The 503,475-nt window shown below is 36.3% G+C and overlaps 3 protein-coding genes and 1 long non-coding RNA gene across 5 annotated transcripts; 2 read left to right on the top strand and 2 right to left on the bottom strand.

Moving 5' to 3' along the window:
- Positions 1 to 37,793: 37,793 nt before the first annotated feature.
- On the top strand, positions 37,794 to 39,671 carry LOC121729150 (protein LSM14 homolog B-B-like). Of its 2 annotated transcripts, XM_042117558.1 has the most exons (2): positions 37,794 to 38,282; positions 38,382 to 39,671. In XM_042117558.1, exons 1-2 carry the CDS (start codon positions 37,856 to 37,858, stop codon positions 39,311 to 39,313), a joined length of 1,359 nt encoding a protein of 452 aa, XP_041973492.1. In that variant the 5' UTR covers positions 37,794 to 37,855; the 3' UTR covers positions 39,314 to 39,671. The 2 variants fall into 2 exon arrangements, with proteins under 2 accessions (XP_041973492.1, XP_041973491.1); XM_042117557.1 differs by having other exon boundaries at positions 37,794 to 39,671.
- A 107,521-nt stretch (positions 39,672 to 147,192) lies between these two features.
- LOC121728600 (nephrin-like) lies at positions 147,193 to 413,166 on the bottom strand. Its single transcript, XM_042116774.1, has 17 exons — positions 413,002 to 413,166; positions 316,373 to 316,518; positions 252,229 to 252,388; positions 236,067 to 236,263; positions 214,406 to 214,516; positions 212,731 to 212,937; positions 203,252 to 203,406; positions 198,135 to 198,279; positions 197,075 to 197,205; positions 192,805 to 192,964; positions 175,957 to 176,108; positions 172,907 to 173,126; positions 172,092 to 172,307; positions 168,646 to 168,780; positions 148,847 to 148,951; positions 148,312 to 148,466; positions 147,193 to 147,796 (listed from the first exon to the last, which is right to left on the bottom strand). The coding sequence occupies exons 2-17, from the start codon at positions 316,449 to 316,451 to the stop codon at positions 147,677 to 147,679; spliced, it is 2,448 nt and encodes an 815-aa protein (XP_041972708.1). The 5' UTR covers positions 316,452 to 316,518; positions 413,002 to 413,166; the 3' UTR covers positions 147,193 to 147,676.
- Positions 193,367 to 199,345, top strand: LOC121728601. Its single transcript, XR_006035845.1, has 3 exons — positions 193,367 to 193,418; positions 193,717 to 193,724; positions 199,335 to 199,345. It is a non-coding gene; the product is annotated as an uncharacterized LOC121728601 (long non-coding RNA).
- Positions 395,584 to 399,297, bottom strand: LOC121728997. The gene is made up of 3 exons (XM_042117364.1): positions 399,102 to 399,297; positions 397,440 to 398,406; positions 395,584 to 395,634 (listed from the first exon to the last, which is right to left on the bottom strand). The coding sequence occupies exons 1-2, from the start codon at positions 399,295 to 399,297 to the stop codon at positions 397,445 to 397,447; spliced, it is 1,158 nt and encodes a 385-aa protein (XP_041973298.1). The 3' UTR covers positions 395,584 to 395,634; positions 397,440 to 397,444.
- Positions 413,167 to 503,475: the final 90,309 nt, after the last annotated feature.

Raw genomic sequence — 503,475 nt, 5'->3', positions numbered from 1 at the left:
ACCTTTTATAATATTTTAGCTTTGTAAAATTTTATTACATGGGTAATTATTTTGCGAAATTAAAACGAACACAATGTTTTGTGTAGGGTAAGTGTGAACATCAAGAAATGTTTAATACAGACTTATTGTTGTTAAGTTAAAATTGTATATATTATATAATTGTATCTCGAAGCTAGCATAAGTAAAAATATTATAAACGATTCTGTTAAATTTACACTATAAATTTATGCATTATAATTTATACATCAATGCTAAATTTTATAATTATATAATTAGGTTGAATGTTGAAATTTATATTTTTTGTGAATTGAATACTGAGTTTTATAAAATCCAATATTCATTGTCTTTTGTAAAAATTAAATAAAGCGATAGTTTTAAAAACTTCACAAAATATTATATGTCGCAGTTTCCAAAACATGTTTAGTTACATTTTCTATATAATAACCCATAGAAACTCGTCCATTTTAATGACTAAGTATTAAATTATTGGTTGACTAGAAATTGTTTTATTTTTTTCTCTAAATTTGTTTTTTATTTTTTTATTTTAAAGATTGTTTTGTATCAATGATGATTAATTATATCAATAAATGTTTGTAACTTGTTATGTTGGTTATTAAACAATTTTTACGTAACTGCCAGTCCATCGAAATATTAAACTGACTAGCTGTACATGGTGTCGACTTTCACAATATAATGTTATGTAAAATCAATACTAATATTATAAATGTGAAAGTGTGTCTGTCTGTCGATCTATCTGTCTGTTACCTCTTCACGCCCAAACTCGTTTGGAGATTCTTTGTGTCCCGGGAAAGGACATAGGATACTTTTTATCCCGGAAAAATCTACGATTCCGGCGCGGTTAACTAACGGGCGTCCGCGGTATCTAGTGATCTGTAAAGGCGTTTATGCCCTTAACATAAACATACAATCAAATTGAATGAGCTCAACTTTTATATTACATAGCAGCTGATCGGCTCTTCCTAATTGATTTCAAATAATGTCCATACTCAACTGACACCTGGGACTGAGGGTCAGTACACACATAATGCGTATAAAAGCACTCCGAAATGAACTTGAACTTTATTAGAATATTTTAAAAATTAGTTTTGGAGTGCTGCTATAAAATCCTTTCCGCTGCTATACTTTGTGTCTGTTCTGACCCGATTGATAGCTAATCGTTGGAATATTTGTTTGTTCACATAGATGGGGGAAATTAGTAAATATATTAAATTTATATTCACAGATAGGTAGATATATCTTAAATAAGTAAAATAATATTTGAGTTTTGTACTGAAATGTTTTTAGTGTTTCAAAATATAACGAAATTAGTATAATGTGTATAAAGTAGTTAGAAAAAAACGTCAACTGTCATTTTTTATTTAATAAACTAATATTATTTAGTAAAACCTTATGCGGGAGATGGTTTTAGTAAGAACATAATATGTGTTGAAGCTGTTATTGAAATTATTTGGACATTGTTTGCATATATTTGAATTGTATTTATTTTATGTAATATGTGTAACGAAAGAATCAACGGGACATTTCTATTAAAATTAATAAACTAATTAAATACATGCTGTGTTTCCTTGCTCTCTCCTCTGTATAATAATATGTTCCATCGAGGAAATTGATTCCTAGGCAGTTGACTGAACTGTGTAAGAGCTGGCGCGCACTACGACTTTTTGCCGCGCAATTACTTTACCGACCGAAAAAAATTCAAATAAAATATTGTCACTTTATGACATAGGCTATAGTTTTCATTTTCTACCGACATTGGCCTAGCGATTCCTGCCGCCGCGGCTTTGTATTAGCGTAGAGCAAAATGAAATCTATAGCTTAAGACATAAAGTGGCGTTTTATTTGAATTTTTATAGGTCGGTTAGTCGGTAAAATAATCGCGCGGCAAAAAGTCGTAGTGCGCGTCAGCTCTTACGTCGGCTTATGTCAATTCAATGTTAGCTTCACAGCTCACGTGTTATAAAGTGCTGAACAAATTTAGGACCTAATATAATATTTTTATTCTTTCAACGTAAAAATGGACATGTACGACTTAACCATTTTTACGCTGACAATTCAAGACTGCCTGAGTCTTAAATTTTCAGCGCAAAAACGGTCATCTTGTAATTTTGGCGAAAATATTTAAAATATTTAAAATTGTGTTATTTGTCTTTAATTGTGTCATTGTGTTAATGTTTTATGATAATCTACAGTAACAGTTTGAATCTTAAAACGCTCTCCTGAAAACCATTTTATAAAGTGATGACATGTCGCTTTATACGGTCCCTACGTATAAAGCGACATGTCAAAAGTAGTTTTGACATGTCGCTTTATACGTAGGGACCGTCGAAATAATAAAATAATATGGGTGAAATAATTAATATGGCAAAACAACGTTTGCCGGGACAGCTAATATATAATAAATGTAAAATTGTCTATTATGTATAAAGTTACGTATAAACCCTAATAATGAATATTGAAGATTAATTCGCTACTAGATCGCCCAATGGTCGAAATTTGACCTTAAATTTAATTATCTTCTTCTTTTTCTCCCTGATTCAATAGTTGAGATTTAAAACAACAGTCCATTTTTTATTTTACAACAGATTTCAACCATAAACAAAGGAATATAATCTGTATGTATATTGTATAGGCTTGTCTAGGGTATGTTATTCGAATATTCGAATACTCGTTTTATTCGAATATTCGACGATTTTATTATTCGAATAGTAAAAATATTTTTTATTTTAGTTTAAAATGCTATCAAACATAAAATTTACATAGAATAAGAACATAATTAAGTTTATTTCAGAAAAATAATATTATTTATGAATATTCTACATCTTTAATGATATAATAATATATAAATCTGTCTATGTAGTCTAACTAATGAGTATACGACCATTCATCGTCGCCGTTGACTATGTTTCAGACGGTATTTTGCCTAAAGACATGCAAATGAAGATATAAACTCCTTTCAGTCATGGATTTCAGTATCGTCAGTAATGGTCGCTCACGATCTGTATCCATTGACTTCTTTCAAGCTTTCTTAAATTTTTTGTCTACCGTGATAACTATATATCGCGGGCTTTAACCCATCAATCCCTAAGCGGCACCCGGTTGTCGCATAACGATTGAACTGCGATTCCCACGTTCGAGGTATTACGCCAGAAGGGTGTACCTATATAAAACAAACTCGATTTTTAAGAAGGGAATAGATGTAAGTGCAATATTGAGAGTTTTAAAATATCTAGTTAAAATACAAAAGATCATTTTTTATACGCCCTTCTGGCTTGAAGCTCGCGATATGTGATCTATGATTCGACAAGTTGATGAAAATTTGCTATTCAATAGCTTTACCGCGGCAGTCCTCGACTGATAATTGAAACATTTAGTACAGTATCAAAAAATGTCGATGACTCCTTAATATCATGTTCTTGGCGTTATCAAACTTCTAGGATTGTTTCACCCTCCCCCTTGCATTTTTTTTCTTTGTTGTGCGCCATTAGTTTTTTTACGCCCTGTAGATATTAATATGACAAATATTGTAAGTTTGCACGATTCATATAAAATATCTAATTAGATTAAAAATTCTATGAAGGAAACTTTTATATTACGAAACCTGGCACGACTACCGACGTGTTAAACTCAGCGCAATAAGATATGAATGGAAACGGCTGACGCGTCCATGTATTAAAACTTTTGAGAAGGGTCAGAGAAAAATTTGAGTCGATAAATAAGAAGGTGGGCGATATCTGAAGGCATTGTGCTGGCTGATGGAGGTGCGAGCGCGTCGCGAGAAAGCGCCAGTTTAGGCCATTTGTTAGCCGTTCAATGCCCATTCATCCCGGCTGACCAGGGACTCCTTTGTCCGCTTCTTCCATCTATCACGTCATAATTAGATATGTCGTCGATGGTTTTTCATACTGCAAGGATAGTTTTGTGATTGGACCTACAAACTCTGGGCCCGTACCACGAAACGGTTTTATGACTCAAACAATCGGACGACAATGCCACGTCCTGCTCTAACAACGTCATTTCACGTTTGTTACAGTAGGACGTAACATTCTAGTACGATTGTTTGAGTCTCAAAACCGTTTCGTGGTACGGGGCCTGGAACGAACTGTCGCTGCAGTTTTTTGGACCAATATGACTTGCAGGCTTAAATAAAAACTATAAACTTATGTACTCGTAGCTGTCGTTTACAGTGAAAAATAAGAACATTACGCACCTAGGATAGGAAAATAAGAAATGTCTGATCTGATCACATGTTTGTTGACCTCGGCTTCGCCTCGGCCAACAATTATATATGATCTGAGGCTTTCTTATTTACTGCCCATGGTACATATACTATTTTCCTCATCGACGGAGGCGGAAAACGGCAACAAATTTGACGTTTTCCGCCCGGAGATTAGAAAAATTTCTTTATAATTTACGGGTTTAATATATTTATCATATCTTAATTTTCTCTTTAATTCACTTTCTAAAAAAATATTCTTAGCTTCCTTTTAAGAAAGTTGCAGCCTTTATCTCTTCGAATATATACCACAATTGTAAGATCTTGTAGGCAAATTTTTTACTGACTTCCAAAAAGGAGGAGGATATATCTTACTTTTTAAAACATGTTTGGGAATTTCGGCGTTGTATCAAAAACAATTATATAAACAACATCATCATTATATTTTATGCCATGCATCCATTACTTTATGACCATATTAATGGTAATTTTCATGGTCTTTATACTACTTAAACATAGTTTTGTTATGACTAAGTATTAGTAATATAAAGACTATGAAAATATGATTATGTAACGAGCTTTTGCCCGCGGCCTCGCCCTTGCACCCCTTGGGGTTGGAATTTATCAAAATCCTTTCTTAGCGGATGCCTACGTCATAACATCTACCTGCATGCCAAATTTCAGCCCGATCCGTCCAGTGGTTTGGGCTGTGCGTTGAAAGATCACTATGTCAATCAGTCAGTCAGTTACCTTTGAGTTTTATATATACAGATATTGTAACAATAAAAAATTATTTACTAATTTACATCTCATCATCAGTTAATAATTATTATGACAAATTATATTTAAGAATGTATCCTAAATTAACATTTGGACGTCGAGAAAATTGACAAAATATGTGAAACACTGTTAGAATAGTAACACCTTATTGTACCATATTTAAGCAAATAAAGAATATTATTATATTATTATTATATTATATTTAGTATATAATTAATAATAAATGTTCTTAGTAACTAAACGAGGATTTACGGACGAGGAGGACTAAACGCGGATCGCCTGATGATAGTGTGTTTTATTATCTACTTAAACTTGAACCATTTAAAAAGTTTTACGTGCGTTGCCGGGCTTTTAAAATCCAGCAAAGTGCGAGTCAGCCTAACACATCATTTAAGTACCTAAAACAATATTACTTTTGACTATGCAACCTATGTATATTATTATAAACCTGAAAGTTTATTTGTTACTCTTTCACGTAAAACATACTGAATGGAACACTAATAATACACAATTTTTCATGCACTTTTCCACTATATTAAGATATTATTATAACTTTTAACAAATTACACCTGATGATGATTTGTTTCGAAGCAGGTCGTGTAATTTGTTAAAAGTTATAATAATAATTATTATCTTAATATAGTGGAAAAAGTGCACGAATATTAGTGTTCAACACGAATTTCTACCAAGAACCGACAGTAAAAATAATTACATACTGAATGGATTTTTGTGAAACTTTACAATTATATTATAGTTTATCATAATAATTACGTCCAAAATATCAAGAAAGTAGGAAAAGCTATCAATCTGGCGTGCGCTGCCCACGGGAAAATTTATGTGTGACAGGAAACGAAAAATATAATACACATGATAACTCGGGAAAATTATTCGTTGGCAGTGGGTTTTATTAACATTTTGCACATTGTAGAGTCAGGAAGATGTATGATTGGCAGTGGGTTTTATGAACAGCTAGCTGTCCCGGCAAACGTTGTTTTGCCATATAAAGTATTTCACCCATATTATGTTATTGAAGTGACTAAATAAGTATGTCACCATGGCAACGTCCATCGGTATCCCGTCGCACAAACAATGGTCGCCGTCAGTCTCGAGTTGTAATAATTTACTATTATTTAATCAACAAATGCACTTATCAATAAAAAAAGTAGCCAGTAGCCGATTCTCAGATCTACTGAATCTGCATATAAAATTTGGTAAAAATCAGTAAAGCCGTTTCGGAGGAGTACGGTAACTAACATTGTGACACGAGAATTTTATACATTGTAGAGGCAGGAAACTACTTGGTTTTATAAACATTTTATATATTGTAGAGTCGGGGAAATTAAACATGTTTGGCAGTGGGTTTTATAAAAATTTCACACATTATACAGTCGGAGAAATGAATGTCTGGCAGTGCAAAATTATACTGTTTTTTGTTGAAACGCGCTAAAAGGAGCTTTTTTTGATATTATTTCTGTACCACAGTATGGATACACAGGGTGTTACAAAACTGAGTGATACTTTAGGGAGTGTAAGTGTTCCTTCTAGAGTTCACTGTGAAAGTAGAAGCGCTGAAAGACGAAAATGGTTTTTTAACTTTTGTTTGGGGAATCTCGTGACGCTGGGGCACTTGCCCATACAAAAGTGAAAAAAAATGGTATTTCAGCGCTGTTACTTTTACAGTGAACTCTCTACAAGGAACACGTACACACCCTGAAATATTATCACTTAGTTTTGTTACTTCCTGTACAACGCTATAGTCATCTCTGGCGCTAGTATATGAGGATTGTTCATAACTTTGTACCAGGCAATTACTTTCGGTTTACTTTGGGAACATCGTGTGACGTACGTCACGTGCGGTCCCACTATTGGAAAACCGCTTAGTGATCATATTAGACAAGTTGCCGCATGTGGGGACTTATTGCCAACTGTCGTTACCTCCCGGTCTTTGTTCGCTGCAACAGGAGTTTCAGCCATATCTCCCACATAAATCTCGGTCGGAACTTTAAACATCATCGTTCGGCCTGTTTTGGTAACTAGATAGAAATTTTGTATATAACAAATATAGAAAGATACTTACGATGGTTATTCAATAGAAAAATCATAATATTTTATTTACTTAGATAAAACTTGAGAGGTGTCAAGGGACACCTGGATGGAACGAAATTATATCTTATATATGTCGTAGGATTTATTTATTATTTTATTTTATTTTATTCAGAAAACTTACAGCTTTTCAAAAATTTCACTATGAGTACAATTATTATAGAAACATAAAGCCATTTATAAAGTTTTCACATATAAGTAACAAAAAAAAGAAAAAATAAGCATTAATATTATGTAACATGCAACAGTTGTAACTCGAAAATGAGAATAAGCAAAATAAGCAACAACACTCAATAGTCATTAACAACAAATAACATAGCTAAATTTACATACAAAGATCACTCACTCACTGATGATTGATATTTCCGGATTTTCACTCACGGATGATTTGATAAATCCGTGTTTTCGCGAAATCCCTAGAATTTTCGCGAAAATTCTAGGGATTTGATAAATCCGTGTTTTCGCGAAATCCCTAGAATTTTAGCGAAAATTCGATTTATCAAATCATCCTACGACATCGTAGGATGATTTGATAAATCGAATTTTCGCGAAAATTCTAGGGATTTCGCGAAAACACGGATTTATCAAATCATCCTACGACATATACAAAAAACCTGTATAAGTACAATAAAAAAAATCGTCGCTACATCACACTGTTCGAAGAGAGAAATAAGCGACAAACAACGTTTTTGTGTCGTTACCACTTTTCGTCCCTTTAGCAACGCGTGATAAGGAACTTCGTTCCAATATACCTTGCCTTGCCTTTATACCTCGCTAATATAACCTGCAAAAATACCGTATGATTTTTAAAGGAAGCTGGGCCTGTAGACAAGTGGCAAAGCACTAACGCTAACGCTAGCGCTACAAAATGTATGCGATTTGACATAAGTCATCGCTTCGCTAGCGAATACTAATGTCAAATCCATACATTTTGTAGCGCTAGCGTTAGCGTTAGCGTTAGCGTTTTGCCACTCGTCTACGGGGACGGAACAGCTTTTTATTAGGTAGCGGTATGCTGCGGTTAAGCGAAATTAGAATTCAAGTAAATGTTTCGAAGTATTGCACCTACGGTCGTTCAAGAGTAACGCAGAGACGAATCATCTTAATTACTTAACTGTAATTAAATGACTACTTTAACATTAGCCCCTTACATTATCTTAACCTTTCAAACAAACAATTTCCGATATTCACAGCTATTAGTGGAACATTCGAGGCACCTATTAGGTACAGGATATTTAGCACCGATTCATTTCTCGGAACACGTTTCCCATTTATATCCGAAGCAAATGGAACGGTCTGGTTAAGGGCGCCGCCCATCGATTTTAGGAAGCCTCCACCAAATATACTTCCTTGGTAGTTACCCAATAACTCGTGTAGTTTGGATAAAGACGGCTTGAAGAAGAGCGTTTATTCTTCTATAACTCAATATGCAAGTGCATCACGTTTAAATTTTATGCATTTATCATCTAGTAAAAACTTTGTCAGTATTAAGAGATTTTATAGACAGACTAGATGTCCCACGCGGCTTCGCCCGCGTAAATTAAGAATTTTACGAAACCGTAAATTTTCCTGCAATGTGCGGCTTAGGGGAGCCTAAATCCCATAAAAATAGCTATGTCCCTACTCCCTTCACTTGGTCTACTCTATACAGGGTTACCTCGTAAGTCGACCTAGATCCTTTAAGGGGCTATAGTTAAGATAATTTCTGACTGATTTGACTATGAAACACCCTATCCTAAATCCAATGGTTTTCGAGATAATCTAATTTTAAGTATTTTTCATAAACAGTCTATTTTTTGCCTTTTGTTGTATCTCCTTTTTTTATTCTGAGGCTCTGGTATGTTTGTTTATACGTTTTATTTTAGAAAATGAATTGCTCTATCCATAACAATAAAAAAAAATACAATTTCAGAATAAAATGAGTCGTAAAAGATGGTGAAAATTGAAAAATCAAACAAAAATAAAACCTAAGATGTGTCTTTCTTTAAGCGATACTTAAAAAAAATCTATGGAAGTCTGTTTGCAGATAAGCTTAAAAACATCTCCATTTTGTCAGCTATCCAAAAAGGTATAACATTATAGGGTAACATCAAAACCTCATAAAAAAAACTTTGTTAAAAGGCCCACAGGTAGCAAAAATTCCGGTCTTTTGTTAAGTATCCTTGTTTGAAATAGGATACGTGCGAGCGAGATGAGATACGTTTTGTGTATGTGGGAGTGAGAAAAAAGATAGTTTGAGTTACTTTGGAGTTTGGATGACTAAACAAAAGATTTAGCTTAGTCTGCTCATGCGATTCGTCCGTGGTAGATGCGATTCTTGCTCTGTTCTCTCTCTGTTTTTTGACTCGGCTTGTATTTCTGGACTGATCCCGTTTTATCTTCGTGACTACCTGTGCTTGCTTTGTGGACTTTGTTTTGTGCTTCTGATTTGGAACTGTTGAAAATGGCGGCCTATACGAACGAGGAATATGCTGACATGTTATTGTGTTACGGATATTGCGATGGTGTATCATCAAGAGCTCGTGCCGAATACACACGACGGTTTCCTAACCGCCGCGCCCCAGATGTCAGTGTGTTTGATGGAGTTTACCGACGAATTAGAGAGACTGGTTCAGTTTCAAGACGACGGTCTCACCTGGGTCGTCCACGTGTATGATGACGACGAACAAGATAACGATATAGTACAACGATTTAGATCAGATCCAACTACAACAACGAGTGTTGTTGCCCGAGATCTTGGATGCTCGCAGTGGAAAGTGTGGTCCACCGTCCATACAGCTGGCTTATACCCATACCATTACACGCCCGTACAAGTCATCGAAGAAGGCGATCCTGTGAGGAGATTGGATTTCTGCAGATTTATGCTGCATGCCGATTTAGAAGACCCAAATTTTTTAAACGCATTTTGTAGACTGATGAGTCCAAATTTGACAAAGATGGTATAACAAATTACCACAATGCTCACTATTGGGCCTCAAAGGCAGACGGAAATCCAAAAAAGAAAAGAGCAAAGGGATCCCAGAGGCGATTTAGTTTGAATGTGTGGATGGGTATAGTTTGTAACCATTTAATTGGCCCATATTTTCTACCCGAAAATTTAAATGGAGAAACATATGAAAACTTTTTGACTGAAGAATTACCACAACTATTGCAGGACTTACCGGCGGAAATCACCCAAAATATGTGGTTTCAACACGACGGTTGTCCTGCACATTACCGAAGATCAGTCCGACAATTGCTAGATACGACGTATCCCAATAAGTGGATTGGGAGAGGTGGACCTACACCATGGCCAGCCAGAAGTCCCGACTTAACCCCCATGGACTATTACGTATGGGGACACATGAAGACTTTGGTGTATGACGACCCCAATCCCATAACGAGTGTAGAAGTTTTACGCCAAAAGATTATTGATGCAGCCGATAAAATGCGAACTACACTAACAACTGGAGTAGTTAAAAGTGCTTTGAGAAAAAGAATGCGAATTTGTGTCCGAAACAGAGGCGGACACGTAGAAAATGAACTGTAAAAACAAAATTTAATAAATATTTACTGTTTACATTTTTTTGTTTAATTTTTAGAACTAACTAATATTTTTATTTCAATGCCCGGGGAGGCTATCATCTGAGTTTTTTGTAATAAAAACTGCTATTACCCTATAATGTTATACCTTTTTGGATAGCTGACAAAACGGAGATGTTTTTAAGCTCATCTGCAAACAGACTTCCATAGATTTTTTTTAAGTATCGCTTAAAGAAAGACACATCTTAGGTTTTTCTCTTGTTTGATTTTTCACTTTTCTCCATCTTTTACGACTCATTTTATTCTGCAATTGTATTTTTTTTTTATTGTAATGGATAAAGCAATTTATCTTCTAAAATAAAACGTATAAACAAACATACCAGAGCCTCAGATTACAAAAAGGAGATACAACAAAAGGCAAAAAATGGACTTTTTATGAAAAATACTTAAAATTAGTTTATCTCGAAAACCATTGGATTTAGGATAGGGTGTTTCATAGTCAAATCAGTCAGAAATGATCTAAATTATAGCCCCTTAAAGGATCTAGGTCGACTTACGAGGTAACCCTGTATATATGTGCCAAATATTTCCATAAAATTGCTTAGAAATAACGAACTAATTTCCAATATTTCCCCCGTTTTCCCCACATTTTCCTGAGTTTCTTCAGTCGTATTAGTTTTAGCGTGATAATAATATATAGCCTTACTCGATAAATGAGCTATCTAACACTGAAATAAGTTTTTAAATCGTACCTGTAGTTCCTGAGATTAACGCGTTCAAGCAAACATACTCTTCAGGTTTATATTACTATTTATTAGGTAGGTATAGATTTTTTTAATTATCGCTTGACAAACTCGAGTCACGATCTAAAAGACTATGAAAAGTACCAATAACAGGGTCATTATGTAGGCTCGTAAGTCATAACCATGGGACGATGCATGGTATAATATTATTGTAGTGATGATGATGATGAATGTAATTTGCATAATAGCATATGCTTTCTGTTCTTAAAACAACGCTGAAACTCCCAAACTTGTATCTATAAAGAATCAGGAGTTCTCTCAGTTCCTTCCGAACCACCGTATACCAGGTATACCTCGGTGCAAAATCTTACTTGTTGGTAGCATATGCTTAGAATACTTCTCACGAAACCGAAGTCACCACATGTTTCCCTATAAATTTTGAGGAGTTCCCTCGATTACTTATGGATCAGATCACCATTTTTGTAAATATAATACCAAATTGGGATGATACCCTATATACCAAAAGAATTTTGAAAATCGGTTATCAAACGGCGGAGTAATCGTTGAACATAAGAAAACGAACATAACACCTCCCCCATATTGAAAGTCGGTTAAAATTGTAGCCTATGTGTTATGCTGATGTATAAGCTATGTTATTGTGAAGTTTCATTAAAATCCGTTCAGTAGCTTTTGCGTGAAAGAGTAACAAACATCCATACATCCACACATCCACACATCCATACATCCAAACAAACTTTCGCCTCTATAATATTAGTAGGAAAACCACTATATTGTTACTAATACACAAAAACGTATTTTATTGGATAATTAAAAAAAAGTAAGATATTAAATTGTCATAAAAAGGTATTACATAGCACCGTTTTAGGTTCCTAGGATTTTATTTTAGGCAGTGCTATGGACATTAGACATATTCTGCGGAGAAACAGCCAGCTTATTATAACTGTTATAAAACTGTAGCAAATATGATATTTGCTAGTTTAATCCAAAGCATCATAACATAATATTTACTAGCAAATGTATAAAGAGGGTAAATTTTAATAAAATAAACCCTGAGGCACTCACTGGACTCTATAAACGGAGTAAGTCTTATTTACTTTTGAAATGTTTTATTTCCTAGAATACTACACGTAGCCGACTTACATCTTGCCTTCATTGGTTCGGGCAACCAAAACATGCAAACTTCATTCAAAAATCAAATTAGTCCAGGTTCTAGACTACAGTCTAGGAATTTAGGTGTCAAGGTTATTCGACTTTATATCACTTATCACTTATGCATACCCTAGGGCCTGGGCATCGTCTAGGCCCTAGGGTATGCATAAGTTACGCAAACATTAATTTGTTTATCGTGAAAATACCTGAATTTTTCTGAGAAATTTTTGACGCGGGAGAGCCATGCTTCGGCACGTATGTGCCGGCTCGACCGGAGAAATGCCACGGGCTCACATAAAACCGGCGTGAAACAGCGCTTGCGCTGTGTTTCGCCGAGTGAGTGAGTTTACCGGAGGCCCAATCCCCTACCCTCTCTTATTTCCTTCCCTACCCTCCCCTATTCCATTCCCTACCCTCCCCTATTACCCTTTTCCCTGACCCGTGGTCCGGCAACGCACCTGCAGCTCTTCTGATGCTGAGAGTGTCCATTGGCGACGGAAGTTGCTTTCCATCAGGTGACCCGTTTGCTCATTTGCCCCCTTATTATATAAAAAAGGGTAAGTATCCTATGTCCCTTCCCGGGACTTAAAGTACCTACCTCCATAGTTCATACTAAATTTCAGCAAAATCGGTTCAGCGGTTTGGGCGTATACAGGTAATAGACAGACACACTTTCGCATTTATAATAATTTTAGTATGGATATAATATTATATTAGTACAGGTTCCCTAGAACATTTCGTTTATTACTGGGTATCAAGCTAATTTTTCGTGAGTCATTTTGATAAGACGAACAACAAAACCTCTGCGAAAATTAAGAATGGATCTACTCGTATGGTGCGCACCAACTATCCGACTGTAATTTGGAACTTTATTGTCCATAAATATTTTAAAGTTTTCATGCATCGGGCGATATGCTAAATAATAATATGCAAAATAGTAATGTAATCTTATTAATATAATTTAGACGTGGAAGAGCCATGCTTCGGCACGAATGGGCCGGCTCGACCGAAGAAATACCACGTTCTCACAGAAAACCGGCGTGAAACAGCGCTTGCGCTGTGTTTCGTCGAGTGAGTGAGTTTACCGGAGGCCCGATCCCCTACCCTACCCGCCCCTATTCCCTTCCCTTCCCTACCCTCCCCTATTACCCTATTCCCCCTTAAAAGGCCGGCAACGCACCTCCAGCTCTTCTGATGCTGCGAGTGTCCATGGGCGACGGAAGTTGCTTTCCATCAGGTGACCCGTTTGCTCGTTTGCCCCCTTTATTTCATTAAAAAAAAAAAAAAAAAAAAAAAACAGCGCTTGCGCTGTGTTTCGCCGAGTGAGTGAGTTTACCGGAGGCCCAACCTCCTATCCTATTCCCTTCCCTACCCTCCCCTATTCCCTTCCCATCCCTACCCACCCCTATTCCCTCTTAAAAGGCCGGCAACGCACCTGCAGCTCTTTTGATGCTGCGAGTGTCCGTGGGCGACGGAAGTTGCTTTCCATCAGGTGACCCGTTTGCTCGTTTGCCTCTTTATTTCATAAAAAAAATTATTTTCGTGTCACGGTGTGCGTAATTGAACTCCTCTGAAACGGCTCGACTGATTTTTGTGAATTTTAGCGAGCATATCGGCTAGGGTTGAGAGTCGGACAACATCTACTTTTTATATTGATAAGTGCATTTGTTGAATAAATAATAGTTAATTATTACAACTCGAGACTGACGGCGACCATAATTGTGCGACGGGATAGCGATGGACGTTGCCATGGTGACATACTTATTTAGTCACTTCAATAAAATAATATGGGCGAAATACTTTATATGGCAAAACAACGTTTGCCGGGACAGCTTGTATGATAATAAAATAGTAGCACGTATGTTGGAAATCTGCGCCATAAGAGGAAGTTGCTAAGATAGTTTGGATTACTTTGTAGGTTTGATCGGTAGTCGCCAAAGTTGGCAACATGCTACCAAAGTAATATGGAGACCATATAAACCACGAACTATATATTTTAACTGCATGTCGCCATAACTTCTATAACTTGGCTAACCAAATTTTCTTTATATTTTCTATATTCTCTAGTATTTAAAACCGTAATATACAGTAACGCCTCCGTGGTCTAGTGGTTAGAGCGTCGCTCTCGACTCCGGAGGTCGTGGGTTCGAATCCCGCGTTGGAAACATGTTATTTCCAAGTTTGGTTAGGACAATGCAGGCTGATCACCTGATTGTCTGACAAGTAAGATGATCCATGCGTCTGATGGGCATGTAAAAAGTCGGTCCTTGATCTCTCGCCAGTCGTGTCGGTCTTCCGTCCCACTGGGTTATGAGAGTAAAAGGAATAGAGAGTGCTCTTGTGTACTGCGCACACACTTGGGCACTATAAAATTACTCCTGCGTATCTGGCCTGGTTTCAATGAAACCGGCCACCGTCACCGAAACCGGTGTGGGGGAGTATTATTAATATACAGTTAATGTATATAGGTTAAATAAACAGTACTTTTATCATAATTATAGTTACCTACTATTGGTTTCACTTATTGAACTAATAGATTTTTTTCTTCACTCGCTGATCTATCTATAGGTTTTTTTTTTTATCTAAGATGAATAAAAAGTATCTAATGTCCTCCCCCGGTTCACAAAGTATCCTCATACTTAATTTTAGCAAAATCGGTTCAGTGGTTTGGGCATGAAGAGCTAAGAGACAGGCAGACAGACAGATAGACAAACTTTCCCATCTATAATATTATAAGTATGGATTACAGTTGATTAACATTATTATATACTTTATAAATTTATAAACGCGCAAGAACTGTACAATTTTCCGGGATAAAAAGTATCCTATGTCCTTTCCCGGGACTCAAAGTATCTCCATACCAAATTTCAGCGAAATCGGTTCAGCGGTTTGAGCGTGAAGAGGTAACAGACAGATAGACAGACAGACACACTTTCGCATTCATAATATTAAGTACGGATATTACAAACGTCAACAATTTTGACGGGGTTACATTTTATCCCGGGTATATTCATATTTTATACGTCAATGGAACAGTCTCGTCTCTTTGCCCAACCTCACTCGAGTATCTTTTCATTCACAACCCCTTAGGGATCAAACATACGTTTTAGTCATCTGAATCCCCACTTAAGTATGAAAATATTCCCGTTTTGTTATCAACTTTCGGAGTGCTCCTAATTTATTTATTCAGTAAGGCGCTTTGTTGTTTAGTGGAATAAAGTTTTGTGTATCAAAAACCCTCGTTGAATAAACTGTGCTAACTTCGTTTCTATCAGGAAAAAAAACGTGCCGCGTAATGCCACGTTTTTTTCCTGATAAGTCGTGTGGCTGAAAATGAATCACTTAGAAATTCCACTAAGTCTTTTGTGACTTAAATAAGTTATATTATAAGTTACAAGAGACCTACAAAGTCTATGTCTACTCTACAGAGTAGACAGAACTAAGGAGTACTTTGACTTCAAACAAACGGGCGAATATACGCGAGCTGACTTGACACCGGCTTCCACTAGGCCATTGATGTGAGGCGCGTAAGCTGGTGAAAAACAAAATTCTAAGCCCTCTTTGGTTGCAAAATCAGATAGAGCATCTACAAAATTCTTTACATTACATTAGAGTCTATAAAATTCTTAATTTCGACTGGCGCGTCTGTCACTTTCGACATGTATCACAATGCTGAGTACCGCATAAGTATGGCGCGCGCCGGCCGATATGACATACTACGCCAAACGTGTAAATTTCGAAATCTCTTCAGTACAGCTCTACCATGAGTTTAAAGCTATAGTATTTATCGATACTCGATACCGGCTACGTAAATATATAATTAGTATGCCAATTTTAGCAAGTAACCGCTAGAGGTGCTGTAAAATTTGGCGTACTAAAATTTACGGAAGTCTGTATCGAAAAATACTATAGCTTTAAACTCATGGTAGAGCTACTGAGTCGGCCTACTCGTTAGTTCTATTTACTCTGCTTATTACATGGGATTGTCAAGTTCACAGTTTAAGTGGTGTAACTATAAATAGCGTGTACCAATTTCACGGGGTGTTCGCCCAATCGCAGCTTGCGAAGGCCTTAATTATGTTTGCAAACGCAAACTCCTGCATAGTCCGCCATGATGAAATAATTACGAAGCATTATGCTGCGGCTACTTGCTATATTGGATTAAATATGAGCCAAAGTTATTTATACTAGGTATAGTGCACTACTATTAGGTACTAGGTCATTAGGTACAACTAGTCACGTCGCCGGCAAAATGTGACAGTGTTAGTTTTTAAGTATATATAAAATATGTATGTTAGTTTTAAGGTATTTATTATATAATTATATGTATGTTAGATTTAAGGTATTTGTTATATGGGCCTCTGATGCCTGAATAAAATGATTTGATTTGATTTAATCACTTTGCAACAAAGTATAATATTTATATTATGTCGGCACGAAGGTAAAACCGCCGATAATTCCTAGCGGGCGGTTTATTACTCTAATTGAGAGTTTGGTTATGTTATGCCGAAGCATACGTGGGAGAGCCATGCTTCGACATGAATGGGCCGGCTCGACCGGAGAAATACCACGTTCTCACAGAAAACCGGCGTGAAACAGCGCTTGCGCTGTGTTTCGCCGAGTGAGTGAGTTTATCGGAGGCCCAATCCCCATCCTTACCCTCCCCTATTACCCTATGCCCTCTTAAAAGGCCGGCAACGCACCTGCAGCTCTTCTAATGCTGCGAGTGTCCATGGGCGATGGAAGTTGCTTTCCATCAGGTGACCCGTTTGCTCGTTTGCCCCCTACTTTCATAAAAAAAAGCAAAGATGTACCGCTATCGATTCTGTGAACAAAGGTGACGTCACTCCTTTGGTGCGTTGCCGAACGTGGCTGCGGGTCGGCTAACAAGAGTCATATAATGTTTTAAATGTTTACATTGACTGGTGTGCCGTTTGACGGTGTTAGTGGTGGAGCGTGCTGCGTGCAGATGATCCCGAGCCGAGGAGAGAGAGCGAACCGCTGACTCGTTATCCGTTCTAAAAATAATTTAATTTTAGTTGTGATGGAACGTGCAAAACTCTTACTTAATTGAGTATTGATGAGTTTAAACAATTATGATCAGTATTTGCAACTCGGACGTTTTACCCAACGCGTACAAAGTGACGGTCTAGTATCTTATTATCTTATGATGGAAATTCACTCTGATGTCGTTCTTGAGCTGCCCGCCACGCTCCAACATACATATTTATTTTATTGTCGAATCAAATGACCTCTCAGGATGTTGTTGGCTTGCAAACAAAATATAATATTGTTACAATCGATTTGTTTCGCAGCTATGATGATACGGTAAAACACACTGACAAAGGTATTTACTGCATTTATTTTTAACTAAATATTATAAAAAATAACCAAATAATATTTTTATAGCTTAATAGCTAATCCCACATTACTGATTTGCTCTAAAAATAAATAATCATAGTTACTAATGGGCAATGGCAAAACCCCGAAAATCCAAGGGTTACATTTCTTTGGGCGTGTAGAACCATTTAGATAATCCAATCAGAATCAGGCGTGACAACTGACACCTATCTAATCAAAATTAGATCGGGCGCTGGCATAGCGGGTAGAAGGGGCTCCAACTCAACGTAATTGCATTGTAGATTACCCTGCAGCGCTTAATGCCTAGATTACCTATGAAATCTAGTTATGAATTGTAGTACACAGCGTTTCAATAAAACAATATTGAAAAATGAGATGAGTTTTTTATGATAATATTATAGCTGTTCTACTATTTAAAGTAATAATAAAACCTAAATTTCTATTTCTTAATTTTGGTTATAGTTATAATTTTTTTTTTATTAAATGAGGGGGCAAACGAGCAAACGGGTCACCTGATGGTAAGCAACTACCGTCGCCAAAGGACACTCGCAACATCAGAAGAACTAAGGTGCGTTGCCGGCCTTTTAAGAGGTAATACGCTCTTTTCTTGAAGGTTTGCAGGTCGTATAGGTCCGGAAATACTGCTGGTGACAGTTCATTCCAGAGTTTTACAGTGCGCGGCAGAAAGTTACGCGAAAAACGCACTGTGGAAGACTGCCACTCATCAAGGTGATGAGGATGGTATGTTTTTCGCGTGGGACGATGGCGAAAAGTTGCAGTACTTATAAGGATACGATATCTATCTATTAGATCATAATAATAATGTTATTATTATAATTGGAGTGTTTGAATCATACTCAAAATCAAAAACCATGCAGAAGCAAAGTACAAAAAAACAACAAAAAAAGTTTAATTAATAGAACTAATAATTCAATTTTCAATAGGGAAGAAAGGAAAAAATCGGATGATAGAAAATATTATAAATAGTGTCCAAGTCGATATTATAATATAATATAACAGCTTACTTTTTACTTCAAAATGTGATATTTTAAATAATCATTTATTCACATTATTTTGTTATATTTATGTATTGTGTATCAATAAAGTTGGAATAAAGACATCAAGAAGAGCAGAGCAGTTTTACTTAGTAGTCACTATTGGAGATTTTTCCATGGAATTTAGATTAATTTTCTAGACTAGATTTTGTCATCTTGCTGTCATGTCACACAAAATTTTTCTCAACAATTTTTTCAAATAAATTAATAAAATCTAAATACGTATAACTAAAAGTGGAAAAACCTACTCTTTCAAGTGTTCTTCTCGGCACCAACAATAATTTATCAGCATCAAGAGTGTAAAATCGCGAGGGTGTAACCGACATAATTTCCATATAAGTACAACCGCCAAGGATTGCCAAATCATAATTTAATATTTTACTTCGAGAAGTATAGCCTACTGTTCCAGAGCCTATTGGAAGGATAGTCCGTGGAAGGGGGAAGAGCTAAAGTTTTGCGGTTTAAGATAATGTCCCGATAAAACTATCATCATGCACTCAAAGAACGTGAGTTTATCAGCGCGTAGGCTGCATTGACAAGGGCAGCGAAACAATGAGTACTCCTCCTCATCCCAGTTCACCAGGGAAGTTCATAGATCGACTACCTAAAGTGAAATTGCTCCCAAGGAAACAGCAAGCCCATTTCTCCCTTTGAACTTACCTTTTATCTATTCTTATTCTATTTCTAGTTTTATTGTTTTTTTACATTTACTTCAAGCTATTTTTAGAAGTTTTTCGTTTTAAGTCCTAGATGTTAAGCAATAGCCAAGATGCAGGGACGTCCACTGTTGATGCGATCGTGCCGCTGGAAAACTTAGTGCAGTGCAACCAATGTCCCCAACATCGATACTTTAGAAGTGAAAGGGGCCTACGTATCCATATAGGTAAGTGCCATAAGCAGTCATTACTCCCTTCTCCTTCAGAGAATCCTGTTCTAATTTCCCAGACCTTTATATGCAGTTAACATTCGTAGTGGTTATTTACGCATAAAGCCTTATCTTGTAGATAACTAAAAAGAGTGAAATTATTATTTTTAACAAAAAATTAAAACCGACTTCCAAGGTAAAAACAATAATAATATAAACTAAAAAGTATTAAATAACTCTTACTCTATAATAGTGCCTTTTTCAGAATTCGTCTAAATCTCAACTGTTTCTATACATACTACAGTCTTCATTACTTTGAAGTCGGTACCAGTCCTAAAAGCTTCAGATATTCTGACATTGACTGAACTCATGATCAAATTAGCTGGCACCGACTTCAAAATAATGAAGACTGTAGTATATACAGAAATAGTTGAGATTTAGACAAATTCTGAAAAAGGCAATATTAAGAGGAGTCCACACCGCCCTTTTTTCCATACAATTGTTGTCCCCTGTTTCCTCCCTGGATAATGCTAGTAGAGTTATAATTTTTTTCCTGAATATCTACGGCCACTAATACAATATCCCTATGTTTTCTTTTTTTTCATAATTTAATTATTAAATAAGATATGATCGTTCAAAAACCCAAAAAAGTGGCCAGATTTTCCGCTGTGTTCAAACGTCCAGAAAACAGATTTGGCTAGATTATACATAAAAAAGCAAAACATAGGAACACCGCTCAAGCCTTTTTTTAATATTTAATGAAAAAAGTACTTAAATCGGTTAAGTTTTGGAGAAGGAATCAGGGGACAACGAATCGTTGATTTTCTGGATTTTCTGCAGTTGTCTCTATCGCGTTCTGCGGTATAGGCTTGAGGTAAGGGAGACAGCTATAGATATTACACCTACTTTTTTTTCATTTCTCTAGCCCCTGGTGTATCCTCTTAAAGAGTAAGAGTTATTTAATACTTTTTAGTTCATACTATTGTTGTTTTTACCTTGGAAGTCGGTTTTAATTTTTTGTTAAAAATAATAATTTCACGATTTTAGTTATCTACAAGATACGGCTTTATGCGTAAATAACCACTACGAATGTTAACTATATAATATTCACATTTTGTTACTGTAATGGGAATTGTGGTAAATGCTTGCCGTTATCTAAGCGATGCTGCAATTTTTTATTATATTATGATACATATAAGTATTTAATATAAATCCATAACCCAGGAACTTTGAAAACTTTTTGTTCCCTTAGCGGGATTCGAACCCGCGACCCCCCCGCGCCGGCTTGAGCTACCAACAGTCCACCAACTGAACCAACGCGCACCGTGGTCGTCAAAGAAGGTCGTCGTAAAAAGCGCAAAGCCGCTCGGATTAGTAGGGAAATTATAATTTTAACGGCCTTATTGTGAAATTTCTTTGAAAAGCATTCAAGCTATTGTATTGACAAATGATTGTTATAGAGAATACAATAAAGTCCTAAGAAAATTTGCTGTTCATTGTAAATTTCTTTGGTGATTTTCCTTCTTTATTAATTAAATGTATTGAGATTTATAATAAAAACCCAATTGTTTAACATTTCATTACATTATATCAATGCAATTTTATGGCTTTTCAACCGAACTTGAAAAACGGAGGAGGTTTTAAATATAATTGCCTCTAAGAATTTTGGTTGTTGATTGAAGTAGGAGGAATTAAATTTGGTCATTTACTTAATTTTGGTGCCAGCGAAATATAATATATTTTTTCAAGAGCCTATGCAGTCCCACTGCTGGGAAAAGGCCTCCCCCAAGTCCTTCCATTCATCCAGATCCATCGCCACCGTCGGCCAACCTGGATTGTATGTGTCAAGTTCATCGCGCCATCTTTAGCGAGGTTAATATACCTAGCGGAATAGAGCAACAATCTCGAGCTGTCAAACGTAACCAAAATTGGTTTCAACTGTGTGTAAAAATATGTCGATGGCCCCAACGAATAAACGTGCAAGAGCTCTTACTCAAAAAAATTTGTTTTTTTGATTTTTCGTTTGCATGGCCTATGATACACCTATGTAAATTTTTTGGATTTTTTTTTACTTAAAATAACGATTTTATAGCAATGTAGACCTTTATTGTACGGAAAAAATAATAACATATATCACATTAATAATAAAACATGCGCTTAATGCAGATTATTTTGTTTATTTGAATTCACCAGAATAAACGAGTTAAAACAATCTGGCACACGTGTCTATCCTTTCCTTTGGGTTATAACTCTTGCACGATTATTCGTGTAAAAATGCAAGCGACTTCTACGAGTAATGCCTCATTGCAGATGGCGAAACTTTGAATATAATAATCACAGCTATTCTATTATCTTTTACTAATTTTTCTTGTCTTTTCTGTTTTCTTAAAGGTTATTGGAAGAGCTATTGTAAAGTTTATCAGAAGAGCTGCTGGTGAGTTGCCGGTCTTTTTAAGAGGGAACACGCTCTCTTCTTGAAGGTTTGCAGGTCGTATAGGTACGGAAATACTGCTGGTGACAGTGCATTCCAAATTTTACAGCGCGCGGCAGAAAATTACGCGAAAAAAGCTTTTGTTATTGCTATATTAAATTGTTATTGTTAAGATATTGTTAATATTGTGCCGCTGTATAATGTTATATGTATTGTATCATATCATGTTAATGTATTACGTAGTGTATTTATGCATTGCATTATGGCAGGATGTAAGGAAATTGGCACTATCAATAATGGAAACCAGTAATTATTGCACAAAGATGTAATTTATAAAAAATTAGAATGTAATAAAATTGCGTCGAGTCGGATACACGCGCTACCACTGTGCTCAATAAGAAGCTGTAGTACAAAACTTGTAAATGAATGTTAATGTGAATATAGAAATAATACACTCGCGACTGCACGGTAAAAGAAGTCTGTTATATATTAAAAGTGTGAAATAATTTTAACCATGAAACAGTGTAATAAGGGAAATAAAAGCAGAAAATTGTCCTGTATTACGTATAGGGGAAACAGGAGGTCCCAAATAGGGGCCATTTAAAAAAAAAAAAATGCTGCGCTCCATCGCTCTTTGACACGCCCCGAGATGGAACCGTTGCGACTCAGTCAATGACCAGGTCTGTGCGCCGTAGGTTAGATCGGGTAGAATACACAATATGTCGACGAGTCTGCGTTTCAGGGAGATCGATAGGTCTCCCTTCATCAGCGTCTTCTTGGACCAGTAGCTCCGCCAGGCATTTTCTATTCGTCGCTCGACTTCCTTACCCTGTCTATTATCAAAAGAGACTAGCTGGCCCAAGTAGACATACTCGTCGACATATTGTATTTCTTTACCGTCTCCTCAACTTCTTTCTTCTTTCTTTCTTTATTTTTTTCTTCTTCATAATCCAGCACTAACACGATCAAACGGCGCGTCAAACACAACGAAAATAAGAAATTTCATCAAACATGCTTCAAACACGTAAATGTTTGACAAACCGTTCAAACATGCTTTGTAAACGATGAAAATGGTTTGAGTCAAAACAAAATTTACGTGTTTGAGTCAAACCGTTTGACCGTCTCGGGGGCCCTTAATATTGTAAGCAAACAAACCGACTTAAATACGATAATACATTTTCAATACTCGTATTAGCAGAAAGTATTTTGTCACAAAAAGTGTCGAGCATCTTCGTCGTCGTTAGGGTGACAATTACTTTCGCTGACATATCGAGTGATCCATCACCCTCGTTCCTCGAAGCGGACACCGCGTCAGCGGCCCGAATGTACAAAACTTCCTTTTTGGAAGTCGGTTAGAAACATACCGCAAATACACAGGTACATATCATCGTGGTGTAGCCACTCAAGTACCTATTGAGGTTTTAAATAATATGTATAACGGTTCACGTTGACTTATTGTTTATTGTTTATTGTTGTAAGGACACCAAACAGTACATACATTAAAAACTTATAGAAATGATCATAAATAGTCAAGAAGAGCTGATGCATGTACCTTAGTAGGTGACACAGCGTTTACAATAGCAAGTTCAGGCAGAATATTATAACATCACAATAATTAATTTAACTAAAACTAACAGTAAAATTAATTTATACTTAATTACAAGAAACAAAAATTATAATAGCAATTCAATAGTAAAAAACACAAAATAAAATAAACAGCAGTCACATAGGATATAATCAAACATATAAATAGTTAAAAGTATACTAATTAATGATTAAAATGAATAAAATCTAAAATGACAATATATAAAATTCATAAATTATTACATTGATATTTAAATTAATAAAACATGTGAAAAATTAAAAAATATTGAAAAACTTCACGAGCTGTATAACTCAACTATTAGGTGTATAGCATGCTGTAATGCTCTTATGTGACCAGCTTATATATAAATTAGCATTTAGTTTGAATATAATTCATTCCTTTACAAAACGGTATGTTTTTGTAAAGGAATGAATTATATTCGAACTCAACGCTAATTTGTATCTAATCTGGTCGCATAAGAGCATTACAGCATGCTATACACCTAATAGTTGAGTTATACAGCCCCCGAGTGCCACACGTATTTTTTTTTACTATGTACATTTAACCAATAGATACATATTATTAGATTTAACGATATCATACGCGATAACGTTTTCTGATTATGCACTATTGAAATAACCATAGATATTGAATTAATGTGAGACCGGCTGCTGATAATGTTCGCACCCACAGAGCACTCGAAAAGAGAGACTTATTAATACTGAGGTAATACAATACGAAATACCTTAAAAGTTTTGCCTCACTAATTCATCCGATATTTTTGTTTTAAAGAAATTAATTTAGACTGTGAAATATTATATTTGAGTCGCTATTTCGAGGAGGCGTAAAAGCTATTACCATTGTAATTAAATAGTTAAAAGCCTCCTTTATTTAGAGGTTTACGGTCTTTTCGAGGTTATGGGTTCAATTTGGCGTTAGAAGAAAAAAAATTGTTTATACGATTTGTTGGAATCACTTGTTTTTGTCATTCTTTTGGCGTGTAACAAGTCATGTCAGTCATTCTACTGGATAACGACTAACGAAAGATTAGCAACAGAGATGAAATGCAGAGAAAGCATGATAATAATTATATTCTGAGTAGCTGGCCCAGGGCCTAGAGACAAGTGTCAAGCGATTATCGTAAACGCCAACAAAATGTATGGGACATTAGTATTCGCTGGTGAAGCGATGACGTATGTCAAATCGCATACATTTTGTTGGCGTTTACGATAATCGCTTGCCACGTTTTTTTTAATGAAAGAAGGGGGCAAACGAGCAAACGGGTCACCTGATGGAAAGCAACTTCCGTCGCCCATGAACACTCGCAGCATCAGAAGAGCTGCAGGTGCGTTGCCGGCCTTTTAGGAGGGAACAGGATAATAGGGCAGGGTAGGCATGGGAAGGGAAAGGAATAGGGGAGGATAGGAAAAGGAATCGGGCCTCCGGTAAACTCATTCACTCGGCGAAACACAGCGCAAGCGCTGCTTCACGCCGGTTTTCTATGAGAACGTGGTATTTCTCCGGTCAAGCCGGCCCATTCGTGCCGAAGCATGGCTCTCCTACGTAAACGTCTTGTCTAGTAAAGCAGACTTTAATGAAATAAGCGTCCGCGCTACCGAAGCCATTGTGGAAACTATTTTATTAAATTGGCCTCCCAAATAGTATAAAGTTATTATTTGTTTCTGACAGTTCATGTTCATGTTAATAAACATTAATGTCTGAAATCTTAAACAATAGGTCGTTTGCTTATTGGTTTCAAACATTTGCTTGTTATAATAATTTAGTAATTTCCGATTACATAACAATAAATTATTCTGTTCTAACCAATACAACTATCGATTTAATGATATTATAGGTTATGACTTATGAATGTAATCAATGATATGTAATATAATATTAAATGATTCACATTTTAGATGACAATAGTAGGTATTATATCAAAAGTGTCTACAAAGTGTGTAATTTTTTTGCTCTACATATAATTTACAGTTAATTTTCTTTAAAATCCTCATAGCGACCTCAATTATGTAGTACTAGTCCGTTAAGCCATGATTCCTTACCGCGCGGGAACCGTACATTTTCCCGGTATAAAAGGTATCCTATGTTCTTTCCCGGAATTCAAAGTATCTCCATACGGCATACCCAGCAAAATCGGTTTAGCGGTTTGGGTGTGAAGAGGTAACAGACATACAGACAGGCACACCTTTGCATTTATAATATTAAGCCATCAATCCCCAAGCGGCAGCCGGCTATCGCATAACAATTGAAAATCTATCGTGTCTGCAATACCCACGATGGAGGTGTTAGTATGGATTGTCCGCAATTTCGCATTCATAACCGCTCCCGCTTCTTATAATATTTGCCCTATTTCTTACCTTCTCTGCAATTTTAATCCAAGTTTATTTCGCCCTTCTTGCAGTATAAATAGTGTACTTCTTCATATTCATATTCAAGATCTATAAGATTTCAAAATAGATATTGCAGGCTTTGAGCGCGGCGAGAGAATAAAAAAATACCGTAAATAAAAAAAACCTAACACTCCAACCGGCACAGCGTTGCGGCTTTGCGCTGGATGGTCGGTTGCCAGACTTCAGCACGGTGTTTGTATGTGTGACTAGACTAGACTTTTTTAACCGACTTCCAAAAAACGAGGAGGTTATATGTTCGGCTGTGGATATTATTATTAGGATAAGATAGTAGTAAGATTTTCTCTACCACATAAGCCTCTATCAGGTAGTGCTCTGCGCTCGAGTGCGGGCGACGAGGGCTCTTGTAAAGGGCTCCTTGACTGCGGTACGTTCCGGGTTAATTCGGCCATCGCTTCGAGAGACTCGTACTGATAGAATATAGCCTTTGCTTTTCCTTCATTTGCGATCAATACCCCGAATCTCACTAATTCAACACCTAACAGACCAACACATTAAAAGTTCTAAGAGACGCTACTTACATTTTATCGCATGGGATCGTACATTTTTTGCGTATAAAAAATATCCTGTATAATAATTTGAGCCCGGGAAAGAACATAATAATGTTCTTTCCCGGGCTCAAATTCTCTCCATACCAATTTCGTATAATATAATATCAAAATAACGATCAAATAGTTTGACACATTGTAGCATGAAACTATCTTAAACTTTGGAATATTCTGATGACAATATAATTTAAACAATATAGTTTAGTTTCTGTTAGTGCTACTAGACTTGAAGAATGTGACCTTAAAATAGTTGTATACTAACAGAATAAACGTCATTAAAATATGTCTTAGCTATTATGTATATTTTATCGCCAGCTTTGACCGCATCAAGAATTTCCAAAACGAAAATAAACGTTACATCCCCACTCCAACGGCGTCTAAGTCGTTTCAGCTCAGCTGACTTCGGCACGGTGTTTCAGTGCGTGCGACAGTGCGACTAGACGTATGCGTGGTAGTCCCCGAGCTGTAGCTGATTTTTTGGCCTTTTTTGCTCTATATCAATGGCAACAGGTAGATACTTGAATTTTTCTCAAAGTCCTTAGTTTTATGTGTTCTTTAATAATTAATTTTAATACTAACATAAAAAAATTAAGGGGGGCTCCCATACAAAAAACACATTTTTTTGGCCTAATTTTGCTCTATAATGGTACGGAACACTTCGTGCGCGAGTCCGATTCGCACTTGGCTGATTATTTATAATAGTATCTGATCCTACAAACGTTGTGAAATATCTTTAGAAACTAGGATTTAGAATCTAAATAACATACCTACAATTGACTGAATACCTACGAATAGGTTTAATAATAACGTCCTGCACTCAACTTCCAAGTTGCTTAACATGAAATAGATACATAAGTCACGGTTAAATAATGTGAAACGTCTACCTTTGAGAAGTCATTTGGAAGGCTAACGGACGTTTGCAATTCAAGAGCCACATTAGATCACTTAATTAAGACTCCTGCATGCAAGGTTTACACTTGCTTAAACATCGAATATTATTTTCAAATTATATTCTCTCAAATGGTATCTCAGTAAATTCTCTAAGGAGTGAAGACTCAAAACTACAGAAGGGCACATTATTGTGATTCAATGGAAATATATGCCAGCCAAGTTAGTTCTAAGTCAGATATAGAATTAATATCATAAAAACTCCCGCACCGGTTTCGGTGATTGTGGCCGGTTTCATTGAAACCTGCAGGCCAGTTACACATAATTTACATTTAATACCTAGATAATATGGTTGGACGACGTCCGTCGGGATTGCTAGTTTTATATAAATAAATGCCCACTTCTACTCATCGTGTCTTAAAATGCTCTGTTTTTTTATGAAATAGGGAGGCAAACGCGCAAACGAGTCACCTGATGGAAATCAACTTCCGTCGCCCATGGACACTCGCAGCATCAAAAGAGCTGCAGGTGCGTTGCCGGCCTTTTAAGAGGGAATAGGATAAAAGGGGAAGGTAGGGAAGGGTATAGGGTAGAGGATGGCCTCCGATAAAAATAAAATAAAATAAAAAATGTTTTATTTCTGAGTAAATTTGAATCAAATTTTTTCAGAATGTCTACCTGATGCCTACCACCGGTTCGGGAACTACCCCGGCGAGAAGAACCGGCGTAAGAAACTCGCACGGATAAGCTCATTCACTCGGCGAAACACAGCGCAAGCGCTGTTTCACGCCGGTTTTCTGTGAGAACATGGTATTTCTCCGGTCGAGCCGGCCCATTCGTGCCGAAGCATGGCTCTCCAATGTCTGTGGTTTTAGGGCTAGTGATTAAACTCCTATTTAACGGCTGGACGTTTTAAAATACAATGTAGGCTTAGCTTGAGCCCAGATAATAGAGCCGGAAAACCATTTACCCTATACTTGACGTACTGTCATGGACAGATCACTTGGAAAATGAATAGTTTCGGTACTACCTAGGGCCTAGGACTACATCTAAGCGCATGTTAGTATTAAACGCTACCTTGTATTAAACGCTACCTTGTATTAAACGCTAAATTAATCTATAAATAACTAGACTTTGCCCGTAATTTGATACAGTCCGTGTCCTATATTATTAGCAGAGATATAAAATAGATCATTGTATTACCATGATCTATTATATTATGTCTACGCAAAAATTCTTCAAAATCGGTGTTCTGTAACGGTACCTTCCGTACCCTTCATGTGTGACTCCGACTCGCACTTGGCTGATTTTTGTTAATCTATACTTCTATAATAATATTATAAATGCGAAAGTATCTCTGTTTGTCTGTCTGTCTCGCTTTCACGCCAAAACTACCGAACCGATTGTAATGAAATTTTGTATACAGATAGTCTACAGCCTGAGAAAGGACATAGGCTACTTTTTTACTGGAAAAAAGGGTTGTAAGGGGGTGAAAATGCGTAAATTTGTTCAAATTAAGTTGGTTCCAAAAATTCATAATAGATGGCGCTGTGCGTCTCCTAAATCTCCTTGCTCAAAAATATTTCCATAAGAGGTGGTATCATCTTACATTCAGGTTTCGATTTTTTTCGATTGTTATATTTCTATTCTACGTTATTAAATAACAGTGACGTAACCTATCAATGATAAATAGTTTATGGGTAAAGTTGTGTAATTGGGGGGCTAAATAAGCTTTAAAATTTGGCATAAAATGTAAAGTTTAATTTTAAAAAATTAAATACTATGTGCACACTGCACAGCTGTTTTGATTTAAGGGGTACCAGGGTTTTTTATAAAAGCTTTTGACACCAATTTAGTTGACATCGCGCGCTATAAACAGAAGTCCACGCGGACGAAGTCGCGGGCAACAGCTAGTAACAAAATAAATGGTGTTATCACGGATAACAAATTTAATTTCTCGCTCGGGACAAATATAACAAAATAATTGAATCTTATATTGTTGCTGGTAGAAATCGTGAAACACTTCCAGCCAAGCTAGCACGGCCACCAGTAGAAATGCGAAAGTATGGACAAACTGTGGACATAAACTTAAGGTCCGTTCTGATCTTTACCGCGGCGATCTAATCGCGACCAACAAAAATTCATTTAAAATGCCACTTTATGACAGACTATAGTATTTGTAATAAAGTAGGATATTATTTGAATTCTTAGGACTATAGTCTGTCATAAAGTGGCATTTTAATTGATTTTTTGTTGGTCGTGATTAGCCGCGGTAAAGATCAGAACGGACCTTAAGTTTGTCTCCACAGTTTGTCTCTACTTTTGCATTTCTACTGGTGGCCATGCTAGGGCTACAGAAATGTAGCAGAGCGCATGTCTACAGGCGTAGCATAGCAGTTTGTAGCTCCCCTTCGTAGCAGCTTGGAGCAGCGTAATATTCCGTAGCTCAGTTCCACGCACGTAGCTGTCTACGGGACTTCTCCAGACGTTGCAGATTGTAGAATACGGAATTTGAAAATTCGTTATACTTCTGCAAAAGTTGCCGCTTCTCACGTTTAACCGTATCCATTACACTTCCGTTATAATACGAAGATTATTACGGAAGTGTAAAATAATTATTATGACGTGGAATTTGTTGCAATTGACACCTTGTCTATTATCATAATATTATTCAGTTTTTTTTTAACGTTGTAATGTGTATCTAAATATAATATTATTATAATTAAAACATATTAGTTTTAATCTACCTTACTTTAAATTTAATTCACAAATATCGTGAATAAAATATGACTAATGAGTTAATAAATAAACAAAATAAATTATAGTAGCAGGAAATTATTGTAAGTTAAATTTACTTACCCGTTTCGTGGTTTGTTTTAAGTTTATCATTGAGACTACAAACTTGTAAGCACGAAATCTTTATTGATTTCATATCGATAGTTTCATTATAATTCACTTTTTATTTATTAAAAGCAGTAAACAAAATATTAAATGAGGAGCTGGCAAACAAAGCCGGACAAGTCCACCACTTCCACCAGCGTGCGAAAGTATATTTTTTTCGAATCGTCTTATCTTGACCCATCTTCGTTAATATTTTCAATCAAAACCGGTTAAACAGGCTTTAAAAAAAAAACATTTTCAAACAAAACTGGATTAGTTCAGTAGAAGTAGATGATACTAGTTTTTTAGCCACTGTGTATTTTTTTTTTCTCGCGGACTAATGCGGTTCTTTTCACCAGCTCCTCATAATATGGAATTATCTCAAAATAGCGCTATGTGTATCATCTATCCGTTAATAAGCACAACTGAATACTACTGTGTACAGGCAATGCTTTGAAGTGGTTCCAACGATTTTAAATAGATGGCGCTTGAATGACTTGTGTGAGCGCCATCTTTAATATTCTTTTTATTTCGAACTAAAGGCTATGTTTTATGAGATTGATGTTGCCTGTAGCTAAGTAGGCCTCGATTGGTAAGTAATTTGTGTATCGTTTGGAAACTGCAATATAAATCTACGGTCTTTCCCAGGTTTTGAGGTACCTATGCATAAGCATTGTAGTAAAAAGACGTAATACCTAGATAGTAAATAATTATTAATAATATTTACATTATTATTGAGTATAATTATTAAATACATATTTTGGCAGTGTGCGTATTAATGTGAACAGAGCAAAGAGAGCTTAATCGGTCTGGAAAAGTATTTAATTAGGTAGGTATCATTAGAATCGTCTTATCGGTAATGGCATGAATCCCGTTAATATATATAGCGCCCTTCACACCCAAACCGCTGAACGGATTTTGCTAGGGATACTTTGAGTCCCTGGAAAGGATATAAGGATAGTTTTTATCCCAAGAATATGTAATATGTACGGTTCCCGCGCGATATATGAATTACGGCGCGACGGAGTTGCGAGCGCCATCTAGTTCATGACTTACGAGTATAATATGACAACAACTCCGTTGCGTCAAAATTTACTTGTCATAATATTATATTCAGTACACTTTCGCGGGATAAATAATCGGTCAAGTGCGAGTCGGCCTCGCGCACGAAGGGTTCCATAGTCCGTACCGTTATAGAGCAAAAATAAACTCTTGAGTCTTTACGCATGAATAAACTATTATTATTATTATTAAAAATATACCAGAAATGGTGTTTTTGTATGGGAGACCCCTTAATTTTTTTTTATTATTTTAATATTATTATTAATACTTAATTGTTGAAGTACACATATAATTAAAGCTTTTGTGAAAATCACAAGTGCTTAGCTGTCTATGTACCTACATATACATATACCTACCATCTATTACTACTGTTACTTTATAGTTTTACAATAAGGGTTGTCTGGAAGAAATCGCTTGTAGCGATAAGGCCGCCTTAAGTACTTTTTACTCTTATAGTTATTAAGGATTGTATGTCATGTTTGTTTTGGTGCAATAAAGTATTTTCATTCATTCATTCATTCATGCTTACCTGTTGCCATTATTGATATCGAGCAAAAAAGGCCAAAAAATCGCGTTTGTTGTATGGGAGCCTCCCTTAAATATATTTTTTTTGTTTTTAGTATTTGTTTCTAAAGCGGCAATAGATACTTATACATAATTTGTGAAAATTTTATAAGTCTAGCTATAGCGATTCTTGAAATATTATAGCCTGGAGACAGACAGACGGACGGGTTAACGGACGATATATAGAATTAAGACCAACCTGTACTTCATTCTGGCAATAAATGAATTATGAATGAATGACGGACGGACAGACGGACAGACGGTCAGATATCGAAGTCTCAGTAATAAGGTCCCGTTTTTACCCTTTGGGTACGGAACCCTAAAAAGGTATCCTGTGAATTATAATATTAATAATATTATAATATGACGTGTCTTTGTATTTACAAAGATACTAAAATACATGCTTGGTCGATTAGTGTAAACTAATATGGGTTATCAAAATATATTATATGAGCTTTTGCCCGCGGCTTCGCTCGCGTTAAGAAGTATTATTATATACAAACTTTCATCCCCTACTTGAACCCCTTGGGGTTGGAATTTATCAAAATCCTTTCTTAGCGGATAAATTTCAACCCGATCCGTCCAATGGTTTGGGCTATGCGTTGATAGATCACTATGTCAATCAGTCAGTCACCCTTGAGTTTTATATATATAGATTTTTAGTATTTTATTTTGGAGTCTTTGTAGTTTAAAGTGCATTCAGTTTTATTTGCACTTCCTATTTCCCAAGCTCAAGTAGCGTAAGTGTTGTTGAACAAGGTACTTAGTAGTTATGAATATTGAAGCGGAGTTTGGTTTACAACAGGCTGGGTTATTTAGATAAAGAATATTATATTAAATTATTTGATATAAGATGTCTTTACCTTCTAAAACCTAAATTTTTATACGTGGGAGAGCCATGCTTCGGCACGAATGGGCCGGCTCGACCGGAGAAATACCACGTTCTCACAGAAAACCGGCGTGAAACAGCACTTGCGCTGTGTTTCGCCGAGTGAGTGAGTTTACCGGAGGCCCAATCCCCTAACCCTATTCCCCTCTCTTCCCTCCCCTATTCCTTTCCCTTCCTTACTATATTAACCTATTCCCTCTTAAAAGGCCGGCAACGCACTTGCAGCTCTTCTGATGCTGCGAGTGTCCATGGGCGACGGAAGTTGTTTTCCATCAGGTGACCCGTTTGCTCGTTTGCCCCCTTATTTCATAAAAAAAATAAAAAATATTTTCACTTAGTTCTTGGTTGCATTTAAAGTTTGCTTGTTGTATGTGCTGGAAAGATATTGTTTTTTTTTTTGGGCTAAATTGTATGTAATTTCATTTCAGACAGATCCTTCAAGCTCCATAAGAGCACCGGCGATCGCGACAACAATAGAATACAATATCATTTCCAAGAATACGCGATCGAAGGATTAAAATAGTTTTGCACTAGTTAGGTTAGATCGAAAAGCTCCAAAATAGAAGAGAAAGGAAGTACTCGTAACGTCTGCAAATAATGTCAAGTAGCCACATAGTCTTATAATTTCCCTAAAGAGTATTTAGCAAAACCTGTCAGTGTGAAAAATTGCAAAACGCTTCGATTCAAAATGCCAGATATGATTTTACTTTAGGGTATATTGTGTGGTTCATTATAATATAGTAGACCGTGAAAGTAGCAGCGCTGGAAGATCAATTTTTTGTGATTTTTATGGTCAAGTCCCGAGTGTCATGGATTTTGCCATAAAAAAATAACAAACCGGCCAAGTGCGAGTTGGACTCGCGCACAATAGCGCAAAAAAACGCTGAAAATTGTGTTTTTTGTATGGGAGCCCCTCTTGATTATTTCATTTATTTAAATATTATTATAAATTATTAAAGTACAAATAAAACTGAGTATTTTGTGAAAATTTCAAGTGCCTATGTATTGCCGTTACTGATATCGAGCAAAAAAGAGCAAAAATATCACATTTGTTGTATGGGAGCCCCTCTTAAATATTTAATTTACTTTGTTTTTAGTATTTGCTGTTATAGCGGCAACAGATATACACAATCTGTGAAAATTTCAGAAGTCTAGCTTTAGCGGTTCTTGAGTTACAGCCTGGAGACACACAGACAGACAGACGGACAGATATCGAAGTCTTAGTAATAGGGTCCCGTTTTAACCCTTTGGGTACGGAACCCTAAAAAAGTGCCCTTTTAGCGCTACTACATTCACAGTCAAAACTCAACTCTATACAAGGGACTCATACACTCCTTAAAGTATTATCACTTAGTTTTCTTACACCCTGTATAAAATATCATTAAAGTCTATAGAAGTTTACTAAATGCTAAATTAATATTAATTGAGAGCCACGCTTCGGCACGAATGGGCCGGCTCGACCGGAGAAATACCACGTTCTCACAGAAAACCGGCGTGAAACAGCGCTTGCGCTGTGTTTCGCCGAGTGAGTGAGTTTACCGGAGGCCCAATCCCCTAACCTATTCCCTTCCCCTCCCTGCCTTCCCCTATTCCCTTCCCTTCCCTCCCCTATTACCCCATTTCCCTCATGAAAGGCCGGCAACGCACTTGCAGCTCTTCTGATGCTGCGAGTGTCCATGGGCGACGGATGTTGCTTTCCATCAGGTGACCCGTTTGCTCGTTTGTCCCCTTATTTCATAAAAAAAAAACCGGCCAAGTGCGAGTCGGACTCGCGCACCGAGGGTTCCGTACAAACCTGCAAGGTTTACAAAGTAACTACTTAAAATTTTAAGCTTTTCGGAATTTTTCTGTTACCTGTGCTGTAAGCTATTGCTTCTTACCAAATTTCGAGATTCTATGTCAACGGGAAGTGGTCTTTAGGTTTTAATTCCCTTGCGTGTAGTTGCGAGTTTCAAAATATGCGGTATCAATGGTTGTACTTTTGCGTTTTGCGTTTTTGCGTTGACTTAGAATTTTTTTTTTTTCACGGGTATAAAGGCAATTAGATCTAAGTATTTGATATGAATTTCAACTTGATAGCTCTACGCGTTCATGAGGAAAAAAGTAATAAGTTTATATTTATTAAAAAATATATATATTGTAATGTAACTAAAAATTTAAGGTTTTCGGAATTTTTCCTTTATGTGTGCTATAAAACGTTGCTTCATGCCAAATTTCAAGATTCTAGGTCGACTGGAAGTACCCTTTAGGTTTTGATTCCCTTGCGAGTACTTGCGAGTTTCAAAATATGCAGCTTAAATTGCTGTTTCTTTTGATTGCGTAGACATAGAAGTTTGATTTTGTTACAGCTTAAAGGTATTATAGACCTGAGTATTTGGTATGAATTTCAATTTAATACCTCTACGCGTTTATGAGGAAATGGGTAGTAAGTTTAAAATTATTAAAAAAAAATATATTATGTGATGTAACTAAAAATTTATGGTTTTCGTAATTTTTCCTTTATCTATGCTATAAGACGTTGCTTCGTACCAAATTTCAAGATTCTGAGTTCACGGGAAGCACCCTGTAGGTTTTGATTCCCTTGCAAGTGTCGAAAATTTGCGGCATAAACGGCTGTATCTTTTGATTGCGTTGGCTTAGAAGTTTGATTTTTTCACAGCTTCAAGGGACAGTAGACCTGAGTAATTGATATAAATTTCAGCTTCATACCTCCACGCGTTCCTGAGAAAAAGGGTCTTGACAGACGGACGGACGGACAGACGGACAACAAAGTGATCCTATAAGGGTTCCGTTTTTTCCTTTTGAGGTACGGAACCCTAAAAAATTGACAAAATATTATCTTTTGTGAAGCGTTCTGTTTTCGAATAAAAATACTTTAGAGTTTAGATTATACCCCAATACATAATATAATTATTCTTAGAAATTATTAAAATATAAAAAAGTGTAGACCGTTTTTATGGCGTCTTGATGTTTAATTAAAATGATTAATTTCCATACGAAGCGTCAAGTCTTGAAGAAACGTTCTTCCTGTTCTTTTGTTATATTATGTTGTCGAAATTTTTTAACACCTAATAATTCTAAAATACCCAACACTCAGGAGTGTAATTTTGTATGTTCTAAAAAAAATAATTTTATTTGTCTCGCCAAAACTCGACAACGCCTGAAATCTGGCTCATTTTAGTCTTAACACTAGAAAGACCGGAATTCTGAACTTCCTAGAAAGACCAAGAGCGGTCAAATGACCCATCGTATGTTTTAACATTTTTTTGTGTGTCTTACTATTTTGCTTTTGCATTTTATTAATCTAGTAATTATTTATAAATGTATCTAAATTAAATTATAGAACAAATATTCAAGAAAATTATTTAAAAAAGCATTTTATAGACCTGCTACTGATATAATGACATTATAATGACTCCACAAGATTTATTGGTTTTGTTCCTGTATTTGAGCATAAAACACCGTTTTTATTCAGATTTAATATTTTCTCATATTAGGAATAGAATGGTAAAGTTACTCTTATGTACAGTTATTCACGTCTAGAAGCCATGAACATCTTGATGAAAATACCCTATTGGAGGACAAAATCATTATTTTTTCGTGTCGTATTTTTGGTCACAATATAAAAATCTTTTATCACTAAAGCTAAAAAAGTACAAAAAATATGCTTTAGAAATTAAATATACTTAAAATTAGCATAAATATAACAATTTTTATCATATTTTCATAGAACTACAATTCGCAACCCTTAGTTTGTTATTTGCTTCGTTTGTGTAGGTAAAACAAAAAATAAAATAAACTTAGAGCAAATATTTTATTGAAATTCGAACTACTAATAAACCCTGGCTGTGTTAGGTCAACTCAGGCAACAATACTATGAAAATTGACACAGATTTTTGTAGTAACGTTGATAATTTTCAAAAAGCAGGTTTTCGTTAGGCAAAAAACTTGAAATACGTTACAATATCAAAACAGGACAGGCAAAAGGTTTTATTTGTGCGCATACTAAATTTGTAAATATATTACTATTATTTTTAAATATAAAAATGTGAAATTTTAGACCATTTATGTAAATAAAAGTATTTATCACACTTTTGTCCTATGAGTCATTGACAAGTCTATTTCAGACGTATTTTTTATACATTTTAAATCAAATTTTAAATACAACACACAAACAAAACATAATAATAATAAAAAATTTGAAAGAAAAATAAAACTTGCAAGAAAAACCCACTTTCTTTAGAAATTTTATTCAAGCGGTCAATTGACCGCTGCGGCCTTTCTAGGTAGGTTGCTATTTAAAACTTATAATTATTGACCAATCATTAAAAACACGTTATCACAATTTAAACAATCGAAAATTATTAAATGTCACGAGAGGAAAACGAGTTTCATGCAACGGTAACAAAAATATCGGAAATTAAAAACGAAAATGCGGTCATTTGACCGCCCCGGTCTTTCTAGTGTTTAAATATTCGTGAAAATCCAGAGAAGGTTTATAACAGGACTTAGAAGGGAATTGATATTATGAAATTCGACGGGTCATATTCTGGTAAACAAAACAAGTATGTTATATACATTTTCATGTATAGATAACCACTCATATATTTTGTGGTTTCCAAAATAAAGGTTTAGATTTAGTATAGACCTATCTATTTTCTGTCATACTAATATTAGGCTAGGCTCGGTCAATGGTCGACAAATCGAAAAATATCTTTGTCATCGGCAGTTTTTTAGAAAAGTGTCATAATGAGTTCTGGAATGCCTGAATTAGGCTCCAAGATAAGCCTAATATCGAAAGCCGATATTTGCTACGAAGGCCGGCTCTTCACAGTTGATCCTCAAGAATGTACCATCGCTTTGGCTAGCGTGCGATCGTTCGGAACTGAGGACAGAGAGACTCAATTCCCTGTGGCTCCTCAGAGTCAGGTGTACGATTACATCTTGTTCCGTGGATCTGATATTAAGGACATCAGAGTCCTCAACAATGTGCCCTCTCTGCCCAACGACCCGGCGATCGTGCAGATGTCCGTGCCCGCTGCGCTCGGGGGCAGCGGAGGTCAGAGCCAGTACTCTGGCCAATTCAATCATCCAGTTGTCGGACAACCCCAATACCCGCAGTACCATCCAATGACGGGTTTCGGGGGCAGTGTGCACCAACAGCTCAACAAGACCAGTGAGTTATCTCCGCAGACGTCTGTGGATCTCCCGCAACCTGTGACGGCTCCCATCGGATCAGGAGTAATACACCACAACAACCAAGTTAAAGACCAAGGCTCGATGCTGGACCTGATTGGAGGTGGTGCTCAGAGTGGTTCGAGGTCTGCTACTCCTGCTGCTTCTCACAGCCCTACGTCTGATCAGGGCACGCAGGCGGGCTCTACTGCGAGCGGTTCAGGGCAGCGCGAGAGCCGTCGGGGCAAAGCGCCCGGGCCGGCGGCGCCGCGCGGTCGGCCTACGTCGCGCACGCGTCAGCGACACCCCAGCGGTGGGCAGCCCCCGCAGCAACCACAGCAGCAGCACCATCAGCAGCAGAACCTCAATAACCACCAGCCCGGAGAGCAGATGCAGAACATTCTGTTCTCAGCGCAATACAACCGCGGTGGCTGGAGAGGTAGGTCGCGCGGGCGCGGCCGCGGATTCGTGCCCCGCAACAAGAATACCCTCAAGTTTGAGAACGACTACGACTTTGAGCAGGCCAACACCGAGTTTGAGGAGCTTAGGAGCCAGCTGGCCAAGACCAAGATTGTTGATGAGGTTGTCAAGCCTGAGGCTGTAGCCGAGGGTGAAGTGGACAAGAAGGATGATTCTGGCAACGAGACCGGCGCCGGCGAGCCTGAGGTAGAAGATGACTCCTACAGCGGATACGATAAGAAGAAGAGCTTCTTCGATAACATCTCGTGCGAGGCTGTTGAGAGGTCAAAGGGCCGCAGCCAGCGGACTGACTGGCGGACGGAGCGCAAGCTCAACTCGGAGACGTTTGGTGTGGCTTCCGCGCGTCGCGGGGCGTGGCGTCCGCACGCGGCGTGGCGGCATAACCCCCACAACCCACACAACCCGCATAACCAGCATAACGGACCGCACCATCCTTGGTGGAGGCCAATGCGCGGCGGGCGCGGGCGGGGCGCGCACAACACGGGCCGGCCGCAGCGCCCGCAGAACGCGCCCGCACCCCCCGCCACCGCTGCCGCCGCCGCCGCTCAGTAGACCTCATGTATATTATGCCAGCCAAGTAGATGTGTGATGCTGAGTGTATGAAGAATCTTAATTTATTATCGCGAGGACTAACAAATGGATAAGTAACGGAAAAGTGTAAGCTGGTAATGAAGTGTTTCATTATGTAATCAATAGTGTGAAGAAGCTGAAGTAACGGGTTGTTGTTATACGGTATGGATTCAAGACGATGGACATTGCTTTGGTGTGATAGTGTTGTATCCAATATATGGAAGCAGACAATGGACACTCCCGTCAGCTCGGAAGAATCAATCTTTGTCCGGCCACTCTCTTATTGTTACACATGATTAGGCTATGTGTTCAAACATTGGGCTACGTTGACTACCTATAATTAGATATATGTCGCATGTCGACCGTTGCGATATTAGGCTAAATTCTGTGATAGAGGTGTCAACGATAATTTTAAAATCGGGAAATAGACTCCTATAGAATAATTTAAACTTATTATTGCCCAAATTGAATATATTTTCCTAGCTTCACACGTACTATGCGCTATTGTGCCTATCGGAGTTGTAACAAGTGTTAGTTAATGTGTTTTATTTTTAAAGTGTCATCGCACTTTGTTTCTTATTTAAAATTAAAGATTGAAAGATGTTAGGCGGTCCCACCCTAGTGTAATGCTAGAGTAGAGCAGCAAGTCTGCATGTGTTGATTATATTGGCTCAAAAATCTCATAAACTTGAAAGTGAGCAAATCAATTGTTGGTATTTAGATAATAAAGGCATGCAAGTGGGACTGCACACCATGGCAGTTTTGGAATGTAATAAATGTGTAGTAAAAGACTTGTTTATATTGTATAGAAGTGCTGCTGCCTGTCTTTGGGATCCGAGCTGCAGCAGGCTACATTGATTTTTTAGTGTTGTCACACAATTTTAGTACTCTTAAAAGGGACAGTTTCGTTTCTTGGATCAATGTGTAATTTTTTTTAAAGTCGAGCCGCAAGCATCATTGTGTAAGTTTGAAATAAATTTTTTGACTAAATACAATATATTTGTAAATCTGTAACTCGACAACTGTACCTGGTGATTGTAATGATGAAAATATACATTTACTTACTACAAATCTTCACGGAAATCATTTTTCAGCGCCAATGCGATGAAGCCAGACAGTCATTACAAAACATAAATCCACTCCCAAACGAACAGATTGGGCCGGATAGCGGTAATTTCCTATCCCAGGCAACTAATTTGGTACAGATTAGCGGATAGTCTAGCTATAAATACGAGTGATTTATCCGTGGACCGGGTGCAGTCGGTTATGATGTTATCTAACGAGGCGTTTGCGGCGGTTTACCTGATAATATCGGGATAAGGCTTAGTGTCGGACACTATTTTGGTTATCGCAGCTGTATTATTTATGATTGTGATGTAGGTTGTCGAAGAGGATATAAACTATGTAACGAGAGGCGGGGCTTGGAAGAAAAAAATACATCTGTTATTAAATTACCTTCGGTTGCCGGAATTCTTCTCGTTAGGCTAGCTCCCGAACCGGTGGTAGGTACCAGTAGTTCCACCGCCAAAGACGTTCAGAAAACGTTTGTAGCGAATTGTGAACAAAAAAGTTTGAGTTTGAGTTAAATATTTCGAAATCCTGATTTATGAATTTCTTATGTTTATTGTGATGTTAACTGAAATAGTTCTTTCGACATCTGGCGGCCCCCATACAGAACCCTCGAGTTGAAAAACTCTGGTATAATTATTAATAGTGTAACTTTACAGCGGACAGTTACTAAGGGTATCCGACAAAAATGATGATTGAATAACTTTTTTTATGAAACAAGGGGGCAAACGAGCAGGTCACTTGATGAAAAGCAAATACTGTCGCCCATGGACACTCGCAACATCAGAAGAGCTGCAGGTGCCTTGCCGGCCTTATAAGAGCGAAAACGCTCTCTTCTCGAAGGTTTGCAGGTCGTATAGGTCCGGAAATACTGCTGGCGACAATTCGTTCCAGAGTTTTACAGTTCGCGGCAGAAAGTTACGCGAAAAACACACGGTGGTAGACTGCCATTCATCAACTTGTCTGGTTTGTAAATATTTTTGCTAGTAAGAAGGATAATGTAGATATCGTATACGAAAATATAATTCAAAGTATAAAAGCTTGTGAACAGAATATTATATTTATCACCGCCTCTACCCGACCAGCCGCACGTCCTGTCACCAGCGCCGTATCTTGTTTTGCAGCAAATTTTAATATTGTCAACTAGACTTAAACGAATTCTCTATATTTTTAAATATATAATATTATGTGCTTCTTGTTAGTAATATGAATATTTAGAGGAATGTTTAATATTTTAACGATTAATGTACTAGTTTTATCCGAATATTTCAGAGGAACCTAACAGGTAACAAACACTGAGACTTGAAAAATAAGTTGTTCAATAAACGTTTACGTGTGTATAACCGTATCCATGCGGATGTCACCGATAGGCATCATGGGTAGCTTTTCTGTATGGCGGGTGACGCCCGAGAGGAGATAAAATGTTTACCTGTAAAAATATGATGAAATTACATTTTTCAGAGGTTTCCCCTCAATGAAAGTGGCTTTATTTGTCACGTATTTTACGTGTACAGTGTTAGTTTTAGGATATTGCATAAAACCTTACACTTCAGGAGTCCTAAACATTTTATAAATATATAACGCCAACACCAGCAAAATCTCACATCAACATAATTTATTCTTATAACTAACTAGCAGCCCGCCCCTGCTTCGCATGGGTATGAAACAAACATTTCTAAAGTTGGTGGTGTTATTAACCCGGCGAAAGTGTGGTAAGATGGTAGTCTTAGTGTCTACCCACTAAAAAATAGTGGGTGCTCCGCTTTCACTCCACTGTCGAGTAAAAGAGTTTTCAATGCGAATTACCCTGCCAAAATGAACCTTTATTCAAATGGATGTATTTGGATAATCCACACATAATAAAAACTAAGGAAACGTAACTCCTATACTTCAACCGTTTTGAATTTGGTTCCTTTTCGCACACTAAAATATGACAATAGCTATGAAACACTAACGCTCAAACAAAATTATGCATGTATTCGGGTCTCTTTTTGCATAAAGTTGGCATGTATTCTGGTTTCTTTTTGAAGCTCGCGGAACAATTTTTTTGACGCAGTTACTCTTTCTTAGTTTTTATTATTCGTAGAATACATCATTTCCTTTTTTGATTTGATTTGTTGAATTCAGATATTTCATTCAAAAACTACCACTTAAACAATGTTTATTTGTTTATAAAATGCTATAAAAAGTAGATACATTTTTTGGCGTAAAATAAATTGATCAATATAGCCAAAGGTTTACAACACCTGATAAAAATAAGTTACTTACTTTCCATTTCTGTTTGTACACGTAAATAATCACTTTTAAATAATTGAAATGAACTATAATTCCGTTCACGTTCGCTTTTGGGTCGCTACTAAAAGAAAAACAATTGGAAACAGACGAAACAGCGATAAATTACAATCCCTGGCGGGTGGCGCCCGAGAGGAGATATCAAAGTTCCTGGCGGTAGGCGCCTCAGAGGAGATACGAAATATTTGTTAGCAGCCAGGCGCGTGAAATTGCCAAAAATGACACCGCACTAAATCGGATAAACTATGCCGGCAATCATGTGGACATTTAAAATCTTATCCAAGGTGCTACAGTATTTGAAGAGTGGTTAATTATTTCGCTCTAAAAATACTGTAAAAATCATCCATAGATGTAAAGGCCTTGTTTTTAGACCAAATAAAGTAAAACCATGATATTGAATGTACTGTAACTTCTTAGTGGAAATCCATGTTCAATTCAATAATTATACACTTTTCTTGCACTTATTTCACTTTTATAATTAGATTTCTTTCAAAAATGTTATTTTACTCGCCCGGTTTTGACACCTACCTACCTTTTTTTTTTTTTTTACGCAGTGAAATGCTGTGTCGCATTCGACGCAGGGGATGGGGACTCCCACTGCGGATATGTGGGGCTCGTCGCGGCGAAGATGGTGAGTGCCGCGGCCCTACCCACTAAAACGACACTGCGATGTTCCTGACTCCTACAGCTGGCGGATGCACGGGTCCTGACGAGCATTTCTCCGTAGTTCCGTCAGCGCAGCGCCTGCTTGGTCTTATGCAGGCCCCTCTTCTTGGTGGGGGTGTTGGCCCCCTAGGCCGAACAGAGGCCCCAAACGGGGGGCTTGTTTAGGCCATCCTGCTCCGATGGTGTCGCGATGCGCAGGAACATGAGGCGCATCACGACCATCTCGGGACTCGGTGCGATGGGCGGCGGCGTCCCCACACCGCCACCCCGAGTACCCCTGTTAAGGCGGGACGTTTCGGCCATTTTGGACGTTCCGTCTACGCCTCGGCCGTCGTCTTCATTGAGGGTCGAGCGCCTCCCTCTCTCTAACTCGCTCGGCTTCCTCTTTGGTAGAGATCACCTCCTCGGCGAATCTCTCCACGTGTCTCCATTGGTGCTCGCTGCTCAGCATGGCTTGCACCAGTGCCGGCAGCGAGAGGTCCGGTCCGATGGCGTCCGTTAAGGCCGCTCTTTGTCTTGTCCATGAGGGACAGGCCAAGACGTCGGGCCGCCACATATGCCTCTCGGAGTTGTGTGAGCTCAGGGCGCCACCAGTAGCTCTGGCACCGAGGCCTAGCCGGACCTACGCGGGAGACACCTACCTACCTAGCATATGCCAACGAGATATCTCACTCGACATGTTTTCTCGATGTTTGATGGTTTGTCTCTTCATCTCTATTCACCCTAGCATGAGAAACATTTTTTCTCGCGTAGATCTATCATCGAAATAACACATTTTTATAGAGTTTGGTCGAGATAATGTCGAGATTATGACATTATGAGACGAGTAACTACTCGTCTCATAATGTCAAAATTTAATTATGTCGAGAGTGAAATATCTCGTTGGCGTATGCTAGGTACGCTGGAGGCGTAGCATGGTCACCATAGAAATACTTTCAGTAGTTTTGAGTAGTCAGACAATGGAAATCCGCCACTTTGTCGATAAAATCTGTCAGTATGTCGATTCCGTGGAAAGAAACTGTTTCTATGGTGACCATGCTACGCCAGCAGATGATGATTTTCTCGAAACCGGTCGTATACAAAATAACTTTCAAAGAAATCTAATAATAATATAATAAAGTGGAATAAGTTCAAGAAAAGTGTATACTTATTGAATTGAAAGTAAAACCACGCAATGAAGACCTGCAAACGCACAAGTTTGTTAATGCGGTGAATGGTGATGGATGCGAGGTGTCGGCGCGATTAGCATGGGAGAGGCGCCTTTCAATTACTACGGCTGGCTTACTGAATTATGTATGGGACAACTTTGATTGAAACGTTCTGGACCCTATGGCGAAGTTGATTTCTGTGTTTAATTTATCCGGCCAAAGCTTGTTAGACTTTTAATTTTTATTAGATACTATCTGTATTAATAAAAATGATTTTTAATATTTGTTAGTCTCGCCAAAACTCGAAAACGGATGAATCGATTTGGCAAGTTTTAGTCTTGAAATATTAGATGAAGTCCTGGGAAGGTTTATATGGGGACATAAGATAGGAGGATATGAAGTTTACCCGGGTTATCTTGTAGCAGCAGAAATGGAAGTTTGTTTGTTTGCATCTAGACTATAAATCAACTAGGCCTATTTATATCTCAGGGACGCTAGAAATAAAAAATAATCACTCACTCGCTACGAATTTATGAGTCGAAGCAATTATTCCAATTTCCATCGAGTAGCACACTAATTGAAGAAAAAGTACCCCGCGACGCTTAAAATACTTTCACCATTCCATATCGTTAGAGAAATTCCACTGCTCTAGTAGCATAATATTGACAGCTCGTGCTCAGAGCCAACAACTATTATCGGCGCCTCGTAAAACGCGCGCTAAAAGTATTTAACATCGAGCGATTGACGCGCGAGCAAACTAATTCCGATACTTTAATTTGATTAAATTCCCGGAAGTTTAACGTGCAAATTTGTACTACGCGAAATAGATTCCGCCAGGCAAAATAATGTGTAATAAATCTCCATTAGTTACCTGAGTAGAATAATTGATAGTGAGGCTGCTCACCCTTGTTAGAGTGGTGGATCCAAATGATGTGATAGAGTACAACATTATTAATTGTACATTCGATATTATCATTGTCACATTTGTTACATAGTTTTACTGGATTGGAATTTGCCTGCAAAATCAGTCATTGGCTGTGGATCATTTGCTTTGTAATTGTAATAAATAATTTACAAGCTGTTAATCACATTCATATGACAATGTTTATAATATATAATAGCGTGCAAAACGAGCGTGTGTAAGTGTTGTTTGCAGGCTCGGATCTAGGAGAGGGGGAGGGGGGGGGGGACCCGGGCGCAAGTTCAGAAAGCCAAATTCAAACTACAGACGTATGGATAACTTTTCATCAACTTAACTTTGCCCACGGACTAAATAAATGGAAAATTACATTCTGAAACTGTAAAAGTTCTTGTTCTCTTTTTCCGTGACCAAAAAACGGCGATCGATGCAATATTTTCGAAAGGCCTATGTAGGCTAGTATATAATGTCAATCAATTAGTGGACTTATTAGTAATTACACAAGTCAACACGATTTCTGAGCCTGGATGTCTTAAAAATGTACGGTTCCCGCGCGATAAACGAATTTTGGCGCAACGGAGTTGCGGGCGTCATCAGCTAGTAATGGCCGATTTACACGGGCGACTAAAGCCGCACGATTTCCGCCGCACGGCGAAAATCGACCGTATAAATAGCAATCCGACTACGCCGCGCCGCATGCGGCTAAAGTCGCAAGCCCCAAAATCGTGCGGCCAAAGACCGCATGCGGCTGGTGACTAAAATCGACCGTGCAAACGCTCAGTCGCAAGCGATCGCTTGCTGCGAATACTACTGTTGACTTGCCGGGTGACTAAAATCGGCCCGTTAGTCACCCGTGTAAATGGGGTGGCGATTCGACTTGGACAGGCGATTCGACTGGTGACTTGCGGGTGACTATAATCGACCCGTTAGTTACCCGTGTAAATGGGGTGGCGATTCGACTTGGACAGGCGATTCGTCTGGTGACTTGCCGGGTGACTAAAATCGGCCCGTTAGTCACCCGTGTAAATGGGGTGGCGATTCGACTTGGACAGGCGATTCGACTGGTGGTGGAGGTGTTCTTGCACCACTTTTATTTATTATTTATATAAACGACATGCCAAAAATCGTAAAACATCCCATGTCATTATTTGCTGACGATAGCACAATAACCATCAATTGCAATGATATAAATCTTTATGAAACTGACATAATTAATTCACTACATTCTATAATTCAATGGCTAAATAATAATAATCTAATAATAAACCTTAAGAAAACAAAAATTATACATTTTAACCAAAAATATCAAAACGCTTCTAATATTAAATTAATTTATGACAACACAACAATAGAAGAATTACTTATATAGCACAAGATTTTTAGGTATAGAAATTTATAAGCAATTAAATTGGAAAAAACATGTGGAAGAAGTGATTAAAAAAAATAAGTAGTTTAACATATGCACTAAACAAGCTATCTTTAACAGTCACTAAAGAGACTCTTATTATTGCCTACTATGGTCTAGTGGAGTCTGTTTTAAGATATGGAATCATATTTTGGGGTAACTCAACTTTAAATAAAATTCTATTTAGAACACAAAAAAGGTGCCTAAGGGCTATGTTTAGAATAAAAATTACTGACAGTTGTAGACCGTTATTTAAACAAAATAAAATTCTAACACTCCCATCTTTATATGTGCTTGAAGTTGCCTTATTCGTAAATAGTAGTAATAATTTATTTTCTAGACTCAGACAATGTAATAAGAAACAGGCGTCACGGTGATAAACTGTGCGTAGAAAAGTGCAAAACAGAAATGATGCTAAAAAGTGTCTATTGTAGGGGACCTAAAATTTACAATAAGATTCCAAAGCATTTGAAAGATCTTAATGTAAACCTGTTTAAAAGAAAACTTAGAAATCTCTTAACGGAAAAATGCTATTATAAAATTGATGAATATCTAAATGACACTTTTTATTAATAATATTATTTTAGTTATAATTACTACGATGACCAAAATCTATAGGTACTTAAATAATTTTAATCAATTGACATGTATACTCACAACGACTATTTTTTTATAATTATAATTATTATTTTATTTAATGAATTGTTTTTTTTATGACTTGCTTATACTAATGAATTGTTATTTATTGTTTTTTATATTAAAATTATTTGATTGACTCTATACTTTATTATTTTTACCTGACAAACTGTTATTTCTATTATTATTAAATTATTCTTATATATTTAGACTTGAAAGCATGTAAATGAGTTAACGTTGAATTAATTACTATTGTTAAAATGTTAAGTCTCACACACCATTTTAATGGTATAATGTAAGCACAAACTAGACATAAGATAACACCTTTATAAACTACATTATGTGAATAAATGATTTGATTTGATTTGAAACATAATAATAGGTTGGGGAAAAAGTTTTTCGCATTATGGTATGTATGAACTTGTCATAAAACCTCTTGGGCTATACCAATTGTATCTGGCTGATTTTGGTATCATTAAAAAGTTTTAATTTTACAGAAGACAATTCCAAATTCAAATTAGGTAAATGTGAGATTTTCATTTGTTTTTCTTATTGTTAAAATGAATGATTCTAATGAAAAAATTCGATACATTTTAAAATTTTATTACAAAAAAGGTAAAAATGCAACACAAGCCGCGAAAAAAATTTATGATGTTTATGTACCTATTGCAGTGGTGGGAATGTGTGGTGGGCCATTTGCCCGTTTAAAAAAACCGGCCAGTTGGACTCGCCCATGAATGGTTCCGCAGCAGCAATAAGGTTTATTTTTATGAAATTAAAAGGTTTTCGATTTATTTTTATATTTCAGTTGATTTAATGAAAGTTAATTTAAGGCTTACTACTTATGACGTACAAAAAAACTACTAGCTAGATCTCGTTCAAACCAATTTTCGTTAGTAGTTTTTATAGTAATATACGTCAAATATGACGTCTATCAGAATCAGTACGCTTTCGGCATCAGTCTTGACAACACGTAAATCCTGTTGCGACGTATTGAGTCAGGTGTTTCCAACCTTTTTGTCAACCGTAAAATCATTCGCTATAATGAAGTGTGATGCATGCAGTTCTTCATTCACTGATGGTGTTTTCTGTAATGGTTGTTTACGGAATTTGGATTTCTCCTGTGCTTCGATCTCCGAGTCTGGATATCGCAAACTTGGAGCTGATAGACGGGCTATGTGGAGATGTCCCCAGTGTAAGGTAGCTACGGGCTCGCGATCACCGACTGTATCCGAATCTGGGGCTGTCACCCTCGAGATGATTATGTCGGAGCTGCGGGAGATGAAGTCTCAATTGAGAAAACTCCCCGAACTCTTTGAAGATGTGAAGACCATTAAAAGGGAAATCTCGGAGTTAAAAGTATCCTGTGAGTTTAATAGTTCTAGACTGGATGACCTAGAAACTAAAGTGCAGAATATAGAAAAACATATTTCAGAGTCGCAGAAAGTAGAGTCTTCTTGTACTAAAGACATTGCACTGCTCAAGAGAGATAGTGTGAGCCGCGAGCAGTGGTCTCGCATAAATAATGTTGAAATTAAAGGTATTCCAGTGAAGCCCAACGAAAATTTATTTTCTCTTATTGATTCGATCGCTAAAGTTGTGAATTATTCTCTTCCGAAGACTCAAATTAACTACATAGCTCGTGTTCCATCACACGGCTCGAAGGAAAAGTCAATCATTATGTGCTTTATAAACCGGTACGTCAAAGAGGAGTTTATTGCCGCTACTCGAGCACGGAAACGAATAAGTCTAAATGATATAGGGATGGGAGGAAACGATCAACTTATATATGTCAATGACCACCTTGTTCCTGACATGAAGAAACTGCTTACTCGAGTTAAAGAGATTTCAAAACTAAAGGGACTGCAGTATGTATGGGTAAAATATTGCAAAATACATGTACGCAAAAATGATAAATCGCCTGTCCTTATAATATCAAACGAGGCTGATTTAAACAAATTAACGTAGTGTGCCTTTTGCTTTGCTTGTATTGCTATGTAGTTATTTTTGCTAAAGTTTATTGTGTACTTTTCTCATTTTCTAAACCATGCTCATACCGCTTTTTCTCATTTAGGTGTATCATAATCAGCTTTTTCATCAACAGTTCATTTGTGTATTGTGCTTTACATTTATGCTATATTGCATTACAAATATTACATCTCGCTTTATTAACTGTAATAATATTGAACCACAGGAAAAGGTTTAGCGCCCCTGGCTTTGCACTCGGCTACTCGTTTCGCAACTGTTCGTATGTCGTCGGTTTGCCAAAACCGGTAATGATCTATAGATCGCTTATACCGCAAGGCTACGAAGAGCCGCAAGGCTAAGTCTTCTCGACCTGGCAAGGACGAGAGCAGGAGGTGCGATGAGGAGGGCTTCATACTGGTGGAGAGAAGGAAGAAGAAGCCCGCCGCCCGCAACCATCGCGGCACCGCGCCATATGTACCTGAGCTGCGTCTGCGGAGCGAGGTCCCCGCGACGCCCCTGTACATATCCCGCCTGCACTGGTCCATGGAGGTCGAAGATGTCGTGGACTACATCAGTAAGAAGACATCCCTCCACTTGAGGGTCGAGCGTCTGCAGTCTCGCCACAAGGTCAGCTTCAGTTCCTTTGTGGTGAGAGTACCGACGCATCTTCTCCCGACCTTTGAAGCGGAGGAATTCTGGCCGACTGATGTGGTTTACCGAAGGTTCCGGGGGAGACTCCGGAATGAAGCGCGCGTCACGTCGCCGTTAATTCGTGATAATGTGTAGTTGTTAAGTTTATATAATTTTTATGTATGTTAGTCATTAAGGTATATATTATATGGGCCTACGTAGCCTGATTTAAATAAATAAATAAAATATTTGTCTCGCTCGCACTCGCTGCCGCTTATGGGCGGCTTAATATGTACAGATTTCTATACCTACCTGCTTTATTTTTTGTCTTATTTATTTTATAATTATCAAAAATTATTACTCATTAACGTTTTAAAAAATAATATATTGTATATCTTAGATAATGTAAGTATTGTAAAATTTATGCATTTCTCACTCGGTGAAAGGTTTAAGGATTTATATTTTGTGAAATTCCTGTTTAGTAACTTTGTGGGTACATCAGCAGTTTTTAAATTGAATTTATATAAAGAATTCTATTTTATTATGTTATACAAAAAGACAATTATTTGCCTTGATGTATATGAATTCCAAAAACTCTGCTGCTACTACTCGATTTATTGGTATTTATCTACTTACTTTGATTATATAAATGTCCTCCTTGCGTTAAATAAGACGTTTAATATGATATATTATTTACTTTACATCCTGTATATTAATTTAATGGGTTCTGTAATAATTATTGCTATAAATGTACTTTTGGACTTATTTTATTCGTTATATGATGTTTCGAAGATTTACGCGATCAATTTTATAATTTCGCCTGTTTATTTCAGAATAGCAATCTTCTGTTATATGTTTATTTTATGGTTTATTCAGGATGTAAGTGTATGTTGTAAAATAATTATTATGTTAATACTATTTTTGCCTCTTAGTGTGCACTTTATTAATATTGCAAATTTTCGCTACTTATATATTCACATAATATATTATAATGTTGGAAGGGATTTAACTATGTGTTTTATAATTCATTATTTATATGTGAATTTAGTTATGTTAATTTTAGTCTTAAATTATATGAGTAAATTTTACTTGGATAACATATTATGCAATAGTTGCTACTGTAATTTATATCATGGAATCTAAACTTAGTATATTTTATCAGAATGCTTGAGGCTTGCGTTCGAAAACAGACACTTTCAAAAGAAATGTTTGCCTCAATTCGTATGATATCATATCTATTGCTGAGACTTGGTTATTAGAAGGTATTATGGACGAGGAATTATTTGATAATAGGTATGTTGTTTGGCGGCGAGACAGGAATTACTCTCTAACTAAGCAATCTCTAGGGGGCGGTGTCCTAATAGCGATACGCCGGGAGTTTGAAGCTATGGGCCGTCCCGAATGGCACACCACTGCTGAGGACCTATGGGTGTCCATAGCTCCGAAGGATAAGTCCACTTTGGCGTTCTTTATCTTTGTAAACAAAATGAGGGAAATAGTTCTACTGTTCAGCTTGAAGCATTTTCAAATAATCTTTTCAATATTGTTAACACGTACCCAAATGATAAATTTATAATTTCTGGTGATTTTAACCTCCCTTTTATTGATTGGAATACTGAGGAAACGCAACCCATGTCAAGTATATCTCTCTTTAGGAGTCACGTAAATTTCCTCGATACCCTGGCGCAGTGTAATCTCACGCAGCGCAGTCAAGTGCGTAATAACAACGACAGGTTACTGGATTTAGTTTTCTCCAATTGTGAGCTGACTGTTACTGCTTGTGACGACCCCTTGGTCCCAGAAGACTTACCGCACCACCGGTCTTTATGTATTGAACTTACACAAGGTGCGGAAAGTAATCTGGAATCCAAAACACGTGTAAAATATTTTTACGGTCGTGGTAAATATCACCTTATTCGTTCATCACTAAACTCAGTGAATTGGCTTGAATGTCTTAATGGCATTAATTTGGATGAGGCGCTTAAGTATTTTTATGATATAATATACGACCTTCGGAACACTCATATACCACATAAGGTCATTTCCCCAAACAGTTACCCGCCATGGTATGACTCTGCCCTAAAGAAAGTCATCAGGGAGAAACACAAATTTCATCGTAAATTTAAAATGTACGGAAATCATAGCGATTACATTACTTTCTCACTGCTTAGGAGTAGAGCCAAATCAATGGAGCACACGTGTTATGAGTCTTATATTCGTAATACAGAGAACTCGATAGTTAATGACCCTGCACTCTTTTGGAATTTTATAAAAAGTAATCGCAAAACTTCTTCTACGTTTCCTTCTTCGATGCGCTTTGAAGGTAAGGTTACAAAAGAAGGTGAGGAAGTTTGCAATTTGTTTGCAACTTACTTCCAGGCAAACTTTCTTGATTCCACTAGTTCGCCTGATGAAACATGTACTGAAGAACATACCGTTCATCAGAACTCCGTGGGAGATATAACGATTGATCCTGATGAGGTACTGAAATTGCTAAAGTTAGTAGATTTGCATAAAGGAGCGGGGCCCGATGATATTTCTCCCCTGTTTATTGTTGAGTGTGCCACTAGCCTAGTTCTCCCACTTACCATTCTTTATTCAAGATCCTTAATGGAAGGATATGTGCCCAGTATGTGGAAGTCAGCATTTATTACACCTATTCACAAGGGAGGGGACAAGGGTAATATTCAAAATTACAGACCAATATCAAAACTCTGTATATTTGCTAAACTCTTTGAGAGAATTGTGCATCAACAAGTTTATACTGCTCTCAAAGGCTGGTTTATACCAGAGCAGCATGGTTTTCTGAAGGGTCGCTCAACAACTTCAAATCTCCTCTTAACTTATGACCATGTAAGTTCGGGGATGGATTCAGGCGCACAAGTGGACTTAATATTTACCGACTTTAGCAAGGCTTTTGATCGTATAGATCATTGTATATTGCTCCGCAAGTTATCCAATGCAGGTATACATGGAAATCTCCTTCGCTGGTTTACATCTTATATTTGCAATAGGTCCCAAGCCGTTACTATAAATGGGTTCATTTCTAGGTGGATGTTTGTACCTTCTGGTGTCCCACAAGGTTCCTTACTGGGGCCCTTGCTATTCGCTATTTTTATAAATGATATTTCTTCCTGCTTCCACCATGTTTATTTCTTTTTATATGCAGATGACACCAAAATATTAAAAAACATAACCTCTTTTGATGACTGCCGCCTTTTGCAAGAGGACTTGAATAGATTTGAAGAATATTGTGTGCGTAATAGGCTAGACCTTAACGTATCTAAATGCTTTGCTATCAACTTTAGTCGTAAGGTAAATTTAATCAAGTATAATTACAAGCTTAAGAATAAGGCTCTTATATTCAAAAAATCTACAAAGGATCTGGGAGTTATTGTAGATTCAAAACTAATTTTTGATGAGCATATAGATTACGTTATTAACAAGGCCTCGAAAGCCTTAGGATTTGTAATTAGATCGTGCAGAAATTTCAAATCTATTAAAGTGGTCAAGATCCTGTATTGTGCCTATGTCCGCAGTATCATGGAGTATTGTTCGGAGCTATGGAACCCTGCTTACAATATATACACAGATAGATTAGAGTCTATCCAAAAACGCTTTCTTAGATATCTCCAGTTTAAATGTAATCAATTTCTTTCTAACTACGATGCCAGATGTAAAAAATTCCATTTTCTTCCACTGTGCCTACGAAGGAACATTAGTGACCTTGCTTACCTAAGTAAAGTACTGAATAGTAAAATAGATGCACCCGAATTACTCAGTAGATTTAATATTAATATCCCCTTTAGAAACGCTCGTCATTTTACGCCTCTATATGTCCCACCCTACAACACCTATTACCGTAGGAATTCGTTTGTGTTAAGATCGAGTGCACGATTTAACAAATTATTGAATACAAATCCGCTTGAAGACATATCCTCCCTTACACCAAATAAAATCAGAAAACTTTTGACTGATGCCTATTTTAATTCTATTCAGTAAACGCCTTTCTATATAAGTAGTTTTATTCACAGCGAGTATAACAATAATATCTATAGACTATATAGACGCATAACGAGTAAGCGCTTGCGAATTCATAATAATATTATATTCCTTTTCTTGTGCTTTAATAAGGTTTAGTTTAGCTTTGTTGCTTATTGTTAGTTAATTTTTTAATTTATTATGTTGCATAATAATTTAGATCATTGTGTTTGTCATGATTTGATGTTGAGTATGTTACATTTAAGTTTTAACCTATTATACACTAGTGGAAACTTTTAATTGGCATATCGCTGTGTAATATGTATCTTATTGGAGTTGTAAACAGCTGTAAGTTTTCCCAAAAAAAAAAAAAAAAAAAAAATTTTTTTAGAATTATTATCATCATTACTTTTGAAGTTAGAGGGGGTGGGGGGGGACACATTTTACCACTTTGGAAGAGTCTCTCTCGCAAACTATTCAGGTTAAGTAAATGATATTAGAAACCTCAATATGATTTTTGAAGACCTATCCATAGACACCCCACACGCATAGGTTAGATGAAAAAAACATTTGATTTTTGAGTTATACATAATTATGGGGTCCCCTAAAATTAAAATGGAAAATTATTAAATGGAAAATTTAATAATTTTCCATTTTTGTACTTACCAAGTTTCAATAGTATACGGTATAGTACTTACGGACGGACAGACAGACAGACAGACAGACATTACGAATCTATAAGGGTTCCATTTTTATGCCATTTGGCTACGGAATCCTAAAAAAGTAGTGTATAAACAGAATCACATTTAAATATACTGCGACACCCGACGCGCAACGTGATTTAATATTTTTGTTAAACAAAATATGATTAAATCTGACCGAGCTTCGTTGGAAACGTATTTCATCAATGTTTTATGACATAAAAATTTTTCTTTCATGTTATACATATTACTTTTTAAGTTTTTAGGTTTCGCCTATATTCAAAATTAATCCGAACGTTACTATGATGACATTATAATTCTTAGAAACGACCAGAACATTTTTAATTACAAAATTTGGTACAATACTAAGCGTTACATTCCAGATGGGTGTAAATTGTGAAACGGGAATTGCTCAAATATTTACCGAGTGCTTCACCGGACTTGCCACCCGGCCCGGTAACAAAACTCGTACGAAATACACGGGCACATAATTTATTCGTTTACGCAGTGATGCCCGGCGGGGCTAAAACGGTCGCTTTGAAGAATCATGATATGAATCATAATATGATTCATTTTTCTAAAATCGCAAAATGCAACTCTGCTTGCAATTCATTTCTGTATTTTTGTACTGATTTGACATTTGTCAATTTGACAGTTTTGACAATTTGCTGCATTGATTGAGAGGAATTTCTAAATGTAACCATTTTAGCCCCGTTGATTATACCTTCCGAGTAGAGTGGGCAGTGGCGCGGGCGAGACAATGAACTCGGCTGAGCATAATAATTATGTATTGATGTGCTCGGCCGAGAGCACTGTCTCGCTACTCTACTCGGTGGATGTAATAAAGGCATAAAGGCGTTTCGGCGCGAGCCTTATTCATCGAATGATTCGAATTCGATTTTTATAATCAAAAGTCGAAAAGCCTTACAGGTACAGTAATTTTACATTATTGATTTGGGCATTGGGATATTGCTGTACTTAGTATTTTTATGTAATGCTCAAAATCTGAAATATTACGACACATATAAATAATATAATATGAGTCGCAGAATAATATAAGAGACATCTTGACTGACTGAACACTACATAATACATTATTATTTTGCTTATATAATATGCCAGAATTTTTGCGATAACAACAGCGACTTTTTCTTATAATTGAAGACGTGAGTGGAAGAATCAAACAAGTAACATTTCGTAACATACGGATAATAACTCATTTTTTCCCTTATTATTTTCATAAAACTTGTAACTTATCTACTTCATAACCTAGCCAATATATCTGGCTATACATATAATCCAGTTTTTCTATTTCAAATATTTTTTCCGGCCCTAAAGCCTCTATTTAAACAAAAAACCGGAAGTTTTTCATGTTACTTACCCTATTCTTCCACTCACATCTTGAATTTTTATTTTAATGAAATAAGGGGACAAACGAGCAAACGGGTCACCTGATGGAAAGCTACTTCCGTCGCCCATGTACACTCGCAGCATCAGAAGAGCTGCAGATAGAGGGTGATAGGTATATAGGGAGGGTAAGGATGGGAAGGGAATAGGAGAGGGTAGGGAAGGGAATAGGTTAGGGGATTGGGCCTCCGGTAAACTCACTCACTCGGCGAAACACAGCGCAAGCGCGGTTTCACGCCGGTTTTCTGTGAGAACGTGGTATTTCTCCGGTCGAGCCGGCCCATTCGTGCAGAAGCATGGCTCTCCCACGTATAAGCATGGCTCTCCCACGTATAGCAATTGTTTAATTGTGCAATTGTTTATTTGTTTAATTGTCTTTGGTAGCATGGAAAAACAAATAAGATTTTTATCTTCTATCATGAATGTCATTAAAAGGACACCGAATTTTCAAGCGTATGTTTTGCCTTGCGAGTATGAACAGAATTTAAATATCTAGGGATATTTTCTGGAATCGTCTTCCTATTTGAAATAGAATTGAATCATTTTAATGTAAATGACTAGATTTTTTTATTTTTTTTTTTCAGTCGCTGATTATTATTCTAGAGCTCATTGCCGAGCCACTATAATAATTATAAAATAAAGAAAACTATTGATAAATTCACTGAATGTTGATTTAAATGACAAAATAAGTTGAAAGCTCGGCTTGAATGTGATCTGAAAACTTTTTACGATTGATATATTGCATGGCTCCTTTTTACATTTAATGTTTTGGTGGGATTACAATTTATAGCTATTTAAAAACCTTATTAAACTACTTATATCAGTTCATACAATTACTAATTATTTTTAATACAAAAACCATTACGTACAATAGATAATCAATCATTATTCATTCATACACAATAATATGAAACCATTAGTACTGCCACAGTATTACAAATTACAATATTCCATAGGGTAAATAATAAATATTGTGGTACTGCCAGTAGGCGGGCATCAGATGGTCGAGCGACTCATACCCGCTGTTACTCTGTATTAGCTTCATGCTTACACCGCACGGCTAGCGCGCTGCGCATGCGCCGCGAGATAACACAACCCGTTTGGTACTGCACCGCACTAGTACAGCCACAAGGGTATTTGGATAGATTTTATTTTTATGATGAATTTTGATTTTTTTTAGCATCTAGTTTAAATTTTGTTTAATAGAATGAAAATATATGTTTTTAGTTTACTTTTAATACTTTTATTATCAATGTTTTGTTTTAGATCTAGAGGTAATGTGTTTAGTAGTGTAGGTATTAAATATTCGATGCGTTGTTTTTCGTATAGGTTGTTAAAGTTTAGGACAATGCATTTTGCATTATTCATACTACGTGTTGTGATATGGTTTCCATTAAATGAGGTACTTTGATATTAAAAGCCTAATCTTTACTTTACTAGATGACCCTGTGAACTTCGTATCACTTTTCTCCTAATATAAACCATGCCTGCACTTCCATGAATATTTCGAGACTAAAATTAGCCAATTCGGTTTAGCCGTTTTCGAGTTTTTGCGAGTGTAGCAAAATTTTAAATTCATTTTTATATAGATTTGTAATAAAGAGGAAAGGTTTTCCTTCTCTAAATCGAAAAGTCTCCAGTGGACTTATTTCTTTGTTAATATGTTAAATTAGCCACGATCAAGTGAATAATCTACTTAATATACCGTGTAAAGTGTAAACACCTAGTGGGCCACGAGTCACGACTCACGAGTAGCCTATTGATCGTTAAAAAAATCACAAATTCACACTTAAGGCGCTGTGGTTGTTGCAACTACGTAAAATGAGTTTTTTAAATAATGTTTTTTGTAAAGAAAATGTCATTATTTAAGTATAAAAAAGTACCGTTTTAAAATTGAGAAATTTTTCTATACGCAAAGGTATACCAGTACACAATTAGAAAAATTCTGCTCGATAAAAAAAAATCTCAAAGATGAGTCTTATAACGCTGTTATTCATAATTAAATATTTTTATGGCTAAATTACAAACTTTCTAGTAAAAACAAAAAATGAAGTACATTTGTCGTAACCTAACCTAAACGATTTGATAAATTTGATTTGTGTAATACTAAAAACGAAAGGTTTTTCTCCTATTTCCTATTATCAAGGAACGCGGCGAGCGCGTAACCGTCACTATACAAGGCGCGCTGATATGAATGTTATTCTAATGTTCTTAACGTCGATATTCGAACTGACAGACATCGACCTGCTTATTTTAGGGACTACTGGCCCTTAAGTCGTACAAAATAAAGACTCGACTTGAATGTCACACGGTGAGTTATAAATAAAACGTGCCATGTTTAGTCGAACCTTACGCCTGTTAAGTCATCATGAAACATTTTAACTACTTAAGGCCGTCCCCCGAGCAAACAACCTTGGCCATACATTTGCCGCATTAACGAGATCTATGGACGCTTCACACCACGGCAGTCTGGCCCCGTGCTAAGTACCTAAAGGACTTGTGTTACAGGTACCAGACAACGGAAATATATTTAATACTTTTATACCATACATATATTTAAGATTTTTATTATATCATACACATATTTAATAGGTACACATCCAGACCCGGGAACATTGAAAACTTTTTTGTTCCGTCGGCGGGAAACGAACCCGCGACCCCTGGCTTGAGCTACCAACGCGCTCACCACTGAGCCACAGAGGTCGTCGCACCAAAACCCTATTTTTTTTTACTTATCTTATGTAAGTACTTCAAAATTGACCTAAAAAAATTAAAACGGGGAATAATATGTAGTTTATGATATTGTCGATCTATTTGCATGTGTTTCAAATAAAAGTAATTTGTAAGTACTGAGGAGATGCTGAATATATGCTTGAATTTTAATAAATTAGATTTACTTTGGAAGCTGATATCATGAGTATAATAAACGAAAATAGAAATTTTAGAACGTGGAAAGGAATGTTAAGATACTGAAGATTATTGCTGTATTTTTGTTATAACTCTGTAGCTTACAAATTATGAGTTTATAAGGCTCTAAATACGGTAAATTACAGATTCTCCGTACGGAACGCCATTAAATTAATTACAGAATCACTTTTATTTATTGATTTACAAATTCCATCAGTAAAATTAATTACAAATCGTTCAATCTATTGCTACAAGACTGTTGTGGGACTTGTGGGCTAAAATATGTAGCATGAGTTTCTAAATTTAAGCCAGCATACTGGCCACCACTCATGAGCTGTACCTACACATGAATGGTGTGCTACTGGTGAGACAAGCGTAACGTATTATAAAGCCTTACGAAGTCATATACAACAATCTGGTCTAGCTGACCTCCCAGAAAGAGAGCTCAATTTTATAGCTCATATTCTTCTTCGTAAGTGGAGGAATCTCGTCTTCCTGTGCCGGACATTTTTGACAGTTTCTTCCCACTGCTAGACACCCTCAAAGTCTAATACTTTAAGAATGTTTAAGGGTCTCTGGGAGTCGTTAAAAATGTCAGGCACTGGAAGACGAGATTCCTTCACTTACCGCAAAGAATATAAAAATACTAGCTGTTGCCCGCGACTTCGTCCGCGCGGACTTCAGTTTATAGCGCATAAGCTTTTTAAAACCCTGGTACCCCTTAAATCAAAATACCCAAAACAGCCGTGTAGTGTGCACAAAATATGTTTTTTTTTTAATTAAACTTTTTTATACCTTTTAAAGCTTATTTAGCGGTACACAACTTAGCTGCATAATGCATTACACAACTTTAGCTTTGCCCAATAGCCAATACCCATAGGCCATAAACTATTTAGTATGTATTATTAGTAGACTGTTGTTTCTGATTTCAATGTTGGTACGTGAGTTATTTAATAACATGTATAACGATCGAAAGAATCGAAATATTAACTGAACATGGTACCACCTCTTATAGAAATACATGATGAGCAAGCGATAGCGCGATCTAGGCGACTCTTGGCGCCGTCTGTTCCAGTTTTTGGAACTAACTTAATTTGAACAAATTTACGCATAAACACCCCCTTACAACCCCGTTTTCCAGTAAGAAGTAGCCTATGTCCTTTCTCAGGCTTTAGACTATCTGTGTACAAAATTTCATTACAATCGGTTCAGTAGTTTTGGCGCTGTTGTTTTTGAATTTGATATCTAATCTAAGTTGGTAGGTGAGTTCTTAGTTAATAACGTGTATAACAATCGAAAGACGTAGTGTAATATGGTACCACCTCTTATAGAAATACGCATGAGCAAGCAATAGCGCGATCTAGGGGACTCTTGGCGCCATCTATTTTGAGTTCTTGGAACTAACTTAATTTGACCAAATTTACGCATTTTCACCCCCTTACAACCCCCTTTTCCAGTTAAAAAGTAGCCTATGTCCTTTCTCAGGCTTTAGACTATCTGTGTACAAAATTTCATTACAATCGGTTCAGTAGTTTTGGCGTGAAAGCGAGACAGACAGACAGACAGACAGAGATACTTTCGCATTTATAATATTAGTATAGAGTATAGATAAGCTATGAAATTACTCTTTCCGGAAGGTCAGGTAGACCTTCAGAATTGGATACCTCCTAAAGTAACCGCCACCGAAACTCCATAGTTGCTGGTCATTGTTACCTCTGTAAAGGCCACAAACAGGTGAACTTTTAGCTTTACGAAACTGAAGAAGTTCTGGCCATCGCAGGCTCTTTCTCTATTAGTTTTGTGATACCCTGTATATAACCCGCCTTTTGTAGAGGTGTGGATTGAAAATAATAATTATTATATTGAGTTTTCTTGATTTCAGAGGTGTAAATACACAAAAATATTGATCAAGAATCAGGATGCATCTTTGCATCATCTCATGCAAAAAAAAAAACATTAAAAAATCCATGGCAACGTTCGAACGCAAAATGAATCGTGGGATAAGATTGACACTTGGCAATGAATCCTGTCAAATCTCATAACATTTTCCAAATTCCCTATTATCAAATACACAGTGGCTAAATTGCTAAGGGACAAAACACGTAATAACTTTTGTGACATTAGTAGAAAATAGCAATTTTAGGGCAAATCCCTAAATCAGCAAATAAGGCAATTTGCCCTTTATAGCACATAAAATGTTGTTCGTTTCCATTGAGACCCTCGGTTGGGTCAACAGATCGTAAGTTTGTAATATTATACTCAAAGCTGCGAATATTTTTATCTGCCGACTAAAAATCTTCAAAGATAAATTATAAGCTGTAAAATTGTATGTTTTGCCACATCCCTACTTATTAATTAAATAAATAAAAATTGTTTTATTTCCGAATAGATTTGTAACAAATACTTTCAGAACGTTGATGCTAATGGTGCCTACCACCGGTTCGGGAACTATCCCGGCGAGAAAAACCGGCGTAAGAAACTCGCACGGGGTCCCACTTTTTACCAAAAAAGGGAGAAAAAAATTAATCTTTTTTAAATAAAATTTACAATTATCTGTCTTGAATACCTACAATCTATATCATAAATAATAGAACCGGCTACAGACAAAGTGACGTGCACTTTTATCCAGTGTCCTAACATACAACGACATAGGGATAGTTCCCGAACCGGTGGTAGGCACCGTAGCTAATATTAACGTTCTGAAAGTATTTTCTTAAAATCTACTCAGACTTAAAATAAAATAATTTTTATTATTTATTTATTTTATTTTATACTAGATAGCGAAGTCAGTATGTCAGTGACGAAATTGGTGTATTTTAGATATTAATAAAATCTAAAGTATTAGAATTAAGAGATATTCGATTGAGACTTACTATGTTTAATAAGTCTATTATTGACATCATAATATTCTGAGAATATGAACTATCTGGTATATGGGGAACCAACTCTATGAGAATTCTAAAAACGAGGAAACACTTCGAGAAAGGTAGGTAGAGGTCTTGCGCTTCGCTTTGCTCGTCTCGGCGGGTGATATATTATGTAGGCATAGACAGCTGTCATGTCATTTCATGTACTTTGTTCTTCTCGGCTAGTTGTAGTGTGAACTGATCCTAACTCCAAGAAAAATAATTCAAATTTAAATTGAGTATGATTTATAATAGTTTTTTCATCTAACCTATGCGTGTGGGATATCTATGGATAGGTCTTCAAAAATCATATTGAGGTTTCTAATATTATTTTTTTCTAACCTGAATAGTTTGCGAGAGAGACTCTTCCAAAGTGGTAAAATGTGTGTCCCCCCCTCTAACTTCCCCCTCATGATAAGTCTAAAAAAATATATGATGTACTTACATCACTATAAAAACTACCAACGAAAATTGATTTGAACGAGATCTAGCAAGTAGTTTTTTTATACGTCCTATTAAATGGTAAACCTTAAATTAACTTTCATTAAATCGACTGAAATATAAAAATAAATCAAAAACCTTTTAATTTCATAAAAATAAACCTTATTGCTGCGGCGGAACCCTTCATGGGCGAGTCAAACTCGCACTTGGCCGGTTTTTTTAATCCTTCGATAGGAATCCTTCCTTAGGAATATAAAATTGACTTAAAAATTGTACGTAAGTAATTGAGAATTAAAATTCCCCATCTCAAAAACTACTGATCCGATTTTGACGAAACTTACAGTTTTCCCTAAGTTGAATAATAGGTACCTAGTAGAACAAAAAAAAGAATTACTTAAATCGGACTTGTAGTTCCGGAGATATGCGAATACAAACATAAAAACATACATACACTTTTGAAATTTGGGACATTTGTTCAAACGCTGATATAGACTAACTATAGGAAAACTGGGCAGTTCTGGAAATATTACATATGTACATACGGGTCGAATTGATAACCTCCTTTTTTGAAGTCGGATAAAAATCCAGCGCAAGTTGTCTCTTCTTAATTTTAATCAATGTAAATATTCAATTAAGTAACTGAATTTAAGGCTTTTAAGTCAAATTGTAGCAATATAATAGTCTTTGTCCGTAGCGAGCATTGTTAGGGAGCCTCAAGTAAATGTTTGCAGCGTTTCCTCCACTCGATGTACGTTAGGAATTTTGAGGCACTCATGTTGCTACACACATTTTAGGCATTTCTGAATTTACCGGCTAGCCTGCACGGGGAAGGAATGCTAACTACTTTTCAGTTCCTGGAATTAAATCCACAGCTTTTCCAGTGACATCAAAGTCTGGTATTTTCCACGTATCTTGGATGTCAATTAAAACTGGATGATGTACTATTTATCCAAAAGGATTTAGAAACTCCAACCAAAAATAGATCTTTGTGTCGACAAACTCTCGTTAAAAATCTGCCCCTAAGTTGAAAGGAAATTGTGCTGCCATTTTACATTAACAATCCATAATTTATTTCTTTTTATATTTTATTAGAGCAGTGAGTAGCAACTAGCAGTATATTTTATAATTAACGATGAGAAATTAACCTTAACTTTACTTTTAATTTAAAGGTATTCCTAGACTTACATGAAAAATTAAATTAAGTACTAATTTAGAAGCTGACAACTACGGACAGACCGACAGATAAACGATGAAAAATTTAGAACCCCTTTGTTTTCGTCGTAGTCGTGTTATGCATATTATCGTAACTATAAAATATCTCTGTCATAAGCCTCATCGGTTAATTATATATCTATTTATTGTTAACTAGCTGTTGCCCGCGACTTCGTCCGCGTGGACTTCAGTTTATAGCGCGCGGTGTCAATAAAATTGGTGTCAAAAGCTTTTTAAAACCCTGGTACCCCTTAAATCAAAATACCCAAAAAAGCCGTGTAGTGTGCACATAATATGTTTTTTTTTAAATTAAACTTTTTTATACCTAAAGCTTATTTAGCGTTACACAACTTAGCTGCATAATGCATTACACATCTTTAGCTTTGCCCAATACCCATAAACTATTTAGTATTTATTATTGGTAGACTGTTGGTTCTGATAGTACGTGAGTTAATTAACAACATGTATAACAATCTAAATATTAACTTAACATGGTACCACTTCTTATAGAAATACATAAATGAGCAAGTGATAGCGCGATCTAGGCGACTCTTGGCGCCATCTGTTTCAGTTTTTGGAACTAACTTAATTTGAACAAATTTACGCATAAACACCACCTTACAACCCATTTTTCCAGTAGGAAGTAGCCTATGTCCTTTCTCAGGCTTTAGACTATCTGTGTACAAAATTTCATTACAATCGGTTCAGTAGTTTTGGCGCTGTTGTTTTTGAATTTGATATCTAAGTTGGTAGGTGAGTTATAAGTTAATATAACTATATAATAACAATCGAAAGAATCGAAAATCAGCTCAACATGGTACCACATCTTATAGAAATACGCATGAGCAAGCAATAGCGCGATCTAGGGGACTCTTGGCGCCATCTGTTTTGAGTTTTTGGAACTAAGTTAATTTGACCAAATTTACGCATTTTCACCCCCTTACAACCCCATTTTCCAGTTAAAAAGTAGCCTATGTCCTTTCTCAGGCTTTAGACTATCTGTGTACAAAATTTCATTACAATCGGTTCAGTAGTTTTGGCGTGAAAGCGAGACAGACAGACTGACAGAGATACTTTCGCATTTACAATATTAGTATAGATTCAAAATACTGACACTGTTTAAATTTAATGACACAGAACAAACGGTATATCAAATCAATGAATTCAAAAGTAAGGACAAGTCCCAAGGAACTAATTTAATTGCACCCTGTATATTTTTATTTTACTATGTGTTCTTTCTGTACCTTTGATCTTATAAAGCACCTTATTGATAAGTTGGGCGCGTTTTAAAATTTTAGGCTCAATATAAGCTATTCTTTATGCTTAGTCAGATTCCCAAAGTTCGCGATTTTAAGGATCACATCACACACAACCGACGACCACGGACGGCAACGCATGACAGGGTTCTTCCAACGGCTTGTGTAGAGCTTTTCATATTATTATCATTAAAAAATCCAAGGATAAAAGAGAACGTGGCACAAATTGAAGAGCGCAGTCCCGCCACAGACAGCCTGCGGGGCTAAAATGGTCGCTATGAAGAATCATGATATGAATCATAATATGATTCATTTTTCTAAAATCGCAAAATGCAACTCTGCTTGCAATTCATTTCTGTATTTTTGTACTGATTTGACATTTGTCAGTTAGACAGTTTTGAAAATTCATTTGCTGAATTGATTGAGAGGAATTGCTATATGTGACGCCGGGATTTGTTTGTGACGTACGAGCCGGTCCGCGTTCGCCTGCGACATCGCGGACAATGGGAAGCTAGCTATGCGAGCCGCACACGACACCTTAAGTTACTCTGTTGTCAGGGCCTGTCCCAACGAAAATAATTTACAAGCAATGATATAAATGTTAATACCCAATTCGATGAGCAATAATCCACTTACGGCCGTTTCCAATATTTGATCTATCTCTGGTTTTGCCGTACTAGAGATAGGAATAGCTCACATTAGACATTAGAGACATATATTTTATGTCAATTGTGAGCTATTCCTATCTCTAGTAGGGCAAAACCAGTCATAGATCAAATATTGGGAATGGCCGTTAGCAACTGTGATCGGCAATACGGGGATTAACTTGGCAATTACGAGATAATCTGTCTATGAATGTCAATAATTGTTTAGCCGCTCGTTCCTTGTGAACACAGAACGTCGCGCAGGATATACAACAACAATAATTATATAATTAAACTGTTAACTTGATTAGTTAACTGTGCGGAACTACAACAACAATAGTTGCTAATATTATATTATATTATCAAATAGTTGTTAATACTACCTAATATAGTACGTTAATTATAGAATTAACGTACTATATTAGGTAGATACCTATTATTATACGTAATTCTTTACACAATAATAATTAATTATTATTGACTATGAAAAACAATGATATTCTATGTTACTAACGTAACTAGATTGGAAGTTTACGGTAGCAACGCGTTGCCACTTCGAAGATGCCTGCAGGCATATCTCACATACATAATGATATAACGAATATATGACTTGACATTGTCTTTTGAACAAAAAAGTGGTTACGCATTTCTGAGAATCTTTTGTAAGACATTGCTACTCTAGTATTTTAGAAACTCATTGATGAAAAATATCATGCATTGGAAATGAAAGTATAAGTTGTAAAGTGAAGTTGTGTAAAGTTCTACGTCAAATCAATCCCTTATTTTATTAACTGAGAAAATTATATTTTAAACGATACTCTACCTACAATAGATAGGTAAATCTATCTAACATAACAATATTAACAATTCTGTCATAAATAATGTATGGCATTACTGATACCGTGTTGTGCTACGGCGGTGCAGTAAAAGTAATTATTTTTGCAAAACCCACCGGGCCTGGGTCGGCGCTGCAAAATAAATTACTTGGAGAATATAGGATGGAGACTGTTCGAAAGTTATTAAAACTTCTCGCAGTTTAAAGGGGATCCGACGCGGTTCAATTGCATTAGTTACGACCGATTTGTGCACTCCCGATGAAAACAATGCGAACGGAACATTTTTAAGCCGTGTTCATTGTGAATATGAATTCTGATAGACAAAAACATTAACAGGGACTATCGGTGAAGATTTCAATCGACCGAGCATGAGTGAATTGACGCGCGAGTAGGGAATGCAATCTCGTTCTCGCGAGATCTCGGCCTTTTTTAGCGAGATTTATCTCGGACGAAAAAATGGCGAGATCTCGCGAGTTTGACGAGATTGCACTTGAGCATGAAACGTCTTATTTGAAGTGCGGACTGACATGGACGGAGTTTCGATCACGGAGTAAAAACAAAGAGTAGCTGACCTAAGCATGTGTGCACTGTGATTTTTAACTAGGTCCTGAATTTTGACTACTCGTTGTTTTGTTAGTTACAAAAGAACTATTTTATTACTAAAAGATTTGCTTGTTTGATAATGTGCGCTTTTATAATTCTGGACGTCACGTTATCGTGGACGCCGGCTTCCACGACAAAACGTTGGGTACGTCAAATGCCCTTTTGAAGTGTAGACGTCGTGATGTCCTCTAACGTGCACGTTAAAAAGCGTTATCGTCAACGGAAAAAAGCGTCTTCATATAATATTTCCATACATTTTACTTCCCTATGTTATCGTTTTACCGCAGACGTCCACGATATTACCGTCACGACCACGTGCAAATTATAAAAGTGCACATTAGAAGAGAAGACTGGTTGTTTCTTTAATTTGTTATTAATTGATAGATAGTATATACGTATGTCAAAGATTACAATAAAAAAATATAGACATACCTATACGTCAAATAATGTTTGATGCATAAAATTCTATTGAAAAATTCGTGAAAATGAATGTTAATCTTATAATATTTATTACTTTTTTTTCGTAATTTATTCAAATATTGTGATTATTTGCAAAAAAAAACCCACCAAACTGCTAATCTCGCGAGATCTCGAAATTGGCGAGATCTCGCGGTATTGTATTCATAAACTCGCGGGATCTCGCTTGAGCTCCAATCTCGCGAGATTTGCATTCCCTACGCGCGAGTCGCTTGCACGCACACATAAAGGGTCAATTCAGACTGCAACTACCGAGGCGAGGCGCAGCCCGGCATAAATTTGTATGGATTTGACAAATTTAAATTGTGTGAGACGTCTTGCGAATCTGTCAAATCCATATAAATTTAGAAAAATGCACCTACGCGTCGCGTTGCGGTCTGAATCAACCCTAAGGCGGGTCGCGACGTGCAGGTTGAAAAACACTGGTTTAAATTATACGGGCTGTTTGCCGTCGACATGCGACTTAATCTCAGTGTACTTTCAGTGATTACCTGTTACGTAGTTGCCTTACTGCAGTTTGTTTTACTGTGAGTAAGGGAGAAGACTGATGCTACTGTTCGACTGTCTTATGTTAGGGAGATCGCAGACGACACACTTTTTGTGTGATCGAGTCTGCGGCGCCCATACATATTCCCTTCCCACTTCCCATTCCTGGCCGCGCCATGCCGACTGTATGGGCGCCGCAGACTGGATCACACAAAAAGTGTGTCGTCTGCGATCTCCCTAACATAAGACAGTCGAACAGTAGCATCAGTCATTTGGAGGTCTGAGCCTGTTCGCCGTCGACATTTATTAAATTGTGGCACTCCAGCCAGTGCAAAGTAAATCTTATGTTTATTTGTGAAAAGCAAAATAATGTACAAAGCTTATAGACGAGAAAGAAATGATAAGTATGTAACTTTATATTATGTCTACCGTAAACGAGTATTGACTTATGTACGGTACTCATTTACGATAATATACATAATATTAAGTCAGTCAATAGTTATATAATATTATGTACCTAGTAATAATAAGTAAAACCAAGATGTAGCTAGTCTCAAACTTTTTTTTATGAAGTAAGGGGGCAAACGAGCAAACAGGTCACCTGATGGAAAGCAACTTCCGTCGCCCATAGACACTCGCAACATCAGAAGAGCTGCAGGTGCGTTGCCGGCCTTTTAAGAGCGAATAGGGTAATAGGGGAGGGTAGGGGTGGGAAATGAAGGGAATAGGAGAGGGTAGGGAAGGGAATAGAGTAGGGGAATGGGCCTCCAGTAAACTCAATCACTCGGCGAAACACAGCGCAAGCGCTGTTTCACGCCGGTTTTCTGTGAGAACGTAGTATTTCTCTGGTTGAGCCAGCCCATTCGTGCCGAAGCATGGCTCTCCCACGTCTAAATTAGTATCATATTCTGCCCTGAGTCGAGGGAACATAAACATCGGGGCCTGTAGACAAGACGTGGCAAAGCGCTAACGCTAACGCTAGCGCTACTAATGTCAAATCCATACATTTTGTAGCGCTAGCGTTAGCGTTAGCGTTAGCGTTAGCGTTAGCGTTTTGCCACTTGTCGACGGGGGCTCATACACTAATGGTATATGAGGTGACGTCATAGACAATGACTAGGATCTAGTTAGCGAATTGAAACACAGAAACCCCAATAATTGGATCAACGTATCAACATTTCGAAAACATGAACCGTTAATAAAAATGGAGCGGCAGCCTAACTCATTTGATTTTTCAATTAAAATCAGAGAGGTTAAAACAAAAGCGCGGAGAACAAAGCCGGATTGCCAGCTTTCTCCGTGGCTTTATAATTTCCTTATTTGCAGATGTTGGTCGGATTTTTTACTTTCGTCACCGCAACAAAGCGTGCTTTAGTGGAAATTATGCTATTAATTCCATATTTTTCAATTTTGTTCTATAGTGAAACGTGAGAAATGGAAATGGTTTAATTAAGTAATAGCATAATAATTCTTAGGGTTTCTAAAGGATAAAAACAGAACTCTATTACTGACCATATTGTGTCTTTTTTTATGAAATAAGGGGGCAAACGAGCAAACGGGTCACCTGAATTCACCTGATGGGAAGCAACTTCCGTTACCCATGGACACTCGCAGCATCAGAAGAACTGCAGGTGCTTTGCCGGCCTTTTAAGAGGGAATAGGGTAATAGGGGAGAGTAGGGATGGGAAGGGAAGGGAATAGGGGAGGGTAGGGAAGGGAATAGGGTAGGGGATTGGGCCTCCGGTAAACTCACTCACTCGGCGAAACACAGCGCAAGCGCTGTTTCAGGCCGGTTTTCTGGGAGAACGTGGTATTTCTCCGGTCGAGCCGGCCCATTCGTGCCTAATCATGGCTCTCCCACGTATGTGTATATCCAGGCTGTATCCCAAGAACTACTTTTATATAGCTACGTTAATATTTGAGGGGGGCATACAAAAAACGTGATTTTTGAAGTATTTACAAAATCCCTAAGTATATTTGTACTTTAATAATTAATATATAATATAATAAATGTTTAAAGGGGGCCACCGCTACCTTTGCTATATAAGGGTACATTGGTGGTAGGCCTCATATAGACGTTCTAAAAGTGTGAACTTTGTTAACCTATTTAGAAATAAATATTTTCATTTAATTTCATTACCCGTTTCAGTTTGCTATCATTGAGAAAATCAGTTAAGTACCTTATAATAAGCCCTAGCGGCTAGCACACAAACATTCTTTTACAACTTTTTTTTAATTTGTGCATTTTTTAGTTCATGCATGTTCAAAAATTATTATGTTCATAATTAAGTTACTTTTTATTGCCATTTTTTTTTCTTCAAATTGTTGCATATTAAGATACTGACTTTGACAATGCAACAAATACATACGGAAAACTTTACAACATTGTTTGTATATAAAAGAAATCCACTCCTTATCTTAAAGGCTATTCCAGAACCAAAATGGACTGGACAAATACGACAACGAACGAAATTGAATTTGGATCGCCGGCGCCGGCGCTCTGCCCCGCGGGAGAGCAGGCACTTCAGAATCATTCTATTTCCAAATGTAAACTATTTAAACGTTTTACTATTATTGAAATATCAGTTTGAATCACGTTCGTGTTAAGCCCAGCCTTGGTTTATTAGGGTCGATCAAAAAGTAATGATAAGCGGGTATTTCTAAAGAAGGTAAAAATCTAAAAAAAATGTTTTTCACTTCTTCAGTCCCTCACGACTTCCCAGCAAAAAAATTGTATAAATTGGACGTCATTTGTAGGAGCTACATTTATTTGAATACCAACAGTCGGAGCGACAACACGAAAATGGAGAAACACGAAGGGAGATGTGTCATCAAGCACCTCTGTTTGAAAAAAAATTCTAGCAAAGAGATACACGCTGATTTGTTGGAGACACTAGGGGACTCTGCTCCTCCATATTCTACGGTGGCACGGTGTTGCAAAGAGTTTAAGCTAGGTAGAACATCCGCAGAAGATGAACATAGGACGCCCAACCTCGTCCCTCACTGAGGAAAACATAAAAAAAGTCGAAGAAATCGTACTAGCAGACCGAAAAGTAACCGTCAGACATTTAGCTGAGGACACAGGGATCTTATATGGCAGCATCCAAATCATTTTGACCACCAAAATGAATATGAAAAAGGTCTCTGCGCGTTGGGTACCGCGAATGTTAACGGACGCACAAGAGCAAAAAGAACAAAGCCGAAGTTGCGATGGCTGCCGTTCGAGAAACAGGCTTCAAACTGATCGAACACCCGCCCTATTCTCCAGATTTAGCCTCCAGCGACTTTAATTTGTTTCCTCGGCTCAAGGAACACCTCAGGGACAAGAAATTTGAGGATTTTAGCGAGGTGATGGCTGCTGTAGAGGCATTTTGGGAGAGCTCTGATAAAGATTTTTTTTAAAGGGTATCTTAGGTTTAGAAAAACGTTGGACTAAATTTATCGACTTGTTAGGAGACTACGTGGAAAAATAAATGAAATCTAAACTAGAATTGTTGTTTTAATATACTCGTTATCATTACTTTTTGATCGCCCCTCGTATAATCTTACAGATTGAATATAAAAATATACCGTCAAGAAAATTGATTCATGTCCATGAACATGGGTACAAGTACCCAAGAGGAAAAATCATAGTTTTTTTTGTTCAGTAATATGAAACAATAAGTCTTTAGCATAATAATATAGTATAGTACACCAACTTTCAATAATTTGAATACCGTGAATATGTGTTTCTGAAAAACTCCCGGTAACAATTATTCTGTTGGAGGCTGGAGCCTTTATGCAACTTCTGTTTAACTACTCGGCCGGGCGAAAGAGACAACTGTTGTCGATCAGAGCTCGACAGTCAATTAACATTTCTCCAACATTTACATGCGCCCGTAAATCAGAGAACACGGGTTTTATTTTAAATCACCCAATATTTTCCCGTCGCGGCGCGGCGGTTTGAATTGTGGCCGAATTTATATCGCACATGTTCTACCGTGTACACATATGTTGTGTGCGGTCGTACACCTGCTTTTTATGGCCCAAATATTGAATGTGTATCGTGATGAAAGCGTATTGTTAACAGCCATCGACACAAGATGGCCAACGCGGCGTTGTATAGTGATACTGAGATATCAATATTCATTCGGTCATCGTAATATACATATTCTGAGTCAGTGCCGTAAATAGGGCGTTGCCACCGGTGCCCAGGCACAGGGCGTAGACTCTGGGGGGGCGCAAAAATCGCCAGACTTGGCGAGATTGGAGATTGATACAAAGTGTGAAAGATAACTTAGTATGTAAAAGTAAATTTTATGACACTTTTTCGATACGAAATGAGCAAAAAACTAATAAAAATTGAACTTGCCCTGCCCTAGGTGATAGCGTTTTAATAATATGGAGCCTGTGTGCTGACCCGACCCCTTAGTAATATTAAAAATTTGAAGTAAATCTTTTTGAGTTTATCTCGGACATAAATACAGACAAAAAGACGAAAATTATGAAAACTACATTTTTGGCTTCCATTATATCGATTCATCTAGAATCGATATAATGGAAGCCAAAAATGTTCTCAGCCAGATCTACTGGTGCCTTACTCCCGAAACTGATATCGATTTCGATTTTCGATTTTAACGGTTTCTTGACACTTTAGACATCTAAAATATGTCTAAAAAATGTTAAAAACCGTTGAAATCGAAAATCGAAATCGATGTCAGTTTCGGGAGTAAGGCACCAGGTCCCAAGTATTATTTTTTTTAAATATTCTATGTGCAGAATTGACTCTCGTATGTTTTTATAGTTATGTTACGTATAGATGAAATTTGGTATAGAGATACTTTGAGTACCTTAAGACTTATGGTTTGTGCGAAAACTATACAATCGATCGATTTTGTAATATAAGATCTTAAAATCGAATAGAATCGATTGTATAGTTTTCACGCAAACCATAAGTCTTGTACTCAAAGTGTCTCCATACCAAATTTCATCAAAATCGATTGAATAGTTTACGCGCTAATCATAAAAGTGTATTGTGCGGGAACCGTATCATTTTTCCGGGGCTAAAAGTATCCCTTGACCTTTCTTATGTCCAAAGTATCTTCATACCAAATTTCATCAAAATCGATTGAATAGCTTACGCGAAAATCATAAAAGTTTATTGTGCGGAAACCGTATATTTTTCTGGGACAAAAAGTATTTTATGTCCTTTCTCGGGACTCAAAGTATATACAAAGTTTGTAATATATACAAAGTATATACAACGTTTGTATATACTTTGAGTCCCGAGAAAGGACATAAAATACTTTTTGTCCCAGAAAAATGTACGGTTTCCGCACAATAAACTTTTATGATTTGCGCGTCAACTATTCAATCGATTTGATGGGTTTGTATACATTTTTTCGGGACAAAAGTATCCTACGTCCTTTCTCGGTACTCAAAGTATCTCCGTACCGAATTTCAGCAAAATCGGTTTAGCGGTTTGGGCGCAAATCATAAAAGTTTATTGAGCGGAAACCGTACATTTTCGGGATGAAAAGTATCCTATGTCCTTTCTCGGTACTCAAAGTATCTCCATACCAAATTTCATTAAAATCAATTAAATAGTTTACGCGTAAATCATAAAAGTTTATTGTGCGGAAACTGTACATTTTTTCTAGACAAAAAGTATCCTATGTCCTTTCTCGATACTCAAAGTATCTTCATACTAAATTTCATCCAAATCTTTTGAATAGTTTACGTGCAAATCATAAAAAAAAAATTGTGCGGGAACCGTACATTTTTCCGGGACAAAAAGTATCCCTTGTCCTTTCTTATATCTTAAAGTATCCCTATACCAAATTTCATCAAAATCGATCGAATAGTTTACGCGCAAATCATAAAAGTTTACTGTGCAGGAACCGTACATTTTTCCGGGACAAAAAGTATCCTATGTCCTTTCTCGGGACTCAAAGTATCTCCATACCAAATTTCAGCGAAATCGGTTCAGCGGTTTGGGCGTGAAGAGGTAACAGACAGACACACTTTCGCATTTATAATATTAGTATGGAAGTATGCATAAGGTGTGGCCATATTCTGTTAAGATATTATTATTATGTAACTTTAATTGCACCTGACAGTTCGTCAATTAGTGAAGTATCACCTACTTCTTTGATCGCCTAGCGTAAATGTTCCGTACTGCAGCTTCATATCACACAGTTTATGATCTCACGTCAACCGAAATCCAACCTGCACTGAGGCCCGTATAAATAGTCAGTACTTAAGATGCATCTCGGTCTCGAGACACGGTTCAGGCTCTGTGATTGGTTGGCTGTCAAAATTTGGACCAATCACAAAGCCGAAACGCGTCTTGAGACCGGGTCCCATCTTAAGTACTGACTATTTATACTAAGTGCAAACATATTAAAAGAATAAGTAATACTATGAAAAAATATATATTATTGCAGACGCAACAGCGAATCGATTCTCATTCTGAGAGTAACATAAAAATGAAAAGTATTATATAATAATTGCAGCAAAATGTTCGAACTTCGATTCCCCCACTTATTTCTGTGCAAATAAAGTGTGTATATATTTCAATTTTTAACCGACTTCAAAAAAGAGGTTATCAATTTGACCTGTATGTATGTAATATTTCCAGCGCTCTCGGAACAAATGTGTCAAATGTCAAATAGTGTACGGTGTATTTAATATTTTGTAAGTTTTTATGTTTGTGTTCGCATATCTCCGAAACCACAAGTCCGATTTAAGTGATTCATTTTTGTTATATGTATTGTTCAACTTAGGGAATACTGTAAGTTTCATCAAATTCGGCTCAGTAGTTTTTGAGAATTATTTTAATTCTTAATTGCGTACAATTCTGAAGTCGGCTTTTTCGTTTTAAAATATTATTACTTATTTTATTTAAAAATAGTATGATATAAAGTTTGATTTTCATTACAAAAATTATCCTTTGTATCTGCGTTGTTTATTAGCACTTCTCTCGTGAGTACGATGTCTTTTTGGACCGTATTTCCATTGCCATAAGATCACAAAGTGTCACACCGGACCCGCGACGCTTATAATCGATAGGCAGATGAAGCATTGCGAGGATCATCATTAAAATTCGATAATTAAGACCCATTTTGTATCAGTAATGATGTCTGCAATTAATTTGTCGATATTCCTTACGTTTTAATTATGTTTTTAATGTAAAATCATTTTTTAATTTGCTAAAAACAAGCAATTTGAGTTAAAAATGGAGATAGGTATATTATTATATATTACGGTTTGTTCCTGAATAGGTCCAGTTTGATTGTATTTATGGTGAAGGATCTCTATTTCACCTGAAACATTATGATTAACAATGGGCTACGTATACGTTATTTAATATATTTTTATATTATAATTATACTAGCGACCCGCCCCGGTGTTGCACGGGTATAATATATAAAAGTATATAGCCTATGATCCTTTACGTGGTCTACTTCTTATCTGTGCCAAATAACATAAAATTCAGTAGTTCGCGAGATAAGCCCTCTCAAATAATTTCCCCCGTTTTTTCCACATTCTCATATTAGTCTTAGCGTGATGAAATGTAGCGTATAGCCTTTCTCAATCAATGGGCTATCTAACACTGAAATATTTTTTCAAATCGGACCTGTAGTTCCTGAGATTAGCGCGTTCAAGTTAGCCCTTTCAAATAATTTTCCCCGTTTTTTCCACATTTTCCTCTATTTCTTCGCTCCTATTAGTCTTAGCGTGATAAAATATAGCCTTCCTCGATAAAAGGGCTATCTAAACCTGAAAGAATCATCAAAATCCGTTGCGTAGTTCTAAAGATTAAAGGCAACAAAGGAACATGAGAGAGTATAAAAGTTCCTCAAAACCTGTGTTTTTGCATCCACGTCAACTAATATATATTCTGTGTCCACGTGTACACGACGTGTACATCGCGAGAAACTTCCGCATTAATATAATGTGAGTAGGAAAACGGCTTTTCCTTTATAATTAGCTAATATAATGTAATTAATTATTAATTATGTACTGTGTACCTTTATAGCCTTAACCCTATTTTCCTGGTACCAATATTATCCTGTATAGACTTATGTTATGTCATACTACAAATAATAAACAGTAGACCATATTGATTTTTTTTTATGAAATAAGGGGGCAAACGAGCAAACGGGTCACCTGATGGAAAGCAACTTCCGTCGCCCATGGACACTCGCAGCATCATAAGAGCTGCAAGTGCGTAGCTGGCCTTTTAAGAGGGAATAGGGTAATCCCCTACCCTATTCCCTTCCCTACCCTCCCCGTAGGGAATAGGGTAGGGGATTGGGCCTCCGGTAAACTCACTCACTCGGCGAAACACAGCGCAAGCGCTGTTTTACGCTGGTTTTCTGTGAGAACGTGGTATTTCTTCGGTCGAGCCGGCCCATTCGTTCCGAAGCATGGCTCTCTCACGTATAAATACCTACAAGACAGAGAGTAGCGGGCGCACGCATTCTAGCATGATTTAAGATGTCTTCAGTTTTTACAAAGCCGACCAACATAGTTTTGTGTGTTTTACAATTTAAAGAACATGACTGCATATTTTTTTGTTTTTAATTACTGTATGGGAAAATTTATGATGTTCGGGCATTTTTCATAGAAACATAGAAGTCAGAAATGACTCTTTCAGCGCTGCAATTTTTACAGCAACTTGTAAAAAAACAAAGTGATAGTACCACTTTAGGGTTTTATGTGTCCCTTAAATAGAGTCCCTTAGATAGAAAGTAGCAGCGATGAAAAAGCAAATAAGTTTGTATAAGGGACACGTAGGACACACATCTAAAAGTATAATAAAAGTAATATTAATTTACTGAACTTAGTTTTGTGACATCCTCTATAAGTACAGTAGAAATTAATTTAACCTTCTCTACCTTTAAGTATATTAAAATAACAACGGAACAAACATCGCAACTCACATAGCAAACGATTTCAAGTTTTAATTGATTTAAAAAGTCGGATTCGGGAAGAGAACGGATATGGAAGTTTTCCTTCTTGTTGTTCTTGTTTCAAACCATACGAACAAACTCTTCAATGTTCTTTCGAATATTATCTTTCATAATATTTTTAGATACGTTGTAAATAATATTAACAACAGTTGTAATAATAATTAAACTGCAATTTAAGGCCCCATCCGCACAGCTAATTTTTTCATCGGCAGTGCAAAAATCCGCGCAGTTAAAATATTTTGTAGTGCGGACCGCCGTGTGCAGGCCCTTAATGCCCAGGTCCAGGCACAAAATAAATTCTACACATTTTCGTTTTTGGATTGAACAAAATCCAAGTATGTTTAGGTCCAGCGATTCTAGGTTTTTTATTGTAAAATAAATAATAACATTTCATTAGTCATAATATTTCATTTACTGTCCATTTAGAACTATCTGACGCCATATTTTTCACTTAATGACATCCCAACAAAGTCATTTATCTGCAGCGTCAATATACTGACGTATAATATTGACGCCGTTCGCGTTATGATTTGCGTTCCAGTTTCCAGTTATATGTACCGATGTATATTATATTTTGGAACTCAAAGACTAGCGTCGATTCTAGATGACATATACATTGGGTGGTATACTGGTTCAAATTTCGGAACATACTTACATTATTAATGCTAAAATGTGTATCCTATCTCTTCACGTCCAGACCGCTGAACCGATTTTGCTGAAATAAGGTATCGAAGTACTAGTCCCACTTCCCAGAAAAGGACATAGGATACATCCTGGAAAAATGTACGGTTCTCGATAAACGAATCGGGGTTGCTAGCGTCATCGAGAACCCCATAAAGCACAAAACTGACATCATTGTTTCGCGCTATAAGTTCGCTAAATCCACACAATTAAGGGTCTTTTATTGCTGTCGTATGGCCGTTTTTATTGCGCGTTTAAATAATTTTACGAGATTGCCGAACCGAAACTGCCCGATTTACATCTCAAATATCCGCACTTTATGTTATGTTTGATTGGACGCGCTGTGTTTTTATTAATAACGTGCTGTACCGACAGTGAAAAAACCATAATATTCAAAAGAATATAGACAATAGCTTTTTTGTTACACAAACATCCAAGAGAGCCGCGAGAGTAAAAGAGAAAGATGTAACATTTTTACCTCTTCGCCTTATTTATCAAGATCGTGAAGAAAATTAACATGAACTAATAAGAATAGCGCTGAGAAGGCTGTAAAGGCTATACTACTCGTATGTCAGAAAATAACTCTGAGAACTATGTCATGATTTCTGAGCGTTGGGGTAAATGAAATGAGGTAATATTATGTGAGGTGATTCTGGTTGAGACCCTCGGCTTTCCCTGCGCTGGTAAAATGTACGGTGTTCATGACTGACTGATTGACATAGTGATCTATCAACGCACAGCCCAAACCACTGGACGGATCGGGCTGAAATTTGGCATGCAGCTAGATGTTATCGCGTAGGCATCCGCTAAGAAAGGATTTTGATAAATTCCAACCCCAAGGGGTTCGAATAGGGGATGAAACTTTGTATATAATAATACTTATTAACGCGAGCGAAGCCGCGGGTAAAAGCTCGTTAAAGTGTATGGTGTAACCAAACTAAGAGATGATACGGTACTTTAAGGTGTATAAGGGTCCCATTAAACTGCTTCATAATCATATTGATCCATTTTTTTTCATTGAAAAAATGTATTCCATGATCCATCCATCCATCCATCCATTCCTTAAATATTTCATTACATTATTACAAATACTAAATAACAAAAATGTAATCAAAATAATTGCTAGCGGAGTCACAACTACTATTTACTATTCATTGACCGACACAAATGTTATTTCGAATAATTTGTTCTAGAATTTTGATCAATCTTGCTGCTAGTTATGTTGAATACTAAAATGCAATTTACGGCGCAGCGGGAGCCAGTCCATTAGAATTTATGATACATGGTCCAGGCCGTAATTAAAAGAGCCCACGGGGGAAAACAACACGGGAATTTCCGACAAACTTGTGCCAACGAACTTAGGTCATTACGTCGTATGTTTTGCATTATTTTTTCACCCCCGGCGAAAATTAGCTGTGATGATAAGCTAGCCACTTCTACTACTCACTCAGTCGAACACATCCAGGCTGCTATATGAGGTTTTTAAATTGAAATTTATGTATTACTAGATGTCCCGCGCGGCTTTGCCCGCGTAAATTAGGAATTTTACGGAAACCGTACATTTACCCATAAAAAATAGCTCTTATGTCCCTACTCCCTTCACTTGGTCTACTCTATATATGTGCCAAATATTGCCATAAAAATTGCTCCTGTAGTTCGTAATTTCTAATATTTCCCCCGTTTTTCCCACATTTTCCTGAGTTTCTTCAGTCGCATTAGTCTTAGCCTATAGTCTTACTCGATATATGAGCTATCTAACACTGAAATAAGTTTTTAAATCGGACCTGTAGTTCCTCCGATTCCGTACAAGCAAACATACTCTTCAGCTTTATAATATTAGGTAGGTATAGAATTTTTTTAATTATCGCTTGACAAACTCGAGTCTGTAATTTGCATAGTAGCATATGCTTTCCGTTCTTAACCCATATAGACCCGCCGTGCCCAAACGAGGACACTATTAAAATTACTTAATTATTTTTTCTTTCAAGTTTATACTTATTTTTATTGTAAGTGACAATTTGCTAAAAGTGTGTTTTTTTATTACTAGAAGGTACAAATAATATAAAAATAATTCACAGTGTTTTATAATGATTTTTCTGAAGCTGTTTCTAACATCCGAAATGACAACAATATTTTTTATTTTTAAGTTTTTCTTTTAGGCATTCATTTTTTTTTTACTTCAAAGAGCTCATTACACTTTAACCTATAAAAAATATACATATAAGTGTGAAAAGCTTTAGTCTTCATAAGATTAGGAGTAGTTTTATACAAGTGTCCCTATTTGGGGCCAATGGGCACATTGGATGTTAATTATTCCAATTTTGGTCCACCGATCAATTTCGTATAATCAATGAACTGAAGGGTATTCAATAGCTATGATAAATACTATGGATTTCAGGAAGTTGCTATTATTGAAGATGATAGTGGAAAGATAAATTTAGTCGTATTTCCTTCGCAACCATGTGTCTCCTTACCAGTTTTTCACTACTCCAAGGTGTAGCTGGCTATTGTGCAACTGATACTGTTGGCCAAGGCAGTACATAAAAGTGTCCTCTCGTATCCGTCAAGGATATGAAAAAAAAAGAAAACGACGAGTTTGACTACCGTTTCGACCAACTGAATTAGAATTTGTTTTATATCGGCTGGATTATAATATCTATGTGATCGGGGGAAGCCATTACAGCGTTTTTCTTCTGGGAAAAGTAAACAGATGTATTACTGTTGAAAGAATGTGGACGTTAGCTTCCTACATTTTTATCAAAGCTATAAAAAGGATATGCGTGGGTTCAAGTCAACTATTCAATCGATTTTCTCGCACTGTTATACGAAACAAAAATTGGCAGTAACTGGTAGATACTGTTTACGCACATGCTGGATGTAGCAGTGGCAAACGCATGGCGGCTGCATCGTCAAAATAATAAAAACAAGAATTAAATCAGCTCCAATTTCGGTGGCATTTGGTCGTCTTTACTTGAGACATACAAGCGGTAGAATCCTGCAACCAGCAATACATATCTGTACTGTCAATTTCCCGAAAAACTGTCGCAACAATCGCGTTGTTCTGATGGGCTAGCATTACGTCATGAAAAAGGTCAAAGGCAATTTGACAAATGTGTGAAAACACGGAACATTCATAAAATATGTATCGAAATTTTCACACCGTATAATCCCATTAGCCCCATTTGAGGACGGCAATTTTTTAAATATAAGAATTAAAAAATATATAAGTTTTTTTGTGTTTTCCTAATAATATTAGTGGTTTCTATAAATTAATAAAGAAATTTCATATTTTCCATGGCTCAGTTTCATTTGAGTCTAAATGGGTTAAAACAACGCCGAAACTCCCAAATTTGTATCTATAAAGAATCCTGGAGTTCTCTCAGCACCTTCCTAACCACTGTATACCAGGTATACCTCGGTGCAAAATCTTACTTGTTGGTAGCATATATATTATGCTTAGAATACTTCTCACGAAACCGAAGTCACCACATGTTTCCCTATAAATTTTGAGGAGTTCCCTCGATTACTTATGGATCAGATCACCATTTTTGTAAATATAATACCAAATTGGGATGATACCCTATATACCAAAAGAATTTTGAAAATCGGTTAACAAACGGCGGAGTAATCGTTGAACATAACAAAACGAACATAACACCTCCCCCATTTTGAAAGACGGTTAAAATTGTAGCCCATGTGTTATTCTGATGTATAAGCTATATTATTGTAAAGTTTCATTAAAATCCGTTTAGTAGTTTTTGCGTGAAAGAGTAACAAACATCCATACATCTATACATCCAAACAAACTTTCGCCTTTATAATATTAGTAGGACTAGCGCTATAGCTTGGTTAATCTAAAATTAATAATAACCAACAAATGACTCTAAAAAGTGACTCGTATGTCGGGCAAGTGACTGACAGACGAACGGTTGGCCGTCCCAGGTATCGCTGGAGGGATGAAGTAGAAAAGGACTGAAGGCGTTACGGACTGAATCATGGCAAGATGTCGCACAGGATCGGAAGACATGGTGTGCACTTGTGTCAGAGGCCAATTGGGTCGCTGCACCGCAGTAAATAAGTAATAAATAACTCTATTGAAGTATTACCTTCTGGGAAAAACGTCAAAAACAGCTTGGCTTTACAAATATTTAATTTTAACCCTGTTCATTGAATTAACAATGTAAGTAAAGAAATAATTAATTAAAACTGAGTGCGGCCTTATGTGTTTGTTCGTAGATTTTGGTACTTAAACTTTATTTTATTTACATAATATAAAGATGACTGTTTAAATATTAATGAATTGATATAAATAAAAATTTTATACGTGGGAGAGCCATGCTTCGGCACGAATGGGCCGGCTCGACCGGATAAATACCACGTTCTCACAGAAAACCGGTGTGAAACAGCGCTTGCGCTGTGTTTCGCCGAGTGAGTGAGTTTACCGGAGGCCCAATCCCCTACCCTATTCCCTTTCCTACCCTCCCCTATTCCCTTCCCTTCCCTACCATTCCCTATTACCCTATTCCTCTTAAAAGGCCGGCAACGCACATGCAGCTCTTCTGATGCTGCGAGTGTCCATGGGCGACGGAAGTTGCTTTCCATCAGGTGACCCGTTTGCTCGTTTGCCCCCTTATTTCATAAAAAAAAAAAAACAATCTGGGTAAAAGTGCACGTACACTTCATCACCTTAATGAGTGGCAGTCTTACACCGTGCGTTTTTCGCGTAGTTTTCTGCCGCGCATAGTAAACCTCTAAAACGAACTGTCACCTGCATTCCAGGACCAATACGGACTGCAAACCTTGAATAGGAGAGCGCTCTTAAAAGGCCTGCAACGCACCTGCAGCTCTTTTAATGTTGCAAGTGTCCATGGGCGACGGTAAATGCTCCAAATCAGGTGACCCGTTTGCCCCAATTTTTTTAACCTATCAAGCTCCAAGCAGCCACCGGCGGCAGCCACGTAACAGTTGAATATCTAGTGGGTCTCGATTTCCTACGATCGAGGTATTAAATTAACCTATGCTGTTCCACTGCTATCATATAGATGTTTCCTCCAGGAATCTCTACTTGTCTCGCTCCCGTGCCATCTTTGGCCAGGAGAAAAAAAAACACATATTATATTAATGTTGAGTATACCTAAACAGCCGAAGTCACTACTCCTTTCTTTTGTTTTTGTTGGATTTATAACTAAGCACTGTTTGCGAATAAATCTGCATAGAGGCGTAGCGCTGAGTTATTAGTTCAGGAAGCCGCGACTTCCCCCAGACCGCACGGGCGGTTTGTAATAATGTTCATCATTAAAAGACACTTTATAACTGTCACGATTTTTGATATACTATGTTTTTTATTACTATCAAGCAATTTTTTTGTGAGTACAAAAATTCTGCTGGTTAGAGTTCCGTTTTAGGGTTCTGTATTCAACAAAACTTGGTTTACTACGGAACCCTAAATCGGAACCATAACCAGCAGATTTTTTGTACTCACAAATTTGCTTGAAAGTAATAAAAAACAGCATATCAAAAATCGTGACAGTTTATATTGATAGGTTAATAGTTATAAAATTTAAGAGTAACATTGTCCTGTACAAATATAACAAGCCATATATTAGGACCATCAAGTCAAAGTATGGAATCCTTTCTATTTCTGTTAGCTACCAGTTTCGAGATTTTTCGCAAATAAAATTGTTCTTCGTCGTATCAAAATGAAGCTACTCACAAAAAGCTTTTATTGTAGGGTTTGAGCGCGGTGACCGAATTAAGAAGTTCAGTAACAAAAATTAACCTAACACTCCGACCGGCAGAACGATCGCGCGCGGCGTTTCTGTACATCGTCGTTTCGGTTTGCCAGACTTCGGCATGGTGTTTATGTGCGTGCGACTATCAGTATGCGAATTATGCATAAGATGATAAAATGTGCTATACAATAGGGTTGTTGAGGAAGTGAATATGAGGAAGAGGAGGAGGAAGAGGAATTTTCACGCGCAAATTTAGAGGATGCGGATGAGGAAGAGGATATTTTTTGAGGAAGAGGATGATAGGAAATTATAAATACTAGCGGACCCAACCCAAAAGTCTTTGTCCTGTCTGTACATAACTAGGTACATACATTACACAAAAATTAATTAAAAGGGCATTTTCCAGTGGACCAAACTATGAATCTAAACCATTCTCAAAACACACAATAAAGAATCTTCAAAATCGGTCCAGCAATTAAGGAGGAGTTCAGTAACAAACACAACACACGCACACACAAAAAAAAGATGAGTGAATGATACAATTCTCTGGTTCTGGCGTGTGCGTTGCCATGATTGGATACGCGACGCGCATGCGCAGTGCAATTCCTCATAAATTCCTCTTAAATTTTGAGGGAGCGATAACGGAAGAGGATTTTTTTTTATTTATGAGGATGCGGTAACGGTTGAGGAACCCAAAATATTGCGGAACTTCCTCATTATGAGGAAGCGGAAGAGGAATCCTCAGCAACCCTACTATACAATAGCTTTACCGCGGCAGTCCCCGAGAGTCACACTTTTTTTTCGTCGTCTTCTTCGTTTTATCCGTCTCCGTTGTCTTCTTCGTTTCTTCTTCGTTCTAACTTCATATGATACATTTTAAAGTAATATTAAAAACCGGCCTTAAGTTTTTTTTAGACTTATCATGCCCCTACTTTAGAAATTAGAGGAGGGATGACACACTTTTTACCACCTTGGAAGAGTCTCTCTCGCAAACTATTCAGGTTAGAAAAAAATTATATTAGAAACCTCAATATGATTTTTCAAGACCTATCCATAGATACCCCACACGACTAGCTTAGATGAAGAAAAAAAATTTTCAGTTGTACCTATGGGGACCCCTAAAATTTTTAATATTTTTTCCATTTTTGTGTTAAAATCTTAATGCGGCTTACAGACTACATCTACTTACCAAGTTTCAATAGTATAGCTCTTTAAATAGTTTCGGAAAAGACAGAAAGACAGAGAGACAGACAGACAGACAGACATGACGAATCTGTAAGGGTTCCGTTTTTTGCCCTTTGGCTACGGAACCCTAAAAAGGCAAGTATGCCCACATCAAATCTTCATTATTACAGCCAATTTGAAGTTTCATTCACACTATACAGTGTTTGCATTGAAAGTATCCTTTTCTCACAAACAAATTTTTATCTTAATCAGCTGTTCAGTGTTTTAAGCGTGAACAGGCTACAGATAGACATACAGTTTATATAATACTTATAGTACTATGATAAGTAAAATTGATCGTACTTATTGATTTATTTTTACTTATATTAGTTCACTATTGATATTGATGATATTAGAACTACATAGACAAAGAAGGAAAAAATTATGTTTGATATAGTTTTACCCTATGGTGTGAGTAAGGTAAAAAATTACCTTTCACTCATATTTATGGGGAGCGATCCCTTGTAAATATTTTCACACGAGATGGATAAATTCCATTCAACGGCGTACTTATAACACAAACACATTAGGATATTGTGTGCGGTGTACTTTTGTGATCGTTATTATTCTACTGAACGGCAATGCGTCTTAGAAATCAATATCATAAGATTTGTAGTCCGAACCTTTCTTCACGTATTCAACTAACTGCACATTAATTAATGATGATTAAACTTCAATTTAATGACGAGTTTGACAGATAATGTAATATATTTATGTTAAAATATTCGTTTATCTACAGTTAATATTTGCCTTTGAGGCGGCAGTTATACTGTATATTATTTTTATTATAGGTATCATGTAGGTACCAATGATAATATTTTATTTTATTCTATGTAAATATTGTAATCTATTATTAATCAATATTGTTCTACGAAGCATAATTACACTTAAATGCCATTCCGTTTACGTAATTTTGTTACTTTATTACTTACTCACAGACAACAGTCTGTCGCTAATACTTTATATTAAATAAATAAAAAAAAAAACAAATATTTCATGTGATACAAATTACAATAGTATCTTGTAATATTTAAGTTTCAAAACTTAATTACATGTCAACTTACTAGTTCATCTAGAATGTATAAACTTATACGTACAATATAAATAATGTTATATGTATCGAAAACATAAGACAACACGTAAACTTTTAGTTCAATGGTTATAAGTGTACTAAAAATGATTCAATTTTACTTTAGTAGATTCAATAATACTGATTGAACGTAGTCACATCTGGAAGTGGTAGAAATAGTTTCCGCAATACAGTATAAGCACATAAATCGAAATAATAACGCTCACGTCAGATTTATATCGGCGTTACATAGAGCCAAAGGGGAAATTTGGAGAGAAAGGGTCGCGAGGAATATTTCAATATGCTATTCACATTTTTTATGATCGTCATGTGCCGCCCTACGATTGCACCGCAATATCGCGCCACACTTTCAATATTTTCTCGTTTTTGCGATATCAAAGGCACCTAAGATATTTTTTGTGTATTTCCAAGGGAATCGACGTAATCACATCGATAGTGAGCACTTATGCCATGAGACAGGATGGAATTTGTTCGAATTTTATTTGAATGGCTTCTATAACAAAGGTAAGATCAAAATCTTACTACTAGTAGTGACTTAAAATTGGCTTTTTAGGGTTCTGTACCCCAAGGGTAAAAACGGGACCCTATTACTAAGACTTCGATGTCCGTCTGTCTGTCTGTCTGTGTGTCTCCAGGCTGTAACTCAAGAACCGCTATAATTAAACTTCTGAAATTTTCACAGTTTGTGTATATTTATTGCCGCTATAACAACAAATACTCAAAACAAAATAAATAAAATATTTAAAGGGACCCGAATATGATAAAATAAAATAAAAATAAACAAAAAGGCGAGATTTTTTCGTCTTATTATTTTAAATAAACATATTATATTTATCATAATTGTTATCAAAAACTTTCTCAAAATTAACTACATAGTATCTAGTTGCTGATAAACGGACGCGAATGTTCGGAAACTCAGTCTGTTGATGCTGGTGTCCCTCAGGGGTGTGTGCCTACCCTATTCAAAAAAATAAAATAAAAATAAAAATTGTTTTATTTCTGAATAAATTTGAATCAAATATTTTCAGAATGTTGAACTACATGTTGCCTACCACCGGTTCGGGAACTAGCCCGGCGAGATGAACCGGCGTAAGAAACTCGCACGGGGCCACTTTTTAGTAAAAAAGTGGCAAATTTGTCTTTTAAAAAAATAAAATTTACAATGTAAATAACTTAATCTATACAATATGAATACACAATTGTAAGTCACATACAATAAATGTAGAAGCAGCCTTGCAAGCAGCCATCCTACTCCCAAGATGTGCTATCGTTTAGGAAATCGTTGACCGTATAGTAAGCTTTGGCACACAAACGTTCTTTAATTACTTTTTTAAATTTATAAATTGATAGATTTTGAACGTTTTCCGGGATTTATTGTAAAGGGGTACACATTGACCTTTAAAAGATTTACTTATTTTGCTAAGTCTGATCACTGGTATTTCCAGCTTGTGCCTATTTCTAGTGTTTCTACCGTGACTATCACTTTTAGTTTTAAATTTAGTTAAATTCTTTCTAACATACAATACATTATCCAAAATGTATTGAGAAGCAACAGTTAGAATACCAATTTCTTTAAACTTTTCTCTCAGAGATTTAAAAGCTGACATTTTATAAATTGAGCGTATAGCTCGCTTCTGCAGCACAAAAATTGTATTGATGTCGGCAGCGTTTCCCCATAAAAGGATACCATAAGACATTCTACTGTGAAAATAACTAAAATAAACTAGTCTTGCCGTGTCTTCATCAGAAATTTCTCTAATTTTTCTGACTGCATATGCTGCAGAACTGAGCTTACCTGCAAGATTAGCAATATGAGGACCCCACTGTAATTTACTATCTAATGTAATGCCTAAGAATATAGTGGATTCCACCAAATTCATTTTCTCATCATTTAATAGTAAATTGGTTTGAACTTGCCTAACATTGGGCAAAGTAAATTTTAAACATTTGGTTTTCTTAGAGTTTAAAAGTAAGTTATTAACATTAAACCAATGTACTATTTTTGAGAGAGCACTACTTACCTCGTCATAATTTGACTCCCGTCGCTTCACTTTAAAAATAAGTGAAGTGTCATCAGCAAAAAGTACTATCTCATTATCCTTAACTAGATAAGGTAAGTCATTAATGTAGATGAGAAAAAGAAATGGTCCTAAAATGGATCCTTGTGGTACACCTAATTCTATTTTGGTCCCATTGGATCTTTTACTATTAACTTCAACCCTTTGAGTCCTATTTTTGAGGTAAGAAGTCAAAAGGCTGAGAGCAGAGTCTTTAATTCCGTAGTGGCGCAATTTCCTGATCAATGTAGCATGCTCAACACAATCGAAGGCTTTGGAGAGATCGCAAAACACACCTAAGGCATAAATCTGTTTTTTTTATTATCTTTTCTAACTGTTTTAGAAGTAAATACTGTATTAAATTGTGTTCTTATTACCTTAAACAAATTATTAAAAACTTCATCTGAGCTATTTGATCTACCCAATGACTGAATATTTGAATTTAATTTATTTCTAAATTGCTCAATACGTTTTGTAGTCACAGGAACAAACACAAGATTATCCTTTAAGTTATTATCGCAATTGACATTAAATGATGCTAACTGTCCACAGTAATCAGAGCTTAACTTATTAATTATTTCTTTGTTATCGGGAATGAGATTTGTAAATATGTTATCAATACAAGTTGCTGTGGTCTCACAGACTCTTGTAGGTTCATGAAACGAATTGCAAAGGTTATATGATTTAAATAAAGATGTGAATCTAACAGTTGTGGAATTTAAATCCAATAAATTAATATTAAAGTCTCCACATATAATAACCCTTTTGTTAGATGCACATATTTTTGACAATATTTGTTCCATAGTTTGTTCAAAGGAATCAAATAACCCTGAAGGAGGCCTGTATACACCCACAATAATAAAATGACTTAGCTCTATGCAAGCTACTTCAATTGTTCGTTCAATAGAGAGACTCACAATATCTTTACGTTCCATAAATTTTAATTTATTTCTAATCTTATCTTATATATTTAAACGAGCAATTCTTGTGTATATTGTATATATATATATAATATATAATATATATATATATATATATATATATATATATATATATATATATATATATATATATATATATATATATATATATATATATATATATATATATATATATATATAATTGGAATCTCGGAATCGGGGGTTATAATAGTATATAGGGGGTTTCGGGGGCGATAAATCGATCTAGCTAAGAATCATTCTCAGAAAATGTCTTTTTATTCGTGTTTTATCGATAATTCTATCTATTGGCGAATAATAATACTATTATGTGAGCAACTAATTGTTTGACCAGCAGATGGCGTTATTAAGTAACACGAAGTCAATGAGTGTTTGCTATACCGAGCAAAGCTCGGTCATCCAGGTACTTAATATTAAAGAGCCGCATCTAATGGCATTTTCTCTACTGAACGAACTAGCTATCTGATGGTTACTGAAATTGAAAGTGAGTATATAAATAATATCAATGTTAAATTCCTTTAAAAATAACTCAATTTCAAGTTCTTTACCTACCATACCTTGTAAATTTTGATGCACCAGATTAATCAAATTACATTTATTCTTACTTAATATATTTGAGTCTAACAAATTATTGGTAGGATTTTCAATTCTAAATTTATTTCCGCAAGAGATGTGCTCCATTGTCTTATTAATTCATACTGCATATCAATGCCATGTTACAGACCAACGGCATTCATTGCTATGCGGATGATGATAGTACAGGTTATATGCTGTATTTACCGGCTCCCCCAATATTTCTCGACTGAATGTCGTTGAGAGTCGAAACGAACTTGTGTCTAAGGTGGAGAATTCATTGGAGAAGGTATCTGAATGGGGTAGACGTAATTTGGTCCAATTCAACCCCGCCAAGACACAGGTCTGCGCGTTCACCACTAAAAAGTCACCAATGGTCGTAAATCCTCGTTTTGAGGGCACATCTTTAACCATCTCTCCTACCATTGAAATACTTGGCGTTAACATATCAAGCGAAGTCCAGTTTCGATGCCATCTAGAGGGTAAGGCCAAGTTAGACTCGAAGAAGCTTGGTGTTCTGCTGAACAGAGCGAGACAATTTCTTCAGTCCGTACCAGCGCCGCCAACTCTACAAGGCGCAGGTTCGGCCTCATATGGAATATTGTTCTCATCTCTGGGCAGGGGCGCCAAAATACCAACTGCTCCCTCTGGATCGTATCCAACGAAGGGCCGCTCGAATTGTTGACTGCCATAGTGTTTCAAACAGCTTGGACCCCTTGGAATTACGCCGAGATGTAGCTTCACTCTGCATCCTCTATCGGTTGTATCACGGGGAATGCTCTGAGGAATTGTTCGGAATCATACCACCTGCAACTTTTCGCCATCGTCCTACCCGAAAAATATACCATCCTCATCACCTTGATGAGTGGCAGTCTTCCACTATGCATTTCTCGCGTAACTTTCTACCGCGCACTGTAAAACTCTGGAACAAACTGTCATCAGCAGTATTGCCAGACCTATGCGACCTGCAAACCTTCAAGAAAAGAGCGTATTCCCTCTTAAGGCGAGGATAAACCCCAATTTGTTATTCCGTGACTCCCGGTAAACCGTTCGTATATTATAACGAAGTGTTAAAAAATATGAGATATAAAGCATATTATTTAAAATACCTTAAACTATAAATATTTTAATAAAACGTAATACTTTGGCAGTAATTAATTTACAAACTCACCTCCGAAAAAACTCTATTTCATCGAAATATAAGTATTAACTAGGATAATTATACATTTTATTTGAATAAATTGTTAGTAAAACTATATTACAATCTCTTTAACCGAACAATTTTGTTTCTTAATATTTATTTCCAAAGATATTTAAAAAAACATGAAAAATAGAGAAGATCCGGACGAGTAGTTACAGTTTTATACTAAGCTAAAATGAATCTTATTGCGATGCCTATACGCTTGGTCTTTGGTTGTGTGCAAGGTTATCGTTTTTGATTGAGATTAATCCCCGCCTTAAAAAGGCCGGCCACGTACCTGCAGCTCTTCTGATGTTGCGAGTGTCTATGGGCGACGGTAGTTGCTTTCCATCAGGCGATCCGTTTGCTCGTTTGCCCCCTTTTTTCATTAAAAAAAACATAGTTTGTGTATTAACCCATGAAACATTTTTTGACGAGTAATGAATGCAGTCTTATTTTTAAATAAGACCTAAAGAACATGACTGCAATAACTCAACACGTAATTTTTGTGGGATACACAAATGCGTCCATCTCGATTATTGATACAGACGAAAACTAAATTCGATAACTAAATTCCGCGAGGTACAATAACAATAAACTTTAAACCGAATCGGAAATCTGGTCAGTACATATAAACGTTTAATGGGCACACTGCACCAAAAACGGCCACAAGTGCAGCCGAGATTATAATATCAGAGTTTCAATTGCACAAGTTTGTACAATTTGCTGTTTCACACTATCACGTTACAGCGAGGGTGAATTCCCGGAAACGCCATCTGCAGTTTGTACTAGTAATGGAAATTGATAATTTTCATGTCATAGCATGCTACTTGCTTTTGCTTTGCTATTTGCTAAACCCGTCCGCACCGCACGAAACATGCGATGCGTAACAGCGTGGACGTGAATTTTTTCATGATCGCAGACTATTGCTGCCCACGATAATAATAGCATACGTATTTTTTAGCAAGTAATATTAATTTATTTATTGCTAACTAAACGGGCATAATATAATTGCTAATGTTATTTTTTCCAACATTAGTTTGTACTCTGTGTCAAATGCTATTTATCTTAGGTGAGTAAATATTAGTAAATCCAATTTCTTGGAAACCTTTGTAGTTAGAAACCTTGGAAACTTAATACTTACTCCAATTTTTTTGGTTCATATTGCGTAATCTAAAATCCCGGTTTTAACCCATCAATCCCCAAGTGGCAGCCGGATGCTACACAACAATTTGAAAATCTATTGTGTCTGCGATACCCACGATGGAGGTGCGAATTGTGTTGTAACCCGTTCATATTATAATTCTCCACTCCAACACAAACTTGTGGTCGCTTTAGTTTTTTAGCCCAGGTTTACTTTTTCTTTTTCAAATATTTAATCAGGAACTCACTCACCACTCCGACGTTGTATCATATTATCCTAAATGAAAATCTAAATAATACTATAAGCATTTTAAAATCTTCAACAAAAGTGATGAAATAAGTCTATAATATTTTCTTATTATTATGATTAAAAAAACGCAAACTTTGTTTAAAATGGTAAATTTGGGAGCCAACACAACGACCGTAGCGGAAGTGTGGCGACCGACGCCGGTATTGCAACTGAGAACTTTGACAAATTAGTTCATGCTTTAAAGCAGCCGCAAACTTGCGCTGCGACAAAGAAGTAGTGTTTCCTACTTCGGTGGAATGCGAACCGCAAAATATTTCCACTATCGCAATATTGTGTTACGTAAGAAATATTGGACGTTTCTTCGGTTGGCAAATCGATTTTATTGTTTGTTTTCAGTCGGACCGTTTTGTTCTGTCCATTTTAAGAATGAGGGCAACGCTTGAAAATTTTAAAACAGTCTGCCCTTATGAAAACATAACTTCACATAAAATATCTTGTGTTATTGATAAACAGTCAGTGGATTGAAGAAATATAGCTATTATTTGTAATAAAAATACTTTTTTATATTTCTAAAACAGAAGTTTTATATTGCACTATACTACTATATTATTTTATGAGAAATACTCGATTAGCTAATAAAAAACATTTAACTGCAATTTATTTCACACTTCAGTTGGTGTCTCTTTAATTCGGAAAATAAAATTGGATCACGTATAACGTATTTGATGTCATATTTATGTTCGTTTTGTGAACATTTTTCACCTCGTCGTCACACGTAGGTATGCACAGTGACAGGTTCAATATTATTTCAGCGTCTGAGAGTCCGTATGAGTCGAATGTATTTTAAGCCAATCGACGTGCCGAGGGACTGAAAATTCTGAAAATAACATTTTATTTTTTATGGTTACGTGTTTCTGAATAATATGGCTATCATAATCTAAGTATGTCTTTAACGAAAATATCATTTAACATTCAGTTAATTTGTACCAGCTTATCGTTACAATATGATGATATTTATTTCAAGATCATTAAAAGCGATTCATATCATTAACTTACCAATCAGGATAAAGCTAATAAATATAATATTTTGTAGCTAATAAAGATACTCAAAACATTGTAAATACCAAACGCGTTATGAGGTGATACAACGAAATTAATTGTTTTATGTTAATTTGATGAATCATAAATCATAATTTGAAATTCAAATTCGTAAAAGCTAGTTAGTGGAATAATATTTACTTCCATTACTCGAGCACTCTCAGGTAACGAAACAACCCAACTGTGACCAAGTTTGGTTGAAGTTACTATCTCAATTAACTCAATATAATTTGATTAAGGTATCTCAAAACGTCTTTGTCGTTACGACATTATTGATATAACTCGAGGTAAACTTAATAATAGTTATGTTTTCATTACCTAAAAGGAAATTGATTGTAGCTTTAGCTTTTGCCGTTAGAGTTTCTGCTGTGGTTATGTAAAGTTTACGTTCAGATACCTCAATTATCCAATGCAGTTACCTGCAGTTTAATAGTCAAAATAGTGTTATTCGAATATTCTATAATATTATAGTCGGCTATATAGCCGGGTTTATCTCTACTGGGATCAACACTAAATTAGGTACACTGCGACAAAATAGAAAGGAAAACTGATCCAAAAAAATAGACTTCGTGATCCTAAACTAACACAAATTTTACATGGGTAAAGTAAAATTAATAAACGCCTACACACGTTTGCTTCGTAGTGTTCTATCTAAATACGTGGCATAAAACATAGCTCCGTAATATTATTATTTAGAGACAACACATTAAATATACTACTAATATCTTTATAGGTGAAGTTCTTATATTTACCAATACTCAGAGAGAATAATTTAAGTAAAAGATAGAGAGATAGATATTTACAACAATTAATGTGACGCCGGTTTGAAAGTTGATGTCGGTCAAACTAATGCATGGCCAGTAGATTAAACATGCATAAAAGATATTATTATCATGTTTTATACATTGCGCGCGCGTGTGTATGTGTGTGTACGTGCGTGCATAGTCTCTACCATAGAGTTAACTAAGTATATTAATTTTTTATATGGACAAGTTCATGACGGTAGACTGCTTGCTCATTACAATCACAAAATTGCTTTTCAGCGCTGCTACTTCACAGTGATTTTTTTTTATGAAATAAGGGGACAAACGAGCAAACGGGTCACTTGATGGAAAGCAATTTCCATCGCCCATGGACACTCGCAGCATCAGAAGAGCTGCAGGTGCGTTTCCGGCCTTTTAAGAGGGAATAGGGTAAAAGGGAGGGTAGGGAAGGGAAGGGAATAGGGGAGGGTAAGGAAGGGAATAGGGTAGGGGATTGGGCCTCCGGTAAACTCACTCACTCGGCGAAACAGCGCAAGCGCTGTTCACGCCGCGCCGGTTTTCTGTGAGAACGTGGTATTTCTCCGGTCGAGCCGGCCCATTCGTGCCAAAGCATGGTTTCCCACGTAAATCTATATCATTATTAGGAACTTAAGTATACAATAATATACACATCCAACAGTTTTATCACTTTGTTTTGTAACATTCTGTACGTATAAGAGACACACTATACCCTTATTACCGATGGGTAATAAGGGTTACATATTGTGTCTCTTATACGTACACACCCTAAACAGTTGTCACTTTGTTTTGTTCCACCATATTGTATATTACACGTATCTTAGGCCTGTTTCACCATTTTCTGATAAATGCCGGATATGCTATCCACAACTTAACTGACAGATACTCCATGCCCTATCTGACAGATAAGTTGTGGATAAACTATCCGGCACTTATTAGTAAGTGGTGAACAGTCCCTTAGGCTCAAATCACACCGAAATGGCAGCGCAGGGCAGCGGCGCTATGACACTGATCGGTACCAGTCCCAAAAGCTTCAGATATTCTGACATTGACTAAACTCACGATAAAATTGGCTGGTACTGACTTCAAAATAATGAAGACTGTAGTATGTACAGAAATAGTTGAGATTTAGACGAATTCTGAAAAAGGCACTAATATAGAGTAAGAGTTATTTAATACTTTTTGTTCATATTATTATTGTTTTTAACTTGGAAGTCGGTTTTAATTTTTTTTTTTAAATAATAGGTATTATTTCTCTAAATATATTCCATTCCCTAGACTTGCGACTGCAAGCATGTATCGTGTTAGTAAGCCGGAGCAATGGTGCATTAGTCCCGGGTGTAGATCAGTGGTCGCCGCGCGCGGGATTTGTAAAATTTATTTGCCGACCCGAGTCACCTAGCTCTGTTACAGAACAGTGCAGAACTAAATTACTAGAAACATTAGGTATGCTGCTAGGAAATAGCATTTTAAAAAGATAAGACCGACTTTAAAATTGTTCCCGAACCGGTGGTAGGCAACGTAGTTTCTTCGTTCGACTTTCAAAAAGTGTATCATGATACCCATTTTGAATAAAAAGTTTTTTTTTTTTTGCGTAATAAAGAAATAAAAATCCTTATCTCAAAAACAAAAATCACTTAAATCGGACTTGTATTTCCGGAGATATACGAACACAAACATAAAACATACAGACGTACATACATTTTTGAAATTTGGCACATTTGTTCAGACGCTGATATTATAGTCTAAAGCCGCGTCTCCACTAGGCAACATTTAGCGCGCGACACGTGACGCTCAACATGTACGGCAACGCTGCACAACAGCGCGCGATTTTGCCAGCTGACGCGCAACATGACGCGCGGCTTGTTGTTTGTTTAAAGAGAATAGCATCAATTGTCGTCAAGTGGAGACGCGCGCAACAATGTCCGTAGTGTGGTCTAACGAACAAGTGCTCAAATTAAGCGAACTGTACCAAAACTATGAACGTCTATGGGATACTGCTCACAGATACTATAAAAAAATTTATAACCACTGCCACTAAAATCAACACAAGTTCCTCTGGCGACATGTTGGCGACAACTGACGTAAAGTAGATGCGTAGACAGACAACGTTGTTCATCAAAAGTCCCGCGCTGATTTCAACATGTTGGGCAACTTGTTGTCCAGCATGTTGCGCGTGAATTGTTGCTTAGTGGAAACGAGGCTTTACATATTATACGAATGTTCCCTTTATTCTCTTTAATATTTAAAACTACGCAACGGATTTTGATGATTCTTTCAGTGTTAGATAGCCCATTTATTGAGGAAGGTTATAGGCTATATTTTATCACGCTAAGACTAAGAAGCAAAGAAGTAGAGGAAAATGTGGAAGAAACAGGGAAAATTATTTAAAAGGGCTTACTTGAACGCGCTAACCTCAGGAACGACTGATCCGATTTAAAGAATTCTTCCAGTGTTAGATAGCATATTTATTGCGGAAGGCTATAGGCTATACTTTATCACGCTAAGACTAATAGGAGAATGTGGAAAAAACGGGGAAAATTATTTGAAAAGGCTTATCTCGCGAACTACTAGAGCAATGTTTATGTTATTTGGCACAGCTGATAAGTAGACCGCGTGAAGGATCATAGGCTATCGATCCTAAAATTTTTTTCAGTGGCTATATATTTTATACCCGTGCGACGCCGGGGCGGGTCGCACATATAATATACGGGTCGAATTGATAGCCTCTTTTTTAAAGTCGGTTAAAAATACATTGCATTTTGTTTACATGATCAAAATATAACTGATACCTGCTTTGAATCGGCTCACATCGAACCGTGCTCGGCTGTAAAACAAAATTTTAAAAGCAAATGGTCACACTACAGGAATCTAAACAGCGAGCTGTCTATGCCCTTTACATTTTAACTTTATCTCTGTAAGGGTGTGTAGCCGATCCTAAAAACTAATCCGGAAATTACACTTAGGCGACAAAAATTTAATTCGTATACACAATATTGTGTTCTCTCGAATTCCAAAAGAGAGGCTCAAAAAGTATCTTGACTGTTATCGGTTCCAGCGAATGTACGTCCGCGGTTTTCTCCCGAAGCGCCCATTTGCCGGCACACGTACTCCTTTCGATTACATTGACGTCACGGTTTGGCTAGAAAAAAGATAAGTATTGGCTCCAAATGTAAGGGCGCGTGAGACCCCGAGGATAAAGATGCCAACGTAACTTATCAGCTAATCGGGCCATTCAGAAGGGTTTTATATTGCCTCGCTCGTTTGCTTTTATTAAGATGCATTATATTATCTCCTACGACCCAACAGGCTCGTTGTGTTTAAGTGTATTGGTTTTATTTCTTCTACACCAGTCGAGGTTTTGATAGTTTACTTACTTAACTGATGAAAGAAAGTTAATGATGTTTAAAGTGACAAAATATAAAGTGTATTACCGAGGTACCGTACAAGCGAGTAGCGGATTTTAAAAATATTGTATCTGCTTATATATTTTATCGAGTTATTAAAAAGAAACTAACTTGGCGCTGATTCCGCGTCGTTCTTTTTCACCTGGCATATGAAACACGTGTGAGTGTGAAGAAAGAAAGAAGATGTTTGATTTTTTTGTCAATAAAACATCAAAGATAGTTTTAACTACTTAAGTTGTAATTTTTGGAATAAATGTTACTTTGTCTCTTGTCGCCATTTTGCTTTTGTATAAAACGCCGCATAAATGTTGAACTTTATACCTATTCGTCTTTTACCGACTTCCAAAAAGGAGGAGGTTATACGTTCGGCTGTATGTATCTTTTTTTTTTTGTATGTTCAACGATAGCTCAGCCGTTTGTGATCCGATTTTCAAAATTCTTTTTGTGTCGTATAGGGTTTAACTCAAATTTGGTACCATGTTCACAAAAGTGGTGATCTGATGATGGGATCTTGGAGGAATGGAGGGGACTCCTTGAAATTTGTATGGAAACATATAGTGATTTAAATTTTTTCTGAAGCATTCGAGGTAAATGCTACCAAAAAGTAAGATTTCGCACCAGGTTTCCTTATAGATACAGGTTCGGGGATTTCGGCGTTGTTTAAACAACTGAAACCATAAGCCAACACATTAATTTATTTGATCATCATCATCAAAATCATAATTATGCCATGGGTCATCACATTATGACCCAATTATTGATGCTTTTCGTGATATTTTGCATCGAAGCAGATGTTTTTGATGATTATTTCGCTGTTTGTGGACCGATTTTCAGAATTCTTGTGTTGTTGTATAGGATATAATCTTGATTTTGTATAATAATTACGAAAGTGGTGAGCTGATGCTGGGATCTATGAGCAATCGAGGGAAATCCTTGAAATATATCAAAAGACTCATAGTGGTTAAAATGTTGTTTCTGGTAACTTAAACATATGTTACGATTAAGAGAAAGTTCATACAAAGGTGTCTCTTGGTCCAAAGGCACTGAACAGAACTCCTGAACCTTTAAAGATAAAAGTTTTTAAATTACAGCATCGCTTAGATAACTGCAAGCATTTACCACAATTTCGCCTACAGTAACATAATGTGAATAGTTAACATTCGTAGTGGTTATTTACGCATAAAGCCTTATCTTGTAGATAACTAAAAAGAGTGAAAATACGAGTATTATTATTTTTAACAAAAAATTAAAATCGAATTCCAAGGTAAAAACAATAATATTATGAACTAAAAAGTATTAAATAACTCTTACTCTATAATAGTGCCTTTTTCAGAATTCGTCTACATCCCAACTATTTCTGTATATACTACAGTCTTCATTACTTTGAAGTACCGACTTCCCCAAAGCTTCAGATATTCTGACATTGACTGAACTCACGATAAAATTAGCTGGTACCGACTTCAAAGTAATGAAGACTGTAGTATGTACAGAAATAGTTGAGATTTAGACGAATTCTGAAAAAGGCACTATTATAGAGTAAGAGTTATTTAATACTTTTTAGTTCATATTATTATTGTTTTTACCTTGGAAGTCGGTTTAAATTTTTTGTTAAAAATAATAATTTCTTCTATGAAATAAAAGGGCAAACGTGCAAACGAGTCACCTGATTGAAAACAACTACCGTCGCCCATGGACACTCGCAATATCAGAAGAGCTGCAGGTGCGTTGCCGGCCGAGTTTGTATTTATGTCGTACATTAAAATATACAGGAAAGTATCTTAAAATGAGGAGTCAATAAAGGCTATAGGAAACATTGTAAATTATGTTGCTATCTCAAAATATTCAATATTGATTTGAAGCTACATTGAAATGAAAATACTGAGCGGATGTTAAAAAATCAAAATCAAAGTTATTTTTGTTCAGAGTCATTTTTTTACAAAAAAATTCCGAACGTCGGGTCTAATGTGCCTACCACCGCGCCGGTTCGGGAACTAACGCGGCGAGAAGAACCGGCGTAAGAAACTCGAAAAAATCATAAAGATCATATTTATACATACGTGGGAGAGCCATGCTTCTGCACGAATGGGCCGGCTCGACCGGATAAATACCACGTTCTCACAGAAAACCGGCGTGAAGTGAGTTTACCGGAGGTCCAATCCCCTAACCCCTACCCTATTTCCTTCCCTACCCTCAACTATTCCCTTCCCTTCCCTTCCCTACCCTCCCCTATTACCCTATTCCCTCTTAAAAGGCCGGCAACGTACTTGCAGCTCTTCTGATGCTGCGAGTGTCCATGGGCGACGGAAGTTGCTTTCCATCAGGTGACCCGTTTGCTCGCTTGCCCCCTTATTTCATAAAAAAAAATTCAGCTAACATCGAAGTCAACAAATAGTAAAACCTATGTTATTCGTTTTGCGATTTTTAGATAGTAAAACAAGTAATATGAAATTTGCTAGTTCACACAGTGGTGTGAGCGACAGCAATCGCAAAGTACATTAACAACAATGTCGCCTCTAAAAGCGTCACAGAAAATTCTGGACAAACTTTTTCAACGGCTGTAGCTCTCGTAAAGTTAAAAATTACACCACCTCCATTAAGCACCGGATTTTTAATTTGAAAAATTTTACTACGCTTTTAGAACTAATGTTAAATATTTTTAAGCAGGTCAGTAAAATCTTCGTAATGTTTAAAGTTTATATTCTACTTATAGGCGAAGGCTGATAAGTACTTAAGTAAGTTTGCAGCTGCTATTTTTTTGTCGGATAGTGGTTAAAAGTTTATGTTAATTTTTTTTATTTCATAAAGTTTTATAGCTAACGGCAAAAAATGGATTCTAATTATAATAACTAATTATTTTTGGTTGGTGGTGGTACTAAGGTGTTTTTTTTTATGAAATAAGGGTGCAAACGAGCAAACGGGTCACCTGATGGAAAGCAACTTCCATCGCCCATGGACACTCGCAGCATCAGAAGAGCTGCAGGTGCGTTGCCGGCCTTTTAAGAGGGAATAGGGTAATAGGGGAGGGTAGGGATGGGAAGGAAAGGGAATAGGGGAGGGTAGGGAAGAAAATAGGGTAGGGGATTGGGCCTAGTCCAAGTTTTCTGCCCTGGGTATGACCAGGGAACAGGGAGCATTTTGACTCTAATTGTTCAGGAAAAATCAGCCCTACAATAATTGATTACTTATTAATCATTAAAAAAAAACTAACGATTAAATTTTAATTTGTGCTTCAATCACACTGGTCTACAAAAATGAACTTTTTGTGTGCCTTTTAGTCCAGGTCCCTAGAACATTTTTTTATTACTATCAAGCTAATTTTTTGTGAGTAGCTTTATTTTGATAAGACGAACAATAATTTCCTCTGCGAAAAGGGTTCTGTAATCAACAAGTCCTCGTCGACTACAGAACCCTAAAACGGAGCCTTAACTTGTTGATTTTTAAGGTACCGTACCCAAATGGTAAAAACGGGACCCTATTACTGAGACTTAGATGTCTGTCCCTCTGTCCGTCCGTCCGTCCGTCCGTCCGTCTGTGTGTCTCCAGGCTGTATCTCAAGAACCGCTATAGCTAGACTTTTGAAACTTTCACATATTGTGTATATCTGTTGCCGCTATAACAACACATACTAAAAACAAAATAAAATTAATATTTAAGGGGGGCTCCCATTCAACAAACATGTTTTTTTTTTGCCTTTTTTGCTCGATATCAATAATAGCAACAGGTAGGTACTTGATACTTTCACAAAGGCCCTTATTATATTATGTCTGCCTAAATAATTAATAATAATATCTAAATTAAATAAAAAAATAATTTTCCATGAAAAACACAATATTTGGTCTATTTTTGCTCTATAATGGTACGGAACCCTTCATGCGCGAGTCCGACTCGCACTTGGCCGATTTTTTTTTTGTATATTGATAGGTTAATAGTTATATAATTTAAGATTAACACTGTCCTACAAATAGAACAATAATCCATACTCATATTATAATTGCGAAAGTGTGTCTGTCTGTCTGTCCGTATGTCTGTCTGTCTATCTGTTACCTCTTCACGCCCAAACCACTGAACCGATTTGGCTAAAATTTGGCATGGAAATATTTTGAGTCCCGGGAAAGGACATAATATAATACTTTTTGTCACAAAAAAATGCACGGTTACTGCGCGACAAACGAGTTTTGGCGCAACGAAGCTGCGGGCATTATCTAGTAATAATAATAAAAATATGTTCTAGGTAACCTGAACTATTTTGATTGAATAATATATTTTCATAATTAGGTTAAAATCCATTGTTGCAAATGTTGCGAATTTCTCCTAACCTACGTTTTACACAAAGCCATCGACACAATCCAGTGCTTTTGACTTAGTTGAATGTAAAATATGCTAACTCTGATACATTTACAACACAATATTATGCGCAAAATGGTGTCTCTTCCTCTCTAACGTCATTTTAAACCGTTATTAATAAATCTATCTATACTTCCATACTAATATTATACAGGGTGTAACAAAAATAAGTGATAATACTTTAGGTTGTGTACGTGTTCCTTGTAGAGAGTTCACTGTGAAAGTAGCAGCGCTGAAAGCCCAAAATTTTTTATCACTTTTGTATGGGGAAACACTTGACGCTCGGGCCCTTGCCCATACAAAAGTGAAAAAAAATTTTTGGTCTTTCAGCGCTGCTACTTTCACAGTGAACTCTCTACAAGGAACACGTACACACCCTAAAGTATTATCACTTATTTTTGTTACACACTGTATATGCGAAAGTGTGTCTGACTGTCTGCCAGTTACCTCTTCTCGCCCAGAACGCTGAACCGATTTGGCTGAAATTTGGCATGGAGATACTTTGAGCCCCGAGAAAGGACATATGATACTTTTCGTCCGAAAAAATGCACGGTTCCCGCGCGATAAACGCGTTTTGGCGCAACGGAGTTGCGGGCGTGATCTTGTAGTTTCATAAAGCATTGTCATTCGCAACTTTAATATCGTAAGAAGAAAATACACATTCAAAATCTTTGCATACACAAAATTGCTTACACTAATCGTTTGGAATATAATCTGAAGATGGAGAGACGAACATTAGCGTTTGTTGTAGAATTACGAAAGCCTAAGAGTAGATAACGAAATATGCAATTAATTTTAATTGCAAAACTTACTGTTTGTAGCGCGAGTGGGGCGTGCTCCTAATTCGTTCACAAGTTTCATTTCAAACTGAAAATATTCCGCTTCCTGTCTCGACCTTAATTTTGTGTTTTAAGTTTGTGTAATTCATTTTATTCCACAAAAGTGCTAAGAGTTTTTAATAACACATACAATATATTTGGTCGTTGTTAAGCATTTGTGTATTATCCCAACTTTTTTTTGAGTTTTAGATGTAGTCTTGTTCTATGATCTCATGAACGTGACCGTACTCATAACTCAATGGTACAAATGCAACGGTGTCAAACAATTATTGTAGTGGTAATATTTTGTTCACACCTAAATACGAGTATTCTGTAAAAATACGGTTCTTCGACATTTTACAGTAATCTTCTTTCTATAGATTTCCCTATTTTATTAATAAAAATCACTGCTTAACAACTGCTACTGTACCAGCAAAAATTTTGCTTTTTCCAGTACGTATTTTTCGATTACAATGGAAGTCGAAACCTTCATAAGTGCACGTCTATGAAAGCACCAACCAATTTCACGTAGATCGGTTGGTCGTGTCATAGACGTAAAGTAGTACAGCGCCTGCAGTCTCAACACAAAGCACCGGCACCAGAATATTTTTAAAATTTTATTTAAATCAGAATGATTAATCGAGGCGTGGCATAATTTCTAACGCCAAGGGATTGCTAAGGACAAAGACGTAAGAGTGAGCTCTATTATGAGATCGTCTGTAAGAACAAGGGAAGCCTTTTACATAATTGAAGAGGATCTAACGTATCTAAGGGACGGACATCAAACTTAGGTAATGGGCCGTGTAACGTACCTCGGATATCCTTAATGAAAATTGCGTGCAAAATTTTATTTATTTCGAGTTTTGTTGGCCATTTTTCAATTACCTCAAGGACTGTGGAGGAACTTTGGGACGAAAACAATGAATTAACTGAGTCGTTGTGCTATTTTGAAGGTCGCTTCGCACGTTCATGTAATTGGTTAAAAAAACTATTTAATTGTTTCTTATTTCTTAATTCTAATCATACAAGCCACAGACCGTTTCATTGTGTGTTTTACTTAATACCTCGATCGTGGGAATCGCAGACACGGTAGATTTTCAATTGTTATGCGACAGCCGGGTGCCGCTTGAGGATTGATGGGTTAAAGCAGACCAGCAGGGATATTTGGCGCCTGGATGACGTAAAAAAAACAAGTCAAGTAACACTTTCAAAGATGGTGAGATTTCTAATTTCAGTTACTCGTACAGACATCCTTGTATCATTGTTTGCCGTTTTATTATTTCAAACGTCAACTGGACGGCAAAAATAAGCGAAGCTAAGCTGATGCTTAGCTGAGAGCTTAAAATAGTGACTAGTTCACTAAACCAGATTTTCCACGGGATTCTGTTGTTGAAGCTTACTCATACGTCGCCATTGCATGAATAAAACAATTTCGACCAGTATGAAGTTTCCTTTTGTAGGAAAATTTGGATTGCGGCTTTTGAAGACACGGGCTGTTGCTCAGCAGGTTATAGATTTATGTGCAACTAGATGACGCCCGCAACTCCGTTGCGCCAAAATTTGTTGCACTTGAAATATTCATGAAATACTCAGTTTTATTTGTTCTTTAATAATTTATAATAAAATTTAAATAAATGAAACAATTAAGGGGGATTCCCACAGATAAAACACAATTTTCAGCATATTTTTGCTCTATTTTGGTCCTTCGTGCGCGAGTCCAACTCACACTTGGCCGATTTGATATAGCGGCGGGCGCGGTCGCGATGTCTGACATAATATTATTATGCTTGTCCCCTCGCGGTGTAGCCGCCAAACCGCGTGTTTTGGCGGACACCTAATAAAAATCCAGCCTTCCGATGCAACTCACCCTAACTCTCGAGTCAACGGAGGCCGGAGCTATAAATATTAAGCTGTTCTTTCGTTCTCAGTTGTGTTCATTGAAATTGTATGTCTTACACTTGAAATTATTTACATTTTACCTTTCCGCAATAAAGTAAATAAAAAACAGTATTCTATTTTGTCGTAATAATTTTGGAGCCACTTTTATAACTTTTAGTGGAATTATTAATTTAGTATTTTCAGAAAAATGTCTTACTTAATCTAAATTGCCGTTTTTATTTCACATTAAAGCCGAAATCCTCCCCTGATTTATAATGTTATTAATCATGCTGAAATATCAGAACAGTACCAATTATCTCCTTGTTGGATTTTCACCTTTTTTGCTCGTTATCTTTCGACTTTCCAGCAACTATTGTTAAATTGAAAATCCGCTCGAGCAGTATTTATACGGATAGATTTAAAAACGAACTCTCATTAACTTCGTATTTTGAACTAACATTTTAAGATAAAATCCTACTGCACTTTCTTAATTTTTACTTACTACTTTTTTATTTATTTTATTTTCAATTTTCATATTATATTCTCGAACTACACGTACATTATACCTGTACCCACCAGCTCCACACCATCACCAATAAAAAGCACATTATTTAATGTTTTTCTTATAATTTAGTCTAATACCATAAAATAATACGGTAGAATTAGTTGAATCCCCGTTTTGAGCAAAGCCTCACCTTTGTTGGTAACAGAGAAAAATTGTGATTCCGTAAGTGTTATACTTCTCTGAATTGTATGGACCCAGTGTTCTTTACAAGGTACTACATTTTACATGTTTTTTTAAAATTTACACAATTATTGGCAGTTTTTTAAACGATTATTGGCATCATTTTTTTTTACAAATATTTTTTTATAATGTTCTCTATAATTTGAACCAACAATGATACAAGCACTTTAAGTTCCAATTGAGTTTAAGCCGGCCATAATATTTTAAAACTTTTCGGCAACTTTGGTTGTGGTAATCTCGTAAAATTAAATTTAAAGCTACAAGAAATTAAGAGAAAGAAGTGACGTTGTTAAAATGCAACGTATTACGTTTAGCATAGAACGCCGAATATTGTAGATCCCCCTATTCCCAACACTGAATGTACGAACTTGCAGTCAATGTTGGGATACGATCTTCGATCGCGACGATATCGTATCGGCCGCTGTAAAGGGGTTTTAGGAAAACAAATGGTACCGTCAGCCGCAGTGCGTGCAACGTTACGAACGGGAGTCTATCATGTACACTATACGCTGTGATTTTGCACTCGAGTAAGTACACCTTTATCAAGAAACATTCTGTAATGCCCCACATTTTTCATTTGAATTCTAACTTTAAATATATTTTATCGTATTTTTCTTTAGAAATATGAAATGAATTATTGTTATACAGAGAGTAAAAGAATGCGAGTAAGCGATTACGTAATAATAGTACTTTGTACACACATGACATACAACATAATTTTATTCGCTTTCCTTTTTTAAGATTAATCATTATTCATCATAATTCAAAATTCGATTAAATTAAACATTCAAATTATTTTCATTACAAGAGCGAGAGTTGTTTAAAGGTATAAAATTTACCCCAGTAACCTCACGCCACACAACTCAAGCTCTGCATCACGCAGGTTTTGTCTGAGGAATAGTATATGATACAGCTTATACGTACTAAAGTATAGCCCTAGTTTAATTACTTTTTAACTGCATTCCAAAAAGGAGCAGCCTGTATTTTATATTACCTTCGATATTTTATACACCCCGTTCGTCGGGCCCCGTGGTATGTACCTGCAGGCCTCATGTTACGGGTACCCGACAAAGGAATTTTAATACTTTTAACTAATTGTCATAACATAATTATATTATTACACAATATCAGAATCACCCTCATGTTCTGTCGGCGAACTCGAACATGCGACCACTGGCTTTGAGTGCAATGTTCTCAACCACAAAACCACAGGTACCACACCTTGAAGACTTTCTGTTGGTTGTTACTTTTGGAAGTAACCTGAAGTTGTATGCGGGATCATTATAAGTCGGCAATTATCAGTTCTGCCCCTCAGCATTTCTCTTATCAAACTTCTTCAGACGGAAAAGCCTTATTTAAACACGCCATTTAACTTTAAATAATTGGGTGTTTTGGAATTTATTAATTCTAATGACTTACGAAACATAACGAGGTACAATGAGGAACTTTTAATATACATAGGAGCGCGAACTGGCTGAGCGATTGTTGAAAAAGTAATTGTAACATACGAACGGACAGAAAGACATGACGAACCCATAACGAAACCGGTTACGTTTTTTGCTATTCGGCTACAGAACCTTAAAAATTATCTCACTACATTATATAACTTGGGAGTTAATTGACATAATATTATAAAAATAATTTCACGTGTATTTTTTTTTGACAGAGAATAAATTAGGATAAAATTCCAAGTCAGTTAGTATTCTCTATATTAATTTTATTAGCCTTTAAACGGTTACATTTGATAAAATGATTTAAAACATTGTTTCAAATATAAGGTTAACGTTTACGCCCGTGAATGTAACTCAGACTTTTTTTAATTTTTATTTCGTTGTTTAATTAAAATATTATACATAAACAATACTATATAATGCTAAGTACTCACATACGGTTTTGCTCGATAGTTTTACTCGAAATCGAGCAAAAACCACCGTATGGACCGCAAAACTCACAGCTCTAAGGCTCGCATCGAGCCAGTTTGAAGGCTCGAATCGAGCCGGCTTGACAATTTTTTGACACTAGTTTTTATTATTCGTAGCTAATTTCCTTCGAACTGGAGTAAAACTATCGAGCAATGCTGAATGCGTGTACGAAAGCCCGAGCCGTGGTTTTTACTCTACGTGATTGCTCGATCGAGCAAAACCGTATGTGAGTACTTACACTTATAAGATGTGACGATGACATAATCCTTACTGCCACGTGACCATTGTCATGTACAATATCACATTCAGTATTCGAAAATAGAAAGCCTTAGAAAGCGCCTTATTCTTCTCGCTTAAATCTCGATTCTCACTTTATGTCGAAATATATAGAGGGTATCTGAAAATCGACGTTTTTACGTGGGCGAGCCATGCTTCGGCACGAATAGGCCGGCTTGACTGGAGAAATACCGGCGTGAAACAGCGCTTGCGCTGTGTTTCGCCGAGTGAGTGAGTTTCAAGCCCAAAATTCGGAGGACCAATCCCCTACCCTATTCCTTTCCCTACACTCCCCTATTACCCTATTCCCTGTTAAAAGGCTGGCAACGGCACCTGCAGCTCTTCTGATGCTGCGAGTGTCCATGGGTGACGGAAGTTGCTTTCCATCAGGTGACCCGTTTGCTCGTTTGCCCCCTTATTTCATTTAAAAAAAATCGAACAGGAATTCGAGTCACAAGAATTGCTTCCTCGTCAATTTCGTGTAGACTGGAGGGCGTGGATTCGATATCCACGTTAGAACAATAATTATAAAAAAAATATATTTTTATTTTGATAATCAATCGCAGTCAGTATTAATCCTAAATTGATAATGAAAGTAACCTAGTGTTAACGGAACCTTGTGTATTGCGCACATACTTGCGCACCATACAAATGACAGATAAGTTTCGATGAATCCAGCCACCGACAGCAAAATCGTTGTAGGCGCTACTACTAGAATATTCCTGGAGTTGCTACGACGCTCAGAAGTTTACGCTTAAAAAGGATCAACTTAAACTTCAGAGCATTAAATAGCACGTTTATTCAAGCGATCCCTGGAATCCTCAATATATTCGAGGATTATTAGCGAGTGGCGTGACGGGCCTGCATTAGGTTATATAAACAGCGTGTATTACAAATCGCATACAAATGAATCCGACTCGGATGGTGATCACGAAATCCTAAGTCTTGAATATTCACGGTGCAATTACGGTAATGGCGTCTACCCGCTGGCGTATTTCAATCGTTCTTTGGTATTAACCAGGATTATGGTCTTAGAAGCTTCGCTCGTGTACCTTGTATTTGATTTTTCACCACTTATTTTTACGTGAAATTATGGTATTCTACGGATTGGCTTCTGATAAAACAAAGTCTATAATTTTTTGCAAATTTGGAATGAATATTCAGTCAAATTATTTTTTACTAGATTGAAGCCCGCAACTCCGTTGCGCCAAAATTCGTTCATAGCGCGGGAACCGTACATTTTTCGGGATGAAAGTATCCTATGTCCTTTACCGGGACTTCAAGTATCTCCATACCAAATTTCAGCAAAATCGGTTGAGCGGTTTGAGCGTGAAGACGTAACAGACAGACAGACACACTTTCACATTTATAATATTAGTATGAAAGTATGGATTTTAATCAAGTAATAACATAAAGTTTGCTATTTGAGCTTAACATAATATTAACTCTACACAGTATTTGCGATGAAATTTACATCGGCATAGTAGTTCCACATAACGAAGAAACATTTTTTTTTAAATGAAATAAGGGGGCAAACGAGCAAACGGGTCACCTGATGGAAAGCAACTTCCGTCGCCCATGGACACTCGCAGCATGAGAAGAGCTGCAGGTGCGTTGCCGGCCTTTTAAGAGGGAATAGGATAATAGGGGAGGGTAGGGAAGGGAGTAGGGTAGGGGATTGGGCCTCCGGTAAACTCACTCACTCGGCGAAACACAGCGCAAGCGCTGTTTCACGCCGGTTTTCTGTGAGAACGTGGTATTTCTCCGGTCGAGCCGGCCCATTCGTGCCAAAGCATGGCTCTCACACGTATATATATATATATATATATATATATATATATATATATATATATATATATATATATATATATATATAGGCGATATCACTCTAGCTATAGTGCTTCTTGAGATAATGCCTGGAAACAGACAGACGGACAGATATCGAAGTCTTACTAATAGGGTCCCGTTTTTACCCTTTAGGCATGGAACCCTAAAAAGCGCAGAAAGTATATACCTCACCAGTATACGAAGCCAATTTCAAACGAATCGACTTTAACATTCATCCTCTGGGAGCGAAAACGATGAGTGTCAGTTCGTTTCATCGTTATTTTATATTGCCTTTGTCGTTTTATCATCGAATACTATTATGCTGAGAGCATAAATAATTTGATCAATATCAGCTGTCTCCTTGGCAGTCATCTTCTATTTAAAATTTTATGATTTCGTATAATTTAGATTTAACAACAAATTTTGTTACTTAATATTATTAGCATTTTTGAGTGCTCGTATAAAATATAAGGTTACAAGTTACAACTTATGATATTTTAGCCACTCTTTAGTTTGAGTTTACGTCTTCAATTAATACTTAATAACAACATCGCAAATTTGAGCAATTTATAATTATTTACGCAACTAAAATTGCAAATGAAAATACAAATTTCATCACGCTTTTAAATAAATGGCAAACACTAGTTAGTTTAGAATTAAAATTCTTCCATTATGAGCTACCATTTTAGGACAATCTTTGTATTATATAAGAGACTAGCTGTCCCGGCAAACGTTGTTTTGTCCATATTATTTTATTGAAGTGACTAATATATAAGTATGGCGCCATGGTCGTCCGACCTGGCTCTCTTAGGCATTTTCAAATATTTAAGAGAATGTTAATAGCGTGTAATATTCTAGCTCTGAAAGGAACTAATAGATCGAAACTCTCGCACGTGCACTCCCGCCTTGACGCCCACTTCGCAACGGGCCGTGCAGTAAAAATCGTAATACATAATATTTTAATTTCGCCATAACTTAAAAACCAAACGTCCAACTTTAGTCATTCACAGACCAAATATTATCTACATAAACTGTACTTAGTGATTAAATAATTTATTTTGATAAGGATTAATAGCATGAGTAAAATAAACGAGTTTAAATGTAGTCCAAAAAAATTCAAGATTTTTTAAATAAAAAAATTGTTGTTGTGCCTCACTCGACATAGATAGGTATAGTGTGTCGCGGATTTTTTTTGGTAGATGTTTTTGACATTTTATGGTTCTATCCTTTAGAATAGAACCATAAAATGTTCTAAATAAATAAAACCATAGAATATAAATTTAGTTAAGCAGCGTACGCAAAATAAGTAACTTTTCTGGTTGATTTTTTACACCTTGTCTCCGAAAAACTAAAATATCTTACGGAAACCTATTTGTTTCAAAATAAAATGTAGCCTATGTACTCGTTGATAATGTAGATTTCGAATGGTGAAAGAATATTTAAAATCGATCCAGTAGTTTTTGAGCCTATTATATCCTCTTTATAATATTAGTGTAGATAGTGTAGATTTTTTTTATGAAATAAGGGGTCACCTGATGGAAAGCAACTTCCGTCGCCCATAGACACTCTCAGCATCAGAAGAGCTGCAGGTACGTTGCCGGCCTTTTAAGAGGGAATAGGGTAATAGGGGAGGGTAGGGTAGAGGATTGACCCTCCGGTAAACTTACTCACTCGCCGAAACACAGCGCAAGCGCTGTTTCACGCCGGTTTTCTGTGAGAACGTGTTATTTCTCCGGTCGAGCCGGCCCCTTCATGCCGAAGCATGGCTCTCCCACGTCTAATGATGAATTATTATACGTCTAATTAGATAAGGTGGTAAGGTGAGCGTTCGTTTCGGTTTAACCTTTGGTTCGCACTCTTAGAGGGTGCAGGTTCAAATCCGGGTGGAGGCGTGTACCTATGAGACATTTTCCGATCTGAAGTACATAATACGGACGCTCGTACGGTGAAGGAAAACATCGTGAAGAAACCCGCACATAGTTGGTCCCAGACGTATTGACTAGTTCTTTCCTCTGGACTAGGCCGACAACGTTACGCGAATGCCGTATGCGCTTGGGCAACCATACGGACATTTAAAAATCTTGTCCCAGACACTACAGTATTTGAGGAGTGGTTACTTCGCTCTGAAAAATACTGTATAAATCATCCATAACGGATGTAAAGGCCTAGTCTTGTTTTTTAAATTAGATAAGGATTCAAAATTCATCATTATACAATGATAAACATAATAATATTATTATATGAGAAATATTTTTTCATATATACGGCCGCAGCTCCCATCCTTTTCTTGATAACGTCCTTTTCCAGGATTCGAAGTCTCTGTACCGAATTTCATAAAAATTGTTTTATCAGTTTAAGATTGATGTGTGACAGACAGATACACTTTCGCATCTATACTTAATATTATAAAGCGGAATAGTTTGTTTGTTTGAACGCGCTTATTTTAGGAACTACTAGTCCGATTTAAAAAAATCTTACAGTGTTAGATAGCCTTTTTATTGAAGAAGGCTATAGCTTATAGGCTATATATTTTTATCACGCTTAAACTAATAGGAGCGAAGATACTCAGGAAAATTTGGAAGAAACGGGGGAAATTATTTTAAGAGCGCTTATCTCACGAACTACTGGAGCAATTTTTCTGTTATTTGGCACAGATAAGAAGTAAACCATGTGAAGGATCATAGGCTATTTTTTGTGGACCTTTTTGTCTGTGAAATATCTAATTTACACGGGCGAAGCCGCACGGAACGTCTAGTTTATAATATTAGTATGGACCAGATGACGCCCGCAAATGCGCTGCGCCGAAAATCGTTTATTTAATATAAGGGAACCGTAGGTACATTTTTTGGGATAAAAACTATCCTTTGTCCTTTCCCGGGACTTAAAAATATATTCATTCAAATCATAAAAAAATATATCATTAAAATCAGTTTATCCGTTTAAGAGTGATGAGGGAACAAACGGACAGGCAAACTTTTGCATTAACAATGTTAGGTAGGAAAGTAGGAATTTAGCTCTGCATCTCAAAGTTGCAAGTTAAAATTTTCCCTTCTATTGTATAAAGAGCAACGTTCGTGGAGCACGTTCCTGTTGCTTGAGGTCGTCTTATTGACGTATCGTATTGAAATGCATCGTCGATTGCACAAACAGCGGCGTACTCGAGCATATTTTGTAGGTTTCTCTCTTGATTAGCTCGTACTTGTTTTCTATACTATTCCGCTTTATTTTAAAACGTATTTCGCAGGATAAAACTAGTGTGTACTTTGAAATCAATTTGAAGTATTGAGTAACTAAGGCTCAAATCACACCGAAATGGCAGCGCAGCGGCGAGCATTTTCAGTGTCATATGATTTTAAACTTTATCTTCATTATTGTAATACATAGTATCGCTTGAGAAACTTGCAAAGTTTCGCGGCCGCCCGCGACGCCGCGAGCTCTCTGATGACTCCTACGCGGCGGCGGCGGCGCGTGGGCAGTCTGTAATGAAGATAAAGTTTAAAATCATATGACACTGAAAATACTCGCCGTTGCGCTGGCATTTCGGTGTGATTAGAGCCTAAGTGTTGCCCGCACCTTTGTCGCCCCAAAACTTGTTCCCGCGAGAACCGTGCGTTTTCCAAGATACAAATCATCGTATGTTTTGATTGTACTTTCTTTTTTTGTCTTTGCGATTCCAGCGTGAAGAGATGACCGACATACAGAAAGACAGAAAGAGAGGGATGTCGATTGTGTTTGCTATAGAAAGATTCGCAAGCATGATTGCAATCTTGATTTTAAATAATTGGCCCAGCATTAAGATAGCATTCATACTACCACTGCTATACAATTATTATTCTAGATGGCTATTTTGGCGCTTGACCGAATTAGAACTAATGCCCCTGTCGGTAGCACATCAGTGAGGGACACTGGCGGCTGTATCGCCTTCACGCCCCCGTGACAGTGTCAGTCACGTGAAACAAGGCCTCGGTCAGTAATTAGTCTCACTATTCCCAGCCCCTAGACCCCAGGGCAGGCAGAACTAAGGAGTACCTCGACTTCAAACAAACGGGCGAATGCGCGCTTTTATAATTCTGGGCGTCACGTTATCGTAGAAGCCGACTTACACGATAAAACGTAAAACGTTGGGTATATGGGGTTAAATGCCCCTTTGATTTTACGCACCGCGGACATCTTGTGCGGTTCAGAAGAGTGTAGACGTCGTGATGTCCCCTAACGTGCACGTTAAAAAGAAATTTACAAGCGTCTTCATATTCCCTATGTTATTATAATAATAATATGTATGGATGCTTCACACCACGTCAGTCTGGCCCCGTGTTAAGTTATAAAATATTATTATATTACCGCCACGTCCAAAATTATAAAAGCGCACAATATGCGAGTTGAGCGTGACTGTCAGGCATTAGTGAGGCGCGCGCCGACCTATATTATGACATACCTGCTACTACAAACGTATAAATTTCGAGATCTCTTCTAAGTCTGCCTACTCCTTAGTTTTGTTTACTCTGCTATTACCTACCTCCTCACTCCCAAACCGCTAAACTGATTTGCTGAAATTGGGTATGGAGATAATTTGAGTCCCGGCAGAGGATATATTATGATACTTTTTATTCCGAAAAAATTTACGGTTCCTGCGCAATTTTGGGGCAACGGAGTTACGGGAGTCTTCTCGTACAAAATATTTGTTTGTGTGTGCATCGCCGCATGAATTGTACTAGAACTATACTGTAGTGCTTACCCTAAAATCAGAAAATTTCAATTTAGCCCATGATTTTACAAGATCATTAAGTTGGTGTACTGTGTTGTAGACACGACAACATACTCGTGATACGCTGCAGGCGATGCTATGTACCTACTACATAATACATATTATTGTCACAAGTTAACAGCGCAATGCTTATACTACTAAAATATGTACATTGTAACGCCTCCGTGGTCTAGTGGTTAGAGCGTCGCTCTCGACTCCGGAGGTCGTGGGTTCGAATCCCGCGTTGGAAACATGTTATTTCCAAGTTTGGTTAGGACAATGCAGGCTGATCACCTGATTGTCTGACAAGTAAGATGATCCATGCGTCGGATGGGCATGTAAAAAGTCGGTCCTGCGCCTGATCTCTCGCCAGTCGTGTCGGTCTTCCGTCCCACTGGGTTATGAGAGTAAAGGAATAGAGAGTGATCTTGTGTACTGCGCACACACTTGGGCACTATAAAATTACTCCTGCGTACCTGGTCTGGTTTCAAACCGGCCACCGTCACCGAAACCGGTGTGGGGAGTATTATGTACATTGTACAATGTACATAATATAATACTTACCTATTATGACTTAAATCTTAATAATTATAATCATCTCACTAATACTAATATTATGAAGGCGAAAGTTTTGGAGTCTGTATGTTTGTTACTTTTTTACGTCTAAACGGCTGAAGCGATTTTAATATTTGATACGGAGTTAGTTGATAGCCCGAGCCTGGGCTACTTTTTACTGCGAAAAAATATTACAATTTATTTTCCCTAATAAACAGCAGGTAACGCCGCGGGGCACAGCTACTAACAAAAACACATAACGAATAACTTACGATGTTCTTAAACTTTACAAAATTTTCTTCACAAAGTCCTCATATTCTTTTCTGGTTTGTGTGTAAAATGGTTTTGTATGGTGCGCGATTTAAAATGACTACTTTATGTAAGCGCATATTGAAATTAGGTTTGAACTTTTAACGCTTGTAAAGCGAAATGTTTTAGGGCTGAAAGGTGTTTCAATACAACCGCGTTGCGGCGCCGCGCCGCTGAAATCAGCAGTTTGCGTTGCGTCGTCGCGGCATTCGAAAAACAGCGTTTTGACCCGGGGTAACCAGTTCCTCGTGATTTTTTATTGTGAATGGACGTGTCTCTGGCATGGATCGTCGAAAGAATTGATATGTATTACACTAGGAATCCCAGAAAGAAACTGAATCATTATCAACAAGTGTGACGTCACAACGCTGGAATTTGAGCCGCTTTGCGGTGCCGCGCTACTGAAATCAGCAGTGGCGGCACTGTTGTGTCAGCGGCGCGATGCCGCAACGCGGTCATGTGTTTTAGCCCTTACTGTTTGCTACAAAACGCAATAAATAATTCAAATAAAATTATGTTACTTGCGTCTCTTTGATTGTCATACATCTAATAACAGACAAGCTGAGATCGAAGATCGAATCGCGATACTAGAATTCGTCTCCGTGGTACCCGAATGGTTAAAATGAAACTTGTTAATAATATAAATCTGAGTTGCGCTGACAAAAAAGACGATCTCAAAAATAGAACGCCGAGTTTACAATCCGACCTTTTATTTTCAATCCGGCGCTGACGTGCTCCAACAGCGGATTAGCAGATACCCATTTAACGACATTGTTAGTTACAGTGATAGTGACGCATAGCTTAATCCTTTGGCGAATTTTTGGCTGAACCTAGACTTTGCTGTGTCCGCTTTATTTGTGAAAGTCGACGTAGCTTGTTAGTAGAGTTAGCTTAGCGGAATAGTCTGATTTTGGTTTAGATGCGAACATCAAAAACCAACAAGAACAATATTTACGAATAAAGACGAAAGAAAGTAGTGTTTCAAAAAATCGTAGCAGAACGCATTTTCTATTATCTGTCGTGCGATTTGTTTTACATAAAAACTTACCACCAAAATATTTAATTATGCTCGATTACTAATTCATATTCACCATCCTTGACAAAGCAATCGATCGTTATGCGTACCACAACAAGCAAACGTATTGATTTTAACTGCCCATCGATGAGCCATGCCATACCATTTGGCATTAACGGTCAATCAGATTTCAGACCACAACGTAACGCGTTGCATTTCTATAGCTTTCAAAGATTGACAGACTTCAATTGCGTGAGACCTCATGCAAATCTGTCAATTCAATACAAGAATGCATCTACGCGTCTTGTTGTGGTCTGAATTGACCCCGTCCGCCTATGTACCAGCACTGTGCAAAAATACAAATAAATAAATAAGGTGGGCTTTAAAGAAAACTTTAGTAATTGTATCGAGTCAAAATTTCCATCGAAACGGGATTTTGTCATCTAATACGAGATACTCGCTAGGCTCTATTACGGACGTTAGAAATCTGGAAGTTTTCCAATTTGGAATTCGTGGAGCCATTCCAGAAAATTGGATTTCTTCGTATGCCCGCGTCTATTGCCAGCTGTTTATGATTAATGTCGTGCCTTTTGTTTATGGGACTTAATAATATTTCTTAATATTGTTAACTTCTCGCTTTATGATTGATCTCGATTCTTATGAAATTGAATAACGAATTTGCGCGAAGTGATTAAGTAATTTCGAAACGATTTTGTTAAATCGCTATTTTGTTGATGAAAGATTAAATCTAAGAGTCCTCTCAGTTGCTACGTTTTAGATATCGGAAAATTGAAAAGCTTTTAGAGTGACTATAGCTCTAATGCTTTTAAGGTGTATTAGAAAATTATTATTTTTACCAAAAAATTTAAACCGACTTCCAAGGTAAAAACAATAATAACATCCATAAAATATGAACTAAAAAGTGTTAAATAATTTTTCCTGTCTAATAGTGCCTTTTTCCGAATTCGGCTAAACCTCAACTATTTCAGTACTCAATCTTCATAATTTTGAAGTCGGTACCAAATAGCTGAATCTTTAGTTCTCTGACAGAATATTTGAAACTTTCGGAACTGGCACCGACTTCAAAATTATGAAGATTGAGTACAGAAATAGTTGAGGTTTTGTTAAAAATAATAATTTCACTCTTTTTAGTTACCTACTAACCATCGCGTAAGAAAATACTTCAACCCCTTAATATTATCTTAATCTTGGTAAATGTTTACAAACCTACCCCAATTTATTTGACAAACTACTACAAAAGAAAGTCGACGGGGCCCCGCTACGCGGGGCTCCTATATCTGGGTGTTGTGGTCTAAGTTCCAACCTAACCTAACCTACTTTTGGTCTTTCTAGATTGTGTTTGTTTTTGTTTTGGCGCTGCGCCCCCCGAGCCCCCCCCTTCGGTATCCGTGCCTGAGTAGTTAAGTAAGACCCACTCATCACAGCCTTGAGATGCCTTAAAAATACTTCGTAAACATCATAAAACAGATGATCTTATCTGAAGATTACGAAAATCTCAAATGCGAATTTCTTCTAAACGGAGAGTTTACTGGCGGTGGAAACGGTAAGTAGGAGTTTTTCTCACCTAAAACAATCCTCCTTAACCCATGTCACCAACATTTAATTGACGTAGGTTCCTAAACCATAGCCAAATTTTTTTAAGTATTTTCGCCATACTTACAAGGGTCACATTTCGGCCTGTCATTCGACAGGGGTTGATTTTTGAGAAAAGTTTATCTGAGCTTTTTTGCTCCCCTTGGCGCCTCTATCGATTAGTATTATCAAAAAGGGTGGTATAAGAGGTTAAAATTTTGACGAAAAATTAAAGTATTTTTTCCATAGTGCCCCGTTTACCATAGCCAAACAACATTAAGTATATTTTTTTGTATTAAAATCGCTATGAAATGTACCAAATAAATAAGGACATTACGTGATGACTGATGATATTTTATGGTGTTGTGTGTATATCGTATCCATATACAACCATGTGAGTTGTGACATTGGTGACCCTGACATGGTAGTGATGATGATGATGATGAATGTAATTTGCATAGTAGCATATGCTTTCAGTTCTTAAAACAACGCCTAAACCCCCAAACTTGTATCTATAAGGAATCCGGAGTTCTCTTGGTATCTTCGGAACCATAGTATACCTTGGTGCAAGATCTTGCGTTTTTGAATCTGGAAGGATTTCAGTTTTTGTATGTTATAGTATACAAATTAAACTTATTGTCACCATATTCGGGTTAAAGGTTTGAATGTCAAAATAATCCATACAGAACATCACACGGGAATATTTTTGAGTGAAACCGAAAGGCCGGCGTCCAGATTGTTTGTCCAACCGACCCTTCACTAACACGTCCAATCGCGTCCAATCACCGTGACAGATTCATTGATTGAAGCGTACCTGGCTCAGAATCCAGCAGCTGAAATCATAATTATTGTGATCACGTGTATATTATCCTGTATTGTTTAACGCCTTCGGTTTACAATTTACGTCTCGACAAAACGATCGTGGTTTCAATTACGTTTATTTGTTTAGTTTTTAAGCTGTTGCATAGCTTTTATCGCGGGCTTTGAGCGAGGCGACCGAATCAAGAATTTCCCTAACGAAAAAAACTCCGACCGGCATCACAGCGGTGTGGCGTTGAAAGCCGTGCATCGTCTAACGTTATTTCAATTTCCAGACTTCGGCACGGTGTTTGTGTGCGTGTGACTGGAAGTATGCTAATTATAATTGGATAAGTTGATAAAAAAACTACGCAATAGCTTTACCGCGGCAATCCCCGAGTGCCACACGAATTTTTTTAAGTTTGCGGTCGACGGTCGGACAATTCTTTTGGGTCGGGTGACATAATATGTTTACCTTGTTTGCAATCATTTGAAAATAATTTATAGCAAAATAATAATTATTTACCGGAGGCCCAATCCCCTACCCTTTTCCTTTCCCTACACTCCCCTATTCCCTTCCCTACCCTCCCCTATTACCCTTAGAAGGCCGGCAACGCACCTGCAGCTCTTCTGGTGCTGCGAGTGTCCATGGGCGACGGAAGTTGCTTTCCATCAGGTGACCCGTTTGCTCGTTTGCCCCCTTATTTCATAAAAAAAAAAAAAAAAAATATATATATATATATATATATATATATATATATATATATATATATATATATATATATATATATATATATATATATATATATATATATATATATATATATATATATATATATATATATATATATATATATATATATATATATATATATATATATATATATATATATATATATATATATATATATATATCATAGTAACAAAACGGCTTACATAATTTTTTGTTATTAGCAAATCGCTATTAGATTTAGATCACTCTCGCTATCTTATATAACTATGTAATACGTATTTAGTTACCAATTAATATTGTAGTCAAATATAATATTAACAAAGCCAATGTAACAATAATAATTGTGCATTATTCTGTGAGTTAATAAAATAATATCACATAAATCATATTATTATAAGCCATTACCCGATATTACATTACGGGATGAATGTTTAATATACGCGTAGTTCGTAGGGAAATAAATATATAAATAAAATAAATGAAAAAAAGCCTTTATTTGACTAAGCTACAAAGATTCTTATCAACTAAGTATTAACATTATATTTGCAAATAGTATTTTTTAACCTAGGTCTCCAGATCGGGTAGAAGCGTCCTCCAAGGATGACCACTTTTCTCTGTCTTGGGTTGTTTGCCACCAATCCCAGTAGGGAAATACAAAACAACAACTGAAAACGGAAAATCTTGTACTTGTTTTAAAAATAAAATGATATTAATACGTTTACTAAACGTTATCATATCAAATAGACATTGATATAAAATGTATTTTACAATTTAAAATGTGTCCCGACACCAGTATCAGAGCTTTTAATGCATAGCGTATTTTATGGACAAATTGGCTCATAATTTTTTCTCTCTCACGGTTGTAAAATGGCAGCTAGTTCATTTTTTTTCTCGGGCACTCATTCTAATCTGACCACTGACCAATACTTCTCATTTAAATATCCTATGAACATAAAAAAGGTCTCATTCATTGTTAGATAACGTGGACTACGACAGACATTAAGTCCTAAATTTCGTGGAATAAAACATAGAAAAACGAAGGAAAAATTTCATCAGGCTAAAAAAGCTTTAAATAGAAGTTTTTGAAAAAAGCACGTAAATATGTATTTGTCAAAGAAGTCATTATAAATTCTAATAAAGATCATCACCATAGGCATAGCTAGTAGCTACCGCTGTGTTAACCTAAAACCATGTTACTATAAAGAGTTCCTAAACTTACAACACGGGCTTAGATTGGCGCGTAGCGGCGCGCGCGGAGACCAATCATTAATCTATGGACACGGGCTCCTATTTTTAAACGTACTAGCGACCCGCCCTGGCGTTGCACGGGTATAAAATATAATATATAATATATCCACTGAAAAAATGATTAAAATCGATAGCCTATGATCCTTCACGTGGTCTACTTCTTATCTGTGCAAAACAACATAAAAATTGTTCCAGTAGTTCGCGAGATAAGCCCTTTCAAATAATTTCCCCCGTTTTTCCACATTCTCCTATTAGTTTTAGCGTGATAAAATGTAGCCTATAGCCTTCTATGATAAATGGGCTATCTAACACTGAAATATTTTTTTTAATCGGACCAGTAGTTTCTGAGATTAGCGCGTTCAAGTTAGCCCTTTCAAATAATTTTCCCCGTTTTTTCCACATTTTCCTCTATTTCTTCGCTCCTATTAGTCTTAGCGTGATAAAATATAACCTATAGCCTTCCTCGATAAATGGGCTATCTAACATTGAAATAGTCATCAAAATCCGTTGCGTAATTTTAAAGATTAAAGGGAACAAAGGGTAAGGGACATGAGAAAAAACAGCGACTTTGTTTTATAATAAGTATAGATTTTTTTCTTTAGTATGATAGTGGACAACAAAAGTTTTACTAGTGGGTTCCCTTACAGCTTTAGTCTTGAAATCAGCGGGCAGCGGGCCGGTGGAGACGTCGCGAGAAGCCGTCTAGTAGGTACGTTGCGCGCCGCTCGCCGCACCGCTTCTTTGCCAGTTCCATAAATTCTATACATCGGAACGCGCCGCTCCCGCACCGCTGCCGCTCCCGCACCGCTGCCGCTCCCGCACCGCTGCCGCTCCCGCCCCGCTACCCGCTGATTTCGAGACTGAAGCCTTAATCTCGCTTACGCCACTGCTCAGCAATAAGTCGGAAATTCATTCGTCCGGGAACGAATATGCTTTGAATCAATAGTGCGTCCACTCTAAGGTGGATAGCAATGGACAGCATCTGTCAACATTCATTTCCCGACGCGCATGTAATCCGCTTCGAAAGCCTCTCGAATCGTTTGCTCGGATAACACTCACGTAACTCGTCAATAGAACAGTTGATAATAATTATTAAGGGATCCTAAATTTTTTACGCAAATCCCATCAAAATATTTTGTACGAAGGTTTATAAGTGCGGATGTTTATAACAAAATATTTATTCTGAGCAGATTTTGAACATATTATGAACTAGTTGTTCCGCGAGGCTTCGCCCGCGTAATTTAGAAATGTCACTGAAAGCGTACATTTTTCCGCAAAAAAAAAAAAGAAACCACCAAGAAGAAAGAACCTTTCACTCTTCATGTGTGCCAAATAACATAAAAATTGCTCCAGTAGTTTCTTAAGATAATAAGCAATCCATACTAATATTATAAATGCGAAAATGTCTGTCCGTCTGTCTGTCCGTCCCGCCCACGCCCATACCAGCGAACCGATTTGGCTGAAATTTTGCATGGAGATATTTTGAGTCCCGAGAAAAGACATAGGATACTTTTAGTCCTACAAAAATGGACGGTTCCCGCGCGATAAATGAGTTTTGGCGCAACGGAGTTGCGGGCGTCATCTAGTTTTAAATAATTTCCTCCGTTTTTTCCACATTTTCCTCTATTTCTTCGCTCTTATTAGTCTTAGCGTGATGAAATATAGCCTAAAGCCTTTCTCGATAAATGGGCTATCTAACACTGAAATAATTTTTCAAATCGGACTAATAGTTGCTGAGATTAGCACGTTCAAATAAGTCCTTTCAAATAATTTCCCCCGTTTTTCCCACACTTTTCTCTATTTATTCGCTCCTATTAGTCTTAGCGTGATAAAATATAGCCTATCCTTCCTCGATAAATGGACTATCTAACACTTTTTATGAAATAAGGGGGCAATCGAGCAAGCGGGCCACCTAATGGAAAGTTACTTCCGTCGCCCATGGACACTCGCAGCATCAGAAGAGCTGCAGGTCCGTTGCTGGCCTTTTAAGAGGGAATCCATACTAATATTATAAATGCGAAAGTGTGTCTGTCTGTCTGTCTGTTACCTCTTCACGCCCGAACCGCTTAACCGATTTGTCTGAAATTTGGTATCGAGATACTTTGAGTCCCGGGAAAGGACGTAGGATAGTTTTTATCCCGGAAAAATGTACGGTTTCCGCGCAATAAACGAATTTCGTTGCAACGGAGTTGCGGACGTCATCTATTAGGGTAATTCAATTAAATCAATGACATTAGGACTACTACGTTTAATTTGTAAAAAAATATTGACTATCAGAATATTATATTTTTTCAACTCTCGTCTCTGGGACTCAGCTGATCTCAGAGTGGCCGTGTAAGCATTGTCTAATAGTAGGTATCTATAGTCTGGCTAACGAAAGATGAGACTGGAAAAAGGCGGCAAATTCAAAAAATCTACGTATGGCAACCTTGTCTATAGTCGGAATTATAGTTTTGATACTTGATTATTTATGATAATAATATTATATTTTAGTTTGGATAACTCATGTCAAGAAAAATAAGTTTATTGTTGTTGTTTACTTAAATTTTATTTTGCAATACATATATTTCATGATGTTTTGTTTTTGACGAAAACTCTTGCATGTTTTTGTCGGAGTATTAAAACTTTTTCTTTAATACTTACCGTATATCATGAAATATATTACAAAATATAATTTAATCAAACAATTATCTTCATTTTCTTAAACTAAACTGTCCCTACTGTTTCTAAGTTTAAATATAATTTAATTTAAATGTTAAATAATTTCCTATATTATATTATTATGCAATTGAAAGTGTATTAGCAATTCTCGCAAGCATCATAGATTGTATTGATTACTTGTACTCAAATATGTTTATTTAATACATACTTGTACATGCCTGAAACTCTTAACGTCTCCTTTGTGAGTTCATTAAAAACCAAGGATTAAGAGGATACCACAGCGGCTAGAGAAATGAAAAAAAAGTACGTGTAATATCTATAGCTGTCTCCCTTACCTCAAGCCTATACCGCAGAACGCGATAGAGACAACTGCAGAAAATCCAGAAAATCAACGATTCGTTGTCCCCTGATTCCTTCTCCAAAACTTAACCGATTTAAGTACTTTTTTCATTAAAGATTAAAAAAAGGCTTGAGCTGTGTTCCTATGTTTTGCTTTTTTTGTATAATCTATCCAAATCTGTTTTCTGGACGTTTGAACACAGTGGAAAATCTGACCATTTTTTTGGGTTTTTGAACGTTCATATCTTATTTAATAATTAAATTATGAAAAAAAAGAAAACATAGGGACATTGTATTAGTGGCCGTAGATATTCAGGAAAAAAATTATAACTCTACTAGCATTATCCAGGGAGGAAACAGGGGACAACGTTTGTATGGAAAAAATGGCGGTGTGGAATCCTCTTAAGGGGAGATGAAAAAACAACACAGAAAATCAAAGGTTGCGGATTTTTTTTTTCGCATTTTATATATAAACATTCGAAAGGTTTTTTTATAAAGCAACTTTTTGCCATCTTGTTGGTAGGGACACGATCCCATTGCTATCAAAACTTTGGGGTTTCTGATGAAAAAACTGCGACAAGTGGTTTTGGCAGTACTCTTGAACTGCCTAAAGGAATCCTGCAGCGACCGAAACAGGTGGAAATCTGAAGGTGCAAGGTCAGGACTATACGGCGGATGCATTAATAACACCTCCCAGCCAAACTCCCGTAACCACAGTCCACACGCCTTTATTTATTTGGCCTTCTTTTTTAATCCTTTTTAGGGTACAAACACTGACATCTGAAAATATGTTCATAAATTATTATTTTTAACAAAAAAGTAAAACTGACTTCCAAGGTAAAAACAATAATAATATGAACTAAAAAGTATTAAATAACTCTTATTCTATAATAGTGCCTTTTTCAGAATTCGTCTAAATCTCAACTATTTCTGTACATACTACAGTCTTCATTATTTGAAGTCGGTACCAGCTAATTTTATCGTGAGTTTAGTCAATGTCAGAATATCTGAAGCTTTTGGGACTAATCATAGCAAAAAGCAGTTTTCGCAAATCTCTTTTCAAAGTTTTTGTCATGTTTAAACCATAGAAATATTTTTCACTTTGACACATAAACAGATGCTATAGTTGCCAATGACGTTAGTGACAGTGTCACCATAATCATTTTTGGAATAAAAAGCCAGTCTCATCTTTCGCTAGCCAGACTCTATGGGAGCGAACTCACGGCGCGGTTTTTTCCCGCGCCCGCCGCGGTTGCGGGCCCGCGCAAATGGGCGGTTTTATTTCAGAACTCACGAGACCGCTGATTTGTGCGGGCCCGCAGAAGCGGCGGGCGCGGGATAAAACCGCGCCGTGAGTTCTTAGCCTAAGATTCAATAAAAAAAACTATAATCCATTTTCAATTTATCAACTTGTTGTCAACAGACTTCAACCATAAATAAAAGAATTTCGTATATATAAGTTTGTCACTCAAAAATCTGTCATCTTCTTGAGTGTGCGTATTGTAGTGTGTGTAATGTTTTATTTGTTAAAAAAATGTATGATAAAAGCATAATTTCAAAATAATATTAGTTCGATGCACTCCTTCACCATATGAACTATAACTGTGCAAAATTTCATGCACCTACGTTTCCTCATTTTTCGTAAAAAGGGTAACAAAGGTTTTCGTTCACGTATCTTCTCTAAATAGTATAAAACAAAGTCGCTTTCCGCTGTCTGTATGTATGTGTGTATGTATGCTTAGATCTTTAAAAGTACTCAACGGATTTTGATGCGGTTTTTTTTAATAGATTGAGTGTTTCAAGAGAAAGGTTTATATGTATAACATATGCATAATATGGTAGAGAAACACTGATAATTTTAGAGGTTTCTAATGTTATGTCGTAAATAAATTCATTTTTTTGCGTTTATATTGCAAACGCTGGCTAAACCCTACGAGATAGATCAAAATAATGTACTACAGTATTGTACACCTTAATTAGGTAAACAAAAAAGTCCGCGATGGTATATGTCTATTTCTTAGGGATAACTCACAATAGTCATTTTTGTTCTTTACTTTTTACGAAAAATAATGGCTTATTTACGAAGCGATTTTAACAATTTACAACATTAACCCTTATCCAAATAAACATGTTTGGAAGCTAAGACATTAAATGTAGATTATAATTGTCTTTTACACTATACAATTTCGATCAATACTTTAGAAGTTTTCAAACGTATAAACTTACGCGGAATCAAAAAATATGTCGCGCGGCGGCGGCCGAGGGACATAGCGGTTACGGCGGAACCGGCCGGGGGCTCTCATAAGCTTCGGGCTTATGTTATTGTAGTAGATAGTGTATTTCGTCATTGTGTGGTTGTGCAGACGGTAACGCAGAGGAGCAACCACAGCGCTTTCTTTCAGATATTCATTGTTTCTGGTTCTTTGGTTTCTGAATTGTCGATAAAAATATATTTGACTTGGTTAGAAAAACGGACTTTTGTTTTTGCTTTGCGATTGGGTTATTTGTTGCTTTGTGGGTATTACTATACGATCATGCCTGGAAGACGTCGTCGTTCGAACATAGGTCGTAGTACAGTGAATGCCAAAAGAGCACGTTCAGCAAGAGATGAAGAATCGTCAACGGAACGTGAGACTCGCCTCAGCCAGAATAGTGATAGAAATCGGATACAGAGAGAAAGAGAATCGTCTGTAGAGCGTGAGGCTCGCCTCAGTCGGAAAAATGATAGAATTCGGATACAGAGAGAAAGAGAATCGTCTGTAGAGCGTGAGGCTCGCCTCAGTCGGAAAAATGATAGAATTCGGATACAGAGAGAAAGAGAATCGTCTGTAGAGCGTAAGGCTCGCCTCAGCCAGAATAGTGATAGAAATCGAATACAGAGAGAAAGAGAATCGTCTGTAGAGCGTGAGGCTCGCCTCAGCCAGAATAGTGATAGAAATCGAATACAGAGAGAAAGAGAATCATCTGTAGAGCGTGAGGCTCGCCTCAGCCAGGATAGGGATAGGCATCGAATACAGAGAGCAAGAAAATCATCCGCACAGACACATAGCAACACCGAACAAAACGAACAACCAAACAGCCACAGACCCGAGAGAGTAACTAATTCATGGGTAAATAAAGAAAATTCTGCCAATTTTTGCGAAACTTTTATCGTTTACGCAGCACAATAGGAAAAATCACCCGATTTTGGAACATTCTTCATTGGTGCTCCGCTTCTATTGGTCTTAGCGTGATAATATATTATAGGCTACATCCTACTAATATTATAAAGGCGAAAGTTTGTTTGGATGTATGGATGTGTGGATGTATGGATGTTTGTTACTCTTTCACGCAAAAACTATTGAACGGATTTTAATGAAACTTTACAATAATAAATCTTATACATCAGAATAACACATAGGCTACAATTTTAACCGACTTTCAAAATGGGAGAGGTGTTATGTTCGTTTTCTTATATTCAACGATTACTCCGCCGTATGTTACCCGATTTTTATATTCACAAAAGTGGTGATCTGATGAAGGATCCATAAGTAATCGAGGGAACTCCTCAAAACTTATAGGGAAACGTGTGGTGACTTCGGTTTCGTAAGAAGTATTCTAAGCATATGCTACCAACAAGTAAGATTTTGCACCGAGATATACCTGGTATACCGTGGTTCGGAAGGTGCTGAGAGAACTCCTGATTCTTTATAGATACAAGTTTGGGAGTTTCGGCGTTGTTTTAAGAACAGGAACCATATGCTACTATGCAAATTACATTCATCATCATCATCATCATCATCACTACCATATTATACCATTTCATAGTCTTTTAGATCGAGACTCGAGTTTGTCAAGCGATAATTAAAAAAAATCTTTATTTTATTTCTAAAAATAGTTTGACGACCTCTGTGGCTCAGTGGTGAGCGCGTTGGTAGCTCAAGCCGGAGGTTGCGGGTTCAAATCCCGCCGACGGAACAAAAAGTTTTCAAAGTTCCTGGGTCATGGATGTGTATTAAATATGTGTATCATATAATAAAAATCTTAAATATATGTATAGTATAAAAGTATTAAATATATTTCCGTTGTCTGGTACCTGTAACACAAGTCCATCAGGTACTTACCACGGGGCCAGACTGACGTGGTGTGAAGCGTCCATAGATAAAAAAAATCTATACCTACCTAATATAACAACATTGAAGAGTATGATTGCTTGAACGCGTCAATCTCAGGAACTACAGGTCCGATTTAAAAACTTATCTCAGTGTTAGATTGATCATTTATCGAGTAAGACTATAGGCTATATTATATAATATATTATCACGCTAAGACTAATACGACCGAAGAAACTCAGGAAAATGCGGGAAAAACGGGGAAAATATTTTTTATGGGAAAATGTACGGTTTCTGTAAAATTCCTAATTTACGCGGGCGAAGCCGCGCGGGACATCTAGTCATATATAAAACTCAAAGGTGACTGACTGACATGGTGATCTATCAAAGTACAGCCCAAACCACTGGACCGATCGGGCTGAAATTTGGCAATAGATATTATGACGTAGGCATTATATCTACCTGCAAGATCAAGATTTTGATCAATTCCACCTCCAAGGGGTTGAAATAGGGGATGAAAGTTTGTATGTAATAATACTTCTTAACGCGAGCGAAGCCGCGGGCAAAAGCTCGCTACTAATAAGATGATACGACAGCTGAAAATGGATCACTTGGGCTCCGGCATGGACCGAGCATAACACCTCGCACGGTCGCGTGAATATTTCCACATATTTTTCAGAATCAACCGTTTAGCTAATAGATGGTAGAAGAGGGAGACTGGACTGGACTGGACACTAACGATTTCTTCCACTTTAAAACTTTGCATATTTCACAAATGGATCCCTAAATCGGAAAATGATCTTGGAATACTCGTATATAATATTTTTAAAAACCCTATCCAACGACACCACATACGGTGGAGTGGGTGCGAAATAAAAAGAATTATCCCCGCTTGATGTTTAAGGGAGGTCCCATAATTTTGTCCGCGGCATAATTTTAACGCCTTGGGGTTGGAATTTATCAAAATCCTTTCTTAGCAGATGCCTTCGTCATAACACCTGCCTGCATGTAAAATTTCGGCCCGATCCGTCCAGTGGTTTGGGCTGTGCGTTGATAGATCACCATGTCAGTCAGTCACCTTTGAGTTTAATATATGTAGACGAGCTTTTGCCCGCGGCTTCGCTCGCGTTAAGAAGTATTTTATACAAACTTTCATCCCCTATTTAAACCCCTTGGGGTTGGAATTTATCAAAATTCTTTCTTAGCGGATGCCTACGTCATAACATCTACCTGCATGTCAAATTTCAGCCCGATCCCTCCAGTGGTTTGGGCTATGCGTTGATAGATCACTATGTCAATCAGTCAGTCACCATTGAGTTTTATATATATTTAGATTTTGTCGACATCGTTTATATGTGACATGTATGTACATTCATGCTGAATTTCAGCTTTGCAGCCTATTCTCTGAGCGAAACCGCGGAAAAACAGACAAACAAAAAAGTGGTAGAGGTTAATACAGGGGAATTAATGTAATTTTCATTTATAAATTATTATCTCTTTAATACAAAAGTATTATTATAGTACAGGTTCCCTAGAACATTTTTTTTATTACTGTCATGGTAATTTTTCGTAAGCTGCAAAAAATTTGTCCTAGGGAACCTGTACTATTATTTTGTAACACATTAAAAAATCAAAATAATACTTTGTCATTTTATAAACCATAATTATGTAGGATCGGAAACATCCGCATCCGCATCCGCGGATGTGAACCTCTAAAAATCCGCATCCGCATTCACATCCGCGGATGTGAAAAAATCGGGATTCGCAACATCCCTGGTCGGAAGATCTACCTTTGTGGCGGCCACGCATATATCCCACAAATCACAATATTATTAATATTACGGATTAGCTCAGCACACATACCACAAGACTTAAAGATTCACACTGTGGTAATAGATGATACACAAGTTTTGCCTCTCTCTGATACTTAAATAATATGAGTGATAATAATATCATAAGGGTGCATTTCCACAAGCTACAGAACAAGCGTGCGATTTCACCATCTCGTGAAGAAACGCATTCACGGGCTTTAGTAAAATACTAATTACTGGCATACAAAGTACAAAACTACAAACTAAATGATATGACTATTTTTAAACTCTTTAGAAATAGAATTTTACAGATTAATTCGTGGACCTACATAAAGATGTATAATATGTTATGTAAAAAACCATGTCATGTTTACAATACTATTAAGTGTATTTACTAATTAATAATATTTTGAATATTTTATGTTTGGTTGCCCCCGTTCGATATTAATATTTTACTAAATCAACAATAATGTTTAACGCAAATATTAGCGAAAAATAGACAGGAAAATTCGATACTCAATAACTGAATTTTAAAAAGTTAAAACCGACTTCAAAATAATTGTTCGTAATTGAGAATTAAAACTGTCTATCTCCAAAACTACTGAACAGATTTTGATGTAACTTACACTGTTCCCTAAGATGAACAATACCTAATACAACAAAAAAATAATTACTGAAATCAGACTAGTGGTTCCAGAGATATGCGAACACAAATAATTCATAACTCATAATTCATTTATTTGCTCAGAATATGATACAAAATGGTGTTACAATTTTTCTGTTTGGACTTAAGCATATTCTACTATTTACATAGTGTGCAAATATAATTAACATTGATTTATTAAAACATTACTGTACTTATATATTTAAGAATAATTTACTTGTAAATAAAAACATACATATATTATAGACTTTTGAAATTTGGCACATTTGTTCAGACGCTGATATAGATTAACATATACGAAAACTGGACAGTTGTGAAAATATTACATACATATGCGTCGAATTGATAACTTCCTTTTTTGAAGTCAGTTAAAAATGAAATTGGAATTCGAGAAAAAAAAATTCATTTTGCCTATCTTTATTCACATTCCTAGGAAAACCAAAATTTAATTTTAGCATTTCTACTGTTCTTTCCAGTATATTGTAATCCCACCAAAAACATTTAAAAATGTAAAAGTAGCCAAGCAAAATATTGCATAGCTTTTATTTTATACTTTTGTCGTAAAAAGTTTTCAGATCACATTCAAGCCAAGCCTTCAAATTATTTTGAAATTTAAATCAACATTCAGTAAATGCATCAATAGATTTCCTTATTTTATAATTATTAAAGTGGCTTGGCAATGAGCACTAGAGAAATAATCAGCGACTAATTGGATTTATTGGGTACCATCGGCCACATGCGTCGTTACATACTAAAACACTTTACGCTTGCCGTCTGTGTATACTTACACGATTTCATACTTGAAATCCTCCAAATATATATTTTATAATTTGTTTCTCTTGTAAACATGAGAATATTTTACTTAGCTCCTTTTACATTTTTAAATGTTTAAGGTGGGATTTCATTTCTTTTTTGAAGGTTTTTTGTTTTCTTTTCAGGTCACGTAACACGTTATAATTTGTTTGTACTTAGCTTAGCACTCATTTTCTATCTCCTTTATATATTTTTTTGAGGCTTCCTTAGTTTTATAGGTGAACAGCGTAACGTAAATACTTCTGAGGACTGACTCGATTATTATCTATACTTCTATACTTATAAAATTACATGTCCTGACTGACTGACTGACTGACTGATTCATCATCGCTGAGCAAAAACTGTAAAAGTTACAGCCACGAAATTTGGTGAGTAGGGTTGTTTTATTAGGTAGACACCCACTAAGGAAGGAATTTTGAAAATTTTACCCCAAAGGGGGTGAAATAAGGTTTGAAAGTTTTAATGAAAGTCCGTCATTTCTTGAGTTAGAAACATGAAACTTTATTTTTGGGTTACTGATTAAAAATGAATGGATACGTATTTAAGCGTTTTTGGAAATTCTACCCCAAGGGGGTGAAATTGGGGTTGAAAGTTTGAATGAAACTCCGTTATTTCTTGAGTTAGAAACATGAAATTTTATTTTTGGGTTACTGATTAAAAATGATTGGATACGTGTTTAAGCGTTTCTGAAAATTCTACCCCCAAGGGGGTGAAATAGGGGTTGAAAGTTTAAATGAAAGTCCGTCATTTCTTGAGTTACAAACATGAAAGTTTATTGACGTTTGCGTTTGACGTTTGCTTAAATAGGGTCCGTTTTTACCCTTTGTATAAGGAACCACAAAAACAAAAAGGAGAAAACTATCCATCTTTGTTATTATACTATGTTAACGCGGATAAAGTCGCGGGCATCTGCTAGTTATGTTCATATAATATAATATTTGACTCTTAAGCTTTAGTACTTGAAGGTGGTAATTTTTAAGCCCATTTACATTTTATATTTTTGGTGGGATTTCATTTCTTTTTGAAGGTTTTTTCTTTTCTTTTCAGATCACGTTACAACTGTTCTGTACTTAGCTTAACACTCATTTTCTATCTCCTTTATATTTTTTCTTTGAGGCTTCGTTGGTTCTATAGGTGGACAACGTAACGTAAATACTTCTGAGTTCTGACTCGATTATTATATTCATATTTATTATACTTATAATTGATGACTCTTAAGCTTTAATACTTGAAGGCGGTCATTTATGGTGGGCATTACCGCTGAACACATAGCAGCACTGATGTAAGCGTTTCGACTCTCGACGTTCCTCGCAGGAAAGGAGCACACCTTATTTCATGTGATAACTTAAAACTCCCAAAATCGAGCGAATAAGGAGTGTATATTGCAGTACTGATTAAATTTATATTTTAATCTAATTTAATTATTGTTTCATTGTTAATACTATTTTTTATTCAATTGATGCCAAATATCAAATAAAAGGCTGTAAGTTAGTTATGAACTTAATGAAATCATTAAGTTCATAACTAACTTACAGCCTTTTGTATGTAAAACAAATATGCAATCGAAACTCATACTGTTCTTGCAAAGTTACAAACAAAAATCTTTTCTGTTATTTAACAAAGTATTATATATTATATTAAATATTTAATATTTTTCAGTTTTTAGGTTTCCCTGCCCAAAGGATGAAAACGGGACCCTATCATTAATAAGTCTTCGCTTCGCTCTGTCCAGGCTATCCGTCGTCCACCCGTATGTCACCAGGCTGGATCTCGAGAACCGCAATAGCTAGATAGTTGCAATTTTCACAAATTATGTATTTATGGTGTCGTTGTAAAAGATAATAGTTCAATTAAAATAAAATAATTTATTAATAGGGGGCCTGATACAACAAACATGATTTTTTCCCGTTTTTTGCTCTATATCCATAATGGTAACAGTAAGGTTTATGAAAATTTCAAAAAATACTCAACTGTATTTTATCTTTAATAGTTCATAATAATAATTAGATAAACTTATTATTTACGGGGGGCTCCCATACAAATTTACGGTACGGAACCCTATGTACACCAGTCCGACTCGCACTTGGCCGGTTTCATAATTTTTCCTTTCATTGTGAATAAAGACCTATCCGGGTGCCAAATTTCAAGATTCTAAGTCTGCTAGAAGTACCTTAGAATTTTGATGATCTGTCAGTCAGTAAGTGACAAAATGTAGTAACTTTGACCATGCGTAACTATTAAACTATTTATCGAAATTTCATGTAATTTGGAGGTTAAGCTAGTTTTAATACTTGCTTCTAGTGACCGAAATTCTAAATCACTAGCTTTGTTAACATCGAAGATAAAGGGGGTGTGAAAAAGCCGCAAACCGCTTCGAGAAAAGTATGGTACGGCCGTGCCTTTGCTAAAACGCTTGGCTGGGGCACGGCCGTGCCCCAGATGCATATATTATGCATATTATGTAAACCATCAAAAAACAATATCAAAATCCGTAGAATAATTTAGAGATCTAAGCATACAATTTTATTTAAGGGAAAAACAGACAGAAACGAATTTGTTTTATACTACGTAGATTTTGAATAACATATGTTAGTAGAATGTAATAAAATTAAACAAAAATATTAGTGGCAGAAAACATAAAAGTAGTACGCTTATATTATTTTTGGCTTCCTCACGAATTTTGCCGGGCTACGGGCAGAAAAGTGCCAATTAGGGTATTGAATACCTCGGCTTTCTGTTTTCCACCAACAGTCAAATCGAGTTGAACCCACGCTTAAAGTGTTCCGTACAAAAGTGATAAAAATACATTTTTTCGTATTTCCTACATATGGAAAATACGAAAATCCCACATACAAAAAAAACTATTGTGTACCCTGCGAATCGAGGCGGTAGAGGTCATTGACGGCGGCGGCGGCGGCGGTATCAAAATAATATTACATCATTTGCATGCATATTATAATATATAAACCCTCGATTGACAATAGAGTATTAGACATTCCTAGTCTGAGGGAGATATCGTATTTTTCAAACTAGATATAAACTGAGTATGAGGTATATTATATTAATATTATTATCACTTCGAACTCATATAAAGTTGGAGATTATCATTTTTCATTTATTATATTATATGCCTTTTTTTTTCGACGGGAAATGCATTGACGCATCCCGGGGGAATTGGGGACTTCTCCACGAGTATGTGGGGCTCGCTGCGGCCGTAAGGATGGTAAGTGACCGCAGCCCTACCCATTAAAACCCGTCGGTACTCTTCGTCTTCCCGTTGCCGAGTCGCGAGGGTAAAGTCAGATGGACCACTAACACTAAGACAGAGTATATCGAATTCTTTCGATAAAACCAACTTAATATATACTGTAGCATTATAGGTTTATGGATAAAACAGGGAGGCAAATGAGCAAGTGCAACCACCTGATGGAAAGCGACTGCGATTGCAACTTTTATTTTATTTCTTAAAAATATTTATCATATTTTTTGTTCTTACAAAAGTAATTTTTCTTTTCGTGTCGATGAGTGCGTCCATTGAATTCCGATCTGTGACTTTGAGACAATCATTTGTAGCTTTTTCGCATTGTTCTTGCCAACAATGGCCGCGTCTCTGTTGTTTTTGCTTGTCCTATTGTATACTTATCGACAGCTGTGTCCAGAAATGATTTAATGTTGTCCCTTGTGCAATACTCACGTTGTTACTTACCTTTCGTCTGTACATGTATATATTGTTGACTACGTGCAGACGGTCTTCAAACTATTCTATACTAGCTGCTGCCCGCGACGTCGCACGTCGTCTGCGTGAAGGCTCAACAGCACCAAAAGTATATTATATTATTATATAGATAGCGTGATTATGTAGCATATTATATTATGTTGACCCGACGCTTTCGTTCATGCAAAATTTAAAGTAACTCTATGCAGGTACTTTTTGAGATTAGCAACAAACGGACAGACAAACAGACAAAAATTCTAAAAAAAATGTATTTGTGGCTTCGATATTGATTGTAGATCACGCCCCAAGTTATATTTTTTTTAAATATTCAATGCCCAGTTTTGACTTTCCTACGATTTTATTATGTGTATAACTGATATTTCTAGTATTTATAATAATTTATAAACTTGTAGGGCTCTCGTTCACATGCAACGCGATAGTCTTCAGACAGACAGATTCTCAACTCGCCCAAGTGACCGAGGAAACTGTAGGTTCGGTAGAATCTCATTTCTACAGCACCCCACGGCCCACCAGTCACCACGGGTACACTGTATTCACCGGGATAGAAAAATGTATCTATAAATATTTAATAACTAGCGACCCGCCCCGGCGTCGCACGGGTATAAGATATATAGCCACTGAAAAAATGATTAAAATCCTACGAATAATAAAAACTATCTATAGATTAGTCTACTTCTTATCTGTGCTAAATAACATAAAAATTGCTCCAGTAGTTCGCGAGATAAGCCCTTTCAAATAATTTCCCCCACATTCTCCATTAGTTTTAACGTGATAAAATATAGCCTATAGCCTTCCTGAGTAAATGGGCTATATAACACAGAAATAATTTTTCAAATCAGACCAGTAGTTCCTGAGATTACGAGTAGCAAGTTAAAGTTAGCCCTTTCAAATAATTTTCCCCGTTTTTTCCACATTTTCCTCTATTTCTTCGCTCCTATTAGTCTTAGCGTGATAAAATATAGCCTATAGCCTTCCTCGATAAATGGGCTATCTAACACTGAAACAATCATCGAAATCCGCTGAGTAGATTTAAAGATTAAAGGGAACAAAGGGACATGAGGGAAAAAGCGACTTTAATATGTATAGATATAGATATAGATGCAGACAACAGTGCCTAAACTTCTACCATATCATGTGTTTATCCGTTTTTGCGTGTGGAAGCCTCAAGCAACAAACATGCCATGCACTAAACATAAGCTTCCTACATAAAACAGCTGGACGCCTACGACAAATAGCGTCCAATATTAGCCTGATTTAAAAAGCGACCACACTCATTAGTTTCATGGAGCTCTGGCCACGCCGCTGCCGCGCTGTGCTGTGAAATTACATAGACTGGCATTAGTATGCTGGACACGTACGCACTCTAACCGTCTATTTGTTTTTGTGAAACGCGCAAACGTTATAAATACTGGGAAAAATACTGCTCGTCCATTAGAGATCCTATTTGGATGTTTTAATAATACTCAGTGAATTGATTTTGTGATTGAAAGTTTTACCGATTTCCAGCAGCTTCCGAGAATCATCAACTTCAAAATTCAAATTTTAAAACATGCATCATAAAACAGTAATTATTATTGTACATATTAAGTAGCTTGACATAAAACGAGACGCAGTTAGCTATCTACCCATTTAACTAACGATAAATTAAATAAATCTCATCCAATAATACCTGGAGCCGAAACATGGATTATAAGATAAAACGAACGGAATACTAATTTACATTTCCCAATCTTATTCGCAAAGCGCTTAAGCCAGATACGTATTCTAGCTCGCTTAAAAACATTGAAAATTCCAATATCCGGATCCAGTAATAACCGGTTTAGAACCGGCAATATCTCGCTCGAACCGGTTCCAGTCGAATTAGCCAACGGTTGGAGTGGTAGCGACTGGCGAGCGTTGCGTGCTTCGACCTGTCTGTGTGCATACGTAATCGATGGGCCCTTCCCTTCAATTTAACGTAGCATATACGGGTTTAAATAAACGTATTTTAACGTAGTTTGTAGTAGCCACGGTTAATCTAACTGACACGACAAATACATTAGTTAACGGACTGAATAAATCAGGCGCACCGAAATAGAAAAAAATAATTTTTTTCAGGATGCATTGGTTATAAAATCTACACAGAAACTTTACAGTTGCAGTTCTGGTTGTCCAACTATCCTGCGTTTTTTTTTAAATAAAATAAGGGCGCAAACGAGCAAACGGGTCACCTGATGGAAAGCAACTTCCGTTCAGACACTCGCAGCATCAGAAGAGCTGCAAGTGCGTTGCCGGCCTTTTAAAACGGAATAGGGTAATAGGGGAGGGTAGGGAAGGGAAGGGAAGGGAATAGTTGAGGGTAGGGAAGGGAATAGGGTAGGGGTTAGGGGATTGGGCCTCCGGTAAACTCACTCACTCGGCGAAACACAGCGCAAGCGCTGTTTCACGCCGGTTTTCTGTGAGAACGTGGTATTTATCCGGTCGAGCCGGCCCATTCGTGCCGAAGCATGGCTCTCCCATGTATAAACGTCCTGCTTATTTTAATTATAATTATCATTATGAATGTACCATAATAGATGTCTTTAAGGATGAGGAATATTTTTTATTTTAAAATTAAACAATGCGAAGACATTTTCTATTAAGCTTTATTAATCCAGAAATTTTACACATTTACTAAATGTATACGATATGTCAAGAAGTCTTTAAAATTACCAAACTTAAAACCACTGAGTGTACATAAACGATATAATATCATTATCATTTTCAAACAGTCGACATAAATAGAAATTTACTAGTAAATAAATTTTGAAGATCCACATTAATCATTAACCATTTAAAATACATTTTAATATTACATTCGTGTGTTATATCCGAAGGTGTAATCTTACCGTTAACATTCGTTAGACTTATATACAGGTGTAAATAATATTTAAACGTTACATATAATGATAGAGCATCACAGTGAATTCATTAACAATCATAATAATTACATATTTTAATTTATTTACATTTACAAAGTGAAAGCTTCCTCGCGCGGAATTCACATGTAACGTTACAGACGAATGCTTGTAATGCTTACAAGAATGAGGAGAATCGAATAATAACGTGCGTATGCACCGTAGACATATTATCGAAGACTACTTATGACCACAATTAGGGTGATGTTACTGCGTATTATTCACTTGAATTCGATAATCATTGCTTGAAAGTTGCTAGCAATTTGCAAATTTTCGGTCTTTGGTACACTCTGTAAAGGAGAGCGTTCCCTCGCGGACTACATCGCTTGATAGATTGTTCCTCCAACATGTGAAGAAGGCCGCTAATAATTGTGACATAGTATAAACGTCGTTTATACTATGTCACAATTTGTATAAACGTCGTTTATACTAAGCACGTCGTTTGATAAAGTATTCAATATTATAATTACTGTAATATTTGACCATGCTTCCGCATTCTAGTAATGCTCATGAAACGTTACAAGGTAATGGTTTTGCAGAGAGAGAACTTTATGGAAACAATAAATTAGGTATAGGTTGAGTTCCCAAAATGTATTTTCCTACATTACTTTTTATATACAATATTAAATCATGGTTTAAAAGTTCCAATGGTTTAAAAAGTATAAGTAACTTATATATACAATGATTATTGTCATTTTTCGAATACGCAAATGAAACAATGAAGCCGAAACAAGCTATTTTCATTTTGAATCAGAATGCAAGAAACAATGAGTAAGTTTGATATTTAGTAAGTACACAATATTACGTCCTGAGGGACGCAAAGAAAATAACATTCACTTAAAATTATACAACAAAGCTGCACTTACAATATTTTCCATGCAGCTATATCGTGTATTTTAGGATTAGCATAATATGTACAAAATAATTAAATTATTTTTATTACGTTCAACATAATATTATACTCTACGTATTTCTATTACAGTTGCAAGTTCAAGATGGCGTTCCACAAAAATTGCCTGAAATCACTCGTCCATTATATCTTTTATTCAGCTGTCAATCGCATCGCCATTTTATTTATGACATGGATATTAAACTGAAATTCCGCGTACACGCGACAGTAATACGAGCTATGTCTAGGTGAACTGTAATCGCAACAGGAAATATCCATAGGCCTTGTCGCTCTAAAATTGACACTTTATTTTCACGTGTTCACTTTAATATTATCCTAATTAGGTATTGATAGATTTTAGTATAGTATCGTTCACATCAATATAATATGCCTGAGGCATGTGAAAAATTATGCTAATATATATTAAATTCGTATATAACATAAATCCAATGGGATAGATAAAACAGTGGAAAAGTTTTTCTTTCTACGTAACTGATGTGACATCTCTAAAAATTTAACATTAATGCAATGTACCTTTTTTACCACGTTTTTGTTTTCACTAGTTAAGAACAAAAAAATATAAATTTATTTTCGCTTTATCACAAATCACAGAAATAATGGTATAATAACAGCTAAAGTAATTTAGCTTTTGAGTTCTCCGGTTCAATAAAAACGTTTATATCAATCTAGATGACATTGCACCTTAATTAGTTTATCGAATAGAAACCGTAAATTTTTCTAAACAAAATATCCTATGTCCTTTCCCGGCACTTAAAGTAGGTACCTACTTATCTCCATACCCAACAAAACCGGTTTAGCGGTTTAGGCTTGAAGACACACTTTCGAATTTATAATATTATGGATGTTAAAGTTGACACGTGAAATAGGCGTGATATTGGTAAATTGTTGTCTGGATATTATGTTAAGCATTAAAAGAGGATTCCACACCGCCATTTTTTCCATACAAACGTTGTCCCCTGTTTCCTCCCTGGATAATGCTAGTAGAGTTATAATTTTTTTCCTGAATATCTACGGCCACTAATACAATGTCCCTATGTTTTCTTTTTTTTCATAATTTAATTATTAAATAAGATATGAACGTTCAAAAACCCAAAAAAATGGCCAGATTTTCCACTGTGTTCAAACGTCCAGAAAACAGATTTGGATAGATTATACAAAAAAAGCAAAACATAGGAACACAGCTCAAGCCTTTTTTTAATTTTTAATGAAAAAAGTACTTAAATCGGGTAAGTTTTGGAGAAGGAATCAGGGGACATCGAATCGTTGATTTTCTGGATTTTCTGCAGTTGTCTCTATCGCGTTCTGCGGTATAGGCTTGAGGTAAGGGAGACAGCTATAGATATTACACGTACTTTTTTTTCATTTCTCTAGCCGCTGTGGTATCCTCTTAAAACACCATACAAACATTAGATATTATGTTAAGCATTAATACACCATACAAACATTACCATTTTGAAGCAACTGCCAGGCATATACTTGCATCTCCACTGTTTTATCTATTCTATACATAAACCTGTCATTTACAAGTGCAACATATTATGATATAGTTTGATGAAGTGACATTAATTTTTATTTTATTTACATACCCAGTGTACATACGTAGCCATTCGTCTATCTAAAATATTTACAGTTCCTTACATCCAAATGTTGCATCCAAAGTCTTTGAGACATAAAATTCGATGTGCATACTGCATGCCTAAGCTTTATGTACATCATGATAAACTACCATAAAGATACTACCATAACAAAGAACAATCATAAAGTCATAATTTTTTCCTTCTTACAAATTAGCTACATAAAATTTTCTAGGAATGAGATCTTTCTACAATCGCATTAGATTGTAAAAAGATCTTTATAGAATCTCGTTTATAGAGATTTCTAGGAAGTCTTTTTCACGAAGAAAAGCAAAGATTGCTGAAATTGTTAAAACGGCAGTGTACAGTGTTCCGTTTATATCGACTGAGCGGCTTACTACGAAAACAATAATGAAGTTAGTAAATCATTCAGTTGTGGTAAGCCGTCTTCAAGATATTTACCGTGAACGCATTATAACGTACTTGGTCATTGCATTGTAATTAAATGCTGCTAGTAAGAATTTACTTCTATACTATACAAGTAACAAATTTACTTGCATAGTATACAAGTAAAGACTCTTAGACATAAATAGACTGTATATTATGTATTATGTAGGTAATCATATCAAATGTTCATCTATTTGTCGTCATTCGTAATTACTATAGTAAAGTTTAGAAAATACGTGTCTTACACAGCCCTTTTGACATTTGATGCACGGTGCACTACATACACAAGCGTCGCCTTAAATCGTGTATCACTAATTGACAGCTGTTTCACCCTCACCAGTCGAGTTAATATCATAAGATAATCATAAGTAATCCAATCATAATTTTTCAAGTGGCCGAAAAAAACAACATTTTTAATGCTTTTACCTGATTGCAAAAGGAGGCGTATGTTTTTTTAAAAAGTATGTACGTATGTCTGTATATTGTTTGGCTTGCTTCGCAGCCTGTAAACTGTACATCTCGATGAATTTCGGCTATTGAGGTGTCGTTAGAGTCGTGTTTAGGGTCAATAATTTATACTAGCGCAGAGTCGAAGCGCATCAGCGACTTACCAAACTGAACATAACAAATTCAACCTTAAGGGTGAAGCCAAACGAGCGTAATTTGTGAGTTGTGAGTCGCAGAATTTCGGCTGGCAGAAATTCTGCTGCATTCAGTTTCATACAAAAGTCTTGTTTGATTATTATTATTATTATTCACAGGAGTGTAATTTTGTGTGTCATGATTTTCATGAAAATATATTTACGCGACCGAAATTCTGCGACTCACGACGCACAAAATTACGCTTGTTTGGCTTCACCCTTACTCCTCGACTCTGCGCTAGTATAAATTGACCCTTATAACTGTAAGAGATTGAGACACTGGGTCTAAAGGCGGACAGGTTGTTAAAGGTTTTTGGAAATCAGTTGTTACTTTTTTTAAAGTGTCAGAAGACCTTGTGAGTAAATAATGAAAAAAAAAATAGAATTAGATTTCTGCCAAGCTCATTTCCAAATATTTAACGAATTGAGAAAATTATAGGCAATTTCTCAAAAGTCTGTATTGAAAAGATAATTTCATTACATTTACATAAAAATAAAAATATTTTTTGAGAAAGTTATCGCGGTAAAGCATCTTCGGCCCACAAACAAAAATATTGACTTTTCATAAAAATAAATTCCCTCTCTGATGATAAATAAATATGAAAAATTTCACCTGGACGTTGCTGAAGTTAAAATGCTTGTTTACACAACGAACGACCATTTTTTGCAAATAGCTATCATCAACAATGCCGCAAAATCGAGTGTCCAAAAACCACGGAGCTCATACGAAGAGGAGCTGGCCTAAGCAACTGTGCACTGTGATTTTCAACTAGGTCCTGACGTCATCATTGTGGGCGGGGCTTAAGTCAGTACACTTTCAGCGTTTGTCAAGTGCACACGTAACGAGACTCCCAATAAATTGGAGCTTTCTACGTTTTTAACAACGAAAGGATGAAGCATTGTGTTTTACAATGTCAAAGTTACTCAGACAGACGTTCTGATAATATAAATAACATCACATTGCATCTGTAAATAATTTTAAATGTAATTTAAATATAAAAGTTCTAGAACATTTCAGATTTCAGCGTTAATTATACTACTTGACACTAGATGGCCAAACCTTTGAAAGATAATACAGACGTAAATGCGTATAATTTTGCATAAGTTTATTGGAATAATCATACTTGAATACTGGTAACTGTTATAAACTTAGTCTTAAACACATTTAATAGCTAAAACCGTAGTTATATAGCTGTTATTATTATACTACTTATAAACCGCCAGCTGTCGTCATCTATGATAACTATTTGAAACGTAACAAATATCCAGGGCTGTATTCAGAATTATTATTTTATTAACCGATTCAGTGCGGATGACACGGTAGCCGTGTCATACGCCACAGCGTATGTCGTGTCATTTAAAAAACGATTGTATCTCCCTCAAATTACACTTTAGAAGGTTCTACTCTGAACAAAATCATCTTAATTTGCCACGTAGAACAAGGTTTCGCCTCATAATATTCTGTGAATTAAAAAAACGTAGGGGCCGTCAACCTTTTTTAAAGGTGATTGCTCGGCAGCCGTGTCTTATGGGTTTTTAACGTGTGGCATGTGACACGTGAGCCGTGTCATTTAGAAAGCGATTGTATCTCCCTTAAATTACACTTTAGAAGGTTTTACTCCGAACAAAACCGTCTTAATTTTCCACGTAATGCGTTGACATCCAAGTATTACTAATCCACTAACGATTTTTGTTTTAATCTAAGTTGTTTCTTTCGAAAATATTTTTAATTAGCTGTTACCGCAAACTTCCTTATCCATAGGAATAAAACGTTTCCCCGCGGTTAAAAGTGGTTTTGTGCCTATGAGCTTTATTACTGGAACTCTCCTCCTTTTTTGAAGTCGGTTAAAAAACTTAACAACGAACTTGTTTAAATTTATCTACAAACGTGTAATAATTTACATCGGAAACCCGGATATTTAGTATACTCATTTTTCTTACTTTGAAACCTACATCAGGTTTGCAACATCTGCCATTTTCAGATTAACACTTAGTAAAACTACTCGAAGTCAACTCAAAACAACGTAGCCTTCCGTTAACATCAATGGTTTGGGCTCAACTAAACAATAAACCTTTTTGAACGTGGCCGGTGACAAAGTAGCTGTGTCATCTACTTCTATGGCGTATGACACGGATAACCTGTCACGTGAAAATTGTGTGCCGCCACGACTGAAAGTCTTCAAAAATGTGCGCCGCATTGAATCGGTTAAGTATCGCAATGACAGATTTGTTTGCTAATATTGACGCGCGCTGACATTTGGCCAGCCGTAGGTAATTGATTAAAAATTGTTTCATTAAATTTTTGAAAAACAGTACTTACCTATTACCTAGTACCCACCCCATTCCCTTCCCTACCTTATTACCTCTTAAAAGGCCGGCAACGCACCTGCAGCTCTTTTGATGTTGCGAGTGTCCATGGGCTACTAATAACGAAAGTTGCTTTCCACCAGGTGACCTGTTTACTCGTTTGTCTCCTTATTTTACATTAAAAATTCGATCAAAATTCTAACCCTAATTTTAATGATTCACCATAATATAATTAATATACATTTTTTTAAAGTTCTGAGTACGTCCCATAATATTTAAGAATTTTGACATCTAGTGTAATATAGCTGAACTACGTAGTAACAGCAACATCGACCTAAGCTAGTAGTTTTGCTTTTACACGATAGGTGAAATATGGAAAAGTGGGCGGAGCTTGACACCCCCTCACCCCGCAAATTGTCACGCGTTGTTTCTTAAGGAAATTTGATTACCACACCTCCTCTCTGTATTAGCTCCGTGCCAAAAACCTAGGAAAAAAATTAAAACTATTTAACAAGCTTGAGCCCCTTTTTAAAACATTAATAAACTTTGTTTCTTGATTGTGATACACGAATTGAACTCTAGGGCACAAGGATTAGTGGTTTAGGCAGATACCTATTACGCCGATAGCAAGTCACCCAGAACAAAGTATATTTTGTGGAGATTACGTTCAATGATCACGAATTCTCAGTATTCTTGTAATTTAGGTAAAGTGATTCAGTATTTTGCGTGTCTCATTCAAAGAAGAATGAGTAAGTACTTTAAATACTGGATTTTGTTAGGCCCTCGCCTGCCTGATACCTATTTATTTCTGGCACGTAAGCTTTGACGCTATTGAAAACCTCACGGATTTAAAGAAAAATATACATTCTCAGGCCTCAGCATATTTTACTGAATATAACAGTCACAGATAACGAATTTTGTAATTGATGAATTTTTTTTTCAGTCGGTTCAGTATCACATTGCCCCTACAGCAAACTCAGAAACTTACACTTTACCTCTTTATAAAAATAATTATTAAATATGTTACAGGGTGTAACAAAATTAAGTGATACTTTAGGGTGTGTATGTGTTCCATGTAGAGAGTTCACTGTGAAAGTAGCAGCGCTGAAAGACCAATTTTTTCACTTTTGTATAGGCAAGCGTCCCAGTGTCACGAATTTCCCCATACAAGAGTGATGAAAAAATTTGGTCTTTCAGCGCTGCTACTTTCACAGTGAACTCTACGAAGAACACGTACACACCCTAAAGTATTGTCACTTTGTTCTGTTTCACCCTGTATATGTCAAACATAAGTTCACATTGTATTCTGAGAAACGTCTGTACTCCCATTATAATACCTAGTGCATGTATTATTCAGCAAATGTTGCTTGACTCGGTTATCCATGACCTTACGTAGTGCTCTTGACACTTTAAACCAGGGTGTTGTCTTGTTGAATATTCAAGATAATTCTGGATAATAAATTACTCGTCTCCTAAGTTCATCACTGTTATCATGTTGAGAACAGGCATCTTTGAAAAGATACGGCAAATAGTTTAAGGTGTTCGAAGCAAACGCCATTATAGAGACCTGGAGGACACTATTTATCCACAACTTACGCGAATCCGTTGCGCTGAAATTAATGTATTGCATGGGAACCGTCCATTTTCTCTTTTTTTATGTAATAAGAGGGGCAAACGAGCAAACGGGTCACATGATGGAAAGCAACTTCCGTCGCCCATGGACACTCGCAGCATCAGAAGAGCTGCAAGTGCGTTGCCGGCCTTCTAAGAAGGAATAGTGTAACAGGGGAGGGTAGGGATGAGAAGGGAGTAGGGGAGAGTAGGGAAGGGAATAGAGTAGGGGATTGGGCCTCCGGTAAACTCACTCACTCGGCGAAACACAGCGCTAGCGCTGTTTCATGCCGGTTTTCTGTGAGAACGTGGTATTTTTCCGGTCGAGCCGGCCCATCCGTGCCTAAGCATGGCGTGGACGTATGATTTCTTCTCTGGACAAAAAGTATCCTAGGTATGTCCTTTCCTTGGACAAAAGGCGTCTCAATATCAAATTCATCAAAATAAGTTCAGCAACATCAAAATGAGTTTAAAAACCTTCGGGATGGTGGATCAAAATCTGGAAGATTTTCATTATCAAATTGTGTGAACAATTTTTGGGTCATAAGTAAAAAAAAATTAAGGACTTAGCAATTTCAGCCGTGCTATTTTAAGGTAATTATATTGTTAACATTGAAAATATATACGCCATATATATTGGAAGAAAATATAACAGGATGTTTTTAATATGAAGAATATAATAATTATAACAATAATAAGTCCCTCAAAATGTCTTGTTGAGAATATGGAACCTCTAAATTATAATTCCTAACCTCCATCCTAATCCAAATTTAATCCAACGGAATGCTTTTAATCTCATCATCCGTTTCATAAAGCGAATTCCTTTGGAATGTTATAGGAATATTTTCAAACACAGATTGAAATATATTTTTTATTTATTGTATGCAAAGTGGCGCGTTCAGAGCGCTTTGTGGGATCTTTTCTTTATTGCTCAAAGAATTAGAGGCGCTTTGAGAAACTGTTTTACAATTTCAGTTCAGAAACTTTTATGGTATCATATTTTTAAATGTGTTTCAAGCCTTTTAATGGCAATATATAATTTTGATCATTAAAATAACGGACATTTTTCTTCAGCCGATAAAACTATGTGGAAGAGTCACAATAGATCCTCAAGGGTCGCGGTGACATCAGGGCTACTTGACCTGCCTTCAGCATAAAAAAATGTGGATTAATTGATGATGTTGATGACTAAAAATAGTAAATAATTCTACATTAAAAAATGCCTTCTTAAGAATTAGCATTTCATTGAACTATTTTACCTTCTCCAACTTGATAATTGTAAAGGCGCGGGCGGTACCCCGTGCCAGCAAACTAAAGTGTGAGTTCTAGTCGATTAAAGCAATTTTTGGTGCTGGTATCGACTCGAATGTATATAAACAATGATGAAAAACTCAAAGCAGATATGTTACTACCGCGCGCGTTGTGAAGATTCAAATACGGCCCAATTGGGCCGTCTGTTGTTTAGTCTGCATCGAGCGCAGTCACGAACGTGCCGCGTCTTGTCTTACCTAAATAAATTGAAAATGACGTCGTGCGTGTATCGAAAATGTACCAATTATGACTCGAAAGTAAACAAAACACATGGAATCTCTTACCACATGTCTTGATTGCAATAAATATTAAATACCTCGATTATTTACATTTTCAATTATTTTTTCGAACAATCTGGAAAAAAATCGAATTTTCGTCATAGCTCAGGCGAAGAAAGAGACAGCGATACGATTCAACGTTTAAAAATAGAACTGTCTCTTTTATGTAAATGGATTTTCGTATCTTTTGTTTCACTTATCTGTCAAAGTCAATGTTTGTAATTTTGAATTTGAAAATTGTTCGGAAGAGATTTAAGCCGGAAAATAGTATGGAAGTAACATATCTGTATAAGTAGAACATCATTGTATATAAATAAAATTCTGAAAACTGCGTTATGCAACCAAATGTAGAATCTATTTCGGAAACCTATTAAAAAGTCAATGTAAAGAAATGATAGAATTTTATAGACTATCTATAATATACCAAGAAATGTATTAATTCTACGTTTACAATTATTAATATTTACAAGTAAGTTTTCTTAGTGCTTTGGTTATAATAATACACATTTAGGTAGTATAACGTCTAGTAGGTCTTAGGAGTCATTATCTTAATACAATATAAATTATAATACATCTATATAGACCTTTGAGTAGGAAGTAAACGAACATAAATAAAACGAAATATACTAGAATGGTATACTTACAAAACATTACATAATATTACTTTAATTTGAAATTTGATTATAAAATAATAATATATTCATTATAATAATACGTTTCTTATGTACACTGCAATCTCTTTCAAAAATCTTCTTCATCTATCATTTCTCAATGAATGCCAAGAGATATTTTCTAGTGAATATTTTTACTATAATATAATTTTATAATTTAATAAACATAATAATATACTCTCATAATTAGTCCAACAAAAAAAATGAGAAGAATTTGTTGATGGTGATTTGCACTAGAAAATTTAGATTTTACTACCATTAGACTAACATAAAAATCAGACTTACATTCGTATAAGTAATATTTAGATACATTCCTTATGATTTTATCATAATACTAACTCAAAAGTCGTGTGAGCTTCATTAGAACTATAGAATATTGATAGAAATCCGGTATTGATGCAAAAAATGTAAACACACTGAAAAAACACGATCGAAGTTTTACATCTCGGTATTTTTTTTCTTTATAGCACTGATAATAATAACATTATTGCATAATAATTATAAACGATAGACAATATTTTAGAGTCAAATATAGCATACGCTAGTTTTGACATAGATTCAAGATTGAAGTCAAAAATCTAATATCCATCACTAAGTGCACTTGCGATACATTATGTCGAATCCCACGTATTTTTGACTTTGCCGTCTGAACTCTGAACTACCGAACGTAATTTAACTTAGTTGTCATCGCCAATACTCCAATGAAGTACGTACGTTACCAAAAATGTATGATACATACTACGAATAATAAAAACTAATTATTCGTAGGATACGTCATAACATTAAAAGTAAATTGGTACGTTCATGTTAAAGCGTGGCATTTTGAAACGGTTTACTTTCAATCTATTTCCTCCTGAACTTTACGTCTGACTTTAAGTTTTTGAAGACGAGCTGCTCATTGCAGAAGTATAAATATTGCAATATTCACCTTCGACCGCGTAAATTCGAAGTGCGTTTACACTTACAAAGAGCACAGTTATACACTTACTTTGAATCGACCAACGACAGCGTTTCCGTTTACACACAACTTTCCCGTGCATTAGCTAACAGCGGTGTCCTCGTGGTGACGATTTCTCTCCGTCGAGATAACGTCCCGCTAGTGATGCTGCGTCTATCGTCCGCCAGTACTCCGATGCTCTGTAAAAATAAACTTCGATTATTATGACTTAAATACAATAAAGGTAAATAAAAATAGCCTGACACGTACTTCCAATGGATAGTTTTACGTTATGTGTGTAAGAATGATTATTATTATTTGTGTAACTACACTAGCAGCCATTAAGCTGATGCGTGTGTGTCAAATCGTTTGAAGATTTGATTTTCCAATTGGTGTGGCATGCCACGTTTAAGCGAGGCAACATACTGCGGCGCCGCGGCCGCGACGGTTCTCTTTTCCATATTTTATGATACGACACAATATAGAGTTGAATCGTCAAACGGATTGTTTTACAGAATGACGTTCAGGAGATAAAGAGAGAGGATGAAGGACCCAATTGTGTATGTAATTAATGTATCGTGCAACGCCATGGTCACGCTGCAAGCTAACAACGGGAAGTAGAGGACGGTGATATGCGTGTGAGCTCTTGGCCTAATAGACGAGGTGACATGCGTGTGGGCGTTGCTCTTGGCTCTTTAGAGCTGATAGCGCAAACCTGCACATCGGATGCCGGGGTGACGGGTGTGAGAGCGCTGGTCCTGGCCTCGTGCAGGCTGTGGACGCTGCGGGAGGAGCCGACGGGCGCAGTCACCACCGTGCCATACGGGGGAGGCTCCGGAGGCCTCTCGACGTCACGGCTACACATGAAGTCTGTAATCACGATACTTATTAGTCTATGAACCCCGTCGCTACGCATAAATTAATCTAGTTATCATGGAACCTGTCGTGATTAAGTACCACGGGGTCTATCAATGGTAAAAGTCAATATTTTTGTAGTAAATAATATAATTTTAAAATATATTATGTCGGTCTAAAAGATAAATGATACGAAACAGTACTATTGGAAATTTTGTGATAATGGATGAGCGTGTATTACTTTTATACGAGAAAATATTTGAAAAGATTTTGGTAAAAGAGCAGGGTAGTGCTCTGCTACACATAGCTTACTTTTTAACAAAGAAAATAAAATAAAGAATTTAAAAACATGTACTAAAACAGAATCATGATCGATCGCGGTGGAAGCTATTCACCTTTGCCGAGCGGAACCACGTCGGGGTTTTTGTCGTCCGGCTGAAGCGGCGAGTGGCTCGAACTCTGCGAACCGTCTTTGTGAGCTTTCACGGTCTGCATCGGGGCTAAAAAATAAAGAAATTGGTTAGAATTTTCAGAATGTAACCATTGTTACCACAATAAAATACGTGTGGCACTCGGGCGCTGCCGCGGTAAAGCTTGCATAGCATTTTTATCAACTTATGCAATTTCAATTAGCGTCTACGTACGCACACAAACTCCGTGCTGAAGTCCGGCAACGCCGCACAGACGGTCGAAGTGGATTGTGTTAGGATGTTTTCGTTACGGAATTTCTTGATTCGGTCGCCGCGCTCAAAGCACGCGATAAAAGTTATGCAATAGATTAAAATATGCTTAAAAACAAACACGAATTATGTTATCGAGAAGTAACACGAGTCGCTAAGATGGTAATAATTGAAAATCGAATTTTACTTAACCAACTAGATCAGTGGTGCCCAACCTTTTTTCGTGCGGGCCACAAATATGTTTTTGTCTTGGTGGCCGCAACAAATTTTTTTTAGGGTTAAAATAAAACGTTCTTAAAAAAACAAAGATATATAAGGGAAAAAAAATCGCGACTTTCATGACGACTTTACATTATTTTGCCGGTGGGCGTGAATTTCAAAATGGTTTAACATCGCGCGGGTCACAAATAAAGTCTCGGCGGGCCGCATACAGCCCGCGGGCCGCGGATTGGGGATAGCGGAAGTAGACTGATATTATACACCTTTGAAAACAAAATGGTAGTGATTTAAGTTTTTTTCGATTCACGATCTAAAACATGCGTTGCGTTGCATTTTTGTGCGACTAACCCTTATTCCTAGAAAAAATATTCGAAATAACAGCAATATCACCAGTAATGCTGTACGAATTGCAAACATTACGGCAGTAGCACACGCCACATCACTTTGGCGCCTGAAATTCTATTAGAGAAACTGGTACATGCCTGGTACCAGACTAAACCTCGTTTTTCCAACCAATATAGTATTTATGGTATACTAAAGTTCTCATCAGGGCGCGGTCCCAGTCTGAATTTTGGGGGTGGGTGGATGGTCCCACGGAATTTTTTCGGTAGGCACATATACCAAAAAAAACTTATATATAATTGTAATTACATTGATTCTAGGTCCCAAAACTAACATTTTATACAAGGACGAGTTCTTGCCCGCGGCTTTGCTCGCGTTAAGAAGTATGTATACTTTCATCCACTATTTGAAACCCTTGGGGTTGGAATTTATTAAAATCCTTTCTTAGCGGATGCTTACGTTATAACATCTACCTGCATGCCAAATTTCAGCCCGATCCGATTCCATTGGTTTGGGCTGTGCGTTGATAGATCACTATGTCAATCAGTCAGTCAACCTTTGAGTTTTATTTATATATATATATATATATATATATATATATATATATATATATATATATATATATATATATATATATATATAAAAGAAGAAGATTGACCCTATACTCCTTATACTTATCTATAACCCACGGGATTGCGCATAATCTGTCTTCTTAAAAATAAACTTGGTGCATCATAGAAGTAAGTACCAATACTTGTTAAAAAAATATCAGGAACAGAAATTTTGAAAATTCATTACAAAATTATCTAGAAGTTTAGTAGTATAAATACAATCGATATGGTTTCGAAGAAGTCTAATTATAATTACTAGAGATCGCCCAATGGTCGAAATTCGACCTTAGTTTCAACGACATTAGGACTTATATTTTGTAAAAAAAAATAGACTATCATAATATTTTTTTCAAATCTTGTCTCTGGGACTCAGCTGATCTCAGACTGGCCGTGTAAGCATTATCTAATAGTATCTGAAATTCAATAAAAAAAACTATAATCCATTTTCAATTTGTCAATTTGTTGTCAACAGAGACAGAGACAAACAACAACCATAAATAAAAGAGTATAATTCGTATGTATAGGCTTGTCACTCAAAAATCTGTCATTTTTCCTAGTGTGTGTGTTGGAGTGTGTGTAATGTTTTATTTGTTAAAAATATGTATGATAAAAGCATAATGTCAAAATAATTTTAAGTCGATGCACTCCTTCACCATATAAACTATAAGTGTACAAAATTTCATTCACCTACGTTTCCCCATTTTTCGTCAAAAGGGATACAAAGTTTTTGGCTAACGTATAGGTGAGCTAATATATAGATTAAAACAACAAAATGGTAGATAATATAACATAATTTATGTCAAAACTCAAAACCAACGTCAAACGCGTACTGATTCAAAAAAATAATCATTAATGAAATCAATAATGATTCGTGCATAATAATTTATGACCAAAGACTTCTATTAATAGAAGTCTTTGTTTATGACACGTTACATGTTATTTAAAAAAATCCATAAGGTTTTACAGAATTCAATTCCTACACAATTTCCTCACATTTAAAATCCATACACGACATTCCTCTTTGCGGTCTCTGTAGTGGAAACATAATAAAAATGTCGACGGCATGACGAAACATCTGCAATTTCTGAAGAAATGTAGAGATAAATCACATTGGAAATGCAGTGGCCTCAGTTGCGGCGAATTCGGCGCACGCTCGAGTATCCGCCGCCATTCTGTACTACACTTCATCCTCGAATCAATTCCAATTTATTTTGTGGTCCAAACGTAATACAAAGCTCCTCGTAACAGAAGATTCATTTTTTAGAGTATAGTTTAGGTTTCCTTTTAATCGATTTGAGTGCATACTGGAATTATTCCAGTATGCACTCAAATTTATAGGCTGCAGTAAATAAAATAAATAAAAATTGTTGTATTTCTGAATAAATTTGAATCAAATATTTTCAGAACGTTGAATTACATGTTGCCTACCACCGGTTCGGGAACTAACCCGGCGAGAAGAACCGGCGTAAGAAACTCGCACGGGGCCACTTTTTAGTAAAAAAGTGGAAAACTTGTCTTTTAAAAAAATAAAATTTACAATGTAAATAACTTAACCTATACAATATGATTATATTTCTTCGCTTCATTCTTAGATATATAATTAACCAAAAGTAGTGCTTTGCATGCAATTCGCAAATCGCGTTTTTTTTCTTTAGAGTATGTGGGTACTCGACAAAAATATCTCGTCTGGTCACTCGCTCGTCAGCGCCCTCATTCTTTGTTAACGCGAGGCAACGCGAACACATTTACTAAGTAATCATGCTAAAGGACAGCGCTCAGAAGAAAATTGGTTATTATTATTAAGATGACTGAGTCAGTGTTGTAAGTAACTAAAGTCAGTGTTATTTTATCATGTAACAAGAAAATACATGTAAGTACTATTAAATACTTAAATAAACGGCAGGCACTACCGAGGCCTAGACGAGCCAATTATATTCAATACTAGCCGGCTTGTACTACGACCGCGAGTCAATTAAACGTACAATGTGTTTGGACTGCGAGTCTTTATCACAATCTATAATATTATGTATGCTTTATCTGTTCTACAAATAAAATTATAGAACTATATGTTTTCCGGATTGAGGGAAACAACTGCAGGTGATTACTGCAATCATTTTATTAACCGGCATGTACTGCAACTGTGAGTCAATAAGTACAGTGTTTTTTTTTTTTTTTTTTATTAAATAAGGGGGCAAACGAGCAAACGGGTCACCTGATGGTAAGCAACTACCATCGCCCATGGACACTCGCAACATCAGAAGGACCACGAGTCCTTTTACACAATCTATATTCTATATGCATCGGAATTGATTGCGGATCTCTGACGATGTTTTACCTATTCTATAAATAGAACTATATGTTTGCCCCATTGGGGTAAATAACTGCAAGTAAATTACTACAAGTATTTCATTATATTAAGTTATTTTATAAACTGCCATAATGTGTGGATTGACTGCGGGTCTCTAAACATAATTTATATGCATCGGAATTGACTGCAAGTCTCTGACGATGTTCTATCTGTTCTATAAATAGAACTATGCGTTAGCCGGTTTGGGGGTTAACAGCGAGTTATTTTATAAGCCGCCATAATGTGTGACCGCGAGTCTCTAAACACAATCCTTATGCATCGGAATTGACTGCGGATCTCTGACGATGTTTTATGTAAAAATAGAAGTATAATATTATGTTGACTGGTTTACAAGGGTTAACTGAGAGTTGATTACTATTTAAATTTAAAATATATTGATATTTTTTAAATCAACATAATGTATGGATTGACTACGAGTCTCCGACAATGTTTAAAAATAAAAATTAGCAACTACCGCACGTTTTCCCGCGCTCTTAGTTTTATAAATAGAACTACATATCTTTGCCGTTTTATAGAGAACAGCTATTTTGAGCTAATAACTAGATTGACTGCGAGTCTCATCAGTTAACAAACAATGCGCGTCCCGCGCGATCCTTTTGTTCTTAATATTGAACTACGATTATAATTTATTATGTCTGCCGGTATATAATTATTATTATTCAATAAGTTTTGCACCAATGTTGGGACTCGGGATACACCGCGAGTGTACAACGAAACTTACTTAATATCTACGTAACGTGATGGTTACTACCCTCAATATGTTTTGTAACATATTTTATCTACAAATAAGTCGATTATAACAAGCAATTAAGCTACCTCAATATTTATTTTTTTGAGGTCACTAAGACCAGACAATCGGGGAAATATAACTAGAAGTTATGAATGAACCCGAAGCTTTCCCACTCCTAAACCAGGTGGATTCGGAGTACCGACACCGATAGAACCGGACCAGATCCTGATAGCTATATTGCATAGCTTTTATCGCGACCTTTATGCGTGGCGACCGGATCAATAAATTCCGTAACGAAAAAACCTAACACCCGAGGCGGGTGTTAGGTTTTTTCGCAACGCCCGCTGCATCGTCGCGTCTATTTATGAACTGACCCTTCACGACACATAGGGTCCCCGCAGACTTACAATTTCAAGTTAGCCGAGTATCATACAAACCACAGAAATAGATCAAGATAGAAGCGCAATGTCGCTCCAATTTATATGAACACGAGCGTGTCACTTTTTTCATACCTACTTCTATCTTGATCTATTTCTGTGGTTTGTACAATAGTCGTCCTACTTAAAGTTGTATAATATCTGCGTGGACCCTAAGACATCACGCGTTTTACATGTTTTAGGTCTCGTTTCTGTGTGACCTAACCATTATAGCTCATAGCAATTAGCAACATTGTTTCTATCCAACTTTAAGTGCTGTAGCAGTGATTTTGAATAATAATGAATTTTGCATTCCCAATAGATGAGTAAGTGCATGCAGTGCTCTCAGTAAGCTAGTACTTACAGTTTGCGCCTGCAATGCAGCTGAGCTACATGTTGTGTGAAGTTATTATATCTCCGTAATATGCTGAGTAAGCGGACTATATCGAGTTAACTTTGTTTACTTAGTCTATTGGCATGAGGAATACAGTGAATGATTATAAATATGACTTTATAAAAGAAGCATATTATATGTTGAATAAGCTTAAAGGACATTGCCAATCCTTATATGGAAGTTGGCCTAAGTGCTGCCCACAATGAAGCCATGGTGCATTTTGTTCCTCAGGCCAACCCTAACATGTAAACCAAAGCGCTCGAAAATCTATCGCGGGGGTCAAGAGATTTTTTTTTGTTTGTAGTGAATTATTTATTTACGAAAAATTAATTTGACAATAGAAAGCAACTATTGCATAATTATTACTTCAGTTTTACATCATCATGTCAGTCACAGGACGTCCACTTCTATAGTTTTACATAAATTAATATAAATCAATAATATTCATCAATCGATATTTACAATAATTAACATAAGTAATCATTTGGTTACAGCTGTGGCAGTGACTATAACTTATTGTACTGTAATAGTATAGTTATAAAAATACTATACAACATTTACATTATAATCATTATCATCATCATCATTTCAGCCATAGGATAACATAACAATAAAACAAATAAGATACTAGTCGTCGTTATCGTCATCGATTATAATTCTATCTAGGAATAAAGCAGGGTACCTTATCGCGTCGAGATGCCTAGCCCATCCCAAAAAACATATTATGCACATGGTAGGTATTTGTTATCGGAGCGGAGCATACAAAAGACCGGCTTAAGGAGTTATGCGATACGTATGACAGGAATGAGTTAGGTGTGCATTTTTAAGCGTGAAAATGTAACTAATTAAACTAAAAATACCTCAAACACCAGAAAAATCAAAAAGATATTGTGTTCAAATTAATAACTCCTGGGGCCGATTTTTTAAATTATTTTTTTAATGTATTGTAGTCCAAGGACAACTAGTTGGCACTACTCCCACGTGTAGGCACCACTTGCACCAAACCCTGTCAATTCCTTTGGTATAGAGGTACTTTGAGTCCCGGAAAAGGACACAGGGTACTTTTAATCCCGAAAAATAATACGAATTTTGGTATATATATATATATATATATATATATATATATATATATATATATATATATATATATATATATACGTTCAAAGACATTTAGATACGTTTGCTTACGCTTTAAAGTAAGATTGCATAATATTGAGATTTTGGTATGCATAAGTAAAATGGTACTTTTAGTTTACCTTTCCTGCTAAAGTAAAAGTACCAGTTTTAGATGTCTAGCTATATAGCGGTTCTTTTAATACAATCTGAAGACGGACGGACAGACGTACAGACATCGGAGTATTATTAATAGGTTACCGTTTTTACCCTTTGGGTCCTGAACCCTAAAAATACTTCCTAGAATATCAAAAATCTCGGGCCATCAGCGCCCACAGTAAGCGTACTAAAATCAGCCTAAAGCTTTTCGATAAGAGTTTCTAGGTCAGAGTTAGGAGGTCAGTTTGTATTTGTGAAGGGTACGGCGTAATTCGGGTCCTTGATATAATTTGGCTCAATCAAATCAAGTTAGACAGCTAAGCTACTTGAAATTCAACGGCTTATCTCGATAAGTTTTAAGAGATTGTAAAATAGCCTGTAATTTTGTAGCGTAGTTTCGTTCATCATCATATCAGCCTATATTCGTCCACTGCTGGACAAAGGTCTCTCTCAATGAACTCCTGCTACTCGCATCCAACATGAACAACTAAACGGAGATCGTCGTCCCACCTAGTTGGAGCCTACACCCCGATTTCCCAGCCTTGGTCTCCATTCCAGAGTAAGTTTCGTTAATATTTTTATGGACATAGCTTTTGAAAGCAACATCTTAAACCCATAATTAATATTACTAGCTAAAAGCCGAGCTTTCTGTATATCTGTCTGTCACCTCTGCACGCTATTTAACTCGTCCAACAAATAGAAGAGCTAATAATCGGCCAAGTGCGAATTGGACTCGCGCACGAAGGCTTCCGTACCACTATAGAGCAAAAATAAGAAAGATATGAGTGGTTTTGTATGGGAGCCCCCTTATATATTAATTTTGTTTTTTTGTATAAATTATTAAACTACAAATCAAACTGAGAAATTTGTGAACATTTCAGCCTGCAGGTGCCTACTGTCATTATTAATAACGAGCAAGAAATTTTTAAAAAATCACTTTTGTTGTATGGGAGCCCACTTTAAATATTGAATTTATTTTGTTTTTGGTATTTGTTGTTACAGTAGAAATACAGAATCTGTGAAAATTTTAATTCTCTTACTATTACCGTTCTTGAGTTACAACCTGGAGACAGACGGATAGACGGACAGACATCGAAGTCTCAATAATAGGGTCCCGTTTTTACCCTCTGGGCACGGAACCCTAAAAACGAACTACACACTATAAAAAATCACATAACATTTTATATATATTTATAACTAGCTACTACGGCCTCGCCCTTTTCTTTCTATAATTATGAGTTATGACAAAACTTTTAGTCTTAAACTCTTCAGGTTTCTATAGTCAAATCAAAAGCCAAGTATAAAGTTGATAAGAAACAACAACATTTGATGATTTCGTGAATCGTATCATGTCTAGTTGTTTCGACCATAGACATAAAGTGAATTAGTTCAATTAACGTTTTTTTTCTAACCTATTATTACAAGGACGGCAAACCATTTAGAATGTCATGCCAGACAATAATAAAGTGACAGTCGAGGTGAGGATAATGGTGTCATAAAAATTTAAACTTCGGCCATTTGCAACCTGTGGGTATGGGGTGAACGCACGCAATTCCTGTACACCGCAAAACTACCTGTATCACAATTATACAGCGTGACTGGTGAGAGTATGTTCAATACTTAAGGACAGTACTCGGTACTCGATTCTCATTACTCTACTCATTCTCATGTTCGAAAAAAATTTACAGTGTTCATGGGTAAAGCATCTGTATATGTATACAAAAGGAATTAAGGTGACGCCGCGTTAAAGTAAAAAATCGATTTGGATATGTTTAAGATCGCTTGTTTTCTAAAACAAGAAAGGGAACAGCAAGAAAATATGGACAGGGCGTAAGCGACAAAACGGTTTTTGTCGCGTAATTTAAAAACCCTTAATATATATATATATATATATATATATATATATATATATATATATATATATATATATATTTTTTTTTTATGAAATAAGGGGGCAAACGAGCAAACGGGTCACCTGATGGAAAGCAACTTCCGTCGCCCATGGACACTCGCAGCATCAGAAGAGCTGCAGGTGCGTTGCCGGCCTTTTAAGAGGGAATAGGGTAATAGGGAAGGGAATTGGGGAGGGTAGGGAAGGGAATAGGGTAGGGGATTGGGCCTCCGGTAAACTCACTCACTCGGCGAAACACAGCGCTAGCGCTGTTTCACGCCGGTTTTCTGTGAGAACGTGGTATTTCTCCGGTCGAGCCGACCCATTCGTGCCGAAGCATGGCTCTCCCACGTATTTCATATAAGCTATATGGTTAAATTATAGTGTATGCTTGAACTAATTCTATGTACAAATTTTGGAAGCTTAATTGACTCTCCTCTGTTGGCAAAATTAGAATCCCTGTTTTTATAGAGGTATTTTTGATTAATTTTGTGAGAGCCATGCTTCGGCACGAAGGGGCCGGCTCAACCGGAGAAATACCACGGGCTCACAGAAAACGGTCGTGAAACAGTGCTTGCGCTGTGTTTCGCCGAGTGAGTGAGTTTACCGGAGGCCCAATCCCCTACCCTTCCCCCTTCCCTTCCATATTTCCTTCCCTACCCTCCCCTATTTCCTTCCCGAGCCTCCCCTATTAACCTATTAAATAAATAAAAAAATAAAAAAGCCTTTTATTTCATTACTAATAATTAAAATTAATTGTATAATACATTTTAAAATCTTAATAATTATTCTAGTTTAATATTATAGTTTAATAACATTTTTTCTAAATTAATTAGGTACATTTAATTATCTATAATATCATTATTTAAAATTTAATTAACTTTCATAATAATGAATAGTTATTAACATTATTTGATATTATAAGGATTGATTTTAATTTTCAATTATTATACCTACTTACTATCCATTATTATTTTAATTTTATAACTACAATGTTATTAATAATAATTTTAATTTTTGATTATCTAATTGTTATTAGTACTTATTAGTAAGAACCCCTCTTTATTTGAGGGTGAAAACCTCCTCCAGACTAGACCATAATTCTCTATCTTGGGCTTTCTCAAACCACTGCTTTCCTGCGATATCTTTTATCTCGTCTTCCCAGCGTGTCACCGGTCTTCCTCTTTTTCTATATCCTTTAAGTCCTGGCCACTTTGTGGTTTGTTTTGTCCAGCGTTCGTCTGCCATTCTGGCTACGTGACCTGCCCACCGCCATTTTAGCCGTTTAGCGTAGGCGTTGGCGTCAATGGCACCGGTTATTTTTCTAATGGTTTCATGTGGTATGTGTTGTATTTTTTTAATATTTGTCATGCTTCTCTCCATTGTTCTCTGGCAGTGTTTGATTTTATTACAGATTCTTCGAGTAAATTTCCACGTCTGAGAGGCATAGGTTAGTGATGGTAGCAGACAAGAGTTCAGTGCTTTTCTTTTGATTTTTACAGGCATGTCGCTTTTGAAAATTTCTTTTAATTTCCAATATTTTTGCCAGGTACAGTTTATTCTTCTGTCTACCTCAGTGTCATTGCTCATTAATTCAAACGATAATTGTTTTCCTAGGTAGGTAACTTTCTACCGTTGGTCATTATTTTAGTCTTTTTTAAATTTATTTCTAGTCCTGATTCTAAGCTTGCTTTTTGTAATAACTCTAACATATACTCTACTTCTTCAATTTTTTCGGAAAACAGTACTATATCGTCTGCAAACCTTAAGTGGCTGATGTAGTTGCCTGAAATATTCACACCTATATTTCTCCAATTCAGTTTTTTGAATATTTCCTCTAGGACAGCTATAAAAATGCGTGGGGACAATGGGTCACCTTGCCAAGTTCCTCTTCTAATAGGTATGGGTGGGCCAATCCTGTCCAGTTTTATTCTACTTATGCCCTTATCATAGATGTTTTTTAGTACTTTTATGTAGCTAGACTCTACTCCTTGTACTCTTAAAATTGTATGAATGTGGTCCACTGTAGAATAGTCCTTCCTGAATCCTGCCTGTTCCACTGGTTGGTAGAGTTCTAGGCGTGTGCTTAATCTTTTTTCTAGAATTGAAGCAAACAATTTATATATCACCGGCAACAGGCTTATAGGTCGATAGTTGCTTACGTTTTTTGGGTCGCCTTTTTTGCATACTAGAGTTATTCGTGATTCTGACCACTGAGAGGGAGTAGATCCTGTTTCTAGTACCATGTAAAATAGCCTTGTTAAGTGTCGTGTTAAGAGCTCGCTTGCAATAATAATAGCCTCACTCGATATCTCATCGGGTCCTGGGCTTTTATCTAGTTTAAGCCTTTTTATTTCTCTCAGTATCTCCTCAGCTTCAATTTTTGGCACTTTTGATGGCATATGCTCATACTCTGATTGTTTTCTACTGGAGATTGAGAGCTGTATAGTTCTTTGTAATAGTTTGTAGATAGATACAAACTATGTCTAGTATATCTTTTCTATTATTTAAAGTGTTTGAGCTCCCGCGTATTTAGGCTGTTTTGAATAGAGCTTGATATGAAATTGTAGAGTTCTTGCACTGAGTTGCATTTTTCTATTGACGTAGATCGATGTAGGTTTCTAACGATGTGATATAATTGTTTTTGTGTTTTTCGTCTTTAAGACAATTTTTCTGACTTATGCTAAATTTTGCTCTACTTTTTTTACATGACTCCAGGTGTAGTTTTGCCCTGAAAATTCTGTGATCTGTGGGGTAAGTTATGTTCAATACTTGTATGTCGAATATTCTGTTCTGCAAATTTGTAAGAATCAAGACTATTTCGTTTTTCGTGATGCCGTTTGGCGATTTCCAGGTCCAACGTTACCCTATTACCCTATTCCCTCTTAAAAGGCCAGCAACGCACCTGCAGCTCTTCTGATGCTGCGCGTGTCCATGGGCGACGGAAGTTGCGTGACCCGTTTGCTCGTCTGCCCCCTTCATTTCATTAAATAAAAGTTGACCAATCGTGTTATACTATGGGAAAAAAAGATAAAGACATGATGAATACTGACAATGAACTTTAATTTCTTAGCTTTAGTCATTGTTGAGAAACATATAACCTCCTCCTTTTTGGAAGTCGGCTAAAAATCGATATCGCTGCAGCCAAATTATCAAGGGTTTACCTTAAAAACACAAGTTCCATTCTAAAGTGGCGATGCTGGAAGTCAGAGCAACATTTTAATTCGCCGGTAGTTGTAGAAGCAAAGTAGGTCATTTATTACTGTACGGCATATAACCACAGTAATATCTATGGACGCTTCACACCACGTCAGTCTGGCCCCGTGCTAAGTACTTGAAGGACTTGTGTTACAGGTACCAGACAACGGAAATATATTTAATACTTTTAAACTATACAATATATATTTAAGATTTTTATTATATCATACACATATTTAATACACATCCAGACCCGGGAACATTAAAAACTTTTTGTTCCGTCGGCGGGATTCGAACCCGCGACCCCCGGCTTGAGCTGCCACACACTCAACCAATTGAGCCACAGAGATCGTCACAGTAACTACATACCTTAAAAAAATATTTAAGCAGTGCATAAGATATACAATATATTTTGTCCTTGTTTAAAACACTAGCAAAGTCGCTTGATAGACAAGGAAAAAATATTTTGTAACGGTTTCAAATGATCGGGTGGAGACTATAGGGAAGTACTTATATTTTTATAAGATACCTAGTAGATGACGCGCGCGATGGCGCCTGCAACACCGTTGCGCCAAGATTCGTTTATCGCCCGAGAACCGTACATTTCCCCGGGATAGAAGTATCGTATGTCCTTTAAAGTAAAATTTTATTACTGTGGATTCTCACAGCTTTCTTAAACAATTAAATAATCATCTTCATCTATATATATTGTTACGTGCTAGGGTTCGAGGATTTGGAGAGAAAGACCTGGTGACTCTCTTGAAGACTTTATTAACACTGCACTAAACACTAGGTCACAACACTTAGCACTAAGTCCAAACACAAATCACTAGGTCCAATCACTAAGCACTATCACTGTCCTAGGTCGTAGCCAAGTCGCAGGTTTCACTGGTTCACTCACTATTGATCACTCCGAAATCGCCTCGATGATAGCTCGAAAGGAACTGACTTGCCGAGCCTGCCTGCGGCTCTTTTTATATGGCGAGACGAATTCCAGAAATTTCCCGATTCACGTAAACAAGTAAACAACCGTGGGAAATTTCTAGGAGGCTCGGGAATGTACCACAATAAAACTGCCGTCCTTGCGATAAGTGCAGTAAGTTGAATTTAATTTAGACCTTATGGACTCAGTCATAAGGTCTAAATTCAAACACGCTAACAAAATAAAGGGTAAACACGTAAACAAACATTAGACCTTTCTAGAAGGTTCGAGTATGTACTTGCGCACCACGTGTCCGTATACCATGTACCGTAACACTACTCCCCTCTTAGAGATGCTCGTCCCGAGCATCATTGTTACTGCCATGGTAACGCGCCAGACGGTCTATGTGTACCACTTTGAATGTCCCTCTTGGTTGCTTTTGAATCCTGTAAGTCACATCATTCAATCGGGTAACCACTTTGTATGGGCCGTCCCACTTGGTCTGCAACTTTGGAGATTTGCCTTTTCGGCGAGTTGGGTTATGCAGCCACACCAGTGACCCTTCTTCGAAGCCGCTTGTATTCGATTTCCGGTCGTATCTGGTCTTCATGTTCTCACTTGACTGTAACCCATTTTCCCGAACCATGGTGTGTATATAGCGCATCTTTTCCCTTAAATCGCAGACATAATCAGGTACGGTCTTTGGTTCTTCCGGTGATCCTCCTGTCAAAAGGTCTACTGGTACTCGTAGTTCTCTACCGTAATTGACATACGCCGGGGTAGCTTTTATGCTCTCATGCTCGGCGGTACGGTACGACAGAAGGAAGAGTGGTATATACTTGTCCCAGTCCTTTTGTTTGTCATCTACCAATTTCGCCAAATGCCTCTCAAGGGTCTGGTTAAATCTCTCAACCATTCCATCAGACTGTGGATGGTACGCGGTGGTCCTCGTTTTATGCATTCCCAAAATTCTGCACACTTCCTGGAAGACCTGTGATTCGAAATTCCTGCCCTGATCGGAATGGATTTCTAGAGGCACACCAAAGCGAGATATTACTTCTTCGACTAGCTTAGAAGCAACTGTTGTAGCTTCCTGGTTTGGTATGGCGAACACTTCGGGCCATTTGGTGAAGTAATCCATGACAACCATAAAATACTTGTTTCCTGATTCCGTCACGGGAAATGGCCCAGCTACGTCAACTGCGATTCGTTCCCACGGTGCGCCAACGTTATACAAGCGCAGGCTCCCACGGCTCCTTGTCTGTGGTCCCTTCACTGCAGCGCAAGTAGTGCATTTGCGGCACCAATCCTGTACATCGTCTCGACAATGTAACCAGTAGAATCGTTCTCGCACTTTTGTTAACGTCCTCTTTACTCCTAGATGACCTCCTGATACGCCATCATGCATTTCACGGAGAACATCCGGTACTCTCGTTCTTGGGACAACTATCTGAAGATGGAACTCTCTGCCGTTGGTCTTCTCCCATTTCCGGTAGAGTATTCCGTTTTGAAGTATCAGGCTGTCCCATTGCGCCCAGTACGCCTTAGTGACAGCGCCAGTGGGTGCAACCTCACTCCAGATTGGTTTTTCATCACCCCGTTTCTTCCATGTGATGATGTGCCGAAGGTCGTCATCTGTTTCTTGAGCCTCCCTCATAGCATCATTCTCCCATGGGCCCAAAGGACTTGTTTTCGTTAACTTTAATGTTACTTCATTAGATTCCTGCTTAACACAATGTTTGCAGTCTTCCGGACACGGCCTTCGCGAAAGTGCGTCGGCATTCCCATGTGCCTTTCCGCTGCGGTGTTCCGTCTTGAAGTCATACTCCTGGAGTTGTTCAATCCATCGAGCTACTTGGCCTTCTGGGTTCTTGAATTGTAGTAGCCACTTCAAGGCTGCGTGATCAGTTCGCAGTAAAAACTGTCTGCCGATGAGATACTTGCTGAAATGTTGTAGCGTCTTTACGACAGCCAAGAGTTCTCTTCTTGTCACACAGTAGTTTCTCTCTGGCTTAGATAAAGATTTGCTGAAATATGCAATTACAACTTCTCTTTCACCCTGTTTTTGAGATAACACCCCTCCAATGGCCGTGTTGCTTGCGTCCGTGTCGACTATAAACTGACCTTCAGGTTGTGGATACCCCAGGATTGGTGTTTCACACAGATGTTTCTTTAGTTTCTGAAAAGAATCTTCGGAAGTCTCGTCCCAAATAAACTGTCGTTTATCTTCTGTCAGCCGATGTAATGGCTTGGCTATCTCTGAGAATCCCTTAACAAAACGCCTGTAGTAGGAGCATAGGCCAAGAAATGCCCGCACTTCGGTTTTGTTCTTAGGGGTTGGCCAATTTTGGACTGCTTCTAGTTTCTCCGGGTCCGTCTGAATTCCATCACTGGAGATAACATGGCCGAGATAGTTCACCTTACTCCTGAATAAACGACACTTTTTCGGATTCAACTTTAACTTGGCCCCCTCTATTTTGGCGAAAACTCGTTCTAAGTTTCGCAAATGGTCCTCGAAGTCGCGGCCAACAATGATGACGTCATCCAAGTAGACTAAGCAAGCCTCTCCAACTAAGCCTGCCAGTACACACTCCATGAGTCGCTCAAATGTGGCAGGTGCGTTGCACAATCCAAAGGGCATGACGTTAAATTGCCATAGACCTTTACCGGTGGAGAACGCTGTCTTCTCCTTATCTTTTGGATGAATTTCCACCTGCCAGTATCCAGATTTCAGGTCCAGGGTCGAGAACCATTTCATGCCACTCAAGGTATCCAGAGTGTCGTCGATTCGAGGTAATGAATAGCTGTTCTTCTTAGTGACGTCATTGAGACGTCTGTAGTCCACACAAAATCTTGTGCTGCCATCTTTCTTCTTCACTAATACAACCGGTGAGCACCACGGACTTGCAGACGGTTCAATTATCTTATTCCTTCTCATGTCCTCCAAAAGGCCTTCAACTTCTTTTTCCTTTGCAATGGGTATCCGTCTTGCTCGTTGACGAATTGGGTTCTCGCTTCCGGTATCTATCCTGTGCTGAACCATCGACGTTCTTCCAAGGTCGCCTTCCTGACTGGAGAAGATATTCGCGTGGCGTTGTAAAAACTTCTTAGCTTTCATGCTCTGCGAATAAGTCAGATTACTCTTGCAGTCATCGAGTAGCTCAGTCACTATTCCATAGTTGCTGGTGTTTGCTGAGTCTGAGCCTGTGATCGAACTACACTTTCTCATCCAGACAACTTCCTCGCACTTTCCAATGATGTCACCTTTGTTCCGTCACCAAGATTTAAAACCCTGACCACAGCGTTACTGCTACCACTAACAAGGGTTCTCGCCGTCATCAGTTTTTGCGCTGATGTCTTGGTAGGTAAGTCTTCGATCAACACGCATCTATTTAACTTCTTCTTTCCAGCTGGCGGTAGTTTCACCAGCACTCTAGCTTCCGCTCGTCCAGGTATTATGACTTTCTTTACACATTCAACTTTCCCGCAAGCGCCTCCAAGGATGAAAATTTCTTCTTCGCCACATTTGAACACTCCGTCGGCGACATTAATTCTGCAGTTGTGCTTCTTCATGAAATCCAAACCCAAGATGCAATCATCCATAATCTCAGCCACGATAACGTCATGAGGGTATGAGGACCCCCCTACATTAATCGTAACTGACATTTCTCCCAGGACGGGTATTGGCTGACCGGAGGCAGTAAGAAGCCGACAGTTAATTCTCCTCTTGTGCCTCCTTGCGGCTTTTACCAAGTTTGGGTTCACTATTGTTCTAGAGGCTCCTGTGTCTAGAGTCATTTTGCAATCTGTCCCGTTAATAGTTCCCTGAATTACCAGACTATTCCCGCTGCTTGCTTGGGAGACAACCGTTATTGGGGCTTCCTCCGCATCAGCCAGTACTCGCCCCTTAGTCCTGGCTTTTATTCGTTTCCCTGCTCCCGGGTAGGGGACGAAGCCCCTTGCTTCTTCAGCTCCTCTATTTGTTCAATGCGTTCCTCGAGTCTTTTCATTCTTGCCATCTGGGTCTCCTTCTGCGGGCAGTTGAGTTGAAGATGGCCCCTCTCGCCGCACTTGTAGCACATGGCTCCAAAACTTTTCTTTATAGGAGCCTTAACCTCCTTGACTTCCTCAGAGACCTCACGGATCTTATAGGTCTGCCGTATGTCACGCCGAACAGCCTCGACCTCCAAAGCATGCGCCAATGCTTCCTTAAGCGAGGTGTGGTGACGTAGCCTCACCGCAGCTCTGACTTCCAGGTCCCTGATTCCGTCGACAAAGGCTTGAACAATGTTCGAGTCAACCATCTTGGAATCGGCTCCTGGGTGTGCCTTCTTGACCAGTTTTTCAATTTCCAACGCCCATTGTTGCAGTCCCTCTCCTGAGCGTTGGACTCTGTCACGAAGTTGAGCACGGAACACGTGCTCCAGGTGTCGCTCCCCGTATCTGGATTCAAGGGCCTCCATCAGGTCTTTGAACCCATTTCCTGTATGTGCTTCCAGGACTGACAAGGCTTGCCCTCTGAGCGCGACAGTGAGAGCGGTCAGGCATTGTTCGTCAGTCCATCCGTTGGCAGAAGCAACCGTCTGGAATTGCTGACGATAAGCGTTCCAAGAAGTAGTACCGTCGTATGGTGGCACTTTAACTCTTGGTCCTTGTACCACTACGGAAGCTCCACTAGACGCCGCGACTCCTGTGGTTTCCAGGCGCACTACTTTCTTCTGAAGTTCAGTGAGGCCGGTTTTTACATTTTCCACATCCACTCCTAACCCGGTAACGCGTTCGTCCATTACGTCGACATCTTTACGAAGCTTAGTCACCGTGTCACTAACATCCTTTATAGCCAAAAGCGCTTTTTCTTGGAGGTCCTTTTGTTGCTCTTGTGACTCCTGCAAAGCGCCGAGCTTGCGTTCTTGTAACTCTTGCAAAGCGCCGAGCTTGCGATCATGTGACTCTTGTGACTCTTGCAACGCGCTGAGCTTACGGTCTTGTGCCTCTTGCAAAGCACCGAGCTTGCGGTCTTGTGCCTCTTGGAAAGCACCGAACTTGCGGTCTTGTGATTCTTGCAGAGCCTGAATTAACTCAATTAGGCTTTGTAATTGGGGAGCCACTTGAGGGGCCGCAGAAGCTACGGGCGATGCATGGTGGCTGGAGCCAGTAGGCAGGGGTTGAGCAGACGGAGCTCGGTGGGCGGAGCTAGTGGGCGTGGCCTGAGTGGGCGTGGCCTGGTGGGCGGAGCCAGTGGGCGTGGCCATGCCCAAAGTGGGCGGAGCCTGAGGGGCGTGGCCAGTGGGCGTGTCCCGGTGGGCGGAGCCAGTGGGCGTGTCCATGTCCAAAGTGGGCGGAGCCTGAGGGGCGTGGCCAGTGGGCGTGTCCCGGTGGGCGGAGCCAGCGGGCGTGGCTTCAGCCAAAGTGGGCGGAGCCTGGTGGGCGTGGCCAGTGGGCGGAGCCATGTGGCGGGGCCAGTGGGTGGGGCCTGTCCCTCAGTGGGCGGAGCTTGGTCCCCAGTGGGTGTGGCCTCCGCAACTCCTCTCTCGGAGTCAATGGCAGCAGCTCGCTGCGCCCTTGTCCTGACACTCCCCTTGAAGTCCTCTCTCGGAGTCAATGGCATCTCCAAATCGCACTTCTGACACCAGTTGTTACGTGCTAGGGTTCGAGGATTTGGAGAGAAAGACCTGGTGACTCTCTTAAAGACTTTATTAACACTGCACTAAACACTAGGTCACAACACTTAGCACTAAGTCCAAACACAAATCACTAGGTCCAATCACTAAGCACTATCACTGTCCTAGGTCGTAGCCAAGTCGCAGGTTTCACTGGTTCACTCACTATTGATCACTCCGAAATCGCCTCGATGATAGCTCGAAAGGAACTGACTTGCCGAGCCTGCCTGCGGCTCTTTTTATATGGCGAGACGAATTCCAGAAATTTCCCGATTCACGTAAACAAGTAAACAACCGTGGGAAATTTCTAGGAGGCTCGGGCATGTACCACAATAAAACTGCCGTCCTTGCGATAAGTGCAGTAAGTTGAATTTAATTTAGACCTTATGGACTCAGTCATAAGGTCTAAATTCAAACACGCTAACAAAATAAAGGGTAAACACGTAAACAAACATTAGACCTTTCTAGAAGGTTCGAGTATGTACTTGCGCACCACGTGTCCGTATACCATGTACCGTAACAATATAAAACTCAAAGGTGACTGACTGATTGACATAGTGATCTATCAACGCACAGCCCAAACTACTGGACGGATCGGGCTGAAATTTGGCATGCAGGTAGATGTTATGACGTAGGCATCCGTTAAGAAAGGATTTTGATCAATTCCACCTCCAAGGGGTTAAAATAGGGGATGAAAGTTTGTATATAATAATACTTCTTAACGCGGCCGAAGCCGCGGGCAAAAGCTCGTTTTTTAATATAAAATTACATTGACAAACTAATTTCAATGCGTGAAATTTTCGTGGAAACATTTTATTATAATTATTATTTTGCCTAATTTAAGTTTATTAAACCAATTCCGCTTAGTAATGTCGAAACAAAGGCCTGTAAAACAGATTAAAGATACCGTGATTAAAATAAAAAAAATATTATTTACAAGGCAAATGTCAATATGGTGCTGGCATCACACATCATATTTATTATTTATTGGAAAATAATAATTTCATATTATTGTGTAGAGTCGGTGTTTCATAACTCAAATAATTATGATATGTGATAGTTTGTGGCACTACAGACGAATTTCACAACAGTTATAATTATTAATTATAGTGGTTGACACACGTAACAAAACCCATACAGTGTTATTAGTATTTCGACGAATGGCGCTCGTTAGGAGGCTATTACAGATGTTTCATTTCCCATTGTACATATTTATAATAATAAATAGTGAAACATTTCCATAGCTTTACATAATAGGGTTATTTTAAACGAGCAACATATTTTATGTTTTTCTTCTCTTAGATCTTAATTCTTACAATGACACAATCTATCAAAGCAAAAAAAAAATGAAATGAATGCAATGCAATAGAATGTAATACTACTGAGTAATATTACACCCAAGTTTTGTTGATTACAGAACCCTTAAAAGGAACCCTAACTTTTTTGTATATTGGTTATCGCACTTTGTGGTAACTTTATAACTTTATGTACCTTCATATTGTAGCGGCTGGTGGTGTCGTCTCCGAGCCATCATGGCGATGATGGCGACCATGGCCAGGGTTCCGACAGCTCCCGCCACGATGCCCAACACCCAGCTCGCGTCTATGTTGCTCATTGTCTTCGCTTCTGTTTACAAAAAGTTAGTTAATTTCAAGGCCGGCCATAGACGGACCGCAACTTTTAGTCGAAACCGACTGCAAAATGCGGTCACCGCACGGCGATCTACAGTTTTCATACTAAATTCATATCCGAAATACACGGCCCGCTCGAGCAGTTCTTGAGGGCCAGTGCAAATTTCATTTTTTCCCGAGTCCCGACTGCAACTTGTGGTCTGTCTATGGCCAGTCTTCGTCAAAAAATATTCGAATATTCGATACAAATGCAAACTCGAACTCGAATATTATAAACAGTTTATTTATAACGCTCAAAATGTTTTGATTTGATTTCCCCGAACCTTTAATTAATGTTAATTTATTGATAAGTCGTCCGATCGTTACTGATTATCAAACCTCTTCAAAAGACTCCATGTTTATTTTTGTTACGAGGAAAAAATATGAATATTATATGTGACGAAATTCTGAATATTTCCATGATTGAAAAAGAAAGAGTGTCGCTTTCATGAAAATTTTCTATATTCTAACATTGCATAATATTATACTTCTGGTTAGCAAAATTTCTGTATTGTGACAAGTATAGCAATTCTTCTTACTAAACCGACACTACAAGCGATTCTAAGCTCTGGCCTCTTTCCAAGAAATGATTAAGCGTTGTATGAAATCAGACAAAACAATAATGAAAAATAATATTTCGTTAATATATACATGAAGATGATTTGTGCAATCAACTGTTTTTTTTTAAGTTAAAATTGAAACTTTAAATAAAATGTGCTGCATATTATTATTATCCTACATGACTAATTTATTATTCTTAATTTTTTTTTTGTTAGAATATTGTAACTTATGTTTATTTAGTACTAAGTTTTAGAATTTCGCTACGTTGCGATTCAACTTGGCCATTCGTTAATCACTAATCGGCTATTTATTATTCGTAGCTAATCGGCAAAAGATCAAAGTGAAATGAGTTGCAAATGGAATAGTTTATTTAACATCATATTATATTAAAACAAATCCCCTTATGAAAACAGTTCATAATAGCTAATTTAGAAAGATTGAAACGATGTAATGCGAACGACCGGTCGCCCTCAACTTTTCTAGACAGATGATAACAGTGAATAAAAATATTAGAATCCGAAACGATAAAACGAAACGTACGACGATGTACCAACTTCGAATATAAAACTTTTACACCTCAACCGCATTTCATATTCAATAAGCCAACATAGAATTTTATTAAAATTTCAAACGCTTTCATGATATTTTAGGAGTATTACAAAGTTTTTTTATAGAATAACGTATCGCTTGTTGAATCTATAATATTTAATTGCTCTTTGGCATCGATTTGGTTACGAGTATATCTATCTTATATTTGGTGAGCAAATTACATACAAATAACGGCTTTTGAGGGTTTGCGAATCGTGTTATTTGGAAAAATCGATGCGAGTAATTATTTATACATTATTGTTACGTCTCGTAATAAGATGCCTTAAATATTTTTGGATACATTTGACGTTTAAGGGCTGTTTTTTTTATTTTTTTATGAAATAAGGGGGCAAACGAGCAAACGGGTCACCTGATGGAAAGCAACTTCCGTCGCCCATGGACTCTCGCAGCATCAGAAGAGCTGCAGGTGCGTTGCCGGCCTTTTAAGAGGGAATAGGGTAATAGGGGAGGGTAGGAATGGGAAGGGAAGGGAATAGGGGAGGGTAAGAAAGGGATTAGGGCTACGAATAATAAAAACTAAGAAAAAGTAACTCCGTCAAAAAACATGCTCCACAATACTTGTCGAAAAAGTGTACCTTAGGTACATTTTTCAATACATTTGCAATATTTAGGTGACCTTGAGCGGTACTAGGCTGACGTTACATGAATCAAATTTAAAACGGTAATAGTATGGGAGTTACGATTTCTCAGTTTTTATTATTCGTAGAATTAGGGTAGAGGATTGGGCCTCCGGTAAACTCACTCACTCGGCGAAACACAGCGCAAGTGCTGTTTCACGCCGGTTTTCTGTGAGAACGTGGTATTTCTCCGGTCGAGCCGGCCCATTCGTGCTGAAGCATGGCTCTCCCACGTATAAAACTTTTTAAATTTTCAATATAATGTTTTTATTATATTAAAAATTAAAAAGCTAAAACGCATACCAAAATATAAATTCATAAATTTTTACCATTAAAATGTTTCCGGGATCTCTTTTCCGAGAAGCGGTTGAACTGAATCAAAATATTTTTTATGATAGTGTTACAAACGTGAAGAACAAAAGTAAAAAAAAATTTCGAAAATCGGTTCACAAACGGCGGAGTAATCGTTGAACATACAAAAAATTAAAAAATATATCCACAGCCGAACATATTATAATCTCCTAGTTTTTTGGAAATCGTTTAAAAATAGCAACTTTAATTTTACGATGCTTTTGAAACAGCTGACTAAAGAGAAGAACGTAAAATTGCAATTTTGGGCGCGCCGACCCAAAACCTCTGAATGGGCCTAAAGATTTTATCGAAAAGTGTAATATCTGAGGAGAAAACTCAGCAGGAACCCAATATAAAGGCACATTCAGGGCACGCTAAGGTTAAAGTGCTACAAAGATTTTTCGGAAATTTTCATAAGACGTGTGTGGATGAGAGTCACCCTTTCTATACAGCAAAATATAAGTACACTTATGAACATGATGGTATCTTATTACTCCTTCCGGATGTCTTTGCCTTGCCGAAACATTTTCTAAGCATAGGTTTTATAAGCGTTTTCCTGTTCACCATCAATTTCTCCAAAAAATAATATTTAATAGTAATATAAAAATATGTCTGCCTGTTTATCTGTAGTCATGACTACAGATAAACAGGCAGACATATTTTTATATTTCATCATCGTTTTATATTTCATTATATTTCGTTCATCGGTTAAGTGATCACTTAACCGATGAACGGATTTATATGAAATTTGTTACCCTATGGACTTTTTTCTTCCGATAGCAGATTTTAAAATAACGATAGTTAATTATAATGGCTTTTAGGTGTTTTGAAATTGCATTTGCATTGCATGCATTTGGGAAAAAAATACGTCAGTGGAAGAAGCAGGCAAGTAACAATTAAAAAATTGCTGTTTTTTTCATAAATGGAGGCTTTATGGTCGGAATTATGATTTAAATAAAAAAAACTATGATTTAATGTGTAGCCAGATATATTGGCTGGATCTTGAAGTAGGTAAGTTACAAGGTTTGTTAAAAGTAAAAAATGAGTAATTGTCCTTGTGTAGGACTATAAAATGTTAGTTATCTGATTCTTTCACTCACGTCTTTAAATATCAAATATGTCATGCTACCTGTATGCAGCGCCATTTTTGACAGTGTATGGACTCGAAGGACGGTCACTTCAGATCTTCCTCGAGCATTTCTCGCGTAGAGCCTCAACTTCAAAGCCTTCCCCGAGCCCAGTCCTCGCAGTTTCCACACTGGTGTCACTCTTGAGACATTCGCTATGACCATATTCGTCTCCCAGGCTTCCAAGAAGTAAGTTGTCTGAAGACCACCGTCGTAGCCTGGTGAGGGACAATGAATTAAGTTCTTTATGTAAACATATTATGTAAACACTTCTATAATGAGGCTCTATAACTACGCTATAATTATTATCATTAGGTTGTAAGTCGGTACTTTCGCCTACGTTTTTTAGTAAAGTACGAACTCATTACCGACATTATTTAACTTAGCCGGCCTGAAAATGTGAATAATAACATATTTCAAGGAGTTTTTTTCTTAGAACTTTTAATGAGTTTCGCGTTTTTGTAAATATCAAATTTCTAATTTAATTTAACAAAGTGAGTATTCAAAAACTCGATAAGGTTTAAATTGTAGATTCTATTTATTTTACACTAGATTGCGTCATCTAATATATAAAAATAAGTCGGGTTTTCCTTCCTGACGCTATAACTCCAGAACGCACGAAATTTCCACGGTTTTGCATTCGTTGAAAAGTGAAGTTTTTTCTGATTTTTTTTCTATAAACCTCGCGGGCTCGGTGAGGTTTATATTCAAGAGAAAAGCTTCAAAACTTCAAGAGAAAAGCAGGAAAACAGGCAAAACTTTGGCGGGACAGCTAGTACTTTATAAATATTACAATATTTAATTATCGAATACGAACCTGCGACGCATCGCACATCGGCGGAATTCTCCGTCAGGTTGAATGTGGTGCAATTGACAGGCGGGTCCGGTTTGACGGCGGGCAGGAGCGTATAGCGGCACGGCTCCGTCTGCTGCCCCGCGAGGTTCGTGGCCCGACACGCGAGCGACCCGTAGTCCGCGTCCGCTTGTGGTTTGTACGTCAGTATGGAACGACCACCACCCTCGATCGTGTACTTGCCCTGAAATTAGAACTCATTAGTCCACTTTGTAGAAACGATGCGTTTTTAAATGAGATTCAAAATTAGAACAAGCCCAAAATTTTTAGTCTCTCAATTGAATGTGTATTTTCTTGTGTAGTAAATAAAGTTCAATTTTCAATGAAAAATGTATCCCTTTGCACTCGTTATATTAAAGACTTTTAATAAAATAAAATAAAGTTTTATAAATGACAGCAATTCCCAACGAATCTAGGAGCCTACGATGGTTTCAAATCGAGTCATCGGTAAAAATCCATTATTAATATACTCCAATTCATAATTCTAATACATTAAATATTTTTTATTACATTTGCATAACTAAAAAATGTGTAAAGGGAAATAGACGGATGAAGAGACCAATGTAAACTAACTTACTACAATTGTCTACTTTATAAACCTAAAACACGAGCATGTCGTGAACAGAATTTATCCAATATCCATCTTAAATTCAAATTTTGATATTTAAAATAATTAATAAAATATAATGTCTTGCAGAGACTACTGTATTTTGTTATCTAACAACAGTATTGTGTATTATTTCTGGGAATTGAATAGGTGTTTGTTACTTGAGCATAATTGCTTTAGTCAGCATGTGAGATCTCCAGCCATCGTCGCAGCCAATATTGTTATTTAGGGAATACTAATTACGGTAGTGAAATGTACACGGAATATGAAATGAACAATTTTCATATAATATAAAATTAGAAATAAATTTTAACTTGCCATTCCAGGTAATCCTCAATATGATAAATTTGACAAAACCTCAGTACCTCCTGTAACCTGATAGTCGATTGAAATTATAGACATTTTGCATCAAAAACGCTGGACTACCATTATAGTAGTCAGCGCGAGTAATTGTGTACTAAATTCAACCATGTATATTTATTTGAATTTAGTAAACCAATACTGTAATTGTGTGAATGTGAATTTTAAAGTGGAAAATTGTAATCTAAGTTGGCTGCTATAACAAAATAAGCGATCAAGAGTAATACAAGTGACAAATATTGACCAGTTTTGTAAACCCAGTCTAGGAGTCACACTTGTATGAAAATGAGCTAATCCGGTGAGTTCTGAAGATTAGGGTCGTTTATTCTTAGAAAATTATAATCAAAATATAAAAATAATTGAGTTTTTAAACAGAAGAAATAACTTATTAGTATTTTATGTAGTAAAGTTCAGGATTTTTCAAGAATCCAACACGATTTAGCCCCACTCATATGACGTATGGGGCAATGTCAATGCTGCATATTAGCCCAAATTCGATCGCCAAGAAAGTGGTGATAGATTTGTCATTTCTGTTATCATAAGTAGAATCGAATCTTGAATAATATAAAACAAACAAAAGTCTAACTTATTTTAGTTACGCGTAAGGAATACACATGTTTGATGTCATCAGTACGATTTTTGTCACATTTTCATAGAAATTCACAAATTTGTTGATTTTTCAGTAATTTAATAATTAATCAAATAGTTTTTGATTATAAAAGTAAGTCAATTAATTATATTTTTGATTATATTTATCATTTTAATTTAATAATAATAATTATGAAAACGATTAAGATTTTTAGATGGCCTACCATGCTAGGCCACGCGAGTACTCGTGTAAAAAAAGGGGCGCGTGTACTGCAGTGTTAAGTGCACTTTTATAGCCTATAAAACAAATATACCCATTTTACAACATTCCATTTGAAATTTTTGGAATTTCGTAAAATGGATTATAAATTATAAACTCAGTAGAAACATATTTTTATTGATTTTACCAGTGCATTAACCCTTTTAACTTATACTGCTGCACTGTCGATCCTGGCGACACAGGTGATAAGTATATTATTATGTGATAGGCAGATTGAAATAGAGTATTGTAAACATAAAGTGACTTTACAAGGACAATAGACATGACTATTTTTTTTTCTTGTTGGTAAGTAAAATACAATTAAAAAATAGAAATATCGGTTAAAAAAAAATACTCTGATAGCTTAAAAACTCCCCAAGATATCACAATTCAAAACTCACATAAAAAAGACCTTTTCAAAACGCTCCATACAAAATGTCAGCTAACTATGATGTCACGCCTAGCTAGTTTGTACGCATCGCGGGAAAATAATGTTCGATAGCTATGTTAAATATTGTGTTTGTGCAAGTCATCTCATGAGAAAATTTGTTTTATATTGCATAACTTGTCGAATGGTATAGATACAAAAATTAAGAAAATTTATTTACACCTCCATCGTGGGTTTCGCAGACACAATAGATTTTCAATTGTTATGCAGCAGCCGGCTGCCACTTGGTGATTGATGGGTTAAAAAAACGACTTGACTATCCAACTTTGAAGGTCAACTCATAAGTCATAACAAAAAAATACATAAGCTATGAAGCTGAAATTTTGGGAATACTGATTTTTTATCACTATATCTTTATTTTAATCTTTCGATCGGAATTTCCCAGAATTGCTATTGTATTTTATTGTTGTCGCGATCACAGGTGCTCGCGCAGAGTTTGAAGAATAATTTAAAAATAAGCTAATCTTTGACCTTGTCTTCATCATCCCTCATCCCGTCTTCGTCTGGCACATCAGAAAATTCACAACACGAAGATAGCGCACCTTAAATTATACTCTACTTAATCTGACTATCCATCATTTGCTGTTTTTTCCCACGGCTACTTAAATCATTTATATTTTTGTAAAAAAAAAAGTACTAAAATGTAACTAACTTGTAACAACAACTCATTTTGTAAATCTTGACAACCAGTACCCATTTTACTTACCTACTTAATCATTATTACATCTTCGTTCCTAATTTTTTGTACTCACAGGTTCAATCTCCAGGGTTCCCATAGAGTTGTTGAGCATCCACTGGAAGGTTTTGGGTGGGGGGAAGGCTTCGACCTCGCAGGCGACCCGCGTCACCTCATTGATGGCCGCACCCACGATAGGAACCAAATGGTTCTTGCACATCGGCTTGTCTGCAAAAAAGAACGTACTTCAGACCTCAAATTGAGTGAAACACTAGCTCCATCTATGTGTTATATTACATACAGTCGAAATACTTCCATACTAATATTATAAATGCGAAAGTATGTCTGTCTGTCTGTTACCTCTTCACGCCCAAACCGCTGAACCGATTTTGCTGAAATTTGGCATGGAGATACTCTTAACCAACCTACCCGCCATGCTAAGAGTGGGCAAAGCAGTTTCACTTCGAAAACTACATTTTTACAATATGCCAAATAACATTAAAATGAAAATACTTAGTTTTATTTAAGTACTTATTTACTAATATTTTTGCATTGCATAGTTTAGGAGAAATTGCTATTAATAGTAAGACCGCCTCTATGTAATTATGTATTTCTATATATTAGTGTTTCTGTTTAGTTTTAGGTTGTAGGCTGGCAACGCACCTGCAGTTTTTCTGATGTTGCGAGTGTCCATGGGCGACGGTAGTTGCTTACCATCAGGTAACCCGTTTGCTCGTTTGCCCCCTTATTTAATAAAAAAGAAGTTTGTATTTTTTTTCTTTCTGTCTGGTATTTAAAACTAGTAAGCTGATTAAGATGGGTCTCATCTACGGTCTGATGGCTTAAATAAACCACAGGAAAGTTTTAAAGATAAAATTCCAGCCCGGTTTTATACATAAAACTATGATTTATTTTGCGAGAGTTCATTGATATCCGGGTTCATTTATAACGAAAATAATTATGTCTTTTACATTTACAATATTATAAAATATAGTATAACAATATATAAAAATAAGTCGGGTTTTCCTTCCTGACGCTATAACTCCAGAACGCACGAACCAATTTTCATGGTTTTGCATTCGTTGAAAAGGTCTTGGGCTCCGTGAGGTTTATAGAAAAAAAAAAACAGAAAAAACTTCAAGACAACAATTATAAATGCGAAAGTATATGTCTGTCTGTTTCAAAGTCCACGCGGACAGAGATGCGGGCAACAGCTAGTTACCTTATAAAATATTCAGTTCAATCCGAGTCCATTTTGAAAACAAGCTTAAATTATTCAACTAATTTATATTATAAATGCGAAAGTGTGTCGGTCGATCTGTCTGTCTCTTCACGCTAAGCCCATTTTTAATCCACTTCGTATGTAAATACGATGGGATCCAAGAAAGGACATAGGATACTTTTCATACCGGACAAATGTACTGTTGTAAAATAATTTTGGCACAACGGACTTGCACACTTCATCTGTATAGAATGTAACAATACTAAGCGATAATATTTTAGGTTGTGTTCCTTGTTCAGAGATCGATGTGAAAGTAGCAGCACTGAAGGAGTAACTTTTTTCACTTTTATTTTGGAAAAAATTATAACGCTGGTGCGCTGGCATATACAAATAACAAAAACATATTTTGCTCGTTCAGCGCTACTACTTTCACAGTAAACTATATAAAAGGGACACTTACACACCCTAAAGTATTATCACTTTTTTTATGAAATAAGGGGGCAAACGAGCAAACGGGTCACCTGATGGAAAGCAACTTCCGTCGCCCATGGATACTCGCAGCATCAGAAGAGCTGCAAGTGCGTTGCCGGCCTTTTAAGAGGGAATAGGTTAATAGAGGAGGGTAGGGAAGGGAATAGGGTAGGGGTTAGGGGATTAGGCCTCCGGTAAACTCACTAACTCGGCGAAACACAGCGCAAGCGCTGTTTCACGCCGGTTTTCTTTGAAAACGTGGTATTTATCCGGTCGAGCCGGCCCATTCGTGCCGAAGCATGGCTCTCCCACGTATCACTTAGCTTTGTTACACCTTGTATTGTTTAAATAAACAAGAAACCCAGAAAACAAGAAATCCATCATTTTAAAATCATGTGCTACGAACACTGAACAAATGGCGTAGCAATAAGCTACGAAATATCGTAGCTCGTAGCAGCCGCGCGGCCGCGTAGCTGCGGCGTGGCGGTTACGAGAAACCAATAAGGAGAGTCGTCATATTTTATTTGCTACATGACAAACAGTTTGTAATAATCCATTTTCTGACGCGATAAACTTTTGATAACGGTTCTATTGTTTTTCCATTTCAAAATATACGAATAATGTTTTTGAAAGTAAAGTAAAAATTATCCATATTTCATACTAATATTATTAACGCGAAAATGTTCTTCTCTATTTTTGAGCTTATGTTGCTTACTGCATAGGTGTATTGTGGATTTAGTATAGCTTGTGTCATAAAAACAGTTCCCGGCCGCTGCATGAAATTCTGTGCAAATAATGTTTGAGGCTAGTTTTCTAAAACTCATGCTGAAACTAAAACAAAATACGGGCTAAAACAAGAGGAGCCACTCTTTGTATTACGTATTAAATTATGTTAACGGATGCTGCAAACTTTAAGAAAACTACTTCGACACCCATAATCTAATTCTCAGAAATTCGCAAAATGTTTTAGCTTTATCAGTATAGAATGATTAACGCCTCCGTGGTCCAGTGGTTCAGAGCTCGGCTCTTGACTCGGAGGTCGTGGGTTCGATTCCCGCGTTGGAAACATGTTATTTCCAAGTTTGGTTAGGATAATGCAGGCTGATCACCTAATTGTCTGACAAGTAAGATGATCCATGCGTCGGATGGGCATGTAAAAAGTCGGTCCTGCGCCTGATCTCTCGCTAGTCGTGTCGGTCTGCCGTCCCACTGGGTTATGAGAGTAAAGGAATAGAGAGTGCTCTTATGTACTGCGCACACACTTGGGCACTATAAAATTACTCCTGCGTTTCAATGAAACCGGCCACCGTCACCGAAACCAGTGTGGGAGCTATTATTATTATTATTATAGAATGATTGTGAACAAAAAATACAAAACGGCTTTATTATTTTACTTTTGAATAAAAATAGCAACTTTTGGTTAGTGATACTCGTAGCACAAATTTGTCGAAATTGTGATCATGTAACAGATACGTCATTTCCATACACTAGTGAAAATACCTACAGACTTTTACTACGGCGTTACTCGTATTGCGTTGAACCACTATTGAAAATACTAAATTTACGATTAGATAATGTAAACATAATATCAATATTTCTTATTCTGCTTTATTATCAAAAAAACTTCATCACAATACAAGTTAGGGTGAATTTATACTAGCGCAGAGTCGAAGCGTACCGAAGCGAATTCCAAAAAAAAAACTGAACAAATCAAATTCAACTTCGATGTGCTTCGTCTCTGCGCTAGTATAAATTGACCTTAGACTCGTAGACTCTTGGGAGAAAATATAATATTTTTAAGATGTTATTTATTTATTAAATAAGGTAAGAAATAAGATAAGAATCCTAACAAACGCACAAAAATATTATTCTGAATATAATTATTTACTTCAGGGAAAAGTTTAGGTCTCGATAAAACTCGAGAGGCTGAACAATTTTGGCTTAATTTTAGAAATAGTCGAGAAAGTCCAGTGCAGGACAGAGGCAATTGGCCCCACGTTGGGCGCCAACGGAATGAAATAAATAACGCTACCAACGCGCTAGCTTTGATAAAGTGCACCAAGTGACAAAAACGCCTTAAAGATAACGCTATAATTAGCTAAAGTAGTTTATCTACGCTATAAATAATAGCCTAAACGAGGAACGGTTACAGTGAATCGCAATTCGAACAAACATAGCTGCAATTCTTAAAACATTCGGTCCTATGAACGGTTATCAATTGTGAACTTCGGGATTCCTGAACTAACACAAAGTTAAATTACCAAGCGGGGTCTTCGGAAGTTTGCGCCTTTTCAGTTTTGTTTCGTTCGACTTTTCGTATTCAATGAGGCGTCGAATGGGGTTGTTATTCTGTTACGATATATTACACGGTTTTGCATTACGAATTCTGCCGTTTCAGTATTCTGCGCGTGACTTCGCTTGTACTTCGTAAGGCTTTTACCCGAATTCGAAGGCAATAATAGTATTTTAAAAAGGTAAAACTAACTTCAAAATTGTACGTCATTTAGAATGAAAATTCCTATCTCAAAAATACTGAACCGATTTTGATGGAAGTGCAGTATTCCTCAAGTTGAACAATATTAAGTAATACAAAAAAAAAACAATAATATTAATATGTATGGGAATCGATTACCGAATTTTTTTTCTATAAACGTGATTTTACAACACATCGATAACAATTTTATATTTTTAGGCGTATCGGCGTTGTATTTTAACTATGAAATCGAATCGCTGGATACAATATTCTCTTTCAGTAAAACATCAAGAAAAAAAGTGTCAGCATTGATACATGTTAACTCAAAACTTAAAAATATGAATTATTATTTATAACACCGTATAATGCGCTTTCTAAACTTAAATTTCCAAAAGGCCTCACGAATTTCAGACTGCCACTTCTGCTAATTTACATTTAATTTCATTCACTTTAGCCTCACAGTTTAGAACTTAAGTTTATTATTCCACATTCAACAGCGCCGTATATTTTTTAAGTCGCTTTACACTTGGCATACCGCAAATTACTTTTTTCAGCAGCTCCCGAGGTGTAATATATATCGTTGATAACACAGAAAAACGAAACATGTTGAAGCCATTATTTCTTAGAAAACAAAACTGCACCGAGGTACGACTGTGCATCGGATAATGAACTTTGTTAACTAATAGCGAGAATTCAATTTGCCGTGCTATGTACTAATCTGTTGGACAATCTTCGGAGTGCATTACATGCAACGTATACGTGCTAGTACACGACTAGATGTGGTTTGATATCGTCTGTCGCATGCCTTTGATAATTTAGAGCTTAAGAGGGTAATTTGCTATGTTTACATGAGGGTACATATTATTACATCCAGACCTACGAAAAATAAAGTCTATCCAGACTTATCTATACAATATCTATACATCTATACATTTAAATAAAATTGGAGTGTCTGTTTGTAATATTGAAATAACCGTTTTTTACTACATGCATATGAATATTTAGACGGTACATACACCAAAATAACAATTTTTAGAATTTTTGTCTGCCTGTATGTTTGTCCGTTTGTTCCGGCTAATCTCCGAAATGGCTGGACTGATTTTGACAGGACTTTTATTGGCAGATAGCTGATGTAATTAGGAGTAACTTAGGATACTTTTAAACCGACTTCCAAAAAGGAGTAGGATATTTTTTTACTTTTTTATGTTTTACATTTTACTCCGCCGTTTGTGGACCGATTTTCATAATTCTTTTTTTGTTGTTGCATAAGATTTTGACGCGGACGAAGTCGCGGGTAACAGCTAGTAATATTATAAGTGTCAAAGTGTCTGTCTCTCTCTCTGTTTTCTTCACGCTCAAGATTGAACTCATTTTACTGTATTTTGTTTTACAGATACTTTGTGTCCCGAGAAAGGACATTGGATACTTTTCATCCAAAAAAAAAATTACGCTTTTTCATGGTTATATTGTCTTCACTCATGACACTAATAAGTAATAATGGACCTAAAGAATTTTTATTGAAACTTTTAAACTTTTAATCATTATTTGACATCGGATTATATGCACTATCAAAGTGCCGAAATATGCATGTAAATGACGTGCACTTAAAATGGCCAAAATATGCACAAAATATGCTAAATCAAAAATAAAAAAATGGTAAAAAATGCACTATTACCTAAGTGTCATTGCTCATTTTATGCATTTACATAATATGCAAATGCATATAATCCGATGTCCAATCAATACTAATCATTCCGGTTCATAAATGTTGCATATATTTTAGCCGACTTCCAAAAAGGAGGAGGTTATAATAATTTGTTCGGCTGTGGATATTTTTTGCTGTTTTAAGTCACACCACATTTTTTATAACTGACTCCCAAAAAGGAGGTTTCTCATTGATATTGAATTCACATGTCGTTAGCACTCGCGAGGAAATCGTATTTGTCTGTTACTCGAATTTCTCCTCTTATTATGTGATAACTAGTGTAGCGGGTGTTTCATTGAATTAACTTCATCTGTACTAATAACACCATATTCGTATTTGATCAATTTATGTGAACGTGATCAAACAATAGTAGTTAACGAGGAGAAAATACGTTCGACGAATAGAATTTTGAAGTTGAAAATTGGATTTAAAACGGCTTTTCGTATTCAATTGTTATACAGTGACTTAAGACAGCGGAACTCTTGATTCTCCAATATTTAATGAAATTACCGAGTAAAATAATATACGGTTTTACAAAGGAACAACAACTTAGCAAAACACAAAGAAGAAAAAAAAGGCAGAGTTGAGAATTGCGTCTAACCAAAGAGATCTAGGTGGAAAGCTGTAGTCTTAAAAAAATCATTTAGTAGTAACTTGTTAGTAGTCCCTCCTGCAATTTCCACAAGCGTGATCCTTGTGTCAGTGACAAAAGGCTCTTTTCAAAATGAACATAGCTCGGAACGGTTAAGGCGCTTTGCAGACGATGGGGCGGGGCGGGCCGGTCAATTTCGCCGCGAACGATGGCACAAAGGGAATCCTGTATTACCAACGCACACGGCGGGCAAAAAGACCGCGCGGCATGTCCGCGGCTGCCCGTCGTGGATCACACGACGGGCGGCTAGATCAGTCCGCGCCACGCACTTTTTAGTGATGAATGTCATCGATGTAGATATGGTTTAATTGCTGAAGTGCAGAAAAGATCGCTAATGTATGATACGTCGTTAAAATAATATCACGATGTAAATGAAAAAAAGAAATTGTGGTACAAAATAATTTATACTCCTACAGTACTGAACTGACCGCCTCCACCCGTCGTGTGCTTTGTAGTTTGTGTACGCGGCGACAGCCGCAGACCTCGACGGGCAGACGCGGTCTTTATTGCTTCGCGGACAAAAAGCCCGCCCCGCCCCGTCGTCTGCAAAGCGCCTAAAAGTGCATGAGCCAGGAACTTATCAAATCGAACAACGTCGAAACATCATTTAGTCAGTTTAGCCAGCTTCATAATAAACCACACAGAAAATAGCAATATACATACATTTCACTACTACAAGCATACGTACTACGTGTGCATATTTAATATGCGTTGTGTGTCATATACACTTGAAGCAGGGAAATCGACACTATGTTTGAAATCTTGACTATTTAGTTTGTCAAAGTTTTAATTACATAACAGTATTATGTGGTATGCAATACATCGGGCGATCCAAACTATCCGCTAATATTATCAACCGTAGATATAAACAGTAAACTGTTACGAACGAGCTGCGTCGCGATTGTTAGCATTGTTCAAACTACGTTAGTTATTGTGTTGGCAGGAAGTTCGCTTACATAATCGCATTGTTAATGTATTCAAATGTTTCACACTATTTCGATGTTGTAAATCATCGCCCGATTGTTTACAATTAGTTGCTCGTTTAATTTTATTGTTATTGGCCAGTCAAAATTTCGAGGACGTTGGAAAACTTGAAATCTTGCAATATACTTTATTGATTAAAACGGAATACGAAGCAACTGACGTTTCTCGTGTTATAATAATAATAATATCTACGGACGTCCACGACACCACGTCAGTCTGGTCCCGTGCTTAATACCTGAAGGACTTGTGTTACAGGTACCAGACAACGGAAATAATTATATTTAATACTATTATACTATACATATATTTAAGATTTTTATTAAATCATACACATATTTTATATACATCCAGACCCGGGAATATTGAAAACTTATTGTTCTGTCAGCAGGATTCGAACCCGCGACCTCCGGCTTGAGCTATCACACACTCGACCAATGACCAATGAGCCAAAGAGCTCGTCCATGGGTTAAATGTACGTAGTGGTTATGGCAAACCACTACGTAAATTTAACCATTATTTTTAAGTTATTGCATAGCTTTTATCACGGGCTTTTAACGCGGCGACCGAATCATGAAATTCCGTAACGAAAAAAAACCTAACACCCGACTTCAAAATTTGCGGCGTTGCCGCAGCGATGCCAGACTTCGGCTCGGTGTTTGTGTGTTTGCAACTAGACGTATGCGAATAATAATTATTGCATAAGTTCATAAAAAATTATTAAAAATGCTATGCAATAGATTTACCGCGGCAGTCCCCGAGTGCCACACGTATTTTTTTATTTACTTATAAGCTTTTTATTTACAAGTTAAGAAACGATATTTATATTTTATTATAAAGATAATTATAATAATAAGTAATAATTGCTATAAATAATGCTAAAATATAAAACAAAGACTATATATAAAAAACTAAATCTAAGTCAGAGGCTGCGGGCAATGTACCCAAGAGGCTGGCAGCATTACCTCGCTGTATCGCAAGGCTGATACGTTGGCCGAGGTAAGCGCCAGCTCTAGGATCGTTAGTTTTCTCAACCAGTCTTTGGGATAGCTCTCTGAACATTTGTTTGGCACCAGGGCCCCACGGACCCAGGGTTTCAACCCCGAAAGGTACAAAAAAGTAATCATTCCCCAGTGCTTCATATTACTTATAATAATTATTATTATAGTTATCATTTTTACTTTTAACTATTTTCGTATCTTAAGGACGCTATCACAAAAATTATGACAAAAATTAGCAGGTCAGTACGAATATCGACGTTAAGGACATTAAAATAACATTCAATATCAGCGCGCCTTGTACAGTGGCGGTTACGACGCTCGCCGCTTTCTTGATAGGGCGAAAATGTATGAAGAAATTTGAGAGCGTTTCTTATTTTTCTTATAAATGGAAATGTTTTATATTTTGCGATTATTGTGATGGTTAAAACGTATTTTATGTGAAAATTTTGTATGCGGCTATAACATTTTTATGGTATAGACGTAGAGATGAATACGAGTATATTATCTTTCATTTAAAACCAAAATATCCTCGCACTGTGACTCCTAATTCTTTAAAATGGTACTGGAAAATCGCTGATATTTGTGAAAAAATGTGATAGCGTCCTTAAATATAGTTTAACAGTTTGGGAGAAAAAAACTTGGTCGCGATTTCTTAAGATTTAATGTTATATATTTTATTTATATTATACTGAAGAAGTCGAGCGTTTTGTTCAGGAGTTATAATTATAATTACTTGAGGGCTAAGTAATAGTAAACAGAAGCCCGTGAACTTTGCTAATTCTGAATTCTGAATGAGCTTGAATAAAAGTTTTTTGGGCGAAAACTAAAACAGTAATAAAACACAATCTCCTTACACTATTTGTACAGTTTATTTTTTATTTTTTAAGAACAAACACGAGCGGATTTTAATAAAACTCACTAGGTGAGTAAAAAATGGTAAAGTGCTGCAACTGCAGTTTCAATATTTTCGAATTTGCAAACCATATTGAAGTTTTAAAAAATAAAAATAAAACAAGTCGCATTACCGAACTAAATATTGATTTGAGTTAGGGCCTACACAGTTCCATATACTATGTTTCATAGTTACTTACATATATATCTATAAAATTAAAAAATATATTTTTTAATTTCTCAAACTCGAAAACAGCCAATTTTAGTCTTTAAATATTCGTGGAAGTCGAGGCAAGGTTTATAATTTATATTATGTTATTAATAACCTTTTTATTTTATTTTTATTATTAATAACTAGTATTGAATAAACATTTTGGTATGGACCTCCCTTAAAATCATAGACATTCGGCCAATGCAAATTATAACAGAACAAATCATACGGTGAAACGATAGTTGTCGACTCACCTAGTTTACCTGCAATTTAATATTAATCTGGGGGCACGGCAGTGCCCCCGCCAAGTCGAGCAAAAAAGCGGCACGGCCGTACCATCCTTTTCTCGAACCAATTCAGGCTCTTTTTGACCCCCTATAACTTCATTGTGGATAAACCAACAAGCCTGAATTTTCAGTTGCTAAGCAAGCATTGTATAAACACGGTATATTTAAAATTTCATTCAATTTGCACCAGTAGTTTAAGAACTGTAACTTGTTAAAGTTTCTTAATTTTGTCACTGACTGACTGACTGACCGATCACCAAAAGTCTAAGGCACTTCTAGCAGACATAGAACCTCCAAATTTAGAATATAATTAGTGTTTAGTGTCTAAATCAAGGAAAAATTCAAATATTTCAAAATTTCTGTCCAGTTTTCTAGATACACTAACTTCGTAAATAACTTTGTAATCCCATATAAATGTATAGGATTCCAGTTTTCTTCTTGTTTCTCTAACCTAGTGAATAACTTTGTAATACCATATACATTTGTATAAGATTACAAAGTTACATTAATAATTAATTGCAATTTATGAATCATTGTACCGCGACCGGTACCATCGATATTTCCGTACGTATAATCGAAGGAGTAATAGCTGTTGTAGATAGGTATCTATATAATATATGAAGCACCAGCTTTTGCCCGCGGCTTCGCTCGCGTGGAATTAAAGAATCGCGTAAAATACGAATATTCTTGTAAACCTACTTTGGAAACTTGACGTTTTTCCAAGACCAATAATAGCCTATGTTACTCTTCATCTTTTCAACTAAGTCTACGTAAAAAATTAAGTCGATTGGTTGCTTCTTTGGCCGTGAAAGAAGGACAATCAAACAAACAAACAAACACACTTTCGCATTTATAATAATATTATAATGATTATAATATTATTATTAATTGATAGTTTTATTTGTTTCTTATAAAAATCGTTATTGATATATAAATATCAATAACGATTTTTATAGGTAAAAGGTACCAAAAAGAAGAAAAGTAGGACTCTACAAAAAGGAGTGAGATCCCATCAAAAACATCCTGTAAAAAAACCAAGTCTCGCAACTCAGTTTTTATACCGTAAAATTTATGAGATCCATGCAATACCAAGTCGGTTAATTTATTCAGTCCCTACCAAGGGGACCTTCTGTCTCAAGTTATTACGTAAGTTATTATCATATCAATATTAAAAATATTTTACGTTTTAAATAAATATATCGACTTGGACATCGCGACAATTTGGACATAGTCTATTGCGCTCCATGCGGTTGATGCAGGCTCGTAGTGCTGTGTGATACTGTATAGTGTTATACTAAATGCGTATCATGCATGTCCAAGTTGATCTTGGTATTTGTTTAAAACGTAAAATATTTTTAATATTAATATGATAATAACTTACGTAATAACTTAAGACAGAAGGTCCCCTTGGTAGGGACTGAATAAATTAACCGACTTGGTATTGCATGGATCTCATAAATTTTTACGGTATAAAAACTGAGTTGCGAGACTTGGTTTTTTTACAGGATGTTTTTGATGGGATAAGTGTTTTCGCTACTAAGTGCTTGCATACAATTTTAAAACTACTCTCTGACACAAAAGTGCGTTGTCCGTATGAGTATCGCCTTAGGGATAGAATTTCCACAATAAAAGCTGCCATCAAATATTCATAAAGTTTTCATATAGGTACGTCTGAGTTTCTTTTAAAAGATGGAGCACAAGCTTGATTCTTAGGCCCCGTTCGCACTGCGAATTTCACCGCGCGATACCTATATGTTTTCGCGAATTTATTCATATAATATTTTCATCGGCAGTGCGGATATTCCTAAAAGATTCTGTAAAAATTATATTATTGTATATATTCGCGAGAATAAAATATATCGTGCGGTGAATATACACAGTGCGAACAGTCCTTTAATTTTAATGTGTAACAGACCGTTACGAGAAAAAATCTGTGCGGTTAAAATTCGCAGTGCGGTAGGCCCTTAAACCTCAAATGCCACTTCGTTTGCAGGCTTTACAGAGACCACCTAATATCTTACTACATATTACGACGAGTGGCCTAGTGGGTAGACTTCTAGTTTGGCTCACACATGAGAGGGTTCAGGTTCGATCCCGGGTGGCGGCACACGTCTCTCTAGAAAATGTCTCATCTCGCACCAATGAGACATTTTCTGATCTCAAGTACATAATGCGGACGCTTGTACGGCGAAAGAAATCATCGTGAGGAAACACGCACAATCTTGCTCCCAGACGAATTGACATGTACTTTCCTCTAGACTAGGCCGACTACGTTACGCGAATGCCGTATGTGCTTGGGCAACCATACGGACATTTAAAATCTTGTCCCAGGCACTACTGACTACAGTATTTGAAGAGTGGTTACTTCGCTCTGAAAATACTGTATAAACCATCGACAATGAATGTTAAAAGCCGAGTTTTTTTTATTGGTCCTTTTATTAGGTAGCTACTGTTTAACACTATGAAAATACCAAAGATTATTATTAATGGCTTTTCTGGTTGACAAAAATTATGCTACACATTTTTTAAAGCATTGTTAAAATATTTCATAGTTTAGATACCATTTATCGTGGTGCTATTAATCTTTCAAATATATCATCATATAAAAATTAAAAGCCGCATGTTATACAATGTAACAAGCTTGTAAAAGAAGAAGGGGCATTTTTGTATGGGACCCGTACCCAAGCTGTAGCACGTTGGCACATATATCAAATGAAAGGGATTGAAAAGCTGTACATTTTCTTGTATGACATAAAATCTCTAAACCTTGGGAGAAAAAAGTTAAAAGTTAATGAGGGTAGAAGGTAAGAAAAAATCCCAAAAAAACACGCTGTATTATTGCATCAATTTATAGTGTTGCTGGTAAGGAATAATTTCTAGAATGTAATCGTATATGACAAACTTGAGGAAAGTGTTGTATTTTAGTATATTCTTTCATATTTTAAAGAAATGTATGAGAAAACAATAAAACCTTAAAAATCTAACCTTTCCTGGATTTTATCGTATATAATCACTTTGGAGAAAAGTTTTATATTTAGCAATACTAGCGAATGGCGCAATAATACGGGATGTTTTATTTTTTTCCGAAAATGAATAAATAACATGAAAATTATTTGTAGTGTTGCTAGTAAGGAATAATCTGTCAAAAGTAATTATGTATGGCAAACTCAAGGAAAGTGTTGTATTTCAATATATTGCTTCATATTTCAAAGAAATGTATGAGAAAACAATAAAATGCTGAATGTCGAACCTTTGCCTAATTTTCTCGTTAATTATCACTTGGGATAAATTGTTTATAATTAGCAATACTATCGCATGGTGCAATAATAAAGGATGTTTTTTTTTATTTCTTAGGAAAAAATAAAACACCCTGTATTATTGCACCATTCGCTAGTATTGCTTATTATAAACAATTTCTCCAAGGTAACAATATACGGCAAAATCCAGTAAAGGTTAGATTTTTAAGGTTTTGTTGTTTTCCCATACATTTCTTTAAAAAATGAAAGATTATACTAAAATATAACACTTTCCTTAAGTTTGTCATATTTGATTGCTTTGTAGAAATGATTCCTTACCAGCAACACTATAAATTGGTGCAATAATACAGGGTGTTTTTTGTGATTTTTTCTTACCTTCTACCCTCATTAACTTTTTTCTCCCATGGTTTAGAGATTTTTCGTCATACAATAAAATGTTCAACTTTCCAAGCCCTTTAATTTGGTATATGTCTCAACGTGCTACATTGGTGGGTACGAATTCTTAAAAAATATGCTACCTTAAATCTGAAAATATTGTAGCCACCAACGTATAAAAACCTCATGTGAAGTTTTTGAGGTTTCGGTTTACTTTTTGCCCTAGAAAACCTTTTAAGATATTTCCCAAAGGTGCTGTTACTCAAGACGTAGTCAAAAGGAAAACCATAAAGATTTTGGCAGCCTTTGTGTTCTTGATTCACGGTGGCATCGAAAAAAGTGATCCGATTTTAATGAATGTAATGTCAAAAGAATATAATATTTTTTTTTGTTTACTCGGATTTTTTATGTATTGCTCGGTATAACACAAGTAAAATATAATTATTAATGTATCTCCCACACTGATTTCATTACCTATCAGTAGACGATTTCATCGAAACGAGCCAGTTAGGCGAGAATTATTTCAATGGTGCCCAAGTGTGCGCAATACATGAAGACACTCCATTTTTCACGCCCAGTATTGCGGATAATATTTTGATACACTTGACGAGACATCAGAATTAGAATATTTTAAAATGAAATATAAAGATCCGAATAATAATAACCAGACTTAATTAACTTTTCATCGTCTGGCATCCCAACACGAGTAAGGAATATAATCTAGAATTTTCCATTATTAGCAGCAGATAAAAAGCTTTTAGTCCTTAAGTAGTTGTTCAACGGTCTGTGAAGTTATTCAGACAATCGTAGAACATAGTTGGAAGTCAACGAGCATGGACAAAAAGGGGGTGAAACAAACATTAAATGGAAGAACTATCACTTTTTATCGACTGAGTCACGTCAAGAGAAAATACCAGAAAAAAAAACTCTCTACTTATTGTAACGTAGTAGATTTATTTTGTTCAGCGCGTAAAGCATTTCAGGCCTGCTTTTCTGCAACCACATGATGTGGCGGTACCCACAATTCGCCTAACATTCCTGCATCGCGCTATCGAAGTTTTCTGAGCGCGTCGGTATATATATACGACAGCTGAAATGTATCACGTGGGCTCCGGCCTGACCGAGCATACCATCTCGCTCGGTCGGAAGATCTTCCTTTGGCCGCCACTTTTCATCATCGTCATTTCAGCTGTCGTATATATACCGACGCGCTCAGAAAACTTCGATAGCGCGATGCAGGAATGTTAGGCGAATTGTGGGTACCGCCACACACACAATATGCTTCAACAGTTTCCTTTGTATCTGCAGAAAATTAATTTCATGAGATCGGGGGGGATCGGGGGATCTTTTCCTCAAAAGATCATCTACATGATTGGTCTGAGGCATTTTTTTGTAAAATGTATAACAAAGTTAAGAAATAATAAGAAAACTTTAATAAATCTCACTTTTTTGCTTATAACTTTTTTAATTTTGGGTGAAAGTAATATAAACATCTTAATATTATAGGTAAAGTCAAAATAATTTGCAACAAATTATGATTTTATAATTTTTTTGTATGACGTATAGTTTCCGAGAAATCGTGAAAATAGTGTTATCATCCTTTTTTTCAAGATAGCAGCTGACGGACAAGGGTGGCGACCCCACAAACTTGAGGTTAAGCTTCTATTGACCCCCCCCCCCCCCCCCCCAACATATCCCAAAAATAAAATTGCGTCCTCTAATAAATGCAAAGCTCATGTAACATTTCAATGGACTTATAATATTAATTATATTTTAACTGTTTTTTCATTTCAAGTTGAATTTTGGAAAATTCACAACCCATGTGACAAGTGTAATGTATAATATTATGTCACTTCCAATACCAAATCCAAATATTTTTGTTGACGTCGTAATTGAAGGTGTGAGTGGATGTAGCGGGTAACTGACAATTTGAAAATGTTTGTTTTTTTTTGCATAAATGGAGGCTTTAGGACTGGGAAAATGATTTGAAATCGAAAAAAAGGGGGAATTTTATGTACTTATAGCCATTAGCCAGATGATAAAGCAGAAAAGTTACAAGGTTAATTCAAATTATAAGGCAAAAATCTAGTATTATTACCCTGATATTACAAAATATTATTTATTCCCTTCATCCACTAGCGTATTTAATTACTAATTAGCGATGACAATTTCGCTAAGGGCTCTAAGCCATATTTAGTTACCTCTCTAACCTAATCAAGACGGCCGAATATTGAAAGAGGGCCGTACTTTGTTAAGTGGCGCTCGAGTCACATACCATTCTTGTCATTTGGATGAGTAGTGATAGTGACAGGTAATATTTGTGTGAGTGACTGGAATCCTAAGGGTGAGTTTCCACTGGAGTTGAACTAAGCTGCGTTAGGCTCGTCTTATATGCGTCCACGCCAGCGAACGGTTTGGCCGCTAAACCCTATCTTATGCAATTTTATGTAATGACTAGCTGACCCGGCACACGTTGTTTTGCCATATAAAATATTATTTCTAGTATAATGATGATTAAAAGTAGATAAAAGCCTATTCTCAGGCCTAACGGATGTACATTGTACCATCGAGGAAATTGATTCCTAGGCAGTTGACGGACCTACGTCATTTGGTTTGCCTATGTAATTCAATGTTAGCTGTGATCGGTCGGCTGGGTTTGACTTAATGCGACCAAATTACTTAGGTCCGCCATCTGCCTAGGAATCAACTTCTCTGATAGTACCTACATACAAATTTTGAAAAAAAAAAACTTCTAGGAGTTCGCGCACAAACACTGTGTCACGAGAATTGCTCGTGATCTTGTGGTGCCAAACCGCTTGTACGCGCGGACGCATAATATTATGCATCGAGCATTAGGGCGCGTTCAGACGTGAGCGCGTGTTTTCCCAAACGCTACGCGCACGTCTGCTCGTTCTTACGATATATTACGTTATATATTACTATGTATTTTCTTTTATTCTTGGCGCTTCAATTCTCCATATTATTATGGTCGGTTAGGCCCACAGTATAGCAATATTAGTTATATTGCTATACTGTGGTTTTGTAAAGTACATTAATGTACTTCGCACTCAGTGGCGGGGCAAGACCTAAACTTGATGTGGGCAAGATATATTTTGAGAGGCCTCCTGATGGATGACGCAAGAGAACGGATTAGAGAAATAATTTTTGATACTCAAATTTCTTATTTATAAATAATTGAGTATCAAAACTCGTAAATCCTTTAAAAAACCTCGTGTTCCAAGGGGCGCGAGGCCTTTAGACCGCGAGGCCGTGGGCGGTCGCCCACGTCGCCTACGCCATAATGCCGCACCTGTTCGCACTTACAATACATCGATAGCGCGAGGATTGTGACGTTCTCCCGACACATAGTCAAGGATACTCAATACTCAATTACTCACATATGACCTGCAGGTTGACGGGCTCGGCCCTCCCGTCGCCCTCGACGTTGGACGCGATGCAGGTGTACCTCCCCGCCTGCGCCCGCGACACGCCCTGCAGCGCCAGGTGCGCCGACCCAGCGATGACGCCGGCGCGCTGGTTGTGCGTCATCACTTGACCCTGCGAAAAAGTAAGTGCTAGTCCACACGGCGCGTTGCGTCAGCTTTGCGTTGACGCAGCGCTGCCGTTGCGTTGTTTAACATACAAATAACCATTGTGTTCACAAGGCGCGCTGCGTCGTCGTAACGCACACAATATGACGGACAGCTACAGCCCCCGCGACGTAGCGGGAGAGAGAGGGTGTTGAGATTATACTGCTTGCTAATAACGCTGCGATGACGCAGTGCCCGTGTGGTCGGCTATGCGTTAAACGGCAGCACTGCGTCGACGCAACTGGACTGGACTGGCTCTTAAGGTGTCGGTTGGCGACACTACTGGTTTCTATCTATTTCCATGAAACACCCTACGAAGCTAGCAACATATTCGAATTACATAGAAATGACGTGTCCCGACTCCCGACGACACGTCGTCTGCTACCGCTTCATGTAGCGGGCTTCTAACTTGTACCTTTATAGTTAAACTCTAGAGAGCTAAAGTTAGACTTCTAAGTTTTTTGTAAAACTTTGAATTCGTGCATAAGTACTCTTTTGATTTTCTCTGAAGAAATAATAAAAAACAACAAAATATAACAAGCTTTTGAATACGATCAGTGAAACCGTAAATACTTGAAAAGAAATGGCAAAAAAAACTTGTTAATATGCTTTAACATAAAGAGTAAAGACAGAAAATGTGATCTCCCAGACAATATTTCTCATTTTATCATTATTATTATACATACAATATTATTATGATTTATAATTTGTGTAAATGAGATAATTATGTTTCATTATGATTCTTGGGTCGGTACGTCAACGGGTAATTAATAATTAATATTATGAAAATGTTTGTCAAGATTGTCATGTTAAATCTCTAGGTAATATTTTGTAGACCAATGAAAACCTTTATAGTTTTGAGACACAAGAGCTTTTTATATTTAGTAACTTCTTAAAAAAGATTTGTTCGTTTCTAATTTGATGGTGAAATTTCTCTTAAGAACTCATGTATTTTCAGCTTCGTAAAAAATGCGTTGCCGATTTTTTTAGAGCCAGGTGAACTCAACCAGTAATGACGCGTTCCAGTTCGCTGGTCGCGTCATTACCTGCGCTGGTACTGGTAAGGACAATGACAGTTGCATGTCTTTTGTCATGTAATTGCAAAATCAATTTCGGTCGCGTGAACACACTGAATTAAATGTATCGTGAAAAGTTTCTCGGCCCTGGCTTTATTATAATGATGTATTTCGTGTTTTACGAAAATAGCGTCACTCCATGTAATTATTTATTTATTCAAACATTTTGTAATTTTCACGTCTTTAATGAAAGTAATCATTTTGTTCAATTATTTTATACTGTTTAATATTATGAATAATATGAAATCATAATTATTATCAGTGATATTGTAGAGTTGAAAACTATTTAGGGGTGGCGGCTGTCGATTTCTGACTATACTTTATAGTTTAACACGTGTATAATGTTACTCATGTTATGAAATAATATTGTGCTAAAAAATGCGTGTAACCAAAGTTTTTTTTTAGATTCACCAATCAAAATCTATGAAATCACAGAATTTAAGCGTTCGATAAAATAAAGGCGACATTCGATTCATGTTATGTCAATTCTACACATTTTGATCGGCGAATCTATTAAAAAAAAACGATAAAGAAAATGTTTACACGTTTTCGGTTAGGAAATTAAAATGTATGAGATTTAAGTCACGAGTAATAAGTAATAACCTGCAGATTGACATCAAACATAGAAAATCTTATAGACGAAGAGGTAACTCTACACGATGGTAATCACTTGTAATTTTAGACCACCATGGAGAGGACATATTATAATAAAATCCTCCCACACCAGTTTCGGTAACGGTGGCAGGTTTCGGCCAGCTACGCAGGAGTAATACGGTGGCAGGTTTCAATAGAAACTCGAGAAGGAGTAACTCGATAGTCGATAGTGTCCAAGTGTGTAAGTTATTTTTAGTATTTGTTGTTATAGCGGCAACAGATACTAAAAAGACAGAGAAGAGAAAGAAAAGAGAAGAAGATTAGACTATAGGCAAATCGCCTCGCAAATTAAAAACACATATTTCTATGACATTCTAACTTGTCAAGATCCTAACTCTGCAACTGATTTATTTATACAAAAAGTAACTGAAGTAATAAAATCAAATTCACGTACGTACACAAAGTCCCGTAATAAATGCACTATTAAGCCATGGATCACTGACGGAATCTTAAGATGCTTGCGTACACGAGACAAAATGCATATGTGCCTAAAACAATCCCCGAATAACGAAGTATTAAAAATATCATACAAAAGGTACAGAAATTTTTGCAGCAACTTAGTAAAAAAACTTAAAGATTACTATCATAAATTGGAATTAGAGAAAAACAAAGGAAACATTAAAAAAACTTGGCAAATAATAAAAAACGTCACACACACAAATACACAAAAATATCATAACGACCAATTGCTTCGACTTAAACTCAATGCTATAGACTCTGTAAACCACATTAACAAATATTTTGCTAATGTTGGTAAAAAACTAGCATATAATATAATTAATAACGCCAATTATAATTGCAATAATAACAGTCGTACATGCAAAAACATATCACACACAAACTCAATGGCAATGCTAGAAACTGATAACAATGAAGTCAACTCCCTAATAATGGGATTAAAAAATGGCTCAGCAGCAGCAATTGATAGCATTTCATCAGAAATTCTTAAACAATCAGCACCTACATTGACACCCATTGTAACTCATATCTGCAATTTATGTCTTACCACAGGCATTTTCCCTAAAGCTTTGAAAACATCTATAATCAGCCCTATACATAAGGGTGGCAGCAGAGACCGTGTCGAAAACTATAGACCTATATCAGTCTTACCCTCAATTTCCAAAGTTCTGGAAAAAATCATTAATATTCGGTTAAAATCATATTTGGAAAAATACAATTTACTCTCACCATCGCAATACGGATTCCGAACTGGTCGCTCTACCAAGGATGCTGTGTCTGAACTCACCAATTTAGTAGTCAAAGAACTCGATAGAAAAAATAAAGTAGTTGGCATTTTCCTAGATCTTGCAAAAGCATTCGACACGGTCCCTGTTCCTGCACTTATTAAAAAACTTGAAAATCTGGGTATTCGTGGTTCTGCACTGCGATTATTTGAAAATTATCTAAGTGATAGAACTCAGAAAACTAAAGTAGGCGCTGCAATAAGTGATGAAGAAACCATTACTTATGGCGTTCCCCAAGGAAGTGTTTTGGGCTCGAGTCTTTTCCTAGTTTACGTTAATGACCTTTGTAATACACATCTGTTCAATGGAAGAGTCTTTTCTTATGCAGACGATACTGCCTTAGTTTTTACTGGTAAAGATTGGGAAGAGGCTCGGGCACACGCACAAGTGGGTTTAAACATCGTTGCTAATTGGTTGGTTAACAATCTGTTGACACTGAATGTGGACAAAACTAAATATGTAAAATTCACTTTCACTCGGAGACGTATACCACCATTAAATATTTTTATACACAGCAACTGCAACCACACTAACTGCACTAACTGCCCTAAAATACAGGAAGTTTCAAACATCAAGTATCTTGGCGTTATTATAGATCGTCATCTTTCCTGGAAAGAGCACATTATGACGATTAGCAGTAGAGTACGTAAACTTATCGTAGGGGTTGCGCACTTTAATTTGTAAACCTTGATGCTATTATAATATTTGTGTTCCTATCTAAATTTGTATTTAATTAGAGACAATAAAGTTTTATTTATTTTTATACACATTCTGTGAAAATTTCAGAAGCCTATAGCGGTTCTTGAGATACAGCCTGGAGGCAGACATACGGCTAGACAGAAGTCGAAGACTTTGTAATAGGATCCCGTTTTTAACCTTTGGTGTGAAAATTTCAGAAGCCTAGCTATAGCGGTTCTTGAAATACAACCTGGAGACAGACAGACGGCCAGACAGAAGTCGAAGACTTTGTAATAGGGTCCTGTTTTTACCATTTGGGTTCGGAACCCTGAAAAGAGGTGGGAAACCCCTAGTGGGAAGGACGACCGACACGACCATGTGTAAAATCAGCAGGCAACCTTACTAAAATATAGATATAGTACTCACATTATGCTCCCAAACGACTTTGTAAGCGGGCGGATTTGAACGCACCAAGCACTCAAAGTATACATCATCACCCTCCTCTATGTCGTTGGGATTTAGTTTGGATCCAAGCTGCAATTCCACCATCGGTGCATCTGGAAATCAAACATAATAAAACAGAGGAATAGAAAATATAATGTAACATCGAATAAATTGATACATATGCAGTTGACGGACCTACTTCAATTATTATTGGTCGGATTCAGTCAATTAAAGGTAAGTCATCATCTGTCGGCAGGGATTAACAAAACGCGACCAAAATACGTAGGTCCGCCATATTCTGCATATGAAAATATATTAATCAACTTCTCTGATAGTACAGTTGAGGATCAGCGTATAAACAACTATAATAATATGTAAAGGGTGATATTATGATTGGAAAATAAAGTAACATATTATTATTATGTTGAGCGGCTGTCATTCAGGTTTTCTATACATTTTAACAGTCCTGTCGCATACGTCAGAACATCCGTACAGAAAATGCAGCCTGCCTTGTTGCGGCTCAAGAGTTCTCATTAAACCTCGATGCAAAAAGAAGGGTGTTAAAAGTTTGAGGGGTCTGTCTAAATGTGTGTTTATCTATTTGTCTGTCTGTGGCATCATAGATCCCAAAGTGATGAAGCGATTTCATTTTAGTTCCCTTTGTAACAATAGGGACTTGCATGCAAGATTTTTTAGATATTATTATGTTTGATGAAAATCGATTAAGCCATTTTAAGTTGAGGGAGTTGAAATACTTAATGTCGGAGATTTTAACACGTCTAATTTAAATTTTCTAAATGACAATACATGAACGCTATCGCATAGTAATTTTATAAAACATGTTTATAAATGGTATATTATATTATAAACAAAGTTCATAATTTTAAGTGAAATCGTATTTATAGTGTAAACGTAACTTCAGTGAAATCGGGCTTCTTACAGACGAACGACGACAGTCGACGGCAGCCGTCGTCGCGTGCCGTTTGTCTGTAAGCGCTCTAACTTACAGTGTAAACGTAACTTCAGCGAAATCGTAACTCACAGTGTAAATTTAATATCATTTTGGCTTCTATGGCCGTATGTTCAAGTTTCTCGTGAGTCGCCCGGCAGGTCAGCACGTGCCCGTCGTCGGCGAGGCGCGGCGTCCAGTGCACAAACGACGTCGTCTCGTTGCGGTCCTCCGAATCCTGGGTAATGGTAACGAATTGTAAAAATATCTTCTTTTATTGAAATCTTCATCATTTTGAAGTCGGTACCAGATAGCTGAATATTCAGTTCTCTGACAGAATATTTGAAACTTTTGGAACTGGCAGAACAGTACAGAAATAGTTGAGGTTTAGCTGAATTCGGAAAAAGGCACTATTAGATAAGAAAAATTATTTAATACTTTTTAGTTCATATTATAAAGATGTTATTATTATTTTTACCTCGGAAGTCGGTTTTATTTTTTTGTTAAAAATAATAATTTCACTCTTTTTAGTTACCTAGTAAACCATCGCGTATATTTAATATTCTACGTATCTTAATTCTTATTACAATTTGTTAAGAGTCACACGTACTCACAAATATCAGGTAGATAATTTTAACACTGCAGTACACGCGTGGACTAACATGGTAGACCAGGGTCACTTTTTTGCGATATTTTTTCAGTAAACCATGTCTATTTTGTTTAATTATTGATTTATAACGTTTTTATTGTTTATGATTGTATATTTTATGCATTTATACTAAAATACATTTATGATAATTTAATTACAAACACTGAAATTTAATTTTTTCATAAGATATAGTGACCTATACAGATTGACGTCGTAACCATATTATGACTAACCAGAAACATAGGAAATCTCACTAAATCGCAAAAATATAATTAGAAAATTAATAAAAAAATACGTATTTAACTAGTGTTAAGTATTTAATTAATAAATAAATTATGTTGTAGTTTTCACAATGAAAACTTAGCGCCATCTATGCCGGTTTTCTAATTTCCTCGTTAGGCTTTTGATGTCAATTTTGAAATGGAAAATTGTGATCTAAGTTGGCTGCTGTAACTAAATAAGCAATATAGAGTAATACAAGTGACAAATATTGACCAGTTTTGTAAACCCCAGTCTAGTAGTCACACTTGTATGAAAATGAGCTAATCCGGTGAGTTCTGAAGTTTAGGGTCGTTTATTCTTAGAAAAAAATAATCAAAATATAAAAGTAATTGAGTTTATAAATAGAAGAAATATCTAGTAAGTATTTTATGTACTAAGTCAGGATTTTTTATCATCCTAGAATAGGATCCAACACAATTTAGCCCCATTGATAAGACGTATGTAGCAATGTCAACGCTGCATGTTAGCTCCAATTCGCTGGCCAAGAAAGTGGTGATAGATTTGTCATTTCTGGTATCATAAGTAGAATCGAATCTTGAATAACATAAAACAAACAAAAGTCTAACTTATTTTATTTTCACGTAAGGAATGCACACGTTTGATTTCATCAGTACGATTTTTGTCACATATTTATAGAAATTCACAAATTTGTTGATTTTTCAGTAATTTAATATTTAATTAAATAGTTTTAGATTATAAAAGTAAGCTAATTAATTATATTATATTAGATTTTATTTGTCATTTTAATTAAATAATAATTATTAAGAAAACAATTAAGATTTTAAGATGGCCTACCATGGTAGGCCATGCGAGTACTCGTGTAAAAAAAAGGGGCGCGTATATTGCAGTGTTAAGCAATACATTTAAAAAAAAATTGAAGTGAACAGTAAACACGTGCTAGCCGCTAGGCAATTATTATTGTACCCATAAACTTGAATATAAATTCGTTAGAAGGAAAAATCGTGTAAATATAAACCGTATAAACGAAGTATTTTTTATACTAATTGCGATTGTGTTTCTTATTCCTATTACGATGTTGATTAGCTATATGTCCATTGTCCACACTGTGCACTTTCATCTTCAATTTTCGTCATCTTCTTTCATTCAACTTTCGTATTGGCACATTCAATAATACGCATGATGACAATTTTTTTTTTCTTATCGGTAATTGAAGGTCACCTAAAAAATAGAAACATCGTTGAAATAATGACTCTGTTAGCTTAAAAATTCACCAAGATATGACAATTCAAATATCTCATAAAAAAGACCTGCCCGAAACGCTCCATACAAAGTGCTACGAAAGACTGACGTCAGTCTTTCGTAGTTTGTACGCATCGGGAGACAACTTTGTTCGACAGGTATATTAAATATTGCGTTTATGAAAGTGGTTTCATAACAAAAGTTGCTTTTAATTGCATAAGTTATCGAATTGTATACAAATATTAAGAAATTTAATTGAAAAAAAATTCGACTTGAATATCCAACTTTAAAGGCGCATAATAAAAAAAATACAAATGCTATCAAGCTGAAATTTTGAGAACACTTATTTTTTACCGTGATTTCTTTATTTTATTAACAAAATTCGCTAATCTTTGACCTTGTCATCATCCCTATTGAATGCGTCAAAGAACGCAACGCCATCATTGTAATTTTTTTGTTCAGTTGAAAGTCTGTCAGCTTATTGTAATTTGTAACATGTGCGACGAGAATATTTTACATTTTTAATGTCAAATGTGTGCCTTACGCTCTGGAATAAAGGTTGAATTTGTTATTTATATTCAACTTTGTGGTACTTGAAATATGTATTTTGAAAACATTAAGTATATTTTTTTTATTAAAATCGCTGTGAAATGTACCAAATAAATAAAGACATAACGTGATGACTGATGATATAATTATGGTGTTGTGTGTATATTTTATCCATATACAACCATGTGAGTTGTGACATTGGTGACCCTGACATGATAGTGATGATGATGATGATGATGAATTTTATTTGCATAGTAGCATATGCTTTCAGTTCTTTAAACAACGCCTAATCCCCCAAACTTGTATCTATAAGGAATCCGGAGTTCTCTTAGTATCTTCGGAACCATAGTATACCTTGGTGCAAAATCTTGCGTTTTGGTAGCATATGCTTAGAATGCTTCTCATAAAACCAAAATCACCATATGTTTTCATATAAATTTTGAAGAGTTCCCTCGATTACTCATGGATCCCATCATCAGATCACCACTTTTGTGAAAATGGGACCAAATTATTATAGTTAAATTTAATATAACAAAACAAAAAATTTGAGATTCAGTTCATAAACGGCGGAGTAGTGGTCGAACATACAAAAATAAAAAAATAAAAAATATATATCCACAGCCGAATATATAACCTCCTCGTTTTTTGGAAGTCGGTTAAAAAGTAGATAAAAACCTATAAGACCAAACGACATCCAAAATTTCATTAAAATCGAGGCGTTTTGGATGAGTCCACGCACAAACACTATGCCACGAGAATTTTATATATTAGATCAACTAACATATTTACAAACCGGTATAAGAAAGGGGACAAATAAAGATGAGCAGGCAATATTTAAGATGGGAGGATGATTTAAAGGAAGTGGCAAGACCGATGTGAAGAGGAAGGGCTTGAGTTAGAAAGGAATTGAAGGAGTTTAGTAGTAGTAGTTTTATAACCACTGTGTATTTTTTTCCTCGCGGACTAATCCGGTTTTGTTCCTCCTCATATATTAATACGAGTATTAAATAATATATTTCCGTGCTTCAGGTACTTAGCACGGAACTAATTTTGATAGGAGCATCAGAAATGCTGGGAACTATCAAAGAGCCTTTAAAAGTTTTACCTGAATAATTGTAGACTGTATAGTTTATAGAAATGCGCAAACAGAAATAGTACATAATATAATATATTATGTACTTACTATTTCTGTTTGCGGCTTAGATATAAAAAGATATTACCTATTTATATCTAAGCCTTAAAATAAATTAGATTCTGACAAGAAACTAATGAATTCCTAGAAACAGTTTGAAACTCGCTTATTTATGAAACATTTGAAATGCCTTCGAATAGAACTGCCAGGAATTGAAATGTTACTTGTAAAGGGAGTAAATGGTCTTTAATTATATTATATTCAAAGGATGCGAACGCCAACGTTGTTTATGTATTAAATCTATACTAATATTATAAATGCGAAAGTATCTCTGTCTGTCTGTCTCGCTTTCACGCCAAAACTACCGAACCGATTGTAATGAAATTTTGTATACAGATAGTCTAAAGCCTGAGAAAGGACATAGGCTACTTTTTTACTGGATAATAGGGTTGTAAGGGGGTGAAAATACGAAAATTTGTTCAAATTAAGTTAGTTTCAAAAATTCATACTAGATGGCGCCGTGCGTCTCTTACATCGCGCTAACGCTTGCCCAACATCTTTCTATAATAGGTGGTATCATTATACATTCGAGTTTCAATTTTTTTTCGGTTGTTATTTCTTTTTTACGTTATTTAATAAGTCAGTACTTTATATTATATACAGTGACGTAACCTTAAACCTATCAATGATAAATAGTTTATGGGTAAAGTTGTGTAATTGGGGGGCTAAATAAGCTTTAAAATTTGGCATAATATATAAAGTTTAATTTAAAAAAATGAAATATTATGTGCACACTGCACAGCTGTTTTGATTTAAGGGGTACCAGGGTTTTTTTTTTATAAAAGCTTTTGACACCAATTTTGTTGACATCGCGCGCTATAAACTGAAGTCCACGCGGACGAAGTCGCGGGCAACAGCTAGTAATACATATTTCAATTGTCTGGTAATAATAGCTCCCACAATGGTTTCGGTGACGGTGGTCTGTTTCATTGAAACCAGGCCAGCTATGCAGGAGTAAGTTTATGGTTCCCAAGTGTGTACGCAGTACACAAGAGCACTCTCTATTCCTTTACTCCTATAACCCAGTGGGACGGAAGACCGACACGACCGGCGAGAGATCAGGCGCAGCCCGCAGCACCGACTTTTTACATGCCCATCCGACGCATGGATCATTTTACTTGTCAGACAATCAGGTGATCAGCCTGCACTGTCCTAAACAAAATTGGAAATAACATGTTTCCAACGCGGGAATCGAACCCACGACCTCCGAGTCAAGAGCCGCGCTCTAATATACCACTAGACCATGGAGGAGTTAAAATGTCTGGTAACACAAGTCCGTTAGGTGTTACCTACCTCGAGGCCAGACTGACATGGTGTGAGGCGTCCATAGATACTCACAATTTGTCGACGTGTGGTTGTCATCTGCTGGTCGTCCAACCACCACGTGATGACCGCCGGCGGGCGCGCTCCTATCGCCTTGCAGCCCAGCTCCGCCGGCTGCCCGACCGACAGAGGTTGCTCCCGTTCTATCATGTTCACCGCCAACGGTCGCACTACAACAAAACAAACAATCATGCAAATTGCAATCGACGCGTCCTTGTCCGTCAAGCGGACGTTGTTCGTAGAGTCCACAGCCTGAGGAGTGAGGATGCTCCGGTGTTGGAGCGAAACGCGCGTCGAGGTTTTCAACTTTCATGGAGGTGAGAGGCCTTGCATGAATTTGCTAACATTCAAATAAACAATCTTTAAAAATTATACTTCAAAAATTATTTTCACGGCGTAAAAGGCTGGATCGACCTTGATTTTTGACGTAGACATATTATAGAGCAGACAATAATAGAGGGCTACTTATAGGGGGCATTAAATATTAAGAAGTCTCGGAAAATGCTATTTCTCTATATAAATTAAAAGCAATAAAACTAAATTACTTTGAAACTAAAATGATAATGCCTGTCCAATTTTAGTGAGGCAGCTAGATGTTAGTCGTTAAGTAGCACTTGACTTATGAAAAATTCTTCCCAGAGTATTCTATACCTAAATACCTAGATTACTTCAAGATCGTTTCAGTGCATGAACATACAGATAGACAATCACACTATACAGTATTGATGGAGCCCTTAAAAATATTAAAGAGCAGCTGGGTAACCATAAAAATATGATTTATTCTTGGTAACATTATAACAATGAATTCAGATACAGTAGATGCCGCTACTGTTAGTGAAATAAAAATAGGTAATAATGTGAATCCATTAAGTATAGCTAAAAGCGAAGTTTGAACGGTGGAGCCGGGATGGCTATTACTGTACATTACGAATATTACGGCGTATAATGATAATGGATAATAATTTCATATTATTGTGGGCTGTAACAGAACAAAGAAGCTAAATAAAAACTAATGGTCCGCCGTGCGGAAGGGACAAAAGAAATCTGTAAACTGTCATCATAGCCAAGGTAATCCCCGGTTTGCCTGATCTAGGTTAATCGCATGGATTCACTTGGGCTTTATTCCGTAATAAAAGATACTAAGACGAGAGTAAATGAAAATGGTTTCGTCTAAGGCTCGTTATAAATGCTGGCATCTGTTTGAGTTTTTAATAAGTCTACGCCGGGATGACTTGACGTTTGTAATAATTGTACTATCAGAGAAGTTGATTCATAGGCAGATGGCGGACCTACGTAATTTGGTCGCGTTATGTCGAACCCAGCTGCTTATGTCATGACTAACATTGAATCGACAATCCGATTGACGTAGGTCCATCAACTGCCTTATGAATCGATTTATTCGATGGTACATTTTGTTATTTGTAAATCATGAGTGGTTTGCTCTCTATAGACATCATATTTTTGTATGTGTGGTATCTGGAAATCAGAGTGAGAGACATTATTTTCACGGCTGCAAATAAACTTTGCGTATATTTTAATGTGTTTTAATTTTCCGCTTAATCTTTCGCAAGTTTAGGTGGAAGTACTGAAAAATCGAGACACATCCAACGACGGTTCCCACGCGATAAACGAATTTTGACACAACATAGTTGTGGATATTATCTATTACTAAAAATAATGTAAATATCATATTCATAGGAACAACTTTATATAAATAAGTTTTGTACGTGTAATCACAGTTATATTGTCAGAAACACTGTTGGCATTTTCATTTTCCACGCGATCGCACGATCTTGGCTTTCATGCTGTCACATCGACTCTTGGTGAAGCACAGTGAGATATAACTCGTGGTGAAATATATAGTATCTGTCTCAAGTCTCAACTGAGAGTCAGTCAGGGAGGCATTTTATATCCACATAATTATTATTATCTTCACACACATAGGATAGAATTTCCTCTCATTATGAGAAAAAGCAATTTAAAACTAAAGGTTAATTGACGTTTAATTTACTACAAGTTCCTCGACTTTATACAAAGGCCTCATAATTGCACAGTTTAATTAATTATTCCACGAATAGAATCGAGCGTAATACCTAAAGCTACCAGAACTCGATAGACATTCAAGAAAATTGGATGAATTCTGAGGTATGAATCAAGACATAAATACAAATAGGCTATTAGGAAATTCGGTTGGCATTCAACGGCCCGCCTGTGGTGCATACTCAAATAGATTGCAGAGAATTGCACGCCGAGCATAAAGCCTTCAAAATTGACCAATCAAATCAACATTTCTAAAAAAAATATGAGTCAAAGCGGTAAGCAGCGAGGCTAAAATGGTCACATGCAATTCCTGTCAATCAATTCAGCAAACGAATTGTCAAAACTGTCAAACTGACGAATGTCAAATTAGAACGAATTACTAGCCCCGCGTTCCAGATGACGTTAAAAACGCTAACGCTCAAAACCGTAGATTTTCCCGTTCTACTTGCATGTGAGCGTCAGTGATACAAACCCAAGTGGAACAGAATATGGAGCGTTTTGAGAAAAGTTTAAAAAAAGAAAATAATATAAATTTTTTTATAGGTATAATACATTGAGCGTCCGTGGCCTAATGGGTAGACCTTCGGTTCGCACTCATAGAAGGTGCAAGTTCGATCCCGGGTGGAGGCGTGTACCTATGAGACATTTTCTGATCTCAAGTACATAATACGGACGCTCGTACGGTGAAGGAAAACATCGTGAGGAAACCCGCACATAGTTGGTCCCAGACGTATTGACTAGTTCTTTCCTCTGGACTAGGTGCGATGCGAGAATGCCGTATGCGCTTGGGCAACCGTACGGACATTTAAAAATCTTGTCCCAGGCACTACAGTATTTGAGGAGTGGTTACTTCGCTCTGAAAAATACTGTATAATGTGTGTACTGTACAACGGATGTAAAGGCCTAGTTTTTTTAATACTTACATTGAACAGAACTTGGATATTACGATCCTTTTCTTGAAGACGTAAATAAAAGCTGTTTAAAGTTACATTTATTTTACAAATAAAATACATAATAATATATTTGTTTCGTTTTTAGTATTACAGTTTTTTACTTATGTAATTATCTATACATATAGATAAAATTGGAGTGTCTGTATGTAATATTGAAAGAACCGTTTTTTACTAGATGCATATGAATGTGTATAGGGTACATACACCAAAACAACATTTTTTTTTAATTTTTGTCTTTATGTCTGTCTGTCTGTTTGTTCCGGCTAATCTCTGAAATGGCTGGAGCGATTTTGACGGGACTTTTTTTAGCACGTAGCTGATGTAGTAAGGCATAACTTAGGCTACTTTTTAACCGACTTCCGAAAAGGAGGAGGATATATTTCACTTTTTTTATATTGGTTCGCGGACAACTCCGTCGTTTGTAGACCGATTTCCAAAATTATTTTGTTGTTGTATGAGATGTAGCCCGAATTTGATAACATGATCACAAAAGTGGTGATCTAATGATGCAATCCATGAGAAATCGACGGGACTCCTTAAAAATTATATGGAATCATGTAGTGATTTTACATTTTTCTGAAGGATTTTAAACTTAAACTACCAAAAAATAAGAATTTGCGCTGAAGTACACCCTGGTTCCGAAGGTGCTGTACAGAACACTTGAATCGTTGTTTCAATAACTAAAAGCATATTAATAATAGCTCCCACACCGGTTTCGGTGACGGTGGCCGGTTTCATGGAAACCAGGTCAGCTACGCAGGAGTAATTTTATAGTGCCCAAGTGTGTGCGCAGTACACAAGAGCACTCTCTATTCCTTTACTCTCATAACCCAGTGGGACGGCAGACCGACACGACTAGCGAGAGATCAGGCGCAGGACCGACTTTTTACATGCCCATCCGACGCATGGATCATCTTACTTGTCAGACAATCAGGTGATCAGCCTGCATTATCCTAACCAAACTTGGAAATAACATGTTTTCAACGCGGGAATCGAACCCACGACCTCCGAGTCAAGAGCCGAGCTCTGAACCACTGGACCACGGAGGCGTTCAAAAAGCATATTATTATGTCAATGTGTCAATAATACTAATCATCATCATCACTATAATCATCACAGTATTATCAAGAATCTTGCCTTTGATTATATTATAGATCCACCGTTTGTTGACTGATTTTCAAAACTCTTTTGTTGCTATTTAGTGTTTATAGAGATAAACTAACCCGAATTCGGTACAATGCTTAGAAAAGTAGTGATCTGATACTGAATTCGTGAGATATAGAGGGAACTCCTGGATATTTTTTGGGACACACATAGACGCGTCAACTATTTCTGTATTCAATTTAGCGCAATTTCTATGTGCAATTTACCTTAAGGCGGGGATTAATCTCAATCAAAAACGATAACCTTGCACACAACCAAAGACCAAGCGTATACGCATCACAATAAGATTCATTTTAGCTTAGCATAAAACTATAGGTTCTCGGGCGGATATTCTCTATTTTTCATGTTTTTTTAAATATCTTTGGAAATAAATATTAAGAAACAAAATTGTTCGGTTAAAGAATTTCTAATATAGATTTACTAACAATTTATTCAAATAAAATGTACAATTATCCTAGATAATACTTATATTTCGATGAAATAGAGTTTTTTCGGAGGTGAGTTTGTAAATTAATTACAGCCATAAGTATTACGTTTTATTAAAATGTTTATGGTTTAAGGTATTTTAAATATTGTGCTTTATATCTCATATTTTTTAACACTTCGTTATTATATTGGAACTAGGTAAACCGGGAGTCACGGAATAACAAGTTGGGGTTTATCCTCGCCTTAAAAGTATTAAATAATAATTCTATTCTCAGACTTCATTATTTTGAAGTCGGTACTACCGACTTCAAAATAATGAAGTCGGCACTACCGACTCGGTACCAAGTATCAGCTAACCTAATCGCCAGTTCTATGACAAAATATAACTGCACTTTATATGACTGGTACCGACTTCAAATTATGAAGATTGAGAACAGAAATACTGAGTACAGAATATGAATTATTATATAATTAATTACATACTTAGTTCATTTAAAAAAATTACTATTGTCTTTACCTTGAAAGTCGGTTTCAATTTTTGTTTAAAAATAATAATTTTACACTTATTAGTTATCCTTAAGATTTTCTATACAGTGTTGGCGTTTTTATCTATAACTTTAGGTTCATAAAAAGTGATCAGATCAACTACTTAACAAGATCCCATTTTTACTATTTGGGTAAGGAAGGGGAAAATTCTCTCTTTTTCATTTTCTTTTTTTATCACATTTTGCTGACGCGGACGAAGTCGCGGGCAACAGCTAGAATTTTAATATAATTAAACTTTTATTATATTTCAGTTCTGAATCATATTTCAATAACAAAACCACATACTTTGCATATTGACTATTGTCACATAAAGTATATTAAGTAACAATACCGCGTAATGTTAAGTCAACAGGTACAGAAGAGATGAAAATTAGTATTATATTTTATAAGAAATCATTGGATTTTTCATTTAAAACAATTTCTTTTCCAATCAAAATATGAATTTATTACTTAAATGTTATTTAATATATTTCAATTAAAATATTATTTGTACATAATGAAATAATATGAGGGTTTTTTTTTCTCTACTCTCTCCTCAAAACTTTCCGAACATGGCTTTCGCGATAAAGTTACGTTAAAATTATAAAAAAACGCCCACTTTGACCGATCTTCGTCGAGGGTCGTTTTGAGCGAAAATGATGACGTCATGAGTGACGTCATAGCCGCGATCAAAACGACCGCGGTCGTCAAATGGTCGGCAAAAGGGGACGTTTTGAGCGTTTTGGTCAAAATTAACGTCTACTGGAACGCAGCCTAGACATGAATATTTGTATACAGGGTGACCATTTAGCGATTAAAAAAAAATATCATATTAATGTGATTCATAAAATATGATTCTCAAAAGCGATCATTTTAGCCCCGCTGTTCGCAATTTGAAAACGGGAAAGTACCGCGAGCACTTTTCAGCGCTGAACACACAAAGATTTTATGGAAATGACCACTAAAATAATATGCAATACTCGATGACGCCTCCGTTGCGCCTAAATTTGTTTATCGCGCGGGAACTGAACATTTTTCCGGGATAAAAATAAGAAAACATTTTAAACTTTCGCGTTGCATTATAATGAAACTTTTTAATCGGGACTTAACGCGACTTATTTAAGTAGTAATGCTACTACGAGTACATACTTTTTCTCGACGTTTTGGCCGTGTTGCAACGGCCGTGGTCACGAGGGGACTCATTTTAAATAAATAAGTTTAAATAAGTTGCGTTAAGTCCCGATTAAAAAGTTTCATAATAAAAATAAGAATTTTATAGTTTTCGGATATCCTTATATTTTGAAAACGTTACTAAAACAACCAACCAAAAGACTTTTCCGGATACCTCAGTATTGTCAGAGTAAGCAGATCTAACGAGTAGGCCGAATCAGAAGGGATCTCAAAATTTAAATACGTTTGGCGTCACATCGGCCGGCGCGCGCCGTAGTAATGCATGTTGAAAGTGACTCTCACGCCCAACTCACGCAGAATCGCCCGTTTGTTTGAAGTCGAGGCACTTCTTAGTTCTGTCTAGTCTGGTATTGTCATCACGTCTTTGATGAAGTGGTCTGTCGCACCAATAATACCTCAGTTAAGTCTGACAAATGTACCGACATATCCGGGGAAGTCACGTGTGAACACTATAACAATAATAATTTTACTTAAATATTATTACAGTTCCGTACAGAAATAAGCTTTGTCTGTTTGTTTGACTGCTTTTGCATTTTCTGTATTTAATTTTTAATAAGTATTGGATAATTTCGGTACATAATATCAATTTTGTTATTATAATAAAAAAAATAAAAGTTTTAAAAAACGTTGCAAAAAAACCAAAAATAGATATAAACTGATTCTAAGATCTACTTAAAAGGCATATAAAATTTCAACAAAATCGCTTCTGCCTTTTCGGAGAAATAATTAGTTATTATTGTAATGAAATCAACAATCCAAACTTTTCAACAAATAGCCCGCCATGGATTTTGCCATGGGTGTTAGTTTATTATAGTGACTAAAATTAACTTTGCAGTAAGTAATTAAATTTAATTTAATTTTAACAGAGTATGCTCATATTATAAATAGAACACAACATACAGTAGATACAGTAGCCCAGTAATTGTTTTGACCGTGTTTTTAAATTAAAATTAAATGTTTGGCGTTTTATTGTGATTACCTTATATTCTAAAATGTATTTAATGTTTATGTGAAAAATGTGTACAAAGTATTATTTATCTTATATTAAAATGAAATCGGTGAAAAAAAGGCGAATATATTATGTAATTGTGGGCACGTGCGCGGTGCGACTTGATATTGCACCTGGCTCTTTCAAGTTATCTGAAAACCCGATATGTGTGCGTCTTAGTCTACTGTATATCTGTACATCCATAATGCATACTAATATACTAATCTTATATACTTAAACGAGCAATTATTGTATATATTTATACTAGCTGTCCCGGCAAACGTTGCTTTGCCATATAAAATATTTACACATAGAAAAATATATAATACATATAAGTACATGCACCGGATAATTTCGCTCATATTATTTTATTGAAATGACTAAATAAGTATGTTGCCATGGCAACGTCCATCGCTATCCCGTCGCACAAATAATAGTTGCCGTCAGTCTCGCTCTCGAGTTGTAATAATTTACTATTATTTATTCAACAAATGTACTTATCAATATAATAAGTACCCAGTAGCCGATTCTCAGACCCACTGAATATGCATATAAAATTTAGTTAAAATCAGTAAAGCCGTTTCGGAGGAGTACGCGGCCTAACATCGTGACACGAGAATTTCATATATAAGACTATTCTAATTAGAATCTTGGAATCGGCTCCAACGTTTTCATGAAATTTAGTAAGTATATATATAAGGGGGTTTCAGGGGCGATAAATTGATCTAGCTAGGAATCATTTTTAGAAAATGTCATTTTATTCGTGCTTTTACCGAGCAAAGCTTGGTCAAATAGCTAGTCTATATATATAAAACTTAAAGGTGACTGACTGATTGACATAGTGATCTATCAACTCACAGCCCAAGCCACTGGACGGATTGGACTGAAATTTGGCATGCAGGTAGATGTTACGTAGGCATCCGCTAAGAAAGGATTTTGACAAATTCCAACCCTAAGGGGTTCAAATAGGGGATGAAAGTTTGTATATAATAATACTTCTTAACGCGAGCGAAGCCACGGGCAAAAGCTCGTAATATTATAAATGCGAAAGTGTGTCCGTCTGTCTGTCTGTTACCGCTTCACGCCCGAACCGAGTGTGTTTCAAACATTGTGTGAATGTGTCGTGCAGTCTGTAAATGATAGATATGACTATCCATAAATTTTAAGTATGGCAGAAGACAAAATAATGCTTCAGCTCTCTCCACTCTTTCACATTATTATGTATTTAGAATTCCAACATCGATGCAATTGTTCGACCGTGCTATGGGAATATTAGTGGAGCCGTTAAATCGTGGAAAAAAAATTACGAAGCTTATTTAAGGTCCACTGTATTTGTTAGTCATGTGATGTTTCTAAAATACTAGACAAAGACAAGCAATATATAAAATAATTCGTATTCGCTCTGTAAATATTTTATTGTTAGGGAGATAGTGTTTCAAACTTGTGTCCAAAGGGTTGTGGCAAAGGAAATAATCTTAGTCGACCAGGAACTACATCGCACAGAATACAGAGTATTTCAAATATGGTATTGTAAGTTAAAAGGGGGTGACTCAGGAGGTCATTCTAAACAACTTTTGTTCTACGACTTTTGGGAAAAAATTTGGGTTTCCATAGTAAAAAAGTCACGTGACCAACAAAGTTTTTCAGAATTCAGAAAAACGGGTTCTGAATTCTGAAAATGATATCTGAAAAACATAGTTGTTGAGAATTACCCCCTTTCTTCCTTATTAACCCGTCGGTCGTGGGAAAACGAGACACAATAGATATTCTATTGTGTCTCGTTCACCGGTGAGCGTATGGGGCTTGGTGTGAATGAAACTTTCATCATTAAATTCCCATTCAAACAGATCATCATTAAAAGCATCAAATTTTTTTATACGTGGGAGAGCCATGCTTTGGCACGAATGGGCCGGCTCGACCCGAGAAATACCACGTTCTCACAGAAAACCGGCGTGAAACAGCGCTTGCGCTGTGTTTCGCCGAGTGAGTGAGTTTACCGGAGGCCCAATCCCCTACCCTATTGCCTTCCCTGTCCTCCCCTATTCCCTTCCCTTCCCTCCCCTATTACCCTATTCCCTCTTAAAAGGCCGGCAACGCACTTGCAGCTCTTCTGATGCTGTGAGTGTCCATGGGCGACGGATGTTGCTTTCCATCAGGTGACCCGTTTGCTCGTTTGCCCCCTTATTTCTTAAAAAAAAAATACTTACGATACATCATAATTTGTACGTTAACCCTCAAGGGCGGGACCAGGGCGGTGTTGTCCACCGTACACGTGTAGACCGCCTCAAAGTACTCGCGGGTTAACCTGGGAACCCGCAGCTCAAGGACGCTGACGGTGGAGCCGTCGTCGGCGGGTTCCAGCTTCGCAACCACAGCGTCGTCCCTCCACCAGCGCAACCGCGGCATCGGTTTTCCTGCAAATATATTTATTTCAATGCGATACTTAATAGCTTTGTCCACATTGTGCCTTTTTTTGTTCAACATGAGCATGCGTTATAGCGCATTCAATAGCGAAGGTGTGGCATGCCCGTGACGCGCGTCAAAATCTACCCGCGTTGAAAGAAAACTGTCATAGCGCGCGCTACGTTTTCAACGCGCGTTACCTGTCTGCCTCACGTTCGTTGTTGACAGCGCTATAAGGCATGCCCTTGATGAACAGAAAAAGGCACAATGTGAACAAAGCTAATAAACTATTTGATTTTAATTGTGAATTAACATCATTCTACTCAGAATTTGGTAAAATCTTATAAAAATCTGTAGCTAAAAACTGAGCTGTCAAACCCCGAATGTCGCGCGTCCGGGATCCGGGCGACCCCAGGTATTAAAATTTTTTTTAACAAGTCGCATGCAAAGGGATATTTTGTGTACTGCAGTAGATTGGTTGATAAAATATAGATTTGACAAAAATCAGTACAGCGGTTTTTCTAATTGTGTCATGTAAAAAGATATACAACGGAAAAAAACTCACAAAGCCAGTGACTACATTAATTTGCAATTAACCTACATGTATAGAATATTAAAAATGAAACAGAACTAGGCCACTATCAAACATTACCGTTGTCAATAACGCCCTGGATTACTGTAATTCATGCTGTTGAAAATAAAACGCACTTTCCCACATTAAATATTTGAGTAGCATTTCATTGGGGCTCATGTGTAAAAGTACATGTGGCACTCGGGGACTGCCGCGATAAAGCTATTGCATAACATTTTTATCAACTTATGCAATTATAAGAGCGCTGACAAATGGACAGCACTTGTCGACAGCACGCGTCGACTGCTGTCAACAATAGTGTCTGGCACTGTTTGGATTCGCACGAAATCGCTAGAATGCGCGCGTCTTTTAAAAATTTCATAAGTAATGTGTGCGTTACTCTCTGGAGCTAAGGTCGATTTTTTTATGAAATAAGGGGGCAAACGAGCAAACGGGTCACCTGATAGAAAACAACTACCGTCGCCTATGGACACTCGCAGCATCAGAAGAGCTGCAGATGCGTTGCCGGCCTTTTAAGGAATAGGGTAATAGGGGAGGGTAGGGATGGGAAGGGAATAGAGGAGGGTAGGGATGGGAAGGGAATAGAGGAGGGTAGGGAAGGGAATAGGGTAGGGGATTGGGCCTCCGGTAAACTCACTCACTCGGCGAAACACAGCGCTAGCGCTGTTTCACGCCGGTTTTCTGTGAGAACGTGGTGTTTCTCCAGTCGAGCCGGTCCATTCGTGCCGAAGTATGACTCTCCCATGTATAGATATTTGTTATACGTTAAGTTGTTGGTAATTCGCTTCGATGCGCTTCGACTCTGCGCTAGTATAAATTGATCCTTAAGCCAAGGAACTTCACTTGCACCAGTATTTAATATAGTAAATATTATCAGTAATTATTACCTCCACTTACAACACACGTTAGTCTCATGCTCGTGTCTTCGACGTACGGACCGGCAACGCCGATCACTTCTTTATCGTTTTCATCAAAAATTCTCGGTTTTTCAGGTAATTCTGAAACAAAACTTTAAGTTAGTTATGTCTAAATGATCCGAGGAACCACAGAATACATATTGGAAATGTTATATACGTAGCACTTTTTCTCCTGGCATCTGCTCAGTCGATCAGTTTGGTCAGGAATGACGGGAGAATGATCGTCTAACGGCTAACCGGTTGACTGACGGACTGATATTTTTTTATTATGTACTTTTTAGTCATCACTCGGGCGTCAGTCTCAGATTGATGGACTGAACCGATGCCAGAGCCAGACTGTCTAAGATTATGATGTAGAACCATGATAATTGATAACCGACATGATTGCTAAGCTATCACAACAGTATCACTAATACTATATATTATGTTTATCGCTATATAACAGTATCGCTATCACAACACAAAAAGCTATAAACATTCTGAGAATATTTATTTTAAATTTTATTCAGAAATAAAACAATTTTGATTTTAATTTTTGATCTATATCATGAACTATCTTCTTCTAATATTATGTAAAATGCTCATGTCACAGTGTTAGATAGCGTACTCCTCCGAAACGGCTTTACTGATTTTAACCAAATTTTATATGCATATTCAGTGGGTCTGAGAATCGGCTACCAGGTATTTTTTATATTGATAAGTGCATATTTTGTTGAATAAATAATAGTAAATTATTACAACTCGAGACTGACGGCGACCGTTGTTTACATGCTACGGAATAGCGATGGACGTTGCCATGGTGACATACTTATTTAGTCACGTCAATAAAATAATATGGGCGAAATACTTTATACTGCATAGAAACGTTTGCCGGGACAGCTAGTAACTATATAATATTACGAGCTTTTGCCCGCGGATTCGCTCGCGTTAAGAAGCATTATTATATTGAAACTTTCATCCCCTATTTTAACCCCTTGGAGGTGGAATTGATCAAAATCCTTGCTTAGCGGATACCTACGTCATATCATCTACCTGCATGCAAAATTTCAGCCCGATCCGTCCAGTGGTTTGGGCTGTGCGTTGATAGATCGCCATGTCAGCCAGATAGAAGATAGATATCGATCATAAACAATCGTAGATGAATAATGAATATGCCCGATCTTTCAACAACATCATAATAACTTCTTGTTGGTCCATTCTAGGTAATGATGAAAAACTTAAAGCAGATATGTTACTACCGCGCGCGTTGTGAAGATTCAAATACGGCCCAATTGGGCCGTCTGTTGTTTAGTCTGCATCGAGCGCAGTCACGAACGTGCCGCGTCTTGTCTTACCTAAATAAATTGAAAATGACGTCGTGCGTGTTTCGAAAATGTACCAATTATGACTCGAAAGTAAACAAAACACATGGAATCTCTTACCACATATCTTGTATGCAATAAATACCTCGATTATTTACATTTTTAATTATTTTTCGAACAATCTGGAAACAATCGAATTTTCGTCATAGCTCAGGCGAAGAAAGAGACAGCGATACAACGTTTAAAAACAGAACTGTCTCTTTTATGTAAATGGTTTTTCGTATCTTTTGTTTCACTTATCTGTAAAATTTGTCGCACGCACCTGCAGCTCTTCTGATGTTGCGAGTGTCCATGGGCGACGGTAGTTGCTTACCATCAGGTGACCCGTTTGCTCGTTTGCCCCCTTATTTCATTAAAAAAAAATTAAAAAGCTTTTTCCTAAAACCAATAGTTTCCGAGAAAAGGCATTTCAATTTTTTTTTATTAATTTTTTGGATTTCTCAAAAAGAGCAATTACCTTTTTAATTTTTATGTGACCTCTTGACATGCCCCCCTAACGATTCATCGCGTCAAATAACGGTAGGTCTTTATTCGGAGGGCACTCAATTTTTCGTTAGGTATATTGACTGTATCACATACCACAGGAGTCACGACGGCATGCGTTTTTATTGAGCACGATCTAGTACATAGTAATTTAAACCTAGGTAACAAATAACAATGTTGTGACTATAACATAAAAATATATTATTATGAAAGTCCCGGGTTCTGATACCTTATCTGCCTCTAATGTTTTAAGTGGCTTCATCAAAGTGAGTGCTCTAGAACAACACTGTGCAATAAAATTTTATCACGTTTATAATGTGTATGGCCAGATGAGGCCAATTTTATCCATCGCTTCTTTGGTTTTTTTTTATTATAAAATTGGGGCCGTCTATGGACTGTTCGTCCATATCCTTTTTTTGTTATTTTATTATTTACATTTTTCGCACCAAGGATAATTGAATTAATATTATAAATTTTAATTAATTGTAGTCCATCACGCCATGGACATTTTTTTAAATATAATATATATATATATATATATATGTATGTGTATATATATATATATATATATATATATATATATATATATACTTAATAGGATAGACTATAATTTATACATATAATAAATAAATATTTATTGTTTTATAAATTACTAATAATATTTAATGTTTTGAACGATGTGGTCCCAGTCAGTGTGGCGGCCAGTAGATCCGACATTTTCCGATTTCCTTAGATTTTATGCTGCTCCACCCTTTGCCTTTAGATGTTGTGACATTGGCTTGGTGGAGAGGGGTCACTCAAGCTGGGTGGAGTTTCTAGGGTGTTAAAAAGATATCGTTCTGTGTCGAATCTACCGGCTATGTGGCTTAGGACTTTATCGTTCCTGTCTTTTATAGCCATTTTTATGTTGTAGTCTTTTATGCGTTCGGTTGACACCTCCGTGGCTCTTTTTATGAAGCTTGCTACAGCGTCTCTATCAGTGTCAGTGTAATAGACACAGGTGTTAGTGTGCCGGGATATAGCTACAACTGCATGAGGAACGCTGTCATGGATTGCCAGCTTTCGGGACTTGGTCTGTATGATGATCACCGAAGGACTCGTTAATCCCTGAGCTTCATGGATTGTGAGGACGCGAGAGTCCGTTCCCGATCCATAGCCTGTATTAGTGAGGGCTGCTTCCTCCTCTTGTGTGTGGACAAGTTACAGGGTATTTAGATCGGTTTTAGGTATTCTCGCTCCTGTATACTTCATTAGCTTTAGGGACCGCACAATTTCCTTCGATGAATAGATGTTATTATAGACCATGCTTAAGGCGTATGCCACATCCATAGGGCTCCTGTGTGTGCAAGACAACTCCTGGGTGATGCTGGTTACCAGGTTTGGATAAGTGTAATTAAGTTTAAAGAGGTTTTCACGCTCTATAAACGGAAGTTGGTTAATATCTCCAATGAGGATGACATCGTTGGCGCCTGTTAGTTAACAGGCGCCAATGGCGAATCAGTTGATTCGCCATGACGATTGAGCCGAAATGGTTCATGAGGGCCTCATCAACTATCAACCTTTTGTAGGTTCCTTTTGTCCCATTTACCAGCAAAGTACGAACTTTATCTTTAACTTTGTTGCCAGTTCGTAGCGATAGCCTTTGCTTTAGATCCTCGGCTGCTTCGATTGTCGTTGTTATTATAACGTCTGTTTCCTCATTGAAGTTATTAATGATCCAAGTTGTCTTTCCACACCCAGGAACCCCATTGACCCACGAGTAGTTGATAGGTTTCGCGAATATGTCCCAGCCCATGCTGGATTCGGGGTCCCCAGATAGGACTTCTGCCATTTCTAGTATCCTGTCTTCCAGCATTATTCTGGTACATTCCGCTATTACCACTATTGGATTCTCAGATTTTGTGATAAATTTGAGTGTTCCCGTGCGTTTTGTCTCATCCTCGTCCAGAACCACGAATCCGCAGTCGGCACTTAATGCCGCCATATACTGCCCTGTCATCGCCCCGGCAGCTTTTGCATCCTCGAGTCTCACTTCTAACAGCTTTTGATTTTTCCGCTGATAGGCCTGCATGATCTTATTGCAGGTCAAGAGCTTTATGGTCTTATTTGCTCTTATTATCGCCTGGAACTCGAGGAAGGCATTTATATATCTGAGTTTTGGCGGGAGCACTTGCCCGAGATCGGCCCTATATCTTTTGTTTTTATTTGCCGGTGTTTGTGTAGATGGTTCCCTCAAAAAAGCCTCTATTGCTAAAGCCTGCCGATTTGTTTGTGATGAGCCTTGATCCGAGAAAGGGTGTTTTTATCCTCGATCATGTCTATTTTTTCACGATGAAGTACTTTTTTGATGGAGCCCACAAACGCTTTTAATTTGGCCATTGAGTTTTGAGACTTCTTAATTTCATTTTTATCCCTCTCTTTCTCATCCTTTTTTTTGTTCTCCCGTGATGCTTGTAGTCGTTCACTTGCGGAGGATGAGTTCGCCTTATTGCTGGGTTGGGACGCTGCTGGCTGATCGTCACGATTCTTTTTGAGGAAGCTTGGGTCATCCCCTCTGTTCTCGTAGACGATTATCTCATGATGTTCTGAGGCTTTTACTATTCCATAGTAATTTGCAGCCCTGCCTTTGTCCTGTCCCAGTGACATTGCGTCTACGCTGATTATGCGTGGGGTGGTACTGTGTCTTATCCCCATTGCTCCCACGAACCTCTTTGGTTGAAGACTATTATATTGAGCCTTAGTAAATAAATCCGCCGCTTAAATAAATAAATAAATTCTTTATTGAGAGCTACTAAGGCCCAAATTGTTAGTAACAAATATCTTAAAAACTAGGTTAGTGGGTAGTATTTTATTAGTTAGTTTAAGAGTAACATTTATTTTCTAACTAGAACCCTTAAATGGTGTTCTAGTATCGGCGAGTCGTATTTTTAGCCAGCATCTTTAGAATACCATTGGTATTCTAAAGATGCTGGCTAAAAATACGACTCGCCGTCTGCTCAGCAAGGACCATGTCTTTTTTCTTATGATTGCATAAAAGTCAGCTTAAGTGAAATTTAATTTTTTATGATTGACAAGGAGAATTAAAATGAACGCGTGAAAGCGGCCGTGCGGTGCTGGACAGGCATTATATAATATAGTTTTATATTATTGTTCGTCAATATTTTTGTACATTTTCCGCAAAATATAATATTGTGTAGGTGACATTTAATTAAAAGTCGCTTACAGGTCTGTATGCGAATAAATTGACTCGTAAACAATATTTACTCGTAATAACATTTCCACTCAACAAAATGTGATATAATAATTATTAGATATAATTATTATGTTGTTTCCAGTTTCTTAAATGCGAGACTATAACTATGTACCGAATTTCGTGAACGTCGGCTTAAGCAGACGATAATAATAATATAATAATAATAATAATAATATTTATTTAGTATTTAAAAATGATGGTGAGATACAATTATTATATTAGAGCTACTTAAACTAAATAAGTACAAATTTAATGATTATAGTATTGCCTGAACTAGGATACCCTGTGTTTCAGGCTAAAATTAGTGCTACAATAATTATTACGATACAAACTATAGCTATGCCTTAAAGTTACAAATTAAATTAAGTAGTTACACTAACTATAATTATTATAGTTTTAAATTGCCTATACTAATATTAATTTATTATTACACAATATTATACTTACTTAATCTTATTCTAATGTTCATTTATTGCAAAACCACTAGAAGTTTTTCTGTTTCCTCATAAGACATATTTTGAAGAAATTTTTTAAGGTTTAATTTACAATTAAAATAATTAACAGAATATATATTTAACAGGGCATTTATTCTTTTATAAAGAAGAGGACCTAAAAATATGTAGTACTTATCAGCAAAAGCATGTTTTGTATTTATTTCTAGTGGACAAACGATATCTTTCCGCCTTTTGTTGATGGAATCCGGGTAGAAGGGTAGAGATATGTGTTGCTTTAGTACTACGTTTAGGATGAAAAGCTGACGAACTGTTAGTACTTCAAATGACGTATAAAGCTGGTTAGTAGGGAAAAGAAAAGATCGAAAGTTACATATTTTGATTATTGCCCTTTGTGCTCTTTCAACAGTTAGTAACAGCGTTTTGTCATACTCCTCCCCAAGATGTAATACAATAAGTTAGTATCGATTGACATAAAGCAAAATACACCTGCTTGATTAAATGTTGGTCTAGTATATGACGAAGTTTCTTGAAAATAAACATCAACTTACGAACTTTTTCACATAGTTTATCTACATGAGGCCTCAAAGACAGATTTTCATCTATTATTATACCTATATACTTTATATTGTTGATCCCATCAATACTAGGACATGTGCATGCCATATTAGAGAATATTGTGCAAAGATGTGCATATAGTTTCTGATTAGTAATTGCTGTGGTGGATTTACGCATCGAAAACTTTATGTATTTAGTCTTTTCGGCGTTTAATGTTAATAAATGAGTCGATAGCCAATTATTTACGATATTAAAACCTTGCTGTGCATACTCGAAAACTTCGCGATATGTGCTAGCAGAAAAAACAAGTGCTGTGTCATCAGCGTATGATATGATTATGCCGCGGTCTAATTTTAGTTGACACAGATCATTTATGTATATTAAGAACAGTGTTGGGCCTAAAATACTTTCTTGTGGAACACCATAATTAGTATTATTTTCAAATGAGCTATATACACTGTCAACCTTGACACATTGAGTGCGGTTCTCTAGGTAGCTTTTAAATAATTTTAATTGTGTGCTCCTTATTCCCAAGGATTCGAGTTTGTGTAATAGGATTTTTGTGGATACTGTATCAAAAGCTTTTGCAAGGTCAAGGAAGATTCCAATTACGTGATTACCTTTATCAACTTTTCGGGCTATATGATTTGTCAAATTAAGTACGGCGTTAGCTGTTGAAAGTTTCGATCTAAATCCAAATTGGTTATTTGATAATGCTGATATATGTTCTAAGTAATTGACCAGCCTGTTGTTAATGATTTTTTCTAATACCTTTGACAATGATGGTAAGATTGAGATAGGGCGGTAATTTGAGACTTCCTGTTTGTCACCGGATTTATAAATCGGTACTACGACTGCCTTTTTTAGACATTTAGGAAAATGACCTTGAGATAAGCATTTTTGAAAGATATGGGTTAAGTGTGGAACCAGAATATGTCTAAATTTTCTCAAAATTGTACACGAGATATTATCCCATCCAACTGCGCAGTCGTCCCGTAGGCTTTCAATAATTCTACCTACCTCGGATTCATCGGTGTCTATTAATGAGAAAGACATTGCGTTAGATCTATTAGTTAAAGCGGCATATGGTCGACCGTGCAATTGGCTTTGTGATTTATGTGCTAAGTGCGCCCCAATATTTACAAAATAATTATTTACAATGTTTAGAGATGCCAATTCTGAAGATTGATTTTTCAGCAAAACTGAGGATGATTCGTGATGCTTTTTGGTGTATGTTATGTCCTTGATATGTTTCCAAATTTTTCTGCTGTTATTTCTAGCACGTTCCAAAATGTTTTTATCGTAATTATTTTTTACTCGTCTTAGCAAGTCATTGCAAAAGTTACGATACCGTTTGTATGTGGTTTGCCATATGGCATTGTGTGGACTTTCTCTAGATTTCATATGTAATTTATCCCTATGTCTTATGCAGCGCAGAAGACCGGGATATAGTTTAGTAATATAATAGTTTGTATTATCTTATACGTCATAGTTTCGTGACTCGTCTTGTGTTTTGAATCATATAAAATCCGCTCCTGGAAATATTTCTAACGGATGGTTCATATCAATGTGAGAATCGCTAAAATGCTACCGTAAAAATGAATTTTTTTATCTAATCTATCGATGTTATTCAACCGGCTAAAATGGTGATTTAAATTCGCTAACCTATTTTCTGTAGCAAGGAATTTTGCTGCTAACATTTGTTTTGCGAAAGCTCAGTTATTGTTCTGTATTTTTCATTAACTTCCTTGCGGGCCTGTTTGCTATTCGAGCAAAATGGAGGTTTTCATTAATATCTCACTGAAGTGTCGGACGTGTTGTGAAATAAAATAAAGTGTTTCTATTTTTCATACAGATGATGAATGTGTATTAAAATTTTGTGATATGTTCATTTGACGTTGCTATTAACTTTAATAAACAAAAGAAAGTATGCATTATATTGGGGGATATCCAAAAAAGTGGATTTTCAATTTTATCAGTCCTGTTATAACACGAGAACGACTGAATCGATTGGGCTAATTTTAGTCTTAAAATATTCGTGGAAATCCAGGAAAGATTTATCATAGAAGGAAAATGATATGAAGTTCATCGGTTTAAATTGTTAAAGTGTTAAACTAAAAAGCATAAATGCTTGAATCTTACAAAAATGCTCTCGCGTCTTCGAATATACGCGGTAATCAATTATCGCACTTTAGTGTTATAATTTTAAAGTTTATTTTCAAGTGCGTCAATAAAATCCTCCGTTTTTTCTGCGCTGACTCAGTAATTGGTATTAATATTTAAGTTTCAATGATCTAGTTCCAAAAAATGTCGGTAAAACTCATTCGGAAATTAACGAATAAAGACAACTTTTATGATTTCATGATGTGGTGAATAGTGTTAAAAGTTTTTCCTCGAAACTTTTGCATATTGATTTTCAGCCCCGATCGAATGAAACTAATTGAAAAATCCATTCTATTTAAAAGAAATTATTTATTTAAAAATGCTCCAATTCAAATTTCACAATCTAAAAGTACTCGGCTAAGAGGAGTAAAAAGGTATTTTCTAAATAAACCTCGCTTAGAATGAAAAGTTCGTTTTAAAAAACACAATCACGATGATGAGATTGCTTTGGGTTGGAAGTAATTTGTGACCGGGGAGGTTTTATTTCACATACGCTGAAGTTTAACGCAGAAACTCAATTATGGGTCATCGTGACTCGAATTTATCGGGAAATTAGAATCTGAATTCCAATAAAACACAAAAGGATGAGAGCTATTATATTTTTGTTGTCAGAATGCATAATATTGTTCGTTGAATATGTTGTATTTTTAAATAACAAAAAATAAAGAAAACAACAGAATGATAAATTAGCTAATGATAATAAAGTTTCAATAAAGGCCCTACATAAACACAACACGATAAATAACTTGTTGGCTGTTATAAAACGTAAGTAAATTACAAAACTCCGCATACCAGTACCCACATAAAGGATAAGGCCCAAAATAAATATCAAAAAGATTGATATAGGCAGCAATAATAAAGCTTAAATTGGCTGGACGCCAGAACGTAATATGTGGCGTAGTCCAACGGCGCGGTTACATTATGGGGACGGCCATTTTCTTTTATGCTCGAAAGTAGTTATCGTTTGTACTTTTTTCCTAGATAGTGTACACAAAATGAAGATAAACATTTATTGGAGTTGGCCACCTCGCCTTTTGTTGTAGAACCAAAAGTGAAATTTCATATTGCGCTTCCATTTTATGAAATTTTTAACGGGATAAAATTGCGAGTTTTAATTTTTCTAAACTCTTTGTGCTATTTAATATTGTTTTCTAACAACATTTATATCTTTTATGTTTAAAGGTTGGTAACAAAATTTATATCTTTTATGTTCAAAGGTGATAGAAAAAAGTAATGGATTTTAGAACGTCTACATTATAGAGGCCTACCACCGGTACGGGAACTAGCCCGGCGAGAAAAACCGGCGTAAGAAACTCGTAAACTTGTACGGGGCATCTTTTACCAAAAAATATCCAATTTATATCATCTATACGCGTTTAACTGTATAAATACTCCAGGCATTAAATGAGTCGTATATAATTTAATTTTTGGGATTGGTTAAGTGAAATTGCATGCTATTTCGCTTAACAAATATTATGCTTCAATAAAATTCGTCAAAGCAATTGCAAATTTTTGCTCGCAGTTGCGGTTTGCAGCTTTGGTTGCAGATAATAATTAAGTTTTTGGTACTTGTGGACGTCAGTACTCAGTACGCGTGGCTCCCCGAAAATAGTTAACCACCACTTTCAGGCTCACTTGCGCCAGTATGAATAATTTGTATGTCGGAATATTTTGCTTCCTGTAATCTGTTTCAAACATGAGAAGGAATATTGATATGAATACTTATAATAAAGTAGATGGCGCCCGCAACTCCTTTGCGCCAAAATTCATTTATCACTCATAATCCTTACATTTTTCCGAGATAAAAAGTATCCTATGTCGTTTCCTGGCAATCAAAACATCTTCATACCAAATTTCAGCAAAATCGGTTGATCGGAATTCGGAATAAACGGACAGACAGATACACTTTCGCATTTATAATATTAGTAAGTATCGATACCTCTAACCCCACAGTACGCGGTTGTGTTTAATGGTGCTCCCACACCGCCGTTAGAAAATGTTTGTAAACATTTTCTAACATAACAACATTTACTAACAAATGTTGTCAATTGTTACATTTTGTTAGAAACTGTTCCATGTTATAAGTGCTCCTACACTAATAGAAAATAGGCCTGGAGATACTGACACAAAATTCTTGGCCATTCACGAAAATCACCTTGCCATACTTTTCCGACAGCGCCCAATGGCCGCCATACGACTGCAAAGGTGTAATTTTTTTTTTCACCAAACGATTTGTACCACCCTGAAACTTTTTTTAACAGTTCCCTGTATGATCATAAATAGGACCCTGATAATGCCATACCTGTGGGAGGCAGCGAATATGAACAATATTATTTCAAAATCCTAAGATTTTATTCGTAATTTCAAACGGTTTTTCAAGTATGGCGCCACTTTTTCCGTCTACTACAAGTATGGCAAATATAATAATGGTCACATTGTATTGTATAATTTCCAAAAATCCAAATGCCATACTGGTACAAATAGTCCAATTTTTATCACTTTTTTGCTCAAGTCCGAGAGTCATCCCGCGCCATGGTTACAATCTGTAACAATTTTTTTTTTGGTACAATTGCCAAATGACGAGACTACAATGATGCCATGATGTAAAAAATGATTTTACGTATTTTATAGTCGTATTTTTGAAACGTGTCAAATAAATAAGTATTTCAAGTATGGTAGCACTTTTTCCCCCTACTAGAAGTATGGGAAAGATAATAACGGTCATATTTTGTCAAATACTTTCCAAAAATTTAAATGCCATACTGGTACAAATCGTTTGGCGAAAAGAAAAAAAATTACACCTTTGCAGTGGTATGGCGGCCATTGGGCGCTGTCGGAAAAGTATGGCAAGGTGATTTTCGTGATTGGCTACTCACAATATGTTTTAATATGTTTTGCTATAATTTGTTAACTTACGTTTACTAAAAATTTTCTAACATGAAAACATTTTTAATATTATTTAACATTTGTGATTAAATGTTTCCTAACAAATGTTTACTAACGTTACAAAAACATTTTCTAAGTGCGGTGTGGGAGCACCATAAGCTATGTAGTTCAGCCACGCGCGAGAACTAATTCTTTATAGGTACTCTCGTGTACCATTGGTAAGATGACAGCCATGATTGACGTTAGTTAACTAGAGCGACGAGGCCGAATATTTGACGACCTCTGTGGCTCAGTGGTTGAGCGCGTAGGTCAAGCCGGTGGTCGCGGGTTCGAATCCCGCCGACTGACCAAAAACGTTTTCAAAGTTCCCTGGCATAATTTAATGAAATAAATAATAAAATTCCATAAAAATCTTAAATGTCTAATATAGTATAATATGTATTATGTAGGTATAGTATAAAAGTATTTTAAAATATAATATTTTTGTTGTCTGGTAGCCGTAACACAAGTCCTTGACTCTTGAGGTGTAAAGCTTATGTGTAAAGCGTCCTTAAAATATTTATATATTTATTTGATGCTGATATAATATTTTTCTTGACAGACAATAATTAGGTGATCCAGTGTGATCTGTAGTGTCCCTATCAAACTTGGAAATAAAATTCTTGGACGGATGATGAAGGACGGACGAGAATCGCAGTCTACTTTTTGGCTTTTTAGTCAAACGTCATGTTTTTAAATAGGTACTATCAGAGAAGTTGATTCCTATGCATATCGGGGACCTAAGTAGTTTTGTTGCGTTACGACTTACGTCAAACCCAGCGAACAGATCACAATTAACATTGAATTGACATATTCGACCAAATAACGTTGGTCTGTCAATTGCATAGGAATCAACTTCCTCGATGGTACACAAGTCATCAAAAACTAACGCAGCTGAGCCCAAGCATAAAATATAGCAGTAACATCATAATATCTATCGCTCGTGACTTGTGAGGCATATTATTATATCTGTTTCTTTAATATAAAAATGCAATTTGAAAACATCGAGTTCCGAAACAAAAAAGATAATTTTATTCGTTATTGGCAAAATAAATAAAGCGAGCACAAGCATATCAGATGTATTGAGCGCTATATCATTTTAAAATGTAGCCAATTATCATTTTACTAGCCATTTACTATTAATAAGCAATTTATTAATACCAATAATATTAAAGTTTGATAGGATGAAAATATACATTAAGTATACAGTTCGTACACTAAAAATTAATTCATCCAAACGATTTTTAATTTAATATTTAATATATCAGTATATGGACGCTTCACACTACGTCAGTCTGGCCCCGTGCTAAGTAACTGAAGAACTTGTGTTACAGGTACTTACGGGACAACAGACCCAGGAACATTGAAAACTTTTTGTTCCGTCGGCGGGATTCGAACCCGCGACCCCCGGCTTGAGCTGCCACACACTCAACCTATTGACCCACAGAGGTCGTCATTCTCCGAAGAGGTCCCTTTTAATCCTCAATATTCCGAAGTCAAAACTATCCAAATATGAAACAAAAAATAAATAGTTTTATATACATTGAGTTAAACGAAAACAATAAACCGAGAAGTTCAAAACTCGAATGGAGAACGTAATCAGATTTAAATAACACTCGGTAAGCTCATAAACATTTCATGAGCTAAGCATTATTTCAAGCGAGTATTGGCAAGATAGTAAACCGCTATTTGGCTTCGTTCCGATACGCCGGACCGTAAATTTACTAGATGTCTAGGCCAGGTGACTAGTTGGCACGGATGATACATCAGTTGCTTTATGAGTTTCGTGGCTTTTTCATTTTATAGGCTTTGATTGCGCCAGTTCATTGCGCTGAGTTAGCAGTCTCGTTAGATCCTGCTAGATCACCGTATTGTGCACAAGATCGGTCAGAAAATTGATGTAAATGTAAAGACACTTGAATTTTGTGTTATGTTCGGCGGGTAGCTAAATTAAACAACTAGATGACGCCCGTAAATCATTACATTTTCTCGGAATAAAAAGTATTATACCGGGATTCAAAATATCTCCATACTCAGCAAAATCGGTTCGGCGGTATGTGCGTGAGGAGATAAGCGTGTTTAGTTGTTTACACACGGCGCCGCGTTAAAGAATCGCCTTTGAAAAGGGCCCAAAGAAATGTATGCAGCGGCGCCGCGGCGTGTGTGTAAATAGCCTTACAGACAGACTGTAGACATACAGGCACATTTTTAGATTCATAATATTCGTAAGTAAATTTGGATATTATGGCGCGGGCATGTTGAGGATAAAAGCGTGTAAAAAACCCCTTTTCAATGACAGTGTAAGGGTCAATTCAGACCGCAACGCGAGAAGGCGAGGCGAGGCGAGGCGAGGCGCGGCATAAATTTGTATGGATTTGACAGATTTCAATTGCGTGAGACGTCTTGCGAATCTGTCGAATCCATATCAATTTAGAAATGCATGCGTTGCGGTCTGAATCTACCCTATGTACATAAAGGGCGTAAGATAAGCGTTGTGTTAAGGGTTTTTTTTTAATCAAATATATAAAATTTATATAAAGTAAAAAGATAAATAGCAGTGAACAAATGCTATCGAATGTGTGAAATATTTTTAGGCGGTGGTATTTAACTGTGTAGATCACAGATTTTAGAAGTAATGTTCTGACTTCTGAGGTATAGATATATTATCGTAGTTATGGCAACAGGAATATTTCCGCACGTACAAGATGCTGAAATGGAACACGTCCGGCGTATCATGGTCAACTTGTTTGGAAACAATGGGGCCGTTTAGTTCCTATTCGAGGAGCAAACGTCTTACCGAAACTGGGAATTGATGCTATAACAAGTCGGTAAAAGCCGCAGGTCCCGCACGAATGTCTATAGACTACGAGCATCTTTTGGCTTGTCGATGATATTCGCGTTAACAATAAGCATCTGACAACTAAAATGATGATTGTTAGAAACAACGAGGCTTGGATGACCTTAACAGGAGAGGGCGTAAACTGATCTTTGAGTGACATTCTGAAATAGTTAGCGTAAAGGTGGCTTTCGGATCTTTGCCGCGAGAGACCGCGACCGATAAAAAACCAAATAAAATGCTTCTTTTTTAATAGACTACAGGTATCATTTTCTAGTGATATTTGTGTGGCGACACACAAAATATGTAACTCGAAAATGATCTGTAGTTAAAGCTTGGCCTAGAGTAAAATGAAACCCTATGGCCTAAACTATAGCCTAAACCATAAAAATAAAAATAAATAAAAATTGTTTTATTTCTGAATAAATTTGAATCAAATATTTTCAGAATGTTGAACTACATGTTGCCTACCACCGGTTCGGGAACTAACCCGGCGAGAAGAACCGGCGTAAGAAACTCGCACGGGGCCACTTTTTAGTAAAAAAGTGGAAAATTTGTCTTTTAAAAAAATAAAATTTACAATGTAAATAACTTAATCTATACAATATGAATACACAATTGTAAGTCACATATAATAAATGTAGAAGCAGCCTTGCAAGCAGCCATCCTACTCCCAAGATGTGCTATCGTTTAGGAAATCTTTGACCGTATAGTAGGCTTTGGCACACAAACGTTCTTTAATTACTTTTTTAAATTTATTAATTGATAGATTTTGAACGTTTTCCGGGATTTTATTGTAAAGGCGTATACATTGACCTTTAAAAGATTTACTTATTTTGCTAAGTCTGATCACTGGTATTTCCAGCTTGTGCCTATTTCTAGTGTTTCTACCGTGACTATCACTTTTAGTTTTAAATTTAGTTAAATTCTTTCTAACATACAATACATTATCCAAAATGTATTGAGAAGCAACAGTTAGAATACCAATTTCTTTAAACTTTTCTCTCAGAGATTCAAAAGCTGACATTTTATAAATTGAGCGTATAGCTCGCTTCTGCAGCACAAAAATTGTATTGATGTCGGCAGCGTTTCCCCATAAAAGGATACCATAAGACATTCTACTGTGAAAATAACTAAAATAAACTAGTCTTGCCGTGTCTTCATCAGAAATTTCCCTAATTTTTCTGACTGCATATGCTGCAGAACTGAGCTTACCTGCAAGATTATAGTGACATTTTGTTTGAATTTTTATCGGTCGCAGTCGCTCGCGGCAAAGATCCAAAAGCCATATTTAGATTATAATATATATGCGGTTGAAGACTATCATACGTGGGAGAGCCATGCTTCGGCACGAATGGGCCGGCTCGACCGGATAAATACCACGTTCTCACAGCCTCAAAACCGGCGTGAAACAGCGCTTGCGCTGTGTTTCGCCGAGTGAGTGAGTTTACCGGAGGCCTAATCCCCTAACCCCTACCCTATTCCCTTCCCTACCCTCAACTATTCCCTTCCCTTCCCTTCCCTACCCTCCCCTATTACCCTATTCCCTCTTAAAAGGCCGGCAACGCACTTGCAGCTCTTCTGATGCTGCGAGTGTCCATGGGCGACGGAAGTTGCTTTCCATCAGGTGACCCGTTTCCTCGTTTGCCCCCTTATTTCATAAAAAAAAAAAACATGCGGTAGAAGTTTCTTGACTACGAGTAGAGTGGCTTTTAGTAAGCGACTGTTGCAATAACAGCTGTGAGTTGCAAAAAAAGGGAGATAAATACTTATTTCCATACTAGCGAGCATAATTTACAACATAACAGCTTAAGTTCATATTATATAATAGCTAAGTATATGACTTATATAACTTAAAAATGAATTAAAAGCAATAGTTTACTTTAATAGTGACATTATTATAACGTCGTAGTCACAGATTCTAGAAATAAGTCGTGGTATAGTTTATAATAACTCATGCGTTGCAACTAAAAATACATGAAATATGAAAATTTTTGGTAGTGCTCTTGTGCTATAAGCGTAAAGCTTTTATTTCTTAAAACCGACGTTAGCAAACATAAATTGCTTTAAGTTACACGTGAATAGAGTTCCATACTCCCCTCTATTCCGTTTACACATTTTAAATCAATAAATTCTCTTTTGTCGTACATTCACGAGAACTTACGTAGAAACTCTCAAAGAAAGAAATAGGTGCGACCTAATGCCTATTGTGTATGAAAAATTGAAGGAAATATTATCTATACTTATATATAATATTATAATTGGGAAGAGTGGGAAGAGTTTGTTTGAACGAAATCATCTCAGGAACTACTGGTCCGATTTGAAAAATTGTTTCAGTGTTAGATAGCCTATTTATCGAGGAAGGCTAAAGGCTATATTTTATTACGCTAATACTAATGAGAGCGAAGGAATAGAGGAAAGTGTGGAAAAAACGGGGAAAAATTATTTGAAAGGGCTTATTTGAACGTACTGGAGCAATTTTTGTGTTATTTGACACACATGAAGAATAGACCACGTGAAAAGACATGTTTTTTTTTTTGCGAAAAAATGTACGGTTTCCGTGATATTCCTAAATTACGCGGGCGAAGCCACGCGGAACATCTAGTACTTAATAGTTTTGTTATATTATTATTGTGTTTTATGTATGGTATTATGGTATACAGGTGTTATGTAAGTGTTAAAACTTTAGGGTGTGTTTGTGTCGACTTATCTAGAATTCAGTGTAAAATTAGCAGAGCCGAAAGAGGTAACCACTCAACAGATACTGCTAGCCTGGGACATGAATTTAAATATATGTATGGTTGCCCAAGCGCATTCTGATGGGGGAGAGCCATGCTTCGGCACGAATGGGCCGGCTCGACCGGAGAGATACCACGTCCTCACAGAAAACCGGCGTGAAACAGCGCTTCCGCTGTGTTTCGCCGAGTAAGTGAGTTTACTGGAGGCCCAATCCCCTACCCTTTTCCTTTCCCTGCCCTCCCCTATTTCCTTCCGTACCCTCCCCTATTCCCTTCCCTACCCTCCCCTATTACCCCTTAGAAGGCCAGCAATGCACCTGCAGCTCTTCTGATGCTGCGAGTGTCCATGGGCGACGGAAGTTGCTTTCCGGTGACCCGTTTGCTCGTTTGCCCCCTTATTTCATTAAAAAAAAAAATCTATCGTAGCTGTATCATTCTAGCCCTGGAACCAGTTATGTACCAGTTTCCTCACGATGTTTTCCTTCGCCGTACGAGCGTCCATGATATGAAAATGTTTCCTGCACCCTCTCGAGTGCAAACCATCTACCTACTAGGCCACGGACGCTCTAAGTATTATAAGTATTTACAGTTAAGTCGCTTAAGTATTTTGGATGTGATATCAGCTATATTTAAGTAAAATTCTACGATAATCGCCTCTCGAAGCCTATTCGATGCCGACACAAACCTCTCGCTTTTTAAATTCTTGGTACACTCACGGCTAAAAGAGCCCAAAAAAAATCCTTTCTATGGATATTTTTCGTACAATAAAAGGGAAATATCGAACTCTATCAAGTGCGACCCAGAAAACTTCACAGCCCTCGCCTATTCACAACCCTTTTTATTTGCACCCGCCTGTTGCTGCGGAGTTAAGGTATATTTTATGCCTTGCCTTTTACATCTTACAAATTAAACTCTATCATATTATACTACTAATTGACGACCTCTGTGGCTCAGTGGACAGTGACTGTGGTTGAGTGCATGGTCAGCGCTCATGCCCCCGGCATAGGCGCGAGTCCCGCGGGTTCGAATCCCGCCGACGGAAGAAAAAGTTTTCAATGTTCCCGGGTCATGGATGTGTATTAAATATGTGTATCATATAATACAAAATCTTATATAATGCATAATATTCTGTATAAGTAGTATAAAAGTATTAAATATATTTCCGTTATCTGGTACCCGTAACACAAATCCTTCAGGTACTTATCACGGGGCCAGACTGACGTGGTGTGAAGCGTCGATAGATATTATTATATTATTATATCCATACTTTCATACTTATACTATAATATTATGAATACGAAAGTGTGTCTGTCTGTTACCTCTTCACGCCCAAACCGCTGAACCGATATTGATGAAATTTGGCATGTAGATTTGAGATACTTTGAGTCCCGGGAAAGGACACGATAAACGAGTTTTGGCGCGATGGAGCTGCGAGCGTCATCTAGTATTACTATATACCTTCTTCCACAATAAAAAATAACGTAAAGAAAAAATACTTACGTTATTTAAGGCCTAAACTCATTTACTATTAACCAACTATTTCGTACTCAAACGTGGGAATCCATTTAAAATGAAATGGCGACTATTTCATATTCGAGCGCAAACATTATGTAGGTACGTTGCACGAACGGAGAACGCATCTTAAATATGCAGCAGTATTCCTGATTCGAGCGCTCATCAAAAATTTAAATCGATTATGAGTTCTGTTGTTAGTTTAGCAGAAACTCTAGATGCCTTTTTTAGCGCGATTTCAGACAACATTTTCCAAATCTCTTATATCTTTAAACGAGCAATTCTTGTATATATATATATAATTGGAATCTCGGAATCGGCTCCAACAATTTTCATGAAATTTAGTATATAGGGGGTTTCGGGGGCGATAAATCGATCTAGCTAGAAATCATTTACAGAAAATGTCTTTTTATTCGTGTTTTATCGATAATCGATAAACTAAAAAAATATGACTCTTTCTGACATCTATTGGCGAATAATAATACTATTTTGTTAGCAACTAATTATTATTTTAACGACCAGCAGATGGCGTTATTAAGAAACACGAAGTTAATGAGTGTTTGCTATACCGAGCAAAGCTCGGTCATCCAGGTACTATAATATTATACCACCAAAATATTGATCACTAGACCTTGCATTTGTCTATAAGCTTTCAAAAATTGTGGAGTGAATGTTAGTAGCAAGTGTTATAAGACACGTAGAGCGCGACCAACTTTACTCCGCGACCCAGAACGGAGGAAGACAAAGAGACGTGTAGTGTTCAAACAAAAAAAGTCCAAGAAAAAGCCTGTTAGCTAAAAATAGTTCTCGGAACCTAATGATGCCTGCAGGCTATAAAAAGATACCGTGAAACGCCCCAGTTGAACCATGCCGAGATACTTTTAAACTTTATTTCTTTTTGTTAACCGAGAAGACTTGAGTGCATAAATAAAAAGAGGTGTAGTGTGAACACTTACAAATTTAAACTAACTATCTATATTAAATATCTAACTGACCCGGAAAACGTTGTTTTGCTATAAAAATTATTTCTAATGTCAATATAAAAAGTAGATAAAAATCTATTCTCAAGCCTAACGAATGTACGTGGAAAATTTCATTAAAATCGGTTGAGCCGTTTTGGAGGAGTGCGCGGAAAAATACTGTGACAAGAGAATTTTGTATATTAGATACCTACATGTTTTGTAAAATTCCTTTACTCGTATCTAATATTTATTCAAAAGACTTAATAATTATGTTTCACGAATCGTAATATCAAAATTTCCTTGAAATCGCGGCACGCAAAATATTTCATTAATTTTATCTGAATTTTGATTGCGGTGAATCCGTTTACATTAATACTTTTACTTGATGAAAGACCTTTAGCTGGTATTTACAAAAAGTAAAAATATATTTTTAACTTTTCAGTTTACAATACAACATCCAAAACTAAAAAGTTACGTTAGCGTAACGTTAGCAACGTTTCATTACTCACTTCTGACCTATAATGGACCCTAGCTCCTTACATTTCAATTGACTGTAAAATATTTTGTTTTTAGGGTTCCGTACCTCAAAAGGAAAAAACGGAACCCTTATAGGATCACTTTGTTGTCCGTCTGTCCGTCCGTCCGTCTGTCAAGACCCTTTTTCTCAGGAACGCGTGGAGGTATGAAGCTGAAATTTATATCAATTACTCAGGTCTACTGTCCCTTGAAGCTGTGAAAAAATCAAACTTCTAAGCCAACGCAATCAAAAGATACAGCCGTTTATGCCGCAAATTTTCGACACTTGCAAGGGAATCAAAACCTACAGGGTGCTTCCCGTGAACTCAGAATCTTGAAATTTGGTACGAAGCAACGTCTTATAGCATAGATAAAGGAAAAATTACGAAAACCATAAATTTTTAGTTACATCACATAATATTTTTTTTTTTAATAATTTTAAACTTACTACCCATTTCCTCATAAACGCGTAGAGGTATTAAATTGAAATTCATACCAAATACTCAGGTCTATAATACCTTTAAGCTGTAACAAAATCAAACTTCTATGTCAACGCAATCAAAAGAAACAGCAATTTAAGCTGCATATTTTGAAACTCGCAAGTACTCGCAAGGGAATCAAAACCTAAAGGGTACTTCCAGTCGACCTAGAATCTTGAAATTTGGCATGAAGCAACGTTTTATAGCACACATAAAGGAAAAATTCCGAAAACCTTAAATTTTTAGTTACATTACAAAATATATATTTTTTAATAAATATAAACTTATTACTTTTTTCCTCATGAACGCGTAGAGCTATCAAGTTGAAATTCATATCAAATACTTAGATCTAATTGCCTTTATATAGGTCACCACAATGTCAAATTAATGTTGCAATAGAATGTATAAATACAACAATATTCGGCAGCAACCTCAATATGTACACTTCATCTTCTCGTCTGATTGTTGTGGGAGACTTCAATATAGATTTTAGAATGAATCCCCAAAATGGAATTTCCACATATTTTTCATCCATAAACATGTTTCCGTTAATAAACAGTAGTACTACACGAAGTTGTACAACTATTGATAACGTTTTTTCGAACTTCAATGTTCAATGTGGTACTATTCATAACTTTTTCAGTCACCATTTACAGGTCTGGTTCAAATTTAATACTTAATTAATATTTTTGAACCAGATTTCTAAATAGTGACTAAAAAACTTAGTAAATAAATAACTTTAATAAAAGAACTTTCGCAAGTCTGCTGCAAGGCTAGTATAAGTGTTTCAGTTATATTATAGATAAATGATATGTGTTAATATAAAATAAAGGATTACTTAAACGATAAAGAGATCTTTGTCTTAAATTTATGCTCCTCCATCTTTCCCCATTGTAATGTTATGAATTTCATTTTGCAATAAAAATACCATAGTTATGACTCGATTGTCGTAATGAACGAACTTTGTAAACCTTGCAGGTTTGTACGGAACCCTCGGTGCGCGAGTCCGACTCGCACTTGGTCGGTTTTTTTATGCTTATTTTGAATTCGTATTGCGAGGAGAAATAAATATTATTGTTATAATATAATATATCTATATAGTCTCTTTCTATCATTATTATTTCTACTAAACATTATTTTGTGGGAGCAATACACTTGCTTGCAACTTGCTTGTTACTTGCAATTTTAAAAAGTAGTCCGAAATTCCACTGAAACAAGATTGTCACTAAACTTGATCCCAAGTGGAATGCTAACAAAATATTGCAAGTCACACTTAGTTCGGAAGTCCAAAACTCGAGCGAACAACCAGCGAAGAAGATGATACGACTTACTTAATTCATTTAGTGAAACTGAGTGTGTGCTCGGGCTCTTTGACTAAGTTTCGCGAACTTACCGATCACGTGGAGGACGAACTTGTAGTTTCGAGTCGGGGAGACTTTGAAGTCGACCCTGCAGCGGTAAAGGGCCCGGTCGGAGGGCACCACGTCCAGGAGGCGAAGGGCCGAGTGCGGAGTCTCGTGCCAACGCGCGCGGCCATTAAGCGACGCGTCAGACCAGTGAGCCTTCGGACCCTCTATGCGCCCGTCGTAACTGTAACAATATTTGGACATAGTTTTTTTATAGTTTACGATGAAATTTGACAACCCTATAAAAACATTTTCATCTAAGTTTATATTCGTGAACACTTTAGTAGATACACTATCAATAAGGTAGGTAGCAAATAGTAACTCAACGAAAAACAAATAGTTGTAATTATTCGTAGGACTAACTTCAGAATTTGGTTTAGAAAGGAAACTTCGGTATCGAAAAACTGTTTTTTACCCTAGTAGATAAAATTCTTTTAAATAAATCTACCCAAACACGAGCCGCACAAACGGAAGTTTAATTTACTTAAAAAAATATAAACTATAATAAAGCTGTATCTATAAATTATCTAATCCAATACTCTCAGCTTAGAATGGACAGTAGAAGCCGAGGTAACCTGTTTTCATTGAATGGAACTCAATACTCTCAAGAAAATTCGAATTGAAACGAAAGTCTTGTTAGAAACCTGAACGAACAATACATGTGGGAACCCTTGCGTTGCATTTTACTTTTGTTGTACGCTATTGCTCTATTGTTGCGTTATTAGAGATACGCCGAGTACTTACTCTCTCTATGCTACTTATTTTTATTTAAAAACTTACTCTGCCATATTGTGTGGTAGAGTAAGTTGTCTGTAAATCTGTGTGTGCTGTGGCATATAAAGATTTTTATTTATTTAATATAGATTCTCTCTTTTTAAAATCTGCTTTATTATCAGACATAGAATTTAGTTTACGGCCTTCTCTTGCTGTTCCCCTAAGACTAAGGGTGAAAAACTATTTACACGAAATTAAATTAGACTTACCTCCATTATTTACACGTCATTTTCCTTTTAAGCTACCACCTTGGGACAAAAATGTACTTAAAATAAATGTAGATCTAGCTGAAATATACCCTCGTGAATCTACTCCAGATTATATTTATACGAACTAGTATTATGAACTGACGGAGAAATATTCAGATTATACAATGTTTTATACAGATGGATATATTTTTAATAACAGAACAGGCTGTGCAGTCGTTTCAGAAAATTGTAATTACAAATATAGACTGCCTGATTATACTTCTATATTAATTTGTGAGGCCATAGCTATCCTAAAATGTTTGGAGATTATTAGAATTACTCCTACTGTTTCAAGAAAATATTTAATATTTTCTGATTCACTATCGTGTTTATCTGCATTATTAAATAACAAAAATATTGATCCCTTAATTAATACTATAAAAGGAAACCTAATAAATCTAATAAGTAATAACTTTTCTATAGAAATTATTTGGATTCCTAGTCACCAGGGCATTCCGGGGAACGAAAAAGCAGACACTCAAGCTAAGGAGGCTACGAATTTAAATCAGTGTAGTTTGTTAACTTCTAATGTTTCTGATCTTAAAAAAAATTTTCGGTTAAATATTAAAAAAATATGGAACAGCTATTGGGTTACAAATAATAAGAGTTATTTACACGAAATAAGAAAATCAGTTTTCGAAAAATGTACCTACAAATTTAACAAAAGAAGAGATGAAATAGTAATAAATAGACTAAGAATAGGACATTGTAATGCTACACACATTCACCTAATTACTAAAACCCCTAAGAGCAAATGCACAAGATGTGATTGTGAATTGACCGTAAAACATTTCCTTATTGATTGTCCTATGTTCAATCCAGAAAGGACTAGTGTAAAACTTCGAAGCACATTAAAAGATTGTTTGTTAGATTGGGAAAACACTTAAAAATTTCTAAGGTAAACCGAATATTATTCTGTAATTTAATGTATTATTGTTATTTCTTGTAGTCGCTAATGACCTTCGATGTTTTAAGCGACTTTAAATAAATAAATAAAAATAAAAAAAAGATTTTTATTTAGTTTACAACCTGAGTTGGAGATTACAGTTTGTTTACTTCGATTAGACTGTAGTGCAGATATATTATTATAATATACAAACTGTATGTTATTTTTACCGACTTCCAAAAAGGAGGAGGTTATACATTCGGCTGTATGTATCTTTTTTTTTTTTTGTATGTTGAACGATAACTCAGCCGTTTGTGATCCGATTTTCAAAATTATTTTTGTTCTGTATAGGGTTTAACTCAATTTTGGTACTATGTTGACAAAAGTGGTGATTTGATGATGGGATCCTGGAGGAATCGAGGGGACTCCTTGAAATTTGTATGAAAACATATAGTGATTTTAAATTTTTCTGAAGCATTCGAGGTAAATGTACCAAAAAGTAAGATTTCACACCAGGTTATACCCTGGATCCGAAGGTACCTACCCAACAGAATTTTTGAATCCTTATAGATACAGGTTCGGGGATTTCGGCGTTGTTTAAACAACTGAAAGCATAAGCCAATACATCAATTTATTTTATCATCATCATCACAATCATAATTATGCCATGGGTCATCACATTATTACCCAATTATTGATGCTTTTCGTGATATTTTGCATCGAAGCAGATGTTTTTGATGATTATTTCGCTGTTTGTGGACCGACTTTCAAAATTCTTGCATTATTGTATAGGATATAATCTTGATTTTGTATAATAATCACAAAAGTGGTGAGCTGATGATGGGATTTATGCGCAATCGAGGGAAATCCTTGAAATTTATCAAAAGACTCATAGTGGTTAAAATGTTGTTTCTGGTAACTTAAACATATGTAACGAATAAGAGCAAGTTCATATGAAGGTGTCTCTTGGTCCAAAGGCACTGAACAGAATTCCTGAACCTTTAAAGATAAAAGTTTTTAAATTGCAGCATCGCTTAGATAACTGCAAGCATTTACCACAATTTCGCGTACAGTAACATAATGTGAATAGTTAACATTCGTAGTGGTTATTTACGCGTAAAGCCTTATCTTGTAGATAACTAAAAATAGTGAAATTATTATTTTTAACAAAAAATTTAAAACCGACTTTCAAGGTAAAAATAAAATAATAATATGAACTAAAAAGTAAAATAATGAAGACTGTAGTATGTACAGAAATAGTTGAGATTTAGACGAATTCTGAAAAAGAAACTATTATAGAGTAAGAGTTATTTAATACTTTTTAGTTCATATTATTATTGTTTTTACCTTGAAAGTCGGTTTTAATTTTTTGTTAAAAATAATACCAAATAATACTATCCTTACACTCGCGTAACGAATATAATTAATTATCTATTTAATAGAATATATAAGCTATTTGCTGTTGAATAATAAATAACTGTGGTCTTCGTTCATTCTAAATAAAGTTTATTTCACGGTGAATAATCTAAAAATTATTAAAAAAAGTTTATTAGCAGAATGTCGTAGCCATGATATTATTTTAAACAAAATAATGGAGACCTCTTATAGTAACCGAGAAAAACGTATTTGCAACTTTGTCCAGTGACGTCGTATCTATAACAAACACTGTAAAAAAAGGTATTTTTGTGTTATTCGCACTCGAATGTAATCAATCCAACATTAACAACGTTAGCGTTCGCGTCCTTTGAATATATAATTAAAGACCATTTATTCCCTTCACAAGTCACTTTTCAAATCATGGCAGTTCTATTTGAAAGCGTTTTAAACGTTTCATAAAATAAGCGAGTAAACCGTTTCTAGTAATTCATTAGTTTGTTAGAATTAAAATTTTATTAACGTTTAGTAATTATTATGCTATTTCGGTTTGTGAATTTCTATAAACTATACGGTCTACAAATTGCTGGGGTAAACTTTTGAAGTATTTATGATAGTTCCTAGCATTTATGGTATTTACTCTACAAATAATAAAAACTAAGGTAACTACGCTATTTTGGGTAGCTTAGAATTGCGGTTTAACTTTGAACAATACAATAATATTGTATTGTGTAAAGTTAAGCCACAATTCCAAGTTACCCAAGATGACTGTATAGTAAGTCCATTACCGAGTTTGGTTCCTTTCGAACTGTCATGTATAACGTCAGCCTACTGACCTCCATTATAATAATGGAGATCAGTTCGTCAGCCTGATACCGCTCAAGGCCATCTAAATATTGCAATGTATTGAAATGTGTACCTAGGTACACGTATTGTACAATATTGTAGAACATGCTTTTTGACGGAGTTACTTTCCCTTGGTTTTTTATTATTCGTAGTATTTACTCCTATCATAAACTAATTTTTTATATTTTGAACTTTGAAAACTAAAATCAGATTGTCGTTATTGTTATTTGTGTTAGTATTATAAATGCGAAAGTGTGTCTGTCTATCTGTTATCTCCGCCCAGACCGCTGAACAGTTTTGTTGGGCATGGAGATACTTTGAGTCCCGAGAAAGGACATAAAATACATCTTGTCCCGGAAAAGTGTACGGTTCCTGTGCAATAAACTTTGCGGAATTGCGGACGTCATTTAGTAGATAATATAGTTCACAATGAAGAGCTCAATAAACCAACGAATGCTCTCTTAAAATATCAAGAGTCAGTAAAATAATGAAAGGGGGAGTTAGTGAACTCGTATCTAGCAATATATTTTCATTATGAATTTCGTGTTTTCCCCTGGCCACCGGGGCTCTATTTGTCACTATTTTGGCTAGTACTGATGTTGTCATATTTTGCGTTACAAATGGGCCTTTTCGACCTCCATAGCGCCATTATTTTATATTAAGCTAACTTTTCGTATAAATTAATTGAAGTTTATGATTTAAAAATCTTATACATAAAATTCTCGTGTCACAATGTTAGTTACCTTACTCCTCCAAAACGGCTTTAATGATTTTTTACCAAATTATTATCCATATTCAGTGGGTCTGAGAATTGGCCACTATTTACTTTTTTTATTGATAAGTGCATTTGTTGAATAAATAATAGTAAATTATTAATTTCAACTCCAGACTGACGGCGACCATTGTTGGTGCGACGCGCGACGGGATAGCGAAGTGTAAATGTTTGTAACTACTTCACGCTTACACGGCTTGTGCGATTTCGACATGGCATTGAGTTAGTTGACATCCTGGGACCTAAATTAATACTCAATTTACACTCGCGCGCGAGCCACGAGGCGAGCCGCGGGACGCGCCGCGAGCCCTGAGTGTAAACTCGAGCTCACGGCTCGTCTCGCGGCGCGGCTCGCGGCCTGCAGGGCTCGCGTCGGGAGCGATTTCCAAAGGAGCTCGAGGGGGACGCGAGCTTTGTGTTTACACTCGCGCTTCGACACGAGCTGCGAGACGCGCCGCGAGCCGAGCCACGAGACGCGAGTATAAATCTCGTATAACACATCTAAGGCTACATTTTACTTCAGAAAAAAAAATATACTATTACATTAATGCAGGGAGCCGGTATATGGGGCATCACCTCTACTATAGTCTATAATGCGTATAGCAAAAATCTGCATTTTTATTCAAGTGTGCTAAAGCATTGAGACGCTTTGTACGTTGCTTATACTAGTTATTATATCGAGCAGGTTTGTTGGGGCTAAAATCTCAATACAAATTCAGAAACGTCTGAAAACGAAATATACTATAAACTAGATAACCCGGTGAATATCGTGTCACTTTTCTAGTAAGAGAAAAACTGCTCTGGACTTCCACATTTTCAAGACGAAAAGTATTAAGTAGTTTAGCCAATCTTGAGTTTTAGCGAGAATAACAAAATTGAAAATTATTTTTTATACATAAAGATTAAGCGTCATTAGACGGTACGTATTAATATGATATAACTTATACTTTGTTTAATATTAAGTATGTCACCAAAATACGTGTGTAAGCGTAATTATACAGCTTCGCTTTGACCGAGCTATCCATACAAAACTATCTAAAGCATCATCTGCCAAAATAGTGTTTCAAATACACCTAGCCATAATCCATAACTACTATGCACCAAAAGCCAAAACTACAGAGTTCGTGTATATCTAGAAATCTATTCAAAACGGTATTTGCTTTGATAAAATACAGTTTCAGTTTGCTAATCCAAATCAGAGATATATAACGGAGTAAATATTAATAGAATGTTTTCATGACTCCACCTGCATTTATATCCACGAGCCTTTGAAAAATGTAGTTTTAATGTGTGCTCGAAAGCCTAAACTATTACTGCTATTGCCAATAAAAAAAAATCGTAGAAGTCGAAAATATCACAGGAAAATTTATACCATGAGAATAATGCATGGTAAGATTTTATTATAATTATTATTTTTAACAAAAAATTAAAACCGACTTCCAAGGTAAAAACAATAATAACATCCATATAATATGAACTAAAAAGTATTAAATAATTTTTTCTATCTAACCCTTCAGTAAGTGCCAAAATCTTTGCAAAAATGTAGGGTACGTGGTTTGCAAAAAAAAAATGGCACCCGGCCTACCCTCTTTGTACAAATAATGTAATAACCTTACATCTAATCCATATTTTATGTTTGAGTGAAAAATATTATAATATATGTTAAATTTTCTATCTATCAAGCCATCATAATATAGTATTTAGTCAGATGTGATATTTGTCTCATCACTGTAAACTTTGAAATCTATGTTTCTAACTATTTCGCAACAAATATATTAATACATTATTATAATCTCAATAACACAGAGCTATACAAACTGTTTATGTAAACAATTCTTTGAAATAACTTAACTTGTTATCAATAAACAGATAAGAGATAAGAGTAATAAAAACCGGTTTTGGTATTATACACAAGCAAACTTCGTCCTTAGTGCAATACAAATAAAGTTCAAAATGGCCGCGGCCGGCAAAAAGCCGTTATAAATAGGTAATTTTTATCTTGATTATTTTACTAAAACGATACCATTGTATACTATTACTAGGATCTAAATCGTTTTGTACACGATAATATACGCTTTTAACGTCAATTATTTACAAAAATATTAAACAAATCGCGTTCAAATCACATAAATAACAACCAAATTTTCTCGTGTAAACTAGAAGTTATTACGATGTAAGTATTTCTTTCAAATGATTATCTAAAACTATTTATAAATTATAATTAATAAATTAAACTATTTTACTACTTACATTCGTTAAATCCATCAATAATATCAAACAAACAACACAACATGGCAGAACACACACGAAAAATTCACGATTTTCAAATGACTGACAAATATTCGTCGACCACAGATTGTATAATATTTTGCATGCAGAATGTGGCAAATTTATCGTAGATCATAACTAACCAAACTTCTTCATACAAAAGTAGTCTCTAAGTCAACGAAATACGTAATTCAATCGAACGAAAGAGCGCGGCCACATCCGGCCGCTTGGGTGTTGACGGAATGGCTGCAGTATAATCTGTGGCGGCCGGATCCGGCCGCTTGGGGATTAAAAGGTTAATAGTGCCTTTTTCCGAATTCGCCTAAAACTCTACTATTTCTGTACTCAATCTTCATCATTTTGAAGTCGGTACCAGTTCCAAAAGTTTCAAATATTCTGGCAGACTGAAGATTCAGCTATCTGGTCGGAGGTCGGTCGAAGTCGGTTTTAATTTTTTGTTAAAAATAATAATTTCACTCTTTTTAGTTACCTAGTAAACTATCGCGTACTATACGTAGAATAATTAATACACTATATTATTCTACGTATCTCATTACAAGCTCACTGGTGAGCGAGACAAATAGAATAACAATAGATTTCCAAGAATCCACGGTCGAGGGATTAATAGGAGTATAATCAGTAAAACCGTTTCGGAGAAGTAAGGACACGAGAATTTTAAATAATTTATGAAGAAGATGTACTTATTTATTGTATTAAATATTAATATCATAAGGCACTTATTTAAAGGGGCAGTTGTAAATTGCATTTTTGGTAAGTTATAATTATAAATGGCACGTGTAATAACTAGTTTAGCAGTTAAAACTAAGCAGTAAAGTAAACAAAAATGAGTTGTAAGAAATAATGAAATGGATCATTGAAAACATTATTGAACAGTAAAATAATTTAAATGAGCGGTAAAAATTAATGAGTGAGCGGTTACGGAATTTGTCAGTAAGAAATCTGTCTGTCAGGTAAATAAAATATACGAAAAAAAAAAAAAAAAAAAGGTAAAATATAATAAAATCGGCCAAGTGCGAGTCGAACTCGCCCATGGAGGGGTAGATGCATTTCTAAATTTGTATGGATTTGACAGATTTCAATTGCGTCAGACGTATTGCGAATCTGTCGAATCCATACTAATTTAGAAATGCATCTACGCGTCGCGTTGCGATCTGAATCAACCCTAAGACGAATTATATAAGGGAATAATTTTTTTTATTCAGTTTGATAAAAATAATGACTCTTGTATCTTTGTTCGGTATAACCAGTTTTATTTTCATGTTCAATTTCTATGCACACCTTTGGCAGTAAAGGCAAAAAGGTTGCGGCTCCTGGGAGACCGTGTCCATAAAAGGGGTCATTCAAAACAATGATTTGGGTTCCGTATAATCTCTCCGCATGAAACTAATTTGACATTCGCACGGCACGGCCATGCATAACAAATGTCTGCTTCAACGGTCATAAAATATGCACACTTCGTCACATCGTGAGGGCCTTGATCTATGTGATAGCAATGCAAAGCATGAATAGTTGAATAGTTAGTAATTTCTCATAATATCCTTTCCCGTAGTCCCCGTTTTTTGTATTTTGTAAGTAAGTATAATAAATAATTATGATTGTATAATTAAAATATGTTTTTTTTTTTTAAACGATACAACAATATTATACAGAGTGTACTGTATAGTATAGCTAAAAGTTATAGAACTTTTTGATGTCAAGCTACACGCGAAAAACTTTGTCACTAGTTAGTAGGCTGTAGATCAAAGCGTGTACCGAGCTATGAATCTGCAATGTCACATACGGTGAGTGCTCTCAAATCCGACACAATATATCGGGGGATGATGAGCTGCAGCTTGAATGTTTTTGTCCGTCCTTTTGAAAGTCAGCTTCAGGCTATACTTTGATATTATAATAGCAAACATGCGCGCTGTTTTTTGTGACTTTTCAGCATGTTTTTGCTGTCTTGTATTATTGTTCAATTATTCAGCCATGTATTACATATTATCTATATATTATATAAAACTCAAAGGTGTCTGACTGACATGGTGATCTATCGACGCACAGCCAAAACCACTGGACGGATTGAAATTTGGCATGTAGGTAGATGTTATGACGTAGGCATCCGCTAAGAAAGTATTTTGATCAATTCTACCCCCAAGGGGTCAAAATAGGGGATATAATAATACTTGCTAACGCGAGCGAAGCCGCGGGCAAAAGCTCGTTTAAGTATAAAACTTTAGGTATATCGCAATCAATATACCTTAAAACAATTTTTAATTAATACTTCGATCGCGGATTCCAGGAAATGCTATTGTATTCTATTGTTGTCGCGATCACTGGTGCTCTTATGTTGCTTGAAGAATTAATATTATCGTTATGGGTATGCTATACTATACTATCTATGGACGCTTCACACCACGTCAGTCTGGCCCCGTGCTAAGTACCTGAACGACTCGTGTTACGGGTATCAGACAACGGAAATATATTTAATACTTATATACTAGATACATATATGTATTTAACATTTTTATTATATCATACACATCTAGACCCGGGAACATTGAAAACTTTTGTTCCGTCGGCGGGATTCGAACCCGCGACCCGCGGATTGAGCTGCCACACTCTCAACCAATTGAGCCACAGAGGTCGTCAAATGGCAAAGCTATTTTATTTTTGTCGAAAAAAAAAGTTTTTTTTTAAATCGCTCAAATGATACTCTGTTTTTAACACGATTAATATGATGTAGCATTACCATTGAACTGTCGATCTCAAACGAGTTCTCAAGTATCACCAATCCAAAAAAATCCACAAAATATGTGCGGGTACATTTTTAACGCGCATTTTGTATACAAACTCACGTCAAGTGCGTTCGTTTCTATTATATGTGAAAATAATGACGCAGCATTATATTCATGCCCACGCGAACGAGTACTTTACAAGTACGGTTGGAAATTACTAATACACAATACACGTGTCAACCCCCCACCCTCGAGTATAGAGAGCCCGGACTGTTATTAATGCGTCCATATCAATTTGACGCCCTCCGCGAGGGGTGAATTTAAAAAAATGAGAGATTTCTCACAAAACTGAAGCACCGAATAATAGGGTGTATTGTCAAAATTTCATACTCTCCCGCGTTGATGAAACCCCTTCTGAAGTGAGGGCTGTCTAGTATCTGCTTCGTTCGTTCATGCATAGGTATCTTACCTTCTATGATAAAATGTACATAAAATATTAGGCTTTAGGGAGTCTGGCGACTTAGGAGAATGCATTGAGCAATGATGAATAACCAAGATGGATAAACATGATCGTCACTAGCAAGTAGCAAAGCTACCGTTAAAAGCGTGCACAAACGACGACGCAACAATCATAATATTACTCGAATAATATGCTCCTCTACATGTCTACAATCGTTAAAATTTGGTCCGTCATAATATATTAATATGTCAACGTGAAGAGGTGTCATAACAATGGTCCCAAAGCCCATTATTATGGGTGAGGATCGCTCTGTAGTGCTACCTCCACTCCACACAGAAAAACTCTCAGCTTTCATTCTTTATGTTGTTTGCATTAATATATTTGTAGTAAATACGAACAAATAAATACTAATCGTAAATTTACTCCCTCGTCGAAATGGAAAACAAAGTTACTTACATCATATTTTTTCATTCCTCTAAATAATCTAAGTATACTAATAATATAATAAATGTGAAAGTGTGTTTTTCTGCCTGCCTGTCTGTTACCTCTTCACGCCTAAATCACTAAACCGATTTTGCTGAAATTTCGTATGGAGATACTTTGAGTCTCGGGAAAACACATAAGATACTTTTATTCTTTTATTCAGGGAAAAATGTACGGTACCCGCGCGATAACCGAAATTTCGGTCGTCTTTGTGCCTCGTTTAGTTAAATCATTTTAAGCTATAAAAGAACATTAATAAAAACATGACGACAACTTTTAATTAGATAGTAATAGAAACTTATTCTCCTTACTCTACTAAGATGCACGGGGTGACTAAGTTTCCTCGGAATATTTTATAATCTTAACTTTTTACTTACAAACTTCCTATATTTGAAGAGCTTCCTTTCACAGGTAAATGATATTATTATATTCACTTGGAATATGATTTTCTTTGTTAATTATTATGTTTTGTATACTAGGCATAATAAGGTAAATGACTAATAGATTGGACCAGTCATTAGAAAAAGCACAAAAACACAATATTTATTAATGTTGTTTTAAAAAAATCCTGTTTTTAAAGTAAACGAACGCCTGTTTAAAAAAAAAACAGTCAGTTTTTAAAGCAACATTAATAAATATGGTATTTTTGTGCTTTTTCCAATGACTAGGACTGTCCAATCTACTAGTCATTTACCCTATTATTATAACCTATGTTAGCTATGAACCGGTGGTACGGACCATTGTAGTTCCGAGTTCTGGCGTTTAGGAAAAATTGTAAAAAATTAACTCTGAACAAAAATTATTATTTTTTTGATTAGTACCTACTTATATAATAATCAAAAAAATAATATTTTTTGTTCAGAGTTAATTTTTTACTATGTATCAGTAATTTAATATTACTTCCTCTACTTATTTTTTTACTTTTTTATTTACATTACTTTATTTATATTATTTTATACTTTGCTGTATGACAAATAATATGAATAGTCGCCAGCAGTATTTCTGGACCAATAAGACCTGGACCTTCAAGAAGAGAAACTCTTTTAATGTTGCTAATATCCATGGGCGACGGTAGTTGCTTCCCATCAAGTGACCCGTTTGCTCGTTTTCCCCCTTATTTCATTAAAAAAATTGCATTACAAGAGTATAATAGCCTATTAATAAATTGAAATTATACTAGCCGTCCAAATCCTTGTTTAGTCGTTCCTCACTAACAAAAATTAAAAAAATACGCCATTTTTGGCTCTATAAGATAATTTAAAATAAGAATTTAGAAATATATTTTAATATTAAAGTATCACGGAAATGTAACATTACACAATACGCAAGTCAACAGCGCCACGTTTGGGACATAAGTGGGGCTACATTTTTGATGAGACGACGACGACACAGTTTACGAGCTGCTTATAAAAATATAAATGAACATATCGTGTTTGGTGGACTCACAAAACTACTTTACAATATTAATAATATCTTGAGAATATTTTCTCCTACTTTGTCTCTTTATATAAAAATCAGTGCCACTTTTTGTTGTAATCAGGGCGAGCGAAGCAAGCCCTAGTTAAAACAACCTGAGTACTTTTGCAGTAGTACACTTTACGCAAAAACTATAACGCCTACTGATTTGTGTTTTAACACAGGAATTTTTATTTATATACAATGTAGAATAAAATAGAATGATGTAGAATTATTTATTGCATAAATGTGGCACAAAAAGGAGGTACAAAGATATTAATTGATGTGTTATCATCGGTCAGTCAAGGTTTGGTTAATATTAAAATATATTTAAAAAAACCGGCCAAGTGCGAGTTGGACTCGCCCATGAAGGGTTCCGCAGCAGCAATAAGGTTTATTTTTATGAAATTAAAAGGGTTTTGATTTATTTTTATGTTTCAGTTGATTCAATGAAAGTTTATTTAAGGTTTACCATTTATGACGTATTAAAAAACTACTTGATAGATTTCGTTCAAACTAATTTTCGTTGGTAGTTTTTATAGTAATGTACATCATATATTTTGTTTAGACTTATCAAGATATATATTATATACTTAAGAAGTCAGAGGGGGGAGGGGGCACACATTTTACCACTTTGGAAGAGTCTCTCTCGCAAACTATTCACGTTAGAAAAAAATGATATCACAAACCTCAATATGATTTTTGAAGACCTATCTATAGATACCCCACACGTACAGCTTAGATGAAAAAAAAAATTTTTTGTTTCAGTTGTACCTATGGGGGACCCCTAAAATTTTTAATAACTTTTCCATTTTTGTATCAAAATCTTAATACGGTTTACGGACTACATCTACTTGCCAATTTTCAATAGTATAGCTCTTATAGTTTCGGAGAAAAGTGGCTGTGACATACGGACGGCCGACGGACAGACAGACAGACATGACGAATCTATAAAGGTTCCGTTTTTTGCCATTTGGCTACGGAACCCTAAAAACTGCCTTAAAGATTAATACTACGCAGAAAAATGACGAGAACTCTTACAAAGCTCGGCTTTTAGCTAGTTTTATAACTCAAGATCGGCCTCACCTATCCAAATCAAATTTAATGTTTAGGAAGTTCGCATAAAATCGGCCGTCGAGCGGTTTTTAATTTTACTACATTTTTGTATAACAAAATATGAATAAATTAAATGGCGGATCATTTTGTTAATGGGGATTTTACTGACCAATTGAAACTTTATTCAGATGTGGATTGTGCTGTCAAATTAAAAAAAAATATCTTTAAAAAAACATATTCGTAGAAGTTCCAATTTTTTAGGGTTTCGTACCCAAAGGGTAAAAACGGGACTCTATTACTGAGACTTCGATGTCTGTCCATCTGCCCGTCTTTCTGTCTGTCCGTCTATCCGTCTGTCCTTTCCGCCCGTCCGTCCGTCCGTGAGATACAGCCTGGAGACAGACACACGTCTGTCTCCAGGCTGTATCACAGAATATATATTAGTAGTACCAAGTAGTACCAGTGGCTGTATCTCAAGAACCGCTATAGCTAGACTTCTGAAATTTTCACAGATTGTGTATACTATATGTATATATATCTGTTAGGTACCGCTATAACAATAAATACTAAAAACAAAATAAAATTAATAGATCTCCCATACAACAAACGTGACTTTTTTGGCCTTTTTTGCTCGATATCAATAATGGCAACAGATAGGTACTTGATATTTTCACAAAAGCCTTAATTATATGTCTACTTCAATAATTTTTAATAATATTAAAATAAAATGAAAACTTAAGGGGGGCTCCCAAAAATAACGGTACGGAACCATTCGTGCGCGAGTAAGACTCGCACTTGGCCGATTATTTTATTTCACTTTATACGTAGCGAAGCACCTACCGGCTGGGGTATAACGTAAAAATAGCGATCTACAATCCACTAGCAATAATCGCGTAAGCGATTGCTGGGTGTCATGAATGTCACGAACAATGTTGTCATCACATAGGTGTCATGTATAAGTGATCGATTGCAATCGCATTGTTTTGGCTGACACGTGATACGAAATTGCGATTTTCGAGCAATTATCGCGCAATAATTGCTATCGCATTACTCTCTCAAGATACGTGGGCGGGCCGCTAGTCTCTTATAAATATTCTGTATATGTTGTCCAAAAAGAATAATAGAATATCTTTGGTTGAATAAATGAAACAAAAATGTCTTACTCTAGAGCCTGAATAGTTAAAATCAAATTGATAAGTTCTGTGAAGTGTCAAACTTGCACCCATTCAAACTTTCACATTAATATTATGGCTGAAAATTGAGGCTCAAAACTTTTACACGATTACCTATGAAGTGCATCTTTACTAATATTATAAATGCGAAAGTTTGCCCGTCTGTCACCTCTTCACGCCCAAACTGCTGGACCGATTTTGCTGAAAGGTATGGATATACTTTGAATTCCGTTAAAGGACATAGGGTGTGTACTTTTTATCCCGGAAAATGTGCGATAATCGAACTTTGGCCCAACGGAGCTGTTGGGAGTGTCATCCACTAGTTTATATTTTTATTAGCGCTAACTTATTTTAAAACATAAAAATGATAGTTAGTCCAGTCATTATAGGGAGTTGACCTCGGAAAATTGACATACCCACTATAACTCAGTATATTATGACTACGTAATAACTTGTATTTTGGCATCCTAAATCAGTTGTCAAAATTCACATATTTTTTATTCACGCAAGTTTTAAAATCAGGGTCAAAGGTCAGGTTTTTTAAATTTTTTCCAAATATTTCTTTTTCTATGGGTTTACGCTCTTTGTACTAAGTATCAATATTGTAGAGTATTAAATTCTGTTAATATTTTCTATTTAATATTTTTTATACCTTGAACTGTTTTCAAGATAGAGGGCGTAGAGCGCGTGGTGAGAGTAATTCTCTCCCCACGCGCTCTACGCCCTCTGAGGTCAAGTAATGTCGATTTTAAATTATAAAGCTGGAGAGTTTTTTTAATTATTAAATAAAGGGGGCAAACGAGCAAACGGGTCACCTGATGAAAAGCAACTTCCGTCGCCCATGGACACTCGCAGCATCAGAAGAGCTGCATGTGCGTTGCCGGCCTTTTAAGAGGGAATAGGGTAATAGGGGATGGTAGGGAAGGGAAGGGAATAGGGAAGGGTAGGAAAGGGAATAGGGCAGGGGATTGGGCCTCCGGTAAACTCACTCACTCGGCGAAACACAGCGCAAGCGCTGTTTCACGTCGGTTTTCTGTGAGAACGTGGTATTTATCCAGTCGAGCCGGCCCATTCGTGCCGAAGCATGGCTCTCCCACGTATATTAAGTTTGTGTGGACGTGCTAATCTTAGGAACTTACTTGCACTTGCTTACTGCGGCGCAGCGACCCAAATTGAGTCTTGGCCTCTGACACAAGCACACGCCATTTCTTTCGATCCTGTGCGACATCTTGCCATGATTCGGCTCGTAACGCCTTCAGGTCCTTTTCTACCTCATCCCTCCAGCGGTACCTGGTACGGCCTACCGGTCGTTTGCCAGTCATTTGCCCCACATAAATCTCAGGAACTACTGGTTCGAATTGAAAAATTATTTTTGTGTCGGACATACAATTATTTATCGAGGAAGGCTTTAGGCTATAACATCACGCTGCGATCAATAGAAGCAAAGAAACGCTGGAAAATTTGGAAAAGAGCGGGGAAAATGATTGATCTTTGAGAGGCAAAACTATGCCACGCGGACGAAGGCACAGCACACACAGGTTTAAGTAATATTATAATTGTATAGATAACAGAATAACTTAATTTCTGCTCTGTTGTTAGGTAGGTATAGTGCAGTACCTGTATATCGGCACGTCATCCTTGTACCACACGACGAGGAGCAGCACGTCGGGCGGCGACGGCGTGCGCGTGTCGCAGGGCATCGTGGCGTCGCTGCCCGCCACCGCTGACAGGTTCGTCGCGTCCGACGCCTCCACGTAGCCGGACCCCGGCCGGAGACCTGTTGATGATGGTAATATTATGATAAATGCGAATGTGTGTCTGTCTTTATTATGCAATATTTTTGAACCGATTTTCTTGAGTATCGATATATTTAGAGAGACGGTAAAGGGTAAATAGTTTTTGTGGCGGCAAAATGTACAGTTACCGCGCAAATTGCGTCATCTGTTACTAAATGAAGGTATTCCACAGCACAACGACTTCACTTCAAAGTTCAAACCAACTGACGTTACGGCATTGGAATGTAAGCTTTATGTAGTGAGAGTGAAGTCAACATGTTTTTACTACTAAAATAATATATTACAGGCAATATTCAGTATAAAAATACTTTCATTAAAGCTTTAAGTTTCAAGTGGGTCATCTAAATTTTATGGTTATTTAGAGCAGCTCACACATCGATACAATAGGCGATTTAAGCTCAGCGACCAAAGCACGCAGACTTCGATGGGAAACGGGCTGTTTGAGCAATACGGAAGGATTTGCAAAATGGGTTCCGGTAAACCATTTTCACTATTGAAACTCATAGGTAAGTCAGGCTCTGATCACCAACGTCACCGACAAGATATCAGGCGCAGAACTTTTTAAACCTATCCAACGCATGAATCAGACAATCAGGTGATCAGCCTGCATTGTCCTAAAAAAGAAAAATAACGTGTTCACGCGAGAACTACGACCTCCGTGGTTCCACAGCGTAGTTATAATGTTTGTTGAAGATGGACTGCGGTGGTGCTGCTGCCGCACTTGATCGGTCGGAAAATTATTTCGTGTTTGCTTCTCTAATTAGTACTATGCGTCAAGTGGAGTAATTTAGGTGTAGTCGATACGGAGCTGGTAGTTTACAAAAAAACAAACTTTATTTGCTATAACGGAAATCAGAATAAAGATTTTTTGTTGTTTGACAAGCTTGCACAAAAAGTTGGCAAGCAATTTTTAAACGTTCGAGTGGATTGGGAAAACCTTCATGTCGAATTCACCGCGTATATTCTTATTCATATAGTCTTAATATATGATTTATTTACGATTATATTTCTTCGCTTCATTCTTCGATATAATATAACCAGGTAGTAGTCCCTTCAGCCGCTAGGCAACGTCGCAGTCTTTAGAGCATGAAACAATATGTGGGTACTTGATAAAAAAAAACAAATACTTACCAGCCGGCACGGCCACTCGGTCGCCAACGCTGCTCATTCCTTTTTTGCGCGAGGCAACGCGAACACGTCTACCTATTAACCATGCCGAAACGCAGTGCTCAAGAAAAAATCGATCATTACCAAGAGAAAATTAGACGATTGCAGTCAAAGAACAAACAACGGAAGAGAGTGTGTTCATCTGACAAGGAACAGGAGACCCAAGATTGTAAGTATTTTTAACTAACCGGCATGTATGGATTGACCGTGAGTCAATAAATACATTTTATACGCATCGGAGTTGACTGCGAGTCTCCGACGATGTTTGATAATAATTTATTAACTACCGCGCATCTCGCGCGATTTTCGTTCTATAAATAGAATTATATTATGTTGGCCGGTTTGTGGGGATTAACTGCGAGTTAATAACTACAATTATTTATTTAATTATAATTAATTACTAAATTAACCGGCATTGTATGGATTGACCGCGAGTCAATAAAATATACATTTTATTTACATCGGAGTAGACTGCGAGTCTTCGACGATGTTTGATAATAATTTACCAACTACCGCGCATCTCGCGCGATTTTTGTTCTACAAATAGAACTATTTATTTAATTATAATTAATTATTAAGTATATTAAACTGGCTTGTACGGATTGACCGCGAGCCAATAAATACATTTTATACGCTGCGAGTCAACGACGATGTTTGATAGCTTTTTACCAACTACCGCGCATCTCGCGCGCTCTTTGTTATAATATAAATAGTCTATTATAGGAACTATATTTTGTCCAGTTTGTCTTGATTAACGGCGAGTTATAACTACAATGTTTATATCAATTTTATACTAGTGTCGGGATACACCGCGAGTGTATAACGAAACTTAGAATAATTTAATACGTAACTTGAAAGTGACTACCCTCGAAATTTTTTATTCCTTAGTAACATTTATCGACAAGATTATCGATTATTACAAACAATTAAGCTATTCAATTGGTGTTTTAGGTCAGCAAGACCAGACAACAGAAGAAATATACACAGATGTGAACAATATTCACGCCGATTTGGTCACGAATGGACCCGAAGCTGTCCCAGACTCAGACCCACAAGCGCCGGTGGACGACGTCGACCCTCCGGTACCGACAGACCCGGATCTAGATCCGGAGCTACTACTGGCGTTAGGCGAAACCTCGTCAGATTCGCCGGATTATGGCCCAAAAATTTTAGATAGTCAAGCAAAATTATGGCTGCCAATTTTAAAAAGGGGTTTATCTAAGGAACCCAAAGAAATTCTATTAAAGCAGTACATTATTCCTGATAACTGTCGATTATTGCAGGCGCCAAAGATAAATGCGGAAATATCGGCCGCCATTCCCGATATGGTGCGGAACAGAGACAAGAGTACTTTGTACGTGCAACAACAACAGCTCGGCGCGGGCATCACAGCTACCAACCGAGCCATGGACCTCCTCCTCCTAGGGGAAAACAAGATCGAGGCTCTGAGACAACTCAGCAACGGATGCCGTTTGTTGACCGACCTCCACTATCAAATTAACCCAGATTCGCATTAAGCTCATAACACCCAGCCTCGATAAGACGTGTCTCAATGTAATAAGTGACGCCGAAAGAGATGAGACTTTGTTCGGAGAAAAACTCTCGGAAAGGATAAAGGCCGCAAAGGCCATCGAGAAGCAGGGCCTTCAAATCAAGAGAGTGGCCCCACAAAAACCGACAGTGGGTACATCCCAACAGGCGGGTACCCATCGGGCTTTTCACCAGGAAAACTGGCGAGCCCCTCCTCGTTACCCGTCGAACAGGGGGGGCGGGGAGGGAACCGTCGGCCGGCACCGTCAGCGCCAGCGCCACGCCGGTACATTCATCCTTCTTCGAACTCGAAGAGGATTCAGGCGAACAAGCCCCGTGCAACACAGCAGCAGTAATACAGGTACATGCAGGCCGTTTATGCTATTTTTATAATTGTTGGCTCAATATCACAAATAATTCTACCATACTTGAATGGATAAAAACGGGATATTCAATCCCGTTCTGTAAAAATGTCCAGAAGAGTATTGTGCCTAAAAATAACTTATCACTCACAGATAAACAAGAAATGTTTTTAGCTGTAAATAAGTTGTTAGATCTTAAGGCTATATCTCCATGTACCCCCAGTGAAGGTCAGTTTATTTCAAAGATTTTCCTTGCCCCGAAAAAAAGCGGCGGCAAACGTTTTATTTTAAATTTAAAACCACTTGATAAGTTTATTTCAAAATTACACTTTAAGATGGAAGATTATCGTACGGCTTTAAAGTTGATACCTAAGAATGGATTTCTAGCTACCATAGATTTGAAGGAGGCCTACTTATTGGTTCCCATTAATTCAGTAGACCGTAAGTACCTACGTTTCGTGTTTGAATCGCCTTTAGGGCAGAAAATTACATATGAATTTAGAGCCATGCCGTACGGACTATCAGATGCGCCAAGAGTCTTTACAAAAATTATAAAGAAGGTACTATCTTACTTAAGACACCGTGGTCATAGACTAGTGGGGTTCTTGGACGATATTTTATGTATAGGTGATAATTATGCTGAGTGCGTTAACACCATAAATGAGACATTAAATGTTTAGGTTTTATTATTAATGGGGATAAGAGTGTGTTAAATCCACAACAGAACTGTAAATATTTAGGTTTCATATTTCATACACAGGATTTGACTTTATCGTTACCTATCGATAAACGAAAGAATATAGCACAGTTGGTTCGAAAATTCTCGAATTTGCCGCGGTGTACTATTCGTGAGCTAGCTCAACTGATAGGTGTTTTGATATCGTCGTGTCCCGCCACTCCCGCCGCAAAATACGGCTGGGTGTACACGAAGATTTCAGAACGATTCAAAATGTTAATGCTAAATATGATGTCAATGATAATTATGATGTCAGAATCACACTTCCTCCGGAATTGTTAAAAGATTTAACCTGGTAACTCTGGTGGACCGAGAACATATTCTTAACTTTCAATCATATGCGACACTCACATTATAAATTCGAGATATACACTGACGCATCGAGTACGGGTTGGGGCGCAGTGTGTAACGACCGACGAGCTAACGGTATGTGGTCCACTTCAGAACGCGAAAATCATATAAACTATTTAGAATTGCTGGCTGTTTTTCTCGGTTTAAAAAGTTTTATTAATTCAGAGTCTAACTGTGCTATATTGCTTCGTATCGATAACACAACCGCCATAAGCTATGTGAATCGAATGGGTGGAATACAATTCCCTCACTTGAATAACTTATCTCGTCTCATTTGGCAATGGTGCGAGCAGCGTAATATTTGGATTACAGCTTCCTATGTTAATACAAAAGAAAACCATGCCGATTTTGATTCGAGAATTATAAATACAGACACAGAATGGGAGCTTTCAGACAAAGCTTTTAAAATGATAACTAAGCATTTAGGTCGGCCCGAGATAGATATATTCGCTTCTCGCACCAATGCAAAGTGCGAAAAGTTTGTTTCCCGGAGACCAGAGCCGGACGCAGTATACGTAGACGCATTTACTTTAAACTGGCAACAATTTTACTTTTATGCATTTCCACCTTTCGCACTTATGTTAAAATGTTTAAGAAAATTGATAGACGATGAAGCGTGTGGCATATTCGTTTTTCCCGTACTGGCCTTTGCAGCCCTGGTTTCCTATGATTAAACAATTAAGTTCTTCTGAAATACTATATTTCGATTTAGCTAATTACCCTCTTCAATCTCTTTACAGAGAACACCACCCGCTCCATCGGAACCTTACCCTGCCTGCAGCGAGGCTCTGCGGCAAGCCTTCGTCCTGCACGGATCTCCGCCCGAAGCCCTTAATCTAATGGTCGCTTCACTCGCTGATAGCACCATTAGACAGTACAACGTAACTATAAAGCTCTGGTGGCAATACTGTCACGAAAATAGTTTTGACGTATTTCGGCCTCAAAAATCGGCCGTACTGTCTTTTTTGGCCTAACAATTTAAAAATGGTTGTTCGTATGGTACCTTAAACACTCATCGTTCTGCACTTTCATTACTCATCGGTGACAGTATTGGCTCAGACAATTGTGTGAAGCGTCTTTTAAAAGGAACCTTTCGATTAAAACCCTCCACACCTAAGTACACCAGTACCTGGGATCCACTTTTAGTTTCAAATCACGTTTCACAATGGTACCCTAATGCTGATTTAGATCTTGAAAAGATCACTAAGTAATTAGTCGTTCTTCTTGCTCTCTGTACTGGTCATCGAGTCCAAACATTTTGCTTAGTAAAACTCGAAAATATTACGGTTTTAAATAACGGTGTCAAAATTTATATTACGGAACTAATTAAGACCTCAGCTCCCGGTCGCGATCAACCACTCCTATATTTACCTTTTTTTAAGGATAATGTTAGCATATGTCCTGCGACAGCTCTCAAAGATTTTATTTTTGTAACAAAAAATAGGAGAACTGCTAGCACGGGTTCATTGTTGTTGACGTTTAAAGCTCCGCACAGTCGGTTAGCCGCTGGATAAAGCAAGTTCTGTGCGAGAGTGGCGTCGACACGAGTGTTTTTGGCGCGCACAGCACGCGACACGCCGCTACCTCGGCCGCCTACTCCCGGGGGCTGTCAGTGGACACAATTCGCAAGACGGCAGGATGGACCAGAGAGTCCAACACTTTTGCAAAATTTTATAACCGTACTATTATCGACACACAAGATTTTGCCGAATCAGTTTGTAATCGTCCTGATCTCAGGACTTAAATACTTTAATTATAATAATATAAGGTCAATTTTATTTTGTTTCTAACTTTCTATTGATTGTTATTAACTTATTATTTACATAATGTAAAATGATTTTTCGAATATATAATGATTATTATTATTAACAATGTATTTCATTATTTATACACATAGCCTTAAAAACTTTCTTTCAATACTCTGAAAATCTACCTGGTTATATTATATCGAAGAATGAAGCGAAGAAATATAATAAATGATCAAACGAACTTCTCAAGTGAAGTTCGATCATTATTATATGAGTCGCTTCATTCGAAGATATAATCTCCCTCCCTCCCGGTTTGCAGGAAACTATGTTTGCTGCAGTCCCCAAAGAAAGAAAGTTTTTCGTATTTCCTCTCTCTAAACATAATGAGCAGCGTTGGCGACCGAGTGGCCGTGCCGGCTGGTAAGTATTTGTTTTTTTTTATCAAGTACCCACATATTGTTTCATGCTCTAAAGACTGCGACGTTGCCTAGCGGCTGAAGGGACTACTACCTGGTTATATTATATCTTCGAATGAAGCGACTCATATAATAATGATCGAACTTCACTTGAGAAGTTCGTTTGATCATTTATTCTGTGCTACTTTCTTCGTTATATTTAATTCGTTAAAATATGATATACATTTATCAAAATATACATATAAAAATATTGTAATAATGAAACTCCTCCGGTTATTGAACTTGGTATTGAGAAAAAATTTCGATTCCGGGGAAAAGAAATAATAGTTTGTTTATTGACTCAAACCGAACTAAGAAAAAAATCTTGTGTTAAAAAAATAAACAAAACATACAAAAGTTAAATGACGTGAAGAATTATGTAACCTTGTCTAAAATAACAGTACCTGATTAATTGAAATAACACCAATATTTGTTGTTACGAAACTAGGGATCCATAACAGAGACGGATATCAAAATAACAAACTAACGAACTTCAATCACCGATAATTCCCCATTATAATTATTCCAGTCCGAAGAAACGGCTGGCGTGAAATCGTTCGCGAAATTTGAATCGTTCGTTCGCAGTGAATACTAAGGGGATCGTGACAAATGGCCCGATTAACAATCCCAGTCCCGACGAAGGAGATGGCGCGAGTAACGAGCCAATATATCAAAGGATTTTTCCCAACACTGACGAGACTTTGAAGCAATTCCCTGATTATTAATGAGGATCGAACCAGGTTCTGTTCTATCGCCGATGGATATCAATATTCACAGCGTGCTCGGTTACTTAGCCTGATGACATCTGTGTGGCCTGGTGGGTGAACTCTTGGTTCGCACTCGAGAGGGTGCAGGTTCGGTTCCCAATCGTGTACAAATGAGACATTATCAGATCTCAAATACTTAATACGGACGCTGGTACGGTGACAGAAAAGATCGTGAGGAAACCCGCACATAGCTGTTGGTCCCAGATGTATTGACCTGCTCGTTCCTCATAATTAGGCCGACTATGCTGCGAAAATGCCGTATGTGCTTGGGCAACCCTACGGGCATTTAAAATCACGTCCCTCATTATAATGTTACGAAAAGCCACAGTGATGTCGATGTGCTATGGTGTTAGCGGATACGAGGTAAAACGGAAATTTAAGATTTCATAAAATCGCATGAGTCTATCTCCGGTTGTCATGCTCGTAGGAATAGAATTTATTGATTGTGCTGTGTATTTTAAAATTAAAGATGACCTATTTACTAAAAGTCTAAAACTAACGATTACTAGTTTTCGTGAATAGGTAATCTTCTAAATATATAACTCAAAGGTGAATGACTGACTGACATAGTGATCTATCAACGCACAGCCCAAACCACTGGACGGATCGAGCTGAAATTTGGCATGCAGGTAGATGTTATGACATATTATAGTAGGGGAGGGGAAGGTGCTAATTTTGTAGTTACTAGAGCGTCATGGAGACCTAGTAGGTGCATTAGGTAAAACTGATAAAAAAATAATGAGAGCGTTTTTCTTTTTAGCGGTGGGTTCAGAAACTGCAGCCATTTTAAAGTTTTGGAAAAGAAAATATATTCAGAAAATAGCTTATTTAGGTAAATTATAAATATATTTTAGACAACAAGGACTAAATCATTTAGTTTACTGCAAAATAAAATATCTGCGATGCTTAGTTAGTAAAATATGAAGCTTTATTTTATTACTAGATGACGCCGGCAACTCCGTTGCGCCAAAACTCGTTTATACATTTTTTCGGAATAAAAAGTATCCTATGTCCTTTCCCGGGACTCAAATGCCAAATTTCAGCAAAATCGGTCTAGCGGTTTGCGCGTGAAGAGGTAACAGACAGACAGACAGACAGACACACTTTCGCATTTATAATATTAATATGAATATTTTTAATATGTCTCTACAGGCTTACCTAACCTTTGAATCGTTAGTGCTTTATATGGAAGCTCCTTTGGGGTAAACTATATTTAGTATTTTATATATATTATCCCAAGGGGATAAAATAGGGGATAAAAATTTGTATGAAACTTTGTCAATCTTAAACCGGTCGGCTGAGACTTTGATACCTAATTAATAATAATACTTCTTAACGCGAGCGAAGCCGCGGGACAAAGCTAGTCTGTATGCAATAACTATTTTTATGGTGGCAAAGCTTCATTTCATTTCAAAGCCCAGCGTATTTTCGGATCATAGTAATATTATATCAGTATAATTAACTCTAGTTCCATTTTGGTGACAGCTGATGTGCATCCATGTCCCATGGGGGGCATCGTCATGAAAACATCCTAGTGGGTCTTAAATTATTATTAACTAGCTGACGCCCGCAACTCCGCTGCGTCAAAATTCGTTTGTCGCGCGGAAATCGTAGTTTATATCCTGGTATATATATACGTACTTTATATCCCGAAATTTTTTATCCCGGTGAAATACCGGGGTCCTTTCTTGGGACTCAAAATATCTCCATATTATTAAATTTCAGCTAAATCGGTTCAGCGGCTTAGGCGTGAAGAGTTAACAGATTGACAGACAGACAGACAACATTTATAATATTAGTATGAATAACTAGATCACAGCCGCAACTCTGTTGCGCCAGTTTATCGCGCTATGTCCTTTCCCGGGACTTAAAGTATATCCGGACCTTTCAGCAAAATCGGTCCAGCGGTTTGGGCGTGAAGAGGTAACCAACAGACAGACCGACACACTTTCGCATTTATAATATTAGTATGGATAATATTAATTACTCTCCCGTATCAAAAATACCCGATTCACTGATTTAAGTTAAAAGTGGGAAATGAAATGACGAATGAAATGACGATGAATTGTCGAGTATTTATCGTGTGCGGTCGAATCTTTCGGTTAGTTCGGTCACACGAAAATGTATTCCACCGAATATACGGGCTTATCGGGGAACCTTAAAGTCCATAATATAACAGTTTATTTCGAGGGGTTTTTATGTGAAATACCGAGTTAAATTGTGTTAAGTGTATTAGAAGAGCTGATGATACACTTTACGTTGTTACGATGTAAAAGTATTTTTTTAATTAAGAGCTTTACCAATTAGTAAAAAAATGACAATGTCCTTGTTTGTCAAACAACTTTTCAGATAAGAATAACAATCGCTGTACAGAATAACCATTGTGTATATTTTTATTACTAAACGGGTTATACTGTAAATTACTTATTGATAGTATTCAGTTGTAAAAACTTTAGAAACCGGACATTATTAATAAATTATTGTATCAATCGTGCAACAACTTTCCAAATTAAGCATAATATCATGCAACTAACACAAACTAAATTAATTTGTTGACTGTCGGTAATATAATCGGAATCGAAACCTAATTTATTTGATCAGTGTTAGTAATCCCAGCGATCTGATCAAATATTTGTAATCTAACTGTAATTAAAATGAACATCCGTTTCGAGCTATAAACAAAAACAGATGTACGGATTAAATACGTTTTAAACATTCCGAAACGAACCCACCGAAATCCATCTGGCAAATCCCCGTTTTGTTTTGATCAAACAGAATAACAATTTTTGTTGTAAATATTAATTTCAACAAATGATTCTTGAATGCCGGTTTAATTGAATTTTTTAACGGTCGTAAAGTTTTTAGAACGAATATTATACTGCGATGTAGGCCAGCAACAAACCGAAGACAGACTCGTTTAACTTTGACTATAATTTAACTATCAGTGAATAATAAATTCAGACCGATAGACGGTCGGAAAATAATGAAATCACGACGATAAGATCTAGATGCCACTTTTTTTTTCGTACTCTGCGGTGGCTAGCTACGTGGCGGTGAAATATCCACTCTGGAGGTAATATTTTGATGTAGGTAGGTACTTAAGGAGCCATAAAAGTACACGGGATAGTTGTTGCGGCAAAATGTTCGGTTCCCGCGCCACAAACGAATTTTTCGTGGTGGAGTTGAGGGCGCCATCTTGTAAATCAATAAACTTGAAAGTTTCTTCATTTCATTCTTCACTAACGAATTTCTGTATAATGAAGTTGAAGGGATCAACTGGATGAAATTATATTATATACAATATAACAATACTAAGGGCCTGTTTCACCACATCCTGATAAGTGCCGGATAGGCTATCCTCCACTTTACTTGACAGATGAAGAATGGAGAATCTGTCAAAAAAGTTTTGGATAGCCTATTCGGCACATTATCAGAAAGTGGTGAAACAGGCCTTAAATATCTTAATATGATCATGTCGTAGGATTTTAATTTATCTGATACCGGCTTCATGCATGGCAAATCCACTTATGCAATTATAATTCGCATACGTGTAGTCACACGCACACAAACACATGGCCGAAGTCTGTCGAACTGAAACGACGTTAAAAGATGCAAGGCAACGCCGTACCGTCGGTCGGAGTACCTATAATATTAGGTTTACTTTCGTTACGGAACTTCTCGATTCGGTCGCCGCGCTCAAAGCCCGCGATGAAAGCGATGCAATAGCTTAAAAATACTTTGAACATTGAAAACGCTCGCATTATTTAAAGCGCTCAGAATGGCTCGGGAAAATTTGATCCTCATGGCCTCAATTACAGCTCAAGCGAACGTTAGCACACGAGTAAGTTTTACGACCAAACATCGGGACCAACTGTTCCTTGCACGTGTTGAAGACGTGAGTCGATTAAAGTCCATGACTATTCCACAATTCCTCGAATATTTTCTAAAGATTCGAATTATACTATGGTAAGCGAAATTATATTTGTAGGTAAACGAGAGCCTTTGAATTAATGTGGCTCTAGCACGGCCTCGCAGAAATCCAGTGTGAGATAACGTTGTTTCGCTTTTTTCGCTGAAAAGGGTTTTCAGAAGTTTCAGGGATTTCTACTTCCGAAACACGAGTGTTTGTGAACGAAGTTATCGCATACTATTTGGTGATCCATTTGCCAAGGAGTTAACGCAACAATATTATCTATCCTAATATTATAAATGCGAAAGTATCTCTGTCTATCTGTCTGTCTGTCTGTCTGTCTCGCTTTCACGCCAAAACTACTGAACCGATTGTAATGAAATTTTGTATACAGATAGTCTAAAGCCTGAGAAAGGACATAGGCTACTTTTTTACTGAAAAAAAGGGTTGTAAGGGGGTGAAAATACGAAAATTTGTTCAAATTAAGTTAGTTCCAAAAATTCATACTAGATGGCGCCGTGCGTCTCTTACATCGCGCTAACGCTTGCCCAACATCTTTCTATAAGAGGTGGTATCATCATACATTTAAGTTTCGATTTTTCTTCGATTGTTATTTCTTTTTACGTTATTTAATAAGTCAGTACTTTGTGACATAACCTTAAACCTATCAATGATAAATAGTTTATGGGTAAGGTTGTGTAATTGGAGGGGCTAAATAAGCTTTAAAATTTGGCATAAAATATTATAAAGTTTAATTTAAAAAATGAAATAGTATGCACAGCTGTTTTGATTTCAGGGGTACCAGGGTTTTTTTATAAAAGGTTTTGACACCAATTTTGTTGAAATCGCGCGTTATAAACTGAAGTCCACGCGGACGAAGTCGCGGGCAACAGCTAGTACTATAATATTATAAATCCGAAAGTGTATCTGTTTTAATTAATGACGTATGCGATTGTGATTTAAGTTTTAGTATCATAAAGTACAACCTAATATAATGTACTTAAATGAATCAAAAAAACCTTTTGAACAGAGTTGATAATATTATATTTGAGTTGATAATATTATACAATTGATAAGATATGTATTTCAATAATATGTGGAAAGTAATCAAAAATGAAAACTTTTCAAAGTGCAAATAAAATTATTTTATTGGGTTTCGGAAAAGTCATTAATTTATTTTGATTGACATTTACGGAACTAATAATACATTTTTACTGTAATGTTACTGTTACATTTACAATATTATAATATTGTACATATGGTCAATATCATCAAATACATACAAAATATTTAATGAAAGTACTTCTTGATCTCCTAAATCCTAAATTCCAATAAAAAGTACAAGTAAGGTGAAACATTGCAAAATCATCAATCGATATGGTTCAGTTGTTTGAATGAAATTTGAGCCACGACTATTCAATCACAATGTTTGAGGCAACATTTTATGTAAATGAACAAGACTCGTCGGTAAAAATGGAGTGGGTTTTTCTTCGAGAGGATAGGGTGAAACTGATTCGACCCTTGTTATTTCTGCTATCGCGGCTCTTTATATAGTGTGATAGGATCTGTATTTTTCTAGCGCGGCACGTGACAAGGCCGTGGAATTTGCGAACCACCCGGCGTCACGCCCGAACTGTTACGATCGATCTCGTTCCTCCCACTAGCCCGATATACCACTGCTCGATCAATTCAATATGTTTAGACATTCCCTTATTTTTCATTTCACTCCGAATCTGACACTATGGGCTAATTTCACTTCATTAGACTAGATTACGCCCGCAACAACGTCACACTAGACCAGCGGGGCTAAAATGGTCACATTTAGCAATTCCTCTCAATAAATTCAGCAAATGAATTGTCAAAACTGTCAAACTGACAAATGTCAAATCAGTACAAAAATACAGAAATGAATTGCAAGCAGAGTTGCATTTTGCGATTTTAGAAAAATGAATCATATTATGATAATTCATATCATGATTCTTCAAAGCGACCATTTTAGCCCCGCTGTATATCGTGCGGAAACAGTACATTTTTTCAGAATAAGAAGAAGAAGTTAAAAAAATATAAAAAAAAGGCCACTGCAAGGTTCATATTATATAAAATACTAGCTGTTGCCCGCGACTTCGTCCGCGTTAGCATAGTAAATCACGTCCCAAGTATTATTTATTGTACAAAAATATTCAATGTACAGAATTGACTTTCCTACGATTGTATCATAGGTATATCTGGATGTTTCGCTTGCGTAATTTAGGAATTTCATACATTTTTTCGCAAACAAATAGCCCACACGTGGTCTATTCTTCATGTTTCCCAAATAACATAAAAATTGCTTCAGTAGTTCTTAAGATAATAAGCAATTTCATATAATTTCCCCCGTTTTTTCCACATTTACCTCAATTTCTTCGCTTCTATTAGTCTTAGCATGATTAAATATAGCCTTTAGCCTTCCTCGACAAATGGGCTATATAATACTGAAATTTTTTTTCAAATCGGACCAGTAGTTCCTGATATTAGCGCGTTCAAATAAGCCCTTTCATATAATTTCCCCCGTTTTCTGTACATTTACCTCCATTTCTTCGCTCCTATTAGTCTTAGCGTGATAATAATTATATTATAGCCTTTCTCGATAAATGGGCTATCCAACAGTAAAATAATTTTTCAAATCGGACCAGTAGTTCCTGAGATCAGCGCGTTCAAACAAAAAAACAAACAAACAAACTCTGCAGAATTGACAACATTTCAAAATTTTAACATGGCTTTTTTATTATTTTATATGAAAGTAGACTTAAAATAAGGCGACACGTGTTTCTTGCTTTTTCAAAATTATGTTTTTATGATACCTAAAAAATAGATTTTAATCCTTCGTATTCTAAAGAGACGTAAGCGCCAAGTGACGTCATACTTACGTCTGAACGGTTAATTCCATTACACTTTAACAAAAGAAAAAATCTGTCAATGTAAGTTTGTTACGTTTATTATGACGTCTGTCAATGTCATCGTCAACCTGGAGGATAGGTAACCAATGAGGTAATGTTATTATTTAGAAATGTCAGTGTTGACAGGTGGTTGACAGTGACGTTTTTGTTTTTATGCTTCATGTTGTCTTTTTAAAACTATTTTACACCAGGCAAACAAACTGTATGATATTATGCCGTAAGTATGACGTCACAGCGTATTTTTCAGTTTTTATTTATTTTCTCAGTAAATAAGCAATATAAAATTTTTTTGAATATTTTTTTGATATCAGGAGAAGAAACTAAAGAAACGGTATTTTTTATTTTAAGGCTTAAAAATTTTGAAATGTTGTCAATTATAATATTAAAGTGTAGACGCGGACAGGACAGTAGTGACGTCATACATACTATTGATCCGTTTTGGCGCCAAAATTTAAATTAATATTATAAACCGTATTTTTTGTAGTATATTCCAGTGTTTTATTTTTTTATATACTTTTTATAATTATGTTAATGCCATAACTTTTTAAAATTATTTTGCACGCCACATAAAGGCAGAATGTTGGATTCATTTAATTTATATTGTAAGACCGTTTTGTACCACATTTTTGCAATAAATAAATTATTATTATTATTATTATTAAGAAAAAATATTATTTTTATTATTATTGTGGTCTATTCTACATGGGTTCTTTAAAATAGACACAAAAAATAAAAATATCGCATCTTCCCTACTAGAGTATTGTATGTCTTTTCTCCATACCAAGTTTCAGAGGTATGGGCGTGAAGAGGTAACAGACAGACTGACACATTTTTGCATTTGTAATATTAGTAAGGATGTTCCCCTTTTCCCATTCAACTAGATATTTCTCTACTCGCGCAAAGTATATTTTCATTGAGAATTATTCCATGCCCAGACTCAAAGTACCATCGATCGAATTATTCCACGCCCAGACTCAAAGTACCATCGATCGAATTATTCCATGCCCAGACTCAAAGTACCATCGATCGAATTATTCCATGCCCAGACTCAAAGTACCATCGATCGAATTATTCCATGCCCAGACTCAAAGTACCATCGATCGAATTATTCCATGCCCAGACTCCTTTGAGTCTGGGCATGGAATAATTCAATGGTAATTCGATGGTACTTTTACCATCGATCGAATTATTCCATGCCCAGACTCAAAGTACCATCGATCGAATTATTCCATGCCCAGACTCAATGTACCATCGATCGAATTATTCCATGCCCAGACTCAAAGTACCATCGATCGAATTAAATCGAAATCAGACGAGCCGCGAGCGTTTTATACGTAAAGCGATTACGTAGAGCCCGACAGATACATTTTTCTATTATTATTTTTAGCTTAGTAGTGTAGGCATAAGGCGTATACAATAAAGATAGTATTGATTTTAGTATGCAGGAATTTCTTCAAGCGTGACACGATTCTTATAACAATAGACGGATTACAACACTGAGGGCCTGTTTCACCACTTTCTGATAAAGTAGCGAATAGGCTATTCACAACTTTTTTGACAGATTCTCCATACTTGATCTGCCAAGTTAATTGGTGGATAACGTATTCGTCACTTGTCAGGAAGTGGTGAAACAGGCCCAGAGTCTTGATAGTCGCGTTTTTCGCATAACTTTCTGCCGCGCACTGTAAAACTCTGGAACGAAATGTCACCAGCAGAATTTCCGGACGGATACGACCTGCAAACCTTCAAGAAGAGAGCATATTCCCTCGTAAAAGGCCGGCAACGCACCTGCAGCTCTTCTGATGTTGCAAGTGTCCATGGGTGACGGTAGTTGCTTTCCATCAGGAGATCCGTTTGCTCTTTTGCCTCCTTATTATATTAAAAAAGGTGCTCTTTCCACCACGTGTGGTTTTCTCCGCGTGAGTTTAAAAGAGATCAAGAGTTTTTGATTTTATGATCGCGAAAAGTGCGTAAAATGTGATAATAAAACATTGTCTTACATTAAAACAACACTCGCTTCCTCACAAAAACTAAAAGGGACGACAATAAATCAGAAACAATTGGTCTCCTGAGGCACGTAAACAGTGAAGTTTGGAGAACACAACAACTCCGAGCTTAAATTGCTCATATCGTGATATTTGAACTATTTACCTCAACGTATACCTGAAACTAGACGTTCCGCGCGGCGTGGCCCGCGTAAATTAGATATTTCACAGACAAATTAGTCCACAAAAACAGCCTATCCTTCACGGTTCTACTTCTCATATGAGTCAAATATCAGAAAAATTGCTCCAGTAGTTTGTAAGATAAACCCTTTTAAATAATTTACCCCGTTTTTTCCACATTTTCCTCCATTTCTTCGCTCCTATTAGTCTTAGCGTGATAAAATATAGTCTTGCTCGATAAATGGGCTATCTAAGACTGAAAGACTTTTTCAGTCACACACAGTTTCAGTCACAGTAGTTCCTGAGATTAGCGCGTTCAAACAAACAAACAAACAAACTGTAAAAATTATAAAGGAACATATGTAATTTGAGCAAATAAATAACTTTTTACGTTTACTTTTTTAAACTCTTCCGCTTTATAATATTAGCATAGATGATAAAATATATAAATTTATAAATATAATATAAAAATACAATATAATGCTTGTAGTAGCGAAGGCAAAGCACGTTTTAAGAGGAAGGCTCTTAAAAAGGAAAGAGGTATGTTAAGAATTAAGTTAGATATTAGCACAAGCCACTATAATTTTCAATACCGATGGACTTCAATTACAAAATCCATATCCATACTCACTTACTAATAATATTAACCTTTTACGTCACAGGCGGGGTCTACGCAGACCCCACGCGCTGTTTTTGACGGTATTTTTTTAAATTGGCATGTTAAGATCGAATATTTTCGGCTAATCTCAATACAACGCGAGGTTTTTCAGTGAGTAAAAGTCCGTCACTCCTCTGATAAGAGATTTTTACTTATGTGGGGATACCTGCAGACCCCACCCGTGATTTAACGTATATACTTTTTTCACATTGGTTATGTGTTCATTTTTTTGAATTGTCTATGTATAAATGGAAAATTTGTTGCCGACTAACAGAAATAAAAATTGCTTAGATAATATTATACAATTTAATGTCTCTGAAAGTTTTTGGAAACATTTTGAAAGAGTTAGAGGTAGCTAGACCTAGTGAACCAAAATTGAGGTGAAGATGCTATTATTGTCCCAGAACTAATTATTATTGTACGTAAGCCTTACTATAAAACTATTTGCAAGTCTCATTCAGGAACATTATTTATTACTTACCTAGCTTACCCAAGGAATTATTTTAGTTTAGGGTCCTATTCTTCAAGGATTGTCATTTTTTTTTCTGTAATGTTTAGTGTTAATTTTTATTTTGATTATTTATTTCTAAGTCTTATTTTATTAGAAAAAACAATGAGTTAGTCAGAAGTAGACATTTTTGTTGGATTTTAGTGCATTAAGCATGTGCCCTACAAATTCTATGCACGAGATTGGTTAGTTCACAAAAATGTTCTTTACTGTCTAAATAATGGTTAGTTTATTATTAATAAATGTGTTTCATAAATAATATAATATCTATTCTTATAATATAAAACGGGTTTTAAAAATTATTAAACCATTCTGAATTTATATGTTTATTTATATTGGGGTACCTCTAGACCCCACGCGGGACGGAACGTTACCCAAAACAACGCGTGTACTTAAAGGTTAAAAATGCGAACGTGTCTCTGTCTGTTACCTCTTTATGACCAAACCGCTGAACCAATTTTGCTGAAATTTGGTATGGAGATACTTATGACTAGATGGACTCAGTCCCGGGAAAGGACATAGGATACTTTTTGTCCCAGAACAATGTACGGTTCCCGCGCGATAAACGAATTTAGACGCAGTTGTTGGCGTCATTTAGTATTTTATTAAAAACAAGCTTTTGCCCGCGGCTTCGTTCGCGTTAAGAAGTATTATTATATACAAACTTTCATCCCCTATTTTAACCCCTTGGAGGTGGAATTGATCAAAATCCTTTCTAAGCGGATGCCTACGTCATAAAATCTACCTGCATGCCAAATTTCAGCCCGAACAGTCCAGTGGTTTGTGCTGTGCGTTGATAGATCACCATGTGAGTTAGTCACCTTTGAGTTTTATATTATTTAAAACAAGCTGAACAACGTGGCTTAGTCGTCATGAATATTTAGTCTAAGCGATAAGTTGAGAATGGCGAAATATAGAGATAAGGGTCATAAAAATAGGTGCGATAGCTCATTAGATTCGGGAAGACTTCTAGAAAAATGTATCGGAAGCGTGTATTAGCACACAAAAAATTGCAAAAGTTATAAGCAAATTAGGTTGCCAAAAAATGTTTTTTTTTTATGAAATAAGGGGGCAAACGAGCAAACGGGTCACCTGATGGAAAGCAACTTCCGTCGCCCATGGACACTAGTAGCATCAGAAGAGCTGAAGGTGCGTTGCCAGCCTTTTAAGGGGTAACAGGGGAGGGTAGGGAAGGGAATTAAAGGGGAGGGTGAGGAAGGAAATAGGGGAGGGTAGGGAAGGGAAAAGGGTAGGGGATTGGGCCTCCGGTAAACTCACTCACTCGGCGAAACACAGCGCAAGCGCTGTTTCACGCCGGTTTTCTGTGAGGACGTGGTATATCTCCGGTCGAGCCGGCCCATTCGTGCCGAAGCATGGCTCTCCCACGTCAAAAATTGGTATTACGTTTTTTGTTGAAAACTCCGAAACTATTAACATTTAAGAAGTTTAAAAAAAAGGTTCTTAAAGAGGAGGAAATTTCCATAAGAAAACTCTCAACTCCCGGAATTCTATCTCTATTATTTATAATTCTAATTTAACGCTGAAAGTAAGCCTCCGCGGGGCATGTTCAGGTAGCGCGCGCGGCTTCAAAACCGAGCACGTCACACTGATTATTTTTTAAAGGTATTAAATAATAATTTAATTTTTTTTAAAACTTATGGTGTATTCCGAACACTTCAAAGAATTTGCTCCCGTTGGAAATTTAACTTCAAGTTAATTTTTCAACAAATTAGACAAATGTTAACTAACGAATTTTTTTCGAACTTCCGTCCTCATTGTACCTTAAATAAAATCTTCAATAATTTTCGTAAAAATTTTTCACTTCGTGGAGCCCTTGATATAAACATACTTAACAAGATCACGCCATAAAAGTTAAAAAAAATTAATACTTTGTTTATAATCATTTTTTAACTTTCACAAAAAACTAGTAATATTGTCAAAAAAAAAATTGTTTCATTTATTATCACGTAATTGTTTTCATATCAATGAATGACATGTATTAACTAAAAAAAAATTTTTCCGCCATTTGCTAATAAAAAATTTATAAACCAATGAACTATTTCGATGCTTTTAAAAAAAAATTTTCTTACCTAATATTCTCTTGAAAATATTATGATTTTTAGAAACAATTTTTTTTCTTAATAACAATATTTTATTGTTTATATAATAGTTTTTTTAATATTTCAATTGTTTAAATTATTAGTTTAGAGAAAATTTTCCTCTTAAAAATCATGATTGATCGTCCTCAATATGGTTACAAAAACAATTTTTTTTTATCAGCAATTTCACTGTTTATTAACTTAACAGTTTGTTGTAAAAAAAATCTGAACTTTTTTATATTCTTTTTCTGAAACTCCTAAAAAATGCAAAAAACTCTTTATACGTGGGAGAGCCATGCTTCGGCACGAATGGGCCGGCTCGACCGGATAAATACCACGTTCTCACAATTTTTACACGTTTAAAAAAAATTAAATTAATATTTAATACCTTTAAAAAATAATCAGTGTGACGTGCTCGGTTTTGAAGCCGCGCGCGCTACCTGAACATGCCCCGCGGAGGCTTACTTTCAGCGTTAAATTAGAATTATAAATAATAGAGATAGAATTCCTGGAGTTGAGAGTTTTCTTATGGAAATTTCCTCCTCTTTAAGAATCTTTTTTTTAAACTTCTTAAATGTTAATAGTTTCGGAGTTTTTAACAAAAAACGTAATACCATTTTTTTGGCAACCTAATTTGCTTATAACTTTTGCAATTTTTTGTGTGCTAATACACGCTTCCGATACATTTTTCTAGAAGTCTTTCCGAATCTAATGAGCTATCGCACGTATTTTTATGACCCTTAGCTCTATATTTTACCATTCTCAACTTATCGCTTAGACTAATTCAGCAAAACCTAAAACACATAATTCGTGAAAGGGTAGAGAAGACAGGATTCGATGTTGAGTTAAAAGCATTACGACTCTTTTTTATCTTTAGGAGACGTATATAATACTGCAGCATTATAAAGTTGCTTCTTCCACTTTATTAGGTTGAAAATAAATTATGCATTCTAAATTTAAATTGATTCACACAGATGCTACGGTAGCCTGTTAGTTTTAACCGAGCTAGCATGACGCGTGACGTATGGCCACGTGTAAGGTAAAATTTAAACAAAAACATGTACGATTTTGCATCCTATTACAGAAGGAGTAAAGTTGAAATTGAGTTTGAAGTTCAGGTGGCGGACGCCAGAAATGGCCTTCCGCTTAGCCGGACGAACAATATAAAAAATAAGCATCCATTCAGGTGGCGGCGGGTTTATGTACGGAGCAAGTTTGAAATTAAATTTGAAATTTACTGCGGGCAAAGCATACACAGTGAAATAAATTTTGATCGAAATTCAGTGAATATTTCAAATTTGTATTGTGATTTGTGAGATTAGTGCTCATATACTTTTAATATAGTTAACAACTTTAAGCTTTTGATTATAAAAAATATGAAGCTAGCTTAGGTTTCCATGAAGTCACAAAAGGCTTCATTTATATTCTAAAGAAGAAGTTTTATAATATAATTATATGAAAACATAATAACGTACTTACTATGTTATCATAAAACTTTTTATCACCTTTGTAAATTTTGGTATACGTCTTTTTTTATAAAATAAGGGGGTAAACGAGCAAACGGGTCACCTGATGGAAAGCAACTTCTGTCGCCCATGGATACTCGCAGTATCAGAAGAGCTGCAAGTGCGTTGCCGGCCTTTTAAGAGGGAGGGTAATAGGGGAGGGAAGGGAAGGGAATAGGGAAGGGTAGGGGATGGAATAGGGTAGGGGATTGCGCCTACGGTAAACTCACTCACTCGGCGAAACACAGTGCAAGCACCGTTTCACGCCGGTTTTCTGTGAGAACGTGGTATTTCTCCGGTCGAGCCGGCCCATTCGTGCCGAAGCATGGCTCTCCCACGTATACGTACATATAAAGAAAGTTGAAATGTTATAGTTAACATTCTTCCTAATTAGAAAGATGTAGCTTTCTAATTAAGAAAAAAGTTGACGTCCTGACTTCTGAGTTAGAAACAGTGGCGAGTAGTAAGCGGCTTACACTGTGCTCCTCCATACGTAAAAACTTGTTAGCCAAAATCCCCGCGGCAACGAATTGTCACTTTTTATCTTGGGACTGCGCTGCAATCACTCGGCTCACTGAACGGGTTAATTAATGAAATCTATTAACTTCTCTCCTTAGGGACGGGAATCGTTTGCAATTTTTGCAACGTCATCTATCTAGTTTCCCGACTGCTGCGTCACTGCAACAGTATTTAACTTTGACGTCGTTATTCTTTGATGGCTTTTACTTTGCGACTGTAATGTCATTTTCGATTCAGCACATTTGTGACATTCAATGCGATGACTTCTGTGAATCACTGAGTAGTTGTAATTTATTGGGTTTTGAAAGTAAACAGTAATAACGTCAAACATCTATCTGTCTTTTAAGCTGCTAATTATTATAATAAAGTTTAATCAGTTGATTTTTTAAATAATAGTACAGACTATAGATAAAGGAGTGTCAGGGCTCAGGAGCTTTGAAGAATATTATTATGAGGTTTCACACTATTTAACGAAACAATCTAAAATATAGTATTTAACATTTTACTTCTAAGGAATTAAAAGTTATGAAGTTTTGAGTATATCGCAGAATGCAAGTACAAAATACTGTGGTAATTATTACCAATCATTATTACTGTCCATTTATAATATTTTATTCTGTATTACTTCTCTAACTGGTTTCAGTTATTATTTTATGCATTCAGTATATATAATATAGTGCACGGAGCCCTTTGTCACTTAGACCATAATATTATCGAGCCAGTAAATGTATTACGACTTGCCAGTCTCCTTTAAAATAATATTGTGAAACTTGTGTCAGTTTAAAATAAAAAAAAACATTTTTACAAAACCTTTACTATCCCACTCCTGGGCAAAGTCCTCCTCCAAGGTCTTCCACCAGTCTCGTTCTAACGCCACCGCAGGCGAGCCTGAGTTGTAGGCATCCAGTTCATCTCGACATCTCGAGGCCTTTCACGGCAGCGTCGTCCATCATCTGGTGTCCACTCTGTGGCGACCTTTTGTCCAACAGTCAGGATGCATGCGGCTTGACCCACCCAGACCACTTTCACTTGGCAGCAAAAACATAGTATCAGTTAATACTGATATTGTGTTTATTCCATCTGTATATCATGTAGGGTGTAAAAACAGACTAGTCACGTAAACTCGCTAAACATCGATGCTACGTTGATATTAATATTCATGATAGCGCGCGCGACACGTTAATGTTACGGCTTAAACGACGTAATTGTAGTACAAAGAACGAGCGTAGGTATTAACAATCATTATGGTTTTGATACAACAATGCTGAAAGCGTATTTTGGCATTTGAAAGATGATTGCTAGGCTCGTTATTTAGGGGCGTCACGATATTTATCGAGTATCTAGGCATGTCGCGTTAATTTACATCACTCGCAACGCATCGATTAATTGTAACTAGAGATCGTCCAATGGTCGAAATTCGACCTTAGTTTCAACGACATTAGGACTACTACTCTATATTTTGTGAAAAAAAAATTATTGACTTTATCATATTTTTTTCAACTCTTGTCTCTTAAAAATATTTGTTATGACAACACTGTGAGCCGCATGTCAAATTTAACATTAACGTAGCCGACCGGAATTGAGTGGTTACGGTATCGTTAAATATGGCGTCATTTAAACCATTGTCAAAATTTGACAGTTGTTTTGACATTTTGTTTTAGTTAAAGTTGTTGGTGCAACCCACTCTTATATTGACTTAGTCTAACCGCAGACTTACAATTTCAAGTTGGCCGACTATCGTACAAACCACAAAAATAGATCAAGATAGAAGCGCCATGTCGCCCCAATTTGTATGAACACGAGCGTGACACTTTTTTCATACCTACTGTGACGTCACAAGAGCGAATTTCGAATCGATTCCGCGTGTACGGGTATTCCCATCACTAAAGCGCTCTTGTCACGTCACAGTAGGTATGAAAAAAGTGACACGCTCGTGTTCATACAAATTGGAGCGACAATATGGCGCTTCTATCTTGATCTATTTCTGTGGTTTGTACGATAGTCGGCCAACTTGAAATTGTATATCTGCGGGAAGCCACTCGATTCCACGCTTGTACAATATATAATTATTGACCAAGACCGTCGCCTATAACTTAGGCGTCAAGTGATCGCGGGAGTAATCCTTCGTGTGTTCCAATTGTTTGTCGCCGGCTCTGTAGTGGGAAGCGCATTCCGTGGCAAGTAAATGTCTTACATAGACAAAGCTGGATGATAAATAATCAAATTAATCATTCAAAATTGCTTGACGTTTTATTATTTGCTTGAAGTTTCATTGACGTTTTATTATATCTATCCTATAATAATTTTAGGATAGAAATGAAAAACGTTTCTCGCGTAACTTTCTGTCGCGCACTGTAAAACTCTGGAACGAACTGTCACCAGCAGTATTTCACTACCTTCAAGAAGAGAGCGTATTCCCTCTTAAAAGGCCGGCAACGCACCTGCAGCACTTCTGATGTTGCGAGTGTCCTTATTTCATAAAAAAACATGACAAAAGCCACATATTCTCAATCTCGTCGCACCATTGTGCCGCAGTGAATTGACACTCGTCCGGATTAAAGAGGGTAGACAAATAATTTCGCTAGCTTTCGGTTTTCTAGAATCTATGGCAATTGTTGGAGACGATTTGGAGTTGTGGAGGCCCGCCATCATATTTTGGAAGAACACAAGCCAGTTTTCAGGTGAAGGGTATTTTATATGTTCTCCGATGTTTTCTTGTGAAGTCTGTATTATAGTCGATTTACACGGGTGACTCACGGGTCGATTTTAGTCACCCGGCAAGCCACCAGTCAACAGTAGTATTCGCAGCAAGCGATCGCTTGCGACTGAGCGTTTGCACGGTCGATTTTAGTCACCAGCCGCATGCGGCCATTGGCCGCACGACTTTGGGGCTTGCGACTTTAGCCGCATGCGGCGTAGTCGTATTGCCATTTATACGGTCGATTTTCGCCGTGCGGCGGAAATCGTGCGGCTTTAGCCACCCGTGTAAATCGGCTATTAGGGATGTATACACAATCTTAAGTAAATTATCACTTCGTTTTGTTCAACCTGTATATGATAATGCTTTAAAGGCTCTTCTCTAATTACATGCGGGCCAATCGATCAGCGATGATTAGACCGGCCGATCGATCCGGTCGGACTGCTCGCAGGCCGATCTGGCCGGACGGTTTTGTGCATCCCCGTGCGTATCGAGCGATTTTCTTATAGTCCTAAGCAATCCACGAGTACTCTCCAGAAGTGGAAAGGATTAGGATTAGGATTTTCCGCGTAATAATCCTAACGCGAAAAATCCTAATACATGTTTGAACAAATACGCCGCGCGTGTTTTATCTACAAAAGAACGGATAAGGAAGTGGATGTAAAAAACCGTATTGCTAATGGCGCTTAGCAATGTTTGTTTTTGTATGCGAATGACAATGCGTGTAGAACAACGCTGGTTGGAAGTTTTGAGACCGTGGTTATTTAAAACCTCATTTTAAACAATTATTCTACGGGCTTTGAGCGCAGCGACCGAATCCAGAAAGTCCGTAACGAAAAAATTCTAATAACCCTCACTTCGACCGGAACAGCGGTGCGGCAACGCCGGTCGATGGGGCGTTGTCAGACTTCGGCTCAGTGTTTGTGTGCGTGAGACTAGACGCATGGGAATTATAATTGGAAAAGTTGATAAAAATACTAAGCAATAGCTTTACCGCGGCAGTCCCCGAGTGCCACACGTATTCTTAAATAAGAAGGCATATCAACTGGAAAAATACGCTCGAATGTAACGTTTTTAGAATTTACAGTATACACTTGAAATGTAAGTGAAAATCAACAGATGTTACTTCATGCATTTAAACACGACTGATTCAATAAAATGTCGAGCTTCGAGAAAACGCTTTCATGGATGTGTTTTGTTTACATGATCTACCAAGATAATCTATAAGTACTTACTGGTATAATATGGAACAAATCTGATTGTTTTTTTTTTTTTTTTAACCGACTTCAAAAAAAGGATCAATCAGTTATCAATTCGACCCGTATGTCATGTAATATTTTCAGAACTGCCCAGTTTTCATACACATATATGTTAGTCCTTTTTTATGACATAAGGGGGCAAACGAGCAAACGGGTCACCTGAAGGAAAGCAACTTCCGTCGCCCATGGACACTCGCAGCATCAGAAGACCTGCAGGTGCGTTGCCGGCCGTTTAAGAGGGAATAGGGTAATATGGGAGAGTAGGGAAGGGAAGGGAAGGGAATAGGGGAGGGTAGGGAAGGGAATAGGGTAGGGGATTGGGCCTCCGGTAAACTCACTCAGTCGGCGAAACACAGCGCAAGCGCCGTTTCACGCCGGTTTTCTGTGAGAACGTAGTATTTCTCCGGTCGAGCCGGCCCATTCGTGCCGAAGCATGGCTCTCCCATGCATAAGTCTATATCAGCGTCTGACCAAGTGTGCCATATTAAAAAGTATAATATGTATGAAATAAAAATAATGTATTTCTTTTTGTGTGAAACAAATCTTTTCAAATAGTCTACGTGTTGACTTACCACCGGTTCGGAAACTAACCCGGCGAGAAGAACCGTCGTTAGAAACTCGCACGTATGTATTTATGTATATTTTTATGTTTGTGTTCGCATAATATCTTCAGAATTACAAGTCGTAAGTAAGTTATTATTGTGTTTGTTGTACTAAGTATTATTATTATTCAACAGAAAGTATGTTGTTAGTTTCATCAAAATCGGTTGAGCAGTTTTATTTATATTTTTTAGGTTTATTTTAGTTATATTTGAGTTTATAGGGAAATTCAAAATTATTTAATATTCAATTAAATCACTTACATAGATAATATTCAAATGTAATATATAAAATATAAAAATATGATACACTAAGACCTATACTACATTAAGACCTACATTTAATCGACATTAAGTACACATAACAAGGAATATGTAAGGTTGAAAATAACAATATACAATATACAAAATATGAAATTTTCCTACAGGGCCAAAAATAATATTTAATGTTGTCGTTCATATTATGTGGTTGTTAATAATGATGTTGAGTCATTTTCTAAGCCTTGTGAATATTTTGTTACTATTAATTTTTCTATTGTGTGTATAATGTATGAGAAAATGTCTTTGACCTAGTTATAATTTTCTTTTGTTTGTGTAAGTTATAGTAGATTCCGATGAATTTGTCAAGCGACAAAAACATTTTCATTAGATAATAATTCTTATTGAATATTATCTCTTCTAAGGACGGTCATTAGATGGTTTTGAAACTTTTCAAATGAAGCGTAAATATAATATAATCGGCCAAGTGCGAGTCGGACTCGCGCACGAATGGTTCCGTACCATTAAATAGCAAAATTAGGTCAAAATTTGTGTTTTTTGTATGGGAGCCCCTCTTAATTTTTTTCTTTTATATTAATATTATTATTAAATATTAAATTACATATAAAAATTACAATTGTGTGAAAAATTCAAGTACCTACCTGTTGCTATTATTGATATAGAGCTTAAAGGCAAAAAAAAACACGTTTGTTATAGGGGAGGCCCCCTTAAATATTGATTTTATTTTATTTTTAGTATTTGTTTTTATAGCGGCAACAGATATACACAATCTGTGAAAATTTCAACTCTCTAGCTATTACCGTTCTTGAGTTACAGCCTGGAGACATACAGACGGACAGACGGACAGACATTGAAGTCTTAGTAATAGGGTCCCATTTTTACCCTTTGGGTACGGAACCCTAAAAAGCCGTTCAATAAAATCTTGAAAGGTGTCAAGGGACACCCGGATGGAACGAAGTTATAAAAAAAGTAAAAATAGTGAAGAGTACTTATAAAGTAGACATAAGTAGGTACACAATATAAATTAAAGATAAATTTTCCACTATTTTGGTATAAGAATGACACGTGCGAGTTTCTTACGCCGGCTCTTCTCGCCTAGTTAGTTCACAAAACGGTGGTAGGCACCAAAGTTTTGACGTTTAAAACGAGTAGGTATAAGCTTACACCTACTTTGAATAAAAATTATTGATTTGATTTGTAGATAGCTACGTAACGTAATCGTAAAGTTATCCGAAAACCAAATATCACAGCTATATTTGGTCCTCAATAACGTTTTTTTAATGAAAAAAGGAGGCAAACGAGCAAACAGGTCACGTGATGGAAAGTTACTTCCGTCGCCTATGGACACTCGTAGCATCAGAAGAGCTGCAGGTGCTTTGTCGGCCTTTTAAGAGGGAATAGGGTAGGGGAGGGTAGGGAAGGAAATTGGGGAGGTTAGGGAAGGGAAAAGGGTAGGGGATTGGGCCTCAGGTAAACTCAATCACTCGGCGAAACACAGCGCGAGCGTCACGCTGGTTTTCTGTGAGCCCGTGGTATTTCTCCGGACGAACCGGCACATACGTGCTGAAGCATGGCTCTCCCATGTAAAGTTATGTTACTTAGTTATCTACTGAAACCACTTGCGACGGATCGAAACGATCTATCGCGGGCGACCTGATAAGCCGCGTACGTGCATTATTATGGCGTATAATATAACTGTTGTAAAATAATATAATTACAAAGATTATAATATAACAATTTGATTGTGTGTAAAATTTCGTGATACAGTCAAATAATTAAATACAGTTTATACGGTTTAAATGGCCCACGCGTGCGGTTATGTGCACGCCATTACGTGACCTTTCAATTGCCCTAATTCTACATGCTTTAACTGAAGTAGGCCATTTTGATGTTACTTTCAATAAAAAATTTCGAAATAAGATAGATTCTATCAATCCAAAACTGTGCGCCGCGGCGCCCTGGTGTGCCGTGGAGAGGGGCGCCGTGAGTCGATCCTCCATCCTTATCCGAAACCGCAAATATGTATTATTAAATTAAATTATAATATTATTCATGTGAAGCAGGTAAATGATATTTGTTTATAATTTTTAACTGCTTAACTTAACCTAACTATAATAATCATTAAAAGGTGTTTATTTATTTATTTATTTCTAACAGCTAGGCAGAGTCCCTACTCTTGCCGTGACAAAATATTGCCACGTGTAACTGCGCCGCAGGCTGATAGGAGTTGATTAGGGCATCTACTCCTACGTCATCACGAGAATCAAATAAAATCTCAGCACTTTGGTACTCTTTACATCTACACCATAGTGTGACCACTGACCAGTTTAAGCGCGACCCTAGTAGTATACTGAAAATTTGTTACGAGGGTCGCGCTTAAACTGGTCATATCATAACGTAATGTACGGTGGCTTGATTTGTCATTGATCAGCAACTATGCGATATAATATATAGCGAATAGCGATGGTTTTGATTCGAGTTCGATCAAGATTAAAGTCTAGTCAAAATCAAAATCCGTTTTATGGACCTGTAATAAAACCGTAATCAATATGCGGAAACTTTTAAAAGGTCACTAATTTAGAAATCACTAGCCGACATTTGCGGAGATCTTCAATTTAACTCACTTTTTTGATATAAAGATAATACTATGGACAAAATCCTACTATAATATTATAAAGGCGAAAGTTTGTTTGGATGTATGGATGTATGGATGTTTGTTACACTTTCACGCAAAAACTACTGAACGGATTTCAATGAAACTTTACAATAACATAGCTAATACATCAGAATAACACATAGGCTACAAATTTAACCGACTTTCAAAATGGGGAAGGTGTTATGTTCGTTTTCTTATGTTCAACGATTACTCCGCCGTTTGTTAACCGATTTTCAATTTTTTTCTTTTGGTATATAGGGTATCATCCCAATTTGGTATTATATTCACAAAAGTGATGAAGGATCCATAAGTAATCGAGGGAACTCCTCAAAATTTATAGGGAAACATGTGGTGACTTCGGTTTCGTGAGAAGTATTCTAAGCATATGCTACCATACAAGTAAGATTTTGCACCGAGGTATACCTGGTATACGGTGGTTCAGAAGGTGCTGAGAGAACTCCTGATTCTTTATAGATACAAGTTTGGGAATTTTCGCGTTGTTTTAAGAACGGAAAGCATATGCTACTATGCAAATTACATTCATCATAACCATCACTACCATATTATACCATGCATCGTCCTATGGTTATGACTTATGAGCCTATAAAGACCCTGTTATAGGTACTTTTAATAGTCTTTTAGATCGAGTCTCGAATTTGTAAAGCGATAATTAAAAAAATCTAATATTATAAACCTGAAGAGTATGTTTGCTTGAACGCGTTAATCTCAGGAACTACAGGTCCGATATAAAAACTTATTTCAGTGTTAGATAGCTCATTTAGTTAAGACTATAGGCTATAAATCATGCAAAGCATTTGTGCACTTCTCAACGTACCTTTACATCAAATCACAAATCAAACAAATCACTTATTCGATCGCAACTTGAATATGCTGTGGCAATTTGGAACCCGTACTATAAAAAATATAGTAACGCACTTGAAATGGTTCAAAAGAAATATCTGCGCACGGTGCAATATAGATGTTGTCGTTCCCGTGAATCTTACAATACTCTGCTAAAGACACACAATCTTCTCCCACTAACATCTAGGCGAATCCAATTAGAAATGATGCCTTTATTTGATCTATGTCATAATCGTTATGATTGCATTTCTTTAAATAACAAAATATGTTATAGGACACCCCTTACAACTCATTCTCGTAGGCCTCATCAGATATCCTTTTCTGCAGTTTGTCGCACCAATATTGGTAAGCGCTCACCATTTTATAGACTAGTTGATACGTTTAATAAAAACTTTCTCTCCGTAGACATCTTTAACAATAAGGTATCGAAATATAAAAAAGAGATCCTTAAACTTTTGCCAAAATACACCCAAGACACCGACTATATCTCCTGAGTTTCGATGGCAACATTTAAATTCAATAATTTTATTTTCTTTCTTTTTTCTAAAACTTTGTAATAATTAAATATTCACACTACACCTACTGTTGATTATTGTGGCTTGTAATATTTAATTCTTCTTTTCTACCACGCTAAAGTATCTATGTAATATTTTGTAAAAATATCTTGTTTAATTATTAACATATTTTCTACCTAGTATTCATGCAATAATCTGTACATTTGCTTTTTACTGAATGTATTGTTTCATTATTAAATCTAGTAGTATGTAGTTAACGTAGTTGGTACCATAGTTATTAAGATTAATTTGTATGCATGGGCGTACCGAGGGGGGGGCAGGGGGGGCATATCTATAAAAATATAAAAATAAGAACGAATTTTTGCTATTTGTTTGCAATACAATATTTTTACAACTAAAAATTATTAATTTTTTATTCTTTATAAACACCTAGCTTATGAAAAATCTGATTTGCCCCCCCCCCCCCCCTGGCCCAGAACCTGGGTGATTTGCCCCCCCCCTGGCACCAGAACCTGGGCAATTTGCCCCCCCCCTGGCCCAGAACCTGGGTACGCCCATGTCTGTATGTAACTCTTTTTGGTTACTTTGGTTACTGTTTGTTGACTCAAATAAACTTAAAAAAAAAATCATCACGCTAAGACTAATATGACCGAAGAAACTCGGGAAAATGTGGGAAAATAGGGGGAAATAGTTATTAGAAATTACGAACTACTGGAGCAATTTTTATGGCAATATTTGGCACTGATATAGAGTAGACCAAGGGAAGGGAGTAGGGACATAAGAGCTATTTTTTATGGGAAAATGTACGCTTTCCGTAAAATTCGTAATTTACGCGGGCGAAGCCGCGCGGGACATCTAGTAATATTATATTTGTACTATTGAAGACTGGTCCCAGGTTTCTTTTTTTGCGCATCATTCTGTGCAATACCCAAAGTCAACATGATTGGAGTTCACAAGCATGAACTGTAATTGTCCTCTGTCTTCCACGTGCGGGTACATACCTCGTAAACTGGGAAACTTATTACCGTCACAATAATCGCCTCCGCCCTTTATAAGCGAGTCACGTGACCACAGCGGACATTGTTGCGGAAAATCGGGGAACATTAGGCTCGTATCGGACAATGGACCTGTAAAGAGCCTATTTGGATGTAAAGAAAAGTATTTTACCGTGATATAATAACGTTATTAACAAAAATGTATTTTCAACATATTTTTCAATTATCCGTGTGACAGGGATAGTTAACAAAGGACCTTATTCGATTAACGAGATATTATAGTGAATGTGGCAAAGCGCGCACGCCACCCCAGCAAGTGCGTCATAGAGCTAATAATTCCATAAGTACTGTTGATTGGAGATTTTCAATCAGTCAATTTAAATTATTATTAACCCGGCGAGAATGTGGCAGGGTATTTTACACCCTGCCTATCACTTAAACGCGCGTAATTTTTTTTATTTCGCGCTAAGTAACAACGGGACTTTCAGTAGCTGCAGACAAGAGAGTGCGGAGGGTATTAGTGGCGATATCCTAGTATTGCGCGTCAGGTACTCGGGAGTTATAAGCATCCTAATCTACTTCGGGTAAATTTTACCCTGCCACATAGCTGGTGTATGTATTTATAAATTTTATTTTGTGTAATTTATATGGCTTTAAAGTATTAATTTCACTTTGGTTTTCAAAATAAGTGACGAACGTATTGAATTTATGATAAAATAAGTTTTAAACGATTTTTTCGACGAGTCTGACTCTAAAGTTGGGTCTGAACTCTCAACTTCAGCATCGAGAAGAACGAACTGGAAGAACTGTCAGATGTCGTGACTGTCGCTATAAGAAATATAAGAAGAAGATATGGTTGTTATTACTGTAAAACCGCCATATTGTATGAAACACTCAATATTTTTGGCAATATAGAAGCACAATGTTCAAGACTAAAAAAAATGTAATTATGACTAATTAATATATAGTTGATTCAAATTTTTTTATAAGAATACCTCATTAATTATACGGAAAAGTGATATTATCTAAAAAATAAGAAGTTACTTTATGTTTTCTTTTAGTTTTCGAAGTCAATGTTTTTTGTTGATTGTTAAATCTATATTTTTGTTTTCGGTAAAATTAATATACAATATTTTTTTATTTAATATCATAAAGGCTAAAAGTGAATAAAATTGTAAATATTATACAATAAAGCTATAATTTACATTACAGTATGAATTTTTACATAAGGGTATAATTTACCCTGCCACATTCTTCGCGTAACTTTTTTTACCACATTCTGTTCTGTTTTACACTTAAAATTTAGCTAACGAGGTTTTTCGTCCAAGATCGTTCTCCAAGTTTCATTAATTAAATATTTGTTGAGAATCTCTTTATTTCCATATTTTTATTCATTACCGGTACTTATCCACAAATTCATGATATTATGTGGACGCAGAAAATATATATTTTGTTTTGTTTTGGATATGCTGAAAATATAGACCTATCTACTCTAAGTTCATTAAGCGGTGGACCCTGTTTTGACCACTGTATAACTCACATATTTAATATATCATTCACTTCGATATAATATATTTATAAGCCTATGACTAGCTAATCAATAAAATAATATTTGCAATTATTGTATAATAGGAGAATAAGACCTCCATTTTGGTAAAATTTTAGGAAATGGTGTACCTACATAATCTACTACTCCTATTCAAGGCACTAATATAAAAAATATTTATTTACACACACAGCACATTGTTCTATACAATTTTATTAGTATCTAAGTTAATCCACGAACATTTAACAGACGCTGAAGATTAGCTCCAGAATTACAAAGTTACCTTCACAAAGAAACTTTAACACTTTTAGGAGGAGGATTAAAACTATACAAATCCTTGGAGACTTGCGAGAATGGGGTCAGTATTAATATTTGAAACGCGTAGCATGTGAGAGGACTTGAGTCGGTATTGTGAACGTGTAGATAAGACTTTACAGGGCTGCGAGAAGAAGATTACGCGGAATTAAGGTCTTATATGTTATTGTTATAGGCGACATTAAAACCGACATTTATAACGACGTTACCGTCAAATCTGACGCGAGGTCGCCCTTAAATGATCATGTTTATAAAACCACAAACGTGTTAAGCTGTAAGTATAATAAACGCACATAATATTAAGTGTACTGTATTATTTCGAAAACGGTTGCAGTAATTTTAAGTAAGTGGTTAATCGCTAAATACATGCGTGCATGCAACACAGGTGCAACCGAGTTCGTGACGTTTAATAACAATTGTTAATATCAGCTATACTAATAATATTATTATAAAGCTGAAGAGTTTGTTTGTTTATTTGAACGCACTAATCTTATGAACTACTAATTACTGGTCGGAGTTTAAAAAATATTTTTATGTTATATAGCTCATTTATAGAGGTACCACGTAGGCGTTGGGTCCATATACCTACAGGTTGTAACAAAACTTACCTTAACTTAGGTCAACAAAGTTTACTGTGGAAGTAGGCTAAAGTTCGAAGAAACAGAGGAAAATGTGGAAAAACTAGAAAAATTATTTGAAAGGCCTATCTCACGAAACTACTGGAGCAATTTTTATGTTATTTGGTATAAAATAGACCACTTGAAGGATCAAAAGCAATTACTTGTAGGCTAATTTGTCTGTGAAATTCCTTATTTACGCGGGAGAGGCCGCGCGGAACGTCTAGTACCTACACAATAATTGTCTGTAGCATACAAAGATCAATTCACAGCGCAAAGCGTCGTCGTGTTACGTTGCAAACTCATTTTGAGCACCGCTTAATATTTTAAATTACGTGCACCAGTAAATCGGACGACAGTATATCTCAACTGACTCGAAAGCGCATCCTCAGAAACAATATTTTCGAAAAGATTAAGAGGAAATGAAGTTAATTTAATATTGAAATGTAAAATGAGTAGATGCAGTTCAGCGAATATAGCTTTCAAGCAGAAGATGGCGGTGTTTTTCAGTTGATTTTCAACTGTGCGTTAGAACACTTCCTTCTGCTAATCTCGGTTCGGTTAATCGGCCTCAGGTGTCCGATTCTTATACCTTGAATTTAAGAATCGGACCCATGGGGTAGAAAATAGTATTAGGCTATCGACCGTGATCAATTTACTGAACTTTTGAGGGCTGTACATTTTAAATTATATCCATTTACGTAGCCAACTATGCTAATGCATATTTTAATCTGGCTTCTACGAATTAATTAGACTTACAATAATCATAACATTATATTGCCGGCCCTTGAAAATGTTCATTCAAACAAATTCACATTCAAATGTTCATTCATATAATAGTAACTCCCGCGGCCGACGGTGGCCGGTTTCATTCTTACCAGGCCAGTTACGAAGGAGTAATTTTATAGTGGCCAAGTGTGTGCGCAGTATACAAGAGCACTCTCTTTTCCTTTACTCTCATAACCCAGTGGGACGGAAGACCGACACGACTGGCGAGAGATCACGCGCAGGACTGACATTTTACATGCCCATCCGACGAACGGATCATCTTACATGTCAAACAATTAGGTGACCAGCCTGCATTTAATTTATATTATGTTTCTGATGTGGGAATCGAACCCACGACCTCCAAGTAAAGCCACGCTGTAAGCCACTGGACCACGTAGGCGTTGGGTCCATATACCTACAGGTTGTAACAAAACTTACCTTAACTTAGGTTAACAAAGTTTACTGTGAAAGTAGCAGTAGCATTTGTATGGGCAAGCGCCCCACCGTCATGATTTTTCCCGTACAAAAGTTTAAAAAGGTTACTCTTTCAGCGCTGCTACTTTCACGGCGAACTCTATACAAGATGTTAGTGTAAACACCGTTATACTTGAAACCATCAAATGAGCCCGTCAAAATGAACAACTTTTTCTATGAGAACTGATGCTGGGAATTAAAAAAAATCCGTCTGGGTAATCCGTATAGGTATGAAGACGGCATTTTTTTTGAGTTTCCAGCATTCTTCTCATAAAAAAAGTTGTTCATTTTGACGGGCTCATTGATGATGATGATGGTTTCAAGGATAATGATGTTTACACAAACACACTGTATAGTGTATAGGGCGATATACACCCCAAAGTATTATCATTAAGTTTTGTTACACCCGTATATAGGTTTTCCTTTAGGCTTCACCGCAGTCGTATACAATACAAAATAAAAACATATATTTTAAGAGAGTTTATAATTGCAAAAGTCAACGAAATCCAGGTCAGGTGAGTGAGTCGGCTCTCGTACAACTGGATTTTTTATTTCATGTTTTATGTAAACTGGAATTTCATGCACCGTCGCAAAGTTTCACAGAACTAGCAGGTATGATACTTAGAATTTTTTAGTTATTCTAAACTTTGTAACTAGTTCAACTACCCGGCTGTTAGAAAACTATTATATTATTATTAGAACGCTAAATTAACTATCAGTAATACAAGGTTGCCGGCATAAATAGAACTGTCGACACCATTATGTGATAAAAAATACGTGGGGCACTCGGGGACTGCCGCGGTAAAGCTAATGCATAGCATTTTTATCAACTAATGTAATTATATTTGGCATACGTCTTGTCGCACGTACACAAACATCGTGCCGGTCGGAGTGGGCTGTGTAAGGTTTTTTCGTTTTGGAATTTCTTGATTCGATCGCTGCGCACATAGCCCGCGACAAAGGTTATGCAATAGCTAAAAAGAATCGGCATACTGCTTTTCACCGTGCCCTCTGGTACGCTGTCATGTTACACGTGGCCGTGATATGAATGGTTACCGGTTGTGTCACTTGAATGTTAGTTGTTTCACATCGTTGTTCGCGTGACATCGTCACTGTCCTTTTTTTTATATAACGCCAAGAAATTACGCATTCTGCGGGAGATGAGGGAGATCCTGACTGACGCGGATCTGTAGGACTCGCTCGAAAAAAGTCCTACCCACTAAAACTTGGCGGTGCGCCCTCTCTACGACCGCAACTCCACCAGCGGTCGTCTGCCTGGTGGTCGGCAGACCCCTCTTCGGAGGGGTAATTACTCGCCCCCCCAGGCCAAACAGAGGCCCCAGTGCGGGCTTGTCTAGGCCATCACGACTCTCGCGGGGGCTTGGTGCAATGGGTGACGGCTTCCCCTTGCCGTCACCCTGAGCTCCCCTTCTATGGCGGGAGGTTGTCGCCGTTGTGGGCGCGACGACTCCGCCTGGGCCGTCTTCTAGAGTCGAGTGCCTCCCTTTCTCTCGTGCGCTCGGCCTCTTCCTTGGCAGTCATCACCTCCTCTGCGAAGTGTTCGACCGCCCTCCACTCCTCCTCACCGCACAGCATCGAGCGGATCGGTGCTGGCAGTGAGATGTCGATGCCGTTGTCCACTCCAGGAGGGTCAGGCCGTCAGGGATGGCAGCTTGGTGTTTCCTCTCTTCCAACGATCTTGCAAAGGTACCGACCGAATCGTCACTGACCTGCTGTATTTTTAAAACATTATTTTAATATTCTTACGCCGGTTCTTAAACCGGGTTAGTTCCCGAACCGATGGTAGGCCTCATGTACCTGGAGTCTAGACCAGTGGTCCCCAACCTGGGGTAATTACCCCCGCGGGCGTTTTTTTTTTTTTTTTTTTAATGAAAGAAAGGGGCAAACGAGCAAACGGGTCACCTGATGGAAAGCAACTTCCTTCGCCCATGGACACTCGCAGCATCAGAAGAGCTGCAGGTGCGTTGCCGGCCTTTTAAGAGGGAATAGGGTAATAGGGGGTAGGGATGGGAAGGGAAGGGAATAGGGGAGGACAGGGAAGGGAATTGGGCCTCCGGTAAACTCACTCACACGGCGAAACACAGCGCAAGCGCTGTTTCACGCCGGTTTTCTGTGAGAACGTGGTATTTCTCCGGTCGAGCCGGCCCATTCGTGCCGAAGCATGGCTCTCCCACGTATAAAATAGCTATTCTAAAGGGGTAACAGAGGTGGTACCTAAAATAGATGAATTGGCAGAAAAAAATTTATAAACTCTGTACATTTTGGAGAAAACCAGCTGCATTAAAAACAATACCCTGTCATTGCAGACGCTACCACTTGTAAATGCGAGAGCGGCCTCTTAACCCTGGTAACATAGTGTTACGGTACATGGTATACGTACATGTAGTGCCATCTAGCGACAAACCAGCAAAACTTACCGAGGGAACACAGGCAACATAAATCCCCTACTGCTCTATACTCGAGCCTCCTAGAAAGTTCCGACACTTGTTTACTTGTTTACGTGTATCGGGAACTTTCTGGAATTCGTCTCGCCATATAAAAAGCCGCAGGTAGACGGCGCGGCAATTCAGTTCGTTTCGAGCTATCATCAAGGCGATTTCGGAGTGACAACAGTGAAACCTGCGACTTGGCTACGACCTAGGACAGTGATAGTGCTTAGTGATTGGACCTAGTGATTAGTGTTTGGACTTAGTGCTAAGTGTTGTGACCTAGTGTGTGCTTGTGTGACCTGGACTTAGTGAATAAAGTCTTCAAGAGAGTCAGCAGGTCTTTCTCTCCGATTCCTTCGAACCCTAGCACGTAACAATATTTAAAAAAAAGGCAAAAAACTGTCTGAACGTGGAGCATTATATGAGTGTAACTGAAGTCTGAACCTAATTATAGTCAAAAACTGTAAAATCAGTTTATCTAACAGGCCATAGGGGTAACAGCTCTAAAAAGGTTGGGAACCACTGGTCTAGATTCTACACGTTCTAAAAATGTTATTTTTTAACCGATTTAGAATTAGTAAAAGATTTTTCATTTTTCATTTCCACTAATTGTACATCTCAAACACAACTTATTAAACTTTATTGGGTTCTACACCAGTTGAGAGGAACCGGTCGTCTTATTATAAGTAATAGGTTTTTACAAATTACAATACAATTCATTTAGTGATAATTATTACTATTGTAAAAATCTAAATGAAGTAGAAAAGTTTATAAAAATTGTACATCGCAAAGAACACAAGTTCCCACCAAGAACCAACACCCAATTAATTCATCATCAAGTCTGTAGAGGAATATTCGAGTTTAATATTTAATGTATAACCCGCGCTTATTCACTCACAATATGAACGGCAACGATCCGGCTTCCACATGAATCCACTCAAAACATTACGTATTCGTAAAGCGAAATATTACAGGAATATGTTCCGAAAGGTAAGCTGATCTCTGTCAGACCCGAGCTGTGATTTCGAGGGTCAAGGAAATATTTTTATTCCCATATAATTTCGCAGCCCCGACGCGTTGCGGGTTTGTATTTTCTGCCTCCATATCTTTGTTATAACCCTTATCTTTACTTTTTCGTAGGCGTTGATATTTCAATATTTCAAAAGAAGACTGAGAAGATTATCAAAATATTAGATCGTCAAGTTTTTGTAACTTTTGTTTTACTCGTGGACTCTGGAAATGGTATAGGTATAATATGGTATAATAATATAATGGTATACAATAGGGAACATGCAACATTATTAACCCATATAGACCCGCCGGGCCCAAACGACACTTTTAAAATCAAAATTTTTTGTCATTCAATTTATTTTTAATTATACTTATTTTTATTGTAAGTGTCAATTTGCTAAAAGTGTACTTTTTTATTCTTACAAGGTAGAAACAATATAAATATAATTAACGGTGTTTTATAGTGATTTCTCTGAAGCTGTTTCTAAAATCCGAAAAGACGCCAAGTTTGTATTTTTTATTTTTAAGTTTTTCCTTTAAGCATATATATTTTTTTACCTGAAAGAGCTTATTACACTATAATCTTTAAAAAATATACGTATTAGCTACGAATAATGAAAACTAAGGAAAAGTAACTCCGTCAAAAAACATGCTCCACAATACTTGTCAAAAAAGTGTACCTTAGGTACATATTTCAATACATTTGCAATATTTAGGTGATCTTTAGCGGTACTAGGCTGACGTTACATGACAGATCAAAAGGAACCAAATTTAAAACGGTAATAGTATGGGAGTTACGATTCCTTAGTTTTTATTATTCGTAGCGTATTAGTGTGAAAAGCTTAGTATTTATAAGATTAGGAGTAGTTTTATACAAGTGTCCCTATAATATTTTCGGGCCTACGAGTATGGGCACATAGGATGTAAATTATTCCAATTTTTGTCCACCGATCAATTTCGTCGAATATTCATTACAATCCGTGAAAAAGATTTCAGATAAGTATATAATGCAAAACAATACAGTAGTATCACGGCGCACGTGTACAACTACTCCATATTACATAATATTATAAAAATCAATATGATAATATATTTTATTGTATAATATATCATATTGAGATTTTCATGCTTACTAAATTATTAAACTCGTAATACCTTTTAAATTAGTTGTCATAATTATACATGAAACAAAAGAAAACCTTTTATATAACCTTTGCAGCAATCGTGGTTGAAAACTGAGCTAAACGAATAGATTTAATCAGACTTTTCCGCGTATTTTTACCTTTTTCCCAACTTCCACAAATTAAACAAAGGGCTAGGTAGGGATTACGATCGTGTAAATCGTTCTCCACTGTAGGGTCTTTAATTATTGCCGTAAAAATAATTGTCGATTCTGAATAAAACGTTCTTTTCGGTTCCTCGATCGCTTAGGGTTCGTTTGCTTCTGGGCATTTTCAAAGAGAAAAATATTCGATAAAATAAACAGAGCGAAAATGAATAAAAACACAAAAGAAAATTAATTATTAAGAAAGTTACTCTCATTTAAGAGTTATTTTATAAAAATGTAAGACAAAAAAATAGAGTTGAAATTTCTAATACTTTTTATACGTATCCAAACGGGCTTGAAGCCTTGTCGTAATTTAGTTACTTACGACGAGTAATGAAACAAAAATGTATGAAATTTGTTTTTATTGTTATCTGTGATAAACTTAGCCAGCCGAGCTTATAGTATCAAAGCCTTTACAACTTCGTCGTTGTCAGCGATGGAAACTTGGCAAAATGTTGCCTTCCTAATTTTCCACACAGTTGTTTCATTAAGTAATTAGCTGAAACCTCCACGTGTTGAACTTCGTTCTAATGAAAAAGCGGCTTGATTGTAACTCTTGAATGCTGTGAAGTGAGTTGCGGTTTCCGGTTGATTCGGGGTTTAAATGTATTATAAAGCCGATATTGTGTGGCGAACTTCAGACCATTGTGCCGGCGCTAGTTATATTATCAACTTCGATGAATGAAAATTAGAAATTCAATTCTTAAGCAATCCAACTTAGTTTGCGCCGAGTAATTTATTCGTGTAACAGAAAATGGATGTGAATTTATTATGCAACTTCAGTTTGTTGTTTCATCTAAATTCTTAATTCTGTTGCTACAAGCTGAAACATCTTATAATGAAGAATGTTAAGAGGTAAGTTAAATCAATTGGAGTAAAGTTTTTGTGTAATCTATATAATCTTATATATAAAAATGGATTTCCAAATGTGTTAGTCGCGCTAAAACTCGAAAACGGCTGAACGGATTGGGCTGATTTAGTCTTAAAATATTCGTAAAAGTCCAGGAAAGGTTTTAAAGTGACACGAAGTTCACCGGGACAGCTAGTCTTCTTATATATAAAAATGGATTTTCAAATGTGTTTGTCGCGCTAAAACTCGAAAACGGCTGAACGGATTGGGCTGATTTTAGTCTTAAAATAGTCGTAGAAGTCCAGGGAAGGTTTTAAAGTGACACGAAGTTCACCGGAATAGCTAGTATTATATATAGGTAAATTGATTTTCAATCGTGTTAGTAACGCTAAAACTCAAAAACGGCTGACCGGATTGGGCTAATTTTAGTCTTAAAATATTCGTAGATTCGTAGCATTCAAAGGACGAGTAAAGTTGCCTAGATGACAATAACATTTTTTTCCGGTGTCTAGGTAGCATATTTTGGCACAACACAGAATTTCAGAAACCTAAGATTCTACATCATTTCAGTTCGTGACGACGAAGATTCAGTTCGTGCGCACGCGCTCAGCGTACGGCCGCGTATACCTACCGTACCTAGCGAAGTTAATGTGATATTACGAATATTCTTTCTGCGATTTAGTTGGAGTGCATACAAAATGATACAGTGCAAAAAATGCAAACTCTTTGTGTCTCTTACTAAAGATGATACTTATAAGTGCAAAGGTGGATGTGAAGCTGTGTTCCATAAAAAGTGTGTGCAAAATAATAAACAGTTTCTGTGGACATCGTGCTGCGATGACTGTCAAAAAACGAAAAATAGCCACATGCAGGAATCACAGGGCTAGATTTGCCCAATAAATTCAAAATTGGGCTAAATTGCTTTTTTACTAAAAGTTAATAAAAGAAATGAGTTTTGTTAATTATTCTTTACTTATTAAAGGGATTTACGCAAACATACAATCAAATATCTAAAAACAAACTGAATGAAAATAAAAAACAGCTTAAATGTCTAAGTCCTCATCAGAGTCAGCGGATTCTTCGCCACACAAGAAGAAGTGAGAGTTTTCACTCTCACTTTGTGATGTTGATGGTTGAGCCTTATCTGCTGCCTTGTTCAATATAAATTTATATTTTTCTTTGGATCCAATTTTTTTTAAAACTTCTTGTGGGATGTCATATGTATAGCAAGTTTTATTGAATTTTTTTAGCCCGAATCGTATTTGTAGTATAGAATTAAGAGTTTCAAAGCTCATCCTGTTTCGTAATTTATTTTTAATTACGTTCATTGTGCTGAACACCCTTTCGACGTCTGCGTTTGAGTGTGGCAATACTAGCATCATAAATGCCAATGAGCATAGTTCTTGATAGGGATTATCATTTCCCGCGTCTTTGTATTGTGATACCTCGTGCCAAAATTTTACGGTATCATTTGTATTTTCCCATTTGTTAGTGTGTATATTTTTCCATTGTGAAATCACTTTATCAATTGTATCGGCATTTAATCCGAAATGTTCAGCTAATTTAATTATTTCCATGCCCTTCTCTGGTTTTAATACGTGATCAACGCTCATAATGTTCATATTTTGAAGTGTTTTTATGTTGTCGGGAAGACGTTGCTGCAATTCTTTGGTCAGTTTGACGGTGAAATCAATGCAACGTTTTCTAATCATCTGTTTATCGCTTAAACTGTAAGTTTCAATTGACTTCTCAAAGTTATAGCCGAGGTATGGCATCGGATCCAAGTAATTGGCAATGTTGTCTTTGAAAATATCAATGGAGTGGCGTCTTCCAGGAGTCACAATTTTATCGCATAGGACTTCTAACAATTTAACTAAAGATTGGAGCAATTTCGTAGGGTCACTGTTTTCTTCTTCAAATGCCTTTAACGCGTATTGAACTTGTGCAAGTATAGTTTTTATATAAATCAAATATGCCTTATTGCGTGGGTCATTATACATGTTAAACAGCATTTCGGCCGTATAGCAATTGTTTTTATTTTTGGCAATTTCAAAAAACAGCTTTAGCTCATCCCATTGATGCAAAATTCGTTGCACGGCAGGTTCTATGGAAAGCCACCTAGTGGCACACTTTTTCAAAATTTTTAATGGTTTTTCTCCGCAATTTATGGTTGCATAATTTTTTTCGTACTCGCGACGGCGGTCAGGCGACAAACTAAACCAATTGTATGTTTCTCTTAACAGGTACTCGATGTTCCGCGGTATCGTTTCCTCGGAAGCATGACTGACTGCAAGTTGTAAGGAATGACAAACGCATCTTACCAAAATTAAATGTTCCAGACCATACTCCTCTTTTAAAATTTGGTGAACGCCATTATTAATCCCCACCATGACACTAGCATTGTCGGTCCCCAGGCCTACCATATTCTGAAGGATTAAACCAATGTCTTGAATAGTTTTCACGATCCCACTTTTTTTTTTTTTTTTTTTTTTTTTTTTTTCACGATCCCACTTACAATTCCTCTGGCGTCAGCGGTCTCTAATTCTGTGATTGAAAGAAATGTTGTCATAATTTTTTTCATAGATCTACTATAGTACCTGATTACAAGGCCTAAATATTTTTGAACCGAAATATCTGTCGACTCATCAATTTCGAGACTGTAGTTGGTATCACCAATATCCTCTCTCAGCGCCGATTTAAAATGGGGCGCTAACACATTTCTTATAATCTCACTACATTTAGTACGACGTAGTTGCATGGTACAAGCAGCCTTGGAGTCTGGAAAAGCTTTTGCACACATTAGACTTAGATGATCAACTTGCATAACAGCTGCGTGCTCTGCGATGTAGAGCGAAAGCAGTGCTTCTGCATTATGTACACTGCCTTTGGATTCCTCTTCTTTTTGTATACATATCGTGCTCTGGCCCGTCGAAAATGGTTTCAATTTTTCTTTATGTTTTTTCGACTCAGAGTGACGCTTCACTTCGTATAACTTTGCTGTAAATTCTGTTTTACAATAAATACACATTGCTTTAGAATCATTTCCACTGACTGGCTTTAACCATTTTTTATAAGCAGGATCATTCTCCCATTCTTTCCTATAGTGTTGAGCGTAATTACTCTTCTTTTTTAATGGAACGTCCATTTTCGCAATTCGCAGCACGTATCACTACGTAAACTCACTGAATCTCTAATTAGAATATTAAAAACAATATAAAATGAATTGCGCAAGAAATAGATATAGCTAGCGAGACTACAATATTGTTAATGTAAGATAAAGACAAAATCGTAGTTGCATTTTCGGGGAGTTTCCACCACCTGTCTCTACAAATAATGCAAGAGGAAAAGAGACGGGTAGTCTGACTGACGCTTGTGTGTGGTCCGCTTTAGTGCGTTTAGTTTATGCTAAGTTTTGTTTGAATTTATTTCTTGTTTTTAGGCAATCACGATTTTGGGGCTAGAAATTGGGCTAGGGGCTAAATAATTATTTTATGGGCTGAAAAAGCATAAAAAGGGCTAGATCTAGCCCCGAAAGGGCTAAATTGGCAACGCTGATAAGAAGTTGGAGGTACTATACAATACGAAGAAAATTGAAGACCTAACTTCTACCGTGGAGTTTTACGGAGATATGTACCAATCCCTAGTGACATTTAAAGATGAATCACAACGAAAAATTACGGCACTTGAACAAAAAAACATATATCTTCAAAAATGTAATAAAGCCTTGGAAGAGAGAGTACAGGAGTTGGAGGTTAAAGGAAAAGAAAAGTATATTGAAATTCACGGATTGGAGATGCAAACTAACGAGGATACGAAATCTACTATAATAAATATGGCTAAAAAGTTAAACTTGGATCCTAATGAAATAGAAGATGCAAAGAGAGTAGGGAAGGAGAAATCAGACGAAAAAAAACCTCGAATCGTAATTGTTACATTGCGAAACAAAAATGGAAGAAACAAGTGGCTTTCGGTCAAAAAAGAAATAAAATTAACAAACAATATTGTATACAAAAATGGCAGCGACAGACAAATATATATTAACGAGAACCTACCTAAGTATAAACGACAGCTATTATGGGAGACACGAAATAAACTCAAACCTAAAGGATTTCAATATATTTGGGTACAAAATTCCAACATACTAGTGAAAAAGAACGCCGACGAAAAAAAGATATTTAATATTCGGTCGGAGGAGGATTTAAAAAAAATTGAATAAAAATTACACACACCTACATACAGGTGCTGTTAGTAAAATGTGATTGATAATTTTGGGATATAACATTCAATGACTTACCGGATTTTACATATAAGAGATATTATGATATAGCTACTCTCTGCTATGATTTAAGTCAAAAAAAGGGCTATACAAAAATACTACATTTAAATATTGCGTCACTAAGAAAACATTTTAATGAATTTCAAGTTTATCTACAACAAAACAAACACAAGATGGACATAATAGTATTAAGTGAAATCAATATAAAAATGGATGAGATATCACTATATAAATTACCTGGATATAATGAATATTTAATAACGAGAGAGAACAGAAGAGGGGGAGGTATACTCATATATGTACAAGACTTCCTAAACTTTAAGGCTCAAGGGGAGCAATTAGATTCTGTTGAAGTCATGCATGGACAATTAATGGTCGACAAAAGCACCACCCACATAATTGCAGTGTACAGACCGCCTGGAAAAAATAAGCTACGCTTCGTGGAACACTTAGATTACTTAATACAGAATATTCCTGCCGCAGATAACGTCATTATTATTGGTGATACGAATATCGACATTCTAAATGCCAATACAAGTAATCCAGTAACAACAACTTACAAAAATACTATGTGTGGGCACGGTCTACAATGCGTTATACCTAATACCGAGATAACAAGGGAGGCGATCGTGAACGGCCGGCTCGTGACGTCGTGCCTGGACCACGTATGGGTGCGAGCAGGACGGTGTGAGAGCGATGCGTCATCATACGTCATCGAGACTCATATCTCCGATCATCACGCCGTGGGTATAGCTATAGACTTATCGGGTTCTAACAATAATAATGCTTTTGCGCGACAGTCTGCATTCCGTGAGTTTTTTTTTTTTTTTTTTTTTTTTTTTTTTTTTTTTTTTTTTTTTTTTTTTTTTTTGAAACTGGAGGCTTTGGACTGCACGAGCTCGTTAAAAATAAATTGCCCATTACTCATGTATCAATCTATGTATTCTATGTTTAACCAAATATATAAAAATAGTACTGTAGTAGGGACGACTAAATGTAAAAGACAAATGCAGCCTTGGATTGATAAAAATCTTTATACTATGCTTATGCGCAGAGACAATTTATTTAGAATTTGGAAATCAGATTCAAAGAATATGTGTAAGCGGTTAGACTATGCTAAATTTAGAAATAAGGTAAATAAACTTGTAAATCTGGCTAAAAATAATTATAGGCAATGTGAGATAAGGAAATGTAACGGGGACTCTAGAAAAATTTGGGAAAATATTAATATGTGGATGGGGAGAAATAAAAGCAGTTTAGATGATGTAATAACGAGACATTTAGGTAAAACAACAAGTATTAAGCAAATTTGTACGAATTTTTCTAAAACGTTTACAGAAGAAATACAAAACATAAAGCACAGGTGTGATAAAAAAATTCTGGACAGAAGTAAATATGTGAAACCCAGCTTAGTTAGTTTTAGATATAAGCCCGTTAACTCAACTCAAATTGAGAAAACTATAAATTCTTTATCATGCTTAAAATCTCCTGGAGTAGATCGAATACGAGCCAAAGATATAAAAATTTTATGCAAAAAAATTAGTCCTGTATTAGCAAAATTTATAAATATGTGTTTCTCCCAATCTGTATACCCTGAAACATTAAAAAAGGCAATAATACGTCCTATATATAAATCTGGAAGCCATATTGAGTATTCAAATTATAGACCTATAGCTATTCTATCAGTAATAGACAAAATTACAGAAAAAATAATTGTTGATCAAATATCAGATTTTTTGGAAAAACATGAGATACTATCTGATACTCAATATGGCTCTGGTAAACAGCTGATCGCATTGTTCATCGACTATAAAAAGCATTCGACACTCTAGACCATACAACCCTTTTACAAGCATTGGACGAGTGTGGAATCCACGGTCCAGTTAAGGAGTGGTTTAGGGAGTATTTTTCCGGTAGAACGATACAAACTATGGTGTGCGGCGAGACGGGCGAGGAGCCGGCCGTGACGCTCGGTGTTCCCACCGGATCGGTATGCGGTCCCCACGGGTATATCATGCATGTCAATAGTGTGGCTAATGTTGTAAAAAAATGCAAAGAATTTATGTACGCCGATGATATGTGTATAATATTTGCGTCTAAAAATATCACAGAGGCTAAAAACAATGTACAACAAGATATTGAAAATATCAGTAAGTGGGCGCATGATAATGGAATTATACTTAACCTATCAAAAACTAAATGCATGCATATACGCTCACCCTATAATCGTTCGGCCAAAATGATACAGCTGCATGATATTGCTATCGTGGGTCACACATATGAGTGCTTACATAACAATAAAATTAATTGTTCTTGTCGAACTATAGAATATGTTAACACATATTAATATTTAGGACTTTACGTTGATGTAAATTTTAGTTGGATAACGCATGTAAACGAAATCTGTAATAAACTTAGGTCATTATTAGGAAGATTCTATTATCTAAGCAAAATAGGCAGTAAACATACATTATTAGTTGTTTATCACGGTCTAGCTGAGTCATTAGTAAACTATGGTCTTATTGTTTATGGCCGTACTTTCAACACACATTTAAGTGACATTAAAAATTTACAAGTTAGACTCATTAAATATTTAGTAAGCAAAACAGAAAAACTTGAATGTAGCAAAAATTATGATCTATTATTTAAAAAATGTAATTTATTACCAGTACATAAAAAAGTTGAGTATTTAATAAGTATTGATCATTGTTACGAAAAAAACTATAAAGAAACAGTTACACATACGCATAATACTAGAAAAAATACTTGTGGAATGCTAGTCCAACCACAAATTACTAATTACTATGGTGAAAGGACGAACAAATATCTAATACCTACCCAAAATTTTTAACAGACTTCTTTTGTTAAATCAAAATCCTAATGTTAGTGTTAACATGCTGAAAAAGAACTTAAAAACTATGTTATTAGAGGAACTATAGTAAATATTATGTAAAAAATATATAAAAAATAGCACTTGCTGCCGCACTGGAACATTCATTACTTAAATGTGATTAATTCAAAAATTTTATATATGCCCCTGGATACATTGTCCGTCAAGCTCTTCATTAAATGTTTAATGAATAATTAAATGTCTCTGAGTATATGACGGTTAGATTCTAAAAACATTTTATTTGATTTTTTTGTGTTTATCGATTATAGTTGAAAATATAATATATTTTTGTTTATCTTTGCTTTGTTGTAACAGGATAACGAGATAAATAGATGCTGTTAATTATTTGTGTAATAATATGCGATTAGAAAACTTAAGAAATATAAATGTATAAGCACTAAAATATTAGATTATAGAAATACGGTTTAAAGTTTATTATATAATTTAGTTTTAGTGATATAGATTAGTATTGATAAATTAACAAAATGTTAAGAGCGCGTACTTGCCAATAAACTTTTTAGTTTGGCGGGAAACTATTTTAAGCCACTTTTGTATTTTGGATTTGGAATAAACGTTTAAAAAAAAAACATATCCAATGATTCAGCGGTACGAGCGACTTTTGAAAAACCACGTCATGAATGCGCCTCTCACCTACCTTATAAACCACCACGCAACCTTAAAAAATGACTTAAACAAATTTTACAAACAGTATTTTCACGCAATGTAAAGCCCTAAAATAACTTAATATTCAAATAAAGCCGTAACTGAAACCGCCGAACCGTTTTGTTGAGTAAAATTATTGACACGCGATTGAAATTTTCAATTAATCGATATATACCTTTGTATAGGCGTAATTAACGTAACTTTCCAATATCGAGGCTTTTGACACTGTAAATAACATTGTAATAAGGTGTTTAAACTGGTTATAATGTAAACATAAATTAAGTAAAATGTTGTAAAAAGCTCATTCGAAAAAGTTTTAGACAAAATGGTGTGGGTGGCTTTGCGGTAGGTATGGGTCGCTAGGGCTAGACTAATCTCTGTAGAAAATGAAACGTACAGCCTAAGCCCTAGTTCATAAAGTGGCATTTTACTTGAAATTTGCCGGTCGCAGTCGCTTGCCGCGAAGATTGGAAGTTCCCTTAACTTAAAGAGGGTGATAGACGTGCAAGTAAGTACGCGGACTTATGGCTCAACGATCTTAATCGTCTGTGTGTCAGCAAAGAGCCGCGAGCCACGAGCCTGGGGGCATGGTAATCCAGTGTGAGCGATTCTCGTGTGTCGAGCGAGCCGAGTAAGTTCGCGAACTTAAAACCCGCGTGCTTTAAGTTTGTACGTCTATCAGGCCTTTAACAGGCAGCTTGTCGTTTTGTAAATCGACGCCCCCACCGAATAATCGGACAATCGTAAAAATGAAAATGTTCAGGAGAGCCGAAAAACTGATTTTTGTTAATAACTCCGTCATAAAAAAAGCATCAAAGACTTTTTATATCTCAAATGAAAGCTAATTTTTTTGCCTATCTTGCTATCCTAACAATATTTAATTACCACCGAAGGTTTTTTTAAATAAAGCAAAACGCAACTTTCTGGAGTAGGTCAAGCTCTGATCATTATTGTCTATTGCATGATTATTCGGGTAATTTTGCGTTTCGACTTCAATAAAATGCACATATAATATCTCATTGCAACTCTAAAATCGATCGACAAATATTTAACGATCTTTCTTACTAATGATTACGGTTCGCCTTTTTTTTTCACCCAACGACTCGGCTTTTCACTAATAAAAAATAATACCCCGCATAAGTTGCGACGCACGGACTTCATCGGGGAGAAGGAAATATATTAATTTTCCTTTACCGGGTATTTCAATAACGATTTAATATAATTTGCGTAAAAATGTTTTAGGTGAAAAGGAAAAAGATCCCATATTATTATAGTTTATTCGGTGTGTAACCACAAAAAAATAAATTTTGTTATAAGTATATTATGTACAAGTATTTGACGACCTGTCAGCGCTCAAGCCAGCGCAGGTTCGAATCAAGCCGACGGAACTAAAAGTTTTCCATGTTCCTGGGTCATGGATATGTGTTAAATAATATTATGTGTATCATATTACACTAAAAATCTTAAATATAAATTGTGTAGTATAAAAGTATTAGATATAATATTATATCCGTTGTCTGGTACCCGTAACACAAATCCTTCAGCTGGTACTTACCGCGGGGCCAGAGTCCAGACTGACGTGGTGTGAAGCGTCCATAGATATTATATTATAATTAAGTATATATAAGTATAAACATACTTGCTAATAGCAAAGCCTAAAAATTTTGTTTATGACATCAGTTTACTACTTACCTATTAGTCAGTGATTTAGTTAGTTATAACTTATAAATATAATATTTAAGGGTGCGTATGTGTCCCACAAAACACAGAGTTACTGTGAAAGTAGCAGCGGTGAAAGAGTTTATGGACAGATTCATGTTTTTTTTATTTAAAAAAATATAAAAAATTAATAATTAAACAAAAATTGAGAGGTGTCACGGGACACCCGGATGGAACGAAGTTGCTTTCTATGAAAATCGAGAGATAGAGAGCAAGATAGACTGAGAAACACGTGCACGCCTCAAGGCAAAAAGTGTCGTTACAACTTTTGGTCTTAATTTTATCTTTCTAGCCCCCTTTCGCAACGCGCGATAAGTAACTTTATTCCAATATAAAAGTAAGAAGAACACGACCAGAAGCTACTTTGCTTTATGCGGTGTCTATAATAAAGAGTCATCTATCTCGAAACGATCGATCGAAAATGCAACAACACACTCGTGATTCGCCCGTTTAGTTCGTCACGGCACGGCCTCCGAAGTCTGAAACCGCCCGTCATACGCCACAACACCTACAATCAACGTTTTAATACCAACCTGGAAGGCTTTATTAAAGGCCCGATAACGTGAAGTGGTAATTACATGAACTACTTCCCAGAATGAAACATTCCGTTTGTATACCGATAAGTCTGTTTTCTTTGGAACTAGGTTGTGAAAACAAATTGTAATGTATGAAGTATTTTTGTGTGAACGAGACTTAGAACCGAATGGTAAGTGGGTCAGCGAATATTCTAAAGTGGTGTACTTTCTATCTCTTTAAGTGCAGGCCAATATATTTTATAGTTATTATCTACGGAATCAAAACTAATGAAATTTCGTAAAGGAAATTCTTTATATTTGATTACCCGTCCGTTTCGTTTGAATTGAAACTAATTTCAATCTCTCAGGCATGCCATAAAAATTGTAATATTATTTCACTTAATATTTTTTCTCTAAAACCTCTAATATAATTTAATAAAATAATAGATTACAACAGAAAAGTAATTAGAAATTTTGAAAATGTAAATTAATGTAGTTGGATTACTTTGTGCTTCTTCGGTTGTTTGTTGTGACGTTGGTCGTATAATATAAAAATATTATATTTTTTTGATGAAATATGATATATTTTACAGTGTTCACTCTCGGTGGGACGGAGAACCAAAAACTACCAATATAATGTGAAGGTATCCACTAAACAACAATTTTTCAAAATCATATCCCTAACGGGATTAAAAGGGCATTAACTGCTTCTCAGGTTCAGCCAAGTCCTTATTTATAAACAAAGCAGCGAGATAAAGCTATAAGCTATAATAAAATATATACTATATAAAGCATAGATATTAAGGCGCCGGAGATGCTGTAATTTACCGTTTTTAGAACCTTATAACTCATAATTTGAAAGCTACAAAATTATAATAAAAATAAAGCAATAATCTTCAGTATAATATAAACATAATATTTTTTGTCCCCGTTATTAATTTCCTATTTTTATTTATATAATACTCATGATATCCGCTTCCAAAGTAATACCAATTTATTAAAATTCAAGCATACTTTCAGTATCTCCAAATAGTATTTACAAATTACTTTTATTTGAAACACACGCCAATAGATCGACAATTTAACTACATATTCCCCGTTTGAATTTTTTTTAGTTCAATTTTGAACTAAGATAAGTAAAAAATAGGATTTTGGTGCGATCCCGGCAACGCGGCAAATGTATGGGTCAAGATTAGGGAATGCAATCCCGCAAGATAATTTCAATCCCGGTATTTGCAGAACCATCACAATCCCGCTGGATCCCGGTATTTGCGGGATCCCGCAGGGTGGACATAAACTTGTAAAATAAATCGTTCTAATGACTTTACTTGATAGAACCCGTTTTATTCTTAGAAACTCAAATAAAACAAACTTTGTCAGACACTTTTTTACAAGGGTTTATTAATAATTTACTTCATTCTTTAGAATATATAAAAATAAAAAAATAAACTTTTTGTTTGGAAATGGCTACGTAATAATAATACTTAGTTAAAAAAATGAGCTTATTTATTTTCAACTTTTATAAAAAATATTCATTTTTTCCAAATAAAGGGAAAATTATGCTAAAAGACTCCGTTAAATACATACAGCCCAAGCTTATAAAAGTATGTTAAAAAAGTTGTGTCTGCCAAACGACTCCTGGTATTCGACACAAGGTAGCCAGCAGCAGAAAAAGTCGGCTCAGCTTCAACGCTGGTTGCAGGTACATTATTGTCATTGAATTATAGGTGAATTGAAGGTAAATGTGGGCTGCCTGTAGCCAGTTCACGCACCCCCGCGCGCAGAGTTACACGTATGAATCACGCTTCTTTGTAATTCCGCCAGTCCCGCGGGATCCCGCTAAATTTTCGATCGGGATTAGTCCCGCAAAATGCATGCGGGATCCCGGTATTTCGGGATCCCGGTATCCCGGTATTGCATTCCCTAGTCAAGATCATTTGCTTGGGGTATGGCCTGAATATAAAGTAGTATTTCAAATAAACAAATGTGTGTTTTTTATACGCGTAGTGAGACAGCTCTCTCGAAAGGTCACTTTTTAATTAATTTTTTATCATTTTAATCATAGTCTCAGAACTCGCGCGTACGCCTAAACAGTTGCTAGCCGTGTTGTAATTAAACATTTTATGAACGTTATGAAAATGTAACATAAAACAGTAATGAACTATAAAAATTACGACAGTGAAAAGGTTTTTCCTTTTCAATATTAAAAGTTATTGTAAGGTTTAATATCAAAGAGGTTATAAGTAAAGCCGGGCATTCATGAGCGAGTGTAATAAGTCAGGTTCAAAGAAACACTCGTGAAATTACATGAATTGTGCGGATGTAAATAATCTGGAGGATTCTCATTTTGAGACGTCATGTCAGAATCGTCGGAATCGTTAAGGTCTCGTAATTACATCGTCTGAGGGAATCTTTATTAAGTACTATATTTGTTTCAACAGAGCGATATAGTACTCCATAATTGCTTTCGCGGATTTCGTTTTGTTGGGAACGTTTTCGAGATTAAAATTTGCAAAGTATCTTCGCGGTTTTATTGTTCGAAACAAAAATAATGTTTTCAAGCAAACGATTCCTTTCCTTTAAGAAACGAGTGTAGATTAAATTTATTGAAATGAAATTAATTGCAAAAATTCCGGCCCGTTTTACACATTCCGTTGCTATTTTTATTAATTCATTTTAATTTCAAAACACGAAGAGATATTTAAAGTACCTATCAACAAAAAAGTTGTATTCGATCTGTTTTTATACTTCGGTTTCTTCTGTATCGTAAACAATGAAGGAAAATGACATTTTATTTTTAAATATCTACAACTACCTACTTACCTGTCTTTTGTAACATATTATGTTATTGGGTAAACTCATTTTATCGATAATTTTCAATTCAGAGCCAGTCCACACGGCGCGTTGCGTAGTGTTGCGTCGTCGCAACGCAAAATTTTTGACGCAGAGGCGGCCACACGGGCGCTGCGCCTTCGCAGCGTTATTACGAGGCAACTTAACGTCAACACCACCTCCGGCTTCGTCTCGGGGCTGCTGTCCGTCATGTGTGCGTTACGACGACGCAGCGCGCCGTATGAACACCTCGGTTATTTGTATGTAAAACGACGCGACGGCGGCGCTGCGTCGACGCAACGCGGCGTGTACACTGACTCGATACTATAAGACCGGGTGAGATAGTTTTGGGAAAAAATTAGATAGGGTAAATGACTAGTAGATTGGACAGTACTAGTCATTGGAAAAAGCACAAAAAAAACTATATTTATTAATATTGCTTTAAAAACTGACTGTTTTTCTTTAAAAACAGGCGTTCTTTTACTTTAAAAACAGGAAATTTTTAAAGCAATATTAATAAATATGGTGTTTTTGTGTTTTTTCCAATGACTGGTACTGTCCAATCTACTAGTAATTTACCTTGGTTATAAAGAAAATCAAAGTAAGCGGCATTTACCACTTTCTCGGCAAATCTATTAAACCATTGACGATGGTAAAATGTTTACTGACTCATTGTTTACTGGAATTCTATCGCCCGGGCATGATGATGTAATTTAATAGATCAGTTTTCCCTGAAATTAAAGTATCAACCTGTGCTTTGGATTTTTTGGAAACTTTTTTTTAGTTTTTATTTCACGGCAGTATAGGGAAAATGCTCTACATAAAGTCATCTTGTTGTCGCACAATATTTTATTCACCTTTATAGCTAAAATTGACAACAAAGACACAATGGCTGCCAGACAAATGAGTTTCTGTTATGTTCGAAGGTGCCGAGGGAGCGGCGCTTCGTCACCTCAACTGCTTTCTAACTTCCTGTCGTGTTGCACTTTACCAAACACATTCAAGTTTAAAAAGCAAATTTTTTTTTATTTATTTCCCGAGCGGTCTGAGTTATTTTAAAAGGCCAAGCTCTTACTTAAGTATCACAATAATAAAAAATACTTGGGAAATTGCACGAATTATATAGGGACTATAATATATTATTATTATTATATTACAACTATATTATCTACTATGTAAATAGAAATGAATTTAAAAATATTTTATCATAGCACTCACTATTCTTAGCTGGTTCAAATAATTCAAAATAATGAAGATTGTGTACAGAAACAGTTGAGGCTTAGGAGAATTCTGCATAATAATATAAGGCACTATAATATTAAAGAATAAGAATTATTTAGTACTTCTTGGTTCATTATATTATTATTGTTTTTATAATTATTTTACAGTTAACAGTCGTGCACGATACCAAATACAATGAGCTGGTAATAGAATAATAAATTGATATAAAACCACACACTGAATTGAAATCTCTCCACCGTTTACATGATTTATTCTGTGGTTGTGTAATTGCTCTAAATAATATATATATTTGTATAAAACCGATAAACAATGGTTAAGAGCCCCCGCAGACTGCCGATGGTTTTGTTTGGCTCCTGATCAGTATGAAGCTGTATAATACTGTGTAAGTGCGCATATTATAACAACGATATCGAGTCGGCCTATAGGCTATAACACAGGTCAAAAGTGTTTTTGCCGCCGAGAAACTGTTATATTTTTTTTACATGCGGTAGCCTATACTAATTATATAGGTAATAAGATATTAACAGCAAAAAATATATTTTCTACTTACTTGCATTTTTTTGATTGCAGGCTCGAGTCGTCAGGAGCCGGTTATGTGTGACTGCTCGAGTTCTTACAGGGTGTTCAGTTAATACTTTTAAACTTTCATTAAAATATTGTTGAAATCGCTCTTTTTATTCTTTACAATAGAATCCAAGATTCTAGAAATTTGTTTATTTTATCAATATTTTTATTTATGGGCCATCAAAAATGCCCTGTTTTATCTTATCCGTGCTTAAAATAGGAGTTTTTCTTGTTATAAGTATAAATCAATATAAAGAAAATTCTCACATAAGATAGCCCATTTTTATCGAAAAAATTTATCGAGCCCATTTATAGAGGAAGCCTATAGGCTATATTTTATCATGCTAAGACTAATTATAGGAGCGAAGAAATAGAGAAAAATGTGAAAAAAACGGGGGAAACTATTTGAAAGGGCTTATCTTACGTACTACTGGAGCAATTTTTAAGTTATTTAGCACAGATAAGAAGTAGACCACGTGAAGGATCGTAGGCTATTTTTTGAAGACTGATTTGTCTGTGAAATATCTAATTTACGCGGGCGCAGCCGCGCGAAACGTCTAGTGAGAAATAATTTATGTGGCAAAACAATCGGGTCAGCAGTGAAGATGATGTTAAAAATATCCAACAATCGTCTTCTTTTCGGCATTTAAATAAGTACCGCTCAGTAAAACTATTTTTTCATTATCTAATGACAGCATAAAATAGTCACTAATATCGCGTCTAATTCATAATAGCAATTAGACACAATTTGACGCATTTATAATTTGCTATCTACTATAATAATTATCATCATAATCATAATAATGACCAAGCAATGAACTATCGAAATCGAACACGAACAAAGATTGTTATCTAGGACTCAATATAATATCTTCATATCGTCATGGCCGTGTGCACGCCTCCATGGTTCAGTGGATTAGAGCGTGGCTCTAGACTTGGAGGTCGTAGCTTTGATTTCCGCGTTGAAAACATGCTATTTCCAAGTTTGTTTAGGACAATGCAGGCTGATCACCTGATTGTCTGACAAGTGAGATGATCCATGCGTCAGAGGGGCATGTTAAAAGTCGGTCTTGCACTCGACCTCTCGCCACTCGCCAGTCGTCCCATCTTCCGTCCCATTAAAGTATATTAAAGCAATCCAGTGTGGTTATGAGAGTTAAAGGAATAGTGAGTGCTCTTGTGTACAGCGCACATACTTGGGCACTATAAAATTACTCCTGCGTCACTGAGCTGGTTTCAATTCAACCAGCCGCCGTCACGAAACCGGTGTGGGAGTTATTATATCATCATCGATGCCATCTTATGCGTAAGACTGTTTTAGAGACATTAAGAGGAGTCCACACCGCCGTTTTTCCGTACAAACGTTGTTCCCTGTTTCCTCCCTAGATAATGCCGGTATAGTTATGATTTTTTCCCCTTTTTTTCTTTTCCCTATGTTTTCTTTTTTTTCATAATTTTATTATTAAAAAAGATAAGAACGTTTAAAAACCCAAAAAATGGCCAGATTTTCCTCTGTGTTCAAACACCTAGAAAAAAAAACTGGCTAGAATATACAAAAAAATAAAACATAGGAACACAACTCAAGCCTTGCTATATTTGTTCATGGAAAAAGTACTTAAATCGGTTGAGTTTTGGAGAAGGAATCAGCGGACAACGAATCGAAGATTTTCTGATTTTTATTTATTAGAACTTTTGTCGTGTTGTCTTTATCGCGCTCTGCGGTGGGAGACTTGAGATTGGTGAGACAGCAATACATTTTCAAATACCTATTTTCAATTTCTCTCGCCCTTGGTGTATCCTCTTAATAAGGTTAAGGTTGTTTTAGTTAATATTATATTCGACAGAAGTATATCCACAGTAATATATAAATATTAGTGTGGATAAACTTCTGCCGAATATAAATATTAAAACACAAGACGACGCCTGCAATACCTACATACATTTTTCCGGGATAAAAAGTATATCCATGCCAAATTTCAACAAAATCAGTTCAGCGATTTGGGGCGTGAAGAGATAACAGACTGACAGACACACTTTAGCATTTTTAATATTAGTAAGATTATAGTATAACGAGCTTTTGCCCGCGGCTTCGCTCGCGGTAAGAAGTATTATTATTTACAAACTTTCATCCCTTATTTTAACCCTTTGGGGTTGGAATTTATCAAAATCCTTTCTTAGCGGATGCCTACGTCATAACATCTACCTGCATGCCAAATTTCAGCCCGATCCGTCCAGTGGTTTGGGCTGTGCGTTGATAGATCACCATGTCAGTCAGACACCTTTGAGTTTTATATATAGATAGAAGATATTAGTACCTATATGAATATGGATTGTAATATGTAGGTTATAGATACAGTAAATAAGAATTTAGTATTGAATAAATAAAACAGTTGTTATTATAATTTCAGCTAAATCGGTTCAACGGTTTTTGGTAATAGATAGACAGACAGACAGACACTTTTGCATTTATAATATTAGTAGTAAAGATGCCTGATAAAAGAACACTTGCCAGTTTTATAACACTAGAGCGTGGCACGATACGTTATTGTCGCTACAGAAAATCACGCAGCAGAGTCACTCTTTCTCATGCAAAACACGCACGCGACCCAAACATTTATTTCTAAAGGAACAATACAAAATAATAAAATGGCGAACGCGCCGTCAAGCCTCCCATAAACGCGACCGTTGACGCACGAATAAATTGAAAAATATTACGAACCTTACAATCGACAAGAAGAGCAATGGGGATTGTCCATTTTTTTTTAATTTTGCTCATTACAAAAACATTTCGAGGAATAAGGTCTGGGAACCTTTTTTCTGTACATAAACGAAAAAAAATACCCATTAGTTAATTATATTTTTGAACAAATACGTTTAACCTTTGTTTGACCTTCAATGGCGTTAAATTAGCAATAAATTCGACCAACGTTACGTTTCCAACTTTTGGTGAGCTTCTGGTATCAGCTTTCACATAATGAGAACTTGCATTTGACGAACCAGCCATTATAAATAAGATTGAAAGGAAATTTAAAACACATTATTTTCTTCCACTCTTCTTCCACTGGAAAGAGCGCAGAGAGGGGTAAAAAGTAGCACTGGAGAAGCCCTTAAGATATCCTACTAAAATCCTATACGATGATACCAAGGTCCTAAGTGTCAGAAAACTTTATCTAGTAAGAGTGTTTGAAGCAGTACATAAATCTATAGTTAAATGTCAACATTCTTACGACGAAATGCTTAAAAAAAGAATTTTTAAAGTACCTAATATAATAGGGAAGGGTAGGGAAGGAAATAGGGTAGGGGATTGGGCCTCCGGTAAACTCACTCACTCGGCGAAACACAGCGCAAGCGCTGTTTCGCGCCGGTTTTCTGTGAGAACGTGGTATTTCTCCGGTCGAGCCGGCCCATTCGTGCCGAAGCATGGCTCCCCCACGTATTTATGTTTCTGTTGTTCTAGCCGCAATACTTACTGTACTCAATTAAACTCCCCCATAGGACATGCCTCGCCTAGTTTGGGGGACCGTTATTTGTTAAAATGTTTGTAAAATTATCATGGTGAATAAAGACTTTTGTATTATTATTTGTATTTATATGCAGAGGTCGATTGGCGGCCGATGATAACGTCAGAGCGAAACTTTAAAAATTTATTGAGAAAAAACTAGCCAATGAATTTCAAAATTATTTAATTTATATTCTTAAAATACTCTATTTTAACGAAAAAAATATAAAAAGTACATGTGATTTTTTTTGGACAATGTCCATTTACTATGCTCCATTTGAAAATCATATTGATGGGAATGTAGGTAACCAAAAATTATTTATTAGCTTAAGCTGTTGAATTTTGACTTTTGGCCTCCAGGCCAACGAAAAATTACCGATTTACTTAGTCCACTAAGAGAACTTTGAATGGATGTGAGATGGTTATTTATCTTTGAAGAATATATACTTAATATTATAAAGCGGAAGAGTTTGTTAGTTTGTTTGTTTGTTTGAACGAGCTAATCTCAGGAACTACTGAAAAAGTAAGTTCCGATTTGAAAAATTCTTTCAGCGTTAGATAGCCCAATTAGGGAGAAAGGCTATAAAGGCTATATTTTATCACGCTAAGACTAATAGGAGCGAAGAAATAGAGGAAAATGTGAAAAAAATGGGGGAAATTATTTGCAAGGGGTTATCTCACGAACTACAAGAGCATTTTTTCTGTTATTTGGATCAGATAAGAAATAAACTACGTGAAGGATCATAGGCTATTTTTTGTGGACTAATTTGTCTGTGAAATATCTAATTTACGCGAGCGAAGCCGCGCGGAACGTCTAGTATTTAATGATCTTGAGATATTTGCGTGCGATTAACGAAGTTTTGGTAGCAGCAAGGTAAGTATTATAATATTATAATATTATTGTACGAGTGTCATTTTTTGTTTTATGAGTACCGCAACTTGAGATGACACCCCCAACTTTGTTGTGCCAAAATTTGTTTATCACGCGGGAACAGTACATTTTTCCCGAATAAAAACTATGCTTAGTGTGTCTTTTGCCGGGACTCTAAGTGAAGATACTTTGAGTCCCGGCAAAGGACTCAAAGCATTTTTGAGTCCCAGTAAAGGATACCAAATTTCAGCAAAATTATTTCAGTGGTTTGGGCGCTAAGAGGTAACAGACAGACAGACAACACACTTTTGCATTTATAATATAGTATGGATACTCATCCATACTATATTATAAATGCAAAAAACATACTCATGTTATCCACTAAAATAGAAACATAAACAAAAACAACGCTAAAATAATATTTAAGTTTTAAAGTTAAAATGTTATCTAAATGACAACGTTTTAAACGGTATTTTGTGAAATACCTCCGAAATATTATAATTTTTCATCGTAGTCAGGATGGAATTTTAAACATTTAAGATGGAATAACATTTTTGCTATAAGCCCAAAAGTCCCTGTAATATCAAAGCATACCTCCCTCCTCAAAGGCTCGCATTCTTGACAATTTGAAAGCCGACATTCCGTAATAAGGACTCCAAAATACAGACATTACTATAATTATTATGATTATTTGGAAAAAACGTCGTTCACCTGCTTATCTTGTGTTAAACTTCGTGAGGTTTATTTCGTGAAATGTGGTAGGTTTTTGTTGATGTTTTGAATGAACTATGTACATAATAAATAATACACTGATTAGTTATTTATCGTTCATTCAAAGAAAATAAATAACAAATATCACAATATGCAAGATAGCTGAGCTAGCGCAACCTGAATCATCACGAGCACAATTTTTTGTTTTTATTTTATCGCGAGCTCGGCCGCCGGCTGCCGCATGCCTCGAGGGTATAAACTGATATTTGGTATAGAAAACGTTATAACCCGTGATCAACTCAAGCTCCATGAACTAATATCAAACTAACCCAATTCCTGAGCTCTTCTATCAAAGTTTTATAGATATATTTTGACTCAGTATATTATTGGGTGGAGCGACCGTGGCCTAATGGGTAGACCTTCGTTTCGCACTCCTAGAGGATGCAGGTTCGAACCCGGCTGGAGGCGTGTACCTATGAGACATTTTCTGATCTCAAGTACATAATACGGACGCTCGTACGGTGAAGGAAAACATCGTGAGGAAACCCGCACATAGTTAGTCCCGTAGACGTATTGACTAGTTCTTTCCTCTGGACTAGGCCGACTATGATGCGAGAATGCCGTATGCGCTTGGGCAACCATACGGACATTTAAAAATCTTGTCACAGGCACAGGTATTTGAGGAGTAGTTACTTCGCTCTGAAAAATACTGTATAAATCATCCACAATGGATGTAAACGCCTAGTTTTTATTATTGGGTATGTATAATGTATAATATTATGTATGTTTGTATGTATGTATGTATGTATGTAATAATAATAATAATAAAGTTTATTTGCAACTACATTCATTCATACGTGGTGCAGATTTACAAGATAATATATAATTCCAATTAGCAGCCGCAAATTGGCTCATGCTCGGCATGTGCTGGTACACCCAGGGGCATATTCAGCGCCGGTCTTCCGGCGCTGAATATGCCCCTGGGTGTATATCTTTATGTATGTTTTTATGTTTGTGTTCGCATATTATCTCTGGAACTACAAGTCCGTAGTCCGTTTTTTTGTTATACTAGGTATTGTTCAACTTAGGAAACTCTGCAAGTTTTATCAAATCAGTTCAGTGCCTAGTTTTTGAGATATAGAATTTTAATTCTCAATTATGTACAATTTTAAAGTTAGTTTTATCTTTTTAATTAAAATACTTTTCAAGTATTTATTGTTTTAGCGGGAACAGCAATACACAAGCTGTGAAAATTTAAGAAGTCAAGCTGTAGCAGTTGTTCATTAAAGGCTATTTTAAAAAATGCATGTTAACCTTGCGACTTGTAATGTGAATTTCTTGAATGATTGAGGACAACGTCTTACTAAAGACTTTGCAAGTTATGTTTCGCTAAATTGTAGCGGTCTGAGCGACCTAAGTGGTTTATGTCCACACCTGCCCCCTTACCATGAGCTCTTATAGCAGTATTACTATAATATTACTTTCAGATTTGGCACAAACAAAAAACATACTTATGTTTATATAAATAGAGATCATGTTTGATTATACGAAATCCAAAAGTAATATTAAAGTAATACTGCTATAAGAGCTCATGGTAGGGGGGCTGATCTTCAAAGTTTAAGCGGCCATATTTTGTGTCTACTGCAATTACTAAAAACGAGTTCTAGCAGTCAATCCTGTATGATATTTTATCTAAGTAATTTATAATTTTTATATAGACTATCATGGACTTTTAAAGTGAAAAGAGAATAACTAACAGTTGTTAATAGTTTTTGTTAGTAAACCTAGAATAATTTTTATAATACGTAGCCTAAAATATTATACTTAAATATATAGTTTTGTTACTCTTATAATAAATAATTTTCTAGTATTTAGAATAAAGAGAGACTATTATTTGTTTGTTTTGTTTCGGTTTTCCACGCAGATATACAAAACAAATAGGGTGTAACAAATTATAGTTATAAATGACAATACTTTAGGGTGTGTGTGAGTGTCTTGTATAGAGTTCACTGTATATGAAGCAGTGCTGAATAATTTATTTAAATCTATAACTTATGAGCAAATATATGACGCTGGGGCACTGGCCCATACAAGTCACAAAAATTGCTCTTTCAGGGCTGCTACTTTCACAATGAACTGTATATGGACGCTTTTAAGCATATTTTGTGTATCATCCCACAAAAAATCACGTTATGAGTTATGAATGCAGTCATGTTCATTCATAAGCATAACTCAACACCAAATTTTTGGCCACATACAAGCCCTAAAGTATTATCATTTTGTTTAGAATAACTCCCCTATTCCCTTTCCATCCCTACCCTCCCCTATTACCCTATTCCCTCTTAAAAAGGCAGGCAACGCACCTGCAGCTCTTTTGATGCTGCGAGTGTCCATGGGCGACGGAAGTTGCTTTCCATCAGGTGACCCGTTTGCTCCTTTGCCCCCTTATTTCATAAAAAAAAAACTACCTTTTTATCAGGATATATTAATAATTACATAAAAAACAGTTTTAATTTATTATCGGACGATCGTAAAATATTGTTTCGTATTTACAAACGCTATATTCTCCACAACATGATAATAATAAATCGGTACGCCGCTTACCGTGAACACAATCTTCCCAGCCAATTAATTAGGGCGCACTTACAACCCGACCCTTCAGTTTACTGGTTAAAATAACTAAAGTTTCATTAATTATTTAATTCTAATTAATTTTGGGATAGCTGGTACGTGTTCCACGAATCCGATATTTCATTTGAATCGACAACAATTCCTAGTTACGTCGTTTTTACCCCGAGTAAATTTTAAGCCAAACTATTGAAATTTTCTAAATTTTGTAAAATTAATTTGCTCTTTTTTATTATATCTTATTGACTTACAGACAGAAAATTAATTCCATATTTGAAAGATAATAATTCCAAAGGGAATTGTAATACATATTATACCATCATGTATACAGGAGCTAATGGAATTGAAATTATTTATTCATTTTTGTTACCAATGAAATTACAATTTTTCTATGAAGTTAACGATCCCATCATTAAGTTCGATTCAAATGTAACGAGAATTCATACCTTCCATTTTTATTATCAAGATTATATACTGATATTTCAAATAGAGACGGCCAGACCTTCCTCATTTCAGAAACCCTGAAAGTTTACCTGTTTATGACCTTTACAGAGGTAAGAACGATCAACAACTATGTTTCTTAAAGACACCCGTATTACATGTAGTAGTCGGAAGCAACTGTCAAAAATGTTTGAGAGATTCCATAAACTATGAAATTGAGCTCATTCTCGAATGTCAGTTAGACCTTCAGAACTGGATACCTCCTAAAGTAACCGCGACCGAAACTCCATAGTTGCTGGTCGTAAAGGTCACTAACTGGCAAACTTTCAGTTTTCGCAGCAGCGTCGCAGCCTCTTGGTCTTTTCTTGTCTTGTTCTTGTTCTTGTCGATCAAATTTTACTGCCATATTTCAACATGTCAATAAAATCAGCTCTCAGACCTCGGTTACTGTCTGACGTGTTAATATAATATAACTGACCTGCGATGTTGAAGCTGCCAATTAGCAAGGTCCACAGGGACAGCACTCGAGTCGGCCGGTGCCGGCTGCTACTCTCCATCGTGAAATTCTTATTAGCACTTACAACGATGCTTATCACATTTTACTGTGTTTATTATTCACGAAACCTGAAACAAACCAAAGGTTAATTAGACTAAGCATGTGATTTTTTCATAGAATAATAATTCAACTTCATTTTCAAACGAATGGAAATTATTGTTAAAAATACGTGTCGCACTCGGAGACTGCCGCGGTAAAGCTATTTGCATAGCATTGTTTATCAACTTATGCAATTATAATTAGCATACGCCTTGTCGCACGCACACTTTCAACGCTGCTACTCTCACATCGAACTCTTGATACCATGGATACCCTATATCGCTTAGTACTCGTATTGTTACACCTTGTATAATTATTTCACTCAAGCATCCAAGCATCCAAACATCATTGAATGAGTGTAATAATTGTTACGCTATTACAAATACTAGTATAATACAAAATTCCTAAAAGTTTTCAATAGATAAGCTGCAAGTATTTCTCCCTGTGTTACCTAGATATTATACCTACTTTAATTCTAATTCATCTAAGTGACTGTAAGCTAAAGCAATTTATCACTTTCAATGAACTTCCATATTTATTATTACTTACAAAATATTTCCAATTTTCTAAGACCATTTATACCAGTTAATAGATAGAAAAGACGCGTCCATCAATCTTCATATTTTCCGAAGGGGAATTGACATGGAGCATTCGTCTTACTAAGTACTGCTAACGATCGTATTTCTCAAAGGCGTTTAATCGTTCTATAAGTGGAGCGTTGATTATATTAGGATTAGCGAATCTCTTTAAAAGCGTTGTTCGGTGTATCATTTGTTTTAATTGTCTTCGTAATAGACTCTAATAATGATATCTTGGATACTAATATTATGAATGCAAAAGAGTATTTGTCTGTCTGTCCGTCTATATTATGTCTGTCTATTTTTTTTTTTTGCTTTTTTTTTGTTCTAAGATTTTGCTGTTTGGTATTTCTTAGGGTTGGGAGAGCTATCATTTTCATTTCGGATGTTATACAGAAAATATAAGTTTTATTTCATTTATTCATTTGCGCGGAAACTATACATTTTTTAGAGATAACAAGAATCCTTATTCCTATGACCTTTATAAACTATAAGTACTAGTAACTTAAAGTATCTCTATTCGAAATTTCAGCAAAATCGGTTCTGTTTACCTCGTGAAGAGGTAACAGACAGACAGACAGGTAAACACACTTATACATTTATAATATTAGTATAATATGGATATGGATATTAGTATGGAAACAAATTCAGATTTTAAGAGGATACAACAGCGGCTAGAGAAATAAAAAAAAAGGACGTGTAATATCTATAGCTGTCTCCCTTACCTCAAGCCTATACCGCAGAACGCGATAGAGATGTGGGATAAGCGTGGCGGCCAAAGGAAGATCTTCCGACCGAGCGAGGTGTTATGCCCGGTCAGGCCGAAGCCCACTGACGTCATTTCAGACGTTGTATATATCTTGCCGTTCTCCGAAACTTCGATAGCGCGATGCAGGAATGTTAGGCGAATTGTGGGTACCGCCACATCACTCCCCCCCCCGAAGACCGGAGGTCGAATCCTGAAGACTTGTCGCTTGAGTCGCCAGTGCCAGTGAGTCCCAGTGAGTCGAAACTGTAAGCTGCTGCACGGGATCCAGTGAGTCGGATAGCTGCCGTGCGGGGCCGATGCTACGTACTGACCAGGAGAGATGTGCTCTGCTTGCTGACCGGTTGGTGTAGTGAGAAAGCCCGATGATGCCGATGCGGAGTCGCCCAGGCCGCGGTACTTTGCGGCTAGTGGACGATGTACCCGATGAGGCGATGCTGCTGGCGCGGTGAGGAGGGGCGGGGAGTGATGATGATGAAGGAGGCGTGTTCTGTCGAGGGTCACCAATGTGGGATAATATGCGGCGGCCAAAGGAAGATCTTCAGACCGAGCGAGGTGTTATGCTCGGTCAGGCCGGAGCCCTGGTGACGTCATTTCAGACGTTGTATATATCTTGCCGTTCTCCGAAACTTCGATAGCGCGATGCAGGAATGTTAGGCGAATTGTGGGTACCGCCACAGAGACAACTGCAGAAAATCCAGAAAATCAACGATTCGTTGTCCCCTGATTCCTTCTCCAAAACTTAACCGATTTAAGTACTTTTTTCATTAAAGATTAAAAAAAGGCTTGAGCTGTGTTCCTATGTTTTGCTTTTTTTGTATAATCTAGCCAAATCTGTTTTCTGGACGTTTGAACACAGTGGAAAATCTGGCCATTTTTTTGGGTTTTTGAACGTTCATATCTTATTTAATAATTAAATTATGAAAAAAAAGAAAACATAGGGACATTTTATTAGTGGCCGTAGATATTCAGGAAAAAAATTATAACTCTACTAGCATTATCCAGGGAGGAAACAGGGGACAACGTTTGTATGGAAAAAAGGGCGGTGTGGAATCCTCTTAAGTTTCAATATCTTATATTAAAATATAAGGTTACATATTTTTTAAAGTTACACTGAAAATCTTGTCTACACACTACACGACTATAATATATCTTAATATATACTATAATATCTTAATTAACTATAATATCTTAATTAAATAAGTTATAACGTAAAAGTAGCTTCGATGTTCTCTCGCACTAAATTAATTATTCCCTGAAAGTGCAAAGAAACTAAGTTATATCCCGAACTATCCGCCAAAGAGCATGGTTCTAAACTGCATTTCAAAGATAAATAATTGGATGGGAATATTTAAAGGAAAGGTATTTACACAAAAACTCCCTGCACCCGTAGCATGGCTACAGTAGAAATACGAAAGTATAGACAAACAGCGGAGATAAACTAAAAGTGCCGCTCCGATCTTTACCGCGGCTAGCCGCCATCGACAAAAAATCAAATATTGTCTAAAGTCCTAAAAAATCAAATAAAATACTACTTTATGACGTATATTAGCTGTCCCGGCAAACGTTGTTTTGCCATATAATGATTTTACCTGTTTTCTTGCTTTTCTCTTAAAGTTTTTTCTGATTTTTTTTTTCTAAGGACCTCACGGAGTCCTTTCCAACGAATGCAAAACCGTGGAAATCAGTTCGTGCGTTCGGAAGTTATAGCGTCAGGAAGGAAAACCCGACTTATATATTAGATTAGACAATAGTCTATATTCTATAATATTATCATAAAGTGGCATTTTAATTGAAATTTTGTCAATCGCGGCTAGCCGCGGTAAAGATTGGAATGGCACCTTCAGTTTATATCCGCTGTTTGTCTATAATTTCGTATTTCTACTGTAGCCATGCTACGGGTGCTGGTGTTAAAAGTTTGTGTGGAGCTTCTCTCATGCAAATGCGAGCTTTCGCGAAATGAACAAAGCTGCAATTCTCGGTTCGAAGTTTCGATATCTTTGTGCTAATTTCTTTCCAATCAGCATTTTAATGAGGGAATCGACGATCTGCTCAAGTCTGCTTGCGATTGGATTGTTCTGTTTCGACTGGACCGGTCGCCAATAATGTGCCAATTTGTGCCCGTTAGAAAGTCAGTACTCTTTGGACCTTTGACTTTAAAAATCGTATATTTATTTGGATTTTTGTATATTATATAAAATATGTAAAATTCTCGTGTCACAATGTTAGGCCGCGTACTCCTCCGAAACGGAAAGCCGTTTCGGAGGAGTAAATCAGTAAAGACTGATTTTAACTAAATTTTATATGCATATTCAGTGGGTCTGAGAATCGGCTACTGGGTACTTTTTATATTGATAAGTGTATTTGTTGAATAAATAATAGTAAATTATTACAACTCGAGACTGACGGCGACCATTGTTTGTGGGACGGGATAGCGATGGACGTTGTCATGGTAACATACTTATTTAGTCACTTCAATAAAATAATATGGGTGAAAATTGAAATACTTGATTTATATTATGGCAAAGCAACGTTTGCCGGGACAGCTAGTATTTTTATGTTAATAACTATCATATGACGCCCGCAAGTGAAACTCTGTTGTGCCAAAAAAGCAAACGGGTCACCTGATGGAAAGCAACTTCCATCGCCCATGGACACTCGCAGCATCAGAATAGCTGCAAGTTGCCGGCCTTTTAAGAGGGTATAGGGTAATAGGGGAGGGTAGGGAAGGGAAGAGAATAGTTGAGGGTAGGGAAGGGAATAGGGTAGGGATTAGGGGATTGGGCCTCCGGTAAACTCACTCACTCGGCGAAACACAGCGCAACCGCTGTTTCACGCCGGTTTTCTGTGAGAACGTGGTATGTAACCGGTCGAGCCGGCCCATTCGCGCCGAAGCATGGCTCTCCCACGTATTAAATTTCTTCTGGAATAAAACTATCCTATGTCCCAGGACTTTTTACTTTACGCAAATAATATACTAAGTAAAAAATAAAAATCATTGTTTTATAAGGAAGTCAAAGTAAGTCTTTTATTAAAAGATAAAACGAGATCCTTTCTAAAGTCTTTGTTGACAATATAGCTACATTAGAGCGACCGCAGACTTACAATTTCAAGTTGACCGACAAAATTTTTTTTTTTTGGGTAGGTGCAAAAAAGTACACATACGTTTTCTTTAAGTAATTAAATCATTTAAATAATTATAACTAAATATATCAAGAGAATTCAAATAAAATTGTGTTAATACATACAGTCTATTGAATAACAATCGTTTGTGGAACTCTATGTAAAGTGCAACACTGACACCAGGCACCACCCACCAGCTGACTCATCTTACAGTGAAACGCAAGTATTATTTCTACTGATTATTATTATTTTAAATTGTAATCAATCATGTCACAAATGCATGAAATTATCAAAGCACAGCAGAGTCTTGAGGAGCTTGTGACCAAAAAGATGGACGAGCTTCATGCCCAGCTGCAGAGCGGCTCCGCCAAGGATACAGTTGCTAAGGTGGCTGAGGAGTTTCGCACGTTTCGGGAACTAACATTCTCCATGCTCAGTCTCCTTCGCAAACAGATCTCCGAATGTTCAAAGGCTGTTGATGCGATTGAGTCCAGATCACGCAGGAAGACTCTCATTTTCTCCGGTGTTCCGGAACAAAATAGTGAAAATTGCTCGGCTACTGTCATCAGAATTATTAACAGTCAACTGGGGCTTCCAGATATTCCATCTTGTTCTTTGAAGGCATGTCATCGGTTGGGCAGCGTCGAGCCAAACAAGATTTAACCGATACTGGTAAAATTCTCTTCATTAGATTCAAAGAATGCCGTTTGGAGGGCCAAGTCAAAGTTGAAAGGGACTCCTACTACAGTTAAGGAGTTCCTGACAAAAGCGAGGCAGGCTTTCCTTCCTACTCCGGTCAAGACTTTGCTGGTCCAGACCCTCATTTTCCCTATAATCGACTATGGTGACGTGTGCTGTTTAGATCTTAATGCCGACAAACTCAATAAACTCGATCGATTGTTAAATAACTGTCTTCCATTCATATTCAACCTTCGGAAATACGATCACGTTTCTTCGTACCGCTCTAAGCTGCACTGGTTACCAGTACGCCAGCGCCGTTCCATGCGAGCGCTATGTGTGCTATATTCTCTACTGCATCATCCTAATACTCCTGAATATCTCGCCACTCATTTTCAATACCGTTGTAGCAGGCACGATAAAAACCTCCGATCCACTTCAAATCAGCTTTTAAGTTGTCCTTCCCATAAGTCAAGTTCCGTCCACTCTTCTTTTAATATCCAGGCTATTCTCCTCTGGAACGCTCTTCCTCCGGAAATCAGGATGTCAAAAACCAGAGACACTTTTAAGCGCAGAGTACGTGACTTCTACTTGAAGCAGTTGGCGGACTCTTAGTTTTGATATTCTACAGTAAGTATATTCATATTTCATTATTCATATCTAATACCCATAATATCTTGGCAAATATTTTTACTATATTTATTGATGTAAGTATATAATATAGTATATTATATTTAAGTATATACTCAATATATTTATAGTCTTATTATTTATATATATTATCTTATATAATATCAGTGTATCTTTGATATTAGTATAGTTTAATATAATACAACATTATATTATATTCTATTAGTATAATTAATATAATATAATGTTGTATTTTTAGTAAGTAAAGATAATTATAATAATAAGTAATAATTGCTATAAATAATGCTAAAATATAAAACAAAGACTTTTTAGTAAGTTAGTTCTTTTTTCTTATTTTTGTAACTTGACTGGCACCTATACAATTTTGTTTCTGTATCGCCCAAAGGTTGACTAGCAGATAATGCCTTGAGGCATTAAGTCCACCTTTGTACGTCTTCTATGTGCATACAGTTATTAAAAATAAATAAAAATCGTATAGTATACTGTTAGCTATGGCGGCTTATGAACTAAAAGTTGTACAATTTAGTTGGATGCAATGTGCGAGCTCTCATAAGCCGCCATGGCTAACAGTATACTATACGGTTTAGTCGGTCAACTTGAAATTGTAAGTCTGCGGGGACCCTAAGGTACAAGTTGGAACTGAGCGACACTATAACTCGTTTCTAATTTCTATATATTTCTATGAATAAGTGTCGCTAGCCTGCTGTTGCTGCGGAGGGTATTTTAAACCAGTAGTGTCGCGACGACACGTCGACTGCAGTTGCGACGTGTCGCTTGGTTCTAACTTCCAACTTGTAACCTATCTTTATACGTGTAACTTGTTAGCAAATTTTTAATTAAAATGTTATATACAAGTTATAATTAATATATATAATACGCTATTATGACATTAAAAAATACGCCAAGAGTTAACGAGCTTAGATTTAAAAAATAAATTTTAGAGCGAAAACAGAGCGGGAGAATATAATGAAACTTTCATGAAATAAAAGCTTGATGATTATAACGAAAAATATAATTATTTTTTTCATTCACAATAGGAATCCACCATTGTTGAACGTCGGCTTATCTACGGCTTCTATCTTTATGGATGATACCTATCTATGCATTTAATCCTGTTTTATCTCAAGAAAGGAAAAAAGGCAAAAGGTTTCGCCTTTGTCCGCGACCCCTGATAAGGTGACCTTTCTTTCCCATTTATTAAGTACACCTGTGCAGTCGGAGACGTCCTCGGGATTTCATTAAATTCTATGGACAATGAAGAAATCTCTTCTCTTTATAATATGCGTTTCAAGAAATCCTTATTTTAATCTAGGTAGCCTTAATGAAAGTTTTCTAAAAGTCGACCGCGCTTTGAGTTTCCATTTTTTAAAGCTTACTGTATTTTATTTCATTTATTTACTAACCGCAACCGTGGCCGGCCAAGAAAGAGATGGCGCGATTAGCTGGAGGCATACCAGCCGGGCTGGCCAACGGTGGCGCAGGACCAACGAAGATGGAAGATCCTGGGGGAGACCTTTGCCCAGCATTGGGACAGCAAAAAAAAACTGCTTGCACTCCGGGAGTGCCGACAGAATTGAAAACTTGATTATTGACGTTGTGCATTTTTTTTTAACCCATTTTTTATGGAAACAGATTTAAAAAAAAACTAGTTTTTTAATTAATCGAAACCCTTACAATCGATTGAATTTTTAACCCATTTTTTATGAAAATCGATTTTTAAAAAATCGATGTTTTTAATTAATCGAAACCCTTACAATTTTTTTAACCCATTTTTTATGAAAATCGATTTTTTAATTAATGAAAACCCTTACAATTTATTAAATTTTTAACCCATTTTTTATGAAAATTGATTTTTAAAAAATCAATTTTTTTTAATTAATCGAAATCGATTTAAAAAATATCGACAATCGAAAAAAAACAATCGATTGTTCGATTAATCGATTTCGATGTTACAACACTACTCTCCAACCGTCTTACGGTTTTTCGATCAGCACGAGAATCTGACGCGAGTTTCACAGTTTTTACCCATCCCACAAAAGTGCTCAACGCCGCTAAAGAAGTTTTCACTTCAAAATCTATACATATAAATAAAATTGGAGTGTCTGTTTGTAATATTCAAAGAACTGTTTTTCACTACATGCATAATATGAATGTATATGTCGCAGCCGACTGGTTTAATAGCCGTTCAATTAAACAGCTAGCCCTTTGACTGAACAACGCCATTCAATCACACGGCTAGCTTTTCTATTGAATATTTTAGTCGCTCAAAACGTTCAACACTACAGCTGATTCAAAAGCCGCCGCCTAATTGAAGTAGTTCAGCGCGCACCGCTGTGGCGCTAGGTGCGTTTTATTTACAATATGGCGTCAACTAGCAGGTGTTTGTTGGTGTTTGTGGTTGTTTTTCCGGTTTTACCGGTTTCAGGTATGTTTCTACAATAATAGACATTCTTAAATTAATAATTAAAGTTCAAAGTCCGAACTATACAATGCATTATGCAAGTAACATCACTAGTTTTATTTTTGGTAACTTGTGATCATGATTGTCGTTTAACATGAAGGACCGTATAATACAGGCCAAGCTAGCGCTTGAACATCTTTCTTCCTTTTTGGCCATCAGCATAATATGTTATTCCCATATTACATCGATTCGACACCAAATTATAGCGTGGAATGTAAGCTGTACGTTAAAGTGGATATTTTGTCAACTTGAAATTTTCACTCCAGTTTCACCCCTAAGTCACATATCATAAAGCTTACAATGTCATACAGTACATGGGGTTGGCATTTTCGTACCGTGCGAAAACCTTCAGAAGCACGTCGTAAAAGTATTTTTCTCAAAGAAATATTCTCAGAAGTAATTACGTACGTTACTCACTTAATTATTTGGATTGGGAAACTAATTATTATGAAAGTGTTTTAGCTGAAATAATTTTCCTCGCATATAATGAACATACCTATGAATAAAGCATTTCGTCTGTGACTCGGGCCGGGAAATAAACGTTACTATTGAAATAATTAATTAAGCGCAAACATCGGGAGGCAATGTCAGCACCACAGAGCGGAGGGACAGTATACCAATTTTATTGATTGGCGTAATCATTAAATTATCTGAGAATAAACTTATTGTTAACAGCTTCTTTCTATTTTGCCTCGATACGTAATATATTATACTAGCTGTCCCGGTGAACTTCGTGTCACTTTAAAGCCTTCCCTGGACTTCTACGAATATTTTAAGACTAAATTCAGCCCAATCCTTTCAGCCGTTTTCGAGTTTTAGCGCGACTAACACATTTGAAAATCCATTTTTATATATAACATAATTGTAAGTCCATAGACATTATTTAAAACAGGATTTATTGCTAGCAAATACTCCGAAATAAGTTTGTGTAATTCTTTATCATTTTTTTTTTAAAGAAACGTCGTCTATCACACTAAAGTGAATAATTCCCGCTATTAATCTACACTTAATTACCTCGTGCATAAAACAAGTTTATTTTGCGTTTATTTACTTAGTCATGTTCCCTGTATAAGGGTGCGTGCACACGCGCTGTCGTTCATGTAAGTCTGTAGCAAAGTGGAGCATAAGTTGCTCGCGAAGGAGAATCAACGCACCTGCGTTTGACAGCTCAATTAGTTGAAGAGTGAGCCGAAGATCTCATTTCTAACGTGAGCGCTGCTGTTTCGCGTGTACGGGTAAAGTGAATTATTAAATTATTCTTTAGCATTTTACCTTTACGAGAAATTGCTTTCGGGCGTTACGCGATTTACAATTTACTGTTTGTCACGTTAGTAAATTATTTTCAAAGTAATATGGGATTCAGCATGACGTTTTTTCTCGGATATTAAGGTGAATTATGAGGAATTCGAATTCGATGTTAGAAATATAATATATTTAAAGACTGAGAAATTCGAAAATGGAAATGAAATTCCACCTTTAGCATTTATATTAATTTTAAGCCCCCTCGGACGGCCGGGAATACGCTTTGACGTAAAAATATATTGTAAAACACAACGATTTACCTCAGTCTAAATTAGGACTATTTCCAGGATCCTACAATTATTTTTGTAGGATCCTGTGAATCCTGGATTAGGTTTCGGTAGGTAGAAGTAGCCGTAAGATGAAACAGGGTCATATAAATTATAAGTTATTGTTAGAAATTATTTAAAATATTAAACCCTTTTTTAATTGATGTTTTTAGAATAAAAAGGACGACGATTTATGACGTGGTTTACTGTTTAGAATTGAGATAATAATCTACGAATAGTAAAAATTGTTCGTAGATAATAATAGTTATGTAATATTATTTAGAATTTAAAGGCTACCCGACGTTTTATATACTATTGTACATTTTTAAGAATTGTTTACCTACTATTTTGATTTTGTTTACCACCTTTTGTTATTTTGATACCATGGGAAATGAGAATTGCAGTAAGCCCGAGTATAAAATATTGGATGTTTTTAGCTGCGTTAAGTTAGTCCCAAGCTATCCGTAGAGAAGTACGCATAGTCCCAAATTAGCTTTGGAGAGGTACAGATGTAGATCCTACCTAAGACCGAATACGTGTAGTTAAGACCGAGACAAGTAGTGCCCCTACTTACATAGTAACTTGTTTTTTATGAAATAGGGGGCACACGAGCAAACGGGTCACCTGATGGAAAGCAACTTCCGTCGCCCATGGACATTCGCAACATCAGAAGAGCTGCAGGTGCGTTGTCGGCCTTTTAAGAGGGAATAGATGAGGGTAAGGAAGGGAAAGGAATAGGGTAAGGGATTGGGCCTCGGGTAAACTCACTCACTCGGCAAAACACAACGCAAGCGCTGTTTCATGCCGGTTTTCTGTGAGCCCGTGGTATTTCTGCGGTCGAGCCGGCCCATTCGTGCCGAAGAATGGCTCTACCACGTAAGAACTTGTATGTTGTTGTGAGTTTTTTTTTTTATTATAAAATTGTGGCCGTCTCTGGACTGTTCGTCCATATCCTTTTTTTGCTATTTTATTATTTAGATTTTTCGCAGTGTTGTTGTGAGTTTAATACACTGTTGATCGATTTGACTGCGTTTCCTTTACCCAACATGACATTAAGCATCAGCCACCACCTACAGCGATACTAGCTACATAATAATTTATATAGTAAGTAGGTATTCTATTTTCAGCAGTGAATTTCCCCAGCCCATCCATGCTAGTATTGTGATTTGTGAATACGATAGTATCTATCTCTCTGTCGGTCTACCTATTTAAGCTGCCTCGGCAAAACGATTTCTATATTTGGTAGGGATATATTTGGAACTCCGTCAAAGGAGAAAGAATAGTTTCCATCACGAAAATATCGACTATATCGTGCATCAGACGAAATAGTAGCGGCAGAAAAAGTCATATGTTTTAGTCAGACGAATGACTATCATTCAAAGATAAGGATAAAGGTGAAGTCAAACGAGCGTAATTTGGGAGTTGTGAGTCGCAGAATTTCGGCTGGCAGAAATTCTGCTGCATTCAGTTTCAAACAAAAGTCCTGTTTGATTCACACGAGTGTCATTTTGTGAGTCATGATTCGTATGAAAAATAATTTACGCGACCGAAATTCTGCGACTCACGACTCACAAACTTACGCTCGTTTGGCTTCACATTAAATGATTGAATTATCATCAAGTCCATTCCCAAGTCGTAAGAGCTCTTGGAGTGAAATATTATGAAGAATAGAAATATGAAATATTCATACGTGGGAGAGCTATGCTTCGGCACGAATGGGCCGGCTGAGAAATACCACGTTCTCACAGAAAAACAGCGCTTGCGCTGTGTTTCGCCGAGTGAGTGAGTTTACCGGAGGCCCAATCCCCTAACCCCGTCCCTATTCCCTTCCCTACCCTCCCCTATTACCCTATTCCCTCTCAAAAGGCCGGCAACGCACCTGCAGCTCTTCTGATGCTGCGAGTGTCCATGAGCGACGGAAGTTGCTTTCCATCAGGTGACCCGTTTGCTCGTTTACCCCCTTATTTCATAAAAAAAATTAAGACAATCGCCTGTAGTTTATTATTTAACTTGCCGAAGATGTGACGAGAGAAGTTTTGATTGTTCAGTACTAAACCTCTACATAGATATAATTGAGATTATCGTTTACTAGTTTAGTGAGGTGACTGCGAATGATACTGTAGAAAAATACGTGTGGTACTCGGGGAATTTTATGATTCACATACATACGTCTAGTCGCACGCACACAAACATCTTGTCGAAATCTGACAGCGCCGCATCTATTGAAAAGTCATATTTATATCGTAAAACTTGAATTTATAAATAAGTGAGATAGTAAGTAGTTCCTGACTCTGTCCATTTTCTTTTTACCAACGAAAGCAAAGCCTTGTATATTTTCTCCTCTCACGTAAATTATACGGGATTAATAGCGCCTCCGTTGTCTACTGGTATAGAGCGTGGCTCTTGACTAGAAGGTCGCGGGTTCGATTCTCGCGTTGGAAACATGTTATTTCCAAGTTTGGTTAGGACAATGCAGGCTGATCACCTGATTGTCTGACAAGTAAGATGATCCATGCGTCGGATGGGCATGTAAAAAGTCGGTCCTGCGCCTGATCTCTCGCCGGTCGTGTCGGTCTTCCGTCCCACTGGGTTATGAGAGTAAAGGAATAGAGAGTGCTCTTGTAGACTGTGCACATACTTGGGCACTATAAAATTACTCCTGCGTAGCTGGCCTGGTTTCAATGAAACCGCCCACCACCACCGAAACCGGCGTGGGGAGCTATTATTATTACGGGAGTGATAAGCTGAACCCCTTTTTGACATTATTGCTAAACTTATAATATTTCTGAAACAGCTAATATTGATCCCAAATCTGAAGTAACTGCATAAGAAAGAAATTAAATTTTCATTGGAAACAGACTGAAGAATAGAAAGTCAGAATCCCAATTCGCGTATCTATTTTGGAAGCAATTCTGTTACAGTCCGCGCTGTGTCGCTTTCAGGCACACGTCACATGCGTGAGTGACCAAAACAATACATCACGACTAAACGTTGGCCGCAACCTCGTTTGTAATTTTTTAAGCTATTCCATAGCTTTTATCGCTAGCCTTGAGCGCATCGACCGAATCAGGAAACTCCGTAACGAAAATAAACCTAACACACCCTACTTCGACCGGCACAGCAGTGCGACGTTGCCATTCATCGTCGTTTTAGTTCGGCAGACTTCGGCACGGTGTTTGTGTGCGTGCGAATAGCCGTATGCGAATTATAATAATTACATAAGTTGATAAAAATGCTATCCAATAGCTTTACCGCGGCAGTCCCCGAGTGTCACACGTATTTTTCTACAGTATCATTCGCAGTCACCTCACAAAACTAGTAAACGATAATTTCAATGAGATGTATGTAGTGGTTCAGACTTCAGTACTGAACAATCAAAACTTCTCTCGTCTCATCTTCGGCAAGTTAAATAATAAACGACGGGCGATTGCCTTAATTTCATTCCAAGAGATGGGACTCTTACGTCTTGAGGGAAATTGGGAATGGACTTGATGATAATTCAATCATTTATCCTTATCTTTGAATGATCGTCTGACTAAAACAGATGACTTTTTCTGCCGCTACTAAGAAAAACCTTTAGAATGATATAACCTAGATGTCTGTTATTTATATACTTTTGTTTAAACCTATTATAAAAAAACACAAAACTTATGACGTGTTTTCAAATGCCAATTACAATAATATGATAGCATAGCTGTCTGTAGACATTATAGCATGCACAATTATACCGTAGATAATAATATTATGCTATGTGCTATATTATGAGCAAATATTTGATAGCCTGCGTAATTTATAACAGTAAATTTTGTACAGCTGGATAAATTTTGTATCTAGCTGTCTAAAATTTCATTCATTGCTAAATTACAAGGGTTTTATGTACTACAGAACCCTAATAAAAGTGGTCTAGGCTCAGTTCTATAACATACTAAGTGGCAATAACCATTCTAATCGGTCATAAAAGCCTCCGAACCCATACAACCGATTCGCGAATAATTTTAGGTGATACAAAAATTTACATATGCACAACTTCCCCGGCTGCCATTTATTTCGCTCGGGAATGATATATCTAACGTCAGATACGCTTCACGTAACGTACGCTAGTGGAAAATACCCCTATATTTTTACATTTTATTCTTTAAGTACCCTGTAATAAATTGTGTAGACCGGGGGACCCTAAAATTATATTTACATTACAGTATCACGAATTCAGCTGTTTTATATGCTCGGATGGAGCTACAAAATTGTTTGATTTGATTTTGCTTTTTTGCTGTAAGCCGCACTTTGGTCAATATATAATTTTTCATGAATGGGATGCTTCCGAATATCTGGTAGGTAAGAAAATAAAGCTTAGGCCAAACCTACGCGACCAAGCGACTGCGAAGCGGGAGCGTCAAGTTGCGTCAAGTTGTCAAATGTGTGTTTTGTAACTAGACTTCTTTTTTTAAACCATTTGACAACTTGACGCTCCCGCTCCGCAGTCATCTGGTCGCGTAGGTCTGGCCTAAGCTTAAGGTTAGCGAACAGCCAAGATTCAAACACTTTTAAGGTAATACACATTTAATTTCATAGCATTTATGCAAAAAGATTAAAGTTTCGAGTACTTCAAATAAGGTAACATGCAATTATTTAGAGTGGAGTTATAAAATGCAGGTTTGAGTGACTGCTGCATGTGAGCAAACTGCATAGCGCGGCTGTAATTTAGCGCAGTAGCTTCGGAACTCGGATGTTTAGATGTCAGACAAATAGAACCGTCCGCCGCAACTGTAAACACCGAGACATACGAACGAAATTATCTATATGGTACCGGCAAACTGTATCGTTCAGGCATTGCATACAATACCTAGGCAATGTATACAATGCCTGGGGTGTCCAGGTAATGTATGAAATATTATGAATATCATTGGCCATTATTTAATTTGCCTAGGTAATCTATACAATTCCAAGGTATTGCATTGTTGGTAGTGTGTAAAAATCTATAATTATGTTTAAATGTTCAGTAGAGTAAAGAGTAATTTTTAAATACTCAATCTTCAAAATAATATTGGAGTCGCTACTGGTGCCAAAAATTGGGATTCTTAACATAAAACTTAGATTTATCTTTAGGTTGGTATAGACTTCAAAATCATGAAATTCAGAACCTATATAAATAGGTTTTCGAGGATTTCGTACATTGCCGGCTGCGAATTTGATATTGTATAGAATGCCTAGGCAAAGTATAAAAATATTATTTCATACATTGCCTACGCGTTTGAGGCATTTTATACATTGCCTAGACATTGTTAGTTTGCCAAACTATATAAGATTGAAGGTAACATAATATACCTATACACTAAATAGTTTCACACTAGTTTTACGAATATAGTAGCCCAGTAAATTTTTTATAATATTTTTCAGGATAAACATTACTCGTGTAAGTTTTGAGAGCTCAAATTACAACTACTATTCAAATTTCATCAAATCCATTTTGGATTATAAAATTTCGTGAAAATATAATAGGAATCTTTTGAGAGATTGCCATTTATTATAGATGGATTTTCGGATGTAATACAATTTCAGTGAGCCTCACCATTAATCCTGAAGGTAAAACGAGGTCAGGAGAAATCGATTTTGATTATTAAACTTTAAGTTTATTCGGCTTGTGACTCTATGTAATGTCCCTTTGGAACATCATTCCTCATCCTGTTCTGTTCGCAAACTCTCCACTTTTATCTCATCCCGTTATGAATCTTCAAGACGAGTGTAATAGTTCCAGTGCCGTGAGATTTAAGGGGAGTCTTTTCTTCTTATACGTGTTTCATTTGACCGTAAATAAGGTCGATTTTATTACAATATGCAATATAATATCACTATGAGCCTCGTCCAGAAGGGCGGCACTAAACCCTAAACGGTTTAGTGCCGCGCAAGCCGAGGCCTAAGGATTAGGTATCATATCATATTGTATTGCATTCACAATAGAAATCCATCCACAGAATCAGAGTTTACAATGCAGTGCAGTCCTAGTCAGTCAAAACTACATGAATTCTGCAGTATCAACTGCCAGCATAGGCGCGGTACGGAGCGGAGAGTGATGATGTTGGAGGAGGCGTGTTCTTGTCAAGCCTCAGGCTTCCAAGGTATGTTTGGTAGGGCCAAACGCTTGATGTTTGGTAAGCAAGAAGCCCTATTGTTTTTTTATTAAATAAGAGGGCAAACGAGCAAACGGGTCACCTGATAGTAAGCAACTACCGTTGCCCAAGGACACTCGCAACATCGTTCTTAACAGAGCGAGACAGTACTTCAGTCCGGACCAACGCCTACAACTCTACAAGGCGCAGGTTCGGCCTCATATGGAATATTGTTCTCATCTCTGGGCAGGGGCGCCAAAATACCAACTGCTCCCTCTGGATCGTATCCAACGAAGGGCTGCTCGAATTGTTGACTGCCATAGTGTTTCAAACAGCTTGGACCCCCTGGAATCACGCCGAGATGTAGCTTCACTCTGCATCCTCTATCGGTTGTATCATGGGGAGTGCTCTGAGGAATTGTTCGGAATCATACCACCTGCAACTTTTCGCTATCGTCCCACGCGAAAAACATACCATCCTCATCACCTTGATGAGTGGCAGTCTTCCACAGTGCGTTTTTCGCGTAACTTTCTGCCGCGCACTGTAAAACTCTGGAATGAACTGTCACCAGCAGTATTTCCGGACCGATACGATATGCAAACCTTCAAGAAAAGAGCGTATTCCCTCTTAAAAAGCCGGCAACGCACCTGCAGCTCTTCTGATGTTGCGAGTGTCCATGGGCGACGGTAGTTGCTTACCATCAGGTGACCCGTTTGCTCGTTTGCCCCCTTATTTAATAAAAAAAAAAAGGCTGCAGGTGCGTTGCCGGCCTTTTAAGAGGGAATACGATGATTTAGGTATCGGCTTGCGTATAATATATAGATAGTTGATCAAAGAATATCCACAACTGAACATAGAACCTCCTCCTTATTTTGGAAGTCGGTTAAAAAGTGCAATTCTGGATTGCTGTGCTAACACATATTCTTTGTTAACTTAGAGTTTTTTCATATCTATTCAAAGAGCTTGGATATAGTGTTTGTTATTCAAAAACCGATGGTGGCATCGTCAACATGCTGTTCCTGGTTTATTCGTATTTTCACAAGTTATAGAAACAAAAGTGTCCGAATATTCTATATTATAAAACTAAAGCAATTGAGAAAGCCGATTATGATTGTAAAAATAATAAGTTTTTTAACACATCCATCGTGGGTATAGCGGACACAATAGATTTTCAAATATTATGCGGCAGCCGGCTGCCACTCGGGGATTAATGGGTTAATTAATTTCTATTTCTAAATGTGTCGATGCGACCTTTAGACAAAAATGAAAATAAGTTGAGTTTTGTAGCTTTTTAAAATTTTAAAAGTCGCATTAATGCTAATGTACTCACATACGGTTTTACTTGATAGTTTTACTCCAAATCGAGCAAAAACCACCGTGTGGACCGCAAAACTCACAGCTCGAAGACCCACATCGAGGCTCGATGTTTTCTTCGAATTTACTCGACGCGAGCTGTCGAGCTTTACTCAAGCGTGCGGACGGGACTTCGAGTGGCGCGAGTCGACTAGTTGAACAGACATTTTTTGGCTCGAACGGTTCGGTGAATACAGAACGACGAGCTTACTCGATAGAGTAATGCTAAATGTGTGGAAGAAAGCCCAAGCCGCGGGTTTTGCTCGACGTGAATGCTCGATCTAGTAAAACCGTATTGAGTTCTTAGCATAAGTCCCGATTAATAAGTTTTAATTTGTAGCTTTTTGTCGCCACAAAATCGTGACCAAATATAGCTAATGTGTTTATCGAAAGACTCGGCAAGTTACCTCTCTTGTAAGTGACATACTACTGGGATTGGCGCCTTGATCAATGGTGATCTATAGGAGTCCGTTTTAATGGATCACTGATTACATTATCCGCCGTCCATTCCATTAGCTAACAAGAGTGATGCACTTAATATAATGCACTTGTGTGAGCGCAATTAGGCGTAATAATCTCGTAGATAGGCTGTTTGAACTAAACCGAGCGACACAATCAAATAGAAGCGCACTATTCACTCTAGTACAAGATGTGTACTTAATAGTAATATATTATGTCACATCTAAGTGTCTATACATATTTAGGAGGGCGAATAGAGCAAAATTGAAGATTTCATATTTAACTTGTAAACGTCTTGATAAGAATAAGAATAAGAATAAGAAAAGTTTATTTTGTACATCACACAACACAACATTTACAAAGGACGAGAAAACCAGGACACAGTACAGTACTTAATTTACATTATATTGTGTGATCTCACAAAAATGGACCCCAGCTCAGCATAAGCAGCAAGTTGCTGCACTGATTTTCTGCTGGGACCAATGAGTGACCTCACAATAATAAAGTGTGGACAATATCATTAGGAACTAAGAACATATTTAATATTAAATTAAAAATACTTAAATACTAAATAAATTAATAAAGCAAATAAGAGCTACAAGATAAAAATTATTATAACATGACGTGCCTAACATTGGGAGAAAAAAAAAAAAGAAAAGAAAAAGCTGTCAATTTTCATTTGTCTATGACATTTGACGTCTGGAACAATGATGGGTTAAAAACAAGATTTTTATGCATACCTACCTTATTCTGTGAAAATAAAACTGTAACGTGGTTTCATACGTGGCATAACCTATTCAAATATGATGTTACCGCTTAATGTTATAACAATAAAATTTAAACCTGTGGAGTGAGAACAGGCGTATAACTATACACCTCCAGAGTACGGAGATCGTGGAACAAATAGGCTAAGATTGCTCATGGCTGTCCCGCATTCCGACCATGGACCAACCCTACACCGCAGCCAGAGGTGCATCCATCGAAAGGTACATATTACGCAAAAAGATGTTGTAACTGAAGCAAATGTGTTTTATAATGTTTGCTAAATGTTTTTTTTGTTTTCAGCATCCTGAGGGGAGGTGGAAGGTTGTTCCAACATCGGGAAGCAGCGTACCTGAATGATCCACGAAAAGCTACAGTCTTATGAACTGGTGTCAGGATCCGGTATTGGGAGGCACGAGTACGGTTGTTGATATCACTTGCCCAGGCCAGCTTCTCATATAAGTAGGATGGACATTGTGTGAGGATTAAATCAAATAGAAGAGCAGCAAAGTGGAGCTTTCTACGTTCTTTCATCTTAAGTATGATAACAGGATAAGCCCAACATTGTTTCATTTTATTACACAAAGGTACTAAAAACACACAATCTCGGCCGAAAAAATAATTACAAAGATGCATCTAATTTATTTGCATTCAACTGAGTAAAACGATACGATATACAGTTTATAATCTTATATATAAAAATGAATTTTCAAATATGTTAGTCGCGCTAAAACTCGTAAACGGCTGAACGGATTGGGCTGATTTTAGTCTTAAAATATTCGTTGAAGTCCATGGAAGGTTTTAAAGTGACACGAAGTTCACCGGGAAAGCTAGTTTAAAATATATTTTTATATTGTAAGCTCCGTTTCAAATTATATCGTCTGTAAAATATATTTTCGCTCGATCAGCTTGTTGGCACCGCGACGTTGAATTTTGCGCACACACACACACACACATTTCCAACGAGAACAACGAAGGAGAATTTATCTTTTGAAAGTATAAAAGTTGCACAATAATTATTATTTATTTTAGTAGTAGCACGAAGCAGGGAAAAGGTGGAGTTCGTTATAGCTAATTAATAAGTACTCGAAAATTAGGTCACAAATCATTTGCATATCAAAGATTATATCTATCTTTGAGCTTGTAAGAGCGGATAAAATCGATGATTGAGTTCTAGTGCTTGTTCACTGTTCATAAAACTCGGTTGGATCAACTTGAGATCACTTTATGAAAGAAAAGTGCCTGATCTGCCTACTAAAAGGCGTCCTTTGATCGTAGGAAGAGAGTTGTTGGGGGAATGCATATCTTTGGTAGTAACTCATTGTTCTTCAGTTTAGTAGTTAATAATTTCATAATTTCATATTGTATTTTGTGGAGTTTTGATTATAAATGCCGTGTCATCTGCTAAGGTACATGCATTAGAAAAATTTATAATAATTAATATGCTTATTTTAATGATATTTCGATGTATGTGCTGTTTGGTGTCCTGATTAAATAAATAAATAAATAAATAAACTGAAAAACCTTTACGTTACTTTCGTAAGTTTATTAACATTATTATTTCATCAAAATCAGACCAGTGTCTTAGCCACTAAAGTTACAGAAAATGCAAATCATTACATCTACTAGTAACAGACTGCTGATCACATAGGGGGTTAAAATGTGCTAGGTACTGCTGCTATTTCAACAGGCACAGTTTATTAAGAAATATTGTTTTCAAAATTTGAAGTGGATCAAATCGTCTATGTAAAGTTTAACTATCATTTAACGTTTACAGAGCATAAGTGTCTGACTGCCGCACTCAGAGTGGAACATTAATTAGTTAAATGTAATTAATTCAAAATGTTGACATAAGCCCCATACATTATCCGTCAAACTCTTCATAAAATTGAAGGTTAATCATAATTAAATGTCTCTGAGTACGGCGGTAAGAGTTTAATATCTGGTGATCCCGGCATCTTATATCCTTTAGGTATAGAGTGCTTTTTACCCCGGAAAAGTGTACGGTTTCTGCACGATAACGAATTTTGGCGCAAAGGAGTTACGGATGTCATCTATTTCAATACGAAGTAAAAATTAAACGAAACAAAAGGCTTTAAAGTGCACCAATTTTCGATATTAAAAATCGTTTAAATGTATAAACCAATTTCGCGCACCGGCGACTGTGGGTCGCATTTTATTAACTTTCAATTATAAACTTGTTGAACAATAACAGTTACACATTTTATCCTTATTTCGGCCGCAGCAAAGTGAATTAAGTATATTAAAGTGGTCGTCCAACGAATTTCGTTTTCAAATTCCGCGCGATAGCCAAACGTTATAGTATTTTACAAATTATTATGAAATATAATATTATACTAGCGACCCGATCCGGGCGCAGCCCCCCCCAAGAAACTACCGGTGCCGAAGCTCGCTGCATATAAATCAAACGACACTCGAAATCTGTATACATAAGAGAGATAAAAGCTCATAGCAAGGGAAGGAGTGGAGCTAGATACAAAGTGTAAAAGAGAAATTTGTGGAAAATTTTATGAGCTTTTATTGTGTACCGCACTTTTTTTCGCTACAAGGCACCGTTTCAGCGATATGAGCAGAAAACTATAAATAATGAAACTTGAGCCCCTCCCCCCCACCATAGGTGATATCGTTATAATATATAGCCTATGTGTTGACCCGACTTCTAAGTAATATCCGTGCAAAATTTGAAGTAAATCCATTCAGTACTTTCTGAGTTTATACCGGACATACATACAGACAAACAGACATACAGACAAACAAACAAACAGACCAAAATTCTAAAAACTATATTTTGGCTTCTATATCGTGTTATGATTTACGTAATTCAGTACTTAGTTTATTGTTTTTAGAATACTAAATTATTGTAACTTAACTATTTTAGACTAAATTAGATGGTAGTTTTAATATTTAAATCTGGCCACACTGACAACGTGCAATCCCAAGGCTACGTTCGCTTCACTTGGAGTGGGGGTTGACGGGTAAAAATTGTGTATAAATACCCCAAGAGCGCAGTATGATGCGAATTTTGACGGAAGAACAATTGTAAGAGGAATCTCTGCCCGAAAGTGTACCACTGTATAATATTGTAGAATAAATGTATTTGAAAGTCATCATGCAGTTTCTTATCATCTCAGAAGTGGGATAAAAATCCAGGTACGCTCACTTTATATTCACTTATTATTAAATTTCTTAACTGGGATTAAATATCTTTATTTCTCATAAGTGTAACGATGCTCCCAGATAAGAAATCTGAAAAGTAATAGTAGTAAAAGAGTTATCTAATGATAGCATACAATGATTTGAAATATTCACATACAATTAATATGAAAAGAATGTAGGGTACTTTTAAAATATTTTTTCAAAAGTATGTTAACAGCTGAAAGTATCATGAAGGTGCAATCGCCATACAAATATATATTATTAGCTGTGTTCTGAAAGTCGATGTAGATGTTGCGTACATTGAGGTAAATCGTTTTAAAGTGCAGCATCTTCGTATAACAAACTTCTTTAACAATAGTAATTAGTACGCGGTGAGTATAATTGGTATGTCCTATCTATTTTTCTTTTGTGTAGTTGATGTTTCTTTGTAAAGTGTGTTTATTTAAATTGAGCCGACAGTTATTATGAAATGATTTTTACTGTAATGAAATAATTTTGTTTTCGATAATTTTAGATTATCAAATGTGAAATTTTTATATGAAAAATTAATTTGTGCATTCGAGAGTTATATCTTATAATGAAGATGAGATGTTTTAATTTACTTGAGTATTAGAGTATCTGAGATTTTTACAAGTAATATAAAATTATTTAGTTCAGTCATTATTACTTTGCAACAAGAGGTATTTGAAAAATACGTTGCGGAGTAGAAAGAACTCAATACACGTAACAATCACGCACCACACACATAATACCTTCCACTTGGTCGAGGCTACTCTTCGACAGTGAATTTAACATTACACATTTCACTTGGTCGAGGCAACTCTTCGACAGTGAATTTAACATTACATTTTAACATCACTATAAATTTCACTTGGTCGAGGCAACTCTTCGACAGTGAGTTAAGATTACATTTTAACATGCATCATTCATTATACATGTCACTTGGTCGAGGCTACTCTTCGACAGTGCACACCACATGTAGTTCACATTTGGACTGCTTATAGCTGCAATTATACACAATTCGCATTACACTACTCCAATATAACTTTTATTTTTATGAATAGCAAAGAGCCTACATAATATGGAAGTTGATAAAATATCCTTTTTATTACAAGATTTCAAAACGCCAAAAAGAATATTCATAACTAGTATTTTTTTAGTGATGTGCAAGATTTTAGCTAATATATATTATCTATGATGTATTATGTAAATATTTGGTACAGAATTACTTAACTAATTGTTTGTTCAATAAAAGAAATGAAATAATTAATAATGACCTGAATGGTTGGACATGATCAAGTATTTTGCTTGGAAAGATAACCAAACAAGTAATATAGATAAATCGAACAACGATATCAAAATACTAATGCGTCCTAAGGCACACTGCTCTGATGAGTGAGCTCACTCTTTTCGAGAGTGATACATTTTCGCGCTAACGATTGTATGGAATGCCTTTTCTAACATTCTAATTCTATGAAATCGAAATGGTTTATGCTAATATGATAGTATGAGATCTGTTTATTGCAGTTTATCCTTTTTATTGTCAATTTCAAGGGGTCGATTCAATAACTAGATCATTTTTGTTTTCATGAATGCTGTGGAGTGAACCATTGATTAAAGTTGCTATGGAGTGCAATATTGATTAAAGTTGCTATGGAGTGGACCACTGATCAAAGTTGCTGTGGAGTGAACCACTGATCAAAGTCGCTGTGGAGTGAACCACTGATCAAAGTCGCTGTGGAGTGAACCACTGATCAAAGTTAATAGAATGAACGATTCAGAAAACCCAAAGGTATATGCACTGAAAATTTTAAACCCAATTTCAACAGTATCATTTTCTTATTAAGAACTGTGGAGTGAACCACTGATTAAAGTAATAAAGTTTCTATTAAAAGTTTTGTTTTAAATGAAATTTGGAATAAATGAAATTTGGAATAAATGAAATTTGGAATAAATTAAATTTGCAATAAATGAAATTTGCAATAAATGAAATTTGGATGAAATGAAATTTGGATTAAATGAAATTTGGATTAAATAAAATTTGGATGAAATGAAATTTGGATAAAATGAAATTTGAATTAAACGAAATTTGAATTAAATGAAATTTGAATGAAACGAAATTTGAATTAAACGAAATTTGAATTAAACGAAATATGAATTAAACGAAATTTGAATTAAACGAAATTTGAATAAAATGAAATTTGAATTAAATGAAATTTGAATTAAATGAAATTTGAATTAAATGAAATTTGAATTAAATAAAATTTGGATGAAATGAAATTTGGATAAAATGAAATTTGAATTAAACGAAATTTGAATTAAATGAAATTTGAATGAAACGAAATTTGAATTAAACGAAATTTGAATTAAACGAAATATGAATTAAACGAAATTTGAATTAAACGAAATTTGAATTAAACGAAATTTGAATAAAACGAAATTTGAATAAAACGAAATTAGAATAAAATGAAATTTGAATTAAATGAAATTTGAATTAAATGAAATTTGAATTAAATGAAATTTGAATTGCATGAAATTTGGATTGTATGAAATTTGAATAAAATGAAATTTGAATTAAAATAATATAAATTTGGAATGAATGAAATTTGGATTTAGATGGGTTAAACAAAATTTAGTGAATTAGATTAAATGAAATTTATTGAATTATTAATGAAATTTATTGAATTATTAATGAAATTTATTGAATTATTAAATGAAATTTATTGAATTATTAATGAAATTTATTGAATTATTAATGAAATTTATTGAATTATTAAATGAAATTTATTGAATTATTAAATGAAATTTATTGAATTATTAAATGAAATTTATTGAATTATTAAATGAAATTTATTGAATTAATGAAATTTATTGAATTATTAATGAAATTTATTGAATTATTATATGAAATTTATTGAATTATTATATGAAATTTATTGAATTATTAAATGAAATTTATTGAATTATTAAATGAAATTTATTGAATTATTAAATGAAATTTATTGAATTATTAAATGAAATTTATTGAAGTATTAAATGAAATTTATTGAATTATTAAATGAAATTTATTGAATTATTAAATGAAATTTATTGAATTATTAAATGAAATTTATTGAATTATTAAATTGAATTTATTGAATTATTAATGAAATTTATTGAATTATTAAATGAAATTTATTGAATTATTAAATGAAATTTATTGAATTGTTAAATGAAATTTATTGAATTGTTAAATGGAATTTATTGAATTGTTAAATGGAATTTATTGAATTTGATTAAGTGAAATTTATTGAATTTGATTAAGTGAAATTTAGTGAATTCAATTAAGTGAAATTGAGTGAAATGGATTGAATTGAGATTTTAGACTGGAATTGACTGAAATGGAAAAAAGTGTCTATACATTCTGCCTTTCTAGAGGCGTACAAACTTTCGAAGCGGTGATAGTTTTTGAAATTCGACACGTGTTTCTTAACATTCTTGGCTACTGGACCATGTTAAGGTTCTTAAATTCGTTTTAAATAGATGTCAAGTCTTTACTGGGGCTTAAATAATTTGAATTTATTTCCTGAAAGAATGGTTCGTGCATTTGCTCCTACTAAAAATTAGTATTCCGAATGTTTTTGTTAGAAATTAAGAAACGCTGCAGTGAATATCCAATATTATTAATCCTGAAAGTTCAACATTCACCATGTCAATATTCGTGTCGCATCGTCACTCCTTGACTAGACTAGATAATAATGCATCTAGGTACATAGGTATAAATAAAAATTACTATGTTAAAGCACTTACTATGTTAAACATACAAAGCAATGGGCGTGACAGTTTTTCCATGTATCACAAAATGTAAAGATTGTAGAATATAGGTGTTAGGTACTATTATTGGGCTCGCTTCGCTCGCCCCGATTATAATTGCCAAAGTTATGTCAACTGCAAATAACACTTCTTTGTGATTGATAGCGTTAGGAGTGAGTGAATCTAATATATTATTATTAATTATTATGTTAAACTTTCTCGTGTCGGTGTTTGCTCGCAAACTCCTCCAGAGCGCCTCAACCGATTTTAATGAAATTTTGTATGTACATTCGTTGGACCTGAGAATAGGTTTTTATCTGCTTTTTAAATATTGATACTAGAAATAATTTATACGGCAAAACGTTCGCCGGGTCAGCTAGTAGTTATATAAAGTAAAAGCTGAAAGAGACTAAGAAACTTCTTTGAGGTAAGCTAAACTTATTAAGCTATAACGATTAAGAATTATAATGTAACTCTACTGGAACATTTTTGTGTTTTAGATATTTATAATTTTTACATAATATTGTAATTTGTAGACAATTGGATGAACAATTTTTAAGCGAACTTATTGCTTTACCTCGTAAACGGTAGTGTCATTGAAAGCAATCAGTTTTGCGATCTACAAAATCAAACGTTTTTTTGTCATATCCAGAAAAATGGCTACCACAAGATTCCTATCATCGATAGATCAAAGCACTGTAATGTTGTATTTCTGTTCTTATAAAACAAACTGTTCGCTTCTATTCGGTGGTATATAAAAATCGTATACCTAGTCAATAATTTTAAGATACCTATTTAAAAAAAAATAAAAAAACTTCAAATTGTTACGATTACGAATAATACGGTAACAAAGAGATGATCTACTGATACTGATGTAAACAATTACTAAGTGAAGATTCGATCCGTTTAATTATATTTCCTTAAATCTACTTCGGACTATAAGTACATATTGAGAAGTTTAAAGGGGTTGGCTTATATTTCTGGTCCACACTTTTAGTATTTTACTTTTAAAATTGTCAAATTCTACTGCATTAGTATTTTACTTTTAAAATTGTCAAATTCTACTGCATTTATCTTTGATTAAATATAGATTTTTTATAACAGTCTGTCGTATAGTATTTTGGTTAGTATTCGTTGAAATAGAATTAGCAAAGCTGCTATCGAAGTAGAATTTAATATGATTTGTCAATGGGATGTTTTTCTTTTAATTCGTCAAGTTAAAGTTCCACGTGGTCGCTAGATTGAGTATTTGGTAGACAACAATCGATGATCCCAAATGTAAAACTAGACAAAATAGTTAAGGTCAACTTGGGGAAGACCGGCAATCAGCATACTTTATTTGAATTGTATTAAACGTTCATTCGACACTCGGACGCTTTTCAAAATTTGGTTATGGCAAAATTTTGCCTACACATCAGGACGATATCTATTTTTAACCGACTTCCTTCATGTTAAATGGTTAATATTCTACTAATGTTACAAAATAAAAACGATAGCGATAGGTATCACAATTCTAAAAGTAAAAAATACTTTTAAGTTTAAGGTCAAAACTCCTTTACTTAATTATTATTATTATTGTTGGTATTGTAGTTTTCTATTCTCCTTTGTAAGAGTTTGTTCCAAAGTTGCGGGCTTGTGGCCAAACAACTATTATTATTATTATTTCTGACAAGTTACTTATTTAAACTACTTAGTATTACTAAACTGGCCTAAAGTATTTAAGGGTCATGTGAGATTTAGATTAAAGACGAAGCAAAAACATAGAAATGACTCAACATTATAGTTTTATGCCTGATCTGGAGCTCGTGGAATCTAGATTTAAAAATATATGTTTAGAAATATAACCAAGTTAATCCCGAATTATTCGAGAACCGATAGAAAATTAGGCATGTATCACACTATCTCTGGTTTAGATGATTAGAAGAAAGTCATTTAAAATGATAATTAAATTACTCATTAATAATTCCGGTAATTTCTTGGTATTATTTAAAAATGTATCAATGCAGTCTGTGTTTTTATGATTATTATTAATAGTTAAGTTATATTTTTGCAGTGAATCTTAGTATTTGCCCTTGAACCTTTGCCTTTTGATTACCATAAGTTTATGTTGAACAAGATTTTATTTTAGAAAGAAGCATAGTTTATAAAATGCTGTACTATAACAATTGTTTCGAAAAATGTGATAAAGGCATTACATAAATAAGTATGCTCTTTACTGCAGAAAAGCTTAACATGAAGATGTCATGGTTTAAACAAATTTGTTAATTTTGGGTAGTCTTGTAAGTTAATAAAGTGTATAAAATATATTCCCATCTCCACATAAAATAAATTTTAAATTACTTGATATTTAAAAATGTAATTCAGTATATACTTTCCTGGGAATATGATGATTACTATTTGAAGTTCTATATAGATAATTTATTATACAGTTAGTTTTTTTCTGGGAATATCAGATGATCACAGATCTATACAGATGCAAATGATAAATAAAATTAGAATCGGCTGAAGTGAAGTTCCATACTAGTAGCTTTAAAAGTAAAATTGGAAGACCAATAATTGTTAAAACTTCCAGAGGTTTATATCACCAGCGATATTTGATAAAGTACCTAAGATAGGTAATTTTATTTTGTTTTGTTTCTTGTGTGAGATGTTATTAAGTATTTAAGCTTATTTTTAATATTGCCGTTTGTTTCTATTAAGTTTTTTGTGATATATAATTTTATTTTCTTGACACTCGAGTTATGTAATTTCTATTAAATGAATCGCAAAGATAATTATTCTAATGCGCTTTTGTGTAGTTCACAAACTCAGCATAAGTAACTAAAATTTTAGATAGTTGTACTTCTATAATACTGTAATTACCACATTTGTGTTTTTATTGTTTCAACAATGTTGGTTGATATAATTGCAAAGCGATTATTGTACAAAATCTTATAAGTTATATTAGTTTTATTAATGTTTGTATATTGTAATATTAATTATTATATTATATTTTATCATTCTACACGGTTTGTAACAAAACAACAAATGAATTGTTTTTCTAAATGTAAAATTTAATTTGATATAAATAACAATAGGTTAGTTTATAGTGAAAATGTATAGATAACTAAAAATATGTTATATGTATTGCACCATTGATGATTGTTTTAAGAGTGCATCGGGACGCTGCACGTTGTCGGATGGCCGAATGTTATGATTTACGTAATTCAGTACTTTTAGATGGTAGTTTTAATATTTAAATCTGGCCACACTGACAACGTGCAATCCCAAGGCTACGTTCGCTTCACTTGGAGTGGGGGTTGACGGGTAAAAATTGTGTATAAATACCCCAAGAGCGCAGTATGATGCGAATTTTGACGGAAGAACAATTGTAAGAGGAATCTCTGCCCGAAAGTGTACCACTGTATAATATTGTAGAATAAATGTATTTGAAAGTCATCATGCAGTTTCTTATCAATCGATTATATAACAAGGTTCAAACACTTACGGATTCTGTCGCGGAGCACTTTTATTCATCCCGACGTTTCGGCTACTTTACAGCGGCCGTGGTCAGTCTCAGCTCAGTCCACCCGTGACCACGGCCGCTGTAAAGTAGCCGAAACGTCGGGATGAATAAAAGTGCTCCGCGACAGAATCCGTAAGTGTTTGAACCTTGCAATATAATGAGTGATACTCGCGTAAACCTAAGAAATCATTCTATATCGATTGTAGATCACGTCGTAAGTATTATTTTTCAAAAATATTCATTGCACAGAATTGACTTTCCTACGATTTTATTATATTACTAGCTGTTACCCGCGACTTCGTCCGCGTCGACAAAATGTGATAAGTTAGATACCAAAGACAGAAAATTCTTACTCTATTACAAAGACAGCAGCAGCCTGTCTGTATGTCCGTCTCAAGGCTGCATCTCAAGAACCGCGCTAGCTAGATAGTTGGCATTTTCATAAACTACGTTTTCTATTGCCACTAAAACTTCATTATAAAGGGAGTAACGTAAATATTTTAAGAAAGCTTCCATACAATCAATGCCTTTATTCATGGATTTTTATGCACTTTTCACAATTTAACTTTTAAACGTGGGAGAGCCATGCTTCGGCACGAATGGGCCGGCTCGACCGGAGAAATACCACGTTCTCACAGAAAACCGGCGTGAAACAGCGCTTGCGCTGTGTTTCGCCGAGTGAGTGAGTTTACCGGGGGCCGAATTCCCTTCCCTATCCTCCCCTATTCCCTTCCCTTCCCATCCCTACCCTCCCCTATTACCCTATTCCCTCTTAAAAGGCCGGCAACGCACCTGCAGCTCTTCTGATGCTGCGAGTGTCCATGGACGACGGAAGTTGCTTTCCATCAGGTGACCCGTTTGCTCGTTTGCCCCCTTATTTCATAAAAAAAAGTCGACATGATGATTCCTAGGGAGGTTTAGGCATATAATTTGTCAAGTTTCTAATGTGCATTTTAGTAAAAAATATTAACAATTGTCAGAAAAAATTAAGCCATCTTTTGACGAAAACGCTGCCTAAGCCCTATGAGATGTGACATAACAAAATAATATAGGGAGGAAATATTCCCCTTTTCTAGATCTAAAAATGCTCGCTATAGAATATTATTTCTTTCCTTGTAGGTGAACTTGCTATGCTTATTATAGATTTCAGAAAATTGGTTATTGCATTAATGCAGTAAATTGCACATAGAACTTACGCTGCCGTTGAACTTAGCTGGTACCGACTAAAAAAATATGAAGATTGATCAAAGACATAGTTGAGGTGTCTATGTGTGTCCCAAAAAAGATCCTGGACCCAGCAGTTACAATCAGATCACCACTTTCGTAAGCATGGTACCAAATTCAGGTTATACCCCATACAGCAACAATTTAACAAAAGAATTTTAAAAATCAGTCAACAAACGGAGGAATAATAATAAAAGCACGCGTTTTGAAGTAAAAGACTATGAAAAATACCGTTAATAAGGTCATAATGTGACGATGCATGTCATAATTATAGTGATGATGTTGATGAATAATATAATTGATACATCAGCCTACCTAGCATACGCCAACGAGATATCTCACTCTACATGTTTTCTCGATGTTTGATGGTTTGTCTCTTCATCTCTATTCACCCTAGCATGACAAACATTTTTTCTCGCGTAGATCTATCATCGAAATAACACATTTCTATAGAGTTTGGTCGAGATAATGTCGAGATTTTGACATTATGAGGCGAGTCTCATAATGTCAAAATTTAATTATGTCGAGAGTGAGATATCTCGTTGGCGTATGCTAGGTAGGCATATTAGGTAATATGCTTTTGGTTGTTAAAACAACACCGAAATTCCCGAACATATTATATCGGTCTATAAGTATTCAATAGTTTTAAACAGCACCTTCGGAACCAGGGTATACTTCAGTGCAAATTCCTATTTTTTGGTAGTGTATGCTTGAAGTCCTTCTGAAAAAATTCAAATCATGCTATGTTTCCATATAAATTTCAAGGAGTCCCCTCGATTTCTCATGGATTACATCATCAGATCACCACTTTTATGAACATGGTATCTAATTTGGACCATATCTTATGCAACAACAGAATAATTTTGAAAATCGGTCCACAAATGGCGGAGTAAAATACATAGGTAAAACATTAAAAAAAATATATCCTCCTCCTTTTTGGAAGTCGGTTAAAAAGTAGCCTAAGTTACTCCTTGTTACATCAGCTATCTGCCAATAAAAGTCCCGTTTAAATCGGTCCAGCCATTTTGGAGATTAGCGGGAACAAACAGACAGACATACAGACAGACAAAAATTCTAAAAATTGTTATTTTGGTATATGTACCGTCTAAATATTCATATGCATGTAGTAAAAACGGTTATTTCAATATTACAAACAGACACTCCAAATTTATTTATATGTATAGAATGTATAGATTACTACCCGTGGCCCGCATTGGTCGGTACCGCCGCAAAAGCTACGTCTCGCAATTTTTAAATATCGACGGTGGAAAGGCAAAAGTTACCAAGCGACACTAGGGGTCAAATTGAGTTATTTATATATTCGGAATCAGCGAATTTTTCTCTATCGATTGGTCTTAGTCCCATGTCTCTACGAGCACTTTTGATGTCGCTTAGGAACTCCGTGGAAACGGGTATTTTTCTTATTTTCGGCGACCAAGCGACAACATTTTGACACCTTTTCAAAAAGTACGCATTTGGTAATATCTACATGTTTCTTTTTTTACTTGGTAATTTTTGGCTTTACACGCTTTTAATTCAAACTACAGTTAGTAATTTTTGCCTTTCCACTGATGGTATCATTAGGTACTTGGGACGTTTTACCTGTACTTAATACATTTATTTATTTATGGTATTTCGGACTCTTTTACGAACCCTTGAGATATTTTTTCTGTCGTCAAGTATTTTTTTAACAAACCGTAATCATATCAAAAATTCGATATAGTAAATTTTACTCGCCGAAACTAAGATAATATGTGGCGCTTGGTAACCTTTTACCTGCCGTTTTATCTATAAATTTTGTTACTTGGATACCAATTGCTGAAATAATTATTTAATTTTAATTGTGGTTAGCCCAAACAAACACTTGACGCGTTGTCGCTTGTTCCCGCTGTAAATCATACCTAATATGGTGGATAGTAACGGTTTTTTCGATCAGTCGTAGTTCCACTGTCGCTTAGGCAACCAGCGTGCGCGCTCTCGCGCATTTCCTTACTATTGTTTTGTGCGATACGACACTTGGTATCTATTAAAATTATTATTTTCAAGCTTATTTGATTATTTGAGTTTTCTGTTTTGAATATAAGAACTTACCAATGTGGTAAGTTCTTATATTAATTTTATAATAAACTTATACCAAATATTTTACTGATTCCGAAGCAAAAGTTGATTATAAAATAAACGAATTTGTAAAGAGAATCGTCTTTTTATTTTGAACTGACTTCCAAAAAAAGAGGAGGGTTCTCAATTCGATAGTATGTTCTTTATTTAGTTAGGTTTGTTCGCGGATAACTCCACTATTTGTAGACCGATTTTTAAGATACTTCTGTTGTTGTATAGGACATAGCTGAAATTTGGTACCACGTTCACAAAAGTTGTGATCTGATGATACGATCCACGATGAATCGAGCAACTCCTTAAAATTTGCAAGGAAACATGTACAGGAGATTACTGTAGTGATTTTGACTTTTTCTGAAGGATTTCAAACATATTATGTACTACCAAAAAGTAACATTCTGCAAAAATGTTTCGGTACCTTGGTTCCGAAGGTGCTGCACAGAATTTTTCAATCCTCATAGATGGATGTTCAGGGATTTCAGCATTTAAACAACTAATTTAAGCATAATAATATGCCAATATATCAATTGTCATCATCATCACCATTAAGTTATTATGCTACGCTGCATGCACCGTCAATCATGACCCTATTATTGGTACTTCTCATGGTCATAAATCAATCACAATAAAATAATGTGTATTTTTTTACAATACACCCAGGTACAGTTAACTTTTGTGGTAGTTATATACACTTAGATAAAATTATCCGACACTGACTGCGTACAATATGCGTAATAGACATCTAGATAACTAAAAAAAACCGGCCAAGTGCGTATTGGGCCACGTGCAATTTAAGGTTCCGTAGTAACGCTAGTTTTTGATAATTTTTTACCATCTCAGTAACATTTAAAGGAATTTTAACGAATAATTCCTTTATACTTTTCATACATTTTGTTTAAAATGTCATCGACTATTAATAAATAACTTGTTAAGTCTTCTTAACCGTGAGTGTTTTCCTTTTAAATGCAGCATCTTTGCTACTCCCGTGAATATTTTCACATTTCCATTAGACTGATCCACAGTAGAATGGGGGGGGCGAGGCACTGGACTCTAACGTATTTTTCCACTTTAGAACTTCATATTTCACAAATGGACCCCGAAATCGGAAAATGATTTTTGAAATGAAAATGTTTTAGGATGGACACGAAAAAAAAAACCGGCCAAGTGCGTGTCGGGCGACGCGCCATATAGGGTTCCGTAGTACCTGCCGCTAGTTTTTGATAATTTTTGTATAGTTAATGAATGTACATTTATAACGTGTTTTACATTACTAAATTACTATTACTGAATTGTTGTCTATATTTAAGTATTTTTGTAATTTTTGTGCACAATAAAGTGTATTTGTTTGTTTGTATTAACAACATCATCTCAGTTAGATTCAAAGAAATTTGAAGTTTGAACGAAAATTTCCTTTGTACTTCTACGAATACAATTTTTTAGTTGGTCGACTTTTACTCAATAACTCATGAATGTCTTCTTAGCCGTGATAGTTTTCCTTTTAAATTCAGCATATTTTTTACCCCCGTGAATTTTATCACATTTCCAGAAGCAACCGTTTAGCCAGCTAAACGGTTGCTTCTGGAAATGTGACAAAATAGATGGGGGGGGCACTAGACTCTAACGATTTGTTCCACTTTAAAACTTCATATTTCACAAATGGATCCCTAAATCGGAAAATTGTCTTTGAATACTCATAATATTTTTAAAAAACCTATCCAACGACACTCCACACGGTGGGGTGGACGCGGAAAAAATAAATCACCCCCGCTTAATGTGTATCGAAGGTACCACAAAAAAAATTAAAGGTTTTATATACTTACCATTTTGTCGGTTTGATTAAGATGTACCTACATTCATGCCGAATTACAGCTTTGTAGGCCTTATATTCTCTGAGAAAAATCGCGGACAGACAGACGGACAGACAGACGGACAGACAGATGGACAGACAGATGGACAGACAGATGGACAGATGGACAGACAGACGGACAGACTGAAACTATAAGGGTTCCTTGTTGACTAGCCGTAAAAAAGAGAAAAAGAAATTATTTTCAAATCTGTCTGTCTCCGGTCTGTATCTCAATAACGGCTACAGCTAGACATCTGTAATTTTTAGATAGTGTATTTCTGTTGCTACTGTAACAAGAAATTATAAAAAAATAATTTTCCCATACAACAAACCCGATTTTTTGGCATTTTTTCCTAGATATCAATAATGGCAACAGCTAGGCACTTGAAATGTTCACAAAATACTCAATTGTATTTATACTTTTATAATTAATAATAAAATTAAAATAAAATAGATAAATAATCCCATACAAAAAAAAACCTATTTTAGCCTATTTTTGCTCTATAATGGTACGGAACCCTTCGAGTTGTGCACGAGTCAAACTCACACTTGGCCGATTTTTACGATTGCACTGAGCCTAAACTATATTATTATCTGTAGTAAATCTTCATACATTTTAGAAGTCGGTAAGTAAGTTACGGTTCATTGGAATACTGAATATTGTTTTTACCGAGGAACTCGGCTTCAATTATTTGTTTGAAAATTCAAAGGCATATTTCAAATATTGTATAGGTACTTGATAGCTTTTTCTTCAACAGTTTAACTTCAGTTATTTTTTATTGCAGCATAACTATACTGAGCAAATTTCCTCACTGAGTCTAAAAAGTAAAAACTTTTGATTTCTAGCTCAAATTTATTTGGCGGCCAAAATCCGTTGGATATTTTGAAATATCTCTAATAGCTAAATTTCTACGGTTTTTTAAAGAAAAAATGAATCTTTAAACGGCTTTCCTGTAAAAATAGCTATATGTCGCTTGGTAACTTTTGCCTTTCCACCGTCGATATGTAATATCTTCGAAAATATTTATTTAAATATATGCTCTAAAGAGCCATATAAGTAGTAGTTTTAAAGATTAATGGGAACAAAGGGACATGAGGGAAAAAAAGAGACTTTGTTTTATAATAGTATTTCAGTTCAAGGAAAATTACGACAGGGGAAAATTATATCATCGAGATCCATACAACGTATAGCGCCTTCTCTAACGTGTTGGAAACTAATTAGTGGAAGCCCCTGAGGCCATTTTCCACTGCACTAAGTTAGCCGAGTTAGCCAACTGTTAGCGCAAGGCGGATTTGCATCTTGATTTCACATTAGTAAATGGGACACCGACAATATACTGATTACTGATCGAACTAGTCTGTTACTGATATATAACTAAAAATAACATAAGTTTTCTTGAACGTCCAAAAATTCGATAAATATCATTTACTAGCTTTTTTCCGCGGCTACGCTCGGATTGGATTTCTGAGAGCAACACAATCTTAGAAAAAAAAAATGTATTTTTTTAACTTACTTGATTTAGAGATATATAGTAACGTTTTATACATACATAAAATATTGTCTATGTCACTCAGGAACACACCAGCTTAGTGTTAACATTTTTGCAATCGGACCAGTAATTTCAGAGATTACATCGTACAAACAAAAAAGCATACTTAACCTCTTTATTATGAGTGTAGATTATGTGTATATGTACTTAATATTTTAATAAAATAAACGTGTAAAATAAAAACTTTTCTCTGTTGTAAACACCAGTGCCGAACATAAAATATTTGCAAAACAACGTGTAGTGCACGAAATATGAAAATATATTTAACATCGAATAGGAACATCCATTCCAGCAGAATTTCAATAAAATGTTGAGTAGTTTTTACGGGTCATTCATTACTACGGGTGAAATTTAAGGCGACGCCTTGATAATTTGTCTGTAGCGATATCGATTTTTCTCAGCAATGACTAAAGCTAAGAAATTAAAGTTCAATGTCAGTATTCAACATGTCTTTGTCTTTGAATTACCAATAGCATAACGCGATTGGTCAACTTTTATAACACAGAATAATCAATCAAAAATATCTCTGTAAAAAAGGGATTCTAATTTTGCCAACAGAGGAGAGTGATTTAAATTCCAAATTTTGTACATAGATTGGTTCAAGCATACACTTTAATTTGCCCATAGCTTATATGAAATATATTTATGGTTTTTAAATAACGCGACAAAAACCATTTTGTCGCTTACGGCCTTTCCATTTCTTGCTGTTTCATGGAGGAGTTTTCTATGAAAGGCCGGGTCGGCGCGGCCTCTCATAGAAAACAAGCCATCTAAAACATATCCAACACAGTTTTTTACTTTAACGCGGCTTCACCTTAAACCCAGGTGCACGGGGTAATAATAATCGGCCAAGTGCGAGTCGGACTCGTGCACAAGGGGTTCCGTACCGTTATAGAGCGAAAATAAGGAAAACAATGTGTTTTTTGTATGGGAACCCCCCTTATTTATTTATTTTATTTTAATATTATTATTAAATATTAAAGTACACATATTAAAGTACAAATGTTAAAGTACGCATATCAATGTTTGAAAAATTGCCGTTATTGATATAGAGCGAAAAAAAAAATCACGTTTGTTGTATCCCATACAACAAACGTGATTTTTTTGGCCCCGTTAAATTTAAATTTTATTTTGTTTTCAGTATTTCTTGTTATAGCGGCAACAAATATACACAATCGATGAAAATTTCAGAAGTCTAGCTATAGCAGTTCTTAAGATACAGCCTGAAGACAGACAGACGGACTGACAACGAAGTCTTAGTAATAGGGTCCCGTTTTTACCCTTTGGGTACGGAACCCTAAAAATTTTATTTTTGCACTTTATCTAATTAATTTGCATTTTCTTCCTTAGTAAAAGCTCTAAAAACTTTGACTTAAGCTTGTCAACCTAAGACTGTTGTTGTTTTGATTGTTTTTTTCCTGCTTTAGACGATCTATTATATTTTATAAGTGGAGTACCATTTTACATAAAATTTTATATAATATTTCTTTGTTGATCTCTAAATAATTATATTAAATAATCTATTTTATGTAATTTTATGAGAATAGAATAAACTTTTTGCACTTTAACTGACTCACCCAGATTATCTGCAGAATACCTTGTTATTCTGAAGTCTAACTGGCTTACGCACATTAACGGTAACATATATAGGTACATTTAAGCTGGTCTTGTCTTTAAATCTATATTATCTTTGGATATTATCTTTATTACTGATTTAAAAGCATAACATGAAACCGAATTATGTATCACAATAAAACATTATATTGTAAAAATGCATCTTTTATTTTCTTAACATAATATTATGTGAAATATTACATTTAGACAGCAGCTGCAAAGCCTGCGATTAGCCTTACGATTGATGGCCCCCCAGTTTTTGTAACATCACTTTGGGAATTACTGACATTAAGCAACATACAAAATATAATAATATCAAAACTTTTTTATGCGTCAGTCCTAAAAATATTCAAGAAAAATATACCAGCAATGTCATAGATAAATAAGACATTCACTATCGGTCAAACTTAGCTGGCTGGCTATCTCAGACAAGCTGTAGATCATTATTGTATAACGGCCGTTCCCAATATTTGATCTATCTCTGGTGTTTCCCCACTAGAGATAGGAATAGCTCACATTAGACATTAGAGACATATATTTTATGTCAATTGTGAGCTATTCCTATCTCTAGTAGGGCAAAACCAGAGATAGATCAAATATTGGGAACGGCCGTTAATGTGTTATCACAATATATTATAAAACAAAGTCACTTTTTTCCCTCATGTCCTTTTGTTCCCTTTAATCTTTAAAACTACGTAAAGGATTTTGATGCAGTTTTCTTTTATTAAATAGTGGAAAAATACTGTTATTGTTGGAGTTTCTAATGTGATGTAGTAAATAATTTCATTTTTTCCGCTTACATTGCAAAATGCATTATGTAAGCTATACACAGGTGGACCTCTCCGGTTGACCGTAGTCTACCGGAGAGGTCCACCTGTGCCGGTATGCCTGCGTAGGTAGACTGGAATGTGTGTGGGAATAGATTTTGCGCCGGTCGCCTGCGCACGTCTAAAAAACTGCACAAGTCTATTCCCACACACATTCCGGTCAACTGCACAGGTTCCGGTCAGTGCTGGTTAAAATGGTCACATTTTGCAATTCCTCTCAAAGCAATTCAGAAAATGAGTTATCTAAATTGCCGAACTGACGAATTTTAAATAATTACGAATTGTGCGAAATACTAGACGTATGCAAGCAAAGTGATCATTTTGCAATAAAAAAAATGAATCATATTATGATTCATAATATGATTCTCCAAAGCGACCATTTTAGCGCCGCAGGTCTTACTTAGAATTAAAACTATTAACCCGAATAGTTTTAATACCCTTCTACGTGTTACATGAAAATCACGAGCAGGTACAACTCAGCTATCACTGGGATATTATTCGGTGACAATGGATCTGAAATTGATTCAAACATGCTTCGGCGGTTCATTATATTTGTAACGTATAATGGAAGGGGCGCCGCTCCGTTTTCCTCCATAAATAATTGATGTTTGAAGCAAGCTTAATAACATAAGCCGCCGAGACATATGATTGAGATGTACAATAATTATTATAACTTAGCTTTGCCGTATTAATTTCGTGGCGTGACATTGATTTTTTTGGTAATATAATGCTCAATGATCAGATTGCTTAGTCGCGTGCCCCTTTTTTGCTCGACTTGGCGGGGACACTGCCGTGCCCCCAGATGGCCCCAGTTATAGTCCAGTTAACGAATGACTCAAAACAGGGTATATAGTGCGTGAGCGGGAACCTAAGCGTGTAGTTCGAAAACGGATAAGAATTTGGAAAAACTGTATATATTCTAATTTATAGAGAATTTAATAAGCTTTAATGTCGACATAGAATATTTTATGCTACAACGCATATTTTTATAGTTATTGATGAAAAACACAAAAAATTTAGACCTTTGTCGCCCCCACCCCCCCCCCCCCTGACTGAGCTACAGGTATGCATTAAAAATCGAGAATTTGAAAATTAAACTTGAACAACACAATAATATTTTTCTTGGGCAACGGTCGTCAACAGAATAGGGCAAATCATTTAGAAAAGATCTGAATGACTTTGTCTAACAAACACATTTTGTGTAAAAATATAATTGTAAAAAGATATTATAAGTTTCATCCATTTATGAAAACAGATTTAATACTAAAAACTTGAAATATCACAAAGGTTTAAAATATTTTTCAATATAAAATTTCGAAAACAATTTGAGATTTTCGTAACGATAAAGTACATAACATAAAACCGTTTGTCAATATACCGCGGACTAAAGAACAACTCTTTGTTATATCTCTACCACCTAATCTCACTTTTCCTATTGCAAAGTCAGCAGTCGCTGTAGACTATTTCTGCGACATGATATCGCGAATCTCGCTCTCAAACAATCTCTTTTTATTCCCTCCACTGCACGTTGTCTCTGGTGTTTGAAGATTACATCCCTGATACTTTGTAGCTATTTCTGGATACCGACTACAGACCTATTTTGACTCGTACCCAAAATTAGTTACTTCGTTAATATTGTTAATAAAAATACCAGATGATGCCCACAACTCCGTTGCCCCAAAATTCGTTTGTCACGCCGGAACCGTACATTTTTGCGGGGTAAAAAATATCCTATGTCCTTTCCCGAGACTGAAAGTATATCCATACCAAATTTCAGCAAAATCGGTTCAGAGGTTTGGGCGTGAAGAGGTAACATGCAGACACACTTTCTCATTTATAGTAGTAAGTACGGATTTTATAATAAACATTTCATTTAATTTAGCACCATTTTATTTATTTACTAAAATATATTCCTACCGAGAAATTTTGAGTTTCTATAAAAAAGAGCTGAGCCGGCAAACGATATTTTGGAATTTGCTTAAGCGCTTGAGGGGAGAAGAGAAAAAAGAAGATTCTTAAACCAAACGAGGCGTTGTGAATCCGACGTTGTATTGGTCAATCTCAGTACCTATGTGATGTTTAGTCATTTTGTAGTTGGAACGAATATGGGTTAACTTTTGCCCTAGTTTCAATTTTGACTTCATAATTGCAGGTTACGTTTTGCATTCATAATAATAATTAAAGAAAATATTATTAACTTCTGTCGTGAACAAGGTTGTAAGTAACACTAAGTAGAGTATTACGTCAGTCATAATCTTATATTATTTTTACAGCACAGTATTTTAAGCTCGTTTCACTTTTAACACTACGCCATTACGCTCCACTCAGTCACCTGAGCCCCGAGATGGTGATGACAAAAATATTGTCGGAATGAAACGTATTATCTCCAAGTGAATTATATTAACGCTCCTACAGAATAATATAACAGAGTAATTTAGTTTATGAAGCTGAGAAACATTTATGCTATGTGTTGGCTGATACTTAGCAGCAGGGAATGGAGTAAACGTTACTTATCTAAGAAAGTTTGCATAACAGGCATACTCGTATTATCTCATGAAGTCTTAATCTTTGTTCGAAGGAATATTATGTTCTCATTAAAATTACTTTCTGAGTTATATACTAATTTGTTAATCTCTTTTTAGGGTTGCGTAGTCAACAAGGAACGTTTTTTTTTATATTATGAGTATTCATAGATCATTTTCCGATTTAGGGATCCGTTTGTGAAATATTAAGTTTCAAAGTAGAAAAAATCCATGGAGTCCAGTGTCGAAACGATTGCTTCTGGAAATGTGAAAAAATTAATGAGAGTAGAAAATATGCTGAAATTAAAAGGAAAACTATCACGGCTAAGAAGACTTCATAAGTTATTGAGTGATAGTCGATCAACTAAAAAAAAAAGTATTTGGCGAAGTATTAAAGAACTTTTCGCTTACATTCCTTTGAAAGTAATTACTGAGATGATGTTGTTAGTAGTGTAAAACGCGTTATAAATGGACATTCATTGACCATACAAAAAATAAAAAAAACTGGCGGTACTAGGGAACCCTTTATTGCGCGTGGCCCGCGGTTTTTATTATTATTTGTAAGCCCATTCCGTCTATCGTCTTTGGCTCTATCGACTGTTTCAATGAATCCTAATAACGGACTGTTTACGAATTGCAAGCTCTAGGATAATCTGAATAATTTTCATTTAGCTCCATCCACCGATAGTCATTGCATTTAACGCTGAACGCTAAAATAGAAATAACTAGGGTACCGCGCAGAAATTAGGGCATATCTCCGCGTGTGCCTCGCTTAACGAACTCTACGTCATTCAAACCGAGCCCACAAACGGGGCGTGAATTTATTCAGTAACATGTAATGTTATACGGCGTATTATGATTTGTGCAACATCTGCACGCTTTTACGTACTCTCGCAAATTAAAATATATTTTTTGCGTTCATTAATATTTTGAAATTGCATTCTGCGTATACAAATGCAGGTCATGGGAAAACCACGGTCTTATGAAGGTTAAGGTAAACAATTAAGAGATGAAACAAAATAATTATGTGGGGCTTTCTAAATTGAATATTTATACAAAACTATAATAATAACAAAAATATGAATGTCCACTAAAATTGGACTTTCATCCAATCTGATTTGCTAAAGCTAGATTTGACTACGATCAACTTTAAGTAAAACATCTCCGAAGTTGTTCCAGAGTAAATATTCGGAGCCAATGCAAACAAGCCAATAAATTCCCATCAATAATTATGTCAGTAAAAGTATAGAGACGTTTCGTAGCCAGTACCCGAACTAATCGGATTTTAGTTTTTGCATAAAATGTTAAAATAACCTTTTTTTTATGAAATAAGGGGGCAAACGAGCAATCGGGTCACCTGATGGAAAGCAACTTCCGTCGCCCATGGACGCTCGCATCAGAAGAGCTGCAAGTGCGTTGCCGGCCTTTTAAGAGGGAATAGGGTAATAGGGGAGGGTAGGGAAGGGAATAGGGGAGGGTAGGGAAAGGAAGAGGGTAGGCGATTGGGCCTCCGGTAAACTCACTCACTCGGTGAAACACAGCGCAAGTGCTATTTCACGCCGGCTTTCTATGAGAACGTGGTATTTCTCCGGTCGAGCCGGCCCATTCGTGCCGAAGCATGGCTCTCCCACGTATAAACCTAATAGATCATAATATTATTACCGTGTAAATAACTAAAATGTAATACAATAAGAGAGTTCGAAAGGTTTCCTCACATCTCATACATTAAGGCTCGAACGAAGAAAATATCAACCGATCGTCAAGCGCCAAGATCAAAGCTGGAATAAATTGACTTTGATGTTCAGAGAATTTCGTTGCGCTGTCGCTCCCGACATCTCGTTAATAACATCGCAATTCACAAGATGACGTGCATTTTGAGACAACTGAATTGATTTGCGCGCTAAATATGGATTAAAGATAAGTTCACAACGAGAACAAATCAAATAAATCAGTAGACGTCAAATATTTTTGAGATTTTAAGAAGTTAACACCAAAGCTCTCCTTTAATTTGTTTAAGTTATTGCATAGCTTTTATCGGGGGCTTTAGCGTGGCGAACGAATTAAGAAATTTCGTAACGAAAAAAACCCTAACAGACTTCAGCACGGTGTTTGTGTTTTTATATTTATTATAATAATTGCATAAGTTGATAAAAATTATATTATGCTTTACCGCGGCAGTCCAAAAGTACCACACGTATTTTTCTATGTTCATATTTTGAGTATTTGATGGTTGCAAATAGCATCGATGTATGAATTTTCAATGTCTCAATTGGTTTCTCGGAACAGTTTAAGGGTCCCCGCAGACTTACAATTTCAAGTTGGCCGACTATCGGACAAACCACAGAAATAGATCAAGATAGAAGCGTCATGTCGCTCTTTGTATGAACACGAACGTGTCACTTTTTTCATACCTACTATGGCGTCACAACAGCGAATTTCGAATCGATTCCGCGCGTACGGGTATTTCCATCACTAAAGCGCTCTTGTAACGACACAGTAGGTATGAAAAAAGTAACACGTTCGTGTTCATACAAATTGGAGCGACATGGCGCTTCTATCTTGATCTATTTCTGTGGTTTGTACGATAGCCGGCCAACTTGAAATTGTAAGTCTGCGGGGACCCTAATACGATACGACAGTGCACAGTGTTTTGTTTTGATAGAGGAGCGGTACTGTATCAACAACCTCCTGATATTGAAATTAATATGTCTTATGAAAACTTTGTGGTACGTAATATTGTTGCCGTTGACGTGACGCACTTTGGGGTAAGTTTAATTTTACAAGGATGCTTTGCGTTTCATTTCTTCCGATATTAATTAAGATGAAATTGTCATGGGACCTTGTCAAGAAAATATGTCACTAAACCACCAGCGTCTAGCAGTCGTTTTCATTTGGTCCGCATGCAAAATGATATATAGATGGCGGCGTTATTTCTGGTTTTGGTCACGCATAAACAGCCTTGGTACAGGTGTAAGAAATGTAGCATCAAATCACTTTTCTCTTTTTTTTTCATCATCATATCAGCCTATAGTCGTCCACTGCTGGACATAGGCCTCTCTCAATGAACGCCAAGATGACCGATCTCCTGCTACTCGCATCCAACATGGGCCTGCAACTAAGCGGAGATCGTCGTCCCACCTAGTTGGAGGTCGACCTACACCCCGATTTCCCAGCCTTGGTCTCCATTCCAGAGTAAGTTTACTCCAGCGATCGTCTGTTCTTCGAGCTACGTGACCAGCCCAGTTCCACTTCAGCGTACTGGTTCTCTGCACTATGTCGGTGACTTTAGTTCTTTGCCGAATTGTTTCATTTCGAAGCTTATCCGCCAAAGAAACTCCGAGCATAGCGCGTTCCATAGCACGCTGAGCGACGGAAAACTTAGCCAGCCCTGCTGTAAAAGGCCAGGTTTCCGCCCCGTAGGTCATAACGGGAAGCACGCATTGATCGAAGACTTTCGTGTTCAAGCTCTGCGGAATATGCGACGTGAGAATGTGGCTTAGCTTCCTGAATGCTGCCCAACCCAACTGTATCCTCCTATCGGTTTCTCTCTCGAAGTTATGTCTACCTACCTGCAGTATGTGCCCCAAATAGACATATTCCGTTACAACAATTTTTTTTGTAACAAGTTGCTATAAATGTGAAACTAAGAAAATAAAAATAATAACAGTTTCGAAATAAAATCGTAGCAGCACAAAGGCAAAACCCTAAACTTGTGTAAAATGTCGGGCGGTAAATCCTATACGACCGGCGACCGCCACTTCGTTCCACGATGTAATACCTCCTACTTCAGCTTTTCAGTCGCCGATAGAATTATGTGACTTTCTGTCCTCTTTTATAAAATGTCATTCAAAATTTTCAAATAAAGCGCAAATATTTCTAAGAAGATTCCGAGCATGTTTTCTTGAGTATTTTAGCCTCTACACTCCCAATCAAGTGATTAAAATTATTTTTTGCTATTGAGTCTCGATAACTAGACGTCTCATGCAATTGAAATCTGTCAAATCCATACAAATTTATGCCGCGCCGCGCCGCGCCTCGCCTCGCCTCGTCGCGTTGCGGTCTAAATCAACCCTTAGCCTTGTAGAGCTGCACGTACAGTTTATACTTAGATTATAAAACTTAAACGATAATAATACTGAGGGCTCCCACACAAAACTGGGAATTCGCATTGCATCGTATCGAATATCATTTTTTGTATGAGTTTTGTCGCATATTTTTTGCGATGCGATGCTAATTCGCAGTTTAATGTGGGAGCTCTAAAGACGCAGACAGCTTTTAATAATAATGTGTTAAATGCATTATAAAACCGTAATGTTTTACGGACGAAGTTCAGTGCAAATTGCCGAATAAATAAAACTGGGCCCAAGATTGTTCGCAGGTCTTAATATTATCATAAAATATGCGAGATCCCATTTAACGCAGTTTCGTTCCAGTTTACTGGCCCCGAAATATTGTTATGAGTGTACGCTGGAAATTTTAATAACAGACTTTTCTTTTTTCACGCTGAAAGTTGGGAACCGGTTTAAAAAGTTTATTACTGGTTCGAAACTAAAATATTGAGGTTCGTTACTATTTGGTATGCTCCGATACTTTGTTTGATTAAACCGTAGTTTATAAACTCGTTTTTATATACTTTTATTTCCGATTTGGAATCGCCACTCTCAATTAAACCAATTTAGTTAAGTTCTAGAAAGTTCGGATACTTTTTAGGGTTCCGTACACAAAGGGTAAAAACGGGACCCTATTACTAAGGGTCAATTTACACTAGCGTCTAGCGCAGAGTCGAAGCGAAGCGAAGTCCTAAAAACTGAACACAGAAAATTCACCCTTAACTCCAGAGCGTAACGCATACATTACTTCTGCGAGGCCAGTCAGCGTTGGTCGGGCGCATCGACGCGAATTCGCGCGGACGCGCGCGCCTTTTTAAATTCTCAGAAATAATAAGGTGCGTCAACGTTAATAATTCGCTTCGATGCGCTTCGACTCTGCTCTAGTATAAATTGACCCTAAGACTTTGTTGTCTTTCTATCTGTCCGTCTGTCTGTCTCCAGGCTGTATCTCAAGAACTGGTATAGCTAGACTTCTGAAATTTTCACAAATTATGTATATAACATAATTTGTGAAAATTGTTGCCACTATAACAACAAAATATACTAAAAACAAAAAATAGAGCGAAAGTAGGAAAAATTTGTGTTTTTTGTATCGGAGCCCCCCTTAAATATTTATTTTATTTTAATATTATTATTAATTATTCAATTACTAAATTAATTAAAGATGCTGTGAAAATTTCAAGTGCCTAGAAGTTGCCATTATTGATTACGAGCATAAAAGACAAAAAAAAAATACGCTTGCTGTATGGGACTTACATTTTATATTAAATATTTATTTAATATTATTTTTAGTATTTGTTTTTATAGCGGCAATAGAAATAAACAATTTGCGGAAATTTCTAGCTATAGCTGTTTCTGAGATACAGCCTGGAGACAGAAAGACAGGACAGACATCGAAGCCTCACTAATAGGGTCCCGTTTTTAACCTTTGGGTATGGAACCCTTATAAAATGAATAGTTAGGGAGCCCTAAAACAATTTTTTTATTACTAACAAGCTAATTTTTTGTGAGTAACTTCATTTTGATAAGAGAAACAACTTTTTTATCTGCGAAAAATCTTGAAAGTGGTAGCTAACAGAGATAGAAAGGATTAGAATATTTGAGGGGGCTTCAAAACATCAAACGTGATTTTTTTTTTTTTTTTGATCGATATCAATAATGGCAACAGGTGGGCACTTTATATTTTCACAAAGGCCTTAATTGTATGTGTACTTCAATAATTATTTATAATAACATTAAAAGAAAATAAAAATTTAAGGGCTCCCATACCAAAAACACAACTTGGCCTATTTTTGCTCTGTAACGGTACGGAACACTTCGTGTGCGAGTCCGACTCGCACTTGGCCGATTATTTTTAATTACATAAGTAAAACTTTTTTAAATTTATTTTATTATATAAATCTGACATCGTAGGCCATAATATTATAAATGCCTTCAAACCAATTACCTTATTATCATAAAACTTTCTTTTTATGGGAAACTTCTGGGAAGGCTTAAAAAATACGTTTTTAAAGACCGCAATTATAAATACAATCCCCCTTACTAATAAACGTTGTGTAAGCTTTGAATAGTTATACAGTGTTTTGTTCCTGTCACACAAGTGACATTTTTAATTGGATTGAAGAAGACAAAACACTGTATAACTATTCAAAGCTTATACAGCGTTTATTAGTAAGGGGTTTAATTTATTGCTTTCTACGAGATTCATAATGCTATTTTATTTTCTATAGACATAAAATAAGTGCATGAAAAGTGTATATTATTACTGTGAAACATGAATTTCCACCAAGAAGTCACGGTACATTCAATATCATAATTTTATATTTTGTGTTTAAAACTAATTTCTACCAAGAACCGACAGTACAATCAGTTATATAATATTATATTTTATTATGGTCACTCGTGATTATATCCATGTCGTAAAATTATGCGCTTATCAAAATATGTTGTATTGTATCTGTTTCATGACTCTGAGAAACTGACAAAGGGACTTTTGACGATCGCGGTGAGCCCACAGATAGTTCGCGGTGTATCATGTATCAAATATGTTACAGTGTTAAACACTCAAACCACCGATCGGGCAGTGTTAGTTGCAGCAGGTATCATAACGGGTCCTTAGCAAACTTGTGAACATGATTTGCACTGATGCTATGTAACGTAGATAGAATATTTATTTATTTATTTACCGATTATACCGAAATGCTTAAATGGCGATGTCTTCTAAGTGCGGTGGTATATGTAGAGTGTAACAATTAAAGTGAAAATACTTGTGTGTGTGGCTCAACGTCATGAATGTACGCTTACGCTTTAGCGCTGCTACCTTCACAGTGGACTCTATAAACGGGGCATAATATACACACTATTAAGTATTATTTCTTTGTGTTATTATATCCTGTATAGAATATAAAAGTTAGTTGAAATCAAACTTCGCGACAAACCGAGCATAGCTCGGTTCGAAGATCATCCTTTGCGGCATCTACGAATATTTCCACACTAAAACTTTATTTCATTTATATATCTAGTATCTACCCTTTTCTATCCAAATGGTAACAAATAGATACGAGAAATAGATACTTTATCACATAGATATTCCGTACCTAGGAAAAAAAAATAAGTTCAGTTTCAATAGTATGGAAGCCCCGGCTTTCTATAGATAGAGTGCAAAGGAAATGCAATACCATTTTCATAAAAATAATTCTTAGCATAGATTATTTTAATGTAACTTGAAAAAAAAGTGCGGTATGAAACTATATTTACACTTCATATTACTTACCAAAGGATACATGTAATATTTAAACATTAATGAGTTTTAAAAAAATATACACACATTACGTTATGTCTCTTCATTTCTAAGACATGGTCTGATACTATGGGGCAATTCGGTGGATGTGAACAGGGTATTTATAATACAAAAAAAAAATGTTTAAGAGCCATGACATGGGTAGATAAGTTTACTCATTGCAAACTGCTCTTTCAACTATTTAAAATTCTTCTACTAGCCGAAACTGGCCGTGCACACCTCTACGGCGCGAACCATCAAACTTCATTTGTTAATGAACAGTCACTGAAGACGCGCGACTTTATCTGTTGTATGCTTGTTGTGGTAATGCCATCCTCATCTATACTAATATTATAATTGGGAAGAGTTTGTTTGTTTGTTTGAACGCGCTAATCTCAGGAACTACTGGTCCGATTTGAAAAATTATTTTACTGTTGGATAGCCCATTTATCGAGGAAGGCTATAGGCTATATTTTATCACGCTAAGACTAATAGAAGCGAAGAAGTAGAGGAAAATGTGGTAAAAACGGGGGAAATTATATGGAATTGCTTATTATCTTATGAACTATACTGGAGCAATTTTTATGTTATTTGGCAAACATGAAGAATAGACCACGTGAAGGGACATAGGCTATTTTTTGCTGCAAAATGTCCGGTTGCATGAAATTCCTAAATTACGCAAGCGAATCTATATCTATAAAATCGTAGGAAAGTCAATTCTGTATATTGGATATATTTTGTACTTAAAATAATACTTGGGATGTGATGTGTGCTAACGCGGACGAAGTCGCGGGTAACAGCTAGTACTTAATAATTATCAGAGTCCGATGCGTCGGACGGACGTACATGAGGGTTGCGAGATGCTAAGCTTGCTTTTGATTTGGAAGGTGCAGAGGAATAAAACACGTCCACAATTATGGTCAAGTTGAATTAATTTAGGCGCCTACCACACGTGCATGCTTGACTACAGATTTGCTTGCACATGCCGGCTTGAACACTGAACATTGTGCGTCTAGTTGGTAAAACTGTAGTACGCGTAAACCCCGAAAGTGTGTCTTGTTGTTTTTTTAAACTTGCTTGAAATTCAGGCATGCCTTCGTGTAGACTTTTTTTTTTAAAGAAATAAGGGGGCAAACGAGCAAACGCGTCACCTGATGGAAAGCAACTTCCGTCGCCCATGGACACTCGCAGCATCAGAAGAGCTGCAGGTGCGTTGCCGGCCTTTTAAGAGGGAATAGGGTAATAGGGGAAGGTAGGGATGGAAAGGGAACGGAATAAGGGAGGGTAGGGGATTGGACCTCCGGTAAAGTCACTCACTCGGCGAAACACAGCGCAAGCGCTGTTTCACGCCGGTTTTCTGTAAGGACGTGGTATTTCTCCGGTCGAGCCGGCCCATTCGTGCCGAAGCATGGCTCTCCCACGTCTTGAAAACACACGTGGTACGTGCCTAATATCAAGACACAATCTATCAAAACGTAAACAAATCAAAAAATCATAAACTAAAGAGTTGTACAAAATAATATAAAAAAGGTTTTAAAAAGGAGGCTAGTTATGTGTACACTTTACAACATGCGTCTGACAACTTGACGCGCATGTTTCGCTTTGCCGACGCGAACATTTCGCGTCGCGGTTGCGTAGGTGAGCACGGCGCCATAAGATTACATGGGCAGCGTCCGCCGCGCGGTAGACGCTACCGCTTCGCAGTCGCTTTGGTCGCGTAGGTTTGTCCTAAGCTTTAACCCTAGAAACACAGCCCAACAGACAATATTTATCAATTGACATAATATTTGATATTTTAAAGTACACTGTACTGAACAAGTTTTACATTATAAATCAACATTTATGAAAGCCCACTAACAACCTCTGTGTATGTAATCATTAATCATAACTTAACAAATTTACTAGTTTTTTTACTGATACTGTATACAGGGTGTAACAAAAATAAGTGATTATATACTTAAGTGTGTGTACGTGTTCCTTATAGAGAGTTCACTGTGAAGGTAGCAGCGCTGACAGACCAAAAATTTTTTTCACTTTTATATGGGGAAACTCGTGACGCTCGGGCCCTTGCCCATACAATAGCGAAAAAAAAATCGTCTTTCAGAGCTGCTTCTTTGACAGTTCTACAAGGAACACGTACACACTCTAAAGTATTATCACTTATTTTTGTTACACACTGTATACTATGTGGTGATACAAATTTAGGTTAGGTCAGCTTAAGTGTACTCACAATTATTAGAAAATAAATAAAAGTACATACCTACATTTATTTTAACACTACTTTTTTAAATTTATTTTTGACCATGAATTTATTGATCGTTTTACCAGGTGTGTCACATTGTGTTCTTAGCCATGGCCCATGAGTATTTGATATATTACTAGAGATCGCCCATTATTCCAAATTCGACCTTAGTTTCAACGACATTAGGACTACTACGTTTAATTTGTAAAAAATTATTGACTTTATCATATATTTTTTTCAACTCTCCTCTCTGGGACTCAGCTGATCTCAGACTGGCCGTGTAAGCATTGTCTAATAGTATCTAAGATTCAATAAAAAACTATAATCCATTTTCAATTTTATAACTTATTGTCAACTGACTTCAACCATAAATAAAAGAGTATTATTCGTATGTATAGGCTTATCACTCAAAAATCTGTCATCTTCTTGAGTGTGCGTATTGTAGTGTGTGTAATGTTTTATTTGTTAAAAAAATGTGTGATTAAAAGCATAATTTCAAAATGATATTAGCTCGATGCACTCCTTCACCATATTATAAACTATAACTGTGCAAAATTTCATTCACCTACGTTTCCGCATTTTTCATCAAAAGGGACACAAAGTTTTCGCTTGCGTATAATAAATGGTTAAGAGAGTTAAGTATTTGTTTGTTCTTTTTCCATAATAATTATTAATTAACGCCTCCGTGGTCTAGTGGTTAGAGCGTCGCTCTCGACTCCGGACGTCGTGGGTTCGAATCCCGCGTTGGAAACATGTTATTTCCAAGTTTGGTTAGGACAATGCAGGCTGATCACCTGATTGTCTGACAAGTAAGATGATCCATGCGTCGGATGGGCATGTAAAAAGTCGGTCCTGAGAGAAATTTTTCCCTTCCTTACCCAAATAGTAACGCCAATACTGTAGGCAGCTGTCAACCCAGAACCGTTCGAGGGCGAAAATAAAAAAAAAATGTGTAATAATAAAAAAAAATTCAGGCTGCGACCGCGCCTGGTACCGAATATGAATTATTTAATACTTTTTAGTTCATTTAATCTAAATCTACAAAAAAGGCGGTAAATTGCACATAGAAATTGCGCTAAAGTTAGCTGCTACGGAGTAAAAAATTATGAAAATTGAATACAGAAATAGTTGACGCGTCTATGTGTGTCCCAAAAACATCCAGGAGTTCCCTCTATATCTCACGAATTTCAGTATCAGATCACCACTTTCGTAATCATTGTACCAAATTCGGGTTATTGTACCTCTATAAATAGTAAACACTAAATAGCAACAAAAGAGTTTTGAAATCAGTCAACAAACGGTGGAACAATAATATAATCAAAGGCAAGATTTTTGATAATAATGTGATGATTCATGGTATAATTATAGTGATGATGATGATTAGTATTATTGACACATTGACATAATAATATGCTTTTAGTTGTTAAAACAACGCCAAAATAGCCGAACATTTATCTATAAGGATTCAAGAGTTCTCTACAGCATCTTCACAACCAGGGTAGTTCTTCGGCGCAAATTCTTATTTTTTGGTAGTTTAAGCTTAAAATCCTTCAGAAAAACGTAAAATCACTATATGTTTCCATATAAATTTGAAGGAGTCCTGTCGACTTCTCATGGATTGCATCATCATGACTTTTGTGATCATGTTACCAAATCAGGCTACATTTCATATAACAACAAAAGAATTTTGGAAATCGGTCTACAAACTACGGAATTGTCCGCGAACCAATACAAAAAAAACAAACAGACAGACATACAGACAAAATTTTTAAAAAAAATTGTTTTGGTGTATGTGCCCTATATACATTCATATGCATCTAGGTAAAAACGGTTCTTTCAATATTACAAACAGACACTCCAATTTTATTTATATGTATAGATATTTAAAATTGTCATGGTGGATCTTTTAACTTTTCTTGACTACAAGTTGAGTTGTAAGTTTGGCAGTAATTGCTTCGTATTCATGCCTCCGAGGTCCAGTGGTTTAGAGCGTGGCTCTCGGCTTGGAGGTCGTGGGTTCCAAATTTGGTTAAAACAATGCAGGCTGATCACCTTATTGTCGGACAAGTAAGATGTTCTATTCTTCGGATGGACATTAGCCAAGTCAGTCCTGCACCTGATCTCTCGCTGGTCATTTCGGTCGTCCATCCCACTAGGTTATGAGAGTCAAGGAAGAGAGTGTGTTCCGGTGTACTGCGCATACACTTAGGCACTATTAAATTACTTCTGCATAACTGGCCTAGTTTTAACGAAACCGGCCATCGTCAGTCGTCACCGAAACCGGCACGGGGGTTTTTATTATATTCAGGCCTCCAAGGTAGTTTTATGTCATAAGAGTCTTGCAGGTGCGTAAATATATTTTATATCATTATGTTTTAGTTGTCGTTTCAAATCAATCAACAGTATTTTGTTTGCTTTGTCGTTTTAGCAAAGTGGACAGAAATTAAGTGTGATGTCTGTTGTATAATCAAAACGCCGGCTCGTTGACAACTGATTTAATATACTTTTTAATACAATAAGAACTTCTTATTACGACATCTTCCCATACATAAAAGAAACAAAATGATTATTCTAAACTAAGTAAGTATGTTAAATAACAATAAAATAAAATGAAATAAAACAAATTGCTAATCTATCTCTGCTTACAACCTCGCGTCCGAGGAGGAGAATAATCAAATTCAACCGTTGATTCTAAATCAGATGGTTCATAGATTGAACCATGATCCCTATTCTCCTCTTCGGATTCTATCTCCTCACACGAGTTATCAAAATTTTGCACAACAGAGTTATCTGTTGTGTTTTCTGTCACAGGCCTAATTAAGTGCCTGCGATTGCGTCGATAAATTCCTTTTTTATTTTTTACAATATAGGAACGAGGGGTCTCAGCTTTTCCGACCACCTTTCCACGAATTCGTTCATTATTATTTTCCACCATTATTACATCATCGCCAACACTTAATTCTGGCAGTGGCTTAGTATGCTGATCATAATAAATTTTATATTTTAACTGCTTATTTACAATATTTTTATATTGATCAGGGTAGTGACCGTGTTTCAAAAGATCTGGATGCACTGGGAGCCTACACCTTAGTCGGCGTCCCATCATCATTTTAGCCGGAGAATCTAAATTATCCCTAGGAGTATTTCTGTAACTCAGTAAATTTAAATAAAAATCAGTCGTACTCTCAACCGATTTTTTGATGAGTTTTTTAATCATCTGTACGGCCCTCTCACTTTTACCGTTGGACTGAGCATAATATGGAGATGAGGTTATGTGCTCAAAACCCCACTCGTTAGAAAAAACTTTAAAATCCCGACCTGAAAATTGCGGACCATTGTCGCTTATGACAGTTTCTGGAATACCATAGCGTGCAAAATGCTCTTTCATTATATTTATAACTGACTTTGACGTGGTATCACTCAATTGAGAGACTTCCACAAAACCTGAATAATAATCAACTAAAATCAAATGGTTCTTTCTCGCATACTCAAAGATGTCAATACCAATTTTATTCCAAACCATATTCGGTACTGAAATTGGAATCATTGGTTCTTTACCGGGTCTATTTAGATTCTCTTGACATACTCTACACTTTCTCACATATTGTTCCACATCATCAGTCATTCCTGGCCAAAATAAAACTTCACGAGCACGTCTCTTACATCGATCAATTCCTAAGTGTCCATCATGTACAATCTTTAACATTTCATTTTGTAACGTAACTGGAATTAAAATTTGATTATTTTTAAAAATTACACTATCTACGCAATACAATTTGTCTCTCATTGGCCAAAAGTACTTCAAATCATTTCGAACTTCATACCTATTGACTGGCCAACCGTTCTTAATATAATTCAACAAACAAAGCAACATTTTATCTTTCATCGTTTCCTTTTTTATTGTACTTAATTTATTGATAGACATTGGAATATTTTCAATAACCATTTTTAATTGGCACAGTATAGCGTTACTAATATCCTCATCTAATAATTCAGGAAGAGGCGCACGCGACAGCGTATCAGGTAAATACATATATTTTCCGGGCTTATAGACAACAAACAAATCATATCCCTGTAACTTTAACATCATTCGCTGCAAGCGTGCTGGGATATCGTTTAATGCCTTTTTGAAAATGCTCTCAAGAGGCTTATGATCCGTCTCAACAATAACGTGTCTCTTGCCGTAAATGTATTGATGAAATTTTTGACAAGCAAAAACAATAGCTAGCAATTCTTTCTCGATCTGCGCGTAACGCTGCTGCGTCTGCGTAAGTGTCCGAGAGGCGTACTCTACGGGCCGGCCCGCCTGCATGAGCACGGCGCCCAGTGCAATGCTACTCGCGTCCACAGACAATAGTACCTCTCCGTCTACATCATACAGCGCAAGCACCGGCGACGAACTCAACAGTGATTTTAGTTTGTCAAAAGCAATTTTATGCCCGGCATCCCAACACCAACTTGTTTCTTTTTTTAACAGCCTAGTCAGTGGATATATATGCTCTGAATGGTTGGGTACATATTTAGATAAATAATTTATAGCGCCTAAAAATCTTTCTAAGCTCTTCTTATCCCCCGGTTCTGGCATATTCACAATAGCTTTAACTTTCTCAGTATCTGCCCGCATTCCGTCCTTATTAAATATATGACCTAAATAAGTTACCTCAGTTACACAAATCCTACACTTATCTTTATTAAACTTTAAATTAATATGCCTAGCTCTTTTATATAACTCACCTAGACGCGTATTGTGTTCCTTCTCATCTGCTCCCCAGCAAATTATATCATCGATGAAAGAATCTACTCCTTCTAGTCCTTCCAATAATTGTCTTACCTTAGCATGAAATATCTCCGGCGCACTATTTAATCCAAAGGGTAACCTCAAATATTGATAACGCCCAAACGGCGTTATGAATGTACATAAATCTGTACTCTCGTCGTCCAACTTAACAGACCAGAAGCCTGAAGTGGCATCTAAAACTGTAAAAAATTTTGCACCCTTTAATTTCATAGCGATTTCATTTAAAGTGGGCAGTTGAAAATGTGCCCGTTGAATGGCCTTATTTAGTGGTCTAGGATCTAAACAGACACGCAAACTACCATTTTTCTTGGCCACCACAACGATAGAATTAACCCAGGGCGTCGGATGAGTAACTTTTCTTATTATTCCTAACTTTACCATTCTATTTAACTCATCCTGTAACTTGTCGCGCAAAGCTAATGGAACCTTCCTGGGTGCACATATAACTGGTGATACCCCCTTATCAACAACAATATGATACTCGCCAGGTAAACACCCGATTCCGTTGAATAAATCCTCATTATTGGAGACACTCAAATCATGGATTCGTCTAATAAGTCCTAACTCCAAGCATGCTTGCAATCCCAGCACGCTTTGACAGACCATGTTCGCTATAGCAAACTTTAAACAATATCCCTTATTCTTATAAGACCATCTTAAAAAACCTACACCCTTTATAGGAATAAAGTTACCACTATACGATTGTAATTTAATCTTATGATTGACATTAATACATCTCAAGTCGAATCCTAAGTCCAAAAAACGTTCGTAAGAAATGACATTTATGTCAGCCCCCGAATCTAATTTAAATTTTTCAGACCCATTCTTACTATATAAAACTACACTCCAATCTTCCGATACACAATTAATTTCGGCAATATTATCTAAGGATGATATCGTAAACAACTCTTCCTCAGCTTCCGCGTCCGAAATATTTTGTTGGTCATACATTTGCTCTTTTAATTCAATATTGTGTACTTTCCGTACCTTACACATTTTCGAGAAATGATCAATATTATTGCATACGTAACATTGTTTACCTATGGCGGGGCACTCGCCAACGTGCTTGCACTCGCCTCCACATCGACGACAACGCAATGACGTAGCCGTCTTCGCGAAGCCCCGTCGCAGCACACCGGCGTCAGCAGCGCCGACTGCGACCCGGTGCTCTCGCTGTGGCCAGCTCCGCTGTCCGCCGCGGCGCCCTCTGGTAGCGCTACTGCCAGCGCCACTGCTGCCGCCGCTGCCGAAACGCACCATGCGTGCGTTCACGCCATCCACGCGAGATGGCCCCGCTTGCAACACTCGGCTGCTCTCCTGCGACACCTCTTCGACCTGACAGATGCCAATAGCAGCATCGAGAGTCAGGTCTTCATGCCGCAGCATGCGATCGCGAAGTGTCTTGTCGCGAATGCCGCACACGATTCGATCTCTGATCAACTCGTCCTCCAGGTCCTTAAACTCGCACGGTTTACTTAAAAGTCTCAATGCAGTTACATATTGGTCTATAGTTTCACCAGTTTCTTGACACCTCATGAAGAAACTGAACCTTTTTACTATAATATTTTTCTTAATTCCAAAGTATTTATTAAATTTTTCTTCCAAAATTTTAATATCGTCTCGGTCCGATTCATTCGCAAATTGAAAAGTTTCATAAATATCATACCCGTCCGGGCCGATGAGATTTAACAACAGACTGACCTGTACCCCGCTATCCTCCTTCTGCATCCCTGATGCCTTCGTAAAAAGGTGGAACTGAGTAATCCACCTTTTCCATGCGTCAGCCCGGCTGACGGAGTTGCCTCCCAAACAGAGCTCTGGAGGCGGACGAGCGTGCTCCATACTTGTAACTCTCTACTTCTTATTACTTTTCCCGTAATTAGAATATGGAATGTAAGCGTTTTATTTTCTTTCTAAAATATTTTATTTTTCCGCTGCCACCATGTTGTATAATCAAAACGCCGGCTCGTTGACAACTGATTTAATATACTTTTTAATACAATAAGAACTTCTTATTACGACAATGTCAATCAATACCTTTTTCACGCCATCGATAGAACTTTTTAGTCACAATTCGGTCACGGGACGTTCAATAAATTATTTTATAAATTTAAATGTCTACATGAACATGATGCGGTTTCATGGATTCTATTGACAGTTCTGTGAAATTGGCTAGCTTACTGCATTGAAAGGTTTTATTCATTATACATTAATGGGGTTTATCGAGTGAAACGGTAATTAAGAGATAATATATGATGCCAGTTTGTCGCTTAATTGAAGAATGGATTATGATATTTTGACACAAATTATTAAAAGTGGACATTAACGTTATTTACTATCGAAATATTACATTGCCCTTGGTAGTATTGAGATTATTGTAACCGGTATAGTTCGATGATCTTTTGATCCACATTTTTTTTATATTTTGCTACAGTATAAGTATAATATTACATTTTGAATTGTTAATTTGATAAAAATAATAATAAAAATAAAAATAAAAATAAAAATAAATTTAAAAAAGTAGTTAAAGAACGTTTGTGTGCCAAAGCCTATTATAAGGTCAATGATTTCATAAACGATGGCACACCTTGGGAGTAGGATGGCTTCTTGCAAGGCTACTTCTTCATTATTATAGGACTTACAATTATGTATGTGGATATTGTATATAATATTTAGTTACAAAATTGTAAACTTTATTTTAAAAGATTAATTTTTTCTCACTTTTTTTGGTAAAAAAGTGGGCCCCGTGCGAGTTTCTTACGCCGGTTCTTCTCGCCGGGTTAGTTCCCGAACCGGTGGTAGGCATCATGTAGGACTTTCTGAAAACATTTATTTTAAATTTATTCAGAAATAAAACAATTTTGATTTGATTTGATTTGAAGAATTTTGAAATTCGTACGAACGCCTGGTACCTACTTTTACTCTAATTAAAAATATATTGTATAGTTTTAATCTAAGAGTTTTTAACTTAACCCTGTCCGGTTAAGTTAAAAACTCTTATTCTAGCTCAGAATGATTTCAGGTGACAGAGGTCACTTACAATGCAACGTTTATATAAATACTACGATTATCTTATATAAAACTATTTACTCAAAAAAGCAAACTACAAAAGTCATAATATAACGAACTTTGCTCGTTTCTTCTATTTTATAGCATCCCGCATTCCAAACTGTTATTTCACCGCATCGATTTTATAGCGACAGTCCTGAGAAACTACGAATGTTCAAGATCTTGTTACAGATATTATATTATGGGTATTGTAAGTACTGTAAAATAACATTATCAAAAACCTTTGGGGAAATATCGATAGATTTTGGTTGGGTTAGGTTAGACAAACCAAAACGAAGTCGAAAATTTCTAGGAAGAAAGTTTTTCTATTAGTCGAGCTGTCACAAATCGGCCTTGGATTATACGAAGGCGAATACGAAGTTCTACGAAATGCTACGGAGTGCTACGAAATGCTACGGAGTGCTACGAAATGCTACGGAGTGCTACGAAATGCCACAGTGTGCTACGAAATGCTACGGAGTGCTACGAAATGCTACGGTGTGCTACGAAATGCTACGGAGTGCTACGAAATGCCACGGTGTGCTACGAAATGCTACGAAATACTACGGAGTGCTACGTTATGCTACGGAGTGCTACGAAATGCCACGGTGTGCTACGAAATGCTACGAAATACTACGGAGTGCTACGAAATGCTATGGAGTGCTACGAAATGCCACGGTGTGCTACGAAATGCTACGGAGTGCTACGAAATGCTACCGAGTGCTACGAAATGCTACGGAGTGCTACGAAATGCTACGGAGTGCTACGAAATGCTACGGAGTGCTACGAAATGCCACGGTGTGCTACGAAATGCTACGGAGTGCTACGAAATGCTACGGAGTGCTACGAAATGCTACGGAGTGCTACGAAATGCTGCGGAGTGCAACGAAATGCTACGGAGTACTACGAAATGCTACGGAGTGCTACGAAATGCTGCGGAGTGCAACGAAATGCTACGGAGTACTACGAAATGCTACGGAGTGCTACGAAATGCTACGGAGTACTACGAAATCCTCCGTAGCAACGGAGTGCTACGAAATCCTCCGTAGCAACGGAGTGCTACGAAATGGTTCCACGAAATGCTACGGAGTGCTACGAAATCCTCCGTAGCAACGGAGTGCTACGAAATGGTTCAACGAAATGCTACGGAGTGCTACGAAATGCTACGGAGTACTACGAAATTCTACGGATTTGTGTATATTATGCTACAGAGTGCTAAGAAATGCTCCGTTTTTTTCAAAATTACAATAATTGCAAAAAAAACAGTATGATAACGAGTTTTGTTTTCAATTAATAACAAAAAGTCTCAGAGTTCAAAAGCCTTTTAAATATTTGGATTAAGATTTACAACCAAAAAACATATTTATAAAACCAAAACCGTGTATATTTAAAGATTCAGATGTTGTAACGAAAAAAGGTAAATTTCCTTCATAATAAAACATAAACATAATTTACCAAATTATGTTTGAAATATTTTCTTTCGTTTGTATTCAAACGTATACTTTTTCATCCCTGATTAAATTAATAATAAAGGGGCTAAGCCAAATAATACGGATTAATAAAGCATTGTATTAATGGCCTGATATTTTTTGCGATAAACCTTTTTAATCTTTTATATTTAAAATCAGCTTAGCCTGAAACGATAAGTTATGTATATTTGCCATTTATAATAAAATTTAATTGGCGAAATAAAAATAACCATAGACCGCACTAAACACATCGAGGCCCCCACCGAATAATCAGACAATCGTAAAAATAAAAATGTTCAGGAGAGCCGAAAAACTGATTATTGTTAATAACTCCGTCAAAAAAAAGCATCAAAGACTTTTTATATCTCAAATGAAAGCTAATTTTTTGCCTTTCTTGCTATCTTAACAATATTTAATTACCACCGAAGGTTTTTTTTAAATAAAGCAAAACGCAACTTATCGTTCTGGTCATTATTGTCTATTGCATTATTATTCGGGTAATTTTGCGTTTCGACTTCAATAAAATGCACATATAATATCTAATTGCAATATTATTCGGGGAAATGGTTTGGGATAAAAATGTTAGTAAACACCTATTACTTTACTATTCGGTGATTAAAAAATATTGTACACTTTTATAGTCATTGTCGTTTATTCCAATGATTTTCTACTATATGTAAAATAAAAATAATATGTATTTTTGTTTTAATACATTCATAATTTGATGACATAAATGACATTCTTGCAATCGAAACATCTCTTGGTTCAAAAAAATACATTTTGGAGACTGGCTCTATCATTTTAATAGTACTTATAATCATTGCAGTTAATTAAAATGTTAATCATAACCCTCATCGCCACCGGAGTACCATAGTTGGTGTCACAATCATCAATATCATATTATGTTCTAATAAAATGAATGATAATGGCAGGAAATTGCTTTAGACAGTCTTCCGAGAGCATCATAGGCCTTTTTATATGACGGTGCTTTAATCGTCGACTTCTGCCTACATCGTAATACAGTTCAATGTAATCAGGATCAAAACTAAGTTAAAAACTTCTCAAGTTACAATACAATACAATATTCACACAACACACTATAACAGCACATCTTATAGTAGCTAGCAATCGCATTCCTAATTAAATACTGAATTGGGTCCCATTAGAACCTGCAGAATAACTTCCACAACATTTTTCATGTTTGACTGTCTGATAGCTGCTTGCAGGCGTGAAACTGTAACAAGTGCTGTCGTAACAGTTTTAAGCACTTCTTAGGAGTCTTTGCTAAAGAAGTAGATATCTAAATACGTTCTCGTTAATTTGTAATAGATCTCGCTGCTTATCGGTCACGATTAGTTTATTTTGTAGCAAGTATTGCCCATACATCCTTGTTTGTCAGAAAACCCGCATGTGGAAAATCGAAACAGATTATGATTATATATCCTAAAAACTAAAGAAGACGGATTCCTACAATAGCCGTAAAGTATAAAACAAAAATATTAGCAATGTACATTATTTAACGAATATTAGAAAGGACTTTACCACTTGATGTCTTCCAAAACGACCGCTGGTCGCTCTTAAGTCTATGACGACTTAAGACATCCAAAAAAGCTAGCCAGGGACAGTCAGACATTCTTATTTTTTTTTATGAAGAAAGTCTGACAATTCCTGACTCTTGGGTCCTGTCCTCTGCGATGACTGATCTGATGCTCGTCTAAGACTGGAGGCTGGAGGTGAGTGAACTGAGATGATCACCGCGATATGATGGTCGTCCGACTCAGATTCTACAAGTTGTCCAAAATAAAACCCAACCAATATGCCTTTTTGCCCAAAGGTGCACCGAAGATGCCCTCTATAGGTTATTGAACCACATCAGAAAGAAGAGAGAGAAGGAGAAAATTTCTGTTGTGGTATCGCTGGACACAGAGGGGGCCTTCGACAATTATGCTTGGTGGCCAGCTGTAAAGGTTCGGTTAGCTGAAGTTAGGTGTCTGGGGAACCTGAGGCGGGTGATCAGCGGCTACCTGAGTGAAAGGAGTGTGAAAGTGAGATGCGCAGGAGTGGTAGTGTGCAGTAGGCAGCAATTTATTTACCCGAATAGTCATGCAATAGTCGTTTAGCGTCAATTCGTTTTGACATATTTTTTCGCAATAGCCTATTGCCCAGTTTTTGGTGTAAAATACAATTTTAAGTATTGTTATGGAATAAATACAGAATTTTTTATATCTTTGTAAATATCCACAGAAAAATTCTGAAAAAAATTCACATGATGTATTTTGACTTCTAGATGCCAAAAATCGCATAACAGCAAAAACCCCACAATAGCACATTGTCTGATTATTCGGTGGGGGCGTCGACATGTATACTGGAGCCTACTGATGAACTTAGACTTTTATCAAATATTTTGGTGCTTGAAACATAATACTTTACAACAACTTTCCAGGAAACAGGAGATCGTGGTACTATAATTTGCTCATGTCTCTGTCGGAGTCCACTGGTTAATATAGACATTCAATAAAACAGCTAGACCTTTGACTGAACAACGCCATTCAATCACACGGCTATACGTAGTTTAGCCGACTTATTGACGCCATATTGTAAATAAAACGCACCTAGCGCCGCAGTGATGACCGCTGAACTAATTCAATCAAACGGCTGCCTTGAATCAGCTGTAGTATTTAACGTTTTGAGCGACTGAAATATTCAAATAAAAATCTAGACGTGTGATTGAATGGCGTTGTTCAGTCAAAGGGCTAGCTGTTTGATTGAACGGCTATTTTAACCAGTTGGCTGCGACATCTCCACTTGCACTATCGCACACGATCCCGCGGCAATCGCATAGTTCACTCTACGTATTTGGAAATTTAATTAATTGTGCAGTAGTTTCGGAGCCTATTCGATTAAAATAAAATAAACAAAAATATATTTTTCTTTTATAATAAATATTATGTAGATAATGTCATTTTTACTTATGACAAATGTTAAAAATAATAATGCTCCGATAACTCCGATTGGTCCTTGGAATCATCTCGGGATTAAATTTCTTCGACACTGATGACAAACGTGCAGAAGGGTCCTCCAAACCCTCACGGTGGGTTCTTAAGATACGTCATTACTTCACGTCACTCTCACGACATTCGCGTCTCCCGTTCGACAAAAACGTTTCCTCCACTGCTAGCGATGATTTAAGCATATTATCGCTTTCACTTTTTTTTTTAATGCAATTAATGTATTAACGGACTCGTTACTAACCTTAACAGTTTCACTCTTAATTTACTCATATTACACTGATCAATTTACATTACTTAAGGACGCTATCACAAAAATTGTGACAAAAATTAGCAGGTCAGTGCGAATATCGACGTTAAAGACATTAAAATAACATTCAATATCAGCGCTCCTTGTACAGTGGCGGTTACTGGTTAAGGTGAGAATGTATGAAGAAATTTGAGAGCGTTTCTTATTTTTCTTATAAATGGAAATGTTATTTATTTTCATATTATAAAATATTTAGCTATTCGTATAGGGGACTAAATAAGTAACAATTTTTTATACAAAGCTATAATGGTACCTAATCAAAACCCATTTTTTTAAATCTTTTGCGATTATTGTGATGGTTAAAACGTATTTATGTGAAAATTTTGTATGCGGCTATAAATTTTTTATGATATAGACGTGGAGATGAATATATTATCTTTCATTTTAAACCAAAATATCCTTGCAGTGTGACTCCTAATTCTTTAAAATGGTACCTGAAAATCGCTGATATTTGTGAAAAAATGTGATAGCGTCCTTAACCATGCATGCATTTTTGATAAGCCAAATGAATTCTATGACAACATATCATATCAGTGACAGTATTAGGTTCGTTAGTTAATGTATATTTGTTTGTTACATTTTAATTTTTGTAGTCTCTAGTAACTCTGATGTGTATGAAGATGCTTTCATTCATGTAATACTCATCATATAATATAATAATACTTAATTATGTTTTTATGCTAACTTCTTAAACAGAAGAAAAAAAGTCTTCAACAAAATGACATAATTTACAGTGCGCCCATATCGGTTCCCAGCGATATTTATCGCTCGCTGCTTTTGTTGGAGAAAATCGTTAATACTTAACACAGGTCGCACGGAAAAAGCATTAGTGTCAATTGGTTGAACAAGAAATTCTTTTTGAACTTTATGGACATATCGCGTTACGAAATTTATTAAATTGTTTCTTCTTCATTCCTTATTTCGTCCAAGATCAGCTTTTTATGAAGACTGACATTGCCTGTAGAATATTTTAATTGCTAAAATCTACGGAAGTTGTATTCTACGGATTGAGTGAGGCAACGTTTCTTATTTGCGAACTTTAATCTGTGGACATAGTTGACATGACAAAACATGCTTGCCAATTCCTATGGTTATTGACTTAGATTAAGGGCCTGTTTCACCACTTTCTGATAAAGTGCCTGATGGGCTATTCACAACTTTTTTGATAGATTCTCCATACTTGATCTGTCAAGTTAATTGGTGGATAGCCTTATCAGGAAGTGGTGAAACAGGTCCTTAATTTATTAACTTTTAAAGCGAACATATTAATACTAGAAACAATATGCTGAATGTTTTATCTTTGTTGAACTATCACAAATAGTTATTGTCGATTAATTTGTTTCAATAGATCACTCGTGTTAGATGTTCTCTGTTGCATAGCTACGGTTATTCTTTCAACGTTTCAACTCGAACCACGATGGATAGCCATGACCATTACAGGTAATCATAGACGAATTACGTTCGTTAAAATTAATTATATCGACACGTTTGTATTGTTTTATTATTACTAAAAACAACAAAACAACAAAGGTTAAAGATGTTTAAAAGGCCAAATATAAATATTTTGTTTGTAAAAATTACGTACAGGAAACTCGGAAATCATAAATTTCATTCGCATTAAATTGTCTTTTACCATATCAGCTTTGTCGGCGGCGTAATTCGGACTAATAATGACAAATCCAATGATATTAAGTTGGCAAATGACCAAATGGTATCATAATCGGCTCACGAATCCACTTCGCTGAAATGAATTGTCTGTGCTTAATCAAAACTACATTCATCCATCATTAGGAGCGGCGCGATCGCTCCTGGATTTACAGCCGCTCTTTCAATAGATTAATGAACGCTGAAAATACTTGAAATGCAGCTTCATTTTAAAATGTGTTATTTATTTGGTTTAATGATTATTTATTTTATTAAAAAGTAGGATGGTCTGTTTAAAAAAACTCGGTGTTTGGTTGTCGGCTTTGATATGCTATTTTTTAAAGATCTTTTGATCAAAATTTGTACTACTGTTTTACCAAATAAAATCATGATCTCGAGTGCATTCTTCAGACATTTCTAAAGGGTATTATGTTTGCTACTCCTGCGTCTTACGAGTTACGACTACTCATTTACATTGATAATAATAAAAAAATTAAGTATGTGAATCATTGAATGTGAACATATTGTTATTCAAAAACCACTAGATGATATTACGTTCGATAGGGTCAGACTTGAATAACAAGGCTTCGTTTTTTATCCAAATGTAGTGTTCCCAATATACTTATATAATATATATATTAGACCGAGCTTCAGGCTGTCTCATATGTGAGACACAGACATTATAACTCGTGACTATACATAATAAAGGAGCCAGCCGTTCTAGCGTTACACGATAATATAATAATTTGTTTAAAATAGTTGCCGGAGCTTGAAAAATACAAGGTTACAGTAGATGTCGTGTGAATTAACCACGAGCGGCCTCGGGCTGGCCTTGGTACTGTATCGACTACTAATTTCTTACATTACGTGGCGTAAAAAATTATGATGTCAGAATGTAGAACACTTCTATGGTATATTACTACAGATTACTAAATAATTACTTGCTATTATTACCGGTTAAGCGTGAAAACTTAACGATTACGGGTCAAATATTTGATTCAAGTTTGAGTTTTAACTATTTAATTGCCACGTTAAAATATATTACGTACAGTGCTCCCAAAGTAATAATGCGCATAGAATTTTCGTAATTTTTTGGCAGCGGTCATATTTTCCGAGCATCGGAAGACGTCGCTGCAAGCGCTGTTTTAAACTTACCTTTAAGAAAAACAGCGCTTTGCAGCGACGTAGAGGTGTCTGACGTTGCTTCGACGTTACCATGGTAACGCCGCAATAGCTTCTCGGTGTGTTACAGTACTTGACGGACCGGCGACAGCGGACAGTCACCGGCCATATGATATTTACTTCTATTTACCTTGAACCATAGAATTAGAACGAGTTTTAGACGAGAATGAGAATTAGAACTTAGAACTTAGAAATTAGAACCAGAGAATTAGAAAGAGTATTTTAATATAGTTGCCTTGAACAAGGTGCAAAATACAAGTGCATTGTTTGTAGGCTCTTACGTTTCATAAATTCGGGTATTTTCGTGATTACAACAATTTGCGAAGATTTGCATGCGCATTATTAATTTGGTAGTACTGTAGTTGATGACGCCCCTTGCCCCAAAATTCGTTTATCGCGGGGAAACCGTACATTTTTCCGGGATAAAAGTATCAAATGTCCTTTCCCGGGATTCAAAGTATCTACGTACCAATTTTTAAGCAAAATCAGTTCAGCGGCTTGGGCGTGAAGAAGTAACAGACAGACAGATAGACGGATAGAGAGATAGACAGACAGACACACTTTCGCATTTAAAGTATTAGTATGGATCTTGACAGACATAATATTATTATGACTGATACGGCATTCAGTGCATTAATGATTTTCGTATGCAAAAATATGCACAAAAGCTGACGTCCGACCCTTAGAATTTGATAATAATACTGGTAGCATTATGCTCCTCTCTGAAATAGATGACAAGGCAATGGAACAATACAAAATGATATAGCAAACAATTAATAATATATAATTGAATAGTTTAATTTATATATCAATGGCATAACAACTAACGGAACATGACCTTTCAATTTTATATACCAAAATGTTTCATTGAAAAGCTACCTCAAACAAGATACTTATTTCGCAAAGGTCATTATGGTGAGATAATTCTCTCAATGACTTACTGTAAGTCTAAGCTGGCCCCTAGACGACCAATAATTGTATTGTGCAATATCACGCTGCAAATTTATTATAAACTAGATGTCGCCCGCAACTCCGTTACGCCAAAACTCGTTTATCGCATGGGAACCGTACATTTTATCGGAACAAAAAGTATCTTATGTCCTTTCCCGGGACTTAAAGTATGCCATGCCAAATTTCAGCAAAACCGGTTCAGCGTTTTTAGCGTGAAGAGGTGACGGACAGACAGACACACTTTCGCATTTATAGTATTAGTATGGATGAGACAATTAGATTGAAGGCGCGTGATATTCAATATCAACCCTAGACGGTCAATTATGTTACACAATACGTAATATTGTGCAATAAAATTGCTCGTCTAGGGGCCGGCTAAAACATCGCGTCAGCCGTAAATCTCGGTACAAGCTAGTTCCTTTGATGAGGGTCGAAAAATCTTTATCACTCGTATTTTCTCGTAGCTATTTTAGGCATCTTCAATCATAATATTGTAATAGAATCGGCCGAAACATAACATATTCATGTAATCATTTTAGTTGTTCACTTCAATAATGGAGCTGATATTTCGATACCCCGAACGAGTAAAACAAAATTAAACAGGCAATTAAAGTAACCTATGTTTTTTACCCGGATTTTCAAAATATAATATGCGAAGAAACTGTAACTTATTTAAACAATCGAGTGACGATAAACAGGGCGAGCGAAGCAAGCCCTAGTACATCCCACAACCTGAACATTTTGTTTTGAACATTACACTTTACGGAAAAACTATCATGCCTATTGATTTGTGCTTTAACATAGCAATTTTTATTTGTATGTAAGTATGTTATCATTAGTCAGTCAAGGTGTGATGACGCGAGCCCTCACAAAGCTCGGCTTTAAAATAATAGTACGTTATCTATCTAGGGTGAGTTCACCGTGTATTCTGCAGGTTTTCATTTTTTGTTCTTGTTTAATCAATGGTTTAAAATATTACATTTAACACAATATTAGCTTACCCGGCAAACGTTGTTTTTCCAATTATAAATTATTTCTAGTTGCGATATAATAAGTACATAAATACCTTATACCTTACGAATGTACTATCAGAGAAGTTGATTCCTATGCAAATCGGGGACCTACGTAGTTTGGTTGCGTTACGTCAAACCCAGCCGACAGATGACAATTAACATTGAATTGACATATTCGACCAAATAACGTTGGTCTGTCGATTGCATAGGAATCAACTTCCTCGATGGTACATACAAAATTTCATTAGAATCGGTTGAGCCGTTTTGGAGGAGTACGCGCACAAGCCTGTTTTGATTCCATTTACCTAAGATTATATAACTTGCAGGAAAGACTAACTTAGCCAAAGTGACTAAGGTAGCGAAGTTACAAACGGCTTAAGATGATGTATTCCACTTTGACTCATGTAACTTATAAGCTGTAATTTAAATTAAGCCATCGAAGGTTTAATTTAAATTACAGCTTACATTGCAATTACAATGCACGCTGTGGTATATTATGATGCCGTATACTATAGGTACACAGTACTGTTATAATGACATAATACTACGCTAGCCAAATAAGATTTGTAAAGAACACAATAATATTAATTTGGGATAAGACTTGTATCCAATAAAAAAAACAACACGAATATAAAGTCGTCTTAAAATACAGCACAGAAATATTTTTATGAATCAGAATAACATTACAAGTTTTGGTGCAGCATTTTTATGTCATTAAAACAGTACTGTGTACCTACAGAATACGGCATAATAATATACCACAGCGTGCATTGTATTGTAAAAAGTAATTAGACATTTTGTAAATATGATAGCTTGTAAATCATACGAACGTATTCCGATGTGATCGTGCAGATTATGGTAGCGTCAATAGCCTAAGGGTCAATTCAGACCGTAACGCGACGCGTAGATGCATTTCTAAAGTATGGATTTGATAGATTTGCAAAACGTTTCACCCAAATTGAAAACTGTCAATTAAGTACAAATTCTGAATTGACGCTTAGGCTCGATTTAATATGCGTCCTAACGAACGCGCGGTTTCGCGGATTTTTTTTATGAAATCAGGGGGCAAACGAGCAAACGGGTCAACTACCGCCGCCCATGGACACCCGCAACATCAGAAGAGCTGCAGGCGGCCTTTTAAGAGGGAATACGCTCTCTTCTTGAAGGTTTGCAGGTCGTATAGTTCTGGATATACTGCTGGTGACAGTTCGTTCCACAGTTTTACAGTGCGGATATACCGCGAGATCACAAGCAAATGTATGTAAAAAGCGCGACCGCGCTACATAAATAGTTACATACATTTACTTGTGTTCTCGCGGTGTAGAGGCCAAGCCGCGCATTACCGCTGCATATTATAAATCCTGCCTAAAAGTCTTAGAAAACGGAGAAAAGAATAAAATATAAGCAGATAAACGAGATTAGCAATTGACCTACGGCCCGCCTGATTGCGATCAACCCCTTCGCTTATTGTGGCTTATAAATCAGCATTAACGTTATCAGGAAACTCCCATCCCTAATGAAAGGTACCAACAAATCCGTCCTATTGTTTCTATTGCACCAATAATTCTTACAGGGTGTAACATGAAGAAGTGATGATATTTTTGGAGTCTGTGTCCATCCTAATTCATATTCTATGTCTTGTAGCTGTACTTACAATTAGTTAAGTATAATATTTTATAACATTAAAATTTTTATAACATCTTTATATTAATACGTGAGCCAAAAAATTTGTATCCCTTTTGACGAAAAATGGGGAAACATAGGTGCATGAAACTTTGCACAGTCATAGTTTATAATTATGGTGAAGGAGTGCATTGAGCTATTATTTTTTTGAAATTTTGCTTTTATCATATTTTTTTTTAACAAATAAAACATATTTTTTTTATTTATTTATTGGCACATCAACAGTTTATAGGAACATTCATTTATACTTAAACTAATTACAATAAAATATCACATTCTGTCCTACTTACTAATAATAGATGTGAAACATCGTTTTACAGTACACTACAACACACACACTAGGAAAAATGACAGATTTTTGAGTGACAAGCCTATACTTTTTATTTATGGTTAAAGTCTGTAATTGGCAACAAGTTGACAAATAAAAATGGATTAGAGTTTTTTTATTGAATCTTAGATACTATTAGACAATGCTTACACGGCCAGTCTGAGATCAGCTGAGTCCTAGAGACAAGAGTTGAAAAACATATGATAAAGTCAATATTTTTTTTACAAAATATATGTAGTAATCCTAATATCGTTGAAACTAAGGTCGAATTTCGACCATTGGGCGATCTCTAGTTGTTAAAAATAGTCTTAATATGTTATGACGCAGAAACAAAAAAAAATGTTTATTCAAGTTTACTTCTCAGCGGGATTCCTAAGCGGAAAGCACTAAGGTTCAATTCAGCACTTGCTGTCTGAATTCATACTTGTCCTTAAATGCGCGACGAGTGATGCATTTCAAAATTTGTATGGATTTGACAGACTTCAATTATTGTGTGACGCGTCGTGCAAAACTGTCAAATCTATAAAAATTTAGAAATGCATTTACTCTTCGCGTTGCGGTCTGAATTGACCCTTAGTCTGCGAAAGTATTGCGAAAAACAACTGCTTACTTTTGTTGGTTCTAAAAATACAAATAACGGTATGCTTTTCCAGGACACACGTGACTTAACTGAAAGCGAAAGGTTACAACTCTTGCAAAATGTTTTTGTACGACCTAAAGTTTTGGAAAAGGTATTAGAGATCCTCGTAGCTGAGCGGTTAACGTAAATTCTCAAAAGTCGGAGATCGCGTGTTCGAATCTCGCTGTTTCTGGGCGGATAAAATATTTTAGTAACGGATAATATTCAATACACATAGCCCTAACCCTAGCCCAAAGGCTGGGTTAGGATTAGGAAAAGATTATTTACTATTTATGACAGAAAATAATTCCAAAATTCTTAAGTTTTTTTATATTATTCGATACTCGCTGTATATTTTTTTTAAATAAAGTTTTTCTTCCATAGACGACGAATGGAAGTGTTTTGCAGAACATCTAAATGCTTGTATTTCTGAAGTCTTCGGTAAAGTACAAAAGAAAAACCAAGACTGGTTTGACGCATCAAATGATGACATTAAGATGCTTCTAGATCAGTATCGGCTACAACTTAATTCAAAATCTCCGAATACACAAGCTAAAAAAGAAACTCAAAAGCTGCTAAGATCTAGGGTTCGCGAACTAAAGGACAAATGGTGGAGGGAGAAAGCTTTTGAGCTCCAACAATTAGCTGATACTCACCAAACTGGTAAATTTTTCGAGTCGATACAAACAATTTTTGGGCCGAAAGTCAAGAAAATAGCTCCCATTTACTCTAAGGATAGGCAATGCAAATTTACAGATAAAGCAAGTATACTAATGCGATGGGCAGAACATTTCAACGACGTCCTAAATCCTGATACACTCAGAGTAGAGCTATCTTATTTGAATGAGCTCGAGGAAGTACCAGCCTACCAGCACTTAGATGACCCACCAACTTTTGAGGAGTTTTTAAAATCGGTACAACGTCTCAAAAACTCGAAGACACCAGGATTGGATCATCTTCCGGCAGAGGTTTATAAATACAGCGGCCAAAATATTGTTAATACTCTCTACCACCTTGTTATAAGAGCTTGCGAAAGTGAAAAGGTCCCACAGGGCTGGAAGGATTCGGTAATATGTAAGCTGTACAAAGGGAAAGGAGATGTCTCCGATTGCAGCTGTTATCGAGGTATATCGCTCCTATCCAGTGCCGGCAAGATCCTTGCTCATATTATTAACACCCGCCTTAGTGAAATAGCTGAGCACTATCTCCCAGAAAGCCAATGTGGCTTCCGACCCAGCAGGGGAACGGTTGATGCTATTTTTGTATTACGTCAACTCCAAGAGAAAAGCCTTGAACATCAACGACCTCTCTTTATGTGCTTCGTGGACTTAGAGAAGGCATTTGATCGAGTTCCGCGAGAGGCTCTTTGGCTTGTTCTACAGAAATCTGGATATCCTAGGAAGTTTGTAAACCTGATTCGCCAATTTCATATTTGCATGAAAGCACAGGTTCAACATGAAAACGACCTTTCCGAGGAGATCCATGTAACTAGTGGGGTTAAACAGGGATGTGTCATGGCTCCTACACTCTTTGCTATTTACTTTGCCGCTGTATTGAGAGATGCATTAAAACACTGCAAGGACCAAATCCAATTGAATGTTCGGACTGATAGAGGTGTATTTGATATCGCAAGATTTAGGGCAAAATCAAAAACTCGGAGAATCTCTGTATTGGAAATACTTTATGCTGATGACATATGTCTCATGTCCGATAGCATGGAGCAACTCCAGAGCTACATTGACGCATTACAAGAGTCTTGTCAGCGGTTCGGACTGGTTATAAGCGCTTCTAAGACACAAATTCTTAAGCAAATGCCTAGAGGTGAAACCGCTGCTGACCCTGCTGCGTTGTATCTAAATGGACAAATACTAGAAGAGGTTTCACACTTTAAGTATCTTGGAAGTCTCATTCGCAACGACAACACCCTAGCCTCGGAGATACCATCACGTATTGCTAGTGCTGCTGCTAATTTTGGACGACTGACTAACCGTGTGTGGAGGTCCCATGATCTCAAGCTAGAGACAAAGATTCATGTTTATAAAGCACTTATAATACCTGTTCTCTTATATGGAGCTGAGACATGGTGCCTCTATAAGCCAGACATAAAGAAACTAGACACCTTTCACCTACGATGTCTAAGATCAATTCTTAAAATAAAGTGGCAGGACCATATACCTAATTCTGAGGTCCTGCGCCGCGCCGAGACGTATGGCATGGAAGCTCTACTTATGCAGCGATAACTTAGATGGTGCGGGCACGTCCTTCGCATGGATGATCGCCGCTTGCCTAAAGAGGTCTTCTTTTCGGAATTGGCAGGGGGCAAGCGTAAGCAAGGTGGACAACATCTGCGATATAAGGATGTTCTCAAAAGACACTTGAATGCCTGTGCTATTGACCCTGCATGTTGGGAAAAGCTTGCTGCTGAGCGGATATCTTGGCGCTCTACGACCAATACCAAGATCAAAAATGTTGAGAAAGACCGTCTGTGTGCGCTTGAAGTTAAGCGCCAATTGTGTAAAGAGAGACCTAAGCCTTCCTACATCTATACTTACAATTCTGCCGGCCAACGCTACTGTAGCACATGTGATAGGACATTCAAAACCAAGTTCGGTCTAGCAAGTCATATTAGGGCTCATAATAGAAACAATCCTTAATTTCTGGGGTCGCCGTTATCGAAATCGATAAGGAGGACTATATATTTTTTTTAATAAAAAAGGGAGCAAACGAGCAAACGGGTCACCTGATGGAAAACAACCACCGGCGTCCATGGAAACTCGCAACATCACAAGAACTGCAGATGCGTTGCCGAACTTTTAAGAGGGTATACGCTCTTATGCGTATTCCTGCGGTATATTTCTGCGGAGCGAGGTCCCCGCGACGCCCCTGTACATATCCCGCCTGCACTCGTCCATGGAGGTCGAAGACGTCGTGGACTACATCAGTAAGAAGACATCCCTCCACTTGAGGGTCGAGCGTCTGCAGTCTCGCCACAAGGTCAACTTCAGTTCCTTTGTGGTGAGAGTACCGACGCATCTCCTCCCGACCTTTGAAGCGGAGGAATTCTGGCCGACTGATGTGGTTTACCGAAGGTTCCGGGGGAGACTCCGGAATGAAGCGCGCGTCACGTCGCCGTTAATTCGTGATAATGTGTAGTTGTTAAGTTTATATAATTTTTATGTATGTTAGTCATTAAGGTATATATTGTATGGGCCTACGTAGCCTCATTTAAATAAATAAATAAAAATAAATAAAATAAAAATAAAATATTTAACATTATAATATTGTTTACACTTTCGGGGGTTTCACAAAAGTTCTTCGGTGACTTCGCACTGTGCCAAAAACGTCACAAATAAACTTGCGTTTGAAAACACTTTTGCTTCATTAAACTCGTCCCCGTTTCGATATCGTATCGTATTTCATTTCGGGAACTCCGTGTCAAAGTTGTATATCTACGGCGTTAGCGTGGGACATCAGAAATCACTTGGGACGGGAAGCGATAGAGGAAATTAGGGTAAGTTTGACACGGGCTAAAGTTCACCACGTCACTTCCGAAACACACGCGCTGTTGCCTCAATATATTATTATAATTATACTTAACGTTTATACTTGCTTGTTTTTTTGCGCCAAAATCAATTTATCATGCGGGAACCGTATATTTTTCCGGGATAAAAAGTATCATAATAATATTGTGTCCTTTCCTGGGACTCAAAATATCTACGTGCCAAATTTCAGTAAAATCGGTCCAGCGGTTTGGGCGTGAAGAGGTAACCGACAGACAGACAGATAGACGGATAAAGAGATAGACAGACAGAAACACTTTCGCATTTAAAGTATTAGTATGGATCTTGACAGACATAATAATATTATGACTGATACGGCATTCAGTGCATTAATGATTTTCGTATGCGAAAATATGCACAAAACTGACGTCTGACCCTTAGAATTTGATAATAATACTGGTAGCATTGTGCTCCTCTTTGAAATAGATGACAAGGCAATGGAACAATAGAAAATGATATAGCAAACAATTAATAATATAAAATTGAATAGTTTAATTTATATATCAATGGCATAATATAATAATTGGCTTATATAATAATTAGTATGGATATTCGGGACTCCGGATATATATTTTGGGAGCGATACATACTTTACCTTTACTAAAATGCCTGCTATTTGTGTTAAAGAAGGCAGGTCGCTGTAGCCCTGACGTCACTGCGACCCATAAGGATTTGTGGGAATGATGTACGTGGTGGCCACAAAGATCTTCCGACCGAGCGAGGTGTTATGCTCGTTCAGGCCGGAGCCCACGTGATACATCTCAGCTGTCGTATATATACCGACGCGCTCAGAAAACTTCAGTAGCGCTATGCAGGAATGTTAGGCGAATAATTGTGGGTACCGCCACAGATCTTTTTTTTTATGAAATAAGGGGGCAAACGAGCAAACGGGTCACCTGATGGAAAGCAACTTCCGTCGCCCATGGACACTCGCAGCATCAGAAGAGCTGCAAGTACGTTGCCGGCCTTTTAAGAGGGTATAGGGTAATAGGGGAGGGAAGGGAAGGGAAAAGGGGAGGACAGGGAAGGGAATAGAGTAGGAGATTGGGCCTCCGGTAAACTCACTCACTCGGCGAAACACAGCGCAAGCGCTGTTTCACGCCGGTTTTCTGTAAGAACGTGGTACTTCACTTGTCCAGCCGGCCCATTAGTGCCGAAGCATGGCTCTTCCACGTATAAAACTTGCCTGCTAAAGTTAAATAAATAAAAATAGTATTTATATTCATTGTAAATACTCTTCCCTAGTTCGTTTATGTCAATTGCAATTTGAGGATAAATAAAAGATTTTAATGAAATAAACAAGTCTATTTCGGGGCGACTTCATTGAAAAGGATATCCAAGCTACAGGCTGTAACAAGAATAAGTGATAATACTTCAGGGTGTGTACGTGTTCCTTGTAGAGAGTTCACTGTGAAAGTAGCAGCGCTGAAAGACCAATTTTTTTTTTCACTTTTGTATGGGGAAACTCGTGACGCTGGCTCTTGCCCATACAAAAGTGAAAAAAATTTTTCGTCTGCTACTTTCATAGTGAACTCTCTACAAAGAACACGCACACACCCTAAAGTATTATCTCTTATTTTTGTTACACACTGTATAAGAACAAGTATATATAATAATTTCTGTGTAACAAGTATCGTTCTCCAAAATATAAGTTTCAAGCCTGGTTGTCACTTGGGGACAACCTTCTCGGGCAACAACTTAAGAGCTCTCGCTAGCTTATTGTGTCAGGCTGTGGTTTGCTACAAATTATTTGGAATAACTACATAAGCACCTCTCGTTTTGAACGACAATATATTAGGCTGTATGATACATTAATTTTTGACTGTAATTTTTATTGGCTACAGGAGGGCTACGTCTGAAATTTTTTGTTCATATCTCATTGCATTAAAATAAAAAAAACAACAACGACACTTTTAAATAATCGGCCAAGAAGGAGTCGGACTCGCTCACGAAGGGTTCCGTACCGTTATAGAGCAAAAATACGCCAAAAATTGCATTTTTTGTATAGGCCTTAATTTTTTATTTTATTTTAATATTATTATTTATTATAAAAGTATAATTATAATAAAGAATTTTGTGAAAATTTAAAGTGCCTAGCTGTGACCATTATGGATTATTATTATTATGGTTTCTTGTATGGGAGCCCCCCTTAAATATTATTTTTATTTTGTTTTTAGTATTTGTTGTTACAGCGGCAACAGATATACACAATTTTTTAAAATTTCAAAAGTCTAGCTACAGTGGTTCTTGAGATACAGCCTGGAAACAGACAGGCAGACGGACGACCACACGGACAGACAACGAAGTCTTAGTAATAGGGTCCCGTTTTTACCCTTTGGGTACGGAACCCTAAAAAACATGTTCAAAATTCGGATTAAAATTTTTACCCGCAAAACAGTTTTGAATGAAATAATTTAAAATAGTCATAATTTAAATCAGAAATAAGTGATGTTTCTGTGTTGAGCGTTCAGCTAAGTGGGGCTTTTTTCAGTTTGTTTAGTTCAAGTTTTACTTTGCCGCTTTTTATACTGTATTAGTTGCCGTTTTCCCGTCGAAAAACGTTTGTATTACAACCTTGACGGTAAAAGCATTTAAGGCACCTCATAATACGAAATTTTATTGCCATTTCGTCGCAAAATTTTACATTTTATTGATATGACTTCGTAAATAATGAGATGGATAATAACCGTCTACTCCCCGACGCGTATTAAATATTAATTATTCCCTTAGATGTTTACCTCTCCCCTTAGATGTTTTACCCTACATTTATTTTACGTCCATCTGACAATCAACTCTTATATTTAGAGGAGGCCACGTTGCTTAGGTAGGCCGTATCTGAAATAAAGCATCGTATTCGACGTAGCTGCGTTGCGGCGACGCGCGACGTGTGACAACACAATACAGGTGATAAAACATAGCGTCATACGTCCTCTTAATTGCCATTTATTGTTATCGCCAAGTTCGTTGTCTGGATAATTGACAATAACAAGCTTGCGCGGCTATGATTATAAACTGAAGCGGATGACAACGGTACATTGATGTTATGATCTACCGCGGTAAACCTTTATGATGTGTTTTAAATATATTATGTAAATTTTTTTTTGGTCGGGAAATGCTATTACGCATCCCCGGTAGCGTTGGGGAAGGACCACCGGGGTATGTGGGACTCACTAAAACCCGACCGTGTTCCTACTTCCGCGCAGGACGGAGACGCGAGGGCCTATTACATGTCTTCCGTGGCTTCCGTCCGCGCTCTCCTGTTCACCGTTGGGGTTTATTGTCCCCCTAGGCCGAACAGAGGCCCCACATGGGGGCTTGCATAGGCCGGTCGTCTTCTTTGTGTCGCGATGCGCAGAAACAAAACGCGCATCGCGACTCTCTCGTGGACTCGGTGCAATGAGTGGCGGCATCCCCATACCGTCACCCCGAGTTCCCTGGCTGAGGCGGAATGTCGCGTCCGTTGCGACGTCTTCGCGTTGGCCGTCTTCGCCGGTGGTCATGTGCCTCTCGCTCAAATATGTATACCTAATATAATTAATGATTAAACGAACTTACCTGTACGTGAAGTTCTATCATAATTATATGAAGCGCCTCGTCCGAAGAGATTGGTATTGAATTTATTTATTTTTACTTGTAGTAACACAGATTGACCCCACTCAGTTGAGAATTTTCGTGCAGATTAAAGTTTTTATGCTGGTATCCCAACCCCGCCCCGTCGCCTCACCGCTGTCATAGCTGTGGCTCCTCATTAAGTTTAGAGACTTACCTAAACACCAATAATTATTAATTGATGTATTTCCTTAATGTTCTGGGAGAACGACTAGTTTGGGCGGGCGGGTTACCAATCTCTTCGGACGAGGCGCTTCATATAATTATGATAGAACTTCACGTACAGGTAAGTTCGTTTAATCATTAATTATATTTCGCGCCTCGTCCTCGAGATTGGTATTGAATTTATTTATTTTTACTTGTAGACTTTGAGAGTAAGAGTTTAAGGAAATCATCAATAATAATCTAAACTGCAAAATATGTTTACAAATCAGTATTTTATTGAGAATTAGGTTTTGACAATAAACATGTTTGTCACAACCAATTAAATGAACTTAACAAATAAATTATTAATATAATAATTATAATATTCTTATAACAGTAATAGATGTTTTTGATCAATAACTGTAATTCTAATAATTATTATACAACATTATTGTTTCTAATTGATTCCTCGCCGTTGAAAATTGAATTGGCTAGCGACAATTCGGAATTATCATTGATTAGAGGTTTATTGTAAAATTTAGCGAACACAAGCGAGTTGTCACTCCAGCCAGCCGTGCTGCGTATGGCGTCTATGTTGACGCCCGCCCTATGCGCATGCGATGTACTGGCGTGTCTCGTGCTGTGCGCAGTAAACATCGTTGTGTCTACTCCGCAAGCACCCAACGTACACTTCACCCATCGACTTAGAGTCTGCGCACCGACTGGTTTGTGAGGCTTTCTAAAACCAATGAATAATATGTCAGATTTTCTTAATGGATGAGTTTTTTCTAAGTATGCTTTCAGGGTTTTCGCTGGACATATCTGGTCCCTATGTGGAAAGAATGGTAAGTAAAGTATAGTTTGATTCGAACCAGGTCTAGTTGTTTTTAAGATGTCCGGAATTGGTATACTAATACATCGTAGAGAAGTTTGTATATTTTTTATATTTATTTTAGATAGAGTCTGTATTCTATGGGCAGTGGCAAGAGCTAAAAGAGTAATAGTCTTTTTTGAAAGATTTTCTAAATTTAAATCCTCATTGGGGTACCACGAACCCAAGTGATTTAGAACTATATTTACATCCCAAGTAGTCGTATATTTCGGCAATGCTGGTCTAAGACGAAATACGCCCTTGAGGAATCTCTGTATTCTATCATCATTACATATATGACTGCCGATTATCAGCGATAAGGCAGATCTGCAAGAATTTAGAGTCCCAAATTGACAACCTTGCTTATACATATGAGTCAAAAAATAAATAATATTTGGGACTGACGCAGAAAAAACATCAGACGAATTGTCTTGGCAAAAGTTCCACCATCTTTTAAGACTAACCTCGTATTGCTTGAGTGTATTCTTAGAAATCGAAGCTAATACTATGTCGAGCGAACCAGTGGGCACGCCAAGCTTTGATAATGCGCTCCGGATAAGACTGCTGCCACCAGGGTAATTGATTCGTGTAGCCGACGTGAGCTGCAATGGGATATTATGACATGTTCATGAGGTGGAAAAATTATAATATTAGACACAACAAGTGTTTGAAAAAGCGGGTACCAGGCTTGGGTAGGCCATAAAGGAACTACCATGATACCTTGTGCTTTTTCAAAAACAATTTTACGAAGAGCTTTTAGGATAACCGAGAAAGGAGGGAAAGCATAGAAAAAACAATTATCCCATGGCACCGTAAATGAGTCGATGGCAATGGCATCTGGATCTCGATGCCAAGAAATATATTTTTTACACTTATAATTAATTCTACTGGCGAACAAGTCGATCTCTGGTCTGCCAAACGAATGAGTTATACGGGAAAAAGCAGAGTCGGCCAATTCCCATTCGATATCCGGGTGAGATTTACGCGATTCAAAATCGGCAATTATATTGTCTTTTGATTTTATATAAGACGCAAAAATAAAAAGTTTACGATCCTCACACCATTGCCAAATTTTACGCGTTATTTCCGTCAGGTGAGGATACTGGATTCCACCCATTCGGTTGATATAAGCGATTGCCGTGGAATTATCAATACGCATGAGGATTTGGCAGTTGTATAGATCACGCGCAAAAGTTTTGAGGGCAATAAAACTAGCCAGAAGTTCGAGATAATTAATGTGTTTTTGTACCTCGGACTCAGACCACTGGCCGCTTGCCGTCAACCCATCACACGCAGCCCCCCACCCCGTAGTTGAGGCATCTGAGTATATTTCACATACATAGTTATCGTTTAAAATTCTATGAACGGAACTATTTATATTATTTAACCACCATTGTATATCAGGATATATTGTGGGACTTACGGTCATTATCTTATTATAATCATCATCATATCGTAAATTAAGGAATTTGCAACGCTCCATTTCCTTGGTATGAAGAAGGCCATATTCGATCGCAGGGCATGCGGATACTAGGAGACCTACGAGTTGAGCTAATTTACGAATCTGGCAGCGATTTACATTTTTAAATTTTTCTAATTCTCGTCTTATTCGAGACCGCTTCTCGGCTGGTAGGCCTAAATTCATTGCACAGGAGTTAATAATCATGCCAAGATATTTACAATTCATGGAAGGTTGGAGGTTACTTTTGTCTAAATTAATAATAAAACCAAGTGAAGATAGTAGGTCTTTCGTGGTTTCAATGTTTACAAGACATAGCTCTTGGGATTGACCGAACAAAAGCCAGTCATCCAAATATACTGTAGACATCAGACCAGCAGAACGTAACAATTTGACTACTGGTTTCATAACTTTTGTAAAGACAAAAGGTGCGGTGCTAAGACCGAACGGTAAAACGTTAAACTGGTATAATTTAGAATCAAAAATAAAGCGTAAATACTTTTTTGAGTCATCGTGAATTTTTATTAAAAAATAGGCGTCCTTGAGATCAATGGTTGCCATAAAACAATTATTTGTAACTAATTTAATTGCTGTTCGAAGATCTTCCAACTTAAAATGTTCCGTTACTATAAATTGATTTAGTTTCTTAAGATTTAAAATAAAGCGCATTTTACCGTTCGGTTTTGGCGTTAGAAAAACACTCGAGATAAATTGTCCCTCACAAGGGTTACACTCTGAAATGGCACCGATTTTTTTTAAATCGCTAATTGCCTTAAGAAACAGAGCTTTATCGGAGTCTGATTGTTTGTGCAATGGAGGTAATGACTCTTGATGTACAGGGCCTGTAAAAGGTATCTTGTAACCATTAATCCAAGATAGGATGGTGCGGTCTTTTGTAATAAGAGACCATTGTTTATAATAATAATGGAGACGACCAGCGTACTTAACTGTATTTAGTATCGGCGGCGCAGTGGAGCTGTTTTCGCTGCTGGTTGACGCGATAACGTCTTGGATGAGTGCGCGGGCTGCTGCGTGCGGGGGGCTGCAGGCTGGTAGTTCCTCCCTGGCTGGGTCTGCGGCCTGTACGCTGTACCCGGGGGCTTGCGGTTTAAAGGCTTCATAGAAGAGGTAACTGGCTTTTTAGGTTTGGCAGGTGTATTTGCCTTAAGCTCAGTAATAGATTTATTGATTGTCTTGGCATGTTTTAGCGTTTCAGGTAGAGCTTCGCTAAACAGAAAGGAATCAATCTTCGTATTGGAAAGATGTTCTTTTACGTCTTTCTTAAGAGAAAATATTATAAAATTCCGTCTTGTGACTGAATCATTGTGCTGAATGTCACACAAAAGTCTCGCTAAGTCCATAAGTTTTTGTAATGATTCTTTATTTTTATTTTTAGAATTCATTTCATTAGATAAAATTTCTCCTAGGCATGAAATGGCGTGTGCCATTTGCTTTTGTTTGACAGCTAATCCTTTTTCTTTTTTAGCTACCGTTTCTGGAATAGCAGCTTTTATTTCAGGGTTAATTTTTGGAGCGTCAATATGAGAGCAGTTAGATGGGATCAGATACTTTGATAATAAATCCTTGCGCATCTCATAGCTAATGCCTGTGGTTGCTATGTGTTGAAGGCGCGAGGCCAGTTCAGGAATAATTTCCTTACCATGTTTTTCAGTCAGTGACGGATCGTCACCTAGGATTTCGAGGGCATCTGCATCTAGGGCTGAACTTTCGCCTACTATAATAGGTGGCGTTATTGGTTCTGGGTTATCATCTCCAATGAAATTAGCCTCCGGAGTCTCTGCTACATCTTCGACGAATGCCTCTTGGAAATTAATACTATTTCCATAGTTTTGATCGTAAATGACCTGGTCTAAGTCATACTGAGACCAGTCGGACGGTTCGATTCCGTATGTACCTATAAAGATATAAAAATATCATGTAATTTCGATTTTCACGAGCATAACGCAATGAAGAAAATAGATATCTCTATACGAGTAGTAAGCAGCTCAATTAACATAATGCAAGCAACTAAATATGGTTTCTGATTACATAATTTTGTGTTAGGTACAATTCCAAATGAATTGAGCGCCAACAACCATAAGTTGAAAAGTAGTTAGGATAAACAGTAAGTTAGGATCAATTCCCAGCGAATTGATCGCTAGCTAGTAGCTTACATTCCTTATTCATATATCGTTAATCAGGTAAGGAACAATTCCAAGCGAATTGATCGCAAACCATTAAATTGTGTGGGTACAATCCCGAGCGAATTGAACGCCGATTATATTATTATTGTAACATAATAAGTAATTGTCGCTTACATTCATATTATATCGTAAATCAGGTAAGGAACAATCCCAAGCGAATTGATCGCAAACCATTAAATTGTGTGGGTACAGTTCCGAGCGAATTGAACGCCGATTATATAATTGTAACATAATAAGTTTAAATTATTTAATACGCTGTAATAAGTTAGGTACAATCCCCAATGAATTGAACGCCAACTGTCATACGTATAAACTTTAATAAATTGATAATTAATTTTCGTTTTAATATTTTAAAACTAACTATATTTAGTTATTGATATAATAATCAAATTGAGGTTAAACTAACCTGTCGGCGCATGATTCGTGAGGGTAGATGGTGGCGCGGGCGACGCTGGCGCCAGCTTGGCGGCGGCTTGTTCCGCATGATCGCGCGCCACCGCAGGGTTAACATTTTCTCGCTCACGAATTTTCTTCTCTAATTTTCGGACTTTGTTCAGAAGTCGATCCAAATCCTCTTGGCACGTCCGCGAACGTTTCGGCATTTTCACAGGTAATATAAAAACGTGTTGAGTGGTCGGGCACTAAAGTGTCAATGAGGAGCCACAGCTATGACAGCGGTGAGGCGACGGGGCGGGGTTGGGATACCAGCATAAAAACTTTAATCTGCACGAAAATTCTCAACTGAGTGGGGTCAATCTGTGTTACTACAAGTAAAAATAAATAAATTCAATACCAATCTCGAGGACGAGGCGCGAAATATAATAAAAATCTTAAATATAATATGTATAGTATAAAAGTATTAAATACATTTCCGTTGTCTGGTCACAACACATAAGTCCTTTAGGTACTTAGCACGGAGCCAGATTGACGTGGTGTGAAGCGTCCATGTTATATATTATTTTTATTATATTATTATTATCTAGATAGATGTTATTGAAAGCACTGCAGATTTTTGGCGGAAATTCATGTTTTACAGACTTTATTTTATTCACCTAGAATCTAGATCATTCATAATAATTTACATTTCTATGAAGGTGTAATGGTAAATGATGAAAAGATCTGACGATTAAATGAAAACGAATAATTTGTTAAAGTAAACCTTAAGACTATTCAATATAATTAAAATGTGATATAGAGAGAGGAAACATAATCTATATCTATACATAATATTATTATAAAACAAAGTAGCTTTTTTCCCTCGTCTCCCTTTGTTCCCTTTAATCTTTAAAACTACGCAACGGATTTTGATGCGGTTTTCTTTAATAGATAGAGTGATTCAAGAGGAAGATTATAGGTATAATAACATTCATTAAATAGTTGCGAAATACAGTTATTGTTGGAGTTTCTAATGTGATGTCGTAAATAATTACATTTTTTTCCGCTTACATTGCAAACGCAGGCTGAACCCTACGAGATTTATCAAAATAATGTACCAAGGATTGTACACATTGAAAAGGTATACAGAAAACTCCGCGATGGTATGTCTATCTCTTATGGATACCCCACAATAACATATTTTTTTCTGATTTTCACAAATAATAAATACAGCATTAATCCTTATCCAATTAAATAACTTAAATACATTGTTGATTTCATGTAGATCTATAATATTGCTGGCCCAGGCTGCTGCTGGCTGCTGCTGCTGCTGGCTGGCTATAATATATTTTATACCCGATGCGAAGCCGGGGCGGGTCGCTAGTGAATAGTATAATATATTAATTTTAAAATGTACTATTTGTGAATTTTACAACACAGGTAATAACTATTATTATGTTGTTTGAATTTAATAACTGTATCGCTACTACTACATTTTATTACCTTTAATATTTAAAATACCTCGCTAAGTGCTTCTAATAATTTATAAACAAAAGTATAATAAACGGCCGTAATATTCCGAAATCAGCTACACAAAATAAACCTTTTGTTTCACATTATAAGGCCCAAAATATCGTATATGGCTTGTTAAATTAATAATGAAAAATTATAGGCAATGCTGACACGTTAACACGTTCTAATATCGACCGTATCTAATTACGATAAAGCAGGTTTTGGCTTGGACGTTTAATGAAGTACATCATTTTCAGCGTAGGCTATAGTTTGGAGTAGGGAGCAGTTAAGATTTCGCGATAACGGTTTTAATATGAGCCGGAAGCTCGCTCGGCGAACAACCCACTAAAGAATATCGTGCAATTTGTTTTGTATTTTAGAGAACGCTCGGATTAACGTTATTATGCTCGTCGGCTATTTTACGTATCGCTGTAAAGTGTTTTAGAATTTGCTTGGTTAGCATTTTGCAAATTCGTTTTCGTACTGTTTGTTTTAGTTACGAATTGTAACGAAATAACACGAAGAATGTTTTGTTTTTCGAGAGCTTGTCTACCGCCATACTACTTGATGATATTTCTATAAATTATGTTTTGTCTTCGAGAAAAAACCAAGAATTCTTTTTACTGCATATTTCTATTAACAAAATTTGATTTAAAAAAACGTAAACATTAACGCCTCAAAAAATAATCAAAGGTTTATTATAATTATTAAAAACATAAAATGTTGCCATATAATAAAGCTTGATGCACAAAAAATAACAAAAAGAGAATACGAAAATATTGCGAATGTAGAACATTAAATATTATCAATTTGAAACAACCATGACTCTGCTGGTTATACAAAACAGGAAAAAATAAAGATTAAACGAGTAAGCTGGGGGAAACGAGAAAATTAGAACAAAATATGTTTAACGTAGCTTATTAAATAACATATTACCGAGCGTATGATACGCCTATGTATTATTCGAATGTCTTTACAAATGTTATTTAGAAATGAGCAATGTGGGGTTGTACAACGTACAATTCTTATTATTCTAAGCCTTGCCTGGTTTTACTCACATTATACAAATTTAAAAATTATATTAAAATGTTTTAAGCTACATAATATTGCATAGCTTTTTTCTCGGGCTTTGAGCGCGGCGACCGAATCAAGAAAGTCCGTAACGAAAAAAAAAACTAACACGCAACGCCGCGCTGTGCCGGCTGTTCGGAGCAGTGTTTGCGTGCGTGCGTCTAGACGTATGCGAATAACTATTGCATAAGTTGATAAAAAATGCTATGCAATAGCTGTACCTCCTCGAGTGCCCCTTGCATTTTCTAAAAGGAAGCTGTCATCCAAACACCAATTACCCGATAAAATAACGACGATCATTATGATGAAGGCAAGCCAAGGGCTAGATTTACATGAGTCCGCACAAACGCGCGGTTTGGCAGCTTCACCGCGCGATTACAAGCTATTGAATGTAATGATTTATTTAACTAAAATTTGACGACCTCTGTGGCTCAGTGGTGAGCGTGTTGGTAGCTCAAGCCGGGGGTCGCGGGTTCGAATCCCGCCAACGGAACAAAACAGTTTTCAATGTTCCCGGGTCTGGATGTGTATTAAATATGTGTATGACATAATAAAAATCATAAATATATGTATAGTATAAAAGTATTAAATATATTTCCGTCGTCTGGTACCTGTAACACAAGTCCTTTAGGTACTTAGCACGGGGCCAGACTGACGTGGTGTAAAGCGTCCATAGATATTATTATTATTATTATTTAAATAGCGGTGCGGTCGCGCTGTCATTTACATAATACAATGGCATAATATTGAAAATCAAGCCTAAAAATAATCCACCTCACACAGCCATTTTTTAGAGGCAATTTATGCAAACTTGTGTTATACGTGGGAGAGCCATGCTTCGGCACGAATGGGCCGGCTCGACCGGATAATTACCACGTTCTCACAGAAAACCGGCGTGAAACAGCGCTTGCGCTGTGTTTCGCCGAGTGAGTGAGTTTACCGGAGGCCCAATCCCCTAACCCCTACCCTATTCCCTTCCCTACCCTCAACTATTCCCTTCCCTTCCCTACCCTCCCCTATTACCCTATTCCCTCTTAAAAGGTCGGCAACGCACTTTCAGCTCTTCTGATGCTGTGAGTGTCCATGGGCGATGGAAGTTGCTTTCCATCAGGTGACCCGTTTGCTCGTTTGCCCCCTTATTTCATTTAAAAAAAAAAACTCAAGGGCTATTTTGTACGGTCGATTCAGATCGCAACGAGACGCGTTATGCATGATGCATTTTTTCAATGTTCAAAAGAAATGGATCTACGCCTCGCTTTGCCATCTGAATTAACCCTAAGGGTAAATTCAAACCGCAACGTGACGCGTGGATTCATTTCTAAATTTCTACTGAATTAACAGATTTCAATTGCGCGAGACGTCTTGCAAATCTGTCCAATCCATGCATCTACGCGTCGCGTTGCGGTCTGAATTGACCCTAAAACCACTTGGACTAGCTGGTAAAAATTTAGTTCAATCAATTAACACACTTCCATTCCAGTCGTAAAGATCTGGAAATTGGCGAAGTCCTTAGTGAGCCGACGAGTAGCCGCAAAGTCGCTAATAAGCTTACTTCACACTTTCTGTAATTACTGAAGTGCCGTTTCGGGGTGATTTGGTTATATTAGCAATTAACGCGTTTAAGCAAGATTTATATTACGGTTTTTCTTACCTTCGCAGACTCGGTAATATTTAAAGTTTATAATGAGTGTACCTCAGTTCTCTGTACCTTGTTAGCAAAAGATATTATACTCAGCGATAATATTTGTTAATTACTATACATGGTTTATTTTGCTGCCGTTTTTGAGAAACTGCATTAATAGCTAGTTAATCCGCCGAATATTATTCTGCCACCTAAATTATGACGTGTAGGTTTCTAAAAAGGCTAGTGCTAACATCGCGATCATATTTTATAATATAAATGTTGTGTAAATCTTAATTTATAGGAAATAATAAACTGTAACGTTCCGTTACAAGCTGTTTGTTATTACTATCAAAAAATTAAGCAGTAATTGCCACGCAATACATTATAATATACCCTCAAGCAACATATTAGTATAATTCTATGATATTAATGCTATATCATATTGATTTAAAAATTGAGTTTTAAGGTTAACATTTTAGACCGGTGTAAGCGCTAACAAAGGATTTTGTGAAAAACGACCCTTCATCTGTTCTAAACGAAACAATTTGTTAGTAACTCGCTTTTGTTGGGATCGATTGTTCCAAGTTTCATTAAATCCAACAGCGAGTGTGGCACGCAGGTTCAGTCATTTAATATTTTAATATTCACGTTTTGTTGCAGAATTTCACGTAAATAATCATGTTTTTTAGGAATGTAATTCAAAATGTTTCTATCTATAAATGAGTAACATTATAATATTATACTACGTATTTCAAATAGCACTAAGCGCTTCTAAGAATAATTTCCTTGTCATGTTAATATCTTTGCTCCGTTTGTCGACTCCGAATTAATAATATTTCGCTGAGATTTCCATTATTAAGGACTATAATGTATATTACACTCACACAACTTAAATTTGCATTACAAGTATTTAGTTAATGCCTAGTATAAGTAAGTTCTATTTGGTCCCTTTTTTACCATAACCTACTTATTTGAATGTACGTCAAGGAGCAGTGATGGCAAAAATATTTGTAATGTTTTTATGAAAACATAACACCTATGTAAAGTACTTAATGAATATTTATCACAAAAAACCAATTTACCTGAAAGTTTAATATTTATACTTGAAACTTAATACTAATCAATCATAGAAGTCATGTCAGCTGAAATGTTGATAAATTGTAAAAACTACTGTAGACTGCTTGCGTGATGGTCCGGATTCAAACGAAATTGTCGCTTATGTAATCGCAATACGAGCTAGTTTTCTCCGTCTAGTACGTTAGACAAAGTTGATTTGTTTCAATCGAGGCATCGTCTTCAAGGTAACGTTTCCATTGCCTACGTCGTCGACTTGAATGATTACGACAGATAACAATCTTTGACAAGGGCAAACAGCTATCAGAAGACTTTTTCAATTACATTAACATTATCAATACAAATCTACATTAAAACTTTTTAACTTATTATGAATCACCTTACTTTTATTATGCCATCTAATGATAACGATGAAAACGCAATGGAAAGTAAACACAGTAAAAATCGCTCAAAACACTCAAAATACATCCACTCACATTCAACTACCATACTACCAAAGGAGAAAAGGGCCAATCCCCTACCCTATTCCCTTCCTTACCCTCCCCTATTCCCTCTTAAAAGGTCGGCAACGCACCTGCAACTCTTCTGATGTTGCGAGTGTCCATGTGCGACGGAAGTTACTTTCCATCAGGTGACCCGTTTGCTCGTTTGCCCCCTTATTTCATAAAAAAAGAAAAGAAAAAATACAAATAATAATAACATCTATGGATGCTTCACCTAAAAATATAATAACGTTCTGAATTTCGGTATTATGCACAACATCGGAAAATTTTCTGCCGAGCATTTTCGAAACATTCTGCCGCACTCAGAGTGGAACAGTAATTAATACTTACTTAAAATATTATGTAATTAATTCAAAATGTTGACATAATGCTCATAAATTATCTACCAAACTCTTCATTAAATTGAAGGTTAATCATAACTAAATGTCTCTGAGTACGGCGGTTTTTCTATACATTAGAACGTCTTGAAATATTGAAATGGCGGTCGACTAGGGGCGTAACTGGTATTTATATACACGTTTGTGTGTGTACACTCGATTTAACGAAGCTGTTAAATGTTGAACGTAATATTATGTTTGTTGATGTGACGACTATGGATATATTCAATTGAAAAAAAAGAAAATTGTTTTCCGGTGGCGAATAAGTGGCGAATAAGTGGCGAATAAGTGGCGAATAAGTAAGAGTTTGTAAGACAACAAAAATAAAGTATATTAAATTTTTGCGCTCCGTAAGTGAATTATGATTTAATAAACATTTAGAGCGTAAAATTGAAAGCCAAAGTATAAAACATCAACAACGTACGGACTACGCCACGAATACGTGAAAAAGTTACTCGATTTACGAGAAATATTGCTCTCCCCAGAGCCTTTCTCTCGCATTATGGCCTATCAAAAACCATTTACTGCTTTATGTTACAGCATAATAATAATAAATTAAATATAATTCTTCACCATTTACCATTTGTGAGGCGAAATATGATAACACTAGAAAGACCGGAATTCTGAACTTCCTAGAAAGACCAAGAACGGTCAAATGACCCAACGTATGTTTTTACATTTTTTGTGTGTCTTACTATCTTGCTTTTGCATTTTATTGATAATTTAATTATTTATAAATGTAACTTAATTAAATTATAGTACAAATATTCAAGAAATTTATTTAAAAAAGCATTTTATAGACCTGCTACTGATATAATGACATTATAATCACTCCAAAATATTTATTGGTTTTGTTCCTGTATTTGAGCATAAAACACCATTTTTTCAGATTTTATATTTTCTCATTTTAGCAATAGAATGGTAAAGTTACTCTCATGAACAGTAATTCACGTCTAGACGCCATGAACATCTTGATGAAAATACCCTATTGGAGGACAAAACTATTATTTTTTCTTGTCGTATTTTTGGTCCCAATATAAAAATCTTTTATCACTAAAGCTAAAAAAGTACGAAAATATGCTTTAGAAATGAAATATACTTGAAATTAGCAGAAATATAACAATTTTTATCATAATATTTTCATATAACTACAATTTCGCAACCTTTAGTTTGTTATTTGCTTCGTTTGTGTAGGTAAAACAAAAAATTAAATTAACTCAGCATAAATATTTTATTGAAATTCGAACTACTAATAAACCCTGGCTGTCTTAGGTCAACTCAAGCAACAATACTATGAAAATTGACAGATTTTTGTAGTAACGTTGATAATTTTCAAAAAACAGGGTTTCATTATAATTATTAGGCAATCATTAAAAACACGTTATCTCAATTTAAACTATCGAAAATTATTAAATGTCACGAGAAGAAAACTAATTTCACGCAACGGTAACGAAAATATCGCAAATAAAAAATGAAAATGCGGTCATTTGACCGCTCCGGTCTTTCTAGCGATAAAGGAAAAGTACTTTGAAATTTTGATGTATTGAAAAGTGTCCAAATCCACTGGACAGATAATTTAATCGGCTCAGTAGATTCGAATGCTTTTGTTCGAACTTCATAAAATTATTTTTAAAAATCATTTGGAATTCCGCTAAGAAAGGATTTTGATAAATTCCAACCCAAAAGGGTTCAAATAGCCGATGAAAGTTTGTATACTTCTTAACGCGAGCGAAGCCGCGGGCAAAAGCTCGTCACTATAATAAAATAGAAAACAAAATAAATAATATATAGTCATGACCATAAGTGAAGTGTCTCAGATATAATTATTGATGTGTAGAACTACAAATTTCATTAAGAATGTCAAACGTAATACTTACTTAGCTGATATCCTCAGGTCTGATATGCCTCATGTCGACGTTTTAAAAGTGTTAACTTTGTTTAACCTATTTAGAAATAAATATTTTGATTTTGATTTTATCGATTAAGATCTACGATAAGTGATAATACACGAGCAACAAAGTACACAAATACTAATGTGTATAATATTGTATGCATTGATTAAAGGCTTTTCCCATACGGTACCCGGCGGCAACAGCATAATATACCTATTCATATACAAGCGCTTATATCTGCTTATATCTTACCAGCATATAATATTTCATAAACGCCGCCGGAAAACTGGAGATGGCTTCCAGAACTGGTGTGAAAGTAAATGGCAACCGGAAGGTTTTAAAAAGGCTTTTATGCTAAGTACTCACATACAGTATTACTCGATAGTTTTACTCTGAATCGTGTAAAAATTATCGTATGAACCGTAAAACTCACAGCTCGAAGGCTCGCATCGAGCCGGCCCGATGGAATTAATTAATAAATCTTATTTCAAAAGAAATCTACTCGACGCGAGCCGTCGAGTTTTAGTCAAGTTGTGAGTTTTGCGGTCCACGCGATAATTTTTACTCGATTAGGATTAAAACTATCGAGTAATGTTGAATGTGTGGTCGAAAGCCCGAGCCATAGTTTTTACTCTACGTGATTGCTCGATCGAGTAAAACCGTATGTGAGTTCTTAGCATTAGAGTGAACAATCACTCGACGTATAAATTGTCCTGATTAAGCGACTTAAAAAGGAGGTTATCAATTCGACCCGTATGTATACAGTAATATTGTCAGAACTGCCTAGTTTTTGTATATTATTATTTTAGTATATTATATCAACGTTTGAACAAAATTTACCAAAAATGTAAGTGTTTTTGTATGTATGTTTTTTATTTATTTCGCATATAATATCCAGAACTACAAAGTCAAATTTAATTAATTCGTTTTTGGTGTATAATAAGGTATCGTTCAGCTTATGGAATACTGCAAAAAAAGATTAAGTAGTCTTTGAGAGAGGAACTTTGAAGTCGGTTTTTAATATTATCTTTATCATAATAGTAGCTTTGGCCGCAGCTTTGCTCGCGTTAAAAAGTATTATTATAATAATATAGCTGTTGCCCGCAACTTCGTCCGCGTTAGCATAGTATAATAACGGAAATGGATAATTTTCTCCTTTTTTATGGTCCCTTACTCAAAGGGTGAAAACGGGACCCGATCACAAAGACCGGGGCGCAGAACCCACGTTGGGGGCTCGGGGCGCCCCCCGAGCCACCCACATGGTAACTAAATGATACTCAAAAAGTGTATGTTTAGTTTAAGTAATTACTTAGTTTATTCCTAAAAAGCATAATTCAAACTCAACACTAACGACGTGACACCTTTTTGTTATTTAAAGCAACATTTCCAGGAGGGGTGGTTTGCGGGGGCGCAGTCCCCCCAAGTAGGGGCCGGGGGTTAAACCCCCTCGCATATTAATGAAACGACACTCGAAAAATGTATGTATAGTTTAGATTAGAATTAATTCACTTTTAAATTATTAACTTAGTTTGTTCCTAAAAAGGAGGATTAAAACTCAACACTAACGACGCGAAACCATTCTGAAGCAACATATCCAGGAGGAGGGGGGGAGGTTTGGGGGGGCACAGCCCCCCAAGTAGGGGCCAGGGGCGAAGCCCCCTCGCGTATTAATAAAATGACACTCGAAAACTGTATGTTTAGTTTAGGTTAGAATAAATTCACTTTTCATTATTAACTAAGTTTGTTCCTAAAAAGGAGGATTAAAACTCAACACTAACGACGCGAAACCATTCTGAAGCAACATATCCAGGAGGGGGGGGGGGGTTTAGGGGGCACAGCCAAATCAAAAAAAAATTGGTTCAGCGGTTTGGACGTGAAGAGGTAACAGACAGACAGACAGACACACTTTCACATTTATAATATTAGTATGGATTTTGAAACTTAAAGTTTGTATGGGTCGAAGTAAAATTGGAGGTGATGATTGGAAATTCCGTGCCAACGAGCCGAAGGTATGAATAATGCGAAACGCTTATTAACAATCATAATATTATTGTTATAACTAATGAGCTTGTATAATTATTATCAAAGCTTTGTAATCGAAAATTATTCGGATTACATAATATTTTACTAATACAATTTATAATTTTATTGATGATATTATGGTTTTGAATACTAATTATCAAAATATGACAGAGGATACTTAGGCCTAGTTGTTACACTATCCTAACTCCGATACATCTCAATATAAGTAAGTGTATCCACAATTATTATTTTTTAACGAAATAAGGGGGCAAACGAGCAAACGGGTCGCCTGTTAGAAAGCAACTTCCGTCGCCCATGGACACTCGCAGAAGGATAGGGAAGGGAAGGGAATAAAGGAGGGTATGGAAGGGAAGGGAATAGGGGAGGGGATTGGCGAAACACAGCGCAAGCGCTGTTTCACGCCGGTTTTCTGTGAGAACGTGGTATTTCTCCGGTCGAGCCGGCCCATTCGTGCCGAAGCATGGCTCTCCCACGTGTAATGTTAATTAATATTAATATTCAGAAACGCTAGTGTGCACACAGCTTAACCTTGCTGTACCGCACACGGTGCAAAATTTCGACATCAATTCGAGGGATTATTCAACTCAGCAGAAGCGGCCACCACCATCGTGCGATCAGCAGAGGACCTCATTCTTTTACTTCACTTCAGTAGGGAATCACTCTTAATTTGGAATTCGTAATTAGTAATTCATGTAAAACTGTTAATTTTTAATAAGGTATTATTTAAAATTTGCTTTTTTTTTTGGCACCGACGGCTGCAGCTATCGTTACTTAGTGGTAAACATTTGATTCGCACTCATGTTTACGATACAGGAGCCATACTACGAAATCATTTTGAGACAAACAATCGAACGAGAACGCCGCGTCCTACTCTAACAAACGTGAAATGACGTTGTTAGAGCAGGACGCGGCATTCTCATTAGATTGTTTGAATCTCAAAACGGTTTCGTAGTACGCCTACTGATTCGGAACCCATACGACAAACGTAAAAATATGAGGACACCCTCACAGGGCTGCTTTCAGAAATATTTATTTGTTAACTAGATGACGCCCGCAACTCCGTTGCGCCAAAATTCGTTTATTGCGCGGGGACGGCCGTACAGTGTTCCGGGATGAAAAGTATCCTATGTCATTTCTCGGGATGCAATATGTCTCCATACCCAGCTAAATCGGTTCAGCGGTTGGGGGGTGAGGAGGTAACAGACAGACCCCTCAGACTGACGGACAGACAGATAGACAGACACACTTTCGCATTTATAACATTAGTAATTATTATGGATTTAGGCCGACTGACTGAGTGAATGCCGTGTATACTTTATCAACTTTTTTTAAAAATGAAATAAGGGGGCAAACGAGCAAACGGGTCACCTGATGGAAAGCAACTACCGTCGCCCATCAGCAACATCAGAATACGCTCTTTTCTTGAAGGTTTGCAAGTCGTATAGGTCCAAAATACTACAGTTTGTTCCAGAGTTTTACAGTGTGCGGCAGAAAGTTACGCGAAAAACGCACTGTGGAAGACTGCCACTCATCAAGGTGATGAGGATGGTATATTTTTCACGTGGGACGATGGCGAAAAGTTGTACGTGGTATGATTCTGAACTATGCGGACTTGTGGATTAGTATTTTTTTTTTGCTCGATTAACTCCCAAAAATGATCTACAGCGCCTGGACAGATGTTAAACGAAACATTTAACCCACATCGCTTTCATTAAGGGTAGCCAGTTTTTACTGAAATCAGGCCAGCTATATAGAAGTGATTTTATATTGTCCAATTGTGTGTGAAATACGAATAACCTAGTGGGTCGAATGCCCAATACGACAGGCGAGGTCATGTATAATCTCGTGAGAGTTGAGACAATCAAGTGATTGGATTTTAGGGTCCTAACTCCTAACCAAGCTTGAAAACATATTTTTCTCCCAGCAGGAATCAAACCCGCGAACTCTCTGAGTCAAGCCACGGCCCACGATATGAGCCATCGAACTAAGAAGGTAGTCGGTATATTAAAATTCCATCCGCATGGTATATCTATGGTTCATGGAGTACCGAATACATAAATCTATAGTGACAGGTATATTGTCTCATGGTTTACTTGAGTAAATGCCTGTTAATATTAACGCAAATAGTAGGTAATGAATAATAGCAGCTAAAGTAATTTATTACTCTGGTAACATGATAAAAGTAATTAAAAGTTGATCGTATAATTTCATATAATTTTTATGAAATTTAAGTTACATTTTGGTCTCAATTTTGCGTTTAAGTATTAACGTGACCTTAGCTAATTTATTAGTATTTTATCTCTACCAATATTATAAATGAGAAAGTGTGTCTGTCTGTCTGTTGCCTCTTCATGCCCAAACCACTGAACGGATTTTGTTCAAAGGATCATGGGCATTTTGGTATAAGTCTCAACAGAGATAAAATATATACCATTAGATAGCTCTCTCTCTCTCATAGTGAGTAGGTAAAAAAGTTATATGGCGCCCAGCCCCTAGGAACTGTACTTTTTGAAATAATGTACAGTCAACGTACAAGGCCGGCATTACCGATGCAGTTTTTGTCGTCTATGTGGTAAGATTTATTTGCGCATAGAAAGGTTACAAATGTCTTGTCTTAGATAGTACACCTTAGATTTACGCTCACAGTAGTTTAACCCCTCCCTCATACTGCTCACCCTTGGACGGTGGAGCAGGTAACGATGACAGAACAGAAAATGTATATAGAAGATAAGTATGTAGACATAAGACTGTATATGTGTATAAATTGTATTATGAAATTAAATCCCTTAACTTTAAATCAGGGACAAGAGCATTATTAAAAAAAAACATACCTGTTTAATGTGTAGGGGAGAAAAACCCCGGACGGACATATGGACGGACGGATAGACGGACAGACGGATGGACGGATGGACAGACCGAAACTATAATATAAGGGTTCCTTGTTGACTACGGAACCCTAAAATTAATCATGTAATAATGTAACGTGATGTTAACAGTATGAATTTATGTATGAGCGCTGATGTCACTTTTAACATGGCTTTACTCAAAAAGTACAACGAATCTTGACAAGCGCCCTATTGGTCATTTATGTACATGGGTATACCTTCCTAAAAATATACAATCAATTCCTGTTGAGCCCAATACCAGAGCCCATACATTTTTGCCCATCATCATTTGGTATGGAGATATTTCAAGTCCCGGGAGAGGACATAGAATACGCTTCATCCCGGAAAAACGTACAGTTTCCGCGCAATATACGTATTTCGACGCAACGGAGTTGCAGACGTCAGCTAGTACTCATATAATTTTTAAATGTTATAATAACAAATTCAAAGATAAGTCAATGGATGGATTATTTTAACTTAAGTGGTTAAAATAATATAGATTATTTTAACCACTTAGGTGGTGGATAGCCATTTTTTCAGTTCCAGTCTCTCCTTCCAGTTTAAGTATTTCATCGCGTGACGAAAGTAAATAATAAATATTATAACCTGATGTATCATCAAAAGTAAGCTTTTTTTATCTCAACCCCTTAGGCCGGTGACCTCATTTATAGCTATGTTACGTGGTCGTGCTCATACATATTATGTGCCGGGCTACCGGCGTTCTTGATTTTCTGTTTCTCAAAAAAAAAAAAATTTACTATTTTAGAAGACGCAAATAGAAAATCACAAAATTAAAATTATAATTTTGTATCGCAAAGCTGATATTATAAGCTGACAAAAATGAATATCAGAAATCAATACAGTGAACAATAAAACGTAAAAGAAACCATTTCTTAGAACATAATAAATTTACCACCGGTTGACATAAAAAAACTTTAAAAAATACTTACACCAAAAGTTTTATAATCCATTAACACTACACAGTCAACTTACGTTCGAGTTAAACACACTTTGATGTCACTTTAACACACAATTAACCTTTTGAAAGTTAGTTCAAGATCGCACGAGAGGCGGCACGCACTGTCTACGAGCGACAAGGCCGGGGTATCACCAGGCCGAAGTGCAGCCAATGACTAAACAGCGGACCGTGTCGGTACTCCCACAGCGCATGCGCCAATCATCGCTACCCCGAATTCACAAGTTACTTCTGGTTTAGTTTTTAACTGACTTCAAATAATTTAGGTTTTAGGTAAAAAAAAAATACCGACTTCAAAAAAGGAGGTTATCAATAATCCAACGCGTATGTATGTAATATTTTCAGAACTGCGCAATTTTCGTAATATGTTAGTCTATATCAGCGTCTGAACAAATTTGCCAAATTTCAAAAGTATGTATGTTTTTACCCGACTGCCAGGAGGGGTGTTCGCATATCTCTGGAAGTACCATTTGGATTTAAGTTTTTTTTTATGTACTAGGTGTTGTTCAACTTAGGGAATAGTGTAAGTTTCATCAATATCGTTTCAGTAGTTTTGCAGATAGGTAGTTTTGATTCTCAATTATGTACAATTTTGAAGTCTGTTTAATCTTTTTAAAATACAGTTTTATATACTTGTTACTCTGCATCGACGCGTTTAACCCATCAATCCCCAAGCGACAGCCGGCTACCGCATAACAATTGAAAATCTATTATTTCTGCGATACCCACGATGGAAGTGCTACAACAGAAATATTTGCGATCGATTGTCTGATTTAAAATTTACTTCATTCGTATCTATAAGGGCTATTATTAAAGCTGGAGAGCTCCTTAAACATTTAGAGTATCCTATTACCGTTTTACTCCAGGGCATTTTCAATACGAATTGTAACCCCCGTTTTTGCTATGTCCCTCGACTTTGTGGATTTATTTTTGGGAACAAGTGGCAAACGAGCAAACGGGTCACCTGATGGAAAGCAACTTCCGTCGCCCATGGACACTCGCAGCATCAGAAGAGCTGCAAGTGCGTTGCCGACCTTTTAAGAGGTAATAGGGTAATAGGGGAGGGTAGGGAAGGGAAGGGAAGGGAATAGTTGAGGGTAGGGAAGGGAATAGGATAGGGGTTAGGGGATTGGGCCTCCGGTAAACTCACTCACTCGGCGAAACACAGCGCAAGCGCTGTTTCACGTCGGTTTTCTGTGAGAACGTGGTATATCCGGTCGAGCCGGCCCATTCGTGCCAAATCATGGCTCTCCCACGTATACCTTATGTACAATCCCTCCCACGTATCCCTTTTGTACAATAAAATTAATGTAGATGAACAATCGTAGTACGGGAGCCCTATAATTTTTTTTTTTTTACTATCAAGCAAATTTTTTGTGAGTAGCTTCATTTTGATATGACGAACATTTTTATCTACGAAAAATATTGAAAGTGGCAGCTAACAGAGATAGAAAGGATTTCATACTTTGACTTGATGGTCCTTAAATATAGATTGTTATATATTTTGTAGGACAAGGTTGCTCTAAAATTGTATAAGTTCTATTAACCTATCAATATATAAAAAATCTGCTTGTTAGGGTTTCGTTTTAGGGTTCAGTATTCAACAAAGTTTTTTTTTTTTTTTTTTTATGAAATAAGGGGGCAAACGAGCAAACGTCACCTGATGGAAAGCAACTTCCGTCGCCCATGGACTCTCGCAGCATCAGAAGAGCTGCAGGTGCATTGCCGGCCTTCTAAGGGGTAATAGGGGAGGGTAGGGAAGGGAATAGGGGAGGGTATGGAAGGGAATAGGGGTGGGTACGGAAAGGAATAGGGGAGGGTACGGAAGGAAATAGGGGATAAATTTCTGTGAGGACGTGGTACCTCTCCGGTCGAGCCGGCCCATTCGTGCCGAAGCATGGCTCTCCCACGTCAAATTTTATTGGTAGTTAATTACAGAACCCTAAAACGGTATGACGGCTACGTGGGAGAGCCATGCTTTGGCACGAATGGGCCGGCTTGACCGGAGAAATACCACGTTCTCACAGAAAACCGGCGTGAAACAGCACTTGCGCGGTGTTTCGCCGAGTGAGTAAGTTTACCGGATGCCCGATCCCCTACTCTATTACCTTCCCTACCCTCCCCTATCACCCTATTCTCTCTTAAATGGCCGGCAACGCACCTGCAGCTCTTCTGATGCTGCGAGTGTCCATGGGCGACGGAAGTTGCTTTCCATCAGGTGACTCGTTTGCTCGTTTGCCCCCTTATTTCATAAAAAAATACTAAATCGATGGTCACATCTACTTTGCACAACATGCCACCGGGTCGGAACGCATAAAGATAAGTTCACATTGGAATACCAAAATGTATTATGATTTATTAATTTTTATTATGTAAGTATGTACCTACAGTGTTTTTGTTTTTCATCATTTCCATTTCATTGTACTCGTAGTTTTATTAATAAAGTTTGTTCTATCTGTTTTTTTTAAATGTGATAAGGGGGCAAACGAGCAAACGGGTCACCTGATGGAAAGCAACTTCCGTCGCCCATGGACACTCGCAGCATCAGAAGAGCTACGTACAGGTGCGTTGCCGGCCTTTTAAGAGGTAATAGGGTAATAGGGGAGGGTAGGGATGGGAAAGGAATAGGGAAGGGTAGGGAAGGGAATAGGGTAGGGAATTGCGCCTCCCGTAAAGTCACTCACTCGGCGAAACACAACGCAAGCGCTGTTTCACGCCGGTTTTCTGTGAGAACGTGGTATTTCTTCGGTCGAGCCGGCCCATTCATGCCGAAGCATGGCTCTCCCCGATTTCGGCGGGACAGTCCTGCTTTCAGGCCGTTTGTCCCGCTGTCCCCGGCCACCCACCCAGACCCACTTTTCGCTATAAAGCAAAAAGTAAAGGCCGTTCAGCGAAATCTTTTGCCAGAGGAACACTTTTGTCCACCCCTTTCCGTGTCCCACGAACTTCGTAGGACGTAGTACGCAGTTGATGTTGTCCATTGGCGCACTTCTAAATTGTAAAATCTACGCCGTCTTTTTAGGCGGAATTTCACGTTATAATATTATATTATGACGATTACATGTTAGGTAATAGGTATACTGCACTTGAACCCCGCGGCGATCCTCTGAGCGGCTTTCGGCGAAGCCACGCTCGTACGATAATACCAACCTGGATGACCGACTCGACCTGGGGCAGTGCAGACCTGGCTTTAATACAGGGTGTAACAAATCGAAGCGATATCTGAAGCAGATTAGTTAAATTGAGAGCTCACTGTATAGACGTCATGATAAGTTGAAATATTTTTATTAAATTGTCCATTACGTATCTTAAAAGCTGCTTTCAACTTTGGTATATAAATCACATTGTATTTTTAAATACACATCTTACTAACAAATACTATTAAGAATATTTCTTCACGAAGTTCTCAGAACAAAGAAAACACAATTAAAATTGGAAAAAACTTGAAAAATTCGTACTAGTACTAAACAATTCAATTATATTTTCTCACAAAGGAGCATCTTCCGATTCGTTGGATCCCGTTGAACAGAATTCGTGGAACGAGGTCTTTATTAGTTCATCGGTGTTAGAAATAATCCATGGGGCATCTTTTAAATCGCCGAGAGCTGTAACAACCCCTTTTATCAGTACGATTGTACAAAACCACTCAACCCTTTTAAGCCCCAATTTCAGGCGTGTCCGGTCGTTAGTGCCATTGGTTAAAAGGTAAAACACTAAATGATACTTTTAACTTATAACACAAAGAACTTTTGCCCGCGGCTTCGCTCGCGTTAAGAAGTATTATCATATACAAACTTTCATTCCCTATTTTAACCCCTTGGAGGTGGAATTGATCAAAATCCTTTCTTAGCGGATGCCTACGTCATAATATTATCTACCTGCATGCCAAATTTCAGCCCGATCGGTCCAGTGCTTTAGGCTGTGCGTTGATAGATCACCATGTCAGTCAGAATGAGTTTTATATATTACTATTATGTGTGTGTGTGAGTTTAAACCATAATATGGTGACGAAAAAGGGTAGAAAAGTTTGGGCGGAAGGGTAGAAAATAGGCTCTTATAAAGCCGGCAGTGCACATTCGACTTCGCTAGTGTTGCGATTATCTACGACTATATTATTATCCAATTTTCAAGTTCAATAATTATGATTAGTTAAGCCCTTTTTCGTATAAAAAAATCACCATAACATCACTATCAGTCGAGTGCACATTTGATGACTTTTTGTATGGTAGAGAAATAAATTTCCTTTAAAAACTCGGATTTGTTGTGAACGCGTTCAGTTTATGCTGGTGGTGGTTATAATCGCGTTTATACATTTTGAACCGGTTCAGAGTGCTTTGAACGCGTTCTATTTATTTGGTGAAATCGCACCTTAGGGGCGATTTCATCAAAGACACACCAAATCCGAGTTTTATCTTCTGAACGCCCAAAGTCCGAAGTTTAACGTTATAAAACCCGTTCAAGCCCTGTCATGGCGGAACAAAAAACATAGACAAAAGAAATGTCAAGATGACAGTTTTGATACATGCGTTTGTTAGTTTATGTATTGTTTCTTGCTGTTTTGTAGTTAAATTAACGTGAAAAGGCTTTAAAATGATGAAAACATGTAAAATAATCGCGTGACGTCACGTAAACTTAGATTTAATGATCGCGATCAAAAGAAGTTTGTGAAATCCAATCGAAACAAAACGAGGTTTACGTCGCAGCATGAACGCGTTCAATGGGAACTAAGTTTTATAAAACTAAGTTTTATGGTGTTTGGTGAAATCCCACCTAAGCTGTTTTTGCGTATAAACTGAACTCATAATATACGTCTCTCCCGTCTCCGCAAACTTTAATATAATATGATTTTATTAAACGAACCAGAGGAGCACATGTAACGCAAAGTGAAAGTAGTAAACCCTTAAATCATAATTTCCATTATGTCTTCCGTGGGAACTCATTTACTTGGTGAAATACAGTATAAAGGTAAGTGTATAATATTATGACTGGGTTGGCGGCATACTCCGAGCATAGTTATGGCCAAGTGATAGTAAAAAACACGAATTAAAAATGTGCCATGGCCTACGAATAATAAAAACTAAGGAAGAGTAACTTCGTCAAAAAAAGTGCACCAAAAGGCTACAAAATGTGACCCGAATACATGTATTTATGCATGTGTTCGGTACACATTTTTCGTGTATGTATACTCGAGTGACATTCAACCAGGTTCTCATGACAATTTTGTCAAAATCATTTTACAATTTGTTTACATAGGTTTGTTTACTTACTTTTTACGTAGCTTTTTACAAGATTTTGGTTGTTAAAATGCCTAAATGCCCTGTGAAATGGTGTAGAAGTCATACAGATACGACTTTTAATACAGGAATAACCACAAATAACCATTTCATCTGTACTTTAAGTGAATTGTTAAAAATTATGCTTAAATTCTTGTATTTTTGTCGACCCAAAAAAGATGGTTTATTTATGTTAGATGCTAGGGTATTTGCGTTAAATTAAGCTGGTTATCTTTGTGTTTGTCTTATTAAATTTACATCTTATTCTAAAAGTGCAATAATCAAAAAATAATATAATTACAAAACTTTTACAAAGTCGCAATGGACAGTGTTATGCAAGAAGTAACAATTTAATCGCAAACGAAATTTTAGGGTCTGGCTGACATTATACTAAATGCGTTATAAGATGATATGGGTATTCTCATATTTCTTGCTACGGATTTTTTTACAACAAAACAGAAAAACATAATGTAATAAATTACGTTCAATCGACAAAAACATAATTATATTATGTATTTCCTTTAATATTGTAAATGAACAAAAATAAAAAAAAACTGCTAGCAGTTATTAAAATATTATATTAATTGTGAGTTATAAACTTACAAAATTTACGTAAGTCTTTAATTTCAATTCTGTAATAATTTAGCACATAGATTTTTGTAATCTCAAAACGTCTTCTCTATAGTTTGTGCATTTTATGATGATATGGATGACACATAATAATTGACAATAGTAGGTAAGTTACCTAAAAAAATTAATCGATAATTTAAAAATATCGAATCACTTCGTAAAGGAATTGCAATCGGAATTATCGATTTCGTACTGACGTTTCAGAGTGGCGTCGGCGACTTAAAATGGCCGCCCTTTTTATCGATTTGATTTCGATTCAACAGTGTCAATCTCTATTGGCATAAGTTCCGTTTCATGCATCTGACATTTTTAAAATATTTTGTAACAATAATTTTTACTCCTGTTTTCACAGTTAATATTTATAATTTTATATTAATTAGTTTTTAATTAAGTTAGCATTTAGCAACTTTTCATTTTTATTCATTTACAATTATAGGAGACATATTTTGTTTTTGTTGATGGAATATAATTTATTTCATTTTGATTTTTTTGTTTTCTTGTTAAAAAAAACCCGTAGCAAGGAATATGAGAACTGTCACCCATATCTTCTTAAAACGCACAAACTATAGGTGCTCGGACAGTTTTAGATTCGTCCGAGTCGTACAACAAGGTTTGTTCATAATTATTATTTCATGTATATTATTATTATCGATGTCTTAAGGATCAGAGGAAAATGTTTGATTTTAAAATAATAATTATGTGCTCGTTTCTTCGTGATAGTAGATATGCTTGGTGTATACTGCATAATACTATCCGCTTTTGACAATTATTGTTTCATAACTATGACAATGACAATAACCGCGCAGGCTGTCGTCCGGCGCGCAATATTATGATACGTTACCTGGGATACGACCTTGGCGAAAATCTGAATTGTCATATTTTAGTGTTCGAAAAGGAGCCGAATTTAAAACGGTTGAAGTATGGGAGTTACGTTTCCTTAGTTTTTATTATTCGTAATCGTAGGCCATGGCCCACGGCCTTACACACATGCCTTACTTCACGCACGCTTCAAGTATAGTCTGTCAAAAAAGTGAAGAAATTAAAAAGTGGCAACATCGTAGTGTCATCCCTTTTAAATCAATCTGAGAAAAAGGAATGACACTACGATGTTGCCACATTTTAATTTCTTCACTTTTTTGACAGACTCTAGGTACGATAAAAGCTATCTTTTATCTCCACGCCTTTGAGCGCGGCAACTGAACCTAACATTCATCTAACGTCGTTTGAGTTCGGCAGACTTCGGCACGGTGTTTGTGTGCGACTAGACATAATATTATGCATGTAGACTAGCTGCTAACTTTAAACAAAAGCGGCAGTCCCCGAATGTCACAATATGTATTTTTAATTGGGTCAATTCGTACAAATTAACTCGTGTCATAAAACCAGCATAATTTCAAAATGTACTTTTAGTTTAGAAATTCTAATCTCCTCCGAAAACAAGGATTCGGTGTGGTGATCTGCTAACAAAAACGTAGTTGGCACATAGAGCGTTGCCAAGTTGAGAAGTGTTCGTCTTGATTAATTAGTGGGAACGTGGCAAGCGCAAGCCGCACGAAATACTAGACGAGGGCTGCACTCCGCTACAAGCTTTGTTATAAATTGCATTTGATCCGATAAACTTTTCGATTTAATCAGACCATATTGTACGTACTGTGCACGGTGCAACGCCTCCGTGGTCTAGTGGTTTAGAGCGTGGCTCTTGACTCGGTGGTCGTGGGTTCGATTCCCGCGATGGAAACATATTATTTCCAAGTTTGGTTAGGACAATGCAGGCTGATCACCTGATTGTCTGACAAGTAAGATGATCCATGCGTCGGATGGGCATGTAAAAAGTCGGTCCTGCGCCTGATCTCTCGCCAGTCGTGTCGGTCTTCCGTCCCACTGGGTTATGAGAGTGAAAGGAATAGAGAGTGCTCTTGTGTACTGCGCACACACTTGGGCACTATAAAATTACTCCTGCGTAGCTGGCCTGGTTTCAATGAAACTGGCCACCGTCACCGAAACCGGTGTGGGGAGTATTATTATTATTATTACTGTGCACGGTATTTGGAGTGAAGCAACATTTTAATTTAGATATTAAGCTATTGCATCGCTTTTATAGCGGGCTTTGAGCACGGCGACCGAATCAAGAAATTTTGTAACGAAACAAACAAAAACGGACCGGCACAGCGATGTGGAATTGCCGTGCGTGCATCCGTTTCAGTTCGGCAGACCTTGGCACGGTGTTTGTGTGCGTGCGATTAGACGTATGCCAATTATATTTGCATAAGTTGACAAAAATGGTATGTAATAGCTTTATTGCGGCAATCCCCGTGTGCCGCGCGTATTTTTATTTTTGTAAAATGTAATATTTGATTCAAAACACAAGTAAGAGCGAGACTACGCTTCTCCAATGCGTTGCGTCGTCGGAATAGAATGACGCGTTGTAACTTGTAGGCCAATACGACTCATCATTTATTCTTCTATTTCGCTTTTTAGGGTTCCGTAGCCAAATGGCAAAAACCCGGAACCTTTACAGATTCTTCATGTCTGTCTGTCTGTCTGTCCGTCCGTATGTCACAGCCACTTTTCTCCGAAACTATAAGAGCTATACTATTGAAACTTGGTAAGTAGATGTAGTCTGTAAGCCGCTTTAAGATTTTGATACAAAAATGGAAAAAAAATATTAAAAATTTTAGGGGTAAATATAGATACAACTGAAAAAAAAAATTATCAACCTATGCGTGTGGGGTATCTATGGATAGGTCTTCAAAAATCATATTGAGGTTTCTAATTTTATTTTTTTCTAACCTGAATAGTTTGTGAGAGACACTCTTCCAAAGTGGTAAAATGTGTGTCCTCTAACTTCTAAAGTAGGGGCATGATAAGTCTAACAAATATATTATATGATGTATATTACTATAAAAACTACCAACGAATATTGGTTCGAACGAGATCTAGCTAGTAGTTTTTTTATGCGTCATAAATAGTAAACCTTAATTTAACTTTTATTAAATCAACTGAAATATGAAAATAAATCAAAAACCTCTTGATTTCATGAAAATAAACCTTATTGCTATTGCGGAACCCTTCATGGGCGAGTCCAACTCGCATTTGGCCGGTTTATTTGTCGTCCTGACAAGAATCCGCGTCCGGCGACGCAACGCATTACTGTTGCCACATTTATATAATATGCCTATTATAATAATTATAATTATTGATTGTCTACATTGGAAAATCCGCTCGGAGCGGTAAGGCCGCCTATTTGGACAATCATTGTTTTGTTTGTAAAGTTCTTTCTTTGTATATTATTTTTATGTTCAAAAACAGATTTACAAATAAACGCACTAACGTTGTTTTAGCTGTAAAAGCTTGCAATGTTTAAATTACGAGAAAGCCTGTTAGATTTTATTGAGATAATTTTTATTTTGTTTTCAATTGGATTAATAAAAAACATAAAAGTAATAATCGTTCCCCACATAAAACTAAATCAAAACAAATCCGTAAAACAAAATATGGCGAATAAATTTTAAATATTTTGAAATATTACTGCAAACAGTCATCAATCAGAGGATTTGATAGATGTAGCTAGTTTGGCACCTGAAAAGGGGTAAAATATGTGAATCAGGCTATTTTGAAATGTACCGAAAATTTCATAATGAGCATTTACATGCGACAAACGACATTTGGCGCAATAGAACCCTCTATTGCGCCAAATGTCGTTTGGTCGTTTGGATTTTTACTATCTAGTAAAAAAATATTATTAGCTTATTTTTGTATAAAATGCACGCAAATGAATATCCATTACAGGACAAAAGCTAATAAATTACCTGATAGCGAGTGATACCTGCTTTTCCATAGACTATCCTAAACAACAAAAAGTGGGGACAATCATACTAAGGGCTTCGGTACTTTACTGGATGAAACACAAAAAGTTATTCCGCCGGTTTTCTGAGAGACTTTATAAGCAGCGAGCGCCCAGCCCAATCGTGTCATGGGCTATGGCCAATGGCCATGTATATAATATTATTATGAAATATTTGATTAGTATAAGAATATTTTAAAGTTTGTGTTTTTTTTTAATAATATTACAAGTACATTTTTTTAAACCATAACCAGCGACCACTAAGCCATATATTTTAATGTTAATCGTTTATCAATGTTAAAACATTACTGCCTTATTATGTGTGCATCCAATTTAACGAAAAGTTGATTGTGTTAAAAATGTCTGGAATAACACTAGAAGCGTATAGCTCTTGAACCGGTATGAAGGACGTGTGTAGTGCTCCGGCGAGCACACTCGTGCGGACGCTCGTTCAATTATTACTGACGGATTTTCGCTAAAATATAAAGGGGCGACTAAAGCAAAATAGATGATTCTATAAATCATTTCTCTATTTGATAAGATGACGCCCGTAACTCCGTTCTCTATTAATAAAGCTGTCTCCATTGTCACCGTCTATTTAAATAAGTAACAATAAAATCTGTTTCTCAGTATAATGTAAGCGTTTTAATCAAAGCTTTTTTATTTAAAACCTTTTTATAGCCACGCCTGATTCATATTATTTAATGTCAATATAAACTGTGTAGGCGTTAGTTAATCTTTTATATAATACAATTTAAAAATATAACAAATAGTATGATTTTACGAAATAGGCTTGTCGAAATGTTTTTCGGCCTTTGTTTCTTTCGTATAACAACGTTGTGTTAATATTATATTACAGGCCTAGCCAGTATGGACATAGAGCCAACTCAGCTTTCCTATTGATTTGTATGTTTTCCGTTCACGGTGCGTTTCCAATTTACATGGTTTTTTGGCGCTCGCAACTCTATTGCTTAAAAATTCATTTATTGCGCAGGAACCGTGCATTATTCCAGGTTTTTTTTATAAAATAATGTGGCAAAAGAGCAAACGAGTCGCCTTTAAAACGGGCAAATGGCCCACCACATATTCCCACCACGAGAGAATAAAATTTCCGGGGTTTAATACGTGGAAGAGCCATGCTTTGGCGCGAATGGGCCAGCTCGACCGGAGAAATACCACGTTCTCACAGAAAACCGGCGTGAAACAGCGCTTGCGCTGTGTTTCGCCGTGTGAGTGAGTTTACCGGAGGCCCCCTCCCCTATTACCCTATTCCCTCCTAAAAGGCCGACAACGCACCTGCAGCTCTTCTAATGCTGCGAGTGTCCATGGGCGATGGAAGTTGCTTTCCATCAGGTGACCCGTTTGCTCGTTTGCCCCCTTATTTCATTTAAAAAAAAAGATTTAAAACATCACCATAGCAACAGCTAAATCGGTTCAGCGATTACAAGAGGTAACAGACAGACACGCTCTCGCATTTGTAGCATTAGTATGGATTTTAATTGAGTCAGTTAGATTCTGGAATCCGTCGCGAGTAATGTTTGCTCTAACACTCCTTGTGAGAGGAAAGTTAAAGTATTATTTGGGTAATTTTGTGAAATAAAGTATTAAAGTATTAAATGTACAATACAATATTTTGCATAGCTGATGGGTCAAATTGCATATTAAAGGATCTATTACTCATCTTGTTCATTATACAGCTCGGTAAAGATATTGATTTTATTGCATATTAAATATTATTTTAACAGTCGCCCGCGTGATCATCGTCCATCCCTTTTTTCGTATCAAAAGGTAGCCTCCTCTTTCCTTTCCTTAAATCCTTTTATTTACATCAGTCTATTTATTAAAAAAGAACCTGATCAAATCCGTATTGCAGTTTTAAAGATCCAAGCATACATAGGAACAGACAGAAAACCAAATTTATTTATCCAAGATTTTGATGAGGCGAGATGAAATTGCCCGTGTTTCCACAAAACATACAAAGTTACAAGTCGACCGTAATAAGTGACAATGTTTTGAAAATTATACTTTACCCTATTAAGACATCCGGAGGGTGTAGATGAAAGGGCTGTGGCGACAAATTTCAAAGGAAGCCTACAATAACAGCTTCCCCGCTTTCACTCCCCCTTATTATTTTAGGTACACATATAAGTAACGTTTAATTTAGGCAGCATTTGAGTAGGGAACGTATTGCGCACGTTCCCTATTTCAATGGCGCTGCGAACTGATGCCGCAAATAGGAAACTAAGTAGGTATGTTTTGAAATATAATCCAGTGTACTGGCCAATCCTTATGACGACTAGAATTACGTTATTTTGATAATTTGTTCCAAAATAACAAACACCAGTGCGTTGCCACACTGATAGCTCTAACGCGGGTAATTGACCAATTACCGGCAATCGGTCGAATACAATGTGACGTCTTGAAAAAAATAAAACCCAGAATACTGGCACACTGTGCCAGTATTCTGGGTTTTTTTCGGAACCGAGACTAAAAACCTGAACTTCAAATTGGTTATTTACTCGATAAGTGCTGCCACCTATAGTTCCTGCACAGTCCCTATTTTGTTGTGCAAGGGCGTAGGGCGTGCAATTGACTGAAGTGTGTGGGGCTATGTTTAGAGTGTTCTTCGAATGTGGTGAACAAAACAAGGGGAAAATATAAATACTACCGAGAGTATGATCAACTTATTTCTTGAAAAGATTGTTTTATTATCATAACAAAAAAAGTTACTATAAAATTTTTGTTTTATTAAGGAAAATTTGAGGGGGAAAATTAAAAACTTATGAGAATAATAATATAGTCTCTTTTAGACAACAAATTATCGAGACATTTGAACTAATCTTGTATTTTTAAATAGTTCAAGGTCAAGCGGTAATTTTAAATAATAGTCTCAACATGCATAACATAGGTAATATCTGGTAAAATTGGTGCAAAACTGCCCTAAGGGCGCGTTCAGACGTGCGCAGATTCAGCGAGCGCCTCGCGCGTATTTTCCTAAGGCACTGTGCAGACGACGAGGTGGGGCGGGCTGGTCAACTTCGCCACGAACAATAGCACAAAGGGAATCCTATATTACCAACGCACACGGCGGGCAAATAAACGCGGGCGAGTATTGGCGGCGCACGTCCGAGGCTGCCCGCTGTGGATCACACAAACCAGTTTACATGCACTTAACGCAGACGGCGTGCGCTTTCTGTACGCGGCGCGGACAGACGCAGATATCGACGGGCGTACGCGGCGAATATGACAGGCCAGCCCCGCCCCTTCGTCCACAAAGCGCCTAAACGCAACAGCAGAACGCTCGCACATCCGAACGTGCCCTAACGTTAGGGCACTTTTCATACTAACAAAGAAGTCAAAAGTAACCCTTACAGCGGTACTACTTTCACAGTGAACTTAATCTTCATAAGAAAAACACACACCCGAAATATTTTTTGTTACTTAGTTTTATTACAGTCTGTTTATTGTACCATCGACTATCCGTTATATTCTGTTACCAAATTTCCCAGCAAGCTGCTAGTATTACATAATCTCCGTCTTATAATAAGATTAATAAGGAGATATTCCAGTGATGTTTTGCGGCGTATTCGACGATGCTCTGCAGCGCTGAATGGTGTTTTTAGGTCGTTTGTCTTATGTTAAGCCGGCCACTCGTACTAAGCGTAGCTCAATAGAACGTTTCTTAGCGATATGTCCCGCTTTTGTGGACGCTTTTATGTTTCAAATAAGCGCTATCCCTAAATCTTATGAATATGTTTCGCTATAGCATCAAACGAGATAAATTTTACTGATAGTTTTCAAAATAGCAAAGATAAAGTTACACTGAAAAAAGAAAATACCTACTGATTTTGATATAAGATGATTTTCAATTGTTAAATAATAATATAGCTTTTACTTGAAAAATATACACTAAGCAGACCTTACAAGTATTGTTTAGCACGTGGATGGTGGATGATCATGAGGCTTATCATATAATGGCGAATGATGGCGAACTCGATACTTCAATGACTCGAAAATTATATGCAATTTGACTGCCTACAAATGATTTTAATACTAAGATGACATTGACAGGAGGTGTCAGTTTGTTACAGCTCTCTCGCGTAACACTTTACAAGATTGCGACATTTTCTAAATACCCACTACCCACATTTTGAATGATTTTAATTATTAATAATCAACATTATGTAGCTTTCATCTCTTTTTTGTTAAAAACTCTGAAAGTATCTATATTAATCTAACAGTAAATTACAGCAAAATTTAATATACTTTTGAGTAAACACATTTTTTGGTGATCAGATTTTTAGAATTCCGAAAAATATTTTTACACGAAAAGCTCCGTATAATAGACGCTAGTTTTTTTAGTATTTTGATTGAAAATACGCGTAAACATTTATTCGTAGTGGACGTATTTTAATATCTACGAAATAGCGCGAGCGTTCGTGCAAAAGTTTGATTAATGAGCTGTTTATATGGAGGCGTACTAAAAGAAATGGCGCAAAAGCCTTGGGAATAATAAATACGTTTTTTAATCCACTTGCGAACAATGGGTGTATGAAATCACTTTTTTACCAAAACAATGTAGCGTTGTGTGTTTTTGCTGTGTAAATTGAATTAGATTTTCGCGGCCTTTTTTTAACAGTCTGTCAACTTTTTCTCTGGCATCGGCAATATAGTGAATAAAAGTATCCTGAGTCATATTTAGAGTGCAGATTTAGTCTTAGTTAATAATTCAATACGTCTAAATATGAAGAATAATGTAACTAGAGATCTGGCAGTCGTCGACTGCAAAAATAATTGCTCATAATAGTGATTTTTAAGCTAAAAACTTGCTTTGGCTATCTGTCGGCTAGGTTTGACATAACGCGACCAAATTACGTAGGTCCGCCATCTGCTTATAAATCAACTTCTCTGATAGTACCACATTTCAAACAAATTATAATATCATTCCTCTTTACTCACAATAATTCTTATCAATCTGTACATAATATTACTGTCCGGGTTCCCTAGAACAATTTTTTTTTTTTACTATCAAGCAAATTTTTTGTGAGTAGTTTCATTTTTAACTACCATTTTCGAGATTTTTCGCAAATTGAATTTTTGTTTGTCTTATAAAATTTATAAGACGAACAACAATTCTATTTGCGAAAAATTTCAAAATCGGAAGCTAACAGAGATAGAAAGGATTTCATACTTTGATTTGATGGTCCTAAAATATTATGAATTTTTCTATTTGTAGGACAATGTTACTCTTATAAATTATATAAAATTTTAAATAATATAACTATTAACCTATCAATTTCCAAAAAACTCAGCTGGTTAGGGTTCTATTTTAGGGTTCTGTAATAAACAAAACTTGGTTGAGTGCGGAACCCTAAAAAGGATTTTTAACCAGCAGATTTTTTTATATTATATGGATAGCTTAAGGACGCTATCACGAAAATTAATACAAAAATTAGCAGGTCAGTATGAATATCGACTTTAAGTACTTTAAAATAACATTCAATATCAGCGCGCCTTGTACAGTGGCGGTTACGACGCTCGCCGCGTTTTTGATAGGGCGAAAATGTATGAAGAAATTTGAGAGCGTTTCTTATTTTTCTTATAAATGGAAATGTTATTTATTTTTATATAAAATATTTAGCTATTCGTACAGGGAACTAATTAAGCAACAATTTTTTTGTATATATATTTTCCTTAGTTTAGTGTATTTAGCTTTAACGGTACCTAATCAAACTCCATTTTTTAAATCTTTTGCGATTATTGTGATGGTTAAAACTTATTTCTGTGACAATTTTGTATGCAGCTATAGCATTTTTATAGTATAGACTTGGAGATGAATATATTATCTTTCATTTGAAACCAAAATATCCTCGCATTGTGACTCCTAATTCTTTAAAATGGTACCTGAAAATCGCTGATATTTATGAAAAAGTGTGATAGCGTCCTTAATAGTTACATTTATTATTTAAAACTAACATTGTCCTACAAATAGAACAATCTATATTTTAGGACCATCAAATCAAAGTATGACTTAATGCCTCTATTTCTTAAAGCTGGGAAGAAATTAGACTCAGCAAACTATAGACCAATATTGCCGACATTAATTAAAATCTTTGAAAAAATAATTTAAGAATTTAAGAAAAAAATACTTGCTCACTTTAACTCAAATAATTTATTACATAATAATCAATTCGGTTTTACTAAAGGTCGGTCTACAACAGATGCAGGCATTAGTGTTCTGTGTAGTATTTTTGAAGCTTGGGAGGGGTCACGAGATGCACTTAGTATTTTCTGCGATCTCTCTAAAGCATTTGACTGTGTGGAGTATGATAAGAAAACTACACCATTATAGTATAAGGGGCACGGCACCTAAACTTTTAAAATCTTACCTTACAAATAGAACGCAGAGGGTGGAAGTTAACTCCATAAGGTCGAATGGAACCAAAATAAAACTAGGCCACAAGGGTCCATTTTAGGCCCTTTTCTTTTTCTCATCTATACAAATGATTTACCTTATCTTGTTAAAGGTAAGCATGAGAAAGTACTTTTTGCTGATGACACTTCACTAATTTTTAATATGAAGAGGCGACAATTTAATTATGACGAGGTAAATAGTGCTCTTTTTAAAATAGTACATTGGTTTAATACTAATAATTTACTTTTGAACTCTAACAAAACAAAATTTTTAAAATTTATCTTGCCAAATGTTAGCCAAGTACAAACCAATGTACTATTAAATAATGAGAAAATGAATTTAGTAGACACCACCGTATTCCTAGGCATAACGCTGGATTGTAAGTTACAACGGGGTCCACATATTGCAAAACTGGCAGATAAGCTTAGTTAAAAAAATTCGTGAAATCACTGATGTAGAGACCGCGCGATTAGTTTTCTTTAGCTACTTTCATAGCATAATGTCTTACAGCATCCTCTTGTGGGGAAACGCGGCGGACTTTAATACAATATTTGTGCTGCAGAAGCGAGCTATTTGTTATATTTATAAGATGTCATCTTTTGAATCTCTAAGAGAAAAATTTAAGGAAATAAGAATTCTGACCGTTGCATCTCAATACATTTTGAAAAATCTCTTATATGTTAGAAAGAACATAAATATTTTCAAAGAGAAAAGCGATAATCATAATGTTAATTCTAGAAATAAGAACAAGTTAGCAATACCAATGCTCAGATTAGCCAAAGTAAGCAAATCCTTTAAAGGCCAATGTATACCTTTAAAAAGCAGTTAAAGATTGTGTGCTAAAGCGTATTATAAAGTCAATGATTTCATTGAGAACACCACATCTTCGGAATAGGGTGGCTCCAATGCTCTATACAGGTTACTTATCTTTTATTTTTGGTATATAGCTGTAAGCCATATCGTTATGTATAATATTTTATTTTAAAATTATAATTTTCCATCTTTAGTAAAAGATGGCCCCGTGCGAGTTTCTTATGCCGGTTCTTCTCGGCGGGGTAGTGTGTGGTTCACCGAACCGGTGGTAGGCAACGTAGTTTCTTCGTTCTTTCTACGACTTTCAAAAAGTGTATCATGATACACTTTTTGAATAAAAATATATTTTATTTTAATGAAATCCTTTCTATCTCTACTAGCTACCACTTTCAACATTTTTCGCAAATAAAATTGTTGTTCGTATTATCAAAATGAAGCTACTCACAAAAAATTAGATTGATAGTAATGAAAAAATATTGTTCAAGAGAACCCAGATTGTTATTTTTTGCTGAGTGATATAATTCTAAATTGCCTGTACTAATATTATATCTACTATTCACATTAAACAATTTAAATGTTATATTTTGTAATAATAATATTCAAAATTAATATTGTGTTTCATTAAATAAAAGGTACTTACATTAAAATGGTAATAATAAAAACGGTTAACTTTAATATAATTCATTTAAATAACATGGGAATGGAATGTCTTATTGGACTTGTGTTGTGTTGTAAGGGTTGACAGGGAATTCGTACCTTCCGTACACGTGTGAGGTCGAAATTGTGCCTTTTGTTGTACCCTGTTCAAGTACACAGACATCTATATATTAATACGGAAGCGAAAAACTTTGTATCCCTTTTAGCGAAAGATGCGGAAACGTAGGTGAATGAAATTTTGCACAGTTAAAGTTTATAATATGGTGAAGGAGTGCATCGAGCTAATATTATTTTGAAATTATGTTTCTATCATACATTTTTTAAGAAATAAAACATTACACACACTACAATACGCACACTCAAGAAGATGACAGATTTTGAGTGACAAACCTACACATACGAATTATACTCTTTTATGTATAGTTGAAGTCTGTTGACAACAATTTGACAAATTGAAATTGGATTATAGTTTTTTTTTATTTAATCTTAGATACTGTTAGACAATGCTTACACGGCCAGTATGAGATCAGCTGAGTCCCAGAGACAAGAGTTGAGAAAAAATATGATAGTCAATATTTTTTTTACAAATTAAACGTAGTAGTCCTAATGTCGTTGAAATGAAGGTCGAATTTCAACCATTGGGCGATCTCTAGTTTAAATTATTATGAACAGTAAAAGTTAATGTATTGCAGAAGTGCTTTAAAATAATCACTATTCCCCTACCTTGGCTAAGCTGCCATAGAATGACATATATAGAATGACATTACATTCGTTTCCGAGTTACTCTCAATAAGCATTTTCATTTGATGCCCATATTTCAGAAATGCATTGAAAATAACTATTCCCGTATCTTGGGTGAGCCACTGCCCATATTGCAGAATTGCATTAAAAATAACTATTCGAAGGGTCGATCCACAACGGATGCTGGTATAGGTCTTCTTTGTAGTATATTTAAAGCTTGGGAGGAGTCGCAGAACGCTCTAGGTGTCTTTTGCGACCTCTCCAAAGCCTTCGATTGTGTGGATTATGCTAAATTGATCAGGAAATTGCGCCACTATGGCATAAAGGGCTCAGCTCTTAGCCTCTTGACTTCTTACCTTATAAACAGGACTCAAAGGGTTGAAGTAAACGGTAACAGGTCCAATGGAACCAAAATAGAATTAGGTGTCCTACAGGGATCTATTTTTGGCCCATTTCTTTTTCTCATCTATATAAATGACTTACCTTACCTTGTTAAGGAAAATGATAATGAGATAGTACTTTTTGCTGAAGACACTTCACTTATTTTTAAAGTGAAGTGACAACAGTCAAATTACGATGAGGTAAACAGTGCTCTTTAAAAAATAGTACATTGGTTTAATGCTAATAACTTACTTTTAAATTCCAGTAAAACTAAATGTGTAAAGTTCACTTTGCCCAATGTTAGGCAAGTCCAAACTAATGTACTATTGAAGATGAATTAAAATGGATGAGAAGATGAATTTGGTAGACACTACTGTATTCTTAGGTATAACACTTGATAGTAAATTACAGTGGGGTCCTCATATTGTTAATATTGCAGGTAGGCTCAGTTCTGCGGCATATGCAGTCAGAAAAATCAGAGAAATTTCTGATGAAGACACGGCACGATTAGTATATTTTAGTTATTTTCATAGTAGAATGTCATATGGAATCCTTTTATGGGGAAATGCTGCTGACATTAATACAATATTTGTGCTTCAGAAGCGAGCCATACGCTCTATTTATAAAATGTCTTATTTTGAATCTCTGAGAGATAAATTTAAAGAAATTGGTATTCTAACTGTTGCTCAATACATTTTTGATAATGTAATATAATATGTTAGAAAAAATATGAGTAAATTTAAAGCTAAAAGTGACATTTACTGTAGGAACACCAGAAATAAGCACAAGCTAGATTTACCGATGATCAGACTTAGTAAAGTTAGTAAATCGTTTAAAGGTCAATGTATACGCCTGTACAATAAAATCCCAGAAAACGTTCAAAATCTTTCGATTAATAAATTAAAAAAAAAAGTCAAAGAACGTTTGTGTGCCAAAGCCTATTATAAGGCCAATGATTTCATAAACGATGGCACATCTTGGGAGTAGGATGGCTGCTTGCAAGGCTTCTTCTACATTATTATATTATGACTTACAATTATTTATTTATTTATTTATTTATTTATTTATGGATGGATGTTGACATTGTATAATTTTAAGTTACAATTGTAAACTTTATTAGTAGTGGATGAGCTACTAAGGGAATTGAACCTCATAGGTTACTACGCTCAAGGGTACGCTGACGATCTGGTGATTATGGTGGTGGGAAAATGCGCATCGGTGGTCGCTGGGTTGATGCAGTCAGCACTAAGAGTCGTCGAGGATTGGTGCCAAAGGGTCAAGCTAACAGTAAACGCTGATAAGACGGTCTTGACACCTTTCACCAAAAAGAGGAAGTTGGAGAGACCCCCAACACTCTTCGGGAAAACTATTAAGTTTGCGGGTGATGTCAAATATCTAGGAGTAATCCTAGACAAAGGACTCACTTGGAATAAGCACATCGAGTATATTACGAAAAAGGCTAGATGTGCTCTGGGTTCCTGTTGGAAGCTTGTCAGCTCTAAATGGGGTATTCGGCCGAAGGCAATGCTATGGCTATATACGGCCGTAGTGAGACCGATTACCACATATGGCTGTGCAGTGTGGCATAAAAAGGCTTAACAAGTAAACTATAACAAAAGACTAAACAGCGTACAGAGACTGGCATGTCTAATAATCACGGGTGCACTCTCGTCAACACCCACCGCTTCCCTCGAGGTCCTGATCAACTTGACTCCGCTTCCTCTGCTTGTTCAGGTGGAGGCCAAAAAGGTGGCTCTCAGGGCCAGGACGGCGGGTAGGACGAATTGGGTCTCCACCCCATTTCGATAGCTGGAACAGTCTCTCAGTGAATCACCTATCATGGCCATGCCATCAGATGCCATGATCAAGGTGTGCTTTTCGAAGCAGTACCAGGTTTTTATACCTTCCAGGGAGGACTGGGAAAGAAAAATCCCAATCGATGTCCGCCCTAGCGACATAGTTTGGTTCACGGATGGATCAAGGAAAGACAACCGTGCGGGAGCCGGATTCTACGGAGGCAGGTCACCAAAAGGCAAATACGCCTGTTTGGGGGAGTTTGCGACCGTGTTTTAGGCTGAAGTCTTCGCTATCCTCGGTTGTTCACTAGAAAGCCTGGAGATGGCCCTAGTAAATAAAAACGTTTTTATCTTCTCCGATAGTCAAGCTGCACTTAAAGCACTGACTGCCGCAGAAGTCTCGTCCAAATTAGTTCTGGAATGCGTTGAGAAGTTAAACATGCTAGGAAGGAACAACAACATCCGCCTAGTATGGGTCTCGGGCCACAGCAGCGTCCCCGGCAATGAAACCGCTGACGAACTGGCTAGGTTTGGGGCCGAGAGTCTCATATATGGTCCAGAACCAGTCTGTGGTATAACTTCCAGTACCACAAAGCAAGTGCTCAAGGAATGGGGTCACAGACTATGCAGGAAGCAATGGGCTGAGACCCCTGGCCTTGAACACTCCAAGGCACTAATTCCTGACTTCAATAAGAAACAATCAGAATTAGTGCTCACCTTGGGTAGGAACCAATTAAGAATCCTTACCAGAAGCCTAACTGGGCACTGCAAGCTCAACAAACACCTAAACAGAATGGGTATTTGTAGCATAACGACTTGCAGATTCTGTGAGGAGGAGGATGAAACACGTATTCACCTTCTCCTCGACTGCCCTGCCCTACTACAGAGCAGTAACAGGCACCTTGGTCGCCACGAATACTCGTCCACAGAGGAAATTCGTGGCACCAACCCCAACCATATCGTTCAATTTATAAGCAGTATTGGGTTGGGGATGATACTCTAGTGCGAAGGAGTCACAATAGATCCTCATGGGTCGCAGTGACGTCAGGGCTACAGCGACCTGCCTTCTTTATAAAAAAAAAAACTTAATTTTAAAAAGATAAATTTTTTTCTCACTTTTTTGGTAAAAAGTGGGACCCCGTGCGAGTTTCTTACGCCGGTTCTTCTCGCCGGGATAGTTCCCGGACCGGTGGTAGGCACCAGTAGTATCAACATTCTGAAAACATTAATTGTTACAAATCTATTCGGAAATAAATCAATTTTTATTTTATTTATTTCTTATTATTCCCCTATCTTAGATGAGCCGCTGGATGAGATGTTGGATGAAATTACATTCGTTTTCGAGTTACTCTCAAAAAGCCCTTTCATTTTTTATTTTTTTTAATATCCATATTGTAGGACTGCATAGAATATAATTATTTCGCCATCTTGGATGGTCGGCCATATTGGATCGAGAGTGATGTCACATACCATATCGTGCATTGTCATCCAACCTAAACGCATATGTAAAATTTCAGCTCAATCGGTTAAATATTATTATATCTACTTCAAATTTACATACATACAGAGCAAGTAAATTAAAAGCTTTTAAAAATAAATCCATATTATATTATCCCTTATTCACGACATCACGCGTAAACGGCTGGACTGATATTGGTGAAATTTGGTATAGTTTGAGTCCCGTAAAAATGTAAGTATGGTTATTTATACTTTTATGATTTGCGCGTAAACTATTCAATCGATTTTGATGAATTTTGGTATGGAAATACTTTGAGTCTCGGGAAAGAATAAGGGATACTTTTTATCCCGAAATAATCTGCGGTTACTGTACAATTTACTTTTATGATTTGCGCGTAAACTTTTCAGTCAATGGACGGGAACAACTATAAACTAAAGTCCACATGGACGAAGTCTCGGGTAACAGCTAGTATATACATGTAAATATATACATAATGATTATTAATAGTACTATAATTAACTCATTTTCGCCAAAATGTCCTTTACGACCGCGACAATTAAAATTCCCGGTATCGACACAATAATCGTAAGAATAAATTGACATTTCATCGAAATCGGATCAGTTGCTTTGGCGATTAGATTAATTGACCATTGTTGTGAAGAACAACACTGAATCACAAAAATAAATAATTTTTGTGTGTTTGTTTCTGAATATTATCACCTTTTCATCATTCATAAACTATAGTTGAAATTTCACAGATCATGTATTTTTTTTCGTCAAAATAGATAATATTATCTGGGAAAGACTTGTCTATTTCCGGCTAATTTGTACGCATACCTGTACCGAGTGATCGAGCAAGGTTCTCAGAATTCTATGCCGTAGGATGAATCGAGCAAGAAGGGTTCTCAGAATCCTATGTGGTAGTATAGATTGGCCTTTACCGGCAGTCCGTACTTATAAAACTGGCCTTAGAGGACCACAAATTGCAGTCGGGGGTCGGGACGGACTGCCATAAAGCAGTCGTGATGAAATTTGCACGGACCGGACCGCTCAAGAACTGTTCGAGCGGTCCGTGTATTGTGAATATGAGTTTAGTATGAAAACTAGACCGCCGTGCGGCGACCGCATTTTGCAGTCGGTTTCGACTGCATGATGCGGTCCGCCTATGGTCGGACTACATTCATAAACTGCTTAGCCTAGGAAACTTGAAACTTTTGGATGAAGTGGAGCTTGCATGAATTTTATTTATTTTTATTTATTTAAACATTTATTGCACACAAGACACTGTTTACATAAAAAATTACATAGAAAGACGACACAAAGGAACTGATTATTTCTAAAGAAATTTCTTACAGCAGCCCTACGGAGAGAGATGTGTTATAAGACATCAGATAGAGCGTGCACAATAACAAAATTATACCACATCTATAATAAAAGTACACGAAACTTATAATAATAATAAAACATATATGTATTATATTAACCAAAATAAATAATAGTACAATATTAATAATTATAAATAATAATAATAAATACTATACAATATGTCTATAATACATAAATACTATATGTATATTTAATAACGTTACTAAATGGATTGAGATTCTTGAAGATAATGCTCTTTCAAGCGTTTCTTGAACACACTGATGGTAGAGCTATCACGGACAGTGTGGGGAAGCGAGTTCCACAATCTGACATGAACGGTGAAGGAGTAGGAGTAAAAGTTGGAACGATGGGATGGGAGTGAAAGATTCATTCTAATATTGGACCTGCATGGGGTATGGATTGGTCGGGAAAAATTGAACCGTTCAACAAGGTAGGAGGGGGAAAGGGGGTTATATAGGATATTATACAATAGACAAAGGAAATGGGAATTGCGCCGGAGACGGATAGGAAGCCACTTCAGTTTTGACCGATGAGCTGATATGTTGTCAAACTTTTTTAAGCCAAAAATAAAGCGTATGCAAAGGTTTTGCAAACGCTCTAATTTTGTTAAAAGCTCTTCGGTCAGGTCCAAGTAGCAGGAATCGGCATAATCAAGGATTGGAAAAATGAGAGTTTGGACAAGGAAAATTTTGGTTTGTGTAGGTAAAAAGTTTTGGAGGTTCCTCATCATGTGCAGCGAGTGGTGTACATTTCTGCTAACTTTGTTAACCTGAGGCTTCCAACAGAGGTTGCTGTCCAAAATTAAACCTGAATTTCTTGCCGTTTCTGTATACTCAATAATTATACCGTCATATACGATATTCGGCACATGACGTAATCGCTGGGTCATATATCGGCTTCCTATTATAATGGCCTGTGACTTTTTTGGGTTGACCAAAAGACCGAAGGATTTAGCCATATAGCCAGGCTTTATATGAAAATACTGGGAAAAAACGTGATATAGAGCCGCACTGGGAGCATCCGACCGGAACAGATACATGAGATCGCCTCATACTTTCATCTCCTAGGGGACTTTTCAATCAATCAAATTTTATTATTATATTTACAGCTGACTACCGTAATATTATGCCTCCTGCCGCTTACAGCTTGGTAGGTAGGTTCGGTTTCTGTGAGGGGGCACAGGCGAGAGGCGGAGGCGCTCAATCCTCGGAGGAGGCCGAGGCGGAGACCAAGGACCAGACATGGTCACGACATCTCGCCTTAGCAGGAAAACTCGGGGCGTCAGTATGGGGCTGCCGTCGCCCACGACATCGAGTCCCGGGTAGGCCATGACGATGCACTAGGTGTTCCAGTGCATCGTCGCGGAGTAATGTGGAATGGTGTATCCACGAGTTGAGCCGGAAGAGGTAGAGGTGGTGGGGCTGCGGTCGTGTATTACGCGTTTTCCGTGGTCCCACCTTCAAGAGTAGGAACACCGTTGGGATTTTAGTGGGTAGTCCCGGGTGCGTCTTCCGTCCGCCCCGGGGAGTCCCACATACCTCGGTGGTCCTCCCCAGGCCCCGAGGATGCATAAAAGCATTTCCCCAACGCAAAAAATAAAAAAAGGTTCGTTTTCTGCGATAAAACAACGGTATTTATTTTCAAGTTCGATAAATGATTATTAAGGCGATCAACCTGATTGTATGACAATGACAAGGATGATTGCTGTATGGATGAAATGATACATATTAATATTTAATTCGGGGGTAATTTTTATCTCTTGATCCTTCTACGCTACTTTTCATTTACTTGTGAAACATATCCGTGTAAGTGCGACAGTCATTTCTTTTGCCGCGAGTCATTTTCTTTTCAGTCAAAGTCGAGGATAGATCGAAGTGAGATTTTCCAGCGCAAGCAAAATATTATGGTGCAGTTCAAACCGAAACGAGACGAGGTTACAATATAAAGATGAACAGAAACACATGGTGCAGAATTAAACCACATATTTATAAATTATTACTAAGTGATTACCGTGAGAGAGCCATGCTTCGGCACGAATGGACCGGCTCGACCGGAGTAATACCACGGCCTCACAGAAAATCGTGTGAAACAGCGCTTGCAATATGTTTCACCGAGTGAGTTTACCCAATCTCCTACCCTATTCCCTTCCCTACCCTCCCCTACTCTATTACTCTATTCCCTCTTGAAGGGCCGGCTACGAACCTGCAGCTTTTCTGATGTTGCGAGTGTCCAATGTCCGTAGGCGACGGAAGTTGCTTTCCATCAGGTGACGCGTTTGCGCGTTTGCCCCCTTATTTCATTTAAAAAAATAAGTAGATTGTATATCAAGTGACATCACAACATATTTTGAAATTTGATTATTGTTACATATTTCTTTTATCATTTAAGCGTCGCCAGGTCGCTACGTTGTCGCCGCCCTATTAGGGGGGTGAGCCAAGATCTTTTCGCTTCTATATAGAATCGGCAAAAATCGGCAATTCTATATCGAAGCGAAAACGAAAAGATCTTGGCTCACCCCCCTGATAATTTAACAAGGTAGCTCAACCAACTCGTGGTCGATTCACATAATACAATTAAGTAAACAAATAAACAAAGTTAATTCGTTTTGTTCGCTATAAATGGGTCAATAGGATAACGACGTAGGGACTACTTTTGCTTGACAAATCTCGTAGAAGCCGTACAAAACAGATAGTTTAGCGGCTTCCATCACAGATTTACGTAGATTATCCGAGCGGGACCCCGATGAAAACCTGTATCGAGGTTCCGTGGGTATGCGGGGCTTATGATTTTTCACTGCTGGACTGGATCCAATAAAGTTTACAGCTTATTAAAATACTAGATGACGTCTGCAACACCATTGCGCCAATATACGTGGGAGTAATCTTATACGTGGGAGAGCCATGCTTCGGCACGAATGGGCCGGCTCGACCGGAGAAATACCACGTTCTCACAGAAAAGCGGCGTGAAACAGCGCTTACGCTGTCTTTCGCCGAGTGAGTGAGTTTACCGGAGGCCCAATCCCCTACCCTATTCCCTTCCCTACCCTCCCCTATTCCCTTCCCTTCCCATCCCTACCCTCCCCTATTACCCTATTCCCTCTTAAAAGGCCGGCAACGCACCTGCAGCGCTTTTGATGCTGCGAGTGTCCATGGGCGACGGAAGTTGCTTTCCATCAGGTGACCCGTTTGCTTGTTTGCCCCCTTATTTCATAAAAAAAAAATTCGAACCGTGCTTTCCGGAATAAAAAGTTTGTCACACAATAATAATGCAATCAGTCTGAATTGTTTTCAATAAAACTTGTTATCAATATAATTATTTTTACCATTTTAGCGTGAAGGAAAGGGCAGACAAGGTGTTGCGAGACGTCTGTTTAAGCCGTGCATTTATCATTCATTATTATCCAGTCAGATTTTGACGTGAAAGAATAACAAACATCCATCCGGCATCCACATACATCAATCCATATTTATATCATTGGAAAAGTTTGTTCTTCTGTCTGCTTCATAAACCAATTTCCGCTCGAACGAAGTTCCGGTAACGTCTATTCTCAAATTGCTGAAATATGTCCGCAGCGGTGATTAACCCTCCCCTGTCAAAAAACTTGTCATATTTCATTGTTTTCTTTCATTATTTTCTGTACAATCCGTGATTGACAATCAAGTGACAAAATCCTATTTTGCATACTCGATATGAACTGATTATGTATGTTACTCAGAAATAGTTGAAGATTATCATACTGAGTTACCAAGAGGTTTTCCGATGAATCTATAGCAGTGCCAGTCTGTGTGTTTTTAAGAGTTATTTTTTTTTCTTAACTTAACAGAATACTGTGTAGCATTTTTTGCATAGCTCCTAGACTAAAAAGGTCAATGACCGCTGGTGCCACGTAAAGTTATTTTCACCATAGTTATAGTAAATTCAGCCGTTTTACTATAATATGTAGGTGTAATGCAAAATGGCAATAAAGCCGTTCTCTATCAGACCGTAATTCAGCGCCTGCTGCTACATACTGCCTCTTGGCATTTTACATGGCATGGCATGGCATGGCAACACGCTGGTAACAGTTGAGCGGGAACATGCCAGGTCTAAGCCGAGCGTGGCACCGCTCCAACGCTAGTGCCTCTTTATAATGTGATTTTGGTCTAATTTAGATAAATGTAATAAGGCCGCCAGTTGGCAAATACTACGTGAAACATGAGGGAAAATTATTACAAATCCGTTCATATCGCGATCGTTGAAATTGGATTACATTAATAATTTTATATACCTACTAGCCACGTCATACAGAGACTAAGCGAAATATATCTATTATAATAATATTATATCCAAATAATATAATATCGATCCAAACTGAATCAAAATAGCTCCGAAAGTTGACAGGTAATTATGACCAAAATGTAAATGAGCCAAAACTTCAAGAGGAAATTATTTTTAACAAAAAATTATAACCGACTGCCAGGGTAAAAACAATAATAACATCCTTACTCGTATAATGGGGCAGGAATGTTAGGCGAATTGTGGGTACCGCAACAACCTCAACTATTTCTGTACTCAATATTCATCATTTTGAAGTCGGTACCAGATAGCTGAATCTTCAGTTCTCTTACAGAATATTTGAAACTTTTGGAACTGGCACCGACTTCAAAATTATGAAGATTGAGTACAGAAATAGCTGAGGCTTAGCCGGGAAAAGGCACTATTAGATAGGAAAAATTATTTAATACTTTTTAGTTCATATTATGAGGATGTTATTATTGTTTTTACCCTGGAAGTTTTTTTGGTTTGGTTGGTTTTAACTTTTTGTTAAAAATAATAATTTCACTCTTTTTAGTTACCTAGTAAACCATCGCGTATATTTAATATTCTTCGTATCTTAATTCTTATTACAATTTGTTAAGAGTCAGACGTGATCACAAATATCAGGTAGATAATTTTAAACAATACGATAAAAAAAGTAGTACGAAGTTAACTGTAAACACGTGCTAGCCGCTAGGTAATTATTGTAAATTATAAACTTGCATAGGAATTCGATCTGTATATGTATCGAAATCGTGTAAATAAATAAAAATACATTAAAGTACGAAGTATTTTTATACTAATTGCGATTGTATTTCTTATTCCTATTACGATGTAGATTAGCTATGTCCTGTGTCCACACTGTGCACTTTCATCTTCAATTTTCGTCATCTTCTTCCATTCAACTTTCGTATTGGCGCATTCAATAATTGAATGCGTCAAAGAACGCAACGCCAACATTGTAATGTTTGTTCAGATGAAGTGACTGTCAGCTTATTGTAATTTGTAACATGTGCGACGAGAACATTTTACATTTTTTAATGTCAAATGTGTGCCTTACGCTCTGGAGTTCTAGGTTGAATTTGTTACTTATGTTCAATTTTGTGGTACTTGAAATATTTATTTTGAAACAACATTATATATTTTTTAATTAAAATCACTATTAAATGTACCAAATAAATAAGTACATAACGTAATGACTGATGATATAATTATGGTATTGTGTGTATATTGTATCCATATACAACCATGTGAGTTGTGACATTGGTGACCCTGACGTGGTAGTAATGATGATGATGATGATGAATGTAATTAGCATAGTGGCATATGCTTTCAGTTCTTAAAACAACGCCTAAGCCCCCAAATTGGTATCTTTATGGAATCCGGAGTTATCTTAGTATCTTCGGAACCATAGTGTACCTTGTTGCAAAGTCTTGCGTTTTGGTAGCATATGCTTAGGATGCTTTTGGGTGAATTTCAACAAATAAATAAATAAAATAAAAAATAAAATAAAAATAAAATACGTTTATTGCAGACTATCACAGCCCATAGAGGTTAGTGTTAACAATAATCTTATTCCTATGTTAGTAAAAATATAAAGTTTTTATTTTTATTTAAGTATCTATATGACGTATTTACGCCACGGTACCGGCGCACTGGGGACATGGACATGGACGTGCTCCCAGTGCGCCGCTATCGCGCCGTCAGCTTGCCCACATATCGCCTTCAGTATGCTGTTGTCACTCTCGCGAACCCTGTACATCAGTGACGCGGTACGCTTGCGTAAAACTGACGGGAAGTCGTCAGTTCTAGCGTCAGCGAACATGCCAGATGCACTGCAGTATCGCAGGAGTGCCAGCAGCATCCTGAAAGCGTTATTGTATTGGACACGAAGAGCGTCAAACGCCCGCCTCGTATATGCCACCCACAGGGCGCATGTATACAGTGGTTGACAAAAAGTTTAAAAATTCTCCGCGACAGACCTAAACTGTGTCATAAAAACTCAACTACAGAAGTTAGCATAATAAAATTGATATAATAATATAAAGAGTCAACTATATAAAATGACTAAATAAAAATAAAAATCTAATCCAGTATCAAGTTTTCTGTTAATCGGTCTAGATAATGAGTAAAATAGTTCGGCGACAAGCCACCAAAATTGGAAATCGCCTATTTATGTTTATTTGCTTGGAAAATAATATATAGAATAAAAAAATAATAAAATTTATCATCTATTAAAATGAACTAGATGTGAAAAGAAAAATAAAGTAAAAACTTTAAATGACCCATACATCCTTACATCCATTCCTTTTTACTATCATGCGTATTTGTAATTTCTTTGTATACTAAACGAAATGCTACTAGAGTAACCGATATGATAAAGCAATCCACCGATGTGACAAAACTGTGCGTTGGTCATGATTCCAAACACCGATATTAGATTTAAGACACCAATTCGTTTTTTCTTATAATTTCGGTGTAAATTATCATATCGGTAGTTAAAATGACCAGCGATTACACCGATATGAGAGCAGCGACATGAGAAAAAACGCACTATTTAGGAAATTAAAAAAAAATGTATTATATCTAAGATAAATTTGGTTACAGATAATGAAGCTTAATCACTTAATACATCCATTAGAACCAAACAACAATTTTAAAACTATTAATTACATTTAAAAAATTCAATCACCGATATTATAAAATAATTGTCCGAGAGCATTTTAATGGCATACTTATATTGTTGGCTCGAATATGCAGCGGTTTGATGCAAATCTGTCTTAACTACGTGGAAGCACACACTAAGGAATAAATTAAAATTTTGGTGGTGAGACTATCCGACTCGTCGATGAAAAGTAATACTCAAATTTCTTTTATCCAGCGATATGAGGAAAATTCTCAGGACAAGTACATTTGTGCCTCTAAGTAACTATAATCGTTAATTATATAATAAAATATGGTATATAATAGTAGATTAACTAATATTCTACGAAATGATATAAGTTATACCCTTAAATTATTCATATTTTCTAGTATGTAAGCGTTTTTGTTTGTAAAAAAAGCAGAGGGACAGCACCGATTTGATAAAAATAGATCTTTAAGTTATTTATTTCTACCTTTGTAATAGTCCTAGGCATATTATATTTTTGCCACAAACCTATAGCTACCCATTGAATAGTAAAACAAATAATTTACAACAATATTCCCTTTTTTGAATAGTAATTTCAACGAAGACAAAAAAAAGCCGTTTGGAAAATTCACCCTTTTAATAAAACCAAAATTACCATATGTTTCCATATAAATTTTGAGGAGTTCCCTCGATTACTCATGGATCCCATCATCAGATCATCACTTTTGTGAACATGGTACCAAATTGGAGTGAAAGCTAACGAAATAAAAATCTTGAAAATTGGTTCAAAAACGGCGAAGTAGTGGTCGAACATACAAAAATAAAAAAATAATAATAAATATACACAGCCGAATGTATATCCTCGTTTTTTGGAAGTCGGTTAAAAAGGCGATAACATTCATATTATTTTTACCGACTTCCAAAAAGGAGGAGGTTATACTTTCGGCTGTATGTATCTTTTTTTTTCTTTGTATGTTCAACGACAACTCAGCCGTTTGTGATCCGATTTTCAAAATTCTTTTTTTGTTGTATAAGGTTTAACTCCAATTTGGAACCATGTTCACAAAAGTGGTGATGTGAAAATGGGATTCTGGAAGAATCGAGGGGACTCCTTGAAATTTGTATCGAAACATATAGTAATTTCAATTTTTTCTGAAGAATTTGAGGTAAATGCTACCAAAATGTAAGATTTCGTACCAGGTTACACCCTGGATCCGAAGGTACCCAACAGAACTTTTGTATCCTTATAGATACAGGTTCGGGGATTTCGGCGTTGTTTAAACAACTGAAAGCATAAGCCAACACCTCAATTTATTTAATCATCATCATCAAAATCATAATTATGCCATGGGTCATCACATTATGATCCAATTATTGATGCTTTTCGTTATATTTTGCATCGAAGCAGATGTTTTTGATGATTATTTCGCTGTTTGTGGACCGATTTTCAAAATTCTTGTGTTGTTGTATAGGGTATAATCTTGATTTTGTATAATAATTACGAAAGTGGTGAGCTGATGATGGGATCTATGAGCAATCGAGAGAAAACCTTGAAATTTATCAAAAGACATATCATTATAGTGGTTAAAATGTTGTTTCTAGTAACTTAAACATAATATGTTATGAATAAGAGAAAGTTCATACGAAGGTGTCTCTTGGTCCAAAGGCACTGAACAGAACTCCTGAACCTTTAAAGATAAAAGTTTTTAAATTGCAGCATCGCTTAGATATCTGCAAGCATTTACCACATTTTCCCTTACAGTAACATAATGTGAATAGTTAACATTCGTAGTGGGTATTTACACATAAAGCCTTATCTTGTAGATAACTAAAAAGAGTGAAATTAATATTTTTAACAAAAAAAATCTAACCGACTTCCAAGGTAAAAACAATAATAATATGAACTAAAAAGTATTAAATAACTCTTACTCTATAATAGTGCATTTTTCAGAATTCATCTAAATCTCAACTATTTTTGTACATACTACAGTCTTCATTAATTTGAAGTCGGTTAAAAATAATATGATAATATTCATATTATTTTTAATATGTCGAGAAGCCTCTAAAGGACAAAATTTTAATTCATAAAAATAGGCGTTAAAAGTAGCCTATGAGAAACAGCAATACCATGTCTTATTATCATGAAAAATAGTTATATTATAATAATAATAATATCTCCATAGATATTCACACCACGTCAGTCTGGTCCCTTGCTAATGCCAATAGCTGAAGGACTTGTGTTACGGGTACCAGACAAAGGAAATATATTCAATACTTTTATACTATACATCTATAATATAAAAATGAGTCGCTAAATGTGTTGCTAAGCGCAAAACTCGAGAACGGCTGAACGGATTGGGCTAATTTTAGTCTTAAAATATTCGTAGAAGTCCAGGGAAGGTTTTTAAGTGACACGAAGTTCACCGGGACAGCTAGTAATATTATAATTATTTAAGATTTTTATATTATGATACACATATTTAATATACATCCATGACCCAGGAACTTTTAAAACTTTTTGTTCCGTCGGCGGGATTCGGACCTGCGACCTGCGTGGCTTGAGCTACCAGCAGCCTACCAACTGAGCCACAGAGGACATCGATATTGATGGATGGATATTAGTGCGTAAATTATTATAATTACTATAGAATATATTTAAACGGTTGCATCTACATTGCTATCATGCTGGGCGCTTATTCGATGTCTCTAGGGACGCAATTATACTGTCCTGTATTTGCACCATAATATCTACTGAAAGCGTTAAAATAAACAGGAGCTACTAATTTTACCGGCGCGGCACCACAAATGAAATAAGGTCACAGTGTATGAAGCAAATTTTAAAAACAAACTTGCGTGTCCGCTTCGACTAATGAAATGAATTATTTTAATGAAGGGTCTTAAGCCTCAACTACTTTTTTATTCGCTAAAATGCCTGAGGCTAGAGGAATTTCGATCGTAGCGTTCGACGATAGAACCTCTTTTGGTTTACGGTGCTTTGTATTATTTTCTTCTGTCAGCTTTTATAATTTCATATGGAACATTAATAACAGTTATTAAGTGAAAAAGCTTCATATGACTTGTGTTTTGCAATTGCTGTTTTCCGTTATTATATTATTGTTTTGTAGAGTGCTACATTGGTTTGATGTAAGAGTATTTTTTAAAGATTATTTTAAATAGGTAAGGATGTCTATAATATGGAATGCTCCATTAAGTTATTTAAGTTATATAACTGACCAATACGAATACATGAAAAACACACATAATATTAAAATTATATCAACTTAAAACGATACGTATTTATAGAGCAAAAAGTTCTGACGTCAAAACTCCTGGGAAAAGGTGAAAAAGTGAACATAAATTCACTCTCACTTTACACCTTGATGTTTGTGAAGCTAATAGTTGTTAACGGACCACGCTTTGGCCTTTTGCAGGGTTTCATGTTTTAACCTTAGTATTTATTGGGCCACAAGCAAAATAATAAATGATGACATCTTTATGTTACAGGTGTATTTCAAGTGAAATTGTAAATAAAATTCAGAAATGCAGCATTACTTCTGACTTTCACCATGTACCAAAGAATCTTGCAAGACTGTACTAGTAATTAATTCGTCCAAAATAAAAAATAAAAATGTGATTTGTTTTTTTGTGCGTACTACACAATATTTTTTTTTTTAAATTAATGTATTCGAGAAACTTATATTATAATCTTATATATTTCATACTTAATACGCGTCATTACAGATTAAATATAATGTGACAATATATTATTACGATACATTATTTAGAGCATTATGTAAAGTCAATAATTTATCGCAAGATTTATGATCGATCTGAGATACAAACCACATAACATTACTCATTATATCTTGTCCGTCCGGTGGTCAGTCCATTTAGCTTGAGGCTCTTATGATATCCCCCAGAGGAATCTAATACGCGTAAGACTTCTCATGGCTGAAGTCGGTAAAACAGAGTAATGAAATATATTCATAATTAAATTTTTAGCATAATTATTATCATTATGTTGTTAATCTTAAAATACGAAAGTTCTCAAGTTAAATAATAAAGCATTAATGAAGATTACATTTCTTAGAAATTTCTTAGTGAAAATATTTCAAATAGTAATTTGGGACCTGAAATAATTATCTATACATCTATATATACATACATATAAATAAAATTGGAGTGTTTGTTTGTAATATAGAAAGAACCATTTTTTACTAAATGCATATAATGATTGTTTATAGGGTACTGACACCAAAAATATAACATTTTTTACAATTTTTGTCTGTATGTCTGTCTGTTTGTTCCGGCTAATCTCTGAAATGGCTGGAGCGATTTTGACGGGACTTTTTAAGGCACATAGCTGATAGTGTAAGGAATAGCTTAGGCTACTTTTAACTGACTTCCGAAAAGGAGGAGGATAAATTTCACTTTTTTTATAACTTAGTAACCCTAAAAAGGGGATTTTGTTTCTCTTTTTTATTATCTTTGTTATCACATTTTGCTGACGCGGATGAAGTCGCGGGCAACAGCTAGTAGTAGATAAGACTTAAATTAAAACGTACACCATTTGGATTTTTGTGAGATTTAATTTTTTGTTGTTTTAATGCTGGAATCGAGCACAACCTTCAAACAGTGAACTGACCAACTGAACTACTGGATGTCTGAGGAATTCAATAGTTACAACATTTCAGAGAGCATAAAATTATTATTAAGCCTCTACAGAGTCTGTTAATCACCTGCTCAACTCGCTGTAACTACCAATTAGACTAGAGTTGAATCGTGAATACTTTTAATCGGCTTCCAAAAAGGAGGAGTGGTGTATGTTCGGCTTTGGATATTTTCAATGATTACTCCGCCGTTTGTGAACCGATTTTGAAAAATTTTCTTTTGTTTTATGGGGTTTTACCCCAATTCAGTACAATGTTCACAAAAGTAGTGGTGGGAATCGAAAGAACTCCTCAAAATTTATATGGAAACATGGATTTCAGATATATTGCATCGTTCCGAAGATGGCAAGAGTACTCTGGATTCCTCATAGATACAATTTTTCAAAGAACGTGTTTGCCCTCGCATCCAAAACGGTACATCGCTTATTACAAACATAATCCGGCTTACCCTAAAAATTCAATTACACTTACCATAAAAATACATGGCGGAAAAACTAAGCGGACCCACATTTATTGAGCTTATGGGTCAGAATATTGAATTGAGTGTTGAAAAAACATTTTCACAGAATGACCGAAGAACCACTCGAGGGGAAATGTTAATGGGAAACGGGCGGCCATTGCAAAAACAACGGAGTGGGTTTTTGTCGCCCTCGACCAGTCGACGATAGAACGACTTACGTTATTATTACAATGTTACTCTCATCGTTGTAGGGTAGACGGTTTTTGACCTCACGGAGCTAAATCAAAGAGCTGTAAATAACGGGTGATTAAAATATCATAACTGTTCTATGATGTTTGGCTATCATCCATCCGTACTAATATTATAAATGCGAAAGTGTATGTCTGTTACCTCTTAACGCCCAAACCGCTGAGCCGATTTTGCTGAAATTTGGTATGCAGATACTTGAGTCCCGGAAAAAATTACGATTACCTCGTGATATACGACTTTTGTGCGCAATAGAGTTGCAGGCGTCATCTAGTAAGCACATAAAGCCTTTAATATAGAGGCATCCACGGACAGGTAAAATTATAAAATAAGCGTAGTAGACAGAGATATAGTAAGTTTATTGATATCTTCAATCATTTATTATATTGTGTCTCGCTCACCGGTGAGCTTATGGGGCTTGATGGGTTAATATATTATTTACATTATTATATTTTTAAGTAAGAATACTTAGCGGTACTTAAATTGAACTAAAAGGGACAATCAAGTCTTTTAGCAAAAAAAAAAAAAAGTTGATCTGTTGGAATATCGACATGTTAAATAAACACTTAACGTTTTTAGGTAATAAAATAAATATCGTGAGAGAACAAAAGAAATATAAAATAATAGTAAAAAAAGTATTGTTTTATTTATTTAGTTCGTACAAACGGTAAATAAATATTTGAAATTGATGTTCAATAAAGAACGCTGTGGCGCTTGCTCAGTTCAACGTCAAATTAGCCCACTTAGCTGCGAACTTTCTGTACCGCAGATATTTTTATTCTGGGTCATAGGGAAATACAAATTCATTATGAGTTCTGACTCGTTTCAATAGTTGGCCTGTGCGGCTTTTAAGTTGCTGGAAAGTTATGTTTAGAATTGTATGCTGCTGTTAGTTTTGCAAAGGATACAAAACTGTAGGTTAGAAGTAACATTTTTGAATTGAAAATCCTATATTATGTATCTACTACACGTCAAAAGCACTTTTATATTATGTAAGTAACGATCAATGTGGCTTAAAAAGTATATAATCTATGGACGCTTTACACGTCAATCTGACTAACGTACCAGAAGGACTTGTGTTATAAGTACCAGAGAATGGAAATATATTACTAAAGTACACATCCATGACCCAGGAACATAAGGAACTTTTTGTTCCGACGGCGGGATTCAAACCCGCGTCCCCGGCTGGAGCGCTGACAACGCGCTCAATCACTATCCACTAAGCCACAGAGGTCATCGTAATCGTAATAGTTGAAGTATTTTATAACGGAGCACTTACAAAATGAGTACTATGGTCGACGACCTAGGTATTAGGTACATATATCGCCATTTAAGCCCCAGGACTTATTGCAAAACGCACTCAACTACGAAATAAATTGAGTTACGACATAATAAACAGAGCGAATTAATTAAATCGACCATAATTTATGACGTCATATATCACTAAAATATAAAACGTGTCCAATAAATATTCAATGAAAACATAATAAGAGTAATTCATATTATGACGTTTTAATTTCAGATCGCTAATTTATGGGCCGATAATTTACGAGGACGTGTAATTTTAAATTAACGTATGAAACCACTACGGTATACTTAGTACTGAAGTGAGCAGAAACAATTGACGACCAACATTACTTTTTTGTAGTTGTTACAAAGTTATCGTCACCTAATATTGTATATTAGGTGAAGATAGTCTTTACGTGGTAGAGCCATGCTTCGGCACAAATGGGCTGGCTCGACCGGAGAAATACCACGGGTTCACAGAAAACCGGCGTAAAACAGCGCTTGCGCTGTATTTCGCCGACTGAGTGAGTTTACCGGAGGCCCGATCCCCTACCCTATTCCCTTTCCTACCCTCCCCTGCTTACCCTCCCTTATTCTATTTTCCTTTTGCCTCTTAAAAGGCTGGCAACGCACCTGCAGCGCTTTTAATGTTGCGAGTGTCCATGGGAGACGGAAGTTGCTTTCCATCAGGTGACCCGTTTGCTCGTTTGCCCCCTTATTTCATAAAAAAAGTAACAAAACAAAGTAATATTACTTCATGGTGTGTATGAGTATTGAGTCTCCTGTATACTGTATACTGTCTACTGAATGTTCATTGTGAAGGTTGCAGCGAGGAAAAGTGTTTTAACATTTATTTTTTGCATTATCACTTTATTTTGTTACACCCTGTTATAAGATAATATTAATTATTAACGTTAATTTTACTCCACTTCACTCTATACAAACTTCAGCCGGTATCGGATTTTATTGAAATCAGGCCACCGATCTAGTTACTTTAAGGGGGTGACTAACCCTAATTTGCAGATTTTATAATTTATCTTTGTACTTGAAAATAAGCCCCGAATGGTTTCATTTTCTGAACAAAGATATTATAACATTATATTTCCGAGGATCCGACCTACCGAAAACACGATATCTTAAAATTTTTTCGATAGAAAAACATCACAATAATGCATCTAATTTTCACGAATTTTCCATTGTTCTAACTCAGACATAAAATCCACGACATTCGGCAGAAAAGTTTTAAACCGCTGGACCACAGAGGAGACTAAACTCATCTAAGTCTATGATGCCCACAAAAATGTAAGCCCACTTCTAACAAAATTAACACGGTAATGTGGGGGAGGTATTTAGCGACGGCAGTCAATTCTCCGCCCTTTTCATCAATCAAGTTGCTTGTACTGTGCAAAGAGTTCCACTATCACTTGATGAATGGCGGCCACGCCTTACCTTCTAAGGCTAGGTCTACGCTAGCATCTACCTTGACGCGACTGGTGGTTACAAGTTTGACGTGTCTGTCTGTACGCGTGGGTATAAAATTGTATCTCTTCATACTTGTGAGCGAGAGAGACAGAGAATTTTCAGTTCCTAATTAATAATTTTCACCTATTTCAGTCTCTGCAGAATTCCTTAGAATTGCCAGGTTAACATCACGAGAGGAGTGCCAAAACTACTTTTCGTAGTTTTTGATCAGAAGCGCCAAAATTTTTAAATCAAAAATCCAACAAAATGGCACCTTCATACTTAATTGAAATGGAAATAAACTTAATAAAAAAGCTTTATTTTATTTAAAATGCGAAGAAACTTTTTTCCCGACTCAATATGTTTTTTTTTTTTGGAACGAAGTTCCTTATTTACCTTTTTTTGCTGTACAAATGGTGAAAAGGGTGTAAAAAATATATACTTACCTTAGGGACAAGGGGAGTTGTATTCAGTCCATCGAGCCATGCGAACGGCGCGCGACGCTAAAGGTGGCGCCGCCGGCGGCGGCGTAAAAGCTAGTTGGTAGAGTAAAATGAAACCTATCGCCTATGTCATAAAGTGGCATTTCGTTTGAATTTTCGTCGGTCGCGTCCATCGAGCCATGCGAACGGCGCGCGACGCTAAAGGTGGCGCCGCCGGCGGCGGCGTAAAAGCTAGTTGGTAGAGTAAAATGAAACCTATCGCCTATGTCATAAAGTGGCATTTCGTTTGAATTTTCGTCGGTCGCGGTCGCTCGCGGCAAAGATCCGAAAGCCACCTTAAGAGTCCTGTAAACAAAAACATTTTTCACTCTAATTGATAAGAATATATTTTACTCTACGCCCTAGAAGATACAAGTTGCCGTATTTGTCTGGTACGTTGGAAAACCACTACGTGACAGAGTAGCATGGACAGCGTAATCCTAGGGAATACTGTCTTTAATTACTTCTCACCTCTGTTTCACCACTTCCTGATAAGTGCCGGATAGGCTATCCACAACTTAACTTCACAGATAGAGTTAAGAGTATGGAGAATCTGTCAGATATAAAGTTGTGGATAGCCCATCCGACACTTATCAGGGAATGGTGAAACAGGTTCTTAATGCAGTCCTCTTTAAAAATCTAGTATTCTTTATTTACTTAGAATATTAAAAATTCTATGGTAATTTTGTAGAATTATAAGGAAATATTTGACAGAAACTTTCAGTAATTTTGTATTCCTGTTTGTCAAAATTAGGCGACAAATAGACACAATGATAGAATTTAGTCAAACAAGTTTTTAACATGGTAGTGCTATGCATGTAACTTTACACGATTTTTTATGTATGTAGTGTCTAGATATGTACTATCAGAGAAGTTGATTCCTATGCAGATGGCAGACCTAAGTAATTTGGTCGCGTTATGTCATACCCAGCCGACAGATCACAACTTATATTGAAATGACATATTCCGGCCAAATGACGTAGGTCCGTCAACTGTATAGGAATCAATTTCCTCGATGGTACATAGAAATATGTGTAGCAACCGGGCCGCAGTAAAGCTATTGCATAGCATTTTTTATCAACTTAAGTAATTATAATTCACATACGTCTTGTAGCACGCACACAAACACCATGCCGAAGTCTGGCACCGTCGCCGCGCTGGTAGGAGTGAGGCTGTAAGGTTTTTTGTTACGGAATTTCTTTATTCCGTTGCTGCGCTCATCGCCCGCGATAAAATCAATGCAATAGCCTAAAATCCGTACCTTTATGCTGTGACAGCCAGTCTAAAAATTCGTAGAAACTAGTAGAAAGTAAGTCAGTAAGGCGCGGACTATTTTTGTTTCGTCATCTAAAATTATTGCTTTTAGTAGCTATACTCCACTCGGGCTAACTTGTCGCTAGCGGTCGTTGACTCCGTGTCAAAAACTTGTCATTTTACATATAAACCGCGATTGACAATGAAGTGTCAGATATTGTCAATCGTGGTTTTATATGGAAAATGACAAGTTTTTGACAGGGAGTCAATGACCGCTAGCAACAAGTTAGCCCGAGTGGAGTATAGTTTTGCATGAAAATTGTAGTTGGCTAGTGTTATTAAATTATTTTTGATTAATTTAATAAAACGTTTACAGTAAAACCGATAGTAATATGTCTAGACTAATTAAAGTTATGTTTGTGGACAGTTTAAAGCGATTGTGGTTGGGCACAACGAGACATTCCTAACTTTTCAGCCTTTTAATGTCCAATACCTCGGTATTGGACATTAAAAGGCTCAAAAGTTAGGTTAGGTTAGTGGTGCTTGCGAACATCTGCCACCTTCGCGGGACAGAAACAACGCAATTACAGACTCGCCATCTGGTCTGTCTTGTGTGCAATAAACTTAAACGACTCGGATGTAAGAAACGCGTGTACTCATAACCGATATTCTCCAGTTGAACCCAATCGAATAATGAAAAAATGGACTTCCGGCTCCGGCTGTCGCATAACAATTGAAAATCTATTGTGTTTGTGATTCCTACGATCGAGGTATTACGACATGAAAATTTATATATTATTTTTGTAAATATGTAGCCCGAGCATAATTTTTTGTCAAAACGCAAAAAATACGTACTTATAAATATCTCAAAAATAATAAACAAAAAAAACTCAACAATAGAGAGAATAGAGAGGTATTTTTCGCGGAATTTCAGTAACAAAAAGCATTTCTTTAACATATTATATACCTAACATATTATATTCAGAAAATATCATTCAATACAATAATAATTAATCTTCGAATCGATTAAAAATTCACAGGAATTTTTGTAATAGATGACTTTAAAATTTCGCGAAATTATGAAATCTTTCATGATGATTTATTAATTATTATTATTCACCCTTTGGCAAGATTTATGAAGAAAAATATAAAGGTCAAAATTATGTAATAAGCGTTGATAATAATATGCCATGGTAGAAATATAGCAATTCATATAGAACGAATAAAATCATACACAAAACACGTGCGTACCAAAAGCGAGTTATTCTAAGTGTTAAGGCCCCTCCGACATAATATTTAACAGCGTTTAGAATCGGACTACAATGCAAATGCCCTGTACTTGTGTAAGCTGGTTAATAAGCTTGTTGAGAACATTACGGTGAGGTAATTGGATTTGAATACAGAAAACTGTTCGCCGTAACTGCGTTTGTACGATGAGTATTGTCTCGGCGGTTTTGATATTATAATAATGCGTCCCACACTGGTTTCTGTGATGGTAGCAGGTTTCGTTGAAACAAGACCAGAAGCATTGCTCGATAGTTTTACTATAATATATTTAATTCCATCGACCCGGCTCGATGCGAGCCTTCGAGCTGTGAGTTTTGCGGTCCACACAGTAGTAATTATTACTCGATTTGGTGTAAAACTATCGAGCAAAACCGTAACTTAGCAATAGTGCGAGGCACTGCTCAATAAACCGCTATCGATATAATGTGTCGTATTGATATCGATCATTTGGTATTTGTTTAGATTAATGAGGAAGAAAATAATAGGTTGTAAAACATGTGTATTTGTAAAATATATTTGTAGGTAATATTGTAAAGTTGTAAAAAAAATATTTATTTACTTTATTTACTTAATAAGAAAATTAATACTACTTTAAATAAATATTCGTGTCAAATAATCAAAGCGTCGATCATTTTCTAAATGGGGATTTTGCTGTATAAAATGTCTAATTGAAAACTTTTTTCAGTGTTGACAGTACAAGTACAAGCAAATACCAATAATTGATTTTGTTTACATATTATTTCAGTTACGTAGCGAACTACGAATAATAAAAACTAGTAGCGAAGCCTAGACAAGCGGCAAGCGATTATCGTAAACGTCAACGCCAACGCCACAAAATGTATGGGATTTGACATTAGTATTCGCTTTCGAAGCGATGACTTAATATCTCAAATCGCATACATTTTGTTAGCGTTTACGATAACCGCTTGCCACTTGTCTACTAGGGCATGCTGCTAGTACATTCTACATTCATTACTCCTTCTTCGGTGAAGGTAAAAAGTAATTTCCCAAGTTCCGAGACCTCAGCTTAATACAGTACACCTACTTAGCGTTTGAACATTCAATCTGATGACTTGCAAGTTGCAGCAATTCCGTCGGTCATGTTTCATTCATTAATTTGTTTGTTATTAAGACGAGGAGTTCACTTTCGTACGGACTTGGAAACAATGGTTCCGGTTTTCAAAGTTTGAGGCTCATGGGTGCTACATAATTCGATCGAATTATCAAGCTTATTTTGTCGTATTTATAAGACAATTTTGCATTTTTGTCAAAACTGGTTGAGCGGATAGGAAGTGAAGAGGTAACAGACAGAAATACATATTTTCGCATTTATAATAATACTAGCGACCCGCCCAGGCGTCGCACGGGTATAAAATATGTAGCCACTGAAAAGATGATTAAAATCCTTCACGTAGTCTACTTTTTATCTGTGCCAAATAACATAAAAATTGCTCCAGTAGTTCGCGAGATAAGCCCTTTCAAATAATTTCCCCCGTTTTTTCCACATTCTTCTATTAGTCTTAGCGTGATAAAATAAAGCCTAAAACCTTCCTCAATATCAAACACTGAAAGAATTTTTCAAATCGGACCAGTAGTTCCTGAGAGCTACTTCAAGTTAGCCCTTTTAAATAGTTTTCCCCGTTTTTTCCACATTTTCCTCTATTTCTCCGCACCTATTAGTCTTAGCGTGATAAAATATAGCTTATAGCCTTCCTCAATAAATGGGCTAACACTGAAATAATCATCAAAATCCGTTGCGTAGTTTTAAAGATTAAAGGGAACAAAGGGACATGAGGGAAAAAAGCGACTTTGTTTTATAGTAAGTATAGATACGAGTATAAAAGAAGCAAGTATAGAAGTAGGGATTGTTATTTTAATTAAAAATTTAACCCTTAATAATTATTAGTCTCATGGGGTCAAATCACTTTCAAATCGAATAAAATATGTGCTAAAGTTCTAGGAATACAACGACACTTTTGGTAGTCCCCTGACTCCTATCGAGGTATCCTAATAAGTGGTAGCCGGTCAGCTAGCGCTGGTGCATGAGTCGCTACTCTCTTAAGCGCTGACCCCATGCGACCATTTACGTAACTTTTTTGTCACAAGATCAGTTTCTATTATTGTTAATAACTTACTTCTAATTTTTAAGAAAACTAAATGTTTAAAATTTACTTTGCCCAACGTTAGGCAAGTTAAAACCAATATACTATTTTAACGTTGTTAGTGATGGCCGAAAAGGAAGATCTTCCGACTGAGCGAGATAGCATACTCGGTCAGGCCGAAGCTTACTGACGTCATTTCAGACGTTGTATATCTTGCCGTTCTCCGAAACTTCGATAGCGCGATGCAGGATTGTTAGGCGAATTGTGGGTACCGCCACACTATTAAATGATGAGAAGATGGATTTGGTGGACACCACTGTATTCTTAGGCATTACACTAGACAGTAAATTACAGTGGGGTCCTCATATTATTTTCATAGTAGAATCTCTTTTTACCACGCAGTGTTACTGATAGTGACATCTCTCTTGCTTAGGCCCTTGTTTCTCTATTCTCTATCTATATCTTACCATCGAAGAAATTAATTCCTACATCATTTGGTCAGTTTATGTCAAATCAATGTAAGCTATGATCTGTCCACTAGGTTTGACAAACCGCGACCAATATACGTAGGTCTACCATCTGCCCATGAATCCACTTCTCTGATAGTACAATCAATATCATAAAAAACAAAATGATGAGCAAACTACTAGCAGTAAATGTAGTACTTACATTTTGCTCAGACATTTGTAAGGGATGAGACATTCCCAACTTGTTCTTGGTCGCTCCAATGCCTGCTACCATTGGGCTTGGGACGCCAAAAGGCCCCTCTTGAACAGGCACGTTACCAGCATGTCCTGGCTTGACTTTAAGTGATGGTAATCCGAAACACTGTAAACAAACAATCAGAAATATTACTATAGTGTTACGTTAGGTATAGTTGAAACAACAGTTTCTGTTCTACCAGTGAAGAATACCCTGAAGTTGGACAACATACCATTATGACTCCTATATGTCGTCTCTTATGGGGAAACGCTGCCGACATTAATACGATTTTTGTGCTGCACGTTATGCTATACGTTCAATTTATAAAATGTCAGCTTTTGAATCTCTGCGAGAAAAGTTTAAAGAAATTGGTATTCTACTGTTACACAACTGTAACAATACATTTTGGATAATGTATTAATATTTGGTTGTAAATTTACTAAGATTATTTCTAACATATAAATGTTAGAAATAATCTTAGTAAATTTACAACCAAAAGTGACAGTCACGGAAGAAGCACTAGAAATAAGTATAAACTAGAAATACCAGTGATCAGACTTAGTAAAGTTAGTAAATCTTTTAAAGGTCAATGTATACGCCTTTACAATAAAATCCCAGAAAACGTTCAAAATCTTTCCATTAATAAATTTAAAAAAGTAGTCAAAGAGCGTTTGTGTGCCAAAGCCTATATTAAGGTCAATGATTTCATAAACGATGGCACATCTTGGGAGTAGAATGGCTGCTTAGTGCTTACAAGGCTATTTCTACATTATTATATGACTTTCAATTATGTATGTATGTTAACATTGTATAATATATAATTTTAAGTTACAAAATTGTAAACCTTATTTTAAAAGATTTTTTTTTTTCACTTTTTTTGGTATGTAGCATGTAGGTAATAGCAAAATTACAAATTGTAAACTCAAAATTCAAATTCAAAATTGCGATTTCACTTTTTACATTTGACATTAATAAATAATGATATTTTACAGATGACAGATGGTTGACAAGTGACAGCTGGCATAACTTTTTTTTTTTATATTTTTATATACTTTTTTAATTTTTTACTGGTGTGACTTGGGACTGCTGTCAAATGTCACAAAAGTTTTTCTGTTTGTAGGTACTTGGTTTATTATAATTGGATTGTTTTCTCTTTGTGTTTTTCTGCGATATTTTTATAATAAAATAGTAATAACGTTTTAAACATTAGCACTTGTATGCCTCATATCTGATTTATTGTTTCTTTTAAGTATTATTGTTAATGCTAAGTTAAACTAAACACACCGGCAAAATTAGAGGAACATAACAAAATTTTCAATTTTTTTTAAATTGTTCACTGATTTTTATATATTTATTTATTTATTTACTAATTGATTATTAAAAAGAAATTTTATAAAAATTTAGGGCATAAAAACGTTAAAAATAGAAAAAAAATCAGCAAAAATAAAAAAATTAAGAAAATCTTTGAAATTTCAGTAGTAAGTTTTTAAGATAAATTCTCCATTTTTATTAAAGAAATGCCATGTTAAAAGCGTGTAATGCCTTCTATGGATCCCAAGAGGGCCTGGATACGCCATTCCATGCTTGCATTTTAATTGTCAATCATTTCCTGTGGGATATTCTCCTACTCCTCCACTAGCGTTAACTCGAGCTCCTGGACACATTTTGGAGCTGGAGTTTTAACTCGTACCGTTCACCCATTGATGTGCCACACGTTTTCAATCGGATCCATATCCGTAGACCATGCTGGCCTCTCCACCTGGGCTACGCCAGCATCGTTTAGGTAATAATGCCCGATTTTCTTACTCTATGGACGCACATAAAATTGAAATTACTACCTAAAACTGTGTAAAAGGCACACCATGCAGTTCCAGGATGTCGGTGCTATAGCCCTGTACTGTCAAAGTACCTTCATCTATAATCATCAGCTCCATGCGGGCTCCAAATCATATGCAACTCCAAACCATTACGAAGCCTGCATCATAGGCCACTGTTTCCGGTAAGTTTGATGGCCTGTAGCTTTCCTTATGATTTATCCACATTCTTTATCGCCTGTCAATACAATGTACACAGAATTTGCTCCCATCACTGTACAGCACAAGATTTCACTCGCTTGTCTAATTTTGATGTTCATGCGCAAATCTTAGCCTGGCTCTTCGGTGTCCTGTCTCAAGTTTTGGTGCCCTCGCTGGCACTTTTGAGTTTAATTTAACTTCTTTGAATCTTCTTCTTACTGTACAATCACTTACACGTTCATCTTGGACCTGTTCCGACAGGTTTCGTGTCTGCATAGCAGTTTGAGGTCGATTTCTTAAGTTTTGTTTCCTTACAAAATGGTCATCCTGAACCATTGTCACCCGATATCTGCCTTATTCTCGTCTCCGAACGTAAGATCCAGTCTCTCTGAAGCGTTGAAAGTTACGATGAACCACGGAAGCCGACACACCTAAGGCCTGACTGACCGAACGGTAGGTGTGACCTTTCTCTATCGTGGTTACAACTCTAGTTGTCGCAGATGCTGGGAAATCACTAGTTTTGTATCTAAGCAATGTGTTCTTCCAAAAACCAAACAATCAAATGAGCTGAGCACACCTTGCACCCCGCTAAAACGCCATTCTTATCAGGAACACTTACAACGTCAATAATCGAAAAACACTTATTAGGGCATCCAGTTTTGTTCAATATTTTATTTCTTGAATGAGCTTAGAAGCTATAAAAAAGGCTTTCAGACAGCCCGACCCACTTGAGTTCAAGTTTTGGCCCTTTTTACCTATGTTCCGCTAATTTTGCCAGTGTGTGTATATTTTTAGTATTTAGGTAGTGTAAATAATACTGTATGAGTAGTAAGTTCTAAAAAGCTTCTAAACTTTATATCTTATATATTTTTATACTTTTATTATATTTATCTTATTATACTTTTACATTTTTATATATATATATATATATATATATATATATATATATATATATATATATATATATATATATATATATATATATATATATATATATATATATATATATATATATATATATATATATATATATATATATATATATATATTTTTTTTTTTTAATAACTTTTATAATATTATTTAAATTTTTGTTTATATAAATATGGACAGTAGTGATGATCTTAATGATTTAGATTGTAGTTTTGAATCGTGTTCTTCTTCTTGTAGTTTCAAAAGTGCTCACAGCACGTCATCTTCTACGCCTCGTACACTGCATGACGAACTTTCATCAGTATTTCACAACCACAGATCCAATCTCAATGTGGTACATATAAATGCACAAAGCGTTCCCAGTCACTACACGGACATCATGGCATCTTTTAGTGCATCGTTTATTGATGCTATTCTTATTTCGGAATCTTTTCTGAAACCTTCTCTTAAATCTACTCAGTTTTCTCTTCCAGGCTTCGTTCTTGTGCGTAACGATAGAATTGGCAAAGGCGGTGGTGGAGTTGCTGTGTATCTTCGCGCTGATTTTCAATATAAAATAATTGACATGTCTCCTTGTCACTACTCTGTTTCAGCCGAATATCTTGCCCTAGAAATTATAATAAAATTCTCCTTGTCGTTTTGTATAGCCCAAATATGAATATTGACTACTTTGATTGCCTTGATAAATTTTTGCATGATCATCGTATAGCATACAATCATTTTATAATGATGGGTGATTTTAATACATGTTTAGTCAAAAATGATTCGCGTGCATTTAAGCTTCAGTCACTTTTATCCTCTCATAATCTTCACTTACTTCCAACTAGCACTACCCATCATTTTCCAAATTCCATCCCTTCCCAGTTAGACCTTATGGTTGTTTCCTCGCCCAATAATATTTCCACTCACGGTCCACTTACTGCTCCTTTCTCGTACCATGATCTTATTTACCTTTCTTACAAAATCCGCTCCCCAAAAAGAAAACCTCAATCTATGTTGCTGCGTAGTTTTAGATGTATCGATCAGGATGTATTACAGCGAGATGCTCTAAATTTAAACTGGTCGTCGGTGCTAAGCAGTCAAACTATTGACGCAAAAGTTTATTCATTTAATAAAATTATTTTAGAACTATATGACCGACACGCTCCACTAAAAATGGTAAAAATAAAACATAATCCTGCTCCCTGGATTTCTGATTCCATCAAGGAGGCAATGGCTGCTAGAGATAAGGCTAAAAGGAAATGTAAGCGCCGGCCTAATGATGCGAATGTTACAAACTACAAAATCTTGCGAAACCAGTGCAACAGTTTGTGCCGTGCTGCTAAACGTCGTTACTTTTATTCACGCCTTGAAAACCGTACATGTGCTGACGCCTGGAAGTTTCTTAGGTCAGTCGGTATAGGGAAAGTTTCCGCTACTTTACCTAATGACCTAGACCTGGACTCACTCAATAACTTTTTTTCTAAGCCACCTGTTTCTCTTGGTCCGACTGTCAAAGATAACACCTTGAAACAAATATCGAAACTACCAAAAGCAGCCCCGTCCTTCTCTTTTTCCAGTGCTTCGGAATCTGACGTAAAAGCTGCAGTCATGGCAATTTCATCTCAAGCCGTTGGTTGTGATAAGTTGTGCTCTAAAATGATAAAAATGATACTTCCCTCTATATTACCAATCCTTACACACATTTTAAACTTCTCCTTATCCTCAAATTCTTTTCCCTCTGCATGGAAACAGGCCAACATTATACCCTTACCTAAGATCTCAAATCCTACATCCTTATCCTCTTTTCGCCCAATTTCTATTTTACCCTTCCTTTCTAAAGTCTTGGAGCACATTGTTCATAAGCAATTATCCGCATTTCTGAATAAAAATAAATTAATAAGTCCCTTACAATCAGGTTTTCGTCCAGGACACAGCACATGTTCAGCATTATTAAAGGTTACTGACGACATACGTTTCGCCATGGAGAACAAATTTCTGACTATCCTCATCCTGCTTGATTTCAGCAATGCTTTTAATTCTATTGATTTTGATATCCTTCTTGCTATCCTAGAATCTCTTAATTTATCTGCTGCGGCATTAGCCTGGTTTGACTCCTACCTTCGTGGCCGATCGCAGCGTGTACAAACAAATGTTACATTTTCAAATTGGTGCAATCTTCTAGCTGGCGTGCCACAAGGAGGAGTGCTGTCCCCTCTTCTTTTCTCCATTTTTATTAATGAAATAACTAAAGTAATTACATCTAAATATCATCTTTATGCAGACGATCTGCAAATTTATGAACATTTTTCTATGGCTGACGCTATGTCTGCAGTAACTTTTATTAATAATAACTTACGTCAAATAAGCGAGTGGGCGAAATCTTTTGGTATTCTTGTTAATCCCGAGAAATCTAAGGCGCTCATCATAGGTAGTAGACGAATGCGTGCGATTCTTGACATACAATCTCTACCACCTATCACACTAAATGATGCACGCATTCCTTTCTCCGAGTCCGCTAAATACTTGGGTGTTACAGTGGATTCTACACTATCCTGGAATGTCAACATTAATGACATCAGTCGAAAGGTCAACTATGTTATTCATCCTCTTAAAGCTATGCAAAACTTTTTACCCATCTCCACCAAAATCACACTCATGCAGAGCATTGTAATGCCTATTATTGACTATGCAGACGTCTGTTATCCTGATGCTACTGAGGAAAATTTAAATAAATTAGAACGCTTACAAAACCTCTGCATTCGGTTTATATTTGGGCTAAAGAAATTTGACCACATCTCGGACTATCGCAATAAATTACAGTGGCTTCCTATTCGCCAGCGTCGAAACTATAGGACTCTTAGTCTGCTGTTCAAAGTACTTTTCTGTCCTTCTTCCCCCTCCTATCTGCACGATCTTTTTTCTTTTCCTCATCTCCAGGACGAGTCTTGTAGAACTTTTAGACGAACTCTTCTCCAAATTCCTTCTCACCATACTGACTTCTTTTCTTATTCTTTCACAGTTCATGCCGCCAGGCTTTGGAACTCCCTACCACCAGAGATTCGTGAAAGTAAAACTTTGTCACTATTTAAGAAGAGAGTCAGGTTACATTATCTGCGACAAAACCCGTAAAATATATAATATTACTACTGTTATTCCATGTTAAGTTTATCTATAAATTATTTTTATTGTAAGTATATAAATTTTTATTATATTCAATATATGTTATATATAATTATATATGTATATATGTATGTATATAATAATATATACTTCAATATATTTTATATATATTATAATATTATTATATGTTGTATATGTATATACTTTACTATAATATTACTAAATAAAAATAATGTACTAAGTTTATCTTTACTATTAAGTAATAATAATTTAAGTGTGCACACTAATTTTTGCATATTATATTTTTACAATCACACATTCCTATTTTCAGTCAGGTCTTCTGGAAGACATTCCATTTTGGAATAAGATGTACCTTTGTACAAACATATTTTTAGTTCTAAGCTGGTTTGTTAACTTCTATTTGTGTGTACATAAATTGTAAAAAAAAAAAAAAAAAAAAAAAAAAAAAAAAAAAAAAAAAAAGTGGGTCCCGTGCGAGTTTCTTACGCCGGTTCTTCTCACCGGGTTAGTTCCCGAACCGGTGGTAGGCATCATGTAGACTGTAGAGTGTGTTCAGAGAACATTTACAAAAATTTATTCTGAATAAAAAAGTTTGAGTTTGAGTTTGTAATATTATGTTTATTTTTTGACTATTTTTGTTATTATTAAGGATGTTTCATAAATATACGTGTATATCATTCTAGTAACATGTACTACATAATTATGTAGGTCACAGGCGGTCGGCGCGAGCGCACACCTGCGCGTGCTCCTCGTACAACTTCGTTTCAGGCACTGAAGCGCGGGAAGCGCGGGAAATAAGCCTTTGGGGGTGAGCCAAAATCTTTTCGTTTTCGCTTCGTTATAGAATCACCGATGAAAATGTATGGAATTGACATATGCGTTCGTTAATATGACGTTGACGTTCGACTCGTCTTATGTCGATTCCATACATTTTTGTCAGCGATTCTATAACGAAGCGAAAACGAAAAAATTTCGGCTAAATGGCCTTATCTCCTGAAGCTGGAATGTCGTTGCGTCACAGGTGCAGCCCGTGCGGGTGTTATGCCGTGCCGTATCGTAAATTTATATATATATATATATATATATATATATATATATATATAATAAATCGATCTAGCTAGGAATCATTTTTTGAAAAATATGACTCTTCCTGACATCTATTGGCGAATAATAATACTATTTTGTGAATGTTTGTGAGCAACTCTGTCATCCAGGTACTTATTATTCATGTTGAATCTGTCTGTCTGAAGATTGACTACTCAAGATTTTGGCGTCTTTTTTCTGAACCAAGATTGGTCAGTTCGCGAATCAAGATTTTCGGCAAGCGTGAATCGGCAAGCAAGATTAAAGACTCTATTTATCATTAAAATTATCTCTGAGCACCGGATGGTGATGATAATCATGATGATGATGAGAGGGTGATGACCAAAAGTGCGTGAAATTCGTTGAGATTCGTGTCGAGATCTTGGTCGCGAATCAAGATTTTCGGCAAGCGTGAATCGGCAAGCAAGATTAAAGACTCTATTTATCATTAAAATTATCTCTGAGCACCGGATGGTGATAATAATCATGATGATGATGAGAGGGTGATGACCAAAAGTGCGTGAAAAATCATAAAGTGAGAAAAATATTTTTGCCGATATTATCTTAACAACTATTTCCTTTGTTGCTGCAAAAAAAAATCTTGTTATCAGAGTGAAAAGTTTTTTTTTTCATTTCGATCTCAGCTATGCTGATATTTTGGAGATTTCGAGACAGAAAAGAAGTAGGGTGATTTTTTTTGTTGTAAAGAAGCAAACCAAGGTTTTTGTTTATTAATATTAATAAAAATAAAGCCCTCTAACAATTAGCACAATTGCTTCTTTGTTTTATTCATTTTTTCACCATAATTTTCACTATTTTATTTGTGTGACTTTTTTGATGCGCCTAATTATTAAGAATTAAATCAAAGGTTATGGCATTACATGTCTTTTATTTTACGAAAGTGTTTCCACACGATTGCAGTCAACGTTAGAGAGACGATACATATACACTTTACAGTTTATCTTCACTATAACAACGCGCGTAGCAGAGATTCTTAATTAATAAATAAAGAAGGCAAAAGAAGCCTCCGTCTTCCGACATCAAAGCTTAATTACACTGCAGCGATTAAAATTTCTCTTTGTAGGTTAATTAAGGAATTTAAAATGCTTCAAACTTATAATACACTAGATGGCGCCTGCAACACCGTTACGCCTAAATTCATTAATCACGTCGGAACCGTACACTTTTATGAGAAAATAGTACCCTATAAAAATATCCAAAAGTAGTCCTTGCTCGGGACTAAAAGTGCCTCCATGCCAAATTTCAGCAAAATGAGTTCACAGGCTTGGGCGTGAGGAGGCAGCAGACCTACAAAATATATTTAACAAAACGTTTAGAAATAGCAAAAGATATGCACTGTTAATTCTGAAAATGTCTCTGTTTGTTTGTGTTTCTCTCTAATTTGTTCACGATATGAATAGATCACCAGATCTTCTTGACTTTTATGTAACAAAGGGATTATCTCATGTATATGTATCAGTGGAATCGTCGGCTGATTGGCTATCTGACCACAGTCCCGTTATAGCCACCATTAGCGCAACAGCTATCTATAAAAAATCTAAACAAGTACAATAAAAAAACTAATTGGAACGCATTCTCTGAACACCTTGAAGAAATCATAGATCTCAATGTCAAGTCAAAAACTGAAGATGACATTGAGAAGGCGACCTTCTATATCACCAACGCGATACAAACAGCTGCCTGGCGCTCTACACCGAACCTAAATCTTCTGAAACTACTGAAATTCTGATCTACTGAAACTCTTCAAAACATACCCTACTTAATTTGCCTCAAATTGCAAGAAAAAAGACGACTTTATAGACGGTGACAATTGAGTCAATAAGAAGGATACAAAAACCTTTATTTAAAATCATCCAGAGAGCTCAAAACAATGGTTCGGGAAAATAGGGACAGTATGTTCAAAGAAAAAATTTCATCTCTTTCAGCATTAAAAAAGGATAATTATTCACCATGGAAAATAACGAAAGACCTTAAAAACCACAACAACGTATACACCACTTAAACTACCAAATGGTCCATGGATCCGCCGAGCCAAAGAAAAAGCTGAACTATTTGCCCACTACTTAAGTCAGGTGTTTAAACCAAACGAATCTGACGACATTGATCTTGAACGTGAGATTGATGAATTCCTGACGAGTGACCAACAACTAAGTCCCCCACTAAAACTTGTAACACCAAAAGAAGTTTTCAACCCAATACTACGCCTAGAAAACATAAAGGCTCTAGGATTTGAAAAATTCTTTCAGTGTTAGATAGCTCATTTATCGAAGAAGACTATATTTTATTACGTTAAGACTATTAGCAGCGAATAAATAGAGAAAAATGTGGAAAAAACGGGGGAAATTATTTGAAAGAGCTTATTTGAACGCGCTAATCTCAGGAACTACTGCTCCAATTTGAAAAATTATTTCAGTGTTAGATAGCCCATTTATCGAGGAAGGCTATCAGCTATATTTTTGTGGACTAATTTGTCTGTGAAATATCTAATTTACGCGGACGAAGCCGCGCGGTACGTCTAGTTTAAAATAAAGCTTTTGTTAATTTTTACTTTTCCTGAGCGTGTAGTTCGAAGACGGATAAGAATTTGGAAAAACTGTATAGAATCTAATTTATAAACAATTTAATAATTTTTAATGTCGTCATAGAATATCCTTTGCTGCAACGCACATTTCTTTAGTTATTGAAGAAAAACTAAAAAATTTGGACCTTTATCGCCGCCCCTCCCCCCCCTCCCTCCGGCTCACCTCCTAAACGTCAGGACTTTTAGTATGTTTTGTCCTTAACCACCCTTTTTTTTTATGAAATAAGGGGCAATCGAGCAAACGGGTCACTTGATGGAAAGCAACTTCCGTCGCCCATGGACACTCACAGGGAATAGAGGAGGGTAGGGATGGGAAGGAAAGGGAATAGGGTAGGGGATTGGGCCTCCGGTAAACTCACTCACTCGGCGAAACACAGCGCAAGCGCTGTTTCACGCCGGTTTTCTGTGAGAACGTGGTATTTCTCGATACACATTACCTTGAGACGAAAATAATGCTCGAGAGTGCACTTAGGACGTGAAGTCCTGCCAAAAAGCAACTGTGTAAAGTATCTTGGTATGCACCTGGACAAGCGACTCACATGGGCTAAGCACATCAAAGCAAAAAAGAGTGAAGCTAATATGAAATTTAAAGGCTTACTGTGGCTGATAGGTCGTAACTCGCAACTGTCTTTGACCAATAAACTACTTGTATACAAAAGTATTACTAAGCCGATCTGGACTTACGGCATAGAACTCTGGAGCTCCGCAAGTAACAATACAGACAATAGAGAAATACTGCAAAGGTTCCAAAACAATGTGTTTAGAACTATAAAAAATGTACCATGGTTTATTCGGAACTCAGAAATCCATGAACACCTGCTAATAGATACAATAAAGGAAACAGTAAATTCATATAACAGTAAATATAAGAGCAGACTTAAACAACACCAAAATATACTTTCGCAAAATATCCTCAATATTACAGGAGACACTGTTCGCCTTAAAAGGAAACAGATTTTATTTTATTATATTTGACCATTTATTTTAGACATCTAAGCCCATAATACAAATACCTTACAGACTAACATACATATTATTATTATTATATACTTCAAACTACACTTTGTCAGATTTTAGACTTGGAATGATGTTCAAGGGAACAACATCCACTTACTCCTATTAAAAACGACCTCATCAGATTATAGCTTTATAGCCACAGCTTCAACTAAAGCTGATTGCTGATAACAAAAAGGGGAAAAAAATTGTTCACGATTCAATCACTACATCAATGTTAATTGTATTGAACGTATCGGAAACTCTCCGGGAAAAAAATATCGTTTCTATGCAATTTCAACGCGACGCTATGAAGAAGCAACCAACATCAGTAACTGTATAATATGTTTAAAAATAAATTGTGTCTCTTATCATTATTATCAGATTAACGTTCAGGTATTGATGTAAAACAGAACCGTATAATATATTTTACAGTTTCAAAACATACATTGGCTTATATATAATCCGGATACGGCTCCGCGGATTTGCTTCCAGTCTGGATTTGTGTTGTAAATATTATTATTATGTTGATACAGACGTGTTACATGGCATTGAACCGGGTCATACTATCCATACTAATATTATAAAATATGTGAAAGTGTGTCTGTCTGTCTGTCCATCTGTCTGTCACGCCACGCCAAAAGCGTTGAACCTATTTTGCTGGGTTAGGAAAAACTTTAAGTCCAAGGAAAAGACATAGGATACTTTTTATCCCGGAAAATGTACGGTTCCCGCGCGATAAGCGAATTTTGGCGCAACGTAGGGCGTCTTCAAAGTCTAATACATTATACATTAGTATGTCCCTTGTATAGAGTTCACTGTGAAAGTAGCAGTGCTGATAAAAATATTTACCCTTGACTCCAATGTCTCTAACTAGCGACTACGCACTAAGTCGTATTTCAATATTAACAGACAGATAGACGAACAGATACACTTTCGCATTAAAATATCATATTTAGGATTTACATTTCTCATAACAATTTTTATGTAGGTTTCTCCGTCGCTGGGGAAATCTCAAATGTGGGGGATTCTCAATTCAAGGTCACATAGATTCTCCGAAGACCTTTCAAATATGATACACTAAAACATATACATAGTGAATTAAAGCTGAGCTGAGATTCTACCACGATCATTTTAAAAACTAAAAATCTATATAATATCATTTTAAAAAGATAAAACCGACTGCAAAATTGTACGTAATTGAGAATTAACACCACAATCGTGGGTATCGCAGACACAATAGATTTTCAATTGTTATGCGGCAGCCGGCTGCCGCTTGGGGATTGATGGGTTAAAATTCCCTATCTCAAAAACTACTGAACCGAACCCTATGTTAAAAAATACCTAATACAATGAGAAAAGATTTATTATCTATATCGGACTTGTAGTTCCGGAGATATGCGAACACACACATAAAAACATACATTGACATACACTTTTAAAATTTGGCACATATTTTGTTCAGATGCTGCTTTAGACTATTAGATGTACGAAAACTGGAAAGTTCTGGAAATGTTACATACGTATAAGAGTCGAATCGATAACCTTCTATTTATTAATCGGTTAAAAATATCACTCAGAATCTCACTATATGTGTAAAGAAAAATGTATTTTTCTTTATTTGAATTTTGCCGCCATTTAGGTTATAATTGACAGATCCTTCTGTTCTACGACTTGTATGTAATCTATAAAAAAATGATGGCCGAATTGACTAAAAACTAAAAAGCATTTTTAAATTTTTTGGTTTCGGCGATTATTAATTTAATAACACTAAATGTCGTTTCTTTGTTTTTTCCAGGTAAGATTTTTCTTACTTATAATTTAAATGTAATAATTTAAGGTTTATGTTATGTGGATCTACATTACTAAAATAAAAACTTTGTTTTTTCCAGAAACCCAATTGTGTTATTATTTTCTACAAAATCGTCGAAAATTCTAAGAAATAACCTTATAAAACGACATTTATTGTCAAGAAAAGAAAATATGGAAAGATTGAAATTCGCATTTCAAGTAAAACCAACATCAGACGGAAAGTCGAACCACATTGCCATAACCTCAATCAGTACACAAGATGACAGGATTTTTCTTATTCCTGAAGAATATCAAGCAGCGTCACTCCACAAACATATACAATCCACTAAAACCTTTAGTACAATGAAAAATACATTGAAAAAAAGATATCAATCCAGAAACGTTTGGATAAAAACTACGGAGGATATTTTAAGAACTTATGTGGATGAGGATAAAAATATGATTTTCCAGGACCAATTTCTCGAGGAGATAAGTCTAGAACAATTTTCTAAAAGCAATACAAAAGTTACAGAAGATCCAATTGTAAAGATTTTGGAAAAATTGATTGAAAGTCAAGAAAGAAAAGAAAAACAAAGTGTGAGAAAAGTGGCTGACAAATTCGTTATTGAAAAGTTTGATGGACGAAATACAAGTGCATCTTATTGGATGGAGACGTTTGAAAAGGAATGTGAAAGATTTGGATTAGTAAACGATGATGAAAAAATTGAAATTTTCAGATTATTTCTTGAAAAATCTTGCACAGATTGGTATGCTGCCATGATGATTAAACACAGCTTACAATCAGAGTGGTCTGAATGGAAGTCAAGTTTTTTACAAACCTATGCCATTAAAGGTTGGTCGACAAGCAAGTATGCTTTGTCTTTTAAGTATCAATCAGGCTCTTTGTTGGACTATGCTGTAAGAAAAGAAAAACTATTGCTAGAAGTAAGAAAAACAATTGATGAAGGGACATTAATTGATATAATAGCTACGGGCTTGCCAGACTTTATAACGGACAGAATAAACAAGGAGGAAGTTGTGTATGTAAAAGATTTATTTAATGAACTGAGAAAGTTAGAGCATCTAGTTTTAAAAAGAAGAATTTTCAAAAAGAGAGAAGATACTAAACCAAATATAATAAAAGAAAAGTGTAGCATTTGTGAAAAATTAAAAAAAGGTGTACGTTACCACTCGGAAGATTTTTGTTGGTTTAATCCTAAGATAAATAATGAAAAGGATAAAAAGCAAATAAAACTCATCAATAATTCAGAGTTGGAATGTGAACTACAGTGTGAAGATCAAAAAAACTAACTGTGCCGCCATTAATTAAAGTAAAATTAGTTCTTAATAACAATATTGAGATATTTGGAATCTATGACTCTGGTTCTAATGTATCATTAATCAATTCAAAGTTATTAAAGATGAATAATAAAGATTCCAACTTTAGTCACAATGCTAATTTGAAAACAATTAATGGCGTTAAAAAAGCAAATGGCATAATTAAAGTTAATATAAATATTTTTGATATGGAAAAGGAAATGAATGTTTTTGTGATAGACAGAAAGAATTTTGACTATGACTTTTTAATAGGACTAGACTGCATAAAAGAATTTTACTTGTGTCAAGATGAAAATTTGAAAGTACATCAGAAATTGCCTGGTTCTAAACCGTTTTTTGAAGAACAAAATAATTCAAATATAATAAACTTTAATGAACACTTCTGTGAAGAAAACCTTCAAATTTATATAAATCATCTAGATTTCAAGGATCAAGCACAGATTGAGGAGTTGATATCAAAATATAAATCTGTATTTGCAAAAGATAAATATGACATAGGAAGAGTAACGGGTTATGAGGCACACATTGATTTACAAGTGGAAAAATATTGCAGTAAAAGACCATATCGTTGCACTATTCAAGATAAGAAGGAAATAGAAAAACAGGTTGCAAAGTTATTGGAAAAAAATATAATCGAGGAATCATATAGCCCTTTTTCAGCGCCTGTTACACTCGCTTACAAAAGAGATGAAAATAAAAAGTCCAGATTATGCATAGATTTTCGAGAACTTAATAAGATAGTTGTTCCACAATCGCAACCATTCCCTCTTATTGAAGACCTTATAGTGAAAACAAGAGATTGCAAATTTTTCTCTACGCTAGATTTGAATTCTGCCTTTTGGTCTATACCATTGCGTGTTACTGACAGATACAAAACTGCATTCGTCACACAGGAGGGCCACTACCAATGGACCTGTTTGCCGTTCGGTCTAAAGACAGCACCAGCCATTTTTCAAAGAATAATGTGTAACATAATACGAAAAAATAATCTAGGAGAATTTGCAGTAAGTTTCATCGATGACATATTAGTATTTTCAAAAACATTTTTAGACCATATAAGACACCTAAAACAATTATTTGAAGCCATAAAAAATGAAGGCCTAAAACTCAAATTTTCTAAATGTATGTTTGCAGCACAATCAGTCAAATACTTGGGTCATATAATACAAAATAACTCAGTCAAACCATTGAAGGATAATTTGATATCAATACAAAATTTCCCAATTCCAAAAACACAGAAACAGGTAAGACAATTTTTAGGGAAAATAAACTTTTACCATAAGTATGTGCCAAATATAGCAATAAAACTAGAGCCTTTGCATAATCTTTTAAGAAAAGGACAAATATTTAACTGGACTGAGAAATGTCAACAGTCATTCGATGAAATGAAACAAATTTTATGTTCTCAACCAATATTAACAATCTTTGATCCTAATCTGCCTATTCACATATATACAGATGCCAGTATACAGGGACTGGGAGCAGTCTTGAAGCAGCCACAAGACAATAATGAAGAAAAACCTGTTGCATACTTCTCTAAAAAGCTAAATGAAGTTCAAAAAAGGAAGAAAGCAATATATCTGGAATGCCTAGCAATTAAGGAATGTGTCAAGTATTGGCAGCATTTATTGATAGGTAGAAAATTTACTGTATTTTCTGACCACAAACCGTTAGAAACTATGAACATTAAATCAAGGACAGATGAGGAATTGGGTGAACTTACATTCTATCTGTCACAATATGATTTTCAAATTAAGTACTCGCCCGGCAGATACAACATTGAAGCTGATTGTCTAAGTAGAAACCCTGTCCTTGGACCAAATGAAAACCAAGATGAACAATTAAAAATAGTAAACACAGTAAAACTGCAAGAAATATTAGAAGATCAAGAAAAAAATGAAAATATACAGTGCAAGAAAGATAAATTAATATCAAAAGACAACATTTATTATAAGAGAGTAAAGAACAAAGAAAAAATAATTTTATCTGAAAAATTTAGCATAGAATTCATAAATAAAATTCATAAAGACATGGGTCACTTAGGAATTAGGCAGATGCAAAGTATGATTAGTTCATTGTATACAGCGAAAAACATCACAAAGAACATAAAAAGAATTTGTGAAAATTGCTTAGTGTGTTTAAAAAACAAATTAAGAGGACAGAACAAATATGGATTAATGTCACATTTGGGACCTGCCACAAAACCGTTTCAAATATGTTCTATTGATACAATTGGAGGCTTTGGAGGTACACGGTCAACGAAGAAGTATTTACATCTGCTGGTGGACCATTTTACTAGGTATGCACATATTTTAATTTCAAGTACACAAAACTCAAATGATTTCATCAAACTCATAAAAAACTGTGGAGAAATTCACAATATTGAATTGATCCTATCAGATCAGTATCCAGGTATTAATTCTAAGGAATTTAAAGGATTTTTGGACCAAAAAAATATTTGTATAATCTTTACAGCAGTAAACTCGCCTTACTCAAATGGCCTAAATGAAAGACTTAATCAGACATTAGTCAACAAAATCCGATGCAAAGCAAATGAACATGCTAAAAAAGGTGCATGGACAACCATTGCACAAAACTGTGTAAAAAACTACAATGAGACGAAACACTCGGTTACTGGATATGCTCCAAAGTACCTACTATATGGCACAGATGTTTCTCTTTTGCCGAATGAGATGAAGCTAAAAAAGACTGAGAATGATTTAGTAAAAGACAGGAAAAAAGCTTTAGAAAACACAATAAAATCTCACAATTACAACAAAGAAATCTATGATAAGAATCGAATATGCATAGACTTTAAAGTTGGTGATATTGTCTTTGTGGAGAATGGTAACAAACTTAATAGGAAAAAACTAGATGAATTGAAACTCGGACCTTATAAGATTATAGAAAAAATATCGAACACAATCTACAAGATAAATACGGATCATAAGAAGTCGGAGTCCAATTTTTTTCACATCTCGAAACTAACACCAGCTCCTGATGGCATTTATTCTGAGAGTTTGCGTGACTAAATAGGTACCTGATTGTATTTACTTTTGGGAGGGAGATGTAAAGAAAAATGTATTTTTCTTTATTTGAATTTTGCCGCCATTTAGGTTATAATTGACAGATCCTTCTGTTCTACGACTTGTATGTAATCTATAAAAAAATGATGGCCGAATTGACTAAAAACTAAAAAGCATTTTTAAATTTTTTGGTTTCGGCGATTATTAATTTAATAACACTAAATGTCGTTTCTTTGTTTTTTCCAGGTAAGATTTTTCTTACTTATAATTTAAATGTAATAATTTAAGGTTTATGTTATGTGGATCTACATTACTAAAATAAAAACTTTGTTTTTTCCAGAAACCCAATTGTGTTATTATTTTCTACAAAATCGTCGAAAATTCTAAGAAATAACCTTATATATGTAATAATACAAAGGTGATCCAGGTTTAATTACGTATTATTCGCTATGGTTTAAAATCAAAAACATAAAAAATATGTTTTTTTTTTTTTATGAAATAAGGGGGCAAACGAGCAAACGGGTCACCTGATGGAAAGCAACTTCCGTCGCCCATGGACACTCGCAGCATCAGAAGAGCTGCAGGTGCGTTGCCGGCCTTTTAAGAGGGAATAGGGTAATAGGGGAGGGTAGGGATGGGAAGGGAATTGGGGAGGGTAGGGAAGGGAATAGGGTAGGGGATTGGGCCTCCGGTAAACTCACTCACTCGGCGAAACACAGCGCTAGCGCTGTTTCACGCCGGTTTTCTGTGAGAACGTGGTATTTCTCCGGTCGAGCCGACCCATTCGTGCCGAAGCATGGCTCTCCCACGTGTAAAAATAAATTAGTATCTTTTAACTGAATATTTTGTTTTCAAGATTAAAAGTTACTGCTAGCTGAAGCATAAGCTAATGTTATTTGTAGATACGTGTTGGAATTTCTTTGCGAGCATGTTCCAGCTTTAACTTCTTCGTTTATCACTAAATTGGCAACACGTTACTTTCAACTTTAGATTCTTTGAACTTTTGGTTGGTAAGTTTTATACCGTTAAAGTACTATTTTGTCTTTTTTAGGGTTCCGTAACCAAATGGCAAAAACGGAACCCTTATGGATTCGTCATGTCTGTCTGTCTGTCTGTCCGTCCGTATGTCACAGCCACTTTTCTCCGAAACTATAAGAGCTGTACTATTGAAACTTGTCTATGAACCGCATTAAGATTTTGATATAAAAATGGAAAAATTATTAAAAATTTTAGGGGTCGCCATAGGTACAACTATCCGTGTCCATCCATCCAACCTGTGCGTGTGGCCGTTCTATGGATAGGCCTTCAAAAATCATATTGAGGTTTCTTATAAGTATCTTTTTTTTCTAACCTGAATAGTTTGCGAGAGAGACTCTTTCAAAGTGGTAAAATGTGTGTCGCCCCCCCTCTCACTTCTAAACATGATAAATCTACAAAATTGGTCAAGTGCGAGTCGGACTCGCGCACGAAGGGTTCCGTACCGTTATAGAGCAAAAATAGGCCAAAAATTGTGTTTTTGTATGGGAGCCTCCCTTAAATTTTTATTTTATTTGAATATTTTCAATAATTCTCACGATGTTTTTTTTTTTTGTTTTTACTACCTTATCAACTCTTCAATAATATTCAAATGATAGTATCCATCCTAATGTTATAAATGCGAATGTATGTGTTTGTTAACTCCTCATGCTTTTTTTTTTTTTTTTATTAAATAAGGGGGCAAACGAGCAAACGGGTCACCTGATGGTAAGCAACTACCGTCGCCCATGGACACTCGCAACATCAGAAGAGCTGCAGGTGCGTTGCCGGCCTTTTAAGAGGGTATACGCTGTTTTCTTGAAGGTTTGCAGGTCGTATCGGTCCGGAAATACTGCTGGTGACAGCCCTTTCCAGAGTTTTACAGTGCGCGGCAGAAAGTTACGCGAAAAACGCACTGTGGAAGACTGCCACTCATCAAGGTGATGAGGATGGTATGTTTTTCGCGTGGGACGATAGCGAAAAGTTGCAGGTGGTATGATTCCGAACAATTCCTCAGAGCACTCCCCTTGATACAACCGATAGAGGATGCAGAGTGAAGCAACATCTCGGCGTAATTCCAGGGGGTCCAAGCTGTTTGAAACACTATGGCAGCCAACAATTCGAGCAGCCCTTCGTTGGATACGATCCAGAGGGAGCAGTTGGTATTTTGGCGCCCCTGCCCAGAGATGAGAACAATATTCCATATGAGGCCGAACCTGCGCCTGGTAGAGTTGTAGGCGTTGGTCCGGACTGAAGTACTGTCTCGCTCTGTTAAGAACACCAAGCTTCTTCGAGGCTAATTTGGCCTTACCCTCAAGATGATATCGGAACTGGACTTCGCTCGATATGTTGACGCCAAGTATCTCAATGCTAGGGGAGATGGTTAAAGATGTGCCCTCGAAACGAGGATAAAAACTTAAACGACTGAACAGATTTAGATATAGTTTACATATAGTTTTCAATAATTATTAAAGTTTTCACAAAAGCCTTTATCTTATATCTTTAAACGAGCAATTCTTGTATATATATATATATATATATATATATAAAGATGTAGAAGATGTAGAAATTGTCATTTTCATCGAATACCGAGCAAAGCTCGGTCAAATAGCTAGTTATATATTATATAATAAAGGCTTTTGTGAAAATTTCAAATACCTACCTGTTGTCATCATTGATAGCGAGCAAAAAATGTTTGAAAAGTCACGTTTGTTATATGGGGGCCCCCCTAAATATTTAATTTATTTTGTTTTTAGTATTTGTTGTAATAGCGGCAACAGAAATACATAATCTGTGAAAATTTCAACTCTCTAGCTATTACCGTTCTTGAGTTACAGCCTGGAGACCGACGGACAGACGGACAAACATCGAAGCCTCAGTAACAGGGTCCCACTTTTACCCTTTGGGTACGGAACCCTAAAAAATATATGATGTAAATTACTATAAAAACTACCAACGAAAATTGGTTTGAACGAGATTTAGCAAGTAGTTTTTTTTCTGTCATAAATGGTAAACATTAAATAAACTTTCATTAAATCAACTGATATATAAAAATAAATATTAACCTTAATTAATAAAAATAAACCTTTTTGCTGCTGCGGAACCCTTCATGAGCGGGTCCAACTCGCACTTGGCCGGTTTTTTGAAACTTTATAAGACTCTAAAACCCACCGAGAAAAGTACAACACTCGGCACATGGATTATTTTTTTCATATGCCAAATACTGTCAATAGTGAGTTGTGACTGTGACATACACACATAAATAACGGACAATGAACTCCAATACGGTCTCATTTTTACTTCAAAGTCAGAAAAATACAGAACTTTGTACAATTAAGAAATCTGGTCCTACTGGGACGAGCATGAACAGAACAGCTAACCGACTTCTGAAGAAACATATTCGATTAACCCCAAATAATATCTAACAGGTAGTGGGAAGTTGAAATTTCAATACAAAATTATTATACGTGGCTCAATGTAATAGAAACTAAAGGGGCATTAATCAACGCCGCCCCCACCAATAAGGCTGTATATAACCCGGCAATCTAATTTGGCCTGAGCGACCCGCAGCGGGAGGGTTAGCCGTGTTAATATTGCACAGGTTAACTATACTAGTTATTATAGGGCTAAGCACAGTCCGAACCTTAAAATTACAAAATATTTCATTTTTTTAGTCTCTAAGTTTCTTTGCTAGGAGTTTGTCTGTCCAACAGGGATTGGCCAATATTTTGACGTTATAGAATTCTTTAATAACTTCTTAAAAAATCTAAAAAATTTAAGTTATTTTTTCGATAAAAATATTGGTGCATTTAATTCAAATACAGAGTGTATTTAATTCATAATTCATAATCTTTATTTGCCAAAATATGGTTTACAGTACATTAAGATGATACAGTGTTAAAAACTGTCTTACATATTATTTTTGTCGTTTTAATCGACATGCAAATGTTTAACGAACATATTTTGTCAAGTATCTAATTCATTGAATTTATATCATTCTTAGTTAAAATTAATTGTTAAACATGTCAATTCCATAAATCATTAATCAATTTTTTTTATTAAATAAGGGGGCTAACGAGCAAACGGGTCACCTGATGGTAAGCAACTACCGTCGCCCGTGGACACTCGCAACATCAGAAGAGCTGCAGGTGCGTTGCCGGCCTTTTAAGAGGGTATACGCTCTTTTCTTGAAGGTTTGCAGGTCGTATCGGTCCGGAAATACTGCTGGTGACAGTTCATTCCAGAGTTTTACAGTGCGCGGCAGAAAGTTACGCGAAAAACGCACTGTGGAAGACTGCCACTCATCAAGGTGATGAGGATAGCGAAAAGTTGCAGGTGGTATGATTCCGAACAATTCCTCAGAGCACTCCCCGTGATACAACCGATAGAGGATGCAGAGTGAAGCAACATCTCGGCGTAATTCCAGGGGGTCCAAGCTGTTTGAAACACTATGGCAGTCAACAATTCGAGCAGCCCTTCGTTGGATACGATCCAGAGGGAGCAGTTGGTATTTTGGCGCCCCTGCCCAGAGATGAGAACAATATTCCATATGAGGCCGAACCTGCGCCTTGTAGAGTTGTAGGCGTTGGTCCGGACTGAAGTAAATTATCTTGAAGCATTACCGTATTATTAGTTAAAATACACAAATGTCAAAAATTATTACTTGATTCTTAATTAAATTATTAATTTGCATCGAATTTTTATGTTTAAATTCAAATATCGAATAGTTAAATATGTCAAAATTATATAATACATATCTTAAAAATAACAATTAAATTCAATCAGTCGTCAAATACAAAAATAAAAATAAAACCGGCCAAGTGCGAGTTGGACCCGCCCATGAAGGGTTCCGCAGTAGCAATAAGGTTTATTTTTATGAAATTAAAAGGTTTTTGATTTATTTTTATATCTCAGAATTGGAATTGGAACTAATGAAAGTTAATTTAAGGTTTACTATCTAAGACGTATAAAAAAACTACTTGTTAGATCTCGTTCAAACCAATTTTTGTTGGTAGTTTTTGTAGTAATGTACATCATATTATATTTTTTTAGACTTATCATGTCTACTACTTTAGAAGTTAGAGGGGGGACACACATTTTACCACTTTGGAAGAGTCTCTCTCGCAAACTATTCAGGTTAGATAAATAATAAACAAAAAACCTGAATATGATTTTTGAAGACCATAGAAACCCCACACGTATAGGTCAGTTGAAAAAAAATAGTTTTCGTTTCATTTGTACCTATGGTGACTCCTAAAATTTTGAATAATTTTTCCATTTTTGTATCAAAATCTTTATACGGTTCACTGATTACATTTACTTACCAAGTTTCAATAGTATAGCTCTTATAGTTTCGGAGAAAAGTGGCTGTGACATACGGACGGACACACAGACAGATAGACAGACATGACGAATCTATAAGGATTCCGTTTTTTGCCATTTGGCTACCCTAAGAATAAAAAGTCATTACCTTAAAAATTAAACAATAAAACAGAATTAGAATTAAAAGTAGAATTAAAATCAATACCTTCTTAAACAATAGTATTATGTCAATCAAATAAAACTTTCAGTCAAATTTACAAATAAAATTATATAAAATGAGTAAAACATCTTAGATGTCGAAATTAAGTTTATTTCATAAGTAATCCAAAAAAAAGCAACGATACAATTATAACATAAACAATGATGAGGGAATTTTTAATACCAATTACCAATATGTTTTGTTCATAAAAAAAATAAAAAGGTGACAAACGTATCAAATGAAGATATAATATTATGTTTGTCATCTAACTCTATGGGCCAACCCACACGTACCACAACCACACGATAACCGCAACCACACGACAAACACACGACGTGGTCGGGCGTATATTTCGTATTGTAGATGAACTGGACCATTCACACGTACCACATTTTGCAGTCGTTGTCGACCACTTGTAAAATACCGCCCACATCGCAACCACGTCGCAACCACATCGCAACCACAACGTTGCGTCGATGCAACAACACGCCGCCTGCGCTCTTCCAAAGCAAAAGTTGGTACTGAGTAACGGGTTCGCCATCTAGTACGAAACGTTACTCACGAATGCGTTTCGTTACTCGCATTTTTCGTTGCCGTATATTTTTTATTTAATGTTTTTTTTTTTATATAATAATAATATTATTATAATGTTTTTTTAGGGTTCCGTACCCTATTACTAGGACTTCGATGTCTGTCCGTCTGTCAGTCTGTCTCCAGGCTGTATCTCAAGAACCGCTATAGCTAGACTTCTGAAATTTTCACAGATTGTGTATATTTGTTGCGGCTATAACAACAAATACTAAAAACAAAATAAATTTAATATTTAAGGGGACAAATTAAAATTAATATTCAATATTTACATACAACAAACATCAATAATACATATAGCAAGGATAGCAACAATAAAGTGTCTTCTTTGAAATCCATGACTTTGGGCAAGACGTGTTTCCGCTATAAAAGCCGGAGTCGAACTACAATAGTTCGACTTGCACATGACGCAACCACGTCGCAACCACATCGCAACGTCATTTTGTCGGTACCACAACGCAACCACAAAATGCTGCAGCGACACCATTCACACGTAACCACAGCTCGACGACATTTTGTCGTTGCGATGTCGTGTGGTTGTGGTACGTGTGGGTTGGCACTATGTCTATCTTTTTTACTTACGCGACGTTTTAAAGACTCAATCTCAAATATTATATGACATTTGTAGAAAAACCAGCTTTCTTCACTAAAACATTTAAACGCAAAAGTTGGTTTTCTGAAGATATTTATATTATATACTACATTTATGAGTATATATTTTGAGGTAGTGTTGATGTTTTGAATCAGTCATTTAAAAAACTTGTAAACAACATCATATTATTCACATTTAAAAAAACAAATCTAGTTCTACTAATAATGATGGCCTAACCGAAAATACCTTTGACGACAGTAGAGCATTTAATGTTTCAAATCCCATTCTACCGAATCAAAACAACCGCTCGGGCAAAGAAAATTTCGTGTATGGTAAAATCGACATTCATTCTAACAAGCCAATTTGTTTCTTCAGCGTGTTGCGTAGGGTTAATTGTCGAACGTCCCGTATTGTCGTATAGGGGCACAAAAACGGAATCTTCAACTAATTAACTCGGTTCAAAAGCGTCTATATTTGCTATTAATGCGGGCACACCGACAAAGACATTCGCATGCAATTCGGGCTGAGAGCTTCGTGTTTGTAATTTCTGCAAATTCGTCTAACTATTTTGAGTTTCACATTTAATTCCATCCAGCTTTGGTAAGTGGAATACCACGCGATAGTACAATGTATATCGGGCGGATAAATTCTTGTTTAGTTGTTCATTTTGCATACTTTACTCGTGAATGACGCTTCGACACCACATTTTAAATACGTGTACCACTCAGGACTGCCGCAGTAAAGCTAATAGCATTTTTTATCAACGGAAATCGCAATTATAATTCGCATACGTCTTGTCGGACACACACAAACACCGAGCCGAAATCTGACAACACAACTGCTGTGCCATTCGGACTGGAGGGTGCTAGGTTTTTTTCGTTACGAAATTTCTTTATTCGGTCGCCGCGCTCAAAGCCCGCGATAAAAGCTATGCAATAGCTTAGTAGGTCTAATGAACTCACTCTTGATCTTTGTTTACACACTGATCAGTGATCACTTTTATCTTGTGAAGTACAAGATAAAAGTAATCGCACTCCGAATGAACGAGAAATCAATGGTCTAAAAACCGACAAAACGTTTCTTTCTTGAGTCCTTTAGTCTGTACGTCGACTTCATTCGAAGACAATTTTTTTAACAAAAAATTAAAACCGACTTCCAAGGTAAAAACTATAATAATATGAACTAAAAAGTATTAAATAACTCTTACTCTATAATAGTGCCTTTCTCAGAATTCGTCTAAATCTCAACTATTTCTGTACATACTACAGTCTTCATTACTTTGAAGTCGGTACCAGCTAATTTTATCGTGAGTTCAGTCAATGTCAGAATATCTGAAGCTTTTGGGACTGGTACCGACTTCAAAGTAATGAAGACTGTAGTACTCGTATGTACACATTTGAGTTAGGGTTTAACTCAAATTTATACAACACAAAAATAGAAAATGGGGTCACAAACGGCTGAGTTATCGTTGAACATACAAAAAAAAAAAAGAGACATACAGCCGAACGTATAACCTCCTTCTTTTTGGAAGTCGGTAATGAAAATATTGTGAATGTTCTTTTCTACGTCATGGTGAAATATGAAATCTCTAGCGATACCTTTGATGTTGTTCCCGGAAAAGTCGATAGGTTTTGTAACAAAAATACCTAGCTATTCATGGTACACAGTATTGATCGGATGTCTTTAGAAAATATGAGACCAAAAATATTCGCGATTACCTATTAAAACATTAAATGAAAAACGTACGTAACTGTTTCTTACGTTCGATTCAGTAAAATATTATGTCGTAATACAATACATACAAGTGGAATTTCATAAAATCGTTCCTTACGTGTTCCATAAGTATGTCGACATGGGCGTACCGAGGGGGGGGGGGGCAGCTGCCCCCCCCTCCCCCCTCGGTTGTGTAACTATAATTATATACTAAGGTTACAAAGTACAATGATGTTTAAGAGAATAGAACAGTAATTATAAATCAATAGAAAATATTAATCGAAGAAGTTAAGGTTCAGTTTGTCTCTTGCATTCTTGGTCCGCAATGTATAAGGATCGAAAGAGAATTTTTTACAGACATTATTAAATTCAATGCTAGCTCGCACTAGACAGGAGTCACGTCTATAGTTAGAATTATAACATGGGATAGCTAGTGGTGGATTAAATCTACGTGGTCTAGTTGGTACATAAAAGTTTACTTTGCTGAGAAGGTCAGGACAGTCAATTTCGTTGTTAATTAATTTTAGAATGAATATAAAATCGGTATTTTATTCGATTGTATAATATAAAAGTAAATACGTACAATAAAAGATGACTTTGAAAACCTTTTACGGGACGGCTTTGTAAACGCATAATATAAGCTCACAAGTACAGTTCCTAGAATTTTGTCCTCAAAAATGGATTCGCTGATATTTTTTATGAACGTTTGTAGTTTTGTCTAATAATTAGCAAAGCTAATTTGTTAGGTTTGGCGGATAAGCTTCAAAATGAAACAATTTGTCAAAGAACTAAAGTCACCGACATAGTGCAGAGAATCAGTACGCTAAATTGGAACTGGGCTGGTCACGTATCTCGAAGAAAATACGATCGCTGGAGTAAACTTACTCTGGAATGGAGACCAAGGCCGGGAAATCGGGGTGTAGGTCGACCTCCAACTAGGCGGGATGACGATCTCCGCTTAGTTGCAGGCCCATGTTGGATGCGAGTAGCAGGAGATCGGTTATCTTGGCGTTCATTAAGAGAGGCCTAGTCCTAGTCATTAGTAGCCGTCCAGCAGTGGACGACTATAGGCTGATATGATGATGATGATGATGAATTTGTTAGGGAAGCTATGAATCCCGGAAAGTTTTTACATAGAAACAAAGCATAGTCCAAATGAAATATTTCGTCGCCTGTTTTGAGTTACCTTTTCCGTGAATCCCATCAGCGACTCGTACGCAGTTCAAAATTATTTTGCATTTGAATCCATCGCATAAGATACATTAACCCTGAAAGGGCTACACGTATTCCATAACTCGAATTAAAGTTGTTATCTGTCAAATCGACCTTTTAATGTTCAAAGCCTTTTGAGCGCCTAGTGTTTCGAACATTTCGTACGAAATTATCATAAAGTTTTAATGAAGCCGACCGAAGGTTGTTGCTTCAGGAAACACTCACCTAAATTTAAATAAAATGGTTTACGGATGCTTCAAGTTTCAACACTAAAATTACAACCGAAGCGTGTAAGTAAAATGGAGTAAACCAGAAGTTTAAAAACGAGTAGTTACAGATATTATCGTCCAAAGTTTCGATCATAATATCTAAGTAGACTACTGAAACTCTAAATAAAGTTTAGGTTTTTAGACTAAACCGTATTTAAGTTATTGCATTGTTTATATCGCGAGCTTTGAGAGCGGCGACCGAATCAAAAAATTCCGTAACGATAAAACCTAACATCCCACACTCCGACCGTCACAGCGGTGCAGCGTTGCCAGACTTCGGAACAGTGTTTTGTGTTTGTGCAACTAGACGTATGCGAATCATAATTGCATAAGTTGATAAAAAATGCTATGCTTTACCGCGGCAGTCCCCGAGTGCCACATTTTTTTTAATAATTTTGTTACGTTTTGTTATATTTTGAACATTCTATGTATATCACTCGTTTTTAGGGTTCCGTAGCCAAATGGCAAAAAACGGAACCCTTATAGATTCGTCATGACGTCTGTCTGTCTGTCTCTCTGTCCGTATGTCACAGGCACTTTTCACCGAAACTATAAGAGTTATAATATTGAAACTTGGTAAGTAGATGTAGAAAGATTTTAATGGAAAAATGATGAAAAATTTTAGGGGTCCCCATAGGTACAACTAAAACAAAAAAAATGTGTTGGGTATCTATGGATAGCTGGTCTTCAAAAATCATATTGAGGTTTCTTATACCATTTTCTTCTAACCTGAATAGTTTGCAAAAGAGACTCTTCCAAAGTGGTAAAATCAACTGAAATATAAAAATAGATCAAAAAACTTTAAATTAAAAAAAAAACCTTATTGCTGCTGCGGAACCCTTCATGGGCGAGTCCATCTCGCACTTGGCCGGTTTTTCCATTCCTCCGGACTCCAGAGAAAAAATAATCAAGAAAAAAAAACAAATGAATGCCTGCTTTGGAAACTCAAATGTACCAAATAAATTAATAGTATACAAATTTGAATTTGAAATTCTTAACCAAACCCAACTTATGAGGGAACGGAGGGAAAACACGGACTCGGGTTCGTCAGATGTAAAACTTCTCTCGAGGCGAATACGGAAACTTATACGTAGAGATCTACGCCGCTCGAATACGCTGGAAATCACGGAAGCGATTGAGCGGAATAGAGGGTCTAAAGTTTTCGTAAGGCGCCTCGGGAAGAGTCATCTGACAAAGGTGAAGAATAGCTGTGGCCAAATCGTTTCCTCACGAGGGGGGGTTCTGTCCGAGATCGAGGATTTCTATAGCCGCTTGTATGCTTCACATGCTTCGCAACCTGATCCTCGTGCCAAACTCACCCGGCATCTCTCTGGCGAGCTTCCTGACGTCAGTATAGGCGAAATCGGATTGGCTCTGAAACAACTTAAAGGAGGAAAGGCCCCGGGGAGGGACGGAATTACGATCGAACTTCTCAGAGCGGGAGGCGAACCCGTCTTGAGAGAGCTTCGTAAAGTCTTTAATTTTGTCCTTCATCGGGGAGTTTCCCCCGAAGAGTGGCTTAAAAGCGAGGTGGTTCTCTTTTTTAAGAAGGGCGATAACACCCTTCTTAAAAATTATAGACCCATCTCGCTTTTGAGTCACATATATAAGTTGTTTTCTAGGATCATTACGAATCGCCTATCCAATAAACTTGACGAATGCCAGCCACCGGAGCAGGCTGGGTTTCGCAGAGGCTTTAGCACCATAGACCATATTCACACCTTAAGGCAAGTTGTACAAAAGTCACATGAGTACAGGCAGCCATTGTGCCTTGCCTTTGTGGACTATGAGAAAGCTTTTGACTCTGTTGAGACCTGGGCTGTTCTGGAAGCCCTGCAACGATGTCAAGTCGATTGGCGTTACGTCGAAGTTTGGAAAGGTCTATATAATGCCGCGTCTATGTCCGTCCGAGTACAGGGGGCCACAACAAGGCCAATGTATTTGCATCGAGGAGTGAGACAGGGGGATATTATTTCCCCGAAACTGTTCACAAATGCGTTAGAGGACGCCTTCAAGACCCTAAACTGGAAAGGACGTGACATAAACGTTAATAGCAAGTACCTCTCACACCTTCGTTTCGCTGACGATATCGTCATATTGGCAGAATCGTTGGAGGACTTGCAGGAAATGGTGAACGACCTAAATGAATCTTCCCGGCGGATCGGTCTCGGGATGAACTTAGACAAGACGAAAGTCATGTTCAACGAACATGTTCTCCCGAGACCGTTTGCAGTTAACGGTGTCTTTCTCGAAGTCGTAACGGAATATGTCTATTTGGGGCACATACTGCAGGTAGGTAGACATAACTTCGAGAGAGAAACCGATAGGAGGATACAGTTGGGTTGGGCAGCATTCAGGAAGCTAAGCCACATTCTCACGTCACATATTCCGCAGAGCTTGAAGACGAAAGTCTTCGATCAATGCGTGCTTCCCGTTATGACCTAAAGGGCGGAAACCTGGCCTTTTACAGCAGGGCTAGCTCGTAAGTTTTCCGTCGCTCAGCGTGCTATGGAACGCGCTATGCTCGGAGTTTCTTTGGCGGATAAGCTTCGAAATGAAACAATTCGTCAAAGAACTAAAGTCACCGACATAGTGCAGAGAATCATTACGCTGAAGTGGAACTGGGCTGGTCACGTAGCTCGAAGAACAGACGATCGCTGGAGTAAACTTACTCTGGAATGGAGACCAAGGCTGGGAAATCGGGGTGTAGGTCGACCTCCAACTAGGTGGGACGACGATCTCCGCTTAGTTGCAGGCCCATGTTGGATGCGAGTAGCAGGAGATCGGTCATCTTGGCGTTCATTGAGAGAGGCTTATGTCCAGCAGTGGACGACTATAGGCTGATATGATGATGACGATGATGAACCAAAGCGAAGATATTTCAGATCAAATTGGCCTGTACAACAAAACGCCAGTTTCATATTATGTATGGACCTAATTATCTATTATTTCATTATTTTTCAAAGTTGTTAGGCGGGTTTTTTTTTAAATTTCTTAATTTAATTTTATTATAGTACTAGCTGTTGCCCGCGACTTCGTCCGCGTCAGCAAAATGTGATAAAAAAAGAAAATGAAAAAGAGAGAAATTTTCCCCTTCCTTACCCAAATAGTAAAAATGGGATCTTGTTAAGTAGTTAATCTGATCACTTTTCATGAACCTAAAGTTATAGATAAAAACGCCAATACTGTATAGAAAATCTTAAGGATAACGAATAAGAGAACAATTATTATTTTAAAACAAAAATTGAAACCGACTTCCAAGGTAAAAAACAACAAAATGTACCTACTCAGTATTCTGTTCTCAATCTTCATAATTTGAAGTCGGTACCACGGACGTAAAAAAAATACGGACGGATCGCCATTAAGAAATGAGTGAAGCACCCTTAATAAGCCCAGGCGATCATATGTACACATCTTGCACAAACACTCGCACTGTAATAAGCCGATCGTACCGCCATTACGCAATTAGACTGCATCGCGGTGACACATCTTTGTCATTCATAAATAAAAATAAATATGCCATCTTGTGTTGTAAAATGGTGCAAGAACAATACAACCTTACACAAAAAACATCAAGGAATAATATTTCATAGGTAAGATAACATATTTTTAAAGTATTTTGATAAAATAATGTAAATATTAATTCAACTTCAACAGGTCAGTAATGTCCATAACAAAGTGGGGAAATTTTCTCCAAACCGGGGAAAATTTTAAATTATTTTTAAATAATCAAATAATTAATTTTATTGTCTTTTATTAGTGTCATGTAAGTATTTAGCATACTATTGACCAGTAATTAGGCAGGAATACGATAATAGGGGTGTAGACAGTAAACGAAATCTAATACAAATTATTGTTTTTTTGAGAGCTTGTATTATAGAATTACCGAAAATGGACATATTTTACTCAATAACATTATAATATTTTTTATATTTAATAAGTGATTTTTTTTATTGAAATAAGAGTGTATTTATTTTTTATACATATTTTTAGGTGTAACAAAATACTTATGTACTATCAGAGAAGTTGATTCCTATGCAAATCGGGGACATCGGCTGGGTTTGACGTAACGCAACCAAACTACTTGTTTGGTTGCGTTACGTCAAACCCAGCCGACAGATCACAATTAACATTGAATTGACATAAGTATTCGACCAAATAACGTTGGTCTGTCAGTTGCATAGGAATCAACTTCCTTGATGGTACATCTGTAAAATAAATATATTTCCTAAAAATAGTCTACACCTGAATTGACATAAGTATTCGACCAAATAACGTTGGTCTGTCAGTTGCATAGGAATCAACTTCCTTGATGATACATCTGTAAAATAAATATATTTCCTAAAAATAGTCTACACCCCTATTAATTTCTTAATTTACAAAAGTGGATATAACTGTTGTTTGACGACCTCTGTGGCTCAGTGGGTGGGCTGTCGGTGGCTCAAGCCGGGGGTCGCGGGTTCGAATCCTGCCGACGGAACAAAAAGTTTTCAAAGTTCCTGGGTCATGGGTGTGTATTAAATATGTGTATCATATAATAAAAATCTTAAATATATGTATAGTATAACAGTATTAAATATATTTCCGTTGTCTGGTACCCGTAACACAAGTCCTTCAGGTACTTAGCACGGGGTCAGACTGACGTGGTGTGAAGCGTCCATAGATAAAATTGTTGTCATAGATTTCCTTCAGTAATAGGGGAGGGAAGGTGCTATTGGTGTAGTCACCCGAGCGTCATTGAGACCTAGTAGGAATGAAAATATTGAATGGACCTCTAGACCAGGAATAAATTTAACACCATGTTAGGTGATTTGATTTGACGTTAGCGCATGGTAGAACTCTCGATAGCTCTAACAGGCCGTTAACTGATTTAACAAGCCATTATTTATTTAAAATTACTTGATTGTTTGATGAAACGGGTTACGGGACTTAAGTATCTTATATCTTTTCGTATACAGGTTTCTTATATAGGTTTCGGGGGCGATAAATCTGTCTAGCTAGGAATTATTTTTAGAAAATGTCATTTTATTCGTGTTTTATCGAATACCGAGCAAAGCTCGGTCAAATAGCTAGTAATAATTTTATTATTGTAAATGTTTGTACATAATCATTATTACTAATAATGTTCTGTAAATAATATACTTCTCTGTACGTAACATGTGTTTTTTTTCTATCTATAGTGTCATAAAAATAATATTTTCATTATGACAACCTTAACAACCGCTTACATTTCTGAAGCGAAAAAAACATAAAAATATGTTTAAGTATAAAAAATACATTTAACTTGTCTGAGTTTACAAAATTTAAAAGTAGGGAAATTTATGATTTATATGGCAACCCTCATATCACGCACACGTCCTACACGGGCGGCCATAACTAGGCTTCACTCGTGATTAGAGAAGGTTACGTCCGTACTTTTTTTACGTCTGTGGTCGGTACCAGTCATATAAAGTGCAGTTATATTTTGTCATAGAACTGGCGATTAGGTTAGCTGGTACCGACTTCAAAAGAACAGAAACACTGAGTTTTTTTTTAATGAAATAAGGGGGCAAACGAGCAAACGGGTCACCTGATGGAAAGCAACTTCCGTCGCCCATGGACACTCGCAGCATCAGAAGAGCTGCATGTGCGTTGCCGGCCTTTTAAGAGGGAATAGGGTAATAGGGAAGGGGAAGGGAAGGGAAGGGAATAGGGGAGGGTAGGAAAGGGAATAGGGTAGGGGATTGGGCCTCCGGTAAACTCACTCACTCGGCGAAACACAGCGCAAGCGCTGTTTCACGCCGGTTTTCTGTGAGAACGTGGTATTTATCCGGTTGAGCCGGCCCATTCGTGCCGAAGCATGGCTCTCCCACGTATAAACAGTACAGAATATGAATTATTTAATGCTTTTCAGTACATTTAATCTAGATCTACAAAAAGCGGTAAATTGCACATAGCAATTGCGCTAAAGTTAGCTGCTATGTATTAAAAAAAATATGAAGATTGAATACAGAAATAGTTGACACGTCTATGTGTGTCCCAAAAATTTTCCAGGAGTTCCCTCTATATCTTACGAATTTCAGTATCAGATCACCACTTTCGTAAGCATTGTACCAAATTCGGGTACCTCTATAAAGTACAGTAAACACTAAATAGCAACAAAAGAATTTTGAAAATCAGTCAACAAACGGTGGAACAATAATATACCTAATGAAAGGCAAGATATTTGATAATAATGTGATGATTCATGGCATGATTATAGTGATGATGATGATTAGTATTATTAACACATTGACATAATAATATGCTTTTAGTTGTTGAAACAACGCCAAAATTTGCCGAACATTTATCTATAAGGATTCAAGAGCCTTCGGAACCAGGGTGTACTTCGGCGCAAATTCTTATTTTTTGGTAGTTAAAGCTTAAAATCCTTCAGAAAAACGTAAAATCACTTTATGTTTTCATATAAATTTTAAGATATCCTGTCGATTTCTCATGGATTGTATCATCAGATCACCACTTTTGTGATCATGTTACCAAATTCCGGCTACATCTTATACAACAACAAAATAATTTTGGAAATCGGTCTACAAACGACGGAGTTGTCCGCGAACCAAATTAAAAAAGTGAAATATATCCTCCTCCTTTTCGGAAGTCGGTTAAAAAGTAGCCTAAGTTATGCCTTACTACATCAGTTATGTGCCAAAAAAAGTCCCGTCAAAAGCGCTCCAGCCATTTCAGAGATTAGCCGGAACAAACAGACAGACATACAGACAAAAATTGTAAAATTTTTTTTTTGTTGTCTGTTCTGTGTATGCATAATATGCATGTAGTAAAAAACGGTTCTTTCAATATTACAAACAGACACTCCAATTTTATTTATATGTATACATGTATGTATATGTATGTATGTATAGATGTATAGATTCATTTAAAAGTTAAATAAAGTTACATCATTGCAAAATGATTAATTGATCAATGTGAGTCTGCGGGGCTAAAATGGTCGCTTTGAAGAATCATGATATGAATCATAATATGATTCATTTTTCTAAAATCGCAAAATGCAACTCTGCTTGCAATTCATTTCTGTATTTTTGTACTGATTTGACATTTGTCGTTTTGACAGTTTTGATAATTCATTTGCTGAATTGATTCAGAGAAATTGCTAAATGTGACCATTTTAGCCCCGCTGGTCTTGCGGTAGGTTCTATCGTACCCGCAATTCCTGCCTTAAGCGAGAAGTGGAGACTACGCAGGGAGTCCCGCATACCCCGGCCGAATGCCGACATCTCCAATTTGCCGGGAATGCGTAAAGCATTTAAAAATCTGTTGTGTAATATAATTTCAAAAGACCCACATAGATAAAAAGACATATAATATATTAAACATACTATAATGTTACAGCCTAGTCTCACAAAACGAATTACAACTTTGTTCTTATTTATTCCGTATGTTGCTAATATATTAAATACGTGACGTAGAGCGCGATATATTAAGTTCGTTATAAGGTGACAGTTGGCGCAAGTCGCAACACTACCAACTTCCAAACAACACTTTATTATTAACAGACTGTGCAAATACATTTATTCGACTTTGTTTTAGTATACTTTCCCTTATTTTGATGCCTTTTAAAATAAGTTATATGTATTCATGATAAAAATAAAGAAATTTACGTGGGAGAGCCATGCTTCGGCACGAATGGGCCTGCTCGACCGGAGAAATACCACGTTCTCACAGAAAACCGGCGTGAAACAGCGCTTGCGCTGTGTTTCGCCGAGTGAGTGAGTTTACTGGAAGCCCAATCCCCTATCCTATTCCCTTCCCTACTCTCCCCTATTCCCTTCCCTTCCCTTCCCTACCCTCCCCTATTACCCTATTCCCTCTTAAAAGGCCGGCAACGCACTTGCAGTTCTTCTGATGCTGCGAGTGTCCATGGGCGACGAAAGTTGCTTTCCATCAGGTGACCCGTGTGCTCGTTTGCCCCCATATTTCATTTAAAAAAAACAACAGTAATTCGAGATGGCTTCATGTAAAAAATGTTAAAGAAGTATAATATTTTGCTATGGTGTCGATTGGGTGAAACCAGCAATGATGCATTGAAGCAATTGTTAGCATATTTTTGCTCTATTGTGGTACGGAATCCTTCGTGCGCGTGTCCAACTCGCACTTAGCTGATTTTTTTGAAGCTCGTCTGAGTTGCGCTAGTGTTTTAACCCATCAATTGTGTCTGCGATACCCACGATGGAGGTGTTAATTTAAAGTGTAGCGAGACTGAGCAGAGCAAGTAAAATGTCGTCAACACAACCGCTAAAGTAGTAATGCGTACTCGTGGGAGCGAAATCTTTTATCCACGCCGCGCCGGCCAAACGGCTCTCGTTCCTTATTTAAACGTCTTCAGTATGAATGTTTAAAAAATAAATCTTATATGTTCAACCCTCGTTCCTGGCGAAGTCGGAAGATTTATTCGACGCTTTCTTACAAAGAAACAACCCCATGTTACTTTTTATATTCAAAGGCTTATGGTATCAGATCTATCTGGGCTCTGGACGTATTCGGATATATTCGAATATTTTCGAAGATTTTTGCGCCAAGTTTTGCTGTTTTTGTCCCATTTTTAATCGCATTTGTGTAATTTCAACAAATATTTTAGACGATCGAATAATAATATTTTAAAAGGTTTAATCAACGTCAGTTTGAACCTTGTAATACAACGTCAGTTGATTATAATTTAAGCGTGAGACTTGCGCTGTGGGCTAATTGGAGTGTCAAATAAAAAACGATGATTAGAATTGTTATAACTAGTATAAATATTTCATTCATATAATAACTATAACTATATTATAATGTAGTAGATCAGTCTTGTTCTACAAATAAGAGCGTGGCCACATTGCTGCAGTTCGCTGCGTCGCATCGCTCTGCCATGTCACAATGTATTTCGCATCTGCATGGTGTTGACACGACCATAAACATTGTATATTACAGTAAAGTAATCTACTATTTTTCTGCTGGAGAAAACGAGCGAGCGAGCTCTACGCTGCGAGCTATACGTTCGATTTACAAAATGTCTACATTTGAACCTTTGAGAGAAAAGTTTAAAGAAATTGGTATTCTGACAGTAGCTTCTCAATACATTTTGGATAACGTAATATAATATGTTAGAAAATATATGATATGCTTTAAATTTACAATTTAAAGCTAAATCCACAACGAATGCGAATGCTTGAGATAGTGCTTGTAGTACTATTACATGAGGGCCATTTTGTGTAAATCAGATGCTCGAAATGCCATTAGTGTGCTGCTCTCTTTGATTAGACGCGACGTAAGCGCTGAACATGTCTCTGACATCCTTTGAGCTTCTTTCATTATTCATGCATATCGTAGTGAAATTACGTTCATGCGAGATACTGGATCTGGCTTGCGACTCACAATGGGAGGTTTATATATTACTAGACGACGCCCGCAACTCCGTTGAGCCAAAATTAGTTTATCGCGCGGGAACCGTACATTTTTTCGGCATAAAAACTATCCTATATCCTTTCCCGAGTCTCCAAGTATCTCCATGCGAAATTTCAGCAAAACCGGTTCAGCGGTTTGGGCGTGAAGAGGTAACAGACAGACAGACAGACTGACAGACTGACACACTTTCGCAATTATAATATTAAGTTTGGAAGTATAGAAAGGTACAAGCGAACAATCATATTAATATCTATATTCTTCATAAGATTACTCGTACTTTATATTTAGTTTGTTATTATTTTTAGCAATATTCCGCGAAAACAACTTCCACCTTTAAGTAAATGAGTGAGTGTACGCATAGGCATGCGTACAGCACCTCCCTCCTCCCACACTGCCTATGCGTACACTCACTCATTTACTTAAAGGTGGAAGTTGTTTTCGCGGAATATTGCTAAAAATAATAACAAACTAAATTTAAAGTACGAGTAATCTTATGAAGAATATAGATATTAACCCTTCAGTAAGTGCCAAAATCTTTGCATATATATATATATATATATATATATGATTGACATAGTGGTCTATCAACGCACAGCCCAAACCACTGGACGGATCGGGCTGAAATTTGGCAAGCAGGTAGATGTTATAACGTAGGCATCCGCTAAGAAAGGATTTTGATAATTTCCATCCCCAAGGGATTCAAATAGGGGATGAAAGTTTGTATATAATAATACTTCTTAACGCGAGCGACGCCGCGGGCAAAAACTCGTATAATATAATATTATTTTAAAGATTTCACCTTTACGAAACGTGTTCAAAACTCCTCATATTTTTTCCGCTCGAGCTGAATGAGGTCTTTACACGTTGGCCAATGATGGAGCGATACGTATGCGATTATACGCTTGTGAAGAAAAGTTGCGTGTACACGTTCAATGTACTGTCAGAGAAATTGATTCCTAGGCAGATGGGGGACCTACGTAGTTTGGTCGCGTTACGTCAGACCCAGTCGACAGATCACAGTCAACATTGAATCAATTCTTTGGTACATCGCATACATCGCAATCATGATGACAATCATTCGTCTTGCCCCAACTTCAAATTCTTTTCCTACATTTTGAAGTTGAGAATTTCAAAGTGTTGTTCATTGTGACTCTTTATTTCTTGCTTATACTGAATAAAACCTTGATATTATGACTCTAAATTTGATAAGAAACTTTTTAGGGTTCCATACCCAAAGGGTAAAAACGGGACCCTATTACTGTGACTTCGATGTCCGTCCGTCTGTCTGTCCATCTGTCTGTCTGTCTGTCTGTCTTTCTGTCTGTCCGTCCGTCTGTCCGTCTGTCCGTCTGACCGTCTGTCCGTCTGTCTGTCTGTCTGTCTGTCTGTCTGTCTGTCTCAATAATCGCTATAGCTAGACTTCTGAAAATTTCACAAATTGTGTATTTCTGTTGCCGCTATAACAAAAAATGCTAAAAACAAAATAAAATTAACCCTCGGTTGCTCGCGTAGGGTCTTTAAAAGCCCGGAGTTTGCGAAAACGAGAAAAACGTATATTTAAATCAATCGTAGCAACTTCGCTCTTTAGGTAGCTTCCTAAAATGAATTATATTTCGATATGATTGCCACTCATCTAAGCTCGCGTGCATGTATTATGTGTTACAGAATATGTGTTTATTCACGCTGGGGTCTTTAAAGACCCGAGGTGACCAACCGCGTAACTAAATTTGATTTGATATTTTCATACAATTTTCACACCGAAATTGATTTCATTTGTGATTTTCCTTGTATTTTAATAATAAATTAATTAAAATATTCGTGTGTTGGTTCTTATTGTTTGATATCGTTTATAAGAAGTTTTAGACGCACTTTTCCAGACTCAAACTCAACTCAAACTCAAAATTTTTTATTCAGAATAAATTTTTTCAAATATTCTCTGAACGTCGGGGCTACACAGATGCCTACCACCGGTTCGGGAACTAACCCGGCGAGAAGAACCGGCGTAAGAAACTCGCACGGGGCCATCTTTTTCTAAAAAGATGGAAAATTACAAAAAATATATTATAAAATAACAGTGTCATTATGACTAAATAAAATACAACGAATGTACAATTATTATACATATTATAATGAAACAGCTCTGCAGGGGGCGACCTTATTCCCATGGCGTACTATCATTCATGAAATCAGTAACTTTATAGTACGCTTTGGTACACAAACGTTCTTTAACAACTTTTTTAAATCTATTAATTGAGAGATTTTGAACGCTTTCTGGGATCTTATTATAAAGGCGTATACATTGACCTTTAAAAGAATTTTTGACTTTAGTAAGTCTAGTCACCGGAATTTCAAGCTTATGTTTATTACGAGTATTTCTCCCATGGGTATCACATTTTTTCGTGAATTGATATATATTCTTTTTAACATATAATACATTTGATAGGACATATTGAGAAGCAACAGTTAAGATTCCAGTTTCCTTAAATTTTTCTCTAAGTGAAGTATTACGGGCCAACTTGTAGATTGCCCGCACAGCTCGCTTCTGCAGCACAAAAATTGTATTTATATCTGCAGCATTGCCCCACAGCAAAATGCCGTAGGACATAATACTATGAAAGTAACTAAAATACACTAGACGTGCTGTTGTTTCATCTGAAAATTGTCTAATCTTACTTACTGCATATGCTGCTGAACTGAGTCTGTCGGCCAACCCAGCAATATGAGGGCCCCACTGAAGCTTGGAGTCTAGTGTAATACCTAAAAATACAGCTGTATCCACTAGCTCCATAACATCACCATTTAAAAGCACATTGGTTTCCGTTTGCCTTACATTGGGCAATTTGAATTTAATACATTTTGTTTTTTTACTATTAAGTAAAAGATTATTAACACTAAACCAATGTACAATCTTTGAGAGAGCATTATTTACTTCGTCATAACACGCATTAAGCCGTTTGACATTGAATGTAAGAGATGTATCATCAGCAAATAATACTATCCCATGTTTATCTTTAATTAAGAATGGCAGGTCATTTATATAAATAAGAAACAGGAAGGGTCCTAATATAGACCCCTGTGGGACCCCCATTTCAATTTTTGCACCAGCAGATTTTTTACCATTTATCTCAACCCTCTGAGTTCTATTTGACAAGTACGATTTTAGGAGGGCGAGTGCTGTGCCTTTTATGCCATAGTGACAGAGTTTCCTGACCAATGTTTTGTGTTGCACGCAATCAAAGGCCTTTGAGAGATCGCAAAAAACTCCTAGAGCATCCTGCGACGTCTCCCAGGCATTAAAAATACTACTGATCAATTCAACGCCTGCGTCTGTAGAAATACATATTTTGCTATGTAGACCAAAATAATAATGATTATTTTTTGGTTTATACTTTAAATATTTGGTGATTACCATATATTTAAAGTATCAGAACAAGAAAATGTATAAAATAAAATATAAGGTTTTGGTTCTAAAAATTGTCAATGATTAACATTCAATAGTTTATATTATGTTATTTTAACTTAGCTTTTTAAATTTTAATTTAAGTTATAGGAAATTTAACTATTATTCCAGTAATGTACACGTTTTACCACATTTTCAAAATTATGTTGATTTTTTTAAATTTTCCTATCTTACGCTTTCCGCTTGAAAATTTTTGATTTCTATTTTAAAATAATTGTGAGTTTTGTTTTTTTTTTTCAAAATATAATAAATTTTTTGATTAAATCTGATTAATATTGAATTAAATAACAATAATTTAAAGAAAAAGTTAATAAATAAATACATTTATGCCATTTTTTGTCATTTATTTTTCGGGCTTTAAGGACCCCAAGTGACCAACGGCGTTATTCTAAAAGCGCGACCAACCGAAGGTTAATATTTAAGCCCATACAAACAACGTTATTTTTGGTCCTTTTTTGCTCTTTATAAATAATGGCAACCGCTAGGCACTTGAAATTTTCATAAAGACCTTAGTTATGTAACTACTTTAATAATTAATAAAAAATATTTTAATAAAATAAAAATTTAAGGAAGGCTCCCATACAAAAACACAATTTTGGCATATTTTTCGTCTTTAACGGTACGGAATCCTTCATGCGCGAGTCCGACTCGCACTTAGCCGATTATTTATAAAACACGAAACCACCGACACCGAAAGACGTCTTGTTAATTGGCTTTTGTAACGACGCTCGCAGAGGGGTGAAAGAAAGGGCGGGGTAACCAGACTTTTTAATACCACAGGATTTTTATTGATAAAATATATAACAATCATTAACTATTTTTTAAAAATCATTGAGTACCGTTTGAATTTCATTGTTTTTTAAATTATTTTTATTAGGTATAGGTATATATTGGTATAGGTTTTTCAATACATTAATAATTATATTAATATGAAGTTTGGTGATTGTTTCTAATAAAATATTTTACAATATTATATTATTATCCTTGTTGTTGTTTCATGTCCATGCGATCAATAATAATATAGCATAAGAGCCAGTAACAGCGGGTTTTGTTATGTTATAAAAGCTGTAATTTACCTGTTTATGACTCCTATATAGAGGTGAGAACGACCCGCAACTATGGCGTTTCATCGCGTTTAGTTTAGGAGGTCTCCAGTTCTGAAAGTCTACCCGTAACAAAACTTGTTGCTTAATTTCTAGGGTTCCGTACCAAAAGAGTAAAATTTACCTATTATTAAGACTTCGCTGTTTGTCCGTCCTTCCTAGATTTTGAATTTGATGGTGACCGTACACGAGACAATGAGTTGTGTCTGTAGGCCTGTGCTGTAGGACGAGTGACGAGTGCACGCTAACAAGCCCCTTCACTACAAGGTCCAGACGCAGATCTCTGTACATTGTTGTTGCTGTATTGTTCTAATTATACAGGGTGTAATAAAACTAAGTGATAATACTCAAGGGTGTGTATGTTTCTCCTATAAAGAGTTCGCTGTGAAAGTAGCAGCGCTGAAAGAGTAACTTTGTGGAAAGATAACGACGCGGGGGTGCTTACTAATACAAATCACAAAAAAAATTTGCTCGCTCAGCGCATCTACTTTCATAGTGAACACTTTATAATTGACATAATAATATGCACAACCTAAAATAAAGAATTGATATTATCCTAATATTATTTGACAAGCTAAAACAGCGCATTTTTGCGGCTAAAAAAAATCTTAATTCTATACAATATTGGTTTAGCGGTTAGTATACGAACACTTTCGCATTTATAATGTTAGTACGGGTGTTGTGGCCTTTTCTTTAACCCTTAACCACCTACCAGCGGTCTCTGAGACCGCAACGTATTTTTAAATTCAAATATTTTGATCTGTTTGCGTCGTACGACAGTGCGCGTCTATATACCTTTTCTACATACACATAAGTACCGCGCTAACGCTCGGCGAGTATGGAAGTGCTCGCGTTTGGCTAGGGTAAGTGAAAATATTTCGTCATCGGTCTCTGTGACCGCTTGTAGGTGGTTATGTGATTTTTTTTCACCCACACGATTTTTTTTGCTTTGGTGAAAAATGGATAAAACCGATAAAAATATAGAAAGATGATTGCAACAGGAGATGTCAGACGACGAGGTTATGTCAGACGAAGATTGTAGTGACGTGGAATCCGATTCGGTCGAGTATGCTGTTCAGGTTGAAGACTGCACATCTGATGTGGAAAAACTTGAAGTTTGCAAAACATATTTCACGTGTGATCAAAAAAAAAAGCAAAACTGCTAACTTACGTATTATGTTATGGTATTACGTGCAAAGTGCCAATAATTTGTTTGGAGTGGGCCAAAAAAATATGCTGCGACTACCGCGAAAAATTATAAATATTTGGGGGTTGCAATTTTGTTGAATTTGAAGATTAATGTTTTTTTTTTATTTGACTTTTTAGTTGGACTCCTTAGTTTATAGAAATAAGTCAAAATAAGTTGATTATTTAAGTTCCTCTATCTGTCAGATCTCTTAATTTAAGAAGGGTATATTTTTTTGTTAAGACTACTAGTCTTGAAAGATTATAATATATCTCAAGATATTATTATAGTTTATATTATTTGAAGGTCTGAAATAGAAGTCCAAAGCATAAATAAGTATTTTACTCATTTAAGTCATTTTTTTATACCATAGAACCTGAATTTAAGGTGATTGTTCATGAGCGGTCTCCAGGACCGCACGTAGGTGGTTATGTTACAGAAATAAGTGGTAGGTAGTTAAGGGTTAACGACTGATAGACAGCGGTTTACTATATTTATCACATAACAATCTGTTTAAGTTAATATAAATCATAATACAATGTCTATAGGAGGTACAACATCGGTATTATAACGTCTGCCAGGGACTGTCAAAAGGGCATTATGGTGCCAAACTAATCACGCCGAGTAAATTGAATTTAATTTCGTAGCTCCTGTCCTGTGCCGAACGTCATGTTGATTAGAAACTGATATTATGTACTAGAATAATAAAGGACTAGGTAATAGGACGCTGTTACAAAATATGACACTGATAAGGACTACTATTGCATAACACTTTACAAATAACATAGGCAAATAAAGATATTAAGAATATGAATATGAACATCCGTTTGTTACTTAGTCATGATCATGAGTAAATGGAAAGTCAGTATCATTTTACAAAAACTTAAGAGGTGACAAGGGACACCCGAATGGAACAGAGTTATTTCTTATGTTCAAAATACATAATATACACTAAAAAAAATTATTGAAAAAAACGCCATCTATTAATGCCCAGGAATACTAACAACGCGTTGCTGTTTATTTAAAAAAACGACATCTAGTTGACGCACAGGAATACTTACTATCAACGCCCTCTGCCCCTAACATGCAGGTACTAATCAAAAAGTTTCAAGGTCAAATCAAGGTCAAATATCGTTCTGTCTAGCCTTCAGATTTACGCCGCGATAAGGAACTTTGTTCCAATAAACTAAAAGAGTGGAGGCGCAAAGTAGCGATGCGATGAATTATGCATTCAACATTGTATCAATCGTCATGTTTTATGTTTTATTGCTTGTACGCATTCCGAAGATGCGCATACTCTCGTCTAGTTTCACTGTAACCTTCCCTCATAGACTGCAGTAAAATACAACTCCCATAAAAGAAAAGTGATTTTTTTTATGGGAAAATTTGAAGTTTTTAAGTCTGCTAGAAGTACCTTAAAATTATTTTGATGATCTGTCAGTCAGTGAGTGACAAAATGTAGTCGCTTTGATCATCCGTAACTGGTTACCAATTTATAGATATTAAATATATCATGTAATTTGGAAGTTTTAATACCTAGGAGCAACCTAGTCATCGAAAATTTAAATCCATAGCTTTGTTAAAATCGAATATAGGGGGAGTGAAATAGGCCTGAACCGATTCGATAATAGTAATAGTATGATACTACCGTGCCCCTAGATAAGTTCGACTCGGCTGTTTGTCTGTGTGTTTAGTTCAAATCATACGCTCGATTACATATTTACTGATGAAATTGTAGGTCACATGAAATTATCTCCTTAATTCATGGTGTAGTAATCGGTACTAATTGCAGATAATTATTACATTAAATCAATTCAAGCACTAGAGCAGAAATTAGATTTGATTGTCAGGGTACGCACTCAGTCGTGAAGATACGGGTCTGTATACACCAGAACTATGTAACCTTCAGATAATAAACAAAAAATAACCCCTAAAATTAAAACTAATTATTTGTGATGCCAGGAATTAAGATACTATAGTCAATAAAAAGGTGGCACCAGCAGATTTTGACCTTCGGTATGTTACTAAGTCGTTTTGGACTCTGGATAATTACATAGAATACTTTTTAGACCGAAAGAGTGATTCCGCGGAATGTATACAATATTAGTAACTAGGTAGAGGATCATACTGTTATTTAATTAATAAGAGTAATAAACAAAACAAGGCGTTTGAATAAACTGCGGCAGCTTTGGGTCCCACTCTATAACATCGACAAACAAAAGGAAACACTTTATTAGAAAGACTTTATTAGCAAAGATTTGTATAAAAACCTTTTTTACAAAGCTCGTAAAAATTGTTTGGCTTTAGAATTTAAAAGTTCTTACTAATTTTTTATTAAGTTTCTTTCTCCTTGAAAATACAAAAACTGCAAACGAGAAACCTTGCCAATTCGCCAATGAAATTAGAACAACACCTTAACAAAATAAGCGTCAATTATTTTTAAGGAGGTTGTTTGAAAATTCATTCTTATTGACTATAAAATATTTTTGTGCTGAATAAAGTTAGCTTTGATATCACTATCTATAAATACCACACTGTGTCATGTCTCAGCAAACGGTGTGAACTAATACAACTGAGAAGTAATTTCAACTTCGAATACAGTAAGACTAGTCCTTCTAGTTCCTCCCGACATAACTAAGTAACGAATAATATATACTTTTTATTTTTATTCTTAAAATGTTTTAGAGATTTTTGTATTTATAATAAACAAAGTACAAACGATCGAGTTTTGACTTTCGACCGATCAGAACGCGTTTTATATAGGTTTGTTAATTTACAAATTACAACTAACCCATGTCTCTCAAAAAAGAAAAAAAATAGAAGAATCATGACTTCCTTGGTACGAAAACCTTGGGCGAATACACTATTACATAGACGATCTTAAATTGTAAATAAAAAAGGCTATCCCATGTCGAAGCTTCATCATAATATTGTGTGTTGCATAATCAGAATCTATGTAATTGATTGTACTGTCGGTTCTTGGTGGAAATTCATGTTGTACACTAATAAAACACACTTTTCTTGCACTTTTTCCACTATATTAAGATATTATTATAACTTTTAACAAATAACACGACCGGTTTCGAAATTATTCATCATCAGGTGTAAGTTTAACGTCGGTACTTTTAAAAAATTAAATATTATCAAAACAAACATTAGGGTTGTCAGCATCGTGGTACTTTTTACAATTTGGTAGAATTTTTATTCCAAATAATGTTGTGCTGGTAATGTAATTACCAGCACAACATTATTAATTTATCAATATAAAAAATGGGTAAATCCAACTAAATATTAATTTAACATTAGTAGAAAATAGTCTTATTTGGAATAAAAATTCTACCAAATTGTAAAAAGTACCACGATGCTGACAACCCTAATGTTTGTTTTGATAATATTTAATTTTTTAAAAGTACCGACGTTAAACTTACACCTGATGATGAATAATTTCGAAACCTGTCGTGTTATTTGTTAAAAGTTATAATAATATCTTAATATAGTGGAAAAAGTGCAAGAAAAGTGTGTTTTATTAGTGTAATCAGAATCTGTTTACAGAAATTGTTAAAGCAACTTAAGTGAAAGATAGCTCGTGTTCAATACCAGAGCTGAAAAAAATTAATCGCCCGCTACGTAATTGAATGAAAAATTTTACAGAATGAAGGAAATTCATTCGTCCGTGTAATTTTTCATGTTTGACCAACTATTTATAAAGAAATTAATTGAGGCGTACTCTACTTACCGTCGCGCGCCATACTCAAAGACATTTAATGTAAATAAAATTTAATGATTGACTTATAATATTTTATGCTATGTAATATGACGTATATTGATCATAATGAGTACCAATTGACAATTTTAATGAAATGTTTGAATGAAATGTATTATATTTTCGTTATGATTCTTATTTAAACTATATTCTGTTTTTTAAATATTACTTTTTTAATTGACTAAATATACAATGATAATACAATTTTATCCAAACAGAACACTTTCTATCTAATTTACTTTAATGAAATGTGTTTTTATAAAATTTATTTAAATTATTCTATGTGTGATTAGTGAATACTGATTACTGGTTACTATAAATTTTGCATGCCTATAGTTATTAGGTGAAAGACTGGAACCCTGTATAATTATTGTAACATCTTTTGTAACGGTACTTTCTGCAAATAAATGATTCTTATT

The sequence above is a fragment of the Aricia agestis genome, chromosome 7 (assembly GCF_905147365.1).
Source record: "Aricia agestis chromosome 7, ilAriAges1.1, whole genome shotgun sequence".
Classification (NCBI taxonomy): Eukaryota; Metazoa; Arthropoda; class Insecta; order Lepidoptera; family Lycaenidae; genus Aricia; species Aricia agestis.
This window is presented reverse-complemented; position numbering and strand designations above follow the sequence as displayed.

Bases quoted from the DNA above. Each gene is read 5' to 3' on its own strand.
- LOC121729150 (XM_042117557.1), top strand. From the start codon at position 37,856: ATGAGTTCTGGAATGCCTGAATTAGGCTCCAAGATAAGCCTAATATCG.
- LOC121728600 (XM_042116774.1), bottom strand. From the start codon at position 316,451: ATGGAGAGTAGCAGCCGGCACCGGCCGACTCGAGTGCTGTCCCTGTGG. The intron at 172,308-172,906 runs GTTCGTATTCGA...GTCCCTCACCAG, and splicing joins CGATGTGCGATGCGTCGCAG to GCTACGACGGTGGTCTTCAG. The intron at 147,797-148,311 runs GTTTGCGCTATC...TTATTTTTACAG, and splicing joins CCCCGGCATCCGATGTGCAG to AGCATCGGAGTACTGGCGGA.
- LOC121728997 (XM_042117364.1), bottom strand. From the start codon at position 399,297: ATGCCGAAACGTTCGCGGACGTGCCAAGAGGATTTGGATCGACTTCTG. The intron at 398,407-399,101 runs GTTAGTTTAACC...ATATCTTTATAG, and splicing joins CACGAATCATGCGCCGACAG to GTACATACGGAATCGAACCG.